This window comes from Drosophila melanogaster, chromosome X (genome assembly GCF_000001215.4).
Source record: "Drosophila melanogaster chromosome X".
NCBI lineage: Eukaryota > Metazoa > Arthropoda > Insecta > Diptera > Drosophilidae > Drosophila > Drosophila melanogaster.
Window position 1 is genome coordinate 17790143 of NC_004354.4, and position 514981 is coordinate 18305123.

Genomic DNA, 514981 nt, shown 5'->3' on the forward strand with positions numbered 1-514981 from the left:
TAATGATTTTTGCTTGCAGTTTGCGCGCATGCGACCCTAAAACAACAAGAACAACAACTACAACAACGGCAGCTGACCGTCAAGTGTTGAAAATGAGCTTGTTGTTGTTGCCGCTGCGGCGGCTGCAGTAGTTGTTGTTGTTGTTGTTGCTGCAGCAGCAGGTGTCGCCATCTCACTTTTTAGCACAGACTCAAACCACGAGCAACCAACCAACATTGGTGACACTTTTTTCCCCATTTTTCCCACTGACTGTAGTGGTGCCCCCATCTCACATACACACATATGCGCATTTTTATTAAACAAACACGAAGAAGACGAAACGAACTCCATATTTTTCATTTGTACGCGCCTGTCGCGCCATCCCGCTCGCACCGACTTCGCGATTGTCTCCACAAAACTCCACAACTCGCTGGCCGTAATTTTAATTCGAATCAATTTGTTTGTCGCCGCCGCTGCACTGAGTTCAGCCTTTTGCCCAGTGGGCCGCCGATCCGCTCCACTGTGCACGCTACGCCACATTTCGCTTGCTACGTTCCACTGTGCGGCCAGGATTGTCGCCTTTTTTTTCGGTGTGTGTGTGTTTTAGTGCCTTGTGAATTGAGTCCCAACAAAAAAAAAAAAAAATCGAAGTTAACCAAAAGAGCCTGCTGATTAAAGCGAAGTTAGCGCTAACCCGAAGTAAACACTATCCTGCAGTTAACGTAAGGCTAACCAAGAGCTATGAGGGAATATCAGAAAGAAAGCAAGAAACAATCGAGTCAGTGTTGAATTGAGTTATCGAAATCATTGAGCTAGTGAGGTGACAATATTAAAGGAAAATGAACTAGTTTAATTTGCAGTGTCAGCAAAAGCATTGAATTGTGTGTGTTCATTGCAAACGAGTTAATCGCATAAATTGGGAGCTAATCAAAAGCTAAGACGAAAATGGATCAGCTAATACAACAGCTGCAACAGGCAGCTGCTGCTCGGGGACAAGTCCAACATCCCCATGGTTCATCCGCTTTGCAACTTTACGCGGCAGCAGCGGCTGTCAACATGCAAGTGAGCGGCTGGTCATCCGTTCTCAACTTGTCCATGGATGCCCCAAATCCGGAAATTAGTCCCAATTCCGTAACCAATTCGTCCTCCGTGTATATGATCCGCCAAATGGCGCTGATACAGCAAGCCAGAGTGGCCGCCGCAGCAGTGGCAATGCAGCAGCAGCAGCAACAGCAAAGGGATCTCAATCGGGAGCTTGGCATGGATCCGCACAGTGAGCAGCGTATTAAGTTGGACTCAGTGTCACCCACGCACAACATCCACGCGGGTAAGTTTGATTAATTCATAGGCGATATTACTAGCTTATTCACATTGATTGATTCGATTTCTATGTCAATATTAACTAATATTCAATGGAAAATAATGAATAGAACATAGCTCTGGTTAATAAAAGCATGCACAAAAAACCACTCTATAAACTACGCATTTCGCATTTGGCCAAAATACACGAAATTGCTGGCCAAATTTAATTACGTGAATAATCAACAAGCCGCAACAACAATTACAAGCTGGCAAAAACACACAAAGCTACACACACACGCACACACACACACGCACACACACACACATTGAAAGTCCTGGCCTGCGGGCAAATAATGTTGTTGATTTTGTTGTTGTTGCTGCCGCCTGTTGTTGATTAAAAATTGATCAAAAAACATAAAAACACACGAATTATGCATGCGCGTATTTAAATGCGTGTGTTGCGCGTGTGTGGGTGGCGCTGAATTGATTAAAAGGAGCAATTCGATTGAAATTTTATTGGTAAATTGAATAAAGTGCACGGCGGCATAAAGGCCCCGGCCGGAAAACTTGTTTTCCATTCCAATTCGGCCATTTGGAAAATGCCATTATCTGCGCAAGCTCGACGCAAAGTTAATGAATGTAATGAATGAACAAATGAGTGGGCCACAGGACATCCGGGCATAAAATGTGGGTGGTCATAAATAACGCCATTTCGGAAGTGTCCTTGCCGGGAATTACCGCTAAACGTAGGTGATTAGATGAGATCGGCTAAAATGTAGAGGACATTTTGGAATAATTACTAAAAACTTTAATGGGCTTTTATACATACTATGTTGGTGATGATATTTAATTCATTTCTGATGAGATAATCCTTTTGCCTTTAAATTAGCATATTGTAGACAAGGTAAGTTGAAATAGTGGGAAAATGTTTGACTTACTAAAAAAATGTTGAATGTCATAATAAAATGGGATAATATATTATAGGCCAGTTCAAGCAAATATTTTTCTAAGAAGTTACGCTCTTAATAAGCTGTACTTTTAAAAAAACCAACCAAAACCATTTCCAAAAAAAAAAACATCAACATTTTCTTCAAAAAAACAAAGCACTACGTTTTGTAAGCAAATATTATTTTTATATATTTTAGTTTTATCTTACACTGATTAAATATATTGCTAAGCCTTGAGATCAATGAACAAAGTGGAATCACAATTTGTGAATGGAACGAGGCACCTGGCATCGGGAAATGGGAAATGGTGCATGGGAAATGAGCAGTGACAGGTGAAGTCTTGCTTTCCTTTCGGTGTCTTTTCCTCCTTGTTTTTTTATATATTTTTTTTGCCCAGGTCACGCCCAATCCGGGAAACGCCTGTATTTCCTATTTCGTACCTCGCCCTTTGTCTTTGGTCTTTTGGCAATTGAACCACTTTTGAGGCGCATCCAATTCCGATTCCGAATTGGCCGTCTTGCTGGGCCTCATCCTCCTACTTTTCTCGACGACGACGGGAAATTAGCTGCCATTAGTCATTTTTATTGTTTTCGGTCGCGGCCCCGAAACTACAGAATACAAAAAGAATATATGTATGTAACATGGAGTAAGGCTGAAGGCTGGCAACAACCCGGTTGGCAGCGCTGTTGAGCAGCAACATGATTGTCGGAAATCGAAGCTATCGACAATCAGTCATCGAAGGAACGATCGCAAGGCAGCAGTGGAGTCGAGTGGAAGTCAGCGTTGCAGTCAGTCGAGTTCTCAGCAGCAGTCGTTCGGTCACAAACTAAGAATACTTTACATAATTACCGCATTTAGAATTAAACTAATAATTAAATTAATAATAAACAATAATAATAAACAATCTTACATGGGGGCTCGTCCAGTCCTAAATCGGTTATATGAAGGTGCAGTTGTTTAAAGAAAAAAGACATTGTTGTGTGCGTGGGTATAGTCTTTAAAAGTTGTAAAGTTGTGGCTATATCTATTGCATTTAAAGTTGGAAAAATCAGTTGTACAGATTTTGTTTGAACACAAGTCGGTAAAAGTCGGGAAAGCTGCTAGAGAGAACTGATAAAGTTGAAATTGTCGTGTGCGTGGATTTAGTCTTTAAAGTTGTAAAGTTATGGCTACGTCTACTGCATTGAAAGTTGAAAAAATCGATTGAACTCATACAGACTCAAGTCGTTTTGCTGTTGTGGAATTTAAAACAATTAAATTGCAAAGGTGGTGAAATTCGTTTCTAACGAAAATCAAAATTTGTCTTTTAACCGGTGGCGCCGTCTGCAAAATCGACTACCGTCGCGCCGTTAGAACATTGTCGTTGTTTGCTGGTGTTAGTGCCTTGTCGCGGAATGTTCACACGCACACCACCTACAAATAAAAAACTTAACACCGACCAAATACAAGCAATTCTAGAGAACGAAAGCGAGGACGAAAGCAGAAAAGAAAAAATGAACGAAGAAGATCAAAAGTTGACGCCTGTAGGAGAAGCAGAGGCAAAGAAGCAGAATAAAGACGCTAGTGCTAAAGTCGAAGAGAAATTTGAACAAATGATGAATACTCTAACCCAGAGCATGTTGGCAAAATCTAAACAAGAGGGGCAAGTAATTATCGCTGCAGAAAAATTTGAAAAAGTTGTAAGTGACTGTGATGGCAAATCAATTCCTATTAAAAAATGGTTTGAAATTTTTGAGAAAAATGCCGAGGCATATGAACTTTCGGAGAAACAAAAATATGTTCAAGCCAGAAGTAAGATGATTGGATCAGCAGAACTTTTCTTAGAATCTGAATGTGTCAGTGGATACACTGAACTCAAAGAGTTACTAATTGAAGAATTTTCAGGCAGCTATAATAGCGCCGTTATTCACAAAAAGTTGCAAGACAGGAAGAAGAAGAGGGAGGAAACTCTACACGACTATTTGTTACAAATGAAGAAAATAGCAGCCTTAGGTGAAGTTGAAACAGTTGCTTTGATAACTCATATCGTAAACGGCCTCGACATTAAAAAGGAGTATAAGGGTGCTATGCTCCGTTGTAAAACTCTTAAGGAATTAAAGCAAGAATTCGAAATCTACGAGAGTCTGAATATTGTTGACAAGCCGAATATTCAACCAAAACCAAAGCAAATTACACAAGGTGTAAAAGCAGATCACTGCTTCAACTGTGGTTCGAGGGAACACAAACGAAAGGATTGTACACTTCCTACCAAATGTTTCAGCTGTAATCAAGAGGGCCATATCTCAAGCAAGTGTCCGGAAAAAGTAAACAGCATGCGCATTCACGTTGATAGGGCACGAACAAAGCCAGTAATCATAAATGGGATTATCATCAACTGTCTGGTGGACACAGGATCAGATGTGACCATAATTAAAGAAGCTATATTCAAGAAGATGAAAGATGTTGATTTAAACCGCACTGCAACAGTATTGCGAGGTTTGGGAAATGCCTCAACACAGCCGATTGGATGCTTCAGAGCATTAATCAAGACCGACCAGGTGGAAGCAAGCCACAACGTTTTAGTCGTCCACGATTCTAAATTCAGTTGCGATGGAATAGTGGGACACGATTTTATCAGCAAGTTTCGTCTTATCTGTAGTGCAGAAGGCTATACTTTTCTTGACCTGGAAGCAGATAAAAAACAAGCGGCCATTGTGCATACGCCACCGCGCAGCGCGAATTCGCACAACGAGATGGAAACGCTGCGCAAACAGCTGAACGATTACAAATCGGAGATCAATCAGCTAAAGAACGTGGTGCAGATGCTGTCCAGCGAGAACACGCAGCTCAAGTCCAAGTTCTCGAGCGCATCGAACAACAGCGTGTACGATGAGCCACTTCGCATTGATCTGAGCTTGAGCAGTCCGGATACAGAGCACGAGCCTCTGTCGCTACCTGAAGGTGGGACTGTCAATGGGGAAAGCGGCTCCTCCAATGATTCATCAAATCAGTCGACCATCAAGCGTCCAGCCAGCATGTACGAGCGTCGTTTGGTACCCAATGTGGCCAAGGGCAATACGGACATACGAAATACGACCAGCATGTACCAAATGGCTGGGGATGGCAAACCTTTTGGTGAGGAGGTCAAAGTGCGCTCTGACTTGGTCACACGCCGTCTTAAGGAGCTCATAAGAGCTATGCAGCCAGTGCCAGAGGATCGGTTACTGGAACTGCTCCAAGAAGAAGTGGTCTGTCAATTCAGCGAGGACCGCTATGAGATGAGACAGCTGGTAAAACGCAACATCGAGCAGGCGCAGAAGGACTACAAGCGCAATTACGACAAAAAGCGCCGAGCTGAATACAAATACAAAGCAGGTGATCTGGTTGCAATTAAAAGGACCCAATTTGTAGCTGGCCGCAAGATGGCAAGCGGGTATTTAGGTCCATACGAAGTCACAGGGGTCAAAGACAATGGCAGATATGACGTTAAAAAAGCAGCAAACGTCGAAGGACCCAATGTCACATCCACCAGCTGTGACAACATGAAGTTGTGGAAGTACATAGCCGAAAATGCAGACCTATTGTCATCCGGGTCGGATGATGATGATCAGGAGGGCCGAATGTAACATGGAGTAAGGCTGAAGGCTGGCAACAACCCGGTTGGCAGCGCTGTTGAGCAGCAACATGATTGTCGGAAATCGAAGCTATCGACAATCAGTCATCGAAGGAACGATCGCAAGGCAGCAGTGGAGTCGAGTGGAAGTCAGCGTTGCAGTCAGTCGAGTTCTCAGCAGCAGTCGTTCGGTCACAAACTAAGAATACTTTACATAATTACCGCATTTAGAATTAAACTAATAATTAAATTAATAATAAACAATAATAATAAACAATCTTACATGTATATATGTATAAAAAAGAGAGCTGGCACAAGTCGGGGAAAACGGGGCACAGAAAACTGTAAGGAGAGCGATGGAAAACCAGCGGGGAAAGTCGAGGGGGGAAGACCTGTGGAAATTGGGCAGCCAAACAATTTGTGGCAGCAATTTTTCTTAACATTTTTCGTGAACCCAAAGAGAGGTAGAGAAAAAAAAGGTCGAACTCGAAGCGAAATGTCTTAATTATTTTTGGTAGCTCCCTGCCCGCCGCTGCCAGTACCGAAAACCGCGTGCCTAAACATACAATTTTCGTTTACGACATTTTAATTAAGTTTTCCCCATTTTCCTCTGCTTGTGGAAATTGGTCAAATTAATAAGAACGCCATTGGCACACCCCGTCAGGTTGCCTTTATTCGGTTTCTCTGTTTCTTGTGTTTTCTAACATTTTTCGGGCCCAAACATAAAGGGGCCCCCTCCCGACCAGCGATCATCAGTCCATCGGTGATGAATGAATTGAGTTGTTGGCTCCCAATACCAGGTGATTCCAGGTGATCTCCGGTGATCTCCGCTGATCCGCTCCAGCCGATGGCCGCTCATTAGACAGCGCTGACCGCGAGCGCTTCTGGTAATTGCCATCATTTCAAGGGACTTCAAGGGGTTTTCGATGGAGCTGAACTACCGGGAGAACTCAACTGAACTACTAGACCCATAGATTAATTGTGATTGTGTCGAGTGGAAAATAAAGATGGAAACAGGTACAGCTGCACGGCGAGAAACTGAGGCTTCCATGCAATGGGTTTATAAAGGCATGAAATGATTTTTAAATTTGATTAGTTTTCTCAGTTCTTAAAGTATTTTTCATCTCTAAATATTTTATTAATATATTATTATATTAAAATAACAAGCCATAGAATAAATCAATATAATTGGTAATCAGTTCTATATAGTTATCAAATTATTTCCTAAGAAGCCTCCTTTTATTTATTATTTATTCTCCAGCATTTTTGCCAAGTGTAGATGATAGATGCTCCGCATGGACGAATGAATGAGTGCTGATCCGAAGATTTCTCTCGCCCAAAAGTGAAAGATTTAGTGAGTGGATGGGAAGGGAGTAGAGCGGAGTGGAGGGGAGGGGCCGAAAACAAGACTGGAAGCCCGAAGAGCCGAAAAGCGAACAACGCAACCCATCAACATCAGCGACTAATGGGACTCTTGTTCGCATCGGAGAAAAGGGGGCAATTGGAAGGGATAGCTATAGGGTATGGGGGGTATGGCGTATTGGTCCAATTTCCACCGAGATTTTCCTTGGCTAATTAATAAAACGCTCAGTGGGCTCGTTGCACTAATTGGTCCGATCGTCGGGCCCCTGATGAGCTTTTGACGAGCTCTCCGCTTTATTTATTTATTTTCTTTTTTTTTTGTTTTGCGCTTGGCCCGGGAAATGATAATTATTTAAGTGGGACCCCATTTAGGCGGTTGCCAAAAGCGAACGAGAAACAAGAAATCGGAGCACTATCAAAAATAAAGCAAAGCGCCCTTATATCGCTCTAAATACTGCAACCCATCCATGTCGTCCTTGCATTTGCATTAGCATTTGCATAATTTATGAGGGCGACAACCCTGGCCGGTGGCCATAAATTCAGCAGAATGGCAGCCAGCCAAAATAGAAGCCAACATCTTTTTTCTAGGCCGACTGCGAATGCATTTTGGCAGCTCTTTTTACCCACTACCAAGTGGCGCGTCTCTCTGGTCCCTCCAATTCCAATATTTGCAACTGCCTTTATTTTGTGCCCCACCCCTTTGGGTGGACTAATAAAAATCAAAAGGCGTTTTGTTCTCTAAACTTAAATTGAAAACACTTTAGGCCAGTCCTGCCCCAAAAAACCGTTCCCCTGCCAAAAAAAAAACGAAAAAAAAACTAAAGGATAAACACTTCAAGGGGCGGATTTGGCTTAGTGCACCCCTTTCCTCACCCCAACTCCCCCCCCCCTGCTAGGCCCACGCCGCCCCTGCTTTTCGTCGTTATACCGTTGTTGAATTACCGTTTAGCACAAAGATGGCGGCGCTAGATAAAAACATTTTTTGGCCAAATGGGAAAAAAAGCAGTGCTTGTAGGTAGGGCAAAAAAAAAAAAAAATTTAAAGGGGTATTTTGTTTCGGCCACTTGACTTGTACCGTTCGTATTCTTCTTTGTTTTGTGTTCTTTGGCCATTTACAGTTTTGAGGTGTAATTTTGTTGTTGTCTTAAATACCTTTACAAGTGCCACGCCCTCGAAACGCCCTCGAAGTGTACAACTCATTTGGCGATTAGCAAATTAGGGTTAGACGCCCCAAAAATGGTAAATTGGTAAATTTATTGTTGGCCGCGAAGGGTTTTCCCTGGCTCGCTTATTATTTAATAACTGCTTGCGGTGGGCGGAGGTCAGTGGGAAGTGATATAGAATGGCCAATCAATCAGCCGAGCCCCCACTAATTTATCCCCTACTCATTTCGCCACTTTGTTGGCAATCTGTGTCGACAAGTGTCAAGAAATCAAGGCAATTACACGACCCAAAACCACAAAATAAATAGCAGGCGGGCGGTTTTTGGGTGGAAAATATCAAAGAGCGACAAAACGCTAAGCGGAAAAGCCGCAAGCACGTAGAATCGAGCGTTTTACCGCTAAAGCTAAGCTCACCACCACCCACTTTCCATCCAAAAGAAAAAAAAAAAAACCCCTAATATCCTGAAACGTTCTGTAACACCACCGAGAAGCACCCACACACGTCCCGATTTTTATGTTATCTCCATGGACTTGAGCCCAACAAGCGAACTCCCCTCTCGACGACATGAAAATTATGTAAAACTTAAGTAAAAGATGAGCTCGTCAAGAATTATGACACCCCAGGGAATCCAAGGATGTGGATGTATGCGTGTTCGGTGGTAGCAACCCCTAGAATCAAGTGGGTAAGGATGATTTCGTCGGTTTACATCGAAGTGTGTATACCCTACGGCATGAAAAATGTATCTTCTGCTAACGAATAATACAACAGTTATCTACATAGTAGTATTTTATACAATATGTTGGTATAGAATAAAGAAAACCATGTATATAGAAAAAAATGCTGATATTGGATGCATTAAGAGAGCATTAAAACATCTTATAGGGCACACTGAAAAATCACAGTATCCCATCCTGGCAAACAACTAAAAACTGTTGACCGAACAACAAAATCCAGCGGCATTTAAGTGGCAGCTTCGTTTGGGTGAAAACCACCCACGCACGCACACAATCACACACATGCCACACAAACAAAGGACACAAAAATGAAAACCCCACTCGGATAACCCTCGACGCTTGTTGGATTCTCTCGTAAATGCCTCATGTGCGTTTATATTGAAACAGATTGCCCTGCCATTCCATTCCATTCCCGTTCATTCCCGTTCATTCCATTCTATTCCCCGCTGATCTCTATGTGTGTGTGTGTGTGTGTGTATCCTTGCGACACTCTATCCGTAGCTGTGTGTGTGCGTGCCACTTGTTTCGGTCTCCTTTGTGAAATTGTTGCGGTTTGCAATTTGCTGCAAATGACACCGAGTTGGTGGTGCGATTCTTCCTTCTGCCTCGACATACTTGTCCTCCTGCCCCTTTTCATCCTTCCCCCTTCCACTTCCTCCCGCTCTCTTTGCCCGTCTGCAAAGACGACGATGGCGGCCATATTGCGTATACGCCATGTGGTTCGCCTCCCGTTTTCGCGCTGCGTGTGTGTGCGTATGGTGCGCATCAACCACCCGAAAGGAAAATGGAGCGGAAAGGGGAGAAGTACGAGCAATTGCCTACCCTGGTTACGCCCCCGCCACTGCCCACTACCTCCCCCCCTCCCGTTCGACGGCTTTCCCTGGCCAGAATAGGAAAAATCGTGAAAAGGAAGTGTGTTGGAGTGATGGGGGGGGGAGGGTGTGGGGAGTGAAGAAGAAAAGCCGCACGACACTTCGGGGCTAATACAATTTATACACTTGGCTTGGCGTCGTTTCGGTTTGGCTCAGTGCCATGGTCCCAAAAAAGTGGGAGTTACGGGGGCCAAAGAACTGGGGATTGGCAGGACCCCTCTCTCTCTCCCTCTCTTCGCCTCTATCTCCCTCTGTCTGTCGCTCTTTTCGCCCAACTCGATTGTCAGCCAGTTTTACGGTTGGATCAATGTTTATGCCATTATACAAACACGAGTACATACATATGCATGGATATATAGTAGATGTACGTATATATATATATGTATATGTATGTATATGTGTATATACAGGAGCAGGAGCAAAGGCACACCGAGGCATTTATCCTTGTTATACACCGCCCCGTCTACTGATTTCCCCCCGTCACCCTAAGCTTCTTTCTCCGTCGGATTTCGTTTGTAAATTGGAAAATTTTGGTTTTCGTGTGCTGCACTGAAGACATTTCGAATCGACTGCTGCACTACTTATTGTTTATTAAAAATGCCTTCTTCCTTGTAATCTAATTTTCGCTAAAAGGATCTAAGAAGTTAAATCTTGTATTGAAAAGGGTACTTTTATGAAGGCAATGCATTTTCAAGGCGTTCATCTTATTAAAGTTTGTTCAAAACATATAACATTTCAATAGGAATATTACGAAATTACACAGTGTTGGTTACGAATAAATGCTAATCCTGTAGAATTCATAGTCTTAGTGGATCTATTAATGCCATACATATATGCAAATGGACAATCGGATTCGTATAATGGGTAAACTCTAGTCAACGCTTAAGTATCAACATCCTAGTCTCGATTTGGCTGTAGTCACAATATTTCTTATATCCAAGAGCGTTCCGCTCGTTGGCTGTCTACCCTGTTGCCCCCCGCCCGATTCACCTAGTCCCCGGATCCCCGGATCCGCAAACCTCGTAACCCCCAAGACCGTACGTTCTATAGCTCCACCTCAAGCTGCCTCCACAACGTTGTCGTTGTATCTAATAAACCTTAAATGAAGGCAATATTGTGGGGTTGTTTTGGGTTAATATTGAAACGATAAAATTGAATTGAGCCGTATGCCTAGGGAGGTTTTCCAGTGGTCTGTGGGGTAGAGGCGGGATGGCGGGGTGGCGGGAGGTGCAGCAGACGTCCCTGAAAGTTTTCCCTATTTCTCAATTGTTGTTGTTTTTTGTCTGTGCTTTGCTTTTGCTATTCGGCTTTCCTTGCTTTTTCCACGCTTTGCTTTGGCTTTCGGTGAGTTGTAATGACACTTTTAGCTGACTTTGAAGCCATTTACCCGTCCCGAGTGTGAGTTCATTTCCGTTTCCGTTCGTGCCTTGCGAGGCCCCACTGTTTATTGTTCTCCACGAGTCGATGCGGTTTTTAATCAATTTTTGGGACACGATTGACTTGGCATTACTTTGGGTTCGAGCAAACGTGCGTGACTTTGCGCGAGTGAAATGTGCACTTAATTGTATTAAACAGTAACTTTCACCCATTTCATTTTCACTGCTAGGCAAGGCAGGCTAAAAGATAAACCAAATGTAAAGTTATTCCACTCAAATTGATTGGAAATAGAAAGCACTTTAAACCAATGTTATGACCTTAAAAGAATATTAAAAATTAAATAATAGCTAAATAATAGTTTAAAAGGCAGTGACAGCTTGCTGTTATGCTTTAGAATATAAATTACTTATTCAAATTCTACAAAAAAAACTTATGTATATATATGAAACAATAACCTTTCGCTTTAATCAAATGGTTAGGAAAAAAGAAAGTGAAATAAGGCAAAATGAAGAAAGGCTGTTTATGGGAATGTTGATAGAGTAGATAGGGATAAGAACAAAGTGGTTCCAAACGGAAGTCGAAAGCAGAGAAAAAGAGTGGAAGGGGACATTAGTATTTCGTGTTCGTATCTGTTTCCGCCGCTTGCCCGTTTGGCCATGTTTTTCGATATACTTTTGTTCGTTTTGGCCAAATGCCGTCGGCAATTCGTCCGTCTGCTTCGCTCTGCCCGTCCCTTTCGCACCGCCACGCGCCATCTCTTTCGCACCGCACTGGTCAGCTTTGGCAGCTGCGACTTTTCCGCTTAACATGCGCTCAACATGTTTGGCGATGTTGTTGCTACGTTTTTTTTATTAATTGAAAAGTTAATTAAAGGTGATAAAAATTATACATGCCACCGATTTTCGCGCTGCAGGCGTTCGACACCAACAACAACAGCAAAACACGTTTCAATTACACGCACACACACACACACACCAGCGTTCACCTGCTTATGATACACATACACCTACCATTTACAACAAGTTGCTCCCTCTGCCCATCTCTTTCCCACTCTTGTGGCAGTGCGGCAGCGTCGCAGTCGACGTCGCAGTCGCCATAGTTTGCGCATTCCAGTGGAATGAGATGTGCGAGCGAGATAGCGCGATGGCAAGTTAATTAAATCCTCATGTATTAATCACGGCACCTACCTACCCTTTTCCCCCCTCCCCCTCCCCCACCGCAATCACATCCACCCCCTCTCTGGCCCACACTTTCGCTCTATTAATCGCAATCGCCCGAAAACCCGTTGTGCTTGAATCCTGTACACCGGCAGAAATTGCGGCAAATTTGCCAACATTTGCTTTAGGGATATCAAAAGTTATTAACATATGTCGTACTTACTATTGTTTAACTTTTAGATTAATGTGTTTTGATAAAAAATCTTAAAAATTATTAAAAGCATTGCAAATATCCTGGAGAATTCAATTTAGGAATTATCAACAAATTTTAAATGCTTCTATCTTTATATCAAGAATGTGAGGGACGCGATGGTTGAGTATAGCCTACCCTGTTTTTTTTTTGCTGTGTAGCCAAAATCCTCGTTGTCGCCCTCTCATTCGCTCGTCCAGTTTGCTTTCTCTTTCGCTCGCGTGGCCCCAAATCTGCGCTTGCGTGATTCCGATGGCAAATTAATTCCTTGGTAATTTGTTTTGATGTGATGTGCGACTGGAAATTGATTGAGATTGTGTTGTTGTTGTTGATACTGCCGCCGTTGTTGTTGTTGTTGTAGTGGTTGTTGTTGTTTCTGCCGGGGAAGAATTCATTAAAAGCAGCAGCAGAAATCAATTTTTATGCTCGCCTCTGTGCTTCTTCGTCGTCGTTTTTGCTTTTTTACCTGTTTAGCTTTTTGCCGTGCTCTTAGCTTTTGCTCAAATTTTCGAAGTTTGTGCATAAATCATCGGTCCCGGTCTCAGACATAACTTTCAATTAATAAACTATTGTCTACATTAATAGATTTTGTGTGCCATGCCATTTGTGGCATGGGTTTTTGGCTTTTGCGCCGAGATTTGTTTGTCCAATTAATTATACAAAGAAACCGAAATTGGTCTTGGAACGCATACCACAATGGTATTTTGGGGATTATTGCCCTTTAACTGGATGAGCTTTCACAGTGGAACAACTGGTTGTTAGCTCAAGTGGATTTTCAGAAGCAAATTGATATGAATGTGTTATTGAGCAACGTAAATGGTCAGCATGTGTAACGAGCTAAAAACTTTAGTGGGCTTATTAAAGCTATAGAAAATAACTGCAAAAAATCAGTGCTGTAAAATACAATAATCTCTTGTAAGAGATTGTACAAATTCCCACAACTGGTTTGTCTTCGTTCGCAGTATTAGTTAAGATATTTATTGATACAAATCTTATATCTTGCAATCTGTGGCATTCATTATAGCAGATCCCTTTCAATTTTCTCAAGTCGCTAATAAATCTTAATAAAATGCAAATGAATGCATCGTAGCCATGACTAAAATCTCTCAAATTCTGCCAATAAAATGGCAACTACGCAACCCTAAATCAGTGACTGCCATCGTTCTTCAACCTTGCACCTGCAACACACACACATACACACACAAGCAAGCTCGGACACTCGCAGAGAGAGCGAAAGAGACAGACAGCTGGAACACGCCCCCTCTGCGAAGAGAACGGGACGAAGTCGCTTCGTAATCAAATTAAGTAAATTACAAGCTCTCAAATGTGCAAGACTCGTGTTTTACCAGGCTAATAACTGCCGAAAACGGCGGTGAATCCCATCCAAGAAGGGCCAAAACGAGATCCCCAAGAAACGGCATGATGGCCTTATCCGCGCAGCTTTAGCGGACCCAGCTCAGTTCCAGTTTGCATGGTATCCCCGAAGGTCCCCCTAGTTCCTCCAGTTTCACAGATCCCCCAGACAACTTAAGAACTCAATTTGCGCTCTCCGTCTCGCTTGCACCCTCGTCGGCTATCTCTTTCACGGGCAGAGCCTGATCTTTGCCGCGCTTCCTTTCTAAATTGATTTTGAAAACAAAATGATCGTAAATTTTGATCGTCTTTGCAGCCTCTGCAAATTACCGCAGCTTTTGGGGTTTTGTTGTTGTGCCCGATCTTCAAGCGGGCACCGCCCCAAAATGATGATTATTATTGTTGTTGTCGTTGTTGGTGTTGGCTCTTTTATGGGCCTTGATTGAGTTGTCATATTTTATTACCGAAAATTTTAGACAACGTTGCAAGCCCAAGCAGCCGAAGGTCCCATTTGCCATAGCGAATTGGGTTCGGTATCTCGCGATCTGCGGATCTGGCGATCATGCGATCTTGGGATACCCTAGTGACGTCTACATTGACGCAGACGCCGGCGCAGGCGCGGCTTCACACCTGTATTGGTGTTGGTGCCGGTTGTTGCAATGCGGCGTGTGTGTGTGTGTGCGTGTGTGTGTGTATGTGTGATATTCAGGTGATAATATGCCCGCCATTTTCGTAATGGAAAGTAATTATTGTTTGCGGCAACGAATTACAGTAATCGTCATAAAATGTTTCCCCATGACTGCCCGCAGCGGCAGAGCAGCGCGTTGCAAACGCCAAAAAATGAGGGGAAAAAAAAGCAACCAACAATCAGCGGCCGTAAACAGCGGCAGAAAGAGACGGTACGAGGGTAGGACAGGGACGGAGACAGTGAGCAGACGGCAGCCCTCCTATAATCAAGGGAAATAACATTTTCAACCAGCGTTAAAACTAACATTAATTATGTCCGAAACGAACAAAACGATCGAGACCAAGGAAGCTCCAAATTGGTCGAAAACAACAAAAGTGGCACAAAGCGAAGATCGTTTATGCGGCGTTAACTTGCGGAAGTTCTTTTGTGAATTGATTTACTGAAGAAATGTTGAATCTATAAATAATACTGGGCTTAGCTCGACTGCCACAGAAACTGACGCCCAACGTGGGGCGCTAATATTGCAACACACAAGTTTTAGAATGAGCCATTGTCGTTTAAGAGTATGAATGTATTGACAGTTATAATTACAAAATAAGACATTTTTGTAGGTAACACCCATTGTTACAAAGTTGACATTTCGTAGTGCTACAAACTGAACATGATAAGGACATTTCAAAGAGCAAACAAGACGCTGCCAATGTGTTATAGCACCATGTAATGAAGTGGCTTAATCAAGGGGATCTGATATAAATGGTGTTGAGCATGCAAGAATTTACGTCATGCCATGTGCCATAAGAAAATCCCAGCCTGGGATCCTTGCTAACCATATCAAATTCATAACTGTCAAATAATATAGCGTTTAAAGCAGGTAAATGAAATGAAAATTAGCTTTGGACGGAATGCTGGCGCAAAAACATGAGAGATGTAGCCAGCACATGCAACACTGTAAGTGGCTTTTGTGGCGCCCACCGATCTGATATATCTACATATGTATGTATATACTCTCCTTTATATGTACTTACATATGTATGAAGAACCCACCGGCGATCGATGGAAAGATGTTAGAGCCACGAACATGGCAACAAAGCAGGGAACCGAAAAGGAAAGGACTGGACTGAACTGGGCTGGAGGTTTGAGCTGGAATTGGAATGGGAAGGAAAACGAGTGCAGCCCCCGTTCAGAGTTACGCCCCAGAGACCGAAACCAAAGGAAAACCTGACCGAGCCCGAACTCGAACCCGGACCAGACGTAGGCGCATCCATACAATCCTCTCCCCAGCAGCGGCGGCCTATAACCGAAGCGATCTGAGCCGATCTAAAGGAAGACGAGCTCTAACCGACGAAACAACCAACAACTGAACGACCGAACGAAACGACGTTAATAAGAAATTAATGTCTTGATCATTTTCGATCGTTATGTAAATCAATCAGGCAAATTATAGCTCAGGGGCTTGCCACAATAATTAGACCCTATTCGTAATAATGCGCCACAAGCTGCCAGCGTGCGAGCGAGAGGCCAGATACCCGGATAGAGATAGCGATAGAGCGATTCTCTTGGCGTGCAGACGCTGACGCGCCCCTTTGCAAAAATGAAAAATAAAAAAATCGCAAAAAAAAAATATATAAAGAAACGAAAGCGCAAAAAAAAATACAACAGAAAAAAATGAGAAGCAGGCAAGAACGAGGTAAAAAATGTGGCATGCAACGCCTTGATGTCTTCTTCGACTCGGAAAGACTGAAGGCTGAAGACCGAAGACTGAAGACTGCGGACTGAGGACCCCAGATCCAAGATCCAGCGACGTCTTCATTAAAACAACAAAACATTTATGCGCCGCTTTGGCATGTCGATCGTAGCTGGTAGATCGTTTGAGAGCAGTTCGTCATGGCATCAGACTTTGCTCTGGGCGAGGGGGATGAAGGGGGGCGGGGCGGTTAGGGGTGAGCGGGGGCAACTGGCAACATCGTAACAAGATGCGTAAAAATTATTGATTTTCTTTGACTTGATTGTTGTTGGCTATCAAAATTTAATCATAACATGCAGCACAACCAGCAAACAGGAGAGGGGGCACTAGTGCACTGGAAAAAACAGATTTTTAGGTACCAAATCGAATATTATAATATATGAAGGCAATTGAATTATGTGAGTTAATTTTTGAGTGCAATATAGTAATCGAAATACAATGCTATATACTAATTATTAAATTTATGAAGTATATGCAATTTACAATAGGACAGATATAGAATATAAAGTAATTTGATTTGTACTCAAAAAATATGATATAATATTTTAGAAGTGAGTATCCTAAATGTTATCCTTGCGTCAGCTTGGCATTAAAAGAGGTTTGCCTAGTGATTTCTTCGAGTGCACGGGTATGGCAACAGGTACCGGGAGATGGAGATGGCTAGCATGTTGCCAAGTTAACCACTCGGCCACTTCCACTTGAATTTTCAATTTTGCATCGCAGCAGCAGGGCAAAGTAATTTGCCGCGTTGACGTGCCTGGCCTGGCAGATGAGCAATGACCCGGCTCGACCAGATCGGTGGATGGGGAGGGGGGGGGGGGGTTCCAGGGTCCAGAATATACAGCCAAACCGATCCGATCCGAACCGATCCGAGCCCAACCAGTCCAGTACCAGAATACCCGGACAGCCTTTTGCTGTCGATTGCACTCGCTCGTCGTGTCGATCAATTCGTTTTAATGCAAACAACTCGTATAAATTCATGTGGCAAGTGGGCAGCCAGCCGGTGCGCTCACCTCGTGCCCCAGCTCCTTGGCGATCCCTTCCTGGAAACATCGGCTTCGGCGGGCATCAGGCAAAGTGCAAAGAAATTCATTAAATTAAGTGCCACACATTTGTGGCCCACTGTGCGGTGCCTTTGGAGCATGCAGCTCCGATTGCGGTTATTATTGCTCGCCCATAAAGCGGCCGACGGAAATGAGACTGTGGCCAAGGACTTGGCCAGGATAACAGGAGGATTGCCAAGGGGGGGGGGGGTATCCCGCCACATGGAACTGAGTTGAGTGACGGCGTCAGAGTCGTCGGAACCTAGACAAATTACTGGGCACCTCGCAAATGGCGATTGTCCGGGTGTCTACTGTAATGCGGTTGGCGGAGTCGCAGTCGGCTAATGATGATGGACTCAAGCGATCGCCTCTCCAGGGGTGGTAAACGTGTCCAAATGAGTGGAATCTCTGTAGTATTTATAACCGTTTAGTTGCAGATCTACGTGGATCTTCGTAGGGATGCTGGTGGTAAATCAACTACTTTCTAATAATTAGTTATTAGCTGGGTGTTAATACTCATCTCTGGCCGAAAAAGAAGTCTGGAGTAAATCACACCAAGCCTGTTTCTAATATTCCGCAAATTCCCACGTTATGCGCTGAACAAACAGTTTAGTTCCATTACCAACTTTGTTGGTAAGCTTGGAGTTGGGAGTTGGGAAAACTCGGACAATCCATCAATGTGCCCAGGAACTAAACGCCTTTGACAGGCAATGAAAAGCGGCGTTGTTGGTGGAAAACAAAAAGGGGTTAAAATTCGAGTTTGGAGTGTGAAACAGAGGCGTAAGCTGGAAATCGCCGTGTTAGGGGCGCGTGTCAGACTTGATGCCTGATTCTGGGCACTACTTTTTTTTTATTTTTTTTTTTTTTTTGCTAGGTGATGATCCTGGGGGTTGACTTTCAGAAAACAAGAGTCAAGCGGAGGGTTGCATAATTAGCAGCCCTAATAGTTTATGTGGCCATTTTTTTGGGCGTTTTATTTGTGTTTTTGCTGTGTGGAGTTCGTTTTTTTTTTTTGAGCCAGGCAAATCAAATCATGTGACAAGCTTCTAATGAACCTCAAAAAGGCACCCCGAAATGTATTTTTTTTTTCATTTTTGACTATGATTTTGTGTTCCCAGCCAGCGACTTTTGTGTGGCCTATAAATGCTAATGAGCCCTCACATTTTTTTTTTTCCATTTGCAACAACGCTTTTTTTTATAGATTTTTACGGGCATTTGTTGGGTAATTTTTTGTGGGTCGTTTCCGAGATGGAATGAACGTTATGAACCAGGCCAGGAGCACTGGTCTCGCCTGGTGTCCTTGTGCCCATCACCATCATCATCATCGTCATCATCGTCCCGAGGGCCTCCTTCCTTCATCTGCGTGTGCATTTTGTTCCACTTGAGTTTGTTTGTTTAACGACCTTTGAAATTAGGCAAAACTAAGGGCCAAAGGATGAGGCTCGATGCTCTGGGGTTGCCTCTGAGATTTGGGCTTGGGTTTTGGGCTCCGGGCCTTTTGGGTTCTAAGTTCTGGGTTCTTGTGGGTCTGGAACGATTCACGACTGGACAGCAGACAGCAATTTATTCTGTTTATATGCTAATTTCACCGATCGCCTTTTCACTCAGACGCAGCCGAGTTTGCATATGATTCGGATGCAGATTTGCCATTTGCTGGCCTAATTTAAATTGGGTTAGCGTTTTTAATTAGCCAAACGAACGGGGGGAGGGGGGAGGCGGGCTTGTTAGGGGTTGAAACACTCTAGAGAAGTTTATGATCAAAATAATTGAACTGAATTAATTTAACTGAAATTAAAGTAAGGAAAGAAGGCAGAATCGGTTGCCTGAATTAATTAGTATTTAAAGCTTTAATGTGCCGTTTTTTTTTGTTTGTCGTTTAAGTTGTGTCATTGCAAATTCGAATTTTGAAATACAAATATTAGAAAGCATAATTATTCAGAAGGGATTGTTAACATTTATAAATATACCATAAAGGAGTAACAACAACTAGTTAAGTATATTAAGTATAGAAAGTCTTGGTTATTGCAACAACAACTAACACTACAGTTTTTGAATTTTTCTCGTACTGCATCTTTTTGGGTTCCCGGTCCACAATGGCTTCCCCCATCAATCCTTGGGGGTCTCATTCGGTTTCAGTTTTGGCCAGTTTACCTTGGCGTCGCCTCTAAATGCCCGGCAAATGTCTTAACCATTAGGTGCCACGCCCCTTATCGATTGGCGAGCAACACACACACACACACACGCACACACATGATATCCCCAGCCTACGGTTAATCCAAAATCCAAATCCCCGAACTGGAACACAAAACAAAAGCCAAAGACCTGTTCCAGTTGCCGGAATCTTCGTGGCAAATTAGGAGGACAAACCCCTCGAAAATGCTGTGAACTATGCCAGGATACGATTACGATTCGACTCCAAACTCCATCTCCGCTTCTCCCGGCGAGTCGGAAAGTCAACAAAAACCATAATTCAGATAATTTTATTTATAACACCCTTGAGGAATTATATTTTATTTACTCTTTCAAGTGTGATGATGAGGTTGAGAGCGGCCAGGGGGTAAAGGCATTGTTGGATGGACCGCGATACACCGATATGGTCCTTGGTCCTTGGTCCTTGTTCCTTGTCAGGGACCTGCCCCTTTGTTGTGTTTGCTGTTTGCTGTCTGCTGTCTGCTGTTTGCTGTTTGGTGTTTGGTGAACTCTATGAAATGTTTGGGTCGTGTCGAACAGGGGTTGAATCCCCTTGCGTCCTGCGGCTCCTTCGATTTGCTAGCAGATGTGTTTGTAAATTGTCGAAATCTGTGTGCATTTCAGCATATGAAACTCACGTAGCCAACCGCTCTATGATTTTTATTGTATTTTTTTCTACGTTTTTCGGATGGAAAGTGTGCCCCATCCCCGCCTTTGATTGTGGTGCACTTGGTGGTTCGTGTGGTTAACCACTGGTCGGTGGCTCCACAAGTCGATGGCCCAAACCTCAAATTCCGTAGCTCCAAAAGCACCCCCCCCCCCCCCCTTCTTCCCTCCTGTAATTGCCCAGTCAGCAGGAGCAGTGGCTCTGGCAAATTTTTGCAATTAAATTTCACTTAAAACTGCAACCGAACGCAAACCCAAACTGCAAACCCAAGGCGGCAAGAGGATAGAATTGTATGGTATGATAGGGTATGGTATGGTATGGTATAGTTTGAAATAGATTGGGCGGGGGGGATACGAAAAGGGGTCGGTTTGTAGGAGTAATTTACTTCCGCCATTGGAGCTTTAAACATATCCGAGCAACACCCACCACTTCCTAATTGTGGAAACCAATTTGCGCCGCTATAAATTAGAAAGACAAACGACGCTCCTCCTCAAATCCTGCTGAATTTCCAGAGTGCGGGGGAGGGGGGGGGGGGCGCGGCTGGGCTGGTCTGGTTGGGAATGGGGCGTGGTCGCTTCCGTTTCCTGCTGCTATTTCAGTTTCAGTCGCTATTTGTGGTCTCGCTCGCATATCTTGGAAATTTGCATAAATAGACTTTAATTGTTTGCAATTATAAAACGAGACCGAAACGAACGGCACCGCCTTCCCCGGAATAACACATAGATTCATGGATACATGGATACGTGGACTCACAAATAGACCCTGCGACTGGGGTCTATCTCCACTTAGTTGGTGGGTATCCACAGCAGATGGTGGTATTCCGGATAATTGTGCGCCCTATCAATGGCTGGCTAGCAATCTAATCCACTTGGGGAGCAACTTCTTGGAGGCAAGAACTCCGAAAGCATAATGTTTAACAATTTCATAACAGATATGCAAGCTGGCAAAAATATAATATTTTTTAGAGTTTGCAATGGCAATAAAATGACGAAATCCTCCAAACATGACTTGCTAGTTACCCATTATATTGTATTCAAACAATAAATATTAAAATTAATTTTTCTTTTTGATTTTACCTAAATAATTATAATTTTTGTTAATTTCCCTTTTTATTTAGGCTCTAGTCGCGGGATCAAACAAGATCCGCTAAGCGATGAAGGGGCCGATTCCAATCTGGGGCAGAATGATTGTACAGAGTCCTCGAAGAAGCGACGCGGCAGGACCAACTTCAACTCCTGGCAGCTGAGGGAGCTGGAGAGAGTCTTCCAGGGAAGTCACTATCCTGACATTTTCATGCGTGAGGCCTTGGCCACCAAACTCGATCTAATGGAGGGTCGTATAGCGGTGAGTTTCCATAACTGTGAAGCAAAACTCTAATATAATCCTTTAGAAATCGATTCGAATTAGTTGTGTCTAAGTTAGAAACCAAAGTTGATGACTAACACTTAATAGAATTTAGTATTGAAAACTGCGAGGAAGGCAGGAAGGGGATTCACTTTTAGGGATATTCCCTATATCCCCCAACCATTTCCATTTCGATCCGTTTCGATAACATTTGCGTGAGCATTGTAAAACAATTTGGCGGCAACGGGAACTCAATTACTCAATAAAACCAATTACCTGACTATTTTTATCCATTATAATTCATTTTATTTCATTTGCAATTGCGTTTCGTGTCGCTCGTTGTTGTAATGATTTCAATTGCATTCCCATAGCGTAGCTTAACCCTTTTGCAGCCCCACTCTTAACCCTTAACCCCCCGCGATGCCCAACGTTGGCTGACTTTGCATGTCAGTCGTGTGATTATCGTGGGTCTTTGTCTATCTGGCTATAGCCCCCTCTCTCTCTCTCTCTCTCTCTCTTTCTCGCTCGCTCGCTCGCTCTCTCTCTCTCTCTCTCTCTCTTAGGTGGACGGAGACGGGGACATTTGGCTACGCTTTTCGTCTGAAATTGTTTCTTGACATGACATATCAATTTGTCAATGCGAACGACAAGACAGCGACAGTCTGTCCGTCATTCGAATGGCGAACGTAACTCCACGGGTTTTGGAGGTACAATCATACATATCTACATACATACATACATATGTACATATGAACCAAAAAAAACACTGGAAAAGGTTAGGCAGGGGGGGAGGGGGTTGTGTCTCTTGTTAAAGTCGGGAACGAAGCATTGCATGCCGCTGTTCGAAAACAATTTGTTGCACATTAAAAAATGCACAATGCATGCAAATGACTTCAAATTGTCGCAGACACACACACACACACAAGCGCACTGAAAAAGTAACCTCCCCCCCCCCTCGACTCATACCCCTGTGTCACCAAAGCCCCACCTCCCCCATCGATACGCCTGGATTCCCCGGCAAACTGCACGTCAATTAGCGACGCCATCTTGTTTATGACTCCAACTAACCAAAGCAACCATCCCCATCTCCATCCGCATCATCACCATGGTCATCATCACCATGGTCATCATCATCATCATCACCGTGTGGTCACGATCTCCAGCGCGATGATGATGATGACGATCCATCTCCAGAACACATGACATATTGCCCTCGGTCTGGTTAATCGTCCGCATCTGAATTGCTGACTTATTGAAACGAATTGAAGGAAATTATGATTACCTGGTAATGGATACGCCACGCCTGTGGGGTACCAACTGCCGCACATCTCAATCTTAGACAATACTCCTCTTCTGAAAGCCTATGCCATTTAATTTACCCTTAATCTGCCTATCCTTGCAGGTTTGGTTCCAGAATCGTCGTGCCAAATGGCGTAAGCAGGAGCATACCAAGAAGGGTCCTGGACGACCAGCTCATAATGCCCACCCCCAGAGCTGCAGTGGTGACCCCATTCCATTGAGCGAACTTCGGGCCAGAGAACTGTGAGTACCACAAATGGAGGCGATATATACCCAGATACCTGATCGAGTTCCTAATCCGAAACGAATCCGCATTGAACAGAGCCCAGCGCAGCAAGCGGATGAAGAAAGCCATCGATCGGCAGGCGAAGAAGCTACAGGACAAGGGATTGGAAGTGGACTATGCCCGTCTGGAGGCCGAGTACCTAGCTGCCCACCAGGAGAACGGAGTGGATGAGAATAACTGGCTGGATGATGATGGCTACGATGATCTGCACATCGATGTGGTGGGCGTTGAACCGGAGTACGTGACCGGCGACAGTTTGGATCACTCGTTCTGCTCCTCCAGGACGTACCAGACGAAGAGCACCAGCAGCGAACTGGATTCCAATGATATGGGACTCCAGGGAAGAGTGGAAACTCCGCCACCACCACAGCCACCGATGCAGAATAAGACCCTCTACAATTCGCCCTTCAGCATCGAATCCCTGTTGGGATCGTAACGAATATCGAATGTTGTACTATAATTCTACTATGATTTCGGGTGGTTAGCTAAGCATTAAGTGCGAATATAATCTGTTAACCCAAACTTTCCGCCTCCATCTGTCTGGCACTTTTCTTTGGGGTCAAGAGTGTGCCAGTGGTATGATGATGATTTGGGTACGGTTAGGAGTACGCATGCCAAAATGCGAGTGCTTTTTAATTTCCAGCCAACACCCCGAAGGCTCTCGTGGGGTAAAATATAAAAAAAAAAAAAACCAGGGAGAGAAAAGCAGCTTCAGGAGGCGGAGGCAGTGCATCCATCAAGTTCACACGCAGCTCGCACGGTGGAAACAAATCGGTGAGCTCAGCGGCAAAAAAAAAAAAGTTCGATATTCCGATAACAAAAATCGATAAAGTCATTCACGTAACACTTTAATCGACTTTCGCTTAACTTTCGGGTTTAATGGCTTCGTTTTGATTGAATTCGTCATCGGTCTGGGTTTATAGTTACTGTTTGAATTGCAAATGGTGATTGATCACTTAGCGCTGGCATTATGTGCCCATAGTACCCATCATCAGCATCCGTTGGAATCCCAGAGTCGCAGTTTTCGACCTCGGGGCAATTTCAGAAATGCAACTCGCGACCGCTGGAGCAGAGACAGCGCAGAAAGAGACGGCTGCAAGGACAGCGTATGTGTAATACACACATCAGGCAAATAAATTAGAAGGCAACTCCTTCGGCAGAAGCGTCAGCCAGGCCGCGCCCCCCGTTCGCACTCGGATCGTACAAAATGGAGCCGTAACCCAAAAGCCATCCCGACGTCCAGGTCCAAAACCCTGGTGAGTGGGGATGCAGAGTGGCGAGTAATGCAGACAATCCGTCATGCAGGTGTGAATGATTCATTAATTTCTCGCCTTCATACGAATTTTCATTTCAGTTAACATGCAAGCGGAACCGAAACGAGACTCAAAGAGTTACGCACACTGTGAGAAAAACAGCAATGTGCATTAAGCACGAAAATGGTTATTATCACTTTTGTTACAACTCAATATGATGATCACAAGATTTGATTTTCAATATAAGAAAAAACTGTTGCTGTAACTACCTTATTAGTTATTAGTTAAACATAGTTTCTTAGTTAGTTAGACATGGGAATTTTCTTCAGTGTATCTGCGGATCGGTAAAGAGGGTAAAACGGGAGAATAACTCTAAAGATGGGGCTGGACTTTAACGGCGACGTATGCCTGGCAGCTTTCTTGAAGATCCGCTCGACTCCAGCCGCATCCACATCCACATAGCCCACTGCTGATCCTCCGAGCTTAACGTCTTCATTACGCACGGCCACGGCCCACGTTTCCTGCCACCATCCTCTCGACGCGGAGTCTGAAAAAAAAAAACGAAGAAGAAACTGAAACAGAGACCCAGAACCAGAATCAGAATCAGAACCAGAGGACCACTCTGTCTCCGCTGCCAATTTCGTTTTGCATTTTCAATTTCGTGGCATTTCCTTTCGGGATCTGGAGATCTGAAGATCTTGAGATCTGGAGATCTTGCGATCTGGGGATCTTGGGATTCGAACCTAAGCCGAAAGCTTTAGCCAGCGGGTGGCTGGCGGTCTCAGCTGGTGGGGATTGTCTGCGGATCGGCTAGCGTTAATTAGCTGATGAGCCCGAAGATCAAATGCCAATTAACCAATCGAGGTGCACAAAGGGCGTCCTAATTGAATTAGAGCCAACCAAGTCAAGCGACTGGAATATCGGGGTTGTGCAAACAAATTGGGCCATAAATTGTATGCCAGATTTTTATTAAGCTGAAATTTAGAATTATTTACTAAAATTAAAGTCTATGGCATTATTTTAAAATTACTTTTAATCAGCGCGCAATCATTTTCAGTTGGGTTACTCAATCAATTGAGCTAGTTGTTCGTTGGATTAATTGCAAGCCTTTTGAAATATAAACTTTATGCTATTTACAATTATTGCACCGCTTAAACATATTATATTATTCCAAATTGGCCCACAAGGGATGACTACAATAAATTGTTCAAACTTTTGTTCGAAAGCGATGTGCATGCGTGAGTTTTTCACACGAATTGCGAATTCGTTGCGGGTCGTAAAAAGCTCTGAATGATCTTTGCCTGCTGTTTGCCGTTTGGATGGATCTTAATATAACAACAATTCATATTTTTTATTACACCTACTTTGGGGCCCACGAAGGCGACGACGATCGGCGGAGCGAGCGGCTCTGAAATGAAGGCGTTAACCAAGTTTAATACATTTATTTGGGCCACAAAAGCCAACGCTGGCCGGGATTGGGACGAGGTCTCCAACTGAAACGGAGACTTCCACCACGAGCTGGGCACCTCCAAGGAAGCCAGGAATACGGGGCGCAGGCGCAGCAGACGCTGCCATATCTGTCCAAAGTAATAATTATGTTTCACGTTGTTATCCTAATTTACGTGCCCCAGAACAAGAGACCTAACCAGAATCCCAGTATGCATCCCAGATGCACTGAAACAAATGAACACTGGCTAATAAATATTGGTTTTTATACAATTTGGCAGCATTACAATTTCTAAAAGGGGTGTTAAGGTAAATGCCATGTTAATATTTAAAAAGTATTGCTTAAAAGACTCATTTCAATAATTGGTATCTGAAATTTTAAGGTAATGTATTAAAAAGCCCAGTTTTTGTTATTATAAGAAGTTAAATATTTAGATTTTCCGTGACCAGAATTGGTGTTTAGAATTGGGTAAGCACTTCTGATCTGATAGTCGCGACTCTCGACTAAAACGTTCTCTCTGGTTTAAAGTGGCATTGAGTATGGGCAGGACTATTTCTTGCAGTGTCTGAACCTGAACCGCCGTCACAAGCGATGCCCGCGGCTCAAACTGAAGCCAAGCTGAAAAGGCTGAGGCTCCAACATCGGCCAAAACTGCGGCTCATCATCGTCGTGGTCGTCCAGCCGTCGTCTTTGGATGGTCGGTCGGCGCATTTCACTGGAAAAATATTAAACACAAAGCGAGATACTGAAAATTGATTTCTCACCTTCGTGCACGTTATGGAGGCACCGCTGTCCTCCATCCTCCGTCGGCCGTCCTTGCGGCTTATAATTAATTAATACGTAGCTGCACATGTACAAATATACAGGTATAAATATCCGGATTTGGATATAGCACTTCGTGATTTGCACGCCCGCCGCGTTTCGTTTGGCTTTGCTTTCGTTTTGACGACGGGCTCCAAAAACATTTCAATAATCATAATCTCGAACGGGAGGAAGGGTAGCCCTGAAAAAAAGGGGGTGGGGGTATGGTATGGTATCTATGGAGTGCCCAGTTTGGTTACCCGCCAGACAGCCTGTCGCAGTGGCACCACCTCTCTTGTTGTTGCCCGTTCCCATTTCCTCTGCAGCCAGACTCTCGCTCTCCTCCACTCGTAAATTAACATTTATCTGGGAATTTATTGCATCATCGGGAAAAGTTTTCAATTCGCTGGAGAAGCAGCCGAGAAATGAGAGGTGCGATAGGATAGGTGTGAGTATAGTCTGCTAGGAATCCCCATACCCATACCCATTCCCATACCCATTCCCATGTCCATTTCCAAGCACCTGTTGGTCAATGGGAAATTTATTTGTCATTCCTTTTGCACCATTTGTCGCGGCTTTTAATTTCCTTTCATAGCGCAGCTTAGTTTTCCATTTCGAAATCTTCATCTCTCATAATTTTTGAGAAGGTCGTTTGCCTTTTTCGTTGGTTTTGTAAACTACTGGTCAAAAACTTGGAAGAAATATCTGTAGTAAAATGTTTATATTAAATTCGTATATATAAATGTTAATATATTCCCCAATATTAAACAGAGTTTGCATTTATAAACCATCAAATTTACATATGTATTAATTAATAGTATAAAATACTGAGTCAATTTTTGGTAATTGTAGGGCATCTAGAATTCGTCTCTATGCCCTACTCTTAAGTTACCTCTTTTGTTGGTAATATTTTCTTTTGTAACATCGGCTCAGTTCGTTAGCCTCGCGTCCGAAAACTGATTTTTTTTTTTTGGCCAACCTGGTGCATCGTGACACTTTAAAACGAGCATGGCATATAAAAATTTGTATGATATGATTTTTATAGACTTCAAATCGATTTTTTTATGATCATCGCTGCCGCTTTTTATGCGCTCACCACGGTTTTATGTGACAGCAGTGCAGCGCGGGGGGGGGGGGGGGGGTGGTTGGTTGGTTATGGCCATTGTGGGGGTTACGGCCTTAAAGTTAACACCAACGGTCGGGTATTAGCCCATTGGAAACCCGCAACTCCAAGCTATGAAACCCGAATGCCTGGCTGCATCTTTATGTAATTATGTAATTAGGTGTTAAAGGCAGACAATTTGATGGAGCCCAACAAGCACACAAAATATTGACAATGATAATGATGTTTGGAGCACCGTTAGGAGTAACTCCTTATCGAGGCACTCAGATCGCACGACATATGTATGGACCATATGCCGCATACAAGTTATATATATGCGATCGATTCAATATCCGGTCGTGGCCACCTGTTGTGCCCCTTTTTCTATGTGCGCCGCATTTTTAATTTAATTTTTTTTGCACTCTCCCTCATATGCAAGCTTAAATTATTTCGTACGCTCCTCAACTTCGAACCTCATGCTCATCCTCCTGCTGCTCCTGCTGCTCCTGCTCCTCATGCTCCTGGCCATCGCTGGTGATTAATAAAGCCAACATCCAGACCGGATCGGCAATGTTGCCTTTGCAACAGCTGGCTGCAACAGCCTGGCCAATTCCAATTGCCAATCGCGTTCGTGAGAAGAGCGACCGGGCCCAAAAGCACAGAAAACAGTGCCGAAAAAACTGCAGTTGACTTTCTTTTTTATGGACTAAAAATTATTATTATAATTATAATCATACGATCAGTCGTTAATTGACGAGCGTTTACACGATTTACTTGATTTTTTGCGGATTTATTGAATTGGTTCGTATGAACGATTGTATGCACATCCTTGCGATTTCTCTGGGAATATAAAGAACAACTTTAATACTAACTAACATCCTAGTACATCAGACTAATGCTATGAGTTTTCCATCTTTTAATTCAAAGAACAGAGTTCTTAAAAGCCATTCATTCTGTTGAATTTCTATCTCAGATAGCAAGAAGTATGTATCTTTAGTCCCAATTGACTCAAGTAGAATGATTAAGTGATTTCTAATTTGATTTATTTTGTAACATATCCTTATGCTAACTGTACACTTATGGTAGGTACTAACTTATGGCGAATTATGTACACGAGTCAGAGTATGCAAAACACTTCACTCTCACTTTTTGATCACCGCATTGGCAGTCGCGTCCTGGGTGAAGTGGAATATCCTCAGGCGATGGTACGAACAGGCCACCCGACATCCGCGGGTGCAGAACTCCCGATCCGCGCACATGGAGGTGGCCAGACTGCGCTGCACAACGTCCAGGACGCGGCAGTAGTCGTGGCACATGTAGCAGTCTGGACGGGATCGGCAGAGCAGTGGTGGCGTAATCGCTGGCAAGGATTGCCGGTAGCAGAGCTCTCGGCACTCGGCGATCCTCTGCGGTCGTCCTTTTAGTCCTACGGCGGATGTGGATATGGATGCGCCCAGCGCATTGCCAGCGATAAAGATGCTCACACACAGGATGGTCATCATTTTTGCTCCTCCAGTCATGGTTCCTTTGAATTTGAGGTCCTTACTTTTAGTTTTACTTCCGTAATGTCGAAGAGATGTGTGGATCGCTTTAGATTTCTCCGGCTTCTGATTGTCCCGGTCAACTAGTATGGCCTTATATACCAACGCCGTCGTTTCCAACCCGTTTCATTCATAAAACGTTTGGAAAATCCCGACTAACTACCTGGTCGGTCACCATATATTACCCGCCGGCCGCACGGTTCTGATCCTCTAGATTGGGACTGTGGATCCAGGTAATTGACAACACGTGTGCGCAACGCGTCGCCGTTGCAGTTTCATGAATGACCGGCTCTGCGGGAAATCCCATGGACTTTCCCGCCATTCATAAGGTTACCTGCAGGATGAGCCAAAGTCTCGGATTCCTGCTGGCGCCATTCGGTGACAGTTTTTATTGTTGCGTAATACGTTTTTAACTAATCCCGGAGGTGACATGAAGCAACCAGAAGCACCCACTACCTGGCTCGAAAACGAAGTTCGACAGACGCAAGTTAATTGGGAAAGTTTCAGGTAAAACCGCACCACGAGTCCAATTGATAAAACGCATACAACGCACGGCATTGGTCTATCAAAAATATCATTACCCCTCTTTTAAAAGAATATAGCGTAATGTACAAAACGCCTGCATTTGATATAATTGTTATAAATTATGCTTATATATAATATTTGCATTAAAAGTATTCATGAAATAATCTAATCAAACAGGCATTTAGTTTTTCAGAATCGTGTGCACTGGCGCCACCTAGGTATGCTTCTTGTGTTTGCAATCGAACATATAGAGCCATCTACTTCACGATGTGAAAATCTCATTGTAAATTAACAATAAGTAGACAGAGTGCGTGTATGATGTAAAATGCATGTAATTTAAGAAATGCTGCGTCTGCTGTAAGAGTGGTTTGTGATACTATTAAAGGGATATGCAACTAACATTCACATATATACATATATATTACACATATGAATATACATTCTATGAACTTAGTCATTTCTTTTCAATCTTTTTGAATTATTGGCAACCTTAAGGAAATCATTTGCCAGATTGGGCAGCCCCGTAAAAAGTGGATTGAAAACCTAAGCAGTTAGTTTACAAATCAGCCGAATGAATGCCCGAAAATAAAACGAAAATTACTACAAGTTCTTTGTTTAATTTTTATTATTAAAAATGTTCTTTATATTGCCTTTGTTGTTTTGCTCATTTACTGTGACCGTTCGTACTCCTCCCCTCCACACCGCTCTCCTGTCATCGGCATTGCTTTGTATTTCTATCGTCATTCGTTCGTTTATTTAATTTTCCATAGACAAATATTGTTTGTTTAATGTTCAAAGAGGAGCCGAGCCCACGACGGACTCGAATTTGGCTTGGCTTGGCTTGGATTGGACTTGAGATTGGTTGGATTGGATTGGAGCGGGTTCTCTTACATCGTATACGTAATCGCAGTTACGACACAACAATAAAAAAAAACACACACTAAATAAATACCAAATTACAAACTAAAAACAAACCATACGCAATAGTGTACAAATGAGTTGAGCTTAAAACATAAATAACAAAGCCGAAAACAAAAATTAGTTAACAATTCAAATAAACCTAAATACAATACATTACAATTGTTGGCTTTCCTTGGTTTTCCATTCATCTGTGTGTGTGTGTTCGCCATTCTTTCCATCTGGCAATCGATCATTTGTGTACATGACATGGATTAAACTAAGTACAATGCGTTAATGGTTATATCATAATTCGCTCGCTTTCAAGGACCTTTGGGCACGGGCGTTGCGATGATTGAGCAGCTTCGAAATGGTTTCAGATCGAGTGTGCATAACAGAACCTCAACTATATGGGGGCTAGGCTATATCAAATCTATCAAATATCAAATATCAAACTGCACATCGTCTTCCAATTAACATTCGACGACTTATTTAAATCACAGCTAAAAGGCAAGCATAAAAGTAATTAATTGATTACACAAAACATCAACATCAACGACCTTGTCACATTATCTTTCTCTGTTACTGTTACTGTCACTGTCACTGTCACTGTTACTGTTACTGCTACTGTTTCTGTCTCTGTCTACTTCTCTGTCTGATTCGTGCCCAAAGTGAGGGGGAGGTTGAGGGGGGTTGAGGTTTTGGTTGTGGGTGGGACTTGGATTACTGGCTCTCAAATTTGCTTATGTACAACTCTGTTATTCGTTTACTTGACTACGCATAATTAATTTATATAATCGTCATATTCTGTCCTGTTCTTTTGTTTTCCATCGTTCATTTCATTAAATAGTTAATATTTATAGTATAGCACCGAGTACAAAAAAATGATCAATAAACAGAGTTTGAATTTTGTTTCCTTGATTTTTCTGGTTTTTCGTTTTTTGTTTTTGTTTCTTTTTTTTTGTTTTTGTTTTAGCAAAACTAACAATTTCCTCGCTTTGCTTACGCTTGTAACTTTTGTTTTTTTTTTTGTTTTTTGTTTGGTGTTCTCTTCTTTTCTTCTTCTTTTTGCTTTGTTTTTCGCTGTTCTTGTTATACAGAACGTTTAACGGTTGTTTGTTTGTTTGTTTGTTGCTTGCTTTGTTGTTACTGTTTGTTGTTAAATGTTTCGTTAAATTCTACTACTTATTTAAGGTAATAATTTCTGTTGCTTTCGTTTACGTTTTGTTGTCACAAGCGAATCGCCTCCGTTCGTTATCCCCCCTCCCTTACATCGTTCCATCGCCAGATATCTATAGTATATAGATAAGAAGGTGTTATATACAGGGAGATGAGATGAGATAGAGCTGCAGCGCATATTCAACTCACCTGCGAATGCGAACTGTCGCTCTCCACCTGCTCGGAATAGCAGTGCTTATAGTTAAGATAGTCTAGAAGTCTTCTCGGTAATGGCAATGTCTGTATTAGATCCTTTCGTATAACCGCCTTTAGTATAACAAATCTGAAATTATAGATAGATAGATAAATGATAGATATAATAGAAACGTATAGTTGATGCAAACCCACCTGCACATGTGCTGCAAGCTTTGTACATGCTTAAACCTAGATACTGGATTGGTTAATTGCACTCGCATTGGTCCGTGCTCAGGCCGACGATGCAGAAAGAAGAGATATCTGAGGAAGATTTCGGATTGCGTTACAGTCATAAAGTGGATGCAGTACTTTCGGGCTGTGCTAACCTGCCGCTCCGCGAATGCTCGACGGCCTTCTCAATGAACTCGGTGATGGTCTGCGACTTGAACTTGGCATACGAGCCAAAGGAAAAGGTTCCTGCTTACAATGAAACAACAATGTACACATAGTATGACAGATGTCATCAATGTATATGATATAAACGCACCCTGATCTTGCTCGATGCGCACATGTCGCACACAGTTGTTCAGCTTGAAGCTCAGGGAGAAGATGTAATGGTCGTCGGAGCTGTCGCGCACGATGAAGGAGCCGTCCGGTTCGCTGGATAGCACCTTCTCAGCCGCCTCGCTGGACAGGGGACCCCAGTACCAGCCATACTGCGAAACAAGATCATTGAACGATTAGCGCTTTTCCGGGCGGGCAATACGACTGAAACCTACGTCTTTGACTTTCTCAATGCTGGAGGTGAACTGCAGTGCCCGGGGCTCCTGGATTGCATTCGTCTTGACCTCCTCCGGTTCCGACTTGACGGCTTCAATGGCATAGGCTGCGGCTGTGAATGGCAAAGCTATGACAATTATAGACAACTATAGACACAACCAGCAGTTCTGCAAGGCGTCCACTCACCCTTCTTTGGTAGTGGTGGCAGGGCACGAGACTGGAACTTCTTGCGCAGATCGGCATTCGGTTCGTCCGCCTCAGCCGTTATCAACGTCCCGTTCAGTTCGCTGGCCAACTGGGTTTGCCCCGCTGCACCCGGAGCGCTGGTTATCACGGCAATTGGCGGGATCAGGGGCGCTGTTGCCGCTGCATTCGCATTGGCACTGGCAAAGGTGCCGGTCTGGTTGTTGCCCGAGCCTCGGCAACGACTGTGATTACTCCGCCGGAAGCGAAAGATGCTGCAGAACCGCTGCTTTAGGTTCAGCGTGAACTGTGACTTCTTTTCCGAGTGCAGGACGTGCTTGTTATTCGGTGGCTGGTGCTGATTGTGGTGCTCCGTCGGTGGCTTCTCCAGCTGCTGTTGCGATGGCTGATGGTTGTTGTTGTTGTTATTGTTGTTGTTGAGCTTATCATTGTCCAGGTTGTGCTTGTTCTGCTTGCTCAGATACTTGCCACCGCCACCGCCAGCGCTGCCACCGCCAACGCCGCCATCACTGCTGGCGCCACCAGCACCATTGCCCGCTCCCGGCGGTCCACCACCTCCTCGGGTGGTGCCCACACTGCTCCGCGTTCTCGCCGTGGTGGTGGTGGTATTGGTCGAAACACTCCAAATGGTCTCGTTGCTCGACTTGACCATCGGCTTGGGCGTGGGCTTGCCTGCATCCGAGTAGAGGGTGTGATAGAACTGCTTCACCTCATCCAGCGTCATGTGCAGTGGCTCCGATTCGCTAACCTGGCCCATGCCGACGCCCACCGGCGTTCGATACTTGCCGTGCTTGCTCTTCTCACCATCGCCATCGCTGGTCTCCGTTCCGGCGCCCGTGCCTGATCCGGCGTAGCGCTGCTTGCGCTTGTTGCGTTTGTTCCGCCTGCTCGCCTTGTGGTAAGTGGGCGCTGCGGGCTTCTGCTGCTGTTGCTCCTCCACCAACAGCTGTTGCTGCTGCTGCTGCTCGATCATGTCCACGGGAAAGGCGTAGATGTCCGAGTCGATGGGCACGTTGTAGAAATCGGATATCTCGCGCGTGAACAGCGCATCGTGCGACATGGCCTGGGTGATGAAAATCGAGTCGTCCGGCTTGTTGGCCGACGAGACGTTCAGTGAGTTGTGCGAGCTGCTCAGGCGGCTGTTCAGCGAGTTTCTCGAGTTGGGCCGCTGGCCATGGCTGTAGCCGTAGCCCGGCTGGTGGTGGTGATGGTGATGATGGCTTCCATGCCCGTGGCCATGGCTATGGTGGTAATGACAATGGCTGGTGTGGCCCAGCGGACTGTAGAGCGAGGCCTGGCGTCGCTGCAGACTGCTGTTATCCACCGGCTGCCGCCTGGCCCCGTAGTACAGGTCGTAGTCGTGGATCTCCGACAGACCGGCGCTGTTGAACCTCTGTTGGGCAGCCGCCGCCTTGGCACTGGCTATGTTGTCCTGTTCCGTGGGTATGGCCTTGAAGTAGCGAGTATGGTCCTGGTAGTACGGACATAACGTCTGCTTGATCTTAACTATGGACACGGGTGGCGGCGGCGATGGCAGCGGGGAGCAGCTGCTGGCGTCCGATTGTTCCTCATCGAGCAGATCCACGCTATTGCCCAGCGAACTGCTCACAATGTTGTTGGGCTCATCGTATATGTTGTCCGTGTGGCTGTTCAGTATGGAATCGCTTGAGTACAGATGCTTGTTGATCGCATACGACTCTTTGAGACTCATCTGGCCCAGGGCCTGGCCATCCAGGGCGTCCAGCTTGCACTCGGTCTTGGCCAGCAAGAGGACCAACTCTTGGCTGGGCGGATGCGGTTCCTCGGGCAGAACGGCCGTGGCCAGGCCGCTCACCATGGTGGTGGCATCGTCCTTCAGATGCTCGAACGACGATTGCGAGGAGGTCCAGCGACGCAGACTGTTCACTATGTTCTTGGAGATCGAGCGCACCAGGGTGGTCTGTGGCGAGTCCTGGAACTCGGGCGGCGGATCAATGGGCGCCAACGGACCCTTTTTCAGCGTATTAAAGTTCTCGGCACTCATGCCGCCCTCGGAGCAATTGTCCAGTGAATCGAACTGCGAGACCTCGCCATCGCTCTCCACCATCTGCAAGGGATTCAATGGGATTAGGGGTATTCTCGTAGGGATTCGTGCGACCCAGTGCGGCTCACCTCAATCTCGAATTTGCACATGCCCAGTCGGTAGGAGTCGCCACTGGAGATGGAACTGTTGGTGGTCAATGGAACTCCACTATCATCGCTCAGCGAGGCCGCCGCATTCAGCTCGATGCTGTTGGCGCTGACCAGTTCGTGATGCGGTGGTGGCATGATGCTAAAGCTGTCGCTGCTGCAGATGCTCGACACGCAGACGCCTCCGCTGCCGCTTCCTCCTCCACCGGCCACGCCTCCACCGCCCACATTGCCATTCGAATTGGAGCTGCAGTTGGAGTTGCTGTCCTTAAGCTTAATGGACGAATCCATTTTCGGGGCAAGGAGACTCAGATGAGAGGCAACAGCTGAATAACGAGATGAAAAGCGGTTTCGTGTTATTAACAACTACTTCCAAGGATGCTGGGGAAAGATACGTATCTTAAACAATACAAAAACAATGCAAGTCATAGCAAAAGGTTTAAGTCTGATGATGTCTTGTCATTTAAATGTTGACCGACAGATAAAAGATAATTGAGATGAACAAAAAATGACAATTAAATGATGGATTTTAGATGTTTTTTTTTTTAAGAAAACAGTTTAAAAATAAATTGTTATTCAGGGTTTTGGAGACATATTATAATTATAGTATGTTTATTTGGCATCCTGCATACCATTTTCTTTTATTCCCAGTATCTGCACATTATTTGTATGATTAAATATCGCTGAATGTGCGGAAAAACCAACTTATCAGCAATATTTGAGGCGCATTTGAGTGCTTAATTTGAACTTAAATCGACCGATGAGAATGTCGCCTTCTAGACGTTATATAGGACTTATGAAAATTGAATTAGCTGCGCTTTTTAGGGTTCGATTTTGATTAATTGGATGACACACATCCCAACCTATGACCTTTGGGTGCGGCGGCTGCAGCTTGCAACGAATGCAATTGAAGGTCAATGACAGTTGCGTGCGCCGTTTTTCGTCCTGTCGTCCCGGCCGCCCGCCCCCTCGCCGAGCCTACCCCACTGCGGCCCCCTTTTCACCTACGCTCGTGCTTGTGCGCAGAAATTGAAGCCAAAAAAGCAGACGAGATTTTTTTCCCCCCTTTTTGGGCGTAGAGATTTAGTTTGCGGATTTCGCCAGCGGATTTTCCAAAGAGACTTTTTAGAGCAGGAAAAAACTAGAGATTCAGCGCGGAAGTGGAAGATGAAGATCCAGAAATGGATCTCTGCCAATTGGAATCTGAAGTGCGTAAAAAGTACCGCTGTAGTACACACACACACATGGGCAAAAGAGTAGCCGGAAAAGTCAGCCGCCCCCCGAAAACCACCCAACGCCTACCGCCCACCGACATCGTGCGTCGTCGTTTTCGTAGTACGACGTTTGCTAGTATTTTTTAAGCCATTTTATATAGGAGCCGCTAGCGGGTGAAAAGGAGAGAGGGCGAACGGCAGTGCAGTGCAGCGATAACAAGAATTCTTATTAGAATTTTGTCACTCTGCGTATATACACAACTCGCACACACACAAACACATAGCACAACAGCAGGACCAACACCAACACACTGAGCGAGAGAGCCACGACACCTACGCACACACACACACACACACTCGCACACACGGGTTTAATTTAACACCTTTGCTTAATTTAATTATTGCTCTCCTGGCTCTCGCGTACACACACACACACCAGCGCAGGCCAGACTCGCACACACACACACGCACATACAGAGGCACATGCACATACACGACCGTTTGCATTCATTACAAATACAATTCCAGTTGCAATCGCACTTGCCTTTCGCTGCCCCTTTCGTCGGCTGCTTTCCTCCGATTAGATTCGCGACACCCACACGGATCCGATCCAGATTCCAATTGCGATTCCGATCTGCTTCCTATTGGCTGCTCTGCGCCAATTTGTTGTTGACGGGATTGATTGCACGCATTGCAATTGCTGCACGGCCGCTGCTTTCAATTTCGATGTTCAATTTCAGCATTTCAGTTTGGCTAGCGATGGCACTGCATCGATGAAAGGGCGATACTATCGATTGGCGGCACGACACTAACCTACGAGCGATGGCACATGCATCGCGGCTTAATCGTTAACATCGGTGCTGCCAGACTTTTGGAAAATATTTAAAATCAATATTTGCAATAAAAACCGTTACAGTACAATCAAAATGCAAAAATATAATTTTTGTGTTTGAAACTTCGCTAAAAGAAGAAGAATTTTACGAAAATTCTGCGAGAAAAATTCCGGGCAGGAATTTTGATACTGAAAACCAACAAAGTAAATATTTTCCTAAAAACTCACTTTACTTCTCGACTTCAAATGGTTGCAATGTAAAGATCGAAAAATCGATTAAGGATTAATAAACACAAAAAACGTATTATATTTTAAAATGCTGCATCTGAGGACCTAAAAATTGCCGAGAATGCATAAGGTTGGATGGTTTCAGAGGAGTAATGATCGAACCCAAATGAAATCACGTGGAATTTGAAAATGCCTTCCTGGTAATAAATATTGGGCTGGTTTCCAAAACGTCATGTTTACTTCTAGAAATGTTGCATGTTTTATTAAGCTCCAATAAATCAGAAATTATGGTTTAGCAAAGAAGTTTAGAGGAATAAATAAGTTTAGTTTGATAATCATATTTGACTACCGCCGAAAAAGAAATCTTCATGCTACATCATTTATAGCATTTGATATCCGATGGCCCCTTGCCATTTGGGGATCGGATTCTCCCCATCCCCACCATCTATTGCCAGGGATGCGCTGGGAACCGTTGCCGTTTTCGGCTTCTGACCGTCGCGGTCACCACCTGTTGCCTTTTGCCTGTTGCCAGTTGCCAGTTACCGGGTGACTGTTGACTTTGGCTCTTACTTTCACTGCGGCGAACACGTTTCGCTGGGCTTTGTGTTATTTCTGCTTGGCCACAATGCAAGAGTTATTAAAATGACAGACAGACGACCGAACTGGGCCGTCTTGCCAATGCCGTCTTACCAATAATCGCATAAATTAGCCATTCTGTGTGCAGTGGCGGAAGTGTAGGGCCTTTTCACCAACGACGCCGCTCTCACTTTCGTTGCGGCCCGTCAAATATTTAATAATTTGTGCTAAACTGTGAATTAACTGCCGGACGGCATGCATAACGCACAATGCTGGTTGCCACCACCTCGGGTAACTGAAACAAAAAAATTGAAAACTAAAAACTGACAACTGAACACTGAAAAAAGTGACAACAAGTCGGGACAGCACAACAACCACAACAACAAACTGCGACGTTGTGGAATTCCATCGGAATGCAAAAAGAAAACGAATTATATGAGCAGTGTGAGAGAGAGAGGGAGAGGGGTAATGGGGCGCAGAAAGAGACAGACTGACTGACAGTCAGACACTCGAGGGGCCAAAAACTTTTGGCCAGCAATTGAGAACTGAACTCAACTGGCCAACATGCCAATGCGATCCGATTACAAACATTGCTTTATAAGTGCACGGCTATTCTTGTTGTTATTTAGGTAATTCTGGTATTTCCACACTCACACATACGACACTTACAATGCCCGTCAATATGGTAGTTTCCAATTTTGTTACATTTTGCCAGAGAATAACTAATTAACATGGTACATTTAAAGCGTACGTCTTTAAAATTTGGGAATTTCATGGTCTAGAACTAATATAATCAATGTGTATCACGTTAAAGATGAAAAATAGGACAAAATAATAGCAAAGCGTATCCAATTTATACATTTAAAAATGAATCAAACAGCACCTCTTTAGGGTATTAAATTCTTTCAGTTTTTAGGCGATTTTCTATATGCATATTTCTTAATTTCTTAAACGCTGCTATCTCTCTGCCCGCCACTGTGCTTTTGCTGCTGCAGTCGAGAGCGCGCCCAAAAATGCAATTGAGAAAAACCCACGCCATAAACAGAAACCCAAAATAGACAAAGGCATTAAAGCCGATGAAAATCAACAACAACAACAGCAAGTAGACGCAGCGAGATGCCAATGCCGCACAAACACAAACACCTATCTCTATATGGATATGTCCGTACACGAGATGTCTGTGTGTATATATTTTTTACCTGCGCAGTCGCAGCATCTTTGGGTCAATTGCACACTGCGAGAAATCGGCTGCGCCCTGATTAGCAGCGGGCGGTGGAAAAGGCCGAACTAATCGCACTCATGTGGGCGGAATTTCAGATTAGGCATTTGAATATACAAAAAATTCTCGCCCCAGAAGTTAATGACTCTCTATCAGCTGGACGCATTGTTCTTACAAGTCGATTTTCAAATGAACCATTTTAGATATAGGCAAATTCATGCATGTTTATTCAGGCTCAAAAACAAAACCGTTTAAATGGGTGTGCAGGCAATGATATTGACGTGTCAAATAATGATATTCACATTCCGCAGAAACTCCAATTATGATCCTTCAGTGTAATGGGTATTTGTTTTTAGGAGCCTGATTCCAATATCTTGCTAATAAAATATGTGGCTCAGTTTTGACAGAGTTACGATCTGGCGTGGCATAACTGCGATACGGTCGAGATATGGGAGCACCAGCACACCCCTTCGAACGCCCCCTTCGAGTTCCAGCCCACCGCCTACGCCCATGTGGCTGTGTGCCTCGCGTCCTACCTTCCTGCCCAGTGGGACTGGGACTCCATTGCACAGGCAGCACCGCATACCAAATACCAAACAAACATACGAAAAGATCAACAGGCTGCTGCTTTGTTGTTGTTTGCCTTTCGTATACCCTAACAAAAGGTTACTAGCTCTTATATATCTAACGTTATTTCTGCAAATCTCAACTGGGCATATGTGTTTACGGGATATCATGATTTGCCTTGTCTATCATCGCGTTTTGTTATCTGGATTATCCAGTGTTGGGTTTTGTAGATGCGTTAACATAAAGTCACAATTAACACAAATCTTACGTTATCGAATATGAAAATCTGAAACTTCGTACATAAATGTATAATGAGCTTATGAAAGATCATATCAAGTTCGCCTCAAATTGGCAGAGATATAAGCATTCTGTGAGGGTATTCCATGGTTCGTTTGCCGAAACAGTCTCTCCTTTCTTGTTTTTGCTTTATCCAGCAGGTAGAAGAGGCACCGTCTCCTTGCCTCCTGCTCCTAACTCTCCTCCCCCCTCAGTCCGGTTGCATTGCAAAGCGCTCAAATGAAACGCCGACTGAGACGCCGACTGCGACTTGAGACTATGGGTATGGGTATGGGTATGGTATATGGGTATTTGGTATTACCTGAAGTCTGGCTCAGTCGCCGACGATTTTCAGTCCGCTGGCGAACGTTGTTGCGATCACAACGTCTTGGCTATCAGTTCTCCGTCTCTTTGCTGCCCAGATTCAGATTCTCAGTTCTCCGTTCTCAATTCTCCAGCTCAGATTCTTCGCCGGCGTGCGTGTGTGTGTGTGTAGTGTTGTGAGCGTGTGCAGTGGAGCCCGTGTCAGTGTGTTAGTGCTGGCCCGTTGCTAAAATTATTATTTTTTTTAACGAACGTTGGCTTTTTTTTTGCTGTGCCTTCCAAACTGGTTGCTGCTCTTTTAACTGTGTATTTGTGCAGCAGCAGTAGCAGTTCAAGAAGAAGCGGCAGAATCTAGCTGCGGAAGAAGAAGACGTCGAAGACGCTAGAGATCACGAAACGAAAGAAAAATAATAGCAACTGTAGTTGTTGTTTTCTTCTCGGGGATTTTCGTTGGATAAATCCCGTATCATAGCCCCAAAATAGCTGAGATTTCGAAACAGATCCGGAATAAAACACCAGCATGCCCTGCTCGGCCGTAACCCTATCTATAGCGACGATCTGCGCGATCATCGCCACCGCCCTGCTGGCGATCGCCTTCTCCACGGATAATTGGCTGCACTACGATGTCTGGCGCAACCAGATACAGGTGAGTCTTCAATCTGCAGTCTACAGTGTCTTTAGTCTTCAGTGCCAGAGAAGGTGGGGGCTACGAATCGAATTAACCCAAGGCCCATCCGCTTGGAATACATAATCAGCTAAGGCCAGAGCCAGCGCCACCGAAATATACGGTGCATCTGCGACTGCGTGGCAGAAGCCACAGCCAGAGACAGAGTTACAACCAAAGCCGAAGACTCTCCCGCTTAAGACGGAGCTTTAGCTCCGCTTACGAGCTCTGCACATTGGTCCCAGAGATGTGGCTAAAGTAGATCCAGGCTGGGATTAGGCAATAGCTTAAGAAATCGGAAAAGATCGGGTTCAAAGTCGTGCAAGACAACGATATAATGGTACGATACAATGGAAATATTTAAAATGGGTAGGGAAATTGAAAATATCCTAATTTAGGCCCTACTTATACAATAGATATTAGTTGTTGAAAATAACTTGCTAGAGTTTAGGACTTCGTCTTCTGGAAAGTATAGCAGAGTACTATATTATATTATTAAATATATTTTGAAAATAAGTGGCTTCATTTCACAAATGCCATTGGAAGCATAGTAAATAAATACGATAAGGATTAAAGTTTTCATACTTAATTAATATTAAAACCGGAACGAATATCTCCATAATTTCCAAGGAATTAAGCCCGTTCGACTATGTCCAGAGAATAATGTGTATTATATTTTACTAATAATAGTAGGAGACATTTAGTTCTACAAACATCTTTGCATATCTTTTAAAATCCGTCCTCTTCCGAGAATCTTATCTATAGCGATGCTTAGATAAACAAGATATGTAATTAAGATGCACTTGCTGACATTTGTGCACTGCATACAGGTGTGCGCGGCCCACTGTGCGGAGTAGGAGGGCGAGAAAAAAGAAGCAGGAGGAGGAGTAGGTGAAAAGGGAGGAGAGGAGCGGAGAGGCAACCACGAAGGCAACAGCAACAAACGGAGGTAACAGTAACAGTCGCTCGTTTTGTGCTTGGCCGAAAGAAAAAGAAAAAGGGCAAGGCGGAGAAGAAGAAAGGTCGAAAGCAAATACACGAACAACTGGCATTGGAAGGAGGTGGGTAGGGAAGAAGGGAGGGAGTGGTGCGGTGTTGATCGAGAGGGGCCTGTGGAGGATGGGCAACGGCCGTTAACGTTCAAACTTTCTACGCGAGCGCTTAGCCAAGCGAAAAAACGAAGAAGAGCCCAGGCAGAAGAGGCCGCAGAAAAAGAAGAAAGGGGCGGTGAAGTGGAAGGAGTACACAATTTTACAGTTTGCATTGCAAATACAGTCAAACTGCGGATTACAACACTTCCCATTCTTCCAAGTAATCTAATTTTCAATTTTATGTTGGTTACTTCACTATTTATGAAATACAACTAGCTAACTGAAATCTCAGTTATAATCCGCCTCTTAAAGGGCCGAAAGCAATCGCAGCATATGTGTGTTTTAATTTCTTTCAAATAAGCAGCAGTTTGTCTTAATGAAGTGGCACTGTAGAAAATCCAACTCCGTCTTGTAGGTGCAGCCGAGAGAATTTTAGATGCGGAGAGCTCTATAGAAATAGGTGTAAAATCGCGGCGGTGTGCGTGCGCATACCAATCATACCAAAACAAGTTAGCTAAACAAAAAAAAAAACAATAAAAAACAAAGCTGAAGAAGAGGAAGAAAAGCACTCAAAGTGTGCTGAAAATATTTGCACGTTTTTCGACTTTGTCGCCTAATCCGAAAGTTTCAATGGAATCGAGGGAACGATAATTGCGGTGAGATTCGTTCGAATCTCGCCCAGCGTCGAAGTCTTCAGAGCCTGGGCACTTATAAAGCCATTAGAAGCAATCGTCTGCCTTGACCTCCCCCATTTTGGGTCATCGCTCCCTTCTCCCCATCCACGTTTCTTGTTCCTCCTCCTCCTCCACCTCCATCTCCTCCATCTCCATATCTCCGTTCTCCTTCGATTTCCGCCCCTGTAAGAGCCTTTGAAGAACCGCTCAGGTGCAGCAGGTAACTCGAGATGGGCTACTTGGCCACAGGAAACCCTAGGGTCCTATGAAGTGCATCCCCAGGGGAGTGGAGAACTAAATACCCACAGCGATTATGAGCGCTACTCAAAGAATGGGAATCCGGGGGAGTCAGTCGAGGGAATCATGATGATGGTGTCAGAATATCATCACTTCCAACCTTTCTTTAGCTAATTACAGATGTTTTCTTCGAAAGAAGTCAAATGGAAACTATTATGGTGGAAAAGGAAGCTCTGTGTTGTTACTTTCCTTTAAATACCCCTATATCTTATATTATCTTTAATTGTATGTCTTGTTGGTATATGTACATTAGATTGCATACTGTTTAGAGTTTAATTCTTCCTTTTCTTAGCCTGCAGGCTGCCCTTTTCCTTGAATTTTCCAGATCTTCGCCCTGACCACTAGCTTCACCATCTACTTCTTGATTTCCCCACCGATCCTGCTCCTCGTTGGGTGGGTCCATCGTGTTCGAAGTACTCTTGTAGTGGCTGGCATGCCACAGCCATGTCGTTTTTTGGTTTTGTCTTAGGCCAAAGCATTTGGCTTTGGCTTTGGGGCGTTGGATCGTATCCACGCCTATATCGCACAGCAGCCCCTCGCCCTCCGCAGACCCACCCCACGAACTGGTTTTCGAGTTGAGTTTTCACTCGTTTCACGTTTTCGAGACAAGCACGACGACTCAAAATTGGTATGCGGCTAGTTGGCCGGTTTGGTTTGCCACTTCGCTTTTTGGCCCTAACTCGCAGGTGGTGCTTCTCTCTCAGTCTCTCTCTCTCTCTCTTTCCCTCTCTTCTTGGGCTGGGCGAGGGGGGGTGGGTGTCTGATATCCCCGGGCACCCAAGCCCAAATTGATGGAGCTGCGTTTTGGCCGTGTCTTTAACTCCAATCGCGGGGTTCGTTGTTCGATCGGTGAAAAGAGAAAACCCTTCTCCCCACGCTAAGAAAAATGAATTATAAACTGTGATGATCGTAGACATAAGGTCATAGTATGTTGTGCGCTCTGATTAACTACTCAGATAATAAATATCTTTGACATATGCTAGCTATTTAAATTTCAATAGAACATTGTATAACAAGTAATTAGCTAGTTTTCTCCTAAGATATTCCATAATAAGCCCAAAGTATTGGGAATTTCTGGCGCATTGTTACCCCTTTTCTTTTCGAGACTTCAAAACCTAACCCATATATTTATTTACAAATATTTTTTCTCTGCGTGAATTTGCGATGTGCAAACCTTGATTTTGCCGTGTCTTCGATTTCATTTTGCAGCAGTCTCACTTTGGGCAATGCAATGCGATGACAAAAAAGCCAAAAACATATCTGGTACGAGTATGTCCAATGGAAAAAGCGGTTGAAACACAAAAACCCAAAAGCAAAACCAAAACCAAATCAAATATCAAATGAAAAGCTGGCGTTGCTCATTTATTTAGTTGGCCCGGCTCTTTCCAGTTGGCCGTTTTCCCTGCCATTTGGCAATGAATGAATTTCGTGCTGGGTCTTTACGCTTAGTAAGCTTTTTTGTCGGCAGAAAGACGAAGCGAAACAAACACATGTTAATTCGCGATGTGAAATTAATTATTTTCAGCTGGGGTTGCGCATACGCCGTGTGTGACAGAAGATTTCTTTTCTTCTTCATTCGGCCACCTTTCCTCGCGTTTTTTACGGCATTTCAACTGAAGTGGAACTCAGTTGCTTTTTATTTTGAATTTACTGCACCGCCGATGGCTATTGACGCCATCATTGAGTACCTAATTTATTATTTTATTGCTGACATCATGTGAAATTCCAGCTTGATTAATCAGCACTTCCCGCGATTGACTTGAATTAGCATCGAATTAATTGTACTTGGCTCGAAGCCAATAGAATTTGTTTTGATTTTAGCCTGGGAGAATTTTGGATAAGAAACGGAGATTATCGGCAACTGGTCGCTGTTTCCGGTTCCAAATGGCTTTCTTTCTAGCCACATAACGAGTCAATTATATGGAAAGGGAGTTTCCACAAACTCTTCAAGGAGAAACATAGTCAAAAATATTATATTTCCATTGATAAACAATGATTCCACGTGTAAATATTTAACACCTGCGAAATTGTTATTTTCCAGCGAAAAATCGAATGTATAAATTAGATATATATTTCCAAGATTCACAAAGGATAAACAATGATTCCATGTGTAAATATTTAACTTCTGCAAAATCGTTATTTTCCAGCGAAAAATCGAATGTATAAATTCGATATATATTTCCAAGATTTACAAAGGAACAGCAGCAGAAATATGATATTTATGTTGATATCTTTATATCATAAATAATAAACCATTTCACCAGAAAAGTTTTCGAACACCCTTCAGATTGCCGTTTTCCAGCGAATAATCCGGTTCCGGCAATTGAAAATTAAGGCTATGCGATAGACGAAACTCAATTTCATCGCAATTATCCGCATGCGAGATTCTTTCATCTCGAAGATCGCAGCATCCGAGGTTCCTCATTATGGCGACCGCTTGAGCGTGCGATTGAAAACGCTTTCGCTTCCCGCAAAAGTGGAAAAAATATATATAAACAAAAAAATTAATAAAAAATATAAACAAATTGCTGGATGTAAATAAAAGACGGGCAGAGCAAACCAAATTTGTGTGTGTGTGCCACTTGAATCAATAAACAAATCATTTGATTTCAATCAGGTTTCAGGTTTCTGCTGCTCCCCACTATTATTATATTACTATTTCATTATCGCCTCTTTATTTTCAACAATTTTGGCGACTTCCGCGTCGCAGATTCTTCCACGAAAAATTGTACAAAATGTAATTGCGATCTTTGTATCTAACAATCTGTCCATCTGAAGATCCGAGTATCTGTGTGGGCCACGAGTGTCAAGAATGCGATGTCGAATTGAAATACCTCAGCGATCTTTCCTCAATGTCGTGCTCCCACGACCTTTTTTCGTTTTTTCAGTTTTTTCTGGTTGTTTTTTTTTTTTATCCGTTTTTGACAAATCGAGAAACCAGAAATAGAGAAACCAGTTGTTCGATGGCTTAAATTGATGTTGTCTGTGCATCGGAATTGTTGCAAACTGTTTTTTGTTTTGTATTGTCTTGGGTGCAGTGTGTTATAAATTATTCATTAATGGCTGCACTGCAACAAAATGGGCGGCATAAACGACTAGAAGTGTTTAAATAAAGGCTGCCAACAGGTGTTATTCTGAAACAAGCTGTCGGGATAGTAAAACAATTTTCTGAAAAGTAGTATTTAGGTTGAAATATAATAATACTCAATCATATGTTATATATATCATATAACTTAGGAGATCAAATAATACTTAAAGGTAACTGCTGTGTTTACTGATTTTTCTCTTGAAATATATTTGAGATATTCACTTTGTTTATATTAAAGCGTAATTGTTGTTAGCCAGAAATACGTAGAATACTCGCATTACTAATCCCATTGGTATTTGTTCGCCCGAGTGGGAGGTGTTCCAATACAATTCAACGGAAAATGCCGCCGGTGGGCAGAATTTGTGCGTCCTTGACTTGAGTGCATTTCACGATTGGTTGTTTTTCACGTTTTGGAGTTGGGGAAACTTGGAGCACAGCTGCTGTCCATCCATCCTGTCCCTGCTCCCAAGAACCGATCCAGTTTGCCCCTCTCGGCGGGCTTTAATTCATCTGGTTTCAGTCGCACAAATGCCGTCCGATTGGCTAATCACCGACATCCGTCGTTGCCACAAAATGGGGTTTACGAAGCGAAGGGGGAGGGGTTAGGCGGTTGGGGTCTGCTCTGCACTCTTGGCAGTAGGTAGTAGGCCCCAAACTAGTTTCGCATGTGCTGCGGCCCGGGTGTCATAAAAATATTTATGCCTTGCCAACTTACCAACTTACCAACTTGCCAGCTTACCAAGTGTCCAACTGAGCCACTGAGCTCTGGAAACTGAGGCAACCACCAAGCCACCAAACCACCGAACCACTAAGCCACTGAACCACCAAGCAGCCGATTGCCAAGTGGTTGCAGTTCCGCAGTTCCAGCGATCGAATGGAATTCCTACACACTGGGAACTTGAATTTAAAATCATTTGATTATCATTATGATCGCTTGAAATATTATTACAATATACAAACTACGATTAGAATATATCAATCGACTTTTAGTGCAGTACAAAACGCTGACATATCTTAAAATGTAATCCCTGTTTTTAGCAGTCACCCGTTTTAAGCGATTAATCGTGGTTTAGTGTTCCATTCATGCGATTATCTTATCAGCAACAAATTAAATCTTTTTTGACACAGCCTTTCGCAAGACTTTCTTTCCGATTCGATTGAAGAAAGTTGTTGTGCCGCAGATGAAATCGCATTGATTGCGGTTCCCAGAACAACGTGCATAATTGTACTATAGTTTATCATATATTTTATCATATTTTCTCCGATGCACTGCGTTGCGTTTCAATCCGATCAGCGATCAACCTTGAAGCACTTTTCGCATTACAGTTTTGTTCGCAATCGATATCTCCCCATGCGTAACCCCTTAACCACATGACTATATAGATATCTGTATCTGTATCTATATAATATGCCGTATTAATCCAGCTAACCAACCGATAATTCGAATCGCTCTCGTTTTCCACCTGCATCTCCACCCTCTTTCCGATTTCTTCGGATTTCTGGGCATTTTTGTCTCCCCAACGTTTTTTGTTTTTTTTTTTCTTTTCACAGCCCAATGCGTTTCTAATCCAACTCAGGGGCCTCTGATTCCCCAATGAATGCTGCACAATTTAGTTTGTTGCATCTGTTATACGAATTACCAGTTCGAGGGGCCCTTAATTGCCCCAGACTTTCATAAGAAAGTTACAAAATTAATCCGCTGAAGAGGCGCTAATAACGAGGTAGCCCTGCGAGCCAAGCGAAAACATTTCCCAATAGAAGCCAATGGTAGTGGTAATGGGGATAGTTGGATAGATGGATAGTTGGATAGATGGATAGTTGGATAGATGGATAGTTGGAAAGGGAAATGGAAATGGAAGGTGGAACGCCCTAACCAGTTCACGCTGCCCTGACCATCGTCGTCTCCAGACGAAAGTTACGCAAGCGAAAATCATTTTCCAGCCAGCCGGCGATTTACATAAGCGCCCAGTTCGATGCATATATGTATGTACATATTTGGGTATAGATAGCAAAAAAAAAAAAACTGAAAACTCTTTTCGATATGAACTGGGCGTCGAACACCCCACCTCTTAAATATCTCCTTTTTTTTTACATTTTTTTGGTATTTCCCATTGTTGTTTAAGTACCGGACATAAACAAGTTTTTCGACTCCATTTCTTTTGCCCCTCATGAAAATGCATGGCTGCAATGGAGAAAAACTCGTCTCGTCTCGTCTCTCCTCTTCTTTGTATGCGATTTCCCTCGCCACTTGGTAGAAAAGGTGGAAAAGCCAACGATCATCCGCGTCAACCGAAATCGTAGAATTTCTGGCAAAGTGCCAAAACGTGAAGAACGTGATATCACTCGGAATAGTTGGATTTCACTCGCAGAGAAATTTCTGTTGATTAGGGATCGAAATACTATACAGCACTACGTGGATGTTCCATGGTGTTCCAAACACGATTCCACACACTCAATGGACAGTAGTGGGTTTCGAATGTTGATTTAATCGAATGCGTCATATTTTAATTCATCTATGATCACACTTTAGATTGGAGATTCAACTAAAGGTGACTTATGATGAATTTGAGTAAAAATGATGTTCTCATTCATATTGACTGATTTGGTATAATTCCCATATCAATTATGATGGATAGTATTGCTTATAAGCATTGGCTGCACACTAGACTCTTTTTCACATGGATCAAAGATCATATCTGGGTTATATCATGATAGATCTTAATTATCAGATTAGCACACCCATTAAGCCCAAGGCCGCAACATTAACTGAGTTACCAAACGAACTCCGCTGAGGCACGACCCCTGGTGACAATGATCAGCTGGAGATCTCTGACACCGCCGGCACAGCCTTACAGCCCAGAAACGCACTGTACAATGTATGCATCATGAACCTTGGGTCGTAAACCCGCACTCGAGAATTGCTCAAGCCAGCAGCAAATGCCAAAAAAAAAAAAAAAACAATGGAAAACCGCGGAACGTGTTCAAATTGCCACGCAATCTGATACTAGGGCCATATAGCATACAACACTTGAGCGTATGCCATATAGCACCTATAGCATCATATAGTATATAGCATATAGCATATAGCATATACGAACCCACACCGTACGAACATCCGTATATCGTTAAGATGACCGGATGATGATGATCGACAGCGGTTCAATGCTGACTGTCTGTATTTCTCGCTGGGATTGCGACTGTTAATGGAGTCTGGGGCGAGGTAGTTGGACACATTATCAAGATACGCCCACGAGGGGGCGGAAACAGGTTTTATTAATGAGTATGTATTGAAAATGTGATGGTGAGGGGGTGGGGGGGGCTTAGTGTACAATTCGATTGAATAACAATTGGCGACGTGAGCTTGAATTGCGGCGCTAATTCCCTAAGAAGGTTAATCCGCGGGCTATAAATAAATGTGTGGCTATTAAGACAAGTATGGGTAGGGCCAGAGCTAAGAGCTAAGATAGGATAGTTTCAAACACTTGTAACCATAACTTTGAACTGCAATTGAGCTTAGCTAATATGGACTATCCTTTCGATTTCAGTCCTTTGCCGCCAAGCACTCGGATGCGGAGTCGTTGTTGCACAACATGAACGTGAAGTACTATTACTACACGAGGACACGAGGCTTGTTCCGGATCTGCTATCCCAAGGAGCGGCCGCCAGTTTCAGCGGGTGAGTAATGCTGCATTTTACATCACATGGGAGTTATTTAATCCATTTCCATTCCCGTCGCGCAGTGCCCACCTATTTGTCACCGATCGAGACACACTGCTCGAACATCGACTACTTCCCGCAGGCGGAGGACGAGAAGATCGCCAACGAGGACGCCACATCGCGTCTCCATTTGGCCCGCTCCTGCATCGCTCTGTTCATCATCAGCTTTGTGACCATCTTCTGTGCGTTCTGGACCGGATTATCCGGCTGCTGGAAGCGGTCGTCGGGCGCCATCACAGCCACCTCGATACTGCTGCTAGTCACCTGTCTCCTGGCCGCCGGCGCCATGGGACTCTGGCACACCGTCGAGTTCTTTGAGAAGGAGAAGGTCGTGGGCGAGGATTACTTCCAGCAGTGGAACACGGTATGTACACCAGCTGCATTGGGCATGTATGTGGATTAACTAATGATGAATATCTTGATTTATTAGGTCCTGCGCGACAACACGAAGATCGCCTACGACTGGTCGTACATCGTGGCCTGGGCAGGAATCGGAACCTGTCTCCTGGCGTCCATTCTGCTCTCCGGCGCGGCCGTTTGCCTGCGCAACGAGCGGGAGAAGGAGGAGCAGCTGAACCTGCAGTACCTGATGCCAGGTATGTCCATCGTGCTGACCCTCTAATATAACTAATGACTAATTTTCGGTTTCCATTTCCAGTTTACTCGCAGAAGCAGCCACCCTATCCCCCTTATGCCAACTACGCCCAGCCGCAGATCTACCCAGGACCTTACTATCATGGCTCGCAGTACGGACCCTACAACTACTAGAGGCACACCCGAAGGGGCCAGCCAGCTTCAGCCAGCAGCTGCAATTGAGTTATAGAGACATAGAGATCACAAATCATGACCAGGAGGGAACCTGGTAGCCCTCCCCAGTAATCAAAATAGAGCAAGCGCTAACGAAATCTTAAAACGCATACATTCTGACAATGAAAATATTACTTAAAGCATCAATTTTTTTTTTCGACAAGAATCTAGTTTGTAGTCTATATAGAGCTATATAGTATATATATATATGCTTGTATGTATAACTGATCGTGGGACTTGAGTCAAAGTTGCGTCCAAGTTTTTGGTGCGCGAATTGTTTGCGCGTTATTTTGCAAATATCTAAGAGAGACGAATGGATGGATGGTTTTATATGTTGACCACGGCGAGATGGCGATTTAAAGACGGAACAATAAAGAGTTAATTTATTGTAGCACGTAACGTACATGTAGCGTATCTAAAATAATAATAAAGAAATATGTGTATGTATCTAAGCTAAAAGTTTCATTGTACAATGTATATGAATGTAATAATGCGCGACAAGCTTCAATTGTCTTCCAAGTATAGTGCATATTGTATGTAGAGCTGTACGTTTAATGAATAAAAGTTTCTTACGTTAATTTAACAGTTTTTAGCTCCTTTTGGCGGGACTTCGTTTTTGTTTTTCCACAACTGGGGTATTCAAGTTTTGTTAATAAGCTTATCAAGTCGTGTGAGAGAAATTTTTGACTTTATTAAAACTAAACAGAATTGTAGTCTTCATTTCACTCTGCCATTTGTTCTCGTTTCGTTAATTCCGAAATATTTTGAAATTGTTGTTTCTGATAGTTAATATTCCACCTATTGGTCCACCTATTATGCCAATGTGGTGTTATGTGATCTGGTAGAAATATGCTTATTGTTTAATATTTTGGATAAGCTTCATTAGATTTGTTCCTACATTTAAAAATCGATTTCTAATTTAGCCGTTTTTTTTAAATGGCCAGAGCCAGAGTTGCCACCCTGCAGTCCAGCGGCGTTTTCCACACTAGACGTCTGCATCGATAGTATCGCATAAGCTCACCGATTTCCGATAGACCCGTATATATGTACGTGCACAATTTCAATGGAATAAACAATCTTCTTGCAGCAAAGCCGACGTAAACATAATAACTATAGAAGTATGAGCGCAGAGAAGTCCGATAAGGCCAAGATCAGTGCCCAAATCAAGCACGTGCCGAAGGACGCGCAGGTGATCATGTCCATCCTGAAGGAGCTGAATGTCCAGGAGTACGAGCCGCGCGTGGTCAACCAACTGCTGGAGTTCACCTTCCGTAAGCGGCGATTAATGCCTTGCTTTTCCCACATCATTTTCCTAAATGCTGTCTTGCATTGCAGGCTATGTAACCTGCATTCTGGACGACGCCAAGGTGTACGCCAACCATGCGCGCAAGAAGACCATCGACTTGGACGACGTGCGTCTGGCCACCGAGGTTACGCTGGACAAGAGCTTCACCGGGCCGTTGGAGCGCCACGTTCTAGCCAAGGTGGCCGACGTGCGCAACAGCATGCCCCTGCCACCCATTAAGCCGCACTGCGGTCTCCGACTGCCGCCCGACCGCTACTGTCTCACCGGCGTCAACTACAAACTGCGGGCCACTAATCAGCCCAAGAAAATGACCAAGTCGGCGGTGGAGGGCCGTCCACTGAAGACCGTCGTTAAGCCCGTCTCCAGCGCCAATGGTCCGAAGAGGCCACACTCCGTGGTGGCCAAGCAGCAGGTGGTGACCATTCCCAAGCCCGTCATCAAGTTTACCACCACTACGACAACGAAAACGGTGGGCAGCTCCGGCGGATCTGGGGGCGGCGGTGGTCAGGAGGTTAAGAGCGAGAGCACCGGCGCCGGCGGAGATCTCAAGATGGAGGTGGACAGCGATGCGGCGGCCGTGGGCAGCATCGCTGGCGCATCCGGTTCGGGAGCAGGAAGTGCCAGCGGAGGAGGAGGAGGAGGAGGATCATCTGGCGTTGGAGTGGCCGTCAAGCGGGAACGTGAGGAGGAGGAGTTTGAGTTTGTGACCAACTAGCGAAACGACATCATTTACCTTAAATTAATATTCTTAAACCAGACCAAAGCACTTGCATTTGGTTGAGCGAACTGGGGGTCTAAATTTCAACTCGAATGTGAAGTCCCAAAAACCTTAGTATAGATTCGCCCGTTAATCATTATGAAATCTACGTTTTATACACAAATACAACTACCAGATTTTCATATTAAATATAACATTTATTTTAGACTCCAGTCGCGGATAAAGTACATGTAATGAATGTGCTGAGTGGGATGAGATTACTTTAAAGCTAAGATGATGCAGCAGCCAAGGTCCATGATCTGCAGATACTCGGAGCCGCCGTCCTGCAGTCGAAAGCAGCATTCCTGTGGGATAAAGGCAGCAATAAACAAGAGGAATCATATCTATCTATGCAGTCAGTACGTACGCCCAGCTTATCGCAGATCGTGGCCTTTTGCGGATCATTCAGCCCCGGATGATGGACAATGAACTCGACGAACTGTTCCATCATTTGGCCAACGCTGTAGGCGGAGAAGCCAATCTCCCGCACGAACTGCTCCAGGCGCTCGTAGTTCCCAGAGCGACAGACCTCCAGGTAATCCTCCAGATAGTACTCCGGTATAACGCCCGACATCTCGAACAGATCAGCAGTGTTGATGATGTGCTCGGGCCCTTTAAGGCGGTAGCAGGACTGCAAGGTGGTGATAGCGCGTCGCAGATCTCCGCCGGAAATTTTGACAATGGATTTATAGGCATCGTCCTCTATCTTTACTCCCTCCATCTCGCAAATGTACTTCAAACGATCGATCACCTTGTCTTCGCCCAGCGCCTTGAAGCGAAATTTAGAGCAACGCGACGTGATTGGCACGATAATTCGGGACACATAGTTGCAGATCAGGCAAAAACGGGTGCTCCGGCTCTCCTTCTCCATGGTGCGACGCAGCGCAGACTGTGCGGCATGGGTCATCGAATCGGCCTCGTCCAGAATGATGATCTTGAAGGGCGGACACGGCTTACCGTCCGGACGCACACTGCTGGCCGACAGCTGCGAGAAGTTTTTGATCTTGGTGCGCACCACATTGATGCCACGCTCGTCGGAGGCGTTCAGCTCGAGGATGCGGTCCTTGAACATGTCGCCGAAGATCTGTCGGCTGGCAGCCAGGATCGTGCTGGTCTTGCCCGTGCCGGGCGGTCCGTAGAGCAGCATGTTGGGCAGGTCCCCGCCTTCAACGCACTTGCGCAGCACGGCCACCACTTCGGACTGCTCCACCACATCATCCACATTGCGTGGCCGGCTGTTTTCGTCATTCGAAAAGGATAGAAATCACTTAAATTAGCATGTGCTCCAAGTTGGCGACATCGTCAACTCACTATTTCTCCACCCACGGTGCCGGTGGCTTGCGACGCGCCGCCGGAGTACCCTGGCTCTTGTCTCCGGATCCCGCCGTTGATTTTCCCGTTTTCAAAAAGGCTTGCATACCGGTTTCCTTGTTTCTTGACAAAATTACAAATAAAGCAGGACGCAAATGCAAGTTAAGCGCGCGTTTATCGATAACAAGTTGTCGCGAGTTGAAAGGTTGCCGGTAGCAGAGCTGCCAGCTAGAGCGAAGCAATTGTACACCTGTAAAAACTTCTGTGTATTACAAAAGTTTGTATCAAATGTAATACTAAAAATGTTATATTAAAACATTTTTTAATATTTGTACTTATAAAATTACACTTTTGTACAGATTTTTTTATTTGCAAATAATTTGAATTTAAAATGAAAACAATATAAACATTAGATTCTCGCCGCGTAGGTGCATCCATCTATCCGGCAACCCTGGCCTGCATCGCTTTTGTTTTTGTTGCGTTTTTTTATTGCGCTGATAACTACGGGTTTTTTAGTTTTTTATAAAGGATATAAATAGAGCGGCTTTCGCAGGCAGGGTGGACAAACATGATTAACCGCCCAGCACAGCGCGTGCCAACGAGTGTTTTATAAGAGCCCGATTTGGATTCTGATTTTGATTTGCTATTGCCTTTGCCTCTGCCATTGCGATTGTTATTGTTTTTGTGCCCCGCCTTCGCCCCACAAAACCGAAAAGGAAAAAACCAAGAGAAGCGTTGCCAAAACGTTGTTATGTAAATGCACGGAAGCAGAACGTTGGCACAGGCACCAATCCTCATCCGGAATCCACCGCAATCGACGTGCTCCGCAGCGGGACACGAAGTTTAAGGTCGGAGCGCAGAGCACCCGCACGCATCACGCGATTGTGTGAAAGTTTCGCCTGGCTCGAGTTTGTTTAGCGCTTGTTTACCCAACGCGTAACGAAGTCACTGAGTTTCCCCTTCCTTGTGCATTGCAGATAGGAAACCCGGCTCGGAAATGGCCGCCAAGACGGACGAATCGTCGCCAGCCGTGGCGTCAAGCACAAGCAGCAATCCCGCTCCCTCCAGCGGACGCCACCAGTTGCGACCCGTGAAGTTTGACTACGCGGACTCATTCGCCTGCACTTACATCGTTTCCGTGGTGGCCGCCTCCATTGCAGAGCTCGCGACCTATCCCTTGGACCTGACCAAGACGCGTCTGCAGATCCAGGGCGAAGGAGCCGCCCATTCGGCGGGAAAGTCCAATGTGAGTGGCACCCCACACCTAACTGCTTTCCGCTTGTTGTTCTATTGTCTCAGGCTTTTGGTTACTCCTAACCCCGGAACCTAATCCACATCCCCCTCTTCCAATCCATCCATTCCTTAGCTCACAAACTAAACCAGAGATTGTGCTGCCCCCTCCGATTTATCTACTCCAATCGCGCGATTAGCGAGCCGAAATTTCACAGTGTGTTTTCAGAGTCAGAGATACGGCAAATCGGAGTGGGCACGGCCTTGCTGATAAGCCTTGGCTCACAAGACGCTATGCTAGGTGGCTCGGTATCAGTCACAGCTTCTGCCCAGATCACACCCATGCACCCACCCCCACCCCGGCTAGCTCATCCATTGTACCCGTATACGCCTTCCCACTTTCCCATCTGTGTGTGTGAATGTTTGGATTGGTTTAATTGTTTGCTTGTATTCATGGACTGTATTGATACAATTTATTACTAAGAGAGTGTATGATAACGATAGCTAACAAATATGAGTAGGTACTTGTTTAATCGTATCAAAAGAAACCAGTTTGCTAACCACAAAGAACATGTTTGATATTCGAATTACCAATCTCAGTTACGCAGAAAGGGAAGAGGGAAAATGAAAATATAAAGATTTCTAAATCAATAATAGCTAATCCTCCTAAGACGAAAAGCTATGTTAGAAAAGATACATTAACAAAAAGTTACAAGGCTTATAGGGTAAGCTTAGTAAATGGAATTAGATATGCGATAGGAATGGCCTAGCAATACAGGACCCCCATCCCACTGACCAATCCATTCCAATCCGTTTGTGTGTGTATGTGCCTGTTCCATGTGAATATTGTGTTTTTCGGCCTGCAACAGATACAGATACAGATACAGATACTACAATGAACCACCCACAATTACCGATTCCCAACGATTACCATTACCAGATGCAATACCGCGGCATGGTGGCCACCGCCTTCGGGATTGCGCGTGAGGAGGGCGCCCTGAAGCTGTGGCAGGGCGTAACGCCGGCGCTCTACCGACACGTCGTCTATAGGTGGGCATTCCCAAAACTCCTCATTCTAGCATCTAGATCACCGCCACAGCCAATCTGCGCCAGCAGCTGTTAGCCATCAGCCATTAGCTCAGCAAGTTCTAACCCAACTTCTCCCTGTCCTCCCATGTCCATCCGCAGCGGTGTGAGGATCTGCAGCTACGACCTGATGCGCAAGGAGTTCACACAGAACGGCACCCAGGCTCTGCCGGTTTGGAAGTCGGCGCTGTGCGGCGTCACGGCCGGAGCCGTTGCCCAGTGGCTTGCCTCGCCCGCTGACCTCGTCAAGGTGCAAATCCAAATGGAGGGCCGACGACGTCTGATGGGCGAGCCACCGAGGGTGCACTCCGCTGGCCATGCCTTCCGCCAGATCGTGCAGCGTGGCGGAATTAAGGGCCTGTGGAAGGGCAGCATCCCGAATGTGCAGCGAGCGGCGTTGGTCAATCTGGGCGACCTAACCACATACGACACCATCAAGCACCTGATCATGAATCGCCTGCAGATGCCCGACTGTCACACAGTGCACGTGCTGGCCTCCGTTTGTGCCGGATTCGTGGCAGCGATCATGGGCACGCCAGCTGATGTGGTGAAGACGCGCATCATGAACCAGCCCACCGACGAGAATGGCCGGTAAGTGACCAATGGCCGCATTTAACTATTGGAACGCTTAATCACCTATGTTATTCTCGCAGGGGCCTGCTCTATCGCGGATCCGTGGACTGCCTGCGACAGACGGTTTCGAAGGAGGGCTTTGTGGCGCTGTACAAAGGCTTTCTGCCCTGCTGGATACGAATGGCGCCGTGGTCGCTCACCTTCTGGCTGTCCTTCGAACAGATCCGCAAGATGATCGGAGCCTCCGGCTACTGAGCGGTGGCTCAATTTAAGTTTAGGTGTAGATGTACATACAAGCACATGTATAACGCAGTTCGTTCATGTTACCCCGCCTTTAAGTCGGTCATAATCCTATTTTCCGTGCCTGAATGCCCAAATGTCAGGAGGATGTTGTGCGGCTCCTGGCCAAGCTTAGCAGCATATACTCTGTCCATTTTAGTCTGTTATGCCAATCAGATCTTTCAGGTTTCTTTCTCTTACCTTTTGTTATTGTTGTTGCCTTAAGATTAAAATCAAAACTTACAATAAAGCGAGAAACTTGTTATTTCAACGGATATTACTTAGGCGATTACTTAAGAATTTCCCAAGAGTCGAGCGAAATCGAAAGAGACAGCAATGCTGGTGGTCAATGGAACTTGTATAATCCTGGCAAATAAATTATTAATAGGATTTTTCCCTTCCTTCAGTGAAAGTGAAACAGTTTTAAGTATTTTATCAATAGATTTTTTTTGGTATATGTATATTCCTAACCAGCTCGAGTGCAATTAAGTAAAATCAAGAAAATAAAATTGGTAATAATACCTAGGAGGCATACACACAGGCACACATATGTACATAAATACATAGCTACGTATAATATATAGATATAGATACATATATCCAAAATTGCATTTACGTTTCGATTAAAGACTCCAATGGAAAAGGAAAATTTGGGTGCCCAAAAGCAAACCACACACAGAACTGGAAACCCGCAAACAGATTGGATGGCAATGGCATTCGTCTACAGATCTTTCATCCGTCATCGTCATCATGGTTCAGGTTCATGTAATGGAGTCGTGGAGGGGAGCGGGGGAATGAACGGCGACGGTACTAGTGGTGCGGGTGTTTCGCAGCCCCTCCAGGTTGGTCTGTCGTTGTTTCTCCATCGTCGTGTTTTCCGTGTGGTTTCATGTGCAGGACTTAATCCGAAGTGTGTGTGCTTGACTAGACGCCGAGGAAAGCTAGTGCCGGTATCAGGATCTACTCCAGTCCCAGCATCCAGTTGATGCCTTGTACTATGAAAAAGATGAGCGGCTGCCAGGCCACCAGCCAACGAATCCAATCCAGCAGGCGACCGTACAAAACGTGCGGCTTCTCCCAGCTAGAGGAGAAACAATATTAAGTAGGCCAGTCAAACGGATGGCTCTGAATGGCTTACGGATTGCGGAACATCTTCTGGAGATCGACCTTTTCCTTGCAGTAGGGACACGTCTGCTTCTTGCCCACAATGCACCAACCACGTATACAGAACTCGTGGAATACGTGGTTACAAGACAACTTGTAGGTGTTCTCAATGACGCCCTCTTCCTTCTCCGAGACCAGCAACTGATTGCCACACACTGCGCAGACATTCTGATCAAGATGTCGTGTTGGAATACCCTGAGGTGTGTAGTACTGTGGGACAAACGGGAGGGTTAGAAGATTCCAACTGGGTATCTGGCCAATGGTCAACTCACGCCAATAGCTGCCGCCATCTTATCCGAACATATCTCGGATATATCACGCCCCAGGACGCCGATGTACAGGCCGTAGAAGCAGAACATCAGGCCCACATCCATCCATGTGTTTGGTGGCTGTGAGAACATGTAATTCATGCCCAGAAAGGCGGCTATGATCACCAGATAGCCCACCAGGCCAAGGCCATAGCTGAGCTTGTAGATGAAGTAGAACCACTTGTAGACCAGCCTGAAATTGGATTTTATGGGTTATTATCTGGCCTTCGTCGGTCGCCGTTCTTATCTACGTTGACTCACCTAGGCGTTGTGCCCTGGATGGGCTTGCTGATGGCCCGTCGCATAACCAGTGCCGTGATGCAGGTGAACACCAGCCAGATGATTATGAAGCGCAGCCAGCCGAAGCTGCAGGAGATGATCAGCGGAATGAGCCACATGGCCAGCAGGGTGACGAAAGCGTAGGATCTGTAGTGCCGCTTCTTCCACTCGACCAGGATGATCTGGGCAATAACCAGGGTGACGAACAGAATGATCACCATCTCGGAGTGCATGGCATCGTGGCCGCGATGTTTCTCCACCATCAGTTGATGCTGCGCTCTGTTCGATTGGATAGCCGAAAATTTGTTATGATTTAAAGGATTTTCTAAGGCCACTTCACTTACCGCATTCGCTCCTCCGGCGTCATTTCGTCCAGGGACTGATGGACATCCGCATTAGCAGGGAATTGCAGGGAAGAGGGAAAATTTGGCAGTAGAGTGGGGCTTCCTATTCGATTCCCATTAGAAAAGACTCACCTTGTTCAAGTCCACGGGCTCATGCAGGTCCATGTGCTCCTGGTGCATCTTATTGCCGTTGTATCCGCCGTATCCCGCTGCCGCCAATCCGCCGGACAGTCCCACTCGTCGTCTGCGTCGCTGCGTTATCTTGCCCACCACGTATTGCGATCGGTTTTTACCTTTGAAATTCGTGAAACGAAAACAAATAATTACATTTTATGCCTGTGTGCTTGTCCAGCTGCAGTGGCGTTGCCATTTGTCACAGCGGCCGAAAAAACGAATACATGTATGTGTGACGTGAGCCACAAAAATACAAGCGCGACCTGATTGTTAGAACCAGCTGTCCTGAGTATGGGGTTTTTCCCAAATTGTTGCTATTTTATCATAACCTTTATTTACTTTAGCTACGACAGCGCTTTCTGATTATCGAAAACGAAACGTTCGAGGCCAACGTTGCCAGATGCCGCTGCAGGCCGTGCCGATGTTTACCGACAATCAGCTGTTTGGTTCAATGAGTTGAGTATTTCGTTCCCAGCGCAAGCAAACTTATCGATAGTCCCGATAACCAACCATGTTATTTTAGGGCCCGATAAGTAAACAACAATATATTGTTAAGTAAATGTTGTACGTAGGTTTTTAAGCGAAATAAACATGCAAACAGAGCACTGGGGCTCGCTGCCCGCAGAGGATGACGGCGGTCAACTGACGCCGGACAAATACGTGCCCACGGCGGCCAAGAAACTTAAGCTGGACGAGATTCGCCAGCGCGGAGATCCGCAACCGCAAGAAAAGCAGTAAATAAATCTAAAGAAAAGCTTTAACGCAGCCGGTAAACTAACCATATATTCCATGTAGCCACAAGTTGGAGCTGAGGAGTGCGCTGGTCACCCAGACCATCGAGGTGATGAAGCAAACCGAGGTGCTGCAGTCCCTCATTGAAACGTACTCCAACAAAAATGCAAGTTCTTGGTTCTTGTTTAACCGTAGTATTTACCTAATTTACCCAATGAATTCATAGGGAAGTTCCAATTACCTCTTGAATCCGTGCCTAATGATACCGGAAGTGGACTTTCCGCCGGAGAACGCAGCCGAACTGGTGGGCAGCCAAAAGTTTCAGAAGCCCATTTGGTTCACACCAACCGTGGACACAGCCTACTCTCGCGGGGATCCGGAGGCATATCCGGAGATCCCCAGCTCTGCTTGCCGCCAGGCGATGCGCAAGGTGATGTGCGGCATGCTGCGCCTGGCCGGCTTCACCGACTGTTCCGAGTCGGCGGTGCAACTGCTGACGGACGCCACCGAGGAGTTCCTGCGCAGCTTTATCGGCGAGTATCGCGGCTACTATGACAGTCAGCCGCGGCTGCAGAATTCCACGGTGCTGCAGCTGGTCCCACTGGAGCGCGCCCATTTCGCCCAAACGGGCACCTCGCTCACCCAGGTGCACAACTACTACAAGCACAAGGTGCTGGCCAGGAATCGCGCGGAGATCGCTGAGTTCAACAGCGTACTGCAGGAGTACGACAAACTGATGAAGGAGAGCCAGAGCAGCATGCAGAAGCAGCACAACGAGTTCAACGGCCACGACTTTCTCAACATCCTGGACAACAGCGCCACAGGCAGCAGCCAGAGCATAGGCGGCATGGCCATGGGCGATATGCTGCAGGATCTGGGCGGTAGCACGGGCTCCAGTGGCACAGTCAGCTCCCAGCAGATGCTGTACGGCCTGCTCGATGGCCAGATATCGTCCAATACCTCCAACATGACGGGGACGAGCGGCAATGGCAGCACGGGCGGCAATGGAAATGGCAATGGGGCCACGATTAGCAACTTTCACGCCACTTTTGAAACGTAATTGTTAAAATTGCGGGGATAACTTCATTATCTCACACTGAGATATCTCTAGCAATCAAATGTTTCACACTTTTTATAGAACGACTAAGATCTCTAGGCTCAAGTTAAGTTAAGCTCTAAGGAAACGTACTAATTAAATAGTTTTTATTACGTGTTTTGTTTATTGCTCATCTTTTTGCTAATCCTCGACTCGTTCCAGTTGTTTTGTCGCCTCCGCTTGGTGAACTCGTTGGTGGGTTCAATGGCCACAAGTTTGGTTGCATTCGGATCGCTGGCTCTGTACTGGAACACTTTGTCGTGGCGCGTCTTTTTCTGGGCCCACGCCAGCAGGTCCCTGCCTTCCAGTATGGAGTTGCCAGTGACCACCACAGAGTCCAGAGCTTCGGGCGCGGATTGGTCTTCTTCGGGGGTCCGTCTCCTTATGTTAGGTTTCTTTTTCGGACCTGCAGGACCTTCCACCACCAAATCGGCGATCAAATAGCAATCGGCATTGGACACGAGCTTGACTTTGTCGGGTGGGGGCTTCTGTTTGCCTACGCCATTGGGTACATCCAGAGAGAACTCGATTTGCTCCTGGATTATGCCGCTCAGTCTGCGCCAAATGTGCGTTTGCATCTCCTGCGAGATCTGCAGATCGCTGGCAGGCGCGTCCTGATCCTCCACGTAGCGTTCACTTTTTACCGGCTGTGCTTCGTCCTTCCTAGTGGCCAACGGTTGCTCCTCGTTGGCTACTTCATGCGCCTCCTCTTTTGGCTGCGATTGATACATGGCATTTGTGAGCAACGTGGTGTCCGCCGCCTCCAGGAACTGGCGCATCTGGGCGTCGTCCTCGGAATCAGAGTCGCTATCCCTTGATTTAACTGGCATTTTTTGTACGCTCTTTGAATATTTATTTATTTACATTTAATTTTTAAACGATAGGTGTGCCGTTAACGTGCACGATGGTTGGAACTGCCATTTTCCAAAGCGATAAGTATCGATAGATTCTAAAAGCGCTATGATGGAATTCGAAATTACAAATAGGAGATTGATAATATTTTTGATTTGGCCATTTAGCAGACTTTTTAATAATTTTAAAAGAATCTAAACAAGTGATTTAATGTGATTGATTGTTAATTAAGGAAGTGCAGTCCAACTTTCCACGGTGATTATTACATTTAATGCTGTTTCCTGTAAAACAAATTCAACCGCTCAAAATCAATCTATTCGAAATAATGCCAGCTAAAAGTTAACGCTTTTATTGCTTATACAGGGATTTGAGTGATAACTTCGGGACCCAGGAACCCCACTAGGCCACCGAACTGCACAGACCGCAGTTGCTCACCGGGCACATCTTCATCTCCACATCCTCGCCCACCCGCACCACTGCGGCCATTCCGTTCTCCGAGTGCGGCGATATGTGACAGTGGAACATCCAGTAGCCGGGACTGTTCGAGTAGAACCGCAGGATCGTGTACCCGAAGGCGGGCACCTGGACGGAGTCCTTCAGCGGAGCACCTTTGGCGCGTCGCGGCAGCGGCGTCTTCTTGTCGATCTGTTCGATCTGGCCAATCTTCTGCTCCCCCAGCACTCCCATCCCGACGACACGGAATGTGTAGCCGTGCAGGTGGATGGGATGCGGCGTCTGCGACAGGCTGGAGATGACGAACTCCACCTGCTGGTTGGCTGGCACCTGGATGACGTTGGAGCACTGACAGTGCCGCTGGCGGCAATTGAAACCAAGATCCGCCTGTTGGGAGCGATTGCAGAAGAACTGGCCAACGCCCAGGTTGCGCGTCTGCAGCAGCGACATCTTGGGCATGCTGAAGCTGATGTCGTCCATCTGGAAGCGGAAGCCCTCGCCCTGCCGCACCTCGAACGCGTTCATGCTGGTGTAGAAGGTCACCGATGGCGCCACTTCCGGTTCCGGTCGCTGGGCATTGAGATTGGCCAACGATATGCTATTCCCAGCACGCGCACCGCTCGCATCGTCGCCCAGTTCATTGAGCGTCTTGCCCGGCGCATCGTAGGCATAGCTCAGGGTATGCGTGTCCAGCGCCCGGGTATCCGCGTCCCTGTAGTGCAACACCGCCTCCTGATGCAGCTGGTTCTTCGCACAGAAGCTGTAGCCCTTCACCCGGATCCAGTAGTTGCTCACCTCCTGGTTGGCGTGCAGCACGAAGTCGAAGCGCTCCGCGCCGTGGAACATGATCCGCTGCACCTCCACCGGCTCGATGTCGTTGCCATCGCTGGCGATCACCACCAGGTCGTGCTTATCGATGCTGAAGCTGATCGGACAGTTCGAAACGCCTGCAAATGGATGGAGGTACGTACATAAGATGAACTCAAATCCATTGCCAAAGCGCCCTAGCTTCACTCACCGTTGAAGATCACCCGGAAGCGATAGCGTCCGCCCCTGACCACCGGAAAGTGGGCATAGAGCGTGGGCTTGGCGGCCTTGACGCCCTTCTTCAGATTCCTGCCCCGCCCGTTGATCAGAATGTTCTCGGCCACGCTCTCCACGAAGTTGTGCACCCAGTCCTGGATCATGATCACGTGCTCCGACATGTCGAAGTCGTAGAGATGCGCGTGGGGATTGAGCTTGGGCGGCATTCGCACCACCAGTGGCCCAGCGAGTCCGAAGGCCCGCTGATGTTCCGTGTGGCTGTGCCACCAGTTGGTGCCGCCGTGATCCACCTCGAAGCGGTAGCGGAACGCCTGACCCGCCTCGATTGGATACTGGGTGACGTGGGGCACTCCGTCCATGAAGGGCGTTAGTCGCTGGTGCATCCCGTGCCAGTGGATCGTCGTCGTCTCGTGCATGCTGTTGATCACGTCCGCCACCACGGTGTCGCCGTAGCACACCTCGATGTTCATCCCCGGCAGCTGGCCATTGACCACCATCACCTCGCTCTCCAGTCCATCGGCGTACTTGCAGTCGTCGTTCGCCGCCAGCTGCGTTGCCAGCGCAATCCCATCGATGTACTCCTTGCCGCTCAGCTTGAAGCGGAATTTGGACTGGCAATATACAAGAGATTATATAGTGGGTATAATCCCCGGTAGTTTTAAGCAGACTCGTGGCCATTATCATTAACCAATGTCCATATGAATCCATAGGCACGTGGCTTTCAACATCTCGGACAAATAATTCTGGAGATACGGAGTGTTGGCTCCTTCCGACAGCTCAAGTTGTGAAATCTAAATAAGAAGTCTTCAATCTGTCTACATCTTGCTGGAAACTTAAGTATACAATACACAAAAGTCAAAATCCTTTGGGTAACTTTTAGATTGAAGCTACTACAGTCATACACTTTGGTTTTGTTAATCAAATAAAAGTTATCCACAATGGTGAAAGTGATAATCTCCTAACAGGTAACAGAAAGTATGCAGTAGTATAGCTTGATTCTTAAAAAACAACTTTATTCTTTAGACACCTCTCTAGATGCCTTTTTCGACTGCATCAATATTATTTTTTGGATTGCAACTACATCTCAACACCATCTCACCTGGAGGTAGCGCTTGCAGGTCTCCGCCATCGTGTCGTCGTAGTGGACCACCATGTAGTAGTAGCAGGTCATCGGCTGCTTGTCGGCGCAGTCGCGTCTGCAAGGATGCCGCTGGTTGTCCTTCTCGGCCGCCCGCCACTGCGAGGATTCGCCTGCGCCGGAGGAGAGCTGCGGATACATCTGCATGATGCGCTCGTACTTGCTAACGATCCGCTTGCCACTGGCATCTGTTGGTGTTGTTTGGAAACTGGGATTTAATGCAAATTTCATATTCACTAGCATAAGCTTAGTTAATTAGTTATTGCCGTTTTAAATATTTTTATTTGGCATTCAGAGTATCATGAATAATTATAAATAATTTTAGATCCAACACTCAAGTTGATATATAGATTTAGTACATTTGTTTTTAGTTAAAAGACCAGTTGTCCTTAAAATATGTTTGTTCGTTATTTCAAAAATATATTTTTATTTTTAGTGTCAACTCCTTGGTATTTCATGATTGGTTTTATGTGCTTAAATGCCAATATAGTTCAATATTATTCATTTTCCAAGTGGCTCGCATAAAATGGCACTTTAGTTAACCGATTTGCTTAATATCCAAAACAAAGCGTTGAGAAATATTTTAAATTTTGAAACACCAAGTATTTACTTATTTAAAAATAAACTTTAACTTTAAATTTTGATTTGATTTTCCATTTCACTTAAGCACCTTGAATGCCATATATTTGCACGCTGATGAGGCACAAAGTGAAGACCAGTGTCTGCACCAAATTGAATTTCATGCTCGCATCCAATTGAATCAAAAAAAATTAAAACAATATCACTGTGCTTAGGGTAAAAGGTAAAAATGTTGCAAAGAAGCCGCCTTTGTGGCCGTGGCTGAGGGCCAAATGTTACTGTCAGTGGGCTTCCGTCATCGCTTACCTTTTTGTAAGCAACTCCGTCGGGAAAGTCTAAAAATTACCCGGAATCGGTTGCTTGTTGCCCGTTGTCGAACATCTCGTATCGGTTAATTGAAGATTGTGCGGCCGACAAGGCACGGGAAGAACAGAGGATGCCGATTACTGACGCACATAAACGAATAATTTACCATGTTCCAGTCGCTACTGTTTGGCAAAATCAAATATGCAGTGCCATTGGCCTAGTTTTTGCATTTGCCAAAAAAAAAATGCCGGCTCAATATTACATTTTTAAGTGTAATATTTAAAATTTGTGTATTTACTGTGAGCAGACAATGATTAATTAATTAATGATTAATTAATTAATGTAATACTATAACATTAATCGAAAATACTATTTTGCTCGTAGTTCTTGCTTAAAATCCCATTCACTCGAATAATTTTTGAAAAGCCCGCGTAAGAAGTTTTCAATTTGACATTTCCGCAACAGTGCTGTCCATCTGGTCAAATGCACAGAGTTGCCAATCGACCGCGGGCCAGCTGTTGACGTTTAAAAAGCTGTCGACTTCGCGACTGTTTTTTCTTTCTCCAAAATATGCAAAACTTGTTTGTGAAGTTGAAATGGCACTTATTCCAGTCGTTATCAGAGACACCCGTACTTTTGCCCCCCAATTGCACATAGCATTTATCTCGATTTCTGATAGGGCGATGGGAATTGGGGAATGGGGCATAAACAAGCAGCAAGAGTTGTCAGCGTAGATTACACATTTTAATTTCTGTACTGACGCTAATCAGCAAGCGATTGCCCACTAGCAGAGAATTCTGTATTTTGCCACTGTCTTTGCGAGTGTTCCAAATACCCCTTCCCCCGACAGCCCATCATTAGCGTATGTATGTACTACATATATGTATTGTATTTTTCGTATTTTGAATTTCGTTTTCATTTGCTTTTATCGCACTGGCAATACTGGTCGCATGTGTGTGTGTGCGTTTGTGGGTGGTGGGGGGTATGATTATGCATAAAACAAACAACAAGTAGCTGCAGCAAAACAACATATAGCGGTAAACGAACCCACACATGAGCAGCAAACAAGTTTCAACGCCGTGCGGTGTCAAAAATCGTGCAATTGTCCGCCATGGAGTTCATTAGCCATTTCTTGCGAGCGACGAGCAGACGCACCGCCGCATTGGGTCCAATCCTGCAAAGAAATCGTAGCGAAATCATCCAAAAACAGTAAGCTTTCCATGCCACAACACTGGCTGTGTGTGTGTGGTTGCCACCAGCGTTGCCACCTACACGCACATTGATAACGCGGTTGTTTTTGGTGAAATTTCACAACTGGCCAAGATCTTTGACCAATCGACAGGCATTCCGCAGATACAGATCCAGCTGCAGCACCATGGACACCACCGTTCACTCCGCCGGCATCGATGAGACCCACCTGGTGCCCATGAGCGTCATCCAGCGACCCATTCCCTCCGTCCTGGACGAGCAGAAGGTGCAATCCCTGATGGAAACCATTAAGGTGGGTTGGTGCACGTACCCATGTACCTAGATAAGGGCAGGGTAGAAAATACGTTCGGATAAAAATCGATTACAAGATCTTAGTTAGCGTTAAAATGTGGAATACACTATATATAAGATATTAGTACACGATTGTTAGTTTGTTTTAATATTTATTATTAACTTAATGTAGCCAATTTACATAGCTTCCAGAATTAGCTTTTTAAATTTGTTATTTGAAGCTGTATATTTTGAGAATCCCTGTTGACTTTAAAAAGTTAGTTAATCATTTTTCGCGTATAATTGGTATGCTAGTCCTCAGAAATGCCTTTCAAGCAGGAAGACAACTGAAAACATGTTTCCCAACACTGGGCACATACATAGTACTGCTCCACTGGTTATTATTTACCTCTTTCACCGCAGAACGAAACCAGCGAAGATGAGGTGCCCCCCATCGACCTGCTGTGGATCTCGGGCAGCGAGGGAGGCGACTACTACTTCAGCTTCGGCGGATGCCACCGGTTCGAGGCGTACAAGCGGCTACAGCGGCCGACGATCAAGGCGAAGCTGGTGAAGTCCACACTGGGCGATCTGTATCACTACATGGGCTCCAGCGCGCCCAAGTACCTGGCCTGATCTTTGTCGCTGATCATTTGTTGTTGTTGTGCATTTGTTTTTGATAAGAATGTCGTGATCGCTGGATAAAGTTCGAAATTCACGGACATAGCAATAAGAAAAGCTTTATTCTTTGTTTTCGTAAATTTCTTTTGTTTTTTTTAATAAAGTTTTTTATTTGGCAATCGTTAAATTTGCGTAAATATACTGCGCTTATCGCCGGACTCTAAATTTGTTTACCTAATCTGCCACTGATACAAAGTAGTATGCAAAAACAGGCTTAGATTCCTTTTTGCATTCTGCATATTTGTTAGGTGTCTTTAAAAATAAAATAATTGTACAATCTTGTATAAATTTGTATGACCCCATCCGGAGTGTTTCCTTCCTCCAGGGTAATGCTTTGGTCGGCATTTTAGCCTACGGTTGCGATACTGCTTTTACTCTATTAACAATAACATAGCCTATAAAATCCTATATATAATACCTAAACATATTCGAAATGCACTGCGGCGACCATCTCATCACCTCACCAGAGGAAGGGAGATCTTTCGCGGAGCACCCGCAGTCCATGACGCTGCCAGTCGTTTTGCGATATCCACAGCTCGCGGGCGCTCTCGAGCACGGACATAATGGCCGCTCCCTTCCACGCCACCATGCCGGCGTCCATGCCCTTGATGAGGACGTTCACCTCGGACTGGACCTGCTGGCTAATCCGTTGCTCTAGCCAGGCAGCCAGACCGGGCAATTTGGCACTGCTGCCCACGAGCAGGATGGAGCCGAACATCTTGCGCTTGGTCTCGTAGCTGGACAGCCGGTTAATGGACTGGATTATGGCCTGGTCCAAGGGCAATACCAGACCCTGGCCGTTGTGGTAGCAGCCGTTCGAGTTCATCTGCCCACCAGCTGTCTGTGCACCCAGCTGCGACTGACAGTTGCTGATGGTCTCGTCTTGATCCACCACAATGAGCTCCTCATCGTCGGCGGTCACAGGCAGCTGCGGCCGCGGCTGGTATCCGGCGCTGGTGGATAGCTGCAAGATGTCGCCACCCCTTACGCCATTTTTTCGACCCGTCTCCTTCAGATACTCCGCATCGAAGCAGTCCTCGCAGTCGTATTGGTCCTGCACCGCCTGCTGTGTGAAAACCGCTTTCGTTCGGCCCGTGATGTTCAACAGCTCCGTGTGGAAGAGGGCCAGTGGCGCCATTAGGGCCTCATCGCCCACCTGTATGGTGTAGCGCAGCCACTGGCCGTTATGTTTGCGCAGGTTGAAGTGCTTCTCCTGGGCGCCACAAACGCTGGCGTTCAGGTGGCAAAACTTTTCCTTCAGCTCGTCCAGCAGATGGGCATCCACATAGCTCTCCTGCACATTGCACTCGCGATAGGGAAAGCCGCACTTTCGCAGCAGCAGGAGTAGCACCTGATCCAGGTCGCCGCCGCCATAGGACAGCCGCACCCTGGCATCCAGCTGCGAAATTCCGTCCTCGATGCAGGCTATGGAGGTCTTTTGGGCGCCAATGTCCACCACACAGCCGTACCCAATGCCGGCGCCAAAGGTGGAGGCGACGCTGTCCTGGACGAGGAAGCAGCGCCGAAAGCCCAAACGCCTCAGCAGCAGGGTCACGAACTCGCGCAGATGCCGCCGCACATAGACATCGTTGACCACCAAGACGGCGCAGTGGGTGCCCAGTTTACGCAGCGGGATCTTCAGACGCTCTTCCAGGGCGTACGACCAGATTCGTTCCAAGTGCTGCATGCTGGCCTGAAAAAAAAAAAACAGCTTCATCAGTTTAGTTTGGAAACTACGAGGAACAACGCAGCACACACTTGTAGCGAGCCGCCCTTCTCGTTGTGCACATTCAGCTCGCCCCTTTGAATGGGAAAATGGATGTCGTAGTTGCGGGCATCCACAGCACCGAGTCGCAGGATACGGTCGTCGAACAGCACGGGTGCCTCGCGATCCAGCCAGGGCTCGTCCGCCATCTGGCCACTGGGCGCCGGCACCTTCTCCGCCTGACTGCTCCGGTTGAAGTGGGCCAGTTGCTGCGGCGGAGTGGCCACCCGCAACCGGTTTTTGTTATCGACGACGCAGTGCTGCAGAATGCGCGACACCACCAGGCGCTGCTCCTCGAACTCCACCATCAGGCCGGAGTTTGAGTTGACGTTGTCCAGCGGCGGCAGCAGCGGATCATGATGCGGCCTATCGCTGGCCCCCGGACGCCTCCTGTAGGCCACCGCGTGCAGCAGGGTCAGCGGATTAAGGTCGGCCGCCCTGCCGATCCTCAAGTGCTGCGATCCAGGATGGATGACGATAATCTTTGGCGCCTCCAGTGGCTGCGCCTGCGGCTGGGGCAGCCCAATTGGCGGCGGCGCCGGATGCCGGCCACTGCTGGTGCTGCTGGCTCGGGATCGTCTGGACGAAGGGAGAGTAGCCAAGTTGCAAAATTAGTTGCTTCACATACCACTTACTTATTCACTTACTGCATCGTTTGCTTTCCGAAATCCGGATCCTTTGAAAATGCGGAAATCGGAGGCAACAACAAATGGCAACAAAGCCAATGTGACCGTGGTGCGCAAATGAGAACATTTATAAAACAGGAACACAGGAAAAACAGAAAGTTAAAGTAATAAAAAAATAGGGCTGATTTACAAAACTCATTTTTCATTAATTACTATTAATTCATTGTTGAAATTCAAAGCACTCATATATATAACATATAACAAATTCTTTGTTTAGTATATTGTGTGTGGATGGTGCCGACGTGAGTGCCGTCTGGTCACACTGTCAAGAACGTGGTTTTGTTTTTTAATCATCACCATTAAATTGAGCAGCCTTACTTTCCATTGTGAAATACGCCATTCCAGAGTGCCAACGAAAACGAGAGTGCCAGTCAAGCGATCATCGAATCCACTCAGCGCCACAATGTCGCACTTCACCTGCCTGAACTGCGATGCCCGCTTCGCCAGCGCGGATGTGCAGCGGAATCACTACAAGACCGACTGGCATCGCTACAATCTGAAGCGCAGGGTGGCCCAGCTGCCGCCCGTTACGGCCGAGGAGTTCCAGCAGCGCGTTCTTAGCGCCCGCAGCGCCACGGACGCGGCACTCGAGGAGCAGAACCTAAGTGTCTACTGCCACGCCTGCAGACGCCAATTCGCCAGCCAGAAGGCGCACGACAACCACCTGAACAGCCGCAAGCACAAGGAGCTGCTGGCCCGCTTCGAGCGCGAGCAGATGACAGCTAGCGGCGGCAGCGCCAGCACCGCCACATCCGTGTGCACGCGCAGCGTCGTGGAGCAGCGGCCCCATCCGGCCCTGGCCGCCGCAGCCGCTGGCAAGGGTCGACTGGCCTTCGCGGAGCGGGTGGTCAAGGCCAATAACGACGAGGAGATGGTCGACGAGGACGACGATGATTTCGAGGACATTGAAGAGGAGGAGGTAGGAAGCGCTATGCAGATAGAGCTCGCATTAGACTTTTCCTTGCTCATAGAAGGGTTACCTTGAGAATGATTTCCTTGGAGATTCTATGCCTGGTTAAGATATGCACCTTTACAACGTATACAGCTTCTTATAAAGAACAACTTGATTTTTTGCAGGTGGATTCCGATGAGTGGGACAAGATACCCGAGAATCCGCTGACCGAGCGCGACTGCCTGTTCTGCACACATGCCAGCGAGGATCTGGTGGAGAACCTAAAGCACATGTCCGTGGCGCACTCGTTCTTCATTCCGGACACCGAGTACTGCACGGACATCGAGGGCCTTCTGTACTACCTGGGCGAGAAGGTGGCCAACTACTTCATCTGCCTGTTCTGCAACGATCGCGGCAAGACCTTCTATTCCCTGGACGCCGTGCGCAAACACATGATCGACAAGGGCCACTGCCAGATGCTGCACGAGGGTGTGGCGCTGGCCGAGTATGCCGAATACTACGACTACAGCAGCAGTTATCCGGACAATGTGAGTATCACATAGCACAAGCAAACCTCCATTTATGCTGACTGAATCTTGGAAAACCTTTTAACCCGCACAGAATGAGGGCATGGACATTGACGAAGAGGTGGTGCCGGATCTGCTCGATGGCGATGAGTATCAGCTGGTGCTGCCCTCAGGCGCGGTCATTGGTCATCGCTCCCTGCTTCGCTACTACAAGCAGCGTCTTCGTCCGGAACGCGCCGTCGTCATCAAGAAGTCCGACCGCAAACTGCACCGCGTGCTCAGCGAGTACCGGGCTCTGGGCTGGACGCAAACGCAGCAGCTGTCCGCCGCCCGCAAGGCACGCGACATTCATCTGATGAAGCGCGTCCAGTCCAAGTGGCAGATGAAGCTCGGCTGCAAGGCCAATAAGCTGCAGAAGCACTATCGTGCACAGGTTCTGATCTAATCATCGCTTGCTTTTCTTTCCAAATGCTATTGGCCTCCCCCCTACTTGTACAATAAAAAGTTTTTGAGTTTTGCTTAAATTAAGCATATTTGTTTGCTTTCTATATTACTAGCGATTTCTCGTCGAATAAAATTACATAATTTAAATTAACAATTAAATAAAGTTTAATTTTGATTCGTTTATATAAAGTAAAAGTATGTCGTTACGGTTACTGCATAAAGTTAAACATTATAATTAGACCAAAAAAAAAAATAGGTTCTAGCGTGTAAAAAAATAAACTCTGCCGAATCCATCAAGGCGCCCACACGGCATCCCCTCCCCGATCCCGGGCGACTGGGGGCGTGGCCGGTGCTGTGGGCGCGGCGGTGAGAGCTCGAAGTGACTAATCAGTAAGAACCGCAGGTGAGTGAGTTTTCGTGTGTTTCGTGGGACCTGAGGGTCAATTTCAGCTAGTTAATGTTAATGTATTTTTATTTTGGACATGTGTCTGTGTTGCAGTGATCTTCATCGGGCGTCTTGTCTTACAATGAACCAAGAATCTCAGCTTCTTTTCAGGAAAAGCTGAAAGTGTGACTATTACCACTCAAACAAAACAAAATGATCTTCGCTATTTATCCAATTGAAGTCACGTTGTCACAATCGCTAATTAAAAGAATTTTCATTTAAAATTGTCTACATAGAACAGAAATTTTCTTCACTTAAGATCTTACAAAAGCGCAGATGAAAATATTAACAATTATTCGTCAAAATTAGTAGTATATGTACATCGAAGTACATCGTACATGGTATGTAAAATTGGAAAAACGTGTGGACAAGACCCCCGATTACCGACCAACTATGGTGCTGCTGCGTTGGTGAATTTGTGGTTCCTTGGTTTGTGGGCGGGTGGAGGCGTTGGTTGGCGGTGCAATAAATAGCAGCAGAGAGCGGCAAAGGGCGTGAAAAGTAGTGTTTTAAGCGAGCATCCAACGTTCTTTGCTTGCTTCCAGTTTATGCTAATGTATAACTACAGGATTCTGTTGAACACAAACGCCCACCATGGGTGACGACGAGGAGGCATCGCTGCTGCTGGCTCCGGTGGCCGAGCCGCTGCTGCCACTGCCGACACTTTGAGAGATGCCCACCTGCGCGGCGGGTCCGGTGATGTGCCGCCTTTGGCCAACCACGCCGACACCCACTCCTCCGGATCCAACCGATGCTGATCCCGAGGAGACGGACGACGACGACGAGGGCGGCAGTTGCAGGGGCACGGACATGGGCAGTGGCATCGGCAGTGGCAGGTCGCTCAGCGAACCGAGCGCCGTGCCATAGAGCGTTCCGGCGGGCTGAGATGGGAAGAGAAAGGCGGCAGCTGACGGCGTAACCGGATTCTGGCCGGGATTGCCGCCGCCCTGGCCACCGCCCGCCGCCGAGGCGCTAATCACACTCGAATCGGTCATCATTAGGTGCGAGGCAGCAGCTGCTGCCGCTGCCGCCGCCGCAGCCACCGACGAGGACGACATGTTGCCGTAATAGGGCACCGAATTGGGCGCATAGCTGTTCGGTTGCAGTTGCATTATCGCTGGCACCCGCATCCTGCCGTGTCCGTTTGGCGGCGGTGGCGGCATCTGCGGCGGATCACATTCCATGGCGTGCGGATAGCTGATGCTGTTGTGGTTGTTGCTGCTGCCGCTGTTGTGGTGGCCCACCATGTTCACCATGTTGCTGCCGTACAGACGACTGTGGCGTGTGTTGTTGTTGCTGCTGTTGCTGTTGTTGTTGTGGCAGCCGGTGCTGCCGGGACTGATGTGATTCAGGCTGCCCAGGCTGTTGGTGCTGTGATGGCTATTGGCCAGCGATGGCGGCGGATGGGCGTTGGACTGCAGGCTCAGAGCGGAGAAGTTGTTCATCGCGTTGGCTGCCACCGAATGCATAAGCAGGCCTGAAAAACAAATAGATGTTTGTCTTTAAATGGGTTTCATATGCTGAGGTTGTCCTTTCTTAGAAAAAACCAGGGACAACAACTTGGTCATCCTCGGAGAATACTATGCATCTTGGTCTTTCAACTCAACTCGAAAATCTTCGATAGTTGTTAACAATATTCATTAAATAATTAAAGTTCCTTAAACAGTTCTATGAAAACCAATTAGCATTTTCCGTGAATTCAAGTTATTTGATCTTTTGCGCCCAGCAAACATTAAAGATTTCTAACCCATGCTTTTTTTTTGTTGATTATATCATAAGTTTTTATTGAAGATTTTTTTTTCACTTTTTTTGTAATTTTTATCTTTTGCTTTGGTTTGCTTTAGTTTTTTTTGTATGAATTCCTTTTCTGGTTTGGTTTTGGTAAAGTTTTCGTTTCGGTTTCATTAATCGTTAATAAATTATCTCGTACTTATTCAACTTAAACCATCAGCTGTTGTATGTTTATATTATATAAATGCCACACATGTTGCATGTCCATATGTGTGTCGGTCTGTCGGTTTTCTGTGTATGTGTGTGAGTGCTTTTTGTGTCTTTTGTTTTTGGTTTTTTTTTTTAATTTGGGTTGAATTCAAATTCAAATTTCATATTTTTCATATCATTGCAATACTGTTTCGTAAAAAAAATGCATTATGGTCTCCCCGCTTTTCCGTCTCCCTTTACCGCTATTGCACTTCCTTTTTGCTTTCATTTCCGCTTCCTTTCCAAAATGCAACTCTGCCCAAATAACAATTGGTTATCGTTATCGTTGCAGTTATCGCTCTTATTGCATACTTCGCCATCTTCTATGTGTTTTGCTGGGTATGTGTGTGTGTATGTATGGTGACTTTTAAACTTACTCGACCTATAACACTCGCTTTTCGGGTTTTAGTATTTTACACAAGTTTTGTTAAGTGTCTCTCCGGTTGCTGTTAAATTCATAGATCATGGATCATTTTATCGGGGCTAACCTCTAATTTTAATAAATATTTACTTTTTTACTTTTATATGTATTTCGTATCCGTTTGTCTGTCTGCGTTTTCGTCTGTGTCTAATAAAAGTAATTGAGTTTTTCCGCATAATTACTCGTAAGTGTTATATATAGATGTATGTATGTTAATTTATTAAATGCTAAAGTTCTTCTCTTTAGTACGTACTGATTTAATTTGTTATGCTTGCTATACGGTTTCATTTGTTTTCTTATTCACTTCTTGTGGTTTACTAAACGCATTCATTTATTCATTTACCAATTTTTTCTGCTATTTTTACATGCCTACGACTTTATACTTTTTACAAACTATGATTTGTGTTTGGTTTTCAACTCGTATTTCGCATATTAGACGCTCTATCGATACTTATCGCCATTTGTTTATCGGTTATCGCTTATCAATCGTTCCAATTAAAACTGTTTTGCATATATTTAAATATTAACCGCAGTTTTATTTCTGAAAGTGTGTTTCGTTTCTATTAGACCTTTGTTGCTTAACATTTTTGCCTGTTCTTTTTTTTTCGTTTTTGCTTTTTGTATTTGTAACAAGGCCCGAACTTTTTGAAGATTGCGGCAATGTTAGGGCTTCATAGGGTTAATTATTTTTTGCGGTTGTTTTTATCACAAAAGAAAGCGGCTATCGCTTGCTTTGCTCGCTCTCCTTCTTCGCTGAGGTTTCGTTACACGAAATCCCTGTAATTCCCAAAAGTTTGAGAAAGAGAGCGAGAAAGCCACAGTTACGTTATCCCTTTAATGCCCAGAAGTGTTTTACCACACACCAAAAGGGTCGTAAAAGCAAATATAATGCGTTACGCTATTTATAGAGTAATAATTTATGTACGTTCGATTCAGAAATTACGGGCATTCATTAGAGTTTTAAATGAGGGTTCAATAATTTCGTTAGATTATCTATATTTATAATGTCATAAATCATAAAAACGTATATTCTTTTGAATGAATTGAGAAAACTATTATAATTTGCTTTTACCACACATTATCCGACGGCAATTAAAGGTTTAAAACAAAAGCGAACGCTATAGTCGAGTACCCAGACTATCAGATACCCGTTACTCAGCTAGTGAACATTTCAACATTTTTCTGAATAAAATAAAACCGAATAAAAATTTCAAAACCTTTTTTAAAAGTGTGGGCTTGAAGATTAATACGTCTGTTAATACGGACGGACAGGACCAAATCGACTCGGTAAGTAATGCCAATCAGGAATTTATATGCTTATATCTTTTTCACACATTTTCAACGAATCAAGCGAGTAACGGTTATAATTAGGGAATAAAAAAAAAAAAAAAAATAACTATTTATGTCTATGTTACAAACTGGGGTTTTCCATTAAGTTCACTTCTCATTACTTGACTTTTGTGTATGTACTTTGGTTACTAAACAGATTCCTTTCCTAACCACTTTTTTGCTTGTGAAATTTGTTTCGTTTTTACATGTCTACGATTTTCGTTTTGGATTTATACTTTTTACAAACTATGATTTGTGTTTCGTATTTCGCATATTTCACTGAGATCCATTATCGCTCTTACAAATTTTCGTTTTTCGCGCTTAAATATTTTTTCGAAAATTAAACAGCAGGGTCGCAGCATAGTTCGACTACAGAAATTATGAATTCGAGTTAAAGGAAGATCACTGTTTCTATAATTATCAAATTGAAATGGTAGTGAATTAAAGTTTAATTAATTTAAGAAACTCTCGAGTGCTTTCTTTTTTATGCTAGAAAAGGTTAGTAAAACTGAAACCTTAATCACCTTTTGCAGATGATTTTAAAAGTTAACAAGAAAAGTTGATACTGCTGAAAATGTTTACAAGCATTCGAGATTTGAAATGATATTTTTTTTTTAAAAGGAAATTTAAATTTGCTACGATATTCCCTGCTGTTCGCTGTTTCTCTCAGTGTCGTTTAACTTGTATATACCTGTACTTATGCATATATGTATGTATATTAGATGTATGTATATATGTATGGCAGTCATTAAGAAAGTCGTTAAGGATTCCTCTTATTATTATTCTTATGTATTCGCAAACTCTTCGTACGGTTCTATGACACTAATAGCTTAGACTTAGGTAATTACTCTTTAGACATTTTTGCGGTATTAAGTTGACAAAAAAACGTTAAACACTTAACACACGATTGTTTTTCATCCGAGCGCTTAAAATGCGTGAGCACGATACAAATTACATATTAAGTTCTAAAAAAAAAATTCTCGGTTTATTGGAATCAGTTGTGAAGGCGCCACATTACTTCTGATAGGAAAACAAACAAATGCATTTCTTGTTTTTTTTTTTGTTTTAAGTGGCGTTCGAGAAAGAGAGAGATACAGAGGCGTGGAAAGAGATAGACAGATGGTGTGTGTGTGTTTCAATGTGAAAGAGATACATGAGTATTTACAAAACGCAGTAGCTATTAGATATAATGGATAACATGACCATGTTGCAGCTGCTCCTAAAGTTGCTCGTTGCACGGTTGCACGGTTGCTGCATGCCGCATGCTGCATGTCGCTGTTTACTGTTGTGGCATCCTCGTATTTGCCGCCGCAGTCGATGTTGCTGCTGCAGATGTGGCTGCCGTTGTTGCCGGTCATCGGCGATCGTCTGCTGGCATCATTTGAATTTGCATGGGTTTTATTTGACACATATTTGTATATTCGAGTGATCGAGCGAGGTGTTCGAATAGAAAAAGAAAGGAATTTATCTTTATATGAGGGACCACCAATCATCATTGCTTGCATTCTTGCTTGCTACTCATCACAAACTTGAGTATCGTACAACAAATTAAATTCGCACTATGCGCCGAACTAAAAATAAAACGAAACACTTCTTATAATTAAGGGTGACTAGTGCAACATAATGGTAATCATAAATTAGCGTATATAAATCATAATCATAATTGCCTAATACAAACAATATATTCAATTACAAATTTGTCCACAGCTAAAAACTAAATTATAAATGCTTTTCGTTTGCACACACACACACACATAAAACACACACGAAATTCAGCAACTGAAGATTTCGATCCTTCGATAAATACAGTACCCACTCGCTACGAACTACAACACATAACTGAGAGAGCTTTTGCTTCAAAGCAGCTCCAAAAAAAATCAAATTCATAATCAACAAACACAAAATTCTGTGGGACAGGAGCTACAAAACTCAATGGTATCGATTTTAAAAGCCAGGGAATATCAATGCAATCTGCGGCAATAGAACATGGCATCAACATCGACAAAAAGTATAATTAGTTAATGAAACTATCTTAGATTTTGATTTTAATAAACAAAAATGTTTTTGATTTCAATATTTGTTTGATTTTGATTATTGACGCCAAACTCCGACCACAGACTTCATCAATAACCTGCAGAGATTACTCCCCCAATTTGCATGCCTTAAAATCAACTACTACTCACCGTGACATTGGCCATCTGACGCACCGCCAGGACCCGCGAGTGGTGGCAACGGCAAGGGAAGCGGCAATGGCAGCGGCATCGCCTGCTGTTGCTGCGCTGCGGAGGATCCCCCGCCGACACTTGAACCCGAACCGGAGGATCCTGCGGCCGTGGCCGCTGCTGTCGCCGCCGTTGGAGCCGCTGCACTGGATGAGGAGACCGCACCGCTACTGCTGTTGCTCGCTCCGAGGCCACCGCCGACGCCTCCGCCGCTGGAGCCTCCTGCTCCGCTGGAACCGGAGCCACCGGCTCCTGCATTCGCTGTGGCGCCCGCGCCGCTCGTATTGGTTGCCTCGTCTGCCGTGCGCTTGAAGAAGTTGTGCTGCAGGGCATAGTAGGGCGTGACCCGTGTCTTGGGGTCAAAGTCGAGCATGCGCAGGATCAGATCCTTGAACTTCAGATAGTCCGAGACGGAGTGGCCCGGCTCATCGAGACGCCTGCCCCCTGGACCGCCTGTTTCCACTCCGAGGATGTCGTGAAGCTTGCGGGATCCTGGCGGCTTGTACTTCCTGCCGTTCTGATTCTTCTTCAGCACATAGGAGCCATCGGCGACGATCTTGTCGAAGAACTTGCGGGTCTTGTGCGCCTGGTCGAGCAGATACTTGGGCGGCATGCCCAGCACCTCGACGATCTTGTTCATCTGGTCCACCTCGTTGCAGCCGGAGAAGAGCGGCTCGCCGGTGTGCATCTCGACCAAGATGCAGCCCAGTGACCACATATCGATGGCCAGGTCATACTGGATGCCAAGCAGCACCTCCGGCGAGCGGTAGAAGCGCGACTGGATGTAGTGGTAGATCTGTGGGGATTCAAGGAGTACATTGTTTAGTTTTGAATGCATATTTGAAGGACTCTAACTCTACGCCATCACTTACCCGCTGTCCCAACTGGCAGGAGCTGCCAAAGTCAACGATCTTGATCGCCGAGCGCTTCGGGTTGCAGAGCAGGATGTTCTCGGGCTTCAAATCACAGTGAATTATGTTCAGTTCGGGGGTGCTGAGGAAGAGCAGTGCGGTGCACAGCTGCTGGGCGAACTTGCGCGTGAGGTTCAGCGAAACGCCCCGGAAGTTGGTGTTCCGCAGCAGGTCGTACAGGTTGTATGAGAGCAGCTCGAACACCAGGCACAGGTGGTTGCGCCACATGAAGTGCCGCTTGAGCTTAACTGCGGATCAAAATGATTTCAATGGATTAAATATGCTTTGTACTTTAGTAAAGGTATATATATAGATTCACATACCGATGTAGTATTTGTTTTCGGCATCCGCCCGGTTCATCATCTCGAGCAACTTGACCTCGATCTGTGCCTGGTTTAGGAACGGTTTCTTATTCTTAATTATCTTGATCGCCACGTGGCACTGCTCCTCGTGGTCGTAAGCCTTCACCACCTGGCCAAAACTGCCTTTGCCTGCGGAAACGTAATTAGTAAATGAGTTAAATTTCGATAGATATATGTATGATCCCCACTCACCGATCAGAGAGTCGATCTCGTAGCGATCCAAAAACTTTTCGCCATTCTTGATTATATAGTCGTGATTATCGTCGTCGTAGCCGTCGTTATAAAGTTTTCGCTCCTTTTTGTTAGATGAGTCGTCGTCTCCTTGCGTCTGCTGGGCACGACGTTTCTTTTTCGCATAGTAAACCTGAAATGAAGTAAATAATATTATCATATATATTAAAAATTTACAAATAAAAAAAAATCTTTTTTTAACTATAAAACAAAAAAACACATTTCATGCTTTTGTTGTAATATTATGATCATGTTCGCCACCTGGCGGCAAGTAGAGTGACCTAAAGGGCAACAACGCGAATCTGCCAGGAGAATACGATTATACACTTAAAATAGTCGGATCAATTTCAATAGATAGCATTTCTGTGTTGTTTACATATATTAGTTTTCTAACCCATTATAATATGTTCAAAATGCATGTGAAGTAATAGAAAAATAATACAATTTCCAAAAATTGAAGTGTTAAAGATAATTGGATTCTATTGGCCAGTTGCAAGTAATCCCGTTACTTCCACTTCATCAACGACAAATGTAAACACAAAGTGGGAAGATGGGGAAATCGCGAAAATGAGAACCAAGACCGGCAAATAAAAAAAAAAATGCCGAAAGAGGGCGACGCCAAGCTAAAAAAAAAAAAGAGAAAATCCTCTCTCCCTTTTTCGACTCACTCTTTCGTACTCTCTTTTTCCCCACCACGGCTTCTCTTTCACGGGGGAAAAAAGGCTGCAGCTTGGTGAAAAAAGTTGTTGCTAACGCGGCAAGTTGGCGGTGGTGCAAGTGAGATAGCACCACGTTGCGAGAGGATACAGGAGACAGAGTCAGAGGAAGAGAGCCCCACTCTCTCGAAATCGAAAACTGTAGCATACAAAGCGGCAGCGAAAAGGCATTTGCAATATTACGGCATCTCCAACGGCACAAGCTGCCAACTGCAAATGTAACTGTAACTTCTGTCAAAAGCACTCCAACTGCTCGAGAGCACCTGTCAAATTCAAATACTTGCAACATCGCTAGCTGTCAAATCGCCCAACTGCAGCATTCTCATTTACCGATTTCAATATGTTTGACTTCCGTTGAGAATAAGCTACATTTTAAGATGCCGGTTTAAATTAATTACAATTAAGTACGCTTTGTCAAAGAAAATATAGAATATAGTAGCTATCCTTAATGCCAGAAAGTGAAGGTTTTTTTTTTATTGGGAAAAGTTGCGTGCAACTCGTAAGAACTCAAACTGCGTGAAATATTAACATTTTTATGAGGCATGCGACATTCGCCCCACCCACTCAAGGCGCATAATCACCGATTTAGGTCGGCGGCATTTTGTCATAGCGTCATTTGACAGTTTCCATGAGAGGCCATCAAGAAACAAGTATTAGTTATTCGGGGGACGTTCTCGTTGAGAAATTTGGGAACTTGGCAGGAGAACCGAGACAGTTGCGTGTAGCATTTATGCTCCTTTTATTTATTTATTTTTTTTCGGCTGTTGTCAACCGAGGCGGCAGACGACGTCAATCGAAGCCAACTGCAAATGGCTGGCTGCGGGGGAACGGTGACGCTGTTGGGGGAATTGACCCCACGAACGGGTCAAGGACAAACGTATCTTTAGCCCAGCTCAACGCCACAAATATCCGCTGTCAGCAGATAGTCAGACAGCCGAAAAAAGAAAGCCACAAGACGAGAAAAGCCCCCGACGAAATTCCGATCGACATATAAGCGTAAATAAAAAAAAAAGAAGAAAGAAATCGGGATGGATGGATGCCAAGGTTCCTTCGTAGTTTTGCAGACTACAAGAACAACATCATCGCAATGGTAATTGATAAGGTAGACAGTTACATAAACTAGATAGAATATACTTTTTGAAATGATATGGAATCTTGCCAAGCTAAAATATCAATAGAATCACTATTTACTAATGCAAATGAAAACAGAAAAGTTATGTGCATTGTAACGACAAGAGAACCTGGTAAACATGATCCAAACTCAATATTGCCACGATAAACATAGGATTTTATGATCAAATATCCAATTATCAATTGGTTCTCATATGTTTTGCTTGTAGATTAACCAGATTAAACGCCAGTTATGGGCCACACTCACCTCGTTGATGTGCTTGTAGGTCTTTATCAGATCGACACTCAGCTTGCGCAAAGGTCCCGAGGCGGGCTCCCGAAAGTGGTTGGGAATCCGGGCCTGCATGGCGCGCACCTCCGACGAAGACGAGGGACTAGAGTGCTGTGGAATGAGATGGAGAACGTATTACTCAAACTGTTCAATAAAGTGATGCCCAGCTAGCTTTGGCTCAGATCGTGCTCAGATCAAATCATTTTTATTTTGAACACAATCTCTTTAATTTCTTAAAACAACATTATTAATGTACTTGCTAAGCTTCGTTATTAACATAAATACGCAGTCTTAATGGCCGCATTGAGAAAGGCAAAACCAGTCCTGAAAAATACCATTCTTTGTTCTTCCGAGGGCGCGGCTTTCTCAAATGCGCCATAAACCTTTCTAATTGCATGTTTTAATTTAAGTAGAGCATGGGAAAAAGTAAGTTCATATTCAACGAAGTAAAGTTATCTTTTACACGGCTCCGTTGAAATATTTGTGGATTTTTTCTAAACAAAAAATGTTCTACAATTTCTAAAAGAAAGAAACACAACTTCTGCATGTCCTTTGTGTGTAAATGCATGTTTTGGATTGAAGATAAGGATAATGCTAGTTGATAATACTCACATGGTGCATGACATCCCGGTGCGTGGCAGGCAGATCCTCTGCGTCGACGAATCGCCCGTAGAGTGGGGCGTGGCGCTGTCTTCCGCCCCCGCTTCCGCTGCCCTGCGCTGCGTCGACGCTGCCGCCGCTGGACCCATAAGCGGACACTAGAGCGTAAGAGAAAGGAAGAGATCAGAGATACTATCAGATATCGGCGGGAATTATACAAATATATATGTGTGTATATATAATTATTGCGATGTATTTGCTTGCCGCCTTCGTTGTGCGCCGTTCTGTGCTGGTTCATTGACCGGATCGCTCGGACACCGCTCCTCTGCAAAATGCACCTGTTTTCTTGCACACCTGACTACGTCAGCGTCAAGAGTTGCCAAAACGATAATAAAAGCAAAGGGTAGGGCGAAAAGTGTGGACACACACCGCAGGAAAAACACTGCCAATTCCCATTTAAGATCTGATATAGAGCCAGCCCAGAGTCATGCATTCTTTTTTTAACTCAAGATGCAAAATTCGTTCTAAAATTAGTTGTTGAATTGGTGGTCATACTAGTGAGTTAAAGATAGTAAGCACATGATGCTGCCATATAAAAAAAAACGAATTGGAACATTTCTCTTCCTTTCCGAAGAATCTACTTTTGCTAGCAATATTTTTTTCCTGTGCATTGGCAGGCCAGCAGAGGTAAGTAAAAAAGAAGCTCTACCTTAATTTTAGAACCAGACGGAACTGAACTGAAATTATTACACAATATGCAGGCGCAGATACATAATTCTGCCGTTTGTAGATTCTATTTCCCCACGTTCCTATGACCATTTCACATGCTCACTCTTTTTGTTTTGTTGCTCTTCGCTCTTCGTTCGCTGATGGCTTGTGCAACAAAAATAGACCCAACGTTATAAACAAGAATGAAAAAATCAAGCAACAGGGTAAAACCTGTAAGTGGCAGCAGCTGTGTTTTCGATGATAATCCGCGACATTTGATATTCCAACACTCCATTTCTAATTTCCAAAAAAACATGTGGCGAGAGCAAAGATACTTTTCCTTTCTATTCGTTGACTAATTGTGCAAACGCAAAAAAAAAAGTTGTCGGTCAGTTAAACTGACATGCAACAAATTTTTCTAGGCCAACTTCTCTGTTTCATCCAATGGGCTTACTAGTATAATAGAGTGCCCGTTCCGCCTTCATTCTCGATGATGATGATGACGATCCCTGAACCATCAGCACATTGCCATCGACCCGATCTCTATCTCTATCTCCATCTTCATCTACATCCCGCTTCACATCCAACAGCACCGTGTCCCAGGCACTTTTGGGCAGGAATTTAGAGATGATCTGATGGCCAGCGTCGTCGTCATCCGCCTGATCCTGATTGCCATTTGTTGGCCAATTTCTGACACGATGCTGGCAGCCAATTTGCGCCAAATAATTGATGTAATGAGGCGGATGATGGTGATTGTGGTGGCCGTTGTGCGGATGGTGGTTCAAGCTGCTGCTGCTGCTGGTGATGATGCTGCTACTGAAGCTGCCACCAGCTGCTGCACCAACCACGAATGGCGCCCAATCCGCGGTGGCCTTGTCAACCGGATCGCCGCCATTCATTGACTGCCAATAAACCAGGGCCGTCGACATATCACTGGCAATCGGAATCGCAATCGGAATCGCGAACGCACTTTGCACTAACCGCTTCCTTTTTTCAATCAAAATGATATGCTTATTTCGTTTATTTTTATATAGTTTATTTAAGTAATTTAAGATCCATTTGGATCTGGCTGTATGAAGCGCGGTCTGTTTCGTGTGAAAATTCAGCGCAAACTGCCTCGGTTTTTGTTCCCCCAGTTCTGTCCCCAAAGTTTGCCACTCGTCGTTGTTGTTGTTGTTGTCGTCTGTTTTATTTATACGGAACCGTGTTTTCTCCCTGCTCTTTTATTTCACTTGGTGTTTTTGCACTTTTTTGCTGCACTTATGCGGAACACACGAACGAAGCCGAGCGCCGATAGCGAGATTGCAGCAACGATCATCACGATCTCGGCGTGGTAATGATCATGAAGCTAAAGTAGGGAATGCCCGGCTATCTGGCATCGGAATTCGCTATATTAACACTACACTAGACTCGTTCAGTGTTGCACAATTGCATTTGAGTAAATGGGAAATAGAAAAATCTCTTGGTGATATCTCTTGGTCAAATCCATACCTTTCGACCTTTGTTTCGGAGTGCACATCTCTGGTGTTGAAGAAGCTCAACTGATTGAAACAGTGTTGGGTAAATACCTTTCAGTATCTCCATATTGATCACAGAGTTACTTGCACTTGCTTGTGATTAACCACAAACGAATAAATCGGTTTTCTTAGGTATTCTCCCCCATTATTGTTGGTGAAAAGCTCACTTCTGGCTGGCCTTTTGTTTTCTATCACAAGTGTTTTTTTTGACAGAGGGAGTTCCGCTTTTCGTTGATAATGGCATTTCAATAATGACATGTAGCGTAGTGACATGTAGCGAATGCATGTGGGGTAAATGGGGGAACGCTGGGTGGTTGTGGGTGGGAAAGTGCTCGCACTTGTCTCGTGCGCGCAAAGATACAAATATACATACATACATACATACATACATATGTAAGTATGCATTTCTTTGTTTCGGCTTTTGCGTCGTCGGCAAGTCAAGGAAATCAAAACAAAGCAAACGAAATGTGAAATTAAAATAAAATGTAATTAACCCCAGGCAAAAAGTGTGTGTACATAATGCAGTGCGTTACAAAACTGTATAACTGGTTGAGCTGCCACTTGGCAGAGTGGGCCATAAAAATAGGAAATCGTTTTCGAAACTAAAATGCCCAGTAATGCCAAACGATTTTGAAATAATTATAAACTTGTGTTCTTTCGAGTTATGTAAATGTCTGTCTACACGCCAAGCTAATTTGTGTTTTCCATTTCGCCAAAGCAATTAAAAAATATTTTGCTTTTATAATAAACAAATTGAACGCTTGCCAATCGATGGAAGAGTTGAATAATTAATGCGTTCGGGGCCCCTCGAAAGATTCGCAGGAGCATAGCCACCAGTCCCTCTATTTATAGGGATCCCATCCGATCCGATCCGATCCGATCCTCCGTTCGCAATGTGGGATCTTTGCCCCAAAGTTCTCATGTTCGTTGTTTGTCTGTCGCGTCTCTCGGCCGAAAATAAAAATAGTTGACGACATTTTGCGTTCGCTCCCCGCCACCTTTTTGGCCACTTGCATTTTGGGCGAGGAATGAGGGGGGGGGGGGGGATAGGGCCACTACCAACAATCACACACCATCGATAATTGCATCCGGAGCAGGTGACTCACATCGTGACGTGACTGCGACTGTAATACTACTATTACCCACCACTTGACAACTTTATGAACAGATGGCGGCGCCAGCTAATCGGATACTAAAGTCTCGACATATTTGGCAAATAATGGGGAAGTCCCGCATAGACTTACGGGTTTTTCAAAACAGTGCGGATTGGAACAAATACAGACGGTGACGGTTGAGTGATAAGCAAACAGTTGGACATATTATTTACTGAATGAATGCAGTGACATTGTTGCATTCCTCGCCTGAGCAGGAAAAGCGGTGGAAATGGTGGGGAAAGGCAGCCCAAATTAGCTGTTCGAAATCTGGCCATTATTTAAAATAGCACCTGATCCTGATACTAATTATTATTATCGGTGATATGCCCCATTTGCGTGGAATTATTGCAGAACATGGCACTGCCATCGAAAGCAGTAATATTGAACTGATTTATTCTCGAAAGGTAAATAATGTAGTATCGTTACAGCTGTACTACTGCGGCCACATTAACACCATTTTTTATCTTGGAATGTCAAGTGTATTTGCAAAATGACTGACTTTTATTTGATTTATAGTCAGTCCCCTCGTATTTACAATATAGCACTACAATTTTCGATTGGCACAAAGTACCATCTATATGGCAATAAAAACTAACTTCAATTTACACTAAAAAAATGATTGTACCGAATAAATTCGCAGGATATACTTCAATTGACAAAAAGAAGTGGTTATAAACTGGGTTTGCAATGGTGAAAGGTTGATGAAATATTTGGCAGTTTCTGGAGCGGTCCGAGCGATATGATCCTTAGTTTTTTTTTTTTTTTTTTTTTTGGAAAAGGATCAGTGGATAATACTTACGTTTCTGTTTATTCTTATCCATAACGCCGCCGCTATTCGTATCCTCTAATCTATACATGGGGATGATGTTTGTTGGTTTTGCGCTGATTAATGAATCTTTACTTGGTTTGTTGGCTCCTATGTATTACGCTATATGTACTTGACATATATATACTCTTGCTTATATATATTTATATAGATGAATATATATATGTTGCGTTATTTGTTCATGCGATTTGGATAGTTTGAAATTGTGTTTTTGTGTCGGATTTTGGTTGCTTGTGATTTGTAGGTTTTTTTTTATAAATTAAATATTTTTTTTTGTGTATTTTGCATTCATTTCGTTATCCTTTGCGTCGTTGTTGTTGCCTTATTACTTGTTTTTGTTTGAATTTCCTTTCGTGATTACCAGTTAATATAGATTTATGTATGTGGTATTGGTTAATATATATTTTTTCGTATATATTTTTAAATGGGTCGAATACTTTTTGTTGTTTGTTTAAAATTATGAACACAAGTTTCAAGTCTTTTTTTCGAATTTGCTTTACCGTTTGTACGCGCACTTGTCACGAATTACTTTTCTTTCTTTTTTACAGTGTAATTGTCAAACATTTATGAAACAAACAAAACAAAAACACGTTTCTCCTGCTGCTCTTGTTGTTATTATTGTTATTGCTCTTTCCGTTTATTTACCGCTCGACATTGCAATTACACACACTCCCACACAACGGGGCGTGTGTGTGTGCTCTAATGAAAACAAAACACACACACACACACGCGAATGCGAACTCACACGCACACAGTCGCAGGGGGGAAATCTGAGAAGAAAGCAAAAACTTTTGCGATCTGTCTTTCTTCTGCGTTGTATGGATTGTTTTTTTGTTTTTGTCTTCTCTTTATCGATTTGTTAGCTAGAATCTATCGATTTTCTCAAGTTAATGTACTTTTGGTTTTATGGTAATTTTTGGCTTCCGCTATGCTCAACATTTTGCATAAACATTTCAAAAGCACTTTTAAATTTGAATGTTTCCTTTTGCAATTGATAATGGTAAAAAATTGTCGCCACGCTTTGTTTACAAAACTGTACTGCTGCTGTTGTTGTTTGTGCTGCTGCTTGCTGCAATGAAATGAGAGAAGGCGTTTGTTTAATCAACTAATTGAATTGTAATTATTTATAGTTAAGTATATATATATTCAAATACGCATATATGTGTATGAATTGGGGAGCCGGAAAAGGTTTGAAGCGTACGTCGCAAATAAAAATAATAAATAATAACAATCGGGCGCTCTCTCTGCCTCTGTTAACGCGATGTTAATCAGCTCGCTCTCCCAACTCTCTATCGCTCTGTGTTTCTCTTTGGCAGGTGAACGAACGACACGCGACGCAAAAAGCATGCGTCTGTGTGCGAGCGAGAGAGCGCGCAAGTTCAACGTGTGGCTTGGCTTTTTTCGTTGTGTTTTTTTTTCTTCTGCCGGGGCGCCGCCTCTAATACATACATACACACACACACACGCCCACCTCTGACATTGCACTCGCACACAAATACACGCACCGTGGAGTGACAGCTGTTTCAAGTTCGATTTCGATTTCGATTACTCGTTTTCGACTCTGTTGTCAAGGCGAAAAATTTGGTGTGCATTTTAATTACAAATGTCGATTAACCCCACACAATACACAATATACGTGTGCAAATATTTTAATTAGCTAAACAAAACAAAGCCCACACGCGCAAATTGCTTTTGTTGTCTATGCTGCGGTGAAAGTGGCGTTTATAAGCGTTTAGAGGTGCGCTGCTTGCTACTTTTTCTTGCTTTGTTGTTGCTCTTCTGTCGGCATTTCGCGATTTTGTTGCCAAGCAAATGGAATTGACCAGCAGACGACCAGGGTTGCCACCCCTCCTTCAATTTCTGGCTCTGCCTCGCGGCGCAAAAAAAGGGATAACAAACAACAACAGCAAAATAAATGCACAATTGTACAGCTGCGGTTAGCACTCTAGTGACGAAGGCTATACAGCAAATTTATTAAAGTGTAATAATAACACCAAACAAGAAAACTATGCAAAATATTATTATTAATTATTATCATTTATGGAATGCAATAAAATGCACAGAATTACATTAAATATTCATGGGCAAGTTATTCCACGGCTTTTTTTTTGCTTTTCTGCTGAAATTATTCACACATTTTACCGGCAAAACAGAAGAAAACCAGTTCCCAAATCAACAAAAACCACAAAACGGGATACAGAGAGCAGGAAAACTGCAGCCCGTGAATGATTCTCCTGGTGTGAATCAGAATCGGAATCAGTACCAAAAAAAAAAAAAAAGTGGGAGGAATGAAAAAGAGAAGAAACAAATGCGTCACTCCTGCCTGCACTTTGTGACTAATAAAGTAAGCAAGCGATTCGCAGAGTGCGGATGCGGATCTTTTGCAGATCATGTGGCTAACGAGTGTTAACCCGTTGTTGTCAACTGTGATCGACGATCAGCGATCGACAATCGAACAGCTTTCACGTTATCATTATCAGTTCATGTTCATTTGACTTTTCACACTTTTCTGCAATGCGGACGGACGGACGGACGGTCCGGTCCGACCGCCGATGTCCGGGGATCGTTATTTATTTACTATTGCGTTTATTTTTAGCGCAGGCAGCAGCAGCCAGTTTTTTTTTGTTTTGCATGCTTCATCGTTTATTTTGGGGCCAACACGAAATCGGCAAAAAGCAGCAATAAATAGCTGCAATAACGACACACACACCCACGCACTCCCACACAAACGGACAAAACAATAGAGTAAAAAAGCTAAGGCGCACTGTGCGAAACGTTGGCCAACTAATTCGGCTTTTGGTGCAGCTGGCAACCCTGTCCTGCGGCTGGGTGGTCTACGAATATCTTCGCAATCGGATCACAAGTCTACTCCCCCAACTTCTGGGAAAAGTACTAAAAATGCCACATTAAGATTCCTAACATTACAGTAATCATTCGCGAATAGTGACATTGATTGCTATCAGCGATTTTATCTAAGAGATATGCCAAACTAAATATGCTCAATTTCACTTTTAAATAATAAAACATCAATAAGCTGAGGTCTGGGTTTTACCGCAAATCCCTATATTAGCAGGCCAACTAAGCGAGTAGCCACTGTAGCGGGGGCATAAAAAATACAACTTTATGATCGGCGGCGGCCGTTTGACGTCAGAATCGCTTGGCTTGGCTGTCTGTCTGTCGGACTGCGCCAATGTACGTGTGGTGGTAGTACACATGTGTATGTGTGTGTGTGTTGCCCTGCCGCTCGCGCTCTCTTTCGTCTCGCTTTCGCCTTTCTCCACCGCCCACCCACTACAGCCACCCACCGCAGAATGAGAAGAAGAGAGGGGAGCACAGCACGTCATGTGGTGACCCAAATCGTTCGTGTGACTTTTTCCATTTGCACTCGTTTTGTTTAATTCAATTTGCGTGCACATTAAATGCTGCTACTAAACTAATAATTGAAATAAATCATATTTTTGCAACAGCGTCTTTTTCTATTTCTGCATTCCTTTTCTTTTTTTTTTTTGTGAACTCGATTTTATTAAAAGTGCAACATGTGGCGACGCCCGAGAAAAAAAAAGAGGAAAGAAAACGTTTTGTTATTAATACGGTGGCGTACTCACACATTTGCCTACATACACAAACTTATTTGGCTATGTGCGTGCTCCAGATTTTCTAGGTGTCTACTAAAAATACCTTGTAGGCGTTTTCCGCTTCTTCTGTATTCATTAGTATCGCTGATTAGCCAAGAACGAGAAGAGTTAAGGGAATTTGGCAAGGAAATAGTACGGCACGTCTTCCATAACTTGAATCGAAATCAAATAACTTGGTTTTGTCTCAAATTTGAAGTTCAATTTCGTGGATATTAGCTATCTTCCAAATTTGAAGTGCAAATCATGCAAGGAAGTTGCAAATTCTAGGACGCATTTTTCATTTTGTTTTGCATAGCGAGGTACCACTGTGGCAGCAACAACAATTGGACATCAGCGACATCAAAACGGTTTTTGCGCTTTTGAAAGCACTTTTTCAATGGAAGATTGTGCGATTGTGCAAAGAAAGGCGAAGAATTTATGCTTTCTTTCTCTGCACTCCCCGCAGCCCTATTCCCGTCCCGCTCGCACGCCCCGCAGCAAGTGCGTTGTAGATCAAGTCGAGGCGCGATAGAGAAGAATCGAAAGCGAAGAAGAGCGGAGAGAAGAGCGAAGAATGTAAATGCCGCCGCTGACCGGCTATGTTTATTATATTTATTTTTGCTGCTGTTTTATTTTTCTTTCGTTGCTGTCTTATTTATTTTTCTGTACTTTTCTTTTTTTTTTTGTTTAGCTTGAGGTGGTTCAAAGTTCAATGACCGATTTTGCCTTTGCCGAAACTGAAGCGAAATGAACTGAAATGAACCGAAGTGAAGTGAGCGGCGCAGTCGCAGAGCTTTGCTGCCATCTCGCTCCCACAAACACACAAACACGCACACACACACACACACACACTGGGGCACATGGCCACACACAAGGTCAGTTAATAAAGTTGATTTTTGCTCAATACGCAATAGCGCAAAAATGTGCAAATAAAAAATATAAACACTAACAAGTGGCAAGCGAAAATACAAAAGACAACAAGCGGCAATTAAAAAAGAACCTTTCATGAAGTTGTTTTTGTGATCTCTCAAGATCGCGTTAAATAAAAACTTATCAAATGCACAATATTATGATAAAATGTGGTAATAAAACATAAATGATGTTGGCAATGATTAAATTTACTTCTCTATAAATCAAAAAGAACATAAAATGAGCATTTGGTTTGTATTATAAAGTCTCTAAATCTATTCGAGCGAACGATACCATATTTTCATAGTTTGCGATACTCATAAGATCACATTGGAAAACAAGTGTATGATTTCCCTTGCACACTTGCTGTCAATTGAATTGAACGTTCTGCCATTTTGCAACTTTCTTATAGAGAACATGGCCGTATCATTCCCTATTTCCGCCACTGTACTGACTGTTTTGTATTTTGTATGGTAATTGAAAACTGCGCATTCATTGATGACGGATGACGTCGCAGCTTTGACAGTGGCATTGAAAATTTCAGTTTCGCAAGCAGACTGCAGTAAACTGGTGACCAGTCGGCAGCAACAACAACAATGATAATGAATGCAGGAAGAACAAGAACAAGAAGACTACAATAACGATACTATATACCATGTATGTACATATATATATATATATATATATATAACAAAGGAACTGAATGGCCGGCATGAATTTCACTTAATAATGTGTTGCCCGAAAAACGTTTTTTTCCTCTGCATCTATGGAATTTCATCTTTCAAATAACTCATCTTGAATCTTAAATCAATTATGCGGATAGCATGTTTTCCCTGACTTTTATGCGTAATTTCAACGAAGAATTTGAATTCTCTCACGGAATAAATGTTAGTATATTCAGTGTAAATGAAAAATACGCAAATATCTATTATAGCGCTATCTATGTATCTATGAATCTGTATCTACAGATCGTTGCAATTGTTGATATTACTTCCGCCAGGTGGCGTTTTCCCCACCGCCAGTTAACTGCATTCATGGTTTCTGTTTTCCGCACACTTATTTATTTGGCCGCACTGATTAGAGACTGGAATCACAATAATAATAACCAAAACAAATGGCAGCACGTGCTTAGCATCTGGTTTGTTGTGATAAAGTGCGACTTTTCCCAGCCCACCCACACCTATGCCGCTTTCTACCCTTTCTCCGCTCGCCACACGTGCTTGCTAGTCAGCTAACCAGCTAGCTAGTTAGTCAGCTAGCCGCTAGCTAGTTAGATACTTAGTTAGCCAGCCAGTTGGCTGCGTCAGCGTCGCAATTGCGCCGCAATTGGGCACTAATGAAGTATTCTTGATACGCATTTACACTGCATTGGGCAAAGGGAGAAAGAAGGTGCGAAAGGTGAGCAAGGTGCGAAAGCTGCCAACTGAGGTGCTGATTACCCATCGCTATGGCAGCCATTTATCCTGCAGGACAATGGGAAATGGGAAAGCTGGAAAAGCGCTGGTGGAAAAGTATGGGCAACCACTCAGCTCAATTAAAAAATCGTTAAAGGGCAAACAATTGCTTTTCCGTTTCACAAATACGTTCTAGCTCTTTTAGACGGTAAGTTAAGGGGTTCCCATCATCAATTAAACTGATACTATGCGAAAGTACTAGAAAGCCAGCCAACTGTAAAGAATCGCAAAATACCCTGAAATATGTATATATTCTATGGAATATCTAGTAGTTTTGAAAGCAGCAGCCTGAGTCGCTTTCCTCAAATTCCGGATTCAAAATGTATATATTTCCACCATATACCCTGCTCCTTATCATCCTCCGCATTGTGAGTGTCCGTGCGATGAGCTTCGACCAGCCCCACAACGAACACGACGCCTCCCTGGCTAGCTATTTGGACAACACCAACGATGACATATCTCCCCAGGGCTTCAACGGCGATGGGAATGGTAGTTCGGGGGCCACAGTGGTGCCATTCCCTTATCTGGGATGCACCACAAGACCGTCCTACCAATCTGGATGTGAAAGCATGGACGAAAGCGCTAGGGACCGAGAAAAAGATCGCAATATTGATCGGGATCGAGGCCGAGATTGGGATCGAAATAGGGGTTGCGATAGAAACAGGGATCGGGACAAAGACAGGAATAATATTAGAGATAGGGACAACTGTGACTCCTGTGACGAGATTATCAATTCGCGGCTGAAGGCCACCCACATTGCCCAGAATGCCGCCCAGGTGGCCAAGGCAGCCAATGATGCACAGGCGGCCGCCGCTCAAGATGCATCGCGGCAGGCGAAGATGCAGCTGGCGGAAAAGGCCATCTCCGCTGCCCGTGCCGCCGATGCGGTGCTCGAGGGCAAACAGGCAATGGTGGACAACTACGCTAGGGAGATCCGGGATGCCGAGGAGGTGGTCGGACAGGTGAGCTGCTCGCTGCAGAACAGTGAGACGAACGTGGAGGCCTCCTGTGCCGTGGTCAAAGCAGCGGAGGTTCAAGCCGAAACATTCAGGTATAATTGATAAATATTCAATATTCAATATTGTTCACAATCCATCCAACTATCTACACAATTTAAAAGCGGAACAATTATATCGTTATATCTATCATAATATCTACCAGCGATAACATATCGATTTTTAATATCAATGCTTTTTCGATTACTAATGTTTTCAGGGCCCTCGTACAGCAGACGAGTGGCATTTTGTCGGAAATGGACAGCCTAATCGACCAGTCGAACATGGATATCGAGGAGAAGAACCAAATGCTGGCGGCGGCGAAGGCACGTGGTGACCGCCTGGCCCGCCAGGTGGCGCAAGCTAAGTCGGAGTACGAGCAGGTGAAGGAGGCGGCCTGTCGCGCCGCATCCGCCGCCGTGGAGGCCAAGCAAAAGGTCGGCACCGGCAGTTTGCTGTACAAGTCGTCGGTTCACCGCCTACCCACTGTCGCCATAAGGGCCAATGGAGCGCGCGGTTACGCACTCGACAGGAACACCTGCAATGCTCTCCTGGATCTCTACAGGCAGCGCCGACGGCAGCAACAGCGAATGCGGCGGGAGAAAATCCTGAACGGACTGGATCGCTATCAAGGGAATTCACTGTACGGGGATCACTCGTACTAACAAATGCGCTCCCTACTAACGGATGCTACGTCCACAATTCTGTTTTTCTAAACGCTGCAAATTATTTTAACTCTATTTGGATAAGAGTTTCGAGATTTTTCAACAATTTCAGTTTCACTTTTTGAGCGTAAATATGAAGTATTACCTAAATGCGAGTTGTATAATCCTTGTTTTCTTGTTAATTTATTTCCTACTTTTAAGATCGTACTAAATAGCTTGCACATATCATTACAAATCATTAATGTATTGTCAGTTATGTACATATTAAAGATCTTCCCCGTATCGAGTGACCACCGTAGCTGCTTCAATACACAATTGTTTACCAACAAATTCGCCTGACAGTGTCGTAATTCTTGCGAAATAAACAATAACAATGGGAAATGAGTGCAAGGCCAAGACGCAACGAAACACGATCGCAAAGAGGAGAAGGAGAGTGGGAGGGGGAATAGAGAAGGAGATAGTGTGGAAAAGCCATCTTGTCCAGCGGAAGAACGAATGAAAATCACAGCTGCCAATGCGAGGCTGCCAGCTGTTTGGATTTTTCCTCCTTTTCCCTTATGTATTTGTTTTTTGGAAAAATTGTGGGCGGTTGGGTGTAAAAAGTGCAACGCAAGCAGGGTTGCCACCTTTTGCGGCTCTGTTGCGTCGTTGTTTTTATTGCTATTTTGGCGTCGCTTCATGGAACTCGAAACGGAAGAGAGTGAGAAGGAGAGCGAGAGGGCGCGCGCAACGAGCGATAAAAGAGAGCAAATTCAGGGAATACGTATAAATTGAATTATAACTTTTAAGTCCTTAATTAACACATCAAGTATATTTAATTAAGCAATTACCGAAGCAACCGAACCCATAAAATAAATCGAAAATATCTAGTCAACTAAATGTTTAGATTGATATTCAAATTTTTGTATAATCCAACTAATTAAATGTCCTTTTGAAAAAGATACAAAAAAAATGTAAGAAATCTCTTCTAACGCTGCATTTTCCGCATAACAAGATGAGCATTTACAAAGACTGCAGTCTAATATAATGAACCAAATGGCCAGCTGACAAATTTAAATTGCAATATGTTTAATAAATACCATAAAACCGCATTTAACTGAAAAAACATCGATTTAATAAACTAATGGCCACAAGCCAATTGGACTTTAAAATGCCGGCAAGTCCAATTGGTTTGCCTGCTGGGCGCATAACAGCAACGCTGTTAACGCCTAACAGCACGCTGTATATTGCTGAACGCTTGAGTTTCGACTCTCTTTCTGCTCTCTCTTTTTTCAACCTAACCAAACAGCAAAAACAGAAGCATAAAAAGGCTTACTTACATTTGATTTTCGACGTTTCTCTTTTTTGGTTACTTTATTTCCAGGCTTTGGGCTTTGTTCAATTCGCTGCGATTATTCCACACATGTTTTATGATACTGCTGTTGTTGTTGCTGCCGATAGTTGCAGCTGCCGCTTATGTTGTTGCTGTTGCCACAGAAAAACATGTTTCACGTTATTCCCCTTTTTCTTTCCTTCCTTCGTTTTGTATTTGTTGTTGTTGTCGGTGGCAAGAGAGGGACGTCGATATGTGACGCGCACACACACACTCACACACACACGCAGCGGGAGAGAGAGAGAGTGAGAAAATGCGATACGAGGCAAACAAAAAAATTTTGCCGTTTTTCGTTACTCGTTGTTGTTGTTGTTGCTGCTGCCGCCGTTGCTGCTCCTTTTTCTATGCTTTCATTTCGAAAACGATCAATTAACAAACTTTATACATTTTCCCATCAATTTTCGACGCTCTCTCTGCGGTTTTTCATCTTTTCCGCCCGTCTGCCACAAAAAAGAGCGCGTCTCCGCAATGTACAAAAAAAAAGCACACACCAAATGAGGAAAAAAAAACACGCACACTCACGCACGCAACACACGCATACACAGACACGGGCGAAACGGAGAAAATGCTAAATAAAAAGCACTGTGTAAACGCTTTTCCCGTTTTTCCAGCGGCCACACACGGCCAGCTGCACCGACTATATATTATTATTTTATTTAACACGCCGCCTGTGTTTCCGCGCTGCGCATTTTGTTGCTGCTTTTAGGTGTCTTGCTTCCCTTTCAGAGCTGGGTTAGCCACTCGCGATGATATCGATGTATCGGTGTATCGGGCGGAACGGTGGTGGTAGACAGCCACAATCGGGGCATCGGTTGCAATAGTAGCCGATGGTTTACGATTCGATGTTTTGGGGAATCGGTTTATTTCACCTAATTGACCATTTTATGCGTATGAGAGAGCAATTCGCATTGCTTGATGCGCAATAGATAGCATTTTCTTGAAAAGTATATGAATTGATTTATAATTTTTAAATATCTTGCCTATCGAAAAGAACTATTCGTTTTAGACCCCTGCAAGCCAGTGCTAATAGCGGCTCGATAAATGTGCATCCGAATTAATCGATACCACTGCCAAGTGGTTGTTGCACAAAATAAACTTAGCCAGTACAGCCTCCTGCCTAAGCGAGCTCTCGAACCAATCAAGGTGGATTTTTTGTTCAAAAATATTTCTTTAAGCCGACTTTATGTCTTTACTTTAAATTAATTTCCGCTCTATGCATAACCAATGCATCGCATTGGGACCACTAGTTCACGACAGCTTGAGTTGTATTTTTTAATGGACTTTTTTTTTTTTTTTAATTCAAATCCTTTGCAATTAAAAATTTCATTTCCATTTAAATGTAACTTTCAACCGGTTTTAATTAGAACACCCAAATACAGTTATTTTGAAAAACGAAGAAGTTGTAAAATTGTGACCCGATTTAAAAAGTTAAGCATCATAAAAGTGAGGCACTGCGAGAATATAATGATTTGTAAATACGATTTTTGCATTCACATTATATATTATAAAATCGAATTTATTTAAAAAGAATGCCCATTTATCGCTGTGCAAAGTTCAAACCCATTTCATCCTCTGTGCGAATTTATGTGGACACTTAAACTCGCGACTTAAAATGCCGAAGACTCTAAAGCAACACGTTATTAAAAATTTGATGGGCACATCAAGTGCTTATAAATATTCATTAGCGCATAAAAAATCAGTTTATTTCGGCGCAGCAACTGGCACAGTTCGCATGTTCAGGATAATGAAAACCGCATACCTCATCCTGATTCTTTCGCTCTCGATATCCACTTCCTTGGCTAACGATCCGCAGAGGTCCTTCGATCAGAATGCGGACAATCCGTGCAGTGCTCACCGCATTTGGGTTTGGAGACCCATCCTCGATCGATTCGCCAAGGTGAACTCCAGCGATGAGCTGAAGAACCAGGTCAACGCCATGTCGGAAACCATCAAGGACCTGCAGACGCGCATTGGCCACAAGAACGAGCTGCTCCTGCTGCAAGCCGGTCAGATCAAGGACCAAAGTGCCAGGCTCAACGTTTTGATCAAAAACATGAAAGTCCTTCGAAGTGAGTGTCTGAATGCCCAGGCGGAGATCAAAAGCAAGGACATACAAATACAATTGAGCGCGGCAAAGATCAAGCAAATGAGCAACGAACTGGTGACGCAGTGCAGCCGCCAGGACACGTGTCCCATCGACGGCAAAGGTGGCATCTATAAGCTGAAGATCCGTGAATTGCCAGCATTCGAGGCGCCGTGCAGTTCCAACGGCTGGTTGACCATACAGAAACGATACGATGGCGCCGAGAACTTCGATCGCGGTTGGAAGGACTACAAGGATGGTTTCGGACGCGTGAGAGGTGAGTTTTTCATCGGCCTGGAGAAAGTGCACCTTATGACGCGGCAACGACGCCACGAACTGTACATTAAGCTGGGCAAGATTGATGGCACCACTAGCCACGCCCACTACGACAACTTCGAACTCGGCGGCGAGATTGAATCCTATGAGCTAAAGTCACTGGGCCGCTACAATGGCACAGCCGGCGATTCTCTGCGGCCACATGAGCGCCAAAAGTTCACCACCAACGACAAGGACAACGATGCCTATCGGTTCAACTGTGCCGCCGACGAATATGGTGGCTGGTGGTACTACGATTGCGCCAAGAGGTAAGTACGCCCATTATATACATATGGTATATATACATATGTACTTGCATGTAATATTAATCGGCGGAGTAACTGCAGCATGCTCAATGGCAAGTTCTACAAGGAGGGCCGCTCGCGGAATGGAAAAACCAATGGCATCCTGTGGGGCTCCTGGCACAACAACGATTGGACCTACTCGCTAACCTTCGTGGAGATGATGATAAGGCCGCGAATAGATTAGCTATTACAGTAAGAATAAAAAAATGGCACAAATAAACGAAAAGGTCTCATTTGTAATCATTACATTCAATTTCAATTAAATTAAATAACGGGCACTTACTAAACTTTTCTCGCCGTGTATGCCCCTGGTATTTTTTGATGCCATATTCTGGCATATTGCGGTATATCGCCGGCTGGTATTTTTTGCCTAACCCGCTACGCACACACTGCGAATATTCGGCCAAAAACATAGTTATATTTTTGTCTGTGGGCTTTTAGACAAATTGTAAACTGATAGCTCCCGACCCCAGCCGTTTAACGGTGTCCAAATTGACAGTGCAACCGGTGGAACAGGTGGAGCACAAGCAGCGGCACCCAGAAGGAAACCAGCGATCCAGTCACAACAATCGCTCGTTGAGAGCGCAGCGATAAGAGTTCCAGAGTTTCTAGAGTTTCCAGCGATACCCAGCAGTGGTGAGTAGCTAGTAGACAGTCGTCGCACTGCTCAGCAGTGCTCAGTGCCCAGTGAGCAGTTCCGGCGAGCAGACCCCGTGAGATACCGCGGCGAACAACTAACAACTAAGATACTCTGCCCCTTTTCTAGACGCAGCTGAGCCCCAGATCCCAGATCCCAGATACCAGCAGCAGACCGACCCAAGCAGAACGATCATGTCCAGCGACGCCAATACGGCCGTGCTGCGCAACTGCATCCGCTTGCCGCTGGCGGAGGATGAGCTACTGGAGGTGACGGCCAAGGCCAAGGATTATGCCATTATGCACGGCGCCGCCATGCGATCGAAGACGGCCTTCAGTCCGGACTCGTTGAATGTGGGTGATACAATGGGCACTCGCTAGTGAGGGCTCGTATTCATGCTAAGGTGTCTAGTTTCCGCTCAAGAAGCTCATTTCAATGGAACAACATTCATTACACATCCCTTATCGAGTTCAGTTCCTTTTTAAGTTATGTGTAATGCCAAATGTGATTGGATGCTTGAGTTTGTTTTTCATTTTATTGACGGTAGAGAAAGATTAGCAATGTGACGGTATAAGCTACACATTGGCATTCAATCGAGCTTCAAGCTAGCGTGCTGCTGCTTGAGCAACAGTTTGCCAGGATACTAAACATTTTCATTTTCCAGTTCGCCCCCTTCGTGCTGGTGCCTTCCTCGTTTCCGCGCAAGGAGTTCGAAAAGGCGGTGGCCCTACAGCCGATCATCAACCGGCTGATGCACAATGTGGCCCACGACGAGGAGTTCATCACGACGACGCTGGCGGAGACGATCAAAGTGGACGAGTTCACGGCCAATCTGTTCAACATCTATCGCAAGGTGCTGGCGCACGGATTCACCCAGGTGAGATTCCGTCAGCTGGCGTCCATCCATCTCCGATCCTCCGCCCTCTGCACACCATCATCGTATCACCCGCCAACGTATCCACCTCATTCCCATCGGGAGGGAGCACATCTACAGGCAGCCAGTGGGTTACTCGCTAGAATTTATTGGGCCCCTCCACCCGCGGTCGCAATCTAATCGCCATTCCATAAATCGCCCGGCCATAGCCATAGCCGCAGTCAAAGCCCAGAAGTCGGCTGTAGTCGCTAATCTCGCGTGATTTATGCGAGCATCCTGGCCTCACAGCTCCTTATCGTTGGCTTGTAAATCGACGTAGGACAGCCCATCCCTGACCCCCATAACGCTAGAACTTTGCCATTGCTCCTCCTACTTTGATTTACATGCATTTCCCCTAACGAAACCAGCACAGAGGCGAATCCATTGAGCTCTTCCACGTCCACAAGAAGCTTTAATCTTTGTAGATCCTATCAGAAAGGTGACAGTTTTACAATTTGAATAGTTATTGGCCCGGTAACTGATAGGGTTTATTAAATATAACAATGCCAGCGCTATTTTTACTTTATTACTATTCAAACTTTGTCTCGAATCTTATCGAAGTCTCAATTGAAGCATTTAAATGCTAGAATCAATTAAACTATTGTTCATTTTAAACTCGTTGATTTTTGCCAATGATTTTCAATGTTTTTACTTGCAACTTAATCATTTTCATCACCCAATATCAAGTTTAGTTGCGAATTTTGCTCTCTGTGCAAAAATTTAGTTCACGATCTGTGCTTTTCTCGTCACCACTCCTTCAAAAATTTTAAAACCTAACCACGCAATTGTACAAACTCTCGATCTCAAACGCAATCTGTTGCTCCATTATCCGTCTCTCATTGCATCGCTGTGCTACGAAAAATGATTTTGAATCAAAGAAAACATCGCTGGGGATGCTGCGCAGCGATCTGATGCTGGAGTCCGGCTGTCCCGAGCTGTCGCCACGGGCGCTGCGAACGGCGGCCGGTGAGGATCGTGGTCAGGATGCGGGCGCTGCTGTGGGGCAAATAGCTGGAGCTAACGGAGCTGCAGGAGTCGGAACTGCCGCTGGCACGGGCAGCAAGGAGGAGGAGCACAGGGAGGTCCAGCTAAGCCGGGTCACCAAAGAGCCGGAACGGAGGGCGACCGGCGCCCAGTCCGCTTACTGCTGCTGGAAGCAAGTCGAGATCAATACGATAGCATCGGGCTTTGGCCACTTGGGACCAGCAAGTAAAACCATACAAAGGTGCTGTTCACGCGCACAGTGCATCCATCAGTGCAACTCCGCACCACGCCATCATCAGCAACACACCCCCTAAAAAAAAAAACCCAGTATTCCTTCCATGACACGTCACTCATCTCATCTCATCGCATTTTTGCATTCCTGCATCGCTTGCATCCTCCGCCTAACCGCACAAAATCACACACTAACTATTTTCGATACCCGAATCAAATATTAACTATATTTGAATCCTTAACTTTGTCAATCGAAAGAATCTTTTGCATCTGAAAAGAAAGAGCACTAAAGTCAAAGATAGATCGGAATTAAAACGAAGTTGCAACAAGAAGTGCATAATCAGATATTTCGACTGAAATAAGCTATTTAAAATATTTAAAAAATATTTCAAACATATCTTGTAGTGTGTGCTTTTGTGTGTGTTGCTTTGTAAAATCCTTTGTACTTTAGTTGAAGTTGATTTTGTTCCGCTGTTCCTTAGAAATGTATTTATGATTAACCATAGCTACAAACGTTGCTCCTCCAGATTGTTGCCTAGAGTTTTCATTTGCTGACGCTGCTGTCGCCTGTCGCCCGTTGCCTCCTGCCTGCCTGCTCTGCTCCTGCCTCCTGGCATCCCGCATCCTGCATCCTGGCACCTGCCAACCGACACCTGCTCCTCCCGACCCAACCGTAGCATCTAACCCGCCCGCTAATAATCTTCACTTCCGTCAGTGATTGTCCGTTCTGCTGTCGCTTACTCTACCAACTCTATAGTAGGTCAGGGGTTAGCCAATATATATGCATATATATCTTTCTAGAAGATTTGAAGATAGCGATTTCACAAGATCTGATAAAGTGTTTGGATGATACATCACATCAATTTGTCATTTGTAATCAGCAAAAGGCGCTAATCAAAAATTTCACCACTTGTACGCTTGGGCTATTAAAACCCTAGAAGTTTCTGGAGGTTGAATTAAACAATTTAATTGTTTGAAAGAACAAATGTAGTTTTTACTTGCATAGATATTAAACTCACTCAACATTTTGGTCATACGTCGTTTTAGACGAATCACACCTGTAGTTAGGAAGCCCCACATGGAGAGCCCACAGCTGTACTGCAGATAGGGTTACAGATAGGGATACGCTGATATAGATACGCCTGGTAATTGTTTATTTAAAGTCGAGGCGTGTGCGATAACAGACCCAATAAGTGCATTTGTGGGTGCAAAATGTTTGTCTTCAATTACAAATTCAAGACTCGAATTTATGAAATGCCAGCAGAACTCAAAACACTTTCATGCACGTTTCGAGTTTTTAGCTGTTTGTCTATTTGTTTAATTGCCGGCAATGGTGACGTAAACATAATTATAAACAGATTATATCAGAGCATGTTTATAAAATAGTCAAATTACCAGCTGCAAATGGGCTAATAACTTGTTATTACTTCGTCATGCTTAGTTACATATGGAAAATAGGTATTAGTAGTAGTATTATTATTATTATTTCATTCAATAACAGCTTGTAGTCATATCGGAAATATTTAAACAATTTGAAACTGGCGGCGTTTGTGGCGAAATATTTGGAGTCTTTCATGGCCCTAAAAATTATAGAGTTAATAGCATTGGGAGATGCATCGTTTCTTGCACCATTTCTCGCCTCTCTCTCTCTCTCCGTCTCTTTTTGAATATATATAATTAAAAATTCGCACCTGCCTCATCCTACATATATATACATATATATATATAGTAAAATTGTTGTTTTATTTATGAGTCGAACTAATGTCCCGTCAGTTGACTAAGGACAACGCCAAGAAATAAAAAATAGTTTTTAGGAGAAATAGTTTCACGACTTTATTCTTTGGATCTCAGCTTAAGACTAAAAATCAAATGCAAATTGGATTGAGGAGAAGCCTCAGTATTTGAACAATATTTGTATTTCGGGAGAGCCTCGCTCTTGGGTTCTTAAGATTAGGTAGCGTTGAAAGAGGGCAGTCAAATCTGCTTAGGTCAGGCTTTAGGATGTTTACAAGAACGGCTGCGCTGCCAAAGATAAACGAATGTTGCGCAGCTGGGATACGTTATGGAAAATTACTAGAGTGCATTACTGATTTCTTTGAAATAATGGAAGTGGCTGGTTTGGACCACCCAAATACGTCACTCCCCTTCCCTTAAAGAGAAGCCTATACTTGGGCTGGGATTGATGGATATAGTGTGGGAAATGGAGTTTCTTCTATTTCTGTTTGTTGTGGTGTGTTTTGATTTTGATTTTTTCTTATTTTAAGTTTTGCATACAGCATCATAAATGGTTTAAATGATACATATCTTAAATATGAGTACAACAAAATTAGTGCGATTATTACAATGATCATTTGTATGTAAAGTGTAATATTGTTCTCTGAAATCATCTCAACAATGTCGTTGTGTTTTACAATTTTTATTTTTGTTATATTAAGTGGTGTGTATAGTGGTGTCAAATCTATTTCTGGTTCTAACAGATTTTCACTTAAATTATATTATTGATTTCTATTTTGCATTGCGTTACTCTTATCATTTTGTTTCCTTCTATTTTTATTTTATTAATTGAATTTTGGCAATTTTGGTTAAGAATTGTTTGGGTTAAGTTCCAGGTTACAATTGTGTTTGGTTCTATGTATTTTATTATTTCGTTCGTGTGTACTGGCTTAAAATTACAAATTGGATTTAAGTGTTTAATAATATTGGTGACACATTCATTTTTTACTTCTTTATTTTCGGTATTATAAACTTTATTTTCTTTTTCAAAATATGATTGTGTGTCTGTGTAATCTAGCTGATAGCCGTTGGAGTCTGGGTAAGGAATTATTTTAATTGTGCTTATTAGTGAAAGGTAAATGGGTATGTGGGATATGATTAATACTTGGTTATCATTGTAGTTAATCCAAGTGGATGTTTTAATGTTCAAAATGTTTTGGCTGTTCACATTTTCAAGTTTGTCGTAGTTTAGTAATTTGGGGTTAAACAGTCCAAGTCTGGAAAGCTGCATAGCCATTTCCAAATCTTCTATGTATTCCGTAAACTGCATTAGTTCGAACAAAAGACTGTCAATGATGGTGTGGTTATTTTCATAATTCTGTATTTTTTGCATTCCGTCATTTATCAATCGTATGGCGTCGTTGAGTTCATGTAATTTTACTGAGTTATGGACGTTGATTTCAAGTTTTTTCTGTATTTCGACTCGATCATTTTCATCTAGTGTTCCAAATAGGTATTTAAAACCTGAACCCACAATGTTAATAAGACCCCGTTTGTTTCTATGTTTCAGGGTTATTCCGGCTAGTTCTCTTTTTATTTTATTGTATAAAAAATTGATCTGGGGTGCATGGTAATCGGTTCGTAGTCTTTGCTCAAAATAGTCAACCACGATGTCTATTTCAGTTAAATTGATTTTTAAGGAGTGATGTTCAAAGGAGGATGGTATCTGTACTGGCTTATCAGAAAAAAGGAGATATCCGTGGTTGGTGTCAATATTATTAATTTGAATTTGTTGTCCATGAACAGCTGTGATCAGTATAAACAATAGTGTTATCGGGTACCAGGTGCCTGTGAAATTGAGAGTTTATTATTTTTCTTTTGTTTTTTGAATTGTGTTTTGTAGTAGTGCGTAACTCTATTTCTATTAGTGATTTTGTAATGGTCAGGGTCTGTTTGTTCTACATTTTTGGTTGGTTTAAATGGGTTTTCTAATTTGCCTTTCTGTAGTGGACCTTTTCTGTAATTAGTGTCAATATTAAATTCCTGTCTGTCTTCATTTATTTTGTCTATTTTCTTCTCTTTAATTTTTTGAGTGTCTAATATGGGATGCCCAGCGTATAAGAAAATTTGAGCAGGTGTCTGTCCAGTAGTGTCATGTTTAATTTTATGGTTGTATGTGTAGAGGATTGTTTCTATCTTGCTTAATTTTACTTCTTCATCATCAGATGAATTGATTATACGAATTTTTTCATTTATTGTTTTGTGTAATCTTTCGACGTCTGCTACCCCGTTTTTTGCTGTATTGAGCTGTAATCCTACCGACTGCGCCAGTAAAATTGTTGTTTTATTTATGAGTCGAACTAATGTCCCGTCAGTTGACTAAGGACAACGCCAAGAAATAAAAAATAGTTTTTAGGAGAAATAGTTTCACGACTTTATTCTTTGGATCTCAGCTTAAGACTAAAAATCAAATGCAAATTGGATTGAGGAGAAGCCTCAGTATTTGAACAATATTTGTATTTCGGGAGAGCCTCGCTCTTGGGTTCTTAAGATTAGGTAGCGTTGAAAGAGGGCAGTCAAATCTGCTTAGGTCAGGCTTTAGGATGTTTACAAGAACGGCTGCGCTGCCAAAGATAAACGAATGTTGCGCAGCTGGGATACGTTATGGAAAATTACTAGAGTGCATTACTGATTTCTTTGAAATAATGGAAGTGGCTGGTTTGGACCACCCAAATACGTCACTATATATATATATATATGCACGTATATATCTATGGACGAGGATCGTAAACCATACCTAGACATATTGAATCGCTTTACCGGCTAAGCAGCTAATCTTTAAGGGACGCACCTAATGTATATATATCTTGTATAACGATCATAATTGCAGGCATATAGCATCGGTCTGTTGCGATCCGACTATATGGCACACGTGTCCGAGGGCTGTGCGATAAAGCAGGTCGAGATCAACACGGTGGCCTCCAGTTTCGCTGGCATAGCCACCCAATTGGTGCCGCAGCAGAAGTATTAAGCGCTCTTCTCTCTATCTCTTTCTACATATAATATATATAAATATATATCTATCAAACTACATATATTCCTTTTACCAAACGCACGAATGCACAATGCACACACCTAAAAGCAAAAGCACACTACACACCTGTCCTAATATCCTTCCACCCAACTCCTTCTCCTTCTCACTGATCACTTATCCACCTACAGAGGTGCCATCTCTATCGTTTGTTGTCTCTTTCTGCATGTGTTTTTTTTTTTTTTAATTGGTTATGGCTCTATCCGTCTCTTTCCACACGCTGTAGCTTCATAACCCCACTTCCACAATTTCCCTAACCATAAACATACATATGTATATCCATCCGCCCATTTGAGAGGTTTTGGTCTCAGTAATTAACCCAAATTTCAACCCCCCCCCCCATTACCACCGAACATTTGTTGTTGTTTGTTGCTGTTGTTGGTCGCTGAAAGACTGCGGAATTATGCTAATGTCTGTCTCTTTCTGTTCCGGCACTACCCGTCTCTTTCGCCCGCGCAGATTCGTACTCAGCGAGCTGGGACATGCGGATAAGCTGCACAATGTGAGTATATTAAACTAAGATATATAATCTATATATATATAAACATATATTCATATATATAATAATTATATGATCTGTGTTTCCTGTACAATAAACCATGAGTAACAAGACAACTTAAATGATAATGTTCGTTATTCCGCTGCAGATGCCGGATAACAATGCACTGGCCGGACTCTGCGATGGCATGGTGAAGGCGTGGGACATCTATGCAAAGCCGCAGGCCGTCATTCTGTTCATCATCGAGGATGTGTCGTACAACATTTGCGACCAGCGGTTCCACGAGTTCTACATTCGCGAGACATATCCGCACATCAAGGTGCTGCGCCGCACCCTCACCGAGGTCCATCGGGAGGGCAAACTGGGCCAGTCCAAGGAGTTGCTCCTGTAAGTGTACATTAATACCTCTATTATCATTCATCATTGAACTGTGTGCTCAACTCACACGCTTGCCGCACCACAGTGGATCCCAAGAGGTGGCCGTCATCTACTTCCGAGCTGGCTACGAGCCCGGACACTATCACTCGCAGGCGGATTGGGATGCCCGCTATCTGATGGAGACCTCGCTGGCCATCAAGTGCCCGTCGATTCACTACCATTTGGCGGGCACCAAGAAGGTGCAGCAGGCATTGGCGCAGCCGGCGGTGCTCGAGCGTTTCATCAACGATCCGGAGGAGATCAAGGCGGTGGGCAAGATCTTCACGGGTCTCTACTCGCTGGACGACAACGAGGCGGGCAATGCCAGCTACGAGATGGCGCTGCGCACTCCGGAGAGATTCGTGCTGAAGCCGCAGCGCGAGGGAGGCGGCAATAATGTCTACGGCGTGGATATACCAGATGCACTAAAGGTGAGTTATTCCACTTTGATGATTATTTGAATTGTGAACAGTTTTGTAACAAATCCTTCTCCTTCTTTATCCATCAGCGCATGTCACGCGTGGAGCGCTCCGCCTGGATTCTGATGGATCTGATTCATCCGCCGCTGACCAAGGGCTATATGGTGCGGCCCGGTGGCGATATGCCGCCCCAGATCGTGGACATGGTCTCCGAGCTGGGCATCTTCGGTGTGGTGATCGGAGATGCGGAGCACATTGTGCACAACTACCAGGCGGGACACATGCTGCGCACAAAGCTCTCAACCGCCAACGAAGGAGGCGTGGCAGCCGGTCTGGGCGCCCTGGACAGTCCATATCTGATCGATAGCGATGACGAGGATGAGCAGAAGTAGGATCCTTTAACGAGATAAAGGCTTCGAACGCCGGCATTCCACCTGTTGCCTCAGTCTTGTATAAATGATTATTTTTGTAAAGCGTATTGTAAATTTTTTGCACTATTTTTTCCCCGTCCCAATGTCAATAAATAAAATGTTAAACTAGAAATTCTGGTCAATATGCAAACTATGCAAAATATGCCAGGCTCAACGTTTTGATCAAAAACATGAAAGTCCTTCGAAGTGAGTGTCTGAATGCCCAGGCGGAGATCAAAAGCAAGGACATACAAATACAATTGAGCGCGGCAAAGATCAAGCAAATGAGCAACGAACTGGTGACGCAGTGCAGCCGCCAGGACACGTGTCCCATCGACGGCAAAGGTGGCATCTATAAGCTGAAGATCCGTGAATTGCCAGCATTCGAGGCGCCGTGCAGTTCCAACGGCTGGTTGACCATACAGAAACGATACGATGGCGCCGAGAACTTCGATCGCGGTTGGAAGGACTACAAGGATGGTTTCGGACGCGTGAGAGGTGAGTTTTTCATCGGCCTGGAGAAAGTGCACCTTATGACGCGGCAACGACGCCACGAACTGTACATTAAGCTGGGCAAGATTGATGGCACCACTAGCCACGCCCACTACGACAACTTCGAACTCGGCGGCGAGATTGAATCCTATGAGCTAAAGTCACTGGGCCGCTACAATGGCACAGCCGGCGATTCTCTGCGGCCACATGAGCGCCAAAAGTTCACCACCAACGACAAGGACAACGATGCCTATCGGTTCAACTGTGCCGCCGACGAATATGGTGGCTGGTGGTACTACGATTGCGCCAAGAGGTAAGTACGCCCATTATATACATATGGTATATATACATATGTACTTGCATGTAATATTAATCGGCGGAGTAACTGCAGCATGCTCAATGGCAAGTTCTACAAGGAGGGCCGCTCGCGGAATGGAAAAACCAATGGCATCCTGTGGGGCTCCTGGCACAACAACGATTGGACCTACTCGCTAACCTTCGTGGAGATGATGATAAGGCCGCGAATAGATTAGCTATTACAGTAAGAATAAAAAAATGGCACAAATAAACGAAAAGGTCTCATTTGTAATCATTACATTCAATTTCAATTAAATTAAATAACGGGCACTTACTAAACTTTTCTCGCCGTGTATGCCCCTGGTATTTTTTGATGCCATATTCTGGCATATTGCGGTATATCGCCGGCTGGTATTTTTTGCCTAACCCGCTACGCACACACTGCGAATATTCGGCCAAAAACATAGTTATATTTTTGTCTGTGGGCTTTTAGACAAATTGTAAACTGATAGCTCCCGACCCCAGCCGTTTAACGGTGTCCAAATTGACAGTGCAACCGGTGGAACAGGTGGAGCACAAGCAGCGGCACCCAGAAGGAAACCAGCGATCCAGTCACAACAATCGCTCGTTGAGAGCGCAGCGATAAGAGTTCCAGAGTTTCTAGAGTTTCCAGCGATACCCAGCAGTGGTGAGTAGCTAGTAGACAGTCGTCGCACTGCTCAGCAGTGCTCAGTGCCCAGTGAGCAGTTCCGGCGAGCAGACCCCGTGAGATACCGCGGCGAACAACTAACAACTAAGATACTCTGCCCCTTTTCTAGACGCAGCTGAGCCCCAGATCCCAGATCCCAGATACCAGCAGCAGACCGACCCAAGCAGAACGATCATGTCCAGCGACGCCAATACGGCCGTGCTGCGCAACTGCATCCGCTTGCCGCTGGCGGAGGATGAGCTACTGGAGGTGACGGCCAAGGCCAAGGATTATGCCATTATGCACGGCGCCGCCATGCGATCGAAGACGGCCTTCAGTCCGGACTCGTTGAATGTGGGTGATACAATGGGCACTCGCTAGTGAGGGCTCGTATTCATGCTAAGGTGTCTAGTTTCCGCTCAAGAAGCTCATTTCAATGGAACAACATTCATTACACATCCCTTATCGAGTTCAGTTCCTTTTTAAGTTATGTGTAATGCCAAATGTGATTGGATGCTTGAGTTTGTTTTTCATTTTATTGACGGTAGAGAAAGATTAGCAATGTGACGGTATAAGCTACACATTGGCATTCAATCGAGCTTCAAGCTAGCGTGCTGCTGCTTGAGCAACAGTTTGCCAGGATACTAAACATTTTCATTTTCCAGTTCGCCCCCTTCGTGCTGGTGCCTTCCTCGTTTCCGCGCAAGGAGTTCGAAAAGGCGGTGGCCCTACAGCCGATCATCAACCGGCTGATGCACAATGTGGCCCACGACGAGGAGTTCATCACGACGACGCTGGCGGAGACGATCAAAGTGGACGAGTTCACGGCCAATCTGTTCAACATCTATCGCAAGGTGCTGGCGCACGGATTCACCCAGGTGAGATTCCGTCAGCTGGCGTCCATCCATCTCCGATCCTCCGCCCTCTGCACACCATCATCGTATCACCCGCCAACGTATCCACCTCATTCCCATCGGGAGGGAGCACATCTACAGGCAGCCAGTGGGTTACTCGCTAGAATTTATTGGGCCCCTCCACCCGCGGTCGCAATCTAATCGCCATTCCATAAATCGCCCGGCCATAGCCATAGCCGCAGTCAAAGCCCAGAAGTCGGCTGTAGTCGCTAATCTCGCGTGATTTATGCGAGCATCCTGGCCTCACAGCTCCTTATCGTTGGCTTGTAAATCGACGTAGGACAGCCCATCCCTGACCCCCATAACGCTAGAACTTTGCCATTGCTCCTCCTACTTTGATTTACATGCATTTCCCCTAACGAAACCAGCACAGAGGCGAATCCATTGAGCTCTTCCACGTCCACAAGAAGCTTTAATCTTTGTAGATCCTATCAGAAAGGTGACAGTTTTACAATTTGAATAGTTATTGGCCCGGTAACTGATAGGGTTTATTAAATATAACAATGCCAGCGCTATTTTTACTTTATTACTATTCAAACTTTGTCTCGAATCTTATCGAAGTCTCAATTGAAGCATTTAAATGCTAGAATCAATTAAACTATTGTTCATTTTAAACTCGTTGATTTTTGCCAATGATTTTCAATGTTTTTACTTGCAACTTAATCATTTTCATCACCCAATATCAAGTTTAGTTGCGAATTTTGCTCTCTGTGCAAAAATTTAGTTCACGATCTGTGCTTTTCTCGTCACCACTCCTTCAAAAATTTTAAAACCTAACCACGCAATTGTACAAACTCTCGATCTCAAACGCAATCTGTTGCTCCATTATCCGTCTCTCATTGCATCGCTGTGCTACGAAAAATGATTTTGAATCAAAGAAAACATCGCTGGGGATGCTGCGCAGCGATCTGATGCTGGAGTCCGGCTGTCCCGAGCTGTCGCCACGGGCGCTGCGAACGGCGGCCGGTGAGGATCGTGGTCAGGATGCGGGCGCTGCTGTGGGGCAAATAGCTGGAGCTAACGGAGCTGCAGGAGTCGGAACTGCCGCTGGCACGGGCAGCAAGGAGGAGGAGCACAGGGAGGTCCAGCTAAGCCGGGTCACCAAAGAGCCGGAACGGAGGGCGACCGGCGCCCAGTCCGCTTACTGCTGCTGGAAGCAAGTCGAGATCAATACGATAGCATCGGGCTTTGGCCACTTGGGACCAGCAAGTAAAACCATACAAAGGTGCTGTTCACGCGCACAGTGCATCCATCAGTGCAACTCCGCACCACGCCATCATCAGCAACACACCCCCTAAAAAAAAAAACCCAGTATTCCTTCCATGACACGTCACTCATCTCATCTCATCGCATTTTTGCATTCCTGCATCGCTTGCATCCTCCGCCTAACCGCACAAAATCACACACTAACTATTTTCGATACCCGAATCAAATATTAACTATATTTGAATCCTTAACTTTGTCAATCGAAAGAATCTTTTGCATCTGAAAAGAAAGAGCACTAAAGTCAAAGATAGATCGGAATTAAAACGAAGTTGCAACAAGAAGTGCATAATCAGATATTTCGACTGAAATAAGCTATTTAAAATATTTAAAAAATATTTCAAACATATCTTGTAGTGTGTGCTTTTGTGTGTGTTGCTTTGTAAAATCCTTTGTACTTTAGTTGAAGTTGATTTTGTTCCGCTGTTCCTTAGAAATGTATTTATGATTAACCATAGCTACAAACGTTGCTCCTCCAGATTGTTGCCTAGAGTTTTCATTTGCTGACGCTGCTGTCGCCTGTCGCCCGTTGCCTCCTGCCTGCCTGCTCTGCTCCTGCCTCCTGGCATCCCGCATCCTGCATCCTGGCACCTGCCAACCGACACCTGCTCCTCCCGACCCAACCGTAGCATCTAACCCGCCCGCTAATAATCTTCACTTCCGTCAGTGATTGTCCGTTCTGCTGTCGCTTACTCTACCAACTCTATAGTAGGTCAGGGGTTAGCCAATATATATGCATATATATCTTTCTAGAAGATTTGAAGATAGCGATTTCACAAGATCTGATAAAGTGTTTGGATGATACATCACATCAATTTGTCATTTGTAATCAGCAAAAGGCGCTAATCAAAAATTTCACCACTTGTACGCTTGGGCTATTAAAACCCTAGAAGTTTCTGGAGGTTGAATTAAACAATTTAATTGTTTGAAAGAACAAATGTAGTTTTTACTTGCATAGATATTAAACTCACTCAACATTTTGGTCATACGTCGTTTTAGACGAATCACACCTGTAGTTAGGAAGCCCCACATGGAGAGCCCACAGCTGTACTGCAGATAGGGTTACAGATAGGGATACGCTGATATAGATACGCCTGGTAATTGTTTATTTAAAGTCGAGGCGTGTGCGATAACAGACCCAATAAGTGCATTTGTGGGTGCAAAATGTTTGTCTTCAATTACAAATTCAAGACTCGAATTTATGAAATGCCAGCAGAACTCAAAACACTTTCATGCACGTTTCGAGTTTTTAGCTGTTTGTCTATTTGTTTAATTGCCGGCAATGGTGACGTAAACATAATTATAAACAGATTATATCAGAGCATGTTTATAAAATAGTCAAATTACCAGCTGCAAATGGGCTAATAACTTGTTATTACTTCGTCATGCTTAGATACATATGGAAAATAGGTATTAGTAGTAGTATTATTATTATTATTTCATTCAATAACAGCTTGTAGTCATATCGGAAATATTTAAACAATTTGAAACTGGCGGCGTTTGTGGCGAAATATTTGGAGTCTTTCATGGCCCTAAAAATTATAGAGTTAATAGCATTGGGAGATGCATCGTTTCTTGCACCATTTCTCGCCTCTCTCTCTCTCTCCGTCTCTTTTTGAATATATATAATTAAAAATTCGCACCTGCCTCATCCTACATATATATACATATATATATATATATATATATGCACGTATATATCTATGGACGAGGATCGTAAACCATACCTAGACATATTGAATCGCTTTACCGGCTAAGCAGCTAATCTTTAAGGGACGCACCTAATGTATATATATCTTGTATAACGATCATAATTGCAGGCATATAGCATCGGTCTGTTGCGATCCGACTATATGGCACACGTGTCCGAGGGCTGTGCGATAAAGCAGGTCGAGATCAACACGGTGGCCTCCAGTTTCGCTGGCATAGCCACCCAATTGGTGCCGCAGCAGAAGTATTAAGCGCTCTTCTCTCTATCTCTTTCTACATATAATATATATAAATATATATCTATCAAACTACATATATTCCTTTTACCAAACGCACGAATGCACAATGCACACACCTAAAAGCAAAAGCACACTACACACCTGTCCTAATATCCTTCCACCCAACTCCTTCTCCTTCTCACTGATCACTTATCCACCTACAGAGGTGCCATCTCTATCGTTTGTTGTCTCTTTCTGCATGTGTTTTTTTTTTTTTTAATTGGTTATGGCTCTATCCGTCTCTTTCCACACGCTGTAGCTTCATAACCCCACTTCCACAATTTCCCTAACCATAAACATACATATGTATATCCATCCGCCCATTTGAGAGGTTTTGGTCTCAGTAATTAACCCAAATTTCAACCCCCCCCCCCCCATTACCACCGAACATTTGTTGTTGTTTGTTGCTGTTGTTGGTCGCTGAAAGACTGCGGAATTATGCTAATGTCTGTCTCTTTCTGTTCCGGCACTACCCGTCTCTTTCGCCCGCGCAGATTCGTACTCAGCGAGCTGGGACATGCGGATAAGCTGCACAATGTGAGTATATTAAACTAAGATATATAATCTATATATATATAAACATATATTCATATATATAATAATTATATGATCTGTGTTTCCTGTACAATAAACCATGAGTAACAAGACAACTTAAATGATAATGTTCGTTATTCCGCTGCAGATGCCGGATAACAATGCACTGGCCGGACTCTGCGATGGCATGGTGAAGGCGTGGGACATCTATGCAAAGCCGCAGGCCGTCATTCTGTTCATCATCGAGGATGTGTCGTACAACATTTGCGACCAGCGGTTCCACGAGTTCTACATTCGCGAGACATATCCGCACATCAAGGTGCTGCGCCGCACCCTCACCGAGGTCCATCGGGAGGGCAAACTGGGCCAGTCCAAGGAGTTGCTCCTGTAAGTGTACATTAATACCTCTATTATCATTCATCATTGAACTGTGTGCTCAACTCACACGCTTGCCGCACCACAGTGGATCCCAAGAGGTGGCCGTCATCTACTTCCGAGCTGGCTACGAGCCCGGACACTATCACTCGCAGGCGGATTGGGATGCCCGCTATCTGATGGAGACCTCGCTGGCCATCAAGTGCCCGTCGATTCACTACCATTTGGCGGGCACCAAGAAGGTGCAGCAGGCATTGGCGCAGCCGGCGGTGCTCGAGCGTTTCATCAACGATCCGGAGGAGATCAAGGCGGTGGGCAAGATCTTCACGGGTCTCTACTCGCTGGACGACAACGAGGCGGGCAATGCCAGCTACGAGATGGCGCTGCGCACTCCGGAGAGATTCGTGCTGAAGCCGCAGCGCGAGGGAGGCGGCAATAATGTCTACGGCGTGGATATACCAGATGCACTAAAGGTGAGTTATTCCACTTTGATGATTATTTGAATTGTGAACAGTTTTGTAACAAATCCTTCTCCTTCTTTATCCATCAGCGCATGTCACGCGTGGAGCGCTCCGCCTGGATTCTGATGGATCTGATTCATCCGCCGCTGACCAAGGGCTATATGGTGCGGCCCGGTGGCGATATGCCGCCCCAGATCGTGGACATGGTCTCCGAGCTGGGCATCTTCGGTGTGGTGATCGGAGATGCGGAGCACATTGTGCACAACTACCAGGCGGGACACATGCTGCGCACAAAGCTCTCAACCGCCAACGAAGGAGGCGTGGCAGCCGGTCTGGGCGCCCTGGACAGTCCATATCTGATCGATAGCGATGACGAGGATGAGCAGAAGTAGGATCCTTTAACGAGATAAAGGCTTCGAACGCCGGCATTCCACCTGTTGCCTCAGTCTTGTATAAATGATTATTTTTGTAAAGCGTATTGTAAATTTTTTGCACTATTTTTTCCCCGTCCCAATGTCAATAAATAAAATGTTAAACTAGAAATTCTGGTCAATATGCAAACTGGATTTGGGGCTAAAGCTTTGCTACAGTTCATGTAAACTCTTAGTATCTAAGAACTATCACCGTGGAGTAGAATGGGAGTAGACTTGGAGTTGGGCCAATGCTGTGCACATCCCAGCTAGCGTTCACTACCGCACCGTCTTGCGGTAGGTGGCGTCCATCAGGCGGTCAACCATGCTGTCAATGGGATGGATGATAAGCGGTATGCTGGCCAGACCCACCAGGGTGGGCACCGTCTTTAGCACGGGCATAGGCGCTTTGCTCAGCAGTGTTTTGGTGGCCCAGGTGATCCTAAAACGATATAAATGAGCATTGCTTATTATGTGAACATAAACTCATAAAAATGGGTATGATCTTGGAGAGAACGATGACTTCATCGTGTATCTACAAATATACAATAAACCTGTTTTTGCAACATTGCACATGCCATTCTACTACGTATATGCACTCTATAGTATAATTTTTACTATGCTTATATAAGATAAGTATTATGCAACTAATGGAAAAAGGGAATCTTTAAGACGCCTCATTCCCTACTTCCAACTATGTAAATACAACCATTAAGTCTACGTTTTTGGGCAATTTTCTGGCAAGGGTTGAACGCACCGATTGATGACCAGGCCGGGAATGGCGACGGAGGCCAGCATCTGCCAGCAGAAGACGTCGCCGCCCTTGACGGCCACTTCTCTGGAGGAAGCGCCCTCCATTTGGAGGCGCAGTGCCTTGTCAAAAGTGTCCGTGCAGACGTATCCGATGGCCATGCCGTAGGATGCGGCCACCAGAGACTTGGGCACCAGCGGGCGGAAGGACTCGCCAATCTCGTTGCTGTAGCCTGCAAAGCCGTAACAATTAAACTCATATATTTCGATGGATCTGGGCAGATTCTGCTTGGGAGGAACACTCACCCATATAGCGAATGAAGGTGTCCCGGTAGATGTCCACCTCCTTCAAAGACGTGGAAGTTTTCTTGGTGCCCTTATCCCGGCGGATGAACTGTTTGTCCTCCGACATTGTCTATTTTTTTTATTTTTATTTTTTATTTTTGGAATGGCAGAAGTTCTAATGCTATTTTGATTTTCGAGTAATTGGGTAATATGACAAGATGATCTGATCTTCTCCAACTGACGCAAAATCAGCTGGCAACTGAGTTTCCTAAAAATTCATTGAAATCGCTTAAAATATCGCTTTAAATAAAATAATTAAAGCGCCTAACTGCCTATAAATTGGAGACTTAAAAACAAACTGTTTATATAAATATTTTAATTGCGCGTATCGATAATGTATTATTGTTATCGATTGTCAGAGCTAGTGGAAAAAACGCTAAAATCAGCTATTTATGGCGATTAAAATTTATAGGAATTTATAGCAATTATGAAATATCATATATTAGTTTTTATATTGTATTCGTTTTTTAATGAGCTAAGTCCATTTAATATCGCTTGCTATACACTTAATCATATAACATATGAGTTCCGAACTCTTTTAAGTTAAATAAAGTAATGTGAACAAATTGTCATATTGTCACATATGTGAATTTATTAGAGCTGGATTTTTGGCTACACTTTCAAAAACCGCGCCAAGTAATTTCACCTTTCCATGTGTGACCATTGCAGCTGCACCGCAATCTAAGGCCCAGCCCGCGCTGTGGTCACACTGACAAATAAAAAAAAACAAGACGTCGTCATTCGCGTTGGAATTCCAACAAAATAGTTAAGTTTTCCTTTTGTTTAACACCTGTCGAGTTAGCCAGCGAGTTAGTCAGTGACGCTTGCCGGAATTCCAGGAGCAAGTCAGCCAGCATAAATGTGAGTAATGGTCGGAACTGACCCGCCATCCCCTCCGCAGCCGCCCCGCAAAAAGTTGGCTACTTGTGTTTTTGTCAATGCCGCTGTATTCGGGCATTAGTCATGCCCAGAAATTCGATTTTGCTCGCGAACTGCGTCACCGAAGGACACTGAGTAGCAAGATGGGAGTTACTACTCCGCCAAGGATCAATTGGGTAACCATCGTCATCGGCCTGGCCAGCGAAACTCACGCCGAGATGATAGATTCCCAAGGGGAGGGGGGCTATTACAGCCCGAAATATATCAAAATTCTATGGAATCATTATGCTCGGGAAGTTTGGCATTACAATATGAGTTATAGAATCGTTTTGGATAGTGAGTGTAAAGCAATCAAAGGATATAAACAAAGCTGGGATCAGATCCAGTTGATTTTGCATAAATCGATATTGTAACTATATTTTTAGAACCTGTTTAATAACTTTATTTTGAACTTTATTCTATACATTATGCTCCATATTGCACAAATCGATTTGCCCACATATTTGTGGCATCTTTAGTTCTCTGTGTAGTAAAGTTGTAGGCTTTAAAATATGACAACTTAACTCTAAGCTGAGCAGAAATGATTAGAAAGCGGAAATTAAGATGATAAAATCCATAAGTAGTCCACGTTAAGCCTTGGTGGATAGTTCCTCCCATCAAAATGCCAGTTGAAATAATGATGTGTGAACGTTTGTAACTTCCAGCACCATGGCAGCCGGTACCACACTACAGAAGGCCATCGATCTGGTGACCAAGGCCACCGAGGAGGATCGAAATAAGAACTACGCGGAGGCACTGCGTCTGTATGAGCACGGGGTGGAGTACTTCCTGCACACCATCAAATGTAAGCAGTCCCATTAGTGCATCTAAAATGCACTTATACTCACTGAATAGAAGCAAGCTGACTACTAACTATCAAATTACTATCTAACGAGCAGATGAGGCACAGGGCGAGAAGGCCAAGGACTCGATACGGGCCAAGTGCCTGCAGTATTTGGACCGGGCCGAGAAGCTAAAGGAGTACCTGAAGAAGGGCAAAAAGAAACCGATCAAGGAGGGTGGTGAGTCCAGCGCCAAGGACGACAAGGACAAAAAGAGCGACAGCGATGACGAGGACGGCGACGATCCCGAGAAGAAGAAGCTGCAGAGCAAGCTGGAGGACGCCATTGTCATAGAGAAGCCAAAGGTTCAGTGGTCCGATGTCGCTGGCCTGGATGCCGCCAAGGAGGCGCTGAAGGAGGCCGTTATCCTGCCGATTAAATTCCCGCAGCTCTTCACTGGCAAGCGGATTCCGTGGAAGGGCATCCTGCTGTTCGGCCCGCCCGGTACCGGTAAATCCTATCTGGCCAAGGCCGTCGCCACCGAGGCCAATCGCTCCACATTCTTCTCGGTGTCCAGTTCGGATCTGATGTCCAAGTGGCTGGGCGAGTCCGAGAAGCTGGTCAAGAATCTCTTCGAACTGGCCCGCCAGCACAAGCCCTCCATTATCTTCATTGACGAGATCGATTCGATGTGCTCGGCGAGATCGGACAACGAGAACGACAGCGTGCGACGCATCAAGACCGAGTTTCTGGTGCAGATGCAGGGCGTGGGCAATGACACCGATGGCATTCTCGTTCTCGGCGCCACAAACATACCGTGGGTCCTCGACTCGGCCATTCGCCGTCGATTCGAGAAGCGCATCTACATTCCGCTGCCGGAGGCGCATGCCCGCCTCGTCATGTTCAAGATCCATCTGGGCAACACCACGCACGTGCTCACCGAGCAGGATCTCAAGGAGTTGGCCGGCAAAACCGAGGGGTAAATGCACTTTATAAACTATTTGCTTCACTATCACACAAAATTGATCCATTGTTTATAATGTTTATATGTAAGCATATTTAACTAAGTGAATGATTTTCCGTTTTGCAGCTACTCTGGCGCGGATATATCAATCGTTGTGCGCGATGCGCTGATGGAACCCGTGAGGAAAGTGCAGACCGCCACGCATTTCAAGCGGGTATCCGGTCCGAGTCCCACCAACCACGAGGAGATTGTCAACGATTTGCTGGTTCCGTGCTCACCTGGCGACCAGGGCGCCGTCGAGATGAACTGGATGGATGTGCCCAGCGACAAGCTCTTCGAACCGCCCGTGACCATGGTACGGCATCCTTAGCTATCAACCTTTTTTCGCAGTGCCAATAATCTTTCTTGAACTTCTACATCCAGCGCGACATGCTGAAGTCCTTGTCCCGCACGAAACCGACCGTCAACGAAGACGATCTGAAGAAGCTGCGCAAATTCACAGAGGACTTTGGGCAGGAGGGCTAGACACGAACCCCGCCAGATATCGTCAGCACCACCAGCTAATTCTAATTGTTGCCTATTGCATAAATTCAAACACGTTTTACTTCTGGCTCTCCTTAAACATTTTTTTTATTTTATATATATATATAATGTATACATACGATATATGGTTAAAATTTAATTCAAATTTGTCGTTCGATTGCAACCGGAGATGAAGGACATGCAGTGAGCGTGAAGCGGGTGGATCTGTGGATTGTTGTAATCACAAAGTCAATGTATTTTTGTACTCTTAATGTTAAGCGACGGAAGAAACCCGATATCCAGCCTGAAGTTTGAAACCTAATGTAATATGAGTGTCCGCCGCGCTTGCGCAATATTTGCCACTCGGACTTGCCACGGACACCTCAGATCAGAGCAGCACCAATCAGCGGAGGAGCTGGAGCTAGAGCTGTAGAAGCAGAAGGAGAAGAAGGAGCAGAAGCAGGAGCAGTTTGCGGAGTTTAAGCGCAGTCGAGCAAACCTATTTAACTTGTAACGTACCAGAAATAAAAACGAAAATTGTATACCATGTATGACGACGTAGCGGGAATGCCAATTGCCAGTGGAATCGTCGCGGGGATTCCCCGCCGCCGCAAGTGACCCCATTTCAAAGTGAGCCACCAGGTGGGTGGGTGGCCGGTGGACGGAATGGAGAAACTGAGCGCCGAGAGTATCAGCGGCAGAATGCGAGAGTCTCAGCCGTCTGGCCCACATGCCAAGTGCGATAAGATCTTTCCAGCTCACCAGCATATGTGCGCTTGTTCCTGGCCGATCGACCAGATATCGAGCATACTGCGAGCTGCGCACAGTGGGCAATGACCTATTTGTATGGAGCAAACTAAAAGAAACCTACTGATGCCATAGTTGAAATATTTTTATAACACAAAAATTGCATTTCTCTGTTGCTGCTCTTCCTTTGCATTGGTTCTTTATATATATATATTTTTTTTTAAATATTTTTCCCTTTTCCCTAGTTTTAAGCATTTAAGTCCATCGAAAATAAATGCTATAAAAATGAAAATATCTTTATTTTATAGCGTTGCTTTAAGTAGATTGATTTGTAATATTTGAGACATTTTGAATGTAGTTTTTTAGTATGAATTATTATGTTATTTCCTATTGTAAGCTTTTTGCCCATCAGCTCCACTGTGCGCTGCCGAATGCTGCCGAGCAGTGATTGTGCTCTTCGGCTCTTCGACTTCGCCTTCGGATCGCTGGGTTTTCGCGTTCGGTTCGTGAGTTTTGAGCCGTGCTTTGAGCCAGAGTTTCAGTTGATCTTCGGCCGCAAAGGCTAGAGGTTTGAATATTGTGGGATCGGTCCGCTATAGGTTTTTCGCTATATTTCGCCCGCACATCGGCAGTTCCGTTACGTGAGTGCAGCGCCGTCGTCTGCGCTGCATGAGGCCAAAGATACAAGCCGAAAAGATACAGATACACGGCGACAACGTTTCTCGGTTGGTTTTGCGCAACTTTGTGAAAAGCGTGATAGAGCCCAGATACGAAAAAAAAGTGCGTATTTGTTGTGATTTGTTTTTGTTTGCGTTTGGCGTGCAAGTGACATTTGTTTTTCCAAGGTGCATTAATTACCTGGCTCAGGGGCCTGGCCCTTACCTTACACACCTTATTTTAGCTCTTTTTTTTAAAGTGCGGTCTGTGGTGCACAAAGGAAAATATTCATTATTTATCACGATATAAAATAATGTCCTGCTTATTCAATAAGTATCAGCATTTTTTAAATGTTTTTTTTTTAATAAGAATTAATTTTTACGTTGGCTTATAACTTTGTGGATTTTGTATCGTAAATCGTTTTGCAGCATGGTTTTCATTAAATAAAGTGTTACTAAAATGTAGCATTCCTATCTTCTGTGTTGTATGTTGCTTTAAGCTTCTAAATCAGTAATATTTTAATATTTAATTAGTATTAATATATTTACATAAATTTGAGATACTGCAAGTAGCGTAGATGCTGATGCTAGTAGCATTTAGTGGATTTAAAGGAGCGCTGTTGGAAGGGTCAACCAAAGTGGGCAGGCGTTTCTCGCAGTGCACATGGGCTGCTGCTGCTGCTGCTGCCCCGACGAAGCGCAACTTTCACGCGCTTCAGGTGAAAACCGTGAGCCGGGTCTCAAATGAGCGAAATGAAGAAGAAGTCGAGTTAAAGCCGCACAGCAGCCGAACTCTCATGATTTGTTGTTGTTTTCGGTGTTGTTATTATTGGTAAGGTTGATGCTGTTGTTGCCGATGTGACTCTGTTTTTTCCCCCACATTCGCATTGTTTTAACCATTTGTTTCTTGGTTTTTTTTTTTTTTTTGCGTGCTTCACTTTGTGTTTTCGGCTACTGTTTTTTGTGTCAGTCGCCGTTTTGCGAAACTATTTCAGAAATGCATATTTCTTGCGGCTCAAATGTGTGTGTCCAACTGACTGAGTTATGCGCACGAAGAGCCTTTCATCATCATTGTGGCCACTAGCAGTTTTCTTCCAGTGTTCCACTGCTTGCACTTCTCGCACTGCACTGCTTGCATCCAGTTTGTTTGGTTTTTCTTTTGGCCACCAGGTGCATATTATGCATTATTCGATTAAACTTGTTTGCAGACGCACTGACATCAACACCTGACCTCCCCCCGCCCCCAGCCCCTTGTGGATCAGAAAAAAACTTTAAATCATGCTGACATTGACACGAATTGTCGCCGCCAGCAACAACTGAAAAAAAAAACTCCAAGAGCCAACAAACAAAAGTCAAATCATACAATTTAAAGTTGAGTTCCAAGCAAAACTGCCAACTTAAAATTTATGACTAAGATCTGTGGTGCGCGCTCCAAAATTAAAGTGCATAAAATTCCATCAATGCCACTGCTGGCCAACAGCAATGAATTATATTAATTTGGCTTACAAATTTGTATTTGGTCAAGTCAGTGGCACATTGCACCGCAAGAAAATTGTGCACATAAAGGGGTAGTTTCGATTTTAATCATATGCCATTTTGCTTCACTAACTGATGTTTTATTATGCAAATTTAGCTAAGTGGCTTTTATCACATTGATCTTGCAGGCAGTTGATACAGTTGCAGTTGCAACAAAGTTTCAACTCAAATTATATCGAAAACAAATGGAAAGGGCTAAAAACAATTAAGGAATATACTGCAACTATTTCTTTCCGTGTCTTCATTTGAAATTGCATTTGAAGTCGAAGCAAACGGATCGAAGACCCAGCGAACAATCAACTCCATTTGATTGTCGGTTGTTGATTGGATCGATTAGCCCGAGGAACAAGGTCGTTTACCACGCATATTATTAAATGCAAATGGGCATTATGTCTGCTAAACGCTGGAAAATTTCCTCGAGTGATTCAAGCATAATTTTGTTGGATAATAGCTGCGTTAAGTGTATTTACATCAATTTCGGCCTTAAGCTTCAATACTCCTGTTGTTATATTGCACATTTTACTTGCCTTACTACCAAAAGTTCACAGCAATGAAAAGCATAATTGCCTGGAAAGGAGACCATAAAAAAGCAGCGCAAGCAAATTAAATTTCTTTTGTTCTTGACAAAGCGGAGCGTGGCAAACAATTAAAACAGAATAATTATATTTAATATCGTGTGTTAATTGTGGCTGTCATTACGATGGTCGTGTGAGTGGAAAGCCAAAGATAAGTCAGAGTTCTGGATTTTCCGTCTGAGATTCTGGGAAAGATCTGCACAGAGATACTGGGTTTTAGATGCATGCGAGTTTAGGTTTAGGTTTCCTAATATATTCCCTCATAATTTCTATGTTGCAAACGTGCCTTAGACACTCTATATATATTTTCTTAATTAAGCTAAATTTGATTTTGTATGTATGTAGTATATATATACCTGACCCTTTTTCTCGTCTAGTGAATAAATTCTGGCGGTTCTCTCTGCTTTTCATTGCTCTTTTCATCTCATTGTCGTTGGGTAACTGGGCCAGAAAGTCTTTCATAAGACTAGAAATGATATGGCAGTGCCTGATTAGGTCAACACGTTCCATGAACCATAACTGGTAACTTGATGCTGTCGCCGGGAAATGACAAAAGAGTTAGCACTGGTATTCGGGTACGGAGCATACTGTGTTCCCGAAAACTGTGTCACCCGGGTACAATGTACACGGGGAAGCCAAGTCCATTGCATGCATGTAATTGTGTTAGTTTTTTTTTTATTTTTTTTTGGCTTGCAACCATTTGATTTATGGTGTATTGCTTATTGTTTATAAGCCAACTGTTCTGCATCGCCAATGAGAGTTGCGTGGCCCCACAAAAAAGTTCTGTGCTTCGGGAGGCATGAAAAGCACCTCAAAAACGACCACAAATGGGCGCCACTAATTGCCTGCAGCAGCAGGTATTAAAAAGGTACATTGGAAAAAAATCTAGCCCAAAAGCTGACTTCCTTTGCTGCAGATTCACGAGCAATATAGCAAAACAACATCTTGTTTTTGATGATTTTCGAGGAAAAGCCTTGTCCTATAATGATAGATTCAAAATGCTTTTACAGCTGATTCACTTTATGTTGCATGATTATGCGATTGTCTAGCTGATCGTAAATAATTTGTATAAGATTTTATTATTATTTCGGGGCTGTGCTAATTTCTTGCAGTGCACTGCCTACACTGGGTTGAAAATCCCCAAAGACGCGAGCGGAAATTTTATGCATTGCTGGTTTTCGTTATATTTTCTTGCCCCAGCTCTTGGCTGTCGACTTGAATCGGATCGGCTTCCTCCCTTTTTTCTTTTTGAAGTCGCTGGGTCCGTCGTAACAAACAGGAAACTATTTTAACGCTGCCATGCGAAAATTGGCTAAGGAAATTTATATGTGTATTTTCGGTTTTTGGGTTTTCCTTACTTCATTTTAATGTAGCGCTTGTTTCTTGCGATTGCAATCAGGCGTCAGGCATTGGTGGCAAGTTCGTTGCCTAAGTCTTTCGTTTGGCAAGTGGCATTTCGATTTGAAAATTTGAAATATTGTTATGCGAGACAGGAATACCCTCGACTTGGTTACCCAAGTGTAATAATACCCCATAATTGACTATCTTTTTTTTTGAAGCTTATTTGAAGCTTATTGGTTTTCTAACAACTAATTGAAAATAACATTTTAGGAAATATAAATAAATTGGCCAAGCTTGAAAGCCTAGTCAGAATGTAAAGCCAGCAATTTTCAGCTATTAAATTGCATGCAAACTCAATCGATTACTTGGCAGCTTTTATGACCCACGTAGTTTGCAAAATATAACCGGGAACCTATAAATCACTCCGGATTTCTTCATAATCTGTTCGATTTCTTGGCATGGCATTTACCGTCTGGGCTTGGCGAGTCTAGAGTAATAATAATACAAGTTATAACTATTGCGCCAAGACTCGCATGGTTTTTCATCGGCTTCTGTTGACATCGAAACACATACTTGTATCGACCGTCTTTATTTCTTTGGCTTGACAAATCAATCGAATGGCTTCATGCGAACTTCGATTGCACAAAAACACAAGGCGAAGACAACAATGCATTGGAATTATTGTTTTTAGTTTTGTTTTACCTTTTTTTTCCGTTTCTCGCCGTCTGGCATTTGGCAATGCCGAGTGGCCATTTCCATTGTCCGCCATTCGTTTGGCTCACGTCCAGAGTTTAATGAGACATTCCGCCGGATGGATGGTCGGTCAAGAGGTAGAAAATACAGAAAAAAAAAAACCGATTCCCTCGGCAGCCGGCTACAAACTGCACTTTTCTTTGGCACGGTTCGGTTTTCCCAATCGATTTGCAGACTTTCCCAGCCAGTTCTCAGTTCGTCTCACTTTTTCCCATTCAAATGGGATCTACACACAGAAAAAAAAAATCAATTGTGTGCATAAATATTTGTTCAACAAGGCTCGCAACTAAAGAAACTTCTATAAGCAATATAGCAAATGCTATATTTTCTTTTTATATTTCTACCATTTTTGTTATGCATTCTGAGTTTGTGATTTTGCATACTCGAATCTTTTCTCCGTGTGCAGATATCACAGGCGTTCGTTCTTCGTAATGAGCTGAATTAGCCGCCAAACGCGAAAATGAGCAGCGAAAAGCGTCGGAGCCGCCAAATTGGGTTAATCTATTTGAAAGTGGAAGCGTTGGCCGCAGCACCACCAGCTATACATATGCATACATATATACACATATATATATACTGGTAAAGTCGCATAAAAATCAACATCTGATGGAGCCCATGCGAAAGTCGCCTTAGAAGCATTATTTTGTGCGTTACTTTCCATTTTGTTGGCGATATTCGAGCTGATGCTGACGTTTGTCTCCGCTTTCTCAGAAACTTCACCTGTCAACACGACAGTCTTTCTATTCTTTAACGGTACTCGTCTTTTTTAATTTCGCTTTTCGCCGAACCCATCAGCTTTGAATGTTCACACGATCCGAAGCGAACAAAGGGCCCAAAATCCCCCATACCATAGCGCAATTTAATGATAATTATGCGCTGGCTGGCATCCGTTGGAATCGCTTGGGCTCGACATATTGGGGTGATCGGTGCAGTCACGGAAAGTTGAGGAAATCGTTATTAGCAGGATGCGACCAGCTCGAAGAGAAGCTTTCTTGAATGCACAAATTAACCTGGTCTACTATCGAGCATTACTTGTACAGCTTAAGAGCAATTGATGTGGCATTATTCTTGATCAAACTAATTAGAAGCGAAAGAGAATGATTCAATTTCCATAATCAAGAGGCATCAGTATTTCCTGCTAAAAATATTTTCTTTATTGCAAAGATGTTTCTTCGCATTGCTTTGCCGTTTTGAAATATTTGTCGTCTTACTAACATACTTTTGCATTTTTAATTTCTTAAAATTTATAGTTTTCATGGAAATTTCTGAATCATTATTTAAGCATAATAATCTTTTATGTTTGTGGTTCGTAGAAAAATAGACGACTAATTGAGAATATACATTTGTATATTTCTATATGGCTTATCAACATACAAAAATGCCAATTTAGATTAATAAAAGGTTAAGAAACCTTTCGGAAACTTCAGTCTTTGCCGAATCGTTCTTTCGAAATTATTCGTTGCACAATAGGTGCATTCGTTTTCTGCTTCGCCGATGACAAAATATTTCGTGGGCGGGCAATTTCCCGAGTTTCGAGTATCTGACCAAATAATCTTTTTGTAAATGTTACACAATCTTTGGTCTTTAGATGCTAATTGATAGATCACGCTGGTCGCCCAACGAAAGTGAAATGTTGTTGATTAAAGACCACATTTGTTAATCGATAGGGGAAACAGTTTAAGTGCGGTTTTTTTTCGTTTCTGATTCCGCTTCAGATACAGATGCAGATAAAGATACAGATACATATTCAGTGTCGGTTTCAGTTTCAGTTTCAGTTCCAGTTTGTTGTTTTTATGGCCAAAGGTTTTCACTTTCGTTTGTCACATCTTTTTGGCTCTTTGCCTGAATCACACCTCCATCCACTCCTCTTGCAATTCGGGGCCGAGTAAATTAGCCAAAAGTCAACAAACGGCGACGGCACTCGACTCTTGAATGTTGGCTTTGTCTGCCTGTTGACCCAAATGTGTGATTCGGTCAAAAAAGCTGTCCGGCGGGATTTTGCGGCCAGAATCGGTCGGCAGTCAAGTGTAAGGTCAATGGACTAGATGTCGCGCGCACAATATGCAAGCTGCACGTTGCAAGTTGCAAGATGCGAGTTGCAAGCGACACGAGACGGTCGCACATGCGCAACATCCTGTTCGGGCGCCACTGCAACCGGCCTATTATACAATGGCCAATGGCCACACGGAGCGAAACAAAATCAGCCCAATTGGCCACAAACTCGCTGGCTTACATACCAAAATGAATGGAATTTACATAACCATGTAAAAATTGAAATAAATATGCGAGCATTAAATTAGGAAGCATTACATATCTTATAGTATCTAATTATCCAAGTATCAGTAGGCCAAAGGCTGACGACTTCCATTAAAATAAGTAAATTATAACTATGAAAATAAATTATATTTAACTTTTAAAATAATACTTGCTCGGGATTAGATTTATGTTTAATGGGCAGATAGGCTGGATTTTTCCTTATTTTTTTTCTTCTGTGTGTAGCGAAAACGTTTAAAGTACATGAGTTTCGACTCTTCTGATTGCAGGCGACTGATCGCCAGCCATCAATCAGGCCATCAATCAGTCAATGCCGCTCGTCGCAAATTGGAGCTGCTCTCCCTTCTCGGAGAAAGCCAAAGTGGCAACCTGAAACCTGGACAGTGGATCAGTGGACTCGAAGGGGTCCGATACTCGGTACTGGGTACTCGATACTCGATACTCGATACTCTACACTCGATACCCGAACACAGTGGAGTTTGGCGACAGTGTCGGCGACGGCGGTGTCTGCCTTTTGGCTAAGTCAGTCAGTGAGTCAGACACTCGAACTTGTAGTCATAGTTATAGTCACGACAGCACAACCACGTCTATATCCACATCGTCTTCGCATTGGCTTTGGTTTTTTTGTCGTTGTCGCCCGGCAGGTTCACAAATAAGTGAAAGTGAATTTGTTTATTGTATATTTTGCTATTACCAAAGCGAAAGAGACGCATAACATCATTGAGACAACCACAACCATCCACAACTGGGCACTGCAATTCCATTCAGACAGAGAGTTAACCAAGGAGATAGCACATCTTGTGGAAATCAATCAATGAAGATCATTTTAGAACAGCTGGAACTGCGAACGAAATCAGCATGCTAAGTGCCAGCTACATCATTTTGGCGATGCTCATGTGCCACACGGTAAATGGTGAGTATACGCCCTGTGGGCTCCATTAACTAATTGCCAGTCGGCGGCGCGAAGCGTTAACTAATTTACTTAGTGCTCGACTTGCGTTTGCTTTTAACAAGTGTCTCCGCACATACATTGTATATATATATATATATTTATAGCTGTACTTATGTGGGCGATGCGGTGATTGTGTCAATTGAGAAGATGTTTAACGAACCACTTCAATGCGATGATTGCACAATGGTCCAGAGGGCGGATTTTCAAGGGGGAATATGCGTTGTGTGCTTATGCGTTGGTTACACCAGCAAAAATGATGGCCAGTTACAACTAGTTAGCACATTAATCGGGCTAATCATTAGTAGTAGTAGTAGTGGTGGTAGATATCCTTAAAATAATAGTTTTTGTGTTTCGGAAGAAGAATACCAAGAATAGGAAGTTTTGTTACATGAGTTGTATAATATGATAGATCAATCGCGTGTTTCAAATTCTTTGACAATGTGTTCATTTAAATTACATTTATTTGTATTTAATTGAAGCTTTTTTTATCTGTGTAGTTTTCATGCTTACAAGTGTCTGTTTGTCTGCGTTGTGAAGGTAAAACCAATAAAGCCAAGAGCGGCCAAGATTAGTTTACCCTTGAGCCGAGCCATTGAAGATCTTGAAGATCTGAGGATCTGGCATTTGGATGTTTTCATTTGGATTTCTCTTCTAAGATCTGCTGCATATAAAAAGTTTGCAGGTTAAAAGATCCTGTGCAGAAATTCCCAGTAAAAACAGAAACTTAAGCTTTTCATATATACGATTATATTTTTACAGGTATAGGTATCGAGTTTAAATAAAATCAGAATTTAAGTGTGTAGATTTCGATTCTGTGTTGTATGTATGCAGCTATTTTTTCTGTGATTAATTTATATATTTTATAGTCAGTAGTATTTCCCCATTTCCTTTTCTGGACCCTAGAAGCTCGACGCGTGTTGACAATTTTGGGCTCAGCGCTTGGTTAATACATTTTAGATTCGGCTTTAAAGGTGTTTGGGTATTTAGGAATTTTAAAAACGCAATCACGCTTCGGCGATTCATCATATAAACCCGCACACGAATAGCGTAGTTATGTCATCCGCGTGGCGTGTGTTTCGTTTCGATTCGAATCAAAACGAATCGTTTCGAGTGGAAACGTAAGACGGAAAATTAAAATTAAAATAATTCACGCATTGTCATTGAAAATAAATTTTAAGTAGTTGTCACCCCAACTTATCGGCTTGGGAAATAAACTGTTATATCAGGGAACAGCACGTACATAAGGGAACTTTAAGGGCTCGCCTTAACTAGTTATAAAACTTGAGGAAATTTTAGACCCATACACATAATAATGAAGAGTAATGAAGGCATACGTAAGATAATTCAGCTGTTTTGGTCCAAGGCTTAACCGATTGATGGGCTTTCAAAATATAGCATAGCACGGGAGGAGCTGTGACAAACTTGGAAACGCCCAAATCGAATATAAATCTAATGTATCGAATGGCGACGAACGTGCTTGTCATGCACATAGTAGTACTTACGGAATTGATTGCATTGCAATATACTATTGATTCGCATTTGCCTGCCTTTTGTATGGATTACTTATAGCCATCGCCCAGGAAGTGGCCAGAACTGTGCCCACCGCGCCCTCGCCTGCCCATTTTGCGGAACTATCGCAGGCGGTCCATGATCAGTTAATGGAGCACGAGGAGCGCCAGCGAGAGCGAGTGCGTCGTGGTCACCGCTCCCGGAGGGCAGTCAAACGGGTATGCTATGGGGAACTGGGTTGCTTCGAGGACTCCGGCCCGTTTGCCTATCTGGAGATGCTGCCCTCGTCGCCGGAGGAGATCAACACCAAGTTCTATTTCTACTCCACGCGTCAGCGTTCCGATCGTCCGCTGATGGAGCTGTCCTTTCTGAACATGACCAATGCATTTCGTGGCAAGCGTGAAACGGAGGTCAGCACCAGTTCACCAGAGGGAACCAGCGGCAGGTCATCGGTCGCCTCGGCACCAAGTTCCATGTCCGCCGTGAACGCCACCACGTTCACGACAGAACGTCCTGGTGGAGGGCAAAAGAAACCAACACCATCAATCGATGACCTCGAGGGATTCGATGAGCTGTCCGTGCGGGTTATTGTCCATGGATTCGGTTCGGCCTGTCCGCATGTGTGGATCTACGAGATGAAAACAGCTCTGATGGCGGTGGTTAGTGCTGCACAATGTCCACAGTGTCCTTCTTCTTAATACCACTTGCCCATTTGCAGGAGGATTGCATTGTGATCTGCGTGGACTGGGAGAATGGAGCCACCTTTCCGAACTACGTACGAGCGGCGGCCAACACCCGTTTGGTGGGCAAGCAGCTGGCCATGCTGCTCAGGAATCTGCAGCAGCACAAGGGTCTCGACCTGATGCGCACCCATGTCATTGGATTCAGCTTGGGGGCTCACGTGTCCGGATTTGCTGGAGCTGAGCTGCCAGGGCTGTCGCGGATCACGGGTCTGGATCCGGCGGGTCCACTCTTTGAGGCGCAGCATCCGAAGGTGCGACTGGATAGCAGCGATGCGGAGTTCGTGGACGTCATCCACTCGAATGGTGAGAATCTAATCCTGGGTGGACTCGGCTCCTGGCAACCGATGGGCCATGTGGACTATTATCCCAATGGTGGTCGTGTGCAAACCGGCTGCTCGAATCTTTTCGTAGGCGCTGTCACCGATTTCATATGGTGTAAGTATATTTGTTCAAATAAATTGTATATATTCTTAGCTGACTGAGCTACCCAATCTTCTACAGCTGCCCAGGCGGCAGAGGACGAGGAGGGTCGTTCCTTGTGCAACCACAGACGAGCCTACAAGTTCTTCATCGACTCGGTGGCGCCACGTTGTCTGTTTCCCGCCTTCCCTTGCGGGAATTACGATGATTTCCTCAAGGGCAGATGCTTTCCCTGCGCCCAGGATGATGAGGATCTGGCCGAGGGTGTGCCCAGGTGCGGCAACATGGGCTACTATGCTGATCGTTCCACGGGAAGGGGTCAGCTGTACCTGCTAACCCGCGAGGAGGAACCCTTCTGTGCCCACCAGTTTCAGCTGCAGATCTTCAACTCCTTCAACGATCTGCCACTGCGCACCATAGGTCGCCTGGAGGCGATTCTCGAGGGAGATGGTGGTCTCAACGAGACCTTCGAAATATCCGAGTGAGTATGAGTGTGATTAATATGTCAAATTACCTGTTCCTAACATTATTCACTTGCAGGAAAGACGATGCGGAGTTCTTTGCCGGCGACATAGTGTCTAAGATCATTGTGCCTCATCCGGCTCTGGGATTCCCCACCACACTGAGCCTGCACTACAAGTCGTACAGCGGGTGGTTGAGCAAGGGCCTGCCCCATTGGGACATCGATAAGGTGGTGCTGACGGACAGCTTTGGCCGCAGTCACTCCCTGTGTCGCCCCTCCACGAAACTGAGCAGCGGCAGTCCGGTGCGCCTGCGCCTTCAGGCGGGCAACTGTGAGCTGGACAACCAGGAGGACTATGGAGCGTACACCACCCAACCACCGGCAGCACCACCTGCACAGCATGCGGGCAATCCCACGGTGGCCGTGCCCACCGATGTGCCCGATTCCAGTGTCCAGGAATCCGGCTTGGCGGCATCGGTGGATGGCGTGGAGAGCGCCAAACAGCGCAAGGACATCTTCAATTTGGGCACCAGCTTTAAGTTGGCCCGCAATCAGACATATCCCCTGGATCAGGGCGACGAGCTGCCGTGGCAACCGATCTTGGTGGGCAACTCGCTGGATAACGAGACTGCTGAGGCCGCAGAGTCCAGTCGCAGTCTCTCGGACTCGATTGCCGGGGAGATCTTTGAGCCGGTGCTTAAGGATCGACGGTTGGCGGTGAATAGGGGGCGAAATCTGCAGGATTATGCCACCACTGACAGTCCAGAGATTATGGAACCTGTTTTAAAGGCCACCACACCACGTGTTAAGCAAGGCAAGGATCTGGATTTGTCTGAAAGTGAGTTGGCTGCTGGCATGGTCACAACATTGGGCGCCATTACGTCTGCAGTGGCTGGCTCCTCCCGCCTGCCCGCCAAGACGATGGCTCAGGTGGGCACCGGACGATCTCCGGATCCGGATGAGCCGCAAACCGTCCAGCTGCTGCCATTCCGACTGGGCGAACTGCTTCAGCGGGCGGAGCGTTATGCTCGTGAGACCCTTCTACCGCTCATATCCGTGCAGGCGCCGCGCTTCTTTGGCTTCAATGTGACGCCTCACGATCGGGAGCCAGTGCGTCCGGGCGAATCGCGCAAGCCACGCTATATTCCACGCTACGAGGAGTCGGCCTTTCTAAACACCAGTTCGAATGCCAGAAGGCGATCGCAGAAGGCCTCGCGACGCTCGTCAGCGCAGCAGAGAAACCTCTTACGACTTGTGCGAGCGCGATCCCACGGCCTGGATGACGGCGAAGATGGTTCGGATGAGCAGCGGGAGGGAGAGCGGGAGCAGCGGAACGAGGTCAACTACTACACCAATGTGCTGCAGTCCGAATCGCGGTCCATGCGACCCGAGGCACCGGAATATAGACCCGTATTCATCGATCTACCCACCTATAAGCCGAAGACAGCAGCTGCATTTTCCACCTCCGCTGCCGTTTCCGCTCCGCTGGCATCCGCTGCTGTTTCCGGTTCCGTTTCCCTATCGAGGGCCAGAAGGCGTGGCAGATCACCAAAGCTAATTCCCTGATATTCAGACATGCAGCTGGCTAAGCTGTCCCGCCATCGGGGATGAACACTTTGTGATATGCACACCAGATCGTGGCTATGGCACGGCTCCAGAACCCCCATCCCATTTCGATCCTAATCCCAATTCAGATCACTCATACGCATTACACCCATCCTCACACTGTAAATATTCGAACGAGCAAGCAAAGTTACATAGACAATGAAATGGAATTTCAAATCGTTGGATGTTGCATCGTAGAATAAGATATTGAACGTAAGAATTTAAATGTGAGAAATTTAGTTGGTAAGATAAAAGCCTACGGTCGAGGGTCTCGACCTTAAGATATCAGAATATAATGGTTGTATTTTAATTTTTTCGGGGCTATTATATTGCCTTCTTAAGTGGGTAAGCTATATATCCACATACATGTACCTTATTTTCCAAATAAATATTTAAATTAATATGTGTAACCGAAATGACTGCACATTTTCTGTTAAAGAGCACTGTAAAGTGCTGAAACTAACAGCGATCAACTGCTTGCTAGCAACGCTGTTAACGTTTCACAATAGTGCGACACTGCTTGCTTACTGAAATTCAAAATGAAACGCGCACTTTTAATTTTTCTTTTTAGCATAATTTATTTTATATACTTTCCATTTAATTTGTTTTATGTTCATAAAGTAACGTGTGTCTGCCTCTGTCTGTGTAGGTGTGTGTGTGTGTGTGTGTATGTTTGAGCATGTGTGTGGCTTGTATCTTTTTCATATATTTTGTATTATTCACTTAAATTTGTTCGATTTGTAAGCTGCTTTGATTTGAGATCCAATTTGGTTGGTTTCAATTTACAATGATTGTAAAAATTGATTTATGGTTTTCGCCACCTTGGCTTGGATTTAGCTTTTCAACCATTGCTTTTAAATTTATCGAAAGTCAAATGGTAGATTTTTGTGCTTGCTGGCCTTGTTCACTTGTTTGTTTGTTTGTTTGTTCTCTTGTTTGTTTGTTGCTTGTGGTTTTGGTGTTGTTTCTCCTTGTGTGTTTGTTCTGTGTCTGTTTGCCTTTGTTTGCTTCCTAGCTGTGTGTTTTTATCTTTATCTTTATCTTTATCTTTTTCTGGTTTGGTTTGTTTTGGTTTCGTTTTCTCTCGTATTTAATGTATAATAATCATTTTGGTTTTCTTTTGTTTTTGGTTTAACTATTTATAAAACATTTCATTTTAGAATCTTAACAACATATATATACATGTATATATATATTATATACATATATATATATACATATACTTTTTATAATTGTTGCGGCGTTCATTCTGTTATAATTTGATTTACTTAAGTGTTATTTATGTATACGTTTAATATGTAAATTTGTTTAGCATTAATTCATAAGTAGTTTTTCCATATGCCCATCTCTGTTCTTGCTGCTATTGGTTTTTAATTGTTGTTATTATTGTTGTACGCATAATTTACATGGAGTGACTACCGCATTCGTAATGCTAACTCTTATCCCTTCTATCCGCTGCTCCCATCCTATTTCCCATATGCCTCCTACAAACATATATCTGTTATATATCCTGCCTCCTACTTGATCTGGGCCTAATACGTTGCTCTCTGTGTGTGGTTGTGTGGTATTATCTAGGCATAGTTATCATCTTTACTTGCATTTACTTTTATTGTTGTATTTCGCATGCTTGAGCTAAATATATATTGGTTTTTGTTTGGTAGTGTTGCACTTTATTTAATCGAAATGAAGACTCGGAATGGAATCGAAATCGAAATCGATAATGAAGACTGATTTGATTTGATTTGATTTGGTTTAGATTGGTTAGTGGTTTGAACTGAATGAAGTGGTCTGGAACTTTCAAGTATATATGTATGTATGTCAAGTCCGACTGAACGAACATTATACATAGATATATGTCTGCAGTCCCGCGGCTTGTGTATATATACTTGTTTTTTGTTGTTGTAATCTTTATTTGTTTTATTCCAGTCTTTGTTTTTATTCATTTTATTCGCTTCTCCTCCGGCTTCTCTGTCCACCTCATCGATCCTGAAACGAGCAACGAAGGAATCTGCGATTCCTGGACTATTTGGGGTTCTATGGGGGAATCTACTGGAAGGGGCAAGCTGGACTTAGCTAGACTCAGCAGACTGTACTTGATCCTAGGCATATAACTTCGGTCATAATTAAACATAGTTCTCTCTTCTCTTCATTTCTCTTCTTCTTCACTCCACTTCCGGTTCACTTCCACTTCCGGTTCCGCTTTCTAATACCCTTAATTATTTTGGCAAGTTATCTTTACTTTGTTAATAGTTTTTTTTTTTGTGGTTTTAGGGAATTTTTACTTTTGTTTTGTGACTCTGGTTTTTGGTTTTTATATCACTGTTAGTTGTAGTCTGGCCAAGTTGGTTCCTCTCCTCCTTTTGCCCTCAAATTATTCTTTCTATCATTTCTATGCTGCGGTCTCTCTGCATCATTTTTTTTTTTTTTGGTTTTTAATAGTAAGCTTCATTTTCTTAGCGATTTCTCAGTTTAATATTAGTTTGTAAATTACGCTTATAAAAAAAAAAAAATATTTTGAATTTGGTTTATCCGTTTGCATGACTTGAAGACGATATGTTTTTAATTGTATTATTATTTGTATGCCTATATAGAGATTATTGTGTAATTATCGTAGTTAATATTAAGAATATTTTATATGCAATCTTGTGGTATTTTGTTATTGCTCATTGGGCTTATCTAATCGGTTGGCCGACCGAGAACTTCTCAACGAATCGAACGAACTAAAACCAAACTGAACTCGGACGCAGGTCCGCGAATCCAATCATCCAATAATCCATTAATACACAAATTCAAAAATCCGCTAATATATAATGCTAATGGATATGGCCGGGACATTGACATGAGTACACAACATGGGATGCTTCAACTTTTGCTACTAGTATATACATACATATATAATATATATATTCGTATATAGGTAGGGCCGATCGGAGCATGAGAATGTGTGTCTGTGTTTGTGTGTGTGCAAGCAGGCGTGTTTCTTTAAGGCCAAATCAAGTATACGTAAGAATGACTTTCGGCTCTAGTTGATTCTCCCTCTCATTTTCGCGCTAATTCTTCGCCGCATTCTCATTCTCATTCGCTATCGCTTTCTCGTTCTTTTTCATTATATTTTTTCTCTTTCGTTTGCTGTGTGCGTGTGGACGGTTTTCAAAGCTGTAAATTGATTCTATTTATTTAACGTTTTTTTTCCCGCTCTTATATTTTTTGCTTGGTTTTCCGTTTTTTTCGGTTTTTTCATTTTTCGTTTTTACATATTTACAGATTGCTTCGGTATAAATATTGGTTTAAATTCTTCTTAATTACAACAAGCAGCAAATCAATAAAAACTTTTTATTCAGTCGCATATCTAACAAAAAAAAAACACATATTTATATATATATATATATCCGAATATATATAAATACCATATATGTGTGTATGTATATATGCCTGCGTTAGCTTAGTTCTCGGCTTGGTTATTCCATCTATCCCATCTTTAACTCCAAAGTTATATCATCGTTATCGTAATGGTTAACGTAACGCAATTATAATCCTCACCATCCAAATCTTCTGGCTTGTGAGATGTTTCTTCTGTGGTCCAAAGTAACTTGTGGGCTCCCTCGTCTGATTCTCAACCCTCCATTTCGATTTTCATATTTCGTTTTGGTTAGCAAGAGCAGTAGAAGCAAAGCTTTGTAGGTAGGATTCTAGGTATAGAGAAATTTAGATATGGCTTTGATCGATCTATTTGCACGCTGACATTCGGCACTATGCACTGCACAGTGAAGCAGTGGAAGCAGTTCAAACGTATTTGTATCTTATGTTGTATAGAATTGATATATCGAATGCGCATGCAAATTGAAATTGATAATTTTGGTTTTACCCCTAACGATTTTCCTATCCGAATTTTTTTTTTTGTAGCTTTTAGTTTTCTTTTTCCGTTTGCCGTTTTCTAGGAATTTGACAAAAGTTGAAGTCGCTAGATTGAACGCTTTTCAAGTGAGAAGATTTCGATTGTTATCAAATCACAAAAATCAGGAAGACAGCGAATCAAGTTACAACTCATGAACATGTTTGTGTGAGCTATTAGATCCTAAAGCTTCTGTTTCTGTATCCGTATCTGTATCTGTGTGTTCTGTGCTTGCAGTGGAGACAAAATAAAGACACATACAACATGCAACACTTCTGAGGAATATATAGGATATATACTGCATATCTCTCGAGTTGAGAACTGAATATCGAAGCTGTTACAGCCGTCTCTCTTTGCTAAGGGAAGACAGGCTAAACTAAACTAAACTAAACTAGAAACTATAATAGACTGTATTTTACCAACTGAAAGCAGGGTCCATGCACGTGGGCATCACAAGGGTCTCTATAAGAGATCATAGCTAGTACTGGATGAGCCAGGATTCTCCTACGGGTCTCATATAAAATTTGCAATTGGTTTCCTCTTTTTGGTTTCTTGGTTCCTAAATGGAAAGATCAGCGCGGTTTCTTCTAGATTTTGTTCTTGTGGCATTCTTTTTTTTTTTTTTTTTGTGGCTGTTTTAGGTTGTCTGTATTTGCTAAGTTTAATTATTGTTTTTGTATCGTTAGCAGCTTTCCTTATTTTTGGTTTTAGGTTCGTTTTTGTATTCCCTTTAGTTAGCTATGATTTTGGTTTTTGGTTGGTTTTTTGCTTGGTTTTTGGTTGTTTTTTTTTGTCGTTTAATATTTATTTTGTGTCTATTTCTATTTGTTCAGCTTCAGCTCTGACTCACTTATTTACAAAATAGCAGTTTTACTTTAGTTTATGTATATTTAATTATATATGTAAATGTATGTATATATTTAATATATATTTATTTATATATAATCTTTGTATTACTCATTCTTTAAACTTAACGGCAGTTTTGATGTTTTTAGCATTATCATGTGTGTCTCATGTGTCTATGTGTATGGCTGTGTTGGTAGTGTCAACGAAATATCAAAACAGCGCTCGAGTTAAATGGATGTCCTCTATAGGAAAAAATAATCAATCATTGGACGATGCCTAATTGTCAATATAAGCATAGGTTTCTCCATTTTATAAACTGCAATAATTAATCTCATATTTTCAAGTAAATTATTGATAATTAATGCGAGGAATACGTTTCGAAATTAAATCGGTATCTAAAATATTGAATGAAACATATCAACCGAGCACTGTTTTAACGACGATAATCCGTCGTTCCATATTCCTTTTCTATTTTGCCTTGCCTTTAGTTTGCCCTTAGTTTTTCCGTTTCCGCTACTTGTTGTTGTTGTTGTTGTTTTGGTATTTTCTTTTGGTTTAGTTTGTTTTACTAATATTCTGACTAATATTTAATAATAGAGCATAATTTAAAGATGAAAATAAAATTAGCAGATATTGTATGTTTGTTTTTGTCTGGTTGTTGTTGTTCTTTGTTTTTGTTTTGCTAGCTTCTAAAGAAAGGAAGAAACTCCAATTAGATTAGTCTACTAAGATAATTAGATTTTGGTTTTGTTTGTTTTTTTTTTTCTCTCGTTTTTTGGTTTTATATGTTTTGTTTTGTTGTTGTTAACGATTGTTAGTTGTTAATTGCTAAATTTGAACATAGGTATCAAGTAGAGTTTTTACTTTGAGTGTGTGTGGACGTGTGTGTGTAAGTGTTTTCGGTGTGTAGATTACCAGAAGGAAAATGAAAGGAGAAACAAGGAAATCCCTATAGAAGGCCAGTCCATATTTGACTCTTTTTGGTGTCTACAAATACTCTAATTCAAGCTGAGTGAACTGGCACTGTGTCTGTGTGTGTGTTGTGTCTGTGTACATTTGCTGTTTAATTTACAACTACGTTGCTTACTAATTATTATAATTATATTTTAATTGTATTTATTAATAAAATTCTAAATTAGACTGCTTTTGATGACGTTTCTGGCATCCAACGTAGCATTTCACTGCGCAAATTTCGTCCATTTTCCATTTGTTTGACTGCGAAATAGAGTCAAAGGAGAACGATAAAGAGTGTGACCGAAAAATGCAATGTTGCCTAATTATATACATATATTTGCAATACACATATAAATGAAGGACAAGCGTGTGCTACTTTGATATGTTTAATACTTTTAATTTAGTGCTACAATTCGAAAGAAATTGCATTATCATAATAAAAGTTATAAAAACATGACAAAAATATTCCATTGATTGACAGAATTAACTGGTATAAACGACTATACTTCGGTTTCTAAATTAAATGTATTATTTTAGCAAAAGTTGTACTAATTTATAGAAATTGTCAAATGTCAAAAGTTATTGGCGCCCAACATGGGACCGAGCTAATGTGACTATAGTATTTGGCGCCCAACGTTGAGGCATTGATTATACTTACGCAAGCCAATACTCACCTAGTAGTCAGACGTCGGTCTCAATACTGACGGCCATCGCGTTATTATGCCTTAACTGTAAACTATTTGTGCTCCTTAGGCCGTTCTGGCCCAGCTGCTGCTGCTGCGTCATCTGTTGGCCGTGCGGCGACTGCGACTGCTGCTGCAGCTGCAGCTGAAGCTGGAGCTGCTGCTTCTCGAATGACTGCTGTGTCCTGAGAAACGGCACCATGTGGCGGCCCGTGTGATCAGTCAGACCTGGCGTGGTTGCATCAATGCCATCATCCAAATCCATTATGTCCGACGACGATTCGGAGAGTGAGGATTTCTTCAAATGTTGACCTACATCCGGGGTCGTGGATCAGATACAACGATTAGCAAGGGGATATTATATGGGTTGCACAGAGTGGGCGGGAATCAGGGATAGGGGATCATTTTTTCATTTTTTTTTTGGGGGATTTTCTTAACCGCTAGTAGTAGTAGTATGTACCTAGTGCACCAGGTAAATATGAACAACTTGTAACGTGGTTGAAATTTTGGCTCTGCATCTCCTCCTGATCCGTTTCGCGGTGATAGAAGTAATTGAAATTACTGACGATAACCGGTACCGGCAGTGCGATTGTCAGCACACCAGCGATCACGCACAAAGAGCCGACAATTTTGCCCCAGAAGCCGACGGGCCTGGATGCATTTTTGTTGAATGCATTCGTTTGTTTAATGGCAATATTTGTGGATTCGATTCATGTTTGTCAATGGTCATTGTCGTTGGGTGTGTTCGAGTTCGAATTGGTTTGTATATTTAAATCGATTCGTTTCGATTCGGTTCGATCCGATCCGATCCGTGTTTAAATATGCAAATTCGTTTCAAAGTCAATTGAATTTGGTGTGTTTTGTTGGTTTTTGATTTGGTATTGGTATGAAGAAGAACGTAGAAGAAGAACGCAGTATGTAAATCAGGTGGTAAAAAAACAAACAAGTAGAAATGAGTTATAAGTTTTGATATATTCGATATACTATTCTAGATAGTGGGTTAGATTTGGGGTCCGGAGCTCGTGGCTCCCGGCCCAACTAAAGTGTTAAAAACTTGTTAAAAACGCAAAAAAGAAAAACGTGTCACAACAGATACATATGGGTTACTTAAATAAAGCGATACGAGTTGGGTTTACAAATGGTTGGCTGGAGACGTTCGAGTAAGTATCCGTGGGTGGGGAGGCAGGTGGAAAAGCGATAACTCAACACAGGGGAAAGCAAAAGTCAAAACTATAAGCTCAACTAGGTATTGGTTTATATATAGGTATAGGGGTGGTATTGTTATTGTTATTGTTCTGGTTAATGGTATTCGTATAGGTATTTGTATGCAAACATCGAAAGCAATTCGTTGGCGGTAACCAAAATCGGTTACAACAACCAACTGGGGTGGTGGGTAACTATGAACTCAAATCAAAACCAAAGTCGAAACCGTAAATTAATTTCAAAAATCAAGAAGACGAAATCATGGTGGCATACTATTCGTACTTATACATATAGATTGATGGGTGAATTGCGGGTTGATTTGGCTAACAAAAAACCGAAGCGTACTTATTGCCAAATGGAATAAACAAAATGTGCCGGCGTTTGGCGTCGTCGCTGTTAAACTTGACATAAAATGAATATACATAGATAGAGATGTGTGGAAAAACCAAAGCAAATCGAACCGATCCTCCGCCGATCATCGTTCAGGGATCGGCGATCGGTTAACGGTGAGGGATAGCAAAAGGAGCCATCCGCCGACTGCTTCGGCACACACACACACTGACACAGCGGTGGGGCGCGGAGGTGGGAGGGAGACACATAGCTGGATCGACTGGCCTTCGAGTTCTTCTTCTTTTTTCGCTTCTTCTTCGTCTGGTTCATCTCGTCCCATTCTTCTTCATCGTCGCCGTACGGTGCTTGCTCGTCTCCTCTGGTTTGGATCGTCTGTATAGACTGTCTGACTGTATGTTTTGAACTGACTGTACTTTTGGGTGCATGATTTAATAAGTTTTCTTTCGATAGTCTGTGTGTGTCATGACTGTGTGTGTGTGCTTAAAATTTTTGATTTCTCTTTTAGGATGATAATGGCCATGAGTGGACAAAGCTGTACGGCAATTCTTCCGACCCAACAGACAAATTGCCGTGCAGCAGTGGATGTGTGTGTCTTCTTTTTTAATTGGGGACGTGGTCGTTTTGATGTGTTCGTAACATAGAGATTAGGTATAGTTAAGCGATCGTAATTAGGCAAAGAGTAGTTGCTGATATAATGCTCATTCGAGTACTCGAGTCAAGGAACGAAATCAAAATCAAAGCGAGAGAAAAAACGTGTTCAAAGTGAGTAGAAAAGCCAAAAAAGTTTCAATTTAACTCTTTAGTTGGTGTATGCATTCCTGTGTGATAGTGTCTGTGTGTTTAGAGTGTGTTGGGTGTATTTTGGGTATGTTGGCTGTGGAGATATAGGTAGCAAGTAAGTTGTATTTTGAATGCAAATGTGCTAAGCGTGCGCCGTTGTGTATATTTCTTGCAAAAGTTTTGCAATTTGTTTTGTTTTTGTTTGCTTTTGATTTGGGATTGCTTTGCTTTTGCTTTTTGTTTGCTTTGATTTGCTTTGCTTGGATTTGAATTTGCTGGCAGATTGCGCTTGACGCGATCTGATTCTGGTACTGTCGCGATCTCAATATCGATATTCGATTGTTATTCGATTTCGATTGGATACAGCAACTGATTGCACATGCACCGGAATCGGGAAGCACAGGGAAACGGGACTTAGGAGCAGAAGCAGGAGCCGCACAGCCTCAGCATTTTGACAGGGCTGTTAGATCTTCCTAGTTGTTCGTTGTTGTTCTAGACGCTGATGTTGTTGCTGCGGCAGATGCTGCAGATGCTGCAGATGCTACAGATGCTGCTGCTGCAGTTGCTGCTACTGCTGCTGCTGGCATTTCTGGTTGCGATAGCGTTAATGATATAGCGATAACGGTAACGGCAACGATAACGGTTACGGTATAGCAGGATAGCGCAGGAGCGTCGGCTGAGCAGGTGCAGGCGGCTGAGCGCTGAAGCGATTCTTACAGTTTTACATTCGGCGCAGGAGGGAGAACGTAAGCAAAAGTTTACAAAATATTCCATATACGATTATATCAATAATATGGTCGAGAGTGGCATATAGCGCAGATCCGAGGGCATAGGCAAAATCAAAATGAAGATTCATACGCAGAAAAAAAAAAATGAAATAAAAACGAATTCGATTAGTCAAAGTCAAAACATAATACAGAAATATATATATATATATAGAGAGAGAGAAAGAGATACAATTTTATGGGAAAACCGACTGAGACTGCGTTTTTTCTTGGGGAGCGAGAGAAATTTATATAGTATAAATATATATTTATATTCATATCAAAGGGCATTGCTAACGAGACGGAGACATAGATATAGGATAACCGGGGGTTTGGAGAGGGGTCTCGAGGGTTCTTAAACTCACCGTTCGTTGGATTGATTATCATCGCTTTGACTGCCGGGGCCGGATTTAACCTGTTTGGACTTCAACTTTCCAAGATTTTCAGTAAGTTGTATGGGTATTCTTTTTTAAGTGTACTCTCGTTACTTTTCTCACTCGATTGATCGCTATATCTGCGATTAGTGTGTGCTCACGGCGATAGTGTGTGTATGCATTTCTTTTTGGGGGAGTGTGGGGGGAGGTGGGCAAAAGAGCTAAACTACGCTAGGATATGTCTGCAATGGTATGTGCTACTGGCATGGCATGGCATACATATATATATATATATATATGTATGTATATATAGTATATTTACTGTAGATATAATGGTAAATGACTCGGGTGTGTGTGTGTAGGGTTGTCTGTCTGCGTGTTCGACAAGAAAAGGGGAGGTGCCAAGCCCCCCTTTTCGTAGGGAAGGATCTGGACTTAGATCTAGGTAACTAGAGCCAAGGCTTATAATTACGATAACTGTAGGAATAAGAATAACGTAGTGACTAACTAGATCTAATGCCATCCCTTGCGAATAGGCCTAACCAACAAAATAATAAGTTAGAAATTCGAACATAAAGTACGAAATACTACCAGCTAGTCTAAAATGGATCAAATGTGACTTTCGGGATCAGTCGGTTGGGTTATTTCCCAAGAATCGGTAAGATCGATAGATTGGCAGATTGGTTGAGATGGTGGTAGATTACAGCTAGAATTGTTCGAATGAATTCGAATTGCGCCATTGCTTGCTTGTTTATTGGTTAATGATTTCTTGGAAATTTATTTATTTTTTATTTTTATTGAATAACGATTATAAAACATTTCATTTTTAATCTTAACAACATTTCCATTTTTGTTTGGTTTCGTTTTCTTTTGTTTTCATTATGCGTTCTTTGGTTTTTTTTTCGGTTTAATTTCTGTGTGTGAGTTTCGGTTTTCGTTTTAGCTTTGTAATATCTTATCGGGCGTAATACTAGATTTTTTGTCAATGGTGATTATTGCGACTTCATCGTGTTCGAATCGAGTTTTTGTATTTTATGTACGTATGTATGTATGTATGTTATCATTATCATCTGCTTTCATGTACTTGTTTGTGACTGGGTCTTGTTCATTGGTTCTGCATGATTGTTGCTATTATTTCCAAAAAAAGTGCTATTTCTGATACTACTCATAAATGTCTGCGGTTCGGGTGGAGTTCTTCAAATTCAAAAGTTCTATACGATTCGATTCGATACGATTCAGTTCTGTCCGGTCCGGTCCGGTTTGGTTGGTATTGTATGGTATTGTGTGGTGATGTGTGGTGTAGTGTCTTGAACTTCTAACTAAACCTAAACTTATTTCCTGGTAGGTTGAATCAAGGCCAAATTAGAATTAAAAATCAATTAATTTATCAATGTTTTTGGTTTTTCCTTTTGCTTTTTAAGTGTACGTTTTTTTTTTTTTTAAATCTCTATTTGCAGTCTTTGTCCTTAAGAGAAATTTGCTTTCTTTTTGTTTGTTCTTGAAGCATTGAGAAGATTTTGAAAGATTTTTTTTTTTTTTATTTCCATTTGTTGGTTTATGTTTTGATTTACTCGTACATAGCATTTGGTAAATGTGTATTGTTTCATTATAGTCCGTACAATCAAAATGGTTTTCATTATTTTTATATAAATATTCCTTTTTGTTTACGTATGCGTGTTAAGATTTATTTTTTTTTGTTAGGTTTGCAATTATATTTAATGGAAAACTTGAAAAGATTGTTTTTGGTTGGAATTGAACTGGAGAAGTCGAATGTTTGTTGTGGCGTGTTAGTGTTATATTCGAAAATAATTATGCATCATAAGTTAGACTTTTTCATTTGAGTTATTTATGGTTTTCATAACTTAGTTCTTGCTTTACAACGATATGTTTGCTTCTTCATCATCATCATTATCATCTTCTTGTTCTTGTTTTCCTGGGATTCTATTCACTAATATATCGCCCTAAGTTTTTCGATTTCGTTTAATGCATTTCGCTTTTGGATTAAAGTAGGCTAGACTAGAGTTGAGTTGAGTAGAGCGTAGAGTTGAGTAGAGAGCATAGTTCAAGCATATGAAAGTAATAAGAAAACCGAAAGAAATGCGCTTTCAGCTCCTAAATCATGTATGTACGTGAGAGCGGTGTATGTGGTAGTATGTAGTATATATTGTATGTATGTGGGTTAGCGTATGTATCGGTTAGCGTTGATCGACTGATTGACTCATTACTGATTTCTGATTACTGATTACGGATCGGATAACTCAACTGCAGTTGGGAGTGATTGATATGCCAAAGACGAAAATTAGGTTGAGCTCACACAAGATACTCGTACGTTACGAAACGAAATCAAATATGTATTTACAATTTAGAACTTTTCATTACATTTGGGTTTTTTTGAGCGCCAGCTAATACAATTACAATACAAACTAAGAATACAGAACTAGCGTTTTTGCTTCAGACTAGATCCTAAATCGAAAGGGATACGGTTTCCGTTTTCCGGTTTTCATTCCGTTTCCATTTCGACTCGACTAACTACGGATCTAAGGCTAAAATACAAATACCAGAAAATATATATGTGTAGGTATACATACAGGTATGAAACGGAACGGAGCGAATCGGAATGGAATGAGACGGATAATTTGAATACTATTTACAAGGGGGATACTATTTAAGGTGGTGGAGGGAGTGGGCACAGTCGACTGTGCGAAATAAAAAACGTTTCGAAAACACTTTTCTCAATTTATTTGCTTCGATATCGCTTCTTTATTGTGGACTCGGATCGGATTGGATCAGCATGGGGTTCCGTTTTCCTAATCTCCTCACTGGTTCATCTTGCTTGAGTGTGTGTCTTTGGTATGTTCAGGGTTTTGGTTTTTTTCGTATTTTAGTCTGCGCTTAGTCTGCGATTAGCTAGCTTGTAATTCGGGATGCAGCATATGCATATGTCTAGATATATGCTACATGCTAAATGTATCTGTATATGTATATGCTGTTTATGTACAATTTGAAATTGTTTAGAATTTTACTCGTGTACTTAGCTCAATTTAATTACATTAAATTTTTTGTTCATTTCGAATTAATTGTAATTTATTTAAACATATAATAACATTTCTTTTGCTGAACACATTTATTCCAAATTTTTTCTGTTTTTTTTTCTTGTTTCATTTTATAATTTATGTTTTTTGTTAAGCTTTCATAGGTAAATATTAACACGATTTTCAATTTCTTGTTCTTCATTTTATTTGTGGTTTTTGTTTTGTGTTTTTCCTTTTTTTTTTTTTTGCTGTTGTTTAATTATAGTGGCTTATTTTGTGATTAAATCAAAGTCTTAAAATGTAGGACAAAATATGAACATATAATCGTAATAATAAAATTAAAATAAAATTCTAAATTCAGCTATACATCGGCAATTCTTAGACTCATTTACACTTATGTTTGCTAAATTTATTCATTTGTCTAGATTAAGGCTAGGAAAAAAAAACAACCTTACTTTACACTCGGCTCTTTGTATCGCTATCTGGATTCATTTTCATGTTCATATTTCATGTGGTTTGGTATCTTTTATCGTTAACCTTTATCCGCTATCTGGTAATCTTGTATTAATGAAGCTAAAATCATTTCCTTCGAACGATCGATCTAAAACATAAAATCTAATCTTAAGTAGGCGGTTTTCTTTTCGTTACGCTTCATTTCCCTCTCCTCAATATCCTCGTTCGTCTTTGGTGTTTTGCTAGTTTCATCATCTTCGACTGGACCTTTATCTTTATCGTTATCTTCTCTAATGCTTATTCATTTCTTAAATCTTTGCATTCTTACAGATAAAGAAAAACTACGTACAGTACACTTAGCTGACATTTAAATGTTTTATACTCTTTCATTTCATTTTATTTATTTATTTATTACTTAATTTCGTTAGTTTTTATTGGGTTTATCGTTAGGATTAGTTTTTGGTTTTTGTTTCCTTTTGTTTTTGTTTTTTTTTGTACAAAATCGCATTTGCAAGATGTATTTGTATTTGGATAGTATTTACAGCAGTTAGCAGCCACAGTGGGAATACCCTATATCATTGGGATTCTGGGTAGCGACTATTTACACGGTGTCCACGTATCGTTCGGCCCTTTGTCTGGCCTCCACTGTGGCACCTTGGAAACGTTGCATTATTGTTAGCTTTTTCAGCTGGTTCTACTGAATTGCCAGGGGTTGCAGGGGCGGGTGCAAAAAAAAAAAAAAAAGAAAAAGGGGGGGCCATATTCCCAATCGAGGGGCTGAGACACGACAAAGGGGGTCGAATCGGCCAGCTTACAATGTTCCTTAAGGCACTTTGCTCTGCTCTGCTCCTCCGGATCTTTTTGTTGGCTTGGGACTCTGGAACCCCTTCTAGCTCTTCGCCCCTGACATTGGGTATCGCCCCATTCATATCCATATCTTCTATATGTGTCTGTGTGTGTGTGTTGAATACGTTAGCGTGTGTGTGTGTGTGTGTGTGGACGGTTTTCGAAGCTTTTTAAAAATTACACTCAAATATGATCGGGGTATCTTGTTGGCATCGTTGCTATCCATCAATTAACATCGATTAGAGCAACCTTTCTTATGTACAGGTATCCTATATATAGGAATCCATATATATATGATATCATATATTCATCTATGCAGTTACATTCACACACATAAATATATATCTTCATACTATAGTGTCTCTGTTATAATACATTTAATGCAAAAGTTGAATTCGCATGGTTCAGTCAACAATTTCTTGTATTTTGTTTGCTGTGAATGGGGTTTCTTGTGGTGGGAATGGATTTAAATGACCAACCCCCGCAATTCAGTCAAAGAAATCATCGCTGGAGAGCCCCGTAATTTAGTGTTAAACTTTTACCATTTGTTTTGTTATTTTTTGGTTTTCATCTTGTCTTATATAGTTTGCATTCATTACAAAAATCATAAGAGCGTTTTCGGTTTTGTTGTATCTCTTGTCGCCATTTAATCTTTTGGTTTTGTGATATTATTTATTGTGATTGAGCGGATCTGTGAGTGGGGAATACGAGCAATCCATTGGATGTTTCCATTAATGTTCGTTTCGGTCTTGTAGTTAAATTGCAGTCGTTTCGCCTTTCCCTTTTCTTCGAAATTCCATTAAACAATCGTAATAGCTTACGAGTAACGTTAGTTGTTTCGCGTTTGCCTTCAGTTGAATATTTGTACTTTTTATTTCGTTTTAATTCGGGGGGATCGAAGCAGAAGTTATAGCTGATATGGGTTCAGTTAGTTAATATGTGTTGTTCAGTGGATAGAGGTTAGAAGTGGACTGGGTGGGCATATATGTATAGGTGGAGGGTTCTGGATTTCTCTTAAGCTTTAGTCAAAAAACAATAGGGTCTTGAGTAGTGTTACGAACGATATTGATTAGGTTACACACATAATACATACATATATCACATATAGGTATGTGTGTGGTGTATATATGCTTAGTTGGTTAGTTCAGTTAATCAGTAGTTCAGTTACAGATGGCTAGCTGTCTAAGTTACACGATAGTATTTTCTGTCACATTTAAAAAGCAGATATTGCCTCGGGTTTCGCTTGATGACTATACATGTTGGCTTTGGTTTTATGGTTCTTCTTTGTTACTTTTCAGTTAAATATAACGGCAGTTTTTCTATACTTTTTTAGTAATGCGTGTGTGTGTGTGTGTCTGTTTCGGTGACTGCATGCTTTGTAGATCGTAAATCTTTGCTGTCTATTTCTTTTAGCTCTTCAAAGGGACATTCCTCAATATGGACTTGCTTCACTGTGCTTGGCTTCATTGTTCGTCCTTTGGATGGAAGTTCCGAAGCCTTTTCACTGTATTATACTTGCTAAAATATAATGGCTTGTGAGCTTTGTGATTTTATTGCATTATTTACAGTTTCCATTTGCTCTTACAGCTTGATCGCGGTGTTATTTAGCTTCGGTTGTTGCAAATTTAAATTAAATTCTGCCATCACTTCTTCGATGTTTATGCTGTCGCTTTAATGTCCCTTCTGTTATGTAGTGTTATTTGTCAATGTTTATTAGTTCTTGGACTTTTGGTTTATGCCTTACTATACGGATTTATTCGTACTCTCTTACCGTTCATTTCTTGCCTTTTGTTATTTCTGGATTTGAATTTTTTGTTTTTGTTTTAGTGTTGTTTATCATTAAATGTATAATTTAATTAAATTAATTTAGATTTTAATTTAGATTTTAATTTAATTTAGCAATAGATTAAATTTGTTTTTGTTATTTGTTCTACTTAAATTAAATATAAACAGCTTTTGTAGTCGTTTCTGGCATCCAACGTAACTCCTGTCAAGGCCAAATTTATACCACGCAACGTCTTTTGCACTGATTCATTCGTCATACATATATACATATAGATCAAACATATGGTAATACATACATGGGGATCGAGACGTAGGCAAAGGTTTAGGTTTAGGATTAGGTTTATACGTAAACATAGGCAAACATGTGTATCGCGTAGGTAGAGGAGCGCGCCACGTGAAGAGAAAAGAGAGAAAAAGTTATGTTCTAATCAAATCGTAATTCAATTCAGTTCAATTTATTTGTTCGGATGTTCGCACTGCACAGAGAAAATAGTTTATGGGTTTTCAAAAATAAATTTGAAGTTAATACATATATTGTTCGCGATAGTTAATGGAGATCTTTTAATTTGGGATCCTTTAAAAACGCAGTAGATTGACTAAGTATGCGAATGAAATTAAATATTTAAATTCAATTTTGCTTTGACATTTGTGTTAACGTGCATTATTTTCCACTCACTTTGAAGCAAACGAAACTGTTTCCGCTGTGGCGCATCTGTGGCTGCCAGTGCGAACGATCCGTTTTGGAATTTTGCATATTGCTTTTCGCATTTTGCAACACTTAAACCTAGTTACGCTCTACGAGTCAGGGTGCACGGGTTCCGTTGATGTTGGGTAGTTGGTGTTTGGGTTGGGGTCTGAGAAGTGAGTGTGCCGTAGCAATATATAGCTAGGTAGTGTGACAAAGATGGAAGTTGTTGGGGGTTGGTTGTGGTGGTGGTGGTGGTGGTAGTGATGGGTAGGGGGGTCGGGTCTGTGCAGCAAGCGAGTGGCGTTTTCCAACACTTACCCAGTAGTCAAACGTCGGTCTCGATACTAACGGCCAGGGCATTATTGTGCCTCATGGTGAGACCGCTACTGCCGCTGCCGCTCGTCGCCGCTGCTGCACTTGCGTTTATTGTGTGGGACTGTTGCTGTTGCAGCTGCTGCTGCGTCTGTTGCTGCTGCTGCTTGAAGCCGTTTTGCTGCTGCTGCTGCTGCTGTTGCTGCTGTTGGTACAGTTGCGTCTGCGTCAGCTGCTGCAGTGGGTGCTGCAGTTGTTTGTCGATCGACATCGACAGTGAGGATGCTACCGGTTGTTGCTGCTGCTGCTGGGCTCCCAAAAATGGAGCCACCGCACTGCGTCCAGGATGTGTTTCTGTCAATCCCGGCGTGGACTCGACACCATCGTCCAAATCCATCATATCCGATGAGGACTCAGACAATGATGATTTCTTCATGTGTTGACCTACTTGGTGGTTTGTATGCATTTGTTTAGTGTGTTTTGTCGCAGTGTATATCACGCGTTGGCAGACAGAGCGTGTTTTATGCGTGTTTTATGCGTGTGTGTGTGTGTGTGTGTGTAGATATGACGTGTGTACGTGAGTTTGATTTGAGGGGATTCACACAATGCCAGGGATGCAGGAGCGGATTTTTTTTATTGGATGGATGGGTTCGAGTTCGATTTGAATTTGGTTTGGTTTTCGGGTTATCGGGTTAACGGGTATTAATTGAGGAATTATTTGTGTGGAGGTCGCGTTTCGATATTCGAATTGGCCATACAATTGACGGAATAAAGAGAGAAACAAAAAGAAGAGAGAGAGAAGAGAGAAAGAGGAGATCACACATACAGTTGTAATGCATCGGTTACAGTAATGTTTTTTGCTGTAGTACTCGCTTACACACAAAACACACACAGTACGTGCACGTTGGTTGTGGCACCGCTGTCAATACTGCGGTATACCGCTGCCCCACCGACAGGGTTGCCACCCACCGGCGCTGCAGCACGCCACCCACCAGCCCACCAGCCAATTAGGTGTTGCCTCGGAGGGGTGGTGGGTGTTCGGCAGTGCACAGAGAAAAAACATAACATCTGTTTCATATTGTCATCTCGACTTTTTCAATCATGCAAATACCTTAAGCTATGGCAATCATCTGTGGCATATCATTGTGAAAAGATTACATTGTGGATGTTTATTGAGGGGGGAGTGGAAAAAATTCTCATTTTGTAATGCTTCCAGCTCAATCGAAAGGTTAACAACTTACAACTTTAACATTCAACGCTTGTAGTTATTTAAACAGGTGCTATGGACATGATAAGGTCATAAGATCTTTGGATATAGCATAATAAATCGTACCTCTTATATTTCAGTATTGGTGTGGGTTATTATTTTCTGAGTGATATGGTTAAACTTAAGTATATGCAAAAAAAAAAAAAAAGATTGGGGCATTGAAATCTCCATTCCATAAAGATTCAATAATCAATGATATGCCTCAGATCAAAGGTGACTGTGTGGAAATCGATGACCGATTTGTGGTGATATTTTTTCTCTGTGTGACAGCGTGTCTGGCTCGAAAGCAGTGCCGGTGCCCATCCGCTCGAGATCCATCCGCTTGGTGGTGCCAATCGGTAGGATGGATGGTGGGTTTTCGGATTCGGATTTGACTTTCTCGGTGGTTCCTTTTTGGGGCACACGGCACTGACTTCGGCTTCAGCATCGGCATCCACAATTCGTTTCTTTCTTCGTAAATGTTTCTATTTTTATTCGACGGGTTCTACTTTTTGTTGTTCTACTTGAATTTGTGGTTGGGTTTTGGTGGTTCTGTCGGTAGTGGGTGGTTCGTATTTTGGGTGGCTTGTTGCGAGTTTTTCATATATATGTATATATATTTTTTTATTTTTCTTGGTGGACGGTGGGTTTGTTTGGGTAAATGCGAATCGAGTACAAGGTGGGGGTGGAATGGTTGGGTTTCGAGCCAAGGCCACAACGCATATGTATATCATAGGTGGCACAAAGCGATAGAGATTGTGAGACGGGGGGGGGGTGGCTTCGGTTCGGAGTGGGGTTGTGCACACACAGTGTTGAACTTACCTAATGTACCTGGCAAATATGGACAACTAGTAACGTGATTAAAGTTCTGGCTCTGCATCTCCTCCTGATCCGTTTCGCGGTGATAGAAGTAGTTGAAATTGCTGACGATGACCGGCACCGGCAGTGCGATGGTCAGCACGCCAGCAATGGCACAAAGTGATCCCACAATCTTGCCCCAAACGCCGACGGGTCTGTACCATCAATCAATCAATCGTTCAATCATTCAATAAATCAATCAATCAATCAATCGGTTGTTTCACATAGTTCAAAATTTTTCAATTCATTTTTTTTCAATTTCGAATTCGATTTCAATCGATAGTCGTGATCGTGTGTCAAACGATAAACGATACAATTACAATGCAATTTTTGATTGGCAATCATTTGCACATACAAATTTTCCCGGCGTTTTAGGGTTGCATTTATTATTTTGATTATTGTTATAAGATTTTTATGGTAAGAAATTGGTGCAATTTGTTGTTGTTGTTGGTTGTTGGGGATATTTGTTTTTATTTTTTTTTTTGGTTTTGATTAACAATTGATATATATTTTATTTGAATTGAGAATTTTGGAGTTGGTTGGTGGTTTTTTTTTTTTGTAATTGATTTTTGGTATTTGTTTGTTTGGATGGAAGCGAGCGATGTTAACGAACGAACGATATAAATAAAATGAAAATACAAATATATAAGAAATGTAAAGTAAAACTCTCGTTTTTTCTTAGAATTTCTTTTGCGTTGGGTTCTTTTGTTTTATCATATATACGGTATGCATTGGCAAAATTATACGGCATTACGCATTATATAGATACAGATACAGGTATAGATATCGATAGGTATACGCTTATATAAGTAAATATTTAGAGAGAGGAGGGCTTGAGTAGGCATTAGTCTAGCAGAGAACGTTCAAATCAAATCAAAGTGGCGCAAAGAGTACGAAAGTCGAAAGAAGAAGGCACAACACTTAGAACAACGGGTGTGTTAAGCGTTTATATGTATATTTGGGTATATATGGTATTTTCTGTACAGTTTATTTTTTGTCTTCATTTCTGTTTGCAGTTTTTGAGGCGGCTTGTTCGTGTGCTAATATACAGACATAATTATTGCATAAGTGCGAGCAACTGGCTCAGGTGTTAGAGTGTGTGTGCGTGGGAGGGGGCCTGGTGCATGTGTGTGGGTGTGGCGAAAACTTTTTCCTCCTGTGAAAGTTGGAAAGTGGAAAAATGAGGAGGGGGATTTTTTTTCGGTGGGGTTCCTGGTATCTTGGTATCATAGGCAATAGGATTTGGCAGGCGACTGGGCTTTGTTGCTCATTAGGCGGCTGTAGCTAAACTTTAGTGTCTGTGTGTGTGTGTGTGTGGATGAGGGCGCCTAGTTGTGGGTGTGTGTGTTGTGTAAGTGGGTAAGTGTGTTTATCGGGCACATGCAGCATGCTCGTCCTCTTCTCCTTCATCCTTTATTTTTTTCTCCAGCTTTATTGTGTTCGTTGTAATGGTATTAGGGGGTTAAGCTCGATAAACTGTTTGGCCAGCAAATGAAGTTATCGTTATCGCTCGGTGGGCGTGGTTCCATCACCCAGTGTTTGCTTGTGTGTGTGTTCGTATAGTTCTTGTTTTAGTGTTAGATGATGGTGATTATGGACGGCACTGTACTATGAAGTTACAGTGACCGGTATGAGAATAGAATCGAGTTGAACTTATGATGACTTGTTTCGGTATATTTCGATGTTATTCCGTTATTTTTGTGAACTAAACAACGACACAACGTTACATAGGTAATTTGCGATAAGGAAATTAAAAGCGATATACTTAAGATTGGCGCAAAAAAACAAGAACTGCTAAAAGACTGATGGTGGAATCACAATGTAATGGCAACGGAACACGCGAGAGAGCGAGATGGAGGGTGAGCTAGTGCGAGCGAGAAAGAAAGACTGATGCCAACTGAAAAACGTTAAACGATACAAAACGGAAATGAATTTAACACAAGAGTTGAAAGACAAAGACAAATACAAATACGAATAGAAGTCGTTATAGACAAATACGTATACAAACAAACAGCTCAGCGAGTCAAAGTAAGAGACAACAACGTTTATGTTTGGTTTTGCATATTATTAATTGGGAGATAAGGAACTCAAAGGGTTAACAAGAAGTACATTAGTTTTGGATACATTTCGGTAAATAGCTTTAGTGGGTTTAGCGTTTTTTTTTTTTTTGGGCGGGCTTTCAATAATCACTCATAAAAACGCAAGTAACGAAACAGTTGAAAATTAAAATTAGAATAGAATAAAGAGGTGGAACGGAGAAGGAATGGAACGCCTAGAAAGAAGGCGCTCCCAAGGCGGGAACGAAACGAAAACGAAACGATAACGGAAACGAAACGTAAAATCAAAACTGGAGTTATCGTAAACGTAATCATAAAAGTTAGAATTGTATAGATTTGCATACGTCATGTCACCATATCCAACGGTGGTCATGGTAACGACCGCCCACCAAAATGCATCGGGTATGGACTTGAAGAAGGAATTTTCGCTTCCAGCTTCCGCAAAATAAACCGCCGATGAGAAGAGTACGACGCCTAAAAAAATTGATGGGAGAAACATTGCTTTGCATTGGTAATATATTCTTTTATGATTTTTTGTTGGTTTTATTTATTCATTTTGATTTTCTTTTTTTTGTTTTTTTTTTTGTTGTTTTCAAAATTAACATTTAACCAAAGAGTGTTTTTTGAAAGTAAGTCTTTTATGTCTGGATGCGTCGGAAGCTCGTCAAGTTGGTGTACGTATGTGATGGTTGGGTATTCGTGTTCCAAAATACATTTCGCAGCCCTGGTACGGCGGCATTTGATTATGTTTCAGTGTTAAGATTTTAGATTTCGGTTCAACTTAAAAGAGTTTTCATATATTCACGTGAGTTTCCTCGATCGATTTGACCACAATCCGGCGGTATTCCCAAGCAGAAAATCAGGGCTTACCTCGGGGGCTCGCTTTTCAAAAACACTTATGGTTTGTGGGACAGAGAGGAGGATCAATGTAGGATATCGGTTTCTGGTGAGCCTCCCGTTGTTCGCACTACTTCTATGTGCCCAGAAATATGGTGATACTTTTGGGGGTCGAACAAACGGCGATAGTGGACCATAGATCGAATGTCTTGAAAACGAAATTTGACTCCATTCCTTTATTTTATTTATACGGGACTAGTGGGATGCGGAGTGGGGGATGTAGGTACATACTAAGGACAAACATAACGCAAAACAGATGAAAACGTAAAAGGGAATGGAAAATGGACGGCGACGCAAAACGTAGAATTGATCATGCCACAGAAGAAACACATAAGAAAATCAAAATAAAAATGAGACAAAAAACACAATGGGTTGGTTGGTGGTGGTAAGGAGTAAGGAGGAGGGTTAAGGTCCATAAAAGCGAGCGATCACCACAACATCACATTTATGGCATATTTATATTCACATCGTTCTTTTTTACACAGATCGTATTTTGGACGGACATAACTGTACACCGGGCACAGCCTGAGCGCGGAACGTATGGGAATGGAACCACCGTTTTGCCAGACTTATTTACATTAGCATTAACGAAATGACGAAAGCAACAAACATCAATGACACACATAAAGCGTTAGAAAGACATATAGTTGAGATATGGGAGAGACTGTACAACACTCAGTTACAAACACTCAGACAAAGAAGAGAGACAGACAGAGATTAAGAAAGACAGAGAGATAGAGAGAGAGATAAGTGTAGATATAGAAGGCGGGATCGAGAGTTGCTGGTGCCGGGACCACACCAGTGTGTAGCTGAAACTTGGGCTGTACCTCATATCACCATATCCCACCGTCGTCATGGTCACCACAGCCCACCAGAAGCCGTCCGGTATCGACTTGAAAAAGGAACTGTCGCTGCCAGCCTCCGCGAAATAAACCGCCGACGAGAACAGGACCACGCCTGAATTGCGATCCGAATGCGGATCGTTTAAATATAGAGATCAATCGTTAATAACAGTGCAATTAAATGTTATTTTCTGCTTGGGAATCGGTTGGGAGATGGTCGGGGTTGGAACTTTTTCGGGTCGCAGGGGCTGATACGTATGTTTATCTGAATCCCGTCAGATTTCAAGGTGGATTGGTCCCCTTTTTATTAGTTCGTTAAAACAACTACAAGATATACATAAGACTGTGAGTATGAGTTAGTAAATGTTTGGGGCTTTTCACTTTCTCTTGGGGTTCAGTGCACGACAAAGAAAACTATGTATATATATAAGTATGTAATTAAAAATGTTTTAGACATGTATGTATTAGTAGTTAGAAGTGTCTATGTGGGTGTGTTTGCTTGTGTGGGTGTCACACGAAAGTTAGCAAAATATTACAAAGGCGGTAACCAAAAAATTGGCATGTTCCTCGGCTAAAGCCGAAGTACACGAAGTGCAGAGACCAGGAATCGTTGCCTACATCTCTGCGCTTTCACAAGTGTGGGTGTGTGAGAGAAAGAAAGAGAGAGAGAGAGAGAGAGTCAGAGAGAGAGTGTGTGTGTGTGTGTGTGAGAGTGTGTGTATTAGTTAAGTTAGTACGACTACTTGATCGGTGGAAACTAGCTATACAGAAGGTTATTTATTTATAGAGAATATTATTACTTCGTTGATTTTTGGTTTGATTAGAGTTAATCATGAAACTAGCTAAGTACTCTGTACAATACAATATACATACGTTACGGTTCATAAGTAGCAGTAGTAGGTAAGTAGTCATATCAATTCAATACATATATATCAATATATCGATGTATATGTATATGCGTATAGCTAAATATGATAAGGCTACACTACGGCAAGACAAATAATACGGTATCGGAAACGGAAACAAGTGGAAAGCAACCATCGAATGTCTATTAGAAATATCGATATACTATACACGTATATATCAGTTAAATATCGTATTTAGTGATCAACATCTGCACTGAGTAGTCTGAAATTTTTGAAAAGCCAAAGAAAACGTATCTATCATAACATAACATAACATAACGTAACGAAACGTGACAGACACAGAACTCAACGTAACTGATATATACAGAATATATATTTATTTAGATATGCAGATAGTTGAGAATATTTAGTTAACGATATATTGATATAGATGTGTCTCATGTTCATGTCGGTTTAAATATGGTACACTATAGATTATACATATGGTATACTTATGATTAGTTAATACGTTAATTGGTCAACAGATACAACAACAAACTATAAGCTAGAAATTACCAACTAGAAATTAGGAACTAGAAGCTAGAAACTATAGAACTAAAAGCAAAATTCAAACCACGGCACAATCTGTGGACATGGACATCGAAACGACAACGTTAATGATGAGTACGGTTTACGGATTACTGAAAACGGTTTACGGATTATTGAATACGGATAACGTTTACGATTACGGTTACTGAATACGGTTTACGAACAACTTGAATGCGATAGAACATGAACAACAATACAAAATATATAAAATTCACTTCATACAGATGGTTTTAAATTTCGCTTGATCTTTCTGTATGTATAAGGTTGTAACATATATCGATCACCATTTCTAGTTGCTATTTATTTCGTTTGGTTGGACAATTTCAATGCCAAGAAGTTTGCCAATTTTAAGGCATTTTCAACGCAGTTTGGGCACATACAAACAAAGTGGGGAATCAGAAGACATGGAAGGGATTTCAGGTGTCAATCAGGTAAGATAGAAAGTTTAGCTATTAAGTCACATAAAGAAGAAAGAAGACTTGAGAAAGTACATAAGTTAGATCTGCGCACAAAATGCTTGAGGTCCTTAAAATTGCCAACGACTTGAACGCGGCACTGTGGAGAATCCCGAAACGATTCGATGCTAAAAAGATTCGATCAATTTCGCCTCCCTGGTCTGCCGTTCGCACTTTGTCAAAGTATATCAGGAGTAATAGACTAAAATTCGAGTACATTGAGAGACTTTGCTGCTGTTTATCCAAAAAGCTAGCCAAAACCGAACTCAAATTTAAATTGATATTTGTAATACAAAACGCAAATGAAGAGAACTCAACGAACGTATCCAAAGTGAACGATACTTAGGGAGCTTTTGTTAGCAGATCTGGGTATAGATCTTAAGATCGGGATATAAGATCCGGTCGATCGGGTCGCTAACGTATCGCTGCTCCATTGGTCGATAGTTCGTACCTACTTAGCGCTAGGATTAGACGACACTAGATAAGTTAGATATACGTAATGGGTGAGTTATACAAGTTATACACCTAGGTAATACGGATACACGTTCTAAGGGCCTCCCACTATGTTATTTATTTATTTATTTAGCGTGTGTGTGAGAGTTTTGGGTATGTGTGTGTGACTATATAGGTAGTATGACTAGTTTACGTTACTTTAGTTTACTTTAGATTAGCTTGTTTGTTTTATGTCTAATCTCTATCGTTTCGGTTATTCATAATGGATGTTTCGTATAGTTTGTTTGGGCGGCGGGGCAAGGTGTGTCTGCATATACACTATATCTAGATATGTATATACTTGATATAAGCAAGTACTGGGGGCTCTCGTATTTTCGGTATAACTTAGTCTTAGGTCTGGCATTTTTTGGCTTTCGCCGAGTTTCGTGAGGCAAATCAAATTGAAAATGATAAGTTCATAAAAAGCATAACACTTTTCTGTATCTGTTGTTTTGTATATTTGTGGCTTGTTTGGCTGTTGTTGTCTGTGGCGCAATGAAATATTTTTCGCATTTTTTTTTTGTTTTTTGGGCTTTAGGATTGGACGTTTATGATGAGCGGTAACATAAATGTGCTGGCTTGAGGCAGACGTAAGCGTAGATAGTTATATATATGTATCTTTTGTGGTTGTTTTAATTCGCGATCGTTGGACGATTCCGCTGTAGTTATATGTAGTTTTAGATCTATTTACTGTAAGTATATGTATCAGGACTTTGGGGCAGTGAGAAGTAGTTGAAAAAATATCTTTTGAGGGGGCAGGGTAGCGAGGGTAAGTCTGTCTGGATGGTCGCAGTCGTTTTGCAGTATTTCTCTTTTGTTTTTGATGTTGTTTGAATAAAACTCGTAAATCGATAAGTAAATGTGGTATGTTGTTTTTTTTTTTTTTGTTGACTGTATGGAACTTACCTATAAATAAGAAAAATATAAGTAAACCTAATTCCCGCATTGAGGCTTTCAGAGTTCGTCCTAATATTTGTAAACCCTTCGAATGCCTAGATAACTTAAATATTCGAAATACTCGAACTAATCGTATCACTCGTAATATTGCCAAGGACATAGCCTGATTCGATGACTTGTCCTAAAAATTTTATCGAAATATATATATATATATATATAATAGGTGGTATGCATATATATATGTGTGTTGGTATGTACTGGGTGTCTATCTTTTAGATATTTATATATATGATGGATGTTCATTTACATAGATCGATCGTATGTTTGTATTTAGAGGTGAGTAAGCGGATGTTGGATTGTGTTAGTATCGGTAATATACAACAATGAACATTTTTTATCGATAAACTAGTAGTTTGGGATAAGTTGGTTGGTTGTTAATGAATTGAGCATTGCAACAAATGAAAAGGTTTGACTGAAAGTTGTGTTTGTGGGTGTATTTCTTTCTTTTTTTTTTTTTGGTTTCGGGGCGGGCAGGCAACCCCTTCTTTATCATGTCAGGCAACTCATAAATGATGATGGCAACATTTATTACTTTAATCGGTTCAACTGTATATGCATGTGTGTGTGTGTGGTCGTGTGTGGGTGATTAATATTGATATTTTTGGTGTAGTTGGCATTGGGCAAACAGAAATCTCATACCTGTGGACTGACTGGCGCTTTTGGAAGATTTAACGTATCCTCCTCTTCGGCAACGACAGTCGCTAGTGTTATAAAGTACGGAATGATGGCGATTATGTCGATAACATTCATGACATCCCTGCAGAAATTTAATTTGTTCGGACATGCGAGGAACCTGAACACACACAAAATCGATACAACGACCAGCGATTGGTTTGGTTTAAAGATTCACACAGACAGCGCGATAGAGAAACCGAGAGCAAGAGAGAGAAAGAGAGAGGGAGATTTGTAAGAGAGAGAGAAGATTTCAGATTGAAACAGTTGAATTAAACCATGAGTGTCAAACAAAAGCAAAGCAACAGATAGAGAAATACAAGTATAATATTCGTATTTAAAATATAAACAAATTATAGACAGAACAGGAGATAACCGAAAATCAATCAATATTTGTACTTAATTGGAAACATAGCTTTTTTTCAACGAGGATGGATAGAGAGATATTGTATTCGAGTTCAAGTTCAAACTAATATTTCTCTTTCGTTCGCTTAGCTTATAACTAGGTGTATGCATAAATAGACTTTTCATGGAAGAGAGCTGCCTACCTGACAGTTAGTTCAAATGTAAACCAAATAATACATAACGTTTCTATAAGGAAGAAAGGATCTGTGATGTCAGGCACCTCGTCTTCCTCGATTTTTGTGCCATTTGTTGTTGTATTGAACACCTGAAAGTATGCCACACAGAAACACAGGAAAAAGAAAAGGAAAGGAAAATATGGATTTGTATCCCTTGGAGGTCCTGAGGTTTCGCTTGATTCGTACGCACCTTGTAATGCTTAAATTCGGGTAATGTTTCTAGACAAAATATAACAATTGATAGCAATATAACAAATACACTAATTATGGCTACAACTCTGGCGGCTTGCGAACTTTCTGGATACTCGAAGAGCAGCCAGACTTTTCTCTGTTTCTCATTATCCGGTAATGGTCTTTCTTCCTCTTTAATAAAGCCTTCATCCTCTCTGCAAGTAGAAAATATATTTACGTTTTATTGTTAGTACCAAACGAGCCATTTAACCGTACTATTGATGATGTGAGAGTGTGGTTAGGGTGTGTGTTTGAGTGTGACGTTCGTTGAGTATTTTTGTTATATTTTAGGCACAGATTTTGTTTATTGGTTCGCAAATCTAATCGGAAGCAGGCAAAATGCTTAAATCGCAAGCTAAGCTTGAGTAAAAATTAAGAAATAAAGCCGTAATAGAAGCGTTGACTCATTTATGGCATTGGCAATAAGCAAAGAATTGAAATAGATTAAGTTGGCTTCTTCCTGCTGGATCCTTGTTCGTCCTATCCTCGCTTGACATTCCGTTTTCCATTTCCGCATCACGGGTCCGGCCACACTGCCCCCCCGTGCCGTATCAACAAAATTTTAGGCTGGTGGTCAAGGGATTAACATTCACTTTCGCAATCGAGCTCGGTCCAGAGTTCAGTCCATCTAGATCTGGGTCTTTTTTGCTTTATACAATTTGCTTCCAGCTTGCCATCGGTGGAGATGCTTAAGTTCTCAGGGAAAGCGGCCAACAAGCTACTTAATAAATTATACTTAATTTTATTATTGCATGTATCGTCATATAATTATACTATTTTATGAGTCCTAAGCCAAAGCTATTCGATTAGAATACTTCGATTTATTGACAATTTATTATTGCATTGTACAAAGGCTTTCCCTTTTTGAACCGCACTTCCAGCCAACGCAATTTGTATGTGTACATATGTATGTATGCATATATTGGTATGTTTGTATTTAAGCCAAGTCTAATTCTATTCTATTGTCTATGTTAAATGTGCGTGTGTCGGTCTGTTTGCCGTGTTGCATGCCTCATTACGCTGATTCGATAAAAAATTTGCCGTGCTACCAATATAGAAATAAACCGAACCAAATTGTTGTCCTGTTTATATTTGATTTGCTTTAGTTTTTTTGTTCATATTTTGTTAGTTTATTTTTGGTTGGGATTTTGTTTTAGTATTTGTTTTGGTTTTATTGGTAGGGGAATGGTGGAATTTCTAGTGGGCAACACGTGGGCTTACCTGAATTTATTAATTGCTTGATCACCTAATTCATAAAATTTTATTTCTTCACTAAATACGTCTAAAGGGACATTGACCGGTCTCCGTAGTCGGCCACCTGTGGATGAACGTGATGGGTGTATTTGTATTTGTTTGTGGTATGGTGAGTTGGTGGCGGTGTATGAATAAAGTAAAGTATTCATTGTTTGTTGTTCGGCGACGACGAGGGTTTATAGAGAGAGAAATAGATAAACATTAGCCATGGGTTGCACAAAAGTTGCATTAGATTTTCGGGCAGGGGGGTACTATTTGGCACCACTTCCAATGCTTACCACTCTGATAATAGTATAAAATCGCATCGAAGCTCGGTCGACTACGGTCAAAAAAATATTCATTTCTAAGCGGGTCAAAGTACCGTAATCTCCGAGCTGGATCCCCAAGCAGCGTGTCCGGGAATTGATTTAACGTACGTAGTTGTGTCTCAAACCTTAATCCGCTTACCTGGATCAAAGTAGCGTTAGAAGTGGGTTAGGTTATGAGTATCTAATACTCGCTTGGGTTACTCACATTTATAACGACTCTTTCGCAGAAATCATGATCGTGAGGAATGGGTTCAAAGTGTTGCGGTCCGCCACCAAAGCCATGACCAGCCCCCCCTTCTTCGTCTTGACTGCTCAATTTGGGCAAAGACCTGCGAATTAAGAATAAAGTAGGCGTAATTAAAGCATAGGATTTAAAGCGAGGTGTGCAAGACTATTTTTACTATTTTTACTACTATGATTATTTACAAGTAATATTCAAAACATTTACCTTTGAAGGGATTAAAGGTACCTCTATTATTTGAAGGATGACGAACATATCATCTTTAGTGCGACATATGAGTTGCGTAGATAAAGTCCAAATTTAATTAGACACCAATTAACCTAATGCAATATAAATCCCTTAAGTGTGGAGTTTGAGAAGCGCGGAGGAAGGCCCTCCACATTTTTGATTACCTAAAATAAGGCCAAGAGTAATTACTTTGCCATTGCCTAGCCCACAGCCATTTTATTTACATTTGACTTTCTTTTTAACTGAAAGTCGCGGCGACTCCATTTTTCAATGCCTTCGATCTTTAAGCTCTCCAGTGGCCTGGTCTTTAATTACTTATCGGCTCGAATCAATTTCCAGATGCTATGCCATTGAATATTCAATGGCCATGCATATTGCATGGCCGGCGGCAGACGGGGATTTTCAGACTCACTTTCTCGATATCAAATTGCAATTCGCAATTTCGTTGGCAACCCATTTTGTGGATACGATAACGAGTGGGTGGGTAGTAGACCCAGAAGATACTCGTATACCGTCCTTTCCTTTTGGCTTAGGCCTTGTTCAAATTAAATTCATTGCACTCGAAGTTTATATAGATATACACTTGTATAGTTGTATGCGCGTACTGGGAACACAACACGCCCACGCCGGCAATATACTTATGTTTACACTTGTAATTGAAATTGTATTACAATCGCATATAAAAACGACCCAGCGAGTGGTCCTAACCACAGGAACACCATCATCATCATCATCGTCGTCGTCATCATCATCGAACCACTTACACCCACCGAACCACCCATTTGCTGGCAGAATGCCCAACATTTTCCGCCCTTATCGCTGATGTTGCTGACAATGTGCAATTGTTGCTGCTGTTGCAGCTGCAATTGTTGCTGCTGGCAAGTTTTTGGCGTTGCATGGCAGGTTGCCGTTGCCTGCTTTCTGGCGCCGTGCCGTGGCATTTAATTAAGCGTGTAAGTGCACTGGCCCACCCTCAATAACCCAAAGCCCGAAAGCCTTGTCCTCATCTCCATCGTTATCCACCACCCACATCAGTTATCCCCTCCACTCGACTGAAATAATGGCGAGCGCCTGCCCGAACAAATTGTTTGTCGGCATAAATCTTTTCCGGTTGCAACTCCATCTTGGCACAGCGGCTGGTTATTCATATTTATGGTCACACATGTGGTCAACAAAATAATGGTATTATAAATTCTCCTTCATGGCATATTTGTTCATGATAAAATAAAGTAATTTGTGTGCCCGGAAATCAGATCAACACCTATTTGTAATTTGAGGCATTTACACCAATTTAGTGGGGCTATTTAGAATGGCAGCGGTCGAAATAGCCTTCATGGCATTACTAATTGTGTTTAAATAAATACATTTCCTTTAAATAGGATCTACACTTAATAGTATATAATGGAAATTCAGACTCTTAAGTGTAGCGATTGAGAAGCGCAGAGGAGGGCCCTACTTTATTTTCATGACTTATTATTCAATAATCTTTAGAATAACAACCAGGTCAACACCTACTTTCAACTTCCATTTCTTCATGTAACCCAATTAACTGCGGTGAATGAGAAGCGCAGAGAAGGGCTTCATTTAATATTTTGACTTTACGACATGCAGTTATTGAATTTCTATATTCTATTCTTTTAAGTGGCACAATACCCCCTTAACTGGCGTATAAATAGTTAACATCGTAGGCGTTGGCATTCGATTAACGTGGTCTATAATTTCGTAATGATACACAGCTTATGTACCCTTATTTTAACCGCAAATTGGCATATTGTCCGGTGTGACGTCAGCAGCTGTTGCAGGCCGCAAAAAAAAAAAGAGAGTGCACGGTGGAAAAGACCGGTTCAAACGAAATGTCAACAAACAATTTAGGCCCAGGTGAGCTAGCTGGTCTTCTGTTCTAAGCCGACTTTCTGCCATTTAAACAATCTCTCTACCCATGTATAGTGCAGTACATGGAAGCAAATTTCTTGTTTATCTACTATATGCAAATGTCGGTGGGAAATTTATGCATACGTTTACCCTCCGTCTCTGTCTCCCTCTTCCACTCTCTGTTTGTCTCCGTCTCTGTTGCACTTGATGGCGTGTATATAGGTCAGCGGCACAGCCTGATGCGGCTGTGACGTCATTGTCGCCTCTTTTCTAGATGCCGCCGTTGTCGATGAGTCGGTGCTCTGCTGCAGCGACCTATTTACAAGATACATACATATGTATCCACAAGTCGCTACGTGAGTCGAGTTGATTCGAGTAGAGTCGAGTCGATTGAAGTCGAGTCTCACCCACTTCCGCATCGTTCTGCAGGTGGATTGCATAAGTCGAAAAGCTGCAAATGCAACTGTTACTACTACTGAAACGGAAACGAAAACGGCGCTAGGTGAAGTTCAATGCAAAGTCGCAAAATCGAAGTGCAATTTCGTCCTGGGGATCGTGGCCCCCCCTTTTTCGCCCACTGGTATGTACATATGTGTGAGTATCCTGGTATCTGGCATGTGCAAAGTGTGTGGTTCTGTGTGTTGGTGCCAGTTTCTCTTTGTCCGGTCAAGGCAACGTCAGCCTCAGTCCTTAGACCTTCCAAGACCCCGAGACCCCGAGACCCCCAGAACCGACAACCGACAACCAACAGCCGACAGCCGAGACCCAACCTCCAGTTCTCCATTTTTGTGGACTATTTTTAGAAGCGTCAACAACGGCATGCTGAAATTTATGAATTAATGCGATGGCGAAAGGAAATTTAAGGCATGCACACGCACATGCACATGCACACATACATACCTACACACACACACACACACACACACACACCGAAGGAGCCTTGAACTGGGGGAGTGCACTTGCACCCAGTTACCCAGTCGGTCCTCATTGAGGATTTGCTTATGCATGCCGCACATTCCAGCTGCGCATCTGCAAGTTAATCAAGCATTGGGACCGCATCTGCGGATTACTTTCGCCACTTAAGCAGCGCCGAGGAGAGCCGTGCCTCTAATAGGGAAATTAAATGAGCTGAATATATTACGTTTGGCAATCATCTGCTTTGAAAATAAGGAAAATGGCTTATCACATACTTTCCATCACTTAAGCAAGACCATTAAGAATTGCCAAGAAGGGTGAATAACTACAGTAACATAAATATATCAATAAAGAAGTTAAAATAAGTGAAATCAATTATAAAATAATCAAATAAAAACGTATTTCCATCATCAATTTGTACCCACTTAGCTGTGGTAGTTGAGAATCGCCGAGAAGGGCGCTTTTCTTAAAGAAGTGCCAGGCGACCTATATCCAATTAGAAAGCACTGTTTTAAGATGGCGTAAACACTTGATAATCATTTTTATTATTTTTGATAATGAAATGCTCGCCAACATATCTTCATTATTAAGGACCTCATGTTTTGCTTTAAAAACTCCTTTGTCCTGGCGCGACTTTGTGTGCGGCCCACGGCCGAATCGATTCCCCTATGGGAAATAGCATTGATAAAGCTGATTTGACACCGCCCCCCCCCCACTGGGGGAGAACACATGGTCGTACGGAGGGAGGGGGTTGGGGATCGGACGAGGGGAGCGTGTCAACATGATTCAATCAACGCCGTCAAACGAGAGGCGCCGCAGGCTGTGCAAGGTGAATGCGAATGCGAAACTCGATTCGATGCTGACGTCACAAACGGCATTCGACTGACAAAGTTTTGAACCTGAATATGAATAAATGAATATGCACGTGGAGAAAAGATCTTAATCAAGATTGGCCAACGCATCTTATACAGAAGTTTAATAAGTAGAATTAAAGTCGTGGAATAAGTTAAAAATCTTCAATCAATATAACTTAGCTCTCATAACATATAATTTTCGAATTATTTTATATGATGCAGATATATCTTTTTGTGTGAGCAATTGCATTTCCTTTAAATAACTGACATAAAGAAGCACCTGAAACTTTTTATGTGATGCATATTTTTCCACTATATTCATCAATTTCATTTCCTTGAAATCGTTGTGCGCTGTGTAAACACTTCCCCTGTTCTTTTTTTTCCAGAACTGCATTGCATTTCACCAATTTGCCTTGGAAATACACCTGCCGTCCGGATTTGCACCCGGACTTTTATTTGCAGCCGGATCTGGATCCGGGGCCATCAATCGCCAGACGGGGGATCGGGAATCACGGCCCCCGCAGCGTTGAATTATGCAAATCCCTAGCTGAAAGATTCACGGACGGATAGCTGGACGGCTGTTGGATAGTCGGACGGACGGAGGGGCGGAGGGGCGGAGGGACGGACGGACTAACCAACTAGCGACTACCAACTGGCCTGCCCTTTTGTGACCTTGGACAGTTGCGTGCACAATTTGTGTGGGTTGTTGGTATGTTATTCGTGATTTACCTTGTTTTCAGCACATAGGGTATAATATGTCAAGGAAATTGGAAGATTTTAGATGATATGTGATGCTTAATATGTTATGCTTAAAATTATATAAAAATTCAAAACAGAATGCGTAGGCATTTTGCCTGTTTTTATTAAAAGCTTTGCAAGGTATTATTATAGAAAAAGCCATTGGTAACAATGTAATTTCAAGATCGAGGGTATATAGAAGTTTTAAACATATCACTTTAACACTTTGCTTTCTCGTTTTTCATTTCCATTCTCATTTTCCGTTTCCGTTTGGATTTTTTTATTTTTGGCAACCATTCTCAGGTTCTACTCGTGTGCACCGACATGCAAGCCGTTCCACAGCTACCAACAACAACCCAAGTGGGTGGAGAAAGTGGGGTGAAAGTGGGCGGCAGAGTGGGAGTGGCAGGAGGAGTTGGCGAATGCTTGTTGCCTGTCGCCTTCTGTTTTCTGTTTTCGGTGCTGTTTGCATTTACCAATGCACGTGTGGCCAGAAAAGAATGAATGAAAGGGGCTGTGAGTTGAAAATGGAGAAGGCGTTGGGGGAAAATTACGGAGAAAGGGTCGTGGCGAGGCGAGGCAAAAAATGCTGGAAAAGTGTGCACGTCAGGCATTTTAAACATGTTCCGCTATTTGAAACTTTTCGTCGTTTATTATTCGAAAAAGGCAGGCTAAGCTTAAAGGAAAGTAACAATGGAACGGGCAGTGTGGAGTTACAGCGAAATGGGGGCCAGGATAAAAAAAAAGGACAGGAAACGAACTTGTTAAGCGCGCAATTTAAAAGCGAAGCGAACTTCTCCAAAAGGTGAAACTTTTCAAATGTCTCAAGTGCGTCAAAGGCGCAGGAGTTAGCGGAGTGGTCGCACAGGGGGGAGGGGGTGGTTGTCAGGGGTGTCAAAGAGGTGAAAAGCGGGTGGAAAAGCGGTTGAAAAGCGGGTGGCACAGGACCTACAGAATGGACACTTGACTACGGAGAGATAGCAGGAGATCGAGGACCCTCAACCGAGCCTCTCAGAAGTGCAATCAGTTCATGGTCCTTCAGTGGGCATAAGACAATCAAAGGGCTCGGTGGAATATTCATTAATCGATATTTCATGGTTTTCTAATGGTGAAAAGTCTCCTTTAAAACGTAAATTTCAAGAAGCGTAATTAGGCAGATCAATTAAAGTCTAGGATGTTGGTCAAGTTGGGCCATAATGAAACTCGAACTCAATTAAATGTCTAGTCTTGTTAAGAGCTTGCAAATACCAACAATTTGAATTAGAGGCACTATAAATAGAAATTAATTAAAATTAGATAATCTATTGTCCACCTAATATGATATTTATTGATTATACAAGATAATATTTGTTTGCCCTTCTGATTAACTTGTTAGTTGGACTGCAAATTAAATGCTACTAGAAAAACCAACTGATTTTGGTAAATCCCTTAAGTAAATTAAGTTGGAGAAAGATACAACGGTGGGTAATAAGAAGTGATACATATATATATCTGTTTTTAATTAGAAAGTACATGAATGGCTACCATGAAATCCTTATAATTTAATTCTTTTAGCCCCTTTGGGTTGTAAAAAGTTGTAAAAAGGGCTATATTTCCAAGTGAGTAAAATGTTGCAAGTTTCTGTTAATTCATCAAATCTGTAAAATACCCAAGGGTCAAAAGGTTTCATAGAATGAAAGAGGAGTAGTTGACCCACAAGCTGCAGTTTGAGATAGCTTCCAATTGTCTTGGCCACAATCAGAAGTAATCCCCATTCAATTTGTTAAGACCCCGAAATCGTTTAATACATATCAAACCCCTCACCAATCCGCCGCATTGTGTGGTTTTAATTTTAATGCACCGCACAATCTGAAACTGAGATGGGGTTTTTTCGGTTTTTCGTTGCGAAAATCAAGCGAGTGAAAGCGACATAAAGCGAAAATGGCGAGACATTCATGGGTGTGTGTTTCTAGGGATTGGGAAGATGGTGTAGAGAGGGAGGGGGGCTAGGTCTTTATACCACACCCACACCCACACTCACACACACACACACCTCCCTCATTGTTGGCTGTGTTCGGTGTCCATTGTTCGGTGGCTTTGTTGCTTTGTTGTTCGCTGTTTGCTGCTGACGTTGACGGCGCTTGTCGCCTTGTCGCTGGCAGCAACAACTACAACTACAACCACTACTACCAACACTATTGCCAGCAAAAAAAGCAGCAACAGCAGCAGTAGCAGCAACAACAACAACACTGGGGATCAAAAGTCAAGAACAATGACAGCAAATAGCAAGCGGCAGGCAGCCAGGAGCGGGCAAAAGTCAAGTTGCAAGTTGAAATGTGCGGCAATTGTTTGCTTGGGTAAAAGGCAAAGTGAAAGTGTAAGCCTCGTCAATCAGCAACAACAAGAGCAGCAAGGAGCAGACTGATGTGTAAGGACACTGGCCAAAATATTTTCTATATCTCAAGATGGAAAGCTTGAGATTTTGCCTAAAGTGGCGCTTAATGGTGCCATATGCTGCTGAGATACCAATATGCATAGATTAGCCCTTCGAACATATAAAACATATATTATAAAACATATATATATTTATAAAACATATATTTATTGATTTATTCTCTATAGGTTATATAATTTGCTTTCTCTATCTGCAGCAAACAAGAAAGTACTTGGTGTCAGCGATTTTAGTGCCTTGAATTGCTTTTGCCAGCGTCGGGCATCAATTTACCAATTTACCCAGATGCATTGGATTCGCTCTTCATTTGTTCTTGAACTTCTGCTTGGCGAAAATGCTTTCTCCACACAAAGGAAAACCAAAGAAGCGTCGGGGCAAAGGCGAAGGGTAGCCACGAGGACACAGCACATCGTTATCGATGTCAAACTCATGTCAATTCACTGAGACGATTACAGGATATCATCAAAGGATATTGTTATGTCTCAATCGGCTGAAAAGGCAACGGGGGAATGAATGAATGACTGAGTGAATGAATGATGGTGAGTGTGTGCGGTGAGGGCTCCGGTCTGGGGCCATTGGAATGTTAATGATATTGATGCTGTGCCACTTTTGTGTTTGCCGTTTGGGCAGCTGTCAATGTCACATTGCGCATACGCCGCATTGACCCGCCCACCATTTCGCACCGTAGTGTGAGTGGGTGTTATGTCCGTATGTGGGTGTCTGTGTTTCTGTCTATTTGTGCATCTGCATTCACATTTACATTCACTCCACTGCGGCTGGCGCTTCATCATTTGTCATTCATCATCATAGCGAAGGGATGCACGCCCTGAGGTATGCAATGAATTTCGTGACCAGCGGTTGACATATTGCGTCTCTTCTACATTTGAATATCGCAGGGTAACTAGCATTTCTTGTTTTTATTTTTATGGTTTCCTTAGATATTATTGTCTTACTACATTTCTTTATTTATAAAATGCAAGATTCTTTATTGAAAAAAAGGATAAAATCATCTAAGAAAATGTATGGTTTTTTTAGATGGTTTTGGAATATTTCTGCAAAGACTTTCTTAAACAATAAGCTCAATTTATCGTAAAGATGAATAAAGTTTATCTTCTTGAAGATTGTGAATACGTTTAAGCTATTCAAGTTTCTCCAGGAAATGTAAGAATTAGTTTATAGGGATATCTTTAAAGAAGCCAGTGACCATAGCAATGTTCTCCTCCATATTCATAGGCCTAAAGTACAAGCGAAAAAGGCAGTGTTTCTCAGTTCCCCAATTGCTTGCTCAAGATAATGGCTATGGTATCTGGGTAAGCAGATCGTTCAAGGACCTTACCTATCGCAGAGAAGAGGGGGCGAGGCGTTGGATAGGTTTTCACCGCTCAACGGCTGCTCCTGGCGCGGTCGCAGGACCGGTGTGAGGCCCCATCGCTCGATGAAATCGATGCGGGAAATGGTTGAGGACGAGCAAGTGGTGCGAATCGCTAATTGCGCCAATGCTCAGCCTGCTCGGATGGCGTATCCTGGCCGCGCCCTCGACCTCGTCCTGCGGCTGCTCCACTTTACGGTAATCCACTTGCGATGCTGGCGGTGGTTGGGGTGCTGCTGCTGGTGCTGCTGCTTCTGATGCTTCTAGTCCGGAGCACCTTCTGTTATTTGGCGAGCTCCTTGGCTTTCGGCACCTTCGTGCAGCTGCTTCTGGCCATTAAGATTGCTTTGGCTCCTATTTCGGCTAGCATTTGGCAATTGCTCGGAAGTCCTTTGGGTTTCTTTCTTTCAATTCGGGCTAGTTGAAGACGAGTCTGGGATTTTGTTGTTCAATATATATGTATTTGTATTAGAGTTGCGTGTTTTGCTTGGCTTTTAGAATTGTTTTTTCTTTGGCAATTAGGCAATGCACTTTCCACTTTGTTGTTGACATTGCTTTCGGGGTTATTTGTCACACATATTTTTAGCTGCAGTTTGATATTTATTTATTTATGTTAGCTTTTTTTTTCCAGCAATATAAAAAAAAGGATGGAACGCACATGGACGACGCACACACACACACACATATACATGCACCGAAATCGTTTCATTTGAACCGGAAACAGCAAGTGAAAATAGCAATTTCCGTTTTTAGAAAGCACTCATATAAGTTTTAGGTTGTTTTCAATTTATTGGGTAAAAATAGGCTGGCAGCGGATAGCCTGCAAGATGTCCTTTACCTATTGATTTTTTTTGAGCCCAGATTTTTCACAATTTATTTATGGGCGGCGTTTAAAGCGTTTTCATTCAGCCCAATACTACAGTACCCAACCTCTTTCTCTTTGATCCCTTTTTTGTTTGGAATAATTGCAATTGATTGCGAATGGAGAGCAATCTGCTGTTTGTTGTTTTTGGCGCGACTTTTCGATTGGGAACAACAACCTTGAACCTTTCGGTTCGGCAGAGAGAAATTGGGCAGCAGAATTGATGGGGGAGGTAACACAGGTGAAGTCGAGACATGCACACATACATACGTACATGCACGCACACACACATATGTAGCCTCGAATGTAAATGGCCCACGCCTTAACTTATTTTCGGAGGTGTTTTATTTTAGATTACTTCACACACACACACACAACAGAAAAACAACTTTTGCACCGGGCTACGCACATATGTATATGAATTTATGATATTTTTAGAATCAAGTAAAGAAGATTTAATCTTTGATTTGCCCTAGGCCTTCTTTTCATCATTTTTTTTTTTTAAGCAAATGAGGGAAAGGGAGCGGGTTTATCCCGCTAGTCGCTCTTTGCCTTTCGCCTTTCGCTTGGTTTCCAGTTCGAGGACCAGCAGAACAAACAACTGGAAGAGCGCGCAAAAAACGTGGCCCGGCACAAGTTGGGAATGGAACGGTGGAGCGATGCGGAACAGCTGGCAGTGGAACGCGTGGAACGGCGGCAGTGGCACGCACCGAAACGGACAGCGAGGCGAAAAGGACGAAAGGCGACGAATGTTGGGCCATAAGTGGCAAGCGAGAAATTGAAGCGTGTAAGCGCTTAACTGGCGATGTAATGACACCGACGCACACACATACACACACAAACACACACACACACACTTACGCTCTCCTGCGCGCACACACACGCACGTGTGGCGTGTGTGTATAACAAAATAACACTAATACGAGAGCAAGCCTCGTGAGTCATTGTAAGGAGAGAGAGAGAGAGAGGGCAAGGGCTAGGTGGAGGGAAAGAGAGTGAGAGCGCGAAGGATGTTGAGGCAAAAAAGGGAAATTCTAAGGCCCTGCACAATGGGAAACTTGTTGGCGGATTTATGCAACCCATACACACGCACAAATCAAGAGAGCGAGCGAGAAAGAGAGTGCGTGTCCTGGCTGCGTTTGCCGTTTGTCCGCTGTGTTGTATCGTTTATTGGCGTTTCCTGCTTTGCCCGCTGCTTCGCTGGCTTCGCAGCCTAGCGTATTGTGCGGTTTTCCATTATCTTTGCCGTTATTATCAGACACCTCCGCTACACCTATCTCCCTCTCTCACTCCCTCTTTCAGAAGTGTTAAGCAGCTGTCCGTTTTTTTTGTTTTTTGCTATTGCGTCTGCGTGTTTGCCATATATATATATATATATACATAGATATATATGTGTGTGTGCGAGGGTCCTTTGGGGCCGGGAATTTTGCTAGGCCGGGAAAAAGTGAACCGGGTCCCCATTGCCTGCCCTCTTTCATCTCTTCGCATCTCTCACGAATTTCGTTTCCTTTGGCTTTTCTATTTTTTCGGTGTGCGCAGTAAATACTTAACCTCCCCCCCACAAAAAAAAAAAAAAAAAAAAAAAAAACCGTAAAGAAAGGTAGAGCAAGAGAGAGAGAGAGGGGACGAGAGCAAGAGAATGAGAGGGAGAGCTGGTCAGAAAGAGACATCAACTCACGCCTCTGTTGTTGCCTTTGTCTTGTCACGCATTTTGTGGAACTCAACTGAACTCAACTCAACTCCAGTTAACTTCACTTCACTTCACTTTACTTTACTTTTCCCTAGTTGGCAAAACAAAACTGAACTTTTGAGGACCAAAGACATTATGGAAGAAGTTGCAGAAGCACCAATACCCTCGATAATTGAACTTTCAGACCTAGTAGCACACATATTTCACCCATACTATCCAAACCTGCATTAAAACCTTGTTAAGATACATAAACAAATGCCTAAGACAAATATATAATAATAAATAAATAATTTAAACTAAGTATTAAATATGTATTATTAAAAAATTAAGTTATTTTAAATTTAAAATAAACCAAAACATAACAAAAGAACATAAATGAATAAACATTAAAGAGGTTAATAACATGGCTTTAGCAAGTACCAAGTTTGTTTTTGCATCTGGGCCAAAGAAATTAAACAGAAAATTATAAAATACAATAAACAAGAAAGAAGGAAAACAGAACAAAACTAGTCATAATAAATAAAAATTGAAATAAAATACATACGACTCGTCCATTGCTGACCATAGACCTCCACAAATAAATTGGGTTTTTTGGTTTGAATTTAAAATATCGATCTCGTTTTAGGCCTAAGTTAGGTATTTAAGTGCTATATTGTTCAGCTGCCAACTGCCGATGCTAATTGATTGATGGGTCTAACTGCATTGTGTTGACACCTCACATCGGCTTTTATCACATTCCCCATTTTCAATTTTCTATTTCCCCGGTATTCACTGCACAAAACTCACTGCCATCGATGGGTTTTAATCAATTTTGATTAGCTATCCGTGTATTTTCGTCTGCTGTGTGGGTTTTTGGCAACAGTTTGAAGTTCACACGTTGCCAATCTCGGTGTAAACCAAAAGCAAAATCAGAATTGAGGGACCCAGCATCTGGCTCATCCATCAATTTCGACTGTCTGTGTGAGCGTTTTGGCAGCCTCGAAAGGTCAACATCGGCGGCATGCAGAGCATTTAGCATCCAACATCTGTGTGTGCCACGAAATTGAGCACTTGCCAAAAGTTTCGTCAAATTGCAGCCAGGTGAGAGGCCGCATGGATAAAGGATGAATTAAGGACTCAATCTGGGGCAGATTTGTGGTTAGCGTGCGATTTTTACAGCTTGATGGCCAGCAAAAAAAAAAGAAAAAAACTCATCCGCACTGTTGTCCCTATTGAATTTTGCAAATATAACGCATACGCCACGTGGACAGTTTGAAGAATTCAATCGATGCTCTAAATGAACTTCTTGAAGCCGTGCCGTAGATTACATTCAATTCTTAGGGGAATTGATGATTGGATAGCTGTTCCCTACTTCTTTAAATGAAAAATCTCATTTCAAGTTGAAAGCACCACGGCGTATGAGTTATGCGAACAGCGAGAGTAAATATTAGTTTTATGCACAGTTTAAGCTTCTACGAACGTAAGACGGAATGGAATTTTTTTTGCATAAAATGCAAATATTTGCATGAAATTAATCTTTACCATAGAGTGAATCTTTAACATACTAATAAAATATCAAGTTAGTGTTGTATTTAATGTTTTGAGGTTCTTATTTGAGCCGTTTATCAATGAATTTAGTGTTGAAATACCACATATTCTAGCAACATAAGCAAATGGCGAAAAATACAAATGCCAATGCTTTAAGGATATTTACGTATACGCCTGATTTTCTCCTTTCTGCCTCATTTTCTTTGGGCATTTCTCTGTGTGAGTATGTGTGTGTGTTTACGTGAAGATGAAGACAAAGCGAAAAGAGAGAAATGTTGGGGCAAAAGCAGAGGGACAAGCACACACACACACACACACACACACACACACTGCAGCAGCAGCAGCAAATTGCCTTTGGAACGTCCTTAAGAAGGATATACCTCAAAAATATTGCTTACAGCGGAATTGCTGCTGATGCTCGCTGTTGTTGTTGCTGCTGTTCAGGTAGGCTGCTGTACAAACAACAACAACAATTGAGCCCTCTCTTTCCCTCTTTCATTCTCTCCCCCTCTCTCTCTCTCTCCTTTGGTCCTGCTCTCTGTGATTCTTTTTCTGCTTAGCAATATGTTATTTGAACACACTACCCCACCCACCGCCTTTCACCTTTCTTCTTGCACTACTTTCTCTTTGGCGGCCACTTGTTTAATGAAATTTCTTAAGTGTTTATTGGTTTTATTTGCAGTTTTTTTTTTTCTTGAATTTGATTTATATATATTTATTTATATATTTGTTGGTTATTTTTGCTAGCTAAAATTGTGTGTTCTTGCGCTTGTTCGATTTACTGTTGAGTTGAATGGCATGTCAGCGGAATTTCAGCGATGCCAAAAATCGCAGAATCCGCACTGCAGACACAATAGATTGATACTTTTAAATTTTATTTTACACTCTGGTCTAATTTTGTTGTTTTGTTTGATATGTCAAGGTTAAGCACACGCACGCAATCCCATGGATTTGTGTATCTTTATCGCTCGGTTTTAATCTCTCCATTTGCCGCACTTTTTTCCATCATTCTTGTGATTCGTCTTTTACACACGCACAGTAGAAAAAAATTTGTTGTCTTAAAAAAAAAGTGTAAAAAAATGCTTATATATATTTTTTTTTTAACTAGATTTTAACACGTTTTCTTTGGCTGGTTGTGAGTGCTTTCTGGCTTTTTCTCGGCTCTCTTGTTTCTAATTTATTTTTGTTGCCCGCGGCCGTTTCTAGTTCGTCTTTGGATTTGTGTCCTGCCCCGCCCCCTTTCGCGGCGCCCGCCCCCTTGTTGATGCACTGCCACTGGAACGCCACGAATCGGCAATGGAACACACACACTTCCGCGCACTTCTCCCAGTTTCAGTTTCAGTTTCGATTTCAGTTCGGGATTCGGTTATGGTTTCGATTTCGATTCGGATTCGCATTCGCATTCAGATATCGGTTATTCTGCATCCTCGTCGGCATCTGTTGTCGGCTGCTGACTGCCAAAGACTGACTCTCGGCAGAGTGTACTGGGCCAGCCACTCGGCGTTCCACTCGGTCCGCTCATTCCCCCGTTCCGTTGGCCGGTGTTCCTCGTTTCGTTCTCGGGTGTTCTTCTGACCGGGGGTCCTCCCAACCGCCCAACCACCCAACCACCCAACCATCCGCCCAACACTCCTCCGTTTGCGCCCACCGATGGGACAGCTGCTCCTCCGCTGGAAGCTGGAAGCTGTCAGCTGGGCTTCCAGGCTGGGAATACTGCCGCGGAGCGAGCTTGAGCTTCGCCAGATTCCTCAATGAATAAAGCTCACGAGCAAAAGGACTAGGCGGTACACCCGCTGACAGATGTCAAAATCGCGGTTCGTTTAGCTTTGCTTTGTCATTTCAACTTTCAAATTTAAAATATTTCGCTTAAAAAAATTAGTTAAATTTTTGTGTTTGTTTCCCTTTAGCTATGAATTTAATTTGTGGATTTTTTTTGGGTCATTTGTCAAACATATCTTTATGGTTAAGAATTTATATGACAAATAATTTATTATGTTATTTTTATATACAATATTTATAGGTTATAGAGTACCAATTACACAAAATGGTATCTCTAGCGTTTTTTTTTTATTACACGAATATTTGCGGCTTACATGTAATTATTCCATCTTTTTGCACCTGTTGATTTACATAGGAGCATATAGGATTTAATACCATTAAATAAAAAAATTAAATCTATCAAATATATTGGGTTATTTCTGAAATTTTAAGAATCACTTTTACTAGAATATTGTTTACTCAAAAGACTATGTGATATTACTATGTGTTATTTGTCGTTTCAGTGAAAAGTATAGAACGCAATCAGTTAAGACTGTAGAAAATGTTTTTATAAATATTTTTGTTTTATCAAATTGATAGAACTATGATTTTTCCAATTAAAAATTCAAACAGGCCAGCTTGTGGAAAACTACATCCGTTTTCAAAATCGGTTATTTTTTTTATATAAGTTACGTTTATTATTATTACTTTTTGATGTTCGCATTAATTGCTGGCGGAATGCAGCGGAAACGGAACACGGTCAACTGTCAGTTGGCCAGCTGTCAACGGATTGAGCTTTTCGCCTGGAAGCCGGAAGCTGTGCGTCTGCGGCCTTTCCGCTTTCCAGTCGAAAGCTCAGCGCACAGAGGGCGCCACCAAAAGCTCCTACTGCGGATGCTGGGCGCGCGCTTGAAACGAGAAGATCCTATAAGCAGGTGAATGAATCGGAAAAGCTGGTTTGGTGACTCGGCGGGTTGGTGGGTTATTGGGTCGTTGGGTCATGTCATCCGCATCGATTGCAATCGCCGCAGTTCACCGCCCTCGTGTGACGTCAGTGGGCGGGCATGACGTCCGCGTATCCTTGACAGAGAGCAACAAGGCTGAATTCCGAATTCCCACCCACAATGCCCTTCGAGCGGCCACCTAATGGGATTAATCCGGCACATGCGACTCGGGCCACCAGGAATGATAAACAACGTAAATTGAATTCATATTTCGTGTACAAAATCAATTAGTCAGGTCCATTGGCTATTGAGCACTAACGCAATATATATGTATATATGTATAAAAAATATGAATGCATAAAAAAATACTTTGCAAGTAGCGAGAACTTCATGGGATAATTGAATGAAATTGCCATATGAAAAGTATATTATTTTAAAATTGAAAAAATACATTTTTACGCAATGTTTGTGGGTGATTTTTGATTTTAAAATAGAACTACATAAAAAAAAACATTTCACGTGCTTCGTAAATTAGATTTAAGAGAAATTGAATTGCGATTGAAGCATAAAGATGTATAAATTTATTCCAGTGAAGAATTCCGAAGTTTCCAGGCAATCATAAGCATTTTACATACGTTCGTGTGTTATTAATTATTTATTGCGAAACTCGCCACTTTTTCAAGGAGCGACAAAATAATTGGCAGTTTAAGCGAAAAATAATTGAGTTGTAGTTGCATGTCAACGTGGGTGTACGTAATGTAATATTTATTAAGATATATTGCCGATGTCAGATGGAGAATATCACATTTGCAATTGAAGCATTTCCAAGAAGTACATAAGTCTATAGTATTTGATAGTAATAACAGTATTACCCAATTATTTACCAAAACCTAACATACACTTATTCCTTAATTTCTTTAGTAAAACTGCAGGACTCTCAAAGTGCTGCCAATTTTTGTGGCCCTAAGCAGTACATCAAATGCTTCGATAAGTCATAATCAAAATTATTTTGGCCAACCAGATTCCATTTGGCAGTAGTGCGTTTCAAACTCGAGGTTGGATCTGCATTGTTCGACTGGCAATTAATCAAGCTAAAATATTCATTATGAATTTGTGCATTTTGTAGCCGTCGCTTTCGATCGATTAGAGAGTGCTGAAATGCCGGCCACAGGATATATGTACATATATACACGTGTGTATATATAGAGTCGGTATAATAAATCCAACGCTGAAATTGTGACTGCGGAAAATTCGTATTACATCAATTAGCCAGTTCTGGGACTTATTTTTTCGTATATTTGGCAACTATGTTGGCCTCCAAACGAAACAATAACAAAGTGGCCCGAAGTGACGCAAATGCGTTGCTGCGTATATGACACCGAATTCCCATAGAAAACTGGCCATTCCCATAATGGGATAATGTCCTGGTTTAGTCCTGCCTGCACTTAACCGATTTCAAAAATCCAAATCGAAAGCTAAAACCAAAAAGCCGAAGCTGAAGTCAAAGGCTGTGGGAGCCATAAAATTTTTAGTGCCATGTTATACATTGTAGCCCAACGGCCTGCTGGGTTTTCCCCTTCGTTTTGCGCGGATTTTCCCAGTCCCGTGGTGCTGCATTTTTTCCTGGCCTCTTCTATACTTTTATCCAGTTTTTTTTAATTTTTTTTTTATTTTTTGTTTTTGTTCATTGCTGTTGAGCTCCCTTGTTAAGCTGCTAGCCAAATTTATTACCAGCGAGGGGTCGGTCGGTTGGGTCGGAAAAACGCGGAAAATGCATATTTTCCGAGGGGGCAGGCCATGGGGCCATGGAATGCAAAACGAGGATAACAATAAAGGCGTCGACCAGGATATATCTGCGGTAGCCAGGCGACCAGTTATTCTAACTGGGATTTGCCGCAAATTAGGGGACCTAATGGTGAATTTTAGAGTTCCAAACTAATCTATTTTGTATGAGAATTACTTAATGCGCATGCATGCCGAGCTTCGCATGGTTTCAATACACACATATAGAACATTTAATAACAAACAATAAACTAGCTTAACAAGCTAAAACAAATTCGGCAGGCTAAGCCAATTTATTTGGTTGGTTACCAATTAAAATGCCATTTAAACAACATATTACAATTGATAATTTTGCAATGAGGAAGAGCTATTGTATTCTTACTGTAAGCTGTAATTTTATATATAGAGATAGGGTACTGAACGAACAGAAAGGGTATTTTCTTGCATAAATTACGGAAATTAGAGTTTGTGATTCCTTTGGCAACGGTAAAAATGATAATACATTTTTTAAGATCCCCTTGAATAGTAGCCACTCTGAGCACTATGGCATCATTTTTGCCACCCGCATTTTTAATGAGATTTATGAGATGCCAGGCAGATGCGAGTTGGAGAGTGGAGAGCGAAAAAAGCTAAAAAATATCTTATGGATGAAAGGGCTGCCGCGCCGCTGGAATTTCATATTCCAGCGCGGCGAGAGGCGATTGGTTCAATTACACGGGACACAGGACCTCGTCGAGGACAATTCAGCAACAATGCAACCTCAAACGTCAATGGATGAGAAGCGAGCGTGGAAAATGTGGCCCGCAGCTCTGGCCGACATTCCGGCTTGAGCTCGTCCTGCTTTTTCCGGTCGTCCTTTTCGTCCTGGCCCAAAGGCGGACTCGCAGGATCCGAGGAAAACCCGAGGCAGCTGCATAAAATATGCGACCACGGGGGTGATGAGCGTGGAAAATATACATATTTTCGAGCAAAGGGCCGCAACAAGGAACAAAAAAATGCGAAAAAAAACGGGAGACAAATGCCGTAGCCATCGATGGGTGGAAAAATGCGGGAAAATCGTTGGTAAATGACGGGGCTGAGTTTTATACCGCCGAAACTTGTGCAGCGCAGCAAAACAACCTGCAAAATTTATAGCGCATCCTTTGAGCGAGTTGCAAGTTGCAAGGATGGGCAAAAAGGACATGGACATGGAGGAGGACGTTGAGGTGAAGACGGAAAAGGGGGCGTCATCTTGGCGCCATAAGTAGCGACCAGTTGGCCATCTTCTGGTTTCTATGTGTGTGTGATGCTGCTGATGAGCTGAAGTTTACACTGAGCAAAATTTAACAAAAATAATACCGTCCACTTTGAAGTTGAGAATAGAAATGTTGGGAGTTATTTACTTATTTATTTTGAGTGGTTTATTTAAACTAATTTGAATTTATTAAAATTAAATGCACTTTTCATATTCATATTTCATATTCAATTAGTTAATTTGAAAACTGAATTGAATCAGGCATTATTTGATTACTTTGATTATGGAGTATTTTTGCTGCGTGTACTGTATCTTTTTGCCGCCCAAATTGCTTGCCACTTCCGGCATGTGTCTCTCTCACTCTCCACTTCTTGCACACGCACACACACACACACACTCACCGAAAAGAGAGTGTGAAATATGGCTGACACTTGAAAGTTGGCCTTCGATTTTTCATAACAATTGCATATTTATTTGGGCACTCGGCGCCCAAAAATCCCACATTTGCCAGCGATTATGCAAGCGACTTTTCGCTCTTGGCCAAGTTAGTAAAAACAAGGCTTAAATAAGGAAATGGAAAGGGATTTCAGCTGCTTTTATCGATTGTGCATCCATAATTGAATGGCTTTCAGCAATGTAGGGCGAATGAGAAAGGTGTAATTATGTGCCACTGAAAGTGAATGAGTATCACAATTTGATAAATTCTCTGCAATTTATGCATTTTAAAATCACTTTATGCTGACATAATTCAGTGATTAAAATGCCTGTGCAAATATGTATATATTCACTGCCTACCAATTAGGCAAATTTGTTATCGATATGCATTTCCGTGCTTTTTACAGCCAATTAAATAACAGTTTATTGGTAACTGAATTACATGGAGTGAGCTGGCCATTCTTGGGCAATTAGACTGCTCACATGGGGCGAAAATTGTAAATGCGGAAAGGGGCAATGTGGCATCATTTGGCGAAAGTGAGCCCACTTCCACTTCCCTGCCAGTTGGTCTCCATTTCGGCCATATAGACATACATCTCCTGCTTGCTTCGTTTGTGTGGCCTCAATTTCCCAAGTCCCCGGGTACCACTGCAGAATCTCTCCACTTTCCACATGCCGCTTGCTGCTCCACCACTCCACTCCCTCCCTCGCCATCTTGTCTGCATTTAAATGTGTGTCATGATGTTAATTTGCTGCAACACCGCCTATAAGGAAAGTGTTGCCAACTTGACTCTGGATATTATCAGATTTTATTTTAGATAAAAAAAAAAATGTAAAAACATAATTCAAATGTTGTTTGTAGCAGTTCATTTGGTATACGTATTGCGCTTTTTTTTACCTGGTTCAATAAAAATAACCTTCATAAATTTTGATTAGCAAACCGTACATGTTTACGGAACTCATTGAGTTGTTCAGTAAATAAGTAGATAGATTGCGATGGATTTTTCAAGTATACTACACTATATAAATTTTCCGTAAAATAATAAGACAGTGCAATGATGCCTACTTTTTATAATTCTCTTCAAAATCTCTTTGCTAGCTACTTTTTTGATAGTCAGCTCTGCAGTTGCAGCACTGGCCGGCAGCTGACATCGTCTGGAGCAGCTGAAACGGATGGAAAATTTAAGGGAAAAGCCGAGGAAAAGCCGGCCAAATACGGCTGGTGGCATTGGGCTCCAAAGGAGGAACTGGCGACGCTTGGCTTGTCGTCAGTTTGTCTGCGGCTCTTCGAATTCGAATACGAATCCGACAGGACGACAGGCAGTTGGCAACCGCAGCTGCAAGTGCAACTGCGACTGGAATTGCAACTGCATCCGTATCTGGAACTGTAGACAACGCTTTTGGCCAGAACGAGCGACACTTGCAGCGTTTGTCAACGTCATTAGTTGTACACTGTCGAAATTGCAACGTCGAAACTAAAAAGGGCCAAGTTTTGCACTTCAACAAACAAATATAACCAGCTTAGTCTAGAACAACCTTAAGAAACCTATGTTCACAACACAATAATCGACCAAATAAATTTGGCAGCATTGTAACAACGATTCAAAAAGTGTAATAAAGTTCAAGTGGGGTCCTTGAAATTGCCTTAGTTACCACTTCACTCGCTTGCGATCTTGTAAGTACTTATAAAACTGACAATTATGTGAACATCAAGGCGGGGGAAATGAATTTAATTTCAGTTTTCCTCGTTTGCAGCGACATTGTGTCTGGGCAGTGGACACGCCCCCTTGGCCATATACCCGCCCCCAAAGGCCTAACATCCTTGTCGGAATAAACAAAAAAAAAAAAGGATGGAAAAAAAAACAAAAAAAAAACGGGAGAGAAAGGACGAAAAGAGCGAGAGATACTGACACTAATGCAACAAAATTGAAGCAGATGCAAGTGGAAATGTCCTTGAGGCTGCAGCACACACACACACACAGACATAACAGCCACATACACAGATACAAATGCACATATATGTATATATATATATATATATACGTATGTATATATACCGCTGCTTAACCCAAAGGCATCAGCAGCATTTTGTAGCTCTGTGTTTCGCTTTCTTTTTATCCTTTTTTATGGCCGCCAGAGTTTTCAGTTGCAATTTTTGGCAACTGCTGCAGCATGTGACGTCACACACTCACACATATGCGCCACAGGGAAAATGGAGTTGGATTTATCCAAAAACAGGGCGGCGGTACAGGGGCGTGGCTGGCTAAGGGAAATGTGTAAATTGCTGCTGCATTTTGGGCATGTTTAATGTAATTACCAAAAGGCTTTCAGTGCACTGAAACACATACATGCATGCAGGCATACAACCGACATCAAAGTCACAGTCACACTCACACACACACACACGCACACATGCAGCGGCAGCCCCCTTAACCCTTGTGCGCCCTCCCCGCTCGCTCCACTTGGTAACTGCCTCTTGGCATTCAGCCAAAAATATCATTCTATAAAATACGAGTTTAAGCGCAAGCACACAAAAGTCCAATAAGAAACTTCACCGAAAAGCGAGAAACAAAAAGAAATGCGCACTGAAAAATCAGCAAGAGAGTTTTTCCACACATTTCCCCCACCACCCTCACACGAGTTTTTCTAGTTTTTTCCACTTTTATTTTGAATGGTGGAAGGGGGGAAAGGGAGGTGAAAGAGGTCCTGCTTGACAGGAACTGACTGCCTGGCGCCCTGCAACTCTTGAACAAAATAACATTTTGGCTTTCACTTTTTTCGTATTTTATATATTTTTGCAGACTTATTTTTCTATTTCCCTGCCAGGCTGTGTTTTCGCTTTTCTTGCCATTATTTTTTGGGCATTTTCCATTGCTTACTGCTCAATGGTTTGGTTTTTGTTGCCATCAATTGCACAGATGCAGATACAAAGGAAAGCCACTTAAATAACGCTTCAGAATCGGTAAAGGAAAATCTACGAATGCTTGCAAATTGGATTTTGTAATATCGAATAACTACGTATATTAGATTTCTATTCATGTTAGCTTATTGCAGAAAAAAGCTTTAATTGGAATTATAGACATTGATTTAAATTTAGTCAGCATGAAATTCCGGTAGCTTTTCACATTTGGGCTTAATTTCAATATTTGGCATAGCAGTTTTACTTATTGCTTAGTGTTTTATATTGATTTTGAATATAACTGAGGCCTCTGGCTTTCTCTTTGCAAACAGAAATCAGCAAGACATCTATGCTGTTCACCTTTCTATTTGCACACGAAACAGAAAAGTAGACATCATAAGAAAGTTATCTGTAGTCATAAAAAAAAAAAATCAATCTTAATTGTACAAATGTACACAGTGAGTCTATAACCTATCCTTTAATAAACTAGAATATTTAATTGATATATTTGTACATCTATTGTATATTAAATCATCAACTTGAAACCTCGAATTTTGCACAGTGCACTAGCGCACAAGTTTAAGTTTCAGCTTGCTTTCTATTTCTCACTTTTTTCATCTCCTTTCTCGCTGTCAAGTGCAACACGAAATGCTCAACTCAAAGTTCGCCGTGTGCTTCGTTCTTGATTTAGTTTACTTTAGTCACGTTTATTGCGCTTTTAGGACAGACATCTTCACATCCAGCACCTCGTGGCTCCCAGTTCGTCCCCCAATCTCCCTTTTTTTTTTGCCAACCCCCAGGTCGAGGTAAACAATTCGAGTGCTGGAGTTTGAGTTTGGGGGCGTTTCTCGAGTGGCTCAGGTGGTTTGGGTGGATTGGGTGGATTGGGTGGTGCAGGTGGCTCAGGTGGTGCAGCCAAGTGCCCCAAGATCTGTGCCAGCTGTAGGGTCAGATAAACGAAAACGAATCCTTCAGGCTATATTCGTGGCATACAGCTTCCGTTGCTTCTTATTTATTTATTTCGCATTTGGATGGATCCGCATGGAAGGAGCTTTAACTCTGATGAAGCCGTCACCAATGCGGCATGCAAACCATTTGCACATCTCCGAATATCGGATTGAAGGGAAATATTGTTTTTGAAAAAGGGAATACCCAGAAAGTGGTACATAGTATTTACTGATATAACAATTTACTAATATATATTATATATTATAATAGTTGTAGTATATGTAGGTATGTGGGTTACCGATGTAGAGCCAAGAAAGTAATTCTTAGTTTTAAAAGCACAAAAATGTTTAATTTCTCGAAAAAATGTGAAGAATTATTTGCCACCTTCAGTTATTTGCTGATTTTAATAAAAAACCTGGTAAAATATTAAAGATATAAATGGTCGATAGTTGGATGTGTAAAGATGACATATTCTTGGTTAACTGTGTATGTCCTTCAATCCAAGAAAGAAGGTAAAATGGTATACACTTAAATGGTCGATAGAGGGTAGTTTCAAAATTTAATGTTCCTAAGGATAATGTTTAATTTGCTTTTATTTTCGCATACCCGTAACCATCGAGGGAGTTGCGCTGGAGCTGCTGCTCCCGCAGCTGCAGCTTCCGCTCGGCGATCTTCTTTTGCTCCTCCTTCTGCTCGAGCTGCTCCTTCTGGTGCTGCTGCTGTTGCTGCTGCTTCTTGCGGTGCTGGCGATCCTCCCCAAGGCCATAGAGGCCGGCAACGGCGGCCATGCCACCAGGTGGGCCTCAGGCACACCTGCTCCGCCGATGGTGGACGTGGACAGGGAACGCTCTCGGACGCGGCACTCACTCCGATTCAGAATCTTTATCGGTATCGGACTCGGATGCGGATGCGGTTTCACTGGGGGACTGCTTGTCACTGGTTGTGTCATGGATCGATTGCTGTGGCCGCGGCTGCCATTCGCTCATTTTCACTTTCGTTTTCATTTTAGTTTTCGCGGCAAAGAACTTTGGTACATGGTTACAAGAGCTGCGGAGAATGCAACGCTGGTGTTATCGATCATTATCGATAATTGCAGGCGCTTTCGATAACTATATTCGATGGCTTAGCAGACGTAGCAGAAGTGTCTCAATTGTGTTGGCATTACAAGCTTAGCTCTAATCTCTTAGCTCGGCCAACAAGTGTATTACATTTGCCTCAAATTTCGATATGGAACAATGCTTATATAAATATCGCTCAAATGCCAGCGATATTTTTAGCCCATCGATAGCTGGACTTTTGTAACTGGCAAGTGATAGCGAATCTTTGGCTAAGATGGCGATTTCGTGTTGCTTGTAATTAATGCTATGTATAGCTACTTATCGCTCCCCCGCCAGCACAGCACTCTTCTGATTTTCGATTTTCCGCTTTTCCGGCTACCGATTGCCCTACCCCCTGCACCCTGCACCCTACACCCTTAGCTACACTCGCTTGCAAATCAATTAGCGTGCCCTCGCCCTGAGCCCTGAGTCTTATGTAACCATTGCGTAATGCCAGCCATAATTGCATCGCTGTTGGTTCGGCTTTGTTGTTCCTGCTGGCTGTTGGTTGTTTAGCTTGAAGCACATTGCCGGGAAAGCAAACAAAAAACCGAACCAGACCCCCAGGAAAGTGAATCACATCACATCACATCAAATCAAATCGAATCGAATCGAATCGAATGGAAGGGAATCGAATGGAATCGAAATCAACTCGCAAAGGCAAACAAAGCTGGCGTTTGTGCCGCATGTGGCATGTTCAATGCGCCATTATCTATTATCAAATGGAATTCGAATGCCTCGCACCATCCATCCTGCCTACCAGTCTGTCTTAATAAATTGACTTTGATTTGTAATAGAAGAGATGCAGGATTTTAATTCACCGCTAAGAAATCGAAATCGAGACCATTAAATAATTAATGTGTTATGTTTCACTGCCTTATTATTAGCAAATCTATTCAGCAACATTCCCACCCTTTAGTGCATAAACCTATTGAGTTTCTATGACAGTTAATTGAAATTTATGTCATTGATATCTCGACTTTGATAGGAGCATTCAAAATATCGCATAACACACTGTATATGAGATTATATCAATCAGCCGTAAATTGCACACATGCAAACAAGATTAATGTCTTCATCATATTCGCTAATTGATATTTATATAATCTCTTTAATGCAGACCAATGCAGTCCAAGGCACCAGTTGCAGCTTAAAATCGCAGCAAATCGAACTAAACTTTAAATAAATGATAGCAAATTCGTACGAGATGTCAAAATTCAGTTTTGCGGCTTAGGTGGCAGCATTTAATAAGCCAGAAAGGCTTAAAGCCGCTTGGCAATTGCTTCCGTGTTGAAATTGAGTTAACAATGCTACTTGGCTGGCTCAGGTGCCGCAAAACGGGACAGAAAATCGTGGAGGAGGGGGGGGGGGTGGTGGTGTGGATTGTGCTCGAGAAGAGAGCTCCATGCTGGGCCGCTCGGGTTTTATTGATTTATGCGCCCTCGCATCACGTATACGCCTCGTGTTGCTGTTGCTCTTGCCATTGCACTAATCTCCTTCACTCGCTGGTTTCGCTTTGGTAAGGTTTGCTTGGGCTTGGGTTGGGTTGGTAAGGTTGGCTTGGGCTTGGGCTTGGTGGCTCGTTGGTGGCCATTAGGTGACAGTTGCCCGGCTGCACAGGCTTAAAGTGCAATGCCAAACACTTGCGTTGACGCTGACGTCCCTGTAAGCGCATTAACTCATACAGCAGGCGGCGAAATTGGCAGCAGGTGGTGGCGCCAGTGGGTGGCAAAAGTGTGTGCGTTCTCTGGACGAAAGGGGACGGGTAGGGACGGGACGGAACGGGACGGCATAGGCCTCGGCCAGCCGGCAAGGTCACGGCCAGAGTGTGGGGTATCCAGACCATCAGTCCATTCGCCATTCAATTACGACGACACAAGGGTCTGCGCCTTCCCTCTGCCGCCGCTGACCTTCGTCTCCCTGGGCAATCACTTCGTTTGGTGGCTTACAAGCAAGCCCACATATGCCAGACCTTAAGGCCAGAGGTTATGTCTTTATGGATTCCATACTGCCGCCGTATTGCTTGCGATATTTTGGTCAATTTTACCTTGACAATCGCATTTGCAGAACACCAGGTGTTTCACTCAAATGCTCATTTTTTGGGCAAAAATCTTTTGTGTTTTGAAGCGATATAAAAGAAGGGATTTGAATACCTTCTATAAAAATTCTCTGAATAAAAGGTATGCACAGCTAATTACGAATTCTAACAACCCCCTTTGCTTTTGGGCGGCTTTAGAAAAATTATTTTCTTTGGTAAATTTTCGCATGTTTTGCAACAAAAAAGAAAATTTCAAACTTGAATGCAAATCGATTTGGAATTCGATGACGAGCTCAACGGGATCTGTGGCATTCCACATCCAGACAATTATTTCTAAATTTCTGGCCAAAAAGGGAATTATTTTATGACTAAAATTCGGAAAAACTGCTTATGTCAAAAGATAAAAAATGTTTTTGTCATACCGTGGCTAAAAATGATCATAAATAAAAAGGAATAACTAAATACAACTTATTCAACTGGCCATCGGTTTTCACTTGCAGCTTTCGTCATTTTATTCCCATAGTTGCTGAGCTTAACTCGCAACTTGTGAGTCCCTAAGTAGTGGCCTCTAAAAATAGTAAATCTCGATGTATATATTTATGCATGGGTAATACGAGCGATTTAATCGGATTTATACGACATGCTGTCGCATTCACATGATGGCCTTAGGAAATAGAATAGCGACTTTATGCACTCCCTCCACTTTCAGCATTTTGTGGCTGTAATTTCAATGCTCATCGGCATTATCGTTAATAAGAACATGATGTGGCTGGCCACAATTTGAGGTGGGCGTGGCTGCGGAGGTCTGTCCATGGCCTGCGCACACAAAAACCCATTCAACTCATTATTAAATTAGAATCAACTAAATTAAATGCGAAAGCTGCATATAGTGTGTGTGTGTGTGTGTGTTGGTGCGTGGGTGTATAAAACGCGCGTTGAAGCGCATACACACGCCACGCACCACCCACAAAAAACGACGAAAACCAACCACCCAAAGCCACCCAACCATCTAACTACCAGCTTCTCCACTTCCTTTGCCTTTAATTGAGTTCTGCGCTAATTTGAAAGCAATAAAACAAAGCCAGGAAAATGGCGAAAATTGTGGGTGGCTGCGAAAAAGCAGAAGAACGGCCGCCCGTATAATGCGCGTTTAATGCACTTGCAGCATCCTTTTTTTTTTTTTTTTGGAAACACAGGTAATGGGGACAAATGCTATATGAAGTTGGGCAAATTGAAATTGGTTTCTCAAATTTGCATTAGCACAAATAGAAACCTAAGAACACGCAGCATAACAAATTTGCTTAGTTAAATTTCCAGTTTTATTGTTTGTTTAACATTAACTACTGCGGGTAAACCCAATTTTATATAAAGCACACAAAATGCCTTTGGTCTGGCCTTTAAAGAAACTATTTTCTATTATTTGAAACCAATGTGCTTTTCTGTTTCTACGCAATATTTATATATAAACAAACTCTCGTATTTGTCGAGAAAATTCAAATCCACATCCTGATAGACTATTTAATGGGTTAAGCTGTGGCGCTGCATTGAAAGTTCGGTGACATAACGCTTGCAGCCAAAACTGTGAGCTCAGTTTGAAAGTACACAGAAATAAATTATTCAAACTAATGACAAGAATCTCTTTGGGGATGGCCCCAGGTGCCATCTCGCTCGCTCGTGCTATTTTATACAGTATATATATATATGTATATAGAAAGATGGAATAGTTGAGATTGTTGGAGCTGCCCGGGATTCCCGCCGGTGCCATAAACATTTCCAAACGCTTCGCTTTTCGCTTGGCTTATGCACAAATTATTGTTTTATGCACACACAAGACACCAGGGGGCTTCGCATTCCAGCGGATTGGATCGGCTTTTTGGCTTTTTTGGCTGCTTAATCCCCCCCCCCCCCCCGTTTTTAGCCAAAAGGGGTAAGAACCGTTGCGCTTCTGGCGGTTTCTGTTCGCTTCCACTTTTCCATCCACTCAGCACGACAGTCTGACTGATTGATTGATTGATTGATTGATTTGCCAGCAGATGCACCCAAGGTGCACGGGGCACAAAAACTTAGTATTTTGTTTAAATATATGAGCCAAATCATAATAATGTAATGAAAATAGTAAGGTATAAGGTATTTTGAAAGCTAATCTAGTTATGTATGTCATCACATGTGTATACTAAATTAAGACTTGAGAAAATGACTTATTCCTTGAAACCACAGCTTCGTTTAGCAAAATTAGTTGGTATTTAGCTGAATTCATTTACGTATGATTTCCATGTTTCCATGAAAATCAATTGGTGAAGCTGCCTAATTTTTTGCACTGCGCGCAAATCTTCGCCAGGCCAACGTGTATAAAGAGGCGTGAATATGGAAAAGCCGGTGGAAATGTGAAAATGCGGGCGGAACAGTTTTGCCAGGGGAGCTGGAAAGCATTTGCATCGCTGGCCAGCGGCATTGACAAGAGCTAAAGCCAAACGAGAAGCATTTACCGAAGGCAAATACAAAATTTATCGATTACTAAATGACAGCGGAAATGCCAATGCGATGAAGGGTCTGCCAGTGGTTCAAAGGTTGGGGCCACGTTCCGCGCTAGAAAGAGAGAGCGATAGGCAGGCAGGGATAGAGAGGGAACAACAAATTGAAAATGACAGACAAGCGCCGACAAATATCAAAGCTGACATTCCTAGAAACTTGCGGGAAAAAAAAGGAAAGAAAAAAAACGCGATCTGGGCTTGTTTTTGGTTCGGATCGGGAGGGGGGATTGGTGGGTGTGTGGTATTTGTGTGCGTGCCTGGTCATTCCCCTTAGGCACCTGCACCACCCAAACCACCGCACAGCCACCCACCAACCAACCAACCAACCAACCAACCCCTATCATTTGGTGTGTAAACAAGCCGCGGTGAAAATTTTAGCCTACTTTAACCTACACGCCCTGCTCATAGTTTGGACTTATTAATTGCTAGATGTCAGAATCCGAACCAGGAAATGATTCATGAGGAATTGCCCCAATGGTGTGTATGATTACCCAATTAAAGCGAAATAAAGTCGACCTTAAATGGCAGCAAAAGTCGTTGGTACGATGGAAATGCCCTTAAAATTTTAATTGAAATTCTAAATGCAAATGCCGTATATGCAAGCATTTGCAAATGCAATATTCGGCAAAAAAAAAAAGTAGACAAAACAACAGCAAGTTCAAAAGCATAAACATTTTTTCAGCATTCAATTTTCAACCATTTATTTTGTCCGGAATCTAAGTAAATATACGTATATATATACATATATATATATGTATATATGTACAGATTGTGGTTGCGGCCTGAGTTGTTGGTCTATTTGGCCTGGTCAAGCATATATATTTCATGAACAATGTGTAAACAAATGGGAAATAGAATTTTATTTCAATTTTCCATGGGGCAATTGCTTTGGTTTTGTTTTACACATTTTCAGTGCTCTGTTGTTTATGGACGCTCAATAAATTCATTTTTAGTGGGAATTAAAATTGCAATTCTTCCATACTTCATCGCCCACACACACACATACATACGCGCTCGCACTAACTTGTGCGGCTTTGAAGTTGCTCCTTTTGTGTGTATTTCTCAATTTTGCACAATTTCCACAAATTTTCCCTGAAAGCCATCGCATAATCCTCGAGAAAAGCCACACAAGCACAAGAGCCAGCAGCATTATCAGCTAATTTTCCACTCTTAACCTCTCACTTCCACTCATTTGGTGAATGGAATGGGGGGCCTTGAAATTCATAAAACTGCAAAGGTTGACAAAGTTAAATTTCTGCTTGCCAAGCTCCCGTCACCTCCCCTCCTCTTGCCTACCCTTGTGTGTGTGTTTTTTTTTTTTGCCGTCCAAAAAGCTTACTTTGCTTGTCTACATGGACACAGATAATTGACACTAACATAGACAGTACGACACCCTCACACATATGCACTGACCACAGCTCTCACACACACACACACACAGGCACGCAGACAGTTGGCTCAAAAAAAAAAAAGAAATGAAATAAATAGTAGGTAAAATAATAGAAAAGGACCAGCGAATTGGTATATTACCACCAGGACTTTCGTCACTTCTTTCCTCTTTTTGGCCAGGGTTTTCACAATTAATTTACGATAATTTCGATTTAAGTGTGGGAAATTCAAGGGAAACTCTTTGCCTCGGCTCCAAAAAGTAGGCAATGGATTTTTTCATTTCCTTCACTTCATTCATTTCCTGTGCCATGCTACGACCACTACTACTACTACTGTGTGTGTTACTCTTCTCGCTTCAAATTCAACATTGTTGTTGGTAACATTTTGTGTGTGTTATTTTTGGCTTGCTAATACCATTAAAACTTTGTTGTCTAACATACCCAAAACCAACACCAGCACCAGCAGCGAACAATAAAAACAAATACAGGAAAATAGTTGAAACAACAACAACAACAAGAAGAGCAAGGACTCAACTCGGGTATTCCAGTCAGGATACAGGCGAACAATTAAGTTTGCCACTAAAAAGCTTCTAACGGCTCTACGAATACCCACTACAAAGGCAATCCAACCCTTTTTTTTACTTGGAATTGTAATATAGCTTATTGGTGCATACTCTTTGCAACATTATTGTATTACATCTTTTCACTGCACACTTTTAGTCAGCTTCGAAACAATTCTTTCAGCATAGGAGCTTGAGTTGTTCTTTGATGTAAAATCTGTTGGATTTGTGTGACTACTCCTCGAAAAGATCTCGTTAGGAGGTAGCTAAACTGTCATTTTCGGAGAAACATTCCATCTGCGAGGACATGCCTCAAAGGACACCCTCTAAAAGCGGGCGAACAGGAAGCGCCAGAGGAAGAGGAACTAGTAACAATGTTGCTTGTTATTAACATTTATAGTTTCGTGTCGAGTTTAGTTGAGTTGAGTTGAGTCCCTGTCTATGAGTTGTTCTCTTTCGCTCTCTATCCCTTACTCCCTCTCCCTCTCTGTCGCACCATTTCCCGACAATTTCCAACTCTTTTACCGGTGCAAGTTTGAAAATTTGTAAACTGAGACTCGGGCTGGGTTCATTTTTGGACTCTCGGACTTCGGGCACGTGACTTTCAAAGTTGATCGAAAGTTTTTGGCCCCTCCTCCTATTATTTTGCTCGGCCGAAAGAAAAAAAAAATGGACAGGTAACGCGTTCCATTAAATGAACTTTTCTTGGCATATGCAAATCGATTGACACACGAAAATCAAGCTGCACAAAAATGTAATTACGCTAAGTGCAGTGGAAATCAATGGGAGTCAGCTTGAAAAGATAACCATTTTTTTTTTTGTTCCTTAGCCTCGGCCTTTCTAGTTTAATTAGGGGAACAACAGTCCTTTGGCTTTGCAGTTCGTTTTTTGCCGCGTGCTACACCTGAATGTATGTGTGTGTGTTGGCCAAGTTCTAATTCCTCGACTGTGGTTGTATCGATTTTGCTTACCAAAAAGCTGGAAAAAAGCATGAAAAAGCAGAAAAAGAGAGCAGCGGCGAGTGAAGGAAAGTTCCTTTTGGACAGACCGGTGTGTTGCACCTGCCGCTTTTGAAGCGTTGTGGGTATATCGCAGGGCCTTTAGGGTTAGCTAAAGCCATAGCTATAGCGGAAGCTAAAGCACAACACGATTTTTATAGACCCACATAGCGAAGTGGGAGACAGACGGAGTGAGAGAAAGGGCGACGGACAATGGGTAAGAGAAAGGGAGGGATAGAAGCCCAAGTTGGCCTGACATTCGCGCATTTTTATGTTAATTTTTATAGCTCATTTTTACTGTTGCTTGTTGTGGTTGCTCTTGGCACTGCCGCCGCTGCCATTTGAATTAATTTTATTTAATTTGCGATTGTTCTCTCTCTACCCCCCTCTCTCTCTCTCTCTTTTTCTTGGCCAATTGTTTATTTATTTTTGCCTAATTTGGCACTCAAGTATTTATACAAGCGCCCACCATGAGAAAATCACTTAGCGGCACCGAGATCTTGAGCTGGAATCTAAAACGTTGAGCACTTCGCCAGAAGTGAATCTGTGTGTATATATTCCTCATTTTCATATTTCCTGAATACTTAGTCTTGACTTAAAAGTCTTGAATTCGTTTTAGCTATTTCATTATTTGCATGCTTTAGTGCAGAGAGCTTAAAAATATTTCACTGGGATTACCTGGCGGATGAGCGATGCCAATTGTACTCGTACTCTTGAAATGCCAAACAGAATATTCTTTTGAATTCATGCAATCATCTCTGTTTTATGTGACTGAAATTAATTTCATACTGCCTTAGTGGCCGGGGGAAAACGAGTTCTACCTTCATTTTCATTTGACAGCCTGATTGAAGGCGTCCAAATGCAGTGGCGATTGCCTGGCTCCTGATGCATAATTAAAATGCATATCCAGTGCCTTCCTGACTTCTCAAGCAAACGGACAAATGCTAATCGATTTCGAAATGCGATTCGAAATTCTATTTAAGCATTAATGAAATTTTTTTGCACCCAGCCAGCAGCAACAAAAGCGAAAAAGCAACGAGGAAAACGAGCAAAATGTGCGTGCTTTCCACCGTCTTCAGTTAGCTTCAGTTGCTTGTTGGGTTTTAGCGATTTTCTGCATGATTTCGCAAAGAATTTTCACGAGGGCTGGGGCTTGGAAAGGGGCGGTGGGGTTGGGCGTGGCCTGCTGGCTGGAAGGGGGGGGGTGGGTTGGCAAGAAAAGCCTTTTGGCTTGATGGGAATACCCTGCAAGTAGGGGATAATCCCAGTGTTAGCTCCACCTCTGTGGAAGCTAACGATAAACTTCAGAGTGCAGTCAATAGGAAATTCTATTCAATCGTTGGTTATGAGTTTGTAGGTATATCAATTTTTTCGCAGTTTGAAGCGAGGAAACGAAACGAAACGTGGAATTTAAAAGGCAGCTGAGCTGATTTTATCAAAATAATTACACCTTTGAAATGAGATTATTTTGAAGTTTTTATCGACTTAGATGGGACATCTAACAAGGGTCAATTAATCTCTTGCCTTAGATTGAATCAATGAACTAATGACGTATTATTAAGAACCCATTTGCATAGCTGGTTGGACAAGGATTTTGTAAAGGAAAAGTGAACTACTTGAATTTTAATAGCTTCAATCGCATAGCATGGCATGCAAAGTGTATATAGCTCTCGCATTATCAGGCCCATTTTCCTGCCTGTTTATTGCCATTTTATTCTTTTCATTTTTCTCTCGCCCGTTTGGCTCGCACGGATTTGGCTTTCAGCCCCCGTAACCATCATGCGCCACGGCAATTGTAACAATTTTTGCCACTGGTTGTGCTGCTGCTGCTACTGCTGCTGGCGGCATCTTTTGATGCCCTCGCCCGCTGTGCGCTGTCTGGCAGGATAATGCGAACAAGTGGATGAAAATGTTTGACACGGAACAACAAGCGGAGCAGCGGGAGCCAAACTGCAGTCGTCGCTGCTTTACAGGCTCCAAGCCTGGGAGCCTTCAGTCCTCCAATCCGCACATCCTTACTTCGTACAGCCTTACGGCCTTTCACCCACAGAGCCCTGAAAAGTATGCTATGTTTGCCGTGCTGTGGCCTCCTGTCGCCTTGCTGCTACTTCCGTTTCCGCTTTGTGCAGCACAGCTGCTTCTTGTTTGGCCTTTGGGCGCAAATTTGAAAATAATTTACCATGACGTCACGAGCGGGGTGGCGAATGGGGTGGGGTGTAGGGAAATTGGTTGCCGCTTGCATATTTTTATGTAACACTGCAAAACTCGTTCACTGCGAAGATGGCCCCATCTCGGAGGTACCACGGTGCGTATGCTTGACCTTCAAATTGGCTTCAAGCGGCCGCAGATCAATAAATGTTCTCTCTGTGCCACCCGCCCTATTTGTTTTCTCTTTATTTATTTTTTTTTTTTTTTGGTTTGTATTCTTCCTTTTTGGTTTGTTATACTTCTGCTGCTTGTTGAGTCGTAAAAAGAATTACCAAAAAAAAAAAAAAACAAATAAAACGGCAAAAAAAAACATAGGAATGAGAACCGAGCGAAAACGGAAAACCCAAATAAAACTGTGAAAAGCCGGGGCCACAAAAAAAATGAACAAAATTAAATATAAAAAAAGAGTAGAGAAGAAACTAAAACCTTAAAAAAAAGGAACGCAAAATTGGTGTGTGTTTGGGTGCTCTGGCTATGTTTGTTTCAAATTAAAATCACGCAGCGCACGTGCAATCTACACGCACACACAGCCGTGTATCCATACATACACACACATATTTCCACCTCTCGACAGCATATTAAAAGCCCAAAAACCATCGCCGCAGTGCGTAACTTTCTCCGTTCTCTGTGCTCCTTTCTCCTTTCTCCGTTCTCCGTTCTACTTCCTACATTCCCCATTTGCCATTTGCCATTCGAAATTCACATTTCACATTTCTCGGAGCCGAGCTGCACAGCCTCTGGCCGGAGTACCAAAATCCACTGGCAAGAGATTCCGGATCCAGGCGAATAATTTACAATATCCATAGATAGATGGCACACTGAGAACTAATTCAGGTTAACACAAATCACCCAAAGCCCTGGCAATTTTAAGTTCGGGATTGCCAAAGGTCAACTATCTAAAGGCTCATTTAATTGGAACATTTCGTTACATTTTAGTAAAATAAAATCAACGTGCATACTAAAGCAAGTATTTGCCATTTTTTTTTCTATAAGCCCCTAAAGTAGTTTTAAAAACTTTGTAAAGGAAATCAGAAAGTCTCACTGCAACATTAAATGTTTTATAGTTGCGGAAGACATATACTACATACATATATATATATATATGAGGCATAAAGTCACCAAGTATATAGCATATATAAAATACGACTCTGTGCATATTTTTGGTGGCCAAATTTTCTTGTAGTGTGTGTGTTCATGCCCGACCGCAAACATATGCGCATAAATATATACATATGTAAGTTAGCAATTGGGCCAAAACTAAATGGCCAAGCGTGGCAGGAAAGACAAAATGGAGCAAAACAGTTGGCAGATATATCGAGTTGTGGCAAGAATAAAAATTCGCCACCATTCAATCAGGGAAGCTGCTGATGTTTTTGCGAAGACAGACGACCACTTTAAAGGCACTCGATATATGCGCCATATACTGGGCAAATTCAACTCGAAAGACAAAGCCGAGTTGCCTCAGTGGCATTAGGAGAGCTTAGCGAGCACCAGAGGCGTGTGCAGAGGGGATTTATTAGCGCTGTTGTTGCCATAACCACTTAGCCTGCACACACACACGCACACAGACACACTGGCACACTGGCGAGCAGCTTTGGCACAAAGGGGTTAAGAGTGCGGAGAAGAACGAACCACACTCGACGCATTTACGATTGAGCTGGAGCTAAGCCTAAGCCTTGCCGCCTAAAAACCAGGCAATGTGCGTGCGAATGGCCTCCGATCCCCTCAATCTAGTAGTAACCCCCCCATAAAACCAGACCCCCCCCCCCAACCCATCAACAAGACCAAGCCTGCGGCTGTGCTCGTATTCGTATTCAACCACAAACTGGCTTTGTTTTATGATGTTTCACTTGCCAGTTGTTGCTCGAAAGCTCAGGAGTTCTTCCTGTTGCCTCAGCTGCTTGCATGCAAAGTTCAATCAAAATAAATCAGTTGCCTAGAACATTACAAAGGGGTTTCCCACCCATTCTCCTTCCCCTTGCCACTTTCCACTGAGTGGATAAGGGTTAACAGAAGGCTGAGCTGTCGAGCCGTCACGGCACATCTAGCCCCTGCAACCATTCGCCCCCCTTTCGATCGACTTGTTCAACTTTTCAAGTGCCCAATTAATTTTGGCGTGTGCGAGTCAAACTTGAATTTAATCGCAAATACAATGAGAACATGAGGCGTAAAAAAAGCGGGGAACATAGAGAGGAAAACAATAGGAGGAGCGAAAACAAAAGAAGCTTAAACAAAAATACAAAGACGAGGCTGAATAATAACCTCACATGCCCAAGTGCTCAAGTTGTAATACGGGGAAAAACCTCAGCTGCTCTTAGACAAATTAATGAACAGAGCGAGAATCCAAATCCAAACTAATTTGTATGGGAAAACTGGGTGGTTGGTGGAAAGCGAAGGGCGGAAGGCCCAAAGTTTTCCTAGATATCCAAGTGACTTGCCAAACAATACGGATGGCAAAGTTATGGTAAACCTCTCATCTCTGCTGAAAGATGAAACCACAAAATGAATGCATTTCAAAATCCCCAACATAATTACTCCAATGTTTGCGTTCATCTGTTTAGTTTTCACTGCATACTGAGGTGCTCGAATTGCTGGAAAAGCCTGCTTTCACCCACAATTGTGTTGCAAGCCCGTGTATTTATTATTTATATATGCTCTCTATGACAATGGAAAGAAAACGGTCGAAGCAACGAAACATAAGCCATTAATCCAATCAATGCAGTTCCTGTTTCTGGGTTTTTGTTTTTGACATACAAAATTTATACGTTGCCTTCATTTGTGGTCAAATATTAAGGCCACTGCCCAGTTTAATTTCGAGGCATTCAATTGATCTCTGAATTCGATCCTTGAGGCTGTCTTATTGTAAATTAAACATGCCTGCCCTTCTTGCTACTGACCACCATTCTATTTTTGTTTAACTTTGGCTGTGATTTTAAGTTTGATTTACAATTGTAAATTGGGTCAACTTGTTTTTCTTTCAGCTTCGGCTGCTCATTCCACTCCTCATTCCGCTTTTGTGGCTCGTTCAGTTTTTGACGGCGCCAATGCGTCGTATGAGCAATTTGCCAGTTTCTCTTTAGGCTACTGCTACAGCTTTTGCTCCTTCTGGCTCTTTTGGGCCACTCGAATTGCACTGAAATGGAAATGGCAATGGGAGTGGGAATGGGAATGGGAATGGAAATGGCACAAGGCAATAGGAATTGAAGTTGCTTATATAAGCAAAACTTCACTGGTGCCTCTTACCCCTACTTCAACCTACTTCACCCGACCAATCCCTACCATTTTCCACTTTCTCCCCCTTAACTAGAGTGAAATATTAATTAACTCGACCTGCAGTGGGCTAAGTTGGCGTGGACAATCCCCTACCACCACCACTACCATCAGAATCATCATTCCACCGGAGGCTGCAGCAGTGTAGATTCGAGTGGCGCCCCCTAGGCAAATTATGTTGGCAGTGTCCAGGTCCATTTGCCGCTTGCCAGTGCATTAATTAAGGTAAACAAACACAGAAACAGTCGGAGATAGGGCGATACAGTTGGAGGGACTCCAGGATTCCCCTGGAGCCTCTGATCATGTCCTGGTGTATTTTTCTCTTCTCATCCCTTTTCTGTGGCGCGTGGAAGGGTGCTTAAATGGCTTCTTAAGCTGTTTTAAACGCCTTTTTTAAATGGAGTTTCTCCTTGTGTTTCGAATTTTGCGGCACGCACCAAGCTCGGAATAACAATAACAACAAGAGTTACCATTTAAAAAAAGAGAACCATACACTCACATTCACCGAAAAAAAAAAAACAACAACAAGAATCACGCGCGGCTACGCGGCACGCACCACCTGCTTTTTTTTATTATTTAAAGTGCGAGTGGGGGGTTTTGAGCGAGGTAAAAAAATATTGAAGTCTGGATAGAAACTCCAATTGTCAGATTGACACACTGACTGATTGACTGACTGAATGAATGACTAGCTAACTGACTAGCTGGCTGACTAACTGACTGACCGACTGACTGACGGACTGACTGACTGACTGACTGATTGATTGACTGACTGACGACAGTCGCCGCCAAGCGCGGAACGCGTTGCACGATTACGTTGTGACGACGTGACTGCGACTGCGACGACTGAACCGAACTGAGGCGCTGCAAAAGTGTCCGGCGATAGAAGAACCGCCGAACTACGAGCCGAGCCAAATGCGGTGGCACGAACGCCCCACGTTGGGCGCCACGAACTCGCCACGAACATTTTGGGCCGAGGCGAGCACGTGCGATTTGCTTTGCTGCATTGGCTCCGGCTTTGTCAGCGGACTGGATCGTATAGCTATATATCTAAAGCTATACGGAGTTTTCCACTGCTGCACTCCGACTCCGATGGCGCCTCTTGCGTGTTGCGTGCTGTGTTCTGTGTGTGCCGAGTGTGTGCTATGTGTGATGTGCGATGTTCTGTACTGTGCTGTGTGGCAGGTACCGCTCCTGTTCCCGCTGGCCAAAGGCATACGAAAACTGGGCAAAAGGCAAATAGTTTTAGTGCCACTTGGCACGAACACGGCGACCAGAGGAGGCCCAAAAAACACAAAACCAAAAAAAAAAAAAGAAACGAAATGAATAAAATGAAAACCAACAACAAAGCAGAGCCGCAACAACAAAGCCAAAGAGTAGCCTGGGTGAACATGGCTGAGCAAGAAGAGCGGGAACCATGGGCACAGGGACATTGGCGACACTGGCGACTCTGGCGACACTCGGGCACCGTCCGCTGGAGATGGAGCTCTAGCTCCTGGCTGGACTGGAAATGGGGGCCCGTCGGCGGGGATGAGTGGCGGTGTCAAACAAAGCAAATGCCGCTAGGGGCCGCTGAGGCGGCGGCCGAAGGCAAAACAACCGAAACACGAAAACTAGGTGAAAACTGTAAATGAACCAAACACAAACATACACTAACACTCACATGCACACGGGAGCAAGAGAAAATCGAATCGAAGGAGAAACGACAAAAGCCACAACCCCATGCCCTCCAACTCGCCACCGCATCACCACCACCCTTTGGTGGCAAAGGTGTGCTCCTCTATTATTAATGTGTGCTTTAAAACGCCGCCGGGCTCGTTATGCTCCCCCCTTCCGAAGCCTATTCCTTCGCTTCCCTTTTGTTGGCTCCACTTGATTATAATAATGCGAATAACTGCACACTCACACACATACGGACGCACACACATGGCCATGTAAAGGCTCCCAAGTAATACACAGACACACGCATATAAGTGTCACGTGTGCACTTGAACGCCATGCTTCCAGCGAGGGACGGCGTGGCGTATGAGTAATGCAATTATTAATAAATAAACACATGGCACATTCACGCACACAAACGCGCGCCCAAACAAAGCATGGGAAAGTTCGGAAAGGAAAACATAAGGGAAAGCGAGAGAAAAGGGCCACGGAAAGCTGGATAAAGCGCAGCTTAAAGCTCTGGCTTCTGCTTCAACAAAGTTGACGTAGCTATTTGTTTTCCCAGCTTAAAAGCTATCAGAAAGTTTTCTTCAAATCAGAAATTGTGTTTTAGTCAAGCTTTTAAGCTCTTCAATTTTCAAAAAATCAGAAAAGCTTTAAGCTTTGGTGTCCTTGCTAATGCAGGTTTTGCGTTGAAAAATTATTGGACGAAAATTTATCGGAACGCAAACCTTTTATAGCCACACAAAAGCATTTGGAGAATAAGTTGGTTAGGTTGTAAAATACAACCGTTTGTGAAATTTTAACTATAATTTAATAGTTTTTACCAAATAGCATTTTACAATTTATTGAAGGGAGAAAAGCTAATATTATTGAAATATTTTTTTTTAATGAGACGAAGTTATCCAGAAAATGTTATAATCTTTCTAATAAACTAAAATAAGAACGTCTTTTGGGTTTAAAAATAAAAGCTCATTTAGTTCTAACAGTTGCACTTACTAGTTTCTTAAACTCTATAGGTTTTGAATGATTGGGATTTATTGTCAACATTTTGGATACTTTAGCCTCTTTGAGCAATCTTCTAAGAGTCGCTGCAGTACTTATAATTCTTCAGTTCAGAAAATTAGATTTTTAATGTTAAATGACATTTCACCTCATGTTTTCATTTGCTATTTAATGACTTAATGCTTGCAGAGAAATATATACACTTGTTTTAATGTTTTACCAATAATAGTTTAAGATTTTAGATTATCTTCCATAAAATCCTTATAGAATTAAGCCCACACAATCTTCCAATTTAGATAATTGTATTTTGTGACTTACCTGGAAGTTGATGGTATTAGTTCATATCGAGTTCGGTCATCGTGGGTATCGTGGAGTATTGCAAATAGGAAACAAAGAAAAACAGCGATTAGACAGATTGTTAAATGTATATGTATCAGCATATGATCACAATACACAGTACAAGTTACGAGTTATCATTATCTATAGATTCTAGATACATGTGCCAAGCAAAGGCATTTGGCGGCAACGAGTGCGAATGGCAAATAAGGCGAAACAATAAGCATTTAGAGTACTATTAATGCATGATTATACAGAATGATTTGGCATATAGAACTGACCGATCAAGTCAAGGCTTACGGCTAAAGATAGATACAAAGAATATGATTTTGGCAACTTTTATTCCGGCTAGGTAAACACATGGGTTACATACACAATTCAGATTTTGCAGTTAAGTTAGTACGAGTAGTTCCGAGTAGTACACACACACAGAGGCACATATATCACATCGAGGGTTGCGTATTCTGGATTGGCTTTGGATTTGGATTTGGATTTGAATTTGCATTTGGATTTGGATAGGATAGTCGGAAGGTGGTGGTGGGGGGTGGATTGTGGGCTGTTGGGACTTGTCTTTTCACTTACCCGCCAGCAACAAGTATCATCTGCATGGTCTCAGTTTCAGTTTCTGTAACAGTTTCGGTTTGGCTTTCTGTTTCGGTTTTCTAGTTCTGGTCTGCTTCGTTGAGCTCACTGAATCCTTGCCAATTAATTGGATCTGTATGTGTTCGTGTGTGTGCGTGTACGTGCGTGTGTGCGTGTCTAGTATGTGACTGTATGTGTTCTATGTGTTTGCTAGGTGCTCAATGGGTGAGCTAAATGCAGCTGCTGGTTAATTGGGCCCCGGCCGCCTGCAGCTGCATGACGGCCACCGAGTGGGCCGCTCCTGGCCTCTCGGGCGCCGATAATCCCGCGTTGCGTATCGCGCGTCGCTGTTAGCTTTGCCTCACTGTACTCGCTGCTGCTGCTGCACGAACGTAAGGTGGCACACGACCTGGAAGCGTTGTCTGTGGCTCGTCTGCTCGTTTGTTTGCCATTTGCAGATCATTTGCATTTGGTGTTAACTTATTTAATCACTTTTTAATTATTTTGGTTTGCCATTCTATTTGATCGGTTTTTGGGGGCCTCGTCGATGATCTGGGCACATCGCAGATCTGACTATGCACAAACAATTATAGAAAATGTATACTTCGAAAAGCAGCTACAAAAATCACGAATGTTTAATATCATTCTATTCTGATCGGAAATTTAGATCAATTATTTCTTTTAACGAAAAATAACTCTATGCATTAATTTACATGTATTAAAGGATTTTATTTGGAATTTGTTTCATTTCATTGCTGATTATAAATTCATTATAATTCCATTAATACAAACAAACTAAAACTTGAAATGAACTGGCTAAGAAATTGAATGCGGTATATTTAAATTAAGCAAGTGCAATTGCCCAGATGATCCACAGCTAGGCGACCCTTTAATTAAACTAAAATTTCATTTCACTTTGAATTGTTGTTATTTGTCGATTTTATTGTCGTCGATGATTGCGGTTGATTTGCTGTGGGTTTTGTCGTTTTTATTGCCGGTTTGGTTTTTTCAGTTGTTACAATTACATTTTAGTGGCATTGGCATTGCGGTTTTGGCCACATGTTGCTGCCAATTGCCGCTGTTTGTTTATTTATTTATTTGTTAAGTGAATGCACTTTGGGGCAAACGTATAGCCTACTTATGGGGGCACTACAAAAAGAAAACTGTAATTGATACATTTATTTGAGATTCTTGCATCCCATTTATCACTTGCCGCCGCTGCGTGTTTCATTCCGTTTTGTTTTTCTGGCGGCAAGGTCGTTTTGTTGTTTGGCGGAAAGAATTCTATTTATATATGCCCATCTCGCTTCCACAAACACACACACGCACCCTCACACACTCAGCTGTGGCAAGCAGCTGTTTTTGGGACTGAGCACCATAGAAAAAAAAAAACAAACGCATATACATTAGGTGTATATGTAGACTATTAAAAAAAAAAAATAACCATTCCTGCGGGGCAGCTGCCGTTGAGTTGCGCTCAAGTTGGCGCCACGCGGTCAACTAAAAACGCTTTCTCCGCTGTTGCTACTGCTGCTGCTGTTGCTGCTGTTGCTGCTGCGCTTCAATTAATTAATTAAACACAAATTTTCGTTTGCCCGCCGCGCATATAATTACAAAACAAAATATTACGCATACGCCATGGTGACGCCACAATTCCCAAGAGCAAAGCCACACACATCCAACCACACACACACACACACACACACACACACACACAGTGACACAGTCGCAGAGTGATAAAAGTGAGTGAAAAAAGACGAAAATATTAATAAATGTAAATAAAACGAGAACTTCGCACAGCTGCTTTAATCGCTCTCCTTCTTCTGCTGCAGACATGCGCCTGACCCCCACACACACACTTAAACACACTCACACACACACACACTGCCACACATACAGTTTTCCTTGCTCGCATTTTTTCCATTATTGAAATTTGTTTACATTTGGCCGGAGACAGGGAAAATAAAGGAAACACCGGGCCATCGATGGCAGTTAACTAGGGGGCACATGAACACACATACACATAGCACAAAATTATTACCTTTCTGTTCTAAATAATCCCACATACACACACAATCTTCCATATATCTGTTCGAAAAATCCTACTATATTTTTCTCTTTAATTTTTTTCGCTTTAATTTAACAATTTTTCCCCATCACCTTTCCGGCTCACATTGCGTATACGTAACGAAAATGCCGCGAAATGAGCGCGGTCCAAAATGTGAATGTGCTGCCGTGTTCCAATTGCCAAATCGTTTCTACCCAGCAGCAGAAAGAGATGGCACCAAAGGCCAAACAGAGGGATAGATAGAAAGAGTGAGAAAGAGAGAGAGAGAGGGGAGGGGGAGAAAGGCTTCGTGGAATGTCGGCATCTTACGGACACAGACAGCAGCACAAAAACACGGACATGGACCCGGCTTTGGCACTGTAACACTGACACACTGACATCGGGAAAACGTGTAAAATGGTTAGGCGGCGTCGCGGGGAAGGGGAGGTGGGTGGAAAATGGCCAGTGGGTTGGGCGGGCCATGTGGGCGATGTTTGGACGCAACGTAGCGTAGTGAAAGAAGGACTATGGAAAGCTTTTACAGTTAATACGATTCGGACAGCATTTGACCCTGCCTCAGAGTGTTGAACTGAGTTAACTCTTTGTTTCAATTAAGTTAAGCAAATTGTGTTGCAACTGGCAAACAAACAAATATTTATACAGCACTGCACATCTGCAACTTTAAGCGAGGCGAGTAAACAAAACTAAACTAAACTAAATAATCTCAAATTATCCACAGCTGAAACTTGCAAGTAAGTGAAAATGTTGTGCTCATTTCACAAAATTATTGAGTGTTTAATGTCTGCACTAAACTAAACTAATTAATAACTTTGACAAACAATCATTAAGTTTTGGAATTTCTTCAGACGTGAAAACAAACAAACCAATAAATCTGCTTGCCTTATCAACAATCGAAAACTAAACATTAAATCCTAAATCAATTCAAGAACAAAATAAATTATGAACTATTATTTAAACACTTAGCTTAGTGCACACATACAATAAATAATCCATTTATTTATTCTATGTTTCAGCAATTAAAATAATAAATCACAACTATTTCTGCACACAAAACTAAATATTAAGTCCTTTGCTTTTGGGAATGCCCATTTGTCATCCTTGAAACTATGAAGCAAAATGTGTTTACAAAAATAAGTGCGACACTCTAATATATATAAAATAAACTAAAACAAAATTGTGTTTTAGTGTGATTTCCAAATATAATTCATTACTTTAACAGCAAGATTAATTTAATGTCAACATTTTCAAACGCAAATGGCTTAAAAATCACTATCTACAAAAAAAAAGGAAAAAGCAATTAACTTTTTTAGAATCATACTTCAAAAATCAATAGAATATGTATCCAGCGAATTTTAAAGTTGAACAAAATTATCAAGTGGGCCCAATTCTCAATGATCTGATGTAACTTCATTAATATTTTATGCTCGGAGGACACGAAAACTCTGTTATCTGTATCACGAATTCTATTTTTAATGGCTTAGATTAACCGCATGGCACTTATTTATTGTTACACACACTTGCACAGATATTACGCACAAGTAACTGAAATTTATCGAATTTGGCCAACTATGTTGGGGAAACTTCTCAAAAAAAAAAAAACAAGAAAAAAACGACAAAATCGCGGATTGTTGGAAATTGAATTTCCTCTATTGCACTCGAACAAACACTAACGGTAAAGATAATGGTTATGGTGATGGCAACTGGCGAACGGAAACTCAACGCAGCATCACAACAAAATTGAAAGCGGCTATAGGGAAAGTCCAATCTTCATGTTTCACATTTTTCCAAAACGTTTCCATGGTAAGTTACCCGAAGAGAGAGCGAAGGCGATTAAAAGAGAGGGAGAGAGACACACACACACACACACAAGCGCACAGGCACTGAAACAAAAAAGAAAGAGAGGCAACTATCGAGAGTGCAGCAGCATCACGCACACACACACACGTATTTGTTTGTTATTTCTTGTGATTTCCTTTGATGAAGATGAAGGAGCACGCTTTTCGGCAAGTGTGAGTGTGAGCGTGGAACGAGTTGTGAATTGGATGCCATTTCAAGGACTCGCAGGATGTGTGTGTGTGTGTGTATAATTCAATGGCTTAGCCCGGATTAAAACATTAAAAATGGGTCTTTAATGCGATTGCTACTCTCGACTGGTTCCGCGTGCGACTGCGACGTTTATGCAACTGGCTGTGTCGATGCCACATTTTCGCCAGCTTTCCCCCAGCACGCACACACACACACACACACAGGCAGGGGCACCCACACTGATATAAAGACACACGCACACAGAGACACACACATCGATAGCGACAGCATTTGGGTGCAACAAAAGCAAGAACAAAAATTGATTACTAAAACTGTGGAAGGACTTTGGAGCGATGGCAAACAATGCAAATGAAACTGGCGAAAATGAGAATGGGAATAAAACGTTAAACGTTTCTTTGGCGCCACCGGAACCACCACATTTCCCATTTTCCGCTCTTCCACCCGCCCCCTGCCACCGCATCATCCCTTTTCCGTTTCTCCGACCTTTGCCACCTGTCAGCCCACCGGGTTGAAAGGTGAAAGGCAGCAGACGGTAAACGGCAGACTTCAGACTTGCGACTTGCGACTTCAGACGGCAGGTGAAAAGTGATCGGGGCTACCAAATTCAGTTGCTACAATTACAAGAACAATGTGCCGTATCTGTACGTGTGTGTGTGTGTGTGTCCGAATGTCTCTGTGTGTGTGCGAGTGTTTGTAATTATAGCCAACTGTTCCACATTCTGACACAGAGATATGCATTTAGCGCTTGGCTTTCGAACGACTTGAGGCTTAGGCAAAAGTGCAAGACATACGTGTATCGCCACCTAGCCATCAAACTGAGGTGGCTAAACAAAACCGAGAGGCAATGGCCGCCAGACTAGCGCCAAATGCCACAGACAGCAAACAAACAAAAAGCAGAAGGCAAACGAAATTGAAACCGAAACCCAATGAGGAACTGGAACGCAGCGAACGTGGAGGCGTTGCAAGAAAACGAAGTACACTTGAAAAAATGAAACGAATCTCGTGAAATATTTAACATCGAAAGAGATTTGTACCTTGCCGCATAGGAACACAATTTTATAGGTATATAAAAATATATATATATATAAAATATGTATACTTAGTCTATATTTCACATACATATGCAATCTTAAGCTTTAGAATGTAATCAAGTAATCAAGACAAGGCAGAGGTATATTAAGTATTTGCAGGAGTAAAATGTGTAAGTGAAATTAAAATGACGTTACAGTTTAAAAATTAGATAACTTTTTTGCAGTGCCAAAATGGTAGGTGTGTGTTGGTGGCAAACATGGCACGCAAAGTGTTCTAATGACGTTTAAACTTGGTTATCGGAGCAAAAGTCGAAGGAGATATCAGGACAGACAGCCGGACGGTCGGACGGACGGACGGACAGACAGAAGGAGCAGGAACATGACACACAAAGATGGAAAGCGAGAGGGGCAGAGGGGGCAAGAGGGGAGGAAGATAGGGAAGCGGAAGTTGGCAGGCGAAATAAAGAGAAGAAATCAAGTAGAGCAAAAAGTAAGAAGGAAGAGCAATTGACATTGATTGGTCGGTGGCCATCGGTGGGTTCATCAATCAATTCGATTGACTGGCGATTGCTGGGGCAAAAGAGGGCCACACAAACAGAAAATAATAATGGAAATTATATGTTGTCCAATGGACGGAAGTTATGGATTCAATTTATCGATAAGCACATATGTTTTTCGCACATGTATACCATGTACATATGTACGTGCTTCAAAGACCAGTTTCAAGACCAGCAAACAAACGTCTTGACCTATAAATCTAAAAACACATCCTTGGCTTTTGCTAGTTCTCACAGCTTGAAAACCCAATAAGCTCGTATTTTCAATAAGCACAAACTGAGTTGGTCATTTTTTCAGCTTTTTTGACTTTCGAAACTCTTTTTGCAGTGCAACAAAGGTAGCTTCATTTTCCGTTAGCCAGAACTTGCACCTCTGTCCCCCTTTTTTTTTTTGGGTAGTTTTCCACAAAATGTATGAACTTTTTAAAAACTAGCGTCACAGCAAAGTGGAAGCGGTCAATGAAGTTTATTTTTGGCTAGGTCACAGAAAACACAAGCATGTCATGGGTGGAGGGGGTGTTGCAAGGGGGAAAAAAGGGGCGGAATTTGCGTATCAATTGATTTTCCGAGAAGGAAAATGCGAGTGGGAAATCCCCTTTAACCCGCCCGTGCAATAAATCAAATCAAATAAAGGAATTCTGCATAATTTAGCTGTTCTACTGATATTTACCATTGTTTTGCCCCATCAATTTTTAATTTCTAATTTTATCTGATGGACAAAATCGTTGAGGGTTGAACACAAAAAAAAAAAAAGAAAACGGATCAAAAATCAATGCGTGAATCCTGAGAAAGCGAAATCAAGAAAAATGGAAAAATTGACCAAGGGAGGCCACAACACATCCCGGCATATTTACATTTTTTCGATCTCATCCTTGATGGCATTGACCACGAACATCCTGAGGCAGCTGGCAATACTGATGCGGATGCTGCTGCTGCGTCTGCTGTTGTTGCTGCAACTTAACTGCCACTTAACCACAATGCACAACTTAATCAGGCACAAATCACGTGAAAAAAATGTGAAAAACTCGAACAAAAAGAGAACGGCAATCCGCTGGCCGGCCAGAATGCGTTTTGCTCGGCCCGAAGCCGTTGATGGCCATTATCCTGCCAGCGAAAGGCAGCAGCACACACACACGGTATCGGTATGGGTATGGGTAAGAAGGATCCGTGATCAGGATCGAGGACCAGATCACACACACACACACACACAGCAGCTGGAAGTGATTACTATTTTCTGAAATTTTTCTATCCGCACCGAGCGAGGAGCAGGCAACGCTTCCGCTTTCCGCGCCGAGTGCAACTGCAACTGCAACGGCAGCAACATCAGGCCGAAAAACCGAAAACCAGAAACCCAGAACCGAAAATGTTTTGCCTGACTGCCGAAAAATATAAAAAGCAAAAGCTAGCAAAACCAACAAGTACAAAAGGGCAGACTCATTTCAAACGCCAGGCAACAACAATATTTGTCGCCACAGCAGCAGCAGAAGTTGCAGCAGCAGCAGCAACAACAACAATCGAACGACTAGGCAGTAAAAATTTCAAAAATTACAGCAGCAGCAACAACAAGTGGAAAAGGGCAACGCAGACGCCACAATTTTCGGGCATCCAACTGCCGAAAGGCAGCAGCAGCAGCAGCAGCAGCAGCAACAACAACACTTGCCACAACGCCAACAATCAAAGACATTGGAGACACACAAGGCAGCAAAGTCGACGGCAGCAGCAGCAGCTGCGGCAATTGTTGCTGTTGTCGTTTGAACTGCAGCACCAGCAGCAGCAACAGCAACAGCAACAGCAGCAACATCAGCAATTGCAGCCACTTGAGTGCCCAATAGGCCTAGTCAAACATACTCATGCATATATACGTACACATTTATATGTATATGTATGTACAAATGTGTTCGAGTGGCCGCCTCAGTGTGTGTGCAACACATTTATAACTGACACTTTGTCATACGAGGCGCTTGACAAAAATGTTATTTATACGGGGCAAGAACACACACAGGCCGGAGGCAAGAACAGCAGGCAACATCGAGTGCCAAGTGCAACGACTAGAGCGAAGCCCTCACTTTTTTGTCAGTTCAATAAGACATATGGGGTAGTATCTATGGGCTGATATCTTAAGAACCCAAACAACTTTTTTTAAGATTTCCCAAACACTTCTGGAAATAATTTGCTTTTAAACTTAATTGTTACCTTAATAGAAATTAGGAGCAAATTAAAGATCTGGTACATAGCGTATGATAGTAATACTTCTTTAATACAAAATATGTAACTTAGATCACATATACACATTCAATTTAATTATGTTTATAGATATTATTATGAAAACTGACTAACAAAAACTGTAGGCATCTGAAATATCTTGAGTAAGTTATATTTTTAAGGGTCTGTAAGGATTGTCCATTTATGGTGCAAGGTTGCACCAAGTAAAATATGTTCAATCGTTAGAATTATTATTCACTTGCCCTGCCATCTGAATATGTATTTTAAAGTCAGGGCATCAGCGATTCGCTGTCGATCGAAAGTGGAACTTGGAACTTGCCATTGCTGTTGATTGCTGTTGTTGCCGTTCGCCCTTTGGCCAATTTGCTTATTGTTCGCCTTTTGGCTCCGTTTTCCCTTTTGGCCGGGGAAGTCCCCGTTTTGTGTGTCAAACATGCAAAACATCAGCCAGAAGTTTAAAGTCTGCTCGGGAAGTTAATGGGAAAATGGGTCTGCGAATGCGTTGCCCGCTTTAAAAATAAACGAGCAAAAAAGAAGGCAATAATGGCTAGAAATAGGAAAATGGAAAATGGGAAATGGAAAATATGGGCGGAAAATATGCCTGCTGTCGCTGTCACATTTTTGTCATATATGCGGCACAATAAAAGAAAGCAGCGGGCGGCGAAGGATAAGTATGAGAAAAGTTGGCAAAAATCGCTTGCGTGATTCCATTGAAAGTTTATGACGGCAAATAAATGACAACAGCAATCTCAGAGTCCGTCGGTCGTAAAAAAAAGATGAACGACAAACTGTCGCGAAATAAATCGCTGCTGACGTCGTCACTTCGCCCCGCCCCCTTGCCACATCCACACACACACACATATATGCCACTAAATACATATACACGAGTATATATGTATATTTCTTGCGAATTTTTGTCGCAGCGCTCAATAAATAAGTAAATGCAGGGCGCAAAGACAAAAGGGCCAGGTGAGCAGAGGTGGTAAGAGAAATGTGAGAAACAGGTGAGTCTTCGGTGACGTCAGCGCCTTCCGGAGGTGGGGCAGGTTCATCAACAGGGCCTAATGGATTTTTTAGCCATCTAGCCTGCAGTGGCGACCTTCGCGCCCAAGCGGCTATGGCTGCGGGCGCTGCAGTGGGCGGTGGGTGGTGGCATATATTTTGCACATTATGCATGCAGCTGCCGCAAGTAGCAGGCAGGAAAAGCTGGAAAAGCAAAGCCAAAGCACCAGCCGCAGAAGACGAAGCACGTGCAACTTTTACTTTCATTCGCTTTGTGTTCGTTTCGTGCTTCGATTTGCCGGCGAGTTCAAGGTCGCTGCCGCAGGGGGTGGCAATGAGGTGGCAATGAGGTGGCAATGGGGTGGCAATGGGGTGGCATGGGGCGACTGGGTTGTGCCTCCACTAATTGGTGGCCCTTGCGGTAAAGTTGTGTGTGCGAGTCGCCGCTCTTGCTGCAGTTTATAAGTGAATGGATTTCGTAGCCTATTTTCCTGAGGCCCAATGAAAAAAAAAACGCCTTCTCCTTCGCGGAAAGCCGGTGCAAATTTGAATTCATTTCCGTTGCCAAGATTATTAGCCCAACCAAATGGTAAACACTTGGCCAAGCAATCAGCTTAATTGAAGGAAACTTTCAAGAGTTTCTAACACGGGGGAAACTTTTAAATTTTACAACTTAAAACACATTTAAGTTCTTGTTTTAATTTAAAGGGGCAAGTGGCTGGCACAAAAAAACCAATATAAACCTTCGCAGAAACTATTTTCTTCCATTTGAAGGACACTAAGCACACATTTACTACGTAACAGGCTAATTATAAAAAAAGGATTTTTATGTTTAATTGAGCCAAGCTAGTTGTATTGCAAATAATATTAGAGAATACAAAATATTTCAATATTTAGTTATTCCTTCTAAAATAAAAATCAAACTTAATGGTTAAACTAATAGATCGGAAAAAGTAGGTCATCTTTTTAAGTTAAATATTTCAATGTTTAGTTATTCCTTCTAGAACAAAAAAAAAAAAACCAAGTTAATGGTTAAACTAATGGCTCAGAAAATGTAGGTCAACCGCAACTGCTCTGCCCTTAAACATGTCAAACTAATAATAGTTTTTACTTGATTCGTCGGTAAATACAATTTAATTACACATTTCTGCGCACCTTTTCAATTGCTTTGCAATCGCCAGTGGGAATTATTCAGCAAAAGCGAAAGTTACGATGGCCATTACAGGCATCGAATAATTAATAATTACCCCATCATTAGGCGAGCAAAAAAAAAAAAATGCAAATCACTTGGCATTGGAACAACACCCACACACACACACTCACTTATACTTAGACATACATCCAATTGCATAGGGCCAAATGATATTTTTTTGTCCTCGCTAAAGGCCTTTACACTTGGCCCAAAAAAATATGGCAAAAAAAAAAAACAAAAAAAATGGGTAAAATAAGTTGCGAGTGGCCAACTCAATGAGTTCTCCTCCCAGTTCGCTTATCGCTGTGCAAAGATCGCCACAAAGGCCATGTTACGAAATTATTGGACACACATACACACACACGCGCGGGCACGCACACACACCAGCGGGCAAAGGGAAGCGCATGTGTGGGTGTTTGTGTGCGGTGTGGTTGTGGATGGTGTGGAGAAGGGGGGGGGGGGGGAGGACATGCAATGCAAATAGTCAACACGCCGCCACATGCCGTGCACACAAATCAAGGGCAACATGTCTCATTCCGGGTCTGTTCCCACGTTGGGGTATCCCATGGTGAGGAAGTGGTGCGGGGGATGGGATGAGAACGGTCTGGTGGCAGGGGCAAGGGGTTCGAATTGGCGGAGCGGTGGGCGTTGGGCGGTGGGTTGACGAGGTCGCCTTGCCGGGCAATTTAAATGGCGGCTACATGTCGCAGCGCTGGCGTCGCGTGTTCTCGCTCTCACTCTTCCCACACCTAAAGCGCTGAGTCGTTACACTGAAAAAAAATACTCTAAGTGGGGATAAATTCCATATTTGGTCTTGAAATTAATGTGACTTTATAAACGAATATTGTATATAAGGTAACCGTTTTTGAAATTCAATGAAATTGTAGTTTAGTAACTTGCCTGCCTAATAATATTTTTAATTTATTGTTATTTTGTAAGTCGAAGGGAAATCTGTTATCTAAATAATATAAATATATTTTGATATATATATGCTTTTCTCTCAGTGCTCGTTTTTTTGTCGCCCACGTGTTGGCCACCAAAAAGGGGGATAGGCCCCAGAAATGAGCGAGTGTGTGCCGTGCCAATTAACTGAAACTGCAGAGTAATGTTTTGGGGCCAAGTCAGTACTCCCGATTTCACCCGCCCCCACACTCACATATACAAACACACACACACACACATGCACCCCGCCCGCCGTTATTCCATTATAATATTCGCTTCTGTTATTGTTTTTTTGCTGCTGTTTCGCTGTTTGTTGTTTGTCGCTTCTGGCATTGACATAAATTCCTTTTTAGCAGCAGGAGAAACGAAAGCCGAGCAACAAAGGGCACAACAAAAATCCACAGCGACACGCAAGCCACATTAAAGCAATTCCACACCCCATTCCAGTGCCCAGAAAGCCAAGGCATTACATAAAGGCGGTAAATATATATGACTAAATAAACCAAAGTCCCAGAATCAAAAGGGGCAAGGGGGGGGGGACAAAACAGCTGTCAAAGATTCCTCAGTTGAGAGTTAGGATTTGTGCTGACCTACGGCAATTAACCGTCGTCATTTGCCATCGCAAAGGAGGAAGCAGCCATTTCTTCCGGTTCGGTGGCGTATACGTAACGTTTGCTGGCCGTAAGGATAGCTCAATCGCCAGGACACTGACTTATGCTGGCTCCAGTTAGACGCACAGATGACTACGCATTTATTTCTCGCCATCCTTCGTCGTCCCTGCGAACTTTTCAGAACTTGTTTTTTGCACCCAGTGTGCTTATTTTTATTTTATTTTTTTTTTTTTTTGTAGCCAGAGTTTGGAGCTGGCGCCGTCTACTGTCTGTTGATTCAGATTCGGTTATAGATTCTGGATTCATTTACGGTTTCTGTGTCTGACTTTCGGGCATTGACTTGGCGGCAACTTGGCTCTGTTTCTGACCCCAAGCCAAAAACGTCGCATCTCCCTGCCATCTTTTGGCATTTTCCGCTGTTGCGAACATTACGCATTCGCCCTGTGGGACGGCTAAATCTCGGTGAGCAAGCTAATTATGCCCATGTGGCACTCGCTTATAATTCCTATCAATTTAATTTTGTCGAATGTATGAGAGGTGTTACACCAGTCTATTCAGATTTCAATCGACTTGACTTGATTAAAGCATTTGTAAACCATTTCAAAATTTGGAAAGCAAATTAAAACAATTACGAATTCATTTTAAATGGCAAAGGTTTTAAATAAGTTCAAGCTTTGTCAAATTTCGCTACGTTGCAACTAGTGTCACATGGGCATAAAATTAAATTTGCAACTTTGGTGCTTGAGGCGAGTAGAATCAACAAGGCGAAAAAGCATTGAGAAGCGATAAAGCAAAGCGGTATTCAAACTAATTAAAATACTATGTATTTGCAGGTATTCTTAATCGTTTTATTCAAATCGTTACAAGCAAGAAAATCAAACGAATTGCAGCAAATGGCGTAAATCAAATGGTAATAGAAGCACTTGTTTTGCCGCATAATTTTCATAGATATTTTGATATTTGTTTTTTTTTTTATCATTTTTTGTTTCGTATAGGTGAGGCTTAAGAGCGGTGGGTGCTTTTGGATTTTTGGTGATGGGTACTTCTCATAGGGGTTGTCCTTCTTCTTGCTGGCCGCAGGTGTGCTCTTCCTGGGTCGATTCATCATTGGATCGTCCATGGTTCGCGATGATTGCTGTCTCGTGTGCGCCGGCGGTCCAGGTGGCTTCTTTTTCTTCTTTTTCCCAGCTTCAGGTTGCAATGGATTGAAGGCGAACTGCAGATGTTGCTGCTGCTGCGTCTGTTGCAGATGTTGCTGCTGTTGCTGCTGCTGCTGCTGCTGCTGCTGCTGCTCGCGGCGCTCGAGGAAGGCGGCATTGGCCGAGGCTACCGTTGCTATTCTCTGCTGCTGCTCCAGATCCTCTAGTTCCTTCTCCCGCTTCTTGGTCATTTGCACCAACTGCGAACTGCGCCGCCTGAGGGCGGCTGCATAGGGTGTGGGCGTTGCCACCGGCGGCACCATGTCTCCCACACCGAATAGCCGCCTGATGCGCCGCCGACTGTTGATGAAGCCCAGCCCTAGCTGCACGCCCAATCCCAAACCCGCACCCGCCGGCGCTGTCGTCTGGCTGAGGGAACTGCTCGCGCCACCCTCACTGCCGGCGCCCAGCATCTGGCTGAAGTTACTGTCCAGATCGCAACTGCTGGCCGAGTCGGCGCCACAGGGAAAGAGATATGTATTCAGGGTGCTTAGGGTTGTGGATGTGGACGTGCCAGTTCCGGTCATGGTTCCAATGCGACTAATGGCGCCCGTATTGCTGCCACCCAGCGGATTTTGCTGTTGCGAGTCGAGAGATGCTGATCCTGCTGCTGCTCCTGCTGCCGATGGCTGATGTTGCAGGTTAAGCGGGAGACTCAGTGGCAGTGGCAGCATAACTGCCGTGGAACCACTCACGCTGCCGGTGGTGCTGCTGTCGTAGCTGTGCGGATTCACATAAATGTGGTTGTTGTTGGTGGCGGTTGATGATGCAGTTGCTCCAGCTGTAGTGCTTCCTCCTGCTGCCGTGCTACCAGCTGATGCAGTGCTGCTCGTGTTGACCACCAATGTGCTGTTGCTGCTCTCATGGTGATTGTTGTTGCTGGCTTGGTTAGCGTTGTTGCTGCTGCTGCTGCAGCTGGTGGTGTTGTTGTTGATGCTGCTGCTGTTCGTGTTGCTCAGGTTGACCCTGTAAAAGCTGGTGCTGCTGGTGGCAATATTGTTGTTGTTGCTGCTGCTGCTGGAGCGTGCAGGCGCCGTTGCAGGTCGCGATGCCTGTGATCCCGATCCCGATCCTGATCCGGATCCAGGTGCACTAGCCTCCGGAGGGGCAGTGGTTGTTGCTGCTGCAGCTGGTGTTGCAACTGATGTGGCAGGCGTCGCCTGCTGCTGCTGCTGTTGCGAATGATCGTTGCCATTGTTGCTGCTCATTGCTGTGGTTGTTTGACGCCTTTTTGCGTTAAGTTCTCGATTTTAAATATACTTCATTAATGTTTATAGCTCATTTTTAATAACCCAATCATTATATTACATTTACTTCAATTATATGTGCTCGATAGCTCATTTACTTTTTAATAATGATAGTGAACACTTATTAACATTTTTAAGGGAGGTACTTCGTTTCACTAGTAAGCTATTTTGAGAAAAGTTTTATGTTCTCGTGGTGTAATATCACAAACTAGTGAAATCTTTAAGATTTAATGAAATATAACATCTTTGGTTTTCTAAATTAAACTTAATAATTTATTTTTATTTCGTTAGATTTTAAGTTCACTTCATAACTTTTTCTTCGGTAAATTCTAGTTACGGTGCAGTGGCTATTAGTTTATTTGTTTTTAACCGTTTAACAGTGTTTAACTTTACATTTATTGATGTTATTAAATTGCTTCTAGGTGTTTATTGTGCATAGATTTGTTTGATTTAGTTATATATACATTTATGCTAGTTCGTTTGCTATGACTCCTTTAAAGACCCTCCTTTTACATATTACAATTCATGTATCTTCTTTTGGATGGCATCCAAATGGAGTTGAATGCACTGCTCCGATTGCTGGTAAATGGCAAATGGCGACTACTAAACGGTTATGGCCAGACGTTAGCTAATCGCTCAGTTTTCCCGGACCTTTCACGCACTTTTCTCTCGCGGCACTCGAACAAAAATCACAGACAGTGGGGTCAGGAGGTCAATGAAGCTTATCACTGGCACGCACATTTACGCAGCACCGCAGGACACTTGCAAAAAAAAAATTACTTAAAAAAATGGCTGTTTTTACGCGGCATTTTTTAAATGATTTTTATTAATTTTTATTTGATTTAGACAGACAGAGTTCTGTTATCAGTCAGAGCCACGTGCTTAACGCGCCGCGTGTCACAATTGTATGAACTTTGTGCCGCGTTGTTGACAATGCCAAAAGCCAACAGCAGCAGCAGTTTCAGTGGCAGTGGCAGAAGTGGCAGCAGCAATGCCACTAGCAACAACGAAGTTGCCTCACGCACACACTCGCACACACACACACACACACACACTCGCCAGGACAGAGAGCGAGCGAGAGCTAGTTAGAGAGAGAGAGAGAAAGAGAGAGCCCTGTTAACTGGCTTCCTGGCTGGCTGGCCGGGACAAACTATTCGCCAAAAACCAGAACCAAAAGCCAGAAACGGCACCGAAAAAAATTCATAAAAAAAAAAAGAAAAGCACGGGAATCTAAGCCAGCAGCAGCACCACTTGAACCGTTCACACACACATAAGTATACTCAAACATATACATAAATATATATATATGAAGATATTCTATATAGTATAGGCATGGCAACGATTCCTCATCGCTGTTGTCGTCGTTTCAATTTCGGCCAGTTTCGGTTCAGTTGGGTTCACTTCATTGCTTAACTTAACTAAATGCTGCAGATGGTGGCAACACACACACACACACACGCCAGTGCACTAAGACATATGCACAACTACACATATGCTGGCAGCCCGACTTTAACTCAACTCGCAAGAACAACTAGGGCCAAAGCTCGTGAACTTCGAGTTACGAGTGTATGGTAAACAGTTGCGGCTAAAAGCGTAGCATACTTTCAAGGGCTTGCAAATATATTGTTAAAGTAATTCAAAAATTATTATATCATATATTCCCATATACATTTTGGTTAAAAAATTTGATCAAATTTGTATATTTACTCAGAGAGTAGTTCAATAGTTTGACCAAAATCTATTTAATACTTTCCCATTTGTAACACCGAAATGCAATTGATACTAACCTACTCAATAGACCAAATTGTAACTTTTTTTCAATGATTTCTTAGGCCGAAGTTTAATTAATGGCAACACAGCGAGTTTTCCAAAATGCATATACATTTTATCTACTTCAACTGGAAGAACTTTAGATATTTTCGTGCGATTGCTGCTATCTTAAATCCTATAATCTTGCCCCAGCTTGTGCGAACGCAAGTGTGTGTGTGGATTTGAGTGTGAGTGTCTGACAGCCGAGGGCAACATTTCAATTCGGCTTCGCGTCGTCGTCGTTGCCGCAGTCGCTTTGCTGTCGTTGTGTTGTCGCTGTGTTGTCGTTGTCGCGTTCGTCATTTTCGTAGTTTGTTTTGCTCGTTTGCTGGTCCCTCGGTTTCGTAACTTTCTCGCTGTGTGAGTGCCGTGTGTGCTATGTGTGTGTGGGTATGTGTGCGTTTGCATGACGATTAATGTTAATGTGTGTGAAGCAGCAGCAGCAGCACCAACAATGCACGGCGAGAAATCAAGGCCAACTTTAATGTAAAAGCAATGGAAGCTAGTGAAAAGTACAACATACTATTATTTGCCCATGAAGTAAGAAAAAAATTGATTGAACATTAAATTGAGAAATACAGTTCATACAAAATATATTTATAAATCCCAATCAACAATAAATAAGGTAAGTCTAAATCTCATCATAAAGTTAAGTACTCTTGCTTGCGTACAAAAAAGCAGTTGGCTTCTAAATTATTTTCAGCGTGGCCCTGAATTAGGAATTCTGTTCCTTTTTAAAATTAATCCAAACCCTGATGTACCACCCATGAAAAGCTTGATTTATATAAGCACAAGTCGAGTGTGTGGTCTAGCTAGCCCATTGCCATTTGCCTAATTTGCGCCATGAATTCAGCGGCAAGCTCGTTAAATCCGAGCACCCATTCATATTCCGAATCAAATTCAAATTTAAATTCCAATATCATTTACCCCACCACTGGGCGCTGGCAGGGTGTTGCCAAGGACGAAGGACAATTGTTGCCGGGTGCTGAGAATGGAATGGACTGAACTGAACTGAACTGAACTGGAATGGAATTCAATTGCATGTGCGATTGCAATTTGTCGACGAACGGAGCAACATTGAGCATATGACGCATACGCAATGTTGGCCCATGGATCACGGCCGGCTCTTTGTGCTGTTCATATGCGGCGTGTGTTTGCCGTTGTTGCCATGCAAATTGCCCTGGCCCAGTGTCAGTGGTCGGTCGTTCAGTGGTTAAGTGGGGCAGGGTGGGTTGCTCTGGGTTGCATGCGCGACGACCATGTGGCAAAAGCTGAAGCAAAAACACTCAGCGAAAAGCTGACTGGTTAATGCCAATCACTTTTTAAAGTTTCCTTTTTGGACCATTACGTTGCTTTCAGCTAAGACCAAAAATGTTCTTATTCCTTCTTTTTCCACAAAGCTTCACTTTTCTTAAATGTTATTTTTAATAACACATTTTTTCACTGTGAACAAAACTTAACTCAGCTGGTGCTGGTAACCTTCATGGCTAATAAGCAGTCACGGCACGTGAGGAGAATGGCGAAAGTGTTTTCCGGAGGGGGCTACTCCAAAATATTATTGATCAAATGTTTGCCACAGTGAGACACAGATTTCCTGGCGATGGAGGTGAAAGCCAAGCAAATAATATCCGGCACAAAAGCCATGAGCGAGTGCATCGGATTGCATGGCAGGGACGCTGTGAAGCTGGAAAGCTAGAAAATCCGGGGGCATCTGCTTGCCCAGCTGGATGTCAGATGGATGAAGGCACCAACTCGACCAAGTCATTTGCCCCGAAGGCTGACAGAACGATTTGCATGCTAAAAATAACAAAATTGATGGCCTTTTCTTCGCTCACTCCTCACACTCACACACTCAAAGACGGAGAGCCGTGTGCGTGTGTGTTCCAAAACGAAAAAAAAAAAATAATAATAATAATAAATGAAAGAAAGAAAGTTGGAGGAAATTACGGTGGGGGAAAGTGAAGAGGCGGTTGTTTTTGCGGCTAACTGGTCATGGCCACGGTGAAGGCGACAACGACAACAAAAACGACAGCCAAACAAAGGCAAATCAATTAAAAAATGTTCGTGAAAACAAAACAGAGCAGCAGCGGAAAATGGAAACCGAACAAAGAAAAACCAAAGACGAAAAGTGCTGGGCAAATATTTCCGCTTCACGTCAAGGCTGTGGCAATCAAAAGGCACACACCACACTCACAAAGGACGAAAAGGAGAGCCTGATGGGATTGTTTCGTGACGTCTAACATATCCGCTTTGCCACTTCAACTGCCAACTCGAAACATCCCGAATGGCCCACAAAGTGGAGAGATGGCACATACAATATATACACCGCCAAAAGAAATAAGTGATGAAACTGAGATTCAATATTCCGAATCATGAGTGAGCAAAGAAGAGCTCATCTAGCAATAAATATTTGTAATATAATTATGCGAATAAATTAATGATCTTTGATAAATGAAAGGAAAATTCAAACTTTGTAGTTATTAAGATTCACTACTCTCAAATACAATAGCATATTCACTGAGTAGAAAACTCAATTAATAAATCGTACTGTTCTATTGTTTAGCAATTTTATACTACTGTAATCAATACCAAAGTTACACTGTGACTCTAAGAAAAAGTCAAAAATCTTGGCACATATTTACATCATTTTAAAATTATCCTGCATGACAAACTGCTTTTGCCTGTCTCCATTCCAATGAGAATCATATCCAATTTCACACACAGCACACACATTGGAAAAAATATTTGAAAAAATTAGCAAATCATAGGCAAAACGAGAGTTTGGATTCTGAGTTCACCGAGTCTCGATTCTCCGGAGAATCGAGATTGGAGTCAGAAGCTCACTACCTCTTCTTCTTGTGACGCATCTCTGCTGGCGAGCGCACATGTGGCGCCGCATGCATAATTCCAGAAACCAGTTTTGTGAATTTTTTGGGGCCCAACGAGACGCTCGAAATCTACTGAATTTTTTTTTTTTTTTTTGATATATATATATATTTTTTTTTTTTTGGTTATGTGGAAGCGATGTGTACGGGCGCGCGCGCCACTTGAAAGTGCAACAGCGTGGCGGGCTGACACAGCCACTGCGACAGTGGGTGGTGGGTGGTGTGCGGTGGTTCGGTGGTTCCAGCTCGACTTGGTGGTCCACAAAGACACCAACGATCGTAGCTGTCTACCTTTTCCTCAAACATTATCATTTTTCAAAAATTTTTTGTGATTTTCAGAAAGAAATTCATGAATTTTAAACCCAGGGTTAAAGGTCACCTTTAGTTTAAGAATATCTTATAAAATATGTATAGTTAATCTTTTTAAAACTAACTATTTGTACAATTGCACGTACTGCATTAAAAATTATTTGTAAAAACATCAAATTTATTATCTCTATACAAAGAAATTAACCACAGGTTAATTCACAGGAAATTTTATCTTTTATCTTATCATTTATTTTATAAGATGCTTGCTCTTCATTTATTTTTTAAACTTTTGTAAGTCAATTTTCAAATAACGTATAAATTAAGTGGTGAATTAGTTAGTGTATTTAACTGGTTGGTTCGAACACCAAGCTAGCAGTCATGCTTTCTAATTTAATTTTCAAACGGCTTTGGCCAAAGTAGGAAATTCGCGAGAGCAGAGCGTCTCCAAGGTGTAGAAAGAGCGCGTTTTACGGGTTATAACGAGGTGAATGAGAGTGAGAAATGACCAAAGTGGTCAGCGAGAGAGAAATTATGGCGCTAACAGGGAGAGGTTAACGGGGGCTGGTGAGCTAAGACCTGGGAGACATGGGAGTCCGCTTGTTAGCGCATTTTAAGTCGCCGCCAAGGTTGACCCTTCTTCTTAATAATCATCACCAGTCTGCCCTCCCACTCGCACACGCAGTCCGTCTCTTTCGGCATATGCGCTTGTGAACCACGTTAATTAGCCGACACGCCAATCGATGGCAGCAGAAAGCTAATAACTATAACATAATACACAGAAACGGAGGAAAACCTAAATAGTTTAACATTTCTGCAATCCGAGGTTGGATGGTAATGTGAATATAGATAGACATGACCGTAGATATGGATCATCTGATCAACTATTTTGGGGGCTTGATGCCACAGATCATAACTCAAACGTTGCCCCGAGGCACCTGCACATATTTCCCAGTCGTAAATGCTAAATGCTCGCTCCAGAGTAAATATTTAGAAAATAATAAAACCAAATTTAAATGCAGAATGAAAAAAGAACGATTTGGCCGAGGCGCGTGCAACAAAAAAAAATGGAAATGAAAAGAAAATGAAAGTCTGAAATCGCGTGGCAAACTAAAACGAAACAATGTGGAAACGAGATTTTCCAGGTAAAGGGGGACGACTAGTTCATAAGCCCAAATCACGCTGACTAAGGACCTTTTTTTTAATTATATCGCTAATAGCTTGGAAAACACAACAAACCACTTGTTTCTATTGCATTTGATTTCAATATGATTAATTTTTTAGTTACAAGAACTGAAACACTGAAAACAACGTTTGAAAGTTATATGCAATTTTCACTAAGTGTTTCATCTGAAGATGTGTTTAAAATATGTATTATTATTATTATATGTAATAATAATATTAAGAAGGACATTCGTATTTAAGCGGCCTGAATTTTACAGAAATGTTCATTCTTTCCTCTTTAATATTGATCTTAACAAAATGAATATTGAAATATTGAAATTTTTAAGTTCACAACACGATCTATAGGTACTTAATTCTAAATGCGAAATTTATTATATCGACATTACCGATAGGGTGGAAAATCTATGACTTTCGATTTACAGATCTGATAGATCCCATCGATCATGATCTTTTGCGGCGGCAGCGACGGCGACTGAAGCAGCGACGGCGGCAGAGGCAGCGGTGGCAGTGGCAGTGGCAGAGGCGGTACGGAAGGCGGTACGCTTACCTTGTCGCTTGGCTTAAGCTGCCGTGCGTCGTCGTGATGTGTGCCATACAGGCAATCCATTCATCGACCTACTCCACTTTTTCTCTCTCTGCACGTGCACTTTGATCTCCACTGGGATTTTGTTTTTCTTTTTTAGGCGTCTTTTAATCGCTTTTCCAAATCTGTCTGGATTTTCCTTTTTATTCGCTGGCAAGTCGGGAAACACTTAAGATTCTATAGGTCCGTATATAGATCAGCCGATATGCGTTCGCATACGAGTATATACATATATATATATATATATATATACGATTGTGAGGGGAGACAAATAGACAGACGTCTAGATATATACTTATTTATATTCAAATGACAAAAGAAATGAAACGAAACAATTTTCATTTATTTTTCACTTTATTTGTTGTCCACGCAGCGGGCAGCGACGTCGGCGTCGCCGCTGGCAGAGGCCGGGTGTGGCGAGGGGCGCTCGAGGGGGCGGGGCCGCAGTTGTCGCGCACATTTTTCACATTTTCCACCGCCCCGCGCGGCTCACACAAATAACAACAAAAAAGAAACAACATTGGGTGAAAAAAAAAAAAAAAAACAAAACCAACAGAACAGCACTCACAAAAAATAAAGAATTTTACATATAACTTTCTGGCCAATGTGTGGCAGAAAGAGAGGGCTACATATCGTTAGAGAGAGAAGGAGGGGCATTGGCAGATTGACAACGTCATCAACGAGAATGACAACAAAAACGACCAACGCGACACTTTTCCTTTCACATGAAAATCCCGAAGACGATGATTTTCGGATCATTCACTTTTCACTGCACGATCATCGTATGCACTCACAACAACAACAACAAAAAAATGATCAAGAATTTACCCGCTATTTCTATATTTTGTATTTGTAGTATTTATATTTTTTGGTATTGTTAAAATATTTATTTTTTGCTTAAACAAGTGCGAAGCGATCACCGGCGTGCGCGGTACTGAAAATCGCTCTGCTCGCAGGCCTCAAAACGCTGCCGGCGTCGCAGTCGCGCCAGACAGCGGCAGAGGCAGCGACGCCGGCAGCATCGGGAATATCCAGTTTATATACCGATCCTAATACAGTACGTATAGGTTATAAGAAAGCAGTAGTGCAACCATTAACATATAGTTGAAAACAGCAAATCGTAAAGAAAAAAAAAAACACATTTCGATCTCTAGGAAACTTTGGAAACTTTTATCATTTACCAACATAATATGAAATATAAGCTTAATAATTACATGAAAATATATTTTATATATGTATAATATAATATATTTTGTAAAGTAATACTAACAATTTAATAATATCATCAACGTTTATCTCTAAATTTAGTACAAAAAGTTGTGCCAATTATAAAGCATCTTGTTAATGCAAAATATATTATATTTTAAACGGCCATAAATTTTCATCTAAGGTGTTTGGAAAATATGTTCCTTCGCATCCACCTTATACGTCACATAGGCGATAATATTTACTGTAGCAATTTGAAAATGCGAATGTTGAATGTCTGAGAATTGTGGGTGAGTGGGATTCAAACTGTCTATCTGGCAATGCGTTTGTGTGAAAAGTGTTTTTCACGCAAATTGTTTGCAACGTCAACGGCCAGCGGCGACCCAAAGAAACAGCGGTCAGAAAACTCGTTTATGCGTGGTTAGAGTACGTGAATTGTCAGAAAAGTGACTTACTCTTATGATATTTGAATATCGGCAATGTGTTTGTAAAAATACAATGCCATTTCTTATTTTCTCACTACCACTATTTAAAATGTATAAAAATAAAAGAAAACAAATATTACTCTTAATTTCTTTACTCTACAAAATAAAAGTAATATAATACCAAAACCTTGAGCGCATAAACGAAGTATTTACCCAAATCGTTAACCAATCACTTAGTGCCATGGCCAACAGCCCTGTGAACCATTCTCGAATTGCATTTGAGGATTTTTGGGGGGAAAGCGGAAAACGTGGGAGGTGTGGTTAGGGGGCGACGGATGACTGTCCTCGGCCTTGGTCCAAAATGCCTCGAACCCTCAAAAGATCCGAGAGCAACAAGTGGGCGGGCAGGAGGACACAAATAATCACGGCAACGAAACCCAGCCAAGTATTTGACAAACAAAAAATCAAACAAACAGACAGGCAATGCTTGTTTTATGGGGGAATATCGATTACACAAATGACATGCAACAGAAAATCGATGGCAAAAATGCCCAGGAAAATGGGCAACGTTTTCCGATGATGGCAAGATGGCACGGCATGCACGAGTGATTTTCATCTTCCGTTTGGCAAATCGGCAAATCGACGCAAATGCAAAGTGCAATTTCTGCACAATATCAATTAATCACAAATATTTGCATTCAGCAGATGGCAGATGGAAAGCAGCAACCAAAACAAAGTGCATGGGCCACAAAACACAAATGTTAATACACTTATAAATGCGTTTAAATCGCGTCTCCAGATTAACAACACAAACACACATAATTTAACACATTTTCACTGCGACCTTCACTCGTTTTTCATTTTCATTTCAATTTCACTCACAAGAGGCGAAAAGCGAAGATTGCGTAAAGAGCCGTCGACCATGTAGCCCTGTTTTCGTCAATTGTCGACAATATCGTTTTTACTGCTCTTCTCTATTTGTTTAAAAAAGAAAACTCACCAAGAAAGCAACATATAAACCATAAAAACGATCGAGGACTAACAAAGAGGAAGGTCAGCAATCGGGCAATCGAAGCCCAAAGTACCCATTAATAGTAGATACTAAGCACTTGCTTACTTGCTATTTTCAAAATATTTAAACAAATATAACAACAGTAATACAACAATATCGAAAAGTATGATATGTTGTTCTCATTACATATGCAAGTTAAATACTTTTATATAAAGTTAAATACGTATTTGTTATCAACTTCTCGTGGGACTTTATTTTAATGAAAATGTTGCATACCCTGTTTAAAATTTAAATCGCACAAAAAAGAACCCCGCACCCCGGGCCAAGTGGGTGGTTTGATGGGTGAATTTCCGCGAGAAAAACATTTTAATGCATTTTCACAATTCCGAATTCCTTTCATTTGCCGATTGATTGCTGCTGATGATGTTCGCTCGAAAAACGTTTTGTGCGAGCAATGAGAATTTTTGGGAAAATCGGTGGTGGGAAATAATGTAGGTGGCAGAAAATGTTGGGAAAATGTTGAGGAGGGACTGCGCCGATGATGGATCGCAATGAATGGATCATCCGAATGGATCATCATCTGCCAAGTGAATAAGCCGCAAACCATTTCTTTGGGCACTATTTCCGTGCTTTAGTAAAAGAAAAAGATACGTTGTATTTCCGGGAAAATTTTACAGGTATAAATACGCTTTTCCGACCTTCCTTTACACTAAAGTAAAGATCGTCGGGTTAGTATATTAAAATTATTAAATTAAATTAAATTAAAATTTGTTGCACCTTTTTAAGGGTTCAAAGTGATGATTCATGAAAACAAATAAAGTTGAGTGATAGAATATTTGAAAAAACTAGATTTAACAACGTTTACCTAATAATAATGTACAAGGATATTTATAGATCCAAAACCTTTGCTTGGCTAAGCTCATCTTGTAAGTAAGTATTATTTAGAAGTCTTTATAGGGGTTTTTACTCACCTGAAATTAGAAAAAAAGAAGAATGTAAGCACAGAATTAGTTTTTGTAAATTTGTAAAAGCCAAAATTTAATAAGGTAACTAACTATAACTAGTTCAGTCAATTAATAAATATACTAGGACTTAGGGAATATATATCATATTCATATATTGCTGAGATCATGCTCATTAGCAACCTCGTTTCTCGCAGTGTCCCGCTTATATTTTTCAGGTTGTAATTGGGAACACTGACGTCACAGCCGCAGTGACCCCATGACCTCGTTTGCCATGATTCTTTTTAGCTCCTAGCCATTTTCTTTCCTTTCACTGCGTTTCCGTTGGCCAAAAGGTCATTGACACAATCCAGGCTAAAGGGATAAAAGGCTAAAAACGTGACTTTTGTGCAATTGTGACGCTTTTCACCACACACTGGCATGCTCACATTTTCACATCAAATGGTCGTAGATCGAGGTGAAGCTTTTCGCTTCATGACGTCAATGTGCTTCCCAAAAAAGGTCAGTCACTACATATGTACATACGTATGTAGGTGATGACGACATACAGCCAACAAGAAAAAAGCACCGACGTTTTTCTAAGTACCCCATTTTTATGATTTTAATTAGAACTACGAGTACAAATTCGATTTTTGCTACAAAAATATCTAGTTTTGCTTCACATTTAGTTTGTTTCGAATTTGAATCGGTTGTTATCGGGTATAATGACCGTTACACACATGGTTATAAACTCGAATCGGTTGCTTAAAATTTCTTTCGTTTTTGGTTTGAGTACCTGCTTTGCATTAATACTTAAAAAACTTAAAAGCGGAAAAACTTGAAGGAACCCGAAGCTTTTGCAAGCCCTAAAGCATTTGTCGAGAGCTTTTTTTACACTTCTTCGAATTTCCAATGCTGCTACTGAGTTTTCGAAGTTTTCAACAGGCAACGTCGACGCCGGCAGAGGCAGAGGCAGCAGCAGAGACGGCGACGTCGGCAGCGACAACGAAATTCGCTCGGCTCGTCGGCATTTGTTGCTCAGCAGGAGCTAAAGGCGAACACGTGCTCACCGCTCGGCATCAGCGGCAGATTGCACCACCACCCACCACGCACCACCCAGCACCGCTCGGCACCACCCACTTTGACACCCGCACGAAAGTCGAGCTCCAACATCTCTGCTTTTTCTGCAAATTTTCCTCCTTTTTTTTCAGAGGCAATTGAAACGACAAAGACAAAGGGAGCGCAATTGAAATAAACGAAGGGTGCAGGATAACGGGTTAACAAAGTCGGTCTACAGATATTAAAATGTAGCTCTTCTTAAGTGGAAAATGATTTCGACTGAAAATAAATATACTTTTGCATAAGAATACTTTTAAAAAAAGGAACAGATATATATTTGACTGACTTCGTAACATTGTCTTTTTATACACAAAAATATACAAAAGAAAAGAGTTTTAAAATTAATATAAATAAAAATAATAAAACCTGCTTTTAAAATATTCTGTACAACTATTGCATATTTGCTCATTGCTAGCAATAATTTTAGTTAAGTACTAAGCAATTTATTTTCAAATACGAGCTGCTTTCCAATGACTTTAATGTACTAAACGAAGGAGATAAGGGAACATGTACTTTAAAATTCATTAACTTGAACCAGCTTAGCTCTTACGCTTCAGTTAAACTCTGAAAACATTTTCCCCCTGCTGATTTTGTTGTTGTGGCGTTTCGCAATGAAAATGCGAAGGGAAAAGCCACCGCAGGCCTCGAATTTCCCCTTAATTTTTTCGTTTTCCGTTTGATTCCTTTTTGGGAGATAAGCACAGCCACTCGATGCTGTTCAATGCTGTTCCTGTTCGTTTTGGCCGCTTTCCACGACTTTTCCTCATAAATATGCAAAGGAAATGCAAACCGTAGCAAACGAACCACAGAAAAACGCCACCGCCCACCGCAAACAACTGAAGATGAAGGTAAGGCGATGCTGACAGAATTTTCACTGGCTAGTGCCACGCCCATATCCGTTTCCAGCGATGGGCGGCAATTAAACAATTATCCGAGGGCCGGGAATCATTTTTCATAGACTTTTACGCGCCCAAAAAGATACTCAAAAAGTTATTCTTCATACTCTTACAATAATTCCTCAAATGAATGCCGTATTAATTTCTTACCATACGATACAATTTTAAGTAATCAACTATTGCATGAATTAAATGCAATTTTCCTTAAATTATATAGTCGTCTATAAATGTATGCATTTACTTCCACATTCTTTAAATATTTAATGGGCGTAAAGCTCATAAATTCTATTTTAACTCATACTTTTTGGTGCCTTTGAACGCCTCTAATCAGCTATTTAAGTATTCCGACTATGTTTCTCTGTGAGTTTTCAATCCATCAATCTAATTTAAATCCTTCACAATGGACATCTTAAATAGTTTGTGTTTTGCCGAAAGTTTTCCGATTTCAAAAAGATTTTTAAAGTTCACTTTCCTAGTCCCTTTGCTGTGCGGGAACCTTACGCTCCAATCAGCGTGATTGAAGCTAGGCGAATTCCTCGAAGGAAGCCTGGGAAATATGCTAATAAAATTTCAATTTCAGGTCCTTCGAGGGAGTGAAGCATATTGTTTCTTCCCCCTTTCTTTTTTTTTTCTTCTTTTTTTGTTTATTTTTGGCAGCGTTTTGTTGTTGAGCTGGAGGTTTTATTGCTAACTGGGCCATAAAGAAACCAGCTCCGAATGCACTTTTGGAAGTGGACGTCGGTCATAAAAAAGCGCTGCACAGGGAAAAAACCAAGTTCCACGGTTGCACTTATTGACTGCTTATGGTTGTTATTAAGAAAAAAAAATGGTCATTACAAAAATATACAATTACAAACGATGATTTATTTATTCATAAAAGGATTAAGTGATTCCGGAAAAAACAGTTGAAGAAATAAATGAATACTCCAACGCACCATTGTGCCAAATTAAATTGTAAAAAGGACTATAATTAAATTGATTTAAATAAGAAATATTGCATGAAAGTAAGTCAGTAATGAAAATATTATATCGTTTTTATATTGCATATGTAAATGTGGAAATATACAGAAAACATTTAATGTTAACACATTAAAAGTGAATAAAAATATATAAAAAATCGTAATTGTATTGAAATTAAATTTTTAGATTATTAAAACTAAAAAAGGTTATTTTTATATTTTTCCTACTTTTCTAACTTTGTGCACCACTTCTTCACTTCAAATTGCAAATGATCTGGCTTGCATTTATCACTCATACGCAACGTGAACCGAGATTACAGCCCATTTATGGCAATCAAAGACCTGTGAACTTATTTTTCTAAGTGAGTCCCGACTTTTGGTTTGCTTCCTTACTTACTATACCGTTCTCCTTCCACTTGCAAATTTATTACACATACGCAACGTGACCCGAGGTCAGAGCGCATTAATAGCAATCAATATTCTTAGCTACACCACAAAATTTGAAACCCAACCAGTGGGCGTGTGTGCTAAGCTGGGGCCTAACTAAATGTCGGCATTTTGAGCCGACAGTTCGTGTCATTTAATTTGTCATTTGCCGGGAAGATTCACGGCTTGTTCGAAATTAAGCGACGTCTGTTGGCCGCTGTCGTTGCTCGGTGTTCTGCTTTTTGACGGCTGATGTCTGTTGCCTGTTGGATATCTTGGCTCAGATGCCACCTTTGACCCATTTCATGGCACCTCATCTCACCTTCAGCGCTCAGTCAGCTCGAAAGCACTTCAAAGGCCATCATCTTGACATTTTGATTTATTGGCTTCGCTGCTGTTGTTTGCCGACTTGGGATGCGGCTTTCACTTTGGCTTTAACTTTGTCTTGTTGGCCTCCTGGCTTCTTGGCTTGTTGCTTTTCTTTCCTTGCGGCTTGTTGCTCTGCCGATGTTTGGCATTAAGCCGCTTACAACTATTGGCCCGCCTGGAAAACGCTAGCTGCCAAACCGCCAAACAGCTTGGCCAAGCTCCCAGTTGGCTTTACACTCGCCAAATTCCCCAAACAGATAATAGTTTCTCCCAGCGGAAAATTTGTCGGTGCTAGTGAACAAAACTGACTTGCAGTCTGCAGCTTAAGAAAGCTCAGCTAGTAATTTTCAGGAAATTCTGTTCAATATGAAGTCATATATGAGATCTAATAGATAGATTAAAGTCAGATGTAGCGACTATAATTAAAATATTATCTAAACGGAAAAATATTTGCGTACCAAATTAAAATAATATTTTAAGAATATAATATTTTATCCAGTGGCAACAGTTGTATTTTGTGATAACGTTACAACGAAATGATCAAATTCTCACTTGAATAATTAAAAAATCGAATATAATAATATAACACCACCTATCACTGATCATTTCTTTCAGTGCACCTGATGCTGCCAACTTTCTGACATTGGCCTTTGCCGGCGAATGGCTTCATTCCACCCACTTTTCTGGCCATTGTACTTGGCCAACAAATGCAGCGCACAGCTGGCAACAAAGTGAATGGTCAAAATCCAGATTTAGGAACAAGACCAGGTCCAGCTTGGATTTCGATTTCGGTTTCGGTTTCGATTTGGAGTTGCTGGACCCGGAATACACGGAATCCGGACTGCAGATTCCGGATCCAGTTAACGAGCTCGTTACGGCTCATTGGCCCTTGGGTCGTGCTCTTCTATGCATTTGGCCAATGTAAATTGAATTTGGTCTTCGGCACCGCCTTCCAAAACAGAAACAGAAATGCAAATTAAGCGCAAAGTGCTTACAAATGTGCGCTGTCTGCTGGGCGATGGGCGGTACAAGTGGGCGGTCAAGTGGGCGGTCAAGAGGGCGGTCAAGTGGGCGGTCAAGTGGGCGTAAGGTGTGGCAACAATAATCGAGTGGCACTCGGAATGGCACATAATAACATATAATTATTTGAGCAAATGCAATCAATTTGAATCGATAGAATGGAAGCGCTAATTGCGATAATTACTAAGTAAGCTTGGAGAGCGCACCCGAAAATAAATATTCAGGAACTTGACATTCTCAGCAAATAAGTTAATACCTAAAGCGCATTTAAAATTGATTGATCTGTAGCAGAGTTACAATTCGGAAATGTTAAGAAGAAAAAATACAATAGTAAATTAATCATTAAAGCTAAGGATCATTCATAGCAATGCACATTTTTTAATTTAAAGTTCCTGCCACGGCAACCAATAAGATACATATTTTCTAATCAACCTTTGCAGTTTCGAAATAAAAGAAAACACACCTGATACAATGCCAAATGGAGTGTCTTGTGGAAAACTTGAGTGGGAAACCCATGATTGCGAATAGGAAAACTTTCTGGCTGCCATGGGCCAAGTTTGCCCCATTAAACTTTGTACTTGTTGAGGATATCGCAAAGTATTCCCTCTCCGAGGAGGCAAAATCAAGCCAAGACAGTTTTTCCCTCCTGAGCCGTGTGCATTCATTGTTGATTTTCCAAGCCCCCCACTAACTAAACCCCCCCTCCGGCCATCCGTCCAGCGAAACAGGACTCTTAAAGAAGAATATCCGTGTCTACTGCAGGATATAAGAAATGAAATAAAAACAGAGGTACTTTTCAGGCGCAGGCGTGAAATTGAAGAGCGACTAACTCTCTCGCTAAACAAACTTATGATTTCCCGCATATTTATATGGAATATATAAATTTTAAGATATATATGCTTGGTTAGCATTGAGATTCTAGTCAGCAAACATGAAGATTTCCCAGACATTATTTATGCGATTTTATTTTAGATTTCTTAACCGAAATCAAACGAATCTTAAGTCTTTCCGATATATTTACGATGTGCGTAAAGCTATAGCTATAGGATATAGTCGCGGACGCTCTCTCGCAAATTGAGAGAGAGAGAGCCGGACAGGAGGAAAAAGAGAGAGAGCCAACCGGATGCGTGGGAAAGTTGCCGGCGAAAGCGTGGAAAACAAACCGCTACGAAGGAAAGTGTCGCCGCACAACTCGCTCAGTCGAGCATTAGACGCCAACGCGTTCGGAGGCAGCTCTCTCTCTCTCTCTCTCTCCCGCACACACACACTCTCTGTCTCTGTCGCTCAACGGCTCTTTCTCTCTCTCTCTTTCGTTCCTCCATCTCCGTCGCACTTTCTCACACCCGCATTCACGCTATCAACGGACTCCAGAGGAAAAGTGTGAAAAGTTGTACGGCCAGGGGCTCTGCTCTTATGTATACAAGTATGTAAAATGCGGGGAAAACAGAGAAATGCATCAGAATTCCGTGTTTTCTTTTTGCTTTATGTCAGTTTAATCACTCTTGAATCCAGCGGCAGCGGCAGTGGGTAGTCGTTTAATTTTAGACGCATCACTTCAAATGCGATCTATAAATATGGCAACTTATTTTCAAACTGCACTCGCCGGCTATAAATCAAAATAAATGAAAATCAAAAATTTGTGAGACGCCTTTGCTTTCGATTGGCACGCGAAGAAAATTTTAAATGAAAATTGCGGAAAATAAGAAGCAAGAAACCTTTAATTTTAAATGTTATAATTCAATAAGAACTAACTTTAGACTAAGACCACTTTACCACTTGTTTAGGCACCCGAACGCGGTAAAATGTTTCTGGCGGTTAACCAGAGTCTACAGAATACCAGCAAGAAGAAGCGCAAGCGGCGGACGGCCGAGGATGATCCGCAGGAGGATTCTGGAGAAGGAACGCCACCAGTTCGTCCCCTGGAACCCAGTGCGTCCAGTGACCAGTTGGTCGGAGTTGGCAATGGAGCCACTTGCCGGGTGTGTAAGTGCCCGGGCAGGCAGTCCTTGACCCTGGTATACATCTACCTGGGCGCCCTCACCCTCATCCTGGCCAGCCTCTCAATCGTCTTCTACACGCACACCCAGGACGTCGAGTCCTTGTCACAGGTGGAAGATAACTATTCGTCGAAATCGTTCCGGGTACAATTCCAGGCGGAGTTAATGCGCTCGGAAGAGGAATTAAGGAGACTGGTCAACAGGATAATCGAGGAGGAGCAGGAATTGGTTGGCAGGTGGGCGGATCACTAACTTTTCAAGCTCCCGTAGTTTTTGGCACATAATTATGTACCCCCCAAAATAGCACCACCGCGAGTAGCACCACCCAATCGAGGGATCCTCTGAAGAATGAACGCAAGTTCACGGATAACCTGATTAGCCACACAACGCGTCCCACAGGGAAACGAATGCGCCGGGACATCGCCTCCTCCGCTCCGGCATCCATGCATGGCAAGTTCAGGTAGCCTGACTAGGAATTCACATAACTATTCTTCCTTTCGCACCTCTCCAGCTGATCCGCTGATCGAGTTCTTCAATCCGAACCATCGCAAGGTTTTGGAGGAGCAAGACACCGAGATCCGTAAGCGCACGGGTCAAAAGGGCGCCGCTCCCGGCGGAGATGAGTGGATCTATCTGAACACATACTGCCGTGTTCCGGAGAAGATAATCACGGGCTTCTGCAAGGGTACCCAGGACTATTGTCCGCCGGCACCGCAAGGACCAACCGGAGAAGTGGGACCAAAGGGACCACCGGGAAACCCGGGTCTACCTGGCATCCCCGGTCCAAAGGGAAATCGCGGTGATGTGGGATTACCGGGAGCCCCCGGTGTGGATGGCGTGGGTCATTTGGGTCCCGCCGGACCTCGCGGTCCTAAGGGAGATGCCGGGGCCACCGGAAGAGCCGGCTTGGATGGACGGGATGGAGTGCCCGGGGAGCCGGGACTCGATGGCGTACCGGGTCGCGCTGGTGCTGATGGAAAGAATGGCCTGCCTGGACGCGATGGCAAGGATGGGCTACACGGCAAGGATGGCAAAGATGGTCTGTCCATCACGGGACCCAAGGGTGCGCAGGGACCACCAGGCGAACGAGGTCTCAAGGGTAAGTTATCCCCTTTATACCTCGATTATTCCTAGATTGTAACTATCTTCTGGACAGGCATTGCGGGTCCACGTGGTCGACCTGGCAAGCCGGGAACCAATGGCATACCCGGAGTGCCCGGCATCAATGCCTGGAAGCTGCAATATCCCAATGGCAGCTCCTCCAACGATCTGCTCATACCGCCTTCTATAACAGGTAAGTTAGCCGAAGGGAGGATTAAGGGGTGGATACATAAGTATAAAACGAGATTTTCCTCCTTGAAGACATCCAAGTGCCGGACTTCCAACGCACGGTGATTGTGGAGGAGGGAAGATCCCTGAATTTGAGCTGCACCGCCACGGGAACTCCGACACCGCAGGTGGAATGGCGACGTGAGGATGGTCGCACCATTAATGTCAATGGCGTAGAGAGTAAGTATGCGTGTGACCACTTCCAATTGCCCTTATAATCCTCTCCATTCAGTGGCCTCCATCAGCGGACAGTTCCTGAGATTCACCAATATCACCCGACATCAGATGGCGGCCTACACCTGTTTTGCCAACAATGGCATCGCTCCCGTGGCAAATGCCACCTACCTCGTGGAAGTGCAATGTAAGTGTGTGGCGAGCAAAGTTTGTAGATTAGTTATGAACAGAGAGACTTCCTATCCCCCAGTTGCTCCCATGATATCGGTGTATCGCCAAATGATCTACGCGGAATACCAGAGCAGTGCCACACTCGAGTGTTTGGTGGAGGCATTCCCCGAAGCCATTAGGTATTGGGAACGTGCCTACGACGGCAAGATCCTCGATCCCAGCGACAAGTACGGCATTGAATCGTACCCAGAGGGGTGAGTTTATATACCATCTTATCCGTAGAAATCCCTTTTAATTATGAAGCTCCCTAGTTTCAAGACAACCATGCGCTTGACCATCAGTAATCTGCGTAAGGATGACTTTGGGTACTATCATTGTGTGGCCCGAAATGAACTAAATGCCACAATGGTCAACTTTGAAATAGCACGTAAGTTGCAAAATGTGTGAAATGTTGAATATCTTTGCAATAACCCCATTTTTTAGCCCAAGATCCGAATAGTGAGACCCCGTATGTGGGAAATAACATGAAGGTATACGGTCAAAGACCGCCGGAGAGCGAGTGTCCCGTTTGCGATCAGTGTCCAGATCCCAGGTGGGTTTTCCATAATCAACTTCCCGATAAGTTTTTTTACATCTACTCCATATCTGAAGCTTGTACCAGTGCAAGGACTCCATACTGAATAACTTTGAAATCCAGGCCACGGGCAATCTCAGCTATCCGGGATTACCCAAGCGACCAAAGAGTAAGTAGATGTCTTAACATCCTTAAGCATATACAATATAATATCTCACCCATTAGCTTGCTATCTGTATGCCGTGGGCAAGCCCGTTTTCCACAAGGTGGTCAATGAAAAGTTCGGCTCCTGGCTTAGAGATCCATCTCCGGACAGTGATCGTGAGAAGACGTTCGTCACTAACGAAAACGATCCGTACAATCTGTTTGAGTTCACCACTCGCATTCAGTACCGAATGAATAGCATCCCCCGGAGGAAATACGAGATTCAAGAAGGCTTTCATGTGAGTTATGAAAAGTTACAAGATTTTCCATTCCTAATTTATTTGATTTCATTATTAGGGCAATGCACATGTGGTCTTTAACGGTTCGTTTTACTATCAACAAAGAAACTCGGATCTGGTGGTCAAGCTGGACTTGACCAGCCTGAAAAAGATAAGTGAGTGTTTTGCAATGTTTAAGATGCATATTACTATCAATTGATATTCCCCCTAGCCACACAATTGCCATATGCTGGAGTGGCTGCTGCGAATAGGCTTTATACCACGGACTACAACTACATGGACTTCAATGTGGATGAAGTGGGCCTGTGGGTGATCTATAGCACCTACAACTCCAACAATACGCTGGTGGCCAAGGTAAAGTTTGTGGGTCCCTCAAAAACTTCACCCAAATGATAAATTTTTCCCCAGTTGGATGCGGAGACGTTGAAGATGCAGTACAACTTTAATATCACCCTGGACCATCATCAGTTTGGTGAGATGTTCATCGTGTGTGGCAATCTGTATGCCATCGATTCGGGAACGGACAAGAACACCCAGATTCGATATGTAGTGGACTTGTACAAGGGCAAGCTGCTCAACACGAATCTGCCCTTCTCGAATCCCTTTAGCCATACCACCACCGTGGGCTACAATCCCCTGACTGTGGTAAGTGATAACTAATATCTCACTGTGATTATTTACAAACATACTATGTATTCGATATTATATATTTTAGGAACTCTACTCCTGGGACAAGGGCAACGCACTCACATATCCCATACGCTACAATGAGCAGCGTTTAATCTCCGACAATAGTTAGGAGTCGCTAATCACAAGACGATCTTAAAGATCTGCAGAGTCATGGCTCAAAATCTAACTAGTCTAAGGCACAATAAATAAATGCAAACTGTTTTTTTTTTCCAAATGCAAATGGTTCTACATTTCTCTTGTTCAATATTTGGGATCGCTGGCATGTTTTCACAATTTGTTTGCTCACAAGTCTGGAAATTCACTAATTGAAAGGCACAGCAAGGGAAAGTGTGCGAAAATAGTTGGGTGTGAACTGCTAATTTGCAAAAGGTGGAGTGGAAAAAGTGTTATATATTTGAAGTGAAGTGTGTTCAGGTGGGGAAATATTTATTAACACTTCCGATTCAGACAAACAAATCGTATCATGCCATATAATTGAATTCTGTTTTCTCTAGATTAAATTTCTGTTTTGGTTAATTAGTTCACATCGTGGACATGTCAAGCGAAAGAATGCTCCTTTAGGCTTATACACACATTATCCCCATTTCCCATATTCCGTGTACCATTAAATTCCGTTTCAACATCTTGGCTTGGCCCCAAACCACTTTGCAGCTCCACGCCTCTCCATTGTCAATTAGCTGCGATAATGTTGACATTATCCGGGCCGGGCTCCATTAATTATGCCTGCTTAAAAATGCCTGGACGCAGGGCACTCTGCCAATTGCAGCAACAAGTTCACCTTGTGGATGTGCCAAACCGTTGATGGAACAGCAGGGATGTTTCATGCGAGATGAAAGATGGACGACGGACCACGGACGAAGGCGAAGTGGGCGGGCGACGAGGCAGGGGCTCTAGTTAATTTCCAGGCGGGGAACCAGCTGCCGATCGGTTTGGGAATTGGTAAGAGGACCACCGGGTCGGCTATATAGGCCACATGACGAGCTGAAGCTCCGCAGATTGACGGACTGGCAGAGTGACGGCCTGTCAATAGGGGAAACCAACTGAGCTCGGCACGAAAGCGTTTCGATGTTTGGCAGAGCCCTGTACCACCCCAAAATACACACCCTCAATCACACTGAGCCACCCTAAACGTAGCACTGTGCTGAAGTACACTGAGAAAAACGGAGGAAAGATGTGCGTGGCTATAAAAATGTGACCCAGACTTGCACTTAAATGTTTGCCTTAACAGTTTTAAAGTTTTAAACAGCCTTTTAAAACGGACAATAAACTAAAAGCTAGATTAAGGAAGAACTATGACATTATAAAAATAGGATTTGGTGACCCCTATATTTATTTTATAGACTATATATTTTTCATCTACAATAAGTTCAATTGGTGACCCCGATGCTTGCATTTACTCTACAGAAAGGAAAATAGACTTGACTGAATTTTCACCGTTATTTTACTTATTATTATTTAAGCTATTCAGTTTGGAAAACTAGAAAAATGAGAGCAGTGTAACTCGGTTCGGTTCGGTGGGTAGCTACACATAGGACCACATCCACTGCAGTTGTGCCTCGAAGTTCGTCTCTCGTCAATTGCGTTGCATGTTTGACAATTTGCATTTTTCGTTGTCTACCACCCTCACAGTCGCCTTAAAGCCCCCTACGCTCCCTACGCCCCTGCCAACCCCCCTTGGCCATTGTCTGAACGAATTTCAGTTGCATTTCTCGATTCCCTTTGTCATCGTTGCGACCGTGAGGCAATTCGGGGATCCGGAATGCGTCACGGATTGCGGCTGGTTCTGTGTGGGGAAACTGGGGAAAAATGTTGGAAATTGGTAAAGGCAGCGCAGTCACAGATGGCACTGGCTCCTAAATAGGGATTCCTCTTTACTGGATTGCATTCCACATTGCATTGCTGTGATGGCAAAGCCAGCACAAGTGTGAGCATTGGTGAAATAAAATCAGCTTTGAGCTATTGACGATAGAAAGCAAACAGAAGACATAGAAGCTTAATTCGATTCGATGACCTTAACATCAGAGCTTGTTGAAAAAGTTTCAAGGAAGCGGGATGTAGTTTCTCGAATTTAACAATAGAAATAAATTATTATTTAATTTTTAAAGCCCGCTTAGTTCTCGATAATCGAATACCCATTTTTACGGCTATTCTTGTCGTTAGCCCTGTAAAATCACCGTCAGTTGGCACTGACCATCAATTATCAGCGTCAACCTTTGGCCTTTCGGCACGAGTGTTTTGATTTATGCAGTTTTAAATATATGTATGTTCATATACATATATTCCGTACTTTTCTGTTTGCTCGCATTGTGGATTTTTTGTAGTTTTTGGCCAAATGCCAGCGGAATCGTTTGACTGGGCTAATCCCCAGTTTTATAGACCCCCCCGTCCAGTTGCCACCTTCTCCGCCGAAAATTCAGACTCTCTATCATTTTTCATTTTTTGTTGTGCTGTTTTGTTGGGGCAGGCCCATCTGGTGCCGTTTGTAAGGATAATGCGCTCTTGTCAAATTGCCAAGAGTGGCGGCTACAGGATATGCCACACAGGATACTACTGGGTGGGTGGGATATGGATGCGGATGCGGATGCCAATGCGAATGCGAGTGTGGATAAGGATGAGAATGAGAATGAACACGAAGACGAGAAGGGGCTTTGGAACAGCTGTTGGACGCTAAGCGCCTTCCAGTAGCCTCAGTCGCTTTTATTCCGCCGGAATCCCCTCGAGTCCGTGGACAAACAATTTTCATGCTTGAACGCCGCCCCCACCAAATCACTCCGGCTCCTCCCAGTTGAGCCCCATCCCTTCACCCCTCCCCTTTCGCTTTAGCAACAGTTTGCTTCATTAAATTGCAAACGAGCATCAAGAATCCAGTGTCTCGTGGGGGGAATGAGCTGCAGAATCCGAAGGGGGGAAACTTTTCTCCAGACCAGTACTACAATACTTAGTACATGGCCGAGGATTGGGAGCAGGAGGAGCAGGAGGTCACTGTGTTTACGCTCTAATCAAAATGCAAAATGTAATTTGGAATTTTAACATGAACAACGTGAGCAGGTCACTGGGCCATAAAGACCCATACAATTTCATGACTTCACAAGGGTTTGCTTACCCATAACACAAACAAATAGTGTTGTCCAAGTCAATAATCTACAGAAGCTAACTAATAGATTATAGTTTTTATTAAAGTTAGTAATTCCAGTGCTCTATCAGATACTATTAGAGTGGGCGTCTTCCATGTCTTTGGAATCTGCATGCTTAATCTCCACTTTCTAGCTTTTATATTGTAGTTCCTGAGATCTCAACGTTCATACGGGCGGATATACGGACAAAGCACGAATCTAGAATACCCTATAACTCTAAGAGTAACGGGTATAATGATAATAAACAGATTAAATATCCACTTTTCTAATATAACAAGTAGATACGCGTTCTTGGTTTATAAACTAAAACATCAAATTGAAAATGGTCTAACCAGCTTATCATCTTAACTAATCAAATTTGACTGAAAAATAGCCAGAAGTCCAGCACCAAAAAAGGAAATACAATCGTGCGAGTGAAAGAGAGGTGTATAGTGTGTGCGAGAGAGACAGTGCCGGCAATTAAAAGGGGCCAACGTGCAAGGCAAAAAGGCCAATAATCATGGCCAAAGCTGCCAATCGCTGATGCGATAAATTATTTCTGGTGTAAATGCCGTAGGGTGTCCAGTGGAACTTTAATGAATGAGCCCGTCAAATGGTAAATGTCACTAGAGAAGCCAATAACTTGGCTCAAACAGTCATTAATCCCGTCTACTAACCGTCTTGGCCCGTATTCGTGGTAACAAATGTCTGGGTCCAGACTTTAGAGAAAACTTTTTGCCTCAACTTGATGCACTTACTAATTGTTTGAATGCTTTTGTGATTGAGAGAGAGCCCCAAGACTTTACCTCTGCTTTATAATTTTTAAATGTCTTTTAACCTCTTTTTGGTACTAAACGCTTACCTCAATAGTTACCACTTTCATATACTACGTTCAATAAATGCATTTCGTTAAAGTTAATAACTACGATTTCTAACTGCTGTTTATTTTATATTTTCCAGCAGTTTCATGCTACTCCATAAACCGAAATCTCTTTTGATCCGGCGCTCCTAATGGGCTGGCCAATCAATTGATGGTCCTGACTGCTTTCGGTTATGGTAAGTCCTCTTATCCAACTCATGCTGCTATCAATTCAATTTTGTGCCGGCAGTCGGTGCTCATGGTGCTCTCGGTTTGTTTGGCGATGGGTGGCTGTGGAGACCGAGTAACCTGAGGAGCAGCAGGAGCAGGAGATGCCCGCACGGGAATGGGGTATCCATTGTGGGTTAAACAATGCCCCGATGAGACGATGGCCCTCGCCGCGTGCCAGAGACAATGGGGCGGATGCACAATGGCCGTGTGTTCGGGCCCGACGGTCTCGAAAATAAACCCCGACAAGTGGCGACCTCTGACCCCGCCGCCTTGGATCTCCCGCATTGTACTTTTAAATGCGTTAATTGAGTGCTACGAGTTGTCTTTCGGCACTTGCACACCGCCTTCTGTTTTGTTTGCCATCATCCATTGTGTGTGTGTTTTTTATACATTCCTCCTGTTTTTTTTCCCCCCTTGCCTTCTGCTAGAGAGGCATTCGGCACTTGTAGTCCAACGCAGCCAAACAACAAATCAAAGTCAAATGGTCAACGAGACACACAAGTTGGCAAAGGGAAAATACAATACAAGGAAAATCTTTGTCCCACACATACACACACACACAACTTAACCAGATGGTTACCATCCCAACCGGAATTGCACATGGACAATGGGGTTAATGGGAATGCTTGAGTTGGGATTCGAGTCCGTATTTGACATATCATAAAATTCAAATTGAAATTGAAATTGATGTTCATTTCGTTATTAACACTCCAAACACACATAAACATATTATTTTGTGCCAGCTAATGAAGCATAGATGAAAGTATCGAAGGCGTAATTTATATAGTGCGAATAAATTCAATTTCGGTTGTCTAAAATGGCAATTCGGAAATTTATTGCATTTAAAATACTTGAATTGCGAATGAATAAATATCGAAAATATTAGACAAATGTACTTTAATTGATTTATTCTCAATTTAATATTAATTGGCGGTATCTTTGGACTATACAACTATTTGCGCAAATACTTTACCACCGAAACGCTTACGGCTTTTAGACCATAATTTAAGTGGCTATAATTATGCGCAGCAAATATTTCCATTTTAATATCAATATTTGTATAAATTAATACAAAGTTTTAAAGTACAGGAATTACAGTAGTTGACAATTAAAAAAAAAAGAATATTTTTCCATTGCACGGTATCCCTTGATCTACCCATTTAAATTTGTAGATTTTTGTTAAGATTGTGCCTAAAACTTATGTTAAATTGGATACAATACTTTCAATTGGAGAAATCATGTGTGTGTAACCATTTGTCCATTTAAAAAACACTTGAAATTCATTTTACAGGGTAACAGTTAGTCTACACCTAACCACCTAAACGTAATACCGCCCGAAGCGTTCTTTATGCTCGTGCCAATTGAAATGTTAGCCAAAATGTTGCCCCCGCTTGTTGGCAGCAGTGTTTTGAAGCGTTTCGCTTTGACACTTTGGGTTTTTTATGGGTCCGCGCATAGAATAGAACGCCACCCCCACCCCCCCCCCCCCCGCGGTCTTCTGGTGAGGGTACACGGTTTGGGATCGGCACAAGGACACCCATCTTACAACCGCAAACATTTCGCGCTTAGGTGCACTTCAGTGGACGCACGGCAGTAGACTCGCATTTCACTCTACCGGCTGACCAGCTGACCAGCTGACCACCGGTGGAAATGGTACGAGTGGTGTTATGCCCGTATGCGCTCATTAATTTCGCCTGAGTAAAGTTCAATGGGACAAGCAACCATACAGAAAAAAAAAAAAAGAAGTGAGCGTGGGGGTGGTGGAAACCACCCACCTGGCCAGGTGGCAGACAAAGTGCTGCGAGTTTCCACAGGCAAATGAAAAATGATTTGCCAGAAGCCGTCTAACAAATGGGTCGCAATTTTCGCTACGTGGGTGTGGCAATAAGTCGGCTTCCAGTGAAAGGCGCTGATAAGCGACGGCTGGCCAAGTAACGTGGCCCAAACGAATGGCCAGCAATTAGACAGAAGGCGAAGACGCCATCGGCAAATTGAGGATGGAGCTGCGAGAGCGGGGGGTGCGGCAGGAGCGGTGTTAACCCATGACAAGCCCACGAAAATTTATTACGCTGCTATGGGGTTTGCTTAAATAGGGTTTGTCTTACGAATTTGCTACAAATTCCTAGGCAAACAAGGCTTAAGTCCGGGAAACTTGACGTAACAAATAAAAGTCTCAGCTCTACTATTCAAATAATAAATTATAAAATATTCAATTAATAAATTATCGATAGTATTTGGTAAAATAACTTGGCCACGTATGAAGGAAAAATATTTTAGCAGATAAAAACATTTTTATTGAAATAATAAACTACAATATACAGATATTTTTCACTTTATTTATTATTTACCATTTAATTATCGTTAAATTCCTATGCATTTGAACTGATGAATAATTTTCGCAGATAAGTAAACTAATATACCGCCGGACGATTTTTCGGCCACAAATAATTAATGCGTTAATGGGCTGGGAAAAAGGAAATTCAGACAGTCTTGGGCTGGGTTAAGTAACTAACTAACTAGTCTCATGCGATGCGAAATCGATGACAGGAACAACAAATGGTGACAGGGTGCCACAGGCAAAAGGCTCAAACTTTATTTTCAATTCGTACTAGTGATAAAGAACGATTTCTTAATCTATGAATATTTAAATATGAAAATGAATATGCTGGTCTCATTAGTTTTGTTATTAAAAGGGATATCTATCATGAAAATCCATGGGAAAATGCAAATAATTCTTCAACTTTTAAAATATCCTAGTATCAGCTTTAGTTGCTCACCAATTGCTCCTAGTTTTGCAATAAAAATCGATGTTTTCAAAGGTAGTTTTGAATATTAACTCTCTATTAATTAGGATATAGGTGTATAAATAGCACCCTGTTCGTCGGTTACTACCTCTGACATTGACAAATCTACAGCAACAACTTGGCCGTAGTAATCAACCGGCCGACTGGACTTGCACTTTATCCACGTATTTATGTCGGTCAATATGTTTGAATTTCCAATTAATTCGCCGCGCCAAATGACAATGACAAAATGATAAGCATATAGGGATGCGATGCCCACCACATACAAACACCCACTGTCCATGTACACAGGGTAGCAAATATAATGTACAATACTTATTTTGGCCCAGTTGGGCGGATGCCTTTCACCTGGCAAAAAGCGGACGCACCCCACAAAAGCTGCGGACATTTCAATTTCAATGCAAAATAGCTCGGACGCCCATGATGATGATGGGCAAAAAGGGGATATAATGCCACCGAGTGGAATGACAAGCACTGAGAAAAATAAGTTGTACTCTTAAATAAGTACTAAATTGGAGTACTTCAATTGATACGTTCAATGGTTCCCACATTAAAATACCAAAAATTGTAATTAAATCGTTATAAGGACGTCACACATTTAAATAGCACAGAAAATCACTAGGAAATTATTCAAGTACTCAGGCTATTTGCTACCTCTCATTAAAAATAATAATTTTGATATTTTTTTAGTGTAAATACCACTGAGTTGGCGTTAAATATTACAACTACGCCGATGGTTTCGTCAACTTCAAACATTTCGCAGCATAAATATTACACATTGGCAGGGCGAAAATGAAAGGGAGGCGGTGACAGAGACAGTCCATGACAGAGACAGAGACAGAGACAGCAGCAGAGAAAGAGACAGAGAGAGGGAGAGGAAGAGGGAGTGAGACAGGGCTATGGCCATAAAGAGGGGCTTATAAAGTATTCATTTGAACATGTTGGACCCAAATGCCTTTGAAGGGCAACAAAGAGCCCGACTGCCCAGGCAAATGGAAACTGTTCCGTGCACATTTCTATAAATTCCCACAAAGTTTGCCGAGGAGAAGGCCAGGGGCTGTGTTGTGAAATTTATGCAAATTTCCAAATGTTCAACTGTTGCTCGGTGGTCCCAAGTAGTTGGGGAATGCGATGTATGGGTGTCCATGTATGGGTAGAATAGTAAACAACATTTGGTTTGGAAAAAAACAAGGCTGCTGCCGCCACGCCTTCGTAACCCTTTCATGTTGGCCTCTCTGACCTTCGCAATATTTATGCATGAACGCCCTATATAATTGTTTTTTCTATACGAAGAACGAGACAAGTCAGGAGGTAACGCCATGGTCGAATGACTCGCTTATCAGATAACCTTTGATTTGAAAACTATATCGATGCGCGGCAACATTTCTTACGAAACTGGTATTATATTTGGGGTGCAATATACAGATCTTAAATTTCCTGGCTTTTTTTCTCATTTAGAATACATTTATACCTTTGAAACTTTCACATTCTTGTAGACAAAAAATTCACTATTTTTGAGCAACTCAAGCATGAAATATGTATGAAGTGAATCTGTAAATTTATCAATAAAACTTTACATTAAACATGAATATGTGAGCTAAATCAGTATTGCGTATTGTTCTTTGGCCTACAAAATTCCATTTGATTTTCAATGCTCCCCAAACAAGCCACTTAAAAAATATGAACAATTCCAAATTCATTTCGAAGGTAATAAAATAATTCACAACTTTTGTCGAGGGTTCAAACACGAGTGCAAGGCAAAGAAGAAAAGGAAATTGAAAGAGAAAGGGGCGAGGGAAAGGAGAACGCAAAAGGGCGAAGAGCAAAAGGGCAAAAGAGCAAGAAGAGAAAATGCGAACGAGTTGGACATAAATTGCGAAATACTTGGGCGAAAGTAATCCGGCGGAATCCCGAAATCATTGCACAGTTTGCGAGCACTTTCCAACACTTGCACGCCAGCACATAGTTACACATGCAATTTACCAACACACACCCACACAACCAATGGCACTTGAGTGCACTTAAGCCCAGCCACGCCCACTGGCCCACTGGCCCACTAGCCCAGCGACCTCTGACCCCCGTGAGCCACCCGCTCATATGTTGATGCTGCTACTGCTGCTGCTGTTGTTGCAACAAAAAGCGGAATGAAAAACTAAAATATAATAAAATAAAAATATTATTATTATCCTTTCATTTTCAAGTGCTTTCCATTGTGTGCCAGTGCATGTGCGGCGTTGAGGGTGCATAAATTTATGATACCCCATGGAAAAACGCAGGATGCAGGTCGCAGGATGCAGGATGCAGAAATGTCGGATTCTAGCAAGCACATTAGTTGGCAAATTGGGGAACTAGTTCAATTAATCCGCTCGAGCGAAGTTTTGGGAACGCGAGTGCTGGCTAAAGGACTCCATCGAGTCCTGTGCGGCAATAGAGAAGTTTAGCGGTGCCCGACGACGCAACTTTTGCGCTCGCAAAATTGAAAATAAATATAATTAGTCGCGGCACAGGCATTAGCTATATTTCAATATCCATTGAAGATATTTAAGCTTCATTTAAAGTGTGCTCAACTTTAATGAACCAAAATGCCACTTTTGGTGGCAAAACTTAATGTATTACGCAATTTTCTCGATTTTTTATGCGCGAATTTTGCGATTTAGTTCTTCGTTTCCTAAAGCTGGCAAAAATCAAATATATTTTGTGGCTCAAGAACCCAGTTTCAGCCACCACCGACTAATCAGATTGCCGCTCTTCGCTTCTTCGATCCATCTTTCAATCTGCATGGCATCCGTTTCGCTCATCTGAATTCCGGAAGTGCCTTTTCCATTTAACTTCCTTCGCACTCACACACAAGTGCATATGAGTACGGATACACATGTATGCATGTATGCATATGGCGAGTTGTACAATTTTTATAAGGACTCCTTGGTGAAAAGTGCGGCAAATGGATGCGAAATGCGGAATCGGGCATGGATCGGTGGGTGGAGCGGGGTGTTGGTGGAAAAAGGGGGCGTGTCGATGCAGTGGCTCTTATTTGCATGCAACATGGAATGGAAATGAATGATGGCGAAGGTGGGCAAATGGGGACAGCAACAAGCTGCATGTGTGTAAATCCATTTATGCTCCAGCGCATTTATAGCCAATTTAAAAGCCCAAAGAGCTGCACTTTCCGAGACCGTCGGCGCATAGTGGTGGCCACTGGTGGCCACTGTTGGCTACTGGTATCTACTGGTGGCCACTGGTGGCCACTGGTGGGCGGATAATGATAGTTGGCCACTGGCCGTTTGGATATATCATTTACAGGGCGCTTCACTTGGAAAAAAAGGGGGGGGAAGCAGGCAGTTGGCAGTGTTGATTTGTGGTAAATGACTTTCCACGACATCCATCCCCTCCAAAGCCCGCCTTGAGCTGCACACTTTGTGTCCTGGCAACATGTCCTGCTCCTGGTGCTGGTCCTCGGCATTCCATTTGCATTGCGGGCCATTTAATTGCGCAGTTGGCGCATGTTTTACGACCAATATGCATAACATGGCATCCACATTCGACATCCGAAAGTCGGTAGGATGGCAATAAAAAAGAAAAAAAAAACGTGCCGCATACTTTTCTGCGCAAGCAGCGTCGAATATCCTTGTTCCAAAGCCCATTAAAGCACCGATTCATTCGCAGAACTATGCAAAATTACGCTTATCGAGCCCCAAGAAAAAAAAATAAACGCAAATGAAGATGGGATAAAGCCCACTAGTTGCTTGTTCTTCCCTTTATCAAACCTACACACACAATTCTTCCTTCACAAAAAATCAATGCTTCTTACAAGAATAAAAAAATAATAAAACCATATCCCACATTTTCTGAAAATTTTGCCAATGTGTAATTGCAAAAGTTGCCACTTTGGTTAACTAATTCGGTTTAGTTATGTTGCATAAAATCTAAATCAATCTAAAACCTTTTCTTAAAGAATATATTTATATATTATATTTTTCGTTTAGGATTCTAAATTAATATTTTAATATAAAATATTTTCAATACTCACTGGTTCAGGTTGCGCTCGTTGGAACCGGACTGACTCTGAACGTTCTCCGTGTGGCGCCGCTCCTTGTGGACGATGCCCATCAGCTTCATCCATGGATTGTTCTGGGAGCCATGGCCTCCCATGCCGCCACTCTGCCACATGGTCATCTTGGCGGCTGTTTCCCAAATCCGGTTCCGATCGAAGAAACTGTGGCAGTGGCAGCAGCCGCTCTAGCTTTCCAACGAAACCGAAACGAAAATGGACGCGAATACGGAAACGGAAACGCACTCGCGACTTGGAACTTCAGATCAGATATATATGTATATACTATACAAATATATATAGAGGACAGATGCCACAGGGCAAGAGTTGAAACTGAGTTGTTTCTGGGTTCGGCAGCCGCATCAATAGGTTTTTTATCTTTCTTTTTTTTTCAGTTTGAACGCCTCACATTTGTCATAGCCGAGAGTTTGGTTTTGGTTGTTGGATGGAATTGAACTAAGAGTTTTTGGCTAATGCTTTCCAGTTTCTTTGGGCGGCTAATGTTGCTTCTCGCTTTTGCTTTGCTTCTCTCTTGCTTTCGCTTTGCTTTTTGGTCGTGTTGTGCTGCTTTTCTATTTGTGAGCAACGATTCCCTTTGAATTGCTGTTGGTTTCTTGGCCTATGTCTAAAATTAATAATCACAATGGGCGTAGAACTAATCCTTTATTTCGATATTTTTGGGTCTTCTGTTTGTTAACCAATTTTTAATGCTAATTATTGTTGGGTCTCTCTGCTTTGTTTGTCCTTTCTTGCTTTATTTGCAATTTCCGTATAGGTTCGTTAAATTTAGTATGCAAAAATTCCTCTTCTTGTATATTTTGTCTTCTAGCTAAATTTTGCTGGCCAAAGATTCTATCGAATGAAAATGTCCGATTATTGATATAATTTATGATTTTTGATAGAAGGTCGCAGTAGGTCGACAATTGAATATCCGATACTCTTTAATTTAAATGGAAGCTAGTCAGGTTATTTGATCAATTATGAAAACCGAAAAATGGTTTCATGTTAAAAACGGGATGGATATAAAATGGATTTGGAAGAAGCCTAATCGCTATAGCTTGTATCGTCATATTTCGGGTATTTCGCAATATCGTACAATTTATTTACAATGTATCCGTAGGTATGTACAACATTTGTTCCAATTACGACATTTACTATTATTCTTTGCTTTTACGATTGCTTTTTGTTTGAAATTTTAGTTGTAGTTGTTGCTGATATATAGTGCATAGGGCAGGAAGGCGATTAAACGACGATATGAAGAATTACGTGCACGGGCAGCTGGAAATATGATATAAATTGAAACCACAAATTAGATATAATTGAATATATTTACAAAATTAATAGTATATAATGCTAAATCTCTCTTAAAGATTATTATGTATACGGTTGTGTTTCTATGTAGCCGAACCAAATTATACCTGTGCCCAGTAAATTGTTCATAATTTATACTGGCTGCATACAAAAGCCATCCCCATTACCATATCCTTCCCATTGAGGACCCAAGAAGCCAAAAACAAAGCTCTCCATTGCTTCAATTATGTCAACGACTAGGATCATCTTCAAATGGGAATCATCATTTGGCTTATGGGAATGTCTCAATATATTTGCAATTTTCAATGTTCGAAAGGGGGGGAATTTCGGTGGGATGTCTAGTAATTTCCAGCGCCCCACTGTAAATCTGACAGCAGCAAGTGGCAGGAGTGCGAGGGGTTGTCCGATTCTGTCAGTCTGCTAAGTACTACCAAGCACCCATACACACACACACACTCACACTTACACACTGCCACAATCTTGCATATACACACACACATACACACAACCACCATTTTGGGGACTCGAGCGTGTGCACATTTGCAATGCCATCAACGTCGCATCGAGCACATTAAGAAACCATTCCACCTCGGATCACACTCTTCATCGTCATCGTCATCACCATCACCATCACCATCGTCCTCATCCACATGAACATCCTCGTCCTTATCCTCATCCACTTCCAGTGTCATCCAACAAACGATGTCTGGCTGTGCTGTTAGCAAACTCATTCCCGCCCAGCTGGACACCAGTTATAACCTCAGAATACATAATTATAAAATCGACAACCAAGAGCGCAAAAATCGAGTATCCCGCTGTGAGATACTCACTAAATGGATTTATTATTTTAACTGCCAAAAATAACAAATAAAATTATATAGTATGTGACAGTTTTTTATGGTTTCAACCTTTTGCCAGAGATAATTGAATATGCATGGAAAATAAATAAACAAAGGCGAAAATGTTAAAAACTATCATATTAAAATCAAAGTTTTTGTAGCGCAATTTGATTTTCATTTTTTTTGTACAGGTGCCTAAAAGTACGAAACAATATATTTTAAACAGAAAATTGTATTTAAACTTCCTTGAATTCACACCTACAGCTGATAATTCAATATATATAGAAAATAAACAAGAAAAAAAGTTTTCCATTCATTTCTGAATGTGTCTAAAAGTATGCAACAATATTATTTTTTCACGTACGTTTCTCTTAATTTCTAATGACACTTTCATTTAAAAGAAATATACGTATTTAACCAGCTCCTTGGCTTACGAATCGCAAATTCCCTTAAAAATTTACTTGACAACAAGCACTTTGCAACTAAATTGCTAATTCGCAACTGTGATTCGGTTTGTAAGCAATTTGGCATTCAGAAATGCCTTTCACGCCCGAGAGGCAAAAGAAGCCAGTCAGGGTGGGCATCATGGGTTAAACAAAGGCAACTCTGACTGCAGCTTCCGGCTGAGCGGCAGTTTCATGTGCAGCTTGTGCGCCTGCAACACGAAGCATTTAACCGTTCGCCATTCACCGATTTTGTCAGATTGCAAAGTTTACTCGAGCGTGCGGCATTCAGGACTCAGAGCTTCAGCTCCAGGAGATGGAAAGGATGCAGCCAGATGCAGGAGATGGAGATGAAGGATGAGCTGCGGATTCTAAAGCCCTTGCCGGCGCTTCTTCTCTTTTTTATCGCTTTTGTTGCAGTTTGTCGCCTGTCGACTGTCGCCTGTAGCCTGTAGCCAACTTGCAACGCTTCAGCTCGACGATCTGTCAACGTCAACGGTGCGTATGATAAATTTTTATTGTGCATCTGCCATGAGTCCCACCATAGCACGATTCCCCTCATCCGCCCGCCATTTGACGTTTCCCATTTTCCTCCTGCCTCTTTCCACTTTTCACTTTCCACTTGGCCACTGCACTTGCTGCCCTGCGACCAATTTAAACTAATTACGCTTCAGTCTCTATAAAATATGTATTGTCATGCCAACCAAAAACTGGCCCCACAATCTGTATTATTTACACAAAAATGATATCGCATTATGAGCCCCAGCACCTGGCCGAAGTGGAGGATGGGTTTGGTCTAGAGGACACCAACTGGCGGCCAAAGGACGATATTAAACGGCATGTCCTGTGGCTGCCCAATACTCTTGTGGGGCAAGTGCAATAAATTACCAGCAAAGGGAATAAAAAATCGGCGAGCAGAATGAGTCAGTATAGGAAAAGCAGAAAGGAGAGTAGAAATGAGGAAAAAATGGCAAATGGAAAGGCATTTAATGCAGTTATCTATACACTTTTGAGAATGAATATACATTAGCTAACTCAAATATATACTTTTCGAATTGAATTGATTAATATTTCATTTCGAAAAAAGTTAGTACGAAAATATAGAACAATTATATGATATAATAGGTATCTTTTGGTAAGGGCATTTGATCTTACTGAATGACTTTCCTAATGTGATTCGCCCCTTTAAAGCAGTTACCTGAACCCATTTCTACATAGCCAACAACGTTCCTGCACCTGCTATTAATTTGATAAGCCAGAGGTGGGTCTGCAATTAGCCAGGAAACCAGGAGGAGCTCGAACAGAATTTAAATAGGCTGATAATTAAGCGACGTTGTCTCCTTGACACCTGGGAGATTGGGGAGAAAATAAAAGCCCAGACCATCTCCAACCCGGTAAAAAAAAAGGATTCAAGACAAGGACTCGCATGGGAAAAACTTTGGCGGCAAGTGAAAAAAAAAATAAAAATTCGCCGATGAAAGGAAGTGGATACTGTAAAAGTTGGCAAAGTTCAATCGCAAAGCGGATAACGCTTACCTCAATTAACTCGATATAAACGGATTGTTTGACATTCATGTCAACTTTGCGAAACAAATAAATATAAAATATTTCATCTGCCTTTCTTGTTAACATTCGATACCATGATTTTAATTGTTTTTTTTTTGCATATATTACAGCCCATTTATTAATGCCCATGCTTGATTAATCGAACTTTTTTATCGCACATAAATTAATAGCTCCTACTTAATCTAAACTCGCCCTGATTTTAAATTCATACTTTCAACCAACTATTTAATCCGATTTTCCATCGATACTCGCTCCGCTGACTTTCTGCATTAAGCTGTTGGAACTCCCCAAAGTCGCCGTGGCATCGGTGTCTTCTCACCTCGGCCGTAATCCGAATCCGGAATCCAGAATATGGAATTCCCATGGCCATCTACTCAACTACCCAGCCAACAAGCCCATCCTCGTCCTTGGAGAATCCGGCGTGTCACCCGACATTTCCCACCGGGGGATAGTTTCCTGCCACGCGCAACTTGACGGGGGATTTTCGGTAAACATTTTTGGCCAACGAGCTAAGCTCTCCATTGAATATTTAATTAGGGAAATTATGGCGGGGCCAAAAAGGATTGCCAACAAAGTTGCCCGGGCAGCTGGCGAAAGAAACAACAAGGAAAACGACGCTCAGGTTGCCAGGACTCACTTGTGTTGGATCAATAGCGACTATGGCGTGGCATAGGTATCCATGTCCACTTCCACTTCCACCGGAGGACTGCACGGGTTAAGATGGTAGGCCACGGGTCAAATGCTCAGCTTAGTGCTGATGAAGATGCTAATTACCATAATGATGACGACGGTGCAAATTTCCCCAACAACAGCCGCCCAAGAAGAAGCTCTCAAAGAAGGAGAAGGCTCGCCTGGAGGCCGAGCAGGCCGAGCTCATGCGGATTGAAATGGAGAAGGAAAAGTAAGTGGCACAAATATGTTGAAAGAGATAAACTCTTTCCTATCAAAGCCATATTACACTGATTTCAAACTGCTCCTTTAATGAATACCAATCCATGTCGTTCACCCAATCCCCTGCAGACTCAAAAAGCTGGAGGAGGCGCGTCAGCGCAAGAAACTGGAGATGGAGCAGGCCAAGCACCGCCAGCAACAGGAGGTGGCGGAGAACCGCCAGAGGAGGTCCCAGCTCAAGGACAGCATGCTCTTCTTCGACGCCGTGCGAACGGCCATCGAAGCCATCAAGGATGGGGAGCGGCACGAGCGGGACTGGGAGAAGTTTATGCGGTGCAACGGACTACCGAATGCGGCCAGTCCCAGTGACTTGAGGAAGTACATCCACCAGTGGCACACGGACATAGCCAAGCGGCATCTGGAGTCCCGGAACTGGTTACTTCGCACCGATGAGCGCACACTGCTGACCCAGGATGCCCAGGTGCCGGATCTCACGAGGATTTCACTGCGCCAACAGCAGGGCAGATTGGGCGATGTCTACGCCCACAGGATAAAGGAGGTTTTGGGGGTAACACTGCCATTCAAGTAAGTTTCAACACAATTATAATGATGTCACATATCTTAGATCCTCAACGAGCTCGACGAAATGCTGCCGTTCAAGCAAAAATCCGCCCTTATTGCCGCCGATCTTGTGAAGCTCAAAACCGAAATGCGTGTGTTTCTCAAACAACATCTGGACGAGTTCACCTACAAGACCATGTCGCATATCGAGCGGGATATGGAGTGAGTTTCTCCTGATGATTAAACAAAATTCCATTTCCTTCTATTTGCAATCATTTGAATTTAAATCATCATCCTGCAGAATTGATAGACCTGGTGTATCAAAGCACATTTACAGCTCGGATGTATTTCAGAGTTTCGTTTGGACCTTTTCGAAGGATGCTCAAATGTAATCTATAAAGCTGAGAATAAATAACAATTATCTTGAAGTAGTTTATATTTCTCAGATCTCTTAACCCAAAAGCGCGAATTGGAGAACAGTCGTCTCACAACGAGATCGATTTTCCCACCATCGAAATGCAAATCTCACTTCCGCCCACGGTTCATTTGCAGAGTTCAGCTTTGCGGGGACTCTGGTTGAACTACGATCACTTTAGTGACTACTGCAGTAGTTACTGCTTAAAACATGCCCGATCAGCAAATGCCAGTAAGCTATATTTATAATATAAGTCAACTTAATAATTGGTCATATGATTTCCAAATCATATTTGCATCACCATTATTGCCATATTTAAATGCAAATCAGCTGCAAATCTAGTTAAGTTAGATAGAAATATAGAATTTGAATTACAGAACTCCTTCACTATAAGTATATTGATATCATTTCATGTTCATTTTAATGATATATTATCCATATATCATGGATCCATATTTAAAAGCGATCTGATTTGCAGATATCCTGCGGCAAACGAAGCGGGAGTGGCGCAAGCGCAAGGAAATCCTGCAGGCGATGCTGGACGACTGTGGCCGGGAGATTCCACTCTCGGAGCTGGAACAGCTCACCCAGGACCAGCACTCGGCCAGTTCGCAGCCGCCGAGGGAACGCACCTACGACGTGGACAAACTGTATGCGGAGTACGAGGACGAGCTGAGCAAAGCGCATCGCAGGGCCATTGGACCGGAGGCCTACGGAATGCTGGAGACGGACGTTAATCTACGCAAGTACCGCATCATTGGCGGTGTCTACTGCATTGACTTTCTCGAAACTCCGCAGCAGGATAAGCAGCTAAATGCCAGATCCTTCATTCGCACCAGTTGAGCATTGCATTATTAAGAATAGAAGATATCACAGCTATTAGCATATAGCAAAAGAATTAAAGAAAGTCCCTTTACTATTCAGTTATCCTTTCCACCACTTGCAGTCACTTCGGCCAACAGCTTGGTGCACAAGGAGTACTACCAGACGTACAAGCCACCACCTCCCGTTTTGCCAGGAGTACGCCGATTGCCCGAGGAAATTGAAGCCGAGATGCGAATGATTGAAGCGGCATTGGACAAACTGGCCCTGGTTACCTTGCAGTGAGTATTAGTGTAAGCCAAAAAAAAAAAATAAATAAATACAATTCCATCCGAATATAATCCCAAAGATTGCCGGACTCGGTGATTTGGTTCGAGCCACCTGTGGCCTGTCGCTGGGAAACCAATGTGGAGACACTGGAAATGGAGCTAGCCGATGGCATGAAGCCGGAGGTTCAGAAACCACACGGCGAGGGAGATGGCGAGGCAGACGGCACGGGTGCGGTGAGTGGAACGGCAGCTGCCACTACAGCCACGCCCACCGAGGCCACACCCCTCTCAACCCACGCCCAGCCCAGCCCACTGAAGAGCTCACCCCGCTGTCCGGCCCGCATGCGTTCCCAGAAATCGGACATTGGAGGTGAATCCCGGCAGCAGGTGCTTCGTGAAATCAACGACTTTGATCTGCGTGCCATACCCAGCGATGTGGACTTGTACGGGCTGGTCAAGGACTTTGTGGTGCCACGTTTGCCTCAGGGATTCTGCGTTCGCCTGGAGCAATCGACGCCGGTCATGTCCACGGGCTTGAGGCAACGAAAGGTGATGTTTCTGGCTCGACAGGCGCACATACGATTGGGCCAGGGCAAGGATATGGCAGACGATCAACTGGAGATACCCAAGGAACTGCAAAGGCTGCAGCTCAACTCCAAACCGGGTTTGGGTGCTGAGTTTCTGGACACTGAGGAGCCGGCAGAGATGTTTCCACCACTGTGTTTCGATAAGCTCCTGAAGTTCCGGCAAATGGCACCACGCTCCCGGGGACCGGCCCACCTCCAGGGCTACCTATTTTCCCAGCTAATCGATGACATGGATCGATTGTGGCGTCTGCAGCTGCCCAGGGATCAACAGGAGGAGATCATTCAGCAGATATCCGAGCAGCTGTCGCCGACTGGTTCGCGAACGAGTGAGCCAGGTGATACAACTGATACTAACTGTTCGAAGTTCTGGACTAAGTCCATTGATTTCTGCAGGTGAGAAGGAGCCCCGGGAGACGGAAAACGATGGAGATTTGGCTGAGAATATGCAACCACTTAGCCAGGAGCTGGTGGATGTGCTGCAACCGGCCACAGCAGCCGCCGCCTTTGCCTACTACACGGGCATCTCCTTTGTCCGGGACTCACAGCTTCCGGCGGAACCGGAACCAGAGTCCTCAGCCAAACGCTCCAACAGCATGGACAGCAGCGAGGACGACGATGACGATGTGGACAGCCTGGTGGAGCTGCTCGAAGGAGCCTCCACGGCGGCCAACACTCTGCACGACCTGCTGGGTCCGGCGACGAACAGCGACAACAGCGATAGCGAAAGGTAAATAGGTACAATATATGTATATGTAGAGGGTATACAATATCCGTGAGGCTGACAGATTGATCGATCTGGGCGCTGTTCAATGATTGAGCGGGAAATTGAAATCCTTGGAGGCAGCACCTGCAGTGCGTACCTTATTTATACGATTTAATTTTAATGTATAGCAAACAGAAGATGAGCAATGTGGCTGCCATCACGCAGGGCAAGTGGAGCACCCGCGATGTCCACGATACCAAGTTCAATGAGGACAAGCTATCCATACAGTTTCGAACAGGCAGATTGGGTAGGATATATAGTATGCTGACTTTACAAATATCATAATAATAAGCCACCCAAATAAACAGGTATTTTCGGATTTGCTTTGAATAAGTACAGCAATATGCCCTATCAAACTTGGGACCTGCGGCCAGATATGAAAAAGTAAGTCCATTTAGCGCAAAATAACTATCCTAAAACTAAAGTTCCTAAAATTCTCCAGTCCCGGCACCATCATCTTCAGTTTTACTGCCTCTCTCATAAGTCTCGACATGACGATAACTAAATCAGGCTATACGGTGAATAATTTCCAGGGTGGCAGTACGCAGGGCATCACCGATATGATTGGTAAAACACTATCACTATCGGAACTGAAGGCCACGCTGATTTTGTCCGCCGTGGATATTTTCCCGGACGAGGATGCCTTCTGCTACACGGAGGGATCCTGCGAGAAGAACTACGTGATGGAGATGCACTGCTATGCCTGTCTGTCCACCTTGGCCCAGTCGCACAACTTTAGTTGGTCACGTTGGAACCTTCTGGCCGGTTCCCGAACTGCTGTTCTGCTGGTCCGCGAGCTAATCGAGGGCAAGAAGGTGCCATACTACTCCACTCTATTGGTTACCCCACTAAAGACTTCGATAATCGATTGCACGGAAGTATCGGCCAGTTTCAATGCTGTGGGTATACCGGGAATGGAGTATTACGCCGATCTATATCAACTATCGCAGGCTCATGCTCAGCCTGGGAGTCTGGAGAAACAGAGGACCATGAATCCCGTGCTCAGGGACAATGTGGCCAAGATTTTGATGGCCATTCGACCGCTGAGTCTATGTTAAGCTAAGCTAAATACATTCAAATCGAAATCCAATTTAATTTCTCTTCATCTCAAAAAGCCGTGCAATTCATACCTGTAGGATGCCATTCACCATGCTAATGGTCTTATACAAAAGCTTTCGGACTTAACGTGAAATTTGTTATGCAGAACATACATAATGCTGGGCCATATCGATAATTCAGCTTTTTATCCACTTAGGAAAAGCGCTTAGCCACAAAGGCATCATCAATCTCCACTGAAATTGTCTCCCACTCCCAATTATAATACATTTCCATTGTCATCAGTTTGTCGCTTCCCTTATGGACCCTTCTTATATGTATGCCGCCCATTAGTCCCTCCATTCTTAGTCGCCTCCTCGCATATAGACTCACATATATATGTACACACATACTCACTCACACTACCGCTCAAAGGCAGCACAATTAACATATTCACTGCGAGCTTATCCTTTAATGCTCGCATGGGCCTCTTGCCATTTTTTCACTTTGCCCGTCATTCCTTCTTTTTGGCCCCTGGCGAAAGAGGAAGAAGCGGTTAAGGAGCAGGGAGAGAGAGAGAGAGAAATAGCCGAAAACAAAGGCTATTTAATACCCTCTGAACTTAAAAATTTTTGACATTTTTTTTTTCGTAAAACGAAAGAAGAATATAAACCAATGGTACAAAGCAATATTACCTAAATTACAATTTATAAAAAAACTATAATTTCGGAGTTCTTCCTATTAAAAGAAACTATATCATTTCACACATAAACACAAATTCCATATTCCCTTTAGCAACACTGTCTGAAATAAGAAGCAAAGCGACCACACTGCGTATACGCAACTTGCGTGTGGGGCGCTGTTATGTTTTTTCCTTCGCTTTTCGGAGGCTGGGGGTAAACTTCCCGCTTATTGTGGCCGCCAGTGAAGGTCGCACAGCGCAATTGGCGCCAAGCTGTCTAACAACTGCGTCAACTGAAATGCCCCCCTGTTCCACCGCCGCCACCACCTACCTCTCCTCTTTCCATCCCAATCCCGCCCCTTATTCAGCTGTCGTTTGTTTTGTTAATGAGCAAGTCCGCCCCAAGCTCCCCGATGCCCCGCCAACAGCGCTGTTTTCCATATGCATAAATAAATAATTAAAAAGTATTTGTCTTTAAAAAATTCAATTGAAAGCGCACTGGGAATTTAGGGCGCCTATTGAATTCAATGAAGAATTTTGGCCTACCCTAAACAGACATAAAGAGTATTTAATATTAATGCTCTCTCTTATAAACTGTATAATATCACCTTAAATAATTTATTATAATTTTATTTGGTCATTTGTAGAGTTTTTTGTTTACACTTCCTTAGTTTATTTCCTATTAATTATGCACTTTTAAAGGGTACCTTTTGTAACCGCCGTTGCTATTTAACCTTTTCTCATAACCGTTTATCCCTTGACAGATGTGTGCAGCATTTGCGGTTTTGTTTTTCGAGTTGTTGTGCAACAACAGGGATAGTAAACCACACTTTTCAGCTGCATGCCCTGCGATCCTGTGGCCTAATCGCATATGAATTACCGTTGATGTGGCAGCCTTTTATTTTTTTTGGCTGTGGTTGGGTGGTCGGAAGGCAAGTGTGAACTTTGTTTCCGTTTCCGGTTTCGACACCTGCAAACGATACCCGTTTCCCGTTTTTCGTTAACCGCACATACACCTGTCGGATGCCCGCCGAACTTGTATGTGCTCCCCATTTGTTGCAATTGGCTACACTGATTTGGGTTGTAAACATTTGTTTGGCTTGTCTAAACAGTTTTTTGCATAAATTAAATATTTTGCACAATTTGCTGAATTATCTGTGAGATCTCATGACCATTTCGGGCCTTTATTTATTTCGATGCCCGGCATTATTCAAGTAAAATCCGCTTGCCTGACATATTACATGTGTTAAATGCAGAGCATAACTATGCAAATGCTCTCCAGCGCGTTAATAATGTTGGTGCTTTAATCAAGACTGAAATTCTTGTTACCTGGCATCAACAATAAATCTATTTTTTTTTCGTTTCATTTTATTTTACTTCTTTACTTGTATTTTTCTGCACAATCTTAACAACTGAGCGCATGTGTGTGTGTGCGACTTTAATGCTCTGCTTTTGTAGCACACATACGAGGACATGCCATTAAATCCGCAGGCAGCACACAAAAGTGTGCTACGTAATTTAAGTTAATAGCTGACTCGCACACGCACACAGACAAAAGGCGCGAAAGAGATAGAAAGAGAGAGCGAGAGACACACACAAACACACACGCATTCAGAGTTTCGCGTCTGTTCAAATTACAATTCATTATGTACAGGTGGCGAGCGAGTGAGTGTGTGCACACGGTGAGTAGGTGCACTGGAATATCCTGCTTGGTCCTTAATCTTATCTTATCTTATAATAAGCCACTAGAGCGACTAGTGGCTAGAAAGTATGCAACGATTGTTTTCTATCTGACTGTCAACATGCAGTATTACTATAGCATACTTTTGCACACTTTTTACATGATTAAATGAAGAGCAATGACACATTCTTCTTCCTCAAATCCGTAAGTATTAAAATATAGTGCACATTTGAATGTCTTTTCCAGTGCTCTGACTATAATCTTTTTATTCCCAGTGTATTCGTGCGATCTGCGTGAGAGGAAGCATTGTCAGGCTGCGGGGTTATGACGCAGGCAGGCTTTAAGCCCGGCAGAGACGCGGCAGAGGCTGCGGCAGAGACTTCCGCATGCGACACTTCAAATGTCGCTGCTTCTGCTCCTTCTGCTTGCCTTGATTACACTTGCAGGACACTTCAGCTGCAGAGTAAAAATTGTTGCATGGAAAAGTAACTCCTGTGTATTGCACACTAAAAACGGATGCCATCCTCTTTTAACGAAATCCTTGAACTGGTGTCAGTTACCATTCCTTTTGAACCAAATCTAATCATGATATAACCTGTTAAAGTTTACTTTAGTGTTTTAAAATCACATTTAAATGTTGTGCACCTAAAACATTTGTCATTTTTTAACCTGAACATGTTGCTGCATACTTTTAGTTTTAAACCCCTTTACAACATACTTTTAAGCCACATTCAACGGGCTTAAGGAACTGGAAGATGTTAATCCCTTTTATGAAAATTTAAAAAAGCAGGGCCAGACTATAAGTAATAAAAATAAGAAGCAGTGTAGCAATCTAGTTGCTCTTGCAACTTGCATGGATTCTATATTTTTTTGCTTTGTGTTTCAGCAATTTGCGTCAAATTTCGAGTTTAAGTGTCAATTACAGCAACAAAAACAGCGCGAAAAATATGACATATGACAGAGGGAGATGGAGACGCCGCTTTACACATCTCGTCTACCTTTCATCGAGGGTATAAGAGGAAGAGGCAGCGACTCACCTACGTGCTTGTCAAGTTGACAGCCTTCTTTTTTCCTGCTTTCTTGTTTCCTTTTTTTGCCTCCTTTGGTTTCGTTTCGTTTTTAACCTCAATTTACAACGTCTCTGATGCTGGGCAGGTGTGCCTTGAAATCTATATATATGTGTGTTGGTCTGAGTGGGTGTGTGTTTTGGTGTGTTTAAAATTTGACTTGCTCGAGTCCTTTGCCCAGCTCCTTGCCTCCCCTTCCCCTGCGGCCCTTTTCTGCCCTTTTCTTCACTTGACAGCGACGACTTTTGACTTTCTGCGCTGGCATTTTGACACAGTTGATTACAGCGCCACCTAGCGGCCGTCGCGCGCTCCACGCGGCAAGTGTGTGCGAGCAAGACGGCAAACGGTAGCGGCAGCGGCAGCAGCAGCGGCAGAGGCAATATTTATGCAAATGGCCCAGAGACATGCTCCCTCTCGCTCGCTCGAAAGTTTGTCATTCATTTCGGTTCCTGCACATGCATGCGAACACATGTCCTCGCACGCACACACACACTGAGGCACAAGTTGGAGCGAGACAGCAAGTAAGATGCATATGCGGTATCCTAAGAGCATTATTCCGCATGAGCTACCAAATTGCATTCCGAAATTTATGTATTTCATTTGAATTGAGTTCAGTTTTCGGCTTTAATCAGCGGGTGCGAAATTGAAAGAGTTGCCGTTTCTAAGCCATACCCTCTTAAATAACAATTTGTATCCCCATCGAAATTTATTACGCAAAGTTCTAACTATTTAAGTTGATTTATGCCTGAATTGTTGATATTTGGTTCAAAACGAGCACCATTGTTATTAATTACCTAAAACTGTTGATTATTTCATTGTTGTTTCATAATATTCATTCGCAAATCTGTGCTTTAAATACATATTCCATTATGGACTACAAAAAGCTAGGCAGTCATTATTGAAAAACGCATATCATATTGGAAACTATCAAATATTTCAGGGTTTTCGAAGCGCCACATGGACTGCTCTTTTCACATATCACTGAAAAGGCTGCTTGCCAAAAATTAGGTTCGAACATTTGCTCTGAAAAGTTTTGCGAGCATTTTAAACTAGTTTCCAATTGAATTCGAACGTGACAGAGGCTCTCTGGAGTTTTGGGCGACTCTATCGACTATATCTAAGCACTTGTGCACGGCATCAATATTTCATGGGGCTCTCCATTTCGCTACCAGACTTAATTTAAGAGTATGGTCGAATTTCAGACTTCCCTCTTTTTTTATTTTTTCTTTCCCCCCAGTTTCTTTGTCGGAAAAATATTTGTCGAAAAGCGAGCTACAAAATATTTATGCAAGGCTGCCCCTATATCTGCTATTCTCTCTCTGTCCGTGCCATCGGCCCTCTCGCTCACACACACGCAGATAAGTCGGTCATCTGCACGTACCGCAATTGCAGAGAGCTAACGGTAAACAAAGCGAACCAAGAAAAACAGCCCAAAAGAAGACCAGCAGAAGAGAAAAAGACATAGGGAGAGCGAGAAAGAGGGGGGGGGGGAGGACGAGAACGAGGAATTATTGTCCCAGCTGATGAAAGAGGAAATGACCACAAATTGCCGTGGGAATGTGTGAGTGTGTGTATGAGCGTGAGTGTCGGTGTGTGTATGTGTGGCCACGTGCATGTATATAGGTTATTTAACGTATTTAATTTCCCTCTCCCATTCACCCACACACACGCAGAGCGTAGGACACGATTTTGCAGGACCATTCTTGGATCTCCTCTGCGTTCAAGACGTGCCGAAATTCCACAGCTACCCATCAGCTCTCCCATTGCGGGCATAACGTTTCCAGGTCAAGTACATACAAACATATATACATATATACATATATACTCATCCCACCCGATTGTATTTCATACAATCTTCAGGTACTTAAAATCAATTTTTTGAAGCGAGATGGTATTTGGTATCATTTTTCTATTTTTTCATAATAATGTTTAACTTGAACAATAAATGCTAGCAATACATAATGCAATAAGGATTAAAAACTAAAAATATATACAAAAAGAGTGTGGGAAACGCAAACAGCAAAATGCCCTTAGAATGATGAAATATATTAATTTAAAGCAACCGCTTTTAATAATCACCATTTATTGCAACTCGCAAACTGCTCTCAGCAAATTCATATGAATTCCAATTACCAATTATGGGAAAAAGCAGTTTGCTTACTTTTGGCAAAATTGTTGCTAAAATGTGTAAAAACAAACTGTTGTGCAAAACTGAAATGCCTCGAGCAACTTTTCTCCTCTACCGCTTGCTGGCTTTCCCTGTGTTTTTTTTCCAGCTTTTTTTGTTTTTTTTTTTTTTGCTGTACCCCAACTGCGTGTGTGTGTGTGTGTGTTCGCCTGTTAGAAAATAATTAAAACTTTTCGTGATTTCGTGCCAGTGTAGCTGCGATTTTTCTCAATTTAAAATGAATTCTAGCGGCAGCAGCAGCAACGCAGCAACAAACTGCTGAATGTTTGCAGCTGCTGCCATGTTGCACATGCATTTGTGCATATGTATGTGTGCATGTCTGTGCGTGTGTGTGTGTGTGTGTGTCTGCGTGCGCAAGGACCAAGTTTACAATCCGTAAAACTAGACCTAAACCTAAGCCAGAAGCATTCACACTACTCCCCCGTCGTCACCCAGTTTTTGATTGGTTATTGTTGCAACCTAACCGAAACTGAAAACTGGAAACTGAAAGCTGTAAGCTGAAAGCCCACCCACTGGCCGCCCAAAAAATGTTCACTCACCTGCCGCACTGTTTCACAATATTCGTGCTGCTTTTGATTAGCTGCAATTTTATTCGCTTTATTACTTAGTTGCGTTTTTTAGCACTTTCTCCCCGTTAAACTCCCTCCATTTCCCAGCTTTTCCACCTGTTGACATCGCTGAACGACGGATTTATCGATTGTGCGTGAAAAACTGAAAAACCGTAAAAGCCCATGGGCCTTTTGCTTCGGAAAATCTACTGCTAACCTTTTCATCGCTTTATCACTAAAAATAAACTTTGCAATTGGAGCCCAAATTAAAATGATAAAGGCGAAATTGGGGAAAAAGGATATATAAGGACATATTACATTTAAATATAAATTCATTAACTTAAAGATACAAATTGAATAATTAATTAATAAATGATAAATAATACAATATAATTTATTCCGGTATATATATTCGAAAGAATTGTTTACTTAATTCGGGCATTAAAGAGTAATACTTTTAATCTAGTGCTTCTGTTCTGTTGATTTGATTACTTTGCATCACTTTGAAACGGAAATGGAGGTTGGAATAGCTTATGGCTTTTGGCAAAGGACAGCTGCAATCAAAGGATTGCCGAAAGTTGGAGATTATTTTCGTTGATTTTCAATTTGCTAACGATTTACGATGCGACAGCGCTTCTTACACTGACGTTTTACGACATTTTCAAAGCCATAGGACACAAAAGTTGGAGAATCGGAGGAGCAAAAATGGGCTGGTGGGGCGTCTGCTTATCGATGGACACGCGCGTACTATAAAATGTCTTGAAAATTGTCTGATGATGACGAGGCCCAAGCAGCTAGCACACTGTGGAGAAAAAATGTATATGTTTGACAGGAAATAATCTAATTCGAAAGCTGGAATGAAACTAATTTTCTTCTTACGATTCATCTTTTGTAAAACGCAAAATATTACGTATACGCAATGTTGGCTGCTTGGCCAATCGAATTCGTGCCGGTAACTTTATGCAATAACTTTATGCTAATTATTGATAAAATGTATATACATATAACTCCAACATGTCAATAAAAGTGTATAATGCCTAAAAACAACACATATTACGTATACGCAATTTAAGAGGCAAGAACAATCGTTTTGCTTTTGTTGTTAAAAAAAATAAGCCCATATAAAAATTTAATTATTAACAAAATATTTCTCTCTGTGCATCCCCGCATAGCCTTGGTACATAGATATCTCTGCGCTGTCCTTCGCTATTTGTTCCCTTTGCCAGAAGTACATGCGTTATCAGGGGAAGTGGGCCACAAGCTTGTCCATAAATTAATCGATTCCAATGGCCAAAGATCTCGGCCAGCATGGAAGGGTATCGCAAGGTCATCTGTAGCTTAGCCCGGTTTATTTCGATTCATTTGGCTTCGCTTCGTGTTTTGTTTCAGTTTTAGTTTTGATTTTGTATTTTACTTGTGCTTCTGCTTGTGCTCTTTGCTTTCGCGCCGCTTTTTATTGTTCTTGATTCGCTGGGTGTGTCGTTGAACTAAACTCCTCTATAAATATAAATATCAGCGGCGATTTATCGCATGTCTGTCCCACCGTCTATATCCCATGTGCGTTTGTGTGCGTCTATGCGTGGGCCCATAAAACACATGCTAGAAACAGAAGCGTCCACTTTTGATCGCTTCGAGGCCCATTTCCAATTGATTTCATTTCGTATTGCCAATTTGTTAGGGCGACAGAGGAGAAAGAGAGAGAGAGAGAGAGAGAGAGCGAGCGAGAGGGAGGCATTAATAGACGCATTTTCCCAGGGCTATTCAACCTTAACTATATTTTGGTTACCCTTGAATTTCAAAGCATTGGAGGCTTTATCTTGTTAAAGTGAAATTTTAAAAATTGAATATACGATTTTAATGGGATTTCAAAGCTACATACTCATAGCAGATATCATTCTTAAGAGCCCTTAACTTTCAGTCTTCAGGCCATTAGTTAATTAAATAATGTAAGCAGAAGTTGCACGCTTAATCAAACGGCGATCTAGTCATATAAATTGATTGAAAACATGTATTGGTTACTTTTTATCATCTCTACCGACCACACAAACAAATTAAACTTAACGGAGTTATGTTCAACCGCTTTCCATCCATTTCTCAGCCATGCACGTGCCTTAATTTGATTTTCCCCAATTTCGTTCACGGCGCTTTCCATATGCAACTTCACTGGGAAATGCACACGAGAGCACATAAAATAGGAACGCAGCTGGGACGTTAAATATGCAACGCTGCCACAGTTTAAAAACCGCACAATAAATTGACCAGTCCCACTACTGCCAACCACCCCAAAACTCCATCCGAAAATTTGAAATGCTGGCATTTTGTTGGCCAAAATAAAAGGGAAATGAGCAATTTTAATGAAGCCACGCTGCTCTGGCTTTTTGTTCGAACATGTCTGTGTGCGGTCGCATAAACCCAAATATTGGGCCACAATATCCCTACGACCCAATTTTCCGGGCGATCTCATTGATTGAAGGGGAATGAGACAGAAAATACGAAATAAAAATAAAAGCGCAGCCAATATGCAAAATAGCAAAGGCGCACACGTGAGTATGTGTATGTGAGTGTGTGTCGAGATAAAAATAGAAAGAAAAAAAAATGGAAAATAGAAAATAGAAAAAAATACGCAACCAAGCGGCACATGCGAAATGCAACAGCAACAACAGCAGCAACAACACGACGGCCATAAAACGAAAATAAAACTTACATAAATTTAGAAGTCTTGGCGGGCAGTCGTGGATATGTTGTCGTTTGTCGCACTGCTCCCAAAACGCACTTTATTTTTGGAAAAACGAAAACGAAAAGCCAAAAGCAGTCGAAACGGCAACAACAAATGACGCAGCAACAGGCAAATCTGTTTCATTCGACACGCCAAGTTGTGCACCAAACAATAGCGGCAGAAATTGCACTTTACCGCTAATCGCAGTGTTACCAGCGGCCCTTGTGCAGCAAAAGAGTGTGACCAGTCGCGGCATAGCTTTGCCCAACGGTGCTGAACTTATAAAAATGGCTTCTCAAAACTGTAAAGTACTCAAATATTTATACGAATTTTCGCCGTTTCTTTATAAAGATCAAAGTTTGAGTCATTCAAATACATGACCTCTGATTCGCTGGACTTGCAATCGATAGATGCAGAACCAGAGTTGCAAAACGACTAAGGCCAATACCGTTATGCGGCTGGAAAAGCAACTCCGGACAGCAGCTGCAAAATTTCTATTCGAATTGGAGCAGAGCGTATAAAAATAATATAAAGGAAAAAACAAACCAACGAAAAAAAAACAGTCGGCGGCTTAAATTATGTGGAGCTGTTCGGAGAGCGAAGTGGGAACGAAAAACAACCAAAAAATGGAAAAACAAACAGCAACAAGAGTTTGGAGGAGATACACTCAAAAAAAATTAAGTAATAAATCTAAAACATGAACTAAAGCATTCGAAATATCTAGACGGCTCTAAACTTTTAAGGAACATTAAATAAAATAATTCTGCTAAACTTCCTGTTACATTTTAATGATATAATATTATTATTATATTATTATTATATTATGATGACAGGAAGAATATCTCTTAAGCTTCATGCCTAAAAAACCAAAAAAGTATTCTCAGTGTACTCACAATAAGCGAGTGAAGAAGAGCAGATGAGAGGAATGGGAGTGGGGCGGATGAAAAAGAGGAGCTGCATGCCTCTGGTGAGTCGTAAAATTGCGCAAACGGGAGTCGCTTTGCTGGTCCTTTTCGTCCTGGCCGCGTTGTTTAGAGGGCGTGCGAGCGAGAGGGCGAGATGGCCACAAGAAGCTGGCCAAATTAAATACAGCAATTTCGCAAAACGTATGGCACGCGCAAAGCAACAGCGAATAATAATATGAAGGAAGTGCGCAAAGGAGGCGGTGACCGGAGGAGTGCCAGGATGGGCAGGATGGCTAGGACGACCTTGGATGTTCGGGAACGTACGCATATTTTTCTGCTTCTCTTTTGTGTGCGTTTATTTTGGGCTTATTTTAGTTAGGTTTCATTTTTTTTTTTTGGGGGCGGTAAAGCCTGCAAACATTTCCAAAGCCTCTGTTGCAATTTTTGGTTTCTTCGCGGAATGAAGGAAAAAATAGAGCACCCTGAAATATTTGCACACAAAGAAAAGGCCATAAACTGTAAGCTGGGACTACACTAAAAGAATAAATGTTTCGATAATAGGATGAAAAGGATTCAGGGTCCAAACTCAAATGCCACTTGCAGTATTTAGTACGAATGCCTCAAAAGAATTTTTCATCACAAGTATGGTCATACACATACATATGTATAACATCACATGTACATATGTGTTTATATATTATATTATTCCCAGTGTAGCGCCACATGCAAGATGTTGTCCCCTTTTATTTATTTGTGGAAAAGGGCATCCCGGGGGCAGTGGCTAAACTGGACACAAAATGTTTATGAGCACTTTAGCTGGCCAACGGTCTCTGGAAGGAACAGTCCGTAGTCCATAGTCCATAGTCTATAGTCCGTAGTTCTCTGTCGGAATCCCTACCCGGTCATCAGGAGCATCATTCACATTTACGAGCCAGCGGAGGCTGTTGCTTCCATTCGGCATTCAGCATGCTTGGCATGAAACGTAGGAATGGGGGTGCCTTGGTGGCTGGGGGACATCCGCTGCTCCACCTCCATCTATCCAACTATCCAACTGGCGGCAGGTTGGCCTCTAGCCAAGCCAAGCTTTTCTCCCTGTTGATTATTGGCAATGATTCGCTTTTGGACCCATAAAATGCAAGCAAATTGAATATTTTTTCGCAATTATGTGTCACAGTAGATGGATGCCAAAAGGCGCGGTATTCGCAAATTAATTCAGGCATATATTTTCCTCTTTTTAAATCACTCGTCTGAGATCTTAGAAATTTAAATACTTTTTAAAACAAATGGAATCTTAAGGGATTGATGCTGCAAATACACTTAAGCCTTGTAAAAGAACTCACCTTATTGCTTCCCGTGTGCTGGCTGCGCTGATAGTTATGTTTTGAATATGTATTGTATTATTACTTGAATCGTAGATTGCTATTGGTAATTATTTGCGATTAGAACTATTAATATCCGTAGTTGGCCTTGATAATGCTGATAGCGAAGGACAGAGGGCGGGAGGAGCGAAAACGCCTGCGATTCGAGTCCCACTCACGATGCACAGTGTAGGCCAGCGATGCTGATGGCCAGAACCATGGAATCCTCGACCGCAACACTCAATACTCATTTATCCGACTTGACGACTCGCATGCTCTGCGATTCGATTTAGTTTAGTTTCCCAACTCTTTAACGATCTTTGCAAGTGGGAAGGCGGGGTAGAAAAAAAAACAACAAAAAATCAAGATTGATATACGTATCTGGCCAACAGCTCACACACAGATACAATTACAGATTCAGATTCAGATTCAGATACAGATTAGATGGAGATGTAGACACACACACAACGACACGCAGGCGGAAACGGAAGTGGTAGCACTCGCGGAACCGAAACCGAAACCCAAACCGAAGGAAACGTAACGTAACGAAACGAAGCGAATACGCGATTATTTGCCGATTACTTGGGCGATTTGAATGGATTTCTTTCAGGGCATTGTTCCTCGGATGTGATTGAGATGTGCCCGCTTCTGGCCGGGATCCCGCTAATTTGGCTTATTTGCCGACGCTGCTGTTGCTGCTTCCTTGATGGCCCATCCACCATCGCCGCCGGCCACTTGGACATTTCCAGCTCATTTGGCGGTGTATTAGGGGTGTGATTCGTGTCGCTCCTTCCGCCTGCAATCGTGGTAAATGCGAATGGCAAAAGGAAACGGAAATTCTTTTATGGCTTTTCAATAAATTTGCAACAAATTATGGTCGTAGTGCGTGTGTGCATGAAAGTTTTGTGTGTGCGAGTGCATGTGTATGTTGTATGGTATGGTTGTGTGAGTGCTCATGTGTGCATGTTAGTATGCGTGTGCGTGGGTGATGGACGAAGTGTTTGCACAAACTGCCGATGGGATTGGGGTTGGCCAAATAAACCTAGTTCGCTGGCCTCCTCTTTTCTGCTGGGTACAGTGCGTTTCAGGACTTTAAAGTGGGCTATCGATCGAGTGCAGTTGCCCTAATGAGGTTGCTAACTTAATGCATCAATCAAATGATACATGGGATAAATCCAGGTGCAAATTCCATTTCGAAAAATGTCATCAATATATTTTCAACTCAAAATGTATAAAAGATGTATTATCAATTGTACCTAAAATTGTACCTTAAATGGGCAAAAATGAAGCTGAGCTACCACAGGATCAAAGGAAACTGTTGGAATTTTTGCAATCTTGCAAAGTTTTTGGTATTCATGATGATATATGACCCCTTGGCCCAATTTGAGCCAACTTTTGCGACCTGATTTATTTGGCTTAAAGCCTAAAACGGCAAGTACCCTGGCGTAATATGACTTTATCTTTCATCCTTTCGCATATTGGCTTACGAACCAGCGTTTCCTGAACCCCCTCATCCTTTTCCAGCCCGTCCACCTTCATTTTGTTGATGTTCTCCGCAAGGCTTTTTAAACTTGTCATACATTTTGATAAAGAATTCGCCTTGTTCCCTCGAGGGCCTGAGATGCTGTCAGCACCAACCTCCCACCTCGTTTTTCCACCCCTTTCCTCCCACGATTTCCTCGCACCTGAATTTCCACCACATCGCCCGTTCCTTTTGGCCCCCTTTTTTTTAATGCCGCCTCCCATGGCTTTTTCGAAGCATCAGTGCTGACGGGGCGTGCAACATTATTTTTTGCACATTTAAAATGAGTGGTGTGGTGGGTGGAGGGGGAGGGGGAGGGGGTGGGTTAACGGCAACTTAGAACACTCTTCTGTCTCTCTTGCTCCGGCTACTCCGACCCTCTCTTTCGCTGGGTCTTTAACCAAATTCGCATTCTTCGCAATTTAAGTGAATTCCTGTGCTCCAGCAGCCCGCAGGCCAAAAACGCTCCGCGACTTGACTTTGTCTTTTGTAGTTTTATTTCATTTCATTTCAGTTCGTTTCGCTTCGCTAATGGCACTGAGCTGCCCTAATACAGAGCGAGAAATAAATGGATATTTGCTGGGCACTTTTACAACTCCAAAAGAAAAAACGAGTTATGGCCTAGAAAGTTTTTCAATTATTTTGTTCTAGATCATAGCCTTAAATCAAATAAATAAATCCTTTTTATTACAAACGAATTTCTTTAACTAGTTACTAATTTGAATAAACTTCTGCATGTGCGCAGTTGATGAAGAAAATATTAAGGAATTTTTGCAATTGACGCCCATTCAATGAATATAGCTTAGGATATGTGCAATTATCATCAGTTTATAATGGACTCCACCAAAGATATTGCCGAATTTTATCAGTGCATCGAGGGGGTGTTGAATCTTTGGGAGGACTTGGGGCGGCACTGCATCCGCCCACCCAAGTTGCATTTAAGGCCAAAGATTCGGGGGATGGTCTGAAAGTTTGAACTTTGCTTCATGGCTTCTTTTTTCGCCGTCTGAATTGGCCGAACTTGGCTTTTTTGCATCTTGTTGTCTTAATTTTTGCAGGATTTCATTTAACATTTGAGTGGGCTGGGGTTACCAAGGAAAAAACCAGGCCCACTTGACTGATGCTCGGCCCAAACGCACACATGTGCAGGCGGAAAATGTTCAAGGACATTTCCAATGGCAGTGCGCAAAAAGGGAAAATATTCCCACTTTCAATGGATCGCCAGAAACATTGCACACACATGTGAGAACCATTAAAGAACAAAATTATACGAAAAATATCAGGCGTTAATATAAAATTATGTATTACACCAGCGACCTGCAATGTTATGAATATGAAAAACGCTTTTAACGATGCGTCGCGACGCGCAAAATATATACAAAAAAAAAACCAAAAACCAAAAAAAAAAACGATGCGAAACAAAATAGTACTAAAAAAATCAGTGATTTTTCGACTTAGTATTTACGTCACAACAATTTGATGGTTCTTTAAATATTAATAAAAGCTGGGTGAATGGCAAACATTATGATCGAGGCACACATAAAACACCTACCTCAAAGTAGGCAAGTTGCTCCGCCGAAGGACTTTTTGCTTGTTGTCGAAGTTAGAAAGGGGGTATATTATTATTTTCAGATTTTGTTAGGTTTCAAATTGGTTCGCGTCGCGAGCACTGGAAAAAAATGTACAAAAAAAAAAAGGTAGAAGAATTCGTAGGAGGCTGCGACGATTTTAGCGGTAATTTCGCATTGCTTGAATTTTGCAATTTTATTCGATTGGCGACGGTTTTCGTTCGCCACGACGACCGCGGTCTACTAACACGGCTTAAAAGGGCGGCTCAATGGTCGTTTGGTCTTCCGGCTGCTGTTGCTGCTGCTGCTGTTGCAAGTGTTGCAAGTGCTGCTGCCACAACTTTTGCTGCTGCTGCTGCTGCTACTGTTGGTTGCGTGTCGCGTGTCGCGGCTCTGTACATCGCGCCGTATACCCAACGACTAGGCGCTGGAGACTCTAGTCTGCGGAACCCAGAATCGCAACGCCCGAATAATGCCAACCGATTCCGATTCCGATGCCGATTCGGGTCCGAAAATCCGATGGCGCTTTTTTCCGAACCGAAGCCCAAAAACCAAAAAACCGACTGCAGCCGCCAACGGCGACCGCGACGTCGCAGTCGGCGTCGGCGTTGGCGGCAAAGAGAGATGCTTTCACCTTGCCGTTCCTTTCGCGCCGAATGATTTCGGATTCGATGTCGAAAAAGCTTGCGCCAGCGAGCTTTGAAGGTCAGGCGGCAGGCAGGCGCAACAATCGCCGCCACACCCCCCCGCCACATGCTCTTCGCCTTTCCCTTTTTTTTTGCCGGTCGCGGCGCGGCGTGGAAAGTGGCATGTGGCATGTGGCATCCTCTGCAGAAGCCGTCGACTCGCGGGTGGAAAGTGGGCCAGGCCAGTTTGGAGCGACGCAACCACCGCAGCGGAATGCAGCAGATTTTCGAGTTTCCACTTTTCTATGTGTCCGAAGCTCTTCCAGAAAGCTCAGCCGCGTCCTCAGCCGTTAAAAGGATAATGGCCAAAGTAAATCACAGAGAGTCAATGTGGAAATATAATTTAATGCTAAAAAAATCATTGAAGTTAATAAATTTAAACTATTAGACAAAGTATTGTATCAAAAAAGTCTAATTGTAAGCTAAATACACCAAATCTCATTAGCAACTATATTTTTGAACATAAATTATATTTTTATACATTTTATAAACTAACTCTAATTCAAGTCAAGCAAAAATAAAAAGTTACAACATACTTTAAATGTTTTCGAACAATTTTTGTACAGGTTTTACAAATTTCTTTAATTTCAAAAATATAAGAGTTTAATTTTTAAATAATGTAACGTCAACTGGAATTGGATCCTTTATATTTACTAAAGCTTTTTTAAAAGCTTCCTACCAACAACTTGGAATAAAGCTTTTGGGTGAAAGTCCTTGAAACGGTGATTTTAAAAAGTGGGGTGTCTAAACTTTACTAATAAAACTGTAAATAAGAATAATTTAAAACTAAATCTATATCTAAATATCAATACATTAATATACAGATTCATGAAAATTCTTAATACCTTAGGATCCTTAAAAAAAATTAAGCACCCATCAAGATGTCACTAAATAAGCATAAATATTACAGAGCATTTGGAGTTATGTTAGCAAACAAACTTCCACCCCCTATTCCGGATGTCTGACAACAGTAGACATGGCGACGGAATAACAATCCGGAGCAACCAACAGCTGTCAGTCGGTGTGAAGCCGATCAAAACCTAGCCACATATAGCCGGATTCTCTATAGCCCGATGTCCGGAATGAACCGCCACCTGATCTCCAAGGGCAAGGATAGGAGCAAAATCAAGATCAAGGGCAAGGAGAAGGAGAAGGAAAGGAAGAAGGATGAGGACGACGATGGGTCGCGGAAGGCTCGGGAACGGGGAAGAAGTAGGCGGCAGTCGGCAGGAGGCGGAGATCATTCCGTAGATATGGGTTTTAAGCGCGTAACCGGCGAAGACCGGCCGAGTAGCATGTCCATGGATCGACTTGACAGCGATTTCGCCGCCTTCACGGATCGCGCCAGTGATGCCAACGACGGCAGTATCACGGGTCCGGCGGATGGCAATGGGAAGAAGGCACAAACCGGCGGGAAGCAAAAGAGGGCCTCCAAGCACCGTCTGAACTTTTCCACTTCGAAATCAGCCGGCTCGGGTACCGGTAACAAATCGCGCAGTGCCAGCACCACAAAGATCACCACTGGAGCATCGCTCATTCCGGATCTGAATTTGATCATCAACCGGATGCGCAACATGCCGGATGATTCGTTCGTCTATATGGACTACATGCTGCCCCACGACAGCGAGTACTTCACACCGTACAGCCTGCGGGAGGTGGAGTACAAGGATCTGAACACATACGAACCCTTCTATACCGTCACCCGACACGGCGTCACCTTCTGGCACTGCTCCGAGAATTTCTTCACGCCACTGGACCAGTGGCAGCAGGAGTTCAAGCAGTTCCTCAGCATCATCCAGATACGATCCTTCTCTATCTTCCGGCTGTGGAAGGGTTTCAAGGTGAGTTTAATCAGTTGGTTAGGGATAGTTTAAGTCTTTACTAATGTTCTTCCATCCCTTAGGTATGGGAAAAGACGATCAAGTGGCGGAAACTGAACGAGGCACGGGACTATCTGCAGAACAACCTCTTTATCGTGATTCCCCAGCTGGCCAAAGCGATCCTACGCATGCGCAGCGATATTGTGCAGTTACAGCGATTGAATTTCGTCAATGTGTCCAACATTGAGAACTGGCATCCATTCTACTTCCTGGAGACGCACATGCGCATCTATGAGCAGCTACACAAGACCTTCACCGACTTCCGGGAGTTTATTGCCAAGACGATATGTGAGTTTAACCCCAAACTGGAGTCTACATTTAACCATAATTAATGTGTTAATATAGTTCGAGCCTGCACGGATGCCATCCAGGCACGTGGCTTCTATCCGGATGACGAGGTCAACTACTATCCATCGCTGAAAAAGATGCGTGAAGCGCATAGCTTTATGGACCGAGCACGAAAGAGAGCCTTCTGCAAGACCCTGACCAAGTGGGGAAAACGCATTCGACATTTCTAGAATTGTTCCTAATCATTTACCTTCTCCACATTAGTTTCCTCACCTATTGCGACATGATGGTGTACCAAATGCTGTACCGCATCACGAAGAAAAGTTTTGAGGATTTGGCCACTTCGTTCGAGGTGCACGACGAAGTTGGTCCTTCGGAGGCGGATATCAATAAACATGATCGGGTGGACAAGCGGATCGAGAAGCAGCGACCACAGGACAAGCCGCAAAGTCCATTCTTTTTGGCCATGTTGCGTCTACTGCCCGATCGCATTGATATCGAGCCGTCGGAGGATATTATCAGGATTATATTTCAGCGCATCACAGGACTCATTCTGGAGACGGTCCTCGAAATCCACCCGTTCACCACGGATCCCTTCTTCACGCAGTACACTCAGTAGGTTGCTTAACTTGTGCATCCGAAATCGGATTAATAACTGAATTATGTAATCTTAGACCCTCGATTATGGGACGCCAGGAGGAGGTGCTATACGAAGGTGCCCCCGATTTGCACTATCTACTGCGCGCCGATATACGATTTCAGTATAACCGGTAGGTAAACATTGACAAAATAAGAAATTTGAATAATAATAATACATTTTTCGCACTAGCAAAAATATGTTCGTACTAATACGAAAAGCGTATGAAAGGGCGCGACTTTATACGCAGAGGTTCCACCAAATTCGCGAAAACTTTGAGATCGACAATAGTACAGATCCCACGGTTCTCAATACGGAAAGAGGTATATATCAAAATATGATATTTAAGATTCTTTATATAAATCCTGTTCTTTTCAGATCTTCAGATACTGCGAGCATACTGCGATAGATACTGCAACAATGTGAGGGCTTTGGATGGCATCTTGGAATATGTATTCCTGGGACTACTAAAGCTCACCCAGACGAACTTCAAGGACACGGTGACGCCGGTCTGTTCCCGACTCCAGAACGTCCTGGCCACATACCTGCCCAAATTGGCCGAGGAGGAGACGACAAGGCTGTACGAGGAGGCACAGGATTTCCATGGCAGGATCTGCTACGAACCGCACGAGACCCTGGAGATTGTGGCCCACATTCGATTTCTGGACAAGTGCTCCACCGAACTGGACGGGATATTCGATGGCATCGACTATGTGCACGATCTGTTGCTCATAATCAAGGACTTTGGCATACCCATCGATGACGATTCCAAGGAGGATTACATGGACACCGAAGACTATTTGAATAGGACGCGGGAGACGCTGGAGGAGATCCGAGAGAAGCGGCAGGACTTTATCAATCGACTCGAGGATGCCATGCAGGATGACATAGCGGCGCTCAAGGAGGATATCCATGAGGTGGCCATCGAAGCCCTGCAGCCCTGGCTGCTGGATGTGAGTTATTCGAAACGAATTTGTACATTACTTTTATTAAGCTTGATAAATACCCCAGGCCAATTCCAACCGATTGTCGGTCACCAACAAATTGGATTCCATGCTGGAACGCCTGAACAAATGCCGCGAGACAGCCGACGAGTTCCTTGGCTATCAGAAGGAGTTCCAGATTGACTTGACCATGTACGATGAGATGGCCAGCGGCTTCTATGACATACGGATGCGACAGAATCTCTATCGCACGTGGTCCGACTGGGAGGAATCGCTGGCCGAGTGGATAGTTTCCGATTTCAACACCCTAAATGTGGTGGATATGGTTGAACTGAACTCCAAGACGATCAAGAACTGCATGCAGTTCCAAAAGTATCTGCCCGAAAACAACATAGTCCCAGTTCTACAGAAATCCGCAGAGGCATTTAAGGAGAAACTACCAGTGATCGGTTACCTGCGTAATCCCAATTTGAGAGCCGTAAGTTGCGGATTCAGATAGATAGTAATATATACATATATAATATCCCCTAATCATCTATCTTCTTAGCGTCATTGGGCGGAGATCGAAGATCTGCTGAATCGCAAGTTCTTCCAAGAGAAGGACATCCTAATCCAGACATACGAGGATGTGCACGCATTCGACGATGTCGCCATCGGTGAGGCTCTGATGCAGATATCCTCGCAGGCCACCGGCGAGGTGCAGCTGGAGAATATGCTAAAGGGCATCGAAACCACCTGGAAGGAAACGGAACTGTCCATTGTACCGCACCATGACGCCAAGGACGTCTTCATACTGGCGGGCACAGAGGAGTTACAAGCCGTTCTCGATGATTCCAATGTGAATATTAACACGATAGCCGCATCCAAGTTTGTGGGTCCCATCAAGAGCAAGGTGGACGAGTGGATCAATGCCATGGACCAGTTTGCCAAGACCTTCGGTGGGTTATATATTTTGAACTAAGATTTGGTATCCTTAATCAATCAATGCCGAAACAGAAAGCTGGATGGACTGCCAGGGAGCTTGGATCTACCTGGAGGCCATCTTTGCCTCGGCGGATATTCAGCGACAGCTGCCCCACGAGGCCAAGATGTTCTTCACGGTGGACAAGAGTTTCAAGGAGACGGTCCGCCAGGCAAAGAAGGTGGCTCTGGCCCTGCCCACCATGTCTAGCGTGGATGTGCACAAGGTGCTGGTGGAGAACAACCGTTTGCTGGATCTCATATCACGCGGATTGGAAGCATATTTGGAGGTGAAACGGGTGGTCTTCCCCAGGTAAGAAGTCATAATCATACTTATATATTATATATATATATGAATACCCCGTAGATTCTACTTTCTGTCCAACGACGAACTGCTGGAGATCCTGGCACAAACTCGAATTCCCCAGGCAGTGCAACCGCATCTGCGCAAGTGCTTCGATGCCATCTACCGATTGGAATTTGGATCGAAGGAAGGCGGCGACGGCAAGATGGTGGCCACCAACGACATCGTTGCCTTCCTCTCACCCGAAGGCGAAAAGCTGCAGTTTGGCAAGGGTCTGAAGGCTCGTGGAGCCGTGGAGGAATGGCTCAGCAAGGTGGAGGAGGCCATGTTTGTGTCCTGCAAGCGGTACATGCGATTCGGTTACCAGTGCTATCCGGCCAAGGAGCGCGAGGACTGGTTCCAGGATCATCCAAACCAGGTGGTACTCACCGTCTCTCAAGTGCAGTGGGCCGCCGACATTCATCGCATCTACGAGGGCAAGGAGCGCAATCCCCTTAACATTTTAGAGAAGATGGCCAAGTTTGAGATCAAATGCCTGAAGGATCTGGGCGCCCTCGCTGCGTTGACCAGGAAGAACATTAGTTCGCTGCTGCGCAAGATCCTGTGCGCCCTGATCACCATCGATGTGCACGCCAAAGATTCGGTGCGCATGCTCATCGAAAAGGAGGTCTGCAAAGCGTAAGTGTCTGTGCCTGCGAAATGTTGAGCCAAGATTCTAAGTTTCATTCCATCAGATCGGACTTCAACTGGCTAAAGATGCTGCGATTCTACTGGGCCGATGAGACGGAAACGGTCTACTCCCGCATGGCCGCCGCAAATATTCCATACTATTATGAGTACTTGGGTGCCGGCGGTGTCCTGGTGCTCACCCCGCTGACGGATCGCTGCTACCTCTGTCTGATGGGCGCCTTTCAGATGGATCTGGGCGGAGCTCCGGCCGGACCAGCCGGAACTGGCAAGACCGAGACCACAAAGGATCTGGCCAAGGCGTTGGCCAAACAGTGCGTCGTCTTTAATTGCTCAGATGGCCTGGACTACAAGATGATGGGACGTTTCTTCTCGGGATTGGCCCAATGTGGCGCCTGGTGCTGCTTCGACGAGTTCAACCGAATTGACATCGAAGTGCTGTCCGTGATTGCCCAGCAGTTGATCACCATCCGAACGGCCAAGGCCATGAGGGTGAAACGGTAACACATTCACACATCTAAAGAAGTTAATCCCCATTGACTAAGTACTTCCAATTCCACAGCTTTATCTTCGAGGGTCGGGAGATCAAGATCAATCGTTCCTGCTGCGTCTTCATTACCATGAATCCCGGCTACGCCGGTCGTACTGAGCTTCCCGATAATCTGAAGGCCCTGTTCCGACCCATCTCGATGATGGTGCCCGACTACGCACTCATTTCGGAGGTGATTCTGTACTCGGAGGGCTTCGAGGATCCTAAGATTCTGGCCCGCAAGATGGTGCAGATGTACCAGCTGTGCAGTCAGCAGCTCAGCCAGCAGAATCACTATGATTTCGGTATGCGAGCCGTGAAGTCTGTCCTGGTGATGGCTGGAGCTCTCAAGAGAGCCTCACCCAATCAACGGGAGGATATCACCCTGATTGCGGCATTAAGGGACTCCAATATACCCAAGTTTCTGGCTGACGATGCGGTCCTGTTTCGTGGCATCCTTAGCGATCTGTTTCCGGGCGTCGAACTGCCGGACTCACAGCATCCGCATCTGGAGGCTAGCTTGCGATTGGGTTTGCGGCAGAAGAATCTCCAGGCGGTGCCGACCACCATCCGAAAGTGTCTGCAATTGTACGAGACGATGTGCGTCCGCTGGGGTGTCATGTTGGTGGGTCCCACCGGTGGCGGTAAATCCGTGGTGCTGCATGCCCTCGAATTCGCTCTCTCACATCTCTTCGAGAACGAAGTGCAGGACCCGAACTTTCGGCCTGTGGTCATCCAGACAATGAATCCCAAGGCGGTGACCATGAACGAGCTGTACGGCTATGTGGATCTCAAGACGCTGGAGTGGCAGGATGGCTTACTGGGCCTGGCGGTGCGAACTGCCACAACAGTCGAAGGTAATGATCACCTGCAGACATATATATATATATAGATGTTAAAAGATCTTCCTAAACTTCCGCTTCAGATGAGATTCACCAATGGATCATGTGCGATGGTCCTGTAGATGCAGTATGGATCGAGAACTTGAACACGGTGCTGGATGATAACAAGATGCTGTGTCTGGCCAACTCGGAGCGCATCAAGCTGACCGCTTGGATTCACATGCTCTTCGAGGTGCAGGATCTTCTGCAGGCTTCGCCTGCCACCGTTTCCCGTTGCGGCATGGTCTATGTGGATCCCGGCGATCTCGGTTGGATTCCACTGATCGACACGTGGCGAGAGGTGGACATGAAGCACAAGCTGCCCGCACCGCTGGCCGAGTTCTGCTACCAGCTCTTTGTGGGCTACTTCGACAAGGCTCTGAAGATCGAACGGAAGCGGGCGGTGTACACCATCCACCAGGTGCTCGGATCCAAGGTACGACTGTGCTGTGAGCTGAACTCTGCCCAGTTCGAGGCGGTCAAGTGGTCGGCAATGAGTGAAGAGCAGGGCAAGGAACTGGTGACCAAGATCTTCGCCTGGGCGGTGCTCTGGGCCATTGCCTCTAATCTCAAGGATGCCGAGAAGGTCTCCTTTGAGGAGCAGTGGAGCAAGGCCATTGCCCAGCATCCGAATATGACGTAAGAATGTTTGCTGTAGTTACCAAATACCAAATTATACATTCCTATTCCCCGCACAGCCTGCCCAACTTCACCTTGTGGAACTATCGCATCGACCTCGAGAAAATGGACTGGGGCAGCTGGATAGATATCATGGCAAAGTTTGTCTTCGATCCGGAAACCTCTTACTACGACATGCAGGTGCCAACGGTGGACACCACCAAATACGGGTAAGTGTTGTCTTCTAACTAAATACATGAAGGGAAATGAGTAATCCCAATCCCCTCCAGCTATGTGTCCGATCTCCTGTTCAAACGGGGTATGCCCGTGATGGTGACTGGAGATACGGGCGTGGGCAAAACAGTCCTGGCCATCAGTTGCATGAAACGGCTGTCGCAGGGCAATGTCATCCCAGTGATCTTGAACTTCTCCGCCCAGACGAGCAGCAATCGCACCCAGGAGATGATCGAGGGTCCGCTGGAGAAGCGCAAGAAGACCCAGCTGGGTGCTCCGGTGGGCAAGACCGTAATCGTTTTCATTGACGACGTAAATATGCCCAAGCTGGATACCTACGGAGCCTCGCCGGCCATTGAGTTGCTGCGTCAATTCCTTGACTTTAAGGGCTTCTACGATCGGGAGAAACTGTACTGGAAGGAGATTTTGGACGTGGTCCTGGGCTGCGCCTGTGCTCCGCCTGGAGGAGGTCGAAATCCGCTCACTCCGCGCTTTGTCCGTCACTTTGCCTTGTTCTCGTTGCCGAAACCGAACGAGGAGACCCTAACCCAGATCTTCAATGGCATCCTGCGGGGTTTCCTGCAAACGTTCTCCTCCGCAGTAAGAGCTCTCTCCGAGCCCATGGTGAATGCCTGTGTGGATGTCTATATGCGAGTGGCTACTGTAATGTTGCCCACACCGGATAAATCGCATTATATCTTCAATCTGCGCGATCTATCCAAGTGTATACAGGGTATCCTCCAGGCGAGCAATCTGCACTACAACCAGGAGAACCAGATACTCCGACTGTTCTACCACGAGACCACTCGTGTGTTTCACGACAGATTGATTAACATAGAGGACAAGAACATTTTCAAGGCCCTGATGAAGGAAGTATGCATGGACCACTTCAATCGGCCGGTGATCAATGACAATGAGCCACCGATCCTCTTCGGTGACTTTATGGTCTTTGGCAAGCCGAAGAATGAGCGTATCTACGATGAGATTAGGGATCATACGAAGCTGGAAAGCGTTCTCAACGATTACATTGCGGACTACAACTCGGTGGCGGTGGGTAAGCAAATGAAGCTAATCCTCTTCCAAGACGCCATGGAGCACACGGTCCGATTGGCGCGACTTTTGCGCAGCGATCGCGGCAATGGACTGCTGGTGGGCGTGGCCGGAATGGGAAAACAATCCCTCACCCGGCTGGCATCGCATGTCAACGAGTATAACTGCTGGCAGATCGAGATGCGACGCAACTACGACCTAAATGCTTTCCATGAAGATCTGAGAGTCCTCTACCGCATCGCTGGAGTGAGTGCCTAAGTTACATTGACTAAGTTTCTTTGGCTACATCTTCCGTTTAAATTTCCAACAGATCGATAATCAACCGGTGACCTTCCTATTGATAGACAGTCAGATCGTGGAGGAAGAGTTCCTCGAGGATATCAACAACATCCTCAATTCCGGCGAAGTGCCCAATCTATTCGAGGGTGATGAGTTCGAGAAGATCATCTTGGACGCCCGTGACGGATGCAATGAGAACAGAAAAGATGATGTGGGTATTACCAAAATTGATTAATTTGGATTTACCCTATCTTTTATCTGGTTTAGCCCTGCACACGAGATGACATCTACAAGTTCTTCATCAACCGGGTAAGGAACAATCTGCATGTGGTCATGTCGATGAGTCCGGTGGGCGATGCCTTTCGGCGCAGATGCCGCATGTTCCCCTCGCTAGTCAACTGCACCACGATCGATTGGTTCACCAGCTGGCCAACGGAGGCCCTATATTCGGTGGCCCTCGGGTTGCTCACAAAGATTGCACCCAAAATGGAGGATCGCATCTCGCTGGCGAGCACAACCGTCTTTATGCATAAGGTGAGTGCGCTTTCTTCGAAGGAATAGCCTGCTTCAAATGAAATCCCTTCCAGACTGTTGAGGATGCCTCAGTGAAGTTCTACAAGGAAATGAAGAGGCACTACTATACCACACCCAGTAGCTATCTGGAGTTGTTAAAGCTGTACCAGAATCTGCTGAAGATCAAAAACATGGAGATCATAGCCAAGAGAAAGCGAATCGCCAATGGCCTAAACAAGCTTCTGGAGACCAATGAAGTGGTAAGTAACTAATTCTCCTTCATCCTTAGAAGATAGATCCAAAGTTCTTTTTTCAATCATTAGATCGCTGTGATGGGAAAAGAGCTAGAGGTAATGGTGCCCCAGTTGGATGAGAAATCCGCTATGATGAAGTCCCTGGTGGACAATCTGACCAAGGAGACCAAGCAGGCGGATGCCGTCAAGCAGAGCGTGTTAGAGGACGAGATGAATGCCAAGGAGAAGGCGGCGGTGGCCCAGGCGATATCCGAGGATGCCGGCAAGGATCTGGAGATTGCCATGCCAGCGCTGCGCGAGGCGGAGGAAGCACTTAAGGGTCTGACCAAGGCGGACATCAATGAACTGAAGTCCTTCACCACGCCGCCGGCTCTGGTGCAGTTCTGCATGGAGGCCGTCTGCATTCTGCTCGGTGTCAAGTGAGTGGATTAACCCCTTTTTAAATTCCCCTATCCACCTATTTTGTCCGTTGCAGACCCACTTGGGCATCTGCCAAGGCCATCATGGCGGACATAAACTTCATCAAGCGGCTGTTTGAGTATGACAAGGAGCACATGAAGGAGGATACTCTGAAGAAGGTCAAGAAGTACATCGACCACAAGGACTTCGTGCCGGCTGTACGTTTACTTCCATAGCTAGCAGAGAACTTTGACTAAACATCTCGCTATTCACAGAAATTCGAGAAGGTCTCCAAGGTGGCCAAGTCGATGAGCATGTGGGTAATATCCATGGACAAGTTCTCCAAGGTGTACAAAGTGGTGGAGCCGAAGATCAAGCGAAAAGAGGCCGCCGAAGCGGAGCTCAAGGAGGTGATGACCGTGCTGAGGCAGAAGCAAAAGGAGCTGGCCGCCGTGGAGGCCAAGATCCAAGGACTTCGCGACAGTCTCGAAGAGAAGCAGCGCGAGTTCCAAGTGATCCAGGACAACGTGGACCTAACCTACGGTAGGATCAATCGGGCGGGTCGCTTGACCTCCGCCCTTTCCGACGAGCAGGTGCGCTGGCGCGAAACGGTCAAGTCCCTAACCGGAGATCTAGCCTGTGTGCCCGGTGATGTCCTGGTGGCTGCCGCCTGTGTCGCCTATTTGGGAGCCTTCTCCCATGAATATCGTCGGGATATGAGTGCTCTGTGGGTGTCCAAGTGCCGTGAGCACAAGATTCCCTCCAGTCCCGAGTTCAACTTGCTCAAGGTGCTTGGAGATCCGTACGAGATGCGACAATGGAATGTGGACGGCCTACCGAAGGATAACATATCCATTGAGAATGGCATATATGCCACCAGAGCTCTGCGTTGGGCCCTCATGATCGATCCGCAAGAGCAGGCCAATCGCTGGATCCGTAACATGGAGCGGGCCAACAATCTGCAGGTGATCAAGATGACCGACTCGACCATGATGCGGGTGCTGGAGAACGCTGTACGCCAGGGATATCCGGTGCTGCTCGAGGAGATCAACGAGACCATCGATCCCAGTTTGCGGCCGATCCTTCAGCGCGAAACGTACCGATTCGAGGGTCGTACCTATTTGAAACTGGGCGACATGGTGATTGACTACGATGACAATTTTAAGCTTTACATGACCACAAAGTTGCCCAATCCTCACTACCTGCCCGAGGTGTGCATCAACGTGACATTGGTCAACTTTCTGGTCACAGAGAGCGGTCTGGAGGATCAACTGTTGGCGTAAGTAATAAATATAATTATAAGCATTTGCATTTCTACAACTCGCATCATAACCTAAGTGATATCGTGGCCATCGAGCTGCCCGCGATGGAGATCCAGCGTAACGATCTGGTGGTCAAGATCAACTCGGACAAACAGCAATTGCTAGCGCTGGAGGACAAGGTGTTGAAGTTGCTATTCAACTCCGAAGGAAACATTCTCGACGACGAAGAGCTGGTGGAGACACTGAACGATGCCAAGGTGGGTCCCTTCTCTCGATTGGAATTTGTGATCCATCATACTCCCATATAGGAAACATCGCTGATCATTGCCGCCCGACTGATTGACACCGAGGAGACGGAGAAGGTCATCACTGCTTCGCGGGAACGCTACCGCATCCTGGCCTCCCGAGGAGCCATACTCTACTTTGTGGTCGCAGGCCTAGCCGAGATCGATCCCATGTACCAGTACAGCCTGAAGTACTTCACCCAGGTATTTTGCAATGTACTGCGTTTGGATCATCCACCTCAGTCCGTGGAGGTGCGCATTTCCACTCTGATGACGGACGAACTGAGGGCAATTTTCGATAACATATCCCGCGGCTTGTTCGAAAACCATAAGATCATCTTTAGCTTCCTGCTGGCTTTGTCGGTGGAGCGGCAAGAGGGTCGAGTTACCGAAGAGGAGTTCCTTTTCCTTTCTCGCGGCCCTGTGGGTAACATTCGGACGAAGATTCAGCCGGCTAAGATCAAGATGAGCCAGATCGAATGGGATTCGTGCATCTTTTTGGAGGATAACTTCAGTAGCTTCTTCAGCGGACTTACCGACGAACTGGACAAGCCCTTCTTCATCCAGATGCAGGAGAACAAGGAGGTCTTTGACTTCGCCCAGACGAATCAGCCACCAACGGATAAGTGGAACAAACGACTGAGGGTTTTCCACAAGCTGATGTTCATCTCCGCTTTCCGAAAACCGAGATTCCTGCTCAACGTCGTCTGCTATCTGCAGTCCACTGTGGGCAAGTACTTCACCGAGGCATCAGGTGGTACCCAGTTGAGCTCTGTGTAAGAACTCCTGCTCCCAGCTATGGAAAGTTTTGTAATTCTTGCCAACCCCTCTTTCAGCTATTTGGACACCTCAGCTGTGACGCCGTTGATCTTTGTGCTGTCCACGGGATCGGATCCAATGTCTGGCTTCCTTAAGTTCACCACCCAGATGCAGTTCACCGACAAGTACTACTCCATTTCGCTGGGTCAGGGCCAGGGACCACTGGCGGAGAACCTGATCGAAAAGAGCTTGCGACTGGGTCACTGGGTGTTCCTGCAGAATTGCCATTTGGCCACCTCGTTTATGCAGACGCTGGAGACGATTGTGCGAAACCTGACGCTGGGCATCACCAAGGCGCATGTCGATTTCCGGCTCTATCTCTCCTCCATGCCCATACAAACGTTCCCGATCAGTGTACTCCAGAATTCGGTGAAGATCACCAATGAACCGCCGAAGGGCATTAAGGCGAATGTGTTTGGTGCACTAACGGATCTAAAGCAGGACTTCTTCGAGCAGCACATCCAGAATGGCAATTGGCGGGCCATTGTCTTTGGTCTGTGCATGTTCCATGCGGTTTTGCTGGAGCGCAGGAAATTCGGACCCCTTGGATGGAACATCACCTACGAGTTCAGCGAAAGCGATCGGGAATGCGGCCTTAAGACCCTCGACTTCTTCATCGATCGGGAGGTTCTGGATGAAATACCCTGGGAGGCCATACTCTATATCAACGGTGACATCACGTGGGGCGGCCGGGTGACTGACTACTGGGATCTGCGGTGTCTGCGCACCATTCTGACCATCTTTTCCTCGAAGCGAATCATCCAGCCCGACTACAAGTACTGTCGTGGTGATAGCTACTATCGGGATCCGCGCAAAAAAACGCTCACCGAATACTCAGCCTATGTGCAGGGCTTTCCGGTCCTCGAAGATCCCGAGATCTTCGGCATGAACCAGAATGCCAACATCGTGTTCCAGACCAAGGAGACGGCCTTCTTCATCAACACCCTGCTCCTGGGCCAGCCGAGATCCGCCGCCGACGAGGGCCAGGCTATGGAGAATGAAATCGCCCAGCAGACAATCGCACGCATCCAGAAAGCGCTGGCCACCAAGATTAAGAGGGAACCCATCCACGACACGCTCTCTGTGGTAGGTCGCATGGTAGTTTGCGAAACGGTGCTCCAATCTTGATATCCCCATCTCCCCCATTTTTTCCAGCTTGACGCCAAGGGTCAAGTGCCATCGCTGACCATTGTGCTGGTCCAAGAGATCGATCGATTCAACATCGCATTGGGCATCATTCACGACAGTTTGGTCAATTTGTCCAAGGCCATCAAGGGCCTGGTGGTAATGTCCGAGGAGCTGGAGAACGTGTTCAAGGCGCTGCTATCCAACCAGGTGCCCGCGTCCTGGGCCAAACGGAGCTTCCTCTCGATCAAGCCGCTGCCCAGCTATATATCCGATTTCCAGCGGCGCATCGATTTCATCCAACAGTGGGCGGAGAATGGAGCACCTCGCTCCTACTGGATCAGTGGCTTCTTCTTCCCGCAATCCTTTCTCACCGGCGTCCTGCAAACGTACGCCCGTCGCCGTGTCCTACCCATTGATTCGCTGAAGATCGACTTCGATGTGTTCGAACGGGAACTGGTGCAGCAGGACTTCTTTGAGATGCACACCAACAACATGAGTGTATGTACATATCTCCAGAGCAGATTCGATTTGTATTTTCTACACCGACTTTTCCACCGTAGGACCAAAAGCTATATGGCAACCTGCCGGAATGCACCGATGCCATCATCAATGTGCACGGAATCTTCATCGAAGCAGCTCGCTGGGATTTGAGCAAAGGCGGCCTGTGCGATGCCAACTTTGGCGAGCTCTTCTCCCGAATGCCGGTGGTGAGGTTCAAGCCGTGCCTGGAGATTTCTCCGACGGTGCGATATGAGGCGCCGCTGTACAAGACCCAGCAGAGATCCGGTGTCCTCTCCACCACGGGCCATTCGACGAACTTCATCTTGGCCGTCCTTTTGCGGAGCCACAACGATCCGGAATTTTGGATTATGCGGGGTACAGCTCTGGTTTCCGCTGTGCTCGAAAATATTTGCTAGGTCTAGATACAAATTGGAACTTATTGTTTTACTTTTTATGCTGCATACTTAAAGCCGTCTTTATTTCGTTTCATGTTAATTCTCGGATACTTTCTGCTAAGGTGTACAATATATATTTTATGTGTGTGTATGTGGGTGTGTGTGTTCGGGGTTTATTATATAATTTAATTTGTGGATTGAAGCTCTAATTGCGAGCTGTATTTTGAAAATCCCTAGAGAAGGCACTGAAATATTTACATGCCTGCTTGAGAAATCGTTTATCGCATAAATAGTTGCGATTTGCGTATCAAAAGCGCTATTACACATAGGAATAATTTATTTTTGAAAGCAATCAATAGCTCAAAATTCGAGCCTACTACTTATGGCAAAATTTGACAAAGTCTTCATTAATATCTGACGAGTTGTTCTTAAGCCTACGTGTATATAGTTATGTAGACGTCTGTACTGTTCGTATATGCATCATACAACATTGCACTTTTGAAGTCTGTTGATCAAATTCACTTTGAAATTCTAGACCTTGCACACTCACACACACACACACACACGCAGAGCGAAAAGAACACACACAGGCACTAGCATACGTATACTATGTACAATTCCGTTCGGGATCAGCTCTAGTTTAAGTTCTTTAAACTTTATTTGTTTTATGTTTCGGTTTAATTTAGTTTAAGTTTCGATTTGGTCACAGTCTATGTCGTATATCAATCAACAGGTGGACAGACAGATAACAGATAAGGCAGATCTAACTAATGGACTAACGATAAACATACACTGATTGGATTGATAAAGGAATGTGGTGGCTGCAGTTTCATTTTTTTTTTTCTCATTTCTAGTTATTTTGTTCGCCTTTTCTAAGTACTAATACTGCCGTTCTCTACTCCAATTTCTGTGGAAGGTATGGATTACGAATTGGATTTGGAAACGTGGAAATGTGGCTTAGGAACTAAAGGTTACGGGTTACGGATTACGGGTTATGGGTAAATGTATAGGTAATAGGTATAGGTTTGGTCTTTTTCGTTAGTTAACCGCATACGTGGAATGCTAAATTAGTTAGAAATCTTATGCACTAATTATTGCTGGACATTGTCTCTCCTCAATTTTAAGTACTTAGTCACTAAATATACAAATTAGCTAAACAACGCAAAAAAAAAAATGACGAAAAAAAAGTACGTAAATTGAATTACGGATAAACTTTCGTATAAGACGTTCCGCAAAACCGTTGATTAGGAAGCACAATTCGGTGGGCGGCCATCGTTGCCTACAATTTTTTACTGTCCATATCGATCCTGAGATCGGGCAGCGATCCGCGTGTCTGCAGCAGGCTCCGCTTCTCCGGATCCTTAACCTTCTTGGGCTTAGGTCGGTTCGCCTTCGTGTAGCGATTGATCACACCGTCAGCCTCGTCCATCAGGCGCAGGATGAGCGCCTGGTCGGAGGAGTCCAGCGGCGCTATCGAGATGTCACGAACGGCTCGGAACTTACCGCAGTTGTTCAGATGCTCGTTCTCCAACCGGAAAAAGTTCCACACAAAGCGACTGCAAGCGAGTGCTCTTCGTAAATAATTTGAACATATTTTGATTTAGGAAGCTATACTCACCGGAATACCTCCAGAATGCCTGTGACGGAGGTCATTATGTCTGAGCTAACGATTTTCATCTCGGTGAGGTAGAAAGACAGCGCCCAAATAAAGCGCAGCGCCAGATCCTCCAAAATGGCAAAGTAGTAAAAACCCTGCAATTTAAGAATATATAGTTGATTCCAATTTATACTTATTCGCTGTTATTCAACTCACCGTCGATGAGTAGACAACCTCCTCGCGCAGGAAAGTATTCTCGCCGGCGTTCTTGTCGAACAGACCCCAATCCATTTTGATATCCCACGTGTAGGCGTAGCAAGAGGACACAATCGAGGCGATAATCCACAACCAGGTATAGGGATTATCGAATGTGCTGGCATAGTTCGCTGAAGGAACAGATCCATTAAGAAATGAATATACTTCTGAAGGAGATGCAAAACTTACGACTGTGAAAGCTCTTGAGCGTGGCGAAGATCACCACCATGAAGGTTGTGGAGTATTTGCCAGCATTCACCAAATGAGGAAATGCCTCCCGCGAGTCGCGATATCGACGCAGGCATTGTGCAAATCGAAACCAGGCGGGCAGGCAATTAACAATCGGCCGGATGATAAAGTCCTTCTCCATGCAAATGGAGGCATCCCTCGCCTCCGTCCAGTTGCCATTTGTGAAATAGAAGCATATGAGATACTCGAAATCTAGGATAGCCGTGGCCAGCGAATTGAGTTGATCGCCGAGCCAGAAATCCGCGAAGCCCACGTGAAAGAACGGTGCCGACACACATCGTCCCGTAATCCGCCACAGCCAGAATCGTGCGTCGTGATAGAGCACATGAAACGGATTTGCCAAAAACAGCACCATAATCAGCGTAAGCGTAAGTGGATTGATGAAAGCCGGAATGGCCAAGCTAGCGCTGTACAGAAAGCTCAGCATGCTGAGTGTCCAGATCACGCCGAAGATCGCCGCCAGTTCCATGAGATGCTGCTCGGATAGATGATTTCGCGGATCCAGCTCGAAGATCAGGACATGATTAACGCCAGACGACCGCCAGCCGTAGATGTTCACTCCGATGAGGAAGATGAACTCGATGATTAGCAGGGGACCGCGGTAGAGTCGGAACGTAACCTTGAGGTTCTCGCCGCTAATCTCGTGGAAGATGGCCGACACCACGACCACAATGACCAGCACTATAAAGCTGCCGGAGAAGAGGCCAACCTTGAACGTGGTCCATGGACTCTGCTGTTCGCCCAGCGGTGGTACTCGCAATCTCTTCATCGCTCGCTGCCGATCGCCGCCTTCCAGTTCGCCGGTGACCGTCGTCTCCGTCTCATTGATAATGTTGTCGATGTCCTTGTTGGTGAAGAAGTGTGAGGCCTCCACATACTCCTGCCTCCATTTGGCACCGGTGTCCACACGCAAAAGCTGTCACCCAAAAAAGAGATTTAAACTTTTAGAACAGACTATATAGACTATATATCTAACCCATTATTATCTTAGTATTATGCACATTATTCACTCACTCACATTGTTTATGGCTACCCCCAAATTCTAGCTTGTGCAATCCGCATACATTCATTTTCGGTGATAACAGTGACTATTTTTAAGCGACTTTTTCCCCAAAAACCCTACTATAAATTCGTATTATTTATTTCTCACACGAAATGTGTTTTTTTGTTCGTGTTCTGCGCCGCAGACTACAGGCAATCTCCAAAGATCTTGACTAGGTCAAGGCTGTGCAATGATGTCTCTGCGGTTGCCGTAAATCAGACTTACTTTATCGTGCTTCTTGAGTATTTTACGAAAGCCGGTGTGATTCAGATTCTGATAGTTCTGCAGGAGGATCAGACTCAGGTAGAACTCACTGAAGGCCAACTTCAGCTCGCGCGCCTTGCGATCCGGCAAGGCGGCATGTCGTTTGTGTCCCTTGGACTTCTTGGCACTTCGCTCCGACTCCTCGATGGAGGTCTTCAGTTCGGCATTCAGGGTGGCAAACTTTCGCGTGGCCTCCGCCAGCTTCTCCGAGTAGAACGTATTGATCTTCTTTAGCTCCTTGTCGCAGTAGTGAAAGAAGTTCTCATCGAAATTGGCGAAGTGCCGCTTCAGCACGTCGTCCTCGACGCTCTCCACCGATGGCGCCTCCTCCACGGCCAAATACAGCATGGCCTTCATTTCCTGTGGCACAAAAATTGTGCTATCAGTTGGTTTCTTCGTTTACTTGGGCGAATTCCCATGTTGAACCAAAAACTCACCTCATAGTTAATGTATTGTTTGCGCCACTCGGGCGTTATGTGCGCCGACAGGTGCTCGGCGAATTTCATGGCTAGCGCTTTTTCGACCTGGCTATTCTAGGGCTATTCAGTCTAGTCCAGATCGGATCCGTTCCGTTGATCGGCGCTGCAGTGAAGCGCGTCTGAAACGATGGCATTGAAGAGTTGTTAAGGGCACTTCCGTATAACGTATGCGTACTTAAAGCTAGCCAAGTGCATTTAAATTATGCTTGTACTACGTACACTTCAAGATTAGGAAAGATGTATTTTGGAGTGAGTGATTCACCGCCCAAATAGAGCTGTTTTCGCGACGGATGAGTAATGTGGTGGGGTTGAGACTCAAGTCAGTACATATGTAGAACCAATCGCCCAGCTTTCTCCGCCGCTAATTTAACGGACGAGCGAGCGAACTAATGGATAATGGCTCAAATCAGTGCAGCAGCTAATCGGGCGTATTAACTAAAGCACGTTATATGCGACTACCGGCTATCGTAAATTGAACGGTGGGTGGGTTGGACGGTTGTGTGTTCTTCACAACTGATAAGCACCCGAGCCCCGAAAAAATATGTGTACATATAAGCAATAATATATATAAACAATTATTGGGGTCTGTGCCACTCGACTCTTTACAGAATACACATATGTATATGATTGTTGATATACATATGTATGTACATAGCTATATCATTAACGTGGCCCGCATAACGAGTTAAGCAAATTGGAAAATTTTGTCGCCAGTTCAAACAGCAAACGTATAAGATACAGATAGAGATCTGGATGGGACACTGTTTTAATCAATTGCACAAATATTTGCGTCGCCAACTGTTGCTGTCGTATTTTTCTTGCCATTTAAGCCTCTCATATAACGGCTGCCCTTCCTCGATTTCTGGCCGGAACTTATGTTCACATAATACCCTACACAGCAAAAAAAAAATAATTCTTAAAATTATATCTCATCTTGATAATAAGTACAACTTTGTTATCTAAATCTAATTATCAACATTATGCAGATATTCAAGCTTTATAAATATAGCCTCTTTTGTTTCCGTTTAATTTTGATATTTATTTATAATTATCAATTGAATTAGCTGCTCAGTAGATATTAAATTATCGTAAATAGTCATTGTTCATGTCGAAAAATAATTAAGGCACTTAAATTTATCACTAAGAAGTCTAAAATATGAGTATCAATGGCCCGATCCCTAGGTGAGTTATGGAAACAAGTTGATTGATTAAACCGTTTAAGTTCTTGTTGTAAATCTCAACAAAATGCTGATTAAATGGGAATTACAACATTTCTTATCAGCTATGTATATATCTAATTGAATTTAATGCGGTTTTGATGCACTGATACGTTGATACGGATACGCTGATAATGTTTTCCCCTCACTTAGTTGATTATCATTCCCAGCTGAGCAACCGATGGTCAATACTACCTGGGCGATAATTGATGAGGGGGAGGGAGGGCGTGGCACTGGCTGGCGGTCAATTAACGTCAACAGTGGAGTCTAAAATTAGATGGGCTCGCTGATTGATTGGCCATCTAGCTTATGGCCAACAATGGTCATAATCGTAATGGATGGTAGGAGCTGCGCTCTGATCGATCGACATAGCCGGTGGGTGCATCGCTGAAGCTATCCCCGATCATCTCAGGGCTGCGACCTTATCGCCACTATCGCCGGTGGTTACAGATTTCTCTTCTCCGGTTTAATTGGCACTGATAACGAGCCGACTGGCCTGCGACTGGGCTTATAAAACATGTGCTAGTGCCGTTTTCAAACAACAGCTGACACACAAAAGCCCCATAATCGCTGAGACATCGCCGGAACGGAACACATCGACGACGACGACGACACACGTAGACGCAAATATTTGATCAATAAAACAAGAGCGGAGGGTTTGTTCAGGTTTTGGCGGCACTGCAAATACCCTTACCCGCCCGCGGTTATTGTTCGACATATTGTTCTAGATATTATGTGCAATCCACGATGGGATTATCTCGCAAAACAAACGTGTTTGTGTGTACACTATCCTTTCTATGACGAGATATAAATTCAAATTAGCTACGATTTTCAGTTGTTCTATCTACCAGATGATATTCACATTGCCAAGATTGCAAATAGCAAAAACAAAGAATTAACTAAAGAAACAAAGAACTATATAGACTGATGATCACTTTTTACTTGAGATAATAGATGGGGGAAGCTTGTATTTATCTTTGTATTGAAGAACAAACAAAAGAAACTCGAAACGAATATATCACTTCTCTTTAATGTACACATCTTATGGAATACAAAACATGAAACCAAGCTTAAATAAAACACTTTTGTCCGCTGTTCATTTATATTAAATTGTTTTCACTGTTTATTTTAGGATCTTTAGAACCGAAACTCTCGGGGATCGAATTTTAACTTAAACAATACACTTCGCACTTTTTGATTGTAAAATAGACAAGTCGAAGTTAAGTTAATTGGCGTAGAACGAAAATAAAAAACTTTTGCAGTTCGGTGATAGATCATAGCTTAAAGGTGGCATTGCAAACCTCTTCTGATAGCGAAAATGCCCAGTTGGGAAAGTGTAGTCAAATCGAAGGGAAACAGCGTTTTGAAGCTGGGATATTTGTGCATATGTCGGCACGACTGAACCCAACTAAACCGAACTGAATCGCTGGATGTTGGCTTTTGATTTTCGTTGATTCCCGCCCGCGGGGAGGGGGGGTGTGGTCGTGAGCAGCGAAGGGGGCGTGGCGGCTGAGCGTCAATTCGACTTGTCTTGTGATTTGCGCCTCACAATTGGACAAACGAGGCGCAATTGGAGGCAACCAGTCCGAGATTATCGGATGCTTCGATGTTTTGGGTGCTTGGATGTTCAAATGTTTGGATGTGTTTGCATGCTTTGTGGGATTTTGGGGGGGTGGGGTTTGGGAAATGGGTGTTCAATTACATAAAATTACATACATACACTGCAGTTTGCACTTGCAGTTCGTCTGCGGAAGGGGGGGAATGGGTCTACTCTAACATCGCAAGCTGCTCCCACTGGCCATTACAAATTGTCAACAGTCGCTGATTTGTTAAGTACACTGCTTATCACCGAAATAGCGCGCATATCACTAAAAAATTCAGACGACGACGGGCGAAATGCGAACGCCAAACAACAACAAAGAACTGAACAAAAAAGCAAAGTATTGGTAAGCACGCGCGCTACGCGGCCACCAGTGTTGCACAGCGCTGGAGCAGCTCTGTTGTGCACGATCACTGTTATAGTTGCAGAGAGTATTTTTCACTATTTTGTGGATAAAATCAAGTGGTATGAAAATGTATCCATGCGATAATGTTCCGTTATCTTCAATTGCTGAAATAAAGTCAAATAAACAGTTTCAATTACTGCTAAAGTTAATTAATGAAATGCTAGTTAAGTATGTCTTAAATTATAAATATTTAGCTACTCATGAGAATTTTTTTTGTTTGGCCCACTGTGCATAACCCGCGCGTGTAGCCCATTCCAGTATTTTACCATCTTGTACATTAGTATTTACCCGTCTTCCGCTACGGTCACACTGCCATATCGACGCAAAACAAATTGCGATTTTCACAACACAAGAAAAGCAGGAAAAACAGCAAATATATCCGCAATCTAGCTAACACACAGGTCCCCAACCAGTCGCAGTCGCGTTCCATGAGTGCGAACCTGAAGAATATCAAACTGGCCCACTTCAGTGGTTCGCTCGGTTCCGGTGGCTTTGGCATCTCTGCGTCATCCGGAGGAGCTGGAAAACTGCCCACAAATGGCACAGGTGGCGGCAAATCCGCCCCAACGAGCACCTTCCTGGACTCCGAGGTGCTGGCCACGCCCGGCGGCGTCGTTATACCAATAATTCGCACTCGGGACGTGCCCAAATTGCTGCCCACCATTGCAGCGGCACTGCAGCGTCCGGCGGATGATCATTTGGCGGCCGAGGATCTGGATGCAGTGCAACTGGAGCTGGAACAGATGCTCTCCAATGTGGCGCTGCGCACGCGCGTCCTGAAAGCGGAGTATGATAGCCTCGACAAGGATGAGAAGCGCCAGGATCGAAGAAAGCTCGACCGTGTGCCTGGATCGCCACCTTGTCCGGCTAGCATGCTCAACGGCTTGCTGGGCATCGGCAGCAACTCGTCGACGAGTCTGGGCAGCCCGCTGGGCGGCGGAGGCGCCTCATCCTCTAGCCAATCGAAGCGCAAGCGGGATGAGCCAACGGGCGTGCGCAAAAAGCACTCTTCGATGACCATTCTCAAGCAACAGGGCGTTTCCGGCGGCACCTCGAAGCACCAGGCCAAGAACAGCCCCTTGGTCGTGCACACCGACGACAGCATGGACTATCTGCCCACACTGGCGGCCGCCAATGCCTCTGGATCCGTGCTGCCGCATCACCAGCCGCTGCCGCAGCTACCGAAAATGACGGTGCCCAAGAACGATACGCCCAACAAGTTCTGGCTATCCGTGGAGCCCTACTGCATGCCTCTAACCAACGAGGATCTGCGCCTAATCGATGACCTGCTGGAGCAGTATTGGGGTCCACTGGTGCCGCCAGTGCCACCTCTGGGTCCCCACTACTCCACAGTTTGGGCCCAGGAGGATATAAAGGCGCTGCAGCCGGGCGGAGCTCGAATTAAATCGAACAATTCCAGCGGAATGCTCAAAAAGGCCGAAGGCATGGTGGATGAGAGCATCACTGGTCCACTCACCCAGCGTTTGGTGTCCGCCTTAATGGAGGAGTCCCTGATGACGCTGCCCAGCGAACAGGCCGCCGTGGGCGAGCACAGCAACAGCACCACGAGCAGCAGCAACGAGAACACCCACTCGCACTCCTCGTCCTCGGCAAATGCTGCCGCAGCAGCTGCTTCCGGGAACTTTCGATCTCTCGCCATGATGAAACACGGCGTGGGCATCGAACAGCGCCTGAAGAAGACTCTCATCGAGAACGGACTGATCGATGCCAGTGAGTTTGCGGCCCACGAAGACGTGGACGAGGTGCTGATGGAGATCAAGCGCGTAACGACCGAAATCAGCACCATTTCGCAGTTTAACAGCGAGGAATTGAAGCGACTGCGTGCCGTTGCCAGTGAGGAAATCAAGCGCATTGCCATCAAACAGAAATTGGACATGGTGGACCAGGAGATACTCGAGTGCTACAAGCGAATGCTGCAGTATCGGGCCAAGCGCAAGGGCCACACCATCGAGGAGAAGCAGGAGATACTGCGGCTGACCAACGAGCAGCGCCTACTTGCGGATCAGCTGGAGCGTATGCAGATGCATCTGCCCTGCATCGGCGGCTCCGGCAACTCCCTGTTAGAGCCAAAGATGTAGGACAGGAGCCTGGCCTGGGGCTGGTGCCAGCTAATGGCCATGCATCAGGCAAAGAGGCAGGTCCGCGACGCTAGCCTCAAGCTGCAGTGCGTCTGAAGGAGCTGCTCCTCCTTACTCGCCACTCCTTTCATTTCGCCAGACTGTAAATTAGCCACGCTATTCGACACGTACACGTAGCCTCTAGTGTCCGCAATCCAAGTTGTGGACGTTTTGGGAAGATGCGCTCATGGTGGCGGAAAATGTTTTGCATAAGTTTTCCTCGAGTTTTGGCATTCGTTTTCCCCAAATCGAACGCCACTTTTGAGTCGTTTTCGACTAGCTTCCAAACCCGTATTCTTATCTTCGTCACCAGACTGTACATTAACAAAGATACATTAGCTCATAGAATGTAGTGTTCAAGATTAAAGTGAAATTAATTATTTAGATAAGATCTTCAAGTGGCGGAGAGTAGCGTTTGCGTATTTTAAACTGTTCTTTTACAAAATCATAATTTCCCTTTCCTTGCTTAGTAACGTATTCCGTATTCTGTAAGCCTACAGTTTTTTGCCAATTTGTTTGTAATTGCCTGAAAATTAAATGGATATCCGTAGATTTTACATGCTAAATGCTAAATTTGATTTTGTGTACATAAAAGTGGAGGGTGAGATTCGCATTATTCGCTAAATGAACTGAAAAACTTTCCGCTACTGGAATTTCCCAAAATTTTACGAGCACGTTGTTTTCCTCATGTCTTTCGCAACTATAAATATTGATTCACCCTATTTAACACTCCCAAATACATACACTTTGTATAGCTTAAGTTATCGCGCGGCAATAAAGTCGTCACTATCGAGAGTAAAGCACAGAATTTTCCACCATGGGAGTGAGTTTGGGAGGAGAGAAACCACCGCGCTGGGCGAACGCTGCGTACGCTTTGAGCTCGATCTGGCCGACGAAGCGGGCAAGTGAACTCCAGCGGATGTGGGGAATCCTCTGCCGTTGCTTCGATCTTGTTTGCCCAGCCGATAAGGCGCAATCAAAGTCGGCAACTCCAGCGTACGGCTAATTAAAGCCAAACAAGCGAGCCGGCCATCTTCGATCGGAGGAAGCCCTTCCGGGCCACGCGGATTGGCTATCTCTAGAACGCTAATCGCCAGGCAAATATATCCAGAAACAAACTTTATTATACGTAGCAAATGGCAGTCAAATCTGATCTTCTAATATGTGCAAGTTTTTAGTCTTGGGTGAACACGTCGTCAGTGGCCTTCCTCTGAATGTATGCTAGATGATGTTTGTGGGTATAAAGATTCATTGTACTTCATGTATGCCGCGGTGCATCTTGCTTGACTGGTCGATCCCTTTCGCCCGCCACCCGATCCCGTATCACAAACGCAGTCACAGTCTTTCGTATACTAAATGTAAGGTGGGAGCTCGGACGGCATCGAGTTAATCGCCGAAGCCAGCGAACTCATCCACATAGGTGGACATCAGATCAGAGCGACAGGAGACCTGAATGTTGGAGGCATTGGCCTTGAGCCGAAGGTTCGCGTCGTTGGTGAGCAGGATCATGTGGGGAACCTGCGCCTGCAGCTGCAGGCAGCAATTCAAAATGCTGTCATCCGGGCAGTCGATCTTGATCAGGTGATCCGCCTCCTCCAAAGCGGATTGAGCTGCAACAAAGATAATACACATAGGTAAGTTCCAACGATTTACATACACAATCCACGACCCACCTTGTATTTGAAAGCTTTCGTCGAACTTGGTGTTCAAAAAGCGTATTGCTCGCATGGCAATCACACGCTGCAGGCAGTCCGACTGGTACTTGCTCTTTAGCTTGTCCAGCTCTTTGATTACTATGTACGGAAGGTACAGCATGCTGCCCACCGTGCCCGGCAGCACCACATCGGTCAGTCTCTCCACGAACTTGTGGTTGTGTATGAGGACGTTGGTGTCCAGCACAAAGTACATGTAATCCTCAAGCCTTGGGGGCAGCTCCTCGGCATCGGCCGCCTGCAGCATCAATATAGTGTCGTCCTCTTCCTTAGCCTCATCCTGACCTTTCTGTGGCGCCTCCTCTTCAATGGACTCCGCCGGCAGCATCAATAGAGTGTCGTCCCCTTTCTTAGCCTCATCCTGATCATTCTGTGCCGCCTCCTCTTCAATAGACTCCTGCCATTCCATGGGCTCGACCTCCATATCGCTGGCCGTCGAGCCATCAAATGCACTTGGATTTGTGATGTTGCAGGCTTCTGGTTGTTTTTCTATCACCTCTTCGTTGATCTTGGCCACAATATTGTTGTTGCGCTCCTCATATAGCTGCTTCTGCTGCAGCGAAGCTCTTAACAGCATGAGACGCTGGTAGGCTAGGGAGACGATAAGGAGAACATGGGATATGAGTAACTATATGCACCGGGCACTCACCAGTTTGGGTACGTCCCGCCTTCAGGCGATTGGCATCGACCAGGGCTTTTGGCTTTTCCCAGGCATTCATCGCCACCTTAGGCGGAAACTTCAGGAGTCGCTGGGGCGTAGATGTGGACGCACTTGATCGACGAGATGCGGAGGAACTGTGGGTGATCCGCTTGGTGGTCCCCTGCTCCTTCTCGTTGTCCTGCACCCGCTTTAGTTGGCCCTGCAGGCGCTTGAGGCGGTCCTGGGCGGGATGCTGGCTCACTCCTTGCCATATTGCGTGGAAAAGTGGAGTTGAATCTTGGTTCTGGCATTCTGGCAAACGCGCAGTTTGCATGGGTTTTACCATTTGACGGACGTGGCGTGCTGATGATCCTAACCAGCTGGTCGTCGTCCAACGGCCTCAGATTGGAAGACTTTGGCGTGTGCTTACTTTCTCCACCGAGCGACATATTGTGTTCTTTAACATTTGATTTCTAGGAAGTACTCATTTATTTTGTATTTCAATAGGCAATCTGACTTAGAGGTGGAGAAACATCGATGACATCATCGATATCATCGATCTTTTCAAACAATCACAAGCATCGATGTTTTTCGAGGAATCATCGATGTTCTTCCATACATCGGAGGACAAAAGTATATAAATTGGGGGTATAAATTAAATTCGGATATAACTTTGTTATGATTTATTTAAAATACTCCTTATTTATATAAGCAATATTTTTTTTTAATTATTATTTATTAAGTGAAGTAATAAGAAATATTAAAAATGAAAATAATCTTAAATTAAACAGAAACAATGTTTTGTTTTTATTTAAAGCATAAATGTTTATGTTCAAATTAATTTAAGTTATAAACCATAAAATAAATTAAATGAGTATATGTAATTCTACGGCATACATTTTGGCGTGGAAGCTAAATACGAATTCATACAATGAATAGCTTATAACTAAAATTTACTGTAATAATCTATAGCATAAGTTGTTTTAAGCCATTGAATTTGAATAGCTAAAGATTTCATTTATAAAGACTTGAATGCTGCCACCTTAATTGTTGCAAAAACATGTTCTTGAAATAATAAGTTGCCAAGTTAGTTAGCTTGCCAAATAAAATCTTCACTGTTTGCCTGCTCGAGGTAATTTATATTTAAAAGTTCTTTCAAAATCTTGCAAATTAATTGCTTGGTAATAAACAAATTGATTTAAATTTAAATTTAAAAAAAAACTCAAAATTTAAAAGCTAAGCCAATGATAGGAGCCCCCTAACCGGTAGGCAGTATTTTCAAGCGGCGCACATACGGTCACACTGCACGGTTTCGAATCGCTTAACAAGTTTTTGCTTAAAAAGCTTTGCCGAGCACTAAGTAACCACCGCCTTTCGCACCCACAACACAACGCCACCAGCCAGAACAATGATCAAGGTACGTGGGGTGCTGTAAATAAGGATCACACTGCGATTAGACGGGAATTAGTGCAGCAAAAGCGGCCGATGACTGCGCGGCCGGGGTGCAAAGTCCAATTGGGATGTGAACTCGTGTCTATTATAAACATGGAGTCCCATAAATAACTGTATCTCTGCCCACAGCGATGTACCTTGTACCCAGCCAACAATTAGCATTACTTCCCCACCGAGTTATACAATAATACAATGCGGCTTATCGGGAAACTGGACACCGAACGCATCGGTCAGCTGCTTTCGAAATAATAAGATAAACCGGCATCGGATTATAAGTTTATCTGCAAATTGAGGATCGTGCTATTTCTATACTAACTTTAACGGACAACTTCTCAATGTTGTTAAAGATAAGGATCTCAGTCCTACAGATCGTATATTTTGCATTCTATATGCTTATTCTGTTAAGATCTCTAAACATTGATGTTGTAGTTGGGATGAAATGGAATGGAGTGCATTTTTAGAATCTATTTCCTTGGATATATACATATATATATAGTTTCTAACCCCATGCCTTTCCCACCCCCAGAACGCCGTTTCCCTGGTGACCGGAGGAGCCTCTGGACTGGGCCGCGCCACCGCCGAGCGCCTGGCCAAGCAGGGCGCCAGCGTGATCCTGGCCGATCTGCCCTCCTCCAAGGGCAACGAGGTGGCCAAGGAGCTGGGCGACAAGGTGGTCTTCGTGCCCGTGGACGTGACCTCCGAGAAGGATGTGAGCGCCGCTCTGCAGACGGCCAAGGATAAGTTCGGTCGTCTGGATCTGACTGTGAACTGTGCGGGCACAGCCACCGCGGTAAAGACGTTCAACTTCAACAAGAACGTGGCGCACCGCCTGGAAGACTTCCAGCGGGTGATCAACATCAATACCGTGGGCACGTTCAATGTGATCCGTCTGTCCGCCGGACTGATGGGCGCCAATGAGCCCAATCAGGATGGACAGCGCGGCGTGATCGTGAACACCGCCTCGGTGGCTGCCTTTGATGGCCAGATCGGCCAGGCGGCCTACTCCGCCTCCAAGGCAGCCGTGGTGGGCATGACCCTGCCCATTGCCCGTGACTTGAGCACCCAGGGCATACGTATCTGCACCATTGCACCGGGTTTGTTCAACACGCCTATGCTGGCCGCCCTGCCGGAGAAGGTGCGCACCTTCCTGGCCAAGTCCATACCGTTCCCGCAGCGCCTGGGCGAGCCCAGTGAGTACGCCCACCTGGTGCAGGCCATCTACGAGAATCCGCTGCTCAACGGCGAGGTCATCCGTATCGACGGTGCTCTGCGCATGATGCCCTAGATCCGGCTGAGCACTGTCTTGGACCTGTGGAAGTGGCTCGATCAGTTTGCATTTATCTATTGTCTAGTGGTTAAGCTGAAAAGTTTTATTATCTGTCCCGAAATTATGTAATAATTGCTATTAAACACACAATGTCACATTTCAAATTTTGGAGGCGCGTCTGCCTGCTGTTCTTCAACACTGGTTATATATAAGGGATAGCTGGGGTGTATTGGCTGCACAGGTCGTTGCAACAGGTGGATTAATTTTTTGTAAGTCAATTTTATTACTGACTTACTATTTGTGCAATTAATTCTTAAGCAACCATGTATTTATAATAAGAAAATAGTTTACTATCATATTTACAAAGTTGGTCTGAGCTTAAATATTTATTGAATAAAAGGGTATTTCTAAGTCGCTAGCCCTTAAGATTTCCCTGTTGTTCCCGCAAGTTGGCAGTTCCGTTTCAAAATGTAAACAACGAACATTTGAAAATCGCTCTTCAGAAGATAATGCCATATCAGCGCTGCTGAGCCGGGAACTTCGTAGGGCAGCTGGCGGGGATCAGGAGAATGTACCCCCTGTCCAGCAAACGGATCGCTTGGGAACACAAGACGCAGAGCAATTTAAGTGGAAGGAATCCCCGGCAGGAGATGATGCACTGGTGGTCAATGAGGATGCATTTTAAGTGAAGAAGAACGAAATGGACACTGTGCTGGACTGTCTATACAGCGATAGCTAGAGCAGTCCAGCAAAAATGGGGGAACTGTGAGTCAGCAATATATTTCAATGTTTTCCCAACTTTAGTTTCCGCTTTCCAGCCTGCTGCGTCGACTGATGCTCCAGTTTCTCCATGTGGAACAGCAGTCTAAGCTCTGGAATTTGGACGGAAGGAACCACCGAAAATATCGCAATGTAAATCTGCTAAATGAGGTACAAATATTTTGGGGAAAATCTACGTCCAGAGCAGATCATAGATTCATCAGCCATCCAACGAGCGTTTTCAGTGTCGGCATCTCCAGATGATTTGGGACATGCAGAGGATATCCTGTCACCGAAACTGGATCGGCTGAAGCTGTGGCGCAATAAAATGAAAATCTCCGCTCGATTCCTCGCAGCTTTAATGTTTCATTTGCCTCTTGAGGACCACTTCCCACCAGAAGAAAATGCGCCGGCAGCAGAACGAGCGGGAGAGCAAGCTATTTGCCTCCTGTTCTCACTACCACGGGAAATTTGGGCTATTGGAGGAAGTCGTAAAGAACGTGAATAGCTACATGGTTCATTGGACCAAGCACGACGATAGCCTGCCCTTCGATTGTTCCAGATGCCAAGCGACACAAGGAGCTCCACACCGAGCACAAGAGATCTCCAAATGATTGCAATCGAAATCAGTCGTAATGGAATGTAGGTAAAAGCACCTAATTTAATTGGATTATCACCATGGTGTGCCATGGAACCATTCAAAACATATACTTACACTTATCACACCATTTGCGATTAATCACCACCGGATATAAGGCACTCGGTACTTCCTAAATATAAAAGCACTACATCACGACCGATTGGCTATATCTCCATGGGCTGGTCAAGGCCCTGACTTGCTCCAGTTACCCAGAAATTGCCAAAGTCCAAGTCGGCAGCATACAGTAGCGATACGAGTGTTGGATATATACATATATCGTGTGCATAGGAGAATAGCAACTCCTCCAGTGGATTTCACACATAATCGTCAATTCTGTGACAGCCAGTTATATTCGTATATACATGTGTGCAGAGAGTGCTTTGGCATTTGTTTGGTTCTCCGGCTATCTTATCTGGAGTGTCGGAGTGGCCTGCGAGTGTGGAACTATTGGAATTGCGATAAGCGCCCACAGAATTCCAAACGCTCGTCCCAGCTAGTCAGTTGAAAGCGGAGCTGCCTGCGAATTATCCACTATCCGTGACCGACCGGCAATCGCGCCTCTGATACTGCGTCATCCGAGCGCGCCAAGGAAAAGTTTGATAATCCGAGGAAAACACAGAATCGGAAGACCCACAAGTGATTCGTGGTCAACTGGTGTACAAGGTGTGGCTGCTGTTGCAGTTGCAACTTCATTGGGCAACATTATACGATTCGGCAGGAAGAGGTTCTTGAAAAGCGGAAGAGTTGGGTGGTTACCACAGTGGGCACTGGCTAAGGAGTATGGCTTCCATTGAGAAGCTGCACTTTATATAGGGATTTACTACAGTTTATCTAATTGTATCTTATATTCATATATTTTCATATATATTTCAATATTGAATATTTCAAGTAAACATAATTTGTAATTCCCAGGGCTCACTGTGCATTTGCTATCTGAACTTAAATTCAATGGTCATAAACTAATTATAAACCCGATTATTTCTTTTTGCACAGTTCCTACACTTGACGTCACTGGGAAACGGGTGGAGAAGCAGGAGACGAAGGGAAGGGCTCTCCCTCCACTGGTCAGCTGCTTCACTGGCGCGGCGGCGATAAGCCCAAGTGCAGCCAATCGAGAAGAAGCCAGAGTGGAAAGGGTGTTGCGAACAACCCGATAGCGCCAAGCCCAGCATCATGCAGACGACGACAAGTCAGCGGCCAGTAACGCCTGGCACTCCAGACTCGGCGCATATCGTAATCGGCGCCGCGGGATTCGTGGCACACGAGAGACGCCAGCCCGGAAAGACCCTGATGAATTGCTTTCGCGATCGCTCCACGACGTCGTCGTCATCGTCGCAGGCCCAACACGCCTATGTGCGCGGCCACAGCGTCACCTCGAGCACTCTGTTTCGCCTGGAGGGCAGTGGTGGCTCCAATTGCACCTTGGACAAGGCGGGCAAGCAGGATACCGGGCGGCCCGAGGCGGTCGTCCTACTCAGAGAGCTGAAAACCAGACCCAACAAGCTGGCTCTGCTCAAGAGCAGCAGCAGCAAGGATCTGACCCGCCTGTTCCTGGACGATTCAACCAACACAGCCGTGCTGGTGTCCAACACCAGTATAGATGTCTGCTCCTCAAATTCCAGCTCTGGCGGCAGTCCGGCGGTGGGCAGGTCCAAGTCCGGCAGGGATCGCCGCAATGGACTGGAGTGCTGCAGCAGCTGCTCCAAGCGTTGGCACGATCTCAAGCAGCGTATGCACACTCTGGAGCAGGATCTGCTCGTCCAGACCACATACAGCCAAGAGCTGGAGCAGAAGGTGGGCGAGATGAGTCGCCAGTTGACGGAACTGCTTCAGGAACGCGACAGGGAGAGGGATAAGGATAAGGCGCGCTTTGCAGCCGCAGGCGGCGTTGCTGCGCCTGGCAAGCGGACTGCTCACGGCAGTCCCAATGTCCGACCCTCGCGCCTGGTGGCCTGGATGAACCTGTCCAACTGGTTCAAGAGCAGACCCAGCGTGGAAACGCTGCGGGAACAGCGCATCTTCTTCGACGAGCCCTGCTTCGATACGGAACTGGAGATGGTCCTCAAGCACGACCAGCACCGCACTGTGCCGCGCATCGTTGTGGATTGCTGCGATCTAATCGAGCAAAAGTACCGCAGATCTACGCAGCCCATCGAGGGCATCTATCGGCAGTGCGGCGACTACAATAAAATCCAAACGCTGCGCTTCAGCATCGACGCCAACGACTACGATTCACTGCGTCAGCCGGACGTCGATATACACACGTTGACCGGTGTGCTTAAGCTCTTCCTGCGCGAAATCAAGAGTCCGTTGGTCAGGGTCAACGAGGCCAAGACCTTCATTGGACAGCCCAATCAGTGGTGTAAGTTCGGAAGGTATTCTTCTTCAAGTGCCCACTTCTAATTCTTCCTTTCCTACGCGCAGTGTTAACCGATCTGTCTGCGAAGTTGGACTCCCTGAAAAGACTGATTCGTTCGCTGCCGGAGAGCAACCGGGACACCATGGACTACATCTTCGGTCACTTCAATAGGTTAGAGAGCCTCGCGTAGTACTACAATATACATATGTATCGGTAACTAATATACATTTGAATTTGCAGAATAACCAAGGTGCCGCTGCAGCAGATCAGCGCTGAAACGCTGTCCATATCGGTGACGCCGTCGATCTTTCACACGGTGCCACAGGGCGTCCACATGCAGGACATCCAGCAACTTTTGCGCGAGGGCGAAACGCTGGCCGACTGCGTCAAGCTGATGATCGAGTACCAGGGGCGCATATTCGAGTAAGTGCGAGCCCCGCTGAGGAGGAACAGCCCCAGTCTCCCAGGTGATGGTCCATTTGGTGTCCGGGCGCCCGCCGCTACTGTTACCCACAAAACCCGAATCCCAGCCGCTTACGTCTCATCCAAACCGCTCACCTACTGTGCCGTTGTGTCGAACGCTTTGCTAACCACTCGAAATCCGAAATCCTCAACCCGAAACCGAACACCCCACTGTACCTGCCACACCTCTATACCCATTCCCGATTCGCTCCCGAATCTGTTTCCAATCCCGATCACATCGTCTACAGATGCACCGCCGATCGCCGCCGCCTGAGCATGCGCAACCTAAAGAAGACTCTGTCGCAGCCGGACCTGCTCTTTCACAATCTATTCTGAGCTGGCCCAATGACATCCAATGGATCCTTCATCCCAGAGAGAGCACTGTACATATATGGAATGACTTTACGCCCCGCTAGCAATTGTGTCCTAAGATTACTTTTTATATTCTTACTTTATCAACTAACTTTTGTACTTATGTTTACTAATATAAACACTAAAACTAATTGTTTTCTCAATTTGATATCTTTAATAATTATTTAAACTGACTAATGCTCAGATGCTCTTACGAATTCCCAGGAAGTCCAGAGCCACGTTTGTCCCAAAGCTCTTCTGCCGCTGAATCATCAAAAAAGAAGACTCGATATTGTATTTTCAGTGGCGTATATATATTTTTTTCTTGTATTTGAACTGCTATATAACATGGTGGGGTATTTTTTGGAGGAAGAGGGGCGAAAAGGAGCTGGGAATGCGGATGACGGGGACGGAGGCAGCTGGGAAGAATCTATGATTTTGCAATACAGTCTAATCGTCACTAGAGCTAATATGTAATAGATATATGTTTTTAAAAACCAACTGGTTTTAAGTGCTATGTGGCCTATAAACGTGTATATATATATATATATTAGATATATGCTTGTATGTACTAGGTTTATATTAGCTTTAGTCCGCATTCTGGACTTTATTCAACATTAACATAGGTGTATACACATGTATGTACATGTATCTTATGCGTCGGCCTTTCGAAATACATATGCGAATGAGCCATCTGATGTAGCGCCTTTAAATTAATGACAAAACATTGCGCTCGCTCCTTTGATCACAATTTGATTTGGGGTTAATCGATGCATGTATGTATATGAATGATATCTATGATGTAAATAGGTAGGATTCTGATTCGGTTGCTTTCCAATGAGGGGTTCTACGAAACTGAGGTGTTTGATTGCTCGGGCGAGCATCCAAATTAGATACATATCGAAGGCACAGGAATATTACACACATTTTACTCTAAGGGGCCGGGGTCCTCAGAACTTAATACCAACTGAATAACTACTGGGTTAACCATGGCAGCTGCCACACGCGCATCTATTTGCGATTACGTTAAACTAAATATAAAATCCACTCATTTCCGGTTCTTTTGCCATGCTGTTTACATTTGCCCAACCATCAATTTGCGACGCTTCTGTTGAAAGTTTGCGAATATTACTTAAAGAACGGGTTCTTAGATGCCGATGACTTCATGGTGCACAAGATCTGACGTTCCAGCTGAAAGTCATAGTCCAGGGACTTGAGCAGCGTAGAGATTTCTGGCAGTGTAGGTATCTATGCATACATATTTCGAATATCGAATTAGAGCGAGAGGTTGAAAGCCACTGGCTGCGTCACTCACATCATTCACAGCTTGGTTGCGCTGCAGCCTAACGTCCATGACGAAAGGCACTCCCTCCAGCTCGGTGTAGGTGCCCAAGGTGCCCGTTCCGCCGTAAGTACCGTGTCCTCCGCCAGAACCCACTCCCGCTGGCCGCGGTGGCGCCGGTCGCTGTGGCGAGTTTATTTGATAGTTGGCTTGGATCTCCTCATAGTCATGGTGTTCAGTCGGCGGTTGTGGCAGCTGTTTGATGAAATGGCCAAGCATTGAAAGTTTTTTAAGACGCAATTGACTCAGAGCCACGACTTACTGGTCCACGTGAGTTGCGTTGACCCTGGAGATTCAGGCGGTTCAGGGCCTGCTCCACCTCGCAAGTGGCTGGAGCTGGCAATCCTCCACCTGGCACTGGCGGCGAAAGGCGCACTGGGATCGCGCTGGTTTTGTAGCAGATAAGCACTCCGTTGATATCGCCGGCCAGCTTAAAGCCATCGGGCGCTGCCTTCAACTTGGAGCAGAGTATTATGTCGGTGACCGCCTGGGTCACAGTGCCGCGCTTGGAGAGCTTGTAGATCAACTGCCGCTTGCGCCAGGCCTTCTGGTCGCTATCGGCAGTGCGGGAGACCTGCGAGAATTCCTTGGGCGGCGGCGTTTTATCCGAAATCACTCTGAAAACCAAGTAGATTTCATTTATAAACGAAGAGGAGATGGAATCCAATGAGTTGAGCTCACTGTAGGGTCTCCACCACGTATTCCGGCAGGCCCTCGGACTTGGACAGGCAGAGGTAGCGTGTGTTCTGGCGTCCAAACAGGCTGTAGTCGCGCCATAGGTCCGCATCCGAATCCTGGTCGTAGGTGCGGCTTATGGCACTGAAGTTCTTCGGGCAGCTAAAACGCACAAAAGCTATTAGTATGGACAAATCACTGTCAAATGGGCCACTGCACACTAACCGCTCGAAATCCTCGACGATGTGCAGCGAGGTGATGGGTCGATTGTCCGGCAGAAAGCTCATGATGGAATTGAATACATTGGTGGTGCTGGTCGAGCCAGCACCATTGGTCGCCTCCAGCGGAGTACCCAGTAGAGCCGCCGTGGACAATGCCGCGTTGGGTGCTCCACCGATGCCGCTTTGAATGTGCTTGCCCACTTTGTTCATCGCTCGGATTCCTGAGGCAAATTCACCGACAGAGCAATTAGTAAGCTGACAATTTGAGTTATGAATCCTAGATGTATATACATATATATATATATATATATTTTTTAACTTGCACATTATGCAAGTTAAGTTAAAGTTTATGGAGGGAAAGTTGATATTAAGACCAGTTAAGGGTTCACTTTGTTGAGCTTTTGGCTTAACTGGAGCCAAATTAGATAGTGAAAAGAATGTTGGCGTTTCTTGGAAGTCAGTAAACAAATACGTTCTCACCCCTATAAACAATTTGAAACTAATTTGGGTATTTTTTTGTTTAATTGTTTATGTATCAGCACAAACAACTTTGAAATACAAACCGGTACCGCCGATACCGAGTTATATCTGATCTCTGCTGGTGTCGGTGGTGGTGATGATGTTGATCTGGTGGTGCTTTTTGCCGCCCCACACCAGTGATTCATGATCGTGCTGCTGGGTTTTTTGCATGGCATTCTTTTGTAGGTCGCCACACCAGGGCCAGGTCCGAGTTTCTCTTTGACCACTCACATGCTCACGTCGCCAAAGAAATGAAGTAAACAAACGCAGCCGCACGTTCGAGTGCGCACTTTACAACGGAATAGAATGGAGGAGATGACTCTCTTTTTTTTTACAATTTTGTGTGTTTTCTCGATTGTCAATATGTTCTGTATTTAATTACTGATAAGATATACATAGACAGGTGACTGCCGACAGCTCTGAGTCATCTGTAAAACTGCAAAAACCCACCAGCCAAATGCAATAAACAAAAGTCGGACCAGGGATACTACCCAAAAACAAAACAAACGAACCAAAGCAGTGCTTGTTTTGTTAATATATTAATATTGATATGGTTAAAGGTGCCATTATGTGATCAATGAAATGAATTCTGTTCTGTTTATCATTACGTAAAAGTGCTCATAGGGAGTTAGTATACAATATTAACTACTATTAACTGTTGTTAATAATATTGTTTTTCATAGTAATATCCCATCGATCATTAATCAAGATTTTATTTTTCCCTGTCCACCTAGACTTTCTAAGGTTTCGAAATGAAAACTCTTTGGCGCGCAGACAAAGAAAGAGGATTACAGCTAGTACATATGTATATGCAACACAACTCTGGGGAAGTGGGGAAACTCCGGCTGATAACCAAAGTGGAGCACGGAGCACGGAGCTTAAAAATAGAATCCATTCGAAAAAGACCGCACACGATTCCAATTATAAGTGCAAATTGCTAGGAAGTTCGAGTGGCTATCCCCCTCCCAATACTCAGCCATCCATTTATACATTTGTTCTATACCCCATCCGAAAAACATTAGTCAACGCAGCATCCACACACATCCATCCATATTCATCCATATATACGTACACAATTAAAGATTCCCGATGGAGCGATTCGGGTTCGGATTGCGACTATAGCGCCAGGGGGCCCGGTCCACTCGGTGACTCTGCGATCGCACTATGCAGCCCGGCGCCTAATAAGCTGCATTTAATTGAACAATTAACGATTAACGCCCGATCCGGTCGCCCGATTTTGTTTAATTTACTTCCGAGTACGTTCGTCTTCTATTGTTTGGCAAAGAACAACAAAAAATACACTGATTTGTTGGAGATGGTGCACCTGCGATGCACTCCTTTCTATATATCGATTGTTTTTGAACCAACCATCGACTACCGATGTTTGCCCAGTCATCATTTTATATTAAAAATATTATAAGGCAATTTGAGGAATCTATGGTATAGTGTATGACTAAGTAGTGTGGAATAGTAGAAGTGTACAGTAATAACTACTAATATAGAAGTAATATAGTACAGTAAAATTGTATTATAATATGTTATTGCTGTGTAATGCAGCTTATAAATAAGTTGACGCCTCAGCGATTTTATTTAATAATGGTTGAGAATTTATCTTAAAAAGATGCTTTAGACTTATGCAGGGGAATAACTAACTAGTTTGTTGGAATTATTAAAAAATTGCCTGTTTCTATAAATACATAAAATAACTTTTACTTTATTTCCTAGGACTTAGTTCAGAATTTAAAATGTCTTTCATCAGTTTAACAATCTCTGGTGACGTGTTTTTCCACTGAGCTTTTCAATAAACTCTTAAGAACTGAAAATTTAGGATTTATAATGCCAAGCCTTGGTTTAACTAACATAAAATCTTAATGCCAGATGAAATATTGAAATAACCAGTGGAGTTGCACTTGAACTCATAAGGAGCGTTGCGCCGATAGCTGTAGTCGATAGTGCCGAACAGTGCCATCACTAGCCGCTAAAGTGGCAATATTCACTGCGGTTTCTACTTTAGCATAAACAAATTGAATTCTGTCTCCATGGAGAAGGTGGAGGCGGTAACAGTGTCCAATGTTGATCCCTATAGGCGGATCCTAAACAAGGTGGTGTCCCAGCTGCTATTGGACAAGGGGGCCGGCCAAGCGAGCAACCACAGCCTGGAGACGCTCACCCAGATGCTGCAGGCGTGTAAGTTGACATTGTGATTACCATTTTGTACTAGGATAATCATTTAGCACGCCATTCCAGTGATCTGGGAGATCGGCAATTCGGCGCATAACTACTGCGAGCTAAGTGGACGCACGATGCCCACCGTGGGCGATGTCAGTTTGGCCCTGATTAACATGGGCATTTCGATCTCCAATTTGGATCCGTACATGCGCAAGGAGACGCACGTGCCCATTCCACTGCCCCCACAGCAGACGCAGCAGCGCCCGCTGAGTCTGCTGCAAGCGGGCATCAAGGCCCCGCATCCCCACTACGTGCCCAGCTACTTCCCTCCCATGCCCGATCCGCACGCCTACATACGGACGCCCACGCACAAGCAGCCCGTAACAGAGTACGAGGCCATCAGGGAGAAGGCCGCCTGCCAGAAGCGGGACATCGAGAAGGCGCTCACAAAGTTCCTCTGCAAGACCACGGAGACGAACAACCTCTTTCCCACCGAGGACAACATGTTTCCTTGTAAGAGGCACCATAATCATCCAGCGAACAATAATTAATAACCATTTCCTTTCAGTAATTGCCTGCAAACCGGCCTTTCCTCCCTATGCAGCCGCTTTAAATCCCACAGATCAGGTGTTTGACTTCGAGGAGCTGGAGTACCACTATCTGGTGGCCAATCGCACAGAAGATGAGCCCAGCAAAGGTGCGTTTCTTTCAAATAGTCAGATGCCACGAGTGCTAACACTTTCCACCCTTTTAGACGACGGCGAAGAGGGCGATAGCGAAAACGAGGAGATGGATGGCGACAAATCCAAAGAGGAGAAGCCCGAGCTGGATATCAAGCCCAATTCCAACACAAACAAGGCCATTTTGGAGAACCCCAACATCGATAATCCCTATTTGCGGGCGGCTACTCTGCCCAAGCGATCCAAAAATTGCCCCACACCCGGAACCATGCCCAGCAGGAGTCTGGCCACCACGGCGCCAACGATACGAACGCCCTCCACTCTAGAGATAACCAAAACTAACCTTTAAGAGTAGCAGGCGTTTTTAATTATGGTTTGAAAATGTAAACACTCCTGTTTTCTTTAAATTTAAAAAATTAAAAAATTTAAAGTGTAGTTTTAGGTTCAAGGACTAATATATTTTATTTTATACTTACATATTTGGAATCTTTAAGTTTGAACTGAAGACATTGTATAGGGCCAATTTCCTCAAAATGGCATAATATTTCGTGTTATATATTTAAATAATAAAATAAATGGGTACTCCAGCAACGATCTGTGCTGGAAGATCTGCAAATCGGCTATGTTCTTCAATCTGCAAACCGCTAATCCAGCGGCAAATGCACTTCCATCAAGGCAATTGAGGAAGGTCCAGTCGTGCCCTGTCCATTAAGATCAATTAGGCAACAAATGAGGCATCGGCAAGTGCTCTCCGAGATTTTGCATAAAAAGCCGGCTGTTCACCGCCACAATTGCAATTTACGGATACACGATGTCGGACGCACTGGAGGAGCCACCATTGTACCTTACGCCGCAGTTCTTCAGGCGCACCCTGGAGCACGGATTGCAGCAGCTGGACCTGCAGGTCATCGGTGTCCAGCTGACCAATCTGACGCGTGGCGGGGAAAACTACTGCAGCAACATTTACCGAGCTCAGATTAAGTATCGCAATGCCGAGAGCTGCGCAATGGAGACATCCCTGATCGTCAAGTCCATGCCGGACGAGAAGCAGGCCATTCTGGCCCGCCTGCACATTTATAACAAGGAGACGCTTTTCTACATGCACATCAAGCCCAAGCTGGAGGCACTCATGTGGAGGGCGGTGGATAGTTTCAGCGCTTGGACTTTGGCTCCCAAGTGAGTTCTAAGCGGCAGTGTGTCTAGGATCCATGAGGAGTAACTTTCGTTTTTCTATTTGCAGGCACTACTATTCCACGACCCAGCCGGAGCAGACGATCATCCTGGAGGACCTTTGCGCCGCAGGCTATCAGTTGAAGTGCCGCCAGCTGGGTCTGGACTTTGACCACGCCGCTCTGGTGATGGCCAAACTGGCCGAATACCATGCCCTCACCATGGTCATGGCCGAACGGGAGCCAGAAACCATTGTGGACCGCTATCCCTTCGGTCTGCTCCACATGGATGCCATCAATTCGGAGCCCTTCAAGCTGCTCTTCGGCACTCAGCTCCTAAAGCTGGCCGCTCTGGTCGGTGACTGTGAGGGATTCGGTGGGATCACCACAAAGCTCTACCGCTACCACGAGCACTTCACCGAACGAGTCCTGAAGGCGGTGTACCCACTGCGCGGCAACCATAACGTGCTCAATCACGGCGATCTTTGGGTGAACAACATATTCTTCAAGTACGATGCGGAGTACACGGTGCAGCAGGTGAAGATTGTAAGTACCAAAAGGTTGGCCACAAAAATTGAGGCTTCCAGCAATCTCCAATATTAGATTATTTATTTCTTCATAAACCAACTAAGAACTAGCAGCTAGTAGCTAGTGTTTATATCAGAATTGACTGATCCTTTAATGCCCTTTTTACTGCCCCTTCAGATTGACTTCCAGCTGTGCTTCTACGGCAGCCTGGGCTTCGACATCAACTACTTCCTGAACACCAGCTTGGAACTGGAGGTGCTACGTGACCGGCGGCAGGAGCTTGTCGACATCTACTACAGGTCCCTGGTGGACTGCCTGAAGCATCTGCCCTGGTCCAAGGAGCTGCCCAGCTATGAGGATATCATGGATGAAATCAGAAAGCGCGAAGCCTACGGTTTCTTTGTGGCTTTCGGATTCTTCCCGCTGATGAGCATGATCGGTGTGGACTCCGAGGACAACTCACTGAAGAACTTTCACGACGAGACATTCGCCAGGCAGAAGGTGCAGCTCATGTTCGAAGGAAACACTCGCACGCTGGAGAGCCTCAAGTGCACCTTGAAACGTCTGGACGAGTTGAAACTGTTCGACTAGGCGGTATATACATAGTTCGTAAACACATTTTTTTTTTGTCTATTTTCAAATAAATTATAAAGGCCTTGTTGAATTTGTACATGTTGCAAAGCATGTTCCAATCAAACCAAAACCCATTCTATTATAAACAAAAAAGCACGATGTAGATTAGTGTCGTGACTATCAGATACCCCTTAAAAATGCACGATAATACCATTACAATACAATATGCAATAAACTTTTTGGCATACATTTTCAATATCGCTGTCTTTTCATTCAAAACTATACTGTATTTATGATATTCGAGATCGTGAGATTTCGATCCCCTCCTGAAAATCTCAACCATTTTAAAGATTATTTCGCTCAGTGTTTGTGTGCAAAAGATGATTTTGGGCATGGCAAGGTAGAAAGAATGTTCGTTTTTTTTTTTTGTAATTTAATTTAATTTACATTAAAAAATATAATTTGTAAATAATGAAATATAATAAATAATTCATCAAGGCGTTCAGATGTTTGGCTGTTGTTTTGAATCGTTGATCTGAATTATTTATAAGCAGTTGAGTTTGAGTTTGAGTCTGAGTTTGATTTTGATTTTGAGTTAATTTAGTTGTTGCTGTTGTTGTTTATTGACTTCATTTCTGATCAAATCCATTGTGGACACATATATATGGCGAGATATATACATGCATATATATTTGCGGATATATATATATATTAATAGATTCATATAAATTATATTGCTTCAGATAATTGTTGTAAATAATTTCAATTATTGTTTAGGGCGGGAGTCACGGGTCAGTGGACACTAGTGGACGTGTGGACACTTAAGCTTCGGCCTCAACCTCCTCCTTCACCTTGGCATCTCCGGGCTTGCCCTTGGACCAGTCGGGTTTCTTCTGCTCATCCGGACGTGGATATCATGGCGGAATAGAGTAGAGAAGATATCGGTATTAGTAGGCTCATGTACCATCCCAAATGGTCACATACAACATCTGGATGCTCGGTGCCGACACTAAGAACTACATTGTGATCTACATGTACAAGTGACGTGTGCTCCAAAATAAATTGCTATGGTGGGATGCTCAATTTGATCGATTGCGAGTGCAATGAATGCATATTTTCCATCGTTAATTTTGAGCAATCAAATTCAGATCCCGCACATTGAGACTATTTGTAAGTTGTTCGTGTGATTTAGAGAGAAAGTGTGTGACTATAACTACTGACTACGATCGTTGAAAGACAAAGACAGATCAGTGTGCGACAACAGATAGAGAGAGAGAGAAAAATATATGGAGCAGGTGCACTCAGGTGCTCAAGGCAGAACAGAAACAGAAGGATCTGGGTCACACGCACACACTGAGGTTCTTACACTTTTTGGCCTTATTTAGCACAGCGGCATCTTTTATCTTTTTCTAAACGTCACGGAAAAGATATAGAAGATATATAGATTGGTGTAGTGTTTCGTTCATCGTCGAGTAGAGATTATAATATTGGATATCCCCCGTCGCTGAAGTTCCCATTTATGGCGGGAAATGATCACTTACCTCCTTCTCCTCCTCCTCCAGCGTGAACTCCTTCTTCTTCACCACCTTGAGCTGGTTGCGGAAGTTGAACTCAGCGGCCTTCTTCTGCAGCTTGGCGAATTTGTTTTCGTATTTGGAGACCTTCTTCAGGGCTGGCTTGACGCTAAAGTTATTCGAATGCAATCGATTAGTTATCGCATTCGTGTCGATTATTTCAATTGTACTTACAACTTGCCGCGAAGATCGTTAACTTGGGCATTGAGATCGTTGATCTGTGTTGCCAAGCCAGGCACGTTGAGAGAGTTGGGAAGAAAAAGGGTACGCGATTAGTATCATTTCATCGACAATTGTCAATCGGTCTATCGACACATAAAGCTACAGCTACGGCGGGCAACTATCAAAATCAAAATGCTGCAAGAAGAAGTTATTTTTCTTTTCACTAAATGGGGGTTCTTCTACGCATGCAAAGGGAAACGGGAAACAGGAAACATGGGTTGCAGACATATAGAGCATACTCTACCATGGGCACAACCACTAAGTCGTAATGCTAAGTACTATGAGCTAAGACTAGGGCGTGCTGGCGTGCGTGGGTGAGTGAGTGCGAGTAAGCGAGCGAGCGAGCGAGCGAGCCAAGTTCTCTGCGGTCTAAACTGCCTAGTGGGAGCGAGACGAGGATTTGGTGGTTGCGGTTCGGTTCGATTGGTTGGTTTGGTTTGGTTCAATAGATTGGCGCATTAATCGCGCCTCTTGTTGATTGAACAGCATAACATCCAAATGTCGATTGCTTTTGCTTTAATGCTTTATTTGTAGTTTTATAGAGAGTATTGTTCGTTTATACATATATACACTAGACAGAGACAGATAGTCAGCGTGATCAAGTGATTGAGACAGATCGATAGATAGATAGCTAGATAGCCGGAGTGAGTGAGACGGAACGAGCGACGTTGGCCTAGCTGCAACTACAATGGAAATGGAACGGAAGTTGAGATTGAGATTGAAACTGAAACCCAATAGGGCGACTGGGCTGAGGTACTGCTTAACGGTATTTGTATATATTGTTATCGTAATCGTTATCGGAACACTAATTACAGCCTCCTCTGCTTGCTCCCTTCGATTTTTTGTTTTGTGTTGGTCTTTCTGCTTTGCTTTGCTTTGCTTTCTTGTTTCTCTTTCTTTCGATTTGTTTGTTCGGCTGCGCACGCAGTTTCATTTGGCATTTTGGCGGGTACGTGTAACGGTAAACGGTATCAGTAATCGGTAATCGGTATATCACGTTTAGTGGACTAGCATTAAGTGATTCAATCGAGAAGTAATCGACGCTTGGCTTTTATGCTTTTCAACTTGGAACTCAGCTTTGCTTTTGGCTTATCTTTTTTGCGGCTTTTCGCGGAAAGGATAGTATAGAAACACAGAGAAAAGTGACAGAGAGAGACAGAGATAGAAACAGAGAGAGAGATAGAAAAACAGAGAGAGAGATAGAGAGAGAGAGAGACAGAGTGTGAGCAGCGATGGGATCAATTTACACAAACATTATTTACAATGAAGTGCGGTGGCTTGGTGGGCGGTGGGCAGTACGGGGCGTGGCTGATCGGGATAGGTGTTTCGTGGCTGCTGCTTGTCGGTCGTTTCGGTGTTTTATTTTCCTGTTTTTTTTTCATGTGTTGCTGCATGCAAAATGTTGCGTGCTTGCGTGCGTTGCGTTTCGTGTGAGCGTGACTGTACTTTTCCTTCTTTTGTTCTTAAATTGTGATCGTGTACTTTTGTGCTAGTGTGCTTGTATAACTATGTGCTGGTAAATTTTTAGGTTGTAATTGTGTTTGTGGACCGGACGCACAGACTGTGGTTCAGTTGAGTAATGGCGTAACGCGTCGACAGCGGCACAAACAAATTTGTTGGTTACAGTTAAGAAAAAAAGAGAAATAACACACACACAAAACAAAGTTCACAAATGGTGCAACAAACTAGTTATATTGCTGTTGTTGTAACTATTGTGCAATTCACTAATACTACATTACTGTTGCTTGTTTCTTGTTGTTGTTCGATTTGTTTGTGATTCTGGTTGTCTGGGGTGTAGTGTGACTGATGAGCATACTTGGATTGCCAGTTAAATTGATATTTTTGCAAAGAGGAAGTGAGGAGGTGCCATGTGACATGTTTGTTCGTGTGCTCGATAGCGGACTTAACCTCACTATGTGTGTTTTCGGACATAACCTCACTGGTCACGACATCTGGTCACACTTCAAGTTGAATAGACTTTTCGATATATTCGATATCGATTGACTGGTCAGGCAATCCTCGCGTTCTCAGCGGATACGTGTTTCCGTCTGAAGTTTTTGAGTTAAACGTAAGTAACAACGGCATTAGGAACTCGAAATTGAAATTAAACAGGGAGTAGTACGAATAAATAGTCACGATTGTGCGCCCCCACCGAGACCCAAATATATGCTTCTGTATATATATATGGGTAGGGGGGCACGAGGTGGTTGTTGTTTTGTGAAACAGTCAAGTAAAACAGATACAAACTAAGAGACATATTTTTGAGATGCGCATTCAACAAGTAAGAAAGAAACAACGGAACTGAACGGAACGGAAACGAACATGATACTAGAACTCAAATGAATACTTTAGATAATCAAATAAGATTTTAGTTTTGATACAATTTTGTTGCATTCTGTCTTGGGTGAGTTGGTCTTATTAATATTTTTGGTTTTTTTTTTTTTTTGATTGGTTGTTCTTTTGTATTCAGAGTTTTGACATTTATTGATTGATTGAGAACGATTGGAAAATTTAAATTGAAATTGTTGCAGTACCTCCCAGTCTTTTTTCCTGACTTCGTATTCCAGATCCCATTTCTGGCCTTCACAAATATACATACGCTCGTAATACTCTTCGCAAATCTCTTGCAATTCGCCTGCAAAAATATTTGATTTTTCGGGATTTGGTTTTGGTTTGACTTAAACTTTTAATCGGCGTTCGTCGTTTGGTAATGTTCTAAATCTACGTATGACTAATAGTATTTATGATTGAATTTACTGTTTATAGATTTTTCTTTTGGTTTATCGCAATAATTGTTATCGATATCTTATCGTTTGTTATTTCGCAGCTTCATTAGATGTTATGTGTTCGATGAGTTTTTATTCTTCGATTTTTGACTTGGGTTTCTCCTACTGTTTCTGTTACGAAATGGTACGGAACAAATCAGATCGGAATGAAATGGAACGGAAACGGAAACGATCGTTACGGTTTACATTATTGGCCTATTGGGTACGCGTGATTTTCATGAGCAACTCGATAAACTGAGACTTATTATTTAGGTTTTGACAATTAATGAAAGACGTTCCTTATTATTTTCTCCTACAAGCTTCCACTCCGGCGAACCGAAGACCTGGCTTGGGGGTTACGGCGGGGGAAGACGGTTCCCGGATCCGGACGGATAGACTATATACACGGCGGCCCGGGAACTATTTCCCCCCAAAACCAGACTGTTTGAAGCACGCGCCGATGCGAGAAAATCTCTCTGATTTCGTTTTTTCGTTTTTTTCTGTAGTTTAGCGCAGTTAAAACAATATCAAAATTAGGTAAACGAACAGAAGTATCGCAGTAAAAAACTAAAAATATGATTAGGAAATATTTAGAAATGAAATCAAATAATTAAATCAAGGGCATAATCGTAAAGTAGAGTTATGATTAATAATCGATTTATATATATGTAAATATCTTATGTATTTTATTTGGCTTGATAAGAAAGAAAAAAACATTCGATTTTGGTTTCTTTTTTTTTGAATTCGTTTTTTTTTTTTTTGTGGGTGCATGGCAAAACTTTGTAAATCTTTGGGGAATTTACCTCTTGGGCCTTGACTTTCTGCACGTGTTCTAAATCAAACTTATCGCCCTCCAAACTGTATACGCGTTGCCAATATTGTTTGCATATTGTTTGCAGTTCGGCTGCGGTAAACGGTAACGGTAGCGGTAACAGTAGCGGTTACGAAACGGTAAACGGTTGACGTTTAACGAGAGAGTTCGTTTTGTATTTGTGTTGTATGTATATTTGAGTGTGTTGGTATTGGTGTTTGTTTGTATGTGTGCGTGGGAGTTACGGATCAAAGAAGAGAGATAGATATAGAGTGAGAGAACAGGTATAGACAGAAAAGTGAAGAGAAAAAGAGTAAGATAGTAGGAAGAAGATTAGGTGTGGCGTGAAATTGGAGAGAGTGACAGATATAGTCGAAGAAACAGAGTTAGATAGGGTCAGAAGGAGATAGAGATAGAATGAGACAAAGAGACGTATAGAGACAACGAGAACGACGCATTGTTTGTTTCGATTTTAGTTTGGTTGTTTGTTTGTTTGATTGTTCGAGTGATTGGTTGGCGCGTTTTCGAGAAAAAGAAGGATTAGATTAAGATTTGATTAATATAAAGTTATTGATTGAACTCGATCTTTATCACCTACAAATGTTCTAAGTGTAAGACAGTGTTGTGCTTTCGTTTCTTGGTGCAACATGAAGTGTCTGTAAGAGTATCAGTGTCTTGTTTGTTGTTCCTTCGTGCGTGACTGTACTTCTGGGATGACTGTCTGCCTAAGCTCTGGTCACACTAGAGTAAAGTGCATTGCCCTAACATAACCGTTTCGCTTTTTCTTAATATTTTCTTTCATTTTGGTGGGTTAGTAAAAGCCTTATCAAAAATACAAAAACATCACATGTGTTTCCGCTACAATAAAAAGCCAAAAACCAACTTGTAGCCACAAAAAGCTTATAGCTAAAGCCGTAAAAAGCAAAAAACCCACAAATAAGGTGACATCAAAAATAGGGTTTGTCAGCACTTGTTGCACTCGGCTTAGGTTATTAGTACGTAAAGGCAGCGTAGTTATTCTCGATCCCCCCAATTTGGGTCCGATCTTGAAGCTCTTATATTACGGATTAGCTGCGTTGACTAGGGCTCTACTTTCTATATGGTATATACGATTTTCGGGTGCCAAAAACACTTCGATATTTTTTGTGGGGGCCTCGTTTGCACAGCTCTCTCCCAAAATGAAAACTAGATTCAAAAAGTACATGGTGTTAACTACGGTTTCTACGAAGTGCTTAGTTTTATATTCTTTTGTCCGCCGGACAAACACACACACTAATGTATATAGAGCTCCGAAATATTTGCATATATCTTTGGGCTAGTTGTGCTGCTGCCTCGGCTAGTGAAGTAGTTCTACATATTTAGATAGTTATCAACATGTTCTACGATCTGCGAGAGATTGAAACTATTGGAAACCGGAGCTGCTTGCCTCATAATCCTTTCTGGCTACATCGTACTCGAAATCGTACTTTTCGGACTCCAGTTTCAGTATCTTACTGTGGTAGTCCTTACAAACACTCTGAATAGTATCTGCGGAACGAAGTGTGGTTATCAAAACGGTTCGAACTGTATCTGGATATTTGGAGGTGTTGTTTGACTGTGCGTGTGTGTGTGTGTGTGAGTGCGCTGGTATTTCTTGGTGTGGGAGTGGGTGAGTGTGTTTTTGTGAGACTAATCTACTCGAGAAATGGCACCTACACTTCCATTCTTAAACAGAACACATCCTCACTGGAGTGACATATAGAAAGAGACCTGCATTAATCGGGTGAGTATACGGAGATACGGATACGGATACGCATACGGAGCTAATTGAGCCATTGAGTTTCTGTACAGTTTTTAGTGCCTGGGCGAATAACACTTTTCACGAACATATATAGAGTGTATTATACAGTAAACAGATTGAGAGTGAGATAGTGTTTTAGATATATAGAAAGAGACAGCTGACAGAAGGTGTGTTTATATTGTTGTTGTTAAGCGTTAGCTTTTGATTTTGATCGTGGATAGACTTAGGCGTATTTAGGTGGCGTATATAAAATTGGTGGTGTTCGTGTACCTCAACATCCTTGCGTTTAACAACATACTCAAGATCATATTTCTGGTCCTCCAATTTATTAATCCTGTCATAGTGTTGCTTGATCAGAGATTTGAGTGTGTCTGTTCACAATGGGGTTTTTATATTCGGTTTTTCGGAGTGGTTCGGAGTTGGTTGTGGTTGTGGAATGGGGTGTTGGTTGTGTTGGAGAGGGTTGGTGGTGGTGGTGGTGGTGGTGGTGTGTGTGTGTGGATCGATTGGATATTTAACGGGCATGGGTGCGGCAAAAGAGAGATAGAGATAGAGACACATTTAGATACATGTTGCACACAGTGGTTCAGGCATAATAAGACTATGGTTCCTCTGCGACGTCAATGTGATCCGATGTGGGAGGTCGGTTATCCTGTGTGTGTTTGGTGTGTGTTTTTGGTGTCTTCGTGTTGGTGTGTTATGTAATTGTATGTATGTATGCGATAGATGACACTTGTTCAACTTTCAGTTATCGATTTTGGTTTATGCTTCGCGACAGGCGGGCTTAAACATATTGAATGCATAAGCCGCCTATCTGTTTTACTGATTGATTTCGTTTATTTCGATTATATGGTTTTTCATCCTTTATACTTTCGAACCGTGACCAGGTGCAGGGAAACCTCTAGGGATTTCCACTCGCCTGATCAGGGATCTTAATCATTCGGTTCGAGGACCGAGGCTACTCACCTTCGCTGGCATCGCTGAGATTCCTGGGACTGCCGCAACGTTCTTCGATGATGCGTCTACGTTCAGCCGCTTTGCGTTCCTGTTCTTTCTTCAGCTCCTCAGCGGCTTTCTTACGCAGCAGCAACTGCAAGTGGAGGGCTTTGATTAGCTGGCGATCATACAAAGCGTTGGTATATGCTGGAAACTTACCCTGAGTTTCTTCTTCCTCTCTGGGGTCATGAAACCCTTCTTGGCCTTCTTGGCCTTGGAGGCTTCCTCCATGCGCTTGCGCACCTCAGCACGCTTGCGCTCGATCTCAGCCTGTTTAGCCTTCTTAGCCTGCAAATTAAATGAACGAACAATCCGGGTATCAGCATGGTTTGCTCACATCCAAAACTGGACACAACACTAGATATGATATTCGAACACAGCACTGCACAGCACGAGACTTGGACTTTGACATGGACGTTAAGTTGAACGGGCACACACGTACACAAGTGTACCTCCTCGGCCTTCACTTTGGGGTCGTTGGGATCCTTGGGCGGACCGGCGGGAGCGGCGGCAGCTGCCGGAGCAGCCTTTCCATTGGCCGCCGGAGCAGCCTTGCCATTGGCCGCCGGGGCTGCTGCCGGAGCCGCCGGTTTGGCCGCCGCCGCTGGAGCTGCGGCCGGAGCTGCTGCCTTTTTCTGAAATCAAGTTAAATGATTGCTGGTTAGTTGCAGTTCTAGGAATCGAAAAAGTACGCCAGGCTAGGAGAAAATTGCTTAAACTTCAAAGGAACTATTAACATTTCTCAATCATCCACAATTATTTAAAGTAATCAAATAGGTTTTAAACTCATTTAAATTATATAAGAATGGTCAGCCAAGTTTTATTGGTTGTAATATTTCATTGATTTTAAACTACTTTAAATAGATCTCAAATTTCTCCAGGCACAAACGCGACGATAACAAAAAAAGGGACAAAGCAAGGCACAGAGACATAGACACACACTAACGATAACAGACATGGCTTTCAGTCAGACTTGACAGTTATCATTATCTGTGCTCCTTGATCGAAAGGAAGAAATGGCTGGGATTCAGAGGGTTGCAAAGCGCAGCGATCCTGTGAAAGCAAGAGAAAGGCAAAGAAAGGCTTGGGTTGCATGTTGCGTGGTTGCAAGTGGGGGGCTGTTGAAGCTTCTGGATTGTTCGGGAGCTTTGCTTACCTAAATCCACATCCAGTCAGGTTTAATCCCGTCCAAATCACTTCCAATTTCCAAAACAGTGCTTGCGATTAATGCCCCAAAATAGTTAACTGAAGAAGAGGGTCAAAGGTTAATCAACCGTTTCTCAAAGGCGGTAGAAAGGGGGCCGTTGGAGATACTCACCTCACCTCATCATCAGCCATTTTGATTTGTGTTTTTGGTTACTGAAAGTAAGAGAAATCGAGAGGTGAACTCAAGGAACTGGAACTGGAGGCAAATGGTGAATGGTGAATGGTGAATGGAAATGTTCGATGACATCATTTCCATTGCCCTATATATACACGGCTATATGTAGGTATATACATATAAGTATGTGTTTATATATATATATATATATGTTCCATAAATCAGTCGCTCTCTCTCCCATTCGCACACGCCTACGATCTCACCGGGGTACCACAGTGCGTATGCGCCATATTGCTGGCATATGCCGCATATTACGTATACGCAGCATTGGTTCACGCCGTATATGGGAGGACAACCCCAGCAAACGCTCATTTTCCCGCTCTCTTCGCTTAGCCTTTCTTTCGCACATTTACTTTGGCGTGGGCGTCTAGCTGCCAGAAAAAGACAACTGTATTGCTTTGTGGCTTTTCTAGTTGCTCTCTTTGATATCCGATTTCAAGTGAGCAAAGAGAGAATAGCATTTCCCAACTGACCGATCTCAGCCAGCTGATTTTGTTAATGGAAACTTTCCTACGATATGTTTTCGTTTTAATCAAGCTAAAAGTTAAATCGTTAGTATAGAAGTAACTTTTACATATGCATACTTGATCAGATGATTGATCGTTGTAATGGCATTTTAAAAATACATTTTATGCTGAATAACATATTGGGAATCTTTAAGTAAACATTATGAGATTTCATCATACGAAAAACCATGTCTACATCTTGAGGAATTAATCAGAATTTATTTGCTAGCCTATCCGTATAGTATGTATATGTATACATTTTTACTGAAATGAAGTCGAAGAATTAACACCTCACAAAGTACATATATAACTTTAAAAAGTCTACTAGCGTTGAAAGTAATCGTTAAACAAATTATCTATGCTGTTAGCAATGAACTAAAATAATGTACAATGAGTCAAAAGGAGATCCGTTATAGATTTTATATCCTTTGGAAGAAGTTGTATATTTTGGGGTTTTCACACCTACAAAGCCATATGGCTTAGTAGAACGAATTGCTAGGGAGCTAGGCGTATATTTAGCCCCAGCAATTTGCGCACCTTAGCGAAGGTAAGGCGTGAAAATTTTCTGACAATGACGACCTTCGGCTATGTACACTGCGAGAAATGCACAACGAATTTAAGCATAGTCGATGTCTCCACTCGGCATACATCTGAGAATGAGAGCGAGTGGGATGGCATCTACTGTATCTAGTATCTGACTGATTTAAAAATAAACCTGTTGATAGATACACGAATCTCGGATGCGAGAAATATGGCAGCTATTTATGATTTGCCGTACAATTTGTTTATATGTTCACGGAAAAAAAATAGTCAAATTGGAGCAACGATATTCGTATCGAATATGAAATCCAAAAGTTCGGAGAGCATTTATCCAGTTATTTTACGTAGGCGACGTGTGCGTGTTGTTTCTCTGTGTGTGAGTGTATGATTTTCTGTGTGTGCGTGTGTGTGTGTGATTTTTCTCTCTCTCGGGATCTCTTGTTCTCGCTGTGGTCTATTTTCAGGCACTTTTCGAGCGATTTTAGCTTTTTTGAAATGTATCTTGTATCTGCGGGATACATTTTTAGCTTTCGGCACGCACACACACGCATACACGCACACACACACGGCAACTTCTTACGTAATTGGCAAGCCAATCCGTGAAAAAAAATTCATTGCAAAATCAAGTCAAAATAATGTTGAAAAGTATTTCGATGCAGTTTTAGACACTTGTTAACTTGTATCACTTGAAAAAAAATAGCAAAAAAATTGTTTGAAAAAAAATGTTTGAATCCTCTGGGCACACGCACACGATTTTGGTCAGGTCCAGACATACATATAAATATAAATATATATATATATATGTATAGCATATGAGAAAGGACTGAGGATTTCACATTTGTTTTTCTTTGCATTAGCATTAGCATTTGCATTTTGCATTTTGCAGTTTTCTGTTTTTCCATTCCGCTTGTTCTTGCATTGTTGCTCGTTGTCAATGTTGATGGTGATGTTTTTCTTGGCTTTTTGAATGTTGCTCCGCTTCAAGCACTCACCTTCAAGGAATTAGAAAAAAAAGAAAAAAAATTCGGCTATGCTGTCGATCACACGAATCGGATGATACTGAACGACACAAAAAGACTGAACGGTCCGACGATCCACGGCAGACTATATTCTAGCGGCTAGCCACCCAACGGATACAGATACGGATCGTTGTTGATCGGATCGCATCGTATCGCATCGTCTCGTTCGGCTCGGTTCCGTTATGTTCCGAAAGCCAAACGTTAGCCGCCCACCTGCCCACCGTCCTTCACGAACGGGCGAGAGCGAGAGAGAGCGAGAGTGGCTCGGGGGCCGGGGTTATGTATCTGGGCGTGAGATCCAAAAATAGATCCCACCAAAACTGACATGGCAGAGCACAGCCCATAAGCAAAATCGAAATGGATACCGAAAAGTGTTCGGCTCACGATCGTCGCAGCCGAGTGGCATGCCGAATCGATTCCGAATCCGAATCCGATTGCGATTGCGATTGCGATTGCGATCCCGATCCCGTAACTCCCGCCCCGTCGGAACTGCAGACCCGTAAACCACCCTATGAAAAATACCGCTTGGAGAATCTTTGTATCTCTGTATCCGCATCGGTGTTCACAATATCGTATCTGCAGTTCGATGTGTGTGCTGGTGTAAACGGAGCCGCTTGGAATTCAATGCAATGGATAAAAATAGGTTTTGTTGCTCCAGTTGGGAGGCTATGCGATGGCGGTGCAATCGGTGTGCAATGAAAAAATCAGGGCCGGCGACTGGCTGCAATCTCTGGTTTCGCCAGCCCTGGTTAAAAAACTATAAAATATTATGCTAATTCTGGAAAATCCAGGGAATAAGCTTGTGCTGGGATATGCATATATTGAATATATATTCATTTTCAATGTAATCTACTTCAACAGCAAATACTAATGAAACTAAACATTATCTTAAAATAGGTGCATGCAGCGTTATTTTAAAGATTAGATTTATAACTCCTATCGAACATTTATCCTCATAAACATAACTAATATTTCGATGAGTTGACTGAATACAAATTACTGTTTTCTTTAGAAGACTGCAGTTTTTAAGAAAAATAGGTTAATAACCCTTACATACATATATTGCTGAAAATATATTAGATAAAATTGGGGAATCCCATAGATTCTTAACTTATTTAATTTGAAGATTATTACTATTTAATCCATCCAATATCATTTCCAGGTCTTAAAGTAATTATTCCGTTTGTGTTCATTTAAAAGGTTTTTCTTAGACCGTGCCACTTTGGACTTGATCTAGAAAAACCATTTTAACGATCTGTTTCATGTTGTTCGGCTATTTATCTTGCATGTTGGCCGCTGACATAACTTTAAGCTTTCGAATAATGTGTTCCAAGCGAATCGTACGAACATATAGCCTATATCCGTCTTGTTAATATCAATGTTTTAGCTGAATTACTTTGGCATCGTCAGTCTAAATATAATGTATATACGCAATATGGCCAAATACACACATACACATATATATATATATATATATATGTATATATATATAAATTTCTATATATAATGGTAAACGGTGCGAATGACGCTGCAACACACCTACTGAAAATCACGCATACGCCCCGTAGACGAAACGCCTTGCAACTTTGGTTGAAAGTAATTTTCGAATTTCGCCAAGAACGAAAGACGAATAAAACGTTTCGATCACGAAACCATGTCTATATATATATATATATATCGTATATGAATTTAGATATACATAGACTGTCTATACGTATGTTCCGATTCTATAAACTTTCAGCAGGGAGAGCAACAACAAAATATTGTTGAAAATAATGTTGCTTTTCCCTGCTCATCTCGTTGTTCTTGGCATTTTGTGTTTCTGTTTGTGTTGCTTGTTTTTGATTTTGCCACGGCTTGTTCTAGCTCTATTTCGAAATGTATTTTCGATGATTTCTATTTTGTTTTTCCCCATTTAAATTTAGAATATGGCTTCCAGGGGGGAAATCGAAAAAACGGCGACTGCGGAAGGGCAGTGGGTTAGCTTGGGGCAAAATGTTTTCGTTATTCGTAGGGAACTTGATCAGTTCGTCTATGTCTGGACGAATCTATTTTCGCCTTCATTCTCGTTCCGAGCGTTTTTAAACAATTCCGCTGCGCGCCCAAGCAATTTTTGCCTTAATTTATGAATTTCGAAAATGTTTTTCGTTTGAAAAAACACTTTTAATATTGTGCCTTATTTTTGGGCCTTTGGCAAACAGGAAATATTGAATCGGACGGGGGTGGGCTATAATGCCGACCAGTATTACTAGAAAAGCGGTAATGTCTTACAGCGTCGAAAATGTGTATACATTGGCAATAAGTAAACTTTAATAAAGCAATGTTGCAACATGGGCGGAATATTTGCACGAATCGAGGCCTTAAAGGTGGGCAGTGTGGTGTGCCCAGTGAATCGAGCTTAATTCGGGGTTAAAGGCGAACCATCGATGGTCAGCTGGCTGCGAGTGCGTCAAAGCAAAACAAACGTCATAAGCGCCCACCCCCGCCCCCCCCCTCTGAGCCGCCCACTGTGGGCGTGGCCTTGCAACGTTCGCTCTACCTGACAACTATTTGTCGCTGCTGTCGTCGTCGTCGTCGTCGTCGTCGTTGTCGTCTGCCCGCCGAACTCCCCCTCCATAACCAGAACCAACACCACTCCCCAGCTGTCGCTGACCCATTTAGGGTTATATACACACAAACAGGCACTCGCATCCTTATCCTCCCTGCACCGTATATAAATATATATATGTATATATATAATATGTATATGTATTTATATATGCTGCATGCACTCGCATTATGTATGTACATAGGTGCTGGGTGCACTCATGGTAGCCGTCAGAATTCGCTTACTCCGGCTGGTCCTGCGAAATATTTAAATAACCCTGCCCAAGTTCGCCTTAGAGTTGGCAAAGTTATCGCAAATTTAATTAAATCAACTAAACGGATTACAGTTTCAAATGCACTTTTGGTGCACGTATTGGTTGCACATCTCCAAGGATTAACTGCGTTTGTCGGTTACAGTAACTAATTTTGTTGCATCAAAGGGCGGCTGAAAAGCACGAAACTTGTGCTGTGGCGTAAGTATAATCAATTATTCAGAATGAAACTTTTGCAAGCTAGTATTATGATAAGAAAGTGGGGGAAATAATGCGATTAGCATGGATAATAGGATTAATAAGTAGCTTTATTACAGAGGCATTTATTTGGCATGAAGTTAAATGTCTTTATATTGTAGATTGAAAAATGCTTTTATCTAAACAAATACCTAGTTAAATGCTGCGTACGTTATTATTTATAATTTATTTATAATTTCTATAGCTACACTACTGCTAACAGTTGGGCCATTTCTATTTGGCTTCTTTAAAACTAGCTCAATATTTTCCGTTGTTGTTTTCATGGAGTAGTTCGTATCTCGGATAATCGCCTATTTTTAGGGACTTGTGTTTATACCCTTGTACTTTTTCTATGGCTTTCCACATTTTCCACATTGATGACGTGCAACCGCACGCACACAGGCGCAGTCGTTCACACCGATAGCATGCGTGTGCAGCTTGTAGTGTATTTGCACTAGTTTCGCCGCCAGTGACGTCATAGTTTCCACGCAGACGTCATCAGGAGGCAGCGAGGTCAGTCCATGCAACATGCAACATGGTGCAGGAACAGGAATATGATGCGGATTCCATGTGCACGCGTTCGTGGAAGGCAAAATGGCGCCTAATTGATTGATGGTCCAGTAAGCTGAGGTCAATCAAGGGGCCCCAATTTCCACGACCATTCCACACAGACTTTTGAAAATATTCTCGCCGAACAGCATATCAAATGTGTGGTTTAAAATGATATGGAAAATTACCAAAAAGATACTCATATTGCATCGATTTATTTCTGTAAGGCCTTGAATGCACACATGTATCTTAAATATATCTGAAAATTATCACAAAATATCCCTTTCATATCCTTGTTGCTTTTTAGGAATACATAGTAACTGCGAATTCAATGCCTAATTAGAAGACTTATCAAGTCAAAATGTGTGTTCCTCATGAAAGGAATGCCAGTTGAGCTAATGCTATTCATTTAAATTCGAGAACGATTAAGCATTTTGTTCCGAGTGCTTTTGTAAGCCGTCGGACGTCATTGGTCTTCATTAGCCAAGTCACCTCCGCCGCCCAGCTTCTCCACATCCACATCTGCATCCACATTCACATTCACATTCACATCCACATCCACGACGAAGGACATCCAAAGAAGATGGAGAGCCGAGGGGTCTGCACAATTTTCCACATTTTCATCGAGGAGCAAAAGGGGGTGGTTGCATGGCTGTCTCTTCCATTCACTGCTGACGTTTGCCACTCCGTTCCTGCCTTGAAATGCTGCAGTTTTGTGAATGAAAGTCGCCAGCGTCATCAATGGGACGCCCATTCCGATTGTGGGTGGGCGTGGCGCTATGGCAACAGCAATGCACAAATGCAAAAGCCAGATAAATGTCAACCGAGTTAAGCTGTCGGGCTGACTGGTTGTCTGACTGACTGGCCATGTGGATGTATGCCCAATGTCCTGAACCCATGTCCTGGCCCATGGAAATGTGCTCCCTTTGTCCCGTTCGCCACTCGCTCAATTGGTTCCGATTCGGAGCACCTTATCTGGCTGGACTTGATGACTTAAGCGACACCATTGGATACACACAACGAGAAGACTCTCGAGCGGATGGCGAGTCTCGTGAGGAATGTGATGGGAATGGGGGCAATGAAATTTGGATTTGAATGCACTGGCAGTTGCAATTCAATTGATCCAGACGGACTCTGCACATTGCTCCATTGTATTTCCGGCATGGTTAAACCAAAATAGAACTGAGTACAAGGGGGTGTATACAAGTGTGTTATATAGAGAAGTGCATCATATTTTCGGCTTAACTTTCAGATAAAACAATAAACACTTGCCAATTAAGCTTTAACTACAATCTTATAGGTGTAGTCATCTACTTTCTTATACCAGTAGATTTCATATACATCCTATAGTTGTATAGACTCATCCTAAGTCTGTAGATATAGCTCTTCAAATGGATCAGGAAACCCTCTATTATGGCCAGACACTTGCATGAACAGCAATCGACGCATTCCTAGAAGAGAATCGCCCACAGATTAACTCTCTATATACGACTGTATATATATATATATATATATATATAGTAGCATATAGTCCGATCGTGTTTTGGCATTAGAGCGAAATCCATGCATGCACATCACATAACGCCGAATAATCGGGCGCAGCTATATGGGATGCTTTGGTATACAGAATACGGAATGGGGTCTATATAGCCGACCATACATTGTGTATATGTGGCATAATAAAAATACGCTTCTCTACGCTTTTGTTCTTTCTATTTTCTTCGGCCGTCTCATTCTCGTTGTTGGCAGCGACAACTAGCCCGTTTGTCTAAAGATATAGCCACCTCCTGGCCAAATTTCCACCTACTCTATTTTACGTAGCAGCTCCCTGCTCTACACACCTGGCTATTTGGCATCTGGAATTCGCCTGGGAGTCGTCATTGTCCAACTTGCTAAACTGTTTGAATTTGCCAGCGAGAATCGCAAGTGAAAGTTTTGATTTTCTGGCTCCGCACTAGCTGACCCCGATTTATTTTTAGAAGTGCACTAAAAATAAATGCGAAGGTCGCTACGTAATTGGCTGGGATTCGCTGGCGTCGGATGTTGATTTTCATAGGGGGTGCAGGGGAAGGGAGCAGGAAGCGGACTCCAACTTGAACGCACTGCACAAACTGCATAAGGTCAAAGTGTCAACTGCAACAGCAGCAGCGGCAGCGGCAGCAGGCGCCGAATAAAAATCCGAATCGGTTGCGAATCGGGTTCGGATCGGATCGGATCGGAACGGGCTGGGATGGGCCTCCGGGCTCCATTCATCTGCGGGGCCAATGGGCAATGTCAAACAGGTGTGCAGACGGCGTCGACGTCATTGCCGGAACACCAGCCAACATCCCCATCGGTCTCCAACACCAACATCATCTTCCCTCCATTTCCATCCGATTCCCATCTCGAACTTCTGGCACAGCCGTGTTCCAATTGATAAGCAAGTGCTGCACTCCAGGTGCTTGTTACATACATATATCACATAGGAAACATAGCTAGCATCCCTATATCACGAAAATCCGTGCACAAACTTTCTTAAAAGCTAGGAGAAAGGTACAAACATCGGATGACCAAAGGTCATTAATACGAATATGAATATTACGGAATTTTTCATATATGTACATATGTATATGTGTGAAACTACATAGATAAAATGAATTTTCTTTCAAAATTGAAGTGTATAAACTCGGTGTTGATCTAGAAAGTACATGAAAATGCCAATGATTTTAAACCCTGACATATGTACATATATAATTAGCATCATACATATAAGATAAACAAATTTTCCAAAATATATGCTGGTAAATTCGTTTGCTTTCCTATATATATTTAGAAAAACTAATTTGACCCATAACTTTAGAGCATACTTTAAGGCAAAGCGCAAAAAAATACTTATCGAATTTAAAAAGGAATAAAAACAATATATAAATATTACACAAATGTACATATGTATTAATGATATTAAATATTTTATTATTACAATCGAATTTATATTTGTAACCTTTTTTTTTTGTTTTGTAAATCACAAAGTGCATATATTCGTGCGAACTTCAAAGTCTTCGGCAGTCTGCCTTTCGTTTCGAAGAATTTCTTTCATGCCTCGTCCTTTCTTGTGGCTTTTTCAAAAGTTGCCTCCTTTGATTGTCTATAGACAGAGGCTTAGGCGGGCTCTTCTAAGGGGTACAGGACTCACCGACTTTCTGCCGTCTGGTGCCTCAACCGGCCACGCCCCCCGCTGTCGCTACATCCCTCTCTCTTTCCACCAAACCGCCCCGTCCCTCTTCCGCTTGCTCTGTAATGTCTGCTAACACAGTGACCTAGTGCCGAATGCCAAATGCCGAAATATACGAGTCGAGTCGCGATGATAAAAAAAATGAAGGAAAAAGGAAAATACCGAGGAGCACGAAGGCTTGGGGCCCAGTGACGTCACGGCTGGCATTCATTCACAGGATGTGAGGCATGCATCCAATGGCGGCCGCGCTGCTGTGCTGCAAATTGAGATTTTCATTGAGAAAAGCAAGTATTGGATATCCATCCAGTATCCAGTGTTCAGCAGCCAGCGAGCAGGCAGCATCCTTCGCACAGGACGACCCAGCCCAGCCCCAAATAAGAGAGACCCCGAACGCGACCCCAGACATAATCTGCAAAGGACACTGTTTGCGACATCAGAGATGGCGATGTGATGCTGGTTCTGCCGCTGCCGCAGTCGCTGCCTCTGCCGCCGCCTCAGCCGACGTTGGGCGCCACAAATTTGAGCCTGGTCATGGGTTTACATTCGCAGTGCCAGCATCTGGGAAAATCAGTCGGAAACTCGTCTCCAAGCCAAACAGTCGTGAATGGCTCCAGCCAGCAAAAGTCTGAATTCAAACTGAAAACCCAAAACTCTGGCGCCAAAACATTTGAATATGCACTTTTTTTTCAATTTTTTTTCAAAGTGTGCCGGAAGTGTGCAAGTGATGTCAGTGCAACGTCGTCATTAGTGGCATTCGGTGAATCCCCAAGTCTCTGTCCTACGTCCGAGTTCCACTAAGCAAGTTTTGAGATCGTTTTAAAAACAAAAACTTGACACGTTGAGCTCGTTCGTGGGATGGACTACTGCAATTCGAAATCCAGTTGCTACTTAATTTAAGTTCTATGCCATGTGTTGTGTAAGTAAGTATTAAAAAAGGATCAGTGCATTTAAATTTTGTATTCTTAAATAAACATAGCTTTGTATTTAAGTTAGATGTTTTTATTATGAAATTTATGTGTTTCATCTTTATTAGTAATGCATTTATTGCACTTTAGTTCCCATTGTATAAAAATTTACACAAGATATGTCTGAACAATATGTTATTTTAGATTAAAATAAATACATTTAAACAGTGTGTGTTTGACTATCATATAAATAGTTTAAAAAAATTTACCTTTAGGCGCCTTGTACATGGTAGAAGTTATAAAGGAAAAAAAAGGGGAAAGTTCGATTAAATTGTGAACCTAAAGTCAAATCTACTATTCAAAAGTCGTTTGAAAGTGATTTGCATCTCTGCAATTTTTCCGTGCTCTTCAATTTCTACCGACAACTTGCAGGCGAGACAATAAACACAGTTTAACAGCTAAGTGGCAGAGCAAAGTTTTTAATTAAAATCCAACTATTTTCAGTTTAAAATGAAAAGCTTTGTTTTCCGCTCGAACTGCTGTCCACTTTCAGGCATCTAATTATATTGGACCACTTGCACGGAAAGTTCATAATATGTAAAGTTGCCAACTCCGAACTCCAGCAATGTCCAGCTAAAGTAATTTAAACTCGCCTGCCACATTTCTCGGTTTATTCTCCGCGGAGCAGGGCAAAAAAATAACGCTGCCTACTTTCAGGGGCAGCCCAAACATTGTTGACCCTGCGCCTCTTCGTTGCTCTTGTTGTTGGAGCTGCAAGGGAGGGGGAGGCGGGGGTGCGCCTCCCCATCCGTGGCTCGGATGTTGCTGGGCGCAACAGCAACATGTGACGAGCCTGCAGAGGCCATTTACCCGCCGCCGCTGACGTCATAGTCGCCACCGAGCAGATGCTGTGATGTGCAGACCCAGTAACCCAGTGCCGAATCCAAGACGAAGTCCCTCCGAAGATGAAACGAGGCGGCTGCGAGTTGAGCGGAGGCGATGGGGAAGTGCCTGGAGAAAGTGAAAGCGAGAAGTGAAAAAGGCAGGCCACACAGCGAGAAAAAAGAATACAATTAAAATAGAATCTTTAGTTTTCAAATAATAGTTTTCCATGGATAAGATTCGCAATGAAACGATTCTCACGCACTAAGCTGTCTAAAAGTATGCTTTAATAATACATAATTACTCGCAATCAAATAGTACATATCTGAATAATATCTGAAATTAATTAACTATTTCAAATTAACTATTTCACAGCAAGTCGTTTGCAGACCAGTTAACTGTAAGTAAACTCAACCCTTTTGATTTCTCAATTTGCCATTTTTATTATACCCCATTGAATTGGTGCACCATTTCTCTCAGTGCCGCAACAGCGAAAGGGGCGTCTGCAACGTTACGGTGGCGGGGCGAAGTGTCCTAGATTTTCGGGGGCTGCTATTTTTAGACGCACTCCCCCCACAACGTTCCATTTGCATTTTCCCTTCGCAAGGATTTTTCCGCCATTTCTTTTCGCTCTCGATTATCTTGAAGCACTGTGACGTAGCAGCGAAGGTCGCGAATTTTCCTCCCCTTGCCACACTTACCCGCCCCTCTCCCATCGCCTATACCCCTCTCTTTCTGCAAAGGACACGTGTGACGCGCTAACAGAAATTTTTATAAAAGTACATGTATATGTGGGCCATTTAATTACAACGTTATTTCATGAATATTGATTGAAATCAACTTTGACAGCCAGCCAAAATAAAAGACGTTTGGCTAAATGGATTGCATATGTAATTGGTTGGGTCAAGTGATTAGAGCTCCCATTATCCCTTGCATTACACTTTAAACTTATAGACAGCGGCCTTAAAACAAAAAAAAATATAATTGCATACATATTTCAATTCCCTCCAGGTGGAACTGCCTTGAAAAGCAAGGCAATTTACTATCAAAAATTTATGTCTAATTGATTAAAAGTTTCGCAAAATTGTGATTAGGCAGCGTAGAGAATGAACTTGCTTTCAGCACCTGTTCCATTTGGTTAGAAATATGTAAATCTTTAACTTTACTCTAGATTTCTAATAATTTTTATTTGGATTTACTGATGTACTTGTTCCTTAACAATTATCTCTCACTCTTTCTCATAAAATATCACATGTTCTTAAGTTACATATACATTTCATTTTGGAACATACATACTATTTTCAAATCACAAAATGAAAATAGATTTCAGAGTTTCAATTTTTGTCTGATTTTAAGATAAGCCATAATAGTGTCATGTTTTGAAATACTTTTCCTCTTATTATAACCTTCATTTCTATCTATAAGATTCTCTAAATTACAACTATTTTAAAATCTACTTACAGCACATTCAAATTAAACGGATATTGTGGTCCTGGAAAACCAAAATTCGTTGATCCTTTCCTGAAATATCAATCATTATTTTCAAATTAGAAAACCATCGGCAAACGGACAATTGTGAATGGCTGTCGGAAATTATGGTTTCCCAAGACGGCGAGCGAATCGACTGATCGGCCGGCCTCCTTGCCGCAGACAATCTGTCACTTGATACGCGCTAAGCCACCATTACCACCATTACCTTTACCGTTACCTTGTTGAGATTCCCCACTAAACACAGGCACACTTTTGTACGGGCGCTGACCAGCGAAGCATTCCAAGCCCAAAACCCCAGTCGAAACCCGGAGATGCCATACAAGTGCCACCACTCAGCCGCCGGGAAAAATGTTATTTAATTTTTGTGACGCCCCCAGGTGGCCAGCCCACCACCACCACTGATTGTGGCAGTTGCAAGTTGCAGTGGCAATTGCAGTTGCTGTTGCAGTTGCATATCTCCATTCGGATCATATTTCGCACAGCGGCGCTTTGGCTTCTGGTCAAGAACCCCGAGTATACATCCACACACATACATATGTATCGTGGCACATAGAGTAAAGGAAACCTGCCTCAATGTCTGGCTTTCGATTTTTTGGGATTCATTCCTCTTCTGTTTGTTGTCGTTTCGCTTTAGCACCAAACCCCCCACACCCACAGCGGGGGCAGCGCTGAAAAGTAGGCAGCCTTTTGCGAGTGGGACACACACTAATGCGCCCCTAATAATACCACACACACATGTAAGTCTTCGGCCAACACACGTACAGGCAAGGTACTTAAACAAGCTAAAGCAAGAGGGATGTTCTGACCACCTGCGACTATAAAAGGTGAACGCCGCACCGAACAATGTCTCAGTTAAATAGCGTTAATTAAGCGACAACCAGCGGCCAGCCAAAGGATCCTGCTCGTCAGCGAAACTATCTACAATATATATTTTTTTAAAGTGCTATTCCCGCAGGATAATAGTATCACTCCATAAACACAATTGCGTTTTTTTTTTTTTATATTTTGTTTTGCCGTGATTTAGTGACGAGGATATCAAATCGCACACCAAAAATGGAAAGTGCATTTTCCAATTGAAAATCGATAGCCCATCGAGAGACCCATAAAATTTATATACAATATATATACACACATTGCTATATATTATTCAAAAACGCGGCAGGAGTGGCCGCGTTTTAGCCTGGAATTTCGACCATATGTCGTGGGCACATCATCATCACATATTCAGCAATCGGTTCGGCAATGTCCGTTGAACTGTACGGGTAATATCCCGTCCATCGCCGCCAATGATGATTAGTGTGCCAGGCGACCGACCAGCAATGGTAGTGATTCACCGACCACGTCCGGAACCGAAAGGTGCTTATTGCAGCTGCTGGCCACTGCACAAGATTAGACTTAAGACTCTTGTGCGTGTGACAGCGGCTATTGTAAGAGGCCATAGAAGCAACAGCCAGCCATTGTTCCATCATCGTGGTGCCCAGATTGCCGCAGAGAAGCCGTAGAGATTGCCGCCTAATGCAATTATTACCAACGTTTGATGGAATCAAATAATATCGAAGGATTTGTTCAGCATTTCAAACGCAAAGTGGCCAAAATTATCCTTCAACTTCAAGCGAATCTAAAATCTGTAAAGTAAAAGGACTTAAGGCATGGTCTGGATATACGGTAATTTATTAACTTGAATTTAAAATGTATAAAAAATAAAACTTTAGGTCTGCTAATGGGCTTATAATAAAGACTAAAAACATAAGGATGGCATACAAAATATACCAAAAATTACATGCATAACAAATTTGAACATTTTTCTATCAATCACGTGACCGAAGAGTTCAGTTCTCAAGAAAGTGAAATTTAATCTATTCTTAGTAATTAATACGGAGACATTTATGTGAAATTGCTTATCAGTATTAAGATTAATTATGTCCTAGTTTCTGTGACTTACATTTCGCAATGAAATTCATAAAGTTTCCAATATTATAAAGCAAAAGGTAAATAGATCATAATCCCGAAACAGCTGGAAATCTGAAACTTTTATCTAGATCGACATTGTTTTTTTTTAAGCAGAAAAACAAAGAAATCTAAAAGCCATATAATAACTACATTAGAAACATTTTCGTGCGGAACAAAAGTTGCTAGCAATCGCGCCTCTGCTGTACATGTGGATTGGATTATTTGTGAGCGAGAAGGAAGTTACACCTGAGGATCTAGGCAGTCATTTCTTTTTTTATATTATATATCATCTATATTTTACAGGTGTACTGGTGAAGAAGGATCATGGATATGACATTGTGAACAGAAAATCAACTGTGTAACTGTGCGTTCTGTAACAATAAATAATTGTAAACACCTACGTAATAAATTTTCACATATATTCAGCTGCTTGGTGTTAGAATGGTTTTTTTTACCACTGATCTGAACTACATGAGACCCATTTCCATAACACTGTGCGTGAGTTAAAAATAAACCTATCTAGAAGTACATATGTACATATGTATGTATGTACATCGCCGATTTTGTTGTTTTTGTTTTGTTTGTCGATTTTGTTCAAGTGTATATATATGGGGTTTTGTATTTGTATGTTATTATAACTGCCGCTAGGTGGAGCTCGTGTGAAGTCTTGGTAACAACCGCATTAGCTGAGTAACGGGTATCTAATAGTCGACACTCTCCACGTAGCAGATTATTTAGCGACGAGTGAAGTTTCAAATAAAATCAAATAATATATATGTATGTATATCTACTATTACAAAGGAGGTGAAACAGAATTATTATTCAATAGTTTTACATTTTATACGCATTCAATTTCACTTAATTTATGATATAGATAAGGGTGTACCTTAATCGCGTTCAATGAAATTCTCAATGGGCTCGCATATTTCTGGGATTCTGGCCCCTGGCTGAACCTTAGATGAATCGGGATTCCATGTGCAGTAGATACCAGCTCCGCAGACGCATCGGTGGCCAAAGATACAGGTGGAATTGCAGCTAGCACAATGACCGGGGCACCTATCGGAGCATTCGTCACTAGATCTGAAACTTAAGGATGTGGGAGTTCGCTCGGGGGTGCATGGAGTGAGGGCGATGACTGCCTTTATTCCGGTGACTACTGGGCCATAACCAGGAGGATACTTATTCGCCCACAAAATACTTGCTATCTGGGGCAATCCAAACGCACATGCGCAAATGACCAAAAAGGTTACACAACCGATAACTGCGAATAAATAAATAAATATTCGTACTATGTTTTGACCAAAAATGTCTCACTCTTCATTGCTACATGTATTGTAGTGCTGCTGTGCCGACTTCAACTGATCTCGAAAAGAAGATTGTGAACCATTCTTATACGTTTGTTTTTTCGCCCCAGAAAAAGTAAAAAAAAAAAAACAAATATGTATAAAAGTGTATGAATTCCTGGAAAGTGACCCGCGCGATATGGCCCAGTGAAAAGTATTGCACGAAAGTATTGGGTATACTATAAATATGTACATATGTGTATATACTGCTGCTACAGTAATCAAAACAGTTGTATAGATTTTTTTAAATTTTTATTTTCACTAATTTTTGCAACATTTCTTCTTAATTATACATACATAGTTTCTCATAATTTTTACAGCTTTTTTTTATATATCTTTTTGTATTCCACATTATGGTAATTTTTTCCTTTTCTTTCAATTCGAACAACTTTTAACTTTTTACATCAATTTAATGTCAATGAGTTTTCCATTTGGATTCAGTTTGTTTATAAATATAATTGTTTCTTCATTTATTGGTATTTAGAATATAAAGAGAATGCTTAAAACGGAAACAAGATTAAGGGCCGACGCCTTCGTAGCGGGGGCGTGGCATGTCCAGTTATGTTGCCGCACGTTATGTACATACATACGTGCGTCATTTTGTGTGTGTGTGTGTGTGTGTGTGTTTGTGGGCGGGCTAGGAAACCATGGACAAAACTGTACTCTTATATACAACGATTCGAGGAGGAGGACTCTGCAAGGGTCCAAGGACACCGCCTCCCTCCCCATCAACTATACATTCCTCGTCTACTCGTATATAACTCAGTGTGTGTGTTTCCGGCATCGGCATGTTCTTCGATTTGTGCTGGGAGCACTGATCTCCATTAAGGATTTGCAACATTCGAGAGGCCATTACATATGAACTAAGAATGGGGGCGTAGCTCTGCTCCCGCCACGAAAACAAGGCTTATCCGATCGAATTGCAAACATTTTCATTCCGTATATGCTAGGCACAATTGTTTATTGAACAGAAAACCAACGGAAAAAAAAGAAGAAATCATTTTCCTTTTTTGTTTTTTTTTTTTTGTAAATAAAGGCTTAACAAACTGGAAGAAATTCGAAATCGAAAATCATACTGGGTCTGAGATTGAAACTAAAGAACAATAACGCTAACCTCAAGCCTAAACGGGTTAAAAAAAAGGGACGTAGAAGGTCGAAGCAAAGACACTAGAATAACAAGATGCGCAACGGCCTTACATTGGTTTGGCACTAGCAATATGATGAAAAAATATCAAATTGGAATACAAAAAAAAAAAAAAAACAAAAACTGAAAAACAACTGAATCTAATGTGCATTTTAAATAATTGAAATGGTACATTTACATACATCATATTAAGTCAAATGACTTAATAAATATACTCAATACAAAGCAAATTATATTAACTACCGTAATTTAAAACATAAATTTTACAAAAATTTAATTTTTCACACGCCGCAAGCTGAATACTCTAATGACAAATATTCTAATAAAGTAATTTTTGAAATTTATTTTGTGATAATATGTACATAGATTTGGCTATTTCTAATCTATTTTCAAATAATAATAACGTTAAGGCAATGCAAAACAAGAATTTTTAGCATGGTGCCAATTGATCAAAAATAATAAAGATTTAAAGTCTAAGAAGGGGGTCAAATTTACAATGCATAAGCATACGTGTGCACACATACAATTGTCTGCTATCACTGTATACGTAGAAAAGAGCTATTTGCTGTAGCGCTCTCCACTCTCTCGCTCTCTCTCAAAAATTCGAGAGAGCCTGGAGCCACCTTCTAGATCCATTGCCAAAAAAATGTGTGCTAAAAAATCGCGTTGCGTTACGCATCTTGTTATTCTATTGTCTTTGGTCGAAGGAAGTTGGGCAGGTGGAAAGGAAGCTGGGCGAGTGTTTCTGCTTACATGTGTAGTTTGTTTATTTCACATAAGTTTAGGTTCTATTGTTGGCTTCTCATCATGCGTGTAGCTTTGAATTCACTAATTTTTGCATTTTGTTTCGTTTTTCATTAGGTTTTTATAACATGAAGATTTCTTTGCAATCGGTTAACATCAAATAAGTTTTTAACTGTTGATTATTTACTATATATCTATTCTGCTTCTGAGCCTTGTGACTGGTTCTGTGTGTGTGTGTGTGTGTGTGTGGGAGTGTGTGAGTATGTGTTTGGTAGTGTCTATTTGATCCTGTCCTTCTTCGTGTCCTGCTGCTGCTCTTGCTTAGTACGAAGAAAAATATATATAATTCAATATATATATTTATATATATTACGATTTTATGGTGATTTCCTTCTGGCTTCTGTGTTCTGAAATGGCTTCAATTTTGCTTTGCAACTCTTGTATGGGGATTTATCCTGCGTTTCTGGGAATTTCGAGTCTCCTTTCTCTTGCGTTTCTGTGTAGCTTCTGCATTATCCTTAACTTCTGTTCAACTCCTTCGGCTTCGATTTCTGCGTGAGTGCGTGCGTGCGTGAGTGTGTGTGTGTGTGTGTGTGTGTGTGTTGCGTGGCTTGGCGGATGTTGGTCGGTATGTGGATGGGGACAGTGTTTGCTGCATTTCGGATGCTGGATGGGGTGGCGCTTAGCGGGCACTACATTCCGATTGCCTGCCGCTCGGCTTAGCTTAGTTATCCAGCCATGACTCGCGTCATTCTGTGTACTCCCACCACTCCTTGTCGTACCCCTCGTGCACGTGCTTCAGCAGAACAGAGCACCGCTTTTCACAATACCTAATCGAATGGAGAGACCAATCAATGTTTGGATAATGAGTCGTTTGTATGTTGGGGACACGGACATGGCTCGCTCGCTCACCTGTATTTATCTTGCACTTTCTGCTTAATATCAGCCAAATTCTCGGATGTAATATCACGTTCCAAATACTCCGACAACATCTCGGTTGCCGACTCCAAGTCCTTTTGATTATCCTCGAATATCATGGATTGATTGTTCTTTTTCAAGTAATATGCAAACACGTACGTGTACATGAGAGTCTGACGGCACTGGCAAAGTATGTCGACAGCCTTTTTCAGAAACTGCACCTGCAATTGCAATGAGTGTGCTGAATTCGCATTGTTATGGTCACGAGTTTTCACCACTTACCTCAATCCATGACATGTTGTGCTGTTGCATCTCCTCCATCTTTTGCTTCACAGATGCATACAATTTGTTCTCAAACTTCATCGACTGCATGTGGTTCATGTAGCGATTGTAGTAGTGGAGATATCTGTAGATTTGGCAGAAGATAATATATCAGTTGAGTTTTATTCCATAATGACTTTCACATTTCTGCCTAGATACTTTCGTGTTTCCTTGATTAGTTTTAGCATTTCTAATTCTACAGGTTTAATCAGCGATAAAATTTAATTACGAATTATAGCTGATTCATTCCTTTCTACGGCTTTCAATCGTTATCTTTTCTTAAAAGAAATTAGCAGATAAAATAAACCGCTAACCGTCATTATCAGCGAACTGCGAAAATAATACACAACAAGTATCACTTAAAAAAAAAAAAAAACAAAAGGGGTTCCTATCCTGTGACATCGTTCACAGTCGAATGACCCACCTGGCCAGCGAGGAGCGCAGCTTCTCCTGAGCATCGCGGGCCGTCTTGGCCTCGTCCTCGTCATAGCGATTGCAGTTGTACCAGGAGGAGCCGTGCGGCTCCCAAGAACCGAGGCACACCCAGCAGAACTCGTTTTTGCAGTTCTGGTTCTTGCACACCATGTGGTTGCAGCCGCCGTCCTTCTCGATGGTCACGCTGCACCTGGGACACTCTTTGGTATTGGCCGCGATCCAGTTGGACGTCTCCGAGTCGTCGTCACACTTCTTGATCCACTTCTTTAGCCAACGGCACTTGACCGGATCGTGCCAGTTCTCGCCGCAGGCAAAGCAGAAGACATGGCCGCATTTGCAATGGACGCGACGTGGCTCCGCGTACGGCACCTTCACCGCATAGGTGCAGTCGACGGACGGACACCAGCGCAGCAGCTGGTTGCACTCCACAAAGCTATTGGTGATCAGCTGCTGGTACTTGACCCGCACCCGTGCGTCCGTCACTAGGTTGGCGACGGTCACGTCGTCCACCAGGATATCACAGCCGTGCGCCGCGCACGAAATGGTCTGGCCCAGACCCTCCGCCACGATCTTCGTTGACAGATACTCGTGCCAACAGGGCATGCAGAATCGGTGTCCGCATTCCAGCCCGGCCATGGACTAAATGGAACGAAGAGAAAGTAGCTATTAGTATACATTGTAGATATTCTTGAAGTTGTTGCTTGTGGAGCAAAAGAGTATACAATATTATAAATATATTATAATCGTATTCTATAATATATACTTAAAGATCACGCGAACTATGAGAGCTTAATGATGAAGCATACAGCAAATTAAAACCACCTACATAGCGTATGGTAATTTTAAACTTTTCATAGGTGTTTTACGCTCTGAGTATTTGTTAGTTAGCTTGTCTATAATATATTTAAGTTTACTTTGCTGTTATAACCCAAAGTTGCCCATTGCAATCTACTCTTTTAAAACGTGATACTAAATTTTACTTTTTAAACTACATTATTAAATGTTTGATTCCACAAGACAGTTGGATTCCAGCGAATTACTGCTGAACTGCTTACATAACCAAATTCAGGCTAACAATCAACAATTGTAAATCAAGCAAGTAAATTAGTGATAACGTAAGCCAATAAAAATAATTGATAAAATACAAATCAAGTCTTTTTAGAATATTTTAGATTTGTATAGCAAAGCAACGCCCTAACATTATTATCAGGTCATCAGATAAGGCACCATTGACCAGTTAAAAAATCATGTTTCCCCCCAAAATATTCGTGGTTAATCAGCGGGAAAATATATTCTACACCGCAATTAGGTCACGGAGTTACTCATCCCTTCTCCATGACAACTTACATCTGGCGGGAGCTGTGAAAAGCATATTTCGCACTCTTCGCACTGACTGCGTGAGGTCTGAAAATGAAGGGAAACGCATTAGATGAGACATCAAATGGAGCCTTAGCACTGGGCTCACCTTTTGTTTGATCGCTTCGGTGGCGTTGAAAGGATTTATGACATGTGCGCATTTGAAGAACTCATCAGTGTTGTCGTCGAAGTACTTCTCCAATAGCTTCTCCTTGTCCCACTTGAAGTGATTTAGCAGTATCCGTGTGGTGGGTGTGGGTAGCTGTGGCCATAGACAACAAAACAAATCGAATGTCAGTGGATGATGGCACATATGTACATATATGGGGTAAAAGAGCGGGGGCTGCATCCCAGTTGGCATCGAAATCAATGCCAAATCATTTGCGATCAGCAGCAGTATGATCAGCAGTACCTATGTATAATCGTGGATGGGGTTGTGATGTGGAACCACTATAACTACCACTGGCAATTGGTCTATCTAAACAGTATAATTTTTAGGATATATAACATTTCTTGGCATTCCTAATAACTAATCGATTTGTTTGGAAATCGAGAAAAAGTACGTATGTATGTACAATTCAATTTTAGAGGGAAGAGTTACTCAAAGGTGCTTTGTTTAACTAACAATTAGATAGCTACATACATGATCTGTATCAATACTGAAAGTTAACACTCAAGCTAAGTGAATTTCGCTTATTATTGCAATGAAAGATTTTCTGATGTTTAAATGTCAATGAAACAAAAAAGTATTACATGGATTCTACATTGATCCTAATGTATTCATTTGAAATGGAATCTATAATACCATTTTAAGGGAATCCCCCGAAATCTGGGAAAGTGAAAACTGTGCTAGTGAACTTCGGGCAAGTCAGCTGCTGATGCGGATATGGGATGCGGATCTGGCGACCTTGGGTGCGCCTGGGTGCTTGTGTTCCGATTTCACTGGCACTGGCAGTCATCAGCGGACGACCTTCAGCTTATCCCAGATCCCAGGCAGGGCGGTGGGCGGCAAGAGCGAGGGGTGGGGAAAGCGATTCACGGATACACATGCCCAAATGCACTGTGCTGCACACAGTGATGCCTCCGAGCGGCGAACAGATCAGATATTCTTGGCAGCTATACGCCACTAAACTATGTCAAGCCATTTGGCTTTCACTGCAAATCGCAGCGCTAACGAAAGTCGAAACAAACATGTTCCTGCTAGGAAGGCCTGACTGTAGAGCAATCAAAGGTGACTGCTTGCCTATCTTTGTTGTCTGGACTGGGTGAAGAATGTACCTCTATGGCTGCCCTAGGACTGATAGTTAAGTTGCGGATGGATAGTTATACTAGCGGGTGTTCACTGTACTTGCGCTTGGCCATACCTTCAGCAGCAGATTGGCTTCGTCGATGATCTCGCGCTGGTGTTGCACAATCTCATCGGTGGTGAGCACCTTGTACTGGTAGTCATCTTGGTCCATCTGGCGGTCCGCGGAGCTTGGCAGGTCCACCTCCATGCCAAAGTCATCATCGCCGTCGTCGCCCGAGGAGACGTTGCCCGAATCGACATTATCGCAGAAATCATTGTCATTGTCCGAGTCCATTTTTCGGTTTCTGTTTTGCGTTACTGCTTCTGCTTCAGCTGCTGGTGCTCCTTCTGCTCTCTTCCTCTTCCTGTTCCTCTTGCGCCTCCCGCACCACTTCCGTTCCTCTTTGTTTTCAGCTTTCGAGGCTTTGTTTTCCAGCGTTTACTTCCAGTATTTTACTTTTGCATTTGCATTTGCGTTTGTTTCTGTCTTTTCGTTTTCCTTTGCCTCGTTTTCCACTTGCTTTTGTTTACGTTTTTGCGCAGCCCTTTTCGCCAGTTGTTATTATTGCTGCCCTCGCAGTGGCGTGGCCAGTTGTGTTTGGTCGCTGCACTTGGTGCACAGCTTCTATTCCCTTTTTCACACTAACTTATTTTGTGCGCTGCTAATTTGTAGGCTGCGTGCTGGCTATTTTTATTTGTAAATGAAAAATGAATATGTGAGATTTTCTAATGACAATACGAGACCCTGCACGGTCGCAGCGCAGTCATACTGGTTCGGTATTTTTAAGAAGAACGGTCACACTGGCCCGTGCGCTTAACAGGGCCGAACTGCTGATTTAACAGCGAACAACACTATGTTAAATGTGTGCATGTGTGTGTAAAATCATGTAAAATCGACCGAACGTCGATGGGACAAACAAAAAAAAACAACGAAATTATGTACACAAATGCATTTTTCTTTAGGGCAGATTATTTTGTTTTCAAGGTAATGGCACACACCAGCACACTGCGCACACACATGCGCACATTACGTGTGTATTGCCACACACACGTACACAAAGGCACAGTCGAAAAGCTTATGACTTTTTGTTGTTTTTCTATGCACTTTTCCAAAGAAAAAACACTAGCTTATTGCACTAATCGTGCTCGCCTTCGTCGCGAAGTTCGGTTGCAATGCACAAATTAAATGGAATTTTCACGAAAAACTAACCGTAAAGCCAACAAAATGATTTGCATCGGTGTTGGTTCTCACTTGCTCTCTTTGCTTTTCTCAAAAAATAACACACACACACACGCGCTCGCACAGTGGAGTCAAGTGTGCGTGAAAGTGTGTGCGCATGTTTGCGCTTTTTTCCCATTTACTTTCGTTCCGATTGCCGCCTGTTTCATACCGTTCCGTTAAATCGTATGTTTAACAACATCTGCTTATCGATGGGTGCCAAAAAAGCAATAGTGACTTATCGACGGCTGGGAAACAGTAGATTCAAAAACAAGTGAGCTTCCAATGAACGTTTTCTTGATTCTCAGTGTATTCATCAAAAGAGATTATCTTAAAAATGAGACATGCGCTTAATTTACAGAAACAGTTTTTGAGAAAATCCCTTTACAGAACAAGACTTGAAGGGATCCATTCAAAGGCACGAACCACAGTGTCAAATTCCAATCCGAGACATAAACCTGTTTGAAATAAATATTGTTATTTAAACATTATTAATTATTCTTGGAATTAAAGGGTATACTAGATTCGTTGAAAAGCGCTTCCGACTTCATAAAGTACACATATTCTTGATCAGGATAACTAGGCGTCTTGATCTATTATTGAGATCTTTTATTCGACTGTCAAGATATTATACTCAAACGTTTTCTCATGTTTTTAACTGCAACCTCCGGTTGTTTGCGGTTAGAGTTTAATCTTTAAAGTGGCGAACAATATAAAATTGCTAAAACTTCGCACGAGCTAAAAATATATTTGAATAAAATTATTTTAAACTTTACTGTCCCAATTTTCATTGTTTCACAAGTACCGTTAATCAAATTCAATGGTAAATTGCCACTCTGTTGTAACATCGATGTATCGATGCCATATCGATACCTTATCGATACTGTATCGGTTGATACAGAGTTGCACTGGCAATGGGCGCCTTATTCGATTTCACTTAAAGTTTTTTATTGTATATTGTGTTTTTATTGCAACACCTGACAACTGTTGTTGTGTATAAGGTATGTATATAAAGAGCCAGCTGGCTTAATCAGAATGCGGTCATAATGCAAATTCGTTGGATGGCAGTTCGATTTCTTCTTCTTCTAATGGTGGCAGCCATACGGGCCGACCTGGGCGGATCCGGAAGTTGTGGGCCCTACGAGTGCCGTCTGAGCAACCCGATCTGCCGATGCGAGTCCTTCTGCCAGGAGTTCAGTCAGCGGTGCTGGAAAAACCCATCGGGATGCCATTGTGCGAGAGGATATGCCCGTAACGAACGAGGACACTGTGTGCCTCTTATTTTGTGCCCCTGATATAGGATTCACCATCAAAACAAATATCTAAACGAATATCACCTTAAAATTCATATGTAAACTAAAAACCGATTGCATGGAAATAATCAGCATGCAAAATAAATACAGCAGACACATTTTTAATGAGAAAAAAATGGTTATAAAATTGATTGGGCGTTTGCCTCATTACACAGAAGTAAATATTTTAATGTTTTCAATAATTTTCTATTGGTTTAATATTAGGCATTTGTAGAAATTATAAAACCAATAAATAAAAACTACAAAATTACATGACGGCAGTTACTAAATAGCATTTTTAACATGAACCAAAATGTATACCATTTTTGCATATAATGAAAATGACAATTTGATTGTAATTCAATCAATTGAGTTAAATTTACCGAATGCACTGAGCGCATGAATGGCTGCATTGTTTTTTTTTTTCGCCACAAAAAAGCAGCTGAAAAATGCACCGCTCCATTGGGAGTATTTAAGTCATTTTCATTTATGAATAGTAATACCAGGCAGTTGCCACTAAAACCCGGCCATCGCATATAATTGTGATTAAATTACTTTGTATGTATATTTATACATTAATACATATGCATACATATGTATGTATCCATGTTGGCCATTACCTATGCAAGCATATATATATATACATACATTGTTCCAATTTGCATTTCAGGAATTAATTACAATTTGCATTAGGCACGCCATAATTGCTGGCAAGTTTTATTACACGAAACGCCAGTCTGTGCTGCCCGATTCAATTATAGTAGAATCCTTCTGGGAATTTATTAAATTGTCAGTTTTTTGTATAAAACCAAAGGTTTAAATATGATTAAAAGCCACCAAAAGGCTTTTTGCGCTTGATTTTTAAATGTATTAAAAAAATATAGAAGTAGCGATAAAGCGCTTATTTCATTACATCCCTTTTGAAATAATTAAATTACGAAGTTAGTTCTTTAACGAAAAAGGGCAATCAACCGCCATGTAGTGATTTTTTCGCTCGAACTTGCTTTCTTTATCTTCGCTGATGCTGCGGCTGCGTTTTATAGTTGTCTGCTGTGCTCGTAAAGCATGCTCGCGAGCAAAAGCACAAACAACGTGTAAAAAACGAAACTGTTTCCAAAAAGCGGCAGGAATCGTTGCTGTTGTTTGCCAACGACAAAGGTCGCGCATCTGTTTATGCCGATTACACGTGGATCAATGTGGGTGAATTGTACGAGTATTCGCATGAACAGAGAGATACCCTGGACAGACGAACTTGCTTCAAAAAAGTTGAAAAAATTCCATTTTTTCAAGTATCTAAAAAATAAACTGCTCAAGTATTTAAGGACACATATGGATAGCAGATATACCACATTAATCTTAACTCTTGTCGTATTTGTTCTGCCAAAGGTACCAAGTAACCCTAAGTCGCAACGATCGGCTTGAGGCTCACTTCTTGTTTTCAATTTGCAAATGCCAGCAAAACGAGGAGAGAAGACAAAGACAATAAATTATGAGCGGGAGATAAAACAAAAAGCGCAAATTGAACTGGGCGTAAATTAAAAACAGGACAACAAAAAAGTGGCAACAAAAGCGGAGCGAAGCAAAGGCGAAGAATGATGACCACAAGACCGCGGCCACCTGACGCAATTGTCGCTGTTTGCGTGGGTGTGCGTGTCCTGCTTTTGTGTGTGTGTGTTTGCGGGTATCCTGTGGGTGTGTGTGTGTGTGTGTGGGCGATGCGGCTTTGTAAACTTGCGCCTCTCGGACGCAAAACAAGCGTGGAACAGGATAATGGCGAAGCGTGGCAAGAAGACGGAAATGGAGACCGAGCCTGCGTGCTGAAATCAAAGATAACGACTCATCAACGGCGTCATAAAAACGTGACATCAATTTTATTGCCGCCGGGCGTACGGAGCGTATACGTCATCGTTCACGCGTCGCCACAAAAACAAAAAACAAAAAAAAAGGTCAAGCTAAAGGCAAAAAGCACATGACAAATAGGAGATCGTCTGGAAAAGTGCGATTTTCACTCGCTTTTCATTGGCGGAAAAGTCGCAAGTGAATCTGGAATAATGTCTTCTCAAGCATTTGTTTACAACAAACATCTAACTTAACAAAATATTTATATAATTAATAGCAGATTGCCAGTTTTTACTTATGCCTAAACCAAATAGACTAAATGCCTTCCATTTCTTTTACAATTTTAAAGATAAAGCAATCAGCAAAGAAAATAGCTTAATGTAAATATGTACAAAAGTTCAACATAAATGTACATACATACATATGTACATATGTACATATTTATGGCTTTGGGGAATTATTTGCTAGTGTAAGCTATTAAAGTGAACTGTTTGTATGATATTTCTTTCTTTTTGTTTGCTCACAGCACAGCAATAAATTCCCATGACTTTCGTTTGCTCTATAATTTCTCCTTCCATTCGCTGTTTTTTTTTGTATTTCTGCGGTCATTGGCAGGCTGGAAACTGTACACTCGAAGAAAAACTTCGCACATGGTTTCCCCATACTTGCGGATAAATATAAAGAAAATCAGCATGACAGTGGTTGGATTTTAACTGTAATACGGTAAACTGCAAAACTTAAATAAAAGCCAAAATGGTTTTTAGAATATGCTACCTACAGAGATATTTATATTTATATTTATTTATTTGTTTGTACTTCATTGTACTTTTTTCTTTCGGTGTAGAATTCGTCATCTGTTTGTTGCTGCTGTTGTTGTTGTTGTTGACCTACCGTACCGGCAGCGACAAATATTTTCACAATAAAATTCCTATTGATGTTTATTCATGCCCATTCTGCCCCAATCTTATTTTGCAGCGATTTTTTGGGGGGGTGTGGGGGGTTGGGGTTCTTCGGCAGTCGTGGAGGCGCCACCAACACGACAAAGTTGTCGCTGGCGAATCTGGAATTATTATTGAATGAACTTGCACCATATCCGCCGTCCATTTCGCCATAATCAATTATTGAAGCGCCGCCAATAAAGCAGCCAAGATGAGGTGGGGATATCCAAAAACTTCGGACTCGCCGCTGCCCATTTGTTCGATTAATTATTGACGGCTCCCCAGGCGCGTATTAAAATTCATTTGATGTCTTTCTTGTCGCCTGGCTGACACAGCACCACCCCCCTACTCCTCCCTCATCTGTTTTATCGGGCATTTGGATCAAGCTCGTCGAATTAACAAATCAAATATGCACCTTAAATAGCGAGCCTACAAATTGTTGTTAAAGCCAAAAAAAAAAAAGATGAACAATTGCTTGAAAATAGTGAATAAATTCCTTGGTTTTGTTTTGGTTTTTGCGCGGAATACAGGTTGTTAATTTTAATGCGGACTGCGAATCCTCTTCGAATCAGGCAAACATCGTCATCGAAATCGTGCGTGTGCTCCTGTTATCGGAGTTCATCCCACATTCCCGCCGGCGCCCACGCAGTTGATTAATCGTCGGTCGAATCACGTACAGCGACAAATGTCGCAGGTGAAAATGCCAAAGTGCCCGCGGAATGGGAATGCGAAGTGGAATGGAGTGGGTTTGGATTTGGATTTGGATTTGGATGTGGATGTGGATGTGGATGTGGATGTGGATGTGGATGGGGATGTGGGTGTTCGGGAGTCCTACGCAACGATAAGCCCCGCTTCGGACCCACTCCCAACTGCGAGCTGGCATCTTGGCCATTTTCCCGCCGAGCATGGACAACCTTATCGATTTTGGTTATCGTCTATCGAAGTACTAAAACGGGTTTAAACTTTCCCAAAAATGTTAATTAGCATGGTATACAAGTTTGATGATGGTTTTGTTTTGGTATGAGGTAAATATTTTTCAGTTATACGGATTTAATTTCTATCGTTTTTGGTTTTCGTCGATCGGACTTTTGAAAAATTCAGATCGGAAAGCTTAACTTTTTCAAAGTTTTTGGTGATTTTCTTGTACAATTACGAAGGTAAGAATGGCTATATTTTGTATGAGCTTTATGAATTTACAATTTAGATATTCGGCTTGAATTGTATTACAATATTGATTTGCAATATCGAGTGTATATAATGATAATAATAGTAAGAGTATGCGTTTATTAATTTGTTAATGCAACTCTTTACAACTCTTCAGAAAGAGTTTATGTTGAACTTAGAAATGATATGCGACCAATTCGATGGATACCATGAAGTAAGCTTGGAATATGAAAATGATATTTTCGTGGATCCCAATGCTCCATTGAGGGTCCTGTCAGCACTCGTTGGCTTTGATGCCATGTCGCCTCACCATGTCTCACCCTCCCGTGAGTCCTTCGCATTAACATAAATAAATCACTTGCCGCCATCAATCAGTCTGTTTGCATTTGCGCAGGCAGCCGCAAAACACCTCGTCCCCAAAAGCTCCCAACCCAAACAGCCATTTCTCTTTGTTGTCGACGCCGCTTTTTGCTTTATGCTTACGCGCATTTTTCTTTGATTTATTGATGTCTCGACTATTAAGCAATTAACTTGAGGCTGTCGTCTTGCTCTAACCTCTGACCTCCGCCGCCACCGGCACCACTGAGTCTTACCCACGCACTGTCGTTGGGAAACTGTTGACCCGTCGACTTCATCCTGCTGCTTTTTTCGCTACGGCACACAAAAGGTATGGTATGGAACCCAAATTGAAACGAAAAGACGCCTAAAGTCACTTAGGTCCTCAATAAAAAAAAACATGCGACGAGTTTAAATCTGACTCAATCAATGCCGAAATGCCATTTTGTATGGCATACTTTTAGACACCTTTCGAAATTATTTCACTTGGCATGTTTCATAAGAACAGACAGATAAAACAATGTATTCGATATTAAAGCACATCAAATGTATTAACGATTTCAGCACATTATTTTTGAATATAAAATGATTCGGTACCCCTGAATTTTACCTTTTCGTCCTGAAATCAATTGATTTCTCCGATTTGCCTTGCGGTCGAAAGGGATTTGTGGAACGCCCACCGATTTTATTAATTCCTGTGCTCTCTCTCTGTGTGTGTAAATAAGTAATTATGGAATACAAATGATGCCAGCGGCATGGCCACGCCCCACCGCCCATTTGGGTGGCAAATGAATTTGTTGTGTGCGAATTGTTTGGACATTTGTCCACATGCGCGGGCAGATTTATGAGACAGCCGTCTTCCATTTACACAGCATACTTTTAGGGACTACCCCACACACACACACACACACACAGAGAGAAACATACACACACAGAGACACAATCGCGCACACGTGTGCATATAGAAAGCCAGCGAAATGAGCTCAATAATTAGCACAGGGAAAGGGAGAGACCCAAATCTTGCACACAAAACGACCAAAAATGCGTAATGAAATAAATAACAATAAAGGAAAAACAGCAGGACGGTGGGTCAAAGCGCAAAACCGACAGCACACGTGTGACCCGGGTCAACTTTGGCAAAAACTTTTCGTTTCTAGCTCGCTATTTTTGATAATTTTTAATACAAAACTCGCAGGGGCAGAACCATGCATAAATGTACGTTGGCATATACAATATACATATGTATGCACATACATACAAACATATATATATATATATTCATAAAGTTACCACACATAGCGCAGAAAAAGGAAAAACGAGTGAAAGGAACGCAAACCGAAACCAAGGAAAAATTTATCTGCGAGTCCTGCAGCAGCGGCATATGTCTTTGAGAATATAAAACAGCAAAAGAGCCAACAAAAAAAATCGGGCAGAAGGGCAGCGAAATGGGGAAAAAAGTTGCAAGTCAGAGCTCACAAAGTGTACGAGATACAGTGCTGGGCAGCAGTATCTGCTTAGTGGTAGATAGTATCTACTAGATACTTTATCCGCAAAGGTGTCTAAAAGTATGCAGTGAAAGATATTACTTCGTTTTTGTGGCCTACGAAGTGCAGCATCAAATTGTAGCATGCTTTTGATGTATTTTTAAATGTTTTTTATCCATTTTATTATTTTTTACACGAGTTTCGGTAAGTTTTTCCCCATTTTTAAGTCTTTCAAAGACTTTTGTAATTTTCATTTTTCTCGAAAAATGTTTACCTTTCCAGCACCCTTTTCTTTTTAAGAGTCTGCTAAGCAACTAATTCTTGTACTTAATTTTATGGGATATTTTCTATAGAAACCAGATCATTTCTATTTGACCGTGACAAGTTGCGTAAACTAAGTAAATAACGTTTTTAAATTGCTCTTTTTGCAGTTACAAAAAAAAAAAAAAAACGCGAATGTAACCAAGTAATAAAAAAAGCTCTTAGAGCAATAAAGAAAATGATCAAAGTACTTTGACTCGCCATTAAAAGGGAAGAGCTGCGCAGCAGTGTTTATTGTATGGTCAATTATTGCCAGAAGACGTACTTGTTTATGCTCAGTTTTTGGCTGCCCATGGAGCGATGACTTTGACCACAGACTGTGCGACTGGCATTTTAGTTCGCCTGAACTCGGCTGATATTTTCCCGACAAGAGTTTCCAAAATAGACAAAGGCACACGCCCCCGTCCGTCGTTTAAAGGCGAATTTGGCCCTCAAACAATCAACATCAACATGAAATGTTTACTGCAGGCGAAACAAAGCCGAAATATTGCCTTAAAGCTGACAACCATTCCCCCCACCTTCCCCGACAAACACACAAAGAGAAGTCACTCGGCCAAAACGTGTAAAAAAAAAAAATACAAAAATAATAATACAAAAAACATAAAAAAGAATAAGGCACAAGAAAGCAAACTATTTTCAAACTCTCACACAAGTTGGTCAGCCAACAATAACAAGGCGGGAAAAGCGGAAAAGCGGGAAAGCGGGAAAAGCGGGCGGTCGTTGGCAATGAGGCTGCCAAAAAGTGTTCGCAAAGTGCGAGCCAGGCAAAAGTCAAGGACATCCAAGGAAACCGAATCGAAACCAATGCGAACCCAACCAAACCAAACCAAACAGTACTGAACCGAACCGAACTAGACCCAAGAAAACCCCCCCCCCCCCAAAAAACAAAAAAAAACAATCAATAAGTGCTGGGGACTATGGCCAAAAAAAAAAAAATAGAACCGAAAGGAAATAGAGCAGCAAAAGTGCAAGCCGCGGCACGGACAAAAACGCGACTACGGACACCCAAAAACATACGGACATGCGGACAAACGGACGCAAGCCACGTAAGTGGAAATTCGAAGCCCCAAAAAATGCGTATTCGACAGCTGAAAAATCCACCAAGTATACAATACTTTTGGAATATGTGAAGATCAATATCGCTCACATATAGCCTGGGATTTGGAAATATTAGTTAGGATTGACTGGGGAAAGCAAAAAAGTTGCTATACTTGACTTTAAAGCGAATAATACATGTTTTACTATTTTGAAAACTCAAGAGTTCTTCATGTCCCACGAAATTTGATCAAAAGTCTGTAGTCTGTATTTGACCTAATCCTGCTGTCCCACAAATAATCTGTCCAACTTCTGAACCCAAATATAGTTTGGCGCTTGTTTCCCGAGAACTTTGCTAAGCTAGTGGGGGCCACATGGATTCTGAATTTCGCCTAGTAGGTTGTGTAATTGATATCTAGTTTCGTAGCAACACCATCATCCGCCTCCATCCAACGTACCTAATGTGCAACATTCGCCCGTGTGACAGTTGGGACATGCAACAGGGCTTGCCATTTCAGCTAGCCAACCTTATCTGCGCCATCCAATGCTCCGTACAAATTGTGGCCATGATGGATGGTCCCAGTCCAGTTTGGCCAACAATCGTGGAGAAATTGTAGAAATGGAGGGTCGCGGGGGAGTCACAAAACTTTCGGCACAGTCAATTGCGGCAAAATGTCACTCAATTTAAACTTGCCTCCAACCGACCGAGTATTCCTCCCCTTCGACACTAAAGCCTGGATGGCAGCCCCCATTCCGCATCCACATGGAGCCATCGCCACCCATGTACTTTTGTCACAGATTTAGTTCCTGACTACCTGACTTTGCTTCCAACCAGCTTCCATGGGCACTGCCTTCCTCTGTTCCTGCTGGCAAACACTTGCAACTTTTATTTGCTGCAACTTTTCGTTGGCCCATTGAATTCGTTTTCTCATTTCTACATTCGTCTCTATCCAAACCGAAGCGCCAGCCCCTTCCAGTTTTCACCTCCCCCACCTCCAAAAACGAAAATGGAAACGAAAACAAGAGGACGGGCTTCAGTCGAGTTTCTCGACTATCAGATACCCGTTAATCGGAAGATTGCTAAAGAGCGGTGGTTACAGTTCACTGAATAAACCTGAACTTTCAATATAAGTAGATTCCAAGATCCAGAAGTTCATTCAGTAAGATAAATGCACCTGTTACATACTCTTCAGCGAATCGAGTATACCCTCTAATTCAAAGAGCAATGGGTATAATGAAAATGCACCTGAGTCGAGCGGCGACAGCTCACGGAATCGAAATTGAAACCAAAATCAAGCGTAAAATTCATTTAAAATGTTCGCACCCACGCCAGTCGCCCCTTTGGTACTCCATAACACCCCCCCCCCCTCCACGCACACACGCACCCCCATACACACACACAAATACACACACATATATCCATTGAAAACAGAAAAACAACGCTAAAAATTTGACAAAAATTGAGTAAAGCAAATACATCGCTATTTTTTGTTGGCGAATTCCAGGGTTGCAATGGCCTTCGATTTGAAATGAATCAATTAAATATTTATATAATTTAAGAATATGTATAAGATTACTGTCTACTGTAATGAGACGTTGAAATTAACCTATAGTTGTATAGTATTATATATGACAGCATTTTTGTTAATATTACAACTTAATTAAAACGAGATTTATTTATTTACTATTTAATTAACTTTTTTTTGCCAAGATTAATAGTTAGAATAGTATGAGTTGTGTTTTCAAACTATACGTTATTCAATACGTAAGTTTGGCCAAGTTAGATAGTAATATCAATATATCTGAATATGTAAATCTAGATCGGTTCATATACATAGGTATCAGTACCCATTTAGTGCGAGTTTTGCGTCCAACTTCCCGCCACCAATATCCTTCGGCCCTGGCTCATCCTCTTCCGGCTTAACCTTCATTTGCTTTGGCTAAATGCGTTCCTTGGGGGCGGCATTTGGGCCGTCGATAGTCGTGGGCGTGGTCCGTGTGTGGGTAATTGTTGGCGCGGTTGATTTGATTGAAAGTCGTGTGGCAAGTGTCAGAATGGCATGGAACGGTGGCAAGTGCCGCTCAGCGGGTGTTGGGTGGTTGGTTTGGCTGGCAGGATGAGGGAATCCATGGTATGCGATATCGGTTGGCAAGGCGTGCCGCTGGCTTGGCATATGATTGTGTAATTGATTTGATCAATAGAAAGCCAGAGTCGGCCGAGAGTGCGGGTGAAAGTGGAAAATTTGCTGCCTTTGCGATTTGCTGGCCAAAGGAAAACCAATTTGGTGGGCTCACCGATAGCGAGTAGGTGCAGCAGGAGTGCCATCAACTTGAGGCAATCTACGCACGTACGCTCTGTAATTCGGTTTTCCCCTAGTTTTTTGTGGTCACCTTTCACGGAGCATATGTCGGTAGCTAAAGTTCAAAGTTAATTACAACATAATATTATAGGCTTTTTTCTATTAAATTATAATCAGCTGATAATAGACTTATGTAAGCTAGTAATTTCTTAGACAGTCGTAATAAGCACATATGTAAATTATTGGAATTATCTAGAATAGAATTTAGATCAGCTATTTGAAGCTTTTATTTTGAATTGCCCACGGGAATATTATTTAATCAATTGTACCTTATTTAAAATCATAAAAAACTTTAGATATATAATAATATAAGATGTGATACGATTTGATTTCTGCTTGCTATTAAAATAAGAAATTTTCCAATACATTAAGTTTGGCTTTCAAAAACCCAACAGAGTATTTCTCTCTTCGACTTGAGCTTGAGCATCATTACTTTTTCGAGACTTCATTTGTTTTTTCGACGCTTTTCGACGCTTTTCTATTTCTATTTTTAGACATTTGCGCCATTGAATAGGCTTGGAACATTTGACCGTTTTACCGCTTAAGAGCTTGACCCATGGCAGCACGACCTTTTGCCACGTAATTTGTTCGAATATGATGCGGCCCAAACAATGGATGTGGGCGTGGTCCCGAAATTGGGCGGGTCATAGGCGCTAAAGAAAAGAATGGAAGGCCCGTAAAATTGGCGATTCGAGGGGCGAAGATTGGGGCTGCGGGTCCAAAGTAATCTTCAGTCTCAGTGTCGGGCACAACGATTGAGATTCTCATTTTTATACTCATTCCCGGGGGGCATCGATTTTTGTCCCCACCTCTCCGCTAGTCCAACATTCTCCAGGGAGTTTTTGAGGTTCACGAGGGGGGGGGGGAGATGGTGGGGGATAGGAGAAAGAATAGGGAAGTCGGGCGGGGATAGGAAAAATCCGCATTGAAAATGTGCCGCGCATCTATTTCCATATAAATTGGCTGCCGCTCAACCAAAAGCATCCATTGCTCGGCTGCTCAGCTTCCTTCCCTCGTTTACCTACTGCTGCTCCTACATGTATATCCCCCGATTTGCCCCAAAACCCACCAAACCTCCGCTCCTCCCATCCCACCACCACGTACCCCTATGTCCACATGCTGTAAACTGGGGCCAGGCAACTTTGCCAATAATAAAGCGCCATTAGTGCTGCTACATAAAGTGGGTTTGGGGCCAGGGATGGGGTATGGGAAAATGGGGAAATGGAGAAATGAAAAGCAGGAAAATGGGAGAAAAACCGAAGCTAGAGAGATATTGAGCAACCGGGGGATCCACGGAGGTGTTTGGGCGGAATCTGCTCCCGACCAGGTTGCCTCCAGCAAAAAATGGCGGAGCCAAGAAACTGGGAGCTGGAAAAGTCGCCAGGAGGAAAATATGGAAATCGCTGCAAGGGTAAAAATAAACATATAGCGGAGTCACAAAAAAATTCCAACTGATCTTAGGTTCCGTGTCGAGGTATTCTAAAGTGAGTTATTTTGTTGGGAATACTATGCAAAATAATAACTTAATATTTAGTATAAGTGTATAATTTCAGGTAATAAAAAAAGATACTTATCACTTATCACTATCCTTGATACTGTTGGCAATCTGCAAAAACCTTTTAAAGAACTTTTTCAAATGATTTTAATTCAGTTCTTGCTTACAACAGACTGGTCAGAGTTTCGCTGGCGATTTGCCGAGATTCGTTTTACCATCAAGTTAATCATGTTATTGAAGCTACCCGAACTGAAGTTGCAAAATCCAAAACAAAGGCAAAGGCCGTTCAGAGGGCGATTGTGGCAGGCACACACAGGAAATGTGGTGGGTGGGGCGGTGTCGAAGGGCGCAACAATTCATGTAGAATATTGTTTATGAATTCAGCTCGCTATCGCAAATCTCACACACACATACACACACACACTAACACACACGCAAGAGCGCACAGGAGCAAGCAGGAATTTCGTAGCATACTTTCATGGGCAATTGATAAGCAGTCGTCGTCCTTTGCGGCAGGGAGTTTGTTATGGTTAAAGTTTCTGCGGTTCTTGCCACATATTTTGTGGCTGTCCACTTCCGCATTTGGAGTGTGAGCAAGTGGACCCTATGCACGTACATATTAAATATACACATATATGTACATACATACATATAGTATGTATATATATTTATGTACATAACATGACCCTGCCTGCGGCTCGACTGTTGTGCCATTGCCGGGTCCAATCAAGGAAAGTGTTAAGGTTTTATGCTCAACGCACATGAAATCACTCTTGGCCATGGCTTACGAGTATTCCAAAATTCTCGGCCAATTGAAACTTTTCGATGATGCGGGTCTGCGGCCATTTATGGCTAATGATTTAGTGGCTTCCATTGATTTATGGCCAAGTGGGTGCCGCACTCAGCTCAATCAGCTGGGAATGACTTGGTTTCCCCAATGGACCTCTGAGCTGTCGAATAATTGAGTACAGTCAAGCGTTCCTAAGTGACCAAGTATTTCAGCTAGCTATATTTATTCGAATATATGCAGCAGGTTTGTATATAAATAAATTCCACTTAAATTACCCAGTTTTTTGTACAGTTCATTTATTTTAATCTACTTAGAGTCCCTTTTTTATTGGTTACTTTTACAGAAGTTTTTCTGCGTTTAACTAAACTTTATTTCTGCTTTTTCCTCTTTGTCCGCTGGTTTTTTTTTTTTACACTAGTGCTGGCACTCAACCCAATTCCCCTTGTCACTTCATACAAAACTCAATTAATAAAAGTTGACGGCGCCCATTGAGCGTAAAACTGCGTTGATGAGGCATAAAAGTGTTTTAACCCTGCGCACACACACAACTCACACACAACAAAAAAAGAGGCATACCTCTATGTACAATACATATATATATATATTTGATAACATTGCCGACCATCGATGAAACCCTTGAGTGGGGACAACTGCCACTCGACACCCATTGTGGCATAAAAAAATTATGCAAATGAATGGGCCACGCAGGTTCGGGGGAGCCGCTAACGATGCTAACCATGGAAAAAAGTTGAAAAAAAATCAGGAAAAAACTGAAGGGAAAAACAGTAAGTAAGGGACGCACACAATGGAAATCCCCGAAACAATAACAATCCGCTGATGATAATCTCCAGGCAGGTAACGAGCGAGTCCTGGCTTCCGTCTGCCGTCACGCATTCCTGCCCGACACCCCCGCAAATTCCACCCACACCCCACCCTGCAATCCCCTCCCCCTTACAACCCTGCCCCATCCACCAAGTTGTTCTTCGTGTTTTATGTTAATGAATTTATTTATTATTATTTCATGTTTTTTGTTATTTTTTTTTTTGTCGAGGGCTGTGCACCTTTTTTCCCATTTTCACTTGGTGCTTAGGCCTCGATTCAGAGCCACCGTAAATTAATTTGGCCACCGCAGGATGTGGAAAACAAGAGAGTAACTGGCATTGGCAGTCGTAAAGGGGCAACATTGCGTATACGCCATGTGGGCGGCTCTTATCGCTACACGTGGACTATCTGTCGCTGCTGTTCGTCTCTAGATGTTTGTCTCTTAGCCCCGTTAGGTTTGTCACCTCGCTGCAGGCGGATCGCTAGCAAAATAACTCTTTTATTTGTCGGTTTCGCCGCAGAGCCAAGACAGTTCCAGCAAGTCCCTACAAAGTCCCCGTCCAAAACTAATTACAAATGTAGCATTTAGAAGGGACTGGGAAGCTGGATGCCGCCACGGCATCAGCTAATTATTTAAAATGCTCGGCGACATTAAAAAGCACTTTCGCCGCGCAATGATAATCACAAAATGTTGCCGCATGTATCCCGAGCAAAATCCTCCATGTTCTTGTATATTTTGTGCTGCTGCTTTTGTGGCTTTTTTGATAATGACGCTGATTAGTCAGCGCTTACGACAACTCGGCAATGTCTTCTTCTGCTGCTCCCTCCACAGCTTTATTCTCTTTTTCTTTTTCTTTTATATGGCCGAATCTTGGGGCAAGAAGACGAGGCAAGCTAGATAGAGAGAGAGAGAGAGAGTGAGTGAGGGAGAGAGGAATGAGCTTGAGGATTAGCAACTTCTAGGAACTTTAAAATTAAGTTCCCTCAACTGTCTCTGACGCAATCGAGTCGACTGGAAAAACGGAAATGGAAATGGAAAACTGTGTTCAACAAAAAACAAAAATACGCAAAAACGAAACGAAAAAGAACTAAATTTGATTGATGGCAAAGAGTTTTGTTTGCCGCTTGTTTTCTTTCACTGCACTCAACTTGGACATATAAACTGAGCAGAAATATTCCCATTCCCATTCCCATTCCCATTTCCATTTCAATTTTCATTTTCACTTGGGCAGGGGCTAAATTGGGTTGGGGTTCGGTTAGGGGTTTTGCGAAATTTCATAACAAACAAACAGAAGTAAAAACAAACATGGAAGCGTCTGACTCATAAAAGTTTAGTTCGTCTAATTGCAGCTGAAAATTATTTGGATTTGCTTGGGATTTTGATAAATTGCCCAATTCCATTCGAATGGATAAACACACATCCACTGTGTACAGCGCACACACACTACACACACACACACACACACCACCAACGATCCGAAGAGTCGTCTTTAATGAACTGGCCCATGGATCGGCGAGAATCCGCAGATGTCTCGCTACCGAGGTTAACACCTCATGGTCCTCCAGAGGGCCGTAAAAACTGATGCGGCCATTGGCTGGGCAATTAACGGGCATGGCAACAACTGGAAAAGCCACGCCGCCACTGGGATGTGTGTAAGTACAGTGCGTTGCGGTGCTGTAAGGCAGTGCGACAAAGTAAACGGTTAACTTACTGCTTATAATTTTACATAGAAGATGGATTTAAGATACACTCCTTAAATACAGAACGTTAAATCTGACTATAGTTCAATAAATCCTAATAAACACATTCAATATATACCCTTTTGTGTTACAAGTTACTTGTAACTTTTACACTTTTGTGCCGCACTGTGCGCACATAGCAAAATGTAAATTTTCAGCCAGCAACTAGCGCTTTTCGTACCGGCAAAATGCCCACCCACTTGGATGTGGTTTCACTGGCCCCTCCCTGTCCGTCCACATTGGGGCGCCTTGAAGCCCCAACCCCAACTCCAAAACCCCACCCCCCACCCACCACCATACCACCTCTACTTGTCTTTGTCTTTCTGTGTGTTTTCAGGGGGGGTTACGTCATTGAGGGACACGCAATGGCAAATGTTTGTATTTTTATTATTATCGTGTTATGCCATGTATTTGTTTGTTTGTTCGTTTGTTGGATTGCCGGATTGTTACTCAGCCACGTCATAGCGTAGGGATCCTTAAAAAAAAAGAAGAAAATTTAGGAGGGGGGGGGGTCGGATGTCTGGGGGGAGAAGGACTCGTTCTGGAGGTGCGCCCGTCGCTCGTACGCACTTTCCCCCGCCTCTAGGATTTCGCGTATCTAGCGCTCTGGTGATAAAGTTTTTCCCCGTCAACTGCTGCTGCTACACAGAGCGAAAAAAGGCGAAGTATTCGTAGAATTGGAAAGAATGTTCAAACCGTTGAGAATTTTATATTGTTGCAAGTTCGCTGAAAATTATCATAATTTTATATAAGTATTTTCAAGTATATTGCCATTAAAGATCTTATATATATGTATATATTTGCATACATATTTTCTAACACAAAAACACACACGAAGTAAAAGCAAACACAAATCCGTCTGATTCAAAAAAAAAAAAAAAACTATCTCTTTTTAATTGCAACTGAAAAACATTGGGAATTGCCTTGGATTGTGATAAATCGACCATTTCCATCTGAATGAATAAACACAGCATTTTTTAATGGTAAATGTGGGTCGTAAACTACAAAATACACTTCGTTTTATTAGCATTTTCGAATTTATTAATCGACCTATTCGAATTAACCTTAAAACGTTTAAATATTTATGTATTTAAGCTAATAATGAAAGGGAGATGAAAATATGATGAAAAGCTAATTTTATCGCAGAATTTAATAAAATGCAACTTCGGTTTTGGGATAATCTGCTCAAGTTTCTTTTACTTGTGGTTAATTGCAATACAATACAATAACTTTTATTTTTTTGTTTGTTATATTGTTATTTACTTTTATTAAATTGAACAATTAAGCCAATAAACAAAAGGCAACCCAACGATGATGGTAAACTTCAATAAATAAAAGTTAACTAAACTAAATTTAAGACTAAATGTTGGAAAATGTTTTCGATTGTAGGAAAATCGTCGCTTTCCATTGGGCCGTACTGTTATTTTCGCTGTGTGCTGCAAAGTGGGGGGAAATTTATCGCTAACTGCTTGGCTGATTGTCCCAGTTCTTGTTCGACTTTTCCCAGCTCTTTGGCGATTTGGGCTCTTATCTAAGACCATTGCCAGCTTCTGGTAATTGTCGATGGCTCCCGCTGCAGAACTGGTGTCCACGGGTTTGCCATTTTCGCTTCCATGGAGTTCAATATTCACGAGGGGTCCCCGTTTTTGGCCCATTTTTGCGCTGGCTTTTCGGTTTTCCTCCTCTTACATTTCTTTTTTTTTTTTTGGTCCTCCGCAGCTGCTAAACTCTTCGAGTTTTTTTGTTGTAAGTTCTTGCAGCTTTTAACACGCACACAGAGGCGCCTCAACACGCACACAACGAGACGCGTGAGAAGAGAGCGGGAGAGCGAGCGTGTGAGTGGGTGAGTGTGGTGAAAAGCTTCGGTGCCTGCGCCTTCGTCATCGTTTCGAGTGGTGAGTTCACTGAAATGCCTGCATATGTGTGCGTTATATAAGTCAGTTATGAGTCGCGAGTACCGTAGTGTGTTAAGCGAAGTGATGGCAGAAAGGGGGCGGTAGAAGGGGTGCCCAACTCGAACTCACCACGACCCATTGAGAATGTTACCAAAAAAGTTCTCAGTTGTTGATAGCGCACACACATATAGCCAGCCGTTTGGCCGTACTGCCGCACATTCCGCCGTATTCCATATTCCGTATTCCGTTCGCCGTGGAGCGTGCAGAGCGCTTTCAGTCGCTGATTTGACCGCCAAACAAACGCAACGCAGCTCGGCAGGTTTTTAAGTTTACAATCAAATCGCTGGTTCGCAACGACAACAACAAAAGGACAAAGCGCGCTCTCCGGTCCACGGAAATCGACAACAACTACAGCAACGGCAACAACAACATTAGCCGCCAGTGGCAGCAACAAACAACCAACAATAACAACAAAATAAAGCCATTACCTAAATAGTTGGTTTGTTTTCCTTTTTTTTCCAAGTTCCAATCCTGCAAAATAGTTGACATTTTTTTTTCGGTTAAATAATACGAACGTCAAGCAAACAAAGCAAAAATAATAAATTATAAAAACGAAACAAATACGACAAACAAAAAAGTAAGCAAAAGTGCGAAAATTAAATGAAAACATTAGTTGTGCCGCAGAACAAAAAAACAAAAAACAAAAAGAAACAATCAACAAAGGGATCAAGTGTTTATTTATATTTGTGTAGCATACTTTTGTGCGGCAGCCAAAGATTAATTTACACAAAAGGGATCCGCACACGCACACACCCACGCACACACACACACACACCCGCAGGCAGACAGGGAAAGAGATAGCTTGAGAGGCGAAAGAGAGGGCAAGACGAAGGTTACTTTCGCATTTATGCATATGGGATGCCTTCGGTTTGGTTGGGGTTTTTAGTTTTGGTTTCGGTTTTGGTTCTGCCATTCGTTATGCTTACAAAACTTGACCCAAATTTACGTTTTGCGGTCCAGCAGCTGCCGCTAAATAAAAAAAAAAATATATATATATATAAAATAAACGCGGGGGCGGTGAGGCGGGGCGAAAGGGGATTGGGCAGCGAGACAACGTGGAAGGATTATGTAAACAAAAATAAGTTTCCCAGCCCAGCGAACTTGTGTCGCGACGCTTAGACTTAACCTCCAAGGACTCAGTTTTCTCATTTTTCACTTGGGGGGCAGGCACCTCAAAATCCCCAGCCCCTCAACCTCTTCCATTCCCCTCTAACATCCATCAATGGCCGCAATCATCCGCACACAATCCGTCCGTAATCACAAATGCAGTCCCCAACTCTCACCTTGCGTGTCATTTCCTCGTTTCTTTTTTCGTCCCCCAATCCTTTTCCATTTTTTTTTTTTTTGCGAGTGACAAAATAAAGGGAGAGAACAAATCGAAACACGGCGCTACAAAATGCATTTTAATTTGCATCAATTATTTGTTAATTGGCCATGGGCAAAACGTCCGCACAAATTCCGGAATTGGCACGAAAATAGCTGCAATAGCCGAATTGAGGACGGATCTTATCCGTCCGCCTCGCTCATTTGCAACCAAATTGGCCAATCTGTCCGGGCTTAATAGATGCAATCTGCCGCCATTTGATGATCTGCTAACTGGGATATTTGATACCGCAAGATGTGGCCACTAAATGCCCAGTTATGCTATTTCAAACGTTTATTCAATTATATTCAATTATAGTAAGCCATTTTAAAGTGATGTTACTCTTTAAGATATTCCTCATAAATAGACTTCAAGATCCTTTAAAGTTTAAAGGTTTTAACTGCTTTTATCGTGTTTAAATATGTGTCCTTACATTTCTTTGGGGTTTCACAAAACTCGATGTTTTTGAAACACAAATATTTTCATTTTAATGTGCTTGTATTTGTTATTGTCTTTTTGAAATATTTAAAAAAGATTTATTTGGCCATAAATTTATAAGCTTAATAAGTTTCTATGAAGACCAACTTTTCTGATTAATAAAGTATAACTCCTTAGTTAAAATTTTGGAATTTCAGCAACTAAATTCGTATTCGTTTGGCATCTGAATAATTTCCGAGTATTAAATGCATAGCTCAAATGCTAACAAGTTGAGCCAATTAAAAATTTCCAGCTTGCCATATTCTCAGTAAATTTATTTCATTTTCTAGGTATTCAGTTGGCCTGGTTTCAGTCTGCTTTTCTAATTTCCAAATTAATGCTAAGTTCATGGTGATAATGTACAAATTAAACCAATTATAAATTTTCACATTCGCAGTACATCTATTTCAATTACTTGTCAGTTAGCAGCCTCGAAAATATTTTTGGCATCTGTCCGATTTGCTAATTTCGAAATTCATGTTAAAATGCACTTAGCCCGTTGCCATGAATATTTCAATTGTGATAGCCGCATTTAGTTTGCTAAGCCCTGCAAACCCAATCACACTTTTCTCCCAGGAATTCCACATTAAATACTCGGCGGAATTTCCATTGCCAAGATGAGTTGGCAACCGCCGCTCTTGGCCCGGCCTAATCCAATCGCCTTAAGGTATTCACTGACATTTAGGCAATCCCTCGACACTCTGGTTGCAGTCCGACCGCCATGTCTATCTGGCCATCCGCCATTTCAGGACCTTCGGGATCCTTTTCCGCTCATCGAAATCTTCGAAATTCTCGAATTCTGCATTGTTTGCATCGAGACATTCGCCCCATATTTGGGGTAGTGGATGAAGTTCTTGTCATCCATTCCTGAATGTGGCTGAATGTGGGTGTAAAAATTAATTTACCACCTCCGCGTGGTGGTGAATGCGGGGTGACGGCCCCGCCTTTGTGGGCTCCGCGTCTTGGGTTCCCTGCCTCCTGCCGTCGGCCAGCTCAATCTTCATTTGCATTTCTACACAGCCAGAAATCGGTAATTCTGCAGTTCGCCAATCAAAGTGCTTAAAGTGCTTAAAACGGTGGTAATCACCCGGGAACCAACAAATTGCAGTTTGGATTTAAAATAAGCATAAAAGCTACAAAATCCTTGAAATCTACAAACTTTGCTTGCACCACCAAAACTGTGAATAAAACAAGGTGGTTTGCATTAATAGTTTGGGATTTTCTGAACTTTTAAAAATTAGGAAGCTTAACACTCAACAATTTCTATCGCTAATCAATAAATACAATAATTTATTTCTATGTTTGTTTGTTTACTTTATAAACAATTTACCTCAAGTTAATAGGTTTCTTTTTGTGCACAGCGACTTTCCTTTTCATTGCTTTTACTTTAAGACACCGCTTTCAATGAAATTGCTTACAATTTTGAATATACTATTCGCTTTTTTTTGCCAGTGTAGCCCAGCTTTCGGGTATCGTTTACAATCCATTTCATTCGAATAAGTTTGCGCGTCGCTCCGTTCCATTCACTGCGTTCCGATCCCGATCCCCCTGGCCATGCCCACATCCACATCCATTTCCATTCCAATTCCTCCAGCGCGCAGTTCTTCGCCCTTTTTCCCATTTTCGGTCCCACTTTTGTTGGCAAGTGTAGATGAGTGCGAGAAAAGTGTTGCATGCTCGCGGGCTAAACGCGAGATGAACACGCAGCTGAAGGATAAAAAGGAGGCGGCTGGCTCAAGAGGGGGAGTGGCTGATGAAGGAGGAGGCGGGGGCGGGCAAGACAACAACAACAACTGCAGGCAGTATGAAAAATAAGCACACACCCACACATAGACAGAGAGAAGCAGGGAAGAAGGACACATTCAGACAGATAAACGAGTCGAGTTACAAGCCAGGACTTTTTTTTTTTTTTTTTTTTGGGCCAGCAAGGGAGGGGGTGTAGAGGTAGATAGCGAGGACCTGCTGCTATCTGCATCCCTGTCTAAATAGTGCCATCCCGCTCGTTGGCACTGCATTAGCAGCCAGCTGTGAACGAAATAAACGTAAAAATATTTTTAGTGTGAACAAATTTGAGCTCGTCGTCGCTCGTTGTAAAAGGCAACACAGAATGAAACTGAAACACTGCGACAAACGCACACAGATACGCACTCACCCACACACACACTCACGCGGCAGCACACCTGACATGATAACACACACACACACACACACACGCAGAGGAACAAACTGTGTTTAGTTAGCAAATGCCAATGGCTCATGTTCGCAGGGCAGACAGAGAGAGAGAGAGGAGAGAAAGAGAGAGGGCGAAAGGGAGAGAGTAGGAAAGTGAGTGTGTGGGTGTATCACTTTGCGTGCCTCTGTGTGCGACAGTTTTGTAAACAAACAAAGTCAAAAGCAACAAGAATTTTACACGACTTGAACGAAGATATTGGAGGGCCTCTCTCTTTGCTGGCTGGCAGCCTTTACATAATTGTGCCCAGCCCAACAATAAAAATGAGTTCATTAAAAGCGAAAGCAGGTGACCCCATTACCTCAAGTAACTCTCCATATTTGTTATCCAGCGAAAGGGATATGAAAGTCATTTCGGGCCCTTAATGCCAAGGCTCCTGACATGGAAGAGTTTTGCTCATAGTTAATGGGTGAATAGGTCGAAGGACAGGTCATCTGCTCTATCTGAAGATACTTTCTTATGAAGATACTCTTTTGAAAAGATACGTTCGCTTGTATACGAACGTTTGATTTAATTAGCTTATCAGCCTCATAACCTCAAGTAAATCCTCATATTTTATATTGGAATTAGTTGGTTTAAGCATATATCCTATCAGCTAATAGCACTTGAGAAGGTCCGCGATTTCCTCGATCAATTGGTTTGATTTGAACACAATTCCGGAGCACAAATTAAGTTTCGTGCTGTCAGGATGAAAGGGATCATCTCGGATATCTGGCGATGAACAGCAGTTCCGTCACGTTTACCACCAGCTCCTGACTTTTCCCCGGGGATTGAGTGTTTTTGATTTCGTTGCTGCACTTGATACGACCGCTTTGCATGCGACATCTCGACGGGACTGCATCTGAAATTAACAGAATTTATTTCATTGCATACCACGGAGCCCCCTTCGCCACCTTCCACCGCTTCGCTCTCCTTTTTCTCTGGTGGCAGAGAGGAGAAAAAATACAAAGGCAACTTATTTTTATGCCATTCGCGTCAACCGCAGAAGGCAACAGAGGAAAACGCCCCCACCAGCCCGCATCCACCCCCTTTGGCACACACAGGGTTAAGTTTTTTATGCGCTTTTGTTTGCATCCTCTGCAGCGGGCCACGCCCTCCGCCCTCCGCCCTCTGTCCCTGCCCCCACCCCCCCATTCCGCCCACATCTAGACGATTTTTTTTTTGTTGCCAACTGTCATGAAAAGTTCGAGTCGAGAGTTGACCTGAAAAGTGTCGCTCTGTGTATTTTTATGCCTTTCAATACATCGCCCCACCACCCACCTACACACACACACACACACAACGACCCCATGGAAAAGCGCCCCTTTTTTCGGCACGCCTCTGGCCTCGTTATAATCATAGTGCGGCGTTGTTGTTGTTGTGTGGAAAATCACTAATTGAACAGCGACGAAAAGCCAAGTAAAAATAGTTTTTAATCAAAAGACACAGGACACATGAGGGATTATCGATGGGTTTTTGATGGATGAGCCTCCTGCGAGTGGGTGGCCAAAATGAAAATCCAACTGAATTTGAAGCATCCTTCGCATAAGATCTATTCACACTCCTTTTAAGCGCCACTCGAGAAGTTATTGAGCTGGGAAAAAAGTGCGGCCAGAACTTTTTATAAACTATCTTGGTCCGTTATTGAGATGCAACAAAATTGAACCCGTATATATGTATGAATCTATATACATATATATATATATATATATAGATTTAATATCAGCAAATATGCCGTGAACTATGCACCACACTTTCCTACTTTCCTCGCATTTAACTTTTTTTTTTTTTATAACAAAATTATAAAGCATATTAAAATACTTATGGCAAACTTTTGAATAACCGAAACAAAAGCAACTACAAAAATTGCAAAGTAAAACGAACTTGCGCAGCGCAAAAAAGTTTGCCACTAAAAAGCAATAGCAGTCAAGTGCAACAACAACAAATAACAAATAACAACAACAACAACAAGAGGTAGAACAACAACAGCAACAACAACTAGGGAGCCACAACAAGAGAACAACATGGGAAAAAAGAGCTCCAAGTTGAAACAGGATACCATCGATCGCTTAACAACGGACACATACTGTAAGTAAATCGCAACACTAAAATGTCTCAATATTCAAATATCAAATGGTACAGTGCATTTCAGCAGCATAAGTACTCAATTAACTAGTGGTACAGTGCGTTTCAGCAGCAAAAGTACTTAATTATCTAGTGACTGTGCGTTTCAGCAGACTTAGGCAGTAATATGAAAAAATAGATAAACCTACCATTTTAATGCACATTTAATTAAAGTTAATTAAAGCACATGTGGCATATTAATAATAAATTTTAATTTTCGCAATGAATTCAATTAATATATATAAAGCTATATAAATGGCATCCAAATGACACAGAGTAAATATAAAAATAAACTACCCAATTATAACATATAATGGCACACCTTTAAATGGTAGCTTAAATAACACTTTATAAATTCATGTTGTTATACCTTATCCCCTTAAATCAAGGACCTCAACTGTTTCGTTAATCGCCAGGATTGCTTACAAAAATTGGCATTTACCCTTGGGAACTGAGCTCGCTTAATACTAACACTATATCAATTCCACATCTAGCTCATTTTATTATTTTTCCATCCACAATGTCTGCAGCGTGTTTTTCCTGCCCCGCCCTTTGATTTACCTTGTAATAATTCCGTTTTCTTATTTATTTATTTGTTTGTTTGTTTGTTTTGCCCAGGCATTTATGCCCTCGCTCTTCATTATTTTTTTTTTCATTTTTTCCTCCTCCTGCTGCCCCAAAACTCATTTACCATTTTCCTTCGATTGGCATTTACCCCATTTCGATTTGTTTTTGTTTTCGTTCGCCGAGCATCAATCAAAATACGCAAAGGTGCAGACATTTTCCGCGTACGTAGATAGCCAGATATCCAGATATCTGGTAGCCAGATAAATGCATAATTCAAAAGTGTTTTCCCAGCCAACTTATTCATCGGCGACGGCGACGGCGACTGACTCATCATCAGTCATGGACTCGTTGGCAATAAAGTCGCCCCAACTGACGGCGAACATCTGAGCCCGATTCGATTTGATTCGATTCGTTTCGATTCGATTCGATTGAGAAACTTGGGATTAGCCAGCTAGCTCAAGTTCGGTGCATAGATGGAGTGCGAAAGGATCCTTCGTCCTGCGGCTATTGAGTTACCCCGTGCTGGATAAAAGAGGGGAGCGGTGAGCACTTGACATTTATGGTTTAATTTTATCGCTTTTTCCTGTAGCCACTTTTGCTGCTACTTTGTTATAAATTGACATGTTATTGTTGCTGAAACTGACAGCTGCAGTTATGGCTGCTTTCGACTTGAGCTTGGCTAAAAAAGCGTTGGCATTCCGAAGGATATTATAGCCCAAGCTATAAACTTGGCTGTAAATCGGAATGCTTAAGTTCTAGACATCAAATCTATACAGGGATAACTCAATCAGGGTCCAGTAATTAGGAATAATAATAGAGCTGTCCTCTCAATGATATTCCTTCTAAAAAAGTCACATCTTGAAAGCGGCAACACGTTTGAAACTGCACTTTACGTTTATGGTAATGCAGCTCACCTTTTACGACCTTCTTCAAACCACAAAGTTGAACATTAATTGTATGCTTTGTTGCTCCGTTTCACCAGTTGTTGTGGCTAACTCTTGTGGCCCATACAATGTGTTGTGTTAACTGTTACTATTAGTTACTACCCTTGCTTTACGTGACCCGCTACCGATTTCCGTTACGTTTTGTATCTCCTTCTGTGTCTCTGCATCTGTATCTTTTGTAGCTCCTGCAAGAGAAGTGCCCTTTTATCTGCCGCTGTTTTTACTGCTAAGCAGGACATTACATTTACTTAGCTGGCACCGAGCTTTTGGTCCTTTTTGTGTTTCGGCCATTTGGGCTTCTTAAAAATGCAAGTCAGAAACTTTTCGAGCCCAAAACTTTTGTGACTAATTGCTTTCGTTTGCCTCCTCGCTGTATTTTCTTATTCTGCGGTCAGGGGTTAACCCGGCGGGGGCGAAGGGCTCGACGGGCGTATAAATAATTACCGCTGGGCATTCGGGGGCACCTGGTCGAATCAAAAAAAAAAAAAAAAACAGCTGGAAAATAAGGTAGAGGACCGAGGAAAAGTGTTGACAGATTGCTGCCAAAGTTTTCACCGTTTTTTAATGGCTTTTCCTTGAAGTTGTTTGTCTTGGCTGGCTGGCTGTGCTGTGGAGGCTGAGCTGCACTGAAATGGAATTCATTGGACGCTGCTTAAATATGCAACTCAATAATTGTAATCCTCTTGCCTCGAATGCTTCACCGCCCCCATTCTGCGAGCCGCAAGCCGAAAAGCCCATTGTGTGTGTGTGTGTATGTGTGTGTGTGTGTGTGCAACAGCTGCTATTTGGCAGAGATTTGCTTGTCCAAGCAAAGCAAATGAATCAACTAAGGACTCAATTTATTGCCAACGGGTCGTATGAACAATTTCTGCTGGCCTGCGTCAATATTTGTCCTGTCCATTGACATGCCAATCAATTGGACATTAAACTAACCCTCAGCGCCCATCGTCTTAGCCCTTTGCAGCCGTAAACTAGCCCCTCACCTTTCCCCTGCCTCCCCCCCACACAACTGAATAAATAAATAAACGGACAGAAATTTGATTAGTTCAGTGGGGAGAGTGGGGTGATAGCAAATGCAAATTCCCCAGTGCGTTTGGGCCACACATTCATTCATGGTGGCTCGAATTAGGGTCGAAACCAGCCCAGTGCCCGTGGCTAACTGAAAAGCAGTTCGGAGTGTAAAGGGTTATCGTGTTGTTACTGGTCTAAGCCAAATATAACCAACACTTTCTGGCGCAATTTGTACAAAAAGGTGACTTAAGAATAACTCGATTTTCTGTATATTTTGAAATTTTGTCAACGTAAATGTTTAAAGGCAAGTGGCAATGTGATGGAATATCATATTATTTATTATCTGTTTCGTGGCGAATATTGTATTGTACTAAATCACAAAACTTGGTTGGCTTCAATTTCAATCAATTCATAATTCGATTACGAGCCCAACCAGGTGTGACATTCTATTGTTGGCCAGATTTCTACTACATTGTTCTAATAATTTTATGTTCGGAATTATTGGCAATGAAGCAAAATGGTCGTTATAACATGGCTTAAATAATATGTGTTGGCAAAATAATGGCTTTTAGGTATTGGGTACAGTCTTAACATAACGTATGTTCTCCAAACGCAATAATTTATGGCCTTAATCACTTTTTAAGCTGTAAGTTTGGAAGCATATTCAAATATTATTTAAACAATCAATTTTAGAATGCCAATCTGTGGTGTCTACGCACTGGGTTTATTACTTATTTAAATTGAATTTAATTGGAAAAACAATGGAATAAGCCATGTAAAGCGGAAAATATGAACAAAACGATTTGAAAATGATAACAATTTCGCCAGCAGTAAATTGTTTTCGCTCTTTTTTGTTTCGCCAATCTTTGCCAATGCGCATCGAATTTGATAGCAATTAAAAGCATATTTTATTTTAGCCCTATGTCGATAGGAAAAGCAGGCAATTAAAACATGAGAAATGCTATTTGTACAATACTATTAACTCGACCATGACAAAAACATTGTTATTTAAAATACATTTTATACCACGCTGTGATTGCGGAATGGGCAACATTCAAATGGCCCAACGGAATGAATATGTTATGCTCGGTCATCAATCGATTGGCATGGGTGTGGAAAACGGGGCCCCACATTCCTTGCAAAAAGGTGAGCCACTCTACCACTAGTGCCACTAGCACCCACATCCTGCCATGCTGATCCGCAATCTTTTTCAAGCCAACTTGAGCTGACAGAATGACTCGTGCTATATGCGAATGACAATGCATTTCGAATGGGGGGGGCGGTAAACTGGAACCGATGGCAACAAGTCGTATGAGCAATATGCTCTTTATTTACAATCAATACAGGCGAACAAGTGACGCCGCACAGGCATACAACACAAAAAAAAAAGAAAAAAAAAAACGATGGTGGAAAAAATGAAAGGCACACACAATGCTGCCTCTTAAATGCCGTTATATTTTTACATGCCACACGTCAATAATACAAAAAGGAAGAGTGGGTCCTGTCTCTCTGTCTCTCAGTCTGTGTGTTGGTCCTTTAGCCAGGCTATCGATTACCAATCAATTCTGCTACTGGCGCTGGCTGTGCCAATTGTGTTGACTCCGCCGGATTGACATTCCCTGCGGGATAAGGACAACACATAATGGATCAAGGATATGCCCAGGGGCATGGGTGGGGGCGTTTAATAGGGGGGGAGGGGTCTAAAACCAACGAAGCGCTCTTTTTTCTGCGGCTAATTAAAATGCAAATGCTGCAGCGATTCCTTTGCCAGGCAGCTAATCAAAATGAAAAATGATAACCCAAAGCTAAAGGAAACAGAGTGAAAATGAGTGCAAAGCAATTGGGGATAGCACTTTAAGTTAGGGATTTACTCTTAAAGATTTTCCAAATAAAATTATAATCATTTGTAGTTTTTTTTTTTGTTAATTAAATATTGAAAATATGAATATTAAATTAAAAAATTAAATATATAATAATATAAAATTATTCTGGGGACTTCAAATTGGCCATAAATTTAAATGTAATAATAATAATTGTTCAAGAGGTCTCTTTGCTGGGCGTCTTTACACAGTTGCGCCGCATTTCTTTCAGTGCATTTTCTTTGCTGCATGTGGCTGGGCACACAGATGATATATGAACCACCGTGCCATGAATAATGCGAGTGGCCGCTGCAGATAACTGGCAGCCATCGAGTCAATAGCCCGTCTCCAGCTCCGTTTCCAATTGCCCAGCTCCCTGGGGGCGTGACTCCGCCCACTCATCACCACTACCCCCCCCCCCCCCCCCCCCCTTGGCACCCTCTTCACGCCGCCCAAATTGCCGGCCATTGACCACGCAACACCACCCAACCCCTCAAAAGCAATTCGAATGTGTGTAATTTTGCGTGAATTTATGTTTTCATTTTTGTTTTTTTTTCTTGTTCTTTTTTTTTTTTATTTTCTGTTTTCCAATTGCCAGCTGCTGTTGGTCAGGGAACATGTGCAACATTCACACGCCCAGGAGTCAGTCGGACGACCTGGGATCAGGATATGGCCTCGGTCAGGTTGGACGCAAGCAGGATGCGAGGCGGGGGGGCGTGGCCCTCCCAAAGGGGGTGAGCGGCGTTTAAACGTTTGGTAAACGGCCATTAGGCCAACGGCAATGGCAATGGCCAAGCAAAATGGGGGAAAAAGAAAGCAAACAGTGAACATTTTATGCCAGCAAAACAAAGAACATTTTTATATGCATGAATGGTGGGCAGGGAAGAAGGTGGTGGAAAATCAGAGAAAGCCGAGGAGGAGGAGCAGGAGGAGCAGGAGCAGGAGATGGAGCAGGTCCAGATGAAGCCCTGGGCGTGGTCGAAAGACAATGAAAGATAATTCAGGACTCGAACCGAATGAGTTCAGCATTTGCATATGCGAGAAGTGTGGAGTGTGGGGCACATAGAAATGGATAATGAAGAGGTCATTCTGGGAATTCTCCTAGCCCCAACCCCTAACTACCGACCCCCTACCATCCCGCCTCCATCGAACGCCAATCAATAATGAATGAATAATTTAGCAACGATGATTTCATTAGTTGTACGGCAGAGAGAAAATTGATTTAGAAGCCAGCAGTCTCAACTATATGGAATATACATAGTATAGCCTCCAGCAACAATTACTTTTAATTGTGAATGCAATATTCTTTGATAACCTATATAATTTTCTGTAATGCCATGTTTTTTTTTTTATAAAAGAGCAATTAACTACTTGTCTTAAGGCTATCATTAAGTTATAACTAAACAATATAAACGTGCAATGCACTGGCTTATGTTATTTACACCTATAAAATCTACATATTTATACTACAAAACTAAGTGATTTTATCAATAGTGTTAGTAATAAGAAGATTAAATCCCAAATTGCTGGCCAAAAGTATCGAAAATCTAAGCCAGCTGGTATAAGTTATTCAATCAGCGAATTGCTGACTAGCCTTTGATAACCGAATGTTGGAATTTAATCCGATGTTATTTGCAATTCCCAAACCCTTCATCGGCCTTTGTGGATTCGGTGACAGCTCGTGTGTAAATAAACAATTCGGTGTAAAAAAGCCATTGCTATTGTCAGCTGGCATGGCAGGTTTGTAACGCACTGTACCATTCGGATAACAACACGGCCCACACGAATTTGTGTTCTCAATTGAACGGTTTAGCATATTCGGCCAGAAACAATTCAAAATAATTCAATCGCACCTTGTAAATATTTCAAATACCGCATAAAAATTTAATCCACTTCGATTTTCTGTTTGTTTTCATTTTCAGTCACAGAGAAAGAAATACGTCAATGGTGAGTTGGCTGGCAAAAATGCCAGCGGGCGGCATATCTGGCAGATAGATATATATCTAAATATATATATATATATAACATATCCGCGAATTAACTGAATATAAATCAAACATTTTTGCACCCGCCAGGCACAAAGGATTCCTGAAAGACTGCCCCAACGGCCTGCTCACGGAGCAAGTGAGTATATGGGATATGTGTACTTAAACATCCTTTAGGCGCAGTCGAGTGTGTGTGTGTGTGCGTTTGTGTGTGTGTGTGTGTAAATTGGCCACCTGAGCGTGGCCAATTCATTTAAGTCAAACGGTTAATTAAGTTAATTTTCCGCCTTGCACCCAACCTCGCCCCTCCACTCGATTTATGTTTGCTAATTCCACGACAGCAGCCATATCAGACATGAGAGGTCCTTCGCCAGGATAACACAAATACAAGTGGGGGGTCTTGGGGTTCGTGGGGTTGGCCAAATGTGTTGACGACCCCCGGCTGCTAATGACATTGCCTTTTGTGGATGTCGAAGTGGATGTTGGAGTTATTGTTGTTGTTGTTGTTGTTGATGTTGCTGCTGTCGTCGTTGGCTGTTTGTTGATAATGAAGTTTATTAATGCGCGCATTATTCAAACACGAACACATACGCATACGCAAACGCATACGCATATGTGGCACGCCTCTAATTGATTCATCTACATTTGTCTTTTGCCCCCTTCTTCGTTTCTCCATTTCTCCGTCTATCTGTTTCTCACTTTTCTCAGGGCTTCATCAAAATATACAAACAATTCTTTCCACAAGGCGATCCCAGTAAATTCGCATCGCTCGTCTTTCGCGTCTTCGATGAGAACAATGTGAGTATTCAATCCATTCAAGATCCTATTTCCCAGTAGAAACTGGGGCTGGCCACGCCAACAAACCAAAAAAGTTTCCAATCCATTTGCTTTTAAAAGTTTTCCATAATTTTGTATATAAGTAGTTCAGCGGTACATCTTTTGTAAACTAAACATACTATGCAAAACGTAAATATTTGTAAAGCAGAAAACTGTTTAACATTGAATCATTTGTATTTATAAGATACAAATTGTTATTGCTCAGTGTTCGAAAAAAAACCAGACTTTCATTCCCTACATTCGCCAGCCCTAAAATATTTACAAAAGGCATTTGTTTGATTTGAAAGGGATTTTGTTGGCATAAACATAAATATGCAAAAGGATTTTTAGCAAAAGAAATATTTAACTGAAGTTTTTATACGCTGAACATCGAATGATTTGTATTCATGGGATAAAAGTTGCCATGTTTTTTTTTTTTGTGAGGTAAATATTCAATTGAGGCACATTGGCAAGGTAACGAAAAAATGGTGCAAGGAATTTGCTAGCATAAAACCAGAATATCCAGAATATTTACAAACATTTTCTTTAAGTTCAATTTCCTATTTTCCCCTAACAAAGGTTCGGGCTAGTTTTTCTCTCAGTGTGCTGACGTGGGCTAAAAATGTGAGACAGCCACAAAATAAACTGATTTTAGCTGGTTAATGCCCTTTACTCTCACCGCTGTTGGCCAGTTTATGGCGTGGGTGATCATAAATTTTGGCTGCTTTTGTTGTTCTTCGCTTTTATTATTTATGGACCATGGGCGTGGCCCGCCCCTTCACTACCCTCCCCGTTCCGACCAACCACAGAATGTCAACTGTCTGATGTCTGCACTGATTTGCTTTCTTTGTCTCACTGCGCGTGTGTGTGTGTGTGTCTTTCTGTGTCCTTACCGCTGCGTGGGTGTGTGTGTGTGTGTGCCCGCTTTCTTCTCTCTTTTTTTCTCGGCCTGCCCATTCCGTTTTTATGGCTCTCCAGGATGGCTCCATTGAGTTTGAGGAGTTCATACGCGCCTTATCCGTCACATCGAAGGGCAACCTGGACGAAAAACTGCAGTGTAAGTGGCGCCATGTTTTTCCACAAAAAGAATAAGAAAAAAAAAAAAAACAACAGGTCACAAAAACCCAGCTATCCATCAATACTTTCATTATTATTTTCTTACCATTATTTATGCCTCAACCACAGGGGCCTTCCGTCTCTACGATGTGGACAACGATGGTTACATAACGCGGGAGGAGATGTACAACATAGTGGATGCGATCTACCAGATGGTGGTAAGTGGTTAGGATTTAAGAACCTTACCCTTTTCACTGCTGAATAGTAAAAAAAAAGTTGAGCCAACTCAAGGTTAGGCTTAAAGTTGTTACTATGCTTAAGTTTAGCACGTTTAAGCTTAAAATGACGCTTGGCTTTGAGTCGTTAAGCTAAGTAAAGATTTAACAATAATATTTGAAATCCTATTAATTATTTGAAAACAGGGACAGCAGCCGCAATCGGAGGACGAGAACACGCCGCAGAAACGAGTGGACAAGATCTTCGATCAGATGGACAAAAACCACGATGGCAAATTAACATTAGAAGAATTTCGTGAGGGTAGTAAAGCTGATCCACGTATAGTTCAGGCGTTAAGTTTAGGTGGTGGTTAAATCGATTAACAATGGCCGATTACCGATAACAGACCCGATTCCAATTCCACAAAAACCAAGCGCGCAATAAACTGAAATAAAAAGATATTGATACTGCAAGTTGATCGAAACCCGCTTAAACAAAAAAAAAAAAAAAACAACAAATTAAATAAAAAAGTATGGAAGTTTGTGGGTGGGGGCAGGCTGGTACGGTGCCACGCCCCCTGCCGCTTCGTTTGCATTCGCTTCTCCACTCTTCACTTTCTCTTCTCTCCACGCTTTTCTCAATTCTCAATTCTTGATTCTCGATTCTCCGCGCGTCGCTTGCGACACTGAAGATGATAATAATTTTTTGATATATGGATAAAGAATAACTAACGAGATGGAAATCCAAACAAACGAACCGAAAAGAAATGAAAATGAAAAGAAAAAACAAAAATCGAAAAAATACCGAAAATGAAATTAATTTTTAAATATACACCAGAATATAAATATATAGGAAATCATGGCGTAGTCAGAGCGCAGTTCATAGCAATAATGGAAAAACAAAACGAAGAAAAAAATGTCGAAAGATAAATAAACTAATACTAATTTTAAATTAAATCGAATGGCGCGGAGGCGCAAATCAATTTTTGAAGCATACACCAATTACGAGTAAACTAATTAAACCTACGACTAAATCAGCATAACTATACTAAACAATTAAACGATACAATTAGAGCCGAACTAAGCCTACGCATCAATTGTGCAGCCTTCGAAGCAAAGCGAGTTATATAAACTCGATCCGAGTCAGCTAATTCCACTCACGACAGCCAACAGCAGCCACTATATCCACACTTAATATATATATATATATATATACACATATAGATACAGTATCAATCCGATAAGTGGCCGCAGACAGGACGAACAGAGTTCAGAGTTCACAGTTTAGAGGGCGTCGCACAGCAGAGGGGAGCTAGCTTGAAAATATCATAAAAATGAAACACTTTAACGATTACGAGAGATACTTACACATATTACCCACTTCCAAGTGCATTCACTTTGGCTTATTTGAATAATCGAAGATGAGGTATAATGAGATTACACCACTTAATACTTTCTGATTACCATCAATACTAACACGCCCATAAATTAGTGCCAGTGTCGATTTGATCACTTAATTGCGGCAACACTCAAGTTTTTGCAAGTGCATGTAAAAGGAATGCTTAGCTAGAAGGTCTCTCTGTTCATAGGAAATTTCCTTTTATTCCAATCACTTCGGTACCCCAACTTCCGATATTCAATTGCTTTTATTGACCAGGACTTGTTTGAGAAATGAAAGAGGATTTATGAGCAAGTTCCATAACCAACCAGCACCAGCAGAAGTGTGTTTATTTTCAGGCTCAAATGCGAGGCAATCCATGTACTTTCAAGCCAGCTGCCTTGCAGTCATGAAACGCACCTTGATCGGCTTTTATGCAGCTCCCCTGCGAAAAGAGATTAAATCTGCAGATGAGTTTCGCCAGCGTACAAATAGTGTTGCATACCCAACAGGCGCAGAAAAGTGTTTGCTTTCGTTTGCTCGCTCGCAATCTCTCTCTCTCTCTCTTTCTACCTCTATCTATATTTCTTTCCCTCTCTCTCTCTCTCTCCATCTCTCTCTCTATCTGTATATTCTGCTTTGCCTTGTTTTCCGTTAAGCGTTATACGTTCCCAACAACAATAACCAATCCAAACCAAACCAAAACCAAACCATATTTACAATAACAACAATAACAACACGAACATATTGACAATAGGCGGAGCAGGATGAGCACAGAAAAAGGATATCCAAAGGTCTTGAGAACAGTGCCCAGAAATCCATGAATCCATGAACCCATGAACCACAGCTCCAGAAGTCCAGAAATAGCTGCGAAGTGAAGACATTAATAAATGATAAACTAATCAAAGAACGCACAGCTACAACCAGAGCCACATCAACAGCCAGAACATGAACATATATATATATATATACACAAATGTATATCCAATATCCTCGAGACGCAGCAGAAGCATGGAAGTTGGAGCAGTTAGGATATATATATATAGATATATATATATACGAGTATAACAATGAAACAAATCCATCATACGATTTAATTTCTATTCTATATGCGGTTCAGCTTTATTATTGCATTGATTTTTCAATAAACCAGTCAACCGTTTTACTATTCCGATGACTATCTATAAATACTGAATCTCCCGCTTTCTCACGCCCCCCACCACCCCCTGCCAAAAAAAAAAAAAAAGTACAACCCGTTTAGTCGCCTTTGTGTAATCTAGATCTAGGGAGATTTCGGACTCCCTGAAAACACACAAGCACTAACACTCACCCAAACACACACACACACACACTCACACGCTAACACACATACTGTATATCTATATAGTGCCTATGTATGTAGTAGTATTTCTTATGATTTCGCCTGCTTTGCCTTCTTTGAGAACGAACATTCCCAATTGATCGATTTACGTTTATCTTTTCCTATGCTTTCCATGTATTTAATCACCGATCTAAAAGAATAAATACGATACAAATTCAAAAGTCAAATGCCGTGCAATCCAAACACTTTACCCCAAACACACACACACACACATAGCCACATGTATGTATATATAAATATATATATATATATATGTGTGTATGCCTAAACTTATATATACTCTATATAGTAAGCACAGCAATCGAAAGCAAGTTAAGGAACTATAAAAAAAAAACCAAAAATCGAATACAAAAACGCTTCTATAAACCTCACTGAAATTCTTCGAAGAAACAAACTGAAAGATACAAGATATAGTACACACACACACACATACGCAAACTGACACACACCCACACTCACAGACAAACACACACTTGTACGAGTATATTAACAATAAACGTAATGCGAAAATTAATCAATAATTAAATAATTCGAAAGTGATATAGCTGACAAAACAAATGTGTCTGTAGTAGTCTAGTAGTTAAAAGAAATTGAAACGAATCGAAACGAAACGAAAAAAAAAAGAAATTTATAAATAATATTAACTAAACTATTATATGTGACAGATTAAATTGGAGGCGACGGGGAAAACGCAACGCAATTTTCACGTTGACCGCTCTTTTTTTTTTGTAAGCAGGCGGCTGAGGCGGAAATAAGAAAATCAAATTGTAAATAACACTAAGTGAATCACGCACACCACACCAAGACACACCCTCACACACACACACATACACAAACACACATACCCACGCGCATACCCACTTGCACACTGACAGAAACGAGGAGTACCGAATAAGTTTGTTAACACCAAAATATAACGGGTCTTAAGTAACGAAAAATAATTATAATAATAATGCGAAAAATGCAAATATGCAAAAATGCAGCAGAGAAGTAAAATCATAAAAACAGTAAGTTAGAGCAAGGAATTTTTTTTGTGGATCGAATTGGATGGGTTTGCAATGAATCAAGTCAATTGTAATAGCCGACAAAAAAAGAATACGAGAATTATGAAATATTTATATTAATTTACAATGGGCCGGCGAGTGAAGCTTTTCCCGCAAAAACACTGAAAAGCAGTGAAAAACAGTGAAAAGCAGTGAAAAACCAGTAGCAGAAGTCGAAGATGAGTTTCTTTCCACCGCCGTTGACAAACCACACGAATGTCAAGTTAAACGTTTCACAAGCAATATTTTACATACTTATACATGCATTATATACACATATATACTTATATATATATATATATATATGGGTAAATATATATATAAATAAATATACGATAATAAATATATACATAACTTATATACACACTCCGCAATAACGAGTCGACCGGCTAAATAGACATAATAACTATAATAAAATATTGCATGGCAGATACACAGATATCCAAAGCGAAATGTCTGATAATGCGTAAATAGGAGTTTAAATCAGATGATAGCGGCAGATAGTGGGGAATTAATAACATTTTTAGTGATATTCTTTAGCAAACTTGAATCTGATTTCCTTGCTAAGAACAAAACGAAATGTATAAAGTCGCAAAGAATTCAAAACCAAAGCCGAAAATGTAACGAAAATAACATCAGTTTAAGCAAAAGGTCGTATATTTTACAACAAAAAAAAAAAAAAAAAACAAAACAAAACAAAAACAAAAGCAACCAAACAAACGAAACGAAATGAAATGATATGCTAAAAAAGCGAAAAAAAACCAACAAAAAATGAAACCAATTTTTTTCTCCCATTTACCTTGACTCGACTTTCATTTTGTTCGATATATCCTGTGTACTACTCTATTTGCCTTTACTTACCATCATTATTATGTCGATTGTTATTATTATGATTATATGGCAACGTCGATGATAACAATTATTGTGTAAACCAAAACAACACACATGCAAAACGTATAAGAAACATGAAAACATAAACATGAAATGAAAACTTTATAGAACATACAAATGAAAATCAAATTCTTTTACCAAGGAAGAAACTTAATTATTTTTTTTTTTTAAGTAATCGCCTAAGGGGGAATGGAAAATTTATCTTGTTACTGTCAAACAAATATTACTTACTTCAAATAAAAATTTTAAAGCGAGCACCATCGTTACCATCATTATGCCTCAATTAAAAATTTTAATCCCACCATCGCAGGTGGCGTGGGTCATTTGGACAATTATTTTGATAGGGGTAAGTATGTGACCTGTGACCTCCAAGCCCTGGGAGATCGTCAGCTGCTAGGAAAAGTGCTGCCACATTCGGGGGGATTTCCCAAGTATGTACACATACATACATACATACATACATGAAAGTTTCAAACTTAATTGTCGAGCTCTTAATGGGCGATGCTTTGCCGTTTTGTTTAATGGCCATTAGCTGCTATGGCCAGTCACACGTGGCGTATGCGCAATCAACGGAGACAGCTACATGGCGATTACATGGATTTGGCCCCAAACGTAACGTATACGCAGCGTTAGCACATAAATGTATAATGTTTGCACAAAGCAAACTTCAAGTGTCTAGATGGTCAGACGGACATGTTAACAGTGTGTAGCAAGTTGGGTCAACTTTATTTGCCGGATTGATGTCGTACTTAATACTAATTAATGTACTTACATGTCAGTGCTGTGCAAGTTTGCTTCGAGTGCTTCGTCCGGCAAATTGATGATACAATAATTCACTTGAACGCCATCGAAATTTGGCTAAGATAAATTCAATAAGCAGAAATAACTGGGGACTACGAGGCATACGAAAATGAGCCATGGAAAAGAAACCAATTTAATTCTTTACATGGGAAAATCTATAAGCCCAATCTTAAGCCCAATTAATTTAAATGAATTTCCTTAGTTTTGGCTGTTTAGATTCTCAGGGAAAGCAGTCCGATTTTCTTGCCCAAATGAGCTGGAAATATTTCCCAGCCAGGCACTTAATCTTTCATAATTTCCATGGCTGGGCCTTTGCCACAAGTGTTGACATTTGATAATTTTCATTTAGCCGTTTTTCACTTTTGTGGCGGGGGTGCGCATTTTTGATTACCTTTTTGGCGGTTTTTGTGCGTGCCGCGGGCGTTGGAAATTGGACATGAATTAGTAATGAATTTTGCCCGCAGATGCGTCGACTGAGGCAGCGCAGCGGGCAGAGGCAGCGACAGAGGCGTCGACATCGTGTTTATCTAGGCAGCCCAACTATTTATAATAAAAGGCTGCCAGATTAAAAACACCAAAATAGATTCTGTATCTGCAGCTGCATCATCTCTGGCTGTATCTGTATCTGTATCCGAATGTATCTATACAACAAAATAGCAATAAATGCGAAAACAATGAGCAAACGTTCGAACAAACAATTCTTACAGAACCCACCCCCCCCCTTTCGGCACGCCCCTGACCTACACAACCAGAATAAATAAACAGTAATTATAATTGGCCTGTTTCGGTCTCGAATTCGATTCTTTAGGCATCGGCATCGCATTCGAGGCAGCATGAGTGAGTAAGTCGCTGCGGGCGTTGCTGCCGCAATCGACGTCGATGACGCGGTATCGCCCTATCCCCCTCCTCCCGCCCCCCCAAAAAAAAGCGCCCCTCTTAGGTGCGACCATTAAGGCCCCCTCTTTCGTGCACAATTGCGAATTTATTCTTCGCGCGTTCGCTGGCGAACTGCAAATTGAAACGGGAAATGGAAATGCTGCTTCTGCGTCAGTTGATCGTCATAATCAATGATCGGCAGGCAGATACTTCAACCAATCTAATCGGTTCCAAAGAGATCTTAAGAGACCATTTAGTTGATGGAATACATAGAGCAATTGAGAAACCAATCAATGTGTATGTATTGTATGAGCAGCTATAAACTTGTGCTTCATTTCGAAGAACAATGCATTTAATTATAGATTACTTTTCGAATAGCATTCGATGCTGGCAGGAATTTGAACTTAAATACTTTGTTGGCAACTTAACAACTACAGTATATACAGAAGATTTATGGGCATTTAAACGAAAATCAAATGTTTAATTATAATATTGAAAGTGTTGCTTTTTGGCGGCTTTTTGATCCGTTGGCCAGCGTAATATAAAACAAACTATTTAAATTCGAGTGTAGAATAAGATTGGATGATAAGATTGTGCCAAAAATATCTTAAAGATTCTTCTAGTTTTGTTCTCTATTCGAAGCGAATAGAGATGATCCAAGGCAATAAAAAGGCAAACAAATTGATACCGATTCTGTGAAAGGGGGACAATGTTTTCGCTTATTTGACATTTTTTGAAAAATTAAAACAAAAAAATAATGCAATACAGATAAACACATAAGGAGAATATTTAAAGTGGTTTAGCATCTGTAAAGTAATAAAGAGCATTGCCAATTTCTATAAACCTAGTAGTTTATTAGATTTAAGAAATATTTAAATAGTTAAATTCAATTAGTAATTTGACCTTTTGGCCTTTTCCTTGCTGACTTGAGTGTTTTAAGTTCTAAAAATCGAAATGAATGGATTAAAGAGGTTCTATTTGGCGATAGTGTCTGCAGAGTTCGCCTAGGTGTTGTTATATTCAACCGATCTAAACACATGTATATATATATATATACAAATACGAACAGCAGCAGCCCAATAAACGGTTCGTTTGATTTGACTGCCGGCCCGCCTCCGTATCTTTATCTGTATCTTTAGATATAGTATCTGTATCTGTAGCAGGGGCAGGCGTTTTATTGTTTATTTGCCCGCCGCTTTGCCTTTTGTTATTCGCCAGAATTTTTATTATTTACTATATTTAGGCAGAGGCCAAGAGGAAGAGCAACCTGCTGAATAATTAGTCACAGCCCAACCACGACAGGCGGCACCTGCAAGAAATGCAAAGTAAATTCTTCAATTGCTCAATTCCTCAGCCCATCCCTACGCCGACTGCGCTGCTGACGTCGACGCCAACGCCGACGGCGACTGCGACTGAGGCCCAGGCCATTTGTGCGACTGCTGGCATTCGATTGCCATTCGCACAAGTTGCATGTTCGCGACTCGATTTTCTGTTTCGGTTCGGTTTCCTCATTGTTTTTTTTCGGCTTCCTCTATTTATTTTAATTTTTTTCCGAATTTTTGTTTGTTTTTTTGGGTTGCTCGCGTGCGCTGTGCATATTGGAAATCACCACCCGCCCATTTGCCACCCACTTTGGCCAGCAAAAGCAACGCCAAATAACAAATAAAAAAAAAAAAAATTTAAAAAAAAAAAAAACAGCCAGGGAATTCTAATTAAGTGTGCGCGCTAATGCGTTAAACTGCTAGCCAATTTGTTTTAAAGCCAAAGTGAAAAGGCCTTTATAGTCCATTGTTGGCTGCTGTTTGTTGCTGTTTCGCCTTCAATATTTGAGTGGAAATTACATCCATAATTACGCTTAATCAGTCGATTACTGTCATCGCAAACACGAACCAATCCGCAGACCCACCGCCGCGTTTGATGACCACACAAATGAGTGCCAGGTATGTCGTTACTTAGCCCCGGATAAACAATATCACCCCTAACCTCCCAATCCCAATCCCAATCCGAATCCAGCTAACCAGATAATTAGGCAGATTTCCCGCGGTGGTTTTGATGGTCAGGATGGATGGGTGGTATTTTGGGTGGCAGTTTGCGATTGACAATTGGCTTGCAGTTGCATTCGATTTGCGGTCCACGTGCGGTTGCATTTATCTTTGGGCACATACCCTGCGGTTATTACGACAGTTTTAGGTCGATGACTTTGGCATTCCTCGGTTTATCATGGAAAATGCGATTTTAATCATAGTTTCTGGGTTCTGCGATGCGCCGCTATAGCAGCTTGTGGCTATCAATCACATGAAGATCACATTAGGACACCAAGTGATGCATGTACTCGAAAAAGAACTAAGTAAGAACTGATGGCCATCAAAACTTTCTAAGAGCTTATCACACGCTAGATTTTATTGTATGAATATTCAGAGATATAAAATATATGTATAATTGGAATTTGCCAAAGATGCGAAAACTAATTCAATTTAAACGTATCAGCTACAGTAAATAAAGAAGCCAGGAATGAACTGCACTGCTCCTTCGTTTAACAAGGCATCTGAATCTTTTGGTGAGTGGGATTCGTTTCAAGTTGCTGCAGACACAGGCGACACATACGCTTGTAGATGAGGAGCTCGGGTGGGGGAAGTGGTAGCAGTACGTACGAGCCCGTGGGCTCGAAACCCTTACTCCTATATTCCACATAGAGCGACTGCCTCCAGAGTGAAGTTTTTGGGAAATAGCCGATTAGCAGGAAGTCCAAGGACACCCGCCATTCACCAGCTGTCGAGTTTAGGGCCACGGCGAAGATGGCGAACGAGGCGAGCAAGCGGAACACATCGAAGACATCGCCACGCAGGAACAGATTGCGCACTGCGGCCGGACAGCAAAAGATCCAGGAGCCCCATTGACCGCGTCCCAGGGCGATGAAGAGCTCCTCGAAGAGGCTCAGAAAGGATTGCCACAGCTGGCAGTCGATCCAGTGCACCAGCTGGAGCAGTAGCATTATTTCGGACAGCAGCATCAGGATGTGGACGCGGTGACGACACCGGCGCACCCAAAGTGATCGATACTGCATGATGGTCATGAGTGTGCCGCATCCAAAGTAGACTCCCGCCCAGCGTTCATTGTCGCCCACGATGTGCTTAAGCGATGGATCCAGTGGCGATACCATGCCATGGATCAACGGACGCCAGCGATTCCAGCGCACCAACATGCCAATGGCCAGGATTAGCCAGGTCTCGTAGAGATCGCGCAGCATTTCCCACGACATGCTGAGTTCATGATATCGATTCATCTTGGGCTGGAAGGGAATAATTTTGGATACTATGTACTGTGTAAAGGTGGAAAATGTAGAAAATACTGAATATCTACGTGTCGACTACTTTGATTGGCCATCCGGTAGCTTTACTTGTTGGGGATGAGCATAACTACCACCTCATCGCGCAGGTTTATTGATTAGCTTATGTTCTCACCTTAAACAGTTCACGTAAATGAGGCAACAACTGAAGCATCTGTAGTGGCACCTGCAAGTGTTTATGCATCGCTCTCTTTTTGTTTTTCATCTCCTTCTCCCTTGCTCGCATTCCATACTTGTACACACTTTCTAACACACACACACACACACATGTGCCCGAGGCCTAATAGTCGCCACAGTGGACTGGATACTTTAATTTCCCATTCAAAAATATTAACGAAACTTTGCTTACACATATGATTATTTTATTCTATGCAGAAATTTAGTGCTGCATACTTTTAGACACCTTACGAAGTTTTTTAAGTCTTACTCAGTTTTTTATAGCTAATCTTCTTAGAAGTGCCAAGTGGTGAACTAAAGACCCCCCATTGAATTAAATTTCTTTGCATGCACTCAAACGAAGATAAGAAAAATAATTATATCTAGGTATTTTTCTAATTACTGCATTTTCTTGTTTTTTTCCACAAACTGACATTCGCTGCAGGCGCTGCCTCCAAGGTGTCTGGCAACTAGAACTAACCCCATCGTGCCACCACCCCAACTGCCAACTGCCACCTGCCACACACACCCACACACACAACCAATGCCCCCCGTTCTACCCCCTCACCCCCTCTGTCGTCGGGCCGAAGTAAACAGCATTCGAGGGTAGTGTAAACAATCATTGACCTCGTTCATATTTCTTGGAGCGCTCGCTCATTTGCCTTTGGCCCGAGTCCCAGACGTTGACTCTGCCTGGTCGCAATTAAAATTGTTGTTTAGCTAGTTGCCCCCATGGACGACGTCGCCCCCTGGTCACCCCGTCATCCTGGTCCCCATTTACATTCCCATTCGCATTTCGTGGGGAAAACAGAATCATTCGGCAGGCGGCATTTGGGCACCAATTAGCCTTCGAGAAAAGAGGCAAAAATCTGATTCCATTGCGATTTCTCTGCCCCGGCAAATGATGATGAGCACAAGGCACAAAGGCAAGAAGCCAGAAGGAATTAGGAATCAGGAGCTGAAAGCAGCCCAGAGCCCAAAAGAGCCAAATCACGATAGGCTCAATGGCAAAGACACAAGAAAAGTGAAACAATCAGGGATCCGGTTAATCGGAAAAACCGAACTGGGCCATACGCTTTTATGGCATATTCATTTTAATGGGCATGTTGAGTTTGCAGCACTAAAGTTCCGATAACTATTATCCACTAAAAGTGGCAAATTTTATATTCAGCTTTATAGTTTTATAGTTTGGCAAGAGGATTTTGAAAATGCAGTTAAGTCTTATAAGAAATATGAAGTTTAATGTATAGATAACAATAGATGCCAATAGTTGAAAACCCTTTAAAATCTTCTTTATCTCTTTGTCTTTAATACAATATATATTTGTAAGTTAAGATACGTTCAAATATGAGATTCCAGCTTGATCTGCCAGCTGTGTGACTCCTTTTGGCTAAAGAGCATTAAACTTTGTCCAACGATGGTTAAGCGTCTTGTTTGCAGCCAGACCATATTCCACATTCACATCGACATCCGTTGGCCTGAGCTTTAGCTTGAGCCCATGGCCCATGGCTCGTGGCCCGTGGCTTGTGGCCCAATATCGAGGCAGGCAATCAAGGATAACGCGCATTATCCCGAGGCCCACATATGGAGGGAAACTCTGGGGTCAGAGGGTTGGAAATTGGTATTTGGCATTATGTTGTATGTGTGTGTGTGTGTGCGTCGCCGCGACGCCAGCATAGCGCTGGTTTAGCATTTTTATGTGTCCCGACCCCCAATCACTCTACTCCGCCCCCTTGCCATGGCCTACAGAGACATTATGTAGTTGGCTTTATCGCAAACGATTTGCCAAACACAATATGACGTCGGCCAGGACTCAGCACCCAGATCCCCAGTTTCCCAGCTTCCCAGTTACCCAGCATCCAAGATCCGAGACCCAAGACCGCGACCGAGAACAGGACCAAGTCAATGGCAATGACAATGGCATGGACCACAGAACCACACACACATTAAGGCACATGTGCCATAGTTGGCAGGCGACCAAAATGTCCGTGGTACATATGATTTTTGATGGATTGGAGAGAATGATTTCAAAAAAAGTTCGCAATTTATGCTACATCTTTGTAAGATCGTTTGTAATTATCAAAGCAAGTGATAAGTTTAAAACAAATCAAATACAAATTTGTGTAAATTAACAAACATAACTTGATTTCTTTCGTTTCCTGAACTGGTTGAGAAGATAAGATACAACTTAGAAAGTAATATAAAAACCCTATAAGAAACTGCTCTGTATTTTATATATCTTTTGCACTTTCCCATTAAGAGTCAAGGTGCTTAAGTATCTTGAAGTTTATCAGTGCCGTGCAAATATTGTCAATTGTTTTCAACGAGCTCAAAATGATAATTAATTTGCAGGTCTTAGCTGGATTTTATGCCTTATATTATGGTTATTTTTATATATTTTCTCCCCCTTGAAAGACATTTTCCTGTCGCCTGTCCCTTGCTTAATATGTATTTTTCCCACACAGTGGCTACTTTTTTTTATATGTATTCTTTCAACTGTTTTTGTTGTAGTCAATGGAGCGGCGTTGGAGGCTTTTGTTTACTTGACGCTGCTGACTTTTTAGGGTCCTTCCACCGTTTATATGGCGCATAAAATTAATAATAACAACAAATGGCGCGGATGTTGGATGGAGTTGGGTTGCCGCGTTGGTTGTTAAACGAAGGAAAGCAGCTTAAAGAGCGGGCTTCAAATGGGATAGTTTCTTGGACGATGGAAGAAGAATACCCATCCTCCTTCACCCTCCACACTACCATACTACACTCCAATACCCTCCACTCTACGCATCAATTGGAGCTGAGTTTTTAATATTTTGACAGTGTGCCAACTTAGTTGCAACTTGCTCACATGCGTTCCTACTCAAATATCAAGCATACGCCACGTTAGCCAGTGCCAGTCTCGAATTTGTGTCCGCCTCGCTTCGTTTCGTTTCGTCTCGTCTCGTTTCGTTTCGTCTCCCTTCTACAGTTGAGTCGGATGCTGGCGCCGGCATTCGGTGAAGTGTCTGGGAGCTGTCGCCTCTGGCCGGGATCGGGCATGGGCATGGGGATAAGTGGATATGGGTATGGCCTCCAGTCGAGCAGCCGTTCACACGACACTCGAAGTGTTCCGAGCCACTACACCGCCACCTCCTTCTCCTCCTCGGGCTCTTGTTTGTTCCTGTTTTTGCCACTTTGGAAGTGCGTCTATTAATTTTCATATCGCCAGCATTTCTCAATACACCCCTACAAGTGCTTTGGCTCATTTTTGGCTTATGAGGCACTTCCTCGTAAATTTACCCTGGCCCCCACCCTGGCACACTCGTCAAATTAAATAATTATGCGCCTAATTATTTGTGGGCGTTGGGCGTTGTACACAGCACAGTGTGCACAAGTTGGGGAAAATGTTTAATTGTTTTTTAATTTGTATTTAAATGTGGCAAGCACTGAGCCTGGTAATAGACATCTGCGGCGCGCTTGGAACGTATTTTTTGGGGTGGCTGTGTGTCGAAGGTGGAAGTGGGTGAGCTACTTCAAGTTCCCGGTGGAGATTGACGACGGATGGCTGGCGGCGTCAGCTGGCATTTTCCTTGTCTCACCCGCTCACTGTCTCACTGATTTTTCCCTTGCTTTTCCTTTTCCGAACACCCCTGCTTCGGTTTGTTGCCACACTTTCCCTGCGTGTGTGTGCATAATTTCCATTCGAGATTTATGCACTTCGCTCGGCAATTGGTTGCTTCTCCATTGTTTTTTTTTTATTTTTTTTTTTTTCTAGCTGCAACCCGGTTTTATGGCCGTTGATTAGCATAGTGTTTGTTGCATGCATTCGAATGCAAGTGCTTTGAATTTGTGTAGCCTTAGCACCTAAGCGCCCGGTTTTCCTACTTTAATTTCATCTAATGCCTCTGCCACCTTTCACTTCTCTCTGCTGTTTTCTGGTGTGCATTTTTCTGGAAAACTTTAGAGGGGATTCTTGGAATTTGCTGGGCTTAACTTCTGCTTCTGCTGCTGCTGCTGCTGCTTCTGCTTGGCTCATTAGCTTATTTAACTAAACTGGCCAGCAATGCAGGCCCTGGAGAGCCATCCGCCCAACCGAAAATTGCATTTGGCCGGCTCCGGTCGACTAATGCAAAACTTATTATCCGCTTGTGCTGGCTTACGTGCCTCAAGCTCCTAGCAAATAATTCGCTCCTTTTCCCCCCTCCACGCCTAACCCTTCAACCCTTCATCTGCTCCATTCCTTGGCAACGCTGCCTCGTTTTCATCATGCAACGCCCTGGGGCATTCGCCAAAAACTGCACACAAAATTCTTGTCGGCTTTAGCTTGGCTCCACCCACGGCTCCCCAACCTTTTCGCCTGCTGCTCCCCTCGTCAGCCTCCCTGGTCTCCAGAGACCGCCCCCCCCCCAAAAAAACCCTAAAACAGCGAAACCGTAAAACCCTAACCATGTGCAGTGTGCGCACTAATTACGACAAGGTCGGTGCACTAATTAACAATGGCTTTGAGGCAGTTAAACGATATGACGCTCAAGCAGGAGGAGTGGAAAAACGGCCGCGAGATTCGTGAAAATCGACTTTGCATCACCAACAGCAACAACAATAACGCCAGTGGGGCAAACTCCTCAGCGGCCCACGTTGCGTATGATAAATATTGTTGTTTCCCATCCGCACTGATAAGCGAAATGGTGAGCTGGAATGCCACCTGAGCGCACCGCATATGATATATTACCCGGGTGATTTCCCCATCAAACTGGTTACAAGTGGAATTATGACGCCTGGCAATTGAAATGGGCATTTGAGTTGCAATATATCAAAGTCACTTGGCATAAGTACTTTCAAGATAATTGCAGTAAAATTGAAAGACTAGCTACTCAATGGGATTTGAAAAGCACTTGCATTTGGATCTGCATATAGATTAAAAAATTCAATTACAATTGAGTTAGATTAAAATAGCAATTTTTCTTCGGAAATTACAAGTGCTGTATCAGGTTATCAGGTTATTATGTTGTGCCTCAATAATTGTGCATAAACAACTGCTAGGAATAGAATAACAGAATTTGCATAATTAACTTTTGCCTAAACTTTTTGATTTCGGGCACCGTGCTCCTTCGCCGTGTTTTCGTTATTCGAACTCTTTCCCACAAAATAAATTTCCCACGCCGCTTATGACGAACAATTTTTGTTGTTTTTCCACAGTGGGCGGTCAGGTGCTGCGGTGGGTGGGCGTGGCGTTGGCGTGAACATTGTTGATTTAATGCGATTAGATTAGATGAGATTTTTTGTTTGCGATATGATTCTTCCTGGCGCCAAAAACTCACTTGTCCGTTGGCCGCAAGGAAAAGCTTGGCCGCAGCACGAGCTTTCTGTGTCGCAGAAGAAAAGCTCGCGTGGTGAGTAGTGGGAGTGAGAGGGCAATAGCGTGGGAGCAAGAGGTAGCCACTCTGGCGTGGGAGTTAATGCTCGTAATGTCGAATTACTGGCGTTCCCCGTTTCGCATTTATACTCCTGTATTTTTATATATTTTTTTTTAAGCCGCTGCCTTTTCTTGTCAGACTCACGCACACTGCGTCACTCACACAATCGCACACACACGCACACACACACACACAGAAGCGCACACATGGCTATGTGGCACATATTAATGCGCTAATATTACGCATACGGCACGTTGCCCCCATTTTGGCTGCATGGATTCGCTGGATTCGCTGGCAGTTGGGCTTCCTGCACAGGTGTGCGCAACTGAATACAAATGCAAATTGAAATTAATAAATTGCATTACATAATTAAAAATGCCAGAAGAGAGTGAATAGCAGACCAAAGCGCTCATAATTGAATCAGAGTTTGCCAAGCAATGGTCCTAATTAAATGCACTGACCGCCAAACTGTCACGGGCACTTAATGCGAAAGTAAATGAATACAAATAAATTCTACGAAGAGCAATACAAATATTATCCCATCTCATGATCAGATTTCGCCTGTCAGCTGCCCCAGGCCGCTCACCAATTTGACGGCAATCTCATCTGCAGGATCTTAAGGCTCCCGAGGCATTTTTGTTGGACCGCCCAGCTCCTTCGAGCGGATATCCTTGTAGTGTGACCAGAGTGCCTGGAGGCAGGCGGAAAAAAAATGAACCAGAGGCTGTGCCACTTGATGCCATTAAAATAAGCCACGAATTTATTTATTTATTTATTTAAACTACTTAAGCGATATCTGTGTTAGCTTAGCTGCCTTCGCCGTCATCCTTGTGCCAACGCATTCCTCACAGCCTCTTGGCTTCCGGCTGCTGCCTATGATGATTGCGTTTCTCTGCAGAAAGCTCTCAGGGATTACGGGGGAGTTGGGAGTGGAAGTGCGAGTGGCTGTGGGAGCGGGATTTCGAGTGCGAGTGGAAGTGGAAGTGGAAGTGGCGTGGCTAGGCATGGCATGGAACCACGAGGACGCGCCTCGTTTAACTTCGTCGGCGGCTCGTATCAGCAAGGACATTCGACCTACTGTTGATTGCGCTCCGCTCCGAACCGAAGCTTTTCAGTTGATTTTCAGACCGTGCCACGAACGGAACGAAAGCCGAGTCCGGAGCCGGAGCCATCCGAGTCCCAGTCCGCATCCGCATCCGCATCCGTGTCCGTATCCGTATCCGAGTCCGAGAGTTCCGCCCACCCAAAATAAGAAAAAAGCCGGATTCGCCGCATCCGCCTCTTTTTGCCACCGTTTATATTTTTTTTTCTGTTCTCGTTGTTGTTGTTTACTGTTGTTGCAGCGCTAATAAATGTAAAAACACAGAAAGGAGGAAATTTAAAAACAAACAAAAAGGCAAGCCGCAGACCGCAGCGGGGTAAAAGGCAAAAAAAAAACAAAAAAAATCTGCTTGGAATGTAAGACAAATTCTGGAAAATATTTTAAGCGATCCCAATGTTTGTTTATTTGGCTTTGGTCTGGTGTAAAGGGCTTAAGCCAGGCAAATATTGCTCAGCCAAGTGTGAGGCTTTTGCCAGTTGATGTCCTGTCAAAGAGCTCCTTTATTGATAAAGCCACACCAACACAAACACAATGGGGCAGCACACACACGTGCACACGTACACACACACACACACACACACACACACACACACATGCACATATACTGGAAGAGTCAAGTCTGACAACTTAACGACTTACTTAGCCAAAGAACCAAAAAAAGAAGAAGGGGCAGCAACGGTTCCAAGAACCCAAAGAAAAATGCTGAAAAGGTACGAGGACATAGAATAACATGACCCCCGAAAAAGTGTTGAACGTGGCGGGGGCGGTGGTGGGGTCTCAGCCTAATAGACTGCCCAGGCAGCCCATAAAAGGGTAACTGAGAGCCACACACACACCCACACAGAAACACATTGTAACTGCCAGTCTGTACACTTTCCCGACCACCTCTCCTTACCAGTGATAAAATATTCAATTTTTGTTTTCACTCCTTGTCTGCCCGAAATACGTATACCCTGCATCAACTCTCTGTCAGCTGGACACTTTGACATGGACTCACCATCGGCTTGGTGGACATAATATTTGTTTATACTGCAGATTATTTATAGCCAGAAAAAACTGAAAATTTATCATCTCTTATCGTTAACCTAGTGGCAATTTGTTGCAGAGATGTTTGTAGATATAAACTTGGTATTTTAATTAATACAAATGGTTTCTATCTCATAGTATTTATAGTAAAAATGATAACGATCTTAGTATTAGTAAATCGGGGAGATTACTAAAGTTTAATGATCTATAATAATCTATAATATGCATTGGGTTGTTTAAAATATTAGTCATGGCTTACTAATATGTTGATCTATTCTATAAGGTCTATATTAGTGATATATATACATAACATAACATAACATATAATTTAATATAAGATATATCCAGGGTATCATATCTTCGTACCTCTCCAAATCATCCTTTCATTCTCCTTTGCTCTCTGCTGTCCAAAGGATGCTTCTTCTTTATCCCGCTGTTGCGCTTTGACGCGCCAGACGACGTCAGCGAATCCAGCCAACCCCCCACCCCTCTAATCCCCCCTTAAAAAAAAACATCCCCACGCCCCTGCTAGCCTGACACCCTGCCATCCCCCTTCGCACTTCTGCAGCCTTCGCCTGTTCGCGTGGCTTACGAAATTGAATGAAAATAATCAAATCAAAATGAAAGAGGTTATGTAAATTTCGCTCACGTGTGTGTGTGTGTGTGTGTTTGTACCGACTCTGCAGTTCCTACTCAAAAATATCTCAAAATTGGCGGCTGCGCACCCCTCACCGTGGACCTCGCACCCGAACCCCGGACACCGGACCCTGGACCAAGGTCACCGCACCACGGAACTCGAACCACGGACACCGGATTCTAGTTTCCATCGCTAGTTTCCATACAACCTGAGCGGTGATTATGTGTTCGGGATGAATACTAGTTGGTGATTCACTGCTGAAAACGTAATGAATGGAATTTTATGGGAGTGTGTTTGTGTCTATGTGCTATCCCGTAACGCTCCTTTCGACCGAAAGTAACTTTTATTACCAATTCGTTGGTATGCTTTCTCTGCCGCCATTTGCATAATTCACAGCGTCAAGTTAATAGCCAGACACATGAGATCCTAGCAAAACTTTTGAGCTCCCAAAAATAGGGTTGCCAGCTTATCTGCTGCTGATGAAGCGAGTTGGGATACAAATATAGTACGGTGATTAGACGGTGGTGGCTTTGTTACGCAGGTGACTAATGGGATTGCCAAGGACATCGGACAGGAGTTTTTTGTTATGCCAATGCAGCGATATGAAAACCAGCTGACGAATCAATCTGCAATCAAATACAAAGGACCGCAATCACTGGACGCTTTTCCCCAGTTTTCCTTTTCTTTTCTTTTCATTTATTTATTTTTTTTTTTTTTTGCATTTTTTGCACATTTTTGCACATTTTTGCGACATTTTGCAATTTCGAACGCACCCGAAAAACTTGGTAAAAACTGGTATAGCTAAGCTGGCACTTCCTTCGTTTGGGCAAAACTTTTCGCCCGAGACTTTGGCTGGCTGCCCAAAAATTGCAATTGCTGGATTTGTCGGGAAACGAAAAGGGGGATGTACATAGAGCTACACTCCAGCTGGCGTGAATAATTGTTTGCTTAAAAATTCCATTAAAAGTCGAAATAAACCAAGACGTGTCTTCCACTCGAATTGAGGCATCCCGAAATGTGGTCAACACAATCTTTAATGAATGGATTGCAGGCGGCATTGTTTAGAGCCTAATTTATTAGGCCAACTTAACGCCGGGCTGGCTGGAAAATTATGATTTTGTTCGGGCAAGCAAGGCGAAAGTTTCGCAGGACTCACGAAAATTGAGTATTCACTGGGGAATTCCTAATTTATGGGCTCCGCATCTCGGTGTCCCCCATCCACTCGCTACCATTCAGAAGTTCGACCTGTTACTGAATGGCTGGCTATTCAAGTCATTGACTAATTTACTTTGCTCAAGTTTGATCGAGTTTGGCCGCCCTGCCCAGGCAATTAAAGTTGGAAGCAACGCCTTTTGTCTCCGTTTCACGGCCCTGAAGTTGGCGAAAATACCAAAACAAATTAGCATTAGAAGTCGTTGCTGTGTCTTTGCAAACTTGTTTACAAGTCGTTTGGCAATTATTCAATTCAATGGCAACGCCGATGGCCATTTTATATAATTTTCTGCGATGCTTGCTCGCTGTGGGTGTGAAAGTTGCTTGGCCAAATGGCCAAATGGCTAAATGCATTTAGAGCTGGCCGCCGGAAATCGCGTAATGCCCTTCGGACAGCCAGGTGGACGCGGAATCGGATGGGGGGAAACGGAATAGGAATCAGGAGCAGTGTCGGACCAAGAATCGGAATCAGAATCAGAGCCGGAGAATCAGAGAGCCATGACTGACACTGAGACAAGGCAGAAGGCCAAGGCGGAGGCGCCTTAAAGTATGCTCAATTTTCTTTCCTTTCAATTTCCGACTCTGACAGACACAGACATGGACTGGAACATGGACGTGAACGTGGACGTGGACTTGGATGTGGACTGAGACGGAGGACGACGATGACGACAACGACAACGATGGAGACGAAGACGAGACAGACGCCCCAAGCAGTTGGCACAAACAACTTCCGAGGTGGTGTGGGCTAAAACTGGAGGAATTCGGGGAAGGGGATGGGTATGGAGAAAGGGTTTCCGGCAGGGCGGGTGCAAGGATATGCAGCCGGCCAGCCAGACAGCCAGCCAGCCAGGACACTCAAAGGGACACGATGGTGGACTCGAATGTGGACGTGGCACTGGACACGTCGCTGGGTCTCAACGTTCGTTAGCAGTTGCATCACCATCGTGTGACCCCTGAACTGTGCACCCTGCACCCAGTCCGCCAACACAGCCACATTTGCCCTTTTCAGCCGAATTGCTTCCCTTTCATTCTTTTTCTTTCCCCCCCCCCCCTGACTCTGGGGCATTGCCTAAAATGTCTCCCCAAATGATCTTCAAGGGGCGGAATCAATTTTCAAAGCTATTCATGAGCTGTCCTATCAGCTTATAATTTTTTAATTCATTTCCCTCGATTGCGGCGTTCTCTTTTTGAAGATAATGCTGTAATAGATAATGTTGTGTAAGAATTGTTTATAATTTGCAGTAGGATAGTCCATATAGGTGCTTTGATTATAAATAGTTATTCATTTAGGATGAACTCCAGAAGGCTATGTAAACGATGTTAATTACGATAATTACATTCTTATACTTTTGTATTTATTTATTCGTAAACTATTTTATTCCTTTTACTATGCAAATGCTAATCGACTTGTAGTGCCCCAAAGATGTTTCACTATATTTTCCCTGACACATATTCAACTTCTCTTGAATATCTATCCATTTATTTCGCTTCAGTTGTAATGCCATTGTGTTGCATTTTTAAGCTGGATCTGTTCAATAATTTATTTCGGTTTCGGGCTCCATTTAATTTTCCTTTCTGCCATGTGCCATCAGTCCAATTCGTCCTGCGTCCTTCGTCCTTCGTCCTGTGTTCCTGATCCCCTTACCGTTTCTCCCACTGTCAGCAGTTAACTTTGGGCACATCCGTCGAGAATTGTCGTCGTCGTCGTCGTCGTTGTGGCCTGTCCACACGTTGACTTCGCTGTGGATTTCATCTGGAGCTGGATGATGGGAGCTGGAAGCTGGAAGCTGGGAGCTCCATCAAAAAGTTGCCTCGGCTGTCGGGGCCATTTTCTTTGCCGGCTTCCGCCAGGGCCATCAAAATTTGTCCGCAACTCGTAAAATGAAATATGAAAATGGCACAGACAGATCTTTTACGATTGCGTTATGCAAGTTTCTGTCTAATTTGTCATGATTTCTTCGAGGACTCCGCGCGCCTAATTATGGATCCTGGTTTTGGATTTTGGGCTTTAGGTTTCGGGTCATAAATTATTATTATGGCACATACGTGAGGTGGTTTTGGGCTTGGGTTTTTTGCCTGGTCGCCGCCACCATTGCCAATTCAAAGTCAATTAAAGTCTCACGCAATTTGCTTGTCAAGTGGCAACAAAGAATTAAAAAACTTTCTTCCCTGCTCACGAGCGCATTGAATGGGATGGGTGTGTTGGAAAGTGGAAGAGGGAAAACTTGCCTGGGAAATTATTAAAATTTTAATTACGCAACTCTACGGGGGAAAACTTGTAGACATCGTTCTGTCGTCGCTGCCATTGTCGTCATGGTTGACGTTACACAAACCTGCAGAAAGGTAAAGCAAACAGGGGTTTACTGTGATTTTAGTAACGAACACTTCGTACCCACTACTTGCAAATTCTGGCATTAATTTCATGACTATTTATTATTTACATTTGTATGTTGATGGCCTAGTACTCCAGCTATCAAAACATCTTTGCTTAAATTCTATTATTAATGCACTTCCAGAATGGCAAATATAATCCTCTAAAATGTTGATATAAATAAATCTTGTCTTCGGATATTAAAACTAGAATTTAAAATTTGAACTATCTTGAAGAAAATTAAATCCTCTAAGAAAGTGCGAAACATCCATCTTGACTTGAACTATTAATTTTTTAACAACTGTCACACATTGTCGTAGATACAAGATAGATTTATATCTTGCAGATAAAATAAATTCAAACCTATCCTCGAATGAATTTCAATTCATAGCATTTTGTGTGAACATTTTACATAAATTGCGGACATTGCATTTGGTATAGGAAACGATATTGCCAAAATGAAGTGCTATTTCGGTCTATGGAAATGAGGAATTTGGTTGAAATTGGCCGAAATTGTATTCTAACGGTCCGACAGGGCCACAGTTCATACCCATGCCGTAAGTTTCGGCTGAACTGAGTTTAGTTGTGTCGGATGACGCACTGGCGCAAGACTCTCGGGGGGCAGTGGAGGGCCAGAAGGACCCGAAGGACAAACCACCTACCCACCCCCACTCATTGTGCTGCGGCTGCTGTTGTCGTTGCGGTTGTTCTTTGCCTTGTTTTCGGTGATGTTCGAGGTGGGTGGTGAATGGTGGATGGGTGGGCGGTAGTCCTTTTGGACAGGCCCACACAAAAAGCCAGCGCTGACGTGCTTAAATATCAAAGTACCTTTGCAGGTGCAGGTGGAGGCACCGATGAGCGATGCCTTCGCCTTGACAGCGTTCAGTTTTCGGGTGACTATCTCTAATCCAATGCCGCTACTTGTGCTTGTACTTGCAGATCGAACTGAGACCTATTTGGGATAAGACACGCTCACCCAATTACCTGTCACTGACCGCCCACTTGGCCAGTTAGCTCAAGAAGCAGAAGCAGAAGCAGAAGCAGAAGCCTTATCCGCCAAAGAGGAAAAGTAGACGTATCGTCATCGGAAACAGGGCGAACCTTTACCATGGGCAAGAAGAATTCAAAATTGAAGCAGGACACCATCGATCGGCTGACAACAGACACATACTGTAAGTAGCCGTACATCTCGAATTGCGTGCATTTGGTATCTGTAATATATATATCTCCATCTGGTTGCGTATTCTGGCCACAAATCACGGCTGGGTGCGTTGGCAGCCTTGAACTCCCCGGAATGAGTTACGAGTCGTTGCCTGAAAGCCTTTTTGGCAGCTCCGATAATGTCCCATGCCCACTGCACCACGGCACGACCATCATATATCAGTGGAAAAGTTCTCACAGTGCTCGCATTTCTCGACTAAAGCGCAATCCTTTCAACTGCTCATTTGCCCCGCAACTGGCCATTCATTATTTCTGGGATTTCTGGGATTTGGTCAGCAAATTCCATTTCACTTAGCTGTGGATGGCCAACAAATCCTTAATGGTTAAATATGCTAACAGCAGTGGGAATGTTCAAATGGTTGTTTAAAATTAACATATTTGTGTAATATTTCAAGAGGTTGAAAAGGAACGAGCTGGTAGCAATTATACGGTTTAACTTAAAACATAGAATGTTGTAGTATCGCCAACATATTCGTAGTTAAGAAATTAAATAATTTTAGCCGTGGGAATATAAAAAAAAAAAAACTTTAATAAGCATTACCAAATGGGAATTAAAACTGATCACGGAAGTAACACAAATTCCGGAAAAAGGCAAATTTGTCAGCTTTAAAATGTGGCAGGCAATACTGTGGACTTGTAATTTGTTTAGTTGCCACAAAATGTTGCAAAATTGGTTGCTTCCAGACCATTTTAGACGTTCGTCGTTGAACACTTTTCGATTCCGTTGCATTTTTTTTTCTTTTTATGCAGGCTAAGGCCCCTCAAGGCTTGTGTTCCATTTAATTTTTTATGTAATTTCTCTTGGACATCCGCATGCGTGTATGTGTGAATGTGTGTGTGAAGAACCCACCGAGCACCGACGTAGCATACAGTTTTATATTTTCTAATAGTTGCACATGCCAGAGCGCCCTGAGGGGCCAACAACGACTACATGTATGTGTGTGTGCATATGTTGGTATGTGTGTGTGCCAAGTCGTCCTGGCGCGAGTCCTGCAATGGAGGTTTCTTCATTGGAGGAGGCTCCTCCATTGGCCCATTGCGCTTCGATTGCAGTTTAAGCGCTTGGCTGTATGAGCTTTAAGAGTTTTCTTTTATTGTTTATTGCCTCAAGTGCCCCCATAAGTAGGCAATACTTTTTGCCGCCTTTCTTTTCTCCATTCCTTTTATGCGATACGACTGCCATATGTGAGTTTGGAGCGGCAACCTTTTATTCGTTGCGCTTTAAGTCGTCATACGGCATTTTGATATTATGCGAAATTTTATTGAACGGCTTAGTTTTCGATTAGCGGTCAGTTGAGTGCATATTTAATGCCCATAAATTGCGGAGCAACGCAGTGTTGGCCTAAACACTCATTTAGCTGTTTGGCGGTTCATTAATGTGGCATGTGTGTTCAAAATGAGCGCTCGAATTAAATAATACATCTAATTTATATGCTCTAAATTTGGCAGACTAATGGGTATACTTGTTGAATTAATGTACTACACTATAAAGCATTATGGTTTGCCTTGTATTCTTTTTTTTTTATATATTTATTTATTTAGAAGCGATGAATCAATACAATGCAATAACAGTAACATAACAGCGCAATTAACATATAAAAGATAAAACCAAACCTCTCACTAATCATGTGAGGACTTACAACTTTGTCTCATATTTCGAGGGGGTCTTTAGGGTTGTCCAAGTGTTTTGGCGAAACCCTTCCTTTTTAATCTCCTTAGAGGCCTAGCAGGGAGTAAGCGTCTAGCAAGTATACTGTGGTGTCGTCTTAGTCTATCACTATATCTGCTGGTGTGCCTGGAGATCTGCTCTTCCACTGTATGAAGATTCAGATCACGGTGAAGGGTAGTGCCACGTACATAGTATGGGCAGTCTGTAATTGCACGCATGGCACGATTTTGCAATACCTGAATGCGGTTGTAGTTGGATTTTGCTGCGATACCCCAGATCTGTATTCCGTACAGCCAGATCGGGGCTACGCAGTGGAGCCTTGTATTCTAAATGTAAATAAACTCCTCTACCAATCCGACACACTTCCTGCTAATTCGCTGAACTTTACTTACACTTAAGACCACATTTTGATTGTTCTGTCATAAAATTCTTAATTGAATCGAGTGAATGAGAGAAAAAGGGGCGACTGAGGGACAGGCGTAGGGCATAGAGACGCATTAGAGTGCAATAGTTCAGTGAATGGCGGGCGAAAGAATAACAAGTGGAAATGTGTGCAACATTTGATTACTTTTCGCCGCCCCTTAGCTCGCCACATGGGTTTCCATTTATTTAGCCCTTCTTCACCCCTGGCTGCAACCCTTCTTTAGCCCTTCTTTTGCACCCCGCACACATGGCTTTCATGTCAATTTCTGTTTGTTTTACGCTTCGACAAACAGTCGCAGTATGGGGCGCAATGGCGCTATGACGGTATGGCGAAACTTGGGGCCAAATCGCTTATAAAACTAAAATGCACGACCCTTGCCAAGGGACATGGGTAAATGGACCCCCCTGATCCGACCTCTTCCATGGCTTCCACACCCATGGCTTACGACACGCTGCAGCAATGTCATATTGCAATAGCATTCGGAACCGCCTTCATTTGGCTTTGGCACATGCATTTCGCTATGCAAACAGACAGAACATCCCAGTCGGTTTGCTGTCGAGGATGGCAAAAAGATTCTATGTCCTCTGGCGCCCACCGCACCAATCTCATGTCCACGCCCATGCCCATTCCACATCCGCCCTGTTGGCACCTCCCAGCTGATTTCGCACGCATTGGCTGACACTCAAAATTCACTTCAATGTTGAAATTATTATTGCACTTGTTGTGTTCCCTGTCCCCAGCACCCAGTTCCCTGCACGAGATTGGACTGAGTGGGCGGTTAGTTGAGGGAGCACTCAGCTTGTCCTGACATTTTGTCTGGCATTTAGCAGTGGAAATCAAATGTGTACAAGCAACAAGCACAGCTGAACATAACATAACAGAACGGCAAGAGCATACACTGAGCGAAAAGGACACTGCCAAGGGAACTGAATCTGGGGTTTGCGACTTGGTTAGTTTTCTTATACATATCATTCGTTTGACAATGCCAAATGTAATGCATTTTTTTTTATAATAGTGATCCAGATTTAGTTGAGTGTAAGGGAAAAAAATCAGAAGACGATCGAAGGGTTGTGGAAATGGGCTGATAGCCAGTCTGCATTTCCCGGCTTGTTGGTTCTTTTAGCCCAGGGCCAATGTTGTGCACACATGTTGTGTATAATTTGCTAATGGCGCCGGCATTGGGCAACCTATAACCCTATCGACAAACCAACCACCTCCTCAACCTTAGAACCTTCCCCCACTCAGACCCCCATATGCCGCTTGCATCAGTCGACCATTCATTGAGTCAGTTATTCGGTTCAGCACTGTTCAGTTCCACTAGGCTCCACTCTGTTACTGCCATTCCCTGGCTGCTGCTCGTTTATAGACGCAAATTGATAAAGCAACAAACAGAAAGCGATTCGCTAGGGAAACGGCGGGTGAGGGAAGTGGGTACGAAAGTGGGCGTATTGCCCTATAACGACATTAGAAAATTGCCAATCGATGGGAAATTATGATGTGCTTTGAGTCAACTTTAGCTGGCAGCGATGTTTTAGCATTGCAGGAACAATGAGTGGGGATGCAATGAGCAGGCAAACCCAATCAAGGCAATGAATCGAATCAATGGAAACTGAACTGCTAATATGCCATTCCATACGATAGGGTTGCATTGCATTGCAGCAGGCCATTAATACAAAAGAGCCAGCCCAATTAGGCGCACATTGTAAAAGGGTTATCGAAATAAGGCCTAAAAGTATCAGGGACATATGCTTTCCAATCCAATTGGTAACATTAAAATGGAAACAAGGAACATGGAAAATATCAATACAGTTCTAAAATCACAAATCACTAGTATTGCAATTAATACACATGTCAACGTTTTCAAACTAAATTGTTGCATAATTTTAGCCACCTTCGCTAGTGTCAACAAAACCGTAGATATTTTTAGAGTTATCTTCTGCAATGTGAAGTGCCTCCTTGAATACATATTCGAAGAACTAATTTTAGATAGGATCATGATTAATTAGTAGGTGAATGCACCGGCATCTGGGCCCTGTTCCGAGAACCAATTTGAGATTGGATCTGTGTCTGGTTGCGCACCAGTTGCCAGGCCAATTTGTTCATGCTCGGGGTGTGTGAAAGTACTGTGACTATGACTGCGTCTATAAGTATGGGTCGGTCGGTCTATGTGGCTGGGACAATGGGGGCGTAACCCCGCCCCAGGTGAGCGGTTGCGTTTCAGTTGCGTGCGAGGCCACCAAGGGGTTAACCACAGACATGCGATGTGGCTGTGCTCAGGGTTAAGCCTAGTGGCGAGGTCACTTGTTGCCCCGCCTCGGAATCGCTGGGATCTAATCAAGTTTGGTAAATATTTGAGCCGAACTGGGGACGACGCACATCCTTGTGGATGTGGAGCACCGGCTGCAAGGTTGTTGAGTTAAGTTGAGTTGAGTTGGTGGCCAAAAAACACGCACGGTCCTTGTGATTTTCCCTGTGTGCGTGTGCGAGTATGTGTGTGTGTGTATGTGGCCCGCATGCAGCTAGCAGCTCATTTAAAGTTCACTACTCATTTTCCCCCAGCACTTTTCTCTTTCGAGAGAGGCACGAGGGGAAAGGAGAAAGGGAAAATGGAAAGGGAAAAGGGAGAAGGGGCGTGGGGCCTTTGCCAGCCATTCATTAATTAGCATGTGGCCACACCCAGCGGGAGGTCCTTGCTGTGTCACCATCCTTTTACACTCCGTGTGTGCGTGTGTGTGGTGCTTGTGAAAAGTTGAAATTAAATCAGTTTAAAAATTAAATTAAGTAAATACAAAAAGGCCAGGCTGGCGGCATTTTCGGCTCTTTTTGTGCACCTCAAAAAAAAAATATAAATAAGATTGAATAAACGCTGCGGGCCACAAACAGCTTGCTTCGAAAAAAAAAACGAGTGCCGCCTTGTGCAAATAAACATTTAAATCGAAATAATTTTTCCCAGGACCCGCACAGCCCCCGCTGTCCTGGAAAGTGGGACTACGTACTAATTTGTTTTACAGCTGCCGGCGCAACACAAACACCAGCACATCAGCCAGCGATATGTATTATTCATGTAGCCGCAGTAAAAGTCGTCGGCCGACATCGACAGCGACAAGGATAACGCTCCTTGGAGCTTACTTAGCCGACGCGTTGGCGTGCGCAGACTTTTAACAAGCCTGCGGGGCAATCTCTGGGTTATTCAGATACACACGTACACAGGCATAAATAAATGTATCTAGATATGCTCGTGTATATGCTATGGGCCTAGGCTGTGGCCAATTTCCATTGCTGCGTGAAGCAGCTGAAGCTGTATTTGGCGCCCAACGTGGGGCACATTCAACCGGAATAAAAAGGTTCACCTATTGGAGGGCCCTTGCCCAAACGCCCCATCACCAGACCTGTTCGTCTCCATCATCATCAGCAGTCCAATACCGCTTTGTTTTTCATTTTCAAAGTGGTTTTAGCCCACATCTCTCACTATGGGCCATACTTGCGCCCAAGAGAGCTCTATAATTGTGGGGTAAACAAAAAATAAAAATAATAATACATGTGAGTGAATAAAAACCAATCAAATTTTTAGTTGAATTTACAAAAATATTTACCAAGAAAATTATACTAAACTCTGGAAAAACCTATTAGTTTCTCTTAATTTATATAAATAACTAAAATGGTTTGTTTAAAGCTTACTTTTTCGATTATTGTCTGGCTGGGCTTAGTTGTGTCATTTAATTATGCATATTTATTAAAACTTTAAGCGGTTCACAGCCGCTTTGGCGTATCTATTAGATAACCAAATAGTTAAATGTATGTACGTTTAAACTAAATATTTGATATGGAGTTTACACCACTCTATAGACACCTCCATGCAAAGGTAACACTGAAAGGTTGTAATTAATTAAATGATTTATTAAATGAGTTGTGCACTCACCATGGCTGATGCACTTCCCTTTCAGCTGGTCGTAAATTGTGCTTGCATATTACTCATACGCAGCGTGGCGCGAGTATCAGCAGCAACATCAGCAAAAACACAAATGCGGATGCGAATGTTGATGGGAATGCGGATGTGGATGGGTATGAGAAGAAGGGGGGGACGTGTCCGCTAAGCCTGTCAAGTGAACGCCATCAATCTCCAAGGGCAGCCTAGCCTTAGACGAACTTAAGCCGCCATAACTCAGCGGCTCAGCAAAGGCACTTGAGTGCTGGATAAGAGGGTGGGATGGTGTTTTGGGACTGCTAAGGCTGGTTTTGGATGGCGATTTGGGGGGGATTGATATCGGTGTGTTGGTGGGCTCGATGTTGATATTAAGAATGATGGCCTCGGGACCCTTGAGGCGCAACTAAGTGCGGCCGTTTAGCCCGCCGCTTTATTGTTCCCTCTGCAATTGCTCAACTAATCTGAAAATTCTCCCTTTTGCCTCTCGTTGCAGTCACTGAAAAGGAAATTCGTCAATGGTAAGCATGTCCATGGATTTTTCGCACTACACAGCCCGGGCTTTTCTCTATTTGCGTATTCGATTCGAATCCCTATGAGTTTCGGTATTTTCATTTTCATTTTCATTTACTCTTTCAATTCGATTACGAGCGCCCAGGACTTAAATGTTTCGTTTTCCGATGCGTTTTGTGTGGCTATAATTAATGGTGGAATTGCAGCAAATTTCAGCTCGCTGTCTGCGGTTGCATTGGGAAAAGTTGAAATTAATGGCAGCACGAAATAAAATGTAAATAGAATTTAAAATGCGAAATGCGAAATGCAAAAGCGTGCGCGTGTGGGAGTGCGAGTGCGAGTGATTTCCCGGAGGTAAACATTTTCCGGAGCCAATATTTATCTTTCATTTGTTGTGTGCTGCCTCAATTATTGGTTTTTAATTTAATTTCTGAATTATATTATTTCTGGGTACCGCACTGTCCCCCATCTCTCTCTCTCCCTATCTAACTGCCACCTCCCTTTCTCTCTCTCTCTCCTTTATGCTAATCTGTTTATCTCGCTCCGTCTCTCTATAAACCCGCTGTCTCTTCCTGTGATCTCTGTGTGCTATGCTATCCGCTATCCCGATCTCTGACCTCTGACACATCGAAGGCACAAGGGCTTTCTCAAAGACTGTCCGAATGGCTTGCTGACCGAACAAGTGAGTACCCCTCCAATTTTATCCCCCCTCCATCGTCGCCGTCGCCATCATCATCACCATCATCATCAACCATTATCCAACCATTTGCCTGGCTTTCATCATAAGCGACCACAAACGGAATCCTCTTATTTCGGGTCATACCCGGCAAACTGCATACATACTTATATGCACATACATATGTATGTGCATATATTCGTATATTTTACACACATTTATACAATATATTTAAGCCACACTCTGCCCCAAAATCCTGAAATGCGGTTTGTCTTTATTTTCAACGTTCGGTGCTTTTTTGTGGCTGACTTTTGTGGCTTGAATAAAATAAATACAAGTTGTACCATACATTCATGTGTCCGCAGTACCGGACTTCGTACTGTGGACATCCGAAGGCGGGGTAATCCATTCATCGATTTGACATTTTCAAGTCGTTCGATTCACAGCTGCAACGTCAGCAAATAAACTGCATTTTCGTCCCCCAGAAGAGAAGGAACAGTTGCCACATAAATTTCCCCTACACCCAGCTAACACTTACACTTACATTCCGATATATGTATGTTTACGAACGCATACCTTTGCGCCGGCGAAGAACCCAAAACCATATGAAATCGAAATGCACCACCCACCCATTCGTGCGAGTCGTTTATTTCACTTAACTGGAGAATTTCGAAATTTTCACTCTAATGCTATTTTATGTGTCTAGTTCTGACTTGCTTACTCAACACTGAACCCCAGAGTCGACGGCAATAGCAAACATTTACTTGTCTAACCGCTCTCCTTTGCCATCTCCCCTCTCTGTCTGTTTCTCGTGCCCTCTCGCTATCTCCCTTCGCAGGGCTTCATCAAAATCTATAAGCAATTCTTCCCCGACGGAGACCCCAGCAAATTTGCCTCCCTGGTCTTTCGTGTCTTCGATGAGAATAATGTGAGTACGCTGATATGCTGACGTGTGACTATATATATATATAAATATCTTATCTACATATCTGCACATCTGTGCGAATCCGCAGGATGGCGCCATTGAGTTCGAGGAGTTCATTCGGGCCCTGTCCATCACATCACGCGGAAATCTGGACGAGAAGCTGCACTGTAAGTTTTCGATTTGATTAAATGAATATTCTATAGCATTAGCTGGGAAATGTTGCATAGTTGTGAGACTTTTATTTGCCTGTTATGGTAAAATAGTACATTGGAATTATGTTACCACTTTTTAGGTCAGGAACAGTAATTGTTTTAATTAGCATAAAGATAGATAATATTCCTTCCATGATAGATCATAATCCCTCATAGCATAGCTAACGTTTTCTATTTGACTTTTTCCAGGGGCTTTCCGTTTGTACGACGTGGACAACGATGGCTATATAACACGCGAGGAGATGTACAACATAGTGGACGCCATCTACCAGATGGTAGTAAGTATCACTGCATCCGTACAGCTATATGCCAAGGCTACAGTAAACACTTGCTTGCAGGGACAACAGCCGCAGACGGAGGACGAGAACACGCCGCAGAAGCGGGTGGACAAGATCTTCGATCAGATGGACAAGAACCACGACGATCGACTGACGCTGGAGGAGTTCCGCGAGGGCAGTAAAGCTGATCCACGTATAGTGCAGGCGTTAAGTTTAGGTGGTGATTAACCGCGGGACCTGTAGTCGTGCGAAGGAGGGGTGGGAAGGGAGCGATAGTGACGATGATGGGATGGAACGACGAATCAAGGATCAAAGGTCGCCCCACAAGCACGTCCACACCACGCCCGTGTACCATATGCCATTTGACCTTTTGGGGGGGGGGCAGTTCGATAGCCCTTTTCCTCCCCCCCCCACACACACACCCACACACCATCACACAAACACACACACACACACACGCAGAGTTTAGCCCCTTGCGAACTCGTCTTAAGTGAAATTCCAACTAATAGCAAATTATTTACGCATATACACATGATTTTTCTATTAACAACAAACAGCACAGCCGCGTTAAAGCTGCAAAACAAAAATGGTTAATGAACAATTCGTAAATTAATGGAAAACAAAGCAACACCAATTTAAGTCGAAAAAGCGCTTTTTTAAAAACATATTTAACTCGTATTTATGTATGCGGCAGCATGGATGAATATAGGTATTAAATAAATAAAAAAAACCTACATAAATTAACTACATATTAGGCACTTGCTCTATGATGATCTTAGGCATTTTTATTGAAATGCTTGCCAAGCAAACGAGAAATCCAAATTGACAACTATCGCAAAGAGTTTGCCGATTAATTAGGCCAGTGAATAGTTGGAATTTTTTTTGCGAAAACTTAAAAAATGGATAGTATACAATGCAGCACCGACTTAGCTGGTACTTATGCCTAAAATATCTACATACATATATACTGGTACTTGTACCGATACTAATTCGCTATTGGCTTAGAAGCCACTCGATTGTTAGTTTTTTTTTATTTGCCGTGCCAACTGCTCTAACTGTTGATAATCGAACATGTTGATAATCGGAAATTGAAGCTACTATTAAGCCAAAAACGCCACACACTGATACACAGACCTATTTACTCTCAAGCTAATCAGATAAGCGGCTCTATTAACTCAAAGTCCTAAAGAGTCCTGAAAAGTCCTGTGGACAAACTTGCATGTGGATATAACGTAGCTCTATTAAGCATGCGGCTTAACTACTCCTCTTGGATGCCCCGATTTTTCATATTCTTCAGTCTCCATTTTTCATTCATCCCCCCCCCCCCCCCATTGAGCTTGACAATCAACCTGATTTTGCTGCGTACCATCTAATGGTTCCAATCACCCGTTCACCTTAAGAACTCATCTCATCGGGCACAGGAGGAGGACACTCCTAGAAAAATCTTTGATAGAACTTTAATCCTTTTCTATGTGTTTATTGTGCATGCCTTAACAGAGCAACGATAATATCAAATTGTGTATTTCTACTTGTATTTGTACTTGTTTTTACACCTCACCAGAGCTTGAAAATATATCGTATGGGGGGAAATCCCTATAATGCCTTACAAAAAACCAAACGAAAACTTCCAGTCATCGACTCACTCACTCCCTCTCTTTCCCTCTCTTCCCCTCTCTCTCTCTATCGCTCCATCTCTCTCTGATACACACGCATATGATTTTCGATTTGATTATCCTTTTCGTTTGATGAGCTTCTTTTTCTTCTAACTCAAAAGAAGAGCCATCTCTAATCACCATGCTAAAATAATTTCTATATTTTATATGTGGTTCAGCTTTAGATTGTAAAGAAAACGTTATTGTAAAGATATTAGCCAGTTAACTGAACACGTTTATAAAATCCATATCCAATTATACCTATCTATCCTATCCAATCTATCGCCCTCATCCGCATTAATCCCGAATTGTAGAGTTGCCTTGTAGAAACATTAAATTCTGCTTCCCGCTTAGAAATCCAAAATTTAACCGAAATTTATATGCTAGCCAAAGACTTTTGCTTTGTCGCTGAGGTTTCAGATTGGATCGGCCCTAGATAATGCTTGTCTCATCCTCTCTGACACCGATATTCCGATTCCAAATCCGATTCCGAGGATTCCACCATGTTTTTTTTTTGATTGCCCAGCACCCGATACACATATTTCTAGTTGTACACTCGTATTTAAATATACCTAGATAATGGCCAAATAAATTGATATACACACCTATATATATATATATATGTATAGAGAGAGAGAAATATATATATGTATATATATATATATATAAATATATATACACACACACAGATATTGATAATTATATATACATCTATTATTATATAGAAGTCCCCATTTGTATTTTACTTGTGCAATTTGCAAATTGTTTTTGCATAGATTTATTGTTGGAAACGATTTGAATTTAAGAAGACACTCACACCTACACTGCACAAAATTGCATGCCTTCCTGTCCTCAAAAAAAAAAAAGTGAAATAAAAACTGAGTAAATCAAGCGAAGCTGAGAAGATATCGATATCTAAATATACGAAACTTTGAGTATACCTATACATATATGCAACAGATACAAATCAGCAGGTCGATGGAAAACCAAACTAAAACAAACTGCAGCAACAATCAATTTTCGCGCTTCTTACACTCAAACTCGAAATTATTGTGAACTACATACATATACTCGTATTGTACATACAAAGGCGGAAAGTTTGAGGGTCCCGACAAAAAAATTCAGCATAGACTGTAAGAAAATCCCATGCTCACTCACACGTATTTGCTAAACAAAAAGCCAATAAGCTTAAGGATAATCTCAAAGAACACCTTTTCTCGACTACTCTATTGATATGTATTTTTTTTTTGGGTATCTAGTAAGCTACTACATTGATATAACGTTAACGATACTGATAGCAGCAGATGAAAATCTTACTTTGTGTGCATTATATTCAACATAAGCAATACTTAATTTAGCATTCGAATGCATTAAGCAATGTTTATTAACAATTAAAACGATTCTAAACTTAAACCCCCAATGGAAACTCATTCTTACACTACACACATTCTACATTCTACACACAAACCACATACCTAACAAGTTTTTGGAATTATTGCGAAAAGAAAAAGATAAACTTAAAGCAAAAAACGAATGTGCAGTTTTATTTCATGCCTCTATTGTAAAACTGTCTTTAGTGGACTTGGGTCTAAATAGTTTATAATTATCCTATTTAAAAATTGTGAGTTGAGGAACTTAAGTGGATATTTCCCATGACGACTACCAGGGCCTCCAGAGATTTGGCTTGGATTTGGATGTGGAGGCCACAAGATGATCCAATTCTTTCGCAAATTCGAAACTCGGCTGATAGCCGTTGTGTTGCAGAAATTGGGACACTTCCAGGACGCATTCTCGAAAGCCACTCCAATAGCAATCAATTGGGCTCTGATATACTCCGGATGTAGGCGCTGTGGTGGGCGTGGCCACCGGACAGTTTTTCTTGCTCAGGTGGTGAACTGCCAATTCCAGGACATCTCCCATATCCATTTTGGCCATGGTCTCGCCGTCCTGTATGCAAACATTTCAAACATATTATATTGTATCAATTTTAAGAGATACAATATACAAAATCATTTTGCTACGAGCTGAGATGAGTAAGAAGACCATGGGTCAGAGGTCAACGTGAGACCACTCACCAGATGCGACACCTCCTGAAGCAGGTCCTTAATAAAGTCCAGGCAGCGATTGATGCGTGACCGCCTCTTCCTCTCCATCATTGGCTTAAAAACCTCTCGATACTGATGAGATCGTGACTTTGCTCCAACATGAGACTTCTGCTCCTCGGGACGTGCCATCATAAGCCTGGCCCAGCTCCACCTTCGGATCTTAAGCGACTGAATGGCCCAAGGAATTGGAGCAGCAGCGGCAGCTTAGATACACCCTAAGTAGCACGGCTCAGGGCATATTAGTTTTACGGAAATATGGGCTCATCCCATATATGAATCCCTTGGTTTTCTTTACAGTTACTTTGCACAATTTGCATCTTTCGTATTTCACAATTGTTTTGGTCTTTAGTACTAAATACTGCGAGGTATTATTCAGTCGCATTTTATTTTTTTTACTTACCTTGCATTAACCATCTCAGATTTCTGACAGCTTACGCAACCGAAGCAGCGATGTCGACTGCAGACGATGCGTGTTTCATTGAGGAAAATTTGCTGATGGCAAAAGTTGTCGCCGGCCTAAAGACACCTACTTGGGGTTCCTAGGAATCGGAAAAGTAAACGTTGCTGGTTACTGGGATACTTGGTTGCTCGAAGGGAACGCGAATTGGGGAAGTTCCAAATAATTCACAGAAAACCAGAAGACACCAGATATATTGGACCATACAATCCCTGTATGCCTATATCTCAATCACAAATTGATTTGCACTTTAAAAAATGATTGGAGATATAATATTTATTTGAAAGTATAGCTAATTTTACAAGTTAAGATACAAGTTGAATTCTCTTGTATGAATTTACAAACTTATGTTCTGTGGTGTTTGTCAACACCATTCTTTATGTTATTCAAGATATATAAAATTAAAATATTTCTTCACGTTCTGGAATATTTTTTCCCGTGCACTCGACTATTATACAACTTCATTTGGTGTCAAAACCGATGAGAATCTGTTTCTGGAGGCTTCTGTTTATTTGGTTTTCTGCGATGGCTTCCGCGCCAGCTGAAGTATCTGATTTGCTGCCTTGTTTTTGTTGATATTTCTGCGAAGGGACTTGTGCTTTTCAAATGGCCTTTTTTTGGGATTACGGCAAGGGCGCGTTTCCCACGCTCGATCCCCACTTACCATTGGTGCACGCGATTGCGGCAAGCTGCTGAGGCAAGCTATTAAACGCCACACTGGGCCGGGGGGCGGTACCGGTGGGCGTGGCAGGGGAGTCGACACATGTTGTGTGCCAGAGAACTTTGCTCCGATCCCCAGATCATCAAATAGTTGTCGCTGTCTGCTCGTGCGCAAATTGCAATACTTTGCATACCCTTACTGCAGGGTATCTGAGCTTGGACTTTAAATAAGGGGGTATAACATAGCTTATACTCTCTATCTCTGTTATAAAGTCAATTTTCCTTAGATCTTTAGTACAGTGGGTAGTTAAGGAGACATAACTTCCAAAAAAAAAAACTATAAAATTGCAATAATTTATGCAAAATATGTATTTTATTGAATGGGATGAATAATTTACCTTATACGACTGTAAAACATTTCTAACGATTAAATGCACTTCTAAAAGTTTTCCCACAAGTAGGTGAGCTATTATGCTAAGCGTTCCATGACTTGGAATCTAAGATCTTGTTTTGATCTTCGCTGATCTTTGAGAACTCGGGGATTACTTACACATTTCTGGGCAGGCACAAGTGGGCCGAGGCAGTGTAGATTCATCACGTTTTCACTCAACACACGCAGCTCATTAACAGCCCCGCTGACAACTTGTCAGGACTTCCCCCTCGTGAATCCCCCTGCTACGCAACCCCCATTCCCCGCCCATTCCAACACTTCCCGCCGGGAGCGTGGGAAATTATGCGTGTTGGTGGGACGTCGGGCGGTGAAAATTGGCGCGCTCTTCGGGGGGCCACACCGCGTGGCATTGACAACTCTTCCACATTTCGCGCCCAACGATGCGTTGGCATCAGTGGGTCACAGGGATTACGGCTGGCTGGGATTCCAGAGCCAGATCTTTTTCAGCCAAAACTTTCAGCTTTCGAAGACCTCAAGCGATAGGAGAGTGTCGGAAGTCCAGAAATAGACGCGTAGCACATAAATTATGGATCGTATCGAGTATCGATTAGCCCGGGACAAGCGAAGCGATAGGGAGACATATTTTTATTACCCTCTCGGGGACCTGCACTTGTTGGCTTCGCTTCTATGAAAGATCCCTCTACCATATCACGTATGTGGGCTCCCCCAATCGAACCGAGTTGTGGGAAATGTTTTCCCAGGCCAACAGCTAATTGTCACTCCAAGGGTTGTCCCCGCAGCCCAGACGACAGATAAGCGGGCAAGTGAAGCCCAGCGATCTGAGTCAAGTGAAGGGCTTCAATTTCTTTCCCGAGTGGAACTGGGATATCGAAATTACATTTGTAACAGACGTTTTAGTCCGCAATCCTCAGCTAATGGGACTTACGAACATATATTCATCTGAAATTCAAGAACATGCGCACTTAAAGAGCAGGGAAGTCGCACACGCGCAAGTCAGGCGCTCAAAAAGGGATCTTCGGAGGTACAGTGGGCAAAAGACTGTAAATAAATAATATAAATAAAATAATATTTAGCTCTATGTGTTTATATAATCTACAAAGTAGTTAACAAAAAATATAAAATGGATATAAAAATACATCTTATATATCCCTATAATAAGAAATAAATAATAATTTTAGTAAATTAATTTTGTTACACAAAGTACCTGTATTATTACCTCTTTTTTGTTGGTTGGTTCTTTTTTGATGTGGCCCCACTGTGCTCTCTTATCAGTGCGACAATCAGGCATTGCCTTTCCCCATCGGGGGATTCTAATTCCGTGGACGATGGGCCGAAACGCCTATAAAGTCGCTCATTAAAAATGTTTAATTATGGCCCATCTTGCATCTTGCACCGATGTGGATGGGGTTTGTCGGCAATGATTTACATTATAAAAATGCCCGTTATCTGAGCATTTTGTACGCTCCACTCCCTCTTCCCCCCTCCAAAAAAAAAAAAAACAGATATGTATATTCCCCGAGATATTCCCAAGCGGCCAAAAATAGACGCAAATTGTAACGCACTTGAAGTGCACTCTGAAACATCTTGAAGTCCAAATAAAATAGCAGAGAGACCCACAATAATATACGTTGATATACACATGTATATATGTATGTATGTACATAAAGGGCCAGGAGCAGGAACGTTAGGCATGCGGTGGTACGAGCACCGTGGTGCGAGCGAGAGCGCTGTGCTGCCTGAGGGAGAGGTAGCGAGTGGGTTGCATTGCGCACACAGAACATGTGAATGCAGAGTTCAAGTGCATGCCGTGACACAGACACGCACACACACACACGCACACACAGATGAGTAGCCGCTGCAAAGTGTTTTTTCCCAGGCGCTATTTATAATATGCATCCCGTCGCCGATCCGATCCGATCCAATCCAATCCGATTGGATCCCATCTTGCGGCACTACGATTATGACGCTCGACACGATGATGCATTCGCAGAGTTTCCCGATCGCAGAGTACCCTGTACTCGAGTAGTTTTTAGATGCAGTATTATTAAGTAGAAAATTGTAACCGTATAATATTCCATTATATTAAATATTTTTATAGCACTAAAGAAATAAAAGCCCATTTTATAATTTATATTACAAAAATACTTAACCATAGAAACTTATGATATGATACCAATATTTAAGTTCCAAAAAATGTAGAACATTTTTAAGTATATACTCGAAAATATTAATTTTCAAAATTGATATTCAAGAGATATTATAAAAAGATCCCCATTCTAAATATCTAACATCATGCCATGCTTTCTAATGAGTATAGTATACCCCTGCTACCCTGTCAATCCGCAAAACAGGCGCCGAAACATGCGGTTTCTCGCAGCAGACTGCCACGGGAAAAATTCGGTTCGAGATTTGGGAATGGATGTATGACGGAGCAGAAGGAGCAGGACCCGGATTTCGGATTTCGGAATGGATATGGAAATGAAGATGGAAATGGGACTTTGACTGCGCGACGGCCACATGCGCCGCTGGCGATGCCGCTGGATGTTGCATGTGGCAGCGGTCGGTGCAGCAGCGAAAGTGTTGCAGCTGTATGAGAGGGTCTATTTTTGGGGCGATTGTGCGGCGCTGGTGCTGCCACATGTGTTCTGTGTTGGGCTGCTAAAAGGCATTGTAATGAGAGCAGAAAATAGAATTGACTCCACTTGAGCAATGTCCCATAAAGCGGGAGTTTCGAGTTTGGCGCGCAATGTGCCGCACCAGCAAACGAACAAAAGAAAAAAAAAAAAAAAAAACACAGCCAGTAACACATGGGCCCACGAGTTATGTTTTATTTTTAATCCCACAAAGAGTCGATCTCCAAAACAAACCCGCAGAGAGCACATATAAAGAGACTCGGTGGACGAGTGGTTCGAAACAGTCTTCCGCCGCAGCTCGACGCGCTCGCATATCGGGAATATATAGATCGGAGATATCGCAGGACCCACAGCAGAGCAGAGCCGCAGAGCCACCAACCTCGATGGGCGTCATCTACAAGATACTGAAGCAGCAACGCAGCATGGATCTCAGCCTGAGCTCGGCCACCAGGTGCAAGGTGCAGGCGGCCATCAAGCAGCGCCAGCAGCAGCGCCGCCTTGAGGATCACATGGTGGAGGAGCGGGATCGGGATCGGGAGCGGGACCAGCAGCCGGATCAGGATCAGAACCAGGTCCAGAATCACATCGACAAGGATAAGGAGGAGCTGGCCGAGCAGCAATTACAGCAGCTGTGCAGATTTCTAGCCGAGAATGCGGCGCGAAAAAAGGTGAGTGCGGCAAATCCAACAACTAATTTGTGGATATGATTAAAAAAAAAAAATTATATAACAAATAACAGCTGTATAGTATACAGGCTTGTTTAAAGCTTTGCGAGTTATGTTCTTTTCCATCTTTCATTATATTTTTCACTTCGATTGAAGAGGATTCAATTTATTAAACCTTTTAAACCAAAGAACAAAAACATTAAACTATATTACACATTTAAGCAAATCACAATTTCAATTTAAGACTGTAGAACTTAGACTTCACTTGAAAAGCATTTTCATTCAAAAGTTAAACAAAAGCATAGTTAAAATTATTTTGATAGAAAATCATGTTAATTAGCATAAGTAAGAAAAACTTATTATCTAATTGAATATTTTTTCCAAAATTTCGCCATCAGCGTCAGCGTTTCAAGCTGCAGTACCAATGCAATCTGGCCATCGATCAGGATAACGATCAGGAGCAGATGCCGGAGAAGGAGCACTTTGCAGCGCCGCCGCACGAGATGGACCTCGAGTTCATAGAGCAGCTGCAGCAATCCTCGCCCGCCAAATCCCACGGAGCAACTGGGCAGGCGCCACGTGATAGCATCCTGCTGAAGATTCGCCACCAGATCTTCGAGAGAAAGCGGCAGAGGCAGCGCCAGTTGGCGGAGCTGGTGCAGCAGCGAATGGTGGTGTGGCGACCTTGGTAGCCGGATTCCCCCAAAACAAGGAGAAAAAGAGGGAGATAGCTAGAAAGTTAGAAAGAGAGAGAGAGAGAAATCCGGGAACTGAGACTAGTCTAAGGGTTAGCTTTAAGGACGCATTCGGTATTATTCCTGCTGCTGTGTGATGATCGCGCTGCTCTTCCATTTTCCCACGCCTCTGCAAACCGACTTTATTTTTTTTCCTGTTAATAAATAGTTAAGTAATAAAGATTTTTTTTGAAAATAATACCACCACTTCTGTTTTCCATTTACCCTCAGCAATTCGAAATGAAAGTCTGCAGATGCGTTTCTAAAGATTTTTATTCAATGAACTTTGACACCAATTAAAATTGTTTATTCGTATCGGGTATTTGAATGCTGTTTATGGTTAGTTATGCATTGCATTGAATGGTTTATTCGTTAAACTCCATCTGCCTTCGTTCACACTGTTCTGACTCTATTTATGGATATTCTTAGTTCGCCTTCGTGATGCCTGTTCTGATTTCCGGGTTTTTGGTGTCCTAAATGCCTCAAGTTGCCTGACGTTTCACATTTCATATTTCATATATAATTTTCTTCATTTTTTTTTCAATTCAATCTTCTAATTTCCTAAACATTAATTTCTTTCTTGGCTTTGAGCTGAGCTCTGGAAAACGAAAACAAAAGGATCTACGTTCATTCATTGTGATGATTCACCTTTGAGTAGCTGCCACATGCAAGGATATTCGTCAATATCCAAGCAAGTATGTTAATTGTTAGCTTTTGTAACGACTAGGATGTAGATCGGAAAATATTGATTTACTCACACATTAAACTAGTACTTGAAGAATTTGAAGTTATTAACTTTTGGATACATCTTTTGCAAATAATTTTACAATCTTTCGGAATATTTGTCAAATACCTCGAGGAAATTCAAGGAATTGGTACACATGTTATTTGAAATTTAAAGGAGTTCTCGACTGCTGTTGTTTAGAATTTATTTCCGGATATATTCACTGAAGTCGCTGCCAAACTGGATTAGTAATCTCGAAACTCCTTTGGCAATTTGAAAGTTCTGATCCACTCCATCGTCGCTACTGCGCCATTACTTGAGGACATAACTAATCCTGCTCCATCGTTAGATAGATATACATTTCGATATTTGTGAGATTACTGTAATGTATTCCATAGCTTAGCCTTGGGCGCTGGGTAAATAGACATCACTGAACAGTTTCGGTTGCTTTGCTTTGTTTTAATACTAGGTACACACATTTAGTTAAGTTAGCTACGCGTGCTGCAAGGGTTCATTCGGCCAGGGGTCAGGGGTCAGTTATCAAGACCTCCCCTTTCAGACTGACAACCAAGGTCGGGGGAATTGTACTATGTAACTAGATAACTTAGTCCTCGAATTATAACTAGAATTAAAAATATAACTATTCGTAGTGCGACTACAATTAATTAACTTAACAATTAACAATTCAATCTCAATTCACGCAACAATTCAATACAGTTTCGTCAGACGAAAGGGCTCAGCACGTTGCCAGATATCCATCTTCGATCTCAATTTGGATCTGGATCTATATCTGGGGCCGGGGTTGGAATCCGGATTCCTCTTGCGCGCACTTAAATGCTATAATCAATAGATACATATATGCATATATAAATATATTCGCTTAAAGTTACGCGTGTATACATAAATACGTCGTTTACATAAATATCATTCACATATAGGCATATGCAAGTGTATATATAAGTATTGTATGTCTGCATATTATCATCGTAAAACTCTTTCTCTCTCTCTCTCGCTATTGTTCCATCTCACCTGTCTATACCTGTCTATATGTCAATATGTCTGTCTGTCGTTGTCCTGTCGCTGTTCCTGTTTCTGTCTGCATCTAATGCTAGAGTAAACGAGCTCTTTGGTTATCAATACGGCAAGCAATCTATCCATTGATAAAACTATCATATCTGCATCTATACGTGTGGCTTGAGGATCTTGATCCTGCGACATACACATTCCGCAAGCTACATTGTGGTGAAATCATTCGGCGCAAATGCTGATCGAAAGTCGAACTGGTTTTACCTATCGATATCAATTATTTCACCAATTACGGATGTGTTTTCGATTAAGTTTGGTTTTTAAGTACCTAATTCTAGTGCTAAAAAAAAAAAAATGTTTATCCATATATTTAAATATATATGTTTAAGGAACACACACAGACACTTATATACGCAATGCGTGGCGCTGAATATCAATTATCGTTAATCGTTAGTTGTTTATCGTATATCATTTTTCGTTCATCGATACTTGAACACGTTCAAATGTCGCAGGATCTCAAGCGAGAGAAAGGGCACCCTTTAACCTCGACGACCTGGGGGGTAAGTGGAAGTGGTGATGACGGTTTTGGAGTTGGGTGGTGGTGGTGGGGTTACTCTGGGCTGGGAGGGTTCTCGGTGTTCGGAGTTCGGATCTCGAGTAGCGGATGGGTTGTGGTGGTGTTGTTGTTGGGTGGTAGGCATTGTCTAAATGCTACTCGATCGTCCCAGGCCCGAGGTGGTAGTTATGTGGTGCTTTTGATGGCCCCTGTCCACCTTAGTGAAGCACGCCATTGGCACACCGGGGCCGTTCGTCGGGTTCTGCGGGTGTGAGAGTCAGCGCCGGTATTGCCGGATGAAAAATAGAAACGTGGCCATTTCCGGTTCCGGCTACCGCTACGGTTCCGGCTGTGGCCGGTGGACTGGCACTCACCTCGTGCTCGGCCTGGTGGCAGAACTTGCCCTTCAACCAGGGCCACTTGATCGTCCTCACCAGGGTGTTGCGGAAATCCTCGCTGAACAGGCAGTAGATGTAGAAGGTCAGCGAGTAGTTAATCAACTCCAGCAGATTGGCGCTGGCACGGAACACCTGGAAGGGGAAGCTCGGATAGACCTCCGAGGCGATCGTCATGTGGAGAATGGCCATCGGCGAGACGCAGACCAGGAACAAAATCGATGTGCTGCCGAGCAGCAGGAACAAGCGCCGCTCCTCGGCGAACTTTCGCGGATCGTCGTCCTTCAAATAGCCGTGTCCATGTGCATGTCCATGTCCATGACCATGTCCGTGCCCATGTCCGTGACCATGTCCCTGGGCATGCGGACGACTGAGCACCATCTTGCGGCGGCGCTCGCAGGTCCGCCTGTAGACCATCATGATGCGCATGTTGAGGCCACCGATCACCAAAGTGGGCACCAGTTTAAAGATCACCTCCAGCATGATCTTGTAGACGCGATAGAAGATGGTCTGCTGGTAGATAGTGTTGTCGCGTCGCAAATATACATATACGTCACTCGATCCAAGGATGCATTTGATCAGTTCGCCACGAAAGATGCTCGGTAGATAGACGATTACCGTGGCCAAGCAGGTGAGGAATACCACAACGCTAGGTTGGATCAATTAAATAGACCATCTACAGACTTTCAATGCGACTTACCCAGGTGGTCCCATCACTGGTCGAGCAAATCCTGGATGGCAAACGGACACGTAACGTTCAATGGTCAGCACTAGTAACATCATTACGCCAACGCCTAGGAGTGCAAATGGGATAATATTCCTTGTAAATATTATCAAATAACAGATATCTGTTCAAGGATTAAATGATCCCAACGGAATAAATTTTATGATTTATTATTATGAAATTATAGGCGTATCTAAATGTATGAAATATTATCTTCTAACATATGCTTATCAGTCCATACTAATAATGTCTGGCTAGCTCCTAAAACAAATAGCTTTTTATTACAATTTAAGCACTGTTGACATCTGTTCCTTTAAATCAAGCACATTACGCTCCATTTATGGTACATAAACAGTTTCATAACGTGTTGTTTTATATATATTTTTAGTATATCCGAGTGAACTTAAAGCTGAGTCCAACTTTTGAACCTTTTAGAAGAGCTTCGACCCTTGAAAGCTCCTCCTGTTGCAAATCCAAAATCCTAGACTCACCCAAACAGCCGTTGCCCAGATAAAGCTCCAGGTGGGCGGTGTAGAAGGCTGGGCCGAACTCCTCCCACTGTCCTCGATCCTTGTGGACCAGCATGCGGATACCGAAGGGAATGGCGAACACGATGGCCAGCAGGGCGGCGGTGGAGTAAGCTGAAAGGATGTGCGGATAAAAAGGACATGAGAGATGGGTGCGGTAGCGAGTGGAACAACAAAGGGATTAACTCGGGCACATCTATAAAAATGTCCTTTATGGTTGGGTTTATGGCATAATTATGGCGCCGTTTCCGTCCATGTGGCAACAGGAAGTCCTGCCACGCACACAACCACACACATTCGCAAACGTAGACAACGGCACTTGAGTCGCGGGGCCAAATGAATGGCTTTCCTTTCCGGTTCCCTTTTCTTCACTTCCTCTGCTCTGCCTCCCATTTTTCCTTCATTTTTTTCCCCCCCGTGATAACTTTTACTCGTGTGCCGCCTGCGTGTGCGTGTGTGTTGTTTATTGATTTATTATTTTGTTTATGACCATATAATTACATTATTACTAATATCATGTGCGTCCTCCTGCTGCCACTTCCCGCCAAATTGCTCTGCACACAAACAGAGCCTAATGTTCGATATATGACTTCCCGGGCGCAAAATAGAAGGGGGAAGGACACGAGAGCAGAGATAGCCTGCTCTCATAATGATGGGCATCTAATTGGGTACAGGGACACATCAATATAAATGTCAGTTTTGTTTGCGCCAAGCCTGACAAGTGTCCTGCCTATCAGTGCCAAATTTCGGCACAACCACCCACCCCTTATTATACAAATCTCCAGTGTTTGCCTTGTCAGCGCTGGCATTTCATTCGAAGGACCCTCGATGGCTTAACGGATCGCTGGACCAGTGATGGAGTGCTTCGTGCCAGATCTCTCTCTCTCTCTCTCTCTCTTAAATTTATTTAAACAGCTAAGATCGGGCAATCTGCCTCTTGCCACTTTGGCATTCCCCAGCTGGCAATAAAACATTTTTGCCCATCCGCAGCTGCATAACTCTGGTCAAAACACACACGACACACGAGTTGGCCCAGTGGAACGGACAAGGACGAGGACGAGGACGAGAAAGAGCGACAGGACACCATTTGGTGGCAATGACCGCCAAATAACAAATGGGCCGCCAGTCGGTTCGGCATCGTAAAAAGGCTGCGAGCGGCAAAATATTTTTGTTATTTTAATAAAATGAGCAACGCGTTGGGCGGTGGTAGCGATGGTTGGTGATGGTGATGGTGCTCTGATTTCGGTCATTATTACTCATGCCGCCAAGGCTCCTCACAACTTTTATTTACTGCCACTTGAGCGGCAGAACCGAGCCGAGTCTGGTGATATTTCAGTCAGTGAGCAGCCAAAGGGTCTCGCTTTGCATTTCCCTACATTCCCTACACTTTCTGCATGGTTCTAGTCCTTTTTCGGCCCCCACTTCCCCACAACTTTTGTTGACTGAGGCAGCAGGCAGTCGAAAGGGCAATCAATTATGCTGCCATAGCATCCGTATTACATTTGAAGCATTTTACATTTTATTTTCACATTTTGCAGGGACAAGACGTCCCGGATCCTCCCGTCCACGACCTATACCCTTTTATGGGGTACTAAAATTCCAGTCAGATCGGCCGCACACTTTTGGCCGATGGCAGGTCATAAAGTCGAAGATTTATCGGGCACGAGCCTCGAGGTAGCCTATCCAGATCTAGGAACGATAGCAGTTTTTAATCAAAAGTTTAGATTTTTTTTTAGCAAAACATAAATCTGTACCAGTCTTCAGGTCTTCTGCCCATTGCCACTTAGGTATGCATCTTAAAAGTTTAAGGAACCTAACTCCTTACACTAAGAATATAAAATTTTAAGGAATATATCGGGGTCACCAAATTTACTGCTCAGATCCAGCCAGATAAGACCAGTTTGGATAGGTACCAGAAACTCATAATAACAGATGTCTTTAGCGCTTAGTGTACCGATTTTAACATGAGAAAAATACCATTACTTAGTACACCTCAACTTGCTCGAGTATAGTTAGATATTTTACACGAATTAATCGGGGTCACCACCGTATTAAACTTTTTTAAATACAATCAATAACTGTTGAGGCACCTCAAAGAACAGCGGAAGTTATCAACATTATGAACATAAATTAACAGCCTTTATTAACAACCAACAATTCGCTTGACCAAAATATACTTATGCAATCGGGGTCACCAACTTGTATGGTCAATCCTTTACACCCAGGGTATTTGTCGCTTCGGCTCAAGTGGAATTTCCCCATGACTAGTAAAGTGAGTCGCCTGTTTCTGTTTTCCTTGTTTGCATCCATTCCTTTTCTATTTTTTTTTTTTGGATGGGTAGAGGGGTCGGAACAGGAGGTTCAACATGAGTGATAGTCGAGGCTAAAAAATTACCAGCAAGTGGCGGCGTTGACAAAGTTGCCTTTTTCCCGCCAGCCCCAAAAGTGGCGGAAGTGGAGCTCATTAATCAATTAAAGCGCCATAAAGCAAACGAGTGCCTAATAGAGTTGACATGCTGTCTAATACAGCAGAAAGTTGGAGGCTGGGCTGTGGTTGGGGCTTAGTGGCTGTGCATAAATTTCCACGGGGTTAACCGGTCTCATCTAATGAAATAACTTTCAATGAAGCTCTACACGAACACAAACACACGAATACGAATACAAATGCGGTAGGGAGTGCGAATACGACGGTACGCATATATTAGCCGCATTGTGGCAGCTTCAATTTTGCCAGAAATCGGCGAGGTTAATGAATAAATTCTGGCGCACAATGGCCAATATACGATGGCGATGGGGAATACGAAATACATATGTTCTAAAGCGAAACTCAATTTGGCAATCAGTCAAGAGTCGAGCCCAATTCCCTAACCTCCATCACCATCTCTATCTGCAGCTCCATATCCATACCCATTTCCATCGCCATCTCCACATCACCCGGAATGCCAATGAAGATGAGGAAATCCAAGGTTTGCGTGGGCGAAGACGTACGAGTGTGTCTCTTTTTGGGCAAAAATCCAATATGGGTTATCGCCAATCATACTCGAAATGGGAAATGAGCATGGTATTTAGGTTGTTCTTCATTGTCCCAGCAAAGTGAAAAGATCTTCAATTTCTTTTTTTTTTTTTTTTTTTTTTGAAAAGGATTCCTCAGGCCTAATCAACAGGCAACCTAAATTCATTTGACGCTACTGTGTTGCAACTCTGCAAGGCAGTGGATTTATTCTGGATTTTTGGGCCTGCACTAATTGGAAATTGATACTGTTTAGATTTGATGGACATATTCGCCCAATTGTGCTGGCCATTGTTCAATAAATCACTTATCATTGTAATCAAGAATGCCAAGCAAAAATTTTATGCAGCTAGCTGCTGAACGAGTTAACATCCCAAATTGATACTACTCACATTGGAGAAAATATAATTGTGTTTTCATCGTCTAATCAAATGCAGAAAGTTTAAATAATAACAAGAGGGTATGTGAGAACAGCAGAATTGAATTTCTAGCTGCGAAGCTGATATGGTTGATGGAAATCTTTTGTTCTCTACCTATTGGTTGAAAATGAATAACATTTTTAATTGCTTATCAAAAGGTTGATGCTGAGTTTATCGACAGTGAGTTTTGATTTACACATTCGATGTTGATGTGTGGAATATTTTCTGTGAATGTTCACAGTCATAAAAGGCAGTAATTAGTGTAAGAAAAGGACTTCCAGTTTGCGCAACGAGCTCAAAGCTGAAAGTGTACATTGTTATTCGCAAGTATTGAGTTCGAAAATGCACCCATGACTCAAATTAGGAAATATTTGAATATTGGCTTGTGTGCGGTTGCGGATTAATAGGCACTAGAAACTTGCCCGTTTTGTGGGTGGGTGTGGTCGAGGACTCTCTGAAGGATGTACATGCATATGTACATACATATATGTGTGTATGCTATATGTGTGCTTTTCAACTTACCCCGCATGTAAATGTAGGCGGTGCCACGCATGTTGCGCCTGGTGAGCACAACCAGGTTGAGCACGTTGCCTATGATGCCCATGGCGCAGATGATGGGCAGCACCAGGCCATAGCAGTATTCCCTCAGCGATTCCGTCCGCGGATCCTCCACATCCTAAAAAGGATAGTAAACAAGTGGGTGTAAGTACGGCTGTGTGTTGTTTGTGTGCTCGGGATGCGGGTGTGGGAATGGAAATGGGAACAGCTCGTAAATCATCTCTTTGTGGCTTCGCTCGCTTTGTTGGCACTCGGATGGGCTGGCGCAGATAAAAATTCAATAGTCAACTTGACACTTTTATTTTGTGACTTTTTATGCGCACAAACACACTCACACATACATATACGCACGCATGCCTCGCATGCGGCATTCTTCTGGCTCCTGAGTCACTTGCTCCTTTGATGCCACATGTGTGCGCCACCCTAATGTGCCACGCTTTGTTTTCTATTTTTGCATTCGCCCATTTGCCGAGCAGCTCGCCTTGAGCCAGAGTTGCGAACAAAGCAGCTTTTGGCTGTCTGTCAGCCAGCTAGGTCAACTTTTAGTACCCCGCATTAGTGAGATGAAGGGCTTAGTGGCCTTCGCAAACTGACAAGAAAACGCGCTGCGCTTTGTTATGAGATGATTTTTCAGTCTTTGGCGAAAAATTAAGAGAAACGTTCGTTGTATAACAAATCCTCTAAAAATATTTCTAGCATTTGTATATTTTTGTCCATTAAAATGCTTTGTAAACTGTAAACATGTATATCTCTTCCAATTCTCAATAAGATTTTTATGAATATGTAAATTCCAAACATTGATTTATTACTCAGAAATGTCAAATTTAGATGACTTTTCATAACTTTCTACATACTTAACTTCTTGATGCATGACATGAATTTGTCACCGTTTTAAGGCTTATACAGCCTAAGCATTTTAAGTTTTTAAATGGTATTGAACGAATTTTCCTAATTTTTTCATGGCTTATGCCATGACGTGGCCTTCTGATGTTCGCAACTCTCTGTTAAAAAAAAGTTATAGCAGCCAAGTCAACATAAAGAGTTTATTTTTAAACCTAATTTTGTTTGCCAAGATTTAGCACGACTTTAAAGAGTTAAGGGAACCTGGCAACTGGATGCCCTGGCCACGGAGGCCATGCAGCTGGGCCTGCTGTGTCCTGAAATGAGCTACTCCCCTCCAGTTGGCCATGGTGTTTGGTTAAAAACATTCGAGAATGGCACTACCCGTGGCGCCCGAAAGTAGGCAACAGTTTTTCTGCGCAGCAGGCATCCTTTGCGAAGGCCAGGCGAACGACTGGGGCTAACTGGCCCAAGGTGCGAGCGAGCTGCTCCCAAACAGAATGGGCACCCAATCGGGACGGAATAACCGCCAACACTATTGAATGGCCAAAAACGCACTCACCCGATAGAAGTCGTCCCTCAGGTCGCTGCTGAAGACGGACGTGGCATTGGCAGCCAGGACGTCGACGCTGCTGGTGAGATTCGAGCCCCAGATGAACGAGCAGTAGGCGGGATCCTCTTCGGTGTTGTAGAGCCTCGTTATCATAGTTCGTCCGCTGTTGCCGCCGCTGCGAATCGAGTTTAATTTGTGTAAGTAAAGCGCCCGCCTGCAAGCCCACCAAAGAAATTGCGTGTAAAAATAGTCGGGTCCCTCGGTTACTTGGTTTCTTGGTTTCTCAGTTTGTGCTACCCGCCAGGCTCATGAATGAATGGCTTTGGCATGCCGATTGCCATGTAATTTAAATAGGAAGAGTGGGTGGCCTGGCGGTCGGATGGGCAAACGGACTGTGACGCGACTAGCGGAAACGGAAGCGTTCACTTGTACACAGTGCGATAAAAACAAAGAGCAAACGAAATACAAACACAAACTCAAACACACACATACACACTAAAAGGAACGCACAGAAAGATAAGGGGGCGTGGCGGGATGGGGCGGTTCAGTTGGCGTTTCAATTGGGACTTTGATTGCCGACGCGCAGCACAAACAAATCAACGAAAAATTGAAAAGCAACTGCCAGAGAGACGTAAAAATAAAATGCTGGAAATAATTGCGGCCCGTAAATAAGTTGGCAGTGAATGGGAAAATAAAAATGGGCGCCTACGGCAGGGGGAAATCAGGATACGCTTTATATGTATCTATATACAAGTATATACTGTATGGACTTAGACTTACCTGATCGGATCGGGAGTGCTAGTGGCTCCGCTCAGCCTGTTTAGTGCTCGGAGTGCTGCCAGCGTACTTCGGCATTGGGTTCGTAGAATCTTTGCCGGTGACAAGCCCGGGCAGAGTTGGTTGCGATCCTGGCAATCCTAGCATACTGCTGCATCTTGCAAAATCTTCTGAGCGTAGACCAAAAAGAAAGAATGAGTGGAAACAATGCTGAGTTATGATATTACAAGTCTGCTCCCCAGCCAACACAACAACTTCTACCATCGCCAGGCGGTGTTTTATTATGCGACAGGACACTCAGGACACACGCGAGCGTGTGTGTTCGTGTCGCTAGCTCATATGTGTTGTATGTATTGGTGTATTATTATTGACGTGTGGGCTGCGGCAACAGGTGTGTTTTATTTGCGCCCCGCCGCTCCCACATGAGCCACTCCCCCTCTTTCCCCTTCACCACCATTCCCCACCAAACGGCAGCGGCTAAGCGCTAAAATCAACGTTGACAGGCAGCTGAAATTCGTATAAAATACTTGATAAATTGCCCCCGAGTCAGGGCCGAACAGCAAGTGAGAGAGTTGGGGAAAATGTAAAAAAAATGCCAGATATAATACATATATATATAGACAGAAAACAAAAAGTGAGCTTTAAGGGCAAACAGCGCGCTCCCGTTAATGGCTTTGTGTCAGAATGGAATGGCAATGGCGAAAGGCGTGTTGTTGTTAGCCTCGGGTTGCAGCCCGCAAGTGTGCAGCACTTTTTGCGGCGGCGGTGCTGCACAGTGGGCTTTGGACGGCGGACCACCGCATATTTGCATATCACGCATACGCACTGTGGGCGCTTGGGGAAAAGCTGAGCACTCGAACCGAGCACCTGGCTGTGAGCTGCGGTGTGCGGTGAGTGCGGTGCGACACAAAACATGACACAAACTTAATTTCCCCAAGGCACAACATAAAAGCCATCGAAAGCAAGAGCAGCTGGGGATTTGCCAGCCAGAAACGCACGTTGCCTGTCGAGAGTGCTCACTGTACCTGCGACACCTGCACCGAATCCGGGATTCTGTGGGTGTCTCACTTTCGGTTGAAGTCGGATTCAGGCATAATTTATGCCTGCGATTATCATAATAATTCGCCAGACCAGTCCGACACACACGACTGCCTCGTGACTGGTGGCATGGTCTAGGGTGGCTCTACGCTGGCTCTCCGGTGGCTCAGTGTGGTCCGGTGTGTCCTGTGGATGGGTGTATGGGTGGTTATGTGGGTGTCGACTGTCAACTGTCGCTTGTTAGGTTTTGGTTTTCGAGCTCTTCGACGCTGCTGTTTGCCGAGCACTTACAGTTATTGCGGTTTAGTTTGCCTGGCGAATAAATAGAAGCCCGGATCGGATCGGTTCGGTTGTGGGCAGGTCGTATCCTCTCTTACCCTTCCATGGATTTGTTTTACATTTTACGTTGCTGCTTCACTTCACGCTTGTTTCTTTTTTCGGTAGTTTCTGCTTGGCTTTCCATTTTATTCGGTTAACAAACAGCAGTTTGTCATTTAAACAAACATGGGGGGGTAGCCAGATGATTCGGCAGCAATGGGGGTATGGTAGGAATGCCATGTGAGAGTGACTTGGCCTGTTTATCCTCCCACCGAAACGCAGGACAAAAAATCAGGGAAAGCCAAGGCAAAAGGCAAAACCGAAGCGTAGCTTAATGGACCTGCTGGGGCTTTTCCCGCTTTCCCGCCATCTCTCGTATCCCTTTTTTTTCCACAGCGATCCATCTATCTCTATCCCTGTCTGCTGCCGCATGTGTGCTGGCATGATTAATGCCTTTGTTTACATTTCCCGCTTCACGTTTGGTTATTTTCTTTTGGGTGGGGTGGCCGCCCATTTTCTCTATATTTGCGATTTGCGGCCGGGGCCTGGCAGGCGAATGATATGTTTAACAAAAAAGTTTAACGCAAATTAAGTCAAACTGGCAGCGCTTAACGATGTGCGACATAGATGAATATCCTTGCATGTGTGTGTACGAGTATCGGTGTGTGTGCGCAGCCATATGTCGTTGTGTGCGAGTGGACAGTTTGTCTACTTTCTGGGCGGTTCTGGACTACCGGGTCTTTAATTTACACACAAAATGATGTGGCCCTAGTGACAAGCTAGCAGGACAAGCCCTGTCAGCCAGAATACAACACACAGACGCACACGCATACAGATACATATACAGATACAGATACAGTCGCACTCATGTGGACACCCACACTCGGGCAGACAGCAAATTAAGTTTTTCCAGCAACAAGAATGAGCAAACTGTAAAAGGAAATCAACTCAAGACAAAGTTTAAGTAGATTCCCAGAATCCTGGAGAAGGCAAGAATCCAAGGACAGTGGATATAAATGGGTAAAGTGTGTTTAAAATATATGTGTGTTTCGTGTATAACAAGAAGATGGAGTAGTAGGGTACATAAAAATCATATAAAAAGATTTCCGTAACAAACATAAAATGTATAATGTAAGCACTTTCTTTTCGCGGAGCTTAAAAAAAAACGCAGGAATTTCATTTTAGCTTTTTACACAATAAAACTGATTGTTATTATCTGGAACAAGAGACTAATTCGATCATGTGTAACCTTACTGCTTAATAACGCCTTGTCACCCACTGCTCATTTATATTCATTATTAATTTAAAATCAGACTTTTCCCACTTCGATTATGCTGGTTTATTCCGGCACCATTGTGGGCACTGCGCACCTCTCCCGTCGGAAAAGTTGCCCAATCTGGCGGAGCTGCCGCCTAATCACCTTCCCTGGCCCCATGAAGTGTGCACACACACACTTGGAGCTGACGACACGATAAACTTGCCCCATTTGTTGGCCGAAGTCGTTGAGCGTTGACAGCCTCCCATGTGTGTCCTTTCTGACCATTAAGTTTTTAATTTCCTTGGCAGGACATGGCCGCTCCTGCTGTTGCCATTGCTGCTGCTGCTGCTGCTGCTTCTGTTTGCTGACCACCTTTTGGCGACTGGCATTTTTTTGGCTTTGTTTGCTTTTAATTACGCAATCATTTTATTTAATTTTTTCCGCCCTCCAATTAAGCTTTTAATTAAAACCCCAAGGCAACGGAAAGTGAAACTTCTCGAACTCCACGAACTTCTCTGCTCTGCTCTGTGCCACATTTTTTGTTTTTTTTTTTTCATTCGTGCACTTCTATTTCTTGTGACGAGTTTTTAATCGAAAACTTATCGCTGAGAGCAGCGCCTGCGCTGCCCGATTAATTTTCAATTTAAATTTACATTTGTATGCACAGCACGGCACAGCAAGTTTGGCCATAAATTGGCATGACCAGTTGACGTTGTCGCTCGGCAGTTATCGAAATTGCTTAACGGCGATGGCCGTTCCGTCGGGATTGCCACCCACAGCGAGATAAGCATGCAAAGTGTGTGTCCTTAGTGCCCGTCCTGGCAGGTCGCAGGGATATGCATAACCACGGGGAGAAATTGGTGGGGTCCAGCGACTTATTGAGATCTCATTGGGATAACTTTATTAATGTCGGCGTGGAGTCTAGAGAGCCATAGTTTTTCCAAACAGGAAAAGTACAAATGGCACAAATTCAAGCAACTATTGATAAAAACTCAAAATTGATTTAATAAGTATTTTTTTTTAATCAATAAAGTGGAAAGGAAAATGAATTTTGAAGCAAAATGTACTGCTGCATACTCTTCTAAACCTTTGATACTTCAGCAACTCGCACTGAAATAGTTATTAAGTGCACTCAGAATTGAATTAATATTTTATTTTAATCAGCTCTCTCACATTGTGTGCAGCTTTTCAACTGCCCCAATTGTTTTACTTTTTTTTTTTTTTAACACATTCCCAGGGTCCCTGATCCTTTTTCTCCGTGTCCCCGGGCGACTGCGAGTCCATATTTCGATGGGTGCTTCCCGGGGGACCGCCGTTAACTGCCTGCTGCCAGCTGATGCCACTGATGGCCGTTTAACATTTGACCCACACATTTCAAGCGAACTGTGAGCTTGTCTGAACTGGTCGCGTGGACTTGGGAACTTGGATCTGAATAATGTTGTGTTGCCACTCGAAAAACGTGACTTTTGCCGCCACTTTGGTTCGAGATTGGTATGTGGATTGGGTTCGTTTTTCGGTCCTCAACTGGAACTGGAAACTAAAAAAAAGAGCGCCTCAGGGCCATTGTTGTTGTTGATTCCGAATCCGAATCGAGCTGCAAGCAACGAGTTGCTGCTGGCACAGGACATAACTTGTAATAACGCGCTGACCCCTGCACTCACACACACACACACACACACACACACACACAATTACTAAGAACGGCACTAGCACGCACACATGAACGCCCTCGAAGAGGGGGCGTGGCATGGGGATAACGGTGAAGGAGGATTGTCGTCGTTGGCGGGAAAATGCACTCAAAATGAAAATGAAATGTCAACTTACCCGCAGAGGCGTGCGAAGGGCAGAGATGACGCTCTCGTTGCGGCTGCTGCGTTTTGTGGCAGCAACACGTTGTTGTTGCTGTTTCTCTAGCTCTGTTTTTTGTTGTCGCTGTCGTTGTTGTCGTTGTCGTTGTTGCTGTCGTTGCTGGTAGTGTTGCTGTAGCTAAAGCTGGTCTATAGTTGTTACTGTGGCAGTGGCTCTTCGAAAACTTATGCGCTACTAGTGAATATAACTCAGCTGCTGGCCAAAGTCTTTCCTTCTTCTTCCGTCTTCGTTAGCTGCTTTAGTCTCCTTCTTAGTTGTTTTTTTTTTTTCGTTTTTGGCAGTGACTGTGTGTGTGTGTGTGTATGGCAGCTGCTGTGGCAACTTTAATTGGCAGTGTTGCTCGGTGGGTGACTTTGATGGTGGTGGTACACGAAGTGGAGGATCTGTGTGAGAGAGGTAAAACATAAATCTGCACTTAAATGCGTTCAGAGGTTGCAGTTTGGCAAAGGGCTTAAGGCATTGCCACGCACACACACCAACGCAAATCAACACACACACAGACTCACCCAGCAAGGAAAGTTGGCGTTTCTGTTGCCTACTCTTGTGCGCCAAAAAGTTTCTTCGCCTTTCAATCCCCACGTTCTCGTCGGCAATGAAACTGAAACTCACGCACTGTTCGTCACTCTTTTTTAGAAAAAATCCTTCTATTTTTTTTTTTTTGATACTTTTTTATACCACTAACAAGTTCGGTACTATGCAATTATTGCAGCTCCACTCAAACTTTAAGCACACTTTGAATTTCTAATTCTTTTTTGTAAGCCCTCCAGCAACCAGGAAAAAAAAAATAAAAAAAAAATCGAAAAAAAAAACAGAAGACTTTGGCAGTGTGATCTGTTGCTGCTGGTTGGCGGACTGTTGGCCAGTTCAAGAACTACTGCTTCTGCTGCTGTTGCTGATGCTGCTGTTGCTGCTGCGACACATCCATGCCGTTTCGACTGCCCACGAGCAACTGAGTTGGAACTGCCTGGCGCAGCTCCTTTTATAGATATTGAAAGCGAGTTGAACGCGCCGATTGAAAGCGGGGAAATTCGTTGGCTTTCAATCGAATAGAGGGAACATTTTGGGGCTAAAAATTTCCCAGCTTTAAAGTGCAAGGAGGTTGATCAACAGGATGGCTGCAGCAGCTGCTTGTTTGCTGTTCCTTGTTGTTTTTTCTTGCTGTGAATGCTGTTATTATTTTATTTTTTTTTGTTTTGTTTGATTTTTTTTGTTGGCGATGTAAGCCAGGGAATGGGGGCGAAGGCAAACAATCTGAGCCAGGTTGCTCAGCCAGCCCTCAGCCAGCAGCGCATAAAATCAAAACAAATATAAATACCACAACGAGATGGCGTTGGCCGCAGCTGCAGAATCACATTTAGAATCAGAACGAGAATCAGAACCATAACCACCCACTTTGGCCGCCACCCAGAAAAGTTGGCAGCTGAAGGCGGCAGTAGCAGCCCTGCTGGTAAGCTGCTGCTTATCTTCTTTCGGTTTCCTAAGCCTTCGCCGGATTACGGATTGCGTATTGACAATCACGGCAATGGCAGCCAGATACCAGATACCAGTTCCCAGATATATAACAGATATATAGCGAAAGGCGGCTGGCGCAAGTGGAAAGTAGAAAGTGGAAGTAGTGGCAGTGATAGAGGTACTGCTAGTGGTAGTGGTCTTGGTGTTGGTGTTGGTGTTGGTGTTGGTATTGGTATTGGTATTGGTAGTGGAAATGTGCGGGAGACAGTCGTGTAATACCCAGACAGTTGCAGGCGGGCACAGCCTGCAAATATCAGCTGTCTCAACCGGTTCTGGTTTTGGTTTTGGTTCTCGCCTCTTGCCTCTTGCCTCTTGCCTCTCGCCTCTTGCCACTCGCCTCTCGGTTCTGGGCATTAAATGGCAGCCTCCTAGTTAGCACAGACCACCCCCAATGTGGCCGCCTCCTTAAGGGCCAACCCAGCCTCATTCCCGTCCGTCGTTGGGCCACCCTTTTCGGCCCATTTGGCAAGCCCACGTTGACGATGAGGACGACGTCGACGCCAGCGTCGAACTCACTTGAGAACTATTTCAATAAGCGTTATGCACGCATTGTCCTTCACCCTGTTTTCTCCACTGTCACTGTGTGTGTGAGTGTGCCTGTGTGTGTGTGTGTGTATGTGGTCGCCACCTCGCTGCAGTTTCCCCTTCCTTTTCCCCTTCCCCATCCTTTCCGCCAACAAAAGAAGAGCAAAAATTCACTCACTTGGTTGAAAGCGATTTTAGAGTAGTTCGGGTTGGTATCTTTTTCAAAAACACATTGTTTTCTAATTTAAAGTTATTTATTTATTTAACAAAGTATGGAAATATTTAATGTAAGTACTTACTGTACCAAAAGTTGAAGATATCCCTCATTTATTTATATTTATTTATTTATTTATTTATAATCGTTATGATTTTTATGAAACTGTATTAAAACATGTATTAAATAAAGTGGATTTTGTGTCTCGTGCCCTTTGTTCAAGTAGTAGTGCTCGGTTTGTCTAGGGTAACCGCTTTTCATCGTGGTACCGCTCAGCTTTTCCGTTCATCTTCTATTTCCATTTTGCCATCCGTCGCCAGCGATGTCGTTGTTGTTGTTGTTGTCCGTGTTGCCTACAAGCAATTTGCGGCGTTTTACATTTTGCATTTTGCGATTCTCATTTTGATTTTGATTTCGGTTGCAGTCAGCGCTAGCGTCGCTGCTTCCTGTCATTTTTTCCATGTGTGTGTGTGTGTGCATGTGTTGTATGTGCACGAGTGTGTGTGTGTGTGAGGGTCCTTTTGTTGATTGTCATCTCTGTCACTCAGGACCCCTTCATCCGCCATCCTGCCACATCCTTTTCGCCCCAGTGAGCCGCCTTAAGTGTATGTCTCTCTATTTGTCTGTCTATCCATGTGGCTGCGTGTTTTTCCTTGACTGGGCCACCTTGCGCCAATTATTGTTGCTTTGCGTCGCGACTTTTTAGCTTTTGGCATCGGCCAAATGCCTCCAATGTGTCCTGGTCCACGTTCCCGTCCATCCAGTTCAAACAATCGCATTGTGCTCTGTTCTCCTCCTTCGGTTCAGCAGACAGACACGCTTTTCCGCCGCCTTCCCTTTGCCATTCGCTTTCTTTCCATTCGCCTCCGCCAGTTTCATCCCCGCGCCGAGTCAGCCGTTTTTTGGTAAGTAGGTCATTGGCAAAGCTCGCGACACGAGGGTCGCCACACAAATATGTGATGGGGCGCAAGAGTTCATAAAAATTCATTGTTGCAAGAGCAGTTCACAGGCCGTTCGAATGTTCGAATGTTGTCAAGCAAAAGGTTTTTTTTGAAATACTTAACTCCAGGAATGCTATGCTTACTTCGTTTTACTATTTTAAGTCTTTATATGATTTTATTCAAAATTACGTATAAAACATAAGTTACAATGAATGGTATTTTTGACTTATTTGATTTTTAAAATAAGGCCCATTGTAGTAACTAACTGACCATATTCATGAAGAGTTTTTAACAACTAAAACTAAATGACATCTTAAGTTAATTGGGAGGAGCGGTGAAATGCTGCTTGTTGTAATGTAACAAATTATGCACTGCATCCTTTTCGATAAGTAGGTTACATTTTCAACTTGATCTTAAAGAGTTCGCAAGTCTCGTTGCTTTAAAATCAACGATACCCTGATTAAAGTATTATATTAAGCGTATTATGTTATTTTTCTAGTTTTTCAGTTTGCTCACTTGGGAAACTAGCTCCTGAATCCTTGGGACGCCCCTTAATTGGATGCTCCTGCCGTGGAGCTCGAGACATGTAATAAGGGGCGGCAAAAGAGAATGAAAAAAAGAGAACAAAAAAAAAAGCAAAAAAAAAAAATATATATATAGAGAAGAGGGAAAAGATTGGCGAAATTGCCGTGAAAGAGTTTTCAAAAGAATTTCTGTGCGCCGTGCCATATCCACCGCCACCCGTGTCGCTTTCGCCCCACATTCCCATTTTTCCGATGGCTGTTGTTATTGCTCTTGTTAGTTATTGTTTTTGCTTGTCCTTTGCTGCTTATTGTTGTCCTGCCCCTCCGCCCCGTTGTCCTAGTGGTGTTTGCTGGTGCTGCTGGTCCTGGAGCTCCGGCCAATCCTCCCCAGCCCCGAGCCATTGTCGCTTGAGTTACGCTCAGTCACCCGTTTTTGCAACGTTCACTGCTCGCTCGGCTCAGACTTTGCGACTTTGGCCACAAAAATGCCTTGACGCAGCATGTTCCACATTCGGCATTGCTGGGTCCTGAGTGCTGAGTCCTGGCCTGCTAAGGTTTCTGGGCAGTGTGCTCTTGGTTTTGGGTTCCGGGAGTGGACTTTAGATTGGCCCACCTCCATCTTAACCCCGCACCGCCTCCATCAATATCAATATCCTCTGTAAGGCATCCTTCATCGGTGAGTTATGAGATAACAAGCCCAATTCCAAGAATAGATAATAATATTCGAATAGTTTGTAGTTGATATGCAATTATCAAAACCGACATTCAATAGCAGTATGTTTTTAAGGCCAGTAACCATATGTTCCTTATACGTGATACTCGATTAGCTAATAATGCCATAACTTGCAGCTACAGGGTGTTCGATTTCAGGTCAGTGAGGCCTTTTCTTCTGGTTTGAATGATTAAATCAATAGTGTGCGATGTGGTGTGGTGGCAGTCATGCCGTGGCAATCCAACCCACCCACTCTCACTGCCACTGCTACTGCTCGTACTCATCCGACCCATCCATCCGTCGCCCATCGCATATCCTTTGCGAGGTTCACTTCAGTTCAGCTGAGTTCGGGGCTGGCATTGTCAACGTCCTCGGCGTAGTCATCGTAGTCATCGTCGTCGTCATCCCCATCGTCATGTTTCGTAACTTGAGTTGTTTAATGCACTTTTGCCTGGTGACTGGCATTTTTGAGATGCTCCCCGCGTCGGTGGGGAGCATCGCCCCCGTTCCGGGCTGGAATCCCAGTTTGCATATCTGATGAACATGCAAAATAATTGAAATGCATTCAAAAGTTTTCCAAATGCCCCGAAAGGAGCAGCCTTGGCAGTGCATTCCTGATCAGGATTTGTGCTTTGTTGGAATTGTTAATCGAGCGTGTTGAGCTGCCAAAATGTAAATGGATTTCCCAGCCATTTTCCTCAAATCAAGGCGACATTTCGGTCGCTTAAGTACACCATCATCTACGCTTATATTCGAAAAAAGGGGTTGGGGGCTGCCAAAGTGTTGGAGCCAATAACTTCAAGGCCATGAAAATTGGCAACTAATTATGGTACGAGTTACCCCAAATCTCATTCCACTAGCCCAAGGCAATAGTTCTCCAAATAACTTGCACTTTGTGCTACTAAAAAGCGGATTGCATCTGCAATCTTGGCAGCCATAATAATCAAATTTTTTTTTGCCAGCTGAAGATGATGGCTAAGCTGTAAGTGCAGTGACAGAAAATTCCGACAGCTGTCATTTGGCATTCTATGCTCCAATTAAATGCATTACCATTAGCATACATCATGACAATTAAGCATGTTGGAAAAGGTACTTTTTTTTTATAATTTAAATTAAATTTTTAGACTTTAAGGGACACAGGGTAGTGTAACGCCACCATGGTTTCTTCCAATTACAATTATATCACTCATACGCAGGGTTGGACGAGAACGTCCCAGCGCTGTCAGCCAGTCAGTTACTCATTTAGCCAGCAAGCCAGTTAGCCCGTTAGTCCGTTTTCCAGTTGGGCGGTGGTCTTAACTGGCAGTGGGTGGGTGTTCTGCTACTGGTTATCGCTCCTCGCAGGACTCACAGTGACCACTAATTGCCGTTTCGCTGGCTTTCGCCGTGTTGTAGCTGTCGGGGCTTCGTTGGCGATTACTCATTATTCAATCTGGCTGCTAAATGCTTTAATTACGTTTGTTTTGCCAATTAAAAACAACACGTAACACGCAACGCAACGTGGCGGAGGCCAATCGCTCGTCCATTGACCCCGCCGAGAGTCCAGAGCCCGCAGCTGCTGGGACGTGGGGAAGGCCCACAGCCTAGACTCTAGAGCCTGGAGTCCAAACCTTGATTCAATAGCCCGCAGCCCGGAGCCCAAGCCCCGGATTCCCGAGGCCGAAAGCTTGAGACCACAGCTCGCAGTTCAGAGCCTCCAGCACATCCAACTCATAGTTTGAAGCCCATAGGTCGCAGGCCAGACCCCAGACCCCAGACCACGGGCCCCAGAGCCCGAAACCGTTAGACCACAGACCAAAAGCGCCGCAGGTAACCTTGAGTTCAGATCGCGCTGGACATGCACGCAGGTGGAGTCCAATTTGGTGCCTAGCACGCGGCTCTTCTCTCCTGTGCTGCCCACCCAAAGGCCCAGCACAAATCCGAGGCAAATCTTTTGGCAACTCGTCAACAATTGCGTGTTGACGCAGGACGCCCTTTGAACTCGTGGCTCGTCCTTCGGCACCGTGGCACAATTCACGCAGCCCTTTGTTTGCCTCGCTGCCAAGGGAGAAGGAAAACAAAAATGGCGGGAAAACCCGAGTGGCGAAAACAGTGGAAACTGGCAGAGCCAAGTGCCTGGGCCTCCAAAATCGACAGCAGCAGCTGACTCGTGGAACAGCAGGCACAACTTCATTACCGTTGAGCTGGCGGCGCGTGGGCGTGCCGAGATTTATTCAATTTAATTTGGCATCGGCGTCAAGTCGGGCGTTGGTGTCGAGGCATGTGATTAAAAATTGTTTACCAAGTTCATTGACATCGACCCGGTGGAGGGATGAATGGACGAGGCAGAGGACTGCTGACGCGGAAGCCATTCAGCGGAGCTGCGAATAGCAAATTGGGTGCCTAGCAATGTATATGGGGCCAATAGAAGAAAAAAAGGGGTGGTTGGAGGTTTAACGGGTGTGAAGAGATTCGCAGCGCGTAAAGCGGCTCAAAGGACCCTAATTAAAGTAAATCATGTTTTTCATAACGCACCCTAATTATTTCACTATTCAAATCGAACTTTTCAAGTTCCACGTTGCCCGAAGTAATTGGATTAAGTACTTTTAGCTGATTGTGAAACATTTGCCATTTTGCATTACTTTCTCATTCGGGGATTACGTTTTTCCTTTTATTTTGTCGAACTCACAACTTGCAACAGCGTTCCATTTATCAGAGCTTCGATTCCGCTGTAAATTTGCCGATGTCCACCGTCCATTGGACAATGTCGAATGACCAGTTCCATTTGCGTAATTCGCGCCGCCTGTCACTCAGCCACCATCAATTATGCGATTTAACCAGTACCCGGCATTAGCTAATGCACTGCGATGATAGAACCCATTAGCCGGGGATTGGCCTAAGGTCCTGGGAAGATACACCAGAAGTGCATATGCTCAGCCTCAGAGCGGGACTGAACTGGATTGGATTCGATTGGATTGGATGGGATGGGATGGGATGGGATGGGATGCGATGGGATGCGATAGACTGCGATGGGAGTGGATTGGGCCTGGGCGGCGTAGAGCGGTACAGCAGCCGCGGGTCGTTTTGCGAATGAAGATGGGAATGAGAATGGGTATGGGGATGGGGATGATTTATTCAGGCGCCCCGTTCTCTCGCCTGCACTCGCCTATCACTCATACGCTCCGGGTGCCGGGAACAGCTGTTGTCGAGCCCGTGACAGCCCCCAGTTGGCAATCGAAGGGGTGGGAGGAGGGTGTTGGCGCTGGCCAGGATTGGGATGGGCAGTGAAACCGATGCCGAGAGCGAAACCAGAGCTAAAACTGTAACCTAAACCAGAGCAAAACGCTGCCAGCGCGCTTTCGCACTGATGTCAAGCTGAACAATGGCTAATTATGACACCCCAAGTTCCGAGTGGGCATGGGAATGGGAATGGAGATGGCTATGGAGGCTGGCACGAAACCGGAGATCGGAATGGAGTGGAGTGGAGCCACCTAATGGCGACGCTTTAGGTATTAACATCTATTGTGGGAGACATCAGTGCACGAGATCTGGGCTATTAATCAGTCGATTTGGGCGAAAGCGATTTATAAGTGCAACTGGCTGGGGGGCTTCTATCAGATATATCAAATATCCGTGTCTTTAGTTTTCGTACATACATTTTCGCTTATTGAGCTGTATAATGGTCCAAGATCTCTTTTAAAGCTATTGAAGCACTGCCACCTGAAGACTTCCTTGGGGATTTTGGTAAGATATGATTTTCTCATCTCCCCGCCATATACATATGTGCACTTTCCCAAAGAGCGTCTGGTAGTCCCATTGTTCTGCCATTCGGTTGACACATTTAGCCCTGCCGCTTCATATTTTTATTTCCGCCACAAATCCTTAACATTCCCTTTTGCCGCTGGCTGTTCTGCTTTATTTCGCTGCGTACTCGTACCGCCATAACTGCAGGGCGATAAATATCAAATACAATTGCCCGCGGGCAGTCCGCTGAGTACTCCATGGAGCACTGGAGCATGGGATCACTGGAGCCACCCCCGAATCGGGAGCAGCCATCGGGAAGCAGAGCCCAGAACGGTGACTAAGGAGCAGTTGACCCAGTTTAGCAGCTTATGGAATAATTCATTATGTATTTGCTTGCCATTGTCACTTAATTTGAGTGGGGTTTTCCCCATTCCCAGCCCCATCCACATTTCAATGCCTCGCAATCGAGAAACCACATTGCGGTACTTTCGGCGTTGCGGGCAATTTGCTTGCCAACTAATTGCCCACGTCTCGACATTCGGTTTGGGATTGGGATTCTAGAGTAGGAGGTGGTGGGATTCTACATGGCCCTCCGAATCCAAATCGATCAAGCGTCTAAGCGACATCGACCTCTGTTCCGTTGTGTACTGTTCTGTTTTTCCTCCACCGGCGGCGACCCCTGCGGTTACTTCCGTGTTTTATATTTAAGTGAAATTGTTTATTTGCGTTACTTTTATGGGCTTCTTTTGTCGTTGACAGCAATTTGTTTGGCCCGAAGGGGAAATTCGGTAATAGGACACTACACGTAAAGTACAGCAGCTATGGAGGAAATGGGAATGGGAATGGCGATGGGCATAGAGGGAGAAGGAAGGCATGTTGGCCTTCAATCGAACTCCCATCGCATCCAATTAACCTTGCTGTCCTAATCAGAATGCAGCTGGCGAGCGCGCCTGCGAACTCGTCCTGCCTGATAAATCAGTTTCGCAGCTGGTTTCTGGGTGACGGCAAGAGATATTGAGTCCTTGCCAGGTGGAGCCAGTCTGTTGGCGGCCAGCAGCCATGTCTGGCCCTACACCTCCACCTCCGCATCCACGACCACGACCTCCACCTTCGCGTCCACCTCCTTGGATCTTAGGTCGTGGCTTTCAAGGCTCACGTGCGTGACAGGACTTCAGCCGAGTTGACTAACTTCCAGACTTTACGCTGGCTCTCTCTCTATTTATTTCTCGGACCTTAATACCCTGGCCATAAGGGGTATGCTTAATTTCTTTTTGGCAGGATCAGGAATTGAATGGAGAGCTTAAGTTTTGGGAAAATCCTCAAGCCGAGCATGGCAACAGCTAGATCCAATTTTCGGTTGCATAACAAAGCAAATGCAGTGGTACAATGCACAGATTGAATTAGTACAGAACAATGGAATTGCAGCATGGGAGTTAATCCCATTTCAAAGGAATCCTTCAATTAAGTCTTGATGAACAAAACTGCATCGCCATCTTTCATTTACTGGTTTATGCGTCTGTCAATTCGAGATAAATGCAATTCGTTCAATTGGGCTATAAAATTCTCAAGATTTTGGTCATTTTATCGATAATAAAAAAACGCTTTGCTTTTGTAATTTTAATTTGCATGCCATAATTTAAGCAACTTTTCATGATTAGCTAACTAAATTTTCGCATCGAAACACTTTCATTTTTAAGTACGAGCTGTATATAAACGCATTCTTAGTTGCAGAGTAAACCCCTTTGGCAAGAATTGATAGGGTACTTTGTGTTTCGTTCCGGTTTCTAAAACCCGGCTATTGGGGCCACACACACACACACACACACACACAACATTACCAACACACCCACACCCAGGCAGGAATAAAAGGGGCCAAAAATAGTAAAACTTCCTGTCGCCTCGGTCGACAGACAAGAGAAGCGAGCAACTCCCCGCCAACTTTCCTTTTCCCTCGGCTCGTAACGTATTCATCAAACGCCAATCCAAGTTGACCCAATTTCGCTCAACGTATTTTTTTTTTTTTTTTGGCTTTATGTGCGTCGTAGTAGTCAACTGAAAACGCATTCACGTGAGGCATTGGTGCCCAGTGCCCACCCTTTTGCTATCCTGGCAGCAGCTGCCTTCGAGTCCTGTTTCTGTGGCCACACATCTGGATGCCATTCCTGGCCAGAAAGTGGCCGAGCTGAATAATTTATTTGCGTTGCTTTGTGGCTCACCTGCTAGCTGCTACTCGGAGTTTTTGGGCCGCTTTGGGAAATGTTGGCCAGCTCTTTTCTACGACTTTTCCCATCTAAGCACAGACAATAGGGCCTAAACTTGGATTCCCCGTTGGCCAAAATCCCTGGCAGCAAATCAATGGATGGACTTAAAACCACCTGAATTAGGTGCCTAAGGCTCCCAGTGCCACCCTGCTGTGTCCTGCATGCCTCGTCCTTAGTTATTATTGACTGGTAGGACGACTTCATTGTGCACTCGGCTAATTGCCCAAAACAGTGCGGCCGAAACGCCAATGAAAATTGATGCCTAATTGCCCTAAGCCCGGCGATTGTCCCGGCCAGAGCAATCCACTCGGAGCGCAGCGTAGCCAAGGCACCGCCACCCAAAAGGCCAAGTCAAAGGGGTGCTCCTGCTGCTCGATCCCGGCTAATAAACCGATTATGTCCAATTTATATGCCAGGCTCCATCATATTTAGTCCGAAAATCGGAGAAGAAAATCGCCATTTCAATAACTCGGCATGGGATTATTGTTAAAGCCGAGGGGTTAATGCGTTCCTAATTAATATTAAATTTAAGGTATTTATAGCCCCAGCCCAGCACTGAAATTGAGCGGCATTAAATTGCGGCAGCTATCTTACTGGATTTTCTTGCGATAATTCCATTTTAATTATTCCATCAGGCTGCCCAGCAAGCTGAAAACACGAAAAGAAATGCACAAAATTGAAAGTCGAGCTGCTTTGGGGCTGGATAAAAAGTGCAACGAAAATGTGTCACGTTTCCATTAGAGCTGTTAAAATCTATATAAATATATGTACATATATACATATATATCAGTCCCGTCGCTTGCCAGCTTAATTGCCCCATCTAATTCAAATGTCGCCCCGTTTTTTTTTTGCTTGCCGTTTTTTTAATGGGCCATGCGCTGGCTAGCTGCTGGCCAGGTTGCAAATCGATGGGTGGCGGTACTAATATTGGGCTGCCAGCATGCAAATGCGCCGGAAACCCTTTCGCTGCCACTCGGTAAATATTTCAGGCATCGTCAGTCCGTCGCCCACGCTCAATTTGTCCAAAGTTCACACGTAGCCGGGTCATGCGGGTGATACAATGGGGATACGATGGGGATTGAGGGGGATACGATGCGGATGAAGGGGCATACAGTGGTGTCCAGGAGGCGACGGCTTTCCCATTTCGACGACCGAGCGGCTGCACATTTCTATTCATTTCAATTGCACTCATTCACGGAGTAAGCAAAATTAAAGTACGTGACCCTTTTGCTATGCGCTGCAATTTTTATCGAGTGCCGGGGACAAAGGGGCCACAAAGTAAAGCTGTCGAATAAAACAAAAACACAAAAAAATGGATAAAAAACAAGGGAGAAAATAGAAAAATAGGACAAAAATATCATGTTGGAAACCAGAGCTGCTCGCTCCGGAGTGACCGGTGCAGGTACGAGTGAGTATCTGCGGCCTTGCGAACATTGCACATTTTTCTATAAAATATTCATTAACCCGATATTCATTAAAATGACGCCGCCTCGTTAGGGTTAATGGCGCCAGTGGCCCCCAGTCGGTCGCCAAGCGCTCCGTAATTACATGGGCGGAGGTTGTGCGACTTGGGTGAGTTAGGGTCTGGAAGGGTGGAATGGTGGAAGGGCGGAGGATGAAGGGTGGCGTTGGGTGTCTGCGTCTGTTCTGCGCCCCTCCTGCTATGTAGGTCAAGCATCCCCGATTCTGGAGCCCTGTCGCCTCCAGAATGCATCCAACGCACCGCTAATCCACATGCCCACCCTCCGTGCAACCCGTCCACACGCCCCGCGAAGGATGCTCCACCTCAGCCCCGCCTGGTCGCGACAATCATCGAAATGGGCGGCAGACAAGCCAAACATATCAAATAGACACAATTACTCACACACACACATATACTGGCAACCCGGGAAAAGTCTGGGCACAGCTCACGTACGTACGTGTATCCTACAGCCGCGTGACCTCTAACCTTAGCACCTGAGCGAATGCAAAGGGGCTGGAATCAAAAATTGGCAAGTTGTCAGACGGGAATTGATCCATTACCTAGCTGCTTACCGCGCTATCTGCAGTGGGAGAAAGTGGCTATATGGAAGTGGGGCATGTGATTTAGAAATAATCCCTCGAAGGTTTCTGCATTATCACAGCTGTATCAGATGTTATTATTTGGCAAATCATGATCGAAATGTCATCAAATTAACGTGTCATCAATTGAACCCTCATCATCATTTGAGTTTAATTTTGACTCATATTTTTTATCTATTCTTAAAGAATTCACAATGTTCACAATTTTTGTGGTTGATGTCAGCTTTTACATTCGCCTTTGATGAACTCTGCAATCTCGGAGTTTATTTGTGGCACAGGTACCATTTCAATTATTCACGCCGGTCTGTTGTTTATTTGTAACCCATTTTTTGTGGAGTGTAGCCCGCCCTCGGCCCGACGCTGCCCCGCCCCTTTTTGGCCGCCTTTATCCATATGCAAACAGCAGCGACAACACAGCATGCACAAAGAATAAAGTGGCAACAACGACAAGTTTCGAGTGTTGGCCTCGTGTTGACTTTTGTGAAAGGTGTGACAATATTTACAATGTCTTGTTAATTGAATTTAATGCGTTCCCCCTGAGTGTGTATGGGTGTGCGTGTGTGGGTCTGTGTTTGTGTGTGGGTTTCCCTTTATATGTATAAATATACCGTGTATAGCCGAGTGTTTGGGTAGGCAACAAAAGTTAATTCAAATTATTAATGGACGATTTGCGAACACTTTGCGCTCGAATGCGGGCAATGAAAATTCGTTGTCATCGCATTATACGGTTGATTTGGCTGCCACCTTCGATCCCCCATCCCCAAGAGAATCTTAAGCCGGGCTTAAAAGGCGAAAGCAGAGGCAATGGTTCCCTAACTCCTGTGGCGCCAAAATAGCACGCTCCTCGCACATAGACAACTCGAATTCGGCCAATCAAAGCTTGGGGAATTCCGTGTAAAACCGTTCAGCCAGAGCCACTCAACCCTGATTGAACGCGAGTTGAAAGGCTTCTGCTATAAAGAGCCTGTATTTTCAGTAATAGTGGGAAATTTCATCTAGGTGGCGCTAGCAATAAGTATGTAGAAATTACTGGTGAAAAGTTAACCTATGTGCAGGTTTCCCTTGCAGCCTGAATAAAATATAACCATTTTTTTATTTTGCCAAAAGCTTTGATGTAAATTTATTCATAATTTTCAACCTTGACAAGTTGAGCAACAGAGGGCGCTTATTTTTGTATATTCATTCCAATAAATCATTATTTCATTTTTTTTATCAAAAGATATATTTAAGTTGGCTTGATTTGGAATGGTACAAATTGTAAACATAATTAGCTTAATTATTAAGAGCTGCATTTAATTATTAGACCATTGTGTATTCCGCTGCAACCAATAAGCAAACAATACACATTTTAACGAGGTATAGTGTTGTGATAATTAAGGAAGACAAAATAATACACAGTGGCCAATTCAATTTTCAATTCAATTCAATTTCATGAAAATTTTTCATACCACTCCATTGTCAATATCCGCCCGATGGCGATGCATTCATCATGTATTGTTAAAAAACGTGAACAATGCAGTATTATTTAGTTTGCGCTGGCCATTCTTTCAGTTGGAATGCCACTAAAAGTTTTAATTAACCCATGGGAGTGCATGTTAATTCACTTACAAAGCCGTATGCCTTTATAAAAATAGCGTTAAAAAAACGTACGTAAGCCGCAATGACTGTAATTGAAATGAAATGAATGGCTTGAATAAATGAATGAACGCCGAATGGTGTTAACATTTCGAGCCAGATTTTCGACCTAGTTTAAAAAGCCAATTAAATTGTTAATAGAATTTCATACAGGACACTCTGATGGTATACCAATTTTATAGCATACTTTTGCGGGTGGCTGAGAGGCTATTGCATACTTTAGGGCGGCAAGTGCTGGCTGACAAAAGCTCGCAGGGCTGTTGAGCTGAGCTTCTCCACACAAGCCGCTAGGTGGCGCTATGCAGTCAAGTGGCCACGCGTCGTATGAGTAATGCGCTACAAATGCTAGCCATTGCGACAATGAATATCCACCGGAATGCGACTGCAGTGCGGCAAAGCCTACAGCCTTCCACCCAGACAGTCCGACTATTACTAGCCAATAGCCAATTGCCAGATTGGCCAAGCCGCTCAATAGGTTAATTAAACGATCACGGACTGCATCGATCGCATGCCGCTGGCATGAATAACCCGATAAGATGCGCGTCCTCGATAAGGAATGCGGGCAGCGGACGCACCGATTCCTCCGTGAAGTGCAAACGGAAACCGTGACGCGATCCTCCACGCCTCTTGGCCGCTTCAAGGGGCAACACTCCAGAAGCGTTTATCTGGGTTAGCAGCGGACGAGTGTCCGAAGTGGCGGGCTTATAGGGCCATAAGGCGTATATATGCCCCATAATTGCCCGATAAGCAGCTTCCGATCGGAAGTGTCGAGAGCTCCCATCGAACCGATCGGCTGGGCTATCAGTTCGCTATCGTCGATGGTGGACACAAGCCTCAACTGACTGATTATTGTAACCTCTGAGCAACCTGCCAGAGTGTATTTAACCTTAAGTTGCATGTTTGTATGTGCGTACTATTCATTCAGTTGTCAATCAATCACAGAAAATTGTTTTTATTCAATTACATTGACAATGTGCACTGTTTATTTAGTAGATTATTTTATCAGAAAGTTCAGCAAAAACATATCCTCTTACTTTTCTCTGCAAATTTGTCTTTAAGCTATCTGAATAACAGAATCTAAGTATGCTTAAATTTGCTAAAGTCCACGTAATTGATATTATAGTGAACAGCATATATATATGTACATATATAATTGGTCTGCAAGGGTATATCAATTTCGCCATGCCGAAGTTAAAGCTCTTTGTTAGTGAGTAATCAAAAGCTATTTAGTGGGGGGCTCATTAACTCATAAATGTGTAGATAAATACCTCAGCAAAAAAAGAACAGGCATAGACTTGTTCCGTTTGTATTTAAAAAATCTGTCTATTAGGGAAGTAATAAATCGCTATAAATTATAGAATAGTTATATACTGTTCCAAAAGAATCTGAACCATTTTGTTTTTTGTCTTGTCTAAGTTTATTTTGCACAAACTTACAACTAAGCACAAGAATGTCTGTACAATACTACGCTTCGTTTTCTTTCACAATCGCTTCGTGTTTTTTTTTTCACAATCACTAAGAACTATTCAAAAAAAGTACTTAAAATAAATCACAGTAGATTTAAGCATTTTTTTGTTTGTGGCTGGGTTTTTTGTTGGGCTTTTGCTGGCGAGTTTATCTCGCCGTTGCACAAATAAATAGGTATAAATACAATATTGATATACATAAATAAATAAATAAGTTACTACACATAGAGAAAAAAAAGAGTCCATATTCTAAATGGCAAATAAATAGTCGAGTTGGCACTGGGCCGCATGGAAGTGCAAATGGGAAATGGGTTTAAATGTAGTGGATTAGATTGGCTTGGTTTGGCAACTGGAATGGAAGGCGCTCTAATACTCAATACTCAATATTCAATACTCAATATTCAATAAATAAATAAATACTAAAAGTACGTGTCTAAATGGCATTCGACAAAAATTCTTCGTTCTCGCCCGCTCGATTGGTCGGGTGGTCCTCTATTTGGCTTGGAAGCTGCAGAGCTGGAAAGCTGCTAAGCTTTGGAATGTGCAGCTGTAAGTACTCGCTATAATACTGGAAGGGCGTGATGTTGACCCGGCTGGCCGGCTCAACTGGCTCAGAGCTGGGTGCCGAGGGCTCAAGACTCATTGGATCCGCCATCGGAGCCGGAACTGCCACCGGATCCGTTCGAGGAGCCCACGTCGAGCATTTCCGAGCTGCCCGCCCGCAGCCCGCTCGCACCAGTTCCGTGAATCGCCGCCAGGTGTCGCCGCTCGGCACTATTGCGTCGCGGTCGCCGCAGGACACGGTGCAGGGTCTTCCACACGTTGTTCAGATACTGGAAGTACAGCTCCTTGCTGACCTTCAGGTCGCGCTGGTCCGCCTCCATGGATCCGTTGGCTGGCGTGTGAAAGTTGAGACGCTCCTCCATCGCCTGCCGGCTAACGCGGCTCAGCTTCGCACCATTGCTGTTCGGATAGGAGGCGTTTATGGTCAACTCGATCTCGCAGAGCATATAGCGCGCGCTGACCAGCAGGTCGTGCAGCTCCTTGGTGACCGCCTCGTTGAGGCTCTTCTGCTGATCCTTGCGGAACTTGTACTGCGCCCGTCCCAGATATGAGAAGCTGCCCACGAAGGTCTGCATGTGGCGGTACCAAGTCTTTAGCTTCACCTGTAAATTGAGTAGAAGAGTGCTCGTCAGTGACTGTTGCATGTGGATGCTGCGCAGCTGGGAAGGGCATGCAAATGAGGCGGGCCGACTGGGAAACTGGTCTGCGCCGCCCAGGGCGGAGCAGGTCCGCTTCACTCTGTCTCACCGCCTCGGTTTGGATGGATCTCTTTGGCGCGGTCTGCATCGGTATCAACTTACCGCACTTGTGGGCCTCGTCATGTTCGGCAGGAACTTGTACTCGCGCTGCCAGTGCTGCAGATTGCCGTACTCCAGGGTGGCGCGGTGGGTTATATCTTGGTATTCGCTCATCGTGATGTTCCGCAAGTTTTCGAGGTGCTGCAAGTGGAGAGCGGGGGAAATCGATGAGTAATGCATATTGGCTGTGTGACAGAATTTCTCGAACGTTTCGGGTTCAACTAACTGCCTAAGTAGCTGTCCTGCTAAAGATGCTAACAGGACACACAACGCACAAAAGTATCTATGTATCTTAGTATCTATGAAGCTGCGTTGCGACTATGTAAATATAAACTGTTATCAAACAATGTAAGAAAAGCTTGGTGTAGGTTGCTTTCCTCCATTGCCCTTAAGTGCTGAAGCAAATCTAAGTGATAGCCAAGATTGAGGTAGGTCACCATCTCTCCCATTTAAATTTATATGTATAACATTTTGGATCCCCTGCTCACCTTGCGCTTGATAACTCGTCCTTGGCTGGCGCTGCTATCGCTGAGGCTCTCGTCGGGCGTGTAGGTGCCTCCGCACGGGTTCTCCCACTCCGGGATCTCTGATTTGCCGGAGAAGAGTCGCAGGTTGTGGCTGCGCGCGTGTCGCGTCCTCTGACGGCGCATCTCCCGCCTGGCAGCCCGGATGGCCGCCTGGGCGATCTCCTCGTAGCTACTCTCGCTGAGACTCATATCACTGTCGTAGCTGCCCTCGCCGAAGCTATCGGCCAGACCGCGATACGGATTGACATCGAAGGCGGGCAGGATGTCGCCACCCGATGATGAGGATGACGATGACGACGAGGAAGATCGGCCGGAGTTGTCCTCGTCGTAGGCGTAGTCCAGTGCCACCTGGTCGCGCAAGTGTCGCGCCTTGGTGAATGGCATCACGACGCTCAGGATCATGATCACTAGCAGCACCTGCCGGCTGTGGCAGCTCCAGCTGCTGTGTGCACTCCTGCTGCTGCGGCTGCTTTGGCTCTGTTGGCTGGCTGCAAGTGGTAGAGATGGTGGATGCGTTAGTGGATTGGCCATCGTATCAGTTTGCAATGGGTGGTGGGCGGTGGGGTGTGTGGTTTGGTGGAAATGCGGGCGTACCGTTTAAGGTAAAGGCTGGCATTGCGCCTATCACTAACACTACACTAACTGGGCTAACTTGGCTAACTTGGCTAACTGGCTAACTGACTGACTAGCTGGCTGGCCAACTATCACAATCGCTTGCTGCTGCTGCTGCTGCTGCTGATGCTGATCGCTCCACGGTCTCTCCCGCTCGACGGCTGATGGCTAAGTGACTGCGGCTGCAGCGGCGCTCGAAAATTTGTAAGCCTCCAGCCGCCTGGCGTCGCTCACGCATTCCCACTTCCACTCGACTCGGCTCGACTCATTCTCCGTGCCGATCTCCCAATCCCAATCGATCGCGTCTGCGAGTGCGAGCGAGAGCGCCCGAGTGAGCGAACGAGCGAGTGAGTGAGTGAGTGAGTGCAATTACAGCAGCCCGACCCGTTCGAGGCCTTGAGCAATTTTCTGATATGGTTTTCGAGCATTTGTCATGCTCTCAAAGTCAGTCGCACTGGACGGCCGTCTCTCGCTCTCTCGGCCGCCTTTTGGCTGAATTTCACCAGAAAGATTACTCATAGGTATTTGGGTTTTTTTTTCGGATTTCGGATTTCGATTTCGATTCACGACTTCCGACCCGATCCGACCCGACGCGACCATACCAGGCCAGACCAGACGCTACCCAGACGCTCTGCGCGTCGGCGTCGGAGTCTGCGGCCAACGGTGACGTAGCCAGCGTACCCACCCACCGCCCACCGCCCATAGCAGCGCGCTCGACCTTTGAATAATTCGTTTTGCCGCTCAGCAGACCGCTCGCTCCGCACCGACCAATAACAATCCAGCCAGCCGTTCGGCGTCTCTGTTGTCGTAGGTCAGCGACTTGATAACGACGCCGACTGAGCTGTCGGCGGTTCTGCGACTGCGATAAGGCACGTGCTGCTATAGTACTAGTTGTTGTTGTTGCTGTTGCTGTTGCTGTTGCTGCGGTTGGCCAAGTTGATCAGCTGGCCAAGGCCATAAACACTAATTGGTCGGTTATCGGGATATTGGAAAGTTCTGCTTGAACGCAATGCGATGATTAATGCTCTACGATCTTGGCCAACGAAAGTTGCTAGTGTTCTTATCATTCGAGGATGGAACTTGGTCATGCGAGGTATCTAGATAGTCGGGAAGAGGAAGGGCTTCAAGTTGACGAATCGATTGGCAAATGCCAACTGAATGGTGGGATTTCACTGCTACCATTTACAACTATCTACATATGATACATATTGTTGTATCAAAATTAAGCTGTTATTTTTATAAATTTGGTTTATAATTAACCTGTCTTTAATTGAGCCCCTTTTGGAGGTAACACCATCGCGCCTTCGCACATTCCACCTTGCCATTCACTAGCATTGGCATTAGCGTCGAAGCCGATTATTAACAGTTCGATCACTCGCCATCCGGCAAAGGGGATTCACCCCAGAAAGCCCAGAAAGCAAAAGGCACTAGTACACTAGCACACTGCCAAATAGGCAAACTGGCAAGCTGGCCAAGTTGAGCACACAGCATTAATCATGGGAACCGATCGAAGGTATTCCGTAATGGGCCAGTTAGCCAGCTAGCCAGCCAGTCAGCTAGCAAATCATCTTTTTATAAACAATTGCGAAATGAACGGGGAAAGTTATCTTCTAACTGGGAAAGCGGTGATCTAATTTCGCAGGGACTTTGCACCCAAACCGATCCATACTCACTGTGAAGTCGCATTTTTGGGACCGGATCACGTTCTATTTTGGCAACATCCATAATACTGCGTGTGTGTGTGTGGTGGCAATGCCAGTGATAACTGGAGTGAAGTGATCGGAGATCAGATCTGATCAGTTCAGTCAGATGGGCTATTATAATATTATAATATTATTCTATTTGTGTTCGTTCTAGTGCGGATTGGTAATTGTGTGTCGCGGGTGTTTCGGTATCTTTACTCCGATTGTTGGGCTGTGCTCACAACGCGGGACAATTAGCATTGGCGTGTGTCTAAGCGAAACTGATTCATGGTCTCGGGCCGTCGCATAATTTTATATTTATACGAAAATCGCCGGCGATTGCCGCCTGTGAGGCAGTCCCAGCAGCAGCAGCAGCAGCAGTCGCTGCCTCTGTCGGCGTTGCAGTCGGCGTTACCGCTTCATTGGGGTGCTCCTGCTATCTGCCTGCCTGCCTGTGCCTTCTACGGCTATCTTGCTATCTCCTCCCCCCCCTCCCCCGCAAGAGCGGTATGGCAGTGGCAGAGCGGCGGAGCGGCAGAGTGGCAGCGCAGTCAACGCCGACGTTTCCATCGGGCGTCGCGGAACGTGGACGTCAATGAAGTCAACGAAGTGCCGTCGTGCGAAAGAATCGCCATCGTAACGTAGGGGAATCGAAATCGGAGTCAGAAGTGCGCGCCACGCTTATAATTATTATTGGATTATTTGATTTGATGATTGCCCAAGCAGCCAGCACCTCCACAGCCCACCACTTACCTCTTCTCCACCGCCACCCTGCCGCACAATCATATTTATATTTCATCAATTACGTATGTAGTTGGGCGTCAGCCACCCCACCTGAACTCCACCACCTTCAGCTACACCGCCAGTGGCTCCCACACACAACTCTTCTCCAGGGGGATTTTTCTTTTGGCCTTCGTTGGTGTGCGTAATTGTGCCGTGTTCATGTGTCTCATTATGTACACCATCACTTTGTCTGTTGGCCATTGAGGTTTTTGTTTGCGTCACAATGCCGTACAACTCCCCCTGTGCCAACCAAAAAAAAAAAACAAACACAACCCCGCCCGCCCGATCGGGCGGGGAGGGGCGTGGCACAGCTAGTTTTTTGAGGGGGGCCCTCAATTCGAAATTAATTGCATTGATTGCGGACCGGGTTCAAAAATCATGTTTTTCAACGACGGGGGATTTTTTCGCCAGCGACCGAGAGGCCATGGGAAATTTTGGGACACGTCAATGGAGAGAGATCTCTGGGTCGATCATCCCCACGTGTCTGTGTGTGTCCTCTTTCGAATGACGCCACTCTTTCGCGAGCTCTTTGCTGCTGGAAAGACGAAATGGAGGTGGTAATAACGGTCGCTTGGCCACCATGGAATCCTCAATGAATTCTCAATCGAAGTTTGAGCCATCCAGTTGATGAATCTCCAGAAATTCGATTGGCTATTACTCGTTTTTTCTTAGCCTACTTTTTCCCGCTCTTTTGATTTTGTATCTAGTCAATCCCTTGAGTGATACTCTAAATAAAGATTAGTTCGCCATCATTCAAGCGCTCCGAAGTAAACAAACTGTGATTCCAGTCTTTTCAGCACTCACTGGGCCATTGCGATCCCACTTTGTGTCACGTATTTTGCGGCAAAACTTTCCATTGCCCCAAAATCTGACAGGTAATTAGATCATCTGACCAAAGCAAAGGCAACTGACGCACATTGCCGTTAGCTGGCCATCGAACTGGGAATGGATTCTCCCACGGTACGGCGATAGCTTTATAGTCCAATTTCTTGGCCACTTGCAATATCTCGGCGAGATCACACTGATTTACGATCGCAGGAGGTAGTATCAAAGGTATCAGAGATAGAACCACCACACACATTGTGATATCATGATCCCCAAAAGTTTCGATCTACGCACCCTCACTCATCGACGAACACCCCGTGCCATCCCTCGAGTTAAATCGGTGGCACGCTTGTAAAAAAAATATTAAAAAAAATCTTCGAGGGGTCTTGAGTCCGTGGATGACGCGCTTTTTTCTTGTCTGTGTGTGTGTGTGTGTGTGTGAAAGAACGATCGTGATAAGGAAAAGCGTGGAAAACTTTACCGTGGGCAAGTATGGGGCTGGATTGACAGGGCTGGTCTCCGCAGGCATTTCAGCCGTTATCACATCGATTTGGCCCACTGTCGTCTCTTTGCTAGACATTCGACGGGTGGCACTAAAAGTTTTGATTCAACGCCGGTTAACAGTAATTGAGCCAACTTTTCCACTGAACTCTTATCGCCGCGCGTCGTCAGAGGCTGAACTTTGAGGCGTCGTCGGCCAGGGAATTCACCTCGCAGCCAATTGTCTTCGTTGGGTGTTGACTAATGCCGTTCTATGAATGAATAATCGGACTGGCTACGCCCCCGCCACCGCCACCTCGATACAATATGTGTATATCGCTCCATGGATATACGAGGAGACCACTCACATCGACTGGGGCGGCACTTGGCATTCGCTGGACACATGAATGGGCTGACTCACCGGCAGTTATTCGGTCGGGTAGCAATTGGAGCGGATCTGGTGCTTAGGATGCCACCATACTATGCTCTACCATACCACACAGATATCATATACAGACTATGGCTCAAGAATTTAATCAGTCAAGAGCTTTGTATATCAAGTTTCCTTGGGTGTTTATAAATGCATTATACGAACTACTTATAGTAATGGCTAAGAAGCTTATCTGAGTTGATAAGCATTCCGACTGGCCCATTGATGTAGAAGCATTCTAAAGATACGAAAATAAATCTGTGCAACAACATACGTACATATGTATGTATAAAAGGGAATAGCACCTAAGTGCATAGTATATATCCTCATTAGTCGCTTGTTATCTTACAAACGACTCCCTCTGACCTATCAATTAAACCACTCAGGGCACTGGTTGTACTAGTCTCAGGTGTAATTAGGATGTCTTAACTGGGCTAACACCCATGCTATTTGCACCATGTAGCGAGGGATACCTGGCACATCCAATTAACCCAATCGGCTCAGTTCAGCTTAGCACCTGGCGCTAAATTTAGCCATTGGCATTTGGCGCTCGACTGACGTAGGTGTCATGTTCTGTGACGTTGGCCGTGTGACCCGCCGCCACCCAAATCGCCGGTCCCCAACCTCATTGCCGCCCATTACCGACCCATCCCCAATCCCCATGAAGGACCATCGGCCAATCGCGAATTTCGCTGTAATTGCCGTTGATTATCAGTATCAGCCGAGGGCAAACAATCAATACACCCTGATGCTTTGATGCCAAAAAATCGGTTTGGCTAATGCTACGCCTTCGCCGCGTTTATTATCGAGTGTTATTAATATTATAATGCAGGCTGGCAACATAATTGAAATCGACCTCTTATCACCGTTTTTCGGCCTGCCGATCAGTAATTAGCATAGAGACGCGGTTCACAGTCACACTCACATCCATGTGACCCCTTCCCAGACCCCATCTATGACTAATTGAACAGAGCGCGTGCTCTGTTCCGTTCCAAACCGATCCGATTCGATTCGATCGGATCCAAAAGCGAGCCGAGCCGCCAAGTTTATCGCGTGCCAACGCCAACGCGTTCCAGTTCCAATGTGTCAACAAGTGTCGCGTGCGCCGCTGGCAAATTGTCAGCGGCAGCGGCAGCAGCGGCAGCAGCGGCCGGCGGATGGGTAAGGGTATTTGGTATTGGAACTGGAGTGGAATGGAGTGGGGTGATTGAGCGTCCAATTGGCCAAACTGGGGTGGGGGATGTGGGTGGGTTTTGACCTAACCACGGGTGGTTAGTCATTGGTGCCTGGGGCAGCCAGACATTAATCTCAGAACCAAGACACGATGATTCAACAGCGCAGCGCAAACCAAATGGACTCGCTAGCCAAGGATGGGTCACCATTGGCTATCAGTTCAATTGGCCAAATTGCAAGGACTTAATGAAAGAAAATTAAAATTATGTATTATTTATTTGTTTATTAATAAATATAATAATCGCAGGGTGAGCACTTAAGCTTACTGAAAACCATAAGCCATACTGAGCATATTTGTCTTAAAAGCACACTTTGTAGGCTTTAAATATTAGGTCTTACATATGATGTGGTAGCGGTTAAGTGACTTATCAGATATTCCAGGAGTCATCCATCACTTTAAAGCCTATGAAAGCAGTGGCAAATACTAAATAAATGGAATTCTAAAGACGATGGTGTAGAGTTCTCATGCCTTATAATGCCTTATAACATCATTTAATAATTAATTATAAATTATATGACTAGTTCTTAATTTTAATTTATGACTAATGATTGTATTTTGAACAATGTAGATCGCCGAATGATGTAGTAAACTTCTAATAATAGTTTAAATACAAGCAATAAGCGAGTAATAAATAAAATATGTGATAAAAAATATTTATTTAGTTGATATTATTACTAATCAATCCTTGGGCAAAGAAACTTTTTCCCAGAGACTCAGATGGCATCCGTGCTCGACTGGGGCCAACTCATCGCGTGTGAATTTGGGCACTCCACTCACTTTACCACATGAGTGGACGCTGCTGTCCCCAGCAGCCGGCAAACTTCACTCGAGCTTTCGGATTTCGGACCTCCAAGTTGCCCGGCTTCGCGTTTGCCGCTCTTACACATCGCGAAAACACTTCCGTTTCGACTTTGGGTCATCAAACAAATAAGAGCGCGAAAGGAAAGGAGGAAACCAAGGAGGGAACTCTGTGTGATGATGCGGTTGCCAAAAATAAATTCGCAATTTGCATAGGCGCAATGGCCTTGCCCCTCCTTCGGTGAGCCCCCCTAGCTAATTGCCATCGAAGAGCAAAAAAATAAAAAAAAAAGAAAAGAAAAATATATCCGACGAACTGGGCATCAGAATCGTCGGCCAGCAGAGCAAACAACAAGTGTTTGTGTGGGTCAGTATTTCAGTATTTCGCTCTGCTTTGGACTCGTTTGGATTGCCTTTCCCAGCAATTGATGAGCAATTAATGTTTTTGTTTTCGCCCGGTTTATCGTTTTTTTTTTTTTTTGGACTCTTCTCCTTATTTTATGTTTTTTTTTTTTGGCCAACCGGAACGGCATTCCGAAGATCTGTCTCAGCCGGCTACCATTGGCAGTGTGATTTCCTTTTTGTGAGTTCTTCAACTCACATTTGATGGTTGTATCAGGGCTTAACCCTACTAGACAACAACACAAGGGTTATCCTAAAGGGTTAAGAGACAGATTTAGTCGCCTAGAGTTAGCTACTTTGTAAACTAAGCTTTGTGTCACTGAACTTTGAAGAGTACGCTCAAAGTCAAAGTCAATTGGATATAGCAAAAACCTTGAGCTAACCCACTTTTCTGGGCTTTTGGCCAAATGCATGCTGCTTTCAACCAAATGAGAGTGTACTTATTTGTATTGTCAGATGTTAGGTCTATGGTCTATCATACATGCTGTGTAACCTAAGCTGCGCCGAAGCTGCAAGTTCCAAGGGATCTTGGGTGTTGCCTCGCTGGCTGTCTCGACTTGCGGCGTTTTCTTGAAAGTGTTCCGTGTCTCGTTATTGAAATTGCAATTCAAGATTCCACACGTACACGTAGCTTCGACATTCCCCCCCCCGGACCACGACCATCCATCCACTTCCAAACGCATCCACTTGATTTACATACGAGCGGGAATGGCAACGGCAACGGCAACTTTGGCTCATAAAAAGCGCGGCGGAGTTGGGTCTTAAAACAACCTGACCATGTCGTGCCTCGCCTGCATTTCTTATTTATTTATTTTTTGATTATTTTCTTTTTCTTTGGTTTTTGCTGGTGTTTTGTTTGGTTGCTTTCTGATTGTTTCAGTTTTTTTTTTTTTTTTTTTTTTATTTTTTTGCACGCCGTCGGCGGCTGCTTCAAATGTCATTGAAAAAGTTGGCCAAAATATGACCCAGAAATCGGAGCGGGATCACCGGGGGCAGGGTCGTCGTCGAGCTGAGACTGCTGGGCGGCTAGAGAAGAGGCATTTCTTGTCTCTGGGGAAAAGTCGAAGTTTTTCCCGGCCCATTGGCTATTTTCCGGCTCCCACAGTCGCTTTTGTTCCTGATTTCATTTCATCAATCTACCCTGTAGATGGCCTCAAATCGAGGGTATATAAACACTATCGGGTCGCCTAATTACTGCCCATAAACACACAAATTATATCTTTGATTTGTGCCCATTAATCATTTGATACTTTTATTTTGCTTTTGGATTGGTTTGAAAATATTTCCGTAAACAAAAGTTGCAGATGAGTCAGGGTTTCCCACATTGCCGAAAATCTTTGCGTGGGTATCATATTGAAAGCTTATCGATTCTAACAAGTCTGAATCTTATCACATGCATGATATGTGTGTTAATTAATTCTTTATAATTGAAAATATAATTTGAAAATTATATAGATTAGATAAACAGATAAGTCAAATAATTAGCAAAGCATTAATATTAGACAAAGGACTTAGTATGAAGATTATACGTATTATTTTATTATTACTATCTATGTGCACCAAAATGAGTATTTCAAATTAATTTTCCAGCTGAATAACGAGAATTTGCCAGTCGGAGTGTCTAAGTGTCTGGCTTATCGTTTCTACTGGTTTTCTCCTTATTTTTTTTATGCTGCTGCAGTGACTGCAATTGCAACTGCAACACTGCCACTGGCGTAGCTGCAACATCGGGAGCAGCTTCTTGTTGTTAATTTGATGTGGCACATGTAATAAGGCTAATGAGGTGGGCCACTGCAACTCGATCAGGGCTTCGACTTCGACCCAGCCCTAGATAGAGGCTACCACACACCCCATGCCTCCATGCCCCCATGCCGCCATGCCACACACGCCCCATGCCACTCCAGTTTGAGGCAGCCTGATCAACTTGTTGTGGCTTTGGTGGCATGCAATGACCACCATCAAAGCCGCACTGAGATCACGTCGTCGCTGTGTTCTGTTGTCCAAGTTGTGTGTGTTGCATGCGCTGCCTGTGTTTTGTTCTCCGCAAAGTGGACAAACGGACGGACATTCGGACGGAGAAACGGACAGACGGACATTTGTAAGTAGCCAAGTGCAAATGTATCGATTTACAGCGCAAACAACTCGCCCAGCAAATGGAGCATCTGAAACGGGAACGGGAACAGTCAACCATCCCAATGGATCGAATGGAGTAGCATCTGCCAGGAGGAGGAGCACGAGGAGGGGGGGGGAGGGGGGACCCCAGGCGGTTGACAAGATGCCAATGCAGCAAATGCGCTTACAATGTTGAAGAATCCATGTCTGGGAAGACGACTGCATACTGAACACTGGTCACTGGTCACTGGACACTGAGCCACTGAACCCAGCCGACAATTAAACAAAATTTGATACAGCCAACTGAACTGTGAGGGGAACGGGATGGGGGTTTTCAGGGTTTTCAGGGTTCCAGGGGTTCGGTTCGGGGTATTAGTTGCATTTTATTTCGAGGTTTTTGAACTGCTGCCGCCAATGTTGCAGCTCTGGAAAAAAGACGAGTCGAGTGTCCGCGCATAATTGCCAAGGGGTTTCCACCTTCGTGTTTTCTTTTCTGTTTACTTACAATGTTTTTTTTTTTTGTTTTTTTTGCTGGCCCACGCGAAAGGAGATTAGGAGGAGTGAAGGGTCACCACCTGCCCTAGACCTGGTCATTTAGCAATCAATCAATTAGTCAACGGACTGCCTGGCTAACTTATCTCTCCGCTGATCACCACGATTATGATGATGATGACGATGATGATTCAGATGTTTCCATTGGCGTCAATCAATAAGCGGCTAATTAAAATGAATCCTAGTTCCCAATCCGAGTTGGCTAACTGCAGCCAGACGAAGCCGCTTCCGGAGATTGAGGGGGACTGGCGATGGGGCTTCTTGGTGCTTGGGACTTGGAGCTTGGCACTAGGGTAGCAGACCATGGCCAATTATAACCATGGCAAAGCGAGGCGTTGTGCCAAAAATAAACGCGGCGCACTCATCGTTTCCTAATAACCCAATTAAAGACCGTGCGAACGACCTACGCAATGAACTTGGCCCCAGGTGAGACATGCGTCATGCGTAGATGACGCCACAGAGTTAGAGAGTGGAGTTATATTTGGCTGGCAACATGGCGAAAAAAAAAGATACGAAAAAAAGAGCTTAGCTTTCAAACACGCGCCGCTTCTTTCATGACGTCACAAGCTGCGAAACATCTTGACCCACAAAGCGTATGGGTGGAAAAAAAACGGGTAGTACGACCAGATATTTGAGGGCTAAAAATAAAAACCAGTATTGGCTGGAAAATAATCAATAGCCCCTAATGAACGCGGAAAATCATAGCTCGTCAAGATCACCGGATCGTGTTGGTTAATCCCTCCTAACCAATGGTTGACTATTTTTAGAGCGTGCCTATAGCACATAGTTTCACAATATTACCTATCGAATGGCGCTGGAAAATCCTAACCTAAGTCAAGTTGGAATAAGTTAATGCAAAAACCACCAGCTATTCCGTTCCGTTCAATTCAGTTGCATTCAATTCATGGCAATTGGCAACCAGGCCTACTTGTTTACAGCCCAACCCCCTATCCACACACCACACACCGTTCCCATCGCCACCCGCAAGCACCACTACAATAGAATTTCACAATGTGCAATCACTATCTTCGAAAACCCCCCAAGATCACCCACACTTAGGTTTCTTGAAATCGCGCCAGCTGACGTAGCCGGCTGAAAACATGAGCTGTCTCATGTCTCTCGCGGAATTGTGGGGTAAACATCGATCGGCGACCTTTGTATATCACAGCTGTTGGGGCAAAAAAACAAGGGAAGGGGGGGTGTTGCTGTTTGTGTAGTGGAGGGGCAGCTCCAATGACGTCAAGGCACGCGACTCGCATTTGTTAATTGGAAGCCCGCCGCCAGGTGAGATGCCAACTCAGCGAGCGCAGCAAATCGAAGCCCCCGCAAAAAGCGCCGAACGAAATCGGAAAATCAGAGTGCGCCGTGTGTGTCGCTAAGCGGGGCAACCACCTGATGAGTCAGCCGCACCGCAGCACCACCAGCTCGGTGGTTACGAGCATATTGGTATTGATACAGTGGTAATTTGTATCGGTGGTTATCACGGGAGACACGACTATAATACGGCTGGCTACACGGCAAGAAACAGGGACGGGCTGCCAGTGCGGCAATCGCAATCTAATCGAAACACACTTCGCGTGCGAAATTGTTTGGTAGGAATGATGATCATGGGACCAAATGATTATCGGCAATAAAGCAATTTCATTTTGCACAGCGACCACGTTTATTAGCTGGTTAAATATGTATCATGAAATACAATTTAATGTATTGAAAATGCTCTTATTAAAATGATCTTATTAATAAGGTTTTGTTTTTGGCACAATCTGGGTAGAGAACTTTGTGCCCTTTGAATACAAAAATTGAAAGTGAAATGAGCTATACTTTATAATTAAACTGCTGTTAAAAGTTCATCGTGTAAAACTGCAACAAAAGTTGCTGCAATTATATCATACCAGACCCACCCAACATAATCGTATCTTCGTATTTAATCCTTATTTTCTTAATGCTATTACGTTTAATCCAACAAAGATTTCCTGATCTTAGCCGGAGAACTTCTGGTGTGAACTTATACTTTATAATATCTATTTATATCGTTTATAACATACTGACATACTTGCATGTTGAATGAGTGCAAGCTGGTCTTATCTTATCGCCTTACTTTTCTCGCTGTGCAGCGGACACAAATGCGCCACCTGTTGCTGATGCAACAAGGTCGTCCGGTGTTATCATCGCTGCTCGTCTTATCGCAGCAACACGCCCCCGTAACGGAGGCTCGTCCTATTCCCATTCCCATTCCCATTCCTATTCCCAATCCCCTTTTCATCCACATTGCTTAATTAACTTATTTGACATTTCATTTACTCCCAGGCGCAATAAGTTTAATTGGGCAACACGACAATCAATTGCAAATGCCAAGTGCCAAGTGCCGAGTGCCGAGTACCACTGCCAGGTCATAAATCGACGCAATCCGCATTCAATCTATTTAATTGTCGCCGCTGACGCACGGTCACAGGTAGGCCATAGCCGGTGATAAGTGGATGCGTCAATCTGGAATCTGGAGCGGATGGGGCACTTCCGAGCTAGCCCCTGGTAACGGTAACGCAACCTTAGGCTACGCCAACTGGCCAAACATCCAGCCATCCGAACATCCAATCATCCGACCAAGGCTAAGGTCAAGAACACTAACAAATTGGTTCCTGATAACGGGAGCACTCGAAGTTTTAATCGCTGGACATGAATGGATGGCTACCAAATTTGGATGTGCCGACATCATGCCCCTAAAAATGGTTAACCTAACGGCAATTTCGAAATGGAAAGCAATCGAAATGGCGACACGTATCTGTATCTCGACTAGGGCATTTCATGCCCACGGCAAACGCATTCCAAACTCTTTCATACCATTCCATTCCATTTGTATTTTTGTGTTTTTTTTTTGTTTTTTGGCATTTCGCGGCCTGATGAAATATAAACGGGGTAACAAGAAGTGAGAACAGAAGAGCGGTCATAAATAAGCGCTTTGATCGAAATCGGATTTTTGGCAAATACTGCGCTCTGCTTTTAATTTGTATGCATAAATAATAATTATGAGTGTTTCCCGGAATCATTTGCAAAAGGGTTGCAGTATTGGATCATCATCGATCGATGGATCGATCGATCGATTTGCTAAACTAGGGTTCTGGGAATGCATGTGGGCGTCATCGAGCTGACTCAGTATGAGCTATTCTGGTGCTCCTGGCTTCCCAGGAGCAAGCCATTCCCCGAGTCCGGAGTAGATAAGCGCCTTTGAAGTACGAATACAAAAAGATACAAATGATATCGGGCGCATTTCATTTCAAATCCAATACAGCTGCTCAACTGGAAGCCGCCTTATTGAATCTAATCATCTAAAAATGATATGAAATTATGTTATAAATATTTTATGACCCCCAGCAGCAGCAACAATAACAACAATAACAACAATGGATGGGGCCAATCAAGCGACAACAACAGCAGCAACCACATAAATATCACGTATTTTAACGCTGTTTTCGGATCGTTTTCTCATTCTTTTCTGTATTTTTTTGTATCTTTTTTTTGGTGTTCGTTTGTGGCGGCTTTTGCTGTTAATCATTTTGTGGTCTCCACCATTGTTGTTGCCGTTGTTGTTGTTGTTGCTGTTGTTGTTGCCGGTATCGTCGAGTTAATCTTGTTAAAACAAACCGTTTCAATAAATACAGCGATAATGCAATTTTAATGCCATTAAGATGAGCACCAATTATGGCCAGCACCAGAGAATCAACTATGGCCAGCTGCCCCTTGTGCTCCCCGCGATCCTTTTGGGCCCGTTTCATTTCATCTTTGGCCGCAGAATCATTTGCGAATCCTTAAAGCGGCGACGGCAAAAGTTTTACATCCCAACCCACATGATTATCGAGCGATACCCTAACTTCTTGAAGGGTATAACCCATGGAGATCTTTAGTTTGAGCCTTTAAAGCTTACAATCTTTTAAATGGTAAATTCAATAATATTTTATCAAATTTATATCACTAATATTTCTTTATAGTTATAATATAACAATTTATATATAGAATTGTTTTCTGTGCATCAAATATACATATCTGACACAATATCAAAGTATATCATTTTCAATTGTGTAATTACTATTTATTTTTTTTAATTAACTTATTCACAACTTTATTTATAAAAATTCAGAATAGGTGGTAAAACTATTTAACTAGAAGGTATTTATATTAAAAACTTGAATGGTAACAATACAATTCGGAGACCTTGTGGCAGGACATTCAGCAGTCGGCGCGTCAGCTGGAACGCTCTTCCTCCTGACTTCGCCCCATCCTGCTCCATCTCCGGACTGGCTTGATGAGGGGTTTCGGGGATTTGGGGAAACGTGGTTGGAGTGGAGCACGGGCGGATCGGGGCTGAGGTCTGGGGAGGGGGCTTGGGGGATCGCCTGGGATCGCTGCCATATCCATCTCTGGTGCGTCTTGTGCGCAGGCCGCGCTTAATCCGCTGGCCGAGTTTGACAGACTCCGCGAGGGGGCGGTGGGGCAGCGGATTGTTTTTTATTGTTTATTTAACATTTCTGCGCTTTTATTTCGCGCTGTCCGCGCTCCATCGCCCCGCCACCGCTCCCTCTCCGCTCACTTCTCCGCCAGTGTTTGTCCATCGAACGGATCGCCGGTCTCGCTTTGTTGTTGCTGTTCCTTGCATTTTCATTGTTCTTTATGATGCTCATTTAAAATTCAAGCTTTGTTTCATTAAGAAACACGTTCGTCCCAGTCCCAGTCGCAGGCCCCAGTTCCCAGTTGCCCCGATCTCCTGCTCCCCTCCTGGAATCACTTCTCCTTCCCATCCGCATACTCATTCTCCTCCTCCTCCTCCTCCTCCTCCTCCACCTCCAGTTCACCGATCTTGGCCATTCCTGGGCCAGCGCCAATTTCGACATTAACGCCGCCGACGGCGCTACGCAGCTTGTTAACGTTTTTTAATGCCCCGATTCAAAGGTTAACAATCAGACTGCGACTGCGACTGCGGCTGGGAATGGGAATGGTACTGCGAATGGATATGGGTATGGGCATCGGCATGGGTATGGGATGTGGAGCGGATGACGGCGGAGGCCATTGATAAGCCGGCGCTCATTAAAGATGCCAGGAATTTTCACAGCTCTCCGGCGAAACAAGGCCCCCGGCCCTCCTTCGCTCATTCCGTGCTAATCCCGCGAGCGTGTCAAAGGGCCCTCGACTCCTGCCCTCGTCCTCAATCTCAACATCATCCTCATGCCACAAAATGTGCGATCCTTACAGCTGCATCCTTGCCATTCTCTCTTTCTTTTTTTTTTTCGATCCCCTGGCAGCTGAAACACTTTGGAGGTCGAACGAAAATGATTTGTACAATTTTGTAGTACATAATTGATTTCGTTGAGTGGACGAGATTGGAATCAACAACTAGGGATTCGGATTGGGATCGGGATCGGGATCGAGGGCGTTTACCACCAACCACCAACGCTGGTGGTCAAAGTTCGAGTGGATCTGGAGCAGGGCACCTGTTATAACTGGCCATAACTACTACGATCACCCAATCTGCGCCAGTCTAATAGCTCAATTCGCAGTCCCATAAAAGCCAAAAGGCCAGGCCAGGCCAGAACAGACGACCAGCTTTGGATATCCATCCGTCCATCCATCCATCTTGGACACTTGGACTCTCAGGGCGAGTCGTAAAAATAAAAGTCATTGACTCAATTTTGGAAATGCCTCACACACGACGAAAGCGAACATAAGCCGCACTCCACCGCCGAAATAAAAAAGGGGCAGAAGGCAGAAGGGGGGCGTGCCAGCAGGCGCTTGTGATTATCCTTTCGCACGTTCGGCGTTGCTTAACAAATCATAAATATGGCCCGGGCTCTGTTATTGATGGTGGTCGCTGGACGCAAAGGGAAAAAACCACAGCGCTCAAAAGAGTGGGCAACAACAACAGCAACGGGGGGAGCAAAAAAAAAAAAAAGATCAAGAAACGAGAACCAGGTTTCCACCTTTTTTATGGGGGCCCCCAGCTTGAGTCCAACTGGACGACCAAGAGCAAGAGCAAGTCCAAGTCGAAGTTCCAGCACCACCTCGCCCCACCAAAGGCTTCAATCATTTAATAAGCGCTGCCTGCCAGGTTGTTGCTTGTTTGGGCCACGACAAAAGAAGCCTTCCGCCATGTTATTAACTTATTCATAACAATAACGAGAGCAGCACGGATACTGAACGACGGACGGGGCAACACCTCCTCCTCTTCCTCCTGGTAGTCCACATCCTCCTGCTGCCCCTTCAGTTGTGTGGGATATAAATTCAGTCGTTTCTGGGCTATTTCCACAGAGACATCTCAAAGAGAACCCTACCAAGCCTTGCACTGATCTATCTATACATATCGTAGATCTCTGCCAGGCTTGGTAGTGTATCTCTACAGGATATCATGCCTAACTACTTTGACTGATCTTGGAGCAGGATCCTTACGGCTCAGGACGAGACAGGCTAGCGCTGAAGATGAGACTCTGCCTTCTTTCTGGCGATGGCAGTGGAGTTGGAGCAGGCATTGGTCCCGACTGCTTTCTGGGTGTGGAGTTTTCAACTTGGAGGATTTGGCAAAAGGTCCGGGTCACGACGAGATTGTTCTGTGGGGGAGATAGCTCATTCAGCGGTCGTCCAGTCAGTTGGATTGCAGTACTGCTACTCACCTTTCGGGATTGCGGGGACAGATTTATCTTGGACCTACCCAGCAGACGACCCATTTCACAACCCATTCTGCCCAACGGACTGATCCTAGCATCTGCATTTGCCTGCTCCTCCTCGGTTTGACGCCGCTGATGGAGCAGCCACTGCGTCCTGGGATCCTTCAAGAACTCATCGTTGTGGATGAGCCGGTCCAGCTCGGCAATGCCGCGACACAATCGCCGATGGTGGCTCAAACAGCGAGCCAATCCCGCGTTCACCCTGCTGATTACTGACGAATTTGGCATTCTATTGCAACGAGATGGGGAATGTGTTGTCTTAAAAAAAAAAAAAAAAATCACAATAGTTGTGGGGCTCGCAAGGGCTCTTTTCAAACGTTCTCAGCACGGCCTCCCTGATTGGATGGGGGATTGGGGTTGGCTTATGATGGAGCTCCAGCATATTTGAGCTGTGAGTGTGCCGAGTATTATGTCAGTTCATCAATCAAACGCACCGTCGCCACAATGTCGATGATGAGTTATGATCTGCACAGAAAGCGCTCTCAAGAAAGAAACAGGACAAGTCGGCGATATGTGTGCATGATGTAGGGTTGATCTGCTGGGCAGAAGGGTTCATTACGCTGATTGCTGTGGCAGTAATAAAATCTTATTGTCTTAATAATTCGAGTGCTTAAATTTCGAACACAATGCCGGTAAACGGATTTGAGATGCTCGAGAGAACAGGACTCTGGGATGCCCTAATTGCTGGCACTCAACGGGGAGAAATGCGTGTGTGTGCTAAAGTCACGACTTATCATCAGACAATAAAAGGGAAGCCAAGTGAGCGACACTTGATCTTTCCTCTATTCCTAGACCCTTATACCCATTTCCCATTCCCATATTCCAGTGCCTATCACCTACCTATGTGTGTGTACTCGTACTCGTCTATCTGGGCTGGCCCATCTCTGCTTAGCTGCGTTTTGGCCGCAATTTATCACACGCCACTTGTAGCCGGTTTTTTGATCTAATAAAAACTGTCAAAACGTTTGCAGGATGCTGGGAAAATATTTACACGGCACACAAAGTGCCAGAAAGAGAGCGTGCGAATGCGAGTGCGAGTGCGAGGTTAGCGTGAGGGAGAGGTAGAGAGGCTGAAAGGGATGGGCCCGGCCCGAAACAGTTAGCAGCGAACAAAGGGCCCAAAAGGATCAGAGATCGAAGATCAGGACATTGGGCGAGCAACGCAGCAGCAGGTCAAGACTTGGGCGGTATGACACATCAGGAATCAGCCTCAAAGATTTAGACATTAAAGGACCCACACAGCTGATTGTCCCGATCCTGATCCATGGTGTTTCTACGCTTCGGCTGTCTATTGAAAAGATGAAAGTGAATTTCCCTTTTTGGGCAGCAGCAGCAGGAAAATGCTCTAAGAAAAGAATGCCATCCAGTCGGTCAATTGAAATGAAATGAAGTGAAATGAAATGAGCGGGGAGCGTTGAGCGTTGAACGCTGAACGCTGAAGAGTTCTGGGCGGCCCCTGCACGTTTAGCTATTTTTATGGAGTTCCCGGGAATTGTCGCTGGCTCCGTCTACATGGTCGACACCGACTGCTCCTCGTTCTGTCGAATCTCGGAACGTTTCTATTAACACGGCCCCGGGGCATTGTTGGGCCGCTCTCGGGATCCGTTTCTACTTTGCCGCCAGTGGGAAAAGTCGACTCGTCTCGACGGCGATTGAAACTGAAACTGTCAACGCGCCGACGCCAAGTGGAGAAAAATGTCACCAGCGTTGCGTAGTTGAGTGTGGTAGTAGTGAGACGTCATTTCGGCGAGCATTTCCTGTCCAGTCACCAGTGGAACTCCCCCATCTCCGTCAGCATCAGATTCTCCCTCCCATTCGCGCACATTGCTCAATGTCAGGGGTTGCACAAGCGAAGAAGAGACGCGTTGACCTTGCCGCCGGTTTAGTAGCCGCCAAAGGGGAGCTTAGCCAAAAAATAAGAGGGAAAAGATACAATGAAAACGCCAAAAGGTCTTTGGGGCCTTGCGAAACGTGGCGATCGTAAAAAACGGTTAAGCACTTGATTTATGGGGTGTTATAAGGTGTTAGACCTGCCCAGGTACGACTAAGATACAAAGACAAATGCAGATACCGATACAGATGCTGCCACATCAAATGCCAGATGAGAGTGCACAGGCATCTTGAAAGCCGCCCGATCGATCTACTGTTTAATGTGTAACAACAAAGAAAAGAGTTTAAAAGACCATAAGATCCATAAGGAAATTTTCAAATTAAATTTCAAAACCCTTTGAAGTCTGCGAGCGCTCTAGTCCTCTTTATATATATAACTATATACCACAAATACTTGCTTGAAGAGACTTCTGGATGCAATAATTTGAGTAACTCTTATCTTCCTTCGACTTTTGCCTATGAGGGGGGGTCTAGCTATGAAATGATCCCCCTGGCATTGCATAGTTCTAGGCTTGGCGGGGCTAATTTTCAAGGGAAGCGTGTCCGATCGCCACGGGCCTTCTTATCGCCACCCAGTCACGTCGCCGTAATCGGTTGATAAGCGCAATCAGCGCCTAAGAGGCGGCAAGGGTTCGCATCGCGGGACTCGGTGTCGGAATCGGAATCGGATTCCGTTTCAGTTCAGGTTCGCTCGAATTAGATATAATTAGGTGCGAGTGCAGGCAGGCGCGGCAATCGGAAATCAACAACAGCAGCAGCAGCAGCGGCAGTGGCAGTGGCAGGAGCAACAATAACCACAATGATGATGGCCACAAGAGGAAGTTAATCCGTGGCCATAATCGCAGCATAGCGCCACAGCATGAGGCAACCTCGGAGTGCCACTTCCTCGCCCCCTTGTCCACACGCCCTCGTCCACCGCCAGAAGAGGGGCTCCATTGAAGTGTCAGCAGTGCCACACATCGCTGGGTTCCCCTCTGTGCGTCGGCGAGGGTGTCTCCGATGGTAATCTCGGCCTGCTCTACTCCACGCTACACTGCAGATGCACACGGGTCCACTGGCCATGTGGGGTATGTTAAAGCAAAACTTTAAATCATTATCTTCTGAATGTAAAAACTGAAAATGAGCTTGTTTGCTTATCAGCTATATTCAATATCAATTTTATCAAAGTTGGAATATGGCTCCATCTTGGGTGCTAAATCTAAATTTTAACCCTAGTGCACTTAAACCTTGAAATACCTTACTAAAATATATATTTTTCTATATATATTTATATTTATTTGACCCTTCTAAAAATCCAACTAAATATTTAAAAGTCAGGGCATTTGCAGTGCGATCTCAGCTGCAACCGACGATGGCCAACTCTTGCAGACAATGCCAATATAAATATTGTGTAGCACTTTAACATTTAACAATACAACGGCAGCAGCAACAATAACATGCGATAGCTGCAACAACAACTGCTCAGAGCCATAATAAACAAACAATTACGGTTTCATTTTGTTGCAGTTGCAGCCCGGCAGTGGAAGTTGCTGCCTGGCCCTGGTATTGCAGCAGTTGCAAGTCTCCATATTGGCTAGCAGTGCCACTTGGGCCTGCCCCGCCCCCGAATGCCCCACCAGGGGGCACTGCTCCGCAGATTGTTGCAGCAACAGCAACAGCAGCAGCAGCAGCAGCAGCAGCAGCAACAGCAGTTCTTGTGGCATTTTGTGCGACTCACACAGCAGGGAGTCAAAAATTTCGCACAAAGGCTCGAAAAAGCCACCGATAAGAGAGTTGCAACAATGGCACTGCAACTGCAACAGCAATAACTTTGGCCAATCATGGGAAGCAAATCGTTGTTGCCTAGCAAAGGACGAAGCTCCAACTGCAACTCACTCTCACTCCTTGGGGCTCGGTGCGGATTTTTTTCAGCTCGCCAGTTGTCTAAGGCGAACTAATTGCGGGCGGCACTGATTACTCATACGCCCCCATGCCGCACATACAAAATGTACCGCAGCCACTTCCACGCTGTCCAACTGAGATGCCGAACAATGACGGGCGGCAGTAACACGCGAGGAACATGGGACAAACAAGACAAGAGGCCGCAAATATTTGTTAAACTTGACACCAAACAAAAGAATTTTACCGAAAGGATTTGAATGAACCGAAAAAGCGAACAATGTAAGCGCTGCGGCACCGCTGGAATGCGACAGAGCTGCGTTCGGTGGTGCGGTGGTTCAGTGGTGCGTGGATGCGAGGAAGCGAGGATGTGCGGATGCGAGGGTGGAGCGGCTGGGGACTCAACAGGATGGAACAGGACGGCGAGGCAGCAAATCAAACACAACAAATCGCCAGGCAAACAACACCGAAATCAAATTGTACAGCCAGGCAGGCCAAGTTTAAAGGCACAGTGGGGCAAGTAGTAGCGTTTCATCTGTAAGCATTAGATAGAAGTAAATAATATATGTTATTTTGACACAGGGTATTCAGCGCTTTACTCTGGGAATATGGAAAGGTGTATAAACTAGGTAAGTTACTGATACAAATATTACAATATAACACCTTTAGCTTTAATAACAAAATCTTATTGCTGATATAAATAAATTTAAAAGGATTAGTCTGCGATTAAATGTATGTTACCTTATTCACAACACTTTAGGTCTTAAGTACAATAAGTTCAGTTTGAATCCTGATTTATCCCTATGGAATGCTTGCCATTAAACTGATGATTATTCAACTACGTGACCAAGGCATTTCAACCAAATTTTCAACCACTGTGCCTGGGGAGTCGCCTCTTGGGTTTTTTGGGTCTCCGGTCCCTCCAAGTGCTGACGCGCGCCGATCCTGGGCCGCCGCGTCGCTCGAAAGGAGTTCGGATCTCTAGATGGGATGGGTTTGGGTTGGGATGGGATGGTGCCTAAACCTAACGCAGTTATCAAAAGCGTTGAATTATGGCCGCGTTTGGGCTGCCAGCTAAATGAGCAACACGTTGCTGCTGCTGGTGGCTCGTTTTCGTGGCGCTATCGCATTTGATCTCTCGTTTGCCGGTCCCTGGGATCGACAGGCCGACCCGCAGGCTCTGGTTTTTGGGTTAGGGACAAAGATAGGGATAGGGATAGGGATCGGATGGTTGGATGGCTGGCTGGCTTGCTGTGGCTGGGTAGATCCAGGGTCAGAAGAGGGAGAGGGAATCGGATTCAGCTAACAATGCCCATGATATCATTCATTTCTCATTTCGGTTTCATTCATTGAGCGCTGGCCAAGTGTCGCCGAAGGTTCAGTCTAATTTCATAATAAGAAACATCTTCAGGCACACAATAAACGAGCGCGCACTTCGTGTGTATTTCTTTCTTGTTCTCTGGTGTGTTTTTTTTTTTTTTATTTTATTTTATTTCATTTTTTTTTTATGGCCAACTGTGGCGGTGGAATGCCGCTGGAATGTCGGACGTTTCCGGTTGGCCCAGAACACAGAACTCCGAACGTAGAGCTGCAGAGGCTTAGAACCCTACGGAGGGTCAAAGTGCCATGGATGATGAGTCAGTGGATCTCTCTCAGTGTGTCTAGCAATTCGTATGGCCTCAAAGCTTAGAGACGCAACCCTTCCTAATTACTGTCTACCCGGATTCATTTCATTCATCGCGGACCTTATAGATCAAAGTTGTCCAAATATATACCCCCCAACTCCAGCGCGCCAACCCTGCCGATTTGAATAAAGGGGCTACGGAATGATGAGGCGGCGTCTGTTCACACGAGCAGGCTGACGACGGTTGATGGCCCTGGCAACCGGCAACCGGCAACTGGCAACGGATGGGAGCACAGCCACATCCACATCCCAAGTGGAGCCGACCGATCCCAGACGACTCCTCCGTGTTGCTCAATGTGTTGAAACATGAATGAATCTTGTTCACAATTTGGCAACAACACGTTTAGCACGAAACGAAGGACGACAATGGCCCAAATGCAGGGGAGCCCCTGATCCCGATCATTCGGCTATTCGGTTTCGGTTTCGTATCCATTGTGAGGCGGTCCTGTCCTCGAGTAACGTGGTGGGGTGCGAGGTTTGGCATAGGGAACCGGGACTCTGGACTCGGGACCCGGCTTTCCTGTTCGGCGGCGTCGCGAACACAAATTATTAGCAGCCCGTCTTCTTAACCAGTCACCGGTTGCCGGTTGCCGTTCGCTGGTTAGTAAAACATCATGTCGCTGTTAAGGGTACCAGGCACTGGGTCAGTATGAAGGAGCAGCACGAGGAGCTGGCAGAGCTGGATGGGCAGGAGATGGAGGGGTCGAAAAGCGGAGCAGCCTCTGTGGTCCAATTTGGAGTCGTCTTCGCTACCATTGTTGTTGCCTCTGCCGGCGGCCAAGAGTCGCAGTCCGGAGCTGGAGCTAGAAAATTATCTGCTTATCTTGTCTTGTGCTCGTTTCGATCGGCTGCTTATTCATGTTCTCGTGTCCGAGTTGGGCATCCCATACACTACCTCGACCATCGGGCATAGCCGACGGGGCAAGCGGCAGGTCTATAAGGTCTGGAGGTCAGGTGGGGCAGGTGGGGCAGGTGGGGCAGGTGGAATACCCTCCCAGTATGTATTTACCATACTGTTTGGTATGGGTATGTTTTTTTTTTTAGATTTTATATCTTACAGGGAGAGGTTTAAATTACACAGAAATATATTAATTTGAAAATATTCAAAACAAAAGTAGCTTAACTGTTTAAATAATAGTATATTTAGGAAAAAATGTTATACTTTTGTACTTAAAATTAGTTAAATTATTCCATATCAAACGAAACTATCATGTCAGTATTTCTTAAATTGAAATATTCAACCAAGGAATGTGAATACATTTAATAATAAATCTATATATCATTGATTATTTTGATAAGCTACAGCTGGAGACTTCGTGGCATAAAATATTAAATTAAGTTAGTTGAAAATTTCAGCAATTCCTTTTTATGTTTTTTATTAAACCTATCAATGTAAGCTAGCAGAAGTAACTCAAATTAAGACCACGAAGTTTGTTTTAATCCAAACTGATAATCATAGGGCGTTTGCTGGTGGCATAGAGCTGAGCAAATCTGTAGCTCAAAACCATTTAATATCATTTGCCAACAATTTAATAAAAGTTCTGCCAGGCATCAAGGTATCTCCTAGTCGAAAAAGCGCACTGCCCATCGCTTTTACTTGTTGTGTATTTAATTTATGTGCTCGACGTGACACTTGCCAAGGGCCCCTGGCATTGGCGATGGTGGTTCTTGGCTGGTATGAGTATGCATATTATAGCATATAGCATATCGGCATTGGCTGGTTAGTGTGGTAAGTGTGGTAAGTGGTAAGTGGTAAGCGGTCAGCGGTAAGTGTTGAGTGGTAAGAGCGAACGGTTTGGGGGGGACGGGCAGCCTAATATGCGACAGCCGCCGCCTGTTAACACATCGGTGAACCTCAAAATATGAAAACCGAAACCGACACCACCGCTGCCGCTGCCGCTGCCGCGGAAGAAACCGAAACCGCAGTGAAGCGAGCCCCGTCTTGGGTTCTGGGCTCAGGTTCTGGGACTCTGGAATCATGGACCCCACGCCGCTTGGCCCTGCTCCTCCTCCTGCCCCGTTTGGCTCCTTGTGCTCCTTTTGCTGAGCCCCTAACGAGGTGTCCAGGCGATGACGACGACAATAACGATGACGATGGCGATATTCGAGCCACTGCCTCTGTGGTTCGATGGTTCGGATGTTCGATGGTTCGGTGGTGCTCGGTGGTTCGCGGTGGTTCGCGGTTCTGCTGCCGAGTGAGAGTGAGACAAGCTGATCCTGGCTGACCGGCCGGCTGGCTGAGTTGGTGATTGAATTTCACACGTGGCTTAGTGTCCGCCCGCATTAAGCACGCTCCGACGAGCCGCAGACAGAGCGAGACGGCTGGAGCAGGGAGCAGGGCGCGAAAGAGAGGGCAAGTGAATTAAGAAAGAGATGCGGCTAGAGGCTGTGGGACGGAGATGCAGATAGTGCGACCGGCTGTTATGCAAATGCGACCGCCGTGGGGAGACGGAGACATCGCCATCTTGGCAGGCCGATGGCTGATCTCTCGCCATCTTGGTCGCCGTCACTGCAGCACTGCACCACCACCTCCATCAGCACCGCCACCTTCTGCTCCTGCTCCTGCTCCTCCCTTCGGAGATCCTGATCCGCTGAGCCATTGTTCTGTGGCTCCTGCGATGGCATTCCCCAGATTAGAGCGAGCGAGAGCGAAGCAGAGAGGGAGCGGGAGAGCGAGCATACCTACATACATGCCACATGCCACATCCTGGGCAATAGCCTCCGATTTTCCATTCCATTCCTCTGGCCGTCTCTGCGTATGAATGAGTTATTTCGGACCTAATCGCTCCGTTTGCATCTCGACCAACGACAAAAATGCCTTCGCCTCGTCTGCGAATCTGAATCTGTCGCCGCCGACTGTGACTGTGACTCCCCAACCTACGGATTGGATCCCCGGCCACAACTGCCAAGACTCCACCAAAAACAGAAGAAAAAAAAATAAGTAAAAGAGCAGAAAAAGATACAAGCTGGTGTCCCCAACAGCTCAGAGACCCGGCCACGTTTCGTTTCAGCCAGCCAGGCTCTTTGGGCTGTCCTCCATTTGATTGAACTGCTCAATGAAATATGCAAATTTGTTGCCGCCGCTTAATCAACTGCAAGGCCTCGGAAACTCAGCTTTTTTTTCCAGCGCTCCAGCATTCAGATTCAGATTCAGCCTGGCCCAGAGGTTTTGGCTTTGGTTTTGGTTTTGGCTTTTTGGATTTTGTGCCTCATCATCATCATCTTCGCAGTCCGACGACGATCGCCGCCTGCGTCTTCGTCTTCGTCTGATACTGGTGCTGCTGTTGCTGCTGCTGCTGCTTTTGGCCAACACATTTGTGGTCTTTTGTGGTCTTAAATATATCCTGCTGGTGGGTAAATTTTTCTCTTCTCCTTTTCCCAGCTGCGGTTATCGGATCGCGGCGAGGGTAAGTCACGACTTTGCCGCCAAGAAGCTGCACTCGCAGTCCCAAGTTCGCAGTTCGCAATCCAATCGGCAGACCCACTGGCCATCACCATCACCCACTACCCACTTCCCCACTTCAGCACTCCGCACTACCCGGCTCAAAAGAAGTCGACAGTTGCAGTTGCAATTTGGCATTTGTACCCACATACGTTGCGAGCTCATCCTCGCATTCATCGCGGGAATCGGTGCATCATCTACACTGAACGGAAAACAGTGGAATAGTTGCATTATTTATGGTGCCGATATGTCCACCAAATTGTTATTCGACTCTGGCACTTTCAACAGTTCCTGTCCAGTGCCACTCGCAAATAGCCGCAATTTTATTATCATTAAGAACCAACCATGACAAAGTGGTTCCAACACCTATTGGCTCCCACTTTTACAGATCAATTTAAAACATAGCAAAGGGGTAAGTTAACTTTATTGAATGCTCTACTGGCTTAAATATAAGTAAAGAATCTTCAGAACTCTTAAAAATAATTTATACTTATTTCAATTGATAAATGGAAAACTTGACAAGGGAGACTGAATATAGTTGTTAATATAATTATAATACTTAATTAAACTTATTTTTAAAAGCTTTGTAAGTACCACTGGATGCTTTTTTCTCAGTGCACTTCGGTAGATCCTCCGTGGAATCCGATGGCTAGTTCCTGTCTTTTACCGGGAGAGGGTATCAGGTGTTCGCTGCAATGGTCTATGGCCGACTTTGCACTGTAATTGAACTGTTCTTGCTCCGGCTAATTACGTTTAATTGGCTTTGCTAACAAGTCGGCCACAATTTGGCAACTCAATCAAGACATCAAAAAGCGGTTGAGATGCAGATGGCATATGGCAGCTGAAACTGAAACTGAAACTGAAACTAAAACTGCAAATGCAACTGCAACTGCAACAGAATATCAAACTCAAATTGAAAATGAATTTTGAAATTGAGAGTGACATGGAACAAGGCCTCGACCTAACCTTCGGATATAAAAATCGATGGATCCCGAAACTGAGTTCGACTTCAAATACCGATGCGGATTCCCTGCCACGCCCCGTGGAACTCCCCATTTCCCATGCGAATGGCAATGCGTCTATTTATGCAATGAACTACAAATGCAGATGCAGATGCGGATCACGATGTATCTGCACCATACGGGTGCAGATACAAATCTGAGTGACTGGCAGATTGCAGCTATCGATGTTGGCTTAATATTTGCGTTTGTGGCGTTAATTATACCCTGGGCCGAACTGAACTGAACCGAACTGAGCCGTTTCTCTGATTGTTTATTTGCTCCAATCGATGCGATTCGATGCGATTCGAATCGGACTTGGAGCGAAGTCGAGTGGAGTGGAGTGGAGTGGAGGATAGTGACGAGGTCTGGAGAGGAATGGAACTTGGAGCTGGCTCTGACAATTGCGCTGCTGGCCGTGTAATTCCGGTTCGTGCAACGATAATTATATTAATTTGCCATCGAATGGGCCGCCAGTGATACCCGATACGGCTGCACTTGCTGCAGTGGCAGTGGCAGTTGCAGTTGCATTTGCACCGGTCTTGGTTATCAATTTCCCACTTGGTCTGGCCAACTGTCTAACTGGCTACCTGGCTATCTGGCTATCTGGCTAGCTGACTAGCTCACTGACGGGCTGGCAGACTGGCTGACTATCTGGCTATCTGGGGATATCTCACTATCTGGCCATCGACATGGCATGGCCATTACAAAACAATTGCGTTTGAGGAAAATCAAATCAGCCGCAGTCGTGTGGCCCAAACAGCTGACATGTGTGTAATTATGCGAAATCAGGCGAGCAAGGAAATGGCCTGCAGATACTTTTATTTTACCTCTGTCAACCCGCTGGCGGAATCAAGTGCCAGGACATTCGATACACTAATGCAGGACCGCAGCGGCTTCCCATTCCCCATTCCCAATCCCATTTTCATTCCCAATGCGGCGCTGTCATAAAGACTTCAATGTGGGCATTAAAACGCGTGCAGCAGCAACAGCAGCAACAGCAGCAGTCGCAGCATCCGAAAGAGAGACAGATACGGAGCTTGAGATACAATACCTGTCCCACCCTTAACCCCCTAAGGTCCCCACCCCCGTTCTGCTTAACCCCTTCTCGACTTGTCTGTTGGCTGCGTGTAAGACAAATGAGCACTCAATTATCGTATTTCTGCTTTGGCCGCTGCTTCATTTCACTTCGCATTCGAGTATCTGTGTTTTTTTCTCTTTTTTTTTTTGTAGTCGCGCATGTGTGTGTTTGGTCAGGACTAGAAATGCGTAACTAAGTATATTAGCAACTAAAATTGGAACATCCTTGAAGTTTGTCTTACATCAGCGGATTCGGAATTGCCATTGCCCAAGGCCAGTAGTTAGAAGAGTCAGGATCAAAAGGAACCTTGTGAAGGTTACCCCCGCACATCGGGGTCACCTTTGCCGCCAGGAGCTCTCGGGTGGTCCCCGCTTATCGATCGGGGTTCAAGATGCGACGCTGGAGCCCCACTCACAGCAGAGCACTTTTTTGTCCCCTGTCCGGGTCCTCATCTCATCCCGCTGCCTCCGTGCCGCCTGTCAGTCATCCATCCACATCCAGATCCACATCCCCATCCTCCCCTGCTCCTCTCCGCTCGCCGGCTGTCCACTCGGTTCGCTCCTCTTTAAGCAGCAAAATGCGGAATTATGAATCGGCATGTTTTACATGTGCGGGAGGTCTTGTAAGACACAGACACGGATACAATGCCTCCGTTTTTCTTCGTTTATTTTTGTGTCTTATGTTTTTGCTTGCCGGTGTGCGTACCTGTCGCTCAATCCCCGGAGCCGGAGCCTTGGAACCTGTTCGCCCGACCTGACCCCTTTCCACTGCCATCGGCACCACTGCCCCGTTGGCCACCCGTCAAATCTTGAATTAAATGTTGTGAAATTGTACACTTCAAAACGAAAACAAGAGGGCGGGCAGGGGTATTGAATTGGATAGGATTGGATTGGATGGGATTGGGATTGGGATTGGTATTGGTATTGGATCGCTTCGGATCATCTCGGTTCGTTTCGTTTCGGACAAGAAAGGAACTATCATTCTACATAATTATCATCTGGTGCGGTATTTTGTCTTTTCGTGTGTTTGTGTTCCATCCCCGATCCTCGGATGTGATATGTTTTGTAGCTGCTGTTGCAGCGGCTGCAATTACAGCACTCACATTGTGTGGTCCATGTCCACCGATGCGGGGCATCTGGCCGTCCTGCTCCCTCGACTGCTGCAACTCCATTGCTGGCCGAGATTAATGGCTGCGCATTAATCAGCCCTCGGCGAGCGGGCGCCATCAACACTTGCGGTGCTTCCTTGGACTGGACTTGACTTGATTTGACTCCATCCTGTCGCAGTAACAGTGCCAGCCCAGCTCCCTGCCAAGTTCATGACCAAGCTGAGTTACCAGTTAAAGTCCCTGTCATTTGACACTTTCTGCGGTCAAGCCCAATCAACGAGCAATCCCAAACGGAGGCGCCATCGAACGACTTCCCCGCCGCACCCCCTCCCGCCACCCGTCCATCCAATCCAATCCGATCCGATCCCTCTGCGAATCCGACTCCGACATCGCATTACTTCCACGCCAGCTAGCTGCCTATGAAAAGTAATAACTGTGGGAACTGATTTGCGGTGCCGGTGCCGGTGTCGCTGCCCCCCCCCCCCTACCCCGCTACCCCTCCTCAACGCCCTTCGCTTCATTGCCGTTTTATTGGTTGAAAATAAGTTAATAACATGGATGCCGATGCCGCCGTCGCCGCTGCCGCCGCCGAAGAGGCTCCAATATCCTTTCAGCCACTGCCCCACACCGCTATTCCTCTGTTTTTGGGGCCAAGGAATAACAATAAGAATAACAATGCAACAATATTGCCAGTTTGCAGCGGAAGCCGCTGGAGCAGCTCCCCATTTTCAACAGCTAAGCCAAACAGGCAGGCAAAGTATATCATCACAGCCACCTACGGACGGGATCTGGAGGGACTGGCAACGGCACTGAGGATCCTTCGCTCCCTTTGACTTCGGGATCTGGCAATTGGCGGACGACGATGAGAGAGCAACGCCGCCACTGCCACAGCAGCAGCCACCGCCTTGGGCGATATGGGCATGGATCTGGGTATGCGGAGTTAAGCATGGGTATGGGTTAAGCATGGGCATATGGGTTAGACGCCGACACCGCCGATAATGATGAAGGTGTTGGCGATGATGATGCTGATGACGCGAATGCGCCTGAGCCAAAGCTAAAGTCAAAGTTAAGGCTCCACCTTTTGCCCCCGAGCCCCCGCCGCTCACCACGCCCCCTGGACCGCATTGTTCGCTACTTTTGGCCAGTCTTAAAGGTACATCGAATACCCTGCTACTTGGTATTCCTTATGGGTTTCATTAACAGTATGAATATGCAATATGAAATAAATACCCTTTCATAAAATAAGTTAATCTTCAATGTTATATATCAAAAATATTTATAAATATTTGGTGGTATAATCTGTTTAAATATGTTATTGTAGTTAACCACAAGCAAAGCTGACATATTCATATAAAATAAATCTTGAGGTAAAACCCATACCAAGCCATGCAGCTAATCCCCAATCTTCTAGACTCCCCATCGGTGTAGGGCATTCCGCGGGGCTGTGCGACTGGCGCCGGTTCGCGATGCGCCGCCGCTAAATGGGATCAGTTTTGGTAACGAGTTAACGAGTTGATTTCACTCCAGCGATTGCCGCCGCCGCCGCAGTCGAACCGGATTAGCAGTTGCATCCCCTCTGACCGCCGATCGTCGACCACCATCCAGCACCAGTATCCACCATCCAGTATCCAGCACTCGGCACCGGCATTCGGCACCGAGCATCCAGCATCCAGCATCCAGTATCCACCATCCACCATCCACCAGCCGCCGACCGGCTCCATCTTTGTCTGCGTCTGTGCGGTGGCCATGGCCAATGTCTACACAACAAGGTGACGGCTCATAATGACGGGCCATGGCCAAGAACGTGAGCACGGATGGGCTGGGCTGCCATGGATCGGCTGGGATCAAATCGCGCTGCGTTGAGGCGTTTGCACCTCCCATGGATGAGTGTGAGTCGCCGGTTCCCGCTTCCTTGGCCGCAGCACGGCGAGAAAACGGGGGACTGCTTTTAATAGCATAGGTTAAAACAAATTATGGATTTATATATATATATATTGTATTAAATCGTGTGTTAGGTACGATAAATTATTAAATAAATACTTTGATGAAAAGATGGGCTCACAATAATAAATATATTTAGTTAAATATTATAAGTTACTAGCTATTTGAAAGGCTATAAATTCATATTATATTATTCATAAGTAAATGTTGTGTAGCGCGCCATTTCTCGCAGTGCACTGTGCCTTTGATGGTCGCTCCATATGCATCCATCTTCCATATCTCCGCCACCCTCCCCTCGGCCAATGCTCCTGGTGGTGGTGTGGCTGCTGCTGCTGCTGTGGCTCCGTTTTTGGGGCTTTGTCGAGGGGCGTTACCCGGTGATCATCACGCATTTGCGCCCCCCCTCTGCCACTCCGCCCCCTGTGCCCGCTTGGCCAACCGCCCGCCCCCCCTGGGAAGCCTCTGCCCCCGCCGGGTCTGCCTTAATGGGTGTTATTTTGTTTTGCCGTAAATATTTTTGCAATGGGCGCTAATTAAGTTTGGCTCTTTTTGGGCTCTTTTGACTGCATCCTTCGCACTTTGTTATGTGTGAAACTTTTAAATTTCGTTGGGTCGGCAAAGATGAAAACCGCCGTGTGGTATCCCCCCAAATTGGCGGGCATTAAAGGCCCCGCGATGCCCCTGGCCCCCCTTTGCCCAGCCCCATCTCTGCGCAGGAAGTATCAATACGGCCAGCTATTAATCTGCAATTGCAAATTGCTCATACGCCACGTGGTGCTCGTGTAGCGACTATCAATGAACTATTGTAGTTAGTGAACGAGTGCGCGTAGAACGATGAGTAAAACAAGAGGAAAATCAAGCAAAAAGCCAAGAGCCATCGCCCCTGCGACACTGCAACCAATTTCATTAGCCGTAAAATATTTGGCATTGTTTTCTGGCCCCGCGATTTCGCTGCTTTTATGACTCACTTTCACCGCTGCTTCGCTCTCCTGACTCTCTGACTTTGCAGCCTTTAGTTGCTGTTTCAAATCGATTGGACAATAAATTAGCATTATGCGGTTACAGCCAACTCAAATTCCTCGCGATGAGCTGGCATCTGGCAGCATCTCGCCGACGGTCGCGGGTTCAAAGTTCTCTGCGGCTGTCTTATCACCGCCTAGTCAAGAAATTTCTAAAGATTGCAATCGCGATAGACATTATATCATTATTGGGGAATTTTCACATGGCCGAAAAACGAAATGATTTCTATGCTCACTCATTTCGAGTGCGATTTGATAAAATGGCTAACACTTGACGCGGCGCACTATAAAACACAATTTATAGCTGATCTTATCAGAAGAACTCGCCGGAAGTTCGTGTATGTAGGTCAGTGGAATCTTCTATGACTATACAACAGCATGTTGCACGAAAGAAAAACTCCGGGTAATTCAGTTAATGCCCATGAAGATATTTAATATAATTCATATTAATTATATAAAGTATTGATAGAAACTTATGAATATCTTGGAAATTTTCCCAAGGCTTTTGTACCTGGGATTCTACGAAAATCTAGTGTATAGTTGTGCTTCACCGAATCAAATGATAGAATGCTACCCAATTGAATGTGCTGAAAATTTCAAGATTACTTTTCCACCAAATTAAATCGTTCTCGAAGCACATTAGCATACCCATTGCGCTCAATCGCGAAATACACCTAATGAGCCACTTAGAATGTAGCATTTCGATCGCTTTCCAGTGTAATTAATTAGTTCCACATGTAAAACGAGAAAGTTCTTCCCCTCGAAAATTGCAAGTTAGCTTATGTACGTGTCTACGTACTATGCACACTGCCAGTCAAGCCAAAGTTCATTCAAGTTTTTCCCCTTCGAAGTGAAAAAAAAAAAAAATAATAATTTTCCACCCCAACCGCAAATTGTTTCCACTACATCCCAATCAATTTCCATTTCCATTCATACAGTCTCGAGAGTTTCCCCATGTGCCGCACGCGTGTCTCACATGATTGCGGCAAAAGACGTCAAAAATATTACTCATACGCCACCGCCGCTGGCACCCCAGTCATCGTCATCGATTGTCATGCATTAGCCATTAGGGTTTTACACTAACGCCACCGAATGGCAGGCACAGACAATCATTGGATTGCGATAATATACATACATATAATATATATAGATACCGCAAACACGGCCAATTTTGGTCAATTCGCAGCGAGTCGAATCAAATTGAATCGAATTCGAAATATCCGCCAATTGGACAGATCAACACGATAAGCCGAAATCAAAAGCAGCAGTTACCCGATCCGTACCAGTGTGCCTCGTACAATGGTTTAAAAATAGCTCGGCCAAATCATGACACCGATCACCATCCGTAAGTTTGGCCGCCAGCGGTGGGCGTTGGGCGGCCGACGGCGAGTGGGAGTGGCAGTGGCAGTGAGCGGTACACGGTACATGGTACGCGGCAAAGCGTGAACCGTAAACGGTAAACGACAAAACGGAGACGTCGCCACTTTGGCCATGAGTAACGATGAGTGCTCAATTACTTTTCGATTGATCATGGTTTTGGCGCGCGGTGAAATTTAGACCGCCACCCCGCAGTTGCGCCTACCCCCTCTCGGCATCCGCATTCTGTCGACCGGTGGAGCGTAGTCGGCAATCATGAATGAATCGCCGTGTCTGCGAGCGTGAGAGCCCGGCTCGCGGTTGAACAAATCGTGTCGTCATTGACGGCTGTCGGCGGCCGACGGAGCGTATGAGTAATATTCTTGTGAAATTGAACGGAAATAACTGAAATTCATGCCAACCCCCATAAATTGCCGACTATTTGCGGGGGTTACTTCGGAACGGAACAAAACGGAACGGAATGGATCGTTTCGCTTCGGATCGGAAACGATCGTCTCGGAATCGAAATCGGAGAACGGGAGATCCGGAGAAACGGTGAATCGGAAGTGTGTGCCGAGTGAAAGTCATTCGATAAGAGCCAAGTAGCCGCTCATTTCGTTCCCCAGAGACCGGCAAATAGGCAAATTACACATGTTTTGTTTATCTGCGAGCGGGAGAGACAGTGAATAGCTCTCCCAGCGACCTTATCTGGTGGAGATCGGCCCAGTCGACGAATCGATCAATCACTCCACTCCAGTGCGCCGATTATGTGTCATCCCCCAAAGGGGAGCGCTGGAGAGCTGTGAGTATTTCTCATCGTGTTGAAATCTAGCTGGCCTAATCATTCACTAAACGTTTGTATTTTTCACGCCCATTACGACTGGGTAATATTGGTAATAAATCTATTATGTTCGGAATGGCCGTAATATAGAATATTTATGACATTTGTTACTAGTTCACTAACCAAATATTGGTCTCAATCGAATAGCTATTGGATGATTGTACTTGTTGTTGCCTAGTTTAGATGTTATCTCTCATATTTAGTATTATTAAAGTTAACTAAAGTTAGTTAAAGTTATACTTTTCTTCTGCTTTTTTCCATGCTTTCTTCAGCGTATCTTATTGCTCCTAGTTGCTAGTACCCTGGGTACAGGGTAACCCATTGTCCACACCCAGCCGCTATGAGTCGTTTTTGTTTTTTTTTATCGCTCAGCTGTGCTTTTTTATGGCTTTCTCGCGTTGTTTTTGGCACTCGGCGAATGTTTTGAGCGCTTTTCTTGCGATTGCACACTCATGACAGCCGAGAGAGCCTCTCCCTGTCTCTCTTCCGCTTCTTTGGCGATTCGAGCGGAGCGAACATGACCGGCGGACTGGGCGTCCGCCTCCTCATTAGTATGCTCATAGTAACTGAGGAGTTCAGTCAGTCTCCGCCGGCCACAAAAACAAAAAACTAAATATATATACACACATAACCACTGCACGCGAAAAGGCGAAAAAAAAGTGAAGAAACGCTACTGCAAAAATTGTACAAAAAAACAACGCAAAGACGGCGAGAAAGCCACTCCAATCCACTCCACAACACTCCACTCCACGCTCTCCAGCGGCAAGAAATCGACAGCGCTGTTGACTTCGACTTCGATCGAATCGGAATCAAATCATAGCAGACAGTCGAAGGCAGCGCGTCGACACTTAACGCGATAGTTCGTCCAGCCGCGATATAAAGATACAAAGATACGCAGCCAAATTCAACAAATTCAACAAATTCGACAAAGTCGCCTGATTCGCCTGATTCGCCAAATTCGCCAAATCGCGATCGCTTTTATTATTGGTTAGTTTTTTTTTTCGTTTTTTTCCCCGTTGCATTCTGGAAGCTTCTTTCCGGCAAATACACACAAAGAAAAGACTAACAGCGTTACAAAAGCAAAGTGCGTGTCAATCAAGTACGAATTTTTGTGCGGAATTCCCAGCCAACGATTTTTATGTAAATGGTAAGTACAAGTAACTACCGCAGGCGCGTATTTTTTCGGGGATTTTATATTTGCCTTTTCTGCTGCCGATAAGAGAATTCACCTGTGCGTGCTCGGTTTGTTGATAGGTACAGGTGTCTTTCGCTCGATACTTCTGAACCCGCAGAGTTCTTGCCAAGAGCTGCAATGGTCAGGTGAGGTGTCACGTACCCCACACATGATGAAATTGGCCCCAAGGAGGAGGTGTGATGGGTTTAGGGATTGGAGATGGGGATAGGGCTCACAACCGAAAGGGACCATCATCTCCAGCCTCTCATGGGGGAAACTCATTCGTGAATCACTGACACTGTTTGGTGATAGGCATTGAAAACAAGTTATAAATTCATGATGCACAATATGTTAAGTTCATTTTTCCACATGTGAATCATAGCATTTTAAAGTTATTACAATTATGAAAAACCCAAAGTTATTTGAAAACCTATGGACGTTATTTTCGGATGAGTATGACTAATCGTACAGGGGCGACTTGCATTTATTTGCTATTACTATTCTAACTTATTGGGAACTTATTGTTCCATTCAACCACACAACTTATGCAACTAACTTAATAGTTATTGCAACTGTAAAAAAAAACCCTTTTGACGAAAAATGGCCAAAAAAAGAGCGAAACATGTGAAATTAATTTACACGTTTCGTGCCGCGGGGGTGGTGGTGCCAGTGGTGCTGGTGGTGCTGGTGGTGCTGGTGGTGCTGGTGGTGCTGGTGGTGCTGGTGTTGCTGGTGTTTGGCAGGAATTGAAGATTGGATGCGTCAGCGGTTGTCACTACAAGCGTTAGCGATTCGGCACAGACAGGAGGACAAGGTCCGGGCAAAGGGACCGCGATAAAGAGCCGGAGAGCGAAAACGCACGGCAAGAGAGAGTGAATTTCACAAAAGTTTGCAAGACCAATGTTTCGTTGACCATGCTGCTCGATGTGTAGGAGGCGTGTGGAGCGATTGGAGCCTACCCCACCAGACAATATGAGATAGCACCGCCACCGCCAGTGCGGTGGCACCACTATCACCACTACCTTTGCAAGTCGACCTCCACCCGACACACGATGATTCATGATAATTTGGCTAAATAAAGAAATTTATTTTTAATTTGAAATAATTATTTCAGCCAGATAAAGACGGCACTAGCAATGGCCGTAGCTGTAGCTAAAGCGCAAACGATAATAATAACAAATCGCGCATGCTTCGGGCCCCCCAAACAATTGCGATTATATTTATATGTGTGCGTATGGGTTTGCGCATAAGTGCGTCCAGCGGGAATCCCCAAGCAGCCAACAATCATCATAATTCGCCCACTCAGGCACTAACACACACAAAATAACACAAAACAATCGCACCACAATCACACATCCGTACCATCACGTGCGCGAATTTTGGTTTATATTTGGCAAAAGTTGGCCAAGATAATATATAACCAGTCGGTTCAGTTCAGTTGTCCGCGCAGCGTCCGTTAGTCTTGACTTATGGTAATTGGTCCCTCGGCAGGGGGAATACATTTGGCCAACCGAACCCTCTTTTCGGCCAAAGTTTGAGTATGTAAATAACTGAAAATCGAACATACGTATTTGATTTTTTTTTTTTTTTTTTTTTTTTGGTAACTAATAATAGTATAACCTGTTGCTAGACTTTTCTCATGCTAAACACCGACGACGTCTGACGAAGATGTGACGTCAAGAAGTCGTAGTGAAACTCGAGCCATTATGGGTGGGAAAAAAATGAAACTGTGTTATCTTGAGGGCTTTGCGTGTTTGTATAAATTTTGTTTAGCTTATTTCGGAACTTTTTCCATCCACAGACGACAGCTGACCGCCCGCTCGACGTCAGCAGGAGCAGCGGAAGCGGTAGCCGGAGCGGTAACAAAACGGCCAGAACCAGGAATCCAGTGGAACCGCAGCCGCAACCGCCGTTCGTGGATCGACGACGACGCCTGAACAGGAACTGGTCACTGATCTTACTCGCCTTGGCCATGTCCCAGTTTGCCCTCTCCGGCGGCGGTTGTGGCGTCTCAGCGGCGCCCAGTCACCTGGCCACCCCGCCCACTGACAGCCCCTCCAGTCCCATCAATCCCACCAATCCCCTGAAGCACCTACAGAAGCGTTCCAGAGCGGCCAACTTCCGGCTGACCTTCCAGCAGAAATTGAATGCCAGCAGTACGCATCTGGACTGGGAGAACACCTGCAATCTGAAGCCCACGGGTCTGAACGAAACGCACAGCAAGGCGAAACGCTGCAAGAAACGCCAAAGGGTAAGTTTCAAGCGAAAGTTGGCTCTTAGCTGATAAATAAATTGGCACAACTAATTCACACACTATTATCTATATGTATATATGTATTTGTATCTATTTCAGATCCTGCAGAATCTACAGAACCAAACGGGCCGCGAGCTGCGGGGCATCCAGGCCGAGGACAAGGCCAGGATCACCACCAATGCGGACAAGCTGGCCACAGTGAGCACCAAGACTCTGGACATTGTCGAGAAGAACAAGTGGCGATTCTATAAGGGAAACTACAGATTCCTGCCCCGTCTGAATCTCACTAGCAAACAGGTGAGTGTCGTCCATATGCCATAAGCATAATATATGTATGCATATATCGTCATGTGAAGAACTACTGGATCATTTACAAACATCAAACACTCGCGGGGGGTTCTTCTGTTGCCAGGGAGCTTGAGGTGATAAAAAAGAGGGTCACGTGAGGCGTTCGCCCCGTTCACCTGCGTAGGTGCAAACAGGCCGTCACAAGCTAATGGCGAGTGGAGCGGTCATATGAGTCCGAATCCGAGGGAATCGTGCCGCCAGCCGCGAGAGTTGTTGCCATAGTTTGTTTGCGTGATTAAGGGAATTTATCAATCTATATAGAGGGGTATGAAGGAAACTAAGGAAATAAAGATTGAGATATGTATATAGTTCATATGTGCTAGCTTGATGATGGAGTTGTTTTGACAACACTTCCAACAGCAACTTGCATTGAGCACTTAAGTGCCGCCAACTTTTCGATCGCACCTCGTTCGTTTTGTCAGCATTAGCCGGCATTTCGGGACGCCCCATTAACCGTCGATTTGCATTGGTAGCAAACAACAACAGCACGAGGGAAAACATTAGCAATCGATGCCATAACCACATTAAGATTAAGAGCAAATTGACGGCGCGCGCGCTTTTTTTTTCGATTATTGTTTATATAGATCCATCGCGATCCCCCCCAAACCGGCCTTGATCCAGCGATCACGTTTTATGGCCAATCCGTAGATTGGATCGATCCGAATTGAGGCTGAAGCTGAAGCTGAAGCTGTATCTGAATCTGAAAACGAAGTTCAATCCGAATCTCAATTCGTATCTGAAGTGGATAATTTGTTGAATAAACAAAATAAAATCAAGCGGCACATTTTATTTACACTTTTGACAAGTAAACAACAACAAACAGAAGCTAATCAAATTTCGAATTGGATTCGCCACGGACATCTGAATTATGGCGAGAGGAAAATTATGGAGCTTTTCAATTTCGAGACCCTCGAGTTGCGGACAGTTTGATGTTAATAGAGTGGAACCGTTTAGTAATGCCAAATTGTCGGGGTCTGGGAATTCGGAAATATTTTCGCACTGACACGGTGAAATGAGCAAGACCAGTTGAGGAAAAACCCGGAGTGACCGATAGGCCAGTGAATAATGGAAGTAATGGAAGTAATATAGAATGTGGGCTCCGGAATGTGGATGGCGGTACTTGCGAAATGATTGCCACGGAGTACCAGTCGATACGTGACCAAGTATGACAAACGCCGTGCACTAGAAAGGGTCTAGTCCACATTTCAATGAGGTGGATGTCGCTTCGTGAATCGGTCGAGATCGGCTTGGTTGCCCCAACGTGCTAATTCCTTGGTGTCCGGGAAAGTTTCGTATAGGACAGTAATATCTGCAGATAACCAGATGAGTGTAGTTCACTTGGCGTGGCCATAAACAGATACTTTTATGAGATCGCAGGTGCGGCGAAAAATCTCAAGTGTGGTCAAGATCCGCGAAAACCGCCGACTCACTTCGAGTCAGCCAAAAGTCGCGTTCAGAGTGCAAGTGGAGTCTCAAAGGTCGCCACCCCCTGGGAATTTGGTTTTTATTTTTTTTTTTAATTACCCGTTCTGCTAAACTTAGCCAGTCCCATCATAGTTGCCATTCCATTTCATCCATTCATTCACTTAGCCAGCGATTCCACTCAATCGTCTATTCAGGGCGATGAGCAAAGTTTGGCTTTCGCTGAAATTTCTCAATTGTCGTCATAGTCTGGGAAAAGTACCTGGGCCTCGCGGATCACACTGTGAGAAAATGAGGGTAACAATTGACTGCCTTCGCTGCTTATAAGTACTCTTTCGTGTTGAGTTTTTCAGTAGATACCTTTGATCACACACTACTCGATTCGACCAGTCGATCCACCTTTTCTCACTCTGCACCAAGCTCGGGAACTTGCCGCTCGGGATGTGTGTCAATATTTGGCCAATATCGGCTACGTCAATGCCAATTGTGCCAACTAATTGTTGACATCCCCGGAACAGAGTGAAACGGAACCCCCAGATCGGAACCCGATCCGACGACGAGGTGGCAAACGGGACTGATAGAAGAACTCTATATTTAGATGGATCGTTTCGATACCGAGAATCGACGGCCTTTTGACGTCATGCATTCGCTCATACCCACCCAAAAAAAAAAAGGAAAACAACGAATTCGCTGATACCGCAGCGGATCGGTTCGGAAGAAGAAATGACCTTAACGATAATATGTTTGAGTAGTTCACAACGCTCGTTTATTGCAAATGACACACACACGCCGTTTGTGGTCGTTGATCGGGGGGATACGGGGCGCGGAGCGTATACGCGATATGTGATTCATATGAAACAGAGCCGTGGATTCCCCCGAAACTCCAGCGAGAGCGAGCGGGAGCGGGAGCGGGAGCGGGAAAGGGTGAGCGGCGGCATGCGGCGAGCGCGACATGAATGAAACGAAGAGCCAACGTCGACGTCACGAGCGGCCAGCCGAAGCGTAGCCGAGAACTCAAAAAACAGTTACGAGAGAGCGGCGCGAGCGTTCGGCTTGATTTTCACTTTCAGCCGCCGGCCAGATAAGTTTCTGGTCGTTGGGATGAGGGGAGTGTGTGTGCGATGGGAGGGGGGGGGGGGGGGGGTCCGCAAAGGGGCTGGTGGGCTCAGTTCACTCAACCCAAAAAATTCGAACTATAGGATCGACTATATACACCATATGCGATATGGATATCGCAATTTCCGCCAAGGTTTCGCCGTTTCTAATACTTTAATTTTACAATTGGGGATTTTTATTGCAAGCGAGTGCAGAAAAAGGTTTATTCAATAAAGATAACCCCGACCTTCATTCATGGCGATACAAGTAATTAAGGCGTTAAATACTTAAAAATATCATACTTTGCCATATAATTGTTTTATTTTCAATTCTATGCTGATATAATCAAGGATTATGGAGTTGATCTCCAATATGGGTTGGGGTAACTATGATGATTAAGTTGGGAATATATAAGTTTACAAGTTCATGGACAGTTAATGATATAAATAGAGCACTTAATTTAATCTAAAAACTAGTATATATAAAATGGGTGTACAAATATGAATCCATAGATTCTTATCAACAGAGAACCTCTCATTGCAGATCAAAGTTATCAATTAGTCATGTTCCCATTCATAGTATTCATATTTCTTGACAAATCAATTTAACTAACCCGCTTCCAATCTTTTTCCTTGCCCATTCCAGTTGAACCTTCGCCACGCCCATCGCGACCTGCAGATTTACGTGGGCGCCTTCACGTACATGCGCAACATCAAGTTGCACTGGGACCTGGCCAACCTGCAGGCGAAGAGCGTGCTCTCCGACGAGCTGGGAAGGATGCGGAAGTCCGCCCGCGAGGTGCTCTGCAGCGTGGAGGAGGCCATCAACCTGACCAACCTGCTGTACACACCCAACAGGCAGCGGGCGCCACAGCCGAGGGGCCAGAAGAAGCGGCGCCAGGCCCAACCGGTGGTCACCTACAAGATACTGCCGCGCAAGCTGATGGAGAAGCGTCTGCAGCAGTTCAACTCGACGTTGGTGCCACTCGTGGAGCTGCACCAGCAGGCGACCTTGGCCGCACGCGGGGAGGATGTACCACCACCGCCCGACGACCTGATGGTCCTGGAGCAGCACGCCCTCTTCACCAAACTGAAGTTTGTGCAGTATCTCAAGAGTATCCGCAAGATACTCGCGAACCAGCGTAAGAGTCTGTGCAAGGCGACCACCCACGTGCCAAAGGCGATCCAGAAGAAACTCTAGACGAGAGCAGAGAGCAGAGAGTAGAAAGTAGAAAGTAGCTATAGCCAAGAGCTCAGAACCGGCGAAACCTCCATTCCACACAACGAGGCTCATTCCATGAAGACATCCTTAATTTATTAAACATCCAATATTTATTACTCACGCCACGCCACACCAGTCACGACAAATCACGAGGAATCCCCGACAATCACAAGGCTATGAAAAACCGAATAAGTAATGTGAACAATCCACCACAGACGTGAATTTGAGATACCCAGTTTTCTCGATATTCTAACACGATAGTAATGTTTTCTCCGACTAAATTTATTATTATTATTTTTTTTTTTTTTTTTTGATAGCTTTAAGTCCCATTGTATTATTTATTATTGCAACTCGCCAACAATCTGCCGCACATTCCGCTAGATACTAAGTATACTAGATATACTTTGCCTTGTATTACGATGCTGTGATAGTAGATGATTAAAGTAAACACAACGCTCCGCGACGGCCACAAGCTATATATCTCCCCCGACTATATTTACACACTGATATATGTATGTACGATTTACACCTCTATGTAACTTAGCTTTGATTAGGAATTAACATTTTAGACATCAAATACAAACACAAATATACAAATATACAAATACAAACCATTGAAAGTACAAATGCATCGAGAGTTTATCTGCGGATTGGGTGGTCCTCTCCTGGCGCCATATCAATTACACTCATGTGTGGGGGTATAGTATATACGAGATATATTCCCACCGAAATTGCGCATACGCACCGTGCTGGATGAGATGTAAGAGAGACATAAAAGTGTCCAAACAATTCCCCTTTACGATCGTCGCCGTGGCTTTAATTGCAGCAGAATTACGCGGCATTTATAGACTTGTTCAAATATTTTATGAGCCATATAATAATTCTCTCCCCTGGGTTTTGGGTTTGGGTTTTTGGCTTGGGTCGGGATCGGGATCGGGATCGGAATCGGAATCGAGGTCGTAGTCGTAGTCGGAGTTGGAGTCGGGGTCACCTTTGTCCCTTTTTGTCAGCTGCACACAAAACACCAGCGATTTAACGACAAGAAATGTTTGTCGCCGCTCTTGATTCACCATTCTCCATTCTCCATTCCCCGTTCCCGAATCTCCCTTCTCGGCTCTTCCTTTCACAGATCTCCAATTCTCCCGGCCTTATCGCTGGGCCGGAATCTACGCGCGCACCTTCACTGAGCCCTGGATTTTTGATGTTCTCCACTGCGGTTTGCCGGAGTACCCGAATCGGGTTTATCGCACACAATCAGCAATTGTCATTAATTTCGGACTCGGTGTACGTGCTCCGATTTGTCTGCCCAGCACAGCTCCTCCATCTCCAACTGCATCAGCTACTCCTACTCCGACTCCTTCTCGGTGACTGATTCAACAATTTAATATGCCAAAGATAGAGCGACAGAGAGGGATGCATTCCCATTCTCCATCGCCATCTCCATCTCTGTCTGCGTCTCCAGTAAAGATGGTTATCGGTCTGATTTTATTGTGTGCTCTCCCTGCGGCAGCCTCTCCGTCGTCCGCTGATCTGGCGAAGATCTGTGGCCAGTGATCTTGGCCAGGTCCGAGATCCATCCGAATGAGGCGCACATGCAACTATGCGATCCCATTCATGGCCATCCGCCGATAGCTCCCTCTCCCTCTGGCTGCTTTGCATGCAGGCTGCGTCAACCCTTTTGTCCCTTTCAGGTGCACGTAGCGCACATCTATCTTCAGTTTTGATAGGTTTTTATTGGCCTGACCTTTATTAAATTGAAAATTATGTCTTTCTATGAGAAATGTTGAAATGCCTTCACCCCTCTCACTCGATCTGTCTCTCTCTCTTTTTCGCTCCCTCTCTTTCCCTCTCCGGAAACCCCTTGTTTTTCGGGGCATATGCATTATGGTGCGTATTGTGGGAACAAAGGTATCAAGGGTTGAGTACTTATAGAAATTAGTGGCTTGTTTTATGGTATTTTGGTGCTTTTAATGACCGAACCACCGAGAAAACTATTAATGATGTCCTTATAAAGGATAACCATCAAGAATTCCAAATGCGAATATAACTTCGTAGATACTTTATACAAAACAACTGTATAATCTCAGAAATATTTTATATTTAAATTCAACGCGATTCTACTTTTTACATCCCAAACTTGCTATGTTGTCTTAAGAACTAACATCTCTTCCTTTAATGGGTATCCGTGCTGTCGAGAGCCAGGCTCCCTTGTTTTTGGGACCTCTCCTCTCCTGGCTCCTGCTGAATGAACTTTTGCGCCTGCACAGATCTAATCTAAATGTTCACTTTGTTTTGTTTCTGTTTTCTGTTCAGTTTTAAATCTCTGGATATTTTGTGTCCAACTTGGCCCGTCACAAGTCACGTGCAGGGAACTGTTTTTGTTTCAGATTTTTTGTGATCTTGGTCGACAGTGCGACGGCAATTAATTTAAAATATCTTATTTCATTTGTGTGTTTTTCTTGCTTTTCCCCCTCTTATTTTATATTTAACTTGTATTCGCCGTGTGTATTTTTGAGTTATGTTTTCCGCTGCAGATTTCCTCCGATAATGGCGTTACATTTATGTTCCCTAAGTGTTCCCAAGCCTCCAGTGGTTCGGTGGCTCAGCGGCGAAGGGGGCGTGGCGCGAAGACCGCCCACCAGGGCGTGTGTCCAGTGTCCAGTAACTCCAATAGTTCCGATTGTAAAACGATTCGCGTGGAGTTTCTGATTCGCGACTCTCCCACGAACCTAAATCGCTGGCTCAGCGATTGCCGTCCGCCTGTGGGAATCTCCCGCGCCATACGGAAGATTCTCCAGGAGTGCGGGGAACTCGAGGAGCTGGCGGAGCTGGCGGAGATGTCGGAGTCTGGCCATCTCACTGAGGTGTTGAAATCCCCACAGCCACAACTCTTGCCCAAGTCGCTGCTCAGCAGTTTCTCCGTTCACGGAATCGAATCGAAAGCAATGCTCCGACCGCTGGCCAGCTGCTCATCTGTTCATCTTTTCATTTGCTCTTGGGCAATCAAATAAAATATAATAAAATTTCCATTAGATGCGATCTTATTGTAAGCATAATTGTCGAGCTGCAAAATTCGAGGTTGAGCTCGATTTGCTGACGACACTGAAAACAGTCAACTTGGCCAGAGTGCTGGATGGGAAAAAGTGCGACACTTCCCAGAAGTGTCATCATTGTGGCAAAGGAAGGTCTTCTCCCAGCTAAGGTGTGCCAAGGAGACTTTTCACTTGTGTGTGAATAAAATATAAAAGAAAATATAATACAGGTACTTCTAATTGAATTGCAAAAGTTATGTAGCTCAGCTTCGAAATATTCAAGGTTTAAGTGACTTTTTGTGCCGTTCCCATAGCGATTGCCTCATATTTGAGTGACTGACCGACATGGCCAGCTGTAATTCCATTAACTTTCTCCATTTGTTGGCCCTCAAATCGGGCCATTCAATAACCATCTGACCAGGACATACGTATACCCATCCTCATGCCGTCTAAGCGGCGCCTTGGCCCAAATAAATTACGATCACTTAACAATGAGGCGGCATTTTCATGGCTTTTTTTTTGGCGTTTTCATGCAACCTCCCGAATTTTCCGCTTAATAAGGTCGAAAGGTGTTTTCAATTGCGAAATGGGATTCGTATTCAATTGTCTGCACTCGAGCGTCTGCACATAAAGTGACACAAATTATGAAAGAACCATCGAGGGATCGATCCACTCACATCAAAGGCGACGCGACGCGCCCACTCTGCAACGGCCAACAAATGACAATTGAATCGCCTGCCAGCGGGACAAAGGCGGTACTCACACGAAGCGGGGGTTGGGGGGTGTGCGAAGCGGTATGAAGCGGTGCGAGTGAGGACGAGGGGCAGCTGGACAGTCGCACAATGAAGTGATCAGTGGCGGACAATGGGCGAGCGTTTTTAATTGTCAATGAATGCCACATCAGCTCTTGACCTTTTGCGGCTATTTGGGAAACAGTTGCTCACTCCGTGCGAAAAAGGTGGCGGTGGCTTCCCACCCAGGTGAGATCAGATGCAATAAGATGAGATGTCCTGAAAACGAATTCCAATGCGACGCTCTGGCGATTCAGATGCCGATTTTGATGGCCATTGCTACAATGGAATTGATATAATTAATGGCCAGTTTGGCGCCAGACTTTCGGTACACAAAAAGGGAATGCGAAGGACTGCGGGAAATCATGTACACTCAGGAAATATGCGTTTAAGTACTGGATTTAAAAATATCTATATATCTATATCTGTAGTGGAAAATTTCTAAACTCAATAATATAATAGTAACAATATGTTTCTGAAATTACTTACTAGTAAAAGATCAAATAATAGTGAATTAATAATTGCTATACAATGTACACTGGCTTAGTACACTTTTGAATAGCAATTGTAACCATTCCTATTTATATTACATATCATATTATTATTATATAATAGCTTTGTTAGTAACTTTACGAAATGATAATGAAACTTATTCTGCTTTTCATTCATTTTTCATCAAAAATATTTATATTATATACAAGTCTATAGCATATGTTAAACTTATATTTTTGTATTCCAATATTCTTGTATATGCAAAACCCTTATTGATAATATAGAATGAATAATATGAATAACATGAATGTATGATAATATTTTCTCCATGTGCACATACTTTGCATCCGAGTTTGAATCTGGTCAGGAGTCGAAATTGATGAGCGTGTGCCTGTGTTATCCTGGCCGTGGAGGGGTGGGGGTGGTGCCAGCTTATCGCTGGACAGGATCAGGGCGCAAACAGAACCGATACGCCGATGGTAAATGAGGGAGAGGGAGAGTGAGAGTGCGAGAGAGAGAGAGATGCTGAGGGGCGCAAGTCAATCAGTCAAATACGAAGGCAATCACTCAATGGGAACACACGCATACTCTCACCGCGGGCGCGGGAGTTGGATGGCATGGCGAAGGGGCGGGGGAAAAGGGAAAGGGGAAAGGCCGAAGGGTGAGGTCACAATTCACAAGTGGCCCGTCAAATATTGACGGAACCCCTTTCGGACAAAAGGGCCAGGACAAAACTTCACAGGCGAATGCGATGGTCAAATATTTGAATATGGAATCGCGCTCCCTTCCTCCCCCGCTCCCTTTTAAGGGATGTGGACGTGGATGTGGAATGCGGTGTCGATCTTGTTAACTGATATCATCCGTTGCAGTTGCAACTGCAGTTGTAGTCGCATTCGCCGCCAGTCCTCAGATACTCAGACACTCCGCTGCTCAGATGCTCAGATGCTCGAGTGCTCATGTAATCCTGGACAGTTCATTAAACCGAACGCGACCGGACTGCAGTTAATTGGTTGCCCATTATGGAGCTAGTCTGGGCCGATCCGATCCCAGCCGATCCGCAGCTGTATGCAGTCAGAAAAAAAAAAAAAAGATATCTATATCGGAGGATGGAGGTCAACAGAAGGAAGTGATTGAAAACAACAGAACCGCTTGCGTGCGACCAAAATCGAAGTTTATTTCGTTATGATATTATTCATATTATTCATGATAGAAATTGCATTTAACAAGGATACCGATAACTAGTTATTAAATTAGCTGATAGTTTAGATAGTTTAGCATTATACACATTGAAAGTAGATATATATTTTCCTCTGTGCACCGGATCGCGACAATATTTGATTAACAAATCCAGGGAGGAGACATCGCCGGCTGGAAGGATCGGGAACTGACCAAGTGTGGCCCGTCCGGCGATGGACAAATCGGACTAATTGCTGGCCACTAATATGACAGCGTTCTCATTCAATTAAAATATCCATATCTAGTGCAATTAGACGATGTCCATCGCATTGCGGCTCCGCTCATTAAACTTGCACGAATTATTGCACGCACTTTGTCATACATTTTAATTTCACTTTGTCGAGATCACGATCCTCGCCAGCGGGTTTTCTTGGCTTTCGTTTGGTTCGGTTCGGTTCGTTTCGGTTTGCTTTTGCTTTGCTTTTGGCCCGGAATGGGGCTGCCCCTGGGCTATAACTAAATCTGCAGAGAGATGGAGAATGAGCGGGGGATCGACGGCGATCGGTGATCGAAGATCGAAGATCGAAGATCGGAGATGGCAGATCGGAGATCTTCGGAGTTCGAGATCCGTGCTACACATTAGCAATTACGCTCATTACACTTAATTACAGAAAACTAGGAGTGCATGAAGATTTCCACTTGCGGACGGACGACTCCGAATGCGAATGCGAATGCGATCGCCAACCTGATCGTGAATCTGCAGCTGAATCGGAAAGATAAGCGTGGCTGGAAGGTGGTGGAGGGAGGAGGGGGGGGGAGTTGCAGGGGCTTCTGGCTACAAGGAAGCACTCGGAAAAATGTCAGTTACTTGTGATGTATAGATAAATTATAGACTATGTAAGCTTATTACATCTGCAAACACTTTATTTATAATATGTAGAATGAATAGCGTTGATTTTATTTCAAAGATACACCTTCAAGTGAAATAAGTCCATTATATAATTACGCATATCTTAAATTTTTACTACATCAGCATACATATGTAGATGGCTAAAGATATGCTGTGCTTAACATAAATATTCACCTCACAGGATAACTATCTAAGTACATTGCTAAAATAAATAGAAGAACACTTCAAATAAAATAAAAATTGCTTATATGAAATTTTATCTTTTACCATATTTTAGTAAATCTAAAGATATTTATGCAATATTTAAATTACATCGCCACTTTTTTGTGCGTGTGGGCCGCCGTCTGGGCCAAAGTCTGGACATAGTATCTGTATCTTTGAGCCGGGGGGTATGGGGATCAGGGCAGGAAAATGGACAGCAGTAAGGTGGGAGAGAGACGGGTAGAAAGGCGGAGAAAGAGAGGTAGAGAGGGAGAGAGAGAGAGAGAGAGAGAGCATGCAGAGCAAGTGAATTATTGCAGTCTCATTATGTGCGATGAGTTATGTATGGCGTATTGCTTTCGTCGTCAGCTCGTCAGTTTGAGGCCCTGGCTGGAAAGTGCTCGTGTATCTGCATCGAGCCGCCAAAAACGTCGGACGGACAGGCGGACGGACGAATGGACGGACGGACGGCCAGCCATCTGTCAGCCAGGCTCACGGCCTCCATCTCAGTCCCAGCCGCAGTCTTGGCAACCCCCCGCGCCGCCGCCGGTGATGCCTGCCCCCGTCTTCCGACGGCTCCGCTGTCCTCGTCGAAGAATGTAGTGCGATGGTCGCCTAAATCAAGCGTACTTAGCGAATGATTTACATTCCGAGAGACAGCAAACACACTGCTTTGCGGTATGTGATGTTATGCGAGCAGCAACCACAGCCGCATCAGCAACAGCAACAGCCGCAACAGCAACATGCACGGCAGCAACATTCAACTGAGAGTGTGTACATGTGCCCCACAACGCTGCAAGCGGCAGCAGCAGCCGCAGAAGTCAGCCCCAAAAAGAAGAGCCAACCCAACGAATCCACAGATCTCCTACGCGAAGATATGTGTACTGGAAGATATAATATCTTTGAGCTACAATCACATATAATACATATAATATACAATTCAAGTCTTTGCGCCGTTTAAAGCTGGCATATGTGCAAAATTATTGATATCAGATTCACTACCATGGTAATATTAGTAATCAATATTACAACGAATTTCTAAAATCTTTAAAATTTATATGCACATGGAGAAAGGATGAAACTAGAGTTTTTTCCATGTATATACCCGTGGCAATGTTGATAAGGATTATTAAGAAATTTATAGCTGAAATAATAAGAAGCGAAACAATCAAAATTATCAAGAATAAAGTCCAGAGTTCATTAGTTAAGTGAATGAATCAAAGCCGCGGCAAATGGCCAGTCATCGAACTGCGACATGCAGATCGGAAATTATGGAACTACAATATCTGCAAACTACAATATACAAATGGGAGCAATATAGGCACCCAATCATCGATCCACTACTGCTTAACTTTGATCCCTCAGGAGTGACTATATATATAAATAGGCATTACGAGTTGATAAGCCCCATCAACTACGAACCCCACAGAAATAGCTTCGGATATTTGTGAATAGAGTGAATAACAAACATAGAAGAATGCAATTTGCATCACTGCGTTTCTACTGTGAATGAGTTGGAGTATAGAAATTATAAATAAACAATAACATTCAGCTCGGTGACGTTTCGCATTCGATTGCGAACTACTTGCGATTACTCACTCGTCGCCACGTGGAATACGTCACAACTGAAAGCGTGTGGACGCCTCTTATCGCCGCGTTTTCCTGCTAATCAATATGCCGCAGCGAACGCGTTGTGGGGCAAGCAAATAATAAGCAGCCGGCAGGGGCAGCGGAAGGGTGAAGACTGGGTAGCACCGCAAAAGTCGGACGCTTCCTCGCATAAATATCACCAGCAATTACTCAGTCATAAGTCTGCCGCTCGCTCGTTTGCTGTCATGACATGAGTGACTCTGCCCCGGCGATGCTCGCTCTATAAGGTCCGCGCGCCACAGATCTCTCCTTTAATGCCTCCTGGTTGCCCCACTTCCTTCTTGGTTCCACCGTTCCGGGGTGTGCGCCCAAGTTTGCCGCTGGCAAAGAACGGACATCGAGTTGCTGCTGAAGATGGAGATGGAGATGGCAAAGGCAAACGCAAAGGCTAAGGCGATGGTGCTGAAGATGAAGATGAAGATGGAGCTGCGGCTGGAGCGTCTGGAGCTGATGCTAAAGATGGTCAAGGGCTTGGGTCCGGGTTCGGTTTTGGCTGCAGTTTGGTCTCGGGTTTGGGGCTCTGGTGTTGGTTTGGCAAATTTTTACAGCGCTTTTATAAACAGCCCCGTTGTCCAGCGATGCGGCGGCCACTGGGCGGTAATTTGTTAAAGCTTCCTTACTTTTCAACACTCCCGGACTAAAAAAAAAAAAAAAATAACCAAAAAACAAAAAGAAGAAAAAACAGAACAAGAGCGAGAGAGAGCGGCTTTAATTGTGCCCCTTGAGTGGCTGACTGTTTCAGATCCTTGCGACTACTTTGTCTTGATGATAAATCTCCGGGGCTATCCATCTAAGCGCGCCAGTTCGAGGCAGTTCGTCATGATCGTTCAGCTGCACGGCAAGAAATCGAGATACTCTCCACTTTCAATAGATTTGATTTGGCCAAAATATGATCCCATTAGGGCTGAGTACTTAAGCTGGCCACATTGATTATCGATTGTGATTATAACTTTAATAACGTCAGTAAGAGTCATTTTAAAGGATATTTATTATCAATGAGGTTTTATCATCTTTAAATTCTAGGTGGCATGAAATATCTTAGCTTATCTGGTTCTTTGATATATATACTTTTTTCTTGTTCAATTTTTGGCCAGCTTAAAGATCTTGGTGCTTAGTTTTTCAGAGCTTTAGAATTTATGGTATAATATTTCATGATTTACGTAATATTTAGACAAGTTATAGTGTCGGAAACTAAGTACAAGTGTTCCCAACTCAGATGGCCTAACTGCAAACGATTTTCGCGCAGTGTACTCCCCTCGGGATGAGCATGATCGTGAAGATCAGCTCCCAAGCAGCTCCCTCTTTGGCTGGCGACTCGAGCACTTGCTTCCTCGACACAAATCAACGGGGATGACAGACTCTGACACCGGACTTGGACTTGGACTTGGGATGGGCCTAAGGATGGGCATGGTATGAGGATGAGTATGAGGATGAGGATGAGGATGAGTCCCGGGGCCTTCCATCATCCAGCTTCCACTACGGTCCACTGGCTCCAGCAAGAAGTTCCCCGTCTTGAGTCAATGAAAATGTTAAGCATCTTACGCCAACATCAATTTCGCGTTTATTTATAGCTCGTTTTCCGTTCACCTTGTTTATGGACTCGCTGCTCGCGATTTCTTGCCAGCTCAGCCAGCGCCCTCTGACGTCACTGATAAGACAGACCAAAATGTACTATGGTTTGCCAGTATTGGCAACAAACAAGTATCACACAAGTGATACGAGCAAACTGTCGCAGTTCCTTTGGGGCATGCGTGTGTCGTCACCGTTTTGGTTAAACTTAGCTATATTGTTATTATTATTATGCTGGAGTCGCGCTTTTTGTTGTCATATCACTGAGTCAATAACCAAGGCAACAACTTCCACAGCTCATTGTTGTTGCTCAGCGGCACTACCGCAAGCCAGTTTATTTGCGGCCCAATTCGGATACTCTGTGAAAGTTAGAGTATATCGCCTAATATCGGAGTTTTGCAACACCAAACTATTTATTCGTTAGATATAGATACAATATCTTTAAGATCATTGAAATCGAAAAGTAGCTACATGTATTGTAAATACATTTTCGCAGGGTATTTCCACATTCGCTACCTGGGTTTTCTGGCCTTTGCCGGTTTTTACTTTTTCGGCGCACGAAAAAAATTCAATGAATTTATCATAAAATTGCGAGAAACTCCGGCGTTTTTCTCCGAAAAATTAAATGTGCGACTCGAGTGGAGCTGGTGGTGGTTGGTGGTTTCGCTGGCGTTGCGGCTGCGGTGTCTGGAGCTGAGATGAGATGAAATGAGATGAAATCAGATGTGATGTGATGGGGGGGGCGCCTCATCGGAACTTGGGCAATGCCTGGGCTGTGCTGGCCAGGAAATGTTTGGCGACCTTGGGCGTTAATGGGCGACGGAATGTCCATATGCGATAAGGAATGCCGCCGGTCGATCGGAATTTCCGCAAGTTCAAAAACAGAATAAACTCTTTTCATTGGCGGTGCGTTGCACAATTGGCAAATTACCAGAAGGGGGCGGTCGTTTTGGATAGAATCAGCGACATATAGGCAAATTTATAGGGAAAGTCTTGGGCTATCCAAATTTCCCGGAACTCCGGCGGCATTCCACCGAAACTTTAGAATTAACTCTGACCCGCTGGCCTGAGAAACTTTTGCCCGCCCTAATCTAATCTAAATACAAATTTAAACGGAAATCAGATAGCACTTGAAATTGTGGCCTAGGCCCTTCAGAACGATATATATACATATGTATCTGTGGCGACAAGTCGGTAAATACGAATTAAATATGCATTTCGAGCAAGACAATGTGAATTTTAGGTGGCTCCACAGTTCAGAGTGCTTCATAAAGTCAATAAAGTGAGTGACGAGTCAATTGAAATTATTGCTAAAATATATTATATTTAAATTTGTGGCGACAAGTGGGTAAATACAAATTTTGGCTGGGCAATTGAATTAGCTAAAATTAATCACAGATATATTGAAAACTATAATTATAACAATACTATATTTGTGTAAATTAAAGGAATCATAAGACCATTAACGTTCTGAATATTTGGTGGAAATTTTAACTATTAATTTTGTCATATTCCAAAAGGTGACACAGATACTGAGTTATTTTATTACCTCAGTACTTTATTTAAGCACTATAATTAGTGACCTAATGAATATCTAAGTGGTTCGCTGATACTGCCATTTACAAATAATTACCATTTGTTAACGTAATTGCAATTGTTTTTGGGAATTTCGCCGTGATATTTGCACACCCACAGATAATGATAAAAATCATTTCGTTTCCAGGCCATTTTTAATGGCTTTGCGTGGGTTAGTTTTGTGGGTGGCAGCGGCTGACGGGGGGCATAACTACACAATTGGCTAATGGATAAATTTAGATGCATTCGCAATTGTTTGGGCTTAGCCCCTGCCTCGAAAACAAAACAAAAAAACAAAAATAATACTCTGGGCGATTTCCCTGCGCTGTTCGATTGGGGAAAGAAAGATCCCCCCATTCCACTGGGGGGCATTTCCGATCCGAGTGGTGGGCAGGAGGGGCTCCGTGGGGTTAAGGGCTTAGTGGGCCTAGTGGGTCTATTGGGTCTATTGGGTCTATGCTTGCTCAAGTCAAGCATTTGAACCGTTTTTAATTTCGTTTGCTTTTGGCCCAAAGACTGCGTACAGGCAGGCTTTCGGTTTTTCAGCTTTTCAGGTCTTTTAGCCGCTTTTGGACTTTGTTGGACTTTGAGACTGGTGACTTTGGATATGGACTTGAACCGGGGACTGGGGTCTGTGGACTGGGTACTGGGTACTGTGGACTGGGTACTCGGTACTGGGGACCTCCAGAAGAAGAAGAAGTCCGCGCTGGGCAGCGGCCTTTTATGATGGGAAACATTTCGTGTTCGGGCCTGGGCTTAAATCATGTGAATGTGGCAACAACAAGTCTCGGCCGTTGTTGGTGGGCAAACATTCAAACATCATCATCGCGACTCCGACGGTGACGACTATGACGACGATCATAATCGCGCCACAACCCATTCATGTACTCATGTACAGGTGCCCCTGCCCCCCCAGTTTCCTCTTGATTTTCCCTCCGCTACCGCGCCCCGCCCACCATGGATTTCGTCTCTTTTTCTTCATCGTCTTTTGTTTTGCCTAATGACAAAGACTAATATTTTCTTCCTGTGACATATCTCTTTCGTGCATTGAAATTTACTTTTGTTGGCCGTGTGTGTATGTTGCGTTGTGTTTTTCTTTTTGTCTCGGCTAAGAGTCTATTGCCGTGTGTGTGTTGTCGCTCCATTTAGGAACGGAGTCCAAGTCCGGCGGAGAAGGAGGTCCGTTCGGCGCAGCAGTTTATGGAAATTATTTGTTGCATTGCGCTGCTAATGTGTTAAAACAATATCTGGCCCAAAACCCCCTCCCCCTTCCCCACCCCCTCCCACGAAACACGACCCGAGCGGCAGGGAGGCCACCATGTCCAACTGTCCCTATGTCCGTAAGTCCGTATGTCCGTATGCCCAACTGTCCAACTGTCCGGCTTTGTGTGCTGTGTGGCACAAATAAGACGGGGAAATATTTACACAAGCACTAAAGGCTACGACTGAGATACAGACTGAAACTGAGTTTCAAACTGAGGCTGAGGCTGAGGCATGGGCGGCCAGCTGTGAGCCGGGCACGCCCCTGCTGCCGCCCCTAAGTCTCTCGGTGGTTTTTTGTTGTTTTCTTTTTTTTTTTTTTTTTGGTTTCGAGACTCTGCAATTGGCAAGCCAACGACAAAGTGTCTCTGCATCTTCATCTTCAGCTTCGACTACATTTTCATCTTGAGGCAGTTGTAGGCGGACCACCCAGCCACCAGTTGCAGTCCGTCAGTTGTTCAATGCATCAATTAGCTCCCACTGAGCCAACTCCGCTCACCATGTCCACCTGCCCATTCTGTCCATGGGTAAACGCAAACCATTTTTGCCCTTGTTGCCCGTTTTATTTATTTTGTTTTTCTTATTTTTTTTTTGGTCAACCGTCGGTGGTCAATCGTGCACCAGCGTTGCCAATCGCTGGGCCGCAAATTGAAATGTTGGTCCTGTGGAAAACATGCACGGGCCCCACATGGCGTATACGCAACGGGGCGACGGCAATGAGTCACATTGTGTCTGTGTTGGGACAGAACTCATTATGTTTCCCAATGCTTCACATTTTACACGGCTATTGATTAGCTAAATGGGTAATCGACTTTTCATTCTGAGCCTCCTTTCAAAACATTCATGTGGATTTCGAACAAAGCTGTTAACATTGCTGGGAATAAATAAGAGCAGGTTAAGTACGACATTTATTGTAGCATTGGAATAATATGGGAGTAATTAATGCACTAGTTACTATGCATATCATGATACCATCATTTTAAATTCCTTATTAGTAATATGTGTTCGTTTTGCTATCACGAATATGTTTATTTATTTTCCAAAAATGTTGATTTAGTTTTTCACTTATATCTCGTTAAGTATCTGCTGGTTTCATGTACATACATATGTATAACGCAATAGAACCCCTATATGGTTTCTGATCCCCTCTCTCTGTCTCGCTGCGATAGCCCAATGTTATTATGTTTAGCCATAGCGGGACATCCTTAAATCCTGCACCGTTAACACTTCCGTTGTGGCAGCAACACGGTGTTCGACTCACATTGTCGATAAGGTGTTTGTTGTCCTTGCCGCTTTCGAGGACGTTCGATGTCCTTTGTTGTTGGTGGAGGAGCGAAACAAATATCAGGAAATGTCATCATTTGTAAGGGCCGTGTAAAGAGAAAGGACGACAGGACGGAATCGAATTGAATTGAATCGAATCCAGGACATTGCCACACATGGCGCGAACGAGATGGCAACAAGAGCGAAAGGGAGAGGGAGAGAGTGAGAAATTGTCACTGCCAGCTGCATGTTCCTGGCTTCTTTCTTTCCGTCGCTTTTCCCCCGTGTGCGTTTGTGTGTGTGTGTGTGTTTTCTTTCTTTTCTCGCCATCACTTCTTCTTGCTTCTTTCCCAGCGTTTTGTACTCCCTGCCACCCCCCTACCCCTGTCCATACCCGCACCCCCCACCCCCTTTTTCGATTCTCTGTTGTATCAGCATTTCTCCGCCGCTCTTGTCTTGTTTGCATTGTTCTCGCCCAAAAGATTTGATCAGTTTTTAATGAACTTCATTCATGTTTGAATGACTTTGATCAGTTCCGCTCGAGCCTCGCCACTAGCCATCTCGCTCTGCGTGTCGCCAGCCCTCTCTTTCACACACTTTTGAAGGTTTGTCGCCTTGTTTTGGCTCTTTTTTTCTGTTTTTTTTTTGTTGTTTTTTTTTTTTTTTGTTTAACAAAAGCAAATACACGCGTGCGGTACAATCTGGTTGGGAAAGAGACGAAAATTGGGGCATATAATGATCCAAAGGATTTAAATGGTGGCGTATGCGTTATATGAAAGAGATTAACTAATGGAACCAACTACTAGTTCTGAGCTACTGAATCGTATTTGGTAACAGGCTTTTGGGTAATTCTTCGACTCGCCACCACATCTTGTCCACATCGGCTAATCCCCGACAGCCAAGTCCCCTCTAAGCCGCTTCATCCCCCACTCCACTCCATTGCACTCCACCCCAAATGAGAAAGAAGCAATCCGAATCCGAATCTGAATCCGAATTCAACGAGGCGTACAACAAATATTTTCACCAAGTGCCGACAGTTACCCCGCCCCCGATGCCCTACGATTTTATAGTCCCGCTCCCGCTCTGGTTAGCCGCAGATCTCCATCTGTTGGCTTGATTGAGGGTCCTTCAAAAAGGGTACAAAACAAAAAGACTCTGGAAATCAGAAAATTGTATTAAATGTGTCCCACATCGTTGGCAAAGTGTGCGGGAGCGGGATGGCAATGCCTGCCGAGAGCGAGATGATATAGAAAAATTTATTATTTTACTTGTCAGAATTTGTGCAGCAGAAGATCTGTTAAGACGACAGTTGCTCATCATCATGATAGCGATGATTATCATTATTGAGGCACTCTTGCTTTGATCTGGCCTGCAGTTGCGCCCAGTTCATTTCATTTCAGCCCAGCTCAGCTCATCTTTAACCATTCCCAATCCCAATCCCAATCCGAATCTGAATCTGAATCTGAATCTGTAAATGTATCTGTATCTGTGTCTGAATCCCAATTCCAATCCCAAACCCCCGTCCAGAATGGCCATCCATGGGCGCAGCAAGTGCAGCGCTGTTGTTGCCGCCAAAGTTGACGCTTTGTGTCATTGTCAAGTGTTGCGCCTTGTTTGTGCAGCACCGTGTTGCATGATGAGGGGCACACGCACACACACATGCATCTATGAAAGGAATTATGAGGGGGAATCAGCATTCTATATCCGAATCTCAATACCAATCTCTGACTCTGCGCTGCTCTATTTGTAGCCATTTGATTTGTGATTAATGTCACCCTCTGTGGCCTTTGTGAGTCGAGTGAGTGTATTCATTTGGCTGAATCGAGAAGAGTTGGGGGCACAGATGAAATTCCACAGCTGAATACCGGGCCAACCAATTGGTGGCAACAAATGGATGGAACAATGACTGATGGCAATTACAATTGAATACATTATATGACACTTCAGATCATTTTTATCCGATCCAGTTAGTTTAGTTTATAGAAATTGAATTATTCATTATTCCAGACGTTGAGTATATTTAATTAAATAGAACTTATTGATTCCATTCTGAGCCAGCTTTGATTAAGTTCTGAATTACCCAATTATGTAAATAAAATCAATGTGAAAAATTCAACATTTTTGCAGTTCTTAAACGCATCCCTGAGTTGTCGATCCCAAAGGGTTATGTCAGAACGGCTCGCCCTATAATTATTCAAAGATTGTGAATAAGAACCCCGCCTCTTTTGGTTATTTGTCACTTTGCTCCGGCAATCGACAACGAAATTAATGCGAAATAAAAAAGCTTATTGACTGCCCCGTTATGTCTAACAAAAACAAACGAGCCAATGGATATGATTTTTTTTTTCCTTTTTAATTTTCCTTATTTTTTATTTTGGTAAGGAGACAGAAGGCAGCGCTCCTCCGGCGAGTCACGTTCGCCAGGTTGCATAAATCAAGTGACAAGTCGCCTGGCTTTTTGAGCCTAAATGGTGAATGCGAGTGTGAGTGTAAGTGCATATACATACGTATGTGTGAGTGTGTCACTGGCGCAGCGGAGTGTGGAGAAAAGGCAAAGGGACGAGGCACCGCGAGATGCTGTGCCGGTGATTATGACGACAAACCATAAAACGCATGGCAGGATGAGCGAGCTGCGCGTACGCGTCGCGAGTTATTCCGTGGCTTCCTGGAACCGCATAGCCCTCTACTCCCTCGACTGCATCCTAGACTTAATCCACATCAGCACCACCAGAACCAAACCGAACCGAACCGAACTGAACCCACAGTGGCCACTAGTTACCACCGCGCTGCGAGAGTCCTGTGTGCGCGCGAAATGCAAAACAATATCATCATAAAAGGCAGCAGTCCATGTCCACGACCAGGTTTCAGGTCTATTGGGCCAGGTCTCTCTCTCTCTCTATAGGTATGCCATAACCAAAACCAAAAACCAAAGACCAAAAACCTAAAAACCAAAAACCAAAACCGAGAAGCCAGTCAGTCCTGAGTGCTGAGTGCTCCTCACTCGTGACCGCTATAAATCGATGAAGTCATTGTGTGCGAGTGCCGCTGGCGATCCTTTGCAGCGGGTGCGACCGGTACAGGGCGCACAGGCCCAACAACAACAACAACAACAACAACAACACAGCCCTTGCTCCTTGCCCTCTTCATTTTTCAGTTTTCCGTTTCTGTTTCTGTTTCAGTTTTATTTTTCATTTTCGTACCGCGTTCGATTTTATTGCCACCTCATAAAAGTAGCATAAACATGTTAGTAGCCTTTTGCTACCGCTACTTAAGTTAGTTATTTTCCTTTTTGCCTGCCGGTGATGGAGATTTACGAATTTGTTGCACATTTTATTATGTGATTTGTGCCCTGTTGATTCGGCCATATATGCCATAGATGCCTTATATGCTCGCATAGTTTGCTTCCTTGGAAACGGTATCTCTAATAGTCTCGGGGGGGGGGGCGTTGCAACTGCGAACCCCGTGGCGTTTGGGCTGCCATCATCTCGAGATTGATTTGGAAATTCAGGTGATAGATATAGAATTGTAGGGTATTACCCATTCGACGTGTTTATGATACCGCCCCTCACAATAAACGATCCCTACCGTTTTTTGTTCTCTCACCTCTTCAATGGTCTCGTTCTTGTGAAGTTTTCTTTCAGTGTCAAAGTGTAATAAAATATTACTCATGGTAATTAAAATTTTGTGCTGCGTTGTGTGTTCTTTTTTTTTATTTCTTTGCCGTCGGCTCAAGTTCAATGTGCACCAGGGGGTGAGCGGGGTGCTACCAGCAAAGTGGAAAAATTAAAACAATTAAAGAGCGTTAGTCGAGAGGTGCCCAGCCAGCTCGACTCAAAAAATGAAATAAAATAAAAATCCACAGCCTAGCAGCTCGTAAACCTGAGGCGAAATAAAAAAAAAGAAAAGAAAAAACTACGCTGCCGGCGACAGTTCAACGACATGTTTATTAAGTCATACGCAAAATCTTTTCTTTTTTTCCATACTTTTTTTTATTATTATTATTTTTTTTTTTTTTTTTTTTTTTGTTATTTTTGGACCCGCCTGGGACCAGACTTTAGGCCGGGTCTTAACTGTCTGAGAACCCGACGGCGAGATTTATGCGGCCGCACTCTATGAGATTACATAAATGGCCATTAAAATGTATGCTAATAAAAACAAGATATGATATGTCCGACCAGACAAGCGCACAAATTATATAATTAAGGCCCGCCAGAGTGGCAATAGAGCAGCGGAGGGGGGCACGCCACGTCACTTAGGAGGATCCTCAATCTCAGATATGACTTTGGTACGCAGAAGTACCAAATAAATTGAGATGGTTATAGATGGGCTTGATATTACTAACTTTGATATTTTTGGGACAAAACTTCGATTCTTACAGCTTTTTCCCAGCTAAAACACTCGACAGGCGCGTTTCGTCACTAAGTGGACTATCATGCACGGCATTCTGGCTCTTGTTTTGCATAATCCTTAATATTTGATTTTTCTTACAAAATTTCTTTCTTATATACTATTACGATTGGGTTTGTTCAATGAAAACCATTAGCTTCCATCGATAGACCAATTTTTTTTTCGCATCTATCAACAGTTTTTCCCGGGAAATTTTTGCGAGCCGCGCTCGTAAACAAGAAATCACTTCATGAATTGTTAAGCCGCAAATGATATTGAGAAAAATCCGTTGTCTGCCTGTCATCATTATCATCACAATCATCATTATCATCATCATGGCAATCGAGCCGTCCAAAAACAACAAAATCACGGGCTGAAGCCGGCCGGCTATGCAAATAATAACAGCTGTACAAAAAAATCATAATAATAATAACAATAATAACAATAACAACTCGTGGGCAGCGCCGATAAAATAATAAACATGGAAAATATTGAAATGCGAACGCTTTGAAATGCAAATCACGCGGCCAATTTGACAAATTAATTGAATCGCTTTGTAAACAAATCGAATTTCAATTGCAAGCGGCTCATGGCTAATTTAACATGTCGCGGTCGTGGGAAACGGCGCGGGGGTGTTTATTTTGGGGGGGGGATCACCCGGAGGGGATTGACTGCTATTTGACTGGTGGACAACATCTAATGGGATGTGACGAGATATGTCGGGCAGCAGTGCCATAAATCGAACTGCAATCCGCATACAAATCGTCGCCTTGGCACTGAATCGCTTAATAAGCCTCAATTAAAAGTCGTGTTTATGAAAAGTGAATGGGCGTGGTGACGAATTTCATCTGTAGAATCGAATCAATTAGGGTTAGTGATGAAATGCGGATTGAACAGAACTGTGCTTAATCGATTTATTGTTTACAAGCAAAGGGTATTTGTATGAAAACTCAGTATATATATGGGAATACTATTATGTCATTGTAATAATAAGTGTATTTATTTATTAACAAAAAAAAAAACATTCCTTTTCTTCACATAGATATTACATGGAGCATAGGTTTCTAAAATCCAGCAATAGTTCGAGAATCGCATTCCATGGTGACCGATCGATCCATCATCTGGAAATGTTGGGATATTCATATCGCGTTGACTGGATTGATCGTACCAATAAATTGCAATATAATTGCGTTGATGGCCTAATTGAGTTGCCACTTGTCTGCCGTGCGATTGTGCCTTTGGGTGCACAAATTGAGTGGCAAACAGGACATGGGACCAAATAGATACAGATACATCCTGTTCGTGCGGTATAGGACGCAGTTTGGCGAGGCGAAGGCCGCTGCACGGTATGGGATTCCTGGAAGGTGCCGCAGGACAATAAAAAACACAAAAAGAGATTGGGAATTTGTGAGTTGGCGAAGAAAGGAAAAAGAGGAGCGCAAAATGGCAGGACAATGGCAAAAAGTGGCCCGGCACAAAGGACTGCACAAATGCAGTTATCTTGCAAAATTGTCGACACAATGCGTGGGAGCGGGACGGCGCAATGATGGGTTATTAAATGTTGTTAATCTTTTTCTTTCTTTTTTTTTTCTGTCCACCGCACCCCTGCGTCCACGGCCAGGCACATATTCAAATTTCACCGGGAGGAAGGAGGAAGGAGCAGGTAGTAGGTAGAGTCGGGCGGTGCGGCCGGGCCGTTATGACCAGGCCAAAAACAATGCCCCGAACGGAATCCGAAATCCGAAAACTGAAAACTGAAATACCGAAATACTGGTATGCCCGTCGACGTCGAGCCTCTTGGCATTTGCCTTTATTGTGCACGCTGTTTAAATATTTACCGAGTTTTACAATATTTATGACAGCTAAAAACATAACAACACCTACTTACCCAAAAGGGCTCAGGCCAAAAAGGGGACACTTGACACTGGACTATGGTCAAGAGACCCGAATCCGAATCCGAACCCGTACCCAAAACCAAAACCAAAACCGAACATAAAAACCATAACCCTGGAGCGGCTTAAAGTCTGGACTTCCTTCGATCGATTGCAATCAATAAACGGCTTAGGCGGCATTATAATGCATGCAGAAATGTTTTTGCTCAGCGTCTCGTGCTAATCCATTTGCATGTCAACATCTCCGTTTTGCCCTTCCCTCTGCCCTTTCTCCCTCTGTTTGGCCAGGACACTTAAGGACTCGCAAGGTAGACGGCAGTCTGCTTCCGTTCGCTGAGCGCTAATAATCCGAGTGGACTTGGCCATAAGTTGCCACTAAGCGCCCTAAACGGAGCTTGGCAATAAGCCAAGGCATTAAAAAGTAAATTTGCCTAAATCCGCTTAAAACAAAGCGGGGATTTCTCGATTCCAGACTGCAATGCAAATCGGTGACCAGGACAAGTGTAGCCGTGTTTTAGTTAACCCCGGGGATAAGCGTCAGCTCATCTGCCCCCTGATCCCGGCACCTTAGCATTCCCGCAAGAGCTAATGCCACCGATGATGATGGTGATCAGCTTTACGAGTATATGTAGTTCTGATGCACTTGGCGCGAACTTTCATTGAGTGGTTCCATTGATCACAGTCCATTCATTTCCTCTGGGTTTCTGGGCACAGGTAGACAAGCAGGTGGGGATCGGAATCGGAATCGGGATCGGGATCGGTTTCGGTATCGAGGGGAACTGGGAGCCTGACGTGCTAATAGTTTGACGCCGCTGGAGATCATAAAACCCATGACCCATGGAGGAGCCATAAAGACGCATCCAAGGCGCAGCAGAAAGCGAATCCGCAGAAAGTGGGTCAAGGGAATTGGAGTAATTGACTCCCCCAGGTATAGGGATTCAATGTACGCGAAAG

General features: G+C 43.5%; 48 protein-coding genes, 8 long non-coding RNA genes, 3 other non-coding genes and 1 pseudogene across 146 annotated transcripts, besides 8 other annotated features; 31 read left to right on the plus strand and 29 right to left on the minus strand.

The window, feature by feature from the left end:
- Window positions 1–867: 867 nt before the first annotated feature.
- Window positions 868–23869, plus strand: OdsH (Ods-site homeobox). The gene is made up of 4 exons (NM_078665.3): window positions 868–1306; window positions 21539–21765; window positions 23168–23307; window positions 23387–23869. The coding sequence occupies exons 1-4, from the start codon at window positions 925–927 to the stop codon at window positions 23784–23786; spliced, it is 1149 nt and encodes a 382-aa protein (NP_523389.3). The 5' UTR covers window positions 868–924; the 3' UTR covers window positions 23787–23869.
- Window positions 2864–6104: a mobile genetic element.
- Window positions 23870–29012: 5143 nt separating the features above from the next.
- CG12986 (uncharacterized protein) lies at window positions 29013–29543 on the minus strand. Its single transcript, NM_133015.2, has one exon. The coding sequence runs from the start codon at window positions 29471–29473 to the stop codon at window positions 29096–29098; it is 378 nt and encodes a 125-aa protein (NP_573243.1). The 5' UTR covers window positions 29474–29543; the 3' UTR covers window positions 29013–29095.
- A 1078-nt stretch (window positions 29544–30621) lies between these two features.
- Socs16D (Suppressor of Cytokine Signaling at 16D) lies at window positions 30622–37422 on the minus strand. Of its 2 annotated transcripts, none has more exons than NM_001272733.2 (9): window positions 37181–37422; window positions 35405–35748; window positions 33236–35339; window positions 33049–33176; window positions 32817–32985; window positions 32656–32746; window positions 32483–32590; window positions 32285–32417; window positions 30622–32208 (listed from the first exon to the last, which is right to left on the minus strand). In NM_001272733.2, exons 2-9 carry the CDS (start codon window positions 35711–35713, stop codon window positions 32185–32187), a joined length of 3066 nt encoding a protein of 1021 aa, NP_001259662.1. In that variant the 5' UTR covers window positions 35714–35748; window positions 37181–37422; the 3' UTR covers window positions 30622–32184. The 2 variants fall into 2 exon arrangements, with proteins under 2 accessions (NP_001259662.1, NP_523390.3); NM_078666.4 differs by having other exon boundaries at window positions 30633–32208; window positions 33049–33161; window positions 37181–37378.
- Window positions 37423–37953: 531 nt separating this feature from the next.
- lncRNA:CR44691 (long non-coding RNA:CR44691) lies at window positions 37954–40952 on the minus strand. The gene is made up of 2 exons (NR_123934.1): window positions 40657–40952; window positions 37954–38567 (listed from the first exon to the last, which is right to left on the minus strand). It is a non-coding gene; the product is annotated as a long non-coding RNA:CR44691 (long non-coding RNA).
- On the plus strand, window positions 40686–51563 carry CG6398 (uncharacterized protein). 2 transcript variants are annotated; one of them, NM_001298462.1, is made up of 5 exons: window positions 40686–41304; window positions 50018–50147; window positions 50213–50553; window positions 50620–50785; window positions 50848–51563. In NM_001298462.1, exons 1-5 carry the CDS (start codon window positions 41179–41181, stop codon window positions 50955–50957), a joined length of 873 nt encoding a protein of 290 aa, NP_001285391.1. In that variant the 5' UTR covers window positions 40686–41178; the 3' UTR covers window positions 50958–51563. The 2 variants fall into 2 exon arrangements, with proteins under 2 accessions (NP_001285391.1, NP_573244.1); NM_133016.3 differs by having other exon boundaries at window positions 50848–51451.
- A 455-nt stretch (window positions 51564–52018) lies between these two features.
- Taf9 (TBP-associated factor 9) lies at window positions 52019–53206 on the plus strand. The gene is made up of 2 exons (NM_078667.4): window positions 52019–52267; window positions 52332–53206. The coding sequence occupies exons 1-2, from the start codon at window positions 52117–52119 to the stop codon at window positions 53015–53017; spliced, it is 837 nt and encodes a 278-aa protein (NP_523391.3). The 5' UTR covers window positions 52019–52116; the 3' UTR covers window positions 53018–53206.
- CG8142 (uncharacterized protein) lies at window positions 53201–54562 on the minus strand. The gene is made up of 3 exons (NM_133017.4): window positions 54371–54562; window positions 53427–54294; window positions 53201–53364 (listed from the first exon to the last, which is right to left on the minus strand). Exons 1-3 carry the CDS (start codon window positions 54475–54477, stop codon window positions 53278–53280), a joined length of 1062 nt encoding a protein of 353 aa, NP_573245.1. The 5' UTR covers window positions 54478–54562; the 3' UTR covers window positions 53201–53277.
- Window positions 54563–54806: 244 nt separating this feature from the next.
- On the plus strand, window positions 54807–58081 carry Ucp4A (Uncoupling protein 4A). 3 transcript variants are annotated; one of them, NM_001201735.2, is made up of 5 exons: window positions 54807–55218; window positions 55348–55616; window positions 56541–56650; window positions 56789–57277; window positions 57340–58081. In NM_001201735.2, exons 2-5 carry the CDS (start codon window positions 55368–55370, stop codon window positions 57512–57514), a joined length of 1023 nt encoding a protein of 340 aa, NP_001188664.1. In that variant the 5' UTR covers window positions 54807–55218; window positions 55348–55367; the 3' UTR covers window positions 57515–58081. The 3 variants fall into 3 exon arrangements, with proteins under 3 accessions (NP_001188664.1, NP_573246.1, NP_001285392.1); NM_133018.4 differs by having other exon boundaries at window positions 54807–55278; window positions 57340–57802; NM_001298463.1 differs by lacking the exon at window positions 56541–56650 and having other exon boundaries at window positions 54807–55278; window positions 57340–57802.
- CG15814 (uncharacterized protein) lies at window positions 57968–60200 on the minus strand. 4 transcript variants are annotated; one of them, NM_167577.3, is made up of 7 exons: window positions 60147–60200; window positions 59766–59926; window positions 59634–59668; window positions 59272–59568; window positions 58975–59203; window positions 58677–58912; window positions 57968–58619 (listed from the first exon to the last, which is right to left on the minus strand). In NM_167577.3, exons 2-7 carry the CDS (start codon window positions 59811–59813, stop codon window positions 58499–58501), a joined length of 966 nt encoding a protein of 321 aa, NP_728098.1. In that variant the 5' UTR covers window positions 59814–59926; window positions 60147–60200; the 3' UTR covers window positions 57968–58498. The 4 variants fall into 4 exon arrangements, with proteins under 4 accessions (NP_728098.1, NP_728099.1, NP_573247.2 ...); NM_167578.3 differs by having other exon boundaries at window positions 60071–60200; NM_133019.4 differs by having other exon boundaries at window positions 59766–60200.
- A 117-nt stretch (window positions 60201–60317) lies between these two features.
- Window positions 60318–61747, plus strand: Spt7. The gene is made up of 3 exons (NM_133020.4): window positions 60318–60541; window positions 60603–60705; window positions 60766–61747. Exons 1-3 carry the CDS (start codon window positions 60399–60401, stop codon window positions 61597–61599), a joined length of 1080 nt encoding a protein of 359 aa, NP_573248.2. The 5' UTR covers window positions 60318–60398; the 3' UTR covers window positions 61600–61747.
- On the minus strand, window positions 61727–62543 carry CG32554 (uncharacterized protein). Its single transcript, NM_167580.2, has one exon. It carries the CDS (start codon window positions 62463–62465, stop codon window positions 61746–61748), a length of 720 nt encoding a protein of 239 aa, NP_728102.1. The 5' UTR covers window positions 62466–62543; the 3' UTR covers window positions 61727–61745.
- A 272-nt stretch (window positions 62544–62815) lies between these two features.
- Window positions 62816–65987, minus strand: Mco4 (Multicopper oxidase 4). Its single transcript, NM_133021.4, has 4 exons — window positions 65793–65987; window positions 65084–65310; window positions 63959–64595; window positions 62816–63887 (listed from the first exon to the last, which is right to left on the minus strand). Exons 1-4 carry the CDS (start codon window positions 65863–65865, stop codon window positions 62887–62889), a joined length of 1938 nt encoding a protein of 645 aa, NP_573249.1. The 5' UTR covers window positions 65866–65987; the 3' UTR covers window positions 62816–62886.
- Window positions 65988–66831: 844 nt separating this feature from the next.
- Srx (Sulfiredoxin) lies at window positions 66832–68468 on the plus strand. Of its 4 annotated transcripts, NM_001201738.1 has the most exons (4): window positions 66832–66873; window positions 67022–67216; window positions 67361–67508; window positions 67910–68291. In NM_001201738.1, the coding sequence occupies exons 2-4, from the start codon at window positions 67119–67121 to the stop codon at window positions 68120–68122; spliced, it is 459 nt and encodes a 152-aa protein (NP_001188667.1). In that variant the 5' UTR covers window positions 66832–66873; window positions 67022–67118; the 3' UTR covers window positions 68123–68291. The 4 variants fall into 4 exon arrangements, with proteins under 4 accessions (NP_001188667.1, NP_573250.1, NP_001188666.1 ...); NM_133022.3 differs by lacking the exon at window positions 66832–66873 and having other exon boundaries at window positions 66970–67216; window positions 67331–67508; window positions 67910–68468; NM_001201737.2 differs by lacking the exon at window positions 66832–66873 and having other exon boundaries at window positions 66970–67216; window positions 67350–67508.
- On the minus strand, window positions 66935–67942 carry asRNA:CR43981 (antisense RNA:CR43981). The gene is made up of 3 exons (NR_073662.1): window positions 67896–67942; window positions 67286–67534; window positions 66935–67181 (listed from the first exon to the last, which is right to left on the minus strand).
- Arp8 (Actin-related protein 8) lies at window positions 68237–70658 on the minus strand. Its single transcript, NM_133023.4, has 3 exons — window positions 70580–70658; window positions 69926–70511; window positions 68237–69860 (listed from the first exon to the last, which is right to left on the minus strand). Exons 1-3 carry the CDS (start codon window positions 70582–70584, stop codon window positions 68628–68630), a joined length of 1824 nt encoding a protein of 607 aa, NP_573251.1. The 5' UTR covers window positions 70585–70658; the 3' UTR covers window positions 68237–68627.
- Window positions 70659–70859: 201 nt separating this feature from the next.
- CG6769 (uncharacterized protein) lies at window positions 70860–72633 on the plus strand. 2 transcript variants are annotated; one of them, NM_001272734.1, is made up of 3 exons: window positions 70860–71537; window positions 71696–72058; window positions 72132–72633. In NM_001272734.1, the coding sequence occupies exons 1-3, from the start codon at window positions 71022–71024 to the stop codon at window positions 72480–72482; spliced, it is 1230 nt and encodes a 409-aa protein (NP_001259663.1). In that variant the 5' UTR covers window positions 70860–71021; the 3' UTR covers window positions 72483–72633. The 2 variants fall into 2 exon arrangements, with proteins under 2 accessions (NP_001259663.1, NP_573252.1); NM_133024.4 differs by having other exon boundaries at window positions 72132–72558.
- mnb (minibrain) lies at window positions 72555–97080 on the minus strand. Of its 5 annotated transcripts, none has more exons than NM_167581.3 (9): window positions 96262–97080; window positions 87279–88374; window positions 83113–83258; window positions 82477–82611; window positions 80344–80515; window positions 80113–80280; window positions 79751–80037; window positions 78840–79674; window positions 72555–74403 (listed from the first exon to the last, which is right to left on the minus strand). In NM_167581.3, the coding sequence occupies exons 2-9, from the start codon at window positions 87334–87336 to the stop codon at window positions 73478–73480; spliced, it is 2727 nt and encodes a 908-aa protein (NP_728104.1). In that variant the 5' UTR covers window positions 87337–88374; window positions 96262–97080; the 3' UTR covers window positions 72555–73477. The 5 variants fall into 5 exon arrangements, with proteins under 5 accessions (NP_728104.1, NP_728107.2, NP_001014750.1 ...); NM_001014750.2 differs by lacking the exon at window positions 72555–74403 and adding an exon at window positions 77426–78024; NM_170658.3 differs by lacking the exon at window positions 72555–74403 and adding an exon at window positions 77426–78227.
- Window positions 76427–76534: a mobile genetic element.
- CG12985 (uncharacterized protein) lies at window positions 93576–95096 on the plus strand. Its single transcript, NM_133027.2, has 2 exons — window positions 93576–94333; window positions 94498–95096. Exons 1-2 carry the CDS (start codon window positions 93666–93668, stop codon window positions 94940–94942), a joined length of 1113 nt encoding a protein of 370 aa, NP_573255.1. The 5' UTR covers window positions 93576–93665; the 3' UTR covers window positions 94943–95096.
- A 954-nt stretch (window positions 97081–98034) lies between the features above and the next one.
- CG6788 (uncharacterized protein) lies at window positions 98035–99262 on the plus strand. The gene is made up of 2 exons (NM_133026.1): window positions 98035–98981; window positions 99060–99262. The coding sequence occupies exons 1-2, from the start codon at window positions 98047–98049 to the stop codon at window positions 99199–99201; spliced, it is 1077 nt and encodes a 358-aa protein (NP_573254.1). The 5' UTR covers window positions 98035–98046; the 3' UTR covers window positions 99202–99262.
- Window positions 99263–99404: 142 nt separating this feature from the next.
- Window positions 99405–108461, plus strand: Gss1 (Glutathione synthetase 1). 7 transcript variants are annotated; one of them, NM_176752.2, is made up of 8 exons: window positions 99405–99653; window positions 99784–100007; window positions 100319–100531; window positions 101446–101792; window positions 107046–107088; window positions 107234–107472; window positions 107549–107933; window positions 108011–108461. In NM_176752.2, the coding sequence occupies exons 2-8, from the start codon at window positions 99849–99851 to the stop codon at window positions 108311–108313; spliced, it is 1689 nt and encodes a 562-aa protein (NP_788925.2). In that variant the 5' UTR covers window positions 99405–99653; window positions 99784–99848; the 3' UTR covers window positions 108314–108461. The 7 variants fall into 7 exon arrangements, with proteins under 7 accessions (NP_788925.2, NP_001162782.1, NP_573256.3 ...); NM_001169311.1 differs by lacking the exon at window positions 101446–101792 and adding an exon at window positions 106386–106519; NM_133028.3 differs by lacking the exon at window positions 101446–101792.
- Window positions 103510–106238: a mobile genetic element.
- Window positions 108462–108500: 39 nt separating the features above from the next.
- On the plus strand, window positions 108501–109356 carry CR32496 (annotated as a pseudogene).
- Window positions 109357–109559: 203 nt separating this feature from the next.
- Gss2 (Glutathione synthetase 2) lies at window positions 109560–115883 on the plus strand. Of its 7 annotated transcripts, none has more exons than NM_176754.2 (8): window positions 109560–109808; window positions 109939–110162; window positions 110474–110686; window positions 111601–111947; window positions 114468–114510; window positions 114656–114894; window positions 114971–115355; window positions 115433–115883. In NM_176754.2, the coding sequence occupies exons 2-8, from the start codon at window positions 110004–110006 to the stop codon at window positions 115733–115735; spliced, it is 1689 nt and encodes a 562-aa protein (NP_788927.2). In that variant the 5' UTR covers window positions 109560–109808; window positions 109939–110003; the 3' UTR covers window positions 115736–115883. The 7 variants fall into 7 exon arrangements, with proteins under 7 accessions (NP_788927.2, NP_728117.2, NP_001162787.1 ...); NM_167590.2 differs by lacking the exon at window positions 111601–111947 and adding an exon at window positions 113806–113939; NM_001169316.1 differs by lacking the exon at window positions 111601–111947.
- A 5-nt stretch (window positions 115884–115888) lies between these two features.
- CG7772 (uncharacterized protein) lies at window positions 115889–117119 on the minus strand. The gene is made up of 3 exons (NM_133029.4): window positions 116810–117119; window positions 116511–116736; window positions 115889–116195 (listed from the first exon to the last, which is right to left on the minus strand). Exons 1-3 carry the CDS (start codon window positions 116913–116915, stop codon window positions 116033–116035), a joined length of 495 nt encoding a protein of 164 aa, NP_573257.1. The 5' UTR covers window positions 116916–117119; the 3' UTR covers window positions 115889–116032.
- A 430-nt stretch (window positions 117120–117549) lies between these two features.
- Vps4 (Vacuolar protein sorting 4) lies at window positions 117550–120955 on the plus strand. 2 transcript variants are annotated; one of them, NM_001298467.1, is made up of 5 exons: window positions 117550–117709; window positions 118432–118571; window positions 118666–119527; window positions 119639–119867; window positions 119936–120955. In NM_001298467.1, the coding sequence occupies exons 2-5, from the start codon at window positions 118436–118438 to the stop codon at window positions 120035–120037; spliced, it is 1329 nt and encodes a 442-aa protein (NP_001285396.1). In that variant the 5' UTR covers window positions 117550–117709; window positions 118432–118435; the 3' UTR covers window positions 120038–120955. The 2 variants fall into 2 exon arrangements, with proteins under 2 accessions (NP_001285396.1, NP_573258.1); NM_133030.4 differs by having other exon boundaries at window positions 119936–120575.
- A 364-nt stretch (window positions 120956–121319) lies between these two features.
- Window positions 121320–134021, plus strand: CG6847 (uncharacterized protein). 2 transcript variants are annotated; one of them, NM_001298468.1, is made up of 7 exons: window positions 121320–121626; window positions 128186–128446; window positions 128616–128829; window positions 130438–131036; window positions 131096–131555; window positions 131622–132021; window positions 132081–134021. In NM_001298468.1, exons 3-7 carry the CDS (start codon window positions 128775–128777, stop codon window positions 133567–133569), a joined length of 3003 nt encoding a protein of 1000 aa, NP_001285397.1. In that variant the 5' UTR covers window positions 121320–121626; window positions 128186–128446; window positions 128616–128774; the 3' UTR covers window positions 133570–134021. The 2 variants fall into 2 exon arrangements, with proteins under 2 accessions (NP_001285397.1, NP_573259.2); NM_133031.2 differs by having other exon boundaries at window positions 121320–121561.
- Window positions 134022–134164: 143 nt separating this feature from the next.
- On the minus strand, window positions 134165–273105 carry Sh (Shaker). Of its 17 annotated transcripts, none has more exons than NM_206775.5 (16): window positions 272951–273105; window positions 272685–272801; window positions 269593–270406; window positions 250060–250241; window positions 248943–249815; window positions 163081–163204; window positions 162846–163014; window positions 162535–162631; window positions 161273–161468; window positions 161050–161171; window positions 160469–160622; window positions 159779–159950; window positions 155077–155206; window positions 152640–152830; window positions 150578–151015; window positions 149612–149812 (listed from the first exon to the last, which is right to left on the minus strand). In NM_206775.5, the coding sequence occupies exons 5-15, from the start codon at window positions 249086–249088 to the stop codon at window positions 150585–150587; spliced, it is 1932 nt and encodes a 643-aa protein (NP_996498.2). In that variant the 5' UTR covers window positions 249089–249815; window positions 250060–250241; window positions 269593–270406; window positions 272685–272801; window positions 272951–273105; the 3' UTR covers window positions 149612–149812; window positions 150578–150584. The 17 variants fall into 17 exon arrangements, with proteins under 17 accessions (NP_523393.3, NP_001259666.2, NP_728120.1 ...); NM_001258798.2 differs by having other exon boundaries at window positions 150578–151018; NM_167594.4 differs by having other exon boundaries at window positions 141959–149812; window positions 248943–250241; window positions 272685–273105.
- Window positions 215755–217464, minus strand: CG12672 (uncharacterized protein; the record flags this gene model as incomplete). Its single annotated transcript, NM_133033.2, has 1 exon — window positions 215755–217464. The coding sequence occupies exon 1, from the start codon at window positions 217348–217350 to the stop codon at window positions 215755–215757; it is 1596 nt and encodes a 531-aa protein (NP_573261.1). The 5' UTR covers window positions 217351–217464.
- Window positions 233728–238119, plus strand: CG6867 (uncharacterized protein). The gene is made up of 16 exons (NM_133034.6): window positions 233728–233953; window positions 234315–234763; window positions 234832–234977; window positions 235039–235626; window positions 235684–235821; window positions 235890–236036; window positions 236089–236217; window positions 236281–236455; window positions 236513–236628; window positions 236685–236793; window positions 236853–236944; window positions 237001–237218; window positions 237277–237373; window positions 237430–237572; window positions 237627–237863; window positions 237934–238119. The coding sequence occupies exons 2-16, from the start codon at window positions 234333–234335 to the stop codon at window positions 238015–238017; spliced, it is 2850 nt and encodes a 949-aa protein (NP_573262.2). The 5' UTR covers window positions 233728–233953; window positions 234315–234332; the 3' UTR covers window positions 238018–238119.
- Window positions 241119–241223: a mobile genetic element.
- Window positions 253849–258578, plus strand: CG15373 (uncharacterized protein). Of its 2 annotated transcripts, NM_001103543.3 has the most exons (13): window positions 253849–253873; window positions 253935–254023; window positions 254143–254581; window positions 254639–254796; window positions 254876–254962; window positions 255021–255220; window positions 255468–255827; window positions 255936–256092; window positions 256161–257002; window positions 257061–257394; window positions 257559–257677; window positions 257739–257814; window positions 257873–258578. In NM_001103543.3, the coding sequence occupies exons 1-13, from the start codon at window positions 253862–253864 to the stop codon at window positions 258486–258488; spliced, it is 3489 nt and encodes a 1162-aa protein (NP_001097013.2). In that variant the 5' UTR covers window positions 253849–253861; the 3' UTR covers window positions 258489–258578. The 2 variants fall into 2 exon arrangements, with proteins under 2 accessions (NP_001097013.2, NP_573264.2); NM_133036.3 differs by lacking the exon at window positions 254876–254962.
- A 1235-nt stretch (window positions 273106–274340) lies between the features above and the next one.
- Dhc16F (Dynein heavy chain at 16F) lies at window positions 274341–288330 on the plus strand. The gene is made up of 27 exons (NM_078670.3): window positions 274341–275227; window positions 275290–275554; window positions 275612–275756; window positions 275819–276169; window positions 276229–276324; window positions 276384–276514; window positions 276570–277144; window positions 277203–277613; window positions 277683–278073; window positions 278132–278408; window positions 278463–279077; window positions 279134–279586; window positions 279649–280472; window positions 280541–281135; window positions 281195–281344; window positions 281405–282644; window positions 282709–282888; window positions 282945–283211; window positions 283265–283450; window positions 283514–283863; window positions 283920–284061; window positions 284119–285122; window positions 285182–285362; window positions 285414–286165; window positions 286226–287294; window positions 287364–287834; window positions 287897–288330. The coding sequence occupies exons 1-27, from the start codon at window positions 274460–274462 to the stop codon at window positions 288251–288253; spliced, it is 12246 nt and encodes a 4081-aa protein (NP_523394.1). The 5' UTR covers window positions 274341–274459; the 3' UTR covers window positions 288254–288330.
- Window positions 288331–288348: 18 nt separating this feature from the next.
- On the minus strand, window positions 288349–298390 carry CG7536 (uncharacterized protein). 4 transcript variants are annotated; one of them, NM_001298469.1, is made up of 7 exons: window positions 295052–295265; window positions 292077–292237; window positions 291601–291999; window positions 290274–291249; window positions 290046–290215; window positions 289851–289984; window positions 288349–289788 (listed from the first exon to the last, which is right to left on the minus strand). In NM_001298469.1, the coding sequence occupies exons 2-7, from the start codon at window positions 292143–292145 to the stop codon at window positions 289512–289514; spliced, it is 2025 nt and encodes a 674-aa protein (NP_001285398.1). In that variant the 5' UTR covers window positions 292146–292237; window positions 295052–295265; the 3' UTR covers window positions 288349–289511. The 4 variants fall into 4 exon arrangements, with proteins under 4 accessions (NP_001285398.1, NP_728131.1, NP_001285399.1 ...); NM_167599.2 differs by lacking the exon at window positions 295052–295265 and adding an exon at window positions 298224–298390 and having other exon boundaries at window positions 288721–289788; NM_001298470.1 differs by having other exon boundaries at window positions 288721–289788; window positions 294637–295265.
- On the plus strand, window positions 295619–298276 carry Ada3 (transcriptional Adaptor 3). Of its 2 annotated transcripts, none has more exons than NM_078671.5 (1): window positions 295619–298276. In NM_078671.5, the coding sequence occupies exon 1, from the start codon at window positions 295770–295772 to the stop codon at window positions 297438–297440; it is 1671 nt and encodes a 556-aa protein (NP_523395.1). In that variant the 5' UTR covers window positions 295619–295769; the 3' UTR covers window positions 297441–298276. Both variants share the same exon structure in this region, with proteins under 2 accessions (NP_523395.1, NP_001259667.1).
- A 192-nt stretch (window positions 298391–298582) lies between the features above and the next one.
- On the minus strand, window positions 298583–300367 carry Swt1 (Swt1 RNA endoribonuclease). Of its 2 annotated transcripts, NM_206776.2 has the most exons (4): window positions 300175–300367; window positions 299841–300095; window positions 299153–299782; window positions 298583–299089 (listed from the first exon to the last, which is right to left on the minus strand). In NM_206776.2, the coding sequence occupies exons 1-4, from the start codon at window positions 300278–300280 to the stop codon at window positions 298866–298868; spliced, it is 1215 nt and encodes a 404-aa protein (NP_996499.1). In that variant the 5' UTR covers window positions 300281–300367; the 3' UTR covers window positions 298583–298865. The 2 variants fall into 2 exon arrangements, with proteins under 2 accessions (NP_996499.1, NP_001245728.1); NM_001258799.1 differs by having other exon boundaries at window positions 299153–300095.
- A 749-nt stretch (window positions 300368–301116) lies between these two features.
- scu (scully) lies at window positions 301117–302711 on the plus strand. 2 transcript variants are annotated; one of them, NM_001258800.2, is made up of 3 exons: window positions 301117–301248; window positions 301413–301512; window positions 301810–302711. In NM_001258800.2, exon 3 carries the CDS (start codon window positions 302188–302190, stop codon window positions 302566–302568), a length of 381 nt encoding a protein of 126 aa, NP_001245729.1. In that variant the 5' UTR covers window positions 301117–301248; window positions 301413–301512; window positions 301810–302187; the 3' UTR covers window positions 302569–302711. The 2 variants fall into 2 exon arrangements, with proteins under 2 accessions (NP_001245729.1, NP_523396.1); NM_078672.5 differs by lacking the exon at window positions 301413–301512.
- Window positions 302712–303002: 291 nt separating this feature from the next.
- Window positions 303003–307271, plus strand: RhoGAP16F (Rho GTPase activating protein at 16F). 5 transcript variants are annotated; one of them, NM_001298472.1, is made up of 5 exons: window positions 303003–303315; window positions 303369–303955; window positions 304943–306311; window positions 306374–306479; window positions 306549–307271. In NM_001298472.1, the coding sequence occupies exons 3-5, from the start codon at window positions 305123–305125 to the stop codon at window positions 306733–306735; spliced, it is 1482 nt and encodes a 493-aa protein (NP_001285401.1). In that variant the 5' UTR covers window positions 303003–303315; window positions 303369–303955; window positions 304943–305122; the 3' UTR covers window positions 306736–307271. The 5 variants fall into 5 exon arrangements, with proteins under 5 accessions (NP_001285401.1, NP_788928.2, NP_001285400.1 ...); NM_176755.3 differs by having other exon boundaries at window positions 303369–303480; NM_001298471.1 differs by lacking the exons at window positions 303003–303315; window positions 303369–303955 and adding an exon at window positions 304448–304612 and having other exon boundaries at window positions 306549–306731; window positions 306839–307271.
- A 144-nt stretch (window positions 307272–307415) lies between these two features.
- Window positions 307416–311172, minus strand: Mvb12 (Multivesicular body subunit 12). Of its 3 annotated transcripts, none has more exons than NM_133040.3 (6): window positions 310951–311172; window positions 309364–309580; window positions 309145–309300; window positions 308726–309080; window positions 308437–308658; window positions 307416–308369 (listed from the first exon to the last, which is right to left on the minus strand). In NM_133040.3, exons 2-6 carry the CDS (start codon window positions 309567–309569, stop codon window positions 308250–308252), a joined length of 1059 nt encoding a protein of 352 aa, NP_573268.1. In that variant the 5' UTR covers window positions 309570–309580; window positions 310951–311172; the 3' UTR covers window positions 307416–308249. The 3 variants fall into 3 exon arrangements, with proteins under 3 accessions (NP_573268.1, NP_001245731.1, NP_728135.1); NM_001258802.1 differs by lacking the exon at window positions 310951–311172 and adding an exon at window positions 309923–310119; NM_167602.2 differs by lacking the exon at window positions 310951–311172 and having other exon boundaries at window positions 309364–309604.
- Window positions 311173–311827: 655 nt separating this feature from the next.
- On the plus strand, window positions 311828–313340 carry Taf8 (TBP-associated factor 8). The gene is made up of 4 exons (NM_078673.4): window positions 311828–312065; window positions 312126–312560; window positions 312616–312744; window positions 312802–313340. The coding sequence occupies exons 1-4, from the start codon at window positions 311918–311920 to the stop codon at window positions 313074–313076; spliced, it is 987 nt and encodes a 328-aa protein (NP_523397.1). The 5' UTR covers window positions 311828–311917; the 3' UTR covers window positions 313077–313340.
- A 170-nt stretch (window positions 313341–313510) lies between these two features.
- CG7135 (uncharacterized protein) lies at window positions 313511–315251 on the plus strand. Its single transcript, NM_133041.2, has 3 exons — window positions 313511–313903; window positions 313968–314442; window positions 314602–315251. Exons 1-3 carry the CDS (start codon window positions 313539–313541, stop codon window positions 315013–315015), a joined length of 1254 nt encoding a protein of 417 aa, NP_573269.1. The 5' UTR covers window positions 313511–313538; the 3' UTR covers window positions 315016–315251.
- A 174-nt stretch (window positions 315252–315425) lies between these two features.
- Window positions 315426–326780, minus strand: wupA (wings up A). Of its 13 annotated transcripts, NM_001258803.2 has the most exons (10): window positions 326565–326683; window positions 324469–324504; window positions 323598–323780; window positions 323305–323433; window positions 323116–323239; window positions 319328–319428; window positions 316746–316789; window positions 316539–316680; window positions 316364–316406; window positions 315600–315890 (listed from the first exon to the last, which is right to left on the minus strand). In NM_001258803.2, coding segments are annotated over exons 2-10 (783 nt in total). In that variant the 5' UTR covers window positions 324484–324504; window positions 326565–326683; the 3' UTR covers window positions 315600–315888. The 13 variants fall into 13 exon arrangements, with proteins under 13 accessions (NP_001259669.1, NP_728142.1, NP_001259670.1 ...); NM_001272740.2 differs by lacking the exons at window positions 316364–316406; window positions 319328–319428; window positions 323598–323780 and adding exons at window positions 322420–322520; window positions 324302–324390 and having other exon boundaries at window positions 315426–315890; window positions 323305–323427; window positions 324464–324504; window positions 326565–326780; NM_167608.3 differs by lacking the exon at window positions 316364–316406 and having other exon boundaries at window positions 315426–315890.
- Window positions 326781–330403: 3623 nt separating this feature from the next.
- On the minus strand, window positions 330404–331325 carry lncRNA:CR45605 (long non-coding RNA:CR45605). Of its 2 annotated transcripts, none has more exons than NR_123935.1 (1): window positions 330404–331325. It is a non-coding gene; the product is annotated as a long non-coding RNA:CR45605 (long non-coding RNA). The 2 variants fall into 2 exon arrangements; NR_123936.1 differs by having other exon boundaries at window positions 330746–331325.
- Window positions 331326–331980: 655 nt separating this feature from the next.
- lncRNA:CR45606 (long non-coding RNA:CR45606) lies at window positions 331981–332777 on the plus strand. Its single transcript, NR_123937.1, has one exon. It is a non-coding gene; the product is annotated as a long non-coding RNA:CR45606 (long non-coding RNA).
- Window positions 332778–334214: 1437 nt separating this feature from the next.
- mir-969 (mir-969 stem loop) lies at window positions 334215–334308 on the plus strand. Its single transcript, NR_047829.1, has one exon. It is a non-coding gene; the product is annotated as a mir-969 precursor RNA (primary transcript).
- A 124-nt stretch (window positions 334309–334432) lies between these two features.
- On the minus strand, window positions 334433–336885 carry lncRNA:CR32553 (long non-coding RNA:CR32553). The gene is made up of 3 exons (NR_144650.1): window positions 336805–336885; window positions 336695–336749; window positions 334433–335362 (listed from the first exon to the last, which is right to left on the minus strand). It is a non-coding gene; the product is annotated as a long non-coding RNA:CR32553 (long non-coding RNA).
- Window positions 336886–338076: 1191 nt separating this feature from the next.
- mir-210 (mir-210 stem loop) lies at window positions 338077–338176 on the plus strand. Its single transcript, NR_047831.1, has one exon. It is a non-coding gene; the product is annotated as a mir-210 precursor RNA (primary transcript).
- A 1178-nt stretch (window positions 338177–339354) lies between these two features.
- Window positions 339355–339385: a mobile genetic element.
- Window positions 339386–339442: 57 nt separating this feature from the next.
- CG43133 (uncharacterized protein) lies at window positions 339443–340036 on the minus strand. The gene is made up of 2 exons (NM_001258806.1): window positions 339989–340036; window positions 339443–339935 (listed from the first exon to the last, which is right to left on the minus strand). Exons 1-2 carry the CDS (start codon window positions 339993–339995, stop codon window positions 339562–339564), a joined length of 381 nt encoding a protein of 126 aa, NP_001245735.1. The 5' UTR covers window positions 339996–340036; the 3' UTR covers window positions 339443–339561.
- A 213-nt stretch (window positions 340037–340249) lies between these two features.
- ari-1 (ariadne 1) lies at window positions 340250–347642 on the minus strand. Of its 6 annotated transcripts, none has more exons than NM_001258807.3 (8): window positions 347434–347543; window positions 346300–346908; window positions 345045–345197; window positions 344927–344983; window positions 343569–344218; window positions 343106–343229; window positions 342818–343044; window positions 340250–342735 (listed from the first exon to the last, which is right to left on the minus strand). In NM_001258807.3, exons 2-8 carry the CDS (start codon window positions 346516–346518, stop codon window positions 342654–342656), a joined length of 1512 nt encoding a protein of 503 aa, NP_001245736.1. In that variant the 5' UTR covers window positions 346519–346908; window positions 347434–347543; the 3' UTR covers window positions 340250–342653. The 6 variants fall into 6 exon arrangements, with proteins under 6 accessions (NP_001245736.1, NP_001259671.1, NP_001259672.1 ...); NM_001272742.2 differs by having other exon boundaries at window positions 341527–342735; window positions 346300–346904; window positions 347434–347642; NM_001272743.1 differs by having other exon boundaries at window positions 341527–342735; window positions 347223–347543.
- Window positions 341177–341861: a mobile genetic element.
- A 757-nt stretch (window positions 347643–348399) lies between the features above and the next one.
- CG43229 (uncharacterized protein) lies at window positions 348400–348858 on the plus strand. Of its 2 annotated transcripts, NM_001258808.2 has the most exons (2): window positions 348400–348443; window positions 348511–348858. In NM_001258808.2, the coding sequence occupies exon 2, from the start codon at window positions 348531–348533 to the stop codon at window positions 348735–348737; it is 207 nt and encodes a 68-aa protein (NP_001245737.1). In that variant the 5' UTR covers window positions 348400–348443; window positions 348511–348530; the 3' UTR covers window positions 348738–348858. The 2 variants fall into 2 exon arrangements, with proteins under 2 accessions (NP_001245737.1, NP_001245738.1); NM_001258809.2 differs by lacking the exon at window positions 348400–348443 and having other exon boundaries at window positions 348484–348858.
- An 8009-nt stretch (window positions 348859–356867) lies between these two features.
- Window positions 356868–356922: a mobile genetic element.
- An 8304-nt stretch (window positions 356923–365226) lies between these two features.
- On the plus strand, window positions 365227–384602 carry Frq1 (Frequenin 1). 4 transcript variants are annotated; one of them, NM_001038764.2, is made up of 8 exons: window positions 365227–365590; window positions 370871–371150; window positions 377490–377514; window positions 377643–377691; window positions 378261–378350; window positions 379347–379425; window positions 379554–379642; window positions 379847–384602. In NM_001038764.2, exons 2-8 carry the CDS (start codon window positions 371087–371089, stop codon window positions 380012–380014), a joined length of 564 nt encoding a protein of 187 aa, NP_001033853.1. In that variant the 5' UTR covers window positions 365227–365590; window positions 370871–371086; the 3' UTR covers window positions 380015–384602. The 4 variants fall into 4 exon arrangements, with proteins under 4 accessions (NP_001033853.1, NP_573271.1, NP_001259673.1 ...); NM_133043.3 differs by having other exon boundaries at window positions 370917–371150; NM_001272744.1 differs by having other exon boundaries at window positions 365227–365452.
- Window positions 384603–387469: 2867 nt separating this feature from the next.
- Window positions 387470–414265, plus strand: Frq2 (Frequenin 2). Of its 4 annotated transcripts, NM_206779.3 has the most exons (9): window positions 396013–396107; window positions 396245–396359; window positions 402189–402421; window positions 408982–409006; window positions 409632–409680; window positions 410513–410602; window positions 410688–410766; window positions 411001–411089; window positions 411150–412696. In NM_206779.3, exons 3-9 carry the CDS (start codon window positions 402358–402360, stop codon window positions 411315–411317), a joined length of 564 nt encoding a protein of 187 aa, NP_996502.1. In that variant the 5' UTR covers window positions 396013–396107; window positions 396245–396359; window positions 402189–402357; the 3' UTR covers window positions 411318–412696. The 4 variants fall into 4 exon arrangements, with proteins under 4 accessions (NP_001259675.1, NP_996502.1, NP_996501.1 ...); NM_001272746.1 differs by lacking the exons at window positions 396013–396107; window positions 396245–396359 and adding an exon at window positions 387470–387949 and having other exon boundaries at window positions 411150–414265; NM_206778.3 differs by having other exon boundaries at window positions 396013–396359; window positions 411150–414265.
- Window positions 388384–389330, minus strand: Andorra. Its single transcript, NM_133044.2, has one exon. The coding sequence runs from the start codon at window positions 389290–389292 to the stop codon at window positions 388543–388545; it is 750 nt and encodes a 249-aa protein (NP_573272.2). The 5' UTR covers window positions 389293–389330; the 3' UTR covers window positions 388384–388542.
- Window positions 403982–404455: a mobile genetic element.
- On the minus strand, window positions 414261–415002 carry Hesr (HES-related). The gene is made up of 2 exons (NM_080355.2): window positions 414817–415002; window positions 414261–414688 (listed from the first exon to the last, which is right to left on the minus strand). The coding sequence occupies exons 1-2, from the start codon at window positions 414976–414978 to the stop codon at window positions 414401–414403; spliced, it is 450 nt and encodes a 149-aa protein (NP_525094.1). The 5' UTR covers window positions 414979–415002; the 3' UTR covers window positions 414261–414400.
- Window positions 415003–419284: 4282 nt separating this feature from the next.
- Him (Holes in muscle) lies at window positions 419285–420599 on the plus strand. The gene is made up of 2 exons (NM_133045.4): window positions 419285–419676; window positions 420072–420599. Exons 1-2 carry the CDS (start codon window positions 419392–419394, stop codon window positions 420363–420365), a joined length of 579 nt encoding a protein of 192 aa, NP_573273.1. The 5' UTR covers window positions 419285–419391; the 3' UTR covers window positions 420366–420599.
- A 70-nt stretch (window positions 420600–420669) lies between these two features.
- Window positions 420670–435934, minus strand: CG33639 (uncharacterized protein). 4 transcript variants are annotated; one of them, NM_001272747.1, is made up of 8 exons: window positions 434955–435934; window positions 430520–430683; window positions 429749–429914; window positions 428311–428464; window positions 424324–424473; window positions 423809–423902; window positions 423088–423757; window positions 420670–422975 (listed from the first exon to the last, which is right to left on the minus strand). In NM_001272747.1, exons 3-8 carry the CDS (start codon window positions 429890–429892, stop codon window positions 422862–422864), a joined length of 1326 nt encoding a protein of 441 aa, NP_001259676.1. In that variant the 5' UTR covers window positions 429893–429914; window positions 430520–430683; window positions 434955–435934; the 3' UTR covers window positions 420670–422861. The 4 variants fall into 4 exon arrangements, with proteins under 4 accessions (NP_001259676.1, NP_001188670.1, NP_001188669.1 ...); NM_001201740.1 differs by having other exon boundaries at window positions 422820–423757; window positions 430520–430686; window positions 434955–435382; window positions 435506–435934; NM_001201741.1 differs by having other exon boundaries at window positions 420670–423757; window positions 430520–430686.
- A 1399-nt stretch (window positions 435935–437333) lies between these two features.
- On the minus strand, window positions 437334–438307 carry lncRNA:CR45622 (long non-coding RNA:CR45622). The gene has a single exon (NR_123938.1). It is a non-coding gene; the product is annotated as a long non-coding RNA:CR45622 (long non-coding RNA).
- Window positions 438308–450511: 12204 nt separating this feature from the next.
- Window positions 450512–453142, minus strand: upd2 (unpaired 2). Its single transcript, NM_001370039.1, has 4 exons — window positions 453056–453142; window positions 452423–452949; window positions 451938–452075; window positions 450512–451739 (listed from the first exon to the last, which is right to left on the minus strand). Exons 1-4 carry the CDS (start codon window positions 453075–453077, stop codon window positions 451206–451208), a joined length of 1221 nt encoding a protein of 406 aa, NP_001356882.1. The 5' UTR covers window positions 453078–453142; the 3' UTR covers window positions 450512–451205.
- Window positions 453143–454749: 1607 nt separating this feature from the next.
- On the minus strand, window positions 454750–455038 carry lncRNA:CR45607 (long non-coding RNA:CR45607). The gene has a single exon (NR_123939.1). It is a non-coding gene; the product is annotated as a long non-coding RNA:CR45607 (long non-coding RNA).
- An 11428-nt stretch (window positions 455039–466466) lies between these two features.
- lncRNA:CR45613 (long non-coding RNA:CR45613) lies at window positions 466467–467865 on the minus strand. Its single transcript, NR_123940.1, has one exon. It is a non-coding gene; the product is annotated as a long non-coding RNA:CR45613 (long non-coding RNA).
- A 543-nt stretch (window positions 467866–468408) lies between these two features.
- On the minus strand, window positions 468409–469375 carry CG15059 (uncharacterized protein). 2 transcript variants are annotated; one of them, NM_167611.3, is made up of 2 exons: window positions 469025–469375; window positions 468409–468961 (listed from the first exon to the last, which is right to left on the minus strand). In NM_167611.3, the coding sequence occupies exons 1-2, from the start codon at window positions 469304–469306 to the stop codon at window positions 468800–468802; spliced, it is 444 nt and encodes a 147-aa protein (NP_728153.2). In that variant the 5' UTR covers window positions 469307–469375; the 3' UTR covers window positions 468409–468799. The 2 variants fall into 2 exon arrangements, with proteins under 2 accessions (NP_728153.2, NP_573278.1); NM_133050.2 differs by having other exon boundaries at window positions 468472–468961.
- Window positions 469376–487090: 17715 nt separating this feature from the next.
- upd3 (unpaired 3) lies at window positions 487091–494454 on the plus strand. The gene is made up of 4 exons (NM_001103544.2): window positions 487091–487463; window positions 489292–489741; window positions 489844–490041; window positions 493255–494454. Exons 1-4 carry the CDS (start codon window positions 487461–487463, stop codon window positions 493807–493809), a joined length of 1206 nt encoding a protein of 401 aa, NP_001097014.1. The 5' UTR covers window positions 487091–487460; the 3' UTR covers window positions 493810–494454.
- Window positions 494455–502237: 7783 nt separating this feature from the next.
- On the plus strand, window positions 502238–502917 carry lncRNA:CR15061 (long non-coding RNA:CR15061). Its single transcript, NR_123941.1, has one exon. It is a non-coding gene; the product is annotated as a long non-coding RNA:CR15061 (long non-coding RNA).
- Window positions 502918–514981: the final 12064 nt, after the last annotated feature.

What these genes read in the sequence shown, in the direction of transcription:
- OdsH (NM_078665.3), top strand. Translation starts at nt 925, where the DNA reads ATGGATCAGCTAATACAACAGCTGCAACAGGCAGCTGCTGCTCGGGGA. An exon ending in CACGCACAACATCCACGCGG is followed by an intron (nt 1,307 to 21,538) that starts GTAAGTTTGATT and finishes CTTTTTATTTAG; the next exon opens with GCTCTAGTCGCGGGATCAAA. An exon ending in TAATGGAGGGTCGTATAGCG is followed by an intron (nt 21,766 to 23,167) that starts GTGAGTTTCCAT and finishes CTATCCTTGCAG; the next exon opens with GTTTGGTTCCAGAATCGTCG.
- CG12986 (NM_133015.2), bottom strand. Translation starts at nt 29,473, where the DNA reads ATGACTGGAGGAGCAAAAATGATGACCATCCTGTGTGTGAGCATCTTT.
- Socs16D (NM_001272733.2), bottom strand. Translation starts at nt 35,713, where the DNA reads ATGGATTCGTCCATTAAGCTTAAGGACAGCAACTCCAACTGCAGCTCC. An exon ending in GCCACCACTACCAAAGAAGG is followed by an intron (nt 33,177 to 33,235) that starts GTGAGTGGACGC and finishes TAATTGTCATAG; the next exon opens with CTTTGCCATTCACAGCCGCA. An exon ending in GAGCATTCGCGGAGCGGCAG is followed by an intron (nt 32,591 to 32,655) that starts GTTAGCACAGCC and finishes AATCTTCCTCAG; the next exon opens with ATATCTCTTCTTTCTGCATC.
- CG6398 (NM_001298462.1), top strand. Translation starts at nt 41,179, where the DNA reads ATGCCCTGCTCGGCCGTAACCCTATCTATAGCGACGATCTGCGCGATC. An exon ending in TCTGGCGCAACCAGATACAG is followed by an intron (nt 41,305 to 50,017) that starts GTGAGTCTTCAA and finishes TTTCGATTTCAG; the next exon opens with TCCTTTGCCGCCAAGCACTC. An exon ending in ACTTCCAGCAGTGGAACACG is followed by an intron (nt 50,554 to 50,619) that starts GTATGTACACCA and finishes TTGATTTATTAG; the next exon opens with GTCCTGCGCGACAACACGAA.
- Taf9 (NM_078667.4), top strand. Translation starts at nt 52,117, where the DNA reads ATGAGCGCAGAGAAGTCCGATAAGGCCAAGATCAGTGCCCAAATCAAG. An exon ending in ACTGCTGGAGTTCACCTTCC is followed by an intron (nt 52,268 to 52,331) that starts GTAAGCGGCGAT and finishes CTTGCATTGCAG; the next exon opens with GCTATGTAACCTGCATTCTG.
- CG8142 (NM_133017.4), bottom strand. Translation starts at nt 54,477, where the DNA reads ATGCAAGCCTTTTTGAAAACGGGAAAATCAACGGCGGGATCCGGAGAC. An exon ending in GCACCGTGGGTGGAGAAATA is followed by an intron (nt 54,295 to 54,370) that starts GTGAGTTGACGA and finishes TGACGAAAACAG; the next exon opens with CCGGCCACGCAATGTGGATG. An exon ending in CGATCTGCGATAAGCTGGGC is followed by an intron (nt 53,365 to 53,426) that starts GTACGTACTGAC and finishes TTTATCCCACAG; the next exon opens with GAATGCTGCTTTCGACTGCA.
- Ucp4A (NM_001201735.2), top strand. Translation starts at nt 55,368, where the DNA reads ATGGCCGCCAAGACGGACGAATCGTCGCCAGCCGTGGCGTCAAGCACA. An exon ending in ATTCGGCGGGAAAGTCCAAT is followed by an intron (nt 55,617 to 56,540) that starts GTGAGTGGCACC and finishes TACCATTACCAG; the next exon opens with ATGCAATACCGCGGCATGGT. An exon ending in TACCGACACGTCGTCTATAG is followed by an intron (nt 56,651 to 56,788) that starts GTGGGCATTCCC and finishes GTCCATCCGCAG; the next exon opens with CGGTGTGAGGATCTGCAGCT.
- CG15814 (NM_167577.3), bottom strand. Translation starts at nt 59,813, where the DNA reads ATGCACCAGGAGCACATGGACCTGCATGAGCCCGTGGACTTGAACAAG. An exon ending in ACGCCGGAGGAGCGAATGCG is followed by an intron (nt 59,569 to 59,633) that starts GTAAGTGAAGTG and finishes CCAATCGAACAG; the next exon opens with AGCGCAGCATCAACTGATGG. An exon ending in AGATGGCGGCAGCTATTGGC is followed by an intron (nt 58,913 to 58,974) that starts GTGAGTTGACCA and finishes TTTGTCCCACAG; the next exon opens with TACTACACACCTCAGGGTAT.
- Spt7 (NM_133020.4), top strand. Translation starts at nt 60,399, where the DNA reads ATGCAAACAGAGCACTGGGGCTCGCTGCCCGCAGAGGATGACGGCGGT. An exon ending in CCGCAACCGCAAGAAAAGCA is followed by an intron (nt 60,542 to 60,602) that starts GTAAATAAATCT and finishes TATTCCATGTAG; the next exon opens with CCACAAGTTGGAGCTGAGGA. An exon ending in AAACGTACTCCAACAAAAAT is followed by an intron (nt 60,706 to 60,765) that starts GCAAGTTCTTGG and finishes ATGAATTCATAG; the next exon opens with GGAAGTTCCAATTACCTCTT.
- CG32554 (NM_167580.2), bottom strand. Translation starts at nt 62,465, where the DNA reads ATGCCAGTTAAATCAAGGGATAGCGACTCTGATTCCGAGGACGACGCC.
- Mco4 (NM_133021.4), bottom strand. Translation starts at nt 65,865, where the DNA reads ATGAAATTCAATTTGGTGCAGACACTGGTCTTCACTTTGTGCCTCATC. An exon ending in CCTGCAAGCGCTACCTCCAG is followed by an intron (nt 64,596 to 65,083) that starts GTGAGATGGTGT and finishes GTATATTGCCAG; the next exon opens with TCCAAATTCCGCTTCAAGCT. An exon ending in CTTCCGGGTGATCTTCAACG is followed by an intron (nt 63,888 to 63,958) that starts GTGAGTGAAGCT and finishes ATCCATTTGCAG; the next exon opens with GCGTTTCGAACTGTCCGATC.
- Srx (NM_133022.3), top strand. Translation starts at nt 67,119, where the DNA reads ATGGAGTTCATTAGCCATTTCTTGCGAGCGACGAGCAGACGCACCGCC. An exon ending in AGCGAAATCATCCAAAAACA is followed by an intron (nt 67,217 to 67,330) that starts GTAAGCTTTCCA and finishes CAACTGGCCAAG; the next exon opens with ATCTTTGACCAATCGACAGG. An exon ending in CCCTGATGGAAACCATTAAG is followed by an intron (nt 67,509 to 67,909) that starts GTGGGTTGGTGC and finishes CTTTCACCGCAG; the next exon opens with AACGAAACCAGCGAAGATGA.
- Arp8 (NM_133023.4), bottom strand. An exon ending in AGAAGGGCGGCTCGCTACAA is followed by an intron (nt 69,861 to 69,925) that starts GTGTGTGCTGCG and finishes TTTTTTTTTCAG; the next exon opens with GCCAGCATGCAGCACTTGGA.
- CG6769 (NM_001272734.1), top strand. Translation starts at nt 71,022, where the DNA reads ATGTCGCACTTCACCTGCCTGAACTGCGATGCCCGCTTCGCCAGCGCG. An exon ending in AGGACATTGAAGAGGAGGAG is followed by an intron (nt 71,538 to 71,695) that starts GTAGGAAGCGCT and finishes GATTTTTTGCAG; the next exon opens with GTGGATTCCGATGAGTGGGA. An exon ending in GCAGCAGTTATCCGGACAAT is followed by an intron (nt 72,059 to 72,131) that starts GTGAGTATCACA and finishes TAACCCGCACAG; the next exon opens with AATGAGGGCATGGACATTGA.
- mnb (NM_170659.2), bottom strand. Translation starts at nt 84,737, where the DNA reads ATGTCGACGGCCCTGGTTTATTGGCAGTCAATGAATGGCGGCGATCCG. An exon ending in CGAAAACAAATACTACATCG is followed by an intron (nt 80,038 to 80,112) that starts GTATGTGAATCT and finishes TTTGATCCGCAG; the next exon opens with TTAAGCTCAAGCGGCACTTC. An exon ending in GTCAGATGGCCAATGTCACG is followed by an intron (nt 74,404 to 78,839) that starts GTGAGTAGTAGT and finishes TTTGTTTTTCAG; the next exon opens with GCCTGCTTATGCATTCGGTG.
- CG12985 (NM_133027.2), top strand. Translation starts at nt 93,666, where the DNA reads ATGAGCTTCGACCAGCCCCACAACGAACACGACGCCTCCCTGGCTAGC. An exon ending in GTTCAAGCCGAAACATTCAG is followed by an intron (nt 94,334 to 94,497) that starts GTATAATTGATA and finishes TAATGTTTTCAG; the next exon opens with GGCCCTCGTACAGCAGACGA.
- CG6788 (NM_133026.1), top strand. Translation starts at nt 98,047, where the DNA reads ATGTTCAGGATAATGAAAACCGCATACCTCATCCTGATTCTTTCGCTC. An exon ending in TACTACGATTGCGCCAAGAG is followed by an intron (nt 98,982 to 99,059) that starts GTAAGTACGCCC and finishes GAGTAACTGCAG; the next exon opens with CATGCTCAATGGCAAGTTCT.
- Gss1 (NM_176752.2), top strand. Translation starts at nt 99,849, where the DNA reads ATGTCCAGCGACGCCAATACGGCCGTGCTGCGCAACTGCATCCGCTTG. An exon ending in TCAGTCCGGACTCGTTGAAT is followed by an intron (nt 100,008 to 100,318) that starts GTGGGTGATACA and finishes TTCATTTTCCAG; the next exon opens with TTCGCCCCCTTCGTGCTGGT. An exon ending in CAGTCCAAGGAGTTGCTCCT is followed by an intron (nt 107,473 to 107,548) that starts GTAAGTGTACAT and finishes GCCGCACCACAG; the next exon opens with TGGATCCCAAGAGGTGGCCG.
- Gss2 (NM_176754.2), top strand. Translation starts at nt 110,004, where the DNA reads ATGTCCAGCGACGCCAATACGGCCGTGCTGCGCAACTGCATCCGCTTG. An exon ending in TGGCGCACGGATTCACCCAG is followed by an intron (nt 110,687 to 111,600) that starts GTGAGATTCCGT and finishes TTTGAATCAAAG; the next exon opens with AAAACATCGCTGGGGATGCT. An exon ending in CAGTCCAAGGAGTTGCTCCT is followed by an intron (nt 114,895 to 114,970) that starts GTAAGTGTACAT and finishes GCCGCACCACAG; the next exon opens with TGGATCCCAAGAGGTGGCCG.
- CG7772 (NM_133029.4), bottom strand. Translation starts at nt 116,915, where the DNA reads ATGTCGGAGGACAAACAGTTCATCCGCCGGGATAAGGGCACCAAGAAA. An exon ending in CACCTTCATTCGCTATATGG is followed by an intron (nt 116,737 to 116,809) that starts GTGAGTGTTCCT and finishes ACGGCTTTGCAG; the next exon opens with GCTACAGCAACGAGATTGGC. An exon ending in CCCGGCCTGGTCATCAATCG is followed by an intron (nt 116,196 to 116,510) that starts GTGCGTTCAACC and finishes ATATCGTTTTAG; the next exon opens with GATCACCTGGGCCACCAAAA.
- Vps4 (NM_001298467.1), top strand. Translation starts at nt 118,436, where the DNA reads ATGGCAGCCGGTACCACACTACAGAAGGCCATCGATCTGGTGACCAAG. An exon ending in CTTCCTGCACACCATCAAAT is followed by an intron (nt 118,572 to 118,665) that starts GTAAGCAGTCCC and finishes TCTAACGAGCAG; the next exon opens with ATGAGGCACAGGGCGAGAAG. An exon ending in TCGAACCGCCCGTGACCATG is followed by an intron (nt 119,868 to 119,935) that starts GTACGGCATCCT and finishes TTCTACATCCAG; the next exon opens with CGCGACATGCTGAAGTCCTT.
- CG6847 (NM_001298468.1), top strand. Translation starts at nt 128,775, where the DNA reads ATGCTAAGTGCCAGCTACATCATTTTGGCGATGCTCATGTGCCACACG. An exon ending in CATGTGCCACACGGTAAATG is followed by an intron (nt 128,830 to 130,437) that starts GTGAGTATACGC and finishes GATTACTTATAG; the next exon opens with CCATCGCCCAGGAAGTGGCC. An exon ending in AAACAGCTCTGATGGCGGTG is followed by an intron (nt 131,037 to 131,095) that starts GTTAGTGCTGCA and finishes GCCCATTTGCAG; the next exon opens with GAGGATTGCATTGTGATCTG.
- Sh (NM_167595.4), bottom strand. Translation starts at nt 186,390, where the DNA reads ATGGCCGCCGTTGCCGGCCTCTATGGCCTTGGGGAGGATCGCCAGCAC. An exon ending in AAGCGCCAGTCAGTCCACAG is followed by an intron (nt 159,951 to 160,468) that starts GTATGAGATTTC and finishes TAAAATTTTTAG; the next exon opens with GACAAGTCATCGAATCAGGC. An exon ending in TATATTTTTCTTATTTATAG is followed by an intron (nt 155,207 to 159,778) that starts GTAAGTTCCATA and finishes CAATTTTTTTAG; the next exon opens with GCGTCGTACTCTTCTCATCG.
- CG6867 (NM_133034.6), top strand. Translation starts at nt 234,333, where the DNA reads ATGTTTCTGGCGGTTAACCAGAGTCTACAGAATACCAGCAAGAAGAAG. An exon ending in CGCTCCGGCATCCATGCATG is followed by an intron (nt 234,978 to 235,038) that starts GCAAGTTCAGGT and finishes GCACCTCTCCAG; the next exon opens with CTGATCCGCTGATCGAGTTC. An exon ending in AGATTCAAGAAGGCTTTCAT is followed by an intron (nt 237,219 to 237,276) that starts GTGAGTTATGAA and finishes TTTCATTATTAG; the next exon opens with GGCAATGCACATGTGGTCTT.
- CG15373 (NM_001103543.3), top strand. An exon ending in GGATAAAGGAGGTTTTGGGG is followed by an intron (nt 254,582 to 254,638) that starts GTAACACTGCCA and finishes CACATATCTTAG; the next exon opens with ATCCTCAACGAGCTCGACGA. An exon ending in TTCGCGAACGAGTGAGCCAG is followed by an intron (nt 257,003 to 257,060) that starts GTGATACAACTG and finishes TGATTTCTGCAG; the next exon opens with GTGAGAAGGAGCCCCGGGAG.
- Dhc16F (NM_078670.3), top strand. Translation starts at nt 274,460, where the DNA reads ATGTCCGGAATGAACCGCCACCTGATCTCCAAGGGCAAGGATAGGAGC. An exon ending in TTCTGCAAGACCCTGACCAA is followed by an intron (nt 275,757 to 275,818) that starts GTGGGGAAAACG and finishes TCTCCACATTAG; the next exon opens with TTTCCTCACCTATTGCGACA. An exon ending in ATGAGAACAGAAAAGATGAT is followed by an intron (nt 282,889 to 282,944) that starts GTGGGTATTACC and finishes TATCTGGTTTAG; the next exon opens with CCCTGCACACGAGATGACAT.
- CG7536 (NM_001298469.1), bottom strand. Translation starts at nt 292,145, where the DNA reads ATGAAATTCGCCGAGCACCTGTCGGCGCACATAACGCCCGAGTGGCGC. An exon ending in TACTCAAGAAGCACGATAAA is followed by an intron (nt 291,250 to 291,600) that starts GTAAGTCTGATT and finishes TTTGGGTGACAG; the next exon opens with CTTTTGCGTGTGGACACCGG. An exon ending in GCTCAAGAGCTTTCACAGTC is followed by an intron (nt 290,216 to 290,273) that starts GTAAGTTTTGCA and finishes CTGTTCCTTCAG; the next exon opens with CGAACTATGCCAGCACATTC.
- Ada3 (NM_078671.5), top strand. Translation starts at nt 295,770, where the DNA reads ATGAGTGCGAACCTGAAGAATATCAAACTGGCCCACTTCAGTGGTTCG.
- Swt1 (NM_206776.2), bottom strand. Translation starts at nt 300,280, where the DNA reads ATGTCGCTCGGTGGAGAAAGTAAGCACACGCCAAAGTCTTCCAATCTG. An exon ending in GGCGGGACGTACCCAAACTG is followed by an intron (nt 299,783 to 299,840) that starts GTGAGTGCCCGG and finishes TCGTCTCCCTAG; the next exon opens with CCTACCAGCGTCTCATGCTG. An exon ending in CGAAAGCTTTCAAATACAAG is followed by an intron (nt 299,090 to 299,152) that starts GTGGGTCGTGGA and finishes TCTTTGTTGCAG; the next exon opens with CTCAATCCGCTTTGGAGGAG.
- RhoGAP16F (NM_001298471.1), top strand. Translation starts at nt 305,123, where the DNA reads ATGCAGACGACGACAAGTCAGCGGCCAGTAACGCCTGGCACTCCAGAC. An exon ending in TGGACAGCCCAATCAGTGGT is followed by an intron (nt 306,312 to 306,373) that starts GTAAGTTCGGAA and finishes TCCTACGCGCAG; the next exon opens with TGTTAACCGATCTGTCTGCG. An exon ending in TACCAGGGGCGCATATTCGA is followed by an intron (nt 306,732 to 306,838) that starts GTAAGTGCGAGC and finishes CCCGAATCCCAG; the next exon opens with CCGCTTACGTCTCATCCAAA.
- Mvb12 (NM_133040.3), bottom strand. Translation starts at nt 309,569, where the DNA reads ATGAACAAAGTGGGCAAGCACATTCAAAGCGGCATCGGTGGAGCACCC. An exon ending in TACGTGGTGGAGACCCTACA is followed by an intron (nt 309,081 to 309,144) that starts GTGAGCTCAACT and finishes CTTGGTTTTCAG; the next exon opens with AGTGATTTCGGATAAAACGC. An exon ending in GCAACCAAGCTGTGAATGAT is followed by an intron (nt 308,370 to 308,436) that starts GTGAGTGACGCA and finishes ATGTATGCATAG; the next exon opens with ATACCTACACTGCCAGAAAT.
- Taf8 (NM_078673.4), top strand. Translation starts at nt 311,918, where the DNA reads ATGGAGAAGGTGGAGGCGGTAACAGTGTCCAATGTTGATCCCTATAGG. An exon ending in CGAGGACAACATGTTTCCTT is followed by an intron (nt 312,561 to 312,615) that starts GTAAGAGGCACC and finishes ATTTCCTTTCAG; the next exon opens with TAATTGCCTGCAAACCGGCC. An exon ending in AGAAGATGAGCCCAGCAAAG is followed by an intron (nt 312,745 to 312,801) that starts GTGCGTTTCTTT and finishes CCACCCTTTTAG; the next exon opens with ACGACGGCGAAGAGGGCGAT.
- CG7135 (NM_133041.2), top strand. Translation starts at nt 313,539, where the DNA reads ATGTCGGACGCACTGGAGGAGCCACCATTGTACCTTACGCCGCAGTTC. An exon ending in GCTTGGACTTTGGCTCCCAA is followed by an intron (nt 313,904 to 313,967) that starts GTGAGTTCTAAG and finishes TTCTATTTGCAG; the next exon opens with GCACTACTATTCCACGACCC. An exon ending in CGGTGCAGCAGGTGAAGATT is followed by an intron (nt 314,443 to 314,601) that starts GTAAGTACCAAA and finishes CTGCCCCTTCAG; the next exon opens with ATTGACTTCCAGCTGTGCTT.
- wupA (NM_167608.3), bottom strand. An exon ending in TCTCAGCGATGCCAGCGAAG is followed by an intron (nt 319,429 to 323,115) that starts GTGAGTAGCCTC and finishes ATATTTTTGCAG; the next exon opens with GCGAATTGCAAGAGATTTGC. An exon ending in TCAGGAAAAAAGACTGGGAG is followed by an intron (nt 316,790 to 319,327) that starts GTACTGCAACAA and finishes TTGGCAACACAG; the next exon opens with ATCAACGATCTCAATGCCCA.
- ari-1 (NM_001258807.3), bottom strand. Translation starts at nt 346,518, where the DNA reads ATGGACTCGGACAATGACAATGATTTCTGCGATAATGTCGATTCGGGC. An exon ending in TTTCACAGCTCCCGCCAGAT is followed by an intron (nt 344,219 to 344,926) that starts GTAAGTTGTCAT and finishes CGTTCCATTTAG; the next exon opens with TCCATGGCCGGGCTGGAATG. An exon ending in ACAACATGTCATGGATTGAG is followed by an intron (nt 343,045 to 343,105) that starts GTAAGTGGTGAA and finishes TTGCAATTGCAG; the next exon opens with GTGCAGTTTCTGAAAAAGGC.
- CG43229 (NM_001258809.2), top strand. Translation starts at nt 348,489, where the DNA reads ATGCAAATTCGTTGGATGGCAGTTCGATTTCTTCTTCTTCTAATGGTG.
- Frq1 (NM_001038764.2), top strand. Translation starts at nt 371,087, where the DNA reads ATGGGAAAAAAGAGCTCCAAGTTGAAACAGGATACCATCGATCGCTTA. An exon ending in CTTAACAACGGACACATACT is followed by an intron (nt 371,151 to 377,489) that starts GTAAGTAAATCG and finishes TTTCATTTTCAG; the next exon opens with TCACAGAGAAAGAAATACGT. An exon ending in ATGCGATCTACCAGATGGTG is followed by an intron (nt 379,643 to 379,846) that starts GTAAGTGGTTAG and finishes ATTTGAAAACAG; the next exon opens with GGACAGCAGCCGCAATCGGA.
- Andorra (NM_133044.2), bottom strand. Translation starts at nt 389,292, where the DNA reads ATGAATCGATATCATGAACTCAGCATGTCGTGGGAAATGCTGCGCGAT.
- Frq2 (NM_001272746.1), top strand. Translation starts at nt 402,358, where the DNA reads ATGGGCAAGAAGAATTCAAAATTGAAGCAGGACACCATCGATCGGCTG. An exon ending in GCTGACAACAGACACATACT is followed by an intron (nt 402,422 to 408,981) that starts GTAAGTAGCCGT and finishes CTCTCGTTGCAG; the next exon opens with TCACTGAAAAGGAAATTCGT. An exon ending in TCTGGACGAGAAGCTGCACT is followed by an intron (nt 410,767 to 411,000) that starts GTAAGTTTTCGA and finishes GACTTTTTCCAG; the next exon opens with GGGCTTTCCGTTTGTACGAC.
- Hesr (NM_080355.2), bottom strand. Translation starts at nt 414,978, where the DNA reads ATGATGGCACGTCCCGAGGAGCAGAAGTCTCATGTTGGAGCAAAGTCA. An exon ending in TTCAGGAGGTGTCGCATCTG is followed by an intron (nt 414,689 to 414,816) that starts GTGAGTGGTCTC and finishes GTTTGCATACAG; the next exon opens with GACGGCGAGACCATGGCCAA.
- Him (NM_133045.4), top strand. Translation starts at nt 419,392, where the DNA reads ATGGGCGTCATCTACAAGATACTGAAGCAGCAACGCAGCATGGATCTC. An exon ending in AGAATGCGGCGCGAAAAAAG is followed by an intron (nt 419,677 to 420,071) that starts GTGAGTGCGGCA and finishes TTTCGCCATCAG; the next exon opens with CGTCAGCGTTTCAAGCTGCA.
- CG33639 (NM_001201741.1), bottom strand. Translation starts at nt 429,892, where the DNA reads ATGATAACGAGGCTCTACAACACCGAAGAGGATCCCGCCTACTGCTCG. An exon ending in CGCCTACATTTACATGCGGG is followed by an intron (nt 424,474 to 428,310) that starts GTAAGTTGAAAA and finishes ACATCCTTTCAG; the next exon opens with CTTACTCCACCGCCGCCCTG. An exon ending in CCAGTGATGGGACCACCTGG is followed by an intron (nt 423,758 to 423,808) that starts GTAAGTCGCATT and finishes GATCCAACCTAG; the next exon opens with CGTTGTGGTATTCCTCACCT.
- upd2 (NM_001370039.1), bottom strand. Translation starts at nt 453,077, where the DNA reads ATGCCAGCCTTTACCTTAAACG. An exon ending in GCCAGCCTTTACCTTAAACG is followed by an intron (nt 452,950 to 453,055) that starts GTACGCCCGCAT and finishes TACCACTTGCAG; the next exon opens with CCAGCCAACAGAGCCAAAGC. An exon ending in GACGAGTTATCAAGCGCAAG is followed by an intron (nt 452,076 to 452,422) that starts GTGAGCAGGGGA and finishes CTCCACTTGCAG; the next exon opens with CACCTCGAAAACTTGCGGAA.
- CG15059 (NM_167611.3), bottom strand. Translation starts at nt 469,306, where the DNA reads ATGCCAAATTCGTCAGTAATCAGCAGGGTGAACGCGGGATTGGCTCGC. An exon ending in TGTCCCCGCAATCCCGAAAG is followed by an intron (nt 468,962 to 469,024) that starts GTGAGTAGCAGT and finishes TCTCCCCCACAG; the next exon opens with AACAATCTCGTCGTGACCCG.
- upd3 (NM_001103544.2), top strand. An exon ending in GCTGCAAGAAACGCCAAAGG is followed by an intron (nt 489,742 to 489,843) that starts GTAAGTTTCAAG and finishes TATCTATTTCAG; the next exon opens with ATCCTGCAGAATCTACAGAA. An exon ending in TGAATCTCACTAGCAAACAG is followed by an intron (nt 490,042 to 493,254) that starts GTGAGTGTCGTC and finishes TGCCCATTCCAG; the next exon opens with TTGAACCTTCGCCACGCCCA.